This window comes from Diabrotica virgifera, chromosome 5 (assembly GCF_917563875.1).
Source record: "Diabrotica virgifera virgifera chromosome 5, PGI_DIABVI_V3a".
Classification (NCBI taxonomy): Eukaryota; Metazoa; Arthropoda; class Insecta; order Coleoptera; family Chrysomelidae; genus Diabrotica; species Diabrotica virgifera.
The window spans coordinates 58,500,471-59,061,104 of record NC_065447.1 but is presented as its reverse complement, the minus strand read 5'-3'; the positions used below and the strand labels follow the sequence as shown (position 1 = coordinate 59,061,104).

The following is a 560,634-nucleotide window of genomic DNA, read 5'->3' as shown; positions in this document are numbered from 1 at the left end:
TTAGTAAATATATTTATTATAATTTTTGTGTCTTTGGATTTGTCTTCCTCGGGAGTAAGATAATAAGTATTATTGAAAATGTTTATTCAATTGATCTATTTATCACCGTGATTGCATAATTATGTCCGAGAAATGGTCGTACGTAAAAAGAACCGTGGTAGCTCATCGGTAGAGCATTAGCCTACAGATCGAGAGGTCACGCATTTAAATCCGGACAATTCATATTTTTTTCTTTTAATTTTTGGTATTCTTTTAGTTCTTTTAAAACAGTTTAATATTTAAATACAATACAAAAAAACTGTTTAAAGTAGATATGCTGATTTCGTTGAAATCATATAATAGAAGTAAGTATAACTTCTTACGTGCGTACAAAGTACACACACACACACATTCTTTTTTTACATTCCTTTTTATTGTACCTGTGAACATTTTTTGTCAACTACTTTCGTTCTCATAATATTATTTTGAGAACGATTTTAAAAGTATTTTCCATTCAAATTGTGGTTAATTCCCATTCTATATAGTAGCCCACAGAAATACCACAAGAAATTAGTTTCAGAACCATTTTTGTGGCGTATTTGTTTTTTAAATTAAGTGCTTCTATGCTTTTTCATAGTTGAATTAGATGTGTCATAGGTGTTAGGCAATAAATCATTCTTCACACTTGGATCAGTTGTACTAGATGAACTAGGTGTGTCACAAGTAATAATACATACATTACACCATTCGTCATATGATCAACTAAATTGTAATAGAAGATAAGTGAGATTTTATGTGAGTTTGACCAGACCAACTGAAAACAACTGTAATAGCCCTGATATTATACATGTTTAACAGGCTAAAATACATCACTTATTGGTCTTACGTCTTACTTGGATAGAGTTATATTCGGAGATCACATAAATAGAAGGGGTTAAACATACCTACATACATAAACCGATAGAAAACATATCAGCATCACGTACGGTTTATAGTAGGTTTAGCTGATTTGACGGAAGGTAGTCATACAATTAAGAGAGATAATATATCTCTATAGTGGATATTAGTATACAATAAATGAAAGCAAAAACAGTTAAAAACTCACCATGCTTTCAAAGATTGAATTTTCTCAAAACATGTTTTATACAATTTATACTCATTATTATTTAGGCACAAATTGCTGCGAAATGTAAACTCACCGAAGAAGGACTATCTAACGGATCACATTTACAATAACTAAAACAAAACAAACAAAGCGAACAAAATCAATCCTTAACAAATAAACTGAACAATACATGTGGAAATCCAAACTAAATAATTTCAACATAAGTCTGCATACACATATTATATTAATAATTTACTGAAAAACTGAAAACAAATTTTAAAAATGGTAATTAACCTCGTCATTATATATTTCTCTATACCTACTTTAAATTAAACAATATGTACTATCAAAATTGGCGGAACAAACTAATAAATGTTCACGAGACCCTTATTCAAAAGTATAAGAATAAAGATTCGAATTCTAACTTAAAACTTTAAACCTTAGCTTGATGTTCTACCATATGAATTTCAAAATCTTTCAATCTTTCATCAAAATCTTTCAATCTTGAAAGATTTTATAACTAAGAGATAGTTCTCCGTTATTTCCCCTTAACGAAATTCAGCGTCTGGTATAAAAATAAATGTCAAAAATGCGAAAACTGCCTAAATGCCAAAATTAATGAAATACAGGTACATATAAAATATGTATAGTTTTCTACGATATGTGGATTTTGGATTTTCTCTATTCACAAAACAACCACAACAATTCAAAATACAAATCAGTAAAATGGCGACTATAAGATGATTATTTTGATTGCAAAACTTGATATTGAGTTTATTTGTTCTACTATGCAAGTAGAACATTGAATGCAGTAGAACAGGTATTAGAATAAACCCTGAATCAGAGTAAAATGTATGTATTACGAATATTTTGGTAAAGAATTACTCCTGATAAAATCTAAATATGTTTGGTTATATCGACTCATGTTAGGAAAATTGTAACAGGTTAGATTGTTATTATAGTGTGCACTACTTTTGTAGCTTTAAAACTTTTTTATTTTCCTATTATTTGGCCACATTTTAGCTTAAACCGGCTTTTAAAACGCATTCTACTCGTGCTGATACCACGTAGGTACTGGAATAAAACCAAAAGTTAGCCAATGGTTCATAGTTATTAAAAAATTAACATGTGTAGGTAGGTATTTCCTTTCAAATTATAGATACTAAAAGGGTATGTACGTGTAATGTTCGTATAGGCTAGACAAACACAGAGAGAGTTGAAAGAGAAAATATTTTATTAAATGCATTGAGAAGCTATTACAGTTTTGGTATGTACCTACTGTAAGATTTTTATGTACTGTTTATGTCCGGTTCACATTATTCCAGCCTAGCATTCCAATCGATTACTACTGGAACAATGTAAACCTGCACTGGAATATACCATTACAGTGATCAATCCAGTCCAGTTGACTGGAATGACGGTCTATTTTTCATTCCAGCGCCATTGAAATAGTGGGAACGGCCTATCCAGTACTTGATTATTGTATTGAAGCATTGTCACTATGATGTTAACGATTTTACAGCTTTTGAATGGCTGGAATAATTTGGACGATATGGTCCAGTCCAGCACTGTAGGTACTGGATAACTCTCTGGATTACTGGACTGGAATAATGTGAACCGCGCATTATGTTTTTATCTTTTATGATTAACATTTGTCTTTCGACATATTCATAGCTTGAACTATTAGCAGAGTTGCCAAATTTACAATTTTCTTATAATAGTCTTAAGTGAGTCTTTATTTGTAACGCTGGGGCCACAGTAACGTCTAATGCCGTTAATTAACGCATTATTTGCCATCCCTGTAGTGCAAATAATGCGTTAATTAACGGCATTAGACGTTACTGTGGCCTCAGCATAACGAACGAAGAAAACTATATTTGTCTTTTATTCGTGTTTTATTTTTTGGTGTTTGTCTTCCAGAATTAGATTTGGTGTTTTTTCACCTATGCACATATATTTTTTTCGGTTTACTTCTAAATGCTATTTTTGATATACCTGGGCCAAGTCCTGGTATAGTCCTGGGCCAAGATTATTTTTTTCTTCAAGCACACTATGTATAATACGTTGTCGCTTGCCTTGCTCTACTTAAGTAGATCTTAAACAAAGTCGGAGACAGATAGCATCCTTGTTTGATGCTTTTGTTTACTAGAAATCATTTGGATATCTTGTGGCCTATCTTTCTTTTGCTTGCATTGGTTTTCTAGAGTTCTTGTATGTCCTTGATTAAAGTTACGCTGATGTAATGGGGAATTATACAAATGGGGAATGTATGGGGAACATACAAAACTACCGAGTACTTAAACGACGGAAAAAATAACTTAATTATTAAACGTCTTCCACATTACTTAATGGCATTTTTCGAGAATGTTCCCAACTACTCAGCGGAATTGATACAAAAATCATTCATCACACAAAGATGCAATGATCATTTACATTATACTCGTAAAGGCACGTATCCACTATGTACGCGAACCTCTTGCGCTCCGCGCTCCCTGCAATTGCTTTAATGGAAACGGCATGCGCTCCTCTACATATACACCGCCATCGATTGGAGCGCTAAGGCGGAGCACGCACTGTTGCACGCTCCGGGAGCGTGAACGTATTGGCGTATTGACATAGTAGACACATGCCTTTAGGCATATTCTAGCGCTGTTGCCAATGGAAAATAGTATGCTCTTTGTATATCGCATTTAAAAGTATAGCTTCAATCCCATATTAAATCTTATATTATGCTTTTCGACTTCCAAGCCTGTATTGTCAATAATACTTTTTATCAATAATACCAACACTAACACTAGTCCCCAGGGCTCAATTTGATTATTTACTTTGGTATACATTCGTTTATTGCGTATAATATTATGTTATGTGAATATAATATGAGAGTACTAAAGAGGATGACATATTGTCCAAATTATCAACCGTAGTGTGAGTCACTACTTTTATACAGTGATGAGCGTGCTAATATCCGGCAAAATATGGAAAACATAATACATTGTGAAATAAAAAGAGATGAAACTTGTAGAGGTGGAAATTATCGATCTAAACGTATAAATTAACATTACATTACATAGTTTCCCATCTTTAGACGTCTGTGAAGGAGTATTTTATAAAATTCTCCTGTCACAGTGACAATTGTCATACTCCTCCGATACGTCTAAAGGTGGGAAACTATGTAATTTAATGTTAATTGAAGCTATTAGTGCATGAAGGTGTCAACTCATGTTTTTTAATGCCAAAAATAGGATGCATGAAATTGTTAACTCATTTTCTTGCTTTAGTAAAGACTTTGGTGCATAGATGTCGATAGAGACCCTAAAATCCAATGTTAAAAACACGTCAAGTCCAGTTTTGTCTAAAGTAGTCCGAGCAAGAAGGTGTTAACCCTTGATATCTCAAAATTGTTAAAAAATGACGACACTTTCATGCACTAATGGCTTCAATTTATAAGTTAATATCGATAATTTCCACCTCTACTAGTTTCATCTCTTTTTACTTCCCAATGTAGTATGTTTTCCATCTTTTGCGTTATTTTGCCGGTTATTAGCGCGCTCATCACTGTATACTCAAATGCACATACGCATACACTAGTCATTTTGACGCATTTTAATGATATCTGCAATTTTTTTAAACAAAAGTTTCTCAAAAGAATATAAAAGGAAATGAAGGAGTAAACAGTGTGTTAGTTTGTCTAGTCTATACGATTTTAAGAATTATTGGAAGTATTACTTGTGATTATGTCTCTACACTTTTTATTTGTTATATATTAGAGACTGTTTTTAAATCTCATTTTAGTTATCTTTTTTTAGATAAATTGGGCAAAATATGAGAAATATCTGCTGTTTATGTCTTCTCGATATAATATATTTGTACGTATATTTTAAAGGAATAATAACCCCCACCGAAACATACAAGACATGTTTGTAAAAAATGCATAAAATATAGGCATTAGCCACAAACTCGTAGATTTATTGTAACAGTGGGAGTTTGAGCGTCTGCCTTAACCATAGACATAATATTATACGTAGACTGCGCACTGTATTCTAAACTGTTCCCCCCAGTGTGACAGAGAAAAATGTTGTAAGCAGGGTTTGTAACTCTTTCTAATCTGCAGGGTTTATCGAGTAAAATAAGCTTTGTAAGTCACTTCGTCGATAAACTCCGTCGATTTGAAGGAGATGCAAACTCTTCTTACACACCATTGTACAACATTTTTCTCAGTCACACTAGGGGAATAGTTTTAGATTTCAGCGCGCAATCTAGGTATAATATTATGTCTATGGTTTTAACATGGTCTTGTCTTAAACCTAATATAACTAATAGGTATAACCTAAGGTAACAATCTTACCTAACCTAACTTAACCGGTTTAGGTGAGCTTTCTGAAGATGTGCTTTTACAGTGATACCGGTAAAAACCGGCAAAATAACGCAAAAGATGGAAAACGTAATACGTTGTGAAATAGAAAGAGATGAAAATAGTAGAGGTGGGAAATTATCGATAGATACATACAGTCGGAAAAATGAAAGATTACCCATGAACGATCACATCAATCACTTGCTCACATCAATCACAATCAATATTTGCTGTCTCTTTCTATAACAAACGTTTGTTATTGGGCTTTTCATTCACAGTCATTTGTTTCGAGCTTCTCTCATATGTCGTATAATCCGTGTACATTAATATTATACACGGATTATACGAAATCTGACAGAAGCTCGAAACAAATGACAATCGATGAAAAGCCCTATTTATAGAAAAGACAGCAAATACAAAATAAGTGATGGATGTGGTCGTTCATGGGTAACCTTTTATTTTACATTACATTATAACATTATCACTATCGATAGTTTCCCATCTTTAGACGTATCGGAGAAGGCATACATGGCAACTAACACTGTGTGTGACAGAAGAATTCTATAAAATCCTATAAAAATTTTTATTTTATAAAATTCTCCTGTCACAGTGTTAGTTGTCATACTCCTCCGATAAGTCTAAAGGTGGCAGAACTATCTATAGTGGTAATGTAATGTAATATAATGTAAGTTTATAGGTTTCTATCGATAATTTCCCACCTCTACTAGTTCCATATCTTTTTATTTCAGTAAGTGTTATGTTTTTCATCCTTTGCGGTATTATGCGGTTTCTTAGCGCATTCATCACTGTATAAACAGCACGATGTATCGAAGAATCACTTCTGTAGCTGTAGCTGTTCTAGACGTTCATTAATCTAAAATTTTATGGGATTTTTATTAGAGTAGATTATATCAGACTGATCTAAAGTAATTTACTTATCCCCAAAAAAAGAGTTATTAATTGAACAAATTCATTATTTGCGATGTTAAGTCACAATGGCGACCTCTCGTGGATTTCGGCCGAACTAGCTTCTTGGAAGTTTTTAATGTCAAATTTTGAGCGCGCATGCATTTGAAATAAGTAATTATTTATTTTTACATGTTTTAATTTAATTGTTGAGTAATATAAAATAATTAACATCCAATCTTCACGTTTGAATAAAAGTTGTTGTTGATGTGTATGAAATATTATAAAAAACCATCAGATTATTCGATGGGATTACTGACTTTTTCAAACGTATTTTACCATCGTACAAAGCTAAAAATATATTATAGTAGTTAATTTAATAATTTTATAATATTATATTATGCAACGAGCACTTAATGATGGTCATTATGATGCAATTTCGTATATAATATAAGCATCAAAATGATAATTAAATGCAAGTCGTAAAATAATATGTATACATGTTTTTTTCTATGATTATTCACAACAAAAAAGTGTATTCAAATTTATTTATTTTATAACAAACAAATTAAGCAGTTATATGATTGAATTAATTATTTTGTTGATACATTTATATTTTGAATATTGCAACTATTAAAATGAATTTAAGGTTAAATATGTTTAATATCCCCATGCATTTGACTTGACATTGCTCATTGCGCATGTGCCACATTCCAGACAGAACGCCATTTTGCGATTCTATTGGTTAAAATCTGTCTCGTAATGAAAATCTGTGTATGATACCTAACATATTAAATAGTATAAATAACATAGTTCACGTTTTTAGTCCATGTTAGAAAAAAGTTCAGATTTTTAATTAAGTATGTATCATTAATACAAATTTCTTATTTGCAGTAATGTAATCGTCTTTTTTAAAGTGGTTACTACAAATATAAATATTCTTGCTATTTTTATTTAATCCACAAGCTTCTATCCAGAATATTCCCCCGTTTTTATAAGTGGAAAATAATGCAATTATACTCCATCGGCAGTTTACTTTTACAATTTTTTATATAACATCGACTCCAACTTTTATTCAAACGTGAAGATTCCATGTTAATAATTTTATATTGCTCAACAATTAAATTTAAAACATGTAAAAATAAATAATTACTTATTTCACATGCATGCGCGCTAAAAATTTAAAATTAAAAACCTACAGAAGCTAGTTCAGCAGAAATCCACGAGAGGTCGTCATTGTGACTTAACATCGCGAATACTTAAATCATGTCTTTGCCCAATTTTTGAAATTTTTATTTTTTCCATTAAATGGAAAAGAATCGATATTATTGACTGAGTTTTTATAAGGTGGACGCAATTTTAATTGTTTTATTGATTCGGCAGGTGCATTTTTATGTTTAGTTCGAATTGTTGATATACTTAATTTAGGGAAATCTCTTTGGGGTTTTCAAAATGCCAGATTGGTTTCATATTTTTTTTTTTGTAAAGTACCAAGTGGAATTACGAAAAAGTAGCTGTTTACGAATTATTTAAAAGAATTAAAGAAATATGTATTTCTTGTGTTAGAATTACGGAAGTTCTTTTTATATACAACTGTTTGCTAAGGGAAAGAATCGATGAAGTCTTTAAAGAAGACTATTTTTTATTAAGATATTTACAAAAGGTATTACATTTCACTGTTTTTTGGTGTTCCAACGTTTTCGTTTTTGTATTATATTCCTAAAAGCAAATTTTAAATTTTCTACCTGTTTTTACTATTAAACAACTCATATTACGACATAAATAAGTCTTTGGACATATAATCTTGACATCTCTCTCAATGATGAACCACAAAATTTATTAAAAACATAAGATACTTTGGACACGTTTCGACCCAACACGAGCCATCCCTAATAACACCAAACATTCCATGTATGTTCGTAGTTCCTAGAATGTACACACAGGACATTGAAAACATTCCTGGAATGTCCTAAAAGAACAAGATCGTCCCCTAAATGTCCCAGGAAAGTCCTCTGTCAGCATTTTAAACATTCCCTGAATGTCTTATTGGAACATTCCATGAATATCTACGAATGTTCTTTGGACATTCACAGTATATTTTTGAGACATTCCCTGGATGTAGTCGCTGATGTGACATAATACCTCCGATTTGTTTTTTCATGAGTTTTGTAAGAGAGACTAAAAACTTTTTTTACAGTCACCTCCTGTTTTCATATGATATATTTTTTACATGTTTTGAAGTAAATTCAACTATCTATTTACTACAAAACATGTCAAAATTTACATGTGAAAACAGGAGATGACCCTAAAAATGGTTTTTCGTCTCCTACAAAATTCATGAAAAAGCAGATAGGAGGTATTGTCACATCACCGACGATATACCAGAAGTATATGTGGCCATACCAAATAATACATCCTTGATAAATATAAACATTTTTATTGCACAAAATCTTGTCATATATTTTTTTCCATAATCATCACTACGATGATGATTCATTGTATTGAATTGTACATTACAATTACAATCTGGTCATAACTGACCAATGAGCAATTTTAATTTAACCTAAATTACTACTGTTCCCTAAAATGAAGAGCTTACCCATGGCAATAGCGTCTCTTATCTAATCTAACAAGATCGTGCACTATTCTAACATACACAGGCACACAAGCACTATGCTCTGTCACCTATATCTGATCACCTATCACTCAAACTAGTTCAAAAGGCTTTATCCTTTTCAATCTTCTAGTTTGCCCAGTAGTATCGAGGAGCTGTATTTCCTCAATATTCTCGTACTTATGAAGTTGTTGCTCGTGACTTCCTGCCACCTTCTTGCTGATTATATCTAGGTTCCATTCCTAGGTCCACATACCAAGGAGCAAGGAGCAGTATTTTGTTCTGGAATCTTTGTATAATTTTTATATTACTTGGTCTAGTACACCCCCATAGTGGGCATCCATAAATCCATACAGGTCTTAATATTTGTTTATAAAGTAATAACTTATTATGCATCGACAATGTGGAGTTTCTTCCAATTAGCCAATACACTTTTTATATCCTTCTTTAGCCTTTCATAGCCACAAGGATATACGTTTCCTTCCTGGTTTTTTATAGACCACTTTCAGCTGATTCTAAAAAAATTAAAATGAATGGTAATTTTTCTATTCTTTACAATTAAAAATCAAAAGAAATAGTTACTAGTTACAGGTAATAATATGCATAAATAATTCGTTTCATAAAGAATAAAGAAAATTGAAAACGGATTTTATAATACTTACATAATTCTTTAAACAAAAGAGATCCAGCCAGAGCAAAACAAACTAACAGGCAGAACAGCAAAAAAGCCACTAATTTCCATTTTCCCAATATTCTTTATCTATGCATTTTCCAATCAGAAATTTTTAGGTTATCATGAAATGTGATGACCACGCGACCTTACATAGATACACGCGCGGCAAATTTGAAAATGAACGCAAATTGAATAGTAAATGGCCTCTCTTAAAATATAGGACATTGGTAGTATGTTCGTAGAATGTCTTGTGGTAACATTCCACCAATAATTTAATCAAATGTTCACCGAATGTTCCTTGAATGTCCAGGACATTCAAACACTAATAGAACTTTGATAGTACATTCCTGGAATGTTTTGTGTTGTTAGGGATCATCAGCAACTACAGGAGCAATCAGCCAAACTGATTCGTTTTCCTTCCTGTTTGGTTGGTTGTTCCTGTAGTTGTAGTTGATGGCTCGTGTTGAGCCGAAATATGTCCAAAGAATTTTAATCTTACTTATAATGTTTTTTAATAAATTTTTGGTTCATATTATAGCGAGTAGGTACATTATTAATATATAATTTAATTTATCTATATCAATGCTAAAAGAAAAGCGTTCATTGTCCGCAGCTGACTGGAGTAAAAGCTCAGTGAGTTGCGGTTTCGAATCTGGTCTAGGGTAATTTGTATATTAAAAAAAAGAGGAATTCTCTTTTACATCAGATTGGTACTTACACTATGTGCCGCAGTCTTTTACTTCATTTACTTAACATACACTACGCATAATGCTTAATTACACCTACTCCTATATTCATTACATCTCTTTAATTAAAGGACACCGTACACATCTTATGGAAAATATAATGTCACTCAAATTCAATAAAATTTATACGAATAGATTCGTTTTAAATTAATGGTCAATTATTATCATTGCGCCAACTCTTAATTATGATTAATTACGGCGCAAATTGCAATTAAAGTTTATCGAAATCACATTTTTGGATTCCATAAACGTGTCAGTTATAATCACTATTGCTCTGGGTCCTATTCAAAACAGCTTAAACCCCGCTGGGCCTAAGCGGATTAGTGAAACTATTATAATAATATGCTTAATAGCCCGAGAAGATTTATGAAGTGCCGATAATTTGAGTATTTTAAAATATTTTTTCTCTCTCTAACTTATGTATCTACCCATTTGATTTCAGATTGATTTATATCAATTTCTGCTCTTATTATTGAAAATTAAGAGTTGGCGCAATGATAAGAATTGACCGTTAATTTGAAACGAATCTATTCATATAAATTTTATTGAATTTGAGTGACATTCTATTTTCCATAAGATGTGTGCGGTTGTTTCGATATTGTTACGAAAACAGATTTCCACCATTGTGGAATTTGTTCTGTATTAGACATTTGATTGTAGAGCTTGAACAATAGACTTATGCTGTTTTTTTAATATGTTAGAATTTCTGGCTGTATTTCGTCTAGTCCGGGACTTTTGCTAGTTCCCAATTGTCCAATAGCCAGTTTTATTTAATTTTCTAGAATCTTCAATCTTTCGTTACTGGCTCTGTAGAAACATAGTGAAGCATTGCACGTCGCCATGCACCTCGCCGCGCATATTTCCACAAATTGCATACTCGTCACAGCTACTGTATGGTAGAACATATATATTCTCTCAGGGCGAGTATGAAATTTGTAGCGAGGTGCGTGGCGAAGTGCATGTCGGAATGCGTGGCTATGTGCCTGGCGAGGTGGGATGCTTCACTATATTTCTACACTTATATCGTTTATATCTTCTTTAAATAAGGTTTGTATATTATTTCGCACCTTTAATTTATCCCGTTGTGGAATAATTAATTACGTTTTTTATCTTTCAGCAGAATTTGCGACTATTTATATGTTAATTCAATAACTCTTATGTACATATTAAACATTCATGTTTTCCTTTCAAATCAGCTATTTAACCTTCGCCTCCTTTATTTTTGATCTAAACTCTCTATTAAGTTGCCTATATTTTGTCTGATTCCTATATAATGTAGTGCTTTACCCTTTCATCTATTATATTAAGAATCTCTCTATTAAATCTTTAATTTATTATCGACTATATGTTATTATATTTCATTTTAATTGAATATGTATTCCCAGGTTTTTAAATCTTCTAATTATATGGCTACATTTATGGTGCTCGTATGATCAACTAATTACAATATATTTGCCATTAACAGTCAAAACGTTATCCCTGTAGAATTCATTAAAGTAGAATTAACTACTTCTCAAGACTCACTAATAGGAGAACGTTTTGATTTAATTTAATACTCCTATTGGATATTATTTTTATATAAATAATATAAAACTACTCCAAAAAAGAAGTTTTTGTATGACTGCTTCCTTTTTTATTTAACATTATGGAATGCAGGTAACCAATGGGAATTTTTCTGTAGTGATGTATATTGGTATGTGTGTTTCATAATTTATTGGTTTAATTTTGGCTGTAATCACTTAATAAAGTAGGTATTATACCAATGAATAAAAAGGTCCTATATATACTATTCCCTTCACAGTTATATGTGATGATAGCGCCTACAAACAGAAAATATATTATGATAGGTAGATAGTTAGAGGATAATTTTATACATTGTTGCCTAGTTTTTTAACAAAATAATACCTCGACACTAGTTTTTATTATATTTTATTTAATTTGTACTTATTTCGCGAATAACACATTTACTTTTTCGTATCCACTTTGTATATATATGCAGCATTGGAATGAATTGTGTACTTTTTCCTTTATACTTATACTTAATTTCTCATGAAGAGATTGTGATTGAAAGTATATTATTGTTGAGCGTAAAGTTTAAAAGATATTTAATACTGTTAATAATGTAATAAGTCAGATGTATTTTATTTCGTACATAATAAATAAAAAATGCCATTTTTCATTGTATTAGTTTTACAAATTTCCTTTTTATTATGACTTAAAGAAAGACAATATTGATATTTTAAAACTGAGAACTAAAGAAACGAATTGTAAAGTAACAAAAAGAATAAATTAAGAATTACTAACAACTAAAAAGGATAACAGGAGAAAACGTAAAAAGTATATTTAAAAGCGTGATACTACAAAAAAATTAATTAAATCAAACGTCAGAAGAAAAGAAACTGGATGACTAAGAAATGAAAATAGAAGTTAATGGAAAATGGAAAAGTAAGCACAAATGGAGACAAAACAAAATATAATAAATATATCAAAGAAAATAAGGAAAGCAAAGAAACATGGTTGAATGTGGACTTAACAAGGTGAAATAAAAAGACTATAGAAATTAAGTATACGACTCTTTTAACATACCTACATAAAAAACGAAAAAGTCACCATAAGTTACAGAAAAAAAAACGGACATCACCCAAAGACTACCATGAACATATAAATGCAGATGTCTTTAATGAATATTTTACATAAATGATAAGAGTTGACTCTGAATGAAAATTCTGTAATCGTAATAATAGATCGATCCACATAAAATAATACCCAAGTAGCAATTTTTCGACGCATTGGTTGTCAGTACAAACAAATGCACTGTATACAACGTTGCCTGAGAGCATTTTCAGTTGTTTCGGCCAACGTCCCCTACCCCGACTGACATTACGATGTTACAACCTTTAGTTATACTTTGGTTATACGGGCAACTAATTTATTACCATTGTGTCACAATGATTGTGACAACTACATAATATCACAGTTCAGTGTGGTTCAGTTTTTTCAACAATCACAACGAGTTAAAAATGTTATAATGCTAAACTAATTTACGCCCTGGCCGACTCTGTAGTTGTAGTTGAGTAGTTATCTGTCACGTCACGACCCTTGTGTTGTTCTAGAGGTGTGACACGTTTGGGGCAACTAGGAGAAAAAGAATTTACTTTATAACCTTATTTTTTTCTTATTATTATGTATTTTATTTTGATGGAAATTTTCGATTTATTTAACAACCTGTTTATTTGTTTTTTTAATAGCTGGTTTCCATTCCATTGTTTTATCAGTAGATTTGAGATTGATAACCTAATCTTTGTATCAGCTTTCGTAGACAGGGTTGCCAGGTCAGTTTTTACTCTTTCAGTAGTTTTGTTTTCACAAAATCAGTAGATTCTTTTTAGGCCATGTAAATATACAGTAATACAGTGATATGCACATCCGTCCTAAATGTCCCAAGAGGAATTCCACAAAATTGGAAACCTAATTATTCCAAACCACTGAAACCACCAACTGGTAATTACCATTTTTTAGCTAAAATCTACTAAACCAAAAAACTAAAATATACTTAAGGACTTTTGGGATATATTTGGGATTTTTTATAATAAAAACAACAGCTAACTTAAGAGGATAGGCGCAAAATGTCGTCTGTTAAAATGTTCAATGTATTTTAAATGTTTTCATTTTTTGCGAATCCTTAGAAAACTAATAAGTATTTTTGAAAAATTTAAACGCACAAAGAAAGATTACGTTATTACCAAGGACCGAAAGTCCCTGAAAACTTCTATAATGTTTATTTTAATAAGTTACAGGGGTGAAAAAAAGAAAAAATTTAGTGTGACTTTTAATTCCAAATATCTCGTTCAAAAGAAACGTTTTGGTTTTTCTAGATAATGCAGTCTTTCATTCTGCGTTTAAATTTTTCAAAAATACTTATCATAGTTTCCTCATGATTCGAAAAAAATGGATCAAATTCTGTTGAAATATACCAAAAATCTACTAAAAAATATTGCCTACTAATGGTTTGTTTTTAACCAAGAGGAGTGATTCAAATTTACCGCGCTGTAATGCTTGTTTGTAATTGGTCCAACTGCAGGCAAGTTTACTCCACTCTTATAAAATTTTGACACTAATGACATTTATCAAATTTTGACCCTAGTGGAATTTCATAGGTTAGTTAAGATATACCGCCGATTTTTTGTGTTATCTGTGTTATTCCTTTAATTTTTAGATTGTTAGTCTGCTTTTATATAAAAAGCAGTCGTTTTTAGAACTCTTTAGCGACGTATTAATATAATATAATATTCATGGATTACCGTTGAGGGCCGACATGATCAACCAAAAAAGAAGATGTATTTGGTTATTATTCTAGTGACTTTCTTAGGCGTGAATCTGCCTTTTAAGTTTACTCCTCCTGGTTAAATAATAAACTATAGAATTTTTAAAAAAAATATCAAAAATCTACCAAAAAAGTAGAAATCTACTAAATGTGGCAACGCTGTTAATGAGAATGATACACTTTTGACACTGGTCACATGACCTCTGTCACCCAATAAGAGGGTGCGTTCTAAAATGGTTTTGATAGTCGGCGCAGCCGGGTTTGGTTGGCGATTGGACTTATCAAGTTGTCTTATCCGTCTAAGGTTGGTGATAAGGTATTTTTTTAGTAATATTGGTAATATTGTTAAATGCGCCATTTTGGTTTTACTTGAGATTTTTGGGATGTAAAGAAAATGAAAACACAGAATATAAAAAATGCAGGCATTTTCTGATATCTTTAAAAGCACCATAAATACATTAAATTTATACAGAACATCTTTAACATAAATTTTGACTTTTATATTAAAATTTTATTTTTTAAATTTGCATATTTTTTGTCAAAAATGTCATAAAAAAGGAGTGCGTGTGTTTTTTAAAGGTGAAATATCCATATTTGACGGTAATCTGAGATGCGTTTATAAATTTCACATCAGGTAATAAGTCTTTTATGTATTTATATAAATTTAAATACCGAATACGATGTCAAAACAGTTTACTTTTTGGTTTTCGCATTCACCATACAGGTGTTAAAAATATAGGTAAAAAACATACCTAGTCTGACTCCTTGAGCAACCATTGCACGCGCAGGTGCTTTTTATAGTCGCTTCAGTTGTCTTATGCAACGCGTACGAAACGATGTTGCTTAAACAGGAGGTTGCCTAGGCAACGTTAAGACAACTCAAAAATCGTCCACCAAATCAGTGCAGAATAGGGTCGTCTTCTAGGCAATATCAACGTTGTAAGAAAACGTTGCCACGCTGTAGATAACGTTGTCGCGTCGACAAATTGCTACTTGGGTATAACAATAATAATCGAGACGGTGAGGTTCTCATAGTTCAATTGCAAACATCCGCAGTTCTCTCTACTGAGTTCTAAAGCTGGTTTGTTATGGACTGTCCAAGTTGCTCGCATGTTGTTCTTTATTATAATTATTATGAACAAGCGGACTCAGAGTATCTCCGATTATCCCTTTCCTCATCTAAAATTCCTCTAATCACATTCCTGATATCTATACTTTCACTTTTACTGTCTTATATATGGATTTAATTGCTTCTATTAATTTTTCCGGTACTTGTAACCCCTAAAGGCTAGGAAGAATTCTTCGCCCTTCTCCAATCTTTTTTCTATTACCCGTTTCATTACGAAAATGTCATGTACTTCTTTTCCTGGTCTAAGTGCTGCTTGTTTATCTTCTATGGTCTGTTTTTAAACCAAGAGGAGTAATTCAAATTAACCACGCCGTAACGCTTTTTTGTAATTGGTCCAACCTCAGACAAGTTTTTCCACTGTTGTGAAATTTTGACACTGACATTTATAAAATTTTGACAGTACTGGCATTTCATAGGTTAATTAAGTTACATCGGAGATTTTTTGTGTTTTCTGCATTATTCCTTTAATTTTTAGATTTTTAATTTTTAATTGTTTTTTTATAACAGTTGTTTTTAGAACTCTTTAGCGACGTATTAGTATAATATAATATGTATGGATTACCGTCTAAGGCCGATATGATCAACCAAAAAAGAAGATATATTTGGTGATTTTTCTAGTGACTTTCTTGGGTGTGAATCTGTCTTTTTAGTTTACTCCTCCTGGTTTAAAAACAAACCATAGTATCTAATCAACGAAATTTCCCAATTTGTTCTTTAACATATTTGTATAAGTTATATATTATAGTTATTTGTATAAGTATAACTTGAAGTAAACTTGTGCGAAGCATATTGCACTATAGTTCCTACATAGTGTTTGATCTTCCTTTTTATCACTACTTTTGTTATAGTCTATCTATACTATAATGGTTGGTACTGATTCTTCACCTGTTCTTCATCTGAATATTCCTCTAGAACAGCGGTTCTCAACCTTTTTGCGTCATGTACCACCTACAGTTATTTTTTATTATTTTTGGTACCACGTATATTTTTATATTTTATTATCAAGTACTACTATTTTAATTTTTTTTTTGTGTTTTGTGTACCACCTCAAATAATGATATGTACTAGCAGTGGCACATGTACCACAGATTGAGAACCGCTGCTCTAGAATATATTCTGCTTCATTTTGTGTTTCGTAAAATTTTTCTTATCTCAGATCTCAATTTAACTTAATTTATTTCGAATATAAATCTATGGTAGTCTACTTAAAACGTGGATAACTGAGAAGGATGAAGTGTGCAAATTGCAGATTATTTTGTTAGATCAGGCGCCATTGGATTTTTAAGTGACAGGTGAACAGTAAAAAACAATTAATATTTTTTAATACAATTTAATGCATAACTCGAATAAAAAAGCTTTACATATGGTCTGTAAATTAACTTGAGGCGCTTGAATTTTTTCTATTTTTTGTTACTATCGGCTGAAGATTTAGCAGAACCTGTAACAGAAAAGTCATATTAAATCCAGGTAATTAGCCAAAATAAAGCGGTATTTCAGAAGCGGCAGAAAAAATCATGGAGTAAACGACAGAATTGAACGAAGGCGACGATGACAATGTGTCTTATGCAACATGTTGCATGGGCATATTATACAGAGAGAGTCTGTAAAGTGGAATAAATTCAATATCTCAAATACTAATTGTTTTTTTGGAAAATGCTCAGACCCGTCGATTAGTATTTCAAATTGTCCTTTTTGACATTCAATAATAATGTATACAGGATGTACCAATTTAGAGATATGACGTCATCGTCGATTTTCTTAAATGGCAACACTGTCATTTTGATAGCTAATTTGATAGGGTTTGTAAAGTTATACATAACTGCAAAATATCAAATTTTTATTCTCTACCATTTACAAGATAATAGAAAATAACAAAGTTATATCTGTAATTTGGAATATATTCAATAATTAAAATACTAACTGTTTTTTTGAAAAATGCTCAGACCCATCGATTAGTATATCAAATTGTACTTTTTGACATATAATAATAATGTATACAGGGTGTCCCAATTTAGAGATATGACGTCATCGTTGATTTTCTTAAATGGCAACACTGTCATTTTGATAGCTATTTTGATAGGGTGTGTAAAGTTATACACAACTGCAAAATTTCAAATTTGTATTCTCTACCATTTAGATGATAATAAAAAATAACAAAGTTATGAAAAAGAAGTAATCAACTAATAATTGAATTTAATTATTTCAATAAATTAAGCAAAAACTTATAATGTTGCCCTCCATTATTGTCAAATTGTCAATGGGCAACGTTATGAGCATTTGCTTAATTGAAATAAATAAATTCAATTATTATTTGATTACATCTTGTTCTTCATAACTTTGTTATTTTTTATTATCTTGTAAATGGTAGGGAATAAAATTTTGAAATTTTTCAGATGTGTATAACTTTACACACGCTATCAAAATAGCTATCAAAATGATAGTGTTGCCATTTAAGAAAATCAACGATGACGTCATATCTCTAAATTGGGACACCCTGTATACATTATTATTATATGTCAAAAATGACAATTTGATATACTAATCGACGGGTCTGAGCATTTTTCAAAAAAACAGTTAGTATTTTAATTATTGAATATATTCCAAATTACAGATATAACTTTGTTATTTTCTATTATCTTGTAAATGGTAGAGAATAAAAATTTGATATTTTGCAGTTATGTATAACTTTAAAAACCCTATCAAATTAGCTATCAAAATGACAGTGTTGCCATTTAAGAAAATCGACGATGACGTCATATCTCTAAATTGGGACACCCTGTATACATTTTTATTGAATGTCAAAAAGGACAATTTGAAATACTAATCGACGGGTCTGAGCATTTTCCAAAAAAACAATTAGTATTTGAGATATTGAATTTATTCCACTTTACAGACTCTCTCTGTATATACAAGGTGTCCCAAAAGTAGTGGAACGGTCGAATATTTCGCGAACTAAACATCGGATCGAGAAACTGAAAAATACGTGTTCAATAATTTTCAAAAATCTATTCAATGACACCAAACACCAACCACCACTACACCCCCTGGAAGTGGGGTGGGGGGTAACTTTAAAATCTTAAATAGAAACCCCAGGTTTTCTTGCAGATTTTAATTCGTTACGTAAAAGTAAGCAACTTTTATTCAAGACATTTTTTCGAACTGTGGATAGATGGCGCTATAATTGGGAAAAACAATTTATCCTGATACCATAGGTAAATTATAGAAATGGTCTAATATCTCACGAAATACACTTCCAAATGAGAAACTAAAAAATACATTTTTAATATTTTTCGAAAACCTTTCGAACAACACCAAATGTGACAAATTCAACCCACCCCCTGGGGGTGGGGTGGGGGTAACTTTAAAATCTTAAATAGCAACCCCCACTTTTTATTACAGATTCGGATCCGTCACAAAAAATTAAGCAACGTTTATTCTAAACATTTTTTAGAATTGTTAATAGATGGCACTTTAATTGGAAAAATACGATTTATTAGCGCCATCTATCAAAAATTTTAAAAAATGTTTCGAATAAATGTTGCTTAGTTTCTTATGGCGAATTCGAATCTGCAATAAAAGTGGGGTTGCTATTTAAAATTTTAAAGTTACCCCCCACCCCACCTCCAGGGGATGGGTTGGAGGGTCATGATTGGTGTTATTCGATAGGTTTTCACAAAAGATTAAAAATCTGTTTTTTGGTTTCTCATTTGGAAGTGTATTTCTCGAGATATTAGACCGTTTCTATAATTTACCTATGGTATCAGGATAAATCGTTTTTCTCAATTATAGCGCCATCTATCAACAGTTCGAAAAAATGTCTTGAATAAAAGTTGCCTACTTTTACGTAACGAATCCAAATTTGCAAACAAAACTGGGGTTTCCATTTGAGATTTTAAAGTTACCCCCCACCCCACCTCCAGGGGGTGTAGTTTGGATTGATGTTTGGTGTCATTGGATAGATTTTTGAAAATGATTGAACACGTATTTTTCAGTTTTTTGATCTGATATTTAGTTCGCGAAATATTCGACCGTTCCGCTACTTTTGGGACACCCTATATAAAAAGAATTGAGAAGATTAGATTGCCATGTATAATATGCACATATACAGGGAATACCCTTTAGTAGATATTGCCGTAATAGTATATTTCAAAATAAAATTGTCCTGATAAATTTTATCTTTGTCTATGTAAAAGTTTTGATGAAACTTCCGCTCATCTTGACTTGATAAAGTAGGTATTACTATTGTCCTTTTCATGAGCATTTTTCAGTGCGTAAAAAATGATTGGAAAAAAGGGTAAGTCCGTGATAATACACATTTATGACATTTATTCTAACATGACATTTTAGTTAAATCTGACAGTTGTCACATTTTATTTTCAATTTGGAATAAAAACAAATCAAATGTGTATCTTGGATTTATAAAATGGTATTTTCTTTGATTTGTATAGTCTTATAAATTATACAGATTATATTTGTAATATTATTGTCTAATTAAAAAAAATATTTTTTTATCATGGCGCCATCTATCGACAACTAGAATATATTTTGTAAATGTCTATAATCAAGGACGTGCCTTTTTTTCTGTCACATACAATTTAATGCGTTAGAAAGAAATCGAAAAACTGTGACGCACTGAAAGATGATCATGAGAAAAAGAATACTACTGGATTATGGAATATGGTAGGTATTACTACTACTATGGATACTACTGGAAGGCTCCTTTTGAATGACTGCGGGAAGGAAATGTTGGAGGTTTCGCTACAATTTGGAAGAGAAAAAAGGAAGGAGTGGATAGTCTGGAACATTGTGGTGGGGTGGAGTGACTCCTGCTTACATGAGTTGATCCTCTTTGTCCCAATGGCTTGTATCATACGAATGCCGTTTCCAAGGGATGTGCAAGTCTCTCAGGCTGGGTCAAACACGACTGCTTGCAAATTAATGTGAAGCATAATAAGTTTGAAGTATAATCTCTATATCTCACATACTTGAATACAGGGAACGTGAATCAAAGGTTATCTGAATTTGACTAAAAATTGAAGACTGCATTTTGCAGTTAGATAATATAATTATATATACAGAGTGTTTGGTAAAGAATGGGCCATAGCTTAACCTTAGATTCCTGAGCTTAAAATAGGTCGATTTAAGCTAACTTACCTTAGTACAAAAGTTGATAATAACCGAAGTACAGGGTGTCAAAGTTAAACTTTTATTTTATCTATTTTTGAATATTTCCTGACAGGCATGGGACAACAACACGAAATTTGGTAAGTGGTGCTGGTACTGTACACCCTACTAAATTATGTTAAACAAACGTTTCTGGCTACTACCAGAGGCGTACGACGGGGGAACGTGAATGGTTGACCCTTCCCAAATTCTACGCCACTGGCGGAATTTCTATTTTAGTGCAATTTTTTGATTCTCCAATACTTTCGATGTAAATAACATACTCTTCATTCGTAACGATAAAGCCATTAGTTTTCGAGATATTTGAAGCTAAAAACGGAGCATAATACATTAATCAAAATAAGTGTGCGTTTTCATTTTTATTTTCAAATATTTCGAAAACTAATGACTTTATCGTTACGAATGAAGAGTAGATTATTTGCATAGAAAGTAATGGAGAATCTAAAAATTATGCTAAAATAGCAGTTTCATCAGTGGCGTAAAATTTGGGAAGGGTAAACCATTCACTTTCCCCTGTCGCACGCCTCTGGTATTAACCACAAACGATTATTTAACGTAATTTAGTAGGGTGTACAGTACCTACACTTTTTGCCAAGTACCATAAGGATATGTCAAATAGTTTTATAGTAGCGGGCGCACATAGTTCTTAAAGTTTTAAATAAAGAATATAAATAAATGATTAAAAAAAAAGAATACTTTCAAATAATTTGACATATCCGTGTGATACTTAGCAGAATGGGTAGGCACTGTACACCCTACTAAATTATGTGAAATAATCGTTTCTGGCTGCTACCAGAGGCGTACGACATGGGAAATTGAATAGTTGACCCTTCCCAAATTCTACGCCACTGAGGAAACTGCTATTTTAGCATAATTTTTGATTCTCCAGACTTTCTATGCAAATAATATTGGGACCGTGCAAGTTCAGCAAAGCGACCCCTACTTCTACGCTCTATACTAAAATTCGCACTTTTAATTATATTGGCCAATTGTATTAGTCCTGGTTACTGGATAATTGTCAAGACCATAGTCCAAAAAAATAATAAGAAGAAAAAATAAGATTCAGGTTATGTTATGAAAACGTCAACAATTGTATGTAGTAAATGAAATTAGTTATTAAAATGCAGTACTGCAAGCAAAATAAAATTAATTAAATTTCTCTTATATAATAATTGCATATCATATCAATATTGTGGAGCAATATATAATTTTTCTGCTTCATTGACAGAAGGTATGAAATATACGTCAATTTGACAATTTCAATTGACAATATGAATTATTTAAGATAGTTGCAATATTTCTCCGCGACTCGCGCAGGGTCGTTTCTCGTTTCCCCTTCCAAGTACTTGCACACCGCGAATACTGTTAATTCGTAATGATAAAGTCATTAGTTTTCGAGATATTTGAAGTTAAAATTGAAAGGGCTCACTTTTGTTGATTAATGTATTATGCTCCTTCGTTTTTAGCTTCAAATATCTCGAAAACTAATGGTTTAATCGTTACGAATAAAGAGTATAATTTTTACATTGAAAGTATTGGAGAATCAAAAAATTGCACTAAAATAGCAATTCCGCCAGTGGCGTAGAATTTGGGAAGGGTCAACCATTCACGTTCCCCCGTCGTATGCCTCTGGTAGTAGCCAGAAACGTTTGTTTAACATAATTTGGTAGATTGTACAATACCAGCACCACTTACCAAATTTCGTGTTGTTGTCCCATGCCTGTCAGGAAATATTCAAAAATAAATAAAATAAAAGTTTAACTTTGACACCCTGTATTTCGGTTATTATCAACTTTTGTACTAAAGTAATTTAGCTTAAATTGATCTATTTTAAGCTTAGGAATCTAAGGCTAAGCTATGGCCCATTCTTTACCAAACACCCTGTATATATATTTTCTTCTACCATCTTATAAATATCTTACCTTGGTCGCAAGGGCATTCCTTGCCGCACTTACAGCCTGAGTCGCATTTGCAAGATGTTTGGCAGCAGTCTTCTAAAACAAAAGATATTTAAAATAAAAGACCAAGTTTTAAATCTAATAGCACATAAAACAACACTAAAATTATTATTCTACATCCCACCAGATTGAAAACAATGGGAACCTTCTCTGGTTACACCTCCGAGGCTTCTAAAATTTGCAAGCCGTAACGGATGCTGAGACTAAAGAAGGTGAGGAAATTTTGCAATTTATAATTCACGTCCCATCTGCTCAGCGCGGTAAATTTCCAACGAGAATGGTTCCCTTCGTACTCAAATCAGAGTAAACATGTAAATAAAAAAATTATAAGCATTTTCAATTTCGTTGCAACACGAAACTACAGCCGCATTATATTCTAGTTCAATCAGAGTGTGCAGCAAGCATCCCTACCGGTTTCGAAACTTATTAGTCTCTCATCAGGAGGCACATATGCTGCTCTCTCTCTGACCCAACTAGGACAAACCCCGGCATGCAGTCACGAATGGGACGTGAATTATAAATTGTAAAATTCCATCATCTTCTTTAGTCTCAGCATCCGTTATGGCTTGCAAATTTTAGAAGCCTCGGAAGTGTAACCAGAGAAGGTTCCCATTGTTTTCAATCTGGTGGGATGTAGAGTAATAGTTTTAGTGTTGTTTTATGTGCTATTAGATTGAAAACTTATTTTTTTTGCTAGCAGTTGCCGCTACGGCATCCCTGCCATTTCGTTCGTTGCAATTCGTGACTGCACGCCGGGGTTTGTCCTAGTTGGGTCAGAGAGAGCAGCATATGTGCCTCCTGATGAGAGACTAATAAGTTTCGAAACCGGTAGAGGTACTTGCTGCACACTCTGATTGAACTAGAATATGATGCGGCTGTAGTTTCGTGTTGCAACGAAATTGAAAATGGTTATTAATTTTTGATATTTAAAATAGTATTTATAAAGATTATGCGAAGATAATTTGCATATCGTGTTTAATTTGCACATATTTCGGGCTCTTGCCTTCCAGAGGATGATCGATAGCTGGGAGGCACAACCTTTTAGCTATTATGATAGAAAAGTCATCAAAATAAATCAGATAAGTAAATCAATAAATAATAACTCTTTATATGAATCATGTTTCCGTGAAGGCCACTAGATGGACTATGGTATATGAACAGTGGTGCCTCTCTTCTCGTTTACTATTCAAGACCAAACGTCCAAGATATGTATGATTTGGCAAATTTGACGAGATATTTTTTCAACCAGCGCTATGTCAGATTTTTTTATTCGTTGTGCCACCTGTGTGAGGGTGTTAATGTCATTCATTTTTTTATATGTCTTCCACCCAAGGAAGGAAAAATCCAAATGTCGACTCCAACGAAATAGCATTGGTTCATAAATACAAAGACTTAGTGCATGAAATCCAAATTGCCAGGGACAATCAAACTACCGACCTTCAAAAAGAATCACCTTAGTATGGGCCGCATATTAAGCTCTATCAGACATCTTCAAGAGCAACTTGCCAAATTATCTGAAAAAGAAGACGTTCGATCAATGTGCACTTCCAGTCATAACTTACAGCATAACCAAACGTCACATCTGTCATAGAGCGAATAGCATGGCTGAAGAATTGGGCGGGTCATGTGGCTAGAATGAAGGACGAAAGGTGGACTCAAAAAATTACAGTGTAGAGACCATGACCAGACAGGGGAAGCAGAGGTAGACCATCTACAAAACGGACAGTCAACGTCAAAGTTTGACAGAACTGGAAGAAATTAGGGAAGGACTGTGTTCAACTTTAGACCCAGAAGGCTGGATAATGATGATTTAAGCTACCAGTCAACATTAGGAGTCATCCTGGATTTTTTATCCGTATTGTGAGTCATTGCCGACCTCGAAGGCATCGATGATAGTATACCTCGAGCCTGATATTGAGGAGAGTGATGTTCAAAGTAACCTGGAAGATGACTAACTTCGTACAACCAAAATCAGACAAATGCCACAAAAATGGTTTTCATATAATCTTCTTTTAAGTTTTACTTTATTTTAACAATTTTTTTTGAAAGTTTTTCGTTTGCTTGTTACTTACTTTCAGTTTTGGCAGCCTATCGGGAGCTTTAAAAATAAAAAGGAAGTAGTGTTATGTAAATAACAACGACATACTCAAAAACATTTATTTTTATTTTCAAATATGGTACATAATACAGTCAACTACGTAATTAGTTATTCATCTTGATACAGACAGAACATACTTCATCCTACAGTCGTTGGTATTTTAGCTTGATAAAATTTGTAATACTTTTAGAAAAGCTCAATACATCTTCCAAGGTATTTAACGTATCCATATTTACACTTTATATTTCCTGCAAAATACCGCAGCTTAGACGGTTTGGAACCATTTTGAGGCGCAGCTGGTGGTTGCCCTTGTGCATCTATAAATAATAGTGAATAGTGGAATTGGCGTGCAATGTGAGGGTAAAAGCAAGTAAGCAGAAGAATATAAATAAATCTAGTGGCAACCCAAAAATACCAAATTCTGTTGATGATCATGAGCTATCTATAATCCGGTCGGGTTAGACGAAAAAAGGTCCAACCTTGCTAACGGATTGTCTAACTAAAAATTTTATTATTCTAACCTTAGTCCTGTCGCCAGGAGGGTATAACGGCCTCCTTAATTCAGATGGACTTACCCAAGTTTTTTTATGTATTTTGAACGGTAGAACACGAATTTTTTGGGTAACAGTTGATCCGGATGTCGATAAGATTGTTATAAAAAAAGAACTTAAGGAAATACATAACAGCGATTTCCCGCAAAGCAAAACATTTTTTTGTATTTTTTGGGCCATTCTAGGCAAAAATTGTTCTGACAAGTTTTTTCGTAGGATGCATAATTTTCGAGATAAACGCGGTTAAACTTCAAAAAAAAAAAATCGAAAAATTGCAATTTTTGAACCCGAATAACTTTTGATTAAAAACTAAAATAGCAATTCTGCTTGCCGCATTTGAGTTTTAAGTATAAGTTAAATTATATCGGTTTTGATTCTTTGCATTGCTAAAAATTTATTTTTTTATTGTTAAACAAAGCTGCAAACACATAGTGTTTCCCGTGCCCAATACATGCGTTCTAATGCATGTTACCTAGAAATGGCTTGCACTTGTACCTACTCTACCTACCCGTTTGATTTTAAGTGGGAGATAATTAAAAACATGACTCAAGCACTATTTGTTGAGCTTGAACTTTGAAATGCGGTAAGCAGAATTGCTATTTTATTTTTTAATCAAAAGTTATTCGGGTTAAAAAATTGCAATTTTTCGATTTTTTGAAAGTTCAACCGCATTTATCTCAAAAACTAAGCATCCTACGAAAAAACTTGTCAGAACAATTTTTGCTTAGAATGGCCCAAAAAATACAAAAAAATATCTTTTTTTGCGAGAAATCGCTGTTATGTAATTCCTCAAGTTCTTTGTTTATAACAATCTTATCGACATCCCGATCAAGTGTTACCCAAAAAATTAGCTACGGGTCAAATTACATAAAAAAACTTGTGTAAGTCCATCTGAATAAAGGAGGCCGTTATGCTTTTCGAGATGTTCGTGGTTGAAAATTGGCAATTTTTTTTATAATGGCATGGACTTTATGTCATTCAGCCAGTCACAACATGAGGTATCTAGTGTAGTGTGTGTGTTGAGTAAGTGTCTTGTTACTTTGCAAAGTCGACGTCATTGTCTTTGCAAAGAGACGCTAATTGTATCCGAACGTCTGCGGTCCCTCCGGTGAGTACCGATCTCACAAGGACAGAAACTATTTTTCATTTATTAATTTATAATAAACGAAAAAATTCTGACCCTGGTGAGATTCGAACCCACAACCTTTCGGATTTTTTCGATCCAAAGGTTAGGCGCTCTTAATAATTTAATATAATAATTACATTGAAACATACTCCCTTTTCGAACGGTTTTTTGCGAATACCTAAAAAACTATGCATATAACTAAAAAAACTATATTAAACATTTTTGTAGGTTATAAAAAAACAAAGAGACACTTGCCTTCATAAATTTTCTCTATATACATAATTCACAAGTGGGCGTTTTTGTAGCTCCGGAAGTACGAGGTGGGGAGATTTGTGCTCTTTGGGTTAAGCTTTTTGAATTTTTCGATGATTTTTGGTGGGGATTTGGATTCGGTCAGGGGCGTGCTTTCGGATTTTTTAAGGGGTACGAGTTTTGATTAGGGGTTGGGGGTGAGATTGTCTAAGGCGAAAAAATTTCATTGGGTCTTAAAGCCAAGGGTTGGGAATAAGTGTCACTTTTGACCCGGTGACGCTAGCTCGAACAGGGGCGTCACACAAAATTATCAAACTTGCGGGTTGGAGAAAAAAAGGGTAAAAAAGTTGAAAAAAAAATTCAGATGGACGTAAATCGGGTGTTTTGGACCGGGGAGGTTTGTGTGTTTGGACATAAGCTTTCTAAATTTTTTGCGATTTTTTGGTGGAATGTCTATCCCTCCCAGAGGCGTACTTTCTTTTTTTCTAAGGGGAGCGAGTTTTTTATAGGGGTGCGGGGTGGGTTGGTCGTATGTGATATAATTTTAGTGCGTTTTGACGCTAAGCGTTAGGAATAAATGTGATTTTCGACTGGTGCCGCTAGATCGAACAGTGGCGGCACAAAAAATTCGTAAAAGGGAAATTTTGATGAAATGGCCAAAAATCACGATGTCGTCCCTCGTGTGCCCAGAGTTTTCAAGCTTTTGTAAGATTTCCACCATAGCCCAAATATTTCACAGTTCCCATACTTACGAAAACTTCTATTTTTTTTCCCACCCCTACGGTAAGGGTGGGGGGTGGCTACCAAAGGGGGGTCATTTTTTTGACTTCACGCCCCAGTAGCGCCCTTATGGCAAAACGCATTGAGTCGCGCGAGGCATCAAAATTTGCCCATCAACGAGGCGAAAAACGTGTGTTCTTCGAAATTTTCGATTTTTGACAGGAAATGTCAAAAAAAATTGGAAATTAAAAAAAATAAAAAAAAACAGAAAAAATGACATAGCTCCGCTCCTATGGCTTCGATTTTGGCCAAACTTTTATTGTTGTAAATGGTTTGATGTGGTGGATTCGAAAAATCAAGTTTCAATCAGTGGCGCATCCATGGGGAGAAAGAAGGCGGGGAAATGGCGATATTTTCAACAAAAATGCAAAATGAGATTGGTGCTTTTGGACTTAAGCAAATTGAATTTTTTGCGAATTTTTCGTGTCGATTTTAACTCGGTCAGTGGCGTGGTTGCGGATTTTTTAGGGGTGCGAATTTTGCATAGGCGTGAAATTTAGAAAAAAAATCACAAAATGAGATTTGTGCTTTTGGACAAGCTTTTTGAATTTTTTGCGAATTTTTCGTGCTCGTTAAAACCCTGTCAGTGGCGTCGTTTCGGATTTTTTTAGGGGAGCTTCTTTTGTTTAGGTGTGTTAGTAGCAATATGAGGTATGTGCTCCTGAACTTAAGCTTTTTGAATTTTTTGAGAATTTTTCATGTCAATTTTAACTCTGTCAGTGGCGTGGTTACGGATTTTTTTAGGGGTGCGAGTTTTGCATAGGATTGAGATTAAAACAAAATAAAAAATGGTATTTGTGCTTGTGGAAAAGCTTTTTGATTTTTTTGCGAATTTTTCGTGCCCGGTTTAACCCTGTCAGTGGCGTCGTTTCGGATTTTTTAAGGGGTGCGAGTTTTGTATTGGTGTGTAAGTAGCAATATGAGGTTTGTGCTTCTGGACTTAGGCTTTTAAAATTCTTCGAGAATTTTTTGTGCCGATTTTAGCCATGTAATGGGCGTACTTTCGTTTTTTTAAGGGGGTGCGGGGTTTTGAATAGATATGGGGATGCTAATATGAGGTTTGTGCTTTTGGACTTAAACTTTTTCAATTTTTTTGCGAATTTTTCGTGCCCGTTTTAACCCTGCCAGTGACGTCGTTTCAGATTTTTTAAGGGGCGCGGGTTTTGTATAGGCGTGTAAGTGGCAATATGAGGTCGGTGCTTCTGGACTTAGGCTTTTAAAAATTTTTGAGAATTTTTTATGCCGATTTTAGCCCTTTCATTGGCGTACTTTCGTATTTTTCAAGGGGTGCGAGTTTTGAATAGGTGTGGGATGGTAATATGAGGTTTGTACTTGTGGGCTTAGGCTTTTTGAATTTTTTGCGAATTTTTTGTGTCGATTTTAACCTTGACAGTGGCGTGGTATCGGATTTTTTAAGGGGTGCGAGTTATGGATACGCCTGGGAGGGCAATATGAGGTTTGCACTTTTGGACTTAATCTTTATGAATTTTTGCGGTTTAATTTTGCTGATCTCGACCCTGTCAGTGGCGTATTTTCGTATTTTTAAGGGGAGCGAGTTTGGTATAGGCGTGGGAGGGCAATATGAGGTTGAAGTTTTTTGAATTTTTTGCGATTTGTTTTTGCCGATTTCGACTGTGTCAGTGGCGTACTTTCGTATTTGTTTAAAGGTACGAGTTTTTACTGAAAACGTGAGAATTTTGATCTCAAAAATAAGGTTTTCGAGTAGTAAATAGAAGTACTGTTTTAAACTCACTAAAATAGTATAAGCGATATATTATTCGACGTGACTTAAAAAATCATTTCTGGTTAAAAAGTTTTAAACAAAAGTGCCGTAGTATGGTATCGTATAGTATATTGGAGTATAGTATATACTAATTCAAATTGGGGCGATTTTGTAGCTCTGGAAGTACGATTTGGGGAGATTTGTGCTTTTCAAGTTAAGCTTTTTGAATTCTTTGATGATTTTTGGTGGGGATTTCGAATCGGTCAGGGGCGTGCTTTCGGATTTTTTAAGGGGTACGAGTTTTGATTAGGGGTGTGGGGAGCGATTGCCGAAGGCGAAAAAATTTCATTGGGTTTTAAAGCCGAGGGTTAGGAATAAGTGTCACTTTTGTCCGGGGTGCGCTAGCTCGACCAGGGGCGTCGCAAAAAGTTTGCAAACTTGCGGGTTGCAGAAAAAAATTGAAAAAAAATTGATGGACGTGAATCGGGTGCTTTTGACCGGGGAGGTTTGTGCGTTTGTACTTAAGCTTTCTAAATTTTTTTAGATTTTGTTGTGCAGAGGTTATCCCTCCCAGGGGCGTACTTTCTTTTTTTAAGGGGAGCGAGTTTTTCATAGGGGTGAGGAGCGGGTTGGTCGAACGCGAATAACGCGGTGGAGGTGGGTTGGTCGTATTTGATATAATTTTAGCGCGTTTTGACGCTAAGCGTTAGGAGTAAATGTGATTTTCGACTGGTGCCGCTAGATCGAACAGGGGCGGCACAAAAAATTCGTAAAGGGGAAATTTTGATGAAATGGCCAAAAATGACGATGTCGTCCCTCGTGTGCCCAGAGTTTTGAAACTTTTGTAAGATTTCCACCAAAGCCCAAAGATTTCACAGGTTCCATACTTACGAAAACTTCTATTTTTTTCCAACCCCTGCAGTAAGGGTGGGGGTGGCTACCAAAGTGGTGTCAACTTTTTGACTTCACGTCCCAGTAGCGCCCTTAAGGCGAAACGTATCGAATTGCGCGAGGTATTGAAATTTGCGCATCGATGAGACGAAAAATATACGTTTTTTAAAATCTTCAATTTTTGGTGGGAAATATCAAAAAAAATTTAAAATATAAATAAAAAAAATGACATAGCTCCGCCCCTATGGCTTCGATTTTGCTCAATTTTTTATTATTGTAAATGGTTTGACAGAGCGGATTCGAAAAACAAGTTTCAATCAGTGGCGCATCCATGGGGAGAAGAAAGGGGGGAAATGGCGATATTTTCAAAAAAACCGCAAAATGAGATTGGTGCTTTTGGACTTAAGGTGATTGAATTTTTTGCGAATGTTTCGTGTCGATTTTAACTCGGTCAGTGGCGTGGTTGTGGTTTTTTAGAGGTGGGAATTTCACATAGGCGTGAAATTTAGAAAAAAAAACACAAAATGAGATTTGTGCTTTCGGACAAGCTTTTTGAATTTTTTGCGAATTTTTCGTGCCGGTTTAAACTCTATCAGTGGCGTCGTTTCCGATTTTTTTAGGAGAGCTACTTTTGTATAGGTATGTAAGTGGCAATATGAGGTATGTGCTTCTAAACTTAAGCTTTTTGAATTTTTTTAAAATTTTTTCTCTGTCAGTGGCGTAGTTACGGATTTTTTATAGGTGCGAGTTTTGCATAGACGTGAGATTAAAAACAAAATAAAAAATGGTGTTTGTGCTTGTGGAAAAGATTTTTGATTTTTTGCGAATTTTTCGTGCCCGGTTTAACCCTGTCAGTGGCGTCGTTTCGGATTTTTAAGGGGTGCGAGTTTTGTATAGATGTGTAAGTAGCAATATGAGGTTTGTGCTTCTGGACTTAGGCTTTTAAAATTATTCGAAAATTTTTTGTGCCGATTTTAGCCATGTTATGGGCGTACTATCGTTTTTTTAAGGGGTGCGTAGTTTTGAATATATATGGGGATGGTAATATGAGATTTGTGCTTTTGGACTTAAACTTTTTCAATGTTTTGCGAATTTCTCGTGACCGTTTTAACCCTGTCAGTGACGTCGTTTCGAATTTTTTAAGGAGCGCGGGTTTTGTATAGGTGTGTAAGTAGCAATGTGAGGTCGGTGCTTCTCGACTTAGGCTTTTAAAATTTTTTGAGAATTTTTTATGCCGATTTTAGCCCTTTCATGGGCGTACTTTCGTATTTTTTAAGGGGTGCGAGTTTTGGATAGGTGTGGGGATGGCAATATGAGGTTGGTACTTTTGGCCTTAGGCTTTTTGAACTTTATGTGAATTTTTTGTGTCGATTTTAATCCTGACAGTGGCGTGGTTTCGGATTTTTTAAGGGGTGCGTGTTATGGATACGCGTGGGAGGGCAATATGAGGTTTGTCCTTTTGGACTTAATCTTTATGAATTTTTTGCGATTTGATTTTGCCGATTTCGACCCTGTCAGTGGCGTATTTTCAGGTTTGAGCTTTTTGAATTTTTTGCGATTTGTTTTTGCGGATTTTTGACTGTCAGTGGCGTACTTTCGTATTTTTTAAGGGCTGCGAGTTTTGGATACGCATGGGAGGGCAAAATGAGGTTTGCAATTTTGGACTTAATCTTTATGGATTTTTTGCGATTCGATTTTGCCGATTTCGACCCTGTCAGTGGCGTAGTTGCGTATTTTTAAGGGGTGCGAGTTTTGTATATGCATGGGAGATTAATATAAGGTTTGTGGTGAGCTTGAGCTCACTTGAGCTTTTTGAATTTTTTGCGATTTGTTTTTACCGATTACGACTCTTGTCAGTGGCGTACCTTCGTATTTGTTAAGAGGTGCGAGTTTGTACGGAAAACGTGAGAATTTTGACCTCCAAAATAAGGTTTTTGAGTAGTAAATGGAAGTACCGTTTTGAATTCACTGAAATAGCATAAGCGATATATTATTCGATGTGTCTTAGCAAATCATTTCTGGTTAAAAACTTCTAATCATAAGTGCCGTATTATAGTATAGTATATTAGTATTAGAGTATAGTACATTATAAAATTATACTATTTTATGGATTTAGTACGGCCTAACTAGTCTAGTTATAATACAAAACGAGATATGGTAGGTGAAAATAGTTTGTTTTTTGGTACATTCTCAAATTGGTGTATTCAACTTGAAATAACAGAGAAACGGTCGATTTTAGGTGTATAATGTTACTAATACCTTTTGTAGTTCTTGAAAAGACTTAAGCTATATTAAAGGTCCATTAAATTAAAACTAAGCGAGATATGCTGCAAACAAAATCGATAACTAATGTATTTTAAGAAAAAATGAGAAGTAATTTTAACCCCCATCCACCAAAATGTAAATGCATGGTTTTCCTTCTACAATACCTTTTATTATAGTGTTATTTCTATGTTCAAAAAGTTTGACGGGTTTAAAATGAATGGTTTTTGAAAAAAAAAGATTAAATTATAGAGCGCATTTTTAAATTTTCTTAAAATGCTTCCTTTTTCTCTCCATGTAACTTGAAAATAATAAGAGATACAGTAATGAAAAATAAAAACGAAATTTTTATCTAAAAAAGCCCTACATTTTTGTGTGGTATCTTTTTTTCGTATCTCTTATCTTTTTGAGTTACGTGGAGAAAAAGGAAGATTTTTAAGGAAATTTAAAAATGCGCTCTATAATTTGATCTTATTTTTTTCAAAAACCATTTATTTTAATCCAGCCCAACTTTTTGAACATAGAAATAACACTATAATAAAAACTATTGTAGAAACAAAACGATGTATTTAAATTCTGATGGATGAGGGGTTAAATAAACTTCTCATTTCTTCTTAAAATATATTAGTCATTAACTTTTTTGCAGAATATCTCGCTTAGTTTGCATGTAATCGACAATAATTACTATTGCTCATTTTAAAGGTATTTTCAAGCACTACACAAGTTATTAGTATCACTATACACCTAATATTGACAATTCTTCGTTATTTCAAGTTGAATACACCGATTTGAGCATGCAGCAAAAAAACAAACTCTTCTTATCTACCATATTCCTCTTTGTATTTTAACTAGAAGAGTTATGAAGGAACGGATCTCTTTGTTTTTTTTATAACCTACAGAAATATTTTATATAGTTTTTTTGTTCGATGCATATTTTTTAAGGTATTCGCAAAAATCTGTCCGAAAAGGTGTCATTTTCAATGAAAATGGCCAATTTTTAACCAGGAATAACTCAAAAAGTATTAAGTTTTCAAAAAATAATCATAGAACAGTTTTTGCCTAAAATTAGGTTCTCTAGCCTTTTCCGTGGCTATTTTAACCAAAACATTTTTCACCACCGAGAAGGGGTGGGAACCACCCCAAGATAAAAGCGCACATTGGCATAGGGTAGACTTTGTTTCTTGAGCTATTCCCTACTTACTGTGAAAATATCAAGTAAATCGATGTAGTAGGATGGAATTCGGAGCCAAATACCCTCATTGACTGCCCTACTACACTATACTAGTGGAATTGTAAGAAATATGTTTTTGTAGTTACTTGGTAGTCTCCATAGCTGTTGTCGGTGTGACTCTCAGAGGGTCTATGATACTAAGTTAAGTACGTCTTTGTACCTAGCTCAGTTTCAGGAAGGATAGCACTTTTTTGGCCATCATACAACTAATGAACACGTAATTGTTGGTTTTACCACCAATATATGGAACACAACATGTCTGGTTTTATATACCATATTTTTTCACGAGTGCCTCTGGCTACCATAAACTTAGTCCCCGCTCTCTTGGTTATTCATTGTATCTGCTAATTCCAAGTGGGTATCAAGTTAGTTAAAGGTACCACGATACTAAAGGTACAATTCCGACAACGACTGCGGACGGCAGACGGCAACTGCAGGCGGCAGTTAGAGTTGTCACCATAACGACGCCATTACTCTGCACTATTAATTTGTATATTTAATAGCATTTGATGTTGCCTACTACCGTCTGCAGTCGTTATCGGAATCGTACCTTTACTTAATAGACCAGTAAGGATCTGTTTTTAGGTGGATGTGAGAGGTGGCATTCAGATTTTTGCGGATAAAGTTAGGTGATAACTTCGTTAATAATAATTGATTTATGCTCCTTCTCAAATATGCCCGGAACATTAATAAAAAAAAATAAAATATTTAAAAATTTCAAAAAATTTCGTTTTTTTTTCTACTTTTTTTGCTTATAACTTTAAAACGATTCATTTTGAAACAAAGTCGTATAGGAATAAAACAAAGATAATTAAATTTTATATCAGATGCGATTGGTTAAAAATGTCTTAATTCATCACCCTTGCTGCAAAATAGCAATAAATATAAAATAAGGGGGCAAAACAAGCCTGTCCTTATTCAATGATTTTCCATCACTTAGGTTACACTTGGAACCTTCCTAATACGCTTAGAAAATTTTTGTAATGTGCTAAAAACGTACACCAAATTTAATTAAAATTGACTTACTAGATTTTGAATAATAATTTTTCAATCTAAACTTTTTTAAAAAATTAAAATTTTTTAAAATCTTGTACAACAAAAACTAGAACATACAAAGATTTGTCAATTTTTTTACATATAAAGAGGCACTCCACCTATCTAATGCACCTTACAGAATTGAAATCGGATTGTTTAAGCAGCCTCAGCAATGTTTTAAAGTTATAAACAATTTTTTGGCTTATAAACAAATTAGCCCTGTGGCCAGGAGGGTGTGCTACGGGCTCCTTTATTTAGATGGACTTACCAAAGATTTTTATGTATTTTTTGACCCGTAGAACACGATTTTTTTGGGTAACAGTTGATCCGGATGTCGATAAGATTGTTATAAACAAAGAACTTGAGGAATTACATAACATCGATTTTTCGCAAAATAAAACATTTTTTTGCATTTCTTGGGTAATTCTAAGCAAACAAGTTTTTTCGTAGGGTTGCATTGTTTTCGAGATAAGCGCGGTGGAACATTAAAAAAATCGAAAAATTGCAATTTTTGAACGAGAATAACTTTTGATTAAAAAATAAAATAGCAATTCTGCTTACAGCATTTGAAAGTTTAAGTCAGATTATACCGGTTTTAATTATTTGTATTGCTAAAAATTAATTTTTTTATTATTAAACAAAGCTATTTGTTTATAAGCCAAAAATTTTTTTATAAGTTTAAAAGTTTAAAAGTTTAAAGTTTAAAACATTGCTGAGGCCCCTTAAATAATCCGATTTTAATTCTGTAAAGTGTATTAGATAGGTAGGGCACCTCTTTATATGTAAAAAAAATTCTAAATGGTCTACTTTTTGTTCAGAAATTTTTTTAAAAATTTGAACTTTTTTAAAAACATTTAGATTGCAAATTTATTATGCAAAATCTATTAGGTCGATTTTAATGAAATTTGGTACACGGTTTAAGTATGTTACAAAGAATTTCATAAGTGAATTACTAAGGTTCTAAGTGCCACCAAAGTGGTTAAAAACATTGAATAACAACAGGCGTATTTTGCCCCCTTATTTTGTATTTATTGCTATATTGCAGAAAAGGTAATACGTTAAGACATTTTTGACCAGTCGTGTATCATACAAAATTCAATTATCTTTATTTTATTTCTGTACGACTTTGTTCCAAAACGAATTGTTTTAAAGTTATAAGCAAAGAAAGCAGAAAAAAATTGATGTTTTTCGAAATTTTTAAATATTTTAATTTTTTTATTAATGTTCCGGGCATATTTGAGAAGGAGCATAAGTCAATTATTATTACTGAAGGTGTCACCTAACTTTATCTGCATAGATACGAATGCCACCTCTCACATCCAAAAATAGACGTTTTTTCACAGATCCTTACTGGTCTATAAAGGTACTTTACTTCATTTATCAGATTTAGATTTTTATCACTCAGGCTTAGAGGACCTTTTAAGGATCCCTCTAAATTTCTCCTTTTGGTCTTTAAAAGCCCTATATTTGAACGTTATTTTATAACTACAGCCAGAGTCTGTTGCATTCTATCTCTGACTGTGCCATTAAAGCCGTGGGCTAAGATGACCAGTTTATCCGCATAGCCCAGGACAGCCCTGCCACTGCTGAGTCTAGCTATCAGCCAGTAGGACATGACTCAGCCCTGAGGATAGTCTCTGTCTATTTGTACTGGCCCTGCATCCCCCATTAACGTTGCCTAGGACGCCTATATCACAGATTGTTTCGTGCGAATCTGCGGTTTGTTTTGTTTATTACTTTTAGACAAATCACTCTTTTGATTGCTTTATAAAAGGTGGTGCCGAATGCTCTCTCTATATTGAAAAATGTACCCAGAATCGCCTCTTCGTTTTCCAAATCTTACTCCACCCTTTGTACCAGAAGATGCACTGCCGTTTCCGTAAAAATTCCTACTTTATGCGCACACTATCGCATCGGACTTCAATACACCATTCCCAATGTTCCGATCGAGCAGTTTTTCCAGATATTTCAATACAAACGATAGTCTATTGGGGCTGAGGAACGTAACTTATATATTGTGTGGTTTTTCCAGGTTTTGCGATATTTTGGTATAAAATACATCCTCCTATGGAACTATAGCCTCCATACTTTTGGTACACAGTATGGTGCAAATGTTTGGGAATACATTCGATATTTCATAAGCCAGCGAGCTTAAGGAAAAATCCTGAAACAAGTAAATTTTTATTTTTAAATTATGATTTTTTGACGTATATATCGTACTAGTGATCTGGGCGTTATGACGTAATCGATGATTTTTTTAAATGAAAATAGGGGTCGTGTGCTAGCTAATTTGAAAGGTTATTAAATTCTCTATTCAGTAATATGTATAAACATTAACACAATAATTTAGACAGGTCGGCCAAAAAACATTTTTTGAATTAAATTAATTGACAAATAAAACAATATGAAAATTTTTTTTAAGAAACGCTTTTATTTAGTTATGAGTGACAAAGTTACAATATAAAAAAATCAACTAAAAAGCAAAAAATAAAAAAGATCAAACTCGAAGGATTATTCGAAAAAACCGTTCGTTAAAAAAATGAACAAATCTAACAAATTCGTTAAAGAAAAGCGTAGGGCGAAAACCGTTTATTCGATGAAGACCCACCCCACGCTTTTCTTTAACGAATGTGTTAGATTTTTTCACGTTTTAACGAACGTTTTTTTTTAATAATCCGTCGAGTTTGATTTTTTTTATTTTTTGCTTTTTAGTTGATTTTTTTATATTTTAACTTTTAGTCACTCAACTAAATAAAAGCGTTTCTTAAAAAAATGTTTTTCATATTGTTTTATTTTTTACTTTTTAGTCTTATACTTTTCAAACATTAAAATATATCGTCATGTTTAAAAAAAGGATGTAGGTATATGGCAGATAACTTTTTTGCATTTATTTTAACTTTTGATACATACATTGTACATTTTCTGTAATTTCTTCATACATTTCTTAAATCAAAATCATTATTTACGACTATTACAGTTTTTGCAGTATTTCCATCTCTTGTAATACTTTACTATTGCACGGTGTAGACGCTGTTAATTTCTCGCAATGTAGTTCTTCGATGAGCAAGCCGTCAGGTACGTATCCATACAAGGGTAAACCTCGCTCGGTGTAGTAGCTTCACTTAGTGGATACGTCAGTGATCGCCGCTTGGCGCGTACACTCTTCATTTCAACCGGTTTGCGGTTTATATGTAAGGCCTTGTTCAGATAGGGCGGTTTGCCAACGTTTGACGCCGCGGTTTACCTGAAAAACCCAACCCGCACGGTTCGTACACGTACACGTCTCACTTCTCCCCTAGAAAACTTACAACTGCCGCGGTTTGACGACGGATCGGTTGCATGTGTACGATGTTGAGCGGTTGCATTTGTTTCTATGTTAACTTGAACCGCGGCGGTTGGGTTTTTCAGGTAAACCGCGGCGTCAAACGTTGGCAAACCGCCCTATCTGAACAAGGCATTAGGGAGCGCATGCTGTATCCATTTGAACAGCTACACCGAGCGGGGTTCACCCTTGTATGGATACGTACCTTAATGATCGCATTCGGCTTAATGAAACGTAAGCCCTGCAGGCTCAATGCAGGCTTTTAAGCCTGTCCTTACGCAAACACTTTCGGGCCCAAGTTCACGACAGCGCAGCGTAGTCAACAGTCGAACCTTGCGTTTTATGGACAGTCGAAGCCCACGACAATACTAAGGGCAGCATTCGTCCCTCTGCGGAGCCATAACTTTTTTCGCTGAAAACTGGATAGAAATCGGACAGAAACTGGATAAATTTGAAACTTTATTGTTTATATATGAAGCATAATGTAAACAAATAACGTAAAAAGTGAAATTATGTGTAGTGCATATAATTAGCTACAATCTGTAAAAGTTTCAAGTTTCTACATTGTAAAAAACAAGAGAATTTAAGCATTTTCCATTAAAATCGTTTTTTTTTATTTAAACAATTCATAAACATAAAAACATTTTTGATCGACTATTCGTGTATTGTTTCCGCGAATCAATATATCTGCAAAATTTCATTCATTTCCATTGAAGAAAAGGCAGTCAAATTAACGTCTAAAGATTTGACGCAAACGATTGAACTAAATAAAAGCTTAAAAAAAAAGAAAAACGTATAAGTGATTTATTTATTTCAAAATACGTTCCACTGCTGTCAGAAAACAGAAACAGATGTTTATTTGACAAATAAACATTACTTCTCGCTTAAATTCAGTGTTCAAACTGCCTAGTAGAGGCAGTGGCTTACAGTTAATAAACATTTTTTTCTGTTTTCTGGCAGTAGTACCTAGAATGTATTTTAAATCAAATAAATTACAAATATTCTTATTTTTGTGTTAATTAATTTAATTCAAAAACTTTTTTGTGAACACCCTAGTTATCTCCTAATTAATATAAATAATTATGTTAATATGTAGATTACTGAATATATAATTAAATAACCTTTAAAATGAGCTAGACACGACCCCTATTCCCATTTAAAAAAATCTTTGATTACGTCATAACGCCCAAATGGCTGATGTCACTAGTATGATATACAAAAAATCATAATTTAAAAATAAAAATCGACCTGTTTCATTATAAATAACTAATTTATTACAAACATTTGCACCATACTATACCTATATCTCAGAAGTAAGATAGCCTGTAGTGAAACACATAACTTTTTGTGCACAAGGTTCTTACCCTCTGTAGTTTTGTAAATTTTATATTAATTTTGATTATTTTTATCATAATTTTAACAGTTTGTATCTACTATGAATAAGTTTTGGAATATTTTCCCTACGACAATATGTCACCATTTTGTTGACATTTTTTATCCTCATTTTTTAGTACTTCTCAATATGTTTTTTTATTTTTGGTTTAATATACTCTCTATTTTTTTTTGCAATTTTCAGTTATATTTTTCATCTGTTTATGTTTAGATTAATAAACAAACCTACTGTATATAAAATTTTTAAAAAGTTACAATATATGTAACAATATATGTATCAAATATATGTACTTTGATTGTTGCTTAAACTGGCGCCATTTCCGCGAGACATGGGGGAATAATATTTTAATCCTAAATATACATTGACTCAGTATTTTTAACGACAGGTATTTAAACAAAATATTCATAAAATAAACACCATAGTATACCTATTATTCGCAAACAATATACATTGATTCAGGTCTTTCCTAGAGAAATCTTTGCCTTTATCCGTATGCCGAGTCGGCTTCACTAATTTTAATTTAATTTGGTCTTTCTCTCCTAATCCTTCCAGCAACGTGAAATCAGCAATTCTTCGTATTACGCCAGTCAATGGGAGCAAAAATAGAATATTACCTTCGAATTCTATCCTACTGCATGGATTTTAATGAAATTTTGGGAATAGCCTCTAGTTATCTCCTAATTCAAAGTCTACCCTATGCCGATGTGTGCTTTTATCTTGTGGGTGGTTACCACCCCTTCTCGGGGGTAGAAAATTTCTTGGTTAAAATAACCACGGAAGTGGCTAGAGAACTGACTTTTAAGCAAAAACTGTTCTACAATTTTTTTTGAAAACTCAATATTTTTTGAGTTATTCGTGGTTGAAAATTGGCCATTTTCATTGAAACATAACACCTTTTCGAATGGTTTTTTGCAAATATCTTAAAAACTATGCATCTAACTAAAAAAACTATATAAAATATTTTGTAGCTTATAAAAAATCAAAGAGACTAGTTCCTTCATAAATCTTCTAGTTATAATATAAAAAGAGATATGGTAGGTGAAAATAGTTTGTTTTTTGGTGCATGCTCAAATCGTTGTATTCAACTTGAAGTAACAGACAAACGGTCGATTTTAGGTGTATAATGTTACCAACACCTTTTGTAGTGCTTAAAGTGATTAATGTATTTTAAGAAAAAATGAGAAGTATATTTTTACCCTCTCATCCACCAGAATTTTAATGCATCATTTTACTTTTACAATAACTTTAATTATAGTATTATGGACGGGTTTAAAAAGTTGGAAGGGTTTAAAATGAATGGTTTTTGAAAAAAAAAAAAATAAGATCAATTTATAGAGCGCAGTTTTAGATTTCCTTAAAAATCTTCTTTTTCTACATGTAACTTGAAAATGATAAGAGATAAAATAATAAAATACAAAACAAAATTTTTATTCAACAAAATGATACATTTTTGTGTGGTACCTTTTTTTCGTAACTATTAACATTTTCGAGTTACATGGAGAAAAAGAAGATTCTTAAGAAAATTTAAAAATACGCTCTATAATTTGATCTTTTTTTTTAAACTATTCATCTTAAACCCGTCCAACTTTTTGAACATAGAAATAACACTATAATAAAAAGTATTTTCCAGCAGAGTCTTCATTTATTCTGACCATCGTGTTGGAAATCTTCCTCATGATATTCGGCCTTGCCTTCTACTTTTCCCGAAAGAAGATTGAAGAGCGTATGGCCCGACAACCTACCACAATAATACTTTTAGAGAACCGTCACTGGACGGTACCTAACTCACCTTAATTGACTTACAGACTATTTATTTATTACTTTGTATATAGAGTAAGGTACTTTGTACTTTGTATAAAATGAGAAAGGTACTTTGTGCAAGAGAACTGAAATTAGACCTGAGAGTTAGGCTGGCAAGGTGTTATATTTTCTCGACCCTGCTTTACGGGATAGAAGCATGGACACTTAACGCGTCGACTACTAAAAAGTTGGACTTTTGTTGGAAGCATTTGAACTGAGGGTGTATAGAAGAATCCTGAAGATATCATGGACCGAGCATATAACAAACAACGAAGTCATGAGAAGAGTCAACAAAAGACTAAAAATATTGGAAACCATCAAGACACGAAAGCTGCATTACCTGGGGCATGTTATGCGTAATGAGAGATACAACATACTTCAATTGATTATACAGGGGAAAATCCAGGGCAAGAGAAGTGTAGTAAGGAGAAGAATCTCATGGTTGCGTAACTTGAGGGAATGGTACGGATGCACATCAATCGAACTATTCAGAGCAGGAGCATCTAAGATCAGAATAGCCATGATGATGGCCAGCTTACGTCGCGGAGATGGCACGTGAACAAGAAGATATAGAGTAGATTGTAAAAATGCAGTTATCATTAAATAAAAGTAATAATAAAGTTATCAATAAAAAAATAGGATCTTAGACCTCTTCCTTGATAGTCTTGGCTAGTTTTTGTCCTCTTCCTTAAAAATTAATTTTGAAGCTTGTGTCCATACATTTGTAGTTTTTTCAGTTTATGAATCTCTGTCGTAACAGTTCGATCATTCTGCGTAACGCATATCACCCTATAATACACAGCGTGTCAGAGAAAACGGACACCCCAAAAATGGGTCATTTTTGATGTCTCGTATCTCCTAAATCTGTTGTCCGATTTAAGTAATTTTTTTATATGTTATCGAATTATTCTTTAACAATATCGCTGTAATAATAATGTTTCTAAACAGGTAAATTTTCATTGTATACCGGGTGTACGAATCAAACTGTCTTTTTCTCAAAATTTCGCAACAGCCTGTGGACTATTCTAGCATTTATAAAATACTTAAATTAAAACCCAGCTATAGCCTCAGGTTTTCTTAACATTCTCTTTTTTCATTCATTCACTTAGGTTGGATAATACAAAGGTTAGGTACTTTAACAACTAGCCATTTCCTTAATCCGTACAGGTATCTAAATAAGTGCGATAAACTTTGAGGGGTAATTCCGTATAAAAAAAATCACCTTTTGCTCTTAAAACATAATATGTCCGCAAATGCTTGGTTTCCGAGATACGGGATGTCGAATTTGTTCTTACAAATTGACGATTTATTTATTGCCCTAAAACCGTTTTTAAAGCAATAAGTCAATCGTCAGTTTGTAGGAAAAAAATTAACATCCCGTATCTCGGAAACGAAGCATTTGCGGACATAGGATTATAAAGCAAACTGCCATTATTCTTTAATGCAGAATTACCCCTTACAGTTTGTCGCACTTATTTAGAAACACCCTGTACTGATGAAGAACATGGCAGTTGTTAAAGTACTATACCTAATTTTGTATTATCCAACATAAGCTAATGAATCAAAAAAATGAATGTTAAGAAAAGCTGAGGTTATAGTTAGGTTTTAATTTCAGTATTTTACAAATGCTAGAACATTACACAGGGTGTTGCGAACTTTGAGAAAAAAAAAACAGTTTGATTCATACACCCAGTATACAATGAAAATTTACCTGTGTAGAAACAATATTATTACAGCGATATTGTTAAAATAGTAGATTATACCACGAGTCAATAATGATGGCTATTATTCCCGAGGAATATTTACGAACCGAGCCGCGTTAGCGGCGAGGGAGTAACATTCCGAGGGAATGAGAGCCATTATTGCGAGTAGTATACTCTACTTTATCTACGACAAATTAATTAATTTAAGATTTTTAATGAACAACTTTATTTGTTAAAAACATTAAAATTGGTAATAGTACAATTAATAGTACAACATAGATTTAATCATTGAATAGAATGACCATAATGAAGACGGTTTATATTTTGCACTTAATTCAGCGAAATAGGCCAGCAGAACATTTTCGGAAAATGATTTCGCGTTGTTTCGAACACGCCATTCGTTGAAGGTTGCGTACGTTTTATTATAAATGGATTTCGATGTTTCAGGTATTAAGGTAGATGCTGTTGCTGTAGCTAGTTCTACAATTTCTGGTGGTGTACAATTAAAAGATTCTTCATTTTCGTCCATCTCAACACAAACTGTCAAATATACTATTCGTTTGACAGTGACACTTTTTGAGGTTGATTATTTTGTTTCCGTGGTGAATTTTGTGATTGTTGTGCCAGAGGGATTAATAGCTATTAATCCCGCATTATTAATCCCTAAGGGATTATTATATGGCATTATATTGCAAACACCACAAGTATAATGGTAGGGGAGCAAAGAATGCTAAATGTGCAGTCACTCGAGCGTTATGGGGACCTATTGGGTTGTGAAGAGTAGGTCATAAAACCAAAAAAAGTTAAGTAAAATTTTCCATTTTAGTGGGCGCTTGCCATTTTTTAATTTAATTTTCCATTTCCAATAATCGTTTTTTCCGATTATAACGCCATCTATCCATAGTTCGAAAAAATGTTTCGAATAAAAATTACTTATTTTTACGTAAGGAATCCAAATCTGCAATAAAAAATGGGGCTCCTATTTAAGATTTTAAAGTAACCCCCCACCCCACCTTCTTTGGGGGGTCGTGTTTGATGCCATTCGATAGATTTTTCAAAAGTACTGAATAAGTGTATTTTACAGTTTTTCGATCTGATGTTCATTTCGCGAAATATCGCGGGATTCGTGTTTAAAATATTAAATTTACCCCCCACCCCTCTCCATGGGAAGTCGTGTTTAGTATCATTCGATAGATTTTTAAAAAATATTGAGCACATATTTTTTAGTTTTTCGATCTGTCATTCATTTCGCGAAATATTCGCTTTTTTCTTGTGAATCTTTGGGACTCGCCCATTTCCTTACGCCCTGCTCAAATCGTCAGATTTTTGAAATATACACCCCTTTGCATGTACTTAACTTACCTTATCTTAATCTGACAATTTCGAGTATTTTTAAGGGTGGATTTTTTTTCGGGCTCCCCTTAACGAACTCCCCTGTATTAAGAGCCAATATATGGTAGAGATACATCTGCAGGGTACCAGGTTTCTCCCCATATGCTAATCTGACGCGCTCGAGTAACTGCAAAAATCCCCGCTTGGGCTCCCCTACCATAATACATACATTATGTATCAGTCGTAGATAAAATATATTAAAAAGAATAACATATTAAAAAAATTACTTAAATCGGACAACAAGTTTAGGAAACACGAGGCCTGTAGCAGTATCAATCTTTATTCCCAAATTTGAAAAATATCAACAGTTCAGCTAACTTGCTAATGTATTAATTCTTGTCCAATACTTGGGGACCATGTTTTGTGGGACGTATCTTTTTTTGATAGACCAATGATCAAGTAGTGCAAATATGTAGACCAAAGAACCGGTATAATCTGCAAAAATCGCAATAGACCGTCGGATTTTAATACGAAGTTCAACCAAGATTTTATTCTTTATGCCATTTTTTGTACTAAAAATCTCATATGACATAAAAAAGAAGGAAATTTAAAGATCAATCACATTGATTTTCATACTATTATTGAAATCCGACGATGTAAGAAAACTTTGTATACTGGTACTCCAGGGAAATAAGCTAGAAATAGACCATGTTCGGTACACTCAAAGATCCAGGTAGCAGACTACTTTTTTGACTATTAGTAATAAAACCTACCTGTTTCCTGCCTACAGTTCGCGTCCGTTTTTTAGTTATTAACAATTTAGTGCAAAAACGCGATTTTTTCGATATTTTGCACCGCATTCAAAAGCTAAATAGTTGATATAAAATTACAAAATTTAATTTTTTAGAACAATGAAAAACCTTCAAGTGTTTCACCCAAAGTGGGGTATTGGGATACTTAACAAACCCTCAAACCTACGTTTTTGCCTGATGTGGTATTTCCACTGACCAGTGGTCAATCCTTATAAATTATGGAGGATAAGTAGGATACAAAATGTTAAGTAAATAGGTATAGGAAATATATTCTAAAATAAATGAGCAAAATTGGTGAATCGGCGAATGAGCATTGCAGGGTACGTAGTCATACAACTCCAAAGAAAAAAAACCCTCAAAACTTGAAACTAGTTTAAAAGTTTTTCTATTTTTTTATCCCAGAGACCTTTATTTTGCAATAACATAAGACAGAAAATAATGAAGATAGGGCAATTTTGCGTATACCAAATGAAAGTAGAAAACTGATGCTATCAAAATGTACTAAACAAAAATTTAAAAAATTGTCTAATATAATCAAAAATCCTAATGCCAAATTTTTGTAATTTTGTAATTTATAAACATTTAGAATAATTTTAAAAATATTGTCCGTAGAAAAAATCATTTTACATATTAGAAAAGCTTGTATTTTACACGAATTTTTAAAAATATAGTTCAATTGGTGACTAGTCGTGGTAAGTGGAGGGGGGGGGGGGGGGCTGGGAGCCGACAAATGCACGAGTTCAAAAACTAAAAATAGACCAGTAAGGATGTGTGAAAAAACGTCTGTTTTTGGATGTGAAAGGTGGCATTCCGATTTTTGCAGATAAAGTTAGGTGACACCTTCAGTAATAAAAAATTAAAATATTTAAAAATTTCGAAAAACGTCGATTCTTTTCTGCTTTCTTTGCTTATAACTTTAAAACGATTCGTTTTGGAACAAAGTAGTACAAAAATAAAATAAAGATAATTGAATTTTGTATGATATACGACGGTCAAAAATGTCTTAACGTATTACCTTTTCTGCAATATAGCAATAAATACAAAATAAGGGGGCAAAATACGCCTGTTGTTATTCAATGCTTTTAACCACTTTGGTGGCACTTAGAACCTTAGTAATTCGCTTAGGAAATTCTTTGTAACATACTTAAACCGTGAACCAAATTTCATTAAAATCGACCTAATAAATTTTGCATAATAAATTTGCAATCTAGATGTTTTTAAAAAAGTTCAAATTTGTTAAAATCTTTCTGAACAAAAAGTAGACCATTTAGAAGTTGTCTAATTTTTTGACATATAAAGAGGTACTCTACCTATCTAATACACTTTACAGAATTAAAATCGGATTATTTAAGGGGCCTCAACAATGTTTTAAACTTATAAACAATCTTTTGGCTTATAAACAAATAGCTTTGTTTAATAATAAAAAAATAAATTTTTAGCAATGCAAATAATTAAAACCGGTATAATTTGACTTGAACTTTCGAATGCTGTCAGCAGAATTGCTATTTTATTTTTTAATCAAAATTATTCGCGTTCAAAAATTGCAATTTTTCGAATTTTTGAAAGTTCCACTGCGTTTATCTCGAAAACTATGCATACTACGAAAAAACTTGTAAGAACATTTTTTTCTTAGAATTACCCAAGAAATACAAAAAAATGTTTTATTTTGTGAAAAATCGATGTTATGTAATTCCTCAAGTTCTTTGTTTTTAACAATCTTATCGACATCCGGATCAACTGTTACCCAAAAAAATCGTGTTCTACGGGTCAAAAAATACATAAAAATCTTGGGTAAGTCCATCTAAATAAAGGAGCCCGTAGCACCCCCTCCTGGCCACAGGACTAATTTGTTTATAAGGTAAAAAATTGTTTATAAATTTAAAACATTGCTGAGGCTGCTTAAACAATCCGATTTCAATTCTGTAAAGTGAATTGGATAGGTAGAGTGCTTCTTTATATGTAAAAAAATTGACAAATCTTTGTATGTTCTAGTTTTTGTTGTGCAAGATTTTAAATAATTTTAATTTTTAAAAAAAAGTTTAGATTGCAAAATTATTATTCAAAATCTAGTAAGTGAATTTTAATGAAATTTGGTGTACGGTTTTAGCACATTACAAAAATTTCCTAAGCGAATTAGGAAGGTTCCAAGTTTAACCTAAGTGATGGAAAATCATTGAATAATGACAGGCTTGTTTTGCCCCTTTATTTTATATTTATTGCTATTTTGCAGCAAGGGTGATAAATTAAGACATTTTTAACTAATCGCATCTGATAGAAAATTTAATTATCTTTGTTTTATTACTATACGACTTTGTTCCAAAATGAATCGTTTAAAAGTTATAAGATATAATTTTTTGAAATTTTTAAATATTTTATTTTTTTTTATTAATGTTCCGGGCATATTTGAGAAGGAGCATAAATAAATTATTATTAACGAAGTTATCACCTAACTTTATCAGCAAAAATCTGAATGCCACCTCTCACATCCACCTAAAAACAGATCCTTACTGGTCTAAAAAGGCAACTTAAAATCACCATCATTTTCTATAACCAGGATCTCCTTAATATATTTTGACCGTTCTTTTTTTAATTTGTATGTAATTTTTCTGTACATTACAAATATGCAATTTGTCTAGACATTTATTAATTAATAAACAGTCTATTTTGTTTAAACAATTTTTGAAAAAATAATTTTTTCCAAAAATCCATGATTTTAATCATTATTAATCATAGGAAAAGTTAAGGTATACTTTAATAAATAAATGCTCTTCAATAAATAATTATCAAATAAAAATAATTTATTTATTTAAGTGTACTACTTTTTTTATGATCATTAATGATACTATGCTTAAAAAAATAGATTTTTTTAAAAAAAATATTTTTTCAAGAACTGTTTAAACAAATTAAACTGTTTATTAATTAATAAATTTATAAACAAATTGCATATTTGTAATTTACGTAGAAATTACATACAAATTAAAAAAATAAACGTCAAAATCCATTGAGATGATCGGAGATACAGAAAATTGTATTAGTTTGAAATTGCTTTTTTGGTATTTTAAAAACTCGGTGGCTTTGTAGGTGCCCCCTAGTAATTGTTTGAACTATATTTTTGAAAAATCGTCGAGGGTGCTATGAAGGTACAATGTTTGTGCAAATTTTTTAAGAAAAAATACAAATCCCATTTTTTAAAATAGCATTAATGACATTCCTTAATTATTATAAAAAAATTAGCTGTGAATTAAAAAAACACATGGGTAACTTTGACCCAAATGAACCCGGGCTAAATTTTTTTATTTAAAAATTCATGATAAAATATTAGCTTATTGAATATATAAAAATATTGTTTCTACGGATATAGGTCTGGATCCCGCGTATGAAAAAAAAGTTGATTAATAGCAAGCTGAAAATTTGTTTATAGCTTAAGGGTGTCTAGTCGAATAAACTTTGATATGTGTGAACACTGGAACAGGGGTAGTTTTAATTGTGGAACAGGTTAAAAATTTGGAACGGTCACAGCACGAAAACGGCACATTTATTTTGTCCGACAGAACAGACTTAAACTCTTCGAACAGAGATTAAACTCTCATGCAAAAATCAGACTGCTATTTATCACCAAATGGGCGTTTTAATGAGTGGAACATGTAGAATATGTCAAATGACAGGAATTATGACAGGTAATAAATAGCAGTCTGATTTTTTCGTGAGAGTTTAATCTCTGTTCGGAGAGTTTAAGTCTGTTCTGTCGGACAAAATAAATGTGCCGTTTTCGTGCTGTGACCGTTAAAAATTTTTAACCTGTTCCACAATTAAAACTACCCCTGTTTCCTAGACACCCTTAAGCTATTAACAAATTTTCAGCTTGCTATTAATCAACTTTTTTTTCATACGCGGGATCCAGACCTAATATTTTTAAAGTTATTCTAAATGTTTATAAACTACAAAATTTCAAAAATTTGGCATTAGGATTTTTGACTATACGCTATGAGCTCGTAGGTAGAGGGGATAATTAAAAATTCGCGAGCGCCAGTAGTGACAAGTCTGTAAACTTTTACTGGAAATTTGACATAAATGGCAAAGTGATTAATTTAAAACATTGAAATTAAAAACATTAATAGGAAATAATATTAGTTGGTCAAAGCTGTGGTGTATATTTTTACCTTAAATATACTTACGTTTTAAATACTGAATTTAAGTTTTTTTAATATTTCGTAATATGTAATTATAAATTTATCTAAGCGCCATCTACACGATAATTGTGAAAGTATCCGAAGTAAGAAATTAATATTTCATTAATAGAACGTTAAAATGATCAGCAAAATCTTTAAAAAATCGATTACAATTTAATTACTTTTTTGCGTTGTAAATATTAAGTGATAACAATTAAATAATTTTACAAATTACCGGTGAAAGTTGCATTAGTAATCTGCAAGGAGCGACACGAGCGAAGCTCAGAGCGTATATTAATTAATTTTTTATACTTTCTTAATCCATTTTGATACTATCACTCTTCTACTTTCATTTATCATACTCATAATTGCCCTATCTTCATTATTTTCTGTCTTATGTTATTCAAAATAAAGGTCTCTGGGATAAACAAATAGAATAACTTTTAAACTAATTAATGGATCGGTCTCAAATTTTAAGGATTTTTTGAGTACCACAATGCCCAACTTTGGGTGAAACACTAAAGTTCTAAGGTAGCTTTAGTAAAAGTTATTAACAAATAGGTAACGATTTCCATTTATTTTGCAGTTTGCGTAGCAACAAATTAACTTTTTAACTTTCAAAAATCAGCATTTTGAAGGGTTTTCAATGTTCTAAAAAATTAATTTTTGTAATTGCTGTATAACATTTGTGAACAATTTCCCTTCGTTGGCTCAGTGTAGATGGTCTTTAAGTTGTGATGGAAACACCAAATAATAGTAGCAGAGTTTATTGATGAGACTTACACTATGGATTTTGACCCGGGGTACTTTGAGTAGAGACTTAAATGATGAGCGTTGGAGACAATCACTCGCGTTAATGAATTAATAATAATTGAATTCCTAGACAAGAGATCTTAGTTTTATATAAGTTTAAATTGGGTCAATGTAAACACGGGCCCCGCGTGATTTTGTGTATCTAATTAAGGTAAATTGTTTATCTTATGTCAGCAACTTTTGGCTGATGTCCAAATTATATTATTGATAATTGACCAAATGTGTATGTAATTTAATTAATTACGTGTGTGTGTTAAATAACAAATAAATGCATTCGATCTACTGGGTGATAAACTGATACTGTCCAATTTCGGATATGAATACTGAATATTTGATATTGGACATACTGCGGACTCGGGCAAAAACTGGCCCAAGTGTCAATACTCAAAGTTTACATATAAGTATTACATAAAATAGTCAAATTCAAACATGTTAATAAATAAATAGTTTAAGAATAATCAACAGTCTTCCAACCGTACTCTAGCTATCAATGTCCGACTCTATCTCTAGATTACAATAAGGGGCAATTGGATGAAAATGTGGAGAGTGGGATGTCGGCCTTTGAAGTCGACGGTACATTGTTATGCCGATTACTACTTAATACAGGTACTTCCTGTTCGTTAGTCTGAGTATGTGGATTCCCTGAACGACATAGTCGTACAACAGGACGGTATTTCCATAACGTGAGTATCCCAATAATTACCATTATAGTGATGGTCCCGGTGGCTACAAAATAATGCCAATTAGATTCTGGAATCGATTGCCACTGCGTATGCGTCATTTCTTGTTCTAGACTTTCCTCCTCAAGTAACGCGTGACGTAGCTCTCCTCCTGGTATGTCCAGGTAGGTGTTTAGAGGCATGTTAAACCTGCGGGGTGTCCTCGCCACCAATTGGGCCACGGGAGTGATTGGCGCCTTCAGGTAGCTTGTTACCGCTCTCTCCATCCCACTGCTAGTGGGGAGTAATGTAATATTTTTCGTTTTGGCGATACATTTGGGTGAAAGTTTCAGGAATGTGACTCGTTCCAGTACTCTTTCGCTCCGATTTCCATCGCAAATAATGGATATGTGTATCGTGACTGGCGTGATAACGAGCCAGAGGTTGGGGGTACCCATCTTACTCCATTGAGCTGTCTGTATTGTCCTGGCTACCACTGGACATGTGCTATTCTTAGATCGCTCATAAATTTCTTCAAGTATGCAGTTTGGTTGTGTATCCATGTTCCTTATAGCCGTTGGTGAGCACGCTATCTGCGTCTTTGTCAACAGTAAACATCTTTCCCTATCTTCTGCGGTCAATTCGAAGTAGTGCAGTGTGTTATAATCTACAACCAGTAGATTCCTTGGGGCGACAAATGTGCGCAACACCGACCCCTCAATGTTAAGTGGCATGGCCGTGACTTTCAGCATGCTGTACTTAATTTTCCCTGTCACTATGAAATAGCCGATGACTGTTATATATCTGTCGTCATGACTGACTTCTGTTTCTATAATGGGCTGTCGTCGTATTTGGACCCCTTGTGGCAGTATCTGCCCTGCTTTCTCTATCAATTTGGTTATCTCACCCGGTTTCACTATATCAATGAAGTGTCCGTGGTTATAGTGAAGGTTTAATATTCCCTCGTAAAATTGAGTATATTCGTTTATGAATTCCATAACTTGCAACGCTATCGTTTGTATTCGCAACGTGCTATATTCGGTTTCTAGTCTCTGTGCTTTGTCTTCTACTTCGTTAAGTCCTTTAGATATTTCTTGTAGGCCTGTGATTAGTGCTTTGTTAAACTTGTTCATTTGCTCGTTTATCCTGTTCTCTGTGTGATTGATTGATGTTATTGTTTCTAACATTATCTTCGCTTGATGCTGTGGTCCCTTTATTAGCTCCTTTTGGTTATTGTCTAATGCTTCAATGTTACTGTAGGCTTCGTCATTGACTCCAAATACTGAGGTTAATATTGTTCCTAATATTCCTCTTCTTTCCCTTGCTTTTATTTCTACTGTCAACCCCTCGCTTACTGATTCCGCCTTTCTTTGTCCTTCCTCTAACTTCCCTATTATATCCTTACAATTCACGATTTTTATATCCTGACATAGTTCTCGTACTCCTTGTATCATATTTCCTATTAGTTGGTGCTCTGTTCGAATTCTTCCCTTTTCTAGTAACACCTTTATTCGAAATGTTCCCCGGTCTATAACGACCTCTCCAAGATCTTCTGTGAAAAATCCTGGTTCCGGATTATATATTTTATATGGTTCTGCCTTTATGGGTTTTAACATCGTTAAAAACATTATAGCTACTAGTATTTTCTTCCATCTTAGTGCTGCTGCCTTCTTCGGCTTTTCCTGTTTCTCTTCTTCCAGTCGTATTAGTTTATGTATGGGTCTTTTTGTCAGTTTCCCGTTCGCCTTTCTCACTGTTACGACTCTGGTTAGTCCCTCCGCTCCAGGGTGTGTTTCTGTTACCCTCGCTAATGGCCATCTGCCTGGAGGTGTATCTTCTTCTTTTATTATAACTATTTCTTCTTCTTTTATGTTAGAGTGCGCCTTATGCCATCTATTTCTCTGTTGTAATTGGTGCAGGTATTCCTGTTTCCAAATTTTCCAGAAGTCTCTTTTTATTTTCTCCAATAATCTCCACCTCGTCGGCATCTTCAAATAAGTCGTAAGCTCTTCTTCCCGATTTGGTGATATAATTTCTCTCCCTATAAGGAAGTGAGCTGGTGTCAGGGCTATTTTCCCTTCAGGGTCTTCTGCTGACCCACATAATGGTCTCGAGTTCATACATGCTTCTATTTGTGTCAGCACCGTACTCAATTCTTCATATGTTAGAACTGTTTCCCCGATGATTCTTTTCAAGTGATATTTCATTATCCGCACTGCGCTCTCCCATAGTCCTCCGAAATGTGGTGCATATGCAGGTATGACATGCCATTGGGTACCTAGTGCCAGTAATCCTTGTTTTATCTCGTCATCTATTGTTTGATTTTCTTTTTTCAACAAATTTGCTGTTCCTACGAATGTGGTTCCGTTATCGCTGTATACGTTGTTGCACTGTCCTCTGCGTGCCGTAAATCTCTCGAACGCCGCGATGAATGCATCCGTAGACATATCGCTTACTACTTCGAGGTGTACTGCCTTCGTTGACAGACACACAAATACTGAGATGTAGCCCTTATAGCTCCTCTGTCCTCTGCCTCTCGTGGTACTTATTTTTATTGGCCCGGCATAATCTATCCCTGTGTTAGTAAAGGGATGACTCGGGTTCACTCTGTCTTTCGGTAGATCTCCCATTAATTGTTGTGCTGCTTGGCTTTTATACCTCCTGCACCTTAAGCATTTTGCTAGATGATCTTTCACGGTTCTTCTGCCGTTGATTATCCAGTATTTCCTTTTTATATACTGTAGTGTTTGTTGTAATCCGCTATGTAGATTTTTTGCGTGACTATCTGATATAAGTAACTTTGTTAATGCACTATCCTTTGGCAAAATTATCGGATGTTTTTCTCCGTACTTTAGATTCGTGTGTCTCAGTCTTCCGGTGACTCTTAGAATTCCTTGTCTATCCAGGAATGGTACCAATGACGCTAATTTATTTTTCTTGTCTAACTGCTGTTTCTTCTCAAGCTTCTTTATTTCTTGTTTGAAGTAGGCGTGCTGTGAGTGCTTTATCACCTTTAATAGCGTTTCCTGTAATTCTTGGACTGTCAGCTGACTTTGTCCACTGTCCTTCTTTTTTCTGCATTTGTCTGCAAATCTCCTACAGTATGCAAGTACTCTTCTCATTCTTTCTAAATTTGAGAATCTCTCGCATATGTCCTCCTTTATCGTTGTCGTGTGCACCGTTATTTTCGTTTTGACTTCCTCCTCATTTGTCTCTGGTATTTCTTCTGATTCCTGCGTTAAAGTTTTGTTACTAGTCAGCCAAGTTGGTCCCTTCCACCATAGCTCTGCTTCTAATAATTCTGATGCTGTACTTCCACGTGAGAGGATGTCCGCTGGGTTTTCCTTCGTATCTACCTTATGCCAATTTTTCGGTCCTATAACGCCTCTTATTTCCTCTACTCTGTTGGCGACGAACATTTTCCACCTTTTTGATGATCCCCTTATCCAAGCCAGGGTTATCATTGAGTCTGACCATGCATATACCTCAATGTTTTCCCTATTCAATGCTTGTAGGGTTTTCTTCATTAAATTTGCTAATAGCTCCGCGGCACACAACTCGAGCCTCGGTAATGTCGTTTTTCCTTTCAATGGTGCGACTTTCGATTTTGCTATCATTAGATTCGTTTTGATTTCTGGGCCTAACACTCTTGAGTAGATTACCGCTCCATATCCTTTCATAGATGCATCTGCAAATTCATGTAGTTCTACTCTGTTTGTCTTGCTTAAGTTGTTCCACCTGGGCAATGTTATTTTCTCCAGATTTACTAATTGCGCCTGGTATGTATTCCACCTGCTTTGTTGGTTGCTAGTTAATTCTTTATCCCAACTGGTTTTTTGCTCCCATAATTCCTGTATGAACATTTTCGCCTGAATTACTACAGGTGCTATCCACCCTAGTGGGTCGTATAGTTTTGCTACTTCTGACAGTACGTGTCTTTTCGTTATTTTCTTTGCTGTCGTTATCCCTATTTTGAATGTGATTATATCTTCTTTAGGGGACCAGTGTATTCCTAACGTTTTCCGTACTTCTTCTTGTTTGAATGCCTTGGAGTCTACGTTCCTCATTTCCTCCGGTACGTTCTCCATTATTTTTTCTTCGTTGCTCAACCATTTTCTGAGAATGAAACCTCCTTTTCTGAACAGTTGTATTAATTCCTTTTGGGCTATTTCTGCTTCCTGCACTGTCTCCGCTCCTCCTAGTATATCGTCTACATACATGTTTTCTTTTACAATTTTCGATGCCAACGGGAACCTCGCTCCTTCGTCTTCTTGTAATTGCTGTATTGTTCTCAACGCTAAAAATGGTGCTGCGGCCGTGCCGTATGTCACCGTCGTTAAGTTATATTCTTGTATTGGGTCCTTTGTGTCCTTTCTCCACAAATTTTTTTGATATTTTTGGTCTTCTTGTGCCATTCCGATTTGTCTAAACATTTTTTCCAAATCCGCTGAGTATGCTATCTTATTGGATCTCCATCGTAATAGTATATTTGTCAAATCTTGTTGTAATTTCGGCCCTGTGTGCATAATATCATTCAGGCTTACTGCCGATGAGCTTTTACTTGATGCATCAAACACGGCTCTTATTTTCGTTGTAGTACTGTCCTCTTTTCTCACTGGATGATGAGGTAGGTAGTACCCATCTCCCTGGTTTTCTGCTATTACCATATGACCTTGGTTTTCGTAATCTTCCATGAATTGTCTGTAATTCGCTTCTAACTGTTTGTCTTTTGCAAACTTTCTTTCTAGTTGCATCAATCTGGCGAATGCCTGCTGCTTAGATTCTCCTAGCTTTGTTACGTCTTCCTTAAAAGGAATTCTCACTTCGTATCTCCCGTCTTCATCTCTTTTTACTGTCTGTCGATACATTTCTTCACATTCTTGTTCTTCTACTGACAAACTTGTTTCCTGATTTACTTCTTCTAATTCCCAGAATTTCTTTATTTGTATGTCCATCTCTTGTCTGGATATCATACAGCATACTTCTGCTTTTGTAGTCTCCTTCTCTCGTGCTATCCCCGAAACTATCCATCCTAGTTTGGTGTTTTGACTCAGGAGTCCATTACTTATTCTGTGCATCCCTTCTGTCAATATGTAACTGTATTCTTTTACTCCTAGTAGTAAGTCTATTTTCCCTACCTTGTAATATCTTGGATCTGCCAGTATTGCATTTTTCTCGTTATAGTCCGGTAGAATTATATCCTGTTCCGGTAAATTCCTTGTTATCTTCGGTAATACTAGTGCTTCTATTTCCATCTCGAAGTCACTTTCGTAATGAGTTTCGATTAAAAGTTTCATACTCCAATTGGCTGTTTTTTCTCCTGACGAGCCTATCCCGGATATGGTCGCCTGTATAGGCTTCCTTGTTGTTCCTAGCGTCGTCGCAGCTTGTTCCGTTATAAATGCGCATTGTGACCCTTGGTCGATTAATGCTCTCATTATGTGTGAATCTCCTTTCGCATCTCTTATGCGTACAACAGCTGTCGCTAGTAATGCTTCACCTTCCTTATGGCTTGCACAGTTTACTGAATTCTGCCCTCTTTGGTGGTCGTTGATATTCCTATGCCCATTGGTATCTTGTGTATTTTCTCGCCTTCCGTTATTTTGTTCTCTGGCGTTGTATGGATTATTATTTCCTCCTCTGTACCTATTAGCTTGATACCCGTTTCTTCTATTATTCGAATCTCTTCCATTTCTTTCTTGTGTTTGTTCTCCTTTCGTTTCATTGGAGTTTCTTTTGTTGCCTGTGGTTCCTTTCTCATAATGCAACATATGGTGATGGTCTCCGCCACAGTGTCTGCACCTATATTGTACATAACATTGTTTTTCTTTTTTATGTGCTAGGCAGTTTGCACACAATCCTTTTTCTTTTATCATCCTGTTTCGGTCTCTTACATTGAGTTCCTGAAATTCTCTGCAGTTCGGTACTCCGTGATCTCCGTTGCATATCACGCAACGTGTTCTTGGTTTCCTCCCAGATCCTCCTTGCTTCTCTTGTCTTTTTTCTGACTCCAGCAGTTCCAGTGTCTGGAATCTTCGCTGTAAGAATGTTTGTGTCGATTTGTACGTCGGTATCTCTCTACTGTCTCCAACGTGGTTTTCGTACAGCCTCCTGGTTTCATTGTCCCATTTCGTTATGATAATTCGGGCTACCAATGGGCTCCACGCTTCCGTGTCTGTTCCTAACCCTCCTATGGCTTCCAGACTTTCGTGGAAGGTGTCATGTAGTGATTTCAATGCTCTAGCAGAAGATTCCTTTACTTCCTGTGCTAGTAGCATCCTGTCTATCAATTTAAACAATATCATCCTTGGATTCTCATATCTATCTTTTAGCATGTTCCAGGCCACTTCGTAGTTGGCCTCGGATATGTTTAAGTGTTGTATCATTCTGTTGGCTTCCCCTCTTAGTTGAGTTTTTAGGTACTGCATTTTTTCTGCGTTTGATAACTGGTCGTTTTCATGTATTACTTTTGTAAACAGATCGTGTAAAGTTCTCCACGTTTCATACCTGCCTTCATACACAGGGATTTTTACCTGCGGTAATGTCACACCGTCCCTCCTCTGTGTGCTTTCTGGCCGTTGCATTCCTGGCCTTATTTTCTTCAAGGTTTCCCTGACTCTCCTCTTTAGTTGATTTATTCTCTCTACTTCTCCATTATCTATAGCGTCTAGTTCCTCATTTACTGCTGCTTCAATTATTAGTGTATTCACCTTTTCCATGTATTCTCTTAACTCTGACTGCAGTTCTTCATCCTCCTGCAAATCTTGTTCATTTTCTGGCCGTAATAATTCCTCGATTCTTTGCTTCCTTATCTGTATCTCCTTTACTTTCGGTGCTTTTCCTCTTTTCAGCACCCTTCCATATTCTTCCAACAGGGTTTTCCCCTCAATATATGTCTTAAATACCTGATCATGGTATTTTGTTTCAAAATATTTTTCTTTCGTTATACCTCCTTCTAGCAGCTTTTCGTGGTTATTCAGAAATTTTGCCCAATATTCTTCTAATTTTTCCTGCCTATCCCGGATGTATTGTTGAGTCCTCCGAGATTGAGAATCCTTTTTAGTATTAGAAACTAGTTTCGCTAATTCTGCTCCTATCTCCGCTTGCTTAACGTATACACTTTCCATGGTTATTTTTATAAAATTTTAAATTCAGCGGTAAATATATTAAACAATATGAACTGTATTTTATTTATTAAGCAATGTACTTAAATATGCCTATAATGTCTGGCTAATTGGCTAGTCCAAGGCCATCAAATTCACACAAAAAAAATATCTGCTTATTAACAATTATATTAATTTTCTATACCTGTACTATCACGCTCTCTCGTAAGCCAGAATGTATATAAATAAAAATGTAATTGTATGCCCTTGTCAAGTTTGCAATTTTTTCAACGTTACCGTAGGTCGCTTGCCTGACTAAGTGATTTCTGTTTGTAAATAAACTGAATAGTATTACGATTTCACTAACGTTAAAATTGAAATTCTTTGGTAGGATAATGTAATGAACCTTTGTATTTATAAAAGATCTGTAAATGATATATTTAATATTACTACTGGAATCTTATTCAAATTTGGCAATTAGATATCTATGTGATTAATTTTTACAGAAGTAGGTAAAATATTTTCATTTTCTAAAATAGTGAAAATTTAACTGAAATTATTATATAGAGTGGACTTTTATCGTTCTATAAATTACGTAGTATTTTAATTTTTTCGAAATAAAGTATTTAATTGAAATTAAAGCAAGCTATATGTTTATGAACGTTTCTTTTTTTTTTCTCAAATTATTTTTCAAATATATTTTTGTCTCTTTATTATTTATATGGTATACATTCTAAAGTACATTATTTTACTATTGATAGAGTGGAGATTGTTGTTCTAGATTGTTGAATTATAATAAAAATACAAACTTGTTAAATTGTACGATTGTAACAGTTGGAAGATTTTGTAATTATTCAAAAACTTACGGTTTTTTTTTGTTTTCTTAGACGTCTAGGGTCCCTCGCTTCTGGTAGGCTCTGCAATCGGCTCTCGGCTATGGTACTGCTCTTAGCTCTGCTATCGGCTCTCGGCTTTGGTACTGCTCTTAGCTCTGCAATCGGCTCTCGGCTTTGGTACTGCTCTTAGCTCTGCAATCGGCTCTCGGCTATGGTACTGCTCTTAGCTCTGCAATCGGCTCTCGGCTATGGTACTGCTCTTAGCTCTGCAATCGGCTCTCGGCTTTGGTACTGCTCTTAGCTCTGCAATCGGCTCTCGGCTTTGGTACTGCTCTTAGCTCTGCAATCGGCTCTCGGCTATGGTACTGCTCTTAGCTCTGCAATCGGCTCTCGGCTTTGGTACTGCTCTCAGCTCTGCAATCGGCTCTCGGCTATGGTACTGCTCTTTGCTCTGCAATCGGCTCTCGGCTTTGGTACTGCTCTTAGCTCTGCAATCGGCTCTCGGCTATGGTACTGCTCTTAGCTCTGCAATCGGCTCTCGGCTTGGGTGTGGACTGTATAGGCTTTCTCAAACTTCCTTGAAGTATTCTTTTTCTCGATAGGACCATGAACAACTTCCCTTCGTTGGCTCAGTGTAGATGGTCTTTAAGTTGTGATGGAAACACCAAATAATAGTAGCAGAGTTTATTGATGAGACTTACACTATGGATGTTGACCCGGGGTACTTTGAGTAGAGACTTAAATGATGAGCGTTGAAGACAATCACTCGCGTTAATGAATTAATAATAATTGAATTCCTAGACAAGAGATCTTAGTTTTATATAAGTTTAAATTGGGTCAATGTAAACACGGGCCCCGCGTGATTTTGTGTATCTAATTAAGGTAAATTGTTTATCTTATGTCAGCAACTTTTGGCTGATGTCCAAATTATATTATTGATAATTGACCAAATGTGTATGTAATTTAATTAATTACGTGTGTGTGTGTTTAATAACAAATAAATGCATTCGATCTACTGGGTGATAAAATGATACTGTCCAATTTCGGATATGAATACTGAATATTTGATATTGGACAATTTGTATAATGTCAACTATTTTGCTTTTGAATGGGGTGCAAAAAATCGAGAAAATCGCGATTTTTGGACTAAATTGTTAATAATTAAAAACGGACGCGCACTCTAGGCAGGAATCAGGTAGATTTTCTTCGTATAGATCTACAATAACTAAAAAAGTAGTCAGCTACCTGAATCTTTGAGTGTCCCGAGAAAATCCTTATTGCTCTGGACTATGGTGTTTTGAACTGTTGCCAATATAAAATCATACCGTTGCAAACCGTAATCATTAAAAGAGTGGCTTATGTCTTAAGCTTTTTTGAAAGGTCTAATTTGGTCAAATTTTTGGGATGCCACTTTAATTTCACACAAATATTAATATAAAAGGCAAAACTATTACTTACCAAAAATCGATGCGGAGATTATCGATACCACCAACAATACAACAAAACAAACCGATAGTATTTTCATGCTCGTTAGTATTAAATCATACTACCTTGTAAAAAGTGCCCTACGACTTAATGTTTTCTAGACAGGCGGTAATCAGCAAAGGAAAAAAAAGTAAATATGTACTCGTACTTAATTAAACTCTCCAGAGGTGTAGAACTCCGTAATTAAGTTATTTCAAATACATAGAGTTCACGGAAAACACTTCAGTTCTGTAGCAATTAAAACACAAAAATAAAAATTGAACAAAAACATTTCCTATTTTATAATATGAATAAATAAATAGGTGGGTAGGTATACGGGTTGTTTATAGTTACTTATAATTAACTAATTATTATCGAATTAAAAATAAATTTAAATTTATCAAAACATTAACATTGGTATAACTTAATTTTTTTGTAGACACAAAAAAATTAAGGAATTAACTAGAAAAGGAAAACTGGGAATATTGAGAGATGCAGATAGGAAACTAGTGTGGGATACTAAATAAACATTAAAGATATGGATACATCAATGAGCTGTTCAACAACAATAGGCAGACCAGTTAAAAGTAAAATTCGAAGATGCTGTGGTTTTAAGGATATTAAAAGAGGAAATGAAAATGGAATTAAAAACAGCAAAAATGGCAAAGCAGTAGGTCCAGAACAAAACCCAGTAGAATGCTTAAAATGCATAAAGACGAAACCTTAGACATTATAGTAGACTGTCTTTTGCTGCATGCAAAAGCTTGCCAGTGTTATTTGTGCATGTCCAGTTCTTTATATTTGAATACTGGATACTTAAAAATGACTGGAAAGTATACGAGGAGCTGATCAAATGGAGAGTTGGCATGATGCAGGGTCAATCACCGACGGTCGAAAACCTGGAGAGGGTAATTAAAGAAGCGATGGAGGGAAGCAGAATGGGTCGCCGAGATGCAAACAGGATGCCCTACTGGTGGAATGCGGACATCGAGGCACAAAGAAATGAATGTATAGTCATGAAAAGAAGGTTAACGAGGCAGAGTAGGAGTCGATCCTGATGTCATCGAGGAGATTGAGGAGGAGTGCCGCGTACGGAAGAGAGAACTCTACAGGAAAATTCGTACAGAAAAGAGAAGGCACTGGAGAGAACTCTGTGAAAAACTGGATGAGGACGTCTGGGAGTACGGAGGGACGGGGAAGCTGAGCGGGCTGTACCCTTTACCATGGATGAACTCGTCGAGGCGTTGAGCGCACTCAAGACGCGCAGGTCTCCCGGTCTGGATCAAATATCACCTGAGGCGGTGAGGTGTCTGGGACGGACGGAGCCCGCGTGGCTTCTGGAGCACATGAATGCACTGCTGGAAGCACATACCTTTCCTAAGCCTTGGAGGACATCGAAGTTGGTACTGCTTCCCAAAGCTGGGGAAAAGTATCGAACCATCTGCCTTCTTCCGTGCGTCGGTAAGCTGTATGAAAGAATGCTACGGGGACGTATCGATGGCATGATTGAGAGGTCGGGAGGCTTATCCCCGAGGCAATTTGGTTTTTGTAAAGGGAGAAGCACGATTGACGCAATCGTAAGTGTATTCGACGCATTGCGCAATAGAGGGGACGAACACCGTTGGGCGGCCCTGTTGTTGTTCGATGTTAGGAATGCATTCAATACGCTGCAGTGAACCGAGGTAATGAAGGCAATTGAGGAGAGAGAATGTTCTGGATACCTGATGAACGTGGTAGCGGAATATCTGTCTGAGAGAAGAATTATGGTGGAGAAAGGCACGATTGTGGATGTGACGGCAGGTGTTCTCCAGGGATCTGTCTTGGGCCCGACGCTATGGAACCTGGCATATGACGGGGTTATGAACTGTGAATATGGAGAGGGCACGACTCCTTTCGCGTTCGTAGATGATCTCGCTGTGCTGGTAGTGGCGCGGGACGAGCCAGATCTTAAATACCGGATACGGAACGCAGGCGGCGTCGTGAAGAAATGGATGACACAGCACGGACTGAAACTCGCAGCAGAGAAGACCGAAGCCATCATTCTGAAGGGGAAAAGGAACAGGCAAAATGTGGAACTACAATGTGCAGGGCGTGTCTAATACCGAAGAAACACATAAAGTACCTGGGAGTGACGTTGCACCAGAATGGAAAGTGGGGGGAGCACGTGAGGGTGGTGACCCGGAGGGCTGCAAACAGTGCGGCTGCGTTGTGAAGGGTGATGCCCAACATTGGGGGACCCAAATCCGAAAGGAGGTGGGTCTTGCACGGTGTTGTGCAGTCGATCGTCCTCTACGCAGCACCAGTCTGGAGTGAGGCGGTAGAGATACAGGCCTACAGGGGGCTCATTGCACGCGTGGATAGAAAGTCTGCTGCGAGTGGCATGCGCGTACAGGACTATGTCTGCCGCAGCCTTGTGGGCCATTACTAGATGTATTCCGCTGCATGTGTTGGTAGTAGAAAGAAAAGAACTATATGAGAGAACAGACGAGAAAAGAGAAAGGTCAATTGAAAAATGGCAGGAAGAATGGAACAACACGGAGCATGTGGCACAATGGACAAAGATTCTGCTACCTAACTTAAAAGATTGGATGGACTGTGGTCAAAGACGACTGGATTATTTCCAGATGCAGGTGCTCACAGGATACGGGTGTTTTAGAGCCTACCTCTCTAGGTTTGGAAAGGCTAACACTGATGAATGTCTATACTGCGGAAACCCGGACACCGTTACACATACGATGCTAGAGTGCAACAGATGGATAATAGAAAGGAACAGAATGGAAAGAGAGACAGGTGTGAATTTTGTGACAGTGCAAGAAATGATTGAGACAATGACTGAAAATAAATCTGGTTGTCTGGTTGGACTAGTCTACACAACTATATCCGTGTAGTGATCAAGAAGAAAGAAGAGGAGAAAAACAGCTGTACCAACGATAGTAATGAGAGGGAAATATATTGTAAGTAGAAGGTAGAGGCAATAAGTTTTGATGAGAGGCGAATAGGTGAGTTAGATTGTATGAGACAGACTGTGGTAAAGAAGCTCTAATAAAAAAAAAACATACAAACAAAAACCCAATTTTGGGACCCAAAAAGGGGGAAACGGGTAAAAGGAAGGGCATCCTTGCTTACAGTCTGTGGATAAATGAAGGTAAAGTGCTTCGGAAGCGATGTCCACCTTGCAGTGGCCATTACACTTTCGGAGCGCTGGATGACAGAGGAGGGTCTGGTTTAGCAGGTTGTCATTCGGCGTAGCCTCGGCGACGAGAGAGCGTTTTTAAAGTACCTCGGGAACTATCTCTGGGGCTACGAAGAATGAATCCTGCACTAAGGTCAGTCAGGCGGCGTTCTGGACTGAGATGTCTTTTGAAGATTCCAGACCCCCCCTCTTTAAAGATAAAAAAAGTCCTTTATATTTCTTATCTACGACATTTGTTTCCGACCTACTCCACTCGTGCCCTTAACCTTTTCTTGGATGATTAATTGAGAGATTGCGTATTTCCCCCTCTCAGGATATGACCCAGGTATAAGTTGAGCAATTCTCTCTCACTATTTGCTCTTCTTAAGAGTTCCTTGATTTCTCACCCTAATCTGTTCATGGTATGCTTCTTTAACACAATATATAAAACAGGACATGGACAAAAACAGGAAAAACAAAATAAAATGCTGCATACTTCACCTAACACTGAGAGACAGGGTAAGAAACGAGAAGTTAATTAGAAATTTAAAGTAGGATGCATTACAATGCTTAAATGAAGATGGGCGGGACATGTAACACGATTGTCAGATGATAGGTGGACAAGGACGATTCTAGAATTGAGACCAAATACTGAAAAATGCAGCCAAATTTCTACCATCCGCTGGTTAGATGACATAAAGAGAATCCCGACGACCTGGGTTGTAAGAGCACGAGATAGAAATAAATAGAACAACCATAAGGTGGCCTATATTCGCCTGAGGAGAATAGAATAGGCATAATAGTGACATTATTTTTTCTAAAATTTATTCAATATATTATGTCAATATATTATGTCATGGTTTCGCGTCACTATATTCTATATGCTGTGACATAGTACATGAGCTGTAGAGCCTTTAGTGAGCACGCTTGTGTTCTACAGCCAACAACTTGCAAAACATAAGTGTATGAATTCTCGTATCCTCATACCTCAAAAAGCTGGCGGAACGCAACACATTAACTTTGATGTGGGTGTCAGGTTCCAAGGGAATTGTACGAAACGAGGAAGCTGATAGCCTCACAAAAGAAGACGCTAATACCCCATTTCAAGTTCCAGAACCCTTCTGTGGACTATCAAGAAGCCGTATCAGAGAGGAACTCCGGAACTGGGAACTCAATCAACTACAACTATACTGGTCTAATACACCAGGACAAAGGAAATCAAAAAGGCCAATAAAAGTGTCGCCTACTGTAACAAACCGCCTTCTCGAATTGAGTAAAAAAGATATAAAAATGGTCACAGGCCGTCTCCCTGGTCACTGCCCTCCGATATATCATCTTAAAAAAATGGGCAAATCAGATAGTGAGAGCTGTCGGTTCTGTGACAAAAAAAAAACGGCAGAACATATACTATGAAACTCCGAAGCACTGTCCTGAAAACGACTAAAATTCCTAGAAGAGGTCATTCTAATTCTAGTGCCCTCTGACATAGGAAACAAGTCACCTAGGAGGCTAATCAACTTCGTATATGTATGTGTGAAAAAAAATGACTTGGATGCGAGTCCGTTAGCCACAGATTTTTATTTTTACCTCAATTAGTTTTGTTATATTAGTTTTGTTATATTTATACGTATTTCACTTAAATGATTATATTTGTTTCTTTCAAGTACATAGTTTATGAGTAATTTAAATATTTCCATTTTATGACAACTTAGTAGATATTCTATACTAATTGGAAAATGAACTTGTGTGTCGTAAATTGTAATATAATTGATTTATATATCTCTCGTTAATTTTGCATTCCAAGAAAATATCAAGAAAAAATCAACTTCATCAAAAGTATTGGCATCCTAGAGTTTAACTAGATTAAGGTATGAACAAAAAATCTTTATAGGTCGAAGTGCGGAGAGGCTGCATAGTGCATAGCCTTAATGGCCTCACATATTCTAATCTAATCATATCCTCATGATTTACAATGTTGGCCTCCACTCTGCTATAACTGTTTCTTGGGTAAATTGTCTTTTATCTTTCCTATCGGCCTCCCTCTTTAACAAACTCTTGTTTTTCCGTTTTAATGTAATAATTTAATTAATAGTTATTTATGATATAAGTGTTAAAAGTACACGTTTAAGGCTCGCGTGTGAAAGTTTGCAGAATGAGCGATAGCGAGTTCTGCAATTCACATGAGTGCCTTAAAAATGTACTTTTTAACACGCATATCATACAATATTTTTTCTACGAACGTAATTACAGGATATTATCTACAAAAACTTTTACTTGAACTTGACTGACATTCCATTTTTATATTTTTTTGACATTACATCAAAATTGTCTATACAGTAAATACGAACTGCAATGCCTTAAAAATATTTTAAAGCACTAGTGCCTTAAAGTAGCATTTTTAACGCTCGTATGGAGTGCTAAAAATTGCATTTTGAACACGGTTGTAGAAAAAAATAATTTAATTTATTGTTTTTGATAACCTTGTAAGTAATATTTTAAGCTACAAAACCTCTTAAGTGGCTTTTTGGCAAAAAATAAACAGGATTACTGAATTTTACTTAATGGTTATGTAATTGGTACTTAAAAAGGACCCTACCCACAGAAAACGAAGAAACTGAATCTTACATAAAGAGCCAAAATGTTTTTCGTTTCTCCTCTAAGTTACATAAAACTGACTTACGAGGTTTTGCAGTTGAACCGTCGATTTTATATTTTATTTGTCCCTTCCAAGACGCATTATTCACTTTTTTATAACTAACTGAGCTAAATCAATCCTTAACAATCGGCTCCCGTAGTTAGTTGGAGTTTTATTTATATCCCCCCAACTTGCTGTGGTAGTTACAACGTTACAAACGTAAAAAAAATAACTCATATGTGCCAACTAGAGCTTCATGATACGATACAATATCGATACTTTTTAAGTATTGAGTATTGTATTGGTTATGCCAATGAAGTATCGTATCGAGTATCGATATCGGCAATACTTTCTTATAAAAATATCATATTGATATTAATTTCGATACGATATCGATACAATATTTACTCGATAAAATATCGACATAAAAAGGATTATACATCTGAGCTCTTTATGCCCTCTTTTGCATGCTTGGCAAATGGACATTATTCTAAAAATATTACGAATATTTCTTATAACTTATAGATTTTTATAAAAATTGAATATTACTGAATGCTTCTTTGAAATGTTGAAAGTCGACTAATACTTACTAATTCTGTATTGTTTAAAAACTACTTTTGAAAAGATAGGAAAATCCCCGGAGATTCGGAATAAATCCCAATTCAGTATTTGTTGAAAATAATTTTTGCGTCATCATCACTCACTTCCATAATATTGCCACAAATTTCACATGATATAAACAGTGTAAGCATCATTATTTAATCACTCTCAAGAGTCAAGAGTTTCAAGTTCAGGCACTCAACTGTAAAATTTAACAGCTGATGCTTGGGTTGCAGATCACTTATACTTTTATATAAATAATTATTACGATCCAATTAGCGTCTCTTTGCAAAGACAATGACGTCGACTTTGCAAAGTAACAAGACACTTACTCAACACACACACTACACATTACTCCCCTGACTTAGTGATAAGTTATACAATTACGTGGCTAAAGGTTCTAGTTCTAAACCAAAGCCAGAATCAGAGAAAAAAAAAATTATTACGATCTCTATTCCACAAAATTTAATCAAACAACTGTGGCGTTTTATTTTTTTTCTCGATATCGATATTTTCAATAATATCGAGGCAAGAGTATCGACAATACAAGAATATTGTATTGATTTCAGATAAAGAGTATACATTAATATTGCTAAGGTATGTATTGTATCGGTATCGTATAGGTTTTCGATACGATATCAATACAATATCGATATTGTTATCGAATATCGTGAAACTCTAGTGCCAATTACTAAACAGATTTACCGGTAATAAGTTACGCTACTGTGTGTATAATTTACAATACCCATTGTGTTGCAAAATTTGTAAATATTTGACATACACATAGCCGTCAAGTGATAACGATAATTAGTTAGATCGTAAACAAAACGATTTAATTAAAATTTTATTATATCAATTTATAGGAGCAAGTAATGATTGTAGTGCGTGCTAGCAAGCATAGGTTAAGTGCCTAAAGAAATTTTAATTATACAGAGGAACAACAAAAGATATTGGAACCGCAAACGACAGAAATTACCATAAAAAAATTAGAACAAGTTACCTCCTACCGACCTATGAGTATACTACGAACTAATTCTCATAAAATTCCAGGAGACGGCGTAGATACCGTGCACCAGTTATCATGTACAGCATCTTCGATGCAATATTCGTGTTCAGCAAACTCAAAAACTCCGAGATAATAAATTTAAACTATTTTCATAACAAGTTTTCATTAAACTTCATGACGTAGATACCGGGCACCAGGTACCTCTTACAGCATAAAAACCTCGGGATACCAAAGTTTCAACGTTTTTAATAAAGAAATTTCATAAAACTCTAGGAAACGACGTGCATACCGCGATATTAGGCACCAAGTACCCCTTACAGCTTCGCCGACCCGATATCCCTATACAGCGACGTCAAAAACCCCCAAGTATAAAAATTAAAATCTTTATTTTTTGAACACTTTAGGATGCACTTTGGAAAATGCATTTTCCGCCTACAAAACTGCAATTTTTATTTGGCTCTCATGCCAAGTTGTCAACAATTTTCCTGAAGCTCTCCCGAATCGAATGCAAAAGGTTTCATAACGATCCATCTTACTTTAAAACAGAAGAGGTGTAATGCTTCATTTCCTCGCCTATAAATGCACAACGTACGGTAATTAGTCCTGTCGCCAGGGGGGGTACAACGGCCTCGTTAATTCAGATGGACTTACCCAAATTTTTTTTATGTATTTTGACCCGTAGAACACGAATTTTTTGGGTAACAGTTGATCCGGATGTCGATAAGATTGTTATAGACCAAGAACTTGAGGAATCAAATAACAGCGATTTTTGGCAAAACAAAACAATATTTTGTATTTTTTGGGTCATTTTAAGCAAAAAATATTTCTACAAGTTTTTTAGTAGGATGCACAGTTTTCGAGATAAACGCGGTTGAACTTTCAAAAAATCGAAAAACTGCAATTTTTAAACCCGAATAACTTTTGATTAAAAAATAAAATAGCAATTCTGCTTAGCGCCTTTGAAAGTTCAAGTCAAATTATGTCGGTTTTGATTATTTGCATTTCTAAAAATTTATTGTGTTATTGCTAAACAAAGCTACAAACAACTAGTGCGTGAGTGATGTTTCTATGATTTCTCATTTAAAATCGAACGAGTAGGTAGAATAGGTACTAGTGCAATCAAGACTATTTCTACGTTACATGCGTTAAAACGCATGTAAAAGCACGGGAAACCCTACGTGTTTATAGCTTTGTTAAACAATAAAAAAATAAATTTTTACCAATGCAAATAATCAAAACCGATATAATTTGACTTAAACTTTCAAATGCGGTAAGCAGACTTGCTATTTTATTTTTTAATCAAAAGTTATTCGGGTTCAAAAATTGCAACTTTTCGATTTTTTTAAAGTTCAACCGCGTTTATCTCGAAAACTGTGCATCCTACGAAAAAACTTGTAGAAATATTTTTTACTTAAAATGGCCCAAAAAATACAAAATATTGTTTTGTTTTGCCAAAAATCGCTGTTATTTGATTCCTCAAGTTCTTGGTCTATAACAATCTTATCGACATCCGGATCAACTGTTACCCAAAAAATTCGTGTTCTACGGGTCAAAATACATAAAAAAAACTTGAGTAAGTCCATCTGAATTAACGAGGCCGTTGTACCCCCCCTGGCGACAGGACTAAATATCTAGATACGAGTAATAGACCAGTAAGGATCTGTGAAAAAACGTCTATTTTTGGATGTGAGAGGTGGCATTCGGATTTTTGCAGATAAAGTTAGGTGACACCTTCAGTAATAATAATTGACTTATGCTCCTTCTCAAATATGCCAGGAACATTAATAAAAAAATTAAAATATTTAAAAGTTTCGAAAAACGTCGATTTTTTTCTGCTTTCTTTGCTTATAACTTCAAAAGGATTCGTTTTGGAACAAAGTCGTGTAGAAATAAAATAAAGACAATTGAATTTTGTATGATATACGACTGGTCAAAAATGTCTTAACGTATTACCTTTTCTGCAATATAGCAATAAATACAAAATAAGTGGGCAAAATACGCCTGTTGATATTCAATATTTTTAACCACTTTGGTGGCACTTAGAACCTTAGCAATTTGTTTAGGAAATTCTTTGTAACATACTTAAACTGTGTACCAAATTTCATTAAAATCGACTTAATAGATTTTGCATAATAAATTTGCAATCTAAATGTTTTTAAAAAAGTTTAAAATTTTTAAAATCTTTCTGAACAAAAAGTAGACCATTTAGAAGTTGTCTAATTTTTTTACATATAAAGAGACCTGTCTAATACACTTTACAGAATTAAAATCGGATTATTTAAGGGGCCTCAGCAACGTTTTAAACTTCTAAACAATTTTTTGGCTTATAAACAAATAGCTTTGTTTAATAAAAAAAATTAATTTTTATCAATGCAAATAATTAAAACCGGTATAATTTGACTTAAACTTTCAAATGCTGTTAGCAGAATTGCTATCTTATTTTTTAATCAAAAGTTATTCGCGTTCAAAAATTGCAATTTTTCGAATTTTTTAAAGTTCCACTGCGTTTATCTCGAAAACTATCTACGAAAAAACTTGTAAGAACATTTTTTGCTAAGAACTACCCAAGAAATAAAAAAAAAATGTTTTATTTTGCGAAAAATCGATGTTATGTAATTAGTAAAGTTCTTTTCCGCAAATCGCCAGGAAATTTTGACATTCCTGTCAAAATTTCTTGAAGAAAAAGTCGGGACTTCCTTACTGTAAGGAAATGTCATTTCCTTACTGTAAGGAAATGATATTTCCGTACAGTTGTTAGTGTTCTATTTATAAGCGTCAAGTTTGACAATTCAACCTCAATACGTTTCCATAGTAACCCAAGTAATTTTATTAGGAATTTCAAAGCACCATTTATTTGGGAATAAAATTATCGCGTTTTTTTTTTAAATCAATCAATATCTGTCGAATTTTAAACGATTTGCGGAAAAATAGTATGTTTACCTCGTAGGAAAAGCCACATTCCTGGACTCTGTGTTGCTAAGTCTCGGCTTGCGCCTCGACTTAGCAATCTTCACAGTCGTCCAGGAATGTTAAGCTTTTCCTACCCGGTAAACAATGTACTATTGTTTATAACAATCTTATCGACATCCCGATCAACTGTTACCCAAAAAAAAATCGTGTTCTACGGGTGAAAAATACATAAGGATCTTGGGTAAGTCCATCTAAATAAAGGAGCCCGTAGCACCCCCTCCTGGCCACAGGACTAATTTGTTTATAAGCCAAAAAATTGTTTATAACTTTAATACATTTCTGAGGCTGTTTAGACAATCCGATTTCAATTCTGTAAAGTGCATTAGATAGGTAGAGTGCTTCTTTATTAAAAAATTGACAACTCTTTGTATGTTCTAGTTTTTGTTGTGCAAGATTTTAAAAAAATTTAATTTTTTAAAAAAAATTTAGATTGCAAAATTAATATTCAAAATCTAGTAAGTTAATTTTAATAAAATTTGGTGTACGGTTTTAGCACATTACAGAACTTTTCTAAGCGAATTAGGAAGGTTCCAAAAGTGTAACCTAAGTAATAGAAAATCATTCAATAAGGACAGGCTTGTTTTGCCCCTTATTTTATATTTATTGCTATTTTGCAGCAAGGGTAATAAATTAAGGCATTTTCAACCAATTGCATCTGATAGAAAATTTAATTATCTTTGTTTTATTTCTATACGACTTTGTTCCAAAATGAATCGTTTTAAAGTTATAAGCAAAAAAATAGAAAAAAAAACGAAATTTTTTGAAATTTTTAAATATTTCATTTTTTTTATTAATGTTCCGGGCATATTTAAGAAGGAACATAAATCAATTTATTATTATTAACGAAGTTATCACCTAACTTTATCCGCAAAAATCTGAATGCCACCTCTCACATCCACCTAAAAATAGATCCTTAATAGTCTATAATGGAATATAGTGCAGCCGATACTGATAGAAGTATATAATTTGGACCACATATACTACACATATAAAGGATCAAATTGAGATAGGAGGCCATCTCAGATTTTGCCTTTAACAAAAATTGAGGGCATTCAAAATGGCGACTATACATATGTGATTAACAGCACGATAACTTTTGAACGAGACGTCAGATTTCAACCAAATTTGGTATATAGGTTCCTTTTTTATGTATAAGATCGAGGTCTTAAAACGGAAGAATCGGTTTACCACAAGTTGTGTATTTCCTGGTTTTTATGTAAAAATATGTTGTTTTTTTTTAATTCTTTCACCCTGTATGTATTAATTTTTCAAAAAGTTAATACCGCCATTGAAAAGAGCGTAAAATATTTTTTAGGAAATATTTTAAACTTTTTAGTTATGTTAATTATCATTAAATAAATGCATAACGTATCTTCACATGTACCTATGTGCTGCAGATGCGTGCAAATATTGTAAGAATTATTGTGCATTTAAGGGTAGAAGCTACACATATAAAGGTTGAAATTTAGATATGAGGCCATCCCAGTTTTTGTTCCTTTTACAAAAATGGCGGGCATTCAAAATGGTGACTATGCATATGTGACTAATATCACGATAAATTTTAAAAGAGACGTTAGATTTCAACCAAATTTGGTATACAGGTTCTTTCTTTGATGAATAACATCGAGGTCTTGAACCGGAAGAATCAGTTTACCAGAAGTTGTGTTTTGACTGTTTTTTTTATGTAAAAATATGTTGTTTCTTTTTCAATTCTTTCACCCTGTATATATAAATTTTTCAAAAAGGTAATACCGCCATTGAAAATAGTGTAAAAATTGTTTTAGGAAATATTTTGAACATTTTAGTTATGTAAATTACCTTTTAATAAATGCATAACGTATGTTCACATGTACCTATGGGCGGCAGATTCATTTTGAATGCCCGCCATTTTTGTAAAAGACAAAATCAGAGATGGCCTCATATCTAAATTTGAATCTTTGTATGTGTAGTATGTGTGGTCCAAATTATATGTTTCTACCGTTAAATGCACAATAGTTCTTATATTATTACTTGCACGAATCTGCCGCACATAGGTACCCACATGTGAAGATACGTTATGCATTTATTAAATGTTAATTAATATAACTAAAGGGTTCAAAATATTTCCTAAAAAATATTTTTACGCTTTTTTCAATGCCGGTATTACCTTTTTGAAAAAATAATATATACAGGGTGAAAGAATTGAAAAAATAAACAACACATTTTTACAAAAATATCAGGAAAAACACAACTTCTGGTAAACCGATTCTTCCGGTTCAAGAGCTCGATCTTATACATCAAAACTTTTCGTTCAAAAGTTATCGTGCTATTAGTCACACATGTATAGTCATCAATTTGAATGCCCGCCTTTGTTGTAAAAGGCAAAATCTGAGATAGCCTAATATCTAAATTTGAACCTTTGTATGTGTAGTATATGTGGTCCAAATTATATGCGTCTACCATTAAATTCACAATAATTCTTATAATATTTGCACGAATCTGCCGCACATAGGTACACGTGAAGATAAGTTAGGCATTTATTACATGGTAATTAATGTAACTAAAAAGTTCAAAATATTTCCAAAACAATATTTTTACGCTCTTTTCAATGCCGGTATTACCTTTTTGAAAAATTAATATATACAGGGTAAAAGAATTAAAAAAACAACATATTTTTACATAAAAAGTCAGGAAAAACTCAACTTCTAGCAAACCGAGTCTTCCGGTTCAGGAGCTCGATCTTATACATCAAAAAAAGAACCCATATACCAAATTTGGTTGAAGTCGGACTTTTTGTTTAAAAGTTATCGTGCTATTAGTCACATATGTATCGTCGCCATTTTGAATGCCCGCCATTTTTGTAAAAGGTAAAATGTGAGATGGCCTCATATCTAATTTTGAACCTCGATGAATCATCGATGAAGTCATAAAATACAGACGTTATGCTGACGATGTAATATACTATTGTGTTTTAAATTTATCAATCAAAAGCAAAATGAAAATTAAATTAAATTTTTTTTAAATAACGCGGGCACATAAATTTGATACACCCTGTATATTGAGCTGTTTTAAAATTTATTAGAATTTAGTGAAGGTAAATAGATTTCTCTTTTAACGAGCTTTCCGAGGAACCATTAAAGACTTTTGTGAATAATTAAAGTGAAAAGAACTATATATTTAGATTTAAAATGGAAAAAAATTGTTTACTGTATAATTTCTCGAAACTGATAATTGAAAAGAAAGTTGGAATTTTAATATCTTCATTTCAATACGAGTATATGTGGGAGAGTTTTCTCCGAAAGTAATTAGGATTGTCGGAACAAATTTGAGGGTGACTGTTGTTTGTCAAATGGAAAAGTCAATGTTCTGATTCTTGGAATGTGGAAGGGGAAAAGATGGATTGAATGATTGAGAGAGAGTGAAAAATAATTCATTATGTTGTTGGCAGCAAGAACGAGCGGTTCGACGTGTTTGAAGTGGAGAGATAGTTAGCATATATCAGTGCTTGGTTGATAGTGGAGAATAGTGTTGAAAAGTGGAACGAGAGACAGATCAAATCGAGACGAAATACCTCTTTGATTCTGTAGTATTGTGAGAAGGAGAGCAGAGAATTTTTGGAGTTTTGTTTGAATCGAGAACGTGTCAAAGAAACACGGTTTGTTGGAGAATTCGTGCTGGTATGCTGACAGTTTTGAAGCTGGACAACGGAGAGAGGCTTTGATGAGTAGCCTTTAACATAATCAACGAGGGAGAGCTGTTTGGGGTCACGAGAAGACATCCGAGTGAGGGAAGCAAAAGGTCAGTCAATTTATGTGAAAGAGATTTTTATGTTCGGGAAATAAATTTTTGAGTAAAAAGCATATGAATTAAAGTTCCAATATTTCAAAATATAAATAATAAATATAGGTAACCTTACGAAGACATAAATTTGTTTGGTTTAGTTTGTTTTACTAAAGTCATCGGGAACAAACCGATAAATTGTTTTTTTGTAAAGATAATAATTTTAAGTGGTATAAATTTCATTCGGACATCTGTGTCCACAGGTTTTTTAGATTCGATAGTTTTCAGAGTATTAATTTGATAAATAAAAGACAATTCTGTATTTTTATTTTAATAGTTTGCTTTATTTCTTTTCCTTATTTTATCCCGATTAGGATCAACTCAGAGATACTGAACCCACGAGAGAAGATAAATATAACGTAAGATAATTTGTTTTTTTTTTATATTAAAAGGCACCCTGAGATTTTTTATTCAATTTTGATATATGATTTGCGACAATTAAATGATTAATTAAATAAATAATAATCAATATAAAATTAATAAGAAGCAGATCACAACAATACATACAATATTGAGAGCCCAAAATGAAGAGAGCCGATGGAGTAAGCATTGAACAAATATTGAAAATAAAGTACTTAGGGATTACAATGTCTATAGAATATTCACTTTAAAGAAATGTAGTTTGCCAACACACATACATGCACAGAACACCTGAAACCAGATTATGATCATTAGCAAGAAAAAGATAACAGACGGTCCACTCCACGTCAACCAAACCCCTGTAGACAGAATGAAGCACTACAACTAACTCTGCACTACAATAAATGAAGAAAGGACCAACAACCAAGAGATAAGAGCACGCATCGGAAAAGCTAGATGCACCTAAAAACGGATGGGGGCTTTATTCAAGAGACACAACGTGTCACTTGGTATAAAAGTAGGAATGCTGGGATGTTACGTCTTACGTCTCCTCTGTCCTTCGATATATGCAAAAAATTGGAAGCATTTGAAGTTATATTTGTTATATCGGAGAATACTTAAAATCCCGTGGACTGAGCGGGTCACAAATAAGGAGGTCTTCAGAATAATGAAAAAGAACTGAGAGGTACTGACCATCAAATCTCGAAAGTTACAATACTTTGGACACATTATGCGAAATGAATTAAGTTATGCCCTCCTACAAGTCAGCCTGCAAAGGAAAAATATTGAGAAAGTGGGGTCCAGGAACAGAACAGAAGATCATCCTGATTGAAGAACCTCAGAACCTGGTTCAACACAACATCTGTGCACCTTTTCCGCGATGCTGTATATAAGATAAAGATTACCATGATCATCGCCAACATTCGTCACGGATCGGTCACATCAATGGTATTGGAGCCCAAGGGGGATTTTTGCAGTTACTAGAGCGCGTCAGATTATCTATCCTTAGAAAAATTTTGTTGAATTTTTTTTAAAACGTCTTTGCTGAACATCTTACGAGTGTATTTCAAACAGAGCCGCCAGACCCTGATGAAGAAGTGGAAGAACTAATTAGCGCAGCATGTCAAATGTCCCTTCCAATCAAAAGTTTTATTCCTATAGAAGTCAAGAAAGAAATAACCAAACTCACTCACTAAAGGCTCCAGGTTATGACTTAATCTCGGCACAAGTACTAAAATAACTTCCTCGTAAGGCCATTATTATGCTAACAGTAATATTTAATCGCACTAAGTTTATCATACTTTCCAAAAATATGGAAATTTGCAGAAATCATACTTAATGATCCTTAAGCCAGGCAAAGCGCCCAATGAAGTAACATCTTATCGACCCATCAGCCTACTCCTAATCGTTAGCAAAGTTTTTGAAAGATTGCTGCTACAAATAATATACGCAGATCATGAATTCCTAACATTACTACCAGAACATCAGTTTGGTTTTAGGGAAAATCACTCTACTACACAACAAGACCATCGAATAGTAAATGAAATATCAAAAACTCTCGAAGAAAAGAAATACTGCAACGCTGTATTTCTAGATATCTCACAAGCGTTTGACAAAGTTTGGCACAGAGGTCTGCTTTACAAAGTAAAATTAGCACTATCTAGTAACTATTTCCCCCAAATCAAATAATACTTATCAAATAGATATTTCTCAGTAAAATTCAAAGACCAAAAATCCAGCCTCTGTCCTATTAACTCCGGAGTTCCGCAAGGTAGTGTCCTCGGGCCGCTGCTTTTCTCACTTTACACAGCCGATATACCAGAGTCTCATAATACTACGATCGCTTCCTTTGCTGATGACGTAGCAATACTAGCTGTAAATGAAGATCACATACAAGCCTCACAAGACTTGCAACACCATCTGGACTTATTCAGTGAATGGTACACAAAATGGCGAACAAAAGTAAATAAAACAAAATCATCTCAAATAACGTTTACAAACCGCCACAACACATGCCCACCTGTAAGAATGGAAAATGTACGAATACCAACAATAACAGACGCTAAATACCTTGGCCTCCATCTTGACCAACGTCTTACTTGGAAAAAACATATAGAGACCAAAAGAAGACAACTAGACTTGAAATTTCGGCAAATTTATTGGCTCCTTGGACGCAGATCAAAACTCAGCATCCAAAACAAAATTCTTCTGTACAAAGCAATACTCAAACCTATTTGGTACTACGGACTACACCTCTGGGGCTGTGCAAAGTCAACATCGCTCAATGTCATCCAAAGATTTCAGTCTAAAGTTCTAAGATCAATAGTGGATGCACCATCGTATGTAACTAATCAAACACTTCACGAAGACTTAAATATACCTTTCATCAGAGTAGAAATCCATCGAGCCTCGGAATCACAAAACGAGCGTACCATTCATCATGACAATGAGTTAGTAAGGGAATTATTCCATAATGGCCCTGCCACAAGGAGACTAGATGGAACCTGGCCTCAGGACCTATTTTAAAACTTAAACATAAATAGAATAAGATGAGACATCAGTGGAAGTCTCTTCTTCATGTCCAAAAACATGGAACAAATTTATTTAATATTCTTTTAATGATGTAGATTGGAAATAAACATAATTACATAAAAAAAACTCGAAATCGTCAGAGTAAGAAAAGGTAAATTAAGTACATGCAAAACAGTGTATATTTCAAAAACCTGACGATTTGAGCGGGGCGTAAGGAAATGGGTTCCCAAAGGTTCACAAGAAAAAAGCGAATATTTCGCGAAATGAATGACAGATCGAAAAACCAAAAAATACGTACTCAATATTTTTTAAAAATCTCTCGAATGATACCAAACTCGACTTCCCACGGAGAGGGGTGGGGGGTAAATTTAATATTTTAAATATAAATCCCGCAATATTTCGCGAAATGAACATCAGATCGAAAAACTGAAAAACACACTTATTCAATATTTTTGAAAAATTTATCCAATGGCGCCAAACACTACCCCCACGGAGATGGGGTGGAGGGTTACTTTAAAATCTTAAACGGGATCCCCCATTTTTATTGCAGATTTGGATTCCTTACGTAAAAATAAGAAACATTTATTCGAGACATTTTTTCGAATTGTGGATAGATGGCGCTATAATCTAAAAAAATGATTGTTGGAAATAGAAAATTAAATTAAAAATGGACAAGTTCCCACTAAAATGGAAAACTTTACTTAACTTTTTTTGGTTTTAGGACCTACTCTTCACAACCCTATAGGTTCCCAGAACGCTCGAGTGACTGCACATTTAGCATACTTTGCTCCCCTACCAAAGCAGATGAAATTAATAAAAAAAAATGTTTTTAGGAATCTAGTATTTGTATGTATCTTTTCTATGTCAGATATATAGATATCTTTTCTGTCACTTGACATGTTAAATTAATAATTTTAATTGTCATAATTGCAGTTATTGAAAAACGTTTTGCGAGTTGATTTTTAAAACATATTCATTTATATTTTTTTAATCAATTACCAAATGGTCTATTTTATGTATAAAAATGATTATTAGGAACATTTTATACAGACAATATAATATGGAATTGTTATATTGAAAAATATAGTCATTTTAACAGTTTTTGTAAACAAAAAATAGTATTACTATAATATAAAAGATGTACTTACTTTTCTTATCAGCTGGGCACGGATCAGGCATTTTAAAAAATTCCTTTTGAGAACCTTTGGAAGTCACCAATTCACTGTCTTGTTTTCGTTTAATGGAATACTTCCTCTTTCTAGGTTAAAGTAATTCTCGCCGCTATTATTGATCTAAGCTTGTGGGGTGAAAAGTCTGCGCGCGGCGTAAAATGTGAGGAACAGAATGCCAATGTACATATGAACTGAAATTTGACATTAATCAAAACAATTTGGCATTATTCAATTGTCCCATGTAGTTGCTAAGAAGTTAAAGCAAGTGTTTTTATTCATTTTTATAGGTCTGGATCCCGCGTATAAAAAAAGTTGATTAATAGCCAGCTGAAAATTTGTTAATAGCTTCAGGGTGTCTAGTCGGACAAACTTTGATATATGGGAACACTGGAACAGGGGAAGTTTTAATTGTGGAACAGGTTAAAAATTTGGAACGGTCATACCACGAAAACGTCACATGTATTTTGTCCGACAAAACTTCCAATTGATTTGTTACCCTTTCATTAAACTCTAATGCAAAAATCAGACTGCTATTTATCACCAAATGGGCATTTTAATAAGTGAAACACGTAGAACATGTCAAATGACAGGAATTATGACAGGTGATAAATAGCAGTCTGATTTTTGCATGAGAGTTCGGCACGAGCCGAACACCCAGAAAAAAACGCTTATTTCTCGAGATACTGACCACGGAGAGGTGAATGGCCAATTTTAGTCATACTGTATGTTTTTGATGGTACCGAAAACGAAAATGAGGTTTATTTTCAATTATATATGGGGAACATTGCCAAAATCGCAATTTTACCCCAAAATTAAAAAAAAATAAAATCACGTTTTTTTGCGTTTACCTCGCTACATCTCTGTTCCATTTTAACAGTTTTTTCTGAAATTTTTACAATATATAGCTCTAACATTTATGAAGACAACAGTACCTGCTTGAAGCTTTAATTCTTATTCTTATAAAGATTATGAATTTTTTAAAGGAAAAGGTGCGGATTTGCGCAATCCAAAGTTTAATCGCAAAAGTTGTGTGACGAAGTTTAAAATTTAGCTTCTTAATTACGTTTATGTTAAAATAGAGAGTACAAAAAAGTTTTATAGAAGAGGTGGGGGAATATTGTTAAAATTGAAATTGTACCCTAAAAATAAAAAAATGAAATCACGTTTTTTTTGCGTTTACCTCGCTACAACTCTGGTCTGTCTTAATATTTTTTTCTAAAGTTTACACTAGAGTGTATAGTACACTATATTTCGCTCACTTTTTTGAAGACAATGGTCTCTGCTTTAAGCTTTTAGTCTTATTCTAGTAAAAGTTATAAATCTTTTAAAGTACAAGGTGCAGATTCGTGAATTGCAAATATTAATCAAAAAATTTGATTGACAAAATTTGAAATATAGATTTTAAATCGAGTTATTTTTAAAAAATGAGTACAAAGAAGTTTTCTGGAAAGTTTTGGATAAAAATGTTTTATAGAAAACAAATGGTGCAACTTTTAACATCGACTTTATTAATTCCCAAAATAACGCTAATTTTTTGAGATACTGATCATTGGTGGTGATCATTTTGATCTTACTTTATGTTTTTAATGGTGCTGAAAACGAAAACCAAGTTTATTTTGAATTTTAGGTGGGAGAACATGGTCAAAATCGCAATTGTGCCCTTAAAATAAAAAAAAAACCACGTTTTTCTTAAAATTAAAAGTTGAACACATCTTGATCTAAAACTCCCCATAAAACTTCTTTGAACTCTATGGTTTAACATAAACGTAATCAAATAAATAAATTTTACATTTTGTCACTAAATTTTTGTGCGATTAACTTTGCAATTCACGAATCTGCACCTTTGATTTTTAAAAATTCATAACTTTTATGAAGAAAAGACTGAAAGACAACAGTTGCTTTCATAGTCACAAAGGTGAGAAATATATGCTGTAGAAATTTCAGAAAAGAATATTAAAATGGAACAGAGTTGCAGTGAGTTAAACGTAAAAATTCGTGATTTCATTTTTTTTTATTTTTAGGTTAAAATTGCGATTTTGACAATGCTCCCTCATAAAATTCAAAATAAACCTCTTTTTCATTGTCGGCACCATCAAAAACATAAAATAAGACCAAAATTAGCCATTCACTGCCCATGGTCAGTATCTTGAAAAATAAGCGTTATTTTGGGGATATATAACGTCTATATTAAAAGTTGCGCCATTTTTGTTCTATAAAACATTTAAAACGAGGTGATAGTATGCAGCCTTGCCTGACTCCTCTCTTTATTTCCATTTCTTCAGATGTTTCCTTTTCAATTCTTACTATTGCTCGCTGATTGTAATAGAGGTGTGTTATTAGTCTTAAATCGTTTTCATCTAGGTTTTTATTTTTTAGGATTTCCATGAGTCGATCATGTTTTACTTTATCAAAGGCTTTATTGTAGTCTATAAAACAGACGTAAAGAGGATGGTTAACATCCAAACATCTCTGTGTCAGCACTTTGAAGGAGAATAATGCCTCTCCGGTACCCATACCATTGCGAAACCCATATTGAGTGTCACTAATATCCAGCTCCAGTTTAGAGTGTATTCTGGCGTGGATAATTTTCAATATAATTTTCAAGCTAATGTGACATTAAGCTTATGGTTCGGTAGTCACTGCATTCTTTGGCATTCACTTTCTTTGGCAAACGCACTGTGACTGAAACTCGTGTTCAGTGACCTCCAAAACCCCCGAGTATAAAAATTAAACTCATTTCCGTCAATATTTCCTAAGTTCTAAATTTTTCATTTTCCATCTCTTCGAGATGCACTTTGAAAATGCATTTTCTTATGCACAAAAATGTTTGCCACCGATCAATTTAGTTCACAAAATTGCCTGACACTCTCTCGAATCGATTGTAAAAAGTTGCATGAGGACTCATCTTACTGCACAAAATTCCTAGGTTTTGGGCGTTTTAGTGCTTCGTTGCTTCGCCTATATCTATGTGCTATAGACCGATCAAATAAAATTACAATACATGTAAATCAAAATGTAATTCCTTACAGGTTGGAATAAATTTTTTATCAAAGTTTAGGTCCAAACAAAAGATATTTTCAAGAAAGTATATGATTCATATGAGGGGATCATTGTTTAAATAATTAAAAATTTATAATTTTTGCACAAAATTTACTTTTTTAACTGCTGCGGTAATTCGTGTTTTTATTAAGGATTTTACTAATTTTTTCTGCAAAGATGAAGAAACTAAATTTGACCCATAATTTATTTAAAGAATTGTCAACCAATATTGAAAAACAAATTTCCAAAAAAATATTATTTGCAATATAAATAAGCACTATAAAATATTTTGTTTTACAGAAAAAGTTGCGCTATAATATCACAATAAATTAACAAAAAAATTGGTTGATAAATATTAAGTAGTTTATGAGATATTTAATTTGTTTATAAAAAATTACAATTTTTTCAATTGCAAAAACGCGGTTGTTACCTTCAGAGTATATAAGTTTTTAAGGTCTCATTTGTTTAGCTTTTATGTATATTTTCGATAAATCTATTGACAAATCAAAATTTCAGTTAAACACCCCTTCATAATGGCGTTTGAAAATTGGTATGATTTGTTTTTACTTTATTTTTTTAATAACATCGCCGGGATTAAAAATTTTTAAATTATTTTTCGATATTCGTATTCTAGGTAATTTTTGACATATCCACAAAAAATAAAAATTTTCTAGAAGCATTTTTGGCCGAGATAGCTTTTCCCAGTTTAATAATTCATAATTTGTTTATTTATCAATATTGACATTTAAAAGTACTTGAGTACATCTATTAACCTTAATACTTAACAATGTCATTTATAAACATAATAAAAGTTATAGAATATTTTAAAAAATGATGATATTCGTAGCACCTTAAATGAAAACTTTTTGTCTGAAAATTGGCGGAGGAGTAGTTTCCAATATCTCCGTTAATAATGGGCCAATGTCAATATTTTCTATTAATTTGGGGTAGCATATAAAAATAATAACATCTGCATGACCCTTTTCACATCCAAGATAATCACAAAAGAGCATTAAAACAAATTTTTATTTTAAAAATTTAACAAAATAGTAAAATTTCGTTAAAGAATCACAAAAACTTATTTATAAAAAAAATATATTATGTATATAAGTGAATAAAAATTAAAAAATATATACACAATTCTTAGTGTATTACCTGTTACAAAGATTATAGAATTAATTGTAAAATACATATATATTTTAATATATAGTACAATGTAAAAAAGGCTTTAACAAATTTTAATGCTAATTCAGTATTATTTTTTTTATAAAAATCTTTTGTATCAACTTTTATTTATAACATCTAGAGAAAAAAAAAGTTATTTATAACAAATTGACGAATATTTATTGTTAAAAGTGTCATTTAGATGTACTATTTTTATATACTACCATAAACTAAAAAGAAACATTGAAATTGGTCCATTATTAAAGAAGATATTGCAAAGTACTTACTACTGCACCACTCTTCATGCAAAAAGTTTTCAGTTAAGGTCGCTACGAAAATCATTATTTTTTAAAATATTCTTAAATTTTAACTCTATGTGTAAATGACATTGTCAAATAGTAGGATTGAGAGATGTACTCACGCACTTTAAAATGTTAATATTGATAAATAGACAAATTATGAATTTTTAAACTTGGAACAGCTACCTCGGCAAAAAATGGATCTAGAAAATTTCTTTCTTTTGTAAGTGTGTCCAAAACTACCAAGAACACGAATATCGAAAAATAATTTCAAAATTTTTAATCCCGGTGATGTTATTAAAAAACAAGTTTTAATCAAATTACACCAATTTTCAAACGCCATTTTGAAGGGGTATTTAATTAAAATTTTAGTTTGTCAATACATACATTTGTCAAAAATACACATAAAAGCAAACAAAATGAGACCTTTAAAACTTGTATACTCTATCGGTAACAACCGCGTTTTTGCAATTGAAAAAATGGTAATTTTTTATAAACAAATTAAATATCTCATAAACTACTCAATATTTATCAACCAATTTTTTTGTCAATTTATAGTGCAAATTTTTCTGTAAAACAAAATATTTTGTAGCGCTTATTTATATGGCAAATATTATTTTTTTGAAAATTTGTTCTTCAATTTTGATTTACAATTATTTAAATAAATTAAGGGTCAAATTTAATTTAGTAAGTCTCATATAAAAGACTGTTTCTTCATCTTTGCAGAAAAAAATTGTAAAATCATTAATAAAAACAAGCATTGCCGCAGCAGTTAAAAAAGTAAATTTTTTGCAAAAATTACCAATTTTTAATTATTTAAACAAAGATCCCCTCATATGAATCATATATTTTCTTGAAAATATCTTTTGTTTTGACCTAAACTTTAATACAGTAGAACCCCGGTTAACCGAAATAAAGGGGGGGGAGCCGTTTCGGATAACCAATTTTTCGGTTTAGCCGTCATATGCTAAAAATTGCCTAATAATACGGGGTATAGGGAAAATGAATTTACAAACAATGTCTATATATACTGTAGTATGTACAGTACAGTAAAACAGTATTTTATTACAGCTATACAAAATATTTGAAATACAACAATGGATTGGTAAATACATAGTAGGCTACTAGAGCATGTACTGTATAAAATGAACAACTTAATATTTACGTTCCGGTTGACCCTGGTTCCGGCTAACCCGATTTCGGTTGACCGGGGTTCTACTGTAAATTTATTCCAACCTTTATGGAATTACATTTTGGTTTTATTTTATTTTATTGGGCTACTACGCATTAATAACGAAACAAAACAGAGATTCAGTTTAATTATTTTATTAAAATGATTACACTAAAAGCTGAACAGCTACAAAGAAAGTTGATTGTGTTTCAAAAAATGAATATTAAAAATTATTGTCTTATTAATAATATCACAATTAAAAATAGATATTGACTTATTAGAACGCGTCAAAACTATTTCCGGGTTTCATAAATAGAAGGAATGCTGAAAATGGAAGTATCTTGAGTAGGTATACTAGTTCTTAAAATAAATGAATGTATGTCTATGCCTAAAGTAAATGAATAAATGCCTATGTCTTGCCGGGGTCCGGACAAATAATCCCCGGACAAATAATCCCCGACAAAAAATCCCCACAAATTATCCCTGGACAAAAATTCCCCAGACAAAAAATCCCCACAACTAATCCCTACAAATAATCCCCGGACAAAATAATCCCCGGACAAAAAATCCCCACAAAAAATCCCGGACATAAAATCCCCAAGAAATATTTTGCTGCCGAATTAATAGTTCTCTAATAGTTTTTCCGTGAATGCAATCGGCGCAAATGTTTTTCAGCCTGAGTGCATGAGAGCTGATATGATTTTCATGATTCATGCTCAGTGCATGAGAGTACGAGATTTTGTATGCATCAAAACAATTGAAATTTCCACTAATTTCAATTCCAATGCCAGAACCACTCATCGCGAGGAAAGTTATACAAAGCTTTTCGAGTATTTTTACTTTTTTGGAGCTTTTGGGAACAAACTTATAAGCATAATTATTCGATATCCGGTTTTTAAAAAACGCAATTAAGCATCTGTGTGCATCTATGAAGAGAAGAGCTATATAAGCTGCTATAAACAATATTAAGGAGGGAAATGCCGCAGGACCAGATGAGTTCTACTCAGAATTTTTGAAAATTATGGATAAAGACGAAGTAAAAAGACTTGATCTTCAACAATATATACCAAAGTGGAAAAATACCACAATATTGGCTAAGATCAACTTTTATAACAATCCCTAAAAAACCCAATGCAAAAAAATGTGAAGATTATCGAATAATAAGCCTTATGAGCCATCTCCTGAAAACTTTTTTAAAAATTATACATAAAAGAATATATAAAAAGTGTGAAGAACACATGACAAACACACAATTCGGCTTCAGGGATGCATTGGGTACTCGAGAGAGGCACTTTTTGCAATACAAGTTCTCTTTCAAAGATGTAGAGACGTGAATTATGATACATATGTGTGTTTTGTTGATTACCAGAAAGCGTTCGATAGAATAAAACATGACGAACTGATGAAAATATTAAATTCAATTGGTCTAGACAGCACAGATCGCCGTATAATAAACAATATCTATTACGAACAAACTGCAGCTGTTAGAGTAGGGGATCAGGTAACAGACGACATAAAGATAAAAAGAGATGTGCGACAGGGATGTATATGGTCCCCATTATTGTTCAATACATATTCAGAGCACATTATGAACCTAGCACTAACGGACATAGACGAGGGAATACTTATAAATGGAGAACGATTGAACAACATAAGATACGCTGATGATACTGTCATGTTTGCAGACAGTCTTGAAGGTCTACAGACACTTGTCTCCAGGGTGGCAGAAGTAAGAAGCAAGTTTGGGCTTGATTTTAACATCAAAAAAACCAAATACATGGTTATAAGCAAAAATAGGATACCACCTGGCCAATTACTAGTTAACCAACAACCTATAATACAAATCACCAACTTTTGCTATTTGGGTGCAAACTTAAATGAACAGTGGGACCAATCGACGGAAATTAAGATAAGGATCGAGAAGGCAAGATCAGCTTTCGTCAAAATGAAAAAAATCTTTAACAGCCACGATATAAAATTGGAAATAAAAGTTCGATTAGTAAAATGCTACGTATTCTCCGTTATTTTATATGGCGTGGATTCATGGACCTTAACTGAAGTATCACTGAAGAGACTCTAAGCATTTGAGATGTGGTGCTATAGACGCATGTTGAGGATTTCCTGGATAGACAGAGTTACCAACGAAGAAGTTCTACATAGAATGGGTAAAGAGCGCGAAATAGTCGTAACCATAAAACGTCGCAAACTGGAATACCTGGGCCATATAATGCGCAATGAACAACGATATGACCTACTTCGGACCATACTTCAAGGTAAAGTGCATGGGAAAAGAGGTCCAGGACGAAGAAGAATATCCTGGCTGCATAACCTGCGAAAATGGTTTAACTTAACCACTACCGGACTTTTCAGGGCAGCAGTCAACAAAGTCAGAATAGCCATGTTAGTGTCCAACATCCGTAACGCATAGGCACCATAAGAAGAAGAAGTGCATCCATAAAAAATTAGCTGCTCGGGGACAGGCCAGATAGGAGAAAGTCTAGACAGAAACATATGGAAAGATGCAGTCAGAGAAGATCTGGAGAAAATGGGAGTGACACAGTGGGAAATAGTGGCACACGACCGACAAACTTGGAAGGCAATAGTAAGCTCGGCAAAGATTCTCGAAGAGTTATAACGCCATTGATGATGATGATGAATAAATATTTTTGACGTTAAATTTACAAAAAGGAACAGGTTTTTTTGCATTACAATCAAGATTCTAGTTTTCAGGACAAGCAGTTATGATCTCGAAGAGGCAATGTTTTGAACAGAGTTATTCAAAGCAGAGTGAGCAAAAGATTTAAACGAATAATTACAATATGACCCCCACAGCCAAAAAACTCACAATTCGAATTCGAAATTTGGTAATCGAAATTACAATTCATGCTTATTTTTAATTGCTAATCATTATTTTCGTGCCGAAAGGAGGTTTCATGGCGATGGGGAAATTCACGGGAAAACTTTTAGAGAACTATTCGGCAGCAAATATTTCTTGGGGATTTTTTGACCGGGATATTTTGTGGGGATATTTGGTACAAAAAAATTTGTGGGGATTATTTGTCAGGGATTTTTTGTGGGGATTTTTTATCCGGGGATTATTTGTGGGGATATTTTGTCTGGGGATTTTTTGTCCAGGGATAATTTTTGGGAATTTTTCGTCCGGGATTATTTGTCTGGGGATTATTTGTCCTAGCTTCGTTTTGCTAGTGTTAATGACATGTTTTTACGTGATGTCAAAAACTACATTGAAAGAAATTGACAAAATAGGATAGTAAATCGGACATGGAGATTGCTGTTACTGTAACAACATTACATAAGAATTATTATTTTCTTTCTGCAAATATAAAACACTTATCTATATTATTATCTCAAGATAATTCTCAGAGGTTAAATATTATCACAAAAATAAATAAATCATAAGGTTATTCCTACACTACAATCGGGGTGTTTTTTGTTGTTATAATATTTTTGGTTAGTTTTAATTATAATGAAAATAATATTGTTAAAGCCCATGATCTAAAAATATTGAAATAAAAAATTATTTATTCTACTAGGATAATCCTAAGAATTATCATAAATTTTACAAATAATTATTTATTACAATTTCTGTTGATTTTATTCATTTGTTATCTTTCGGTTTTGGTTTATTATTTATCTTTTAAAAATAGTTGGCGCTCAATTATTTTATCAACTAAATATTATGTTTAATCTTTCACTTGTTTCCTATTTTTATCTTTTCCCCGTATAACGGTTTCTCCCAATAACTAGCGCAACGGCGGATCCAGCCACCTTGCAAGGAGGGGGCAATGAACTAAAAATTTTCTCGTCACTCGCTTACGCAGGATTCTTTTTCGGTATCGGCTTATACTTTATTTTTCTTTATGTACCATGTCCTTTCAGAACGTTGGTTACTATCTTAATTTTATTCACTGCCACCCTAAATCAACCACGAAGTGCTTTTTCGTCCTGGACTGCGTTTGAAATCTATATTTGAAACTTCTCAATACATCTCAATACGTCGTCTTGCTGAGACGTTCTAGTATTGTGGAGTTTCAAATCTTCTTCACCCAAGATACTTTTAAAATTCTTCTATGGAACCACATTTCGAAAGCCTCAAGGCGATTTATGTAAGTAGATCGATTTTATTCACAGTCCAAGGCTCGGCACCATACAGTAAGACCAAGAACACGTACTTTGGAGAAGGAATGCTGTTTTATGTTTCATTCCGTTATTCAGTTGTCAACAGGACACAAAACTCACTATTTATTTTAAATCGTAATTATCTCTTTCTTAAAAAAAGGCGACACCAGGCGAAGTCTCAAGGAGGGGGCAATTGACCCCATTGACCCCCCTTGGATCCGCGCCTGAACTAGCGTAACCATAGACATATAGGTATAAACAGTTCCCAATATAAATGCCTTAAACAATAATTGGTTCCCATAGTTAGTTGGAGTTGTTAGTCCTGGATTCCACGTACCAAAAAAAGTTGATTAATAGCAAGCTGAAAATTTGTTAATAGCTTAACGTTGTCTAGTCGGACAAACTTTGATGTATGGGAACACTGGAACAGGGAAAGTTTTAATTGTGGAACAGGTTAAAAATTTGTAACGCCAGACTACGAAAACGTTCCATGTATTTTGTCGGACAGAACTTCCAATTGATTTGTTACCATTTCATTAAACTCTCATGCAAAAATCAGACTGTTGTTTATCACCAACTGGGCATTTTAATCAGTGGAACACGAAGAACATGTCAAATGACAGGAGTCATGTTGGTTAGTAATAGCAGTTTGATTTTTGCATTAGAGTTTAATGAAAATACATGGGACGTTTTCGTAATATGACGTTCCAAATTCTTAATCTGTTCCAGAATTAAAACTTCCCCTATTCCAGTGTTCCCGTACATCAAAGTTTGTCCGACTAGACACCGTTAAGCTATTAACAAATTTTCAGCTTGTTATTAATCAACTTTTATTTAATACGCAGGATCCAGGCCTATTTATTTCTACACATTAAACCCAAATTTTCGATGGTAGTTCGAATGTTATAATTTTGTTCCACATACGTTAAAATATTTCAACTGTATACTAAAATTTAAATATTTTAATAAATAACCAAAAATATTAACCAACATTAAACACCAAATGGGTGTCTATATTATTAAAATGGCAACTAGAATTAAAATGGCTCACAATAAATATGATAACTAAAATTATTGCTAATAGCTGGGTATATATATTCTAATTGTTTATTTGTATTTTCTAGTTGACCCAAATACAAAATGTATTAAAAGTCAAGCCTCGATAATGAAGTGAATAGATTTTTATGATGTACATTTTTTTATTGTTTTTGGTAATCGGGAAGAATGACCATCTACTAATTAGATCCTTAATAAAGTTCCAGAATACAACATGCATTAATAATAATATTTGTAGATTTTGAGAAAGCGTTTGACTCAGTCCAGTATAGCTCCATGTTAAGAGCTCTTATAGAGTACAGGCTTATGAATATTTAATTTATTTCTTTAAGCAGGTTTACGATCCAGTAGGTAGATATTTTAATGCATTTAAGTACTTTCGGGAGGTATCATATTAACAAGGCTTTAACAAAGCTCAAAATTTTATGAACATAAATACCCAGCTTTTTCGAACTAACTTTACGTGCTATAACTATAATGTAGATTTCTTTTACCGCACTAACCAGGGATCAAGCATATATATTATTTTTTTGTAATTGTCATGGATGACATGTTCACAGTATAACGAAATGCTTAGAAATAATAAGCGATTGGTTATACTCAAAACTTATAAACATTACTATGTTCTTAATAAAAGCAAATTTATAGAAAAGTTTAATAAAGCAAAAATATCATTGAAAATGTACTACCCCAGTTGATCTTTAATTTATGAAGTGAAAATGACAGTTAGGAGTTTCTGCTCCTGTTTTTAAAGTACATAGAAATTTCAGAGTTATTTATTTATAAAATGACTATAAGTTCATCATATAGTGATCGCAAATAATCCAATGAAGAAATAAGAAGACAATCAAAAGTATAACATATGTGTATAATTCAAAATATTGCCACGTTAAAATGGAACTTAAAATGGAACTGGGTAGGACATATATGAAGAATAGAAGACAACCGTTAGGCAAATCTAATAATTGAATGGAAATCAAGGGCAAGTAAGAGAAGTAGATGCAGACCTCAAACCAGATGGACGGATGGCATCAATCAAATGCCTGGCCACTAATGGATGTAAAAAACAGCGAATAGAAATAAATAAACACACCTAAGGGAGGTTTACATCCTACGATAAATGGAATAGCTGTTGATGATAATAGTAACTTTATCTAGAGACACGCATATAAAACAACATAAAAAAACTTAAAAAAACTGCTACTGAAAAAATAACAACTGTAGCTCTTCAAGATGTGAAAACTGAGAGGACACCTGGTTTGACGGGATATATCCTGAGTAGCAGAAAAATAAGTAACTGAAAAAGAGACAAAGAAATAGGTGACCATATTTTACTCACATATTTAAATGCACTTAAAATGATTATATGGCTTTTCGATAACCAACAACCAACTAAAAAGGTAACTAGCTACCCATACCTTGCTACCAACATAAACAGCCAATGGGAAAACTCTACTGAAATAAACCAACGCATAGGAAAAGCAAGATCAGCGTTCATAACGATGAGGTTTATTTTCAGAAGTCATTTACCACTTAATATCTAAATCTCTATTGATTGAAGCCTTATACCGAAGCGTTTCTAGGAGAATATCAGGCAGGATTCAGGCGTGGACGTTCAACCATTAACCAGATCTTTACACTACGACAGATCCTCGAAAAAGCGCAAGACTTTAACATAGATATGTACTAAATCTTTGTCGATTTTAAAGCGGCATATGATAGTGTCTCAAAACCAAGTCTTTACAACGCTATGAATGAGTTAGGAATTCCAAAAAACTCATATGTTTGATAAAAGTGACAATGGGGAAGATGCTATCAGCAGTAAAAATTCAAAACGACTTGTCAACCCCATTTGAAATACATAGGGGGTTAAGGAAGGGAGATGCACTGGCGTGTCAGCTTTTTAATGTAGTTTTAGAAAACGTTCTACGAGACGCTAATTTAGATAGCAGCGGAACAATATTTAATGGATCAGTCCAAATTCTAGCATATGCAGATGACGTGGACGTTATAACAAGAACCAGGGCGAGAACTGCGGAAATCCTAACCGATCTAGTAGCAGCAGCAGAACGAATGGGGTTATATATAAATCAAAGTAAAACCAAATTCATGGCGATTACCACAAACACAAGAGTTGGGAATATTGACGCAGATATAATCATTACTGGCCAAAACTTCGAAGCGGTCAAAGAGTTCATATATCTAGGGAAATCGGTTAACCCCAATAATAACACATTTGAGGAAATAAAAAGGCGAATAATAATTGCAAACAAGTGTTATCATGGTCTATCGAAGTACTTATCTAACAAACGTCTGTCTCAAAAAGCTCGTATAAGGCTGTATAGAATATTGATAGTCCCCGTTCTCACATATGGATCAGAGGCATGGACGCTAACTAAAACAGATGAATCCGCTCTATCGATTTTTGAAAGAAAAGTGCTACGCATTATATTCGGAGCAGTCTGTGAGAACGGAATATGGAGGCGTAGATATAACTTTGAACTGCAGAATATCTACAAGCATACGTTTGGTGGAAAAGATATTATCACTGTAATCAAGAGAAAGCGCCTGCAGTGGGCAGGACATGTAGCCCGGGCCCCTGAATCGAACATGATAAAAAATTCTAACAGCTCAACCCGTGGGAATGAGAAGACGAGGTAGACCAAAGTTGAGGTGGATGGACGGGGTAACACAAGATGCCGTGAAGATCGGAGTCGGCAACTGGAAAATGCAAGCAAGGGACAGAACAGAACGGCGTAAAAAGCTTGAGAAGGTCGAGGCCCTCTAAGGGCTGTAGCACCAAGATAATGATGATGATGATCAAAATCTCTATTATCATAAATGCTATGTCTGTATTTTTTACGTTATTATAAGGAGTGGTTAGAGGCCTAGACCCTATCTGAAGCTTCTAAGAAAACCAGAGGCATTCGAGATGTGATGTTACTGACGCATTTAAAGAATTTCATGCATGATCGTGTGATTAATGTTGAGGTCCTACTTAGAATAGGCAAGGAATGAAAGATTATTAACATAATGAAAGAGCGCAAATTAGAATATCCATCAATATAAGGCCGTAGAATATGGCCATATTATGAGAAATTAACGGAGATATCGCTTGTTGCAACTCATTGGTCAGGGCAAGGTATTTGGAAAGAAAGGACCAAAAATAGGAATATATTGGCTTCAAAACCTGAGAAAGTGGTGCAGTACGTCTAAAAATGGACTATTCCGAATAGCTGCAAGCAAAGTTAGGATAGCTATGCTGATCCTTAACATCCAGAACAGATAGGCACCGTAAGTGCCTACTCAAACACAACGAAACAATACTTTTGCAATTGGTTCCAGCGCATGCAAAATTATACAAATAATAAAAGAGAATATTTGTAATTTGAAAAGATAAACAAATATTTTTTATTATTATTATTTTGGGATATAAAATGTAGATAGTGCAAGTGGTATATGAAGAATGTAACATGTTCTATATTTTAACTGATTATTACGTTCCCTTATTTTACTTGAGGTATTAATTTTAGTCAGACTCTAAATTCTTTATTCCCATATCTACACTAGCACTGAGTAGGTACAACATTAGTACGTTTCCCTTGGTAATTATACAATTATTATTATAGAACTACCAACACCATATGGGAATATAAAACATAATTATTTCTTTATAAAAGTGGTTTATGATCCCTAGTATCGAGAAAATGCACTGCATAATATCTTCAGGCAATACATAAATAATTAAATTACTAGAAGATGATTTAAAATCCCACTCCCTATAATTAAAAACAATAGTTAACAATACCTAACCCCCTTAACAATTTTAAGTTCTATAATAATTTGCTACATATTTTTACTAACCTAATAATTAGATATTTATTGCCAAAATATTTGTATTGTTTAAAAACCTACTGTTAATGCTTGTCAAAAAGCACATTCGTAAAAAATAAAGAGTTTCTCGACCTATATTATATCTATCCGAATCGTACAAATCATTTTCAAAAGATTATTACGTTTTAGCCCCTTAAATATTAGAATAAGCGTACACGAAACATGCCCAAAACTGAAGAGGCCTTTATCACAATGCACGTAGTGAACAAACTTTCACCAGTAAAATCAGAATCTCGAATTCCTCCATCAGTATACAAGAGCACTCTGATCATGAGTTATATGATGTTCATGTTCGTCCTGACTGTGTTCATGTTCGTTCTGACTGTGTTCATGTTCTCTGTGAATATCATCTGTTAGGGGTACCATACTATCCATGTAAACTTCTAATTCCCTCGCTGTTAGCGATGAAGATTTTTCGGGGATGTAACTGCTTAATTTTCTATCGATGTTCAAGACTAGATCATCTTCGATCCACGGTTCTTGGTACTTGGATCTTCCTTTTGTTATTTTGACGAATCTATACAGGGAAATTAAAAAGAAGAAGACTCCACCTCCAAGAAGGATCATCATCATACATTTCTCTATGAGAGGAAGGACGTTGAGGTACAATCTGAAGCGGACTGCTAGGAACTCGGGTAACTTGTATAGCCTCTGTAATGAAATTAATGTAATTATTGAATATGACAACTTAACTGATAGAGATAGTAATATAAATAAAAGTAGATGTTTACAGAATAATTTTAAACACATTTCCTTAATCAAAAATGAATAACCATTTTCAATTTCGTTGCAACACGAAACTACAGCCGCATCATTATTCCAGTTCAATCAGAGAGTGCAGCAAGCACCTCCACCGGTTTCGAAACTTATTAGTCTCTTATCAGGAGGCACATATGCTGATCTCTCTGACCCAACTAGGACAAACCCCTGCGTGCAGTCATGGATTGCAAAAAATGCTGTTCCACATCCTACCAGACTGAAAACAATGGGAACCTCTCTGGTAACACCTCCGCTTGTACCATTTGCAAGCCATAACGGATGCTGAGATAAGACGTGAATTATAAATTGTAAAATTCCCTCATCTTCCTTAGTCTCAGCATCAGTTATGGCTTGCAAATTGTAGAAGCCTCGGAGGTGTTACCAGAGAAGGTTCCCATTGTTTTCAGTCTGGTAGGATATGGAACAGCATTTTTTGGTGTTGTTTTATGTGCTATTAGATTGAAAACTTAGACATTTCCTTAGATTAAGAATATACCAACATACTTTGCAGTGTTATTTTCATTAGATTCAACTCGATAAGATCTGATTAAATATGTAAAGAATCTTATCCAATTCTACTTCATCACGTGCCATATCAGAATGATCCCAAGTAGGCGATCACTATCGCGACGGCTTCTCGGTCTTCATCAACATGGCATAATAATTGTCCTGCATTTGATTGAGTCCATTCTCAAATGTTTTTTGACCAAGATACTTGTTTTCTTTCTACACATCTACGTCCCTCTATTTTGCATTTGAAAAACAGTTAACTATTCTACATGGGAAATAAGCCACAATTTAACTAAAAAATGATATTATTAACGTTTCGACGTACAAATCAGACGTCGTTGTCAAAATACAAAATACAGTAGAACCCCGATTATCCGTGCTTCTTGGGACCGGACGTGGCAGGGATAATTGAAAAGCACGGATAATCCGAACATTGATTCCTTATCTATGTTATAGTCAAAGCCCGAATTTCAGGCAATCCTAGGTTTGACTAGGCAATCCTCATGTCTGACTGACGGTCTTAGGCAAAGCCCGAAATAAATTAAAGTTTCGGCCTTTGACTAGTCAAACCTAGGAGAGACTAAGTTGGTCAGGCAAAGGTCGAAATTTAATTTTATGAAATCGGGGTTTGACTAGTCAAAACCCGATCAGCTATTAAAATGCCGTAATTTGTTAGATTAGGTTTAATAGAACGTCATTTTTTAATTGTAATGTTGATTATTTTTATATTGTCGTAATTAAAATAAAACAAATAGTAAAAGACTAAGTTTTCAATCTAATGGCATGCAAAACAACATAATGTTACCCTACATCCCACCAGACTGAAAACAATGGGAACCTTCTCTGGTTACACCTCCGAGGCTTCTACAATTTGCAAGCCATAACGGATGCTGAGACTAAGGAAGATGAGGGAATTTTACAATTTATAATTCACGTCCCATCTGCTCAGCGCGGTAAAGTTCCAACGAGAATGGTTCCCTTCATACTCCAATCAGAGTAAACATGTAAATCAAAATAAAAAATTGAAATTGAAAATGGTTATTCATTTTTAAAAAACAAATAGTGTTTATTCTCGCATGTTGAGGCATTATGTCATTTAGAGTTGCACAATACGTTAGACCTTTTACACTTACATGGTTTTGAAGAGCACTTCTTATTGAAGTAGGATTTTATAAATCCTTGTCCTCCAAATTTAGAATTTTTTGTACCAATTTCTCTTAGAGACAGCTTAACGTCTGGAACGTCTTCGAAATTAGGAAAATTCTCTTTGCATTCTCTTATTTGATTTCTTGAAACAAGTGTGTTTATTGTTCCGTATTTCGTACCAACTCTAATATAAACGGTCATTTATTATTTTATTTTTTATGATACCCAACATATTTCGAGCATCTCCTTGGCACGCGTTCAAGCATGCGTTGTGCACAGGCAGAAAAAATTAAAATAAATAAAGGAAATGCGATTGAAGGTCTTCATGCCCAGGCTAATGCTATGAAACAATTAAGTGAGAAAAAACGCCCTCCAATTTCGATCGGAAAAACTGTTACAATACCTATACCCAGTTTTGAAAGAGTCAAAGAGGATGCTCGAAATATTTTGAGTAGCATACAAGATAAAACAATTGACGGTTTATATAGAGTTGGTACGAAATACGAAACAATAAACACACTTTTTTCAAGAAATCACATAAGAGAATGCAAAGAGAAATTTCCTAATTTTGAAGATGTTCCAAACGTTAAGCTGTCTCCATATGCGTAACCAGGGGGGTTTTGGGGGTTATAACCCCCCCATTGGGATGTACTTTGAGCTCTATACGCTTAACACCATACCCGCTAGAGACCTTCCAGTAGTTGTAACCCCCCCTTAGGGCCTTGTAACCCCCCTTAGGACCCTGTAACCCCCCCTTAGGGCCATCCTGGTTACGCCGTTGGCTGTCTCTGTCTCTAAGAGAAATTAGTACAAAAGATTCTAAATTTGGAGGACAAGGATTTATAAAATGCTACTGCAATAAGAAATGCTCTTTCAAATTACGTAAGTGTAAAAGGTCTAACGTATTGTGCAACTCTAAATGCCATATTTTTTTTATTTTAATTACGACAATATGAAAATAATAAACATTAAAATTAAAAAATGACGTTCTATTAAACCTAATCTAACAAATTACGACATTTTAATAGCTGATCGGGGTTTGACTAGTCAAACCCCGATTTCATAAAATTAAATTTCGACCTTTGCCTGACTAACTTAGTCTCTCCTAGGTTTGACTAGTCAAAGGCCGAAACTATAATTTATTTCGGGCTTTGACTAAGACCGTCAGTCAGACCTGAGGATTGCCTAGTCAAACCTAGGAGTGCCTGAAATTCGGGCTTTGACTATAACATCTATATGTAAGTAAGTATATACACATTTACCTAACATAAAAAGATAACAGAAAAAATAAATCTTTCATTATGAGTTACCCTCTCGGGGTTATAGGCTTTTCGTCGAGTGATTTACAGTGATGCTACTTTGATAAAACCTCAAAAATGGTATTTGAGTAATAGAAAATCATAACACGGATAATTCGCAGCCCGGATAATCCGCACATGGATAATCGGGGTTCTACTGTATTAATAAATTAAACATAAATGTTGTTGCTTAGTAAAAATTCTTCTAATAATTTAATTAATTCTGACTCATTTATATCGGCAATTCAGACATATATAATTATACATTTTAAAGTAGACGACTTCAATAAAATCATTTTTTAGTTAAATTGTGGCTTATTTCCCATTTAGAATAGTTAATTACAAAAATACCACAAGGAACTAGCTTCAGAACAACATAAAGATCAGTTGTGGTATTATACTAAAATTATATTAATTATATTAAAAGACATTTTCCTATATTTAACAGTCTTTAGCAGTAATCCATCTTTGTTGGCCCTCCTTAGTACTTCCTTAGTATTTCCTCCTAGTTTTTCTTAATGTCCAAGGTATCTTCAGCATCCATCTATGAATCCACATTTCACATTTCTAATGCTTGAGTTCTGTTCATGGTCGATAATTTAAGTGTCCACACTTCTGCACCAAATAAAAATACAGACCAAACATAGCACTTAACTATTCTTTGTCTTAGTTCCAAACTGAAGATGATTATTGCAAAGAAATGACTTCATTTCCTTAAAAGTAGTTTTAGTTTTAGTTTTATTCTGCGTTTAATTTCTATGTATGGATCTAGTTGATCGGTTATGACAATTCTCAAATATGTCACTTTGTGAACTTTTTTAACTTGGACTCCATTGAGTAAAATTTCTGCATCTGGTTGTGGGTTACAATTAAAGACTAAAAATTGTTTGATTTTATTTTAATATTTTAACCTCATTTTCTATTCTACTTCGTAAATAAAATAAAGCAAAATTTGTAGACCTTCAATATTATGATTAACTATTTAGATGGGAAATAAGCCAAAATTAAATTGAAAAAATAATTTTATTAACGTATACAATAACACTTTGCCTTTCCTCGATGTTTTAGTCTCAAAGAAGGATACTGGATATGAGACTCAAGTGTATAGAAAACCAACACACACCAACAGATATCTCAATTACAAATCAAATCACAACATCAGCGTTAAAAAGGGAATCATTAAATCCTTATATGATAGAGCCAAAATTACTTGTTCTAACGAAAATTCATTTTTAGAAGAAAAACAATTGTTAACATCTGTTTTATTAAAAAAATGATTATCGTTTATCGTTTATAAATAAGGAATTGTCAAGATTGGATCGAATGGAACAGAACAACTTAGAACGGGATCCTACACATTCACAAGAAATAATACGAGGAAAATATCAATACCATATATAAAAGGACTATCCGAGAAACTTAAAACAATAGGAAATAAATTCAACATTTCAACAACATTCAAAACAACAAACACATTGAGATCTATTCTATCTAAAACTAAACCTAACAATGAACAAGAAAGAACAAAGAATTGCATTTATAAAATACTTTGTGAATGCGAAAAATTTTATTTAGGTGAAACATCAAGACCATTAAACGTTAAAATAAGTGAACATCAGCCTTATATTAAAAATAGAGAATTTGATAGGTCTCAAATAATGTTAACACGCATGGGATAAGTAACATAGAGTTCAGTGGACAGATTCAAGTATAGTCCTAAAAGAATCAGATAGTAAAAAGAGAAAAATCAAAGAAGCGGCTCTAATTATGCTAATTGAAACCAATTGTGTCGCAAATTCCTCGGTAGAATGCAGTAGGATGTGGTTACCCATACTGAAAGAGGAAGTCAATAGAAAGAAAATACCACGATTATTCCATTCAATAACATATCGAGTTTGTATATCGAGTACAAATTTTATATTTTAGTATTACTTATTGTATATCTATGTATTATTAATATTATTTATAATTTAAACATATTAAAGTCAGAATTTGGTATTAGTGTTTTGAAAGTAAATTAAATGTAAGACCAAATACTTACGATGTCGGGATAGTATCATGAGGTTTTTCCTGGTTTTCCCTCATGATTTACTATGGAATCTCTAACGCGAGAATTTTACTGTCATCGTTGCATTTGGTTGTCTTTTTAAAGACAGATCACATGCTATAATTTTTCTGTGACGGATATTCTTGAGTTGGGATTGATTTCATGTAATCGAATGAAACATCTTTTAGTAAAGTCGTCCCAGAAACGCAACTCATAAATATTGGAGATATCATTTTTAAGTCTTCTACTTTAAAATGTATATTATACGTCTGAATTGCCAATATAAATGAGTCAGATTAAATAAATTATTAGAAGAATTTTTTTACTTAGCAACAACATTTTTGTTTATTTTAGTAGTATTTTGTATTTTGACAACGAAACCCGATTTGGGCTTCGAAACGTTAATAAAATTATTTTTTCAATTTAATTGTGGCTTATTTCCCATCTAAATAGTTAATCATAAAAATGCCACAAGGAAATAGCTTCAGAACAACTTCAATATTATCTGACAGCATTACTGTATCGTCTGCGTATCTAATTATATTAAGTAGTTCCCTTTTGATTTTTAGAGCACATATTAAATAGACTGGGTGACAAAACACAACCCTGTCGTACTCCACGTTTGCTGGGTAGTTTTTCAGTACGACTGTCTTCAACTTGGATAGAGGCTATTTGACTGTAATATAAGTATTCTAGCAGTCTTATATCGTAGTGGTCAAGGCATGCTACCGCAGACAATCGAAAAATGTATCGTGTTGTACTCGATGCGAAGGTCGAATGCCTTGTCGAAGTCGTTGAAATAAAAATACACATACTTTCGGAACTCACAACTTTTTTGTAAGAAAACGCGCATACAAAATGGTGCCTCTACTACTTTCTACTTTCGCACAAAAGGAATACTTGGTTTTGTATAATTCGTAAAAGTATCTTAAGTGCGTGACCCATCAAACTGATTAGTCTAAAATCGCTGCATCTGGTGAGCATGCTTTTCTTTGCTAATGTTATAAACAGTGATTCCAACCATCATCCGGTAATTTTCCTTCGTTGTAAATATTGTTAAAGAAAGTGATTAAGTAGGTAATGTTTTTCTTGTCCAAAAGTTTAAGTAGCTCAGCATGCATTAGATCTGGTCTAGGTGCTTTATTGTTTTTGACTAGCTATAAAAACTATATTATTTTATTATAGCTGTTGTAACATTGGTTGCATATATACAAGGGTGAGTGGGGAGGAACGCACCAAACTTTAAGACTCTAATATACGTAAAAATAATCAAAAATAACTTATATTATGTTGTTATTCGATTTTTATTTGTTTCCGAGATACGGGGTGTTAAAATTTTTCTTACAAACTGACGATTTATGTATTGCTCTAAAACCGGTTGAGGTGTGCAAATGAAATTTGGTGGGTCTTAAGACATAGTTGGTGCACATGTTTTGACACACAATTAAGAATTTTATATTCACCATTGGCGCGCGTACGGGTAAGAGTCTAAAATTTTTGAAACAAAAAAAATTAGTACGCCACTGAGATATTTCAAATTAAAAATTATTTTTAAATTCCCTGTTCAATTTCTGACAAACGATCTATCTTCATGTTTGTTCATACGACGCTTCGTTTTCATGCAAAAAATTAAATACCTTAACGCTTACAAAGTATTCGAAATAAGTTTCTACACATTCATATAGAAATTTCGTCGAAAACTTTGTAAGTGTTAATATATTTTATTTTTTGCATGAAAACGAAGCGTCGCATGAAAAAAGGGAAGATAGATATTTTGTCACAAATTGAACGAGGAATTCAGGAAAGATTTTTAATTTGAAATATTTCAGTGGCGTACCATTTTTATCTTTAAAAAATTGCATACTATTACCCGTACGCGCGCCAATGGTGAATTTAAAATTCTTAATTGTATGTTAAAACATGCGCAATAACTATGTATTAAAACCCACCAAATTTCATTTGCACACCTCAATCGGTTTTAGAGCAATAAATAAATCGTCAGTTTGTAAGAAAAATTTTAACAACCCGTATCTCGGAAACAAATGAAAATCGAATAACAACATAATATGAGTTATTCTTGATTATTTTTACGTATATTATACACATACAGTCTTAAAGTTTGGTGCGTTCCTCCCCACTCACCCTGTAGATGTAGTTAAATTTTAAAATAATAATTTGAACCAATATTAACATTAACTGCTATCCTAAAATTTTACTAAAAACAATTTAAAATACTTACATTCTCTGTCCATAAAAGGGGAAGCACCATATTGTCAAATCTGTCACAGTTGGCAATAGTTTTAATATTTCCTAAATGCATGTTTATCTGGAACCTCACAGCCAGCTCAAGTGGAAGACCAGAATCCTAAAAACGAATTTATATATTAAAAGAGGCAACAGGGACGTTAAATTTACATGGTGTACACAAAGGCTTGACATAAAGAAAATAACGCATCTTGTCCAATAAGAAAGAAACTAGGGCTCTTTAAATCTCTATAAACTAAAACTCAATAAGAAATGCTAGATGTCTCCTGCGAAGAGTTTAGTGGGAGAACATTAAAGTTGGTCTTGAATGAATAAAGACAAGATGAAAATATTGGTGGTCGGCAGATTCAGCTGACTAACAACTTGCAGAAATTTCAGATAGTAGACAGCTTTAACTATATCAGATCTATAATAACTAATGAAGGCAACTGCGAAGCAGAAGTTCAGAGACGCATTGGTATGGCAAAAAATTTGATGAGTCCTCTAACTAAAGTTTTTTAACAATCACGATAAGACTGATAAATACACTGATATTCTTAGTATTTCTATGACGGATAATAAGAATGTTGCGCATACTTTGGACAGCTGTCCAAACAAACGTTTGCATTCTTAAGAGGAAACAGTACCGATCAACAGGTAGCGAAAACGCGTTTCAAGGTTGCGGCTGTAATTTTGAATATTTTTTCGAGATATTTGGCACACGTATTCGTAATATAATAAATAATGGCGGTACAGAGCCCAATTTGAAAAATATGTTAATATGTGGAAATTACTCTGTAATTAAATACAATATTAAAAAAACGAGCCTGTACCGCCATTAAGAAGAACAAAAAAATACACTTTCTTTAAATAAACTTTTTTATCCGATGCCTAGATTTTGTGTCATTTTGGAATTACTAATGAAATAAAAAATTTTAGTACAGTAGAGCGTCGATTATCCGAACTAATTGGGGGATATGGGTGTTCGGAAAACCGATTTGTTCGGATAATCGAACTATATTGAGATTGTCATACATATTTATCCACAAGTGAATAAAAACCATATTTATATAACTGTATATTTGTTTATACTTGATAATGACAAATAGTAATTAAACAAAAAAGTGAAGTCTTTGCAACAACGTATTTTTGGATACACAATTAAAGAAAATTGAAGATATTTTAAGCGTTAATTACTAACGCTTGCTCAGTACTCTAGTGCGGGGTGCGGGAGTCGGGAGTTCGGATAACCGGTCGTTCGGTTGATCGACGTTTGGATAATCGACACTCTACTGTAGTTCCAAAATGACACAAAATCTAGGCATCGTATAAAAATATTTATTTGAAGAAAGTGTATTTTTTGTCTTAATGGCGGTACAGGCTCGTTTTTTTAATATCGTATTTAATTACAGAGTAATTTCCACATATTAATATATTTTTCAAATTGGGCTCTGTACCGCCATTCTCTATTATATTACGAGTACGTGTGCCAAATATCACGAAAAAATATTTAAAATTACAGCCGCAATCTTGGAACGCGTTTTTGCTACCTGTTTGGTTTCCAAAAATTGGCTGTCCACAACATATCTACAGAGAATTCTACAGTTCTTTAGCCACGTGGTGCGCAGAGATGACAATAATTTATAGAGATTAATTGTTTCAGTGTCAGAAGAAATTAAATACCTTTACATTAATAATGTCTTGTTAATGGTAGGGGAGCCCAAGCGGGGATTTTGAAGTTACTCGAGCGCGTCAGATTAGCATATGGGGAGAAACCTGGTACTCTGCAGATGTACCTCTACCATATTGGCTCTTAACACAGGGGAGTTCGTTAAGGGAGGCCCGAAAAAAAAATCTATCCTTAAAAAAACTCGAAATTGTCAGATTAAGATAAGGTTCAACAATCTGACGATTTGAGCCGGGCGTAAGGAAATGGGTGAGTCCCAAAGTTTCACAAGAAAAAAGCGAATATTTCGCGAAATGAATGACAGATCGAAAAACTAAAAAATATGTCCTTCAGAGTTGTGACTGCATAAACTTCACTGATGATGCATAAGGATGCTGAAATAGCTTTATGGAGATGGTGGTCCAACTCTGAATGAAATATAAACAAAACCTGTCTTGATCTTTTTTATCTTAAAAAATATGTGCTCAACATTTTTTAAAAATCTATCGAATGATACCAAACACGACTTCCCACAGAGAGGGGTGGTAGGTAAATTTAATATTTTAAATACCAATCCCGCGATATTTCGCGAATTGAACATCAGATCGAAAAACTGTAAAATACACTTATTCAATATTTTTGAAAAATCTATCGAATGGCACCAAACACGACCCCCCACGGAGGTGGGGTGGGGGGTTTCTTTAAAATCTTAAATAGGAGCTCCCATTTTTTATTGCAGATTTGAATTCCTTACGTAAATATAAGTAACTTTTATTCGAAATATATTTTCTAATTATGGATAGATGGCGTAATAATCGGAAAAAATGATTGTTGGAAATGGAAAATTAAATTAAAAAATGGCAAGCGCCCACTAAAATGCAAAACTTTACTTAACTTTTTTTGGTTTTAGGACATACTCTTCACAACCCAATAGGTCCCAATAACGCTCGAGTGACTGCACATTTAGCATACTTTGCTACCCTACTATAAGTGAAGTTATTTAATTTCAAGGAGAAACTATAATATTAACGTTTAAACAAGAGCTAAATAATCAATCATATAATTCATATTATTTATAAAATTTGAAAGTAAAACTCTAATATACAACCATATAATATATACAGTCGGAAAAATGAAAGAATACCCATGAACGAACATATAAAACACCCTGTATTTTCCTGTCACCGTGTCACAAAGAAAATTGTCCAGTGCAAGTACATGTAACAATAATTATTACATGTACTTGCGCTGGTCAATTTTTGTGTGACACAGTGACAGGAAAATACAGCGTGTTTTATATGTTCGTTCATGGGTATTCTTTCGTTTTTCCGACTATACAACCATATGTGTGTGTGCTATCGGATTTCTTGACTGTGGACTTAATCCATTAGCCGAACCAAATTTGTTTACTAACTAAAATCTTATGAGATATCTGTTATACTCTCATTATATTTTTGAATATGAATGACCTATTTGATAATAATGATTTACAAATATAAGTACTTATTATTTTAATGATAGCTTCTTTCATTTTTTTTTATTTTATATATATATATATATACACACATATTTTTTTTTTATTATTATTTTTTTTTCTTTTTTTTTTTCTTTTTTTTTTTAATTATTTTAATTTATTTTTTTTTTGTAATTTATTTATATATTTTTTTTTTTAATTTTTTTTTTAATTTATTTATTATGTGTTTTTTTTATTTTTTTCCTAACCTAAGGATTATTAACTGGGATACATAAGTGCTCAGGGGTCTTTCAGAGCAAAATCAAACAAGACCAGACCACGGAAAGGAGGGTCAACAAATGGGGTAAACAAAGGTAACTTATATATATAATTTCACAATTTTAGTTTTATATTATTAATGTGTTTAATTAGGATCTCGTAGATACTTTTATCTTTTGTAGCAATCAGTGTTTGTAAACTAAAAGGTTTTCTTATGTGTTGTTTAGTATGAATTTGATTTATAAAATGTTCTACTTCTTTTTCTTTTAGTTTGCAATCTAATATCATATGTTCTGCGGATCCTAATTCTCCACATTCACAACAGTTTGTGTCAGACAATCCTATTTTATATTTATGTTCTGGAACTAAGGAGTGACCAAACCTAAGTCTACATATATATGATATGAGGACCTTGTTGCCTTGATAATCACTAAACCAGCCTTTAGATGGAATATCTGTTTGAATACTTTTATAATACAGTCCCTTTTTGGAGTTGGTATACCATTCTTTCCAGTTATTCATTTTGTTGTTATTAATATAAGCATATGCGTCATTTAGTGTTAGCTTATATTCACAGTTAGTTTCTAGTTCTGTAGCACTCTTTGCTAGTTTATCTACAATTTCATTGTGTTTTAAATTGCAATGAGCTTTTATCCAGCAGAAAGATATTTCTTTGCCTTTGGCTTTGAGTTCGATAAAGTTTCTTATTATTTCTATAATAATATGATTGTTATGTCCTGTCCACTTTTCCAATTTACTTAGAGCACTTTTGCTATCTGACAGTATTACGAATCTATTGTTGTTATTGTTGATCGTGGCTATGTATTGCATTGCTTTCAATATTGCTATTAGTTCGCCTGTAAATACCGTGGTATCTTCATCCAGTCCTATTCCTTCTTTGTACTGTGTTTTAGGGTCCCATATGGCAGCAGCAACTTTAGAGTTAATCTTTGAGGCATCTGTATAAATTTGGTAATACTGTGGGCATAGTGTTTCTATATCTGCATTAAACATATAGTTCCTTAAATTCGCTGGAAAGTTCGAATAATCTTTCATGTAAATTGGCTGTATATTAGGAGTGCTATTTAGATATATTTGAAATGTGGGTGATATTTTTGATGTGTATAATTTATTTTTAAATTGGCGCAAGCTGTTATATGTTTCAGCAAGTAGTAAAGAAGGTTTTTTCTTCCAGTATTCACTCGTTAGGTCATGTATAAAAAGTTTTTGACACTTATCCCCTATTAAACTCTCTTTAGCAATACTTTTAAGTATAAACTTTTCGCATAGAGTTTTTCTTCTTAGGTATAGTGGTGGTTCATTACACTCTATACTTAAATTTGACAATGGGGTGCTTATGAGAGCTCCGATAGATAATCGAAGGCATTTATTTGATAACACGTCTACTTTTTTAAGATGAGTTTTGGCTGCCTGATTATAAAATATGCATCCATAATCTAAAATAGATCTTATGTATGATCTGTACATTATTAATGAAATATTGGCATCTGCTCCCCAAGTTATGTGACTTACTGCTCGTAATGCATTATAACCTTTTTCAGCTCTTGTCACAATGTATTCAATATGGTCTTTCCAGCTCAGTTTTTTATCTAATATCATCCCCAAATACTTAATTTTAGGTTGAACTTTGAACTGGACGTTTTGTATTTTTACTAGTTCGGGAAGTTTTTGCTTTCTGGAGAATATGCAAATTTGTGTTTTATTTAAAGATATTGTTAAATTTAAGTGATACAAGTCTTCAAGTAAACAACTGTATACTTTATTTATTATTTTGCAGCCCTTTTCTATCTCGTTTTGGTCTACGTAAATACATATGTCATCTGCAAACTGTAATATTTTACCTTGGGTACTATTTGATATGCTTTTACCTATATCCGAAGTATAAATAGCATATAATATTGGGCTTAGAATACTTCCTTGAGGTATCCCAATGTTTGATATTCTGGGACCTAATAGTTTATTCCCAATTTGGATATACAAGATTCTATTACTGTAAAGTTTATAAATTCTCCAGCATAGTATATCTGGGATTCCTATTTTCTTCATTTGGTGATACAGGCTTACCAGATTAACATTGTCATATGCATTTTCGACGTCTATAAATGTAGCTACAACTGACTTATTAGTAGAAAATGAGTTGTAAACATCTAGTACCAAGTGTGATAAGTTTTCCATTGTTGAACATGATTTTCGGAATCCAAATTGTGTTGGAGAGAGTCGAGAATTTTTCTCCAGCCAAAATTCTAATCTTTGTTTAATCATTCTCTCCAATGTTTTCAAGATACATGACGATAGCGAAATGCCTCTGTATGAATCAGGACAATTTGCGGGTTTGTATTGCTTGAGAATTGGGACTATAATATATTCTTTCCATGAGTTTGGAACTTCCATGCTTGTCCATATGCGGTTTATTATATTTAGTAGTTGTATTTTTCTTTGGATAGGCAAATTATATAGCATACTATAGTGAATACTGTCCTTTCCTGGAGCTGAGTTGTTATTGTTTTTTAAACAATTTTTAAGCTCTTCCAAATTAAATAATTCTGTTAGAAATTTACTGTCTTCAGTGATTGTACTGTTCGTTGTACATGTAATTTCTTCCTCTAGGACCCAAGGTCTGGCAATTTTGTTAAAGAATAGTTCGATCCATTCATTTTCAACTATTGGATTTTTAGGTGGATTATAGGCGTTTTTTAATTTTCTAATCTCACTCCATATTTTACCTATCGGTGTATTTTTGTTCAAACTATTACATACATTTTTCCATGAGGCTCTTTTACTATTTAAAATAATTCTTTTTTTATATGCTTCTGCTTGCTGATATTTTAAGTAATTTTCGTGATTAGATATTCTTTTAAATTGTAAAAAGGCCTCTTTTTGTAGTCTAATAGCCTCCCTACATTCATTATTCCACCATGGTTTATTAAATTTTGCATTGGTCACTTTTCTCTTCTCTGGAATGCTAATTTTACTAGCATCATTTATAGAATCATAAAACATTTGATATTCTTGTTCTGTATTTTGTCCTATATTGTCTTTTTGTTTATTGCTTAACAAGTAAGAGAAAACTGTCCAATCCGCTTTTTTAATATCCCATTTAATTCTATTTCTAATTATATCATTATTATCAAAACAGGTATTTACATTACTATCATGTGCAAATTCGATAACTACTGGATAATGGTCTGAACCCAGACTCATATTTTCTGTGTGCCAAGAGCATTTATAATAGATATCTCTTGAGCAAATTGTTAGATCTATAGCTGACTTATTTTTATTCATGGACCTCCGAATTAATGTTTCCGAACCGTCATTTAAGAAATTAAGTCCACATTCTTCCATAGCTTCAAAAAGATTTATCCCTTCGCGATCAGTTTCATCACATCCCCATATTTTATTATGGCAATTGAAGTCTCCCCCCACTAAAAATGGTTTGTTTAAACTATTAAAGAACCTGACCCACTCATTTTTCGATATACCTAGTTTAGGTTTTGCATATAGAGAATATAGATTTAAAATATTTTGATTTAAAATGACTTGTACTGCAACACACATTACATTATTTATTTTATAAAAATCTAAGTTATTCTGAAAATTTATGTTTTTATTTAATAATATTGCGACCCCTCCAAAACCTTGCGGTCTATCTTCGCGAAATATATTATATCGAGAAAAATTTATGTTTGTGTTTGGTTTCAACCAAGTTTCACTCAATAATATAGCCAAAAATTTATTTTCAAATATATATTTTTCGAAATGTCCCTTATTGTGTATTATCGATCGTGAATTCCACTGTAAGATTTTTTTACTTGTTAGATCCATTTAAAATTTTTTCTAGACTATCTTTAAATTCTTCCATAATTTGTTTATTTTCTGTCGGCAAAAGTTTTTTACCTAATATACTTTTAAAAATTGTTAATATATTTTCACTAAGGTTTTTGTTTGTTGTTTGGTTATTTTGTGTTACCTGTTTGTGATACATTGGAATATTCTTAGGAATTGGTAGAGGCGGGTACGCAGAGGTGCTAGGATTGTTTAAAATATTTTCATGTTCTTCCGAATATGGGTAAACCGATTTATTTTGAGTGGCTTCGCTCCATTTTCTTTTTGTTGTTATTGTATATCTATTTCCTGCATTTGATGTTTTTAAGGCTGAGGTATAACTATTACTGTATTTTAATTTTGCTTCTTCAAATGCCATATTTTCGTTTACCATAAGATATTTGATAGCCTTTTGTTTCTCAAACTCAGGACATTTTGCTCGGTCCAGTGCTGAGTGTTTTCCAAAACAGAATAAACAAGTAGGCTCTGTTAACTCACATGCTTCAGATTCATGCTCCTGTCCACATTGTCCGCATCTTTTTTTCCCTCTACATTGACCAGTGACGTGGCCATACCTTAAACAATTTAGGCATTGTATTACTCTCGGTATATAGGTTTCGACTTGATATATCATTCTCTCAATGATAACTTCTTTTGGTATCATTTGTCCTCTAAAAGTCACCACTATCGTACCCGTCTCTATCAGCTCGTTGTTTGATTTTCTTTTCATTCTTTTTACACTTAATACCTTAAAATTACCATATTTACAAACAATAATGTCCTTTAATTCGTTTTCTGAGATACCTTTATCGACCCCTTTAATTACTCCACTTTTTTGTACCATAAAATTAGGAATGTATATGTCATAATCTTTTTCTAATAAATTTTTACTATCAATTAAAATATTTGCGCTTTTATATGAATTACATTCAATTCTAACTTTATTTCTACCAATAACGCTGATGTGAACTATATTATCTCTTACCGTAGGTTCTGCAGAAAGCACAAGACGCGCGGTGGCGATTCGATGTAGACGGCCAATGTGCCCGTTTCGGTTTTGTAAATAGACAAAATACGGTCCTTGGTCTCCTTGTGTATATTTATTTTTAATAGGTTTAATTAGCAACTGGTTTTCATTAGAATTATTGTTATCGCTTACCTGATAAACTGGAAAAAAGTTATTTGATTGTGTTTTTGCTACCTTTTGTACCTGTGAACTTGCATTTTGACTTATTTGTGTTTGTTTTTCCTCCTGATCCAGTTCCATATTATTAATATTTATCGTCCCTCCCCGATCGGGTGGATGTCCTTTGCCAATGGTATTGACTTCCATTTTATTAATTACCGACTCACCAAAACTAATTTTCTCCGATCACACACGCAAAAACGAACTGTTCGCTTCGAATGCTAAATCGATACTGATACAACCATATAAACCCTCTAATATAATGCATAAATACAACTTTTAACTTACTGGTTGAATAATGAAATATGATTTATGTAATTTAGGATCCGGTTTCATTCCAATAACATTATTTGATAAGCTTTCATTTCCATCCAAGAAGTGTGGATAACTTAGAGCTATCGGAAATCCATAATAACAACCACGAACGTCTAAAAGACCCTTAGGCTTGCAGTTCTCTGGATCTTTACAGAAGCATTTGTTGTATTCGTGTACTCTTCCATTATCGTCAGCTTCTGGATCTAAGTGATAAACATAGGCTTTCAAACCGTTAGTTACCGTTTCATTGACTCTTATCTAAAACAGAAAAGTACTAAGTAGACGTAATATCGCCAAAGCTTTTTAACATAGTCCTAAAAGACGCCTTCAAAACTACAAATTGGTCAACATATTATGACATTAACGTTAAAAGTAAACGAAAACAAAACAATAAAAAGTAGAAGGTAATAATGATATAAACAATCTATGGAACAACTATATGGATCTATTATTGGAGGCAGCTAAGAAAGTATGTGGAGCAAGTAAAAAAGAGTCAACAAAGAAACAGACAGAAATAAAACAGCAGGTAAATGTGAAAAAAGAGCATGGAAACAATATCTGAAAGGTAAAACAAACGAGAACTACAATAACTATAAAAATGAAAGAAAAAAGGTAAAAATATTAGTAGCAGCAGCAAAAAGAGATAATTGAGAAAAATTCGGAGATAAAATGGAAGAAGATAGCAAAAGTAAGAAAAAGCTATTCGACAGAACCATGAAGACGATAAGAATACGAAAAGCAAGAAATATACAGTATTAAAAATTATTATAAATATTAAATATAAAATGGAGAATTAACAACAGAAACAAAAAAAATAGTAAATAGATGGAAACAAAACTTTGAAGAACTATTAACAGATATAAACCAAGATGACATTAATGAAGAAGAAAATAATATATTAAAAGATAACACATAAAGACGTTGAAGAATGTAAGAGCTTCTGGAGAGGATAGAATAACAACAGACATTATAAAAAACATGGAAAAAAATGGATGAATATGGAACTATTACTAAAAATAATGAATAAATTATGGAAAGATGAAAATATCCCGGAAGATTGGAAAGTGTCACTAATAGAACAAAATAAGGATATATTATATACAAAAAAGGATATAGGAGAGAAAGTAGTAACTACCGAGGATTGACGTTGCTAGGTACATTTGTATGAAACTAGAAAAAATAATAACCAAACGATTAAGAACAATGAACACACATTTTAAAAATAACTAAGAATACCATACCCTAGATGAAGCAAAAAGTGCATTTAGAAGTAGTAGAAGTATCATATTACTTTAAAACAGATAACACAAAAAGCCATGAAAGAGAAAAATAAAATATACGTAGCATTTCTTGACCTAGAAAAAGCCTTCGATAAAGTACCAAGACAGAAACTATGGAAAATACTAAGAGAAAAAGGAATGGACACCAAGCTACTAACTAAAAATGATACAAAAAATATAAAATGAGAACGATAATGCCGTGATTAGTAATAATTAAATATTAGATACGTTTACAATAATTGGAGGTTTAAGAAAGGGAGGAGCATTTAGCCCAATGCTATCTGTATGAACGTTATTATTAAGAAATGCACAATTTGCACAACAAGAAGTAAAAAACTAAATGTAGGGTATAGAAATATACAAAGACGGGAAATTTCAGAAGGCGCATTTTCTGACGATCTGGTGCTAATTGTAAAAATGAAAAAGTACTTCAGAACAATTTGGAAATATGGGAAGAAGTACTTAACGAAAACGGAATGAAGATAAATATCAAAAAATCAAAAGTTATGCAGATAGGGGAAACAAGAGAAGAACTTAATATAGAAATTAAGGGAACAAAAATAGAACAAATTAAAGCTTTTACATACTTACGCTTGGTACCAGATTTTATGGTATCGGTAAAGAAAAGTACAAAAGTATAAACAACAGACACATACAACTCAATTCAAAAATACTTCTTACGAATACAAAAAACCCGATACTAAAATATAATATGTGCTCTGTTGTAAACTGAACAGTGTACTATTATTGAAGTAGTATGGGGGCTAAGGAGACTAAGCCGTAAGGACCGTAAGCCCCAAATTAAAACTTCAGAGAAGAAGTCAAAAGCTCAATGTTGTCAAATTCATCGCAATTCAATCCGAAAACTTAAAGCAGAAAAAAAATTAAACTTACCAATTTTTTAGCTCTGCACATACTTTTTCTGAAAAACAGGTGCGTATCGTTGGGTTTTGTATATCCTTTAAATTTGGTGCCATCCGAAGCACCAGTGATATCACCGCAAGGGCTGTCCCATTGAGGTAATTTAGTTTCTCCTCTATATTTTTCGATTAAACCTATATTCTCAAGGCCCAGCTTCTGCCCGGTGTATACTGTTTCGTAATCTCCTTCGAAATTGTACATCTAAAATCAATATATTTAAATAAATTTATATATTTAAATAAATATATTTAAATAAATAATTAGGACAAATTATTTAAATGAAGTGAAAAACAATTTGTTTCATTTCGATTCAGAAGCGATACACAATCTACAGAAAGCTGTTTCTGTTTACAACGTCTTCAGTGTAGCTTCTTGCCCGCCTCTAAATAAATAGATTAAAATCCACCATCAGGATGCTGCCGCGACATCTCTTGAAGAAAAGAGGAAAGTCCCAGATACAGAATCCATTATAATAATAGATAATTATTTAAATCTGAAACTTTCCTTATTAGGATAAATAATTTTTTTTTATTTACATTTACGTGGTCGGCAGCTATGGCCACTCGCACGGGGGCGATTACAAACAATATTACAGAGGTATAATAGAATTAATAAGTTATCCTAATATAGTAGCATTAAGTTGTCACAATAATATCATATAAAAATGTTTTAGAGTTTATGATACAGCGATACTTTTTTTAAAAAACTGAATAACTTTGTCTATCTGGTTGGAGTCACTGAGTATTTCACACAGCTGCGGTTTGAGTTCTAGCTGTCGTCTTACTGTACTGAATTTATGACATTCGGTAAGAATGTGTTTGACTGTTAGGTAGCACTGGCATGTTTAACAGTTAGGCCTCTACGGATTCTTCTTATAATTGTAAGGTCTTGTCTAGAAAGTCCCGTGGTCACACACTGTGTATAGAGGCTTATACAATGACGGTTGGATTGCACGTAATGAAGTATTTAGGAATCCATATGAAGGTGAGCTTAGAGTTTTATGTAGAAAGGTGGTGGTAACAGTGATGGATATTTTGGACAAGGGGATGATCGGTAAATAATTCCTGAATGCATAATAAGGAAGCTAGAGTGTCTGTACAAATGGTACCATTTATGTTCGGGAGGTTAAAGTGCTTAACAGCCTGTAAGTTATTATATAATTCTCCAGTATGTACGCTACACAAAAGAGGAATAAGAGAAGCACAAATGAGATTGTTTTTAGAGGTGACTGTACAGCCAACGCCCAAGTCACTTTTGGAAGCATCGGTGTAAAAAACTTAATCACATTGGTCCTTATATAGTGGTATCCATCGAAGTGTTTTAAATGAGGAAGTTTAGAATTTGTTGCGTTGGTTTCTTGCAGGCATATAATGTTTGGATTAAATTGTGATATTAAGTGTTGGATTCTCTCCAACCGAGGGAAGAACCCATCGCAATTCCACTGAATTAACTTGAATACAAAAAAGAAACAATATACGAAGAGAACTATTCATTATGTGTTCTGTGATGAGATTCGACATCAGAGGGGTTATCGGAGGAGGCACTTATATAATCTTGTGTATCATCGGAAGTAGGCTGTTGTTTTAATTTTTTCGAGATTCTGGTGATACGGTTTTTTAGTGACCTTTCCTTAGTACCTGTGTGAATCTGTGATAAATCCTTCAGAATACCATCTATGTCGGAGGAGAATTTTTGGACTTCTAGTAGAGGGTTGGGACATCCAAAAGAGTTATCAAGAAAAGCAATGAATTGAGTAGAATTGAGTGTAAAATTACCCGGATTTTCTTTGTAAGCCGATTCTATATCGGAGATACCATTAGGTCCCATTGAATAATTCGGTCGAGGATCAGATTTGGCCTTTTTCTTGTCCTGTTTTGGTGGCATCATGAATGTCGAAGGGTCTTGAGAAGTTGATTGCTCCGGAGTAATGGAAGGAGAGAGCATGGTAGGAGTATCAAGTGGACTGTCAGTAGGGTGTCCTCTTTTTGGTCCTGTTGTCAAAATGGACTCAGTAGGAGGGATAGATAGATCCGTAATCGTAGCCGAGGTAGGTGTGTCGTTAGCGGAGATGGACTCAATTTCTGAAGATGGAAGTTCTTTTGCTAAAGTTAGGGAGTCAGCTGAAAGTGAAGAATTGATAGGAGCATTAGCTGAAATAATTGTATGGTCTATTTCACTGGGGACTTTAGGGCAAGACTCTGCAGTATGTCCCGTAAGTTTACAAAGAAAACACTCCAACCTACCGGTGGATAAAAATATTCTAGATGAAGCATTTTCATGGTCTATTAGCAGTGAAGATTGCACTTCAAAGTCCTCCTTGTCGGGAATAACAAATGTAACCCAACGAAAACTCATGATATGTGCATATTGATCATCCGTTTCCGCATTTTACAAAAGTAGCAGGTGCGACTAGCTGTAAGCCAATAACTTTTAGGTGCTGTTCGATTAGTGAATGCGGGATGGAAGGACATACATTTGAAATGAGAATTCTTTTGACCGGAGAAATAAGCCTGCAGATAGGTACGACGGTGGAAATAATTGTGACGTGAGAAGTAGTTTTCAAAAGTTGATCAAAGATTTCGGTCGATATGAGGAAAATGATTATTCGATTATTCGATATGCGAGACGCAAAAGAATTATTTTTTGTTGAACTATTTCGCCAATCGCTTTAATAAATTCAAATAAAACGGTATTTGAAATGGAGTGCATCACAATTGCTTGTTCCCGTTTCGGAAATGAAGGGGGAGGAGGCGTGGAGAGTACGGCAGCGACATAAGATTTCCGGTTGGAATTGGAGTTGTTTAATGTAGATGTGGTTGGTTGAGAGTTGTTCATGATGTGTGTAGTCCTGGATACCAAAACTACAACACAATATCAAGAGTACTTACAGACCCTTTCGCAGATTGGAAAGGGGAAAAACATAGGAGCTCACCTGATTTCCTTGGATTTTCACTAATTTTATTCGAAATTAAACCAATATAATTAGATTTATCTTGGACTTTTAAAATAAGAAACACATTAAAACCTCGTTTCCTTATCACATTGTGACTGAGAACAAAAAGACGATAAGGAAATTCGAAATTAATTAGCACTTCGCTTCATGTTTTTAGCTTGTCGATGGTCAACACGTGAATGATAAATAGACTTAGGCAAATATGCAAATTGTATATTTTGCATATAATGCATAAAAAATACACAAAAGTCAAATTTTGCATATTTTTTATAAAAGCGAACATAAAGTGCATGTAATTTGAAAATTTGGTGTTAACTATATATTTTTATATTCAAACTTACAGATAGCATGAAAATGCCAATATTTAATTTTGTTTTATAATCACTTGGTATTCAAATTCTTGGTATAGTAACTAATAAAAGACAGCGGCTTATAGTTTTGTCACGTTTTGTCCTGGCATTAAGGGTTTGTGTTTGCCAGTTTATGTCTCTACGTAAAAATTTTTATTTTGACGGTCAGTTTTACTTGGTTTCACTTTTGTTGTAAAATTGGAGGCGTAAACAACGTGTATTTCTAATTGTGAATAATTATTGTGCTTTGAAAATGCCGAAAATAAGCAATGTTTCAACTGGGATAAAACCTTACAGGAGCTATCTATGGATATGGATAAAGTTTATTGCTCATGTTGTGCCAAAACCGTAAGTACATACGTATTATTTTTTATTTTATTTTAAAAATTAACACGGTGGTACAAACAATGATTTTAAAATTGGAGATTATGTTTAAGAAAAGTACCGACACAAGGCTAGTTCGCAATAAATCGATGTATTTTTTCTTTTTCAAGCATTTTTTAAACTCCTTGCGATAAAAAATAGGATACCTATTTAAAATTCAAATCATTCAATAGTCTACTGAAAGGTCGCTTACATTTTTTTTCTAGCAATAGCACAGTTTGCTTTAATTTTGCTAAAAACAAAAACATATCATATATTGGACTTAATTAATTAAGTACTTTTAATTTATATTCACAGTATTTTTTCTTTAAATGTAAACAGAAAAGACCAATAGCCGAGCAAGAAACTATTAACGAAGACTTGTGTCGTGCATTAGTATCTTCTAATATACCGCTTTCAAAATTATCTAATGAAAACTTTATTTCTTTTTCAAAAAAATATTGCAAACAAAACATTCCCAGTGAACGAACTCTAAAGAGAAATACTGTCAATTTGTTATACTCCTCAGTTATCCACAACATAAAAGCCGAAATAGGTAATAATTACTTTTACATATGTGTGGACGAGACCACTGACTCGTCAGGAAGATACATTGTGCACTTATTGATTGATGTACTTAACGATGAAACCTTTTCAAAATCGTATTTAATTTCCTATAAGCAAGTGGAAAAAACCAACGCTCTAACAATATCACGGTTTCTACAAGAAGCATTAGCAAACTTTTTTCTTCCTGCTGCTGTGCCTAATGATAAATTATTGTTTATTTTATCTGATGCCGCCACCATATATGGTGAAAGCAGGACAAAATTTAAAAATATTTTATCCAAACTTAATACATGTCACTTGTTTAGCGCATGGAATAAACAGAGTTGCGGAGGAAGTAAGAAAAAAATTTCCACTAGTTAACAGTTTAATAGCGAGCGTCAAAAAGATATTCCTGAAACCACCTGTAAGAAAACAATGTTACAGAGATATGCTTCCTGCTGTTCCACTGCCACCGCAACCCATTTTAACACGTTGGGGAACATGGTTGGAAGCAGCTAATTTCTATGCTGATCATTTTGTTGATTTAAAAAAAAATAATTAACTTTTAACGGATGATAGTTGCCAATCTTTATTGAAAGCTAAGCAAGCCTTCCAAAATAACATCCTGCTCCAAGAGCAACTGTCATTCATAAAATCAAATTATAGTTTTGTCCAGATTACTATAACTCAATTAGAATCTTCCAAATTATCATTGTTAGAGAGTACAGTTTTAATAAAAGAATTTGAGTCATTGTGTCAAAACGTTAAAGGTACTATTGGAAAAAAAATTTTTTCAAAAATTTAAAGTAACCATGGAAAAAAATAGTGGTTACCAGGTTCTTTCTGAAGTGGTTCAAGTACTAGCTGGGACATTTTCCGAACCACTTAATTTAGAACCATCTATTATAGTAAAGAAAATGCCCCAGTTACATCAGTTGATGTCGAAAGAAGTTTTTCTATTTACAAATATATGTATTTAGATAGAAGCCATAAGTTTTTATTAGAAAACTTTGAACATCATTTGATATTCTATTGTTACCACAATTCAAAATAATATTTATATGTTAAAATAATTGTATATGTTATGTATTTATAATATTCTAGATAAATATGCATATTTTGCATAAAATACTGCATATTTTTGCATAAAATACTGCATATTTATGCGCATATTTCATACTTTTTTATTTGCATATTTGTCTAAGTCTAATGATAAATAATTGTAAAGGCAGAGATTTAGGATGTTAACAGAAAGAGGTTCTAATAAGGACAGTTTCAGATTTAAATAATTATCTATTATTATAATGGATTCTGTATCTGGGCCTTTCCTCTTTTCTTATAGGTTCTAATAGGGAAAGTTTCAGATTTAAATAATGATCTGTTATTATAATGGATTCTTTATCTGGGACTTTCCTCTGTTCACAAATTATTTAATTTTCTCAGTTTTCTGGAGGTTTTTTTAAGAGCGTAAGCCTAAAAATTTCGGGCCAATGCTTTTTAAATGCATTTATTTTTTTCGAATCCTGAAAAAACTAATAAATATTTTTGAAAAATTTAAACGCAGAATGGAAAATTACATTATTACCGAGGGCCGAAAGTCCCTTACAATAAACAAAAAGTTTCTTCTGAATGAGATATTTGAAATTAAAAATAACATTCAATTTGGTCTTCTTTTTCATTCCTGCAACTTATTAAAAACAACATTATAGAAGTTTTGATGGACTTCCGGTCCCCGGTAATAATGTAATCTTTCCTTCTGCGTTAAAATTTTTCAAAAATACTTTTGTCTAATATAAAATAGTTTCTCAGGATTCTAAAAAATGCGTTTAAAAATCATTGGCCCAAAATTTTGCGACTACACCCTAAATAGCATTTTTAGTGCAGTTACTGAAGGTGGATATGAACTATTACTTCCGATTTCGAAGATTTCGAAACGAAAATCTACGACCAATGTTTTCTTCCGGTCCTTACATATGGATGTCAAACATGGACGTTCACAAAAGCGAATATGGACACAATTGCGAAAACACAAAGAGCAATGGAAAGACAAATGATCAACGTAAGACTGTCAGATAGAAAAAGGAATTCCTGGGTAAGAAATATCACAAAAGTTAAAGATGCTACTCGTGAAACAGCTAAACTAAAATGGAAATTCGCCGGTCATACGATTAGACAAAAAGACGAAAGATGGAATAAAATTATTACAGAGTGGAGACCATGGACATATAAACGAAAGAGAGGGAGACCACAGATGAGATGAGTAGATGACCTAAAACACCAAGCCGGTCCAAAATGGATGCACATTGCTCAGGATAGAGAAAGATGGAGGAGCGAAGGGGAGGCCTATGTCCAATATTGGATGTCGCAAGGCTAATAGAAATAGAAAGAAGAAATGAAAAATGAAATAAACCTTCTACTAGAAAAATCTTTTAATGCCAACTTAAAGTGAGTTATAGGTAATTGAATGTACCTATATTTTTTCGGCGAGTACCCAAATCTAAGTATTCAAGCTTAAATAACGGGAAAACGATACATTTTATAACATAAGCTTATTAAACATTTGTCAAAGTACTTGGAAATATCTATCAAATGAGTACCCGAACGAGTCGTAAGCATTAAAACTAAGACTCAAAAATTTTTCAAAAATTTATCTTTTAAAAATTTTTCCAAAAAATGTTCTTGTTTTTTTTTAAAATATTTCCGTTAATTTTTATGAGATTAGGTTCACCTAAAATATATTTGAAAACTAATTCCAAGAGCTATTAAACCGCGTCGAATTTAATCTTTTAAACCCCTTACTTTTTTAATAATAAATGGTTAAATGGCCCCGGTTACATGATTCTCTCAGCAAAATTTAAGTTTCAAACGTTTCTATCTCGGTTATTTTTTACCCTAGAGAAATAGTAAAAACAGTCAAATATTTGATACAGAGAAAACTAAAATTGGCTTATATATTATTTTTTACGTACATTGAGTATTTTTGGAGTTATTATCAAAAGAATATGCGAATTACGATAATTTTAAAAATTCTGATTCTTTTAAAATACACCTTTTTTTCAAAAATATGCATTCTAAACCGGTCAAAATTATTAAAATAATTACTTATGCTAATATAAAGAAATTCCCATACGGATTACTATACATTTTAATTTTTGTGGAAATGGCATATGTTTTATTTTTCATTTTTTTCTAACAAAATCGAAAGGGTTCTCTTATTTTCATCGTAACTTGCTTAATTTTGATACTATTAACTTCTTCAGGACTAACAAGAGGTGAAATCGTCAATAAGAGTGCTGGCCGCACTCTCTAACCTAAGTAAGAATTAAGACAGTTTTGGTTTCGCATTGCAACTGAATAAAAATGGTATACATTTTTATTTTATAATAGTATTACTCCTATAGAGTAACTAGGTCCATTTTCCGTTGGAACTTTACCAAGCTGCAGACGGGGGTTGTGAATTGCATAGTGTAGAATTCCTTCCCTTTTGTCTTCACTGCAGCATCCATTTGGCTTGCATATTGTAGAAGCCTTGGAGATGTCACCAGGAAAATGGTCTAATAAGTTTTTCAATTAAAAATCTTTTAAAAATATTTTATTTTAAAAATATTTTTATTAGGTTGAAAAACTTAGACTTTCATTTAGCAGATGCTGCTACGCACCTAATACCTTCACGTCAGTTGCAATGGGTGACTTATAGATGTCGAAAATTTTTACCTGGAGTAGAGATAGCAGCCTATGCATTCTCTGAAGAGCCTCTAACAAGAGGTGAAATCGTCGATAAGAGTGCTGGCCGCACTCTCTAACCTAAGTAAGAATTAAGACAGTTTTGGTTTCGCATTGCAATTGAATAAAAATGGTATACATTTTTATTTCCAAAATTTTAGTTTATTAGTTGTTTAGATTGTCGGGATATAAGGTTAGAACTATGCCTAAGGATGCTTCGATGTTACGTGTTCTCTACCCTTCTTTATGGCTTGGAAGCCTGGACATTGAAACAAGTCCATTTGAATAAGTTGGCCGCCTTTGAATTTTGGTGTTACAGAAGAATCCTACGAATATCATGGATTTAAAGAATGTCGAACGTGGAAGTAACTAGAAGGATAGGAAATCAACCGGAAATAATACTAACTATCAAAAAAGACGAAATCTTGAATACTTGGGACATGTGATAAGAAAGCAAAAATACTCATTATTACAACTTATTATGCAAGGCATAATCCGAGGAAAGCGAAATGTGGGAAGACGAAGAACATCCTGGCATAAGAACTTACGGAAATGGTTCGAATGGAGTAGTGCAGAGCTATTTAGAGCGGCAGTCAACAGGGTCCGCATAGCTATGATAATTTTCAACCTTCGATGGAAGATGGAACTTAAAGAAGAAGAAGGCGTTCAGAGTTTTCACAATTTTCGTGTTGACAGTAGAATAAGCTATGTTTTGTTTCTTAACCAACATTCTTTTAACATTTCTCTAGTTATGTATTGTATAACTCTATGATATAGATCAGCAATATTTTGTGTATTCATCTGGTATACCCGGAACTTTAGGTAACCCTACAACAAATCTAATGGGGCAAGATCTGGTGATCTCGGTGCCCATTCTTTGCGTCCACGTCGTCCAATCTATCCTCCGGAAAATACTGTGTTTAAATAATTTCGGACTATGTGTGCATAATGGCAGGAAATCTCGCTGAGGGGATCTTGCTGCAAAATGATGTCCTGGTGAAAATATTGTTAATTATTTGTGATTATGTCGGTTTTTTTAGCTATTATTTCATTCAACAACATAATGAGGTCCGATTCGATGTCCGAATTCTCCGGGTTCGATTTGTCCCCCTTTACGTTAGAAAAACAAATACTGCTCAAAGAAACAGTATGAAGCATTAAAAATTCAAATGTACAAATCAATAAATAAAATTTTCTGAGCCAAAAATGTCCCTAAATGATTATCGTATTAACTATTATTGAGTTAAGAGGCAACATCAGCGCACGAAAAATGCGTTCCAAGATTGCAACTTTAATTTTGAATATTTTGTCGAGATATTTGACGCACATATTCGTCTGTATAGCATAGGTATAGTAAAGAATGGCAGTACAGAGCCCAATTTGAGAAATATGTTAGTATGTGGAAATTACTCTATAATTAAATAAAACATTACAAAAACGAGTCTGTACCACCATTAACAACAACAAAAAAATACACTTTCTTCAAATAAACTTTTTTATCGCCAACCGTCACTAAAGTCATTCATTATTGTACTCATTTGCCCTCATTTTCGGCAGTAAAGTAACCCTTTATTGTACTGAAAAAAGAATTTTACTTTACCTGCCGCGATTAATCGAGATTAAATGTAAGTGGTCGATTGCAGTAACCGATTATTTATTTGAGTTAACTTACAATTTATTTATGTACTTTAATTTTAAAAATATTGTACAAAATTTACGACATTGTTAATGAAATTTATGTCAAGAACTGAAATTCTGTAGTATTTTGTAATTATATTCATATAAAATAAATCAAAACTTGACCGATTTAGTAATTATTTAACATTGATAAATATCGATTAAAAATCGAAAGCGACCATCATGCAAAAGTCATCTGTCAAAACGGTCATGAAATTTTTATTACGTCTAAAATTTAAAAAATTCTTAAATTTTAAATTGTAAGTAAGTGTTAAAACCAATATCAAGTTGTTGGCGATAAAATTTTGTATGCACCACGTCAGTAAAGACTCTTTATCGAACTCGTCTGTTATTCGCCTCGCTCGCTGGGCTCGCTCTGCTCATAATATCAGACTCGTTCGATAAAGAGTACCTTTACTGACTTGGTACATAAATAACTATTATCCCATGCCTAGATTTTGTGTCACATTGGAATTACTTAAAATCGATTATTCATAACAAGAAATCGAACTTGACTGACTTTGTAACATTTAGCGCGCCTATAAGTATAATAATTATTGTTATCAAAATATTGTTATCACAACAACAAGGATTCAGATCCGTAAGATCCTGCGTAGACGCCGTATTTGTACTGAGACAAATCACAGAAAATGCCATTGAGTACAATAAACCAGCAAATCTATGTTTTAGAGACCTGACAAAGGCTTTCGATCGCATTTAAGTCGAAGACGTCTTACATTTACTGTATAGAAGAAACATACCAATCAATATGATACAAACCATCGAAAACATCTACTTTCATAATCGAATACAAGCAAAAATAAGTGGAAAACTCACAGTTCTTTAATATAATAATGGACGAAATAATAGAAGCAGTACGTAAAGGTCATGGTTACAGAATGGGGACAAAGAAATACAAATATTGTGTTATGCAGACGACGCCGCATTAATCGCCGAGACAGAAGACGATCTCCAAAGATTAACATACATCTTCAATACAACAGCCAAGAAATACAATATGATAATATCAGTAGAAAAAACCAAATGTATGACAACATCTAAATACCCACTACGATGTAAAATAGAAATTGATGGGAAAATAATAAAGCAGGAAGCAAGGTTTAGATATCTGGGAATAGATATAACCAGTTACGGAGATGTTGAAGAGGAAGTACGACAACAAAGCTTAAAAGCAAGTAAAGCGGCGGGATCTCTTAATGTCACAATCTGGAAGAACAAACAGCTAAGACAAGACACAAAAGCAAGAATCTATAAAGCAGCAATTAGACCTATATTGACATACACGGCGGAGACAAGACCTGACACATATAAAACGAGAGGACTACGAGAAACAACAGAGATGGAAATACTCCGACGAATATCAGGGAAAAGTCTGTTGGATAGGGAGAGAAGCGAAAACTTAGGAAGATCATGCAATGTAGAAGACATAAATGGATGGGTGACAAAACGGAAACAGGAGTTGAACGAATACATTAGTAGAATGGCAGAGGATAGGATAGTACGAATAGCACGAAATAAGTCACCAAATGGACGAAGAAGTAGGTATTGGCAGACCAAGAAAAAGATGGTGCGATAACTTAAACAATTTAGGAGGCTAATATTGAACAAGAAACAGACTTTAAAGCCTACGTACAAGAAGGAAGAAAAAGAAGACAATATTGTGCCTTCGTTTTTGATAGTTTAGTGTCACTGTCACTGTCGTACTGCCGACGCACTGTTGCCGCACTGTTATAAGTTCGCAGAACTTTCGAAAAAAAAATATTGATGACGCGCTGATGTAGCCTCTCAATAACTTCCTAAAATTTCAAGTGACACAGTTTTGTATTTTGTACTTACCCTATCAATTAAGCCCAGTTTATCAAAGTTTATCCAGTTAGGCAAAAAGTTGTTTCCTAAACTCATCAGACTGCTGGAATAGCCAAACATGAATTCCCTCGCCGTCATTTGTACTAACGGAAAACTCTCTGTCTGCCTTATGATCACGTTTAATCCAATTCTTGTAAAATATGATCTGTCAGAGACTACATCCGCTATACTCTAAAAAAAAAAAACATAACATATTAATACAATATTGAAATCATGCAAAATCATAGACAATAGTAGTAGATATTTGAACGGTACCACAATAAGTAAAACGAAAACGCAAACTGAAACTACAAAGTTAAAAAAATATGTTATACATAGTGTAAACGTATGACTTTTTCAAAATTTAGCAGGGACTGAAGCAGGGAGATAATCTGGCCCCAACATTGTTTAACCTGGCACTGGAGTATGCGGTTAGGCAAATGCAAACTGGACGAGGAAACCTACTGACCAACCGAACGGTTTAACTGGCCGCTTATACCGATGATATTAACATTATGAATAGAACATCAACAGGAGTACAGGAAACATACGCAGAGTTAAAAAAGCAAACAAAAAGGCTAGGTCTGGAAATTAACAGAAAAAACAAAAATAATGATACAGACGAGAAGAAATATAGCCGCACAAACTATTATACATGAAGATGACATTGAAAGGGTTGGAAAGTTTACATACCTGAGAGTAAAAATATATGCCGACGAATCAAAAGATGGAGAAATACGGAAGAGAATAATGCAGGCAAACAGAGCTTATTTTAGAGCTTATTTGAGAATCTATAAAACCTTAATTCGACCAATAGCATGCTATCGCAATCAAGCATGGGTCCTGAAAGGAACATCCACACTCGAAAGAAACTCGATACATTCGAAATAAAAGTACTGAGGAGAATACTAGGACCTGTGAGGGAAAATGGAAACTTCAGAAGTCGATACAACAACGAGTTTTATTAACTTTGTAAGGAAACACCCCTGTCAGACTTCATTAGAATACAAAGATCGCAATGGGCCTGACGTGATAAGAATGGGAGAGGATAGGCTACCAAAAAGAGCACTGAACGCTAGAATGCAGGGAAAGAGACCGGTTGGAAAGCCAAGCTGGGGAAGACACAGTAAACAGCGAGGCACAAGCCCTTTTAGGGATCGGTGTATGGAGAAGACAGCCACAGACAAACAAGGGTGGAGGCAAAAAATCAAGGAGCCCAAGGCTCAATTTGGGCTGTAGTGCCGTAGAAGAACAAGTGTAAACGTATGGGTTGGAAACCTCAAATGTTCTTGATACATTCTATTTTCGACATGCACACTAAATATTTTTAATTTTTTAATTTAACTGAGCGACCACCTTGCTTCGGAAGCCGTCGGTCGAGCTACGAAAGTGGTCGTTATGTCATGTTGGGGGCGCATGCGCGACCTGAAGACCCTAACACTGGACATAAGCCAGAAGGTTACACGAACTTTTTTTTAACAATATTTATTTATATATTTTAAATATATTATTTCTGATTTATTAACGATTTAAAACTTGATATGTATTTAATATATGTATACTTTTTTCTAACAGTAAATGTTCTTTTAAAAAATCTTTAATCATTACAATCTGTCAGATAGTAAATAATTATCATTTTTTATATAAGTATTTTATCGTTTATATTTTATATCATATTCCAAATTGGTCATATAAATTATTACTACTAATTTATTTTTTATTGCTATGAATAATAAAATTTCTTTGTAATATTTTACTTATTCCTGGAATTTCCAGATGTATTTTAATTAAATTTAAAAATATATGTATAATTGAAATTGTCCAAAGAATATATCGTCAGCTAATAGAGTATATTATTAAATAAGGGTTGTTGTAATAAGTATGATCAACTGTTCCGCAACCTCAGGCAAGTTTACTACGCAGTTATGAAATTTTGATACTATTGATATTTATGAAGTTTCTACACTATTGGCATCTCATAGATTAATTAAGTTATATCGACGATTTTTTGTTGTTCCTGCGTTATTCCTTTAATTTTTACATTTTTAGACTAATTTTATATAAAAAACAGTTGTTTTTAGAACTCTTTAGCGACGCGTACGTATTAGTATAACATAATATTTATGGATTACAATCGAAGACCGACATTATCAACCAAAAAAGAAGATGTATTTGGTGACTTTTTTAGTGACATTATTGGGTGTGAATCTGTCTTTTGAGTTTACTCCCCCTCGTTTAAAAACAGGGTATAGTTACTTATTACATTGTATCAATACAACTATAACTCTGTACGGTCCTACTAATAAGGTATTAGAAGTGTTCGACAGGGAGATACCATATCACCAAAGTGGTTCATCACTGTATTTTCACATGCTCTGAAGTAACTAAATTCAGAAAATAAAGGAATAAATGACGATGCAGCACACAAGGTAGGTCATATACAAACATCGACCATGTTGAGTTTTGATACGGTTAAATGTGCAACGGGTCTTACGTGTTAGGTCAAATCTAGGGGCCATCTCTGTGATGCAAGGTTTAATTATATCTGGTTAGGTTTCTGACGATTCATGGGTCTATTTGGTGATCATGTTGAATTCGGTGGATGCACCCGTATCTGTGGTTTGTATGGGATATTTTCTGGAGCGCAGTGGACTTTTTGTTACATTTTCTATATAGTTATAAATTGGCAATGATGTGTTCTTAAGGATCTTTTTATATTTTTTGGTTAGTGGATTTAGTTGGCTAAGGCATGATAGTGGAATATCGCTCAGCACTGGTAGCCAATGGGTTATTTAGCTGTACATCAATATTTTGAACCTGAGCACTGTTGACCCATGCCCCCATGCCCCCATGCCACAAGATGTACCTCAGAGCTTCTAAATGATGTCATTTCTAGTTTTTAGCTTACTCCTTGGCTAAATTGGTCTTCACATCTCACCATAGTGGCACCTGGTTTTTGGGATGCGTATATCCCCTTAATAATATATAATTTTTTAATATATAGTGAGAGGCAAAATTGTGGAATAAATTCATTTTTTCGAGAATGGGAGATTTTGGAAAAAAATCCCGAAACAGGTCGATTTTTATTTTTAAATTATGATTTTTTGGCATATATTTCAAACTAGTGACGTCATCTATCTGGGCCTTATGACGTAATCGATAATTTTTTTTAAATGAGAATAGGCCTCGTGTGATAGTTCATTTGAAAGGTTATTCCATTCTCTTTTCAGTAAAATCAACATCGCCATAATAATTTGTACAGGGCGGCCAAAAAAAAAATAATTTTTACATTAAATTAATTCACAGAAAAAGAAGAATGAATGCAATTTATTTAATTGCAAATACATTTTACTGCGGTCAGAAAACAGAAAAAATGTTTATTTGACAAATAAATAATGCTTCTCGCTTAAATCAGATGTTCCAACTGCCAGGAGGCAGGTCGCTGGCAGTTTAACATTGAATTTAAGCGAAAATTAATGTTTATTTGTGAAATAATAGCTATTTGTATAACAAGGGAGCAAAGTGCTACTTTTCCTCCCGAGAATGAAGTTTACTGTCCGACGCGTAGCGGAGGGCAGGAATCATTCAAGGGAGGAAAAGGCACTTTACTTCCATGTTATACATATATGATTTTCCACCTACCTCAAATAACATGTCATTTTTTCATTTTTAAATAATTTATTTATGTAACTAACAAAATTTATTAGAGAACTAGAACTGACAAGTAGGTACAGTATAACTGCCAACTGTCAAATAAAAGTCAAATTAATAATGTAAACATTGTTGAATAAAAATGACAATTTACTCAAATTTACTGTTTTTTATCATTCTGCAAAATACAGGGTGTTCTATAAATAAAGGTTAAAATGTATAGATATTTACGTAATAGAAAATAGAATATAATATAAGGCGTCAATAAGTTATTTAATCCCATTTACTCCCTAGGGAGTAAAAGTACTCTGTCTCCCTAAGGAGGAAAAGTACGACTTTGCTCCATACAATAAGGCCAGGAAATGTATACTTTGGGTAGAGGTAGGTGGAAAATATTTTTTTCTATTTTCTGATAGCAGTAAAATGTATTTTGAGTTAAATAAATTACATGCATTCTTCTTTTTGTGTGAATTAATTTAATCCCAAAATTATTTTTTTGTTCACCCTGTATAAATAATTATGGTAATCTTTTTATTATTGAACAGAGAATTGAATAACCTTTTAAATGAGCTATCACACGACTCCTATTCGTATTTAAAAACATTATCGATTACGTCATCAAGTTCAGATGGATGACGTCACTAGTATAATACATATGCCAAAAAATTATAATTTAAAAATAAAAATCGACCTGTTTCGGGATTTCTCTCCAAAATCTCCCATTCTCTGAAATATGAATTTATTCCATAATTTTGCCTTCTCTGTATATTCTTTTAAGATCGACTTGATGTCGTTATGTTCAGTAATTCAATATTTTAACCATGTAATTTAAAAGTCTTTTGACCGATTTCTGTAGCTAGTTCCATATACTAACGCTTATACGTTCTAACTGATGATGGTCTGATACGACCGACAACGTTTTGATGCATTTTATAAATCCATTTGGAGAATTAAAAAAAATAATAAAACAAGTTTTATATACAGTGCTAGTCAAAAGTCCGTACCCCTCCTCTTATCTTTTGAACGGTTATACGTACAAAAGTGAAATTTGGAGGGAGGAAATAAACGGACATAAGCTCCTTAACTAGTCATGACAGGTGACGTAATAGTGACAGATGACGTTACAGAGCCACTGTGACCGATAATTTTAAATGGGACCTTATGGCAAGTGATACCTCGTTTGAAAGGTATTTAAAATACCTATTCAGCCATACTAATTTTTTTGGGTGTAGGTGGATTTTTATTTTGGTGAATAAATTAAATAAATATAATATTGTAGTTTCTCATTTAATTAACAAAAATTCAAATGTCCGCCTATGGTTTCTTTGTCAAAAAATTTGACGTTTTTCAATTTTCTAGTAGTTTTTATGTAAACTTCAACCCTTTTGACAAGTAATCATAGGCAGAATTTTGAATTTTTATTAATTAAATGCGAAACTACAATTTTATATTTATTTCATTTTTTCATCAAAATTAGCTTAAACTCAAACAAAATTGGTATAAATGAATAGGTATTTTCAATACCTTTCAAACGAGGTATCACTTGCCATAAGGTCCCATTTAAAATTATCTGTCACAGTGGCGCTGTAAAGTCATCTGTCACTATTACGTCATCTGTCATGACTAGTTAAGAAGCTTACGTCCGTTTATTTCCTCCCTCCAAATTTTACTATTATAGGTATAACCGTTCAAAAGATACGAGGGGGGGTACGGACTTTTGACTAGCACTGTATAAACATAACATTCGAAGTTTCTACTTCAATCGTAAGTTTTTATAACTATATGGTATACAGACAACTACAGGGATTTCCTTTTTAAATTCTAGCTAATTTACTTTTCTTAAAATACATGATAATATCATAACCCTTAATTACCAAATTGATTCCCGATGACAAGAAAATAAGATAATAAAACTGGCGCTATTATCCAGCTTTATAATTGTCATTATGGTTGCTATTTTAAGTAAATTACCGCAGTCTTCTTCGTTACTTTGTTTTTTGCGACAAGACCAGTTTACTGAAGGCCATTTTCTGCAAGATTGTAGATATTTTTATAAAAGTTTTGGTTTTACAAATGACGTTGATTGATATTTCTGTGAAAAGGTTGTAATAATTTTAATGCAGTAATTATTAAATAATTAGGTGGGTAAAACTGTCATTAAATACAGATTATTCGACGTAGACTTTTAAATATGGCGTGTTTAATATTTTGCGACCAAAATTTACTATTCATCTCGACAATCATTTTAAATTGCATATAATGGTAGAAATTTTTAATTATTATGAATATACAGAGAAAAAATATACAGAAAGAAAGTTTAAGATTTAGTTTCGTTTCAAATACCACTACCATCCGTTTATGCACATTTCGTCTTTTTGGACTCTTCTAAACGGCCCTTGGTGTCCTCTGAATACTCCACGAAAACCAAATCTCCCTGTCATGTTAGCAAACTATTAAAAATAATTCGCAAAAAACACAACAGGAATATACAGAGTGTCCAGAAACTCTACCGACAAACGAAGACAGGAGATTCCTCAGATTATTTCATTCATAGGAGATTCTGACCAATAGAAAGCTACAGAAATGCAAATTAAGGTGATAATTTTTGATAATATCCCGTCGTCAAGTATATTACGTCAGATGCCCTTCGTTGCTACGAAAAAATACATTTAGTGACATTAATGACAATTAATGTTTTAAAAGTTATAAAAGTGATGACTTTCAACGGTAAAATATTTTATATCAACTGTGTGTTTAACAGTACTAATTTGTACTTACATAAATAAATTACAATAAAATTTTGGTTTTGAACAGTTTTATTCATGAAATAATCGCAACAAATTGCACGCGATCTCTAAAATTAATATAGAATTTTTGCCCTCGTGACACTTTGACATAATTTCACTCGCCTTCGGCTCGTGAAATTACAAGTGTCACTCGGGAAAAATTCAATAATTTTAGAGCTCTTGTGCAATTACTACTGATAATTTTAAGACAATTTAACCCAATTCATCTAGTCCGAAAATACTTCCTAAAGGAGCTAGAGCTATTTGAAGATGGCGTCTGGTAATTAGTTTTTCTTAAATATCTCCAGAATGCTTCTATTTGGAAGAACGAAAATTGGTGCACATATTTATCTTCCAGGGATAAATCGATTCCATTAATTGCAATTTCTAGTACCGGTCATAGGCGTCCGATTTGGGCAGGGCAACAGATATATTATCGCATACCTTTTTTGTTTTCAATTTTTAAGCATTTTTGAGTCCGGATTATTAAAATGTAAGGTATTATAGTACTAAAAGGTACTCTTACTGTAAGTCGATAGGATACACCGATTTCTAGAAAAATCGATTTGAAAATTTTTCGTTGTTTGAATAACAAAAAAAAATTCAATAAAAAAACTATTTAGAAAAACGAAAATTGGTACATTTATTTATATACCAGAGATGAATCGATTTATCGATCCCCGCTTAAGCTCCCCTACCATTAGCCAAATTGCATGATTTATAATAGTCTGGGCAGATTATCGGAGAATAGGCCATTTTTGGGAAAAGTTATTTACCAGCAATTTTATTGCTGGAATCGAATCTTATGATTGTGTACAGGGTGTCCAGAAACTCTACCGACAAACGAAGACAGGAGATTCCTCAGATAATTTTAAGACAATTTAACCCAATTCATCTAGTTCGAAAATGCTTTCTAAAGGAGCTAGAGCTATTTAAAGATGGCGTCTGGTAATTAGTTTTTCTTAAATATCTCCAGAACGCTTCTATTTACAAAAACGAAAATTGGTACACATATTTATCTTCTAGAGGTAAATCAATTTCATCCATTGCAAATTTCTAGTACCGACCATAGGCGTCCGTTTTGGGTAGGGTAACAGTTATACTATCGCATAACTTTTTTGTTTTTAATTTTTAAGTATTTTTGAGTCTGGATTATTAAAATATAAGGTATTATAGTACTAAAGGGTACTCTTACTTTAAGTCGATAGGATACACCGTTTTCTAGAAAAATCGATTTGAAAATTTTTCGTTGTTTGAATATCAAAAAAAAAATTCAATAAAAAAACTATTTAGAAAATCGAAAATTGGTACATTTATTTATATGAATATGGTACAGAGATGAATCAATTTTATTAATTGTGAATTTCTAGTACTTACCGGTCATATGCGTCCGTTTTGGTTTAAGAATTTTTGACACTAGATTATTAAATTATGAGGTATTTTCTTGAAGCTGGTAAAATACACCGTTTTCTTTTTCAAAATCAGGAAGTGAAAAATTTTCAAATCGATTTTTCTAGAAAACGGTGTGTCCTACCAACTTAAAGCAAGAGTACCTTTTAGTACTAGAATACCTCACAATTTAATAATCCAGTATCAAAAGTGCTTAAAAGTTAAAGACAAAAAAGTTATGCGATAAAATAACCGTTGCCCCACCTAAAACGGAGGCCTATGACTGGTACTAGAAATTCACCATGGATGGAATCGATTTACCTCTGGAAGATAAATGTGTACCAATTTTCGTTTTTCTAACTAAAAGCGATCTGGAGGTATTTAAGAAAAACTAATTACAAGACGCCATCTTCAAAGAGCTCTAGCTCCCTTAGGAAGCATTTTGGACTAGGTGAATTTGGTTAAATTGTCTTAAAATTATATGAGGAATCTCCTGTCTTCGTTTGTCGGTAGAGTTTCTGGACACCCTGTATATTAAAAGCAAAATGAAATCCAAAGTGCCGAAGATCTAAACTTTTCTTACGTTGGAAAACAAATTCTAGTCACAACCTAAATCCTAGCTTTCTACAATTTACAAAGCAAACGGAAGATAAATGGATATACATGAGGAAACTACAATATGCATTCAAAAAAATATAAACTGCTAGTAATATTAGGTTACTGTTTCTTCTTTACTTTCCTTTTTTATTTATGAATGTTACATGTATTTTGTTTGTATTATGACAGATGACATTCCAGATATCTTAAATCACGTAGCAACCTGGTGTTCCCGTTACTGGAGTAACTGTGGCGCGTTTTACTTCAAATTTACGAAATATTGTGGAAACATCTTTTAAAATAAAACTAGAATTTTATTTTCTCCTTTGTAGCTGGAACATTGTATGCGCCACTCATTTTTACGGCGTTTAGCGGTTTTTTATTCTTGTATAATTACAAAAAACATCTTCTAAAACTAGAATTTTATTTTCCATCAAAATTAATAGAATATTAAGTATGGAGAACGGTAAGGGTTTTATACCGATCGAAGACAATTGTTTATTGTCTGAGATCGGTTACCCTTAACGTTCGACATGCTTATAAGGTTTTTTGCACGATTGATACCATTATAAATTATAAAATTAAACATTTTCGTCATATTGACTAGTTTCATTCATTTTATCAAGATAGATACTTTGGTTGTTAGGTAGTAACTAGGGTGCATAACAACAATGGAGAATTGAGTTTTTATTTAGTTGTCAATAATTTGAAGTACAATTTTGATTATTATAAATTAAAATATTAGCGAAAGTGAATTTGAAAAAATTGAACGGGCTTGGGAAGAACGGTGTTCCGCAATTATTCCCGAAAAATCCAAAATCCGTTATCAAAATACCTATAGTCTGGGCTGATTATCGGAGAATAGGCCATTTTTGGGAAAAGTTATTTACCAGCTATTTTATTGCTGGAATCGAATCTTATGATTGTATATATTAATGATATAGATATGCAAAGTCCGCAGATAGTGTGCTACTTTTTTTATAAACAAAATGGCGCCCGAAAATCGTGTTTTTTTCAATATTTGCTCTATAACTCCAAAGATTTTAACTTTAGACCAAAAAATGGCCTATTCCGATTTACTTCGACGAAAACTTTCCCCGGAAAAAGCGGGTTTTTCCAACAAAATCTTTAATTTTCAACTAATCTTTTAGATAAGTAGTTGTTAATCAATAATTAAATAACTTGGAAATGTAAAAGCCGTTTCCGTATATATTATAATTCCAGAAGCCGATGGAAATTGAATGAACAGTTTAGCAACAATTGAAATGTTAATTAAAAATTTACGGTCGCTATAATAACGACAATAATTAAGATCCATAAGAATAACTATGATTTTTTCATAAAAAGACACTATATCTATCTAATGTACTTTACAGTATTGAAATTGGACTATTTAAGCGGCCTCAGGAATATTTTAAAATTATAAACAATTTTTTGGCATATAAACAAATAGAATATCTCGGGAAATATTAAACTAAATTAAATAGTTAAAACGGTACTCGAAACACAGTGGCAGGACGCCTCTTTTAAAAGAAAAAACGTTTAATTATGACGAGTGGTTCCTGAGATACAATCGGTCAAAGTTGACCAAAATTTACGACAAAGATATAAAAAATAGGATCATAATTTTCAAACCATCACCTTTTTATTTTTATCCTCTTTCTCCACACCAAATTTCATATCTTTAAAATTCTCATAACATAAATTATTATAATAAAAACTATCGATAATACGTGTGAAAATTGCCAAAAATAGCAAAATTCCAATCAAAAATTAGGTTGGAGAAAATGCAACCCTCAAAGTTCAAAATCGGTATACGTTAAAAAAAATGCATTTTCTCGGCTTCCCATGGAGCAATTTCCTTCATTCTTTTTTTGTTTCATTTCCCGAGATATTCTATTTGTTTATAAACCAAAAAATTGTTTATAATTTTAAAATATTCCTGAGGCCGCTTAAATAGTCCAATTTCAATTCTGTAAAGTACATTAGATAGGTATAGTGTCTTTTTATGAAAAAATCGTAGTTATTATTGGGACCGTGCAAGTTCGGCAAAGCGACCCCTATTTCTACGCTCTGTACTATTATTCGCACTTTTAATTATATTGGCCAATTATATTAGTCCTGGTTACTGGATAATTGTCAAGGCCATAGTCCAAAAAAAATAATAAGAAGAAAAAATAAGATTCAGGTTATGTTATGAAAACATCAACAATTGTATGTAGTAAATAAAATTAGTTATTAAAATGCAGTACTGCAAGCAAAATACAATTAATTAAATTTACCTTTATATAATAATTGCATATCATATCAATATTGTGGAGCAATATATAATCTTTCTGCTTCATTGACAGAAGGTATGAAATATACGTCAATTTGACAATTTCAATTGACAATATGAATTATTTAAGATAGTTGCAATATTTCTCCGCGACTCGCGCAGGGTCGTTTCTCGTTTCCCTTTCCAAGTACTTGCACACCGCGAATAGCGTAGTTATCATATTTATTGTCGTTATTATAGCGACCGTAAATTTTTAATTAACATTTTAATTGTTGCTGAACTGTTCATTCAATTTCCATAGACTTCTAGAATTATAATACATACGGAAAGAGCTTTTACGTTACCAAGTTATTTAATTATTGATTAACAACTACTTATCTAACAGTTTAGTTGAAAATTAAAGATTTTGTTGGAAAAACCCGCTTTTTCCGGGGAAAGTTTTCGTCGAAGTAAATCGAAAAAACACGTCTCTATGCAGAATTTAATTGCGGTGAATTTTTATTTGGGTGTTTTTGGTCTAAAGTTAAAATCTTTGGAGTTATAAAGCAAAAATTGAAAAAAACACGATTTTCGGGCGCCATTTTGTTTATAAAAAAAGTAGTACACTATCTGCGGACTTTGCATATCTATATTATTAATACATACAATAATAAGATTCGATTCCAGCAATAAAATTGCTGGTAAATAACTTTTCCTTGTATTTTGCTAATTAGCCCAGAGTACTACCAAAGTTTTAAAAAATGGTGAAAGAAGACTCTAGAAAAGACTCTATTGGCATATTTCGTTCAAAGACATATGCCGTTGAAAGCTCCTGGAAGCCTCTGGGCAGAATATTCAATGATTAAATCAACCGTTTTTCTTTATAATGGCATTGATATTTCCAAGTTTTCAACTTTGATCGCGTATTTGAAGAGAAAAAATGTTGGCTATAGGCCTAAGAAGTTTCAATATTAATAAATAATTCGTTAGTTTTCTTTATTCTTTCAAAAAATAAATTAAAATTAAGAGATTTTTAACTCGACGGTAAGTGAATTACTTACCGTCGAGTTGGAGTACTTACCGTCGAGTTGGATTACTTACCGTCGAGTTGCTAGTAAATGTCACCTACTGACGTAAAATCTGTCACGGTAAACAGTCAAAAATGATCAATCGTGCAAAAAATAACTTTTCGCGACATGTAATATTCATATCAGCTCTTTTGTAGCTGGAACATTGTATGCACCATTCATTTTTACGGCGTTTAGCGGTTCTTTATTCTTGTATAATTACAAAACAGCGCAAAGAGTATTTTAGTCCAGATTGTGGGTGAAAACATGAACATTAATCATTAGTGAATTTTACTCTGTGTTATACAGGAGGATATGAGAAATACCTACCGAATCCCTGCAACAGCAAATTTTTGGTTATTATTAATTTATGAGACGTTGAAAGGAAAAAATATGCACTTTTTAAATCAATTATTTGGAAGCCTAATGTATGTGACTTGATAAAATGTAGCCATAAAATTATAAAAGTACATTAGATAAGCTTTAATTTAAGTTTAATGTTGATTAATGTTTATTGCATAATTAGCGCTCAAAGTTATTATACAATATTTTATTAAAAAGGTCATATTTTTTTAAATGCTTGTATAATGATTTTTAATATATTAAATTAAAGATCCATGTCCATTAACACTCAATAAAATGAAATTTTATTATACCGCATCGGTATATTTCTTGCTAAGGTATAATAATTTTCTTATCCCAGGACGCAAAGAGTACAGGGCTATAAAAGACCCCGCAGAAACCTTATGGGAAATGGCTCTCTGTCAAATGCTTTGAAACTTTAAGTTCTGGTAGTCCTTGATGTGTAGAACAAAAAACTCAATGGGCGCGTAGCTCCAAAAATCATAGTTTTAAGGTATAAGCCTCTGAAATTATAGGTACAGTGACGACCTTTGAGTTGGAATAAATTCATTTTCTCGAGAACGGTCGACTCTGGAGATAGTAGGTCAAGTATATGGAAATGGGACAGACTACATAAATGAAGAAACACCACTGAAGACTACCACAATCAACGAGAGTAAAGAGTATTGCTTCAAAAAGGTGACGGAGTTTGGGTATCTCGAAGTAACTCTAAACAAGTAAAGGGAAGAAAGCGAAGGTATTGAGAAGAGAATTTCGAGAGAAAGGAACATTACCGGAACCCTACGCAAACTACTAAGGGCTAAAAATATTTCCAGAGAGGCAAAATTAAGACTATACCGAACAGTGATCCTGCCCACAGTCCTTTACGGAAGCGAAACATGGGCCATGAACAAAAATCAAGAAAATATGCTGAATATCTGAGAGCGGAGTGTCATAAGAAAGATATTCAGGGGAGTAAAAGACGACGAAGACGTTTGGAGGGGACGAACAAATGTAGAGATCAGAGAGCTGTACAGGAAACCAGAAATAAGCCAGATCCTCAGAACAAAGAGACTTAGTTGGTTAGATTATCTTGCTAGATTAACTGACGGAAGGTGGGCAAAGGACTCGCTGATGAGAGGGGAAGGAAAGAAGAAAAGAGGACGGTTAAGAAAAAAGTGGCTAGAAGCATGTAGGGAAGACCTGGAAATAATCGGGATAACAAATTGGAGAACTAAGGCCATGGACAGGCGAAAATGGAGGAAAATCGTAGAGAAATTCCAAACCATCGGCCTTTAAGGCCCCTTTAGCTACAATAGTCCAAGTACTGAAGCTTAAAATAGGACAAAACCTCCCAATTTTTACGGAATGGATCGATTTGCTTGAAAATTTGAGAATAAGTAATGGATAGTCCAAAATGTACCTTTTGAAAAAATAAACAAAACTGTTTTTTTAAAGTTGTCATTGACCTGATTTGGTTTTCTTGATTTATGTATTGTTAATAGGTTCTAGAAGTTTAGTCGGCTTATAATGAGTAGTTTTTAAAAAAAATGTAGTCAAAAGCGAATAACGAGTTTTTGTAGTTTGGTAAAAAATGCCCTTTTCTTCAGAATAGAAAGATTAGCATCAGAGATACGAAAAAATATTTAAATATGAAATTGTAGCTTATTTAATTCTCAAGAAGTCGGTTTGCAAAATTTTTTTACGGCAAAAATTGAGTGAGATATTGACAATTAAAACTTCATGCAATAATATCATGTAATATCATGCAAAAACCACCTTTATCAACCCTTTCAGAGCCACCTCTTTTTGTAACAAAATTTTAAAAAGGTTTAATATTAACAGCCTTATAGACCTTGTAAAAACCTACAAAATTCTTTTTTAACAAACTTTCTAAGATAAAAAATAAAAAAGTTACGGTTAAAAAATCAAAATATTTTTTTTAAAAAAAAAAGGAGAAATCCAATTGGAAGCATAATAATGTAAGTTAGCGGTATTTTTAGTCATTGGCCTTATTTATTCTTCTTTATTTATGTATTATTAAATGATTCTAGGAGTTTGACTACCGTCGAATGATTAGTTTTAAAAAAACTGAAATTTAAAGCGAATAACGAATGTTTGCAATTTGGTAAAAAATGCCATTTCCTTCAGAATAGAAAGATTAGCATCAGAGATACGAAAAAATGTTTAAATATGAAATTATAGGTAATTTAATTCCCAAGAACTTTGATAAAATTTATTCTACGGCAAAAATTTAGTGAATCGTAAATGAGTATACCACCGAAAAACATTTATTTTTTATACTTTTTAGCACTTTCGATAGCGAATAAATAAAAAACTATTAATTTTACCAAAAAAAAATGTATAGAACATTTTTTGCTTAGAATGAATGTTTTTATTAACTTTTGCGGTCAAAATATAATAAACAATTTCCACCCCCGAGATGGGGTGGCAACCACCCCATGGTAAAAGCGCCTGTCGGCATCATATAGATTTTGATTCATGGGCTATCCACTACTTATTCTCAAATTTTCAAGCAAATTGATCCATTCTGTAAAAATTGCGAGGTGAAAAGCTTTGGTTCCTGGACTACAAATATATATAAAGACTGCAAATTATAACCATCTGACGAAATTATACAAAAATATCATTAATATATTATATATAATATATTATTGTGCCTCATAAGGTAGGTTTAATCTTACATATATGTGATAGATTTAAGAGAGGCTAATGCTAAACCGCATATCTTACTCAGCAATTATTAATAATCCTATTTTCTAATCGGAAACGGAACAAGTGGTGTCAATAACTCTATATTTTTCCAGAAATATTCAAGGCGAGCTTCTGGCTGTCAAATATTTAAATCGTTATTGCAATAATTAAGCCCATTAATTTTATTCAATTAAAGAAATGTTTGCAAGAATTCCGACTTACAGAAATATGTTCTCTCTTGACTCTGTTTTTTTTTATATATACAAGGTAACTTTAATAAATATTATTAACAGTGTCTGTACGAGGATTATTTACTTAAATTATTATTAAAATATAAATAATATTGACGATAAAGATATCTTTAACGCCTCGGTAGTGCAGTGGATAGACCTGTAGTTTAATAGTAGGGGAAAAAAGTATGCTAAATTTGCAGTTACTCGAGCGTTATGGGGACCTATTGGGTGGTGAAGATTAGGTCGTAACACCAAAAAAGTTAAGTTAAATTTTCCATAAAGTGGAAGGACTTCCCATTTTTTAATTTAATTTTCCATTTCCAGCAATCGTTTTTTCCAATTATAGCGCCATATATCCTTAATTCGAAAAAATGGCTCGAATAAAAGTTGCTTATGTTTACGCAAAGAATCCAAATATGCAGTAAAAATTGGGGGCTCTTATTTAAGATTTTAAAGTAACCCCCCACTCCACCTCCGTGGGGGGTGGTATTTGGTGCCATGCGATTTTTCAAAAATATTATATACGTGTATTTTACAGTTTTTCGTAGTAGTAGCTGTAGTTTTTTTGCAGTAATTCTGATGTTTATTTCGCGAAATATCGCGGGGTTCATATTTAAAATTTTATATTTATATCCCACCCTTCTTCGTGGGGGTCGTGTTTGGTATCATTCGATAGATTTTTGAAAAATATTGAACACGTATTTTTTAGTTTTTTGATTTGACGTTCATTTCGCGAAATATTCTTTTTTTTGTGAAACTTTTTGACTCACCCATTTCCTTACGCCCCGCTCAAATCGTCAGATTTTTTAAATATACACTCTTTTGCATGTACTTAACTTGCCTTATTTTAAACTGACGATTTCGAGTTTTTCTAAAGATAGATTTTTTTCGGACCCCCCCTTAACGAACTCCCCTGTATTAAGAACCAATATATGCTAAAGGTACAAGGTTTTTCCCATGTGATATCCTGACGCACTAGAGTAACTGCAAAAATTCCCGCTTTTGCTCCCCTACCATAAGGAATGAAACCTCGATAAGTATCGGGTTTGGATCTGGCCTAATTAAGGAATTTTTTTATCAAAAAATGTTTATTTTTCTTTTTTGTGCGCCCTCCTCTGGTTTCCCCATTTCTCCTTTTTTCAACATTCGTTTAACATTTCTTTTCTCTGTTATGATGTGAGCAAGCTCTTTGGGCTCGTATTTTCGTATCCTCTCATTATTTCTTAATTCGTTCGTCTGCTCCACATATTCTCTGTCTACTGTAATTCTCCTAAATTTTTTCTGAACACCTTGATTTCCCAGATCTCTACTTTCTGTTCTTCCTATTGTATGTCTCTTCGACAAGCACTGTCGCTGTCCGCGTACGCTCTGCTTTGATCCTTGCTATTGAATATTGTCTTGCTTGTGCTCATGTTTGATCTTCTTACGTTTTGTTTTAATACTACGTTAAACACATTCGTTGTTATAAAGCTCTATTCAATGTGAACTGGCTTAGAAAGCGTCATTCTTACTATACCTTGTTTTTAAACTAGGAGTAGGTAATTCAAATTTACCGCGCTGTAATGCTTTTTTGTAATTGGCCCATTCTCAGGCAAGTTTACTCCACTGTTATGAAATTTTGACACAATTACCATTTCATAGGTTAATTAAGTTATATAGGCGACTTTTTGTATTTTCTGCGTTATTCCTTTAATTTTCAAATTTTAGTCTGCATTTATATATAAAAATCAGTTGTTTTTAGAAATCCTTGGCGACGTATTAGTATAATATAATAAATATAATATTTATGGATTACCGTCGAAGGCCAACATGATCAACCAAAAAATAAGATGTATTTGGTGATTTTTCTAGTGATATTATTGGGTGTGAAACTGTCTTTTGAGATTACTCCTCAGGATTTAAAAACAGGGTATAGTCGTATGAGCTTTTCTTGAATGTCTTACGTTCTCATAGCCTGGAACAGCATCTTATATTTTATACAGTACGGTATAGGCTTCCACTATGCTTTAAATTGCTTTTTTGTCTGCTCTATTTTGTTTTTTTTTGCAAATTCTTTTAACTTCTCTTCTTCCAGACGTATAAGTTTAGATCGTATTTTGGGTGTTCCATAATATATGGCTCTTTCTACTTTTGCCTTGTTTTTTCTTGACAAGGCAATGCTACATTCTCCATTGAACCAGTTTTGACGACTCCTTACATGCACTTTTCTTCTACACTTTTCCGCTGCTTCCGACATACTCGTATATCTTTGTCTGCTCTGCTATTCTTCTTGTGTCTCCTGTTTGATTGGATTCTTCAGCCTTTATTTCTTTTTCTGGTTTGTTTTCTGTTTGTTCTTTATTTAGTCAGTTCTTTTATGTGCCTGTGAAACATATACACTCAATGTAAATAATTAAGACGCGTAAAAATCTTTGAAAAGTGGATCTATGGAAAACGATAGAAAATACCCTCGATGGACCATGGAAAAAGGAAGCCCTTCGTAGGCTCAATAAAGAAATAGAGTTGATTTGAATGTATAAAAAAATACTACATACCTTAGCCGTGTAATAAGGAGTAGTGGAGCAAAGCTTTTGACGTTAATTATCGAAGGGAAAACATAACGCTAGGGAAGACTGTGAAGACACACATATTCGGGATTGAAAAACTTAAAAGATTGGACTAATTTGGACTCACATTCACTATATCGAGCTGCGCAAAATAGACATTACTTCGCTGAAATTAATAAATTTCAACAGAATATGGTACCTTAAGAAGGTAAAAGGGAAATAAAAAGGGAAACTGTCAGAATTTTCAGATTTCTGATCCTTTTATTATCATCCATAATCCACTTTTTGTTTAGAGTCGTGTTATAGTCTATTATATTCATAATTGTACACATAATCTGAAAGTTCTTAAGCTTATACAAATCTAGGACATTATGTCAGTATTTACACCTAATTACCTTTTATTATATTCTAGAATTTACTGTCGAACTCCAGAAGGTATTCAGCATGCGTTTCATTCACTTCCATTAATTTTATTTAATGAAGTACTTGATGTCGGTTATTTTAATTAAAACATAATAACGGAAATTTACAGACATCACTTACCAGTATACGGAAAATGCTATAATCATGTAAGATATGATTTCAAGGAAATTATACTTTAGTTATTCAGATTATTCTCCACGTTCTTCAAGTTCTGAATACTAAAAAGTTTGAAAAATTATAAACTTTTAATTTTACATTTATGCGGATTCGAAATTAGAAGATGTTATACAAACGACATAAAGCCTGAAAAACCCTTTTTAACTCTTTGGAGAATTTAATTACCCTGCATTTTTATTTGGGTGTTTTGGTGTAAAGTTAAAATTTCTGAGTTATAGAGCAATAATTGAAAAAAAAACTTGATTTGTGCCGCCATTTTTGGCGCCTTTGCATACATATATTATTAATATATACAGTCATAAGATTCGATTTCGAATAAAATTGCTGGTAAATACCGTTTCCCAAAAATGGCCTATTCTCGGTTAAAATTAATCTGGCCCAACCTACTTATATAGAACTGTATTAGAGTAACAGCTATTTGCTACCTTTCTGGTTTCTGGGGAGTAACTGGCAAAATGGTGGCCGACGATGATTGTGTGTCGGAAGATGGTGATAAAAATAATAAAAATAGTGGCAATATGAAATGTTGTAATACAAAAAAGTGCTCAGTATGTGTGTGTATAAATTGTTTATCGATTTATCACCAAAGTTGCGCAAAAAGGTGTCCAGAAATCAAGTTTTTGGATGAAACTAAAATAACATGTTGTCAAGTGGTGAAAAAACCGGACGACAAAAACGATAAACAATTAGTGTTAGCAGTTGAAAACAAGTATTTAAGGGAACTGGTCGATGAAGTAAAGGATAAAAATAAAATTTTAGCCCTAAATAACGAATTATTGTTAGATAGGATTAGGAGATTGGAACATGAAAATGCTAATCTCAAATGTAAACAAACTTTCGCGGAAGTGGCTACTACACCTATCAGCAGTGTACCAACTTTTATCAGACAAGTGCCTCCAAGAAGTGTACAATCAAATATAAGAAAGCCAAACGTTTTACCAATGAAACATGAACAAGGTAAGAAGGAACCTCAAAAAAAGGTAAATAGCGAACAAAAGGAAAATGTTAGCGAAGATACATCCGCAGAAGAACGTGAAGACACTAGAGAAGAATTTCAAACAGTGGTTAGAAGAAAACGACAAAGAAAAAACATAGGTACGGGGAATAGTTTCAATGATAAAGAATTGGAGTTCTCAGGAGGGGAGCGTAAAGTATGGCTCTATATAAATAGAGTAAAAAGGGCCGCAACTGAAGAGGTGATTAAAAGGTATATTAAAAATAACGTGGAGTTTGAAAACGAAATAGTACAAGTGAAGGAATTACCATCGGATGAAAATCGATTAAAAGCGTTTGTCGTAACAGCATCTCTCAAGAAAAAAGATATTTTATATGATCCATCTTTTTGGCCTAGTGGTGTAGGAATAAGTCGTTTCGATTTTAACCGTCACAAGGATTTTCTAAGTGGGGGGAAATCACCCAAAAGTGACACAAAAAAAATTCAAAACAGTAAATTAATTTAGTTTTTTTATGTTGACGAATATTTCGCTATGCGTATATGTATGTGTCTATGTATATATGTATGTACAATTTTCGAAATAAATATTATTATTATTATTATTTCAAATAAACTTTACGTTCTAAGTGGCTAAAAATCAAAATTGTTGAAAATATATAAAAAAATCCATTTTTAAAAATTTTTTCACTACTCTTTAATTTATTCCAAGAATATGCCAATATGAAATAGCATTTCCTTTTTCTTACCTTGTTTGCATTAATATCTATGTCGTAATTTGCCAATACCAAACCAAAACAAATTATTCACAGAAAACCGACAAATCGGAAAGTAAAAGTCGAACGAATTGATTAAAAATATTCTATTTCATGGGCATATATGCAAAAATTTATTCTATCTACAACGTACGCGTTTTGGTGTAATTACCAATCACCCAATACCTACATGGCTGTTGGTATAGCAAAGGTGTGTTGTATATTGTATATAGATTGAACTTGAAAATCTACCAGTAAAGAAAGTAGGTTAGATTTTCTTGTATTATTTAGCAAGTGTCATTCTTGCAGATGTTATGTAATAGCATCGTTCGGATATATTCCGAGTCTCCATTAAGGCTTATTGCTAAGCACAGTTTTATGTGTCTTAAAAAACGAGAAAGCCTTTTTTCGTCGTTTTTATATTTAGATAATTCATCCAACACAATAAAAATATATTTTTCTACGAGCGTGCAAAAATGTCTACTTTCGCGCACGCTTTTTTGTTTAGAAAGTTTTACTTTTCCGCACGCGTGTTACTTTTCCGCACGCGTTTTACTTTTCCGCACGCGTTTTACTTTTCCGCACGCGTGTTAATTTAGATATGTTAATATGGCCTTAAAGTAATTATAATACATGCAATAAACTAATATTTAGATATTATTTACTAATTTATTTCAAATATGTTTTATTGCGTTCATGTTTTAATGAAATTAACGCGAGAATTCGAGGAAATAAAATAATTTTGACATAATATTCGAAAGTCAAATCAGTAGACAATAACAGTGGTTTTGAATCGTCGTCATGGAAACCAAGATCATCGTCATGATAACCAATTATGCTGAAAGTTTGGTTTTCACAACCTTGTCAAAGAATTAATTTGTGTATGTATTTTCATATTAATTAAATTAATTGATTAAGATTTGGTCATTTTTTGAAGACTCGTAGAAAAATATTGTTCCTAACGCTTGCAGAAAGTCTCTTTTCCGCACTCGACTGCTTGCCGAACTCCCGCTTCGCGTCGTTCGGCAAACTGCAGTCGCGTGCGAAAAAGTATGACTTTCTGCACTTGTTAGGAACATAACTATTTTATGTGAATTAATATATTTTCGTATATGTGTATATTTTCGTATATTTATGTGAATTAATATCACAAGAGAGAAACTTTTGCCGGCAATATTTTCGACTGGTATGAAAGTTTGTTGCCTGGCAATTTTCGCGAATTAAATTTTGACTTAAATCACGAGACGTCAGTTGAGTGATTTTGTCAAAATTTCATAAGCGAAAATTACCAAAAGGCAACGAACTTGAATGAAACCAGGAGAAAATTTTGCCGGTAAAAATTTTCTCTCGAGTGATATTCGACACGACTATTTCACGAGACAATTAATGCACCATATCAATGAAATATAATCTTTATTTATTTGTTATTACCAGACACTTTCGTGACGGATCTGTCATAATTTTGTCGCTGAGAAATCACGTCGCTAAGGAGTTTTGTCAGTAGAAAACGATGCGTTGCTATGCCGTTTTATCAGTTAAAAACAGTCTAGTGAAATAGTCAATAACAAAAATATATCGGAAACGATCGTGGCGATTTTTTAGTAATAAAACATGTAATTATTCACCAAAAAAAAATCCGCAGCCACCATAATACTTTGTTCAATTCGAGATTCTAAATTATATCCGCTCCACAATAATAAAATGTCTTATTCGTAATATTCACGGTTAATTATTACTCCAGGGAAATAAGACAAAAATATACCATGTTCGGGACACTTGACCATCCAGGTTGCAAATGGGTGTTTTGAGTACTATATACCTTATATACACTCACCGGCACAAAATTCCGCCACCCAAAATTTTTGATTAAGTTTGACAATCTATAACTTTATTATTTGTACTCCGATTTTCAAAATTCTTGCATCAGTTTGTAGGTACATGTATTGATGTCGTTTTTTATTATTACGGCAACAAAAAAAATTGATTAGATGGCATTATACGGGGGTGAATGGAAGCGTTGTATTTTCTCTTAACTTTAAAAAATTCTGTGGAAAAATTTTGAGGGCTGATTTTTTTTCATACTCCTTTTGTATTATCCTGAAAGTATCACGAAGGTTTTGTTATTTGAATTATCCAAATATCTCTTTTTTTGTAAGAGCTGTAAATAAAAACACTGCTTCGAAGGTTTTTTTAATTAAAAATATTAAACTCACTAAACTTAACAAGACAAAACAAAATTAACAACGAAACCAAACAATTCAATAGCGGGTATGTTCACCTCTTGCAGCAACGACTGCTCGCAATCTGTTTGGCATCGAATAAAGATGTGTTATCCTTGCATCGGGAATAGCCTGATATTCCTCTACCAGGGCCATAACTGTACCAAATTTTCTGGAGGCCTAGGATGACGGGGAATAGCTTTTTTTAATTCATCCCATAAATACTCAATAGGATTAAGCTCTGGGCTGCATGCGGGCCGTTCTAATCTTATCAATCCAACCTCTATTTTACGAGCCAATCAGTGTTTTTATTTACAAAAAATGGTACAGCTCTTACAAGAAAAGAGATATTCGGATAACTAAAAAAACAAAATTTTAGTGATGCCTCCGGAATAATATGACAGGACTATGAAACAAAACCAGCCCTTCCATTTTTCCACAGAATGTTTTAAAGTTAAGAGGAAATACAACACTTCCATTTACCACCGTATAATGCAATGCAAGCAAAATTTTCGTGTTACCGGAATAATACCAAACGATACCAATATACAGGGTGTCCCAGACTAATTTAGCCAGGCTATATCTCGTAAACGAATAGAGATTTTTGAATAAAACAAAAACTGATCTATTTCATTTGTAATATACTTTAATATGGCGTAGAAACAAATCATCCCCTAAATATTCATCCCTTAGTTACAACCCTTAACTTTAATTTGTTTAATAGCACCCTGTATATTCTTTTATAGTTTTGAATGTGGTCTTCTACGGTCTATTCAATGGATTTTTTTAAAATAAAATCGTTTGGTAAATAATCCAGAAAATATCAGTTTTTTTTTAGTTTTTTTATGTGTCCCAGACTAATTTATCCAGGCTATATCTCTTAAACAAATAGAGGTTTTCGAATGGGACAAAAACTAATATATTCTATTTGCAATACACTTTAACATGGCGTAGAAAAAATCATCCCCTAAATATTCATCCCTTAGTTACAACCCCTGACTTTAATTTTTTTAAAAGCGCCCTGTATATTTTTTTATAGTTTTGGATGTGATCTTCTATCGTCTATTTAACAGATTTTTTAAAAATAAAATCGGTTTGTAAATAGTCAAGGAAATATCAGTTTATTTTTTATTTTTGTCAATTATGGTATAGTTATTAAAAATTAAAATTAGGGGTTGTAACTAAAGAATGAATATTTAGGGGATAATTTTTTCTACGCCATATTAAAGTGTATTATAAATGGAATATAGAATATATGAGTTTTTGTCCCATTCGAAAATCTGTATTCTTTTAAGAGATATAGCCTGGATAAATGAGTCTGGGAGACATAACAAAAATAAAAAATAAACTGATATTTTCTTGACTAATTACAAACCGATTTTATTTTTAAAAAATCTGTTGAATAGACCATAAAAGACCACATCCAAAACTATAAAAAATATACAGGGTGCTATTAAAAAAAAAAGAAAGTTCAGGGGTTGTAACTAAGGGATGAATATTTAGGGGATGATTTTTTCATATTAAATCATATTATTGTCATATTAAAGTATATTACAAATGGAATAGATCAGTTTTTGTCCTATTCGAGAATATGTATTCGTTTAAGAGATATAGCCTGGTTAAATTAGTCTGGGACACCCTGTATGTAGGTACCTACAAAATGGGGCAAGAATCTTGAAAATCGGAGTACAAATAATAAAGTTATAAATTATCCAACTTATTCAAAAATTTTGGGTGGCGGAATTTTGTGCCGATGAGTGTATTATAAATACAAACATGCCAGTCACAATTCGGACGGGAATTTTAAAATAAGGGTCAAAAATGGCAATTTTTTCGTTTAAATCGATGCAGGTAAAAGTGAGGTAATTAAATATCTTATTGAGAGTAAGTATTCATCTTTTAATAGATGAGCAAATGTTTAAAATGGCTGTTTTTTAATTTTGGTCCGATCATTTGTTGCTTCGGGAATTGCAAAATAAGACTAAAGTTTCGAAAATCAATAATTCGCTATAGCTTTTTAAAAAATGAAGATGACTTTGATATTGCATGAAAAGTTAAACCAAAGAGTTCATATAATGCACAAAAAAATTTAAGATGATTCGTCAATTAGTTTAAATATTATTCAATTTGTTTATCCCACAAGCTTTTTTATGCTCAGAAAATGGTAATGATGTAGCGATTTTGCGGGTACTACATGAAGTACGTAGACCTATATTTTAAATATGCGTAATAAAAATAAACAAAAGTCATTTTTACCATTGTAAAAACATTTTACTAAAGGAGAGTCATTTTTGGCTTATAAATAATTTGAATAACTTTTTTAATATTAGTTTTGTCGCCAGGGGGGTACAACGGCCTCCTTAATTCAGATGGACTTACCCAAGTTTTTTTATGTATTTTCACCCGTAGAACACGAATTTTTTGGGTAACAGTTGATCCGGATTTCGATAAGATTGTTATAAACAAGGAACTTGAGGAATTATATAACAGCGATTTTTCGCAAAACGAAACATTTTTTTGTATTTTTTGGGTGATTCTCAGCAAAAAATGGTCTTACAAGTTTTTTCGTAGGATGCATAGTTTTCGAGATAAACGCGGTTGAATTTAAAAAAATCGAAAAAGTGCAATTTTTGAACCCGAATAACTTTTGATTAAAAAATAAAATAGCAATTATGCTTACTGCATTTGAAAGTTCAAGTCAAATTCTATCGGTTTTACTTATTTGCATTGCTAAAAATTAAGTTTTTGTTTGTTAAACAAAGCTATAAACACATAGTGTTTCCCGTGCCCAATGCATGCGTTTTAACCCATTAGCGCCGTGCGTTGCTTTAAAGCAACGGCAGACATGTCTGTATTTGGGAGGAGCTTGAAGTCATAAGACAGTCATAAAAGAGGTGTGACCTTGCAAATTCCATCAACCATAATCGCTCACACTCGGTTATGCCTATCTATTTGCGGTGTTAAGAACTGTTTGTAAGTTTGGTGCATTTGAAGTTGAGCATAATATTAGAACGTAAAAATAATGGACTTTCGATTTGAGTAAGTACCATAATTTCGATATAAATGAAACTTATTATTTATATATATTAAATTTGTGTTGATTATACTTCTAACAAAACATATTTTAAATAATTTATATGAATTGATCAATAACTACTTGTCAGTGCCTGTTGTAACCCAGCCGTTGCCTTAAAACAACGCTAGGCGCTTGTACTAACTATATTTTAAATTTTATCATTTTTGTTCTAGACGAGGATTTTCGCTTGCTCAAGCCCTTGATATAATTTATAATGATGAACTAGGTGGCGATATTTTTGTAGAACCTCCAGATACAAATAATGTAGACACTGACGAGAATTAATATGAACCATTCGCGAAAACCGAGTTCCCAGAGGATGTCCGTTAACTCCTAAAAATGAGTTTCTGAAAAAAGATCGAGGTTATTTTGAAACAGCTATTGAACCAAATGATGGACAATTATATGTCATGGATCATCCTGCGGCACTCAAAAAGTAGGTCAAGTAAGAAGATTTTCTCAGAAACTCAAACGAAACGTACTTGTTTCTAGACCCAAATTGATCGCCAAGTATAATACATTTATGGGAGGAACTGACCAAATGGATCAGAATGTAAGTTGCTACCGGATCAGTATTCGTGGCAAAAAATGGTAATGGCCAATTTTTACGTGGATGCTCGATGTTGCATTACAAAATAGTTGGATATTGTATAATAAAACTGGCAGAGAAAAGGTATCGCAATTAGATTATATTATAAGAGAGATTGTAAGCACATATTTAGCGAAGTAAAGTGTACTTAGTAAAGGAAGTGGAAGACCGTCGGCTTCCTTGACAGCATCTGTCGACAGCCGAGTATCGGATGACATTCTTTTTGACACCATACCATCAATCAATACAATACATTCCAGATGGGAAAAAGAGAAGATGTGCGTCTAAAACATGTAAATCTATAGTTAGAACAATGTGTTTAAAATGTGATATTGGACTATGTACTTCTTGTTTTATACCGTTTCACTCGATAGTGTAAATTTTTATAATTAGTCACATCGAATTACCTTTTTTTTATGAATAAATATCTATTTTTGTTTTATTGCCTACTTTACTGTATCCCTAAGGCTTTAATTTTTTGGTTTATTATTTTCAACAAAAACTAGGTAGTGTAAGCGCCTAGCGTTGCTTTAAGGCAACACTTAATATCTCAGAAATGGAATATCTCAGAAAAAATATTTTATGAAGTTTTTTATTATTTAAACACAGTTCATTATTAATATTGCAAAAAATAATACAAAATCAATAATTTATTAATCTCGGCGCTAATGGGTTAATGAAGACAAAAATAAACCCTGTTCGTGACACTTCAGCAGCCAGGGTACTGAAGTGTTTTTTCGACAGGTAATACAGTAGTCCGCGCGTCTTTACCCGTGCGTCATTAATACCTGGCGAGATAAAACACAAACTTTTTATCTAGCATCATTCTCTTCCACGCATGAAACTCATGACAAACCAGCTGCCGTTTGTTATTAAGTAAAAACACATGTTATTTTTATGAACCATCTAGACTCAGTGCATTGAAAAGAGATAGGTACAAAAAAGACGATTCGGTATGTTTTCATATTTTAAGCACAATTTGTTTGACGTTTCTGCTTTGTTTATTTTTGTGGCTGTCAGTCAGTTGAATTTTTTGCGGTTTTTGTCTAATTTTTGCGTTTTGAAGTTTCTTTATATTACACAAACACTTGTTTTCACAACTACTTTTATATTGGGCCCTGAAATTTAAGGTAAATAATTATATTTTGGCACTTAATATTTAAAACATACGAAGCTAACGTCATTTCCACAGTAAAGAAATGATTGTGTTTAGATTTCCGTCAAAGTGAATAAAATAACAAAAATGAAATATGTTATTGAATTTTTTTATAAATTGTTTATTTATTTATTAATCAATAACAATAAAAGAATTTATTAAGCTACTTCAAATGTAGCTGTAATTTGGCACAAAAATTTTGAAGCAAAACTTACATTTGACATTCTATATATTTGATAACGTCAAATTTTAAAATAAAACCCGTAATCGGAACAGTAGGCACTTTCTGTCAGTTGTTACGTGAAATAGATTTCCGACTTATTTCGTATGCTTTAAATGATGACGCACGGGTAAAGACTCGCGGACTCAACTGTAACTATTTAGGAACTAGGAACAAATTGTAACTATTTCCATAGAGGTATATATTAACATAGAGTGAGCCTTCACTCCGCGCGTCCTGACGACAAGATCTCTTCGACTGGTTTGCGCTATCTCTTTCTAGCACATTGTACCGAGAAACTAAGATGACAGTAAGGTGTGCGTATATGCACGGAAGAGGAGGACAACTGTCGCAGCTTACTATGCGTAAGAGTGAAACAGCACTAGTCCAAAGAAAAAAGATGGTGTCGTCACTTCGCTTTGAATGACACTCTCTCTATGTCAATATATACCTCTATGACTATTTCCTGCGTAGGATCTGGCGGCCATTTTTATTTATAAACAATTAACTGTTAAAAAATGGCATTTCCCCCTTTTCTTTCCAATCAACGGAAAACAGTGAAACTTATGATTTTTTAGTACAAATATCTTCGAGATTATGGAAAAAGCTTTAAAATTACGTATTACAAAGTTTGATATACTCACTTATTGTTAATATATTTGCGAAAAAAGGTCGGAATTGCAAAAAAAAATTATTTTCGTAGTAACTGTTGTAAAAATTAGTGTACAGCTTTGAAGTTTTTGTCAAATGAGGGTTCTTTCTTTGGTGCTTAATATGTGATAAAAATTTCAAAGCGATTCATTCAATTGTTTAAATTTTATTCAAATTGCTTATCCCAGAGAGCATTTTTTGCAATAATATAAGTCAGAAAAAAAGACGTTAGAACCATTCTACAGGTGTCAAATAAAAGAGCATGAGCTACATTTTCAACATGGTTTAAAGAAGTGAATAAAAAATGCATTTATTAGTAATAAACAATTATGCAAAAGTATCGTCAATTTTTCTTTATAAACTTTTTGAATAACTTTTTCCAAAAAAATGAACTTTTTTACCTTGTATTAAGTGTACAACTACCAAGTAATGTTATTTATATCATAATTGATAAAAAATTGTAATAAATATATTATATAATTTCTTATATAAGAAAATAAAAAGTTTATAAGGAACGATTTACGATACTTTTGCATAATTATTTATTACTAATAAATGCATTTTTATTCACTTTTTTTAAACCAAGTTGAAAATATAGCTCATGCTCTTTCATTTGACACCTGTGGAATGGTTCTAATGTCATTTTTTTCTGACTTGTTATTGCAAAAAAATGCTCTCTGGGATAAACAATTTGAATAAAATTTGAACAATTGAATGAATCGCTTTGAAATTTCTATCACATATTAAGCACCAAAGAACCCTTATTTGACAAAAATTTCAAAGCTGTACACTAATTTTTACAACAGTTATTGCGAAAATTATTTTTTTTGCAATTCCGACCTTTTTTCGCAATTATATTAACAATAAATGAGTATATCAAACTTTGTAACACGTCATTTTAAAGTTTTTTCGATAATCTCGAAGATATTTGTACTAAAAAAAAACCATAGGTTTCCCTGTTTTCCATTGATTTGAAAAAAAAGTGAAAAATGTCATTTTTTGACACTTAATTGTTTATAAATAAAAATGGCCGCCAGATCCTACGCAGGAAATAGTTACAATTTGCTTTTATAGGTATTACCTGTCGAAAAAACGCTTCAGTACCCTGGCTGTTCAAGTGTCATGGAAAAAACCTTATTACCCTGGACGTAGAAATTGTATGTATGCGCGCCTACTCGTTCGATTTCAAATGAGAAATGCATTGAAAACATCATTCAATCCCTATGTGTTTATAGCTTTGTTTAACAATAAAAATAGTTATTTATGAAACGTTCGTGAAGTATGCTTTTTGCGAAGGCACGCGATTTTTAGAGCACGAGCGACAACGGAGCGAGTAGTAGGTAATTTAAATTAAGTTAAGTAGGTAATTTAGTAGGTAATTTAAAAAAAATTACCTACTAAAATCATTAGCCAGTTGTGTCTGAGTTTAGCGAACCGACTATTTACCTTAATTTTATTTACTGACACCCTAAATAGCATGCTTGTATCCATACCATGCCAACCTCGCAAGTTCTTCAACCATAAAAACTTTTTTCGTCTTGGACTGCGTTTGCCTGCTATTTTCCCTTGCATAATATTTTGTAGCAACCTATATATGCATTGGAGAATGAACCTAATTTCTAATGGAATTATTCATCATTGGTCTTGAAAAACACTACTGGCCGTTACAAAAAGAAAAGAAAAAATAAACTACTCTTATTTTACTTAGATGAAACAGATTGAGAAGTTATTTATTTAAAGTAGTTTTTTACATATATATTTTTATTAGCTAAAATTGTACTTTTTAAGAATAATCGACCACTGATTTCAATTATATTCTAACTAGGTACTTCTTTTAACAACTACATAGTGAATGGTAGCGGAAATAATTGCATATTGCATTAGAAAATGCAGTTCATATAATTTCTTTGACAAATAAGATTTTATGTAATTCTATGTATTTACGGCAGAAATCGTTGATTACTACTAAAATGAGCTCTGATGATGATTACGTGTATCATACGATAAAAAAGAGTAAATGAATCTGTTCAGTTCTAAATGAAACCAGAAAAAGAAAATAAACATCTAAGCAATAATCAACACAAGTTAGTAACAAATATAAGAAATATTAAAAAAATAATATGGCGATAATAATTTATGGACCGAAATAACAGAACTACTTGTGACGATAATATAATTTTATCGTCTATATTACGCCAATGAATTAATAGACCAGTAAGGATCTGTTTTTAGGTGGATGTTAGAGGTGGCATTCAGATTTTTGCGGATAAAGTTAGGTGATAACTTCGTTAATAATATTTTATTTATACTCCTTCTCAAATATGCCCGGAACATTAATAAAAAAAAAATAATAAAATATTTAAAAATTTCAAAAAATTTCGTTTTCTTTTCTAATTTTTTTAACTTAAAAACTATTCATTTTAGAACAAAGTCCTATAAGAATAAAAAAAGATAATTAAATTTTCTATCAAATGCGATTGGTTAAAAATGTCTTAATTTATCGCCCTTGCTTCAAAATCGCAATAAATATAAAATAAGGGGCAAAACAAGCCTGTCTTTATTCAATGATTTTCCATCACTTAGGTTACACTTGGAACCTTCCCAATTCGATTAGAAAATTTTTGTAATGTACTAAAACCGTACACCAAATTTCATTAAAATTGACCTACTAGATTTTGCATAATAATTTTGCAATCTAAACTTTTTTTAAAAAATTAAAATTTTTAAAATCTTGCACAACAAAAACTAGAGCATACAAAGATTTGTCAATTTTTTTACATATAAAAAAGTACTCCACCTATCTAATGCACTTTACAGAATTGAAATCGGATTATTTAAGCAGCCTCAGCAATGTTTTAAAGTTATAATCAATTTTTTGGCTTATAAACAAATTAGTGCTGTGGCCAGGAGGGGGTGCTACGGGCTTCTTTATTTAGATGGACTTACCCAAGTCTTTTTATGTATTTTGACCTGTAGAACACGAATTTTTTGGGTAACAGTTGATCCGGATATCGATAAGGTTGTTATAAACAAAGAACTTGAGGAATTACATAAAATAGATTTTTCGCAAAATAAAACATTTTCTTGTATTTCTTGGGTAATTCTAAGCAAAAAATGTTCTTACAAGTTTTTTCGTAGGATGCATAGTTTTCGAGATAAACGCGGTGAAACGTTCAAAAAATCGAGAAATTGCAATTTTTGAACGCGAATAACGTTTGATTAAAAAATAAAATAGCAATTCTTTATACCGCATTTGAAAGTTCAAGTCAAATTATACCGGTTTTAATTACTTGCATTGCTAAAAATTAATTTTTTTATTATTAGACAAAGCTATTTTTTTATAAGCCAAAAAATTGTTAATAAATTTAAAACATTGCTGGGGCCCCTTAAATAATCCGATTTTAATTCTGTAAAGTGTATTAGATAGGTAGAGCACCTCTTTATATGAAAAAAAATTAGCCAACTTCTAAATGGTCTACTTTTTGTTCAAAAAGATTTTAAAAAATTTGAACTTTTTTAAAAACATTTAGAGTGCAAATTTATTATGCAAAATTTATTAGGTCGATTTTAATAAAATTTGGTACATGATTTAAGTATGTTACAAATAATTTCCTAAGCGAATTACTAAGGTTCTAAGTGCCACCAAAGTGGTTAAAAAATATTGAATAACAACAGACTTATTTTGCCCCCTTATTTTGTATTTATTGCTATATTGCAGAAAAGGTATTACCTTAAGACATTATTAACAGTCGTATATCATACAAAATTCAATTACCTTTATTTTATTTCTCTACGACTTTGTTCCAAAACGAATCGTTTTAAAGTTATAAGCAAAGAAAGCAGAAAAAATCGATGTTTTTCGAAATTTTTAAATATTTTAATTTTTTTATTAATGTTCCGGGCATATTTGAGAAGGAGCATAAGTCAATTATTATTACTGAAGGTGTCACCTAACTTTATCTGCAAAAATCCGAATGCCACCTCTCACATCCAAAAATATACTTTTTTTCGCAGATTCTTACTGGTCTATAAGTAAAAGGTATTTTTATACCGTCTTTGACAGTATAAAAGACGAAACGGAAAGCCATTTGATCATTCTCGGTGCGTTGAACTGAGAATAATCAACAATGTATATGTGAGTTAAGTATATCCCGGCCATATTTTAAAACCTTTCGAACCCCGTCATTTTGGCGAGCTGAGAGATTTCGACGGTTCACAAATCGAGAGCTGATCGTAGATCCTTACATGTCTTTCCACCTGGCGAGTTGAGCAAAATGTCCTCTTCTTATATGCCTATTCCACATAAATAAATAAATGCAAGTCCTAATCCACTCGATCATCGTTTAGTATCATTCATTCATGTATCAAATATCGTCACAACGGTCCGAGGTTTACGAAATTCTGATAGGTAGATTGTAATAAACAAATAAATTAACGAGTAATTAACGCTAATTGCCTTACCTTTTGTATGTTTTGGCTTTACTTCCGATTGCATTTAATACCCGATATCATCACATACTTAATAAAAATTTACTTAATAAAAATTTGGTAATTTTCGTAAAAAAGGCAAGATCATCTTACCTCAATTTAAAGATTTTGCTAAGCGACCGCAGTGTCAAAATAAAACCAGGCTCAAATTTGTGAAATATTATTGTATACTCTGTCCTGTTGTATGGAGTAGAGTAGTAGAGGTTTGAATATTCTGCATGGATTAAAAACGATGAAGTTTTGGATAGAATGGGAAAAACAGAAAACTGTTAACGTTAATCAAAATGAGAAATAAGCTAAGCTTATGGCATAGCTCTCGATAGAAAAGAAATGAACTTTCAAGACTAATCATAGAAGGAAAAGTAACGAACTTTGCAAGAATATTAGTGGTTTAAGACCATGTGTCATTGGAGAAGATTCGAATTATATATGTTACCGGCCAAACCCGATTTCAGGACAAACTAAACGAGTTAGGATAAACTAGTATGGCCTAGGCCAATTTAGTTTGTCCTATCGCGCGTAGGCCAAACCAGTTTGTCCTAGGCCAAACTAGTTTATCCTGATATAAATACATACACTTCAGGCCAAACTAGTTTAGGTCAAACCGGCAAACAGGTGTATGTTCTCAAAGAAAATTGAAAGTGTGTTAAAAAATTTTAATAATCAGCTAAGTACTTTCAACACATAACGTGCCATCATCAGAGCTTCGTCCTCTTATAAATCCTTCATAGAAGAGCAATTGTTAAAATTCACATGATAAATCATGGATACTGGGCAAAAGCCACAGATATCGGGTATAAAACCCTTGAAATTAAAAGTTTATCACATCTAAATTCTATTTTAGTTTAAAATTACAACATGGCTGCGTCAAACCATTGTGAGTTCACGTGAATAGCTGAGCACTGCCATTCATTAAAAATATTCATTATTTAAAATATTCAAAATATTCATTCATTATTTTTAATGAATGACAGTGCTCAGCTGTTCACGTGAACTCACAATCGTTTGACGCAGCCATGTTGTAATTTTAAACTAAAATAGAATTTAGATGTGATAAACTTTTAATTTCAAGGGTTTTATACCCGATATCTGTGGCTTTTGCCCAGTATCCATGATTTATCATGTGAATTTTAACAATTGCTCTTCTATGAAGGATTTATAAGAGGACGAAGCTCTGATGATGGCACGTTATGTGTTGAAAGTACTTAGCTGATTATTAAATTTTTTTACACACTTTCAATTTTCTTTGAGAACATACACCTATTTGCCGGTTTGACCTATTTAGAAGTGTGTACATGTCATACAGTCTGTTTCAATTCAAACTAGTTTATCCTGATATAATAAAGACCCACACTTCAGGATAAACTAGTATGGCCTAGTATAAACCAAGTTAGCCGAGTCGAAAGTAATTTAGCTTGTAAGGACTTTACTTGTAAGGACTTTTACATGCGGGGAATTCCCAAATCACCTCCCAACAGGGATGGCAAAAAAATTATACATCGATATATTGTATCATATGATACATCGAATGAAGAGATTAATACATGCTATAAATCAATATATTCCTGTATAATTAAATAATATAAAAAGTAATAAATAAAAGGATGAGATTTTCTCCAAAAATTAAAAGAAAGGATACACTTACGAATAAAATCGAGTACGAATTAATATTGTTTTCACCAATTTTGAAAAAATGTGAAAACGTTGAATTATCTACGTCCGTCTGTCCGTCCGTCCGTCCATCTGGCTGGCTGTCTGTGAACTCAAATCCTTCGTCATTATACCGGGTAGAGTGACAAATGAGGTGTCAAATGAAAGCTTATAATCCAACGATGGTACTAAAGGTGAGAAATTTGACCTAGGCTGTCTGTCCGTCCGACCGCGAATATAACTCAATATTATTGTTTGTTTGTTACGAATAATTATAATTTTATTAAAAATGATTATTTTTCCAAAAACAAAGTATTTTCCAAATTGTGTTTGTACCTGAGGTAATCAAAGGGTCAAATTTTATTACAGGAAATTTCGACACCGCGCGGTAAAGCAGGTAGCTGGGTAATTACTTGGGTTTTCTCAATGCTTTATTATCACTTGAATCTAAATTATTAGTCACGAATATTATTCATTTGTATTTCTTGTTTGACGTCTTGTTTGTAGATAGATAGTATATTTTCATACAGTACCAAATTTTTTCTCCAGTGATTTACTATATTATGGCTTGGAAAATGGACATTATGTTCTTTTTAATGGACAAATTGTCGATGACATACAAAAATTTATTTTGTTTACTAAATAGTCAAAAAAGTCTAAAATTTTTGCAACATTTCAATTATCTTTAGAGTCAACTGAAATATTTGTGGACTTTGAAAAAGTCATTCATTGTGCTGTATTGGGCATGTGAGCCAATGTAAAAATTCTAGGATGCCGTTTTCACTTACCTACAATAAAACTGATGTAAAAAAAATATGTTTGAAAAAATTCAATCTCTGGGTTTGGTATTTACTAGAGTATAAGAATACAAATTCAGAAATTGCAAAATAGTTAAGGCATACGTTTGATTTAACTTAACGAAGTGAAAGAATGCTTTGTTTATGATTTTCATGTCATATAAACCTAAACACTTGATAATATGTGCAGATTATTTACCCGAAAATTACATAATCGATAGCCTATTTCCATCACAGATATGGTCTAATCAGAATCCAGGTCTATTTCGAGGACCACGAATGCCTGCGAACCCTTTCATTCGAGGTTTAATTCATCTTTTTACTCAACGCATCCTTTTGTTTATATGCTTATTGAAAAGTTTTAAGTGGACACTTCTGTCAAAATAAATAGTAGATACTACCGTTAAGGCTAAATTGGCAATTTTGAAGAAAATGATAGATAAACTACGATTTCAACAAATACATAATATTATGTAGGTTAGATTTTATCAAAGCTATATCGTATCATTCCTATAATAGCTAATAAATTATTTCGTCCAGGAACCAACGCTTTTCCCCTCGCAATTTCTACAGAATGGATAAATTTGCTTGAAAATTTGAGAATAAGTAGTGGATAGTCCATAGATCAAAATCTATATGATGCCGACAGGCGCTTTTACAATGGGGGTGGTTGCCACCCCATCTAGGGGGTGGAAATTTTTATTATATTTTGACCGCAAAAGTTAATAAAAACATTAATTCTAAGCAAAAAATGTTCTATACATTTTTTTTTTGATAAAATTAATAGTTTTTGATTTATTCGCTATCGAAATAGTTAGCTTTATATCTTAAAAAAAATCAATGGTATTCGTTGGTATACTCATTTACGATTCACTCAATTTTTGCCGTAGAACAAATTTTATCAAACCAGGTTCTTGGGAATTAAATTACCTACAATTTCATATTTAAACATTTTTCGTATTTCTGATGCTAATCTTTCTATTCTGAAGGAAATGGCATTTTTTACCAAATTGCAGACATTCGTTATTCGCTTTAAACTTCAGTTATCCAAAAACTAATCATTCGACGCCAGTCAAACTTCTAGAAATTATTAATAATACATAAATAAAGAAGAATAAATAAGGCCAATGACTAAAAATATCGCTAACTTACATTATTATGCTTCCAATTGGATTTCTCCTTTTTTTTTCAAAAAAATATATTGATTTTTTAACCGTAACTTTTTTATTTTGTATCTTAGAAAGTTCGTTAAAAAATGATTTTGTAGGTTTTTACAAGATCTATAAGGCTATTAATATTAAATATTTTTAAAATTCTGTCACAAAAAGAGTTGGCACTGAAAGGGTTTGTAAAGATGGTTTTTGCATGATATTACAAGTTTTAATTGTCTACAGCTCACTCAATTTTTGCCGCAAAAAATTTTTTGCAAACCAACTTCTTGAGAATTAAATAAGCTACAGTTTAATTTAAATATTTTTTCGTATATCTGATGCTAATCTTTCTATTCCGAAGAAAAATACATTTTTTACCAAACTACAAAAGCTCGTTATTCGCTTTTAACTCCATTTTTTTTTAAACTAATCATTATAAGCCGACCAAACTTCTAGAACCTATTAACAATACATAAATCAAGAAAACCAAATAGGATCAATGACAAATTTTAATTAGGGTGGTGATTAGGGGGTTGTTTAATATCACTTTGTTGCTTAAAAAATAGGGACTGACGTTCTTTTCATTATAAGTCAATTAATTTTTTTAGCTAGAGAATTTTTTTTATTTCTGGATATATATATTTTTAAATAACTTAAATTCGTTTCAACAAGTTATCCTCAAAAAATGCATAGTTTTCCCTTCCTTTGACTTGGAAACTACAATATTTAGCATTAGACAAAGAAGAGCCAACATTTAATAAAGTATCTCGATTACTGTAGGTCTTAAAGAAAATAAAAAAAAAGGTTTCGTTTATTTTTTCAAAAGGTACATTTTTGTTAGGTAAAGTTGTTTTGATAAAACGAAAACTTCTTGAGTTATTAGCAGAGAACTGATTAAAAACATTGATTTTTTCGATATAGAACTAACATTTTCGATAGCGAATAAATCGAAAACTATTAATTTTTTCAAAAAAAATGTATAGAACGTTTTTTGTTTATAATGAATGTTTTTACCAACTCTTGCGGTCAATATATAATAAAAATTTCCACCCCCGAGATGGGGTGGCAAACACCCCCACGGCAAAAGCGCCTTTTGGCATGATATAGATTTTGATCCTTAGACTATCCATTACTGATTCTCAAATAATTTTTAAGCAAATCAGTCCATTCTGTAAAAATTGCGAGGTTTTGTCCTATTTTAAGCTTCATTACTAATTGTATAAGTACATACATGTACCTATATTGACTGTAAAATGTATAAAAATTACTAGTAGTGTTATATTTAGATATTATTACCGCTTTCGAGAAATAAAATGTATATTATGTTTATAAAATGAACAAATACATTGATTAATTATGGTGTTTTATTTATGCCGCAACTATATTTATTTGGTGTCGAATATTCCTGTAAGATAAAAACCGGCCTTTGGGGCTGGTGTCGAAAATGGCCAATAAATTTTAGTCGCTACCTGCTTGGTGTTGAAAGTTCCTACGCCCCAATTTATTATTTATATTAAGCCGTACTAGTTCGCTGAATTACTTTACTTACTTCTTCTTGGCTTTTTCCCATTATGAGTTTGCCGTTTTCGTCTTCGGTAGCACTCTATTCTTCTAGTCGCCATCTCTGAGGTCTCTATCTATCATAGCATTTCCTATGTGAGTTTTCCATCTCACAGCAGGTCTTTGTCTCCGTCTTCCTCCCCGCGGGTCCCAGTACAGTAATATTTTCGGCAACCTGTGCTCCAGCACTCTTTGCACATGCCCGTACCATTTCAGGGCTCTACTTTTACTACCACAACTTTTTTGTAATTGGGCATTCTACTTCTATTCCGTTTCATATTTCCTCTGTTCTTATTCTATCCTACCTGGTGATTTTTAGACACCTTCTCATAAACTCCAATTCAACTGTTCGTATTTTATTTCGTATTATTGTTGTCACTGGCCATTCTTCCGCTCTTGTAGGGTAGTATTCAGCATTATGCCCTGAAAAATCCTTTTTTGTTTTCTTTAGTTAGAGTGTTCTTCCATATCACTCCATGGAGTGCTTTCGTGGCTTGTTTTCCCCGTACTATTTTCATTTCTATATCTTTCATACAAGTGCCATCTCGGTTTATCATTTACCCTAAATACTTAAAAGTCTTACAACTCTTAATAGTGTGAGATGAAGTTTTTCAATCCTAAAAGCAACATTAATAATATTGAAAATATTAAAAATATTACTAAAAGATTTTTAAATTGAAAAACTTATTGGTACATTTTCCTGGTGACATCTCCAAGGCTTCTACAATTTGCAAGCCAAATGGATGCTGCAGTGAAGACAAAGGGAAGGAATTCTACACTATGCAATTCACATCCCCGCCTGCAGCTTGGTAAAGTTCCAACGGAAATTGCACCTAGTTACTTTACGGATTAATACGAATATAAAATAAAAATGTATACCATTTTTATTCAGTTGCAATGCGAAGGCAAAACAATCTTACTTTTCAATTAGAATACGGAGTGCAATCCAGCTCTTTGAATCGCGATTTTAGATTCTTATTTTAATCTCATCGGAGAGAGCGCAGGCTTGTTGTCCATATCCTAACTGACCAGCACCGAGAGCTTTTCCCACACATTGCAACTGAAACAAATAGGGTAGGTGACTAGCGTCATCTGGCAATTGAAAGATGAAGTTTTTCAATCCTAAAAGCAACATTATTTTTAATATTTTCAATATTATTAATGTTGCTTTTAGTATTGAAAAACTTCATCTTTCAATTGCCAGATGTCGCTAGTCACCTACCCTATTTGTTTCAGTTGCAATGTGTGGGAAAAGCTCTCGGTGCTGGTCAGTTAGGATATGGACAACAAGCTTCTATCATCTACATTCTACATTGCTATATCGCAATCTAAAATCGCGATTCAGAGAGCTGGATTGCACTCCGTATTCTAATTGAAAAGTAAGATTGTTTTGCCTTCGCATTGCAACTGAATAAAAATGGTATACATTTTTATTTTATATTCGTATTAATCCGTAAAGTAACTAGGTGCAATTTCCGTTGGAACTTTACCAAGCTGCAGGCGGGGATGTGAATTGCATAGTGTAGAATTCCTTCCCTTTGTCTTCACTGCAGCATCCATTTGGCTTGCAAATTGTAGAAGCCTTGGAGGTGTCACCAGGAAAACGTACCAATAAGTTTTTCAATTTAAAAATCTTTTAGTAATATTTTTAATATTTTCAATATTATTAATGTTGCATTTAGGATTGAAAAACTTTATCTTTCAATTGCAATTTCCGTTGGAACTTTACCAAGCTGCAGGCGGGGATGTGAATTGCATAATGTAGAATTCCTTCCCTTTGTCTTCACTGCAGCATCCATTTGGCTTGCAAATTGTAGAAGCCTTGGAGGTGTCACCAGGAAAATATACCAATAAGTTTTTCAATTTAAAAATCTTTTAGTAATATTTTTAATATTTTCAATATTACTAATATTGCTTTTAGGATTGAAAACTTCATCTTTCAATTGCCAGATGAAGCTAGTCACCTACCCTATTTGTTTCAGTTGCAATGTGTGGGAAAAGCTCTCGGTGCTGGTCAGTTAGGATAAAGGAGAACAAGCCTGCGCTCTCTTCGATGAGATTCCAATAAGAATCGAAAATCGCGATTCAGAGAGCTGGATTGCACTCCGTATTCTATTTTAAAAGTAAGATTGTTTTGCCTTCGCATTGCAACTGAATAAGAATGGTATACATTTTTATTTTTCTTAATAGTGTCTTCTAAACTTACGTTTAAATCAGCAACCAATCTGTAATCAATTACTTTCGACTAGATTAAATTGGTTTAGACTAGGCTAAACTAGTTTATCCTGATATAAAACATGCACTTTAGGATAAACTAGTTTGGCCTGAAATGTGCCTCTTTATATCAGGATAAACTAGCTTGGCCTAGGCCAAACTAGTTTGGCCTGAAATATGTGTATTTATATTAGGATAAACTAGTTTGGCCTAGGACACACTAGTTTGGCCTACGCGAGATAGGACAAACTAGTTTGTCCTGAAATCGGGTTTGGCCGGTAACATATACACCAGGGGTCACCAATTGGCCGACCGCGGTCCGCATCCGGACCGTAGGCTAGTTTTGTGCGGACTGCAAATAAATTCAGAATAATATAGTGTTTTGAAATTATGAAAATGTTTGGCCATGAAATTGTGTGCTATGTGAAAAGTTGTACATTTTTTTACATAGGATACAATTTTTTAAACAAATTCAAAATTACCTTTTTGCCCCGAAACATGTATTTTTAGGTTTTTGGGTAATTTTAAACAAAAAAGATCTTTTATCATTTTTCTCAAAAGTTGATAGTTTTCGAGTGATAAGCGATGTAAAATCTGAAAAACGCGAAAATACGAATATGTACGTATTTTCGAGGCTTGAAAACTCATGTGTAAATTATTAGTGTTCGGGTTGGCAAGTGCCTAAATTGATGCTTATACATCAAATTTCAAGATTCTAACGAGTAATCGGGGCTTATTTCAATATAGACTCTTGTTTTATACTTTATAATTGTTAATCGTCGCGCGTCGTACTTTATCGTGCGTCTCTGTCGCACGTATACCTATATATTATTATACGTACTTATGCGAAAAATTCCCAATAAATACTTGACATTTACTAAAATTGTAAAATATATTATTGCCATAGTTTTTTTTTAAATAATTTATTTATTTATTCAGTTAACTAGCTGACCCGGTGAACTTCGTTGCACCTTAGATAATGTGTCATAATTAGATAATGTGTCATAATTTTAATTCTAGATCAATTGGTCGAACGCAATTGCTAGAGATCAATAACTCAAATCAACTGCTCGAAAATGAATTGCTCGGTATAAAAATTGATCGAAATAAAAATTGCTCGAATAAAAAAGAAAATTATATGTCCAAATATTTATTCACAATAATGCAAAATTTGTAGGTATATAAGAGAGGTACATTTAATAGGACACATTATGTAATATTCCACGTATATAATCACAGATATTAATTTGTGGTTCATAATATGTAATTGTTTATTAAACGCAATAACCTATCAACACTATCTCTATATCTTCTATGATCATTTTGAGGTTGTTTGCCACTTATGGATACTCGTTCTCAGAGGCATCTTTCAGTGCATCACAGTTTTTCGATTTCTTTCTAACGCATTAAGTTGGAAGTGACAGAAAAAATGGTACGTCCGTGATCACAGTTTGTTATAACATTTATTCTAATTGTTGATAGATGGCGCTATAATCGAACAAAAAATGATTTAGGAATTATATATACGACTATAATCTGTACAATTTATAAGACTATACAAATCAAAGGAAATACCATTTTATAAATGCAATAAACACAATTGATTTGTTTTTATACCAAATTGCAAATTAAAGGGTTAAACTGCAATACCCTTTTCATATTTGGCTGATTACGATTCTGACAACTGTCACAATTAATTTAAATGTCAGATTATAATAAATGTTATAAATGTGTATTACCACGGACTTACCTTTTTTGCGGTTACTTTTGACATACTGAAAAATGTCTCTGAGAAGGACCACACTGTTCAATTTTTAGTTCATTTAAACTTTGTTCTTGTTCTAGAGCGGAAATAAATTTCTGCCGTTATTTTTCTTATATTTCCAAAGCTCAAACATATTTAAGATTTATAATAAAGATGTTTTCAGCATAAATTAATATACGATTATATATGTGGAATATCATATAATTTGTTCTATTATACTATCTTTCTTATGTCTATATTTTGTACTATTGTGAATAAATATTTTAGATATACAATTTTCTTTTTCATTCGAGCAATTAACTTTGAGTTAATGTGGCCTTTCGGCAGTTGCTTTTCTCTGTAATAATTGCATAAACTCTAAAAAACGTAGGTGTTCTACAAAATATTTTATAGAAAAATTTTTTGATCAACAATGGCCTTTGATTTTATGCTTCTGTATTTTGGTAAAATTTTAAAAGTATTAAAAAGAGTAAACTGACGGACGGACCTATTGAGACAGAGAGCGAAGTGTTCTTGCGCTAGTTTTTTGGGGAAAAAATTATTATTGTAGCAAAGATACACGCCTTCGCCAAAATTTTGATTATTATACCAGAGATGCGCCTCTATTAAAAGCATCTGCCAAAATTTTGATTATTATACCAGAGACATGGTCCTTCGGCAAAATTTTGAAATATTTTTTGTACATTAAAAATAGTAATCGAAAAATTAAAAACTTCATAATTTCACGGATGTTAGTACAATTTTCGCCCGTTCTTCTCGTGTGCTTAATGTCGTCTCTCGTGCTCTCGTGTTGTCCTACGGGCTCGTTTTGTTATCTCGGAAACTAATTGAGCTAGAAAGACGATTTATATACCGTTGGATAGCGAACATCAAGGAGTATAACTGCCAAATTTCATAAAAATCGTTCAAGTAGTTTCGGAGGAATATGGCAACAAATACTGAGAAAGAGAATTTTATATATATAGATGTTAAATATTTAAATGGCTATTAAAAAATAACGGTTGAAGATAAAACATCGTATAAAATTAAGAAAAAAAAATTTGGCCAAAAAATTTAAAATAATTTCGGGGGGGGCAAGCCCCCTTTTCACTTAGGTAGACCGTACCACTTCAGAAACCATCCCGGGTTCATGCACAACAACTTTGATTAAGGTCATCATACAATCAAATGCATAGTTTGCGAGTCTATACGGAACATACATACATACAAACATTCATTTTTATTTATATAGATAGAAGAGGTAATATTTAGATGGCTATTAAAAATTAACGGTTGGAGATAAAAAAGTGAAAATTTAGGATTGTATGTATATTTTGGTTCTACATCGTATAAAATTAAAAAAAAAAAATTTGGCCAAAAAAATTTAAAAAAATTTCGGGGGGGCAAGCCCCCTTTTCACTTAGGTAGACCGTACCACTTCAGAAACCATCCCGGGTTCATGCACAACAACTTTGATTAAGGTCGTCATACGATCAAATGCATAGTTTGCGAGTCTATACGGAACATACATACATACAAACATTCATTTTTATTTATATACAAGAGGTAATATTTAGATGGTTATTAAAAATTAACGGTTGGAGATAAAAAAGTGAAAATTTAGGATTGTATGTATATTTTGGTTCTACATCGTATAAAATTAAGAAAAAAAAATTGGCCAAAAAAATTTAAAAAAATTTCGGGGGGGCAAGCCCCCTTTTCACTTAGGTAGACCGTACCACTTCAGAAACCATCCCGGGTTCATGCACAACAACTTTGATTAAGGTCGTCATACGATCAAATGCATAGTTTGCGAGTCTATACGGAACATACATACATACAAACATTCATTTTTATTTATATAGAAGAGGTAATATTTAGATGGCTATTAAAAATTAACGGTTGGAGATAAAAAAGTGAAAATTTAGGATTGTATGTATATTTTGGTTCTACATCGTATAAAATTAAGAAAAAAAAAATTGGCCAAAAAAATTTAAAAAAATTTCGGGGGGCAAGCCCCCTTTTCACTTAGGTAGACCGTACCACTTCAGAAACCATCCCGGGTTCATGCACAACAACTTTGATTAAGGTCGTCATACGATCAAATGCATAGTTTGCGAGTCTATACGGAACATACATACATACAAACATTCATTTTTATTTATATAGATTATTGCCAATGTGTCATTAAATACGCCAATCATATAGTGCGATACGCAGCATATAGTGCGACGCACCGCCGTGACGGCTTAAGGGTCGAGTGAACGCGCATAATTAACAATTAAAAACAACTTGAATGTTTAAACTTCAATTTAAGCACTTGAAACCTCAAAAATAATAATTTACACATGAGTTTTCAAGCTTTGAAAATACTTATTCTCGCATTTTTCTGAACTTAAATCGCGTAAAACTCGAAATCTATCAACTTTTGAGAAAAATGACAGATCTTTTTTGTTTAAGATGGCCCAAAAATGCTGAAAAAATATTTTCGGGGACAAAAAGGTGATGTTTTGAATTTGTTAAAAAAAATTGTTAAACAATTTCTGCCCAAAAATTTCGCCCGGTACCCTTCTGATTTGTTTATAAGGGATATTTTTTAACAATAATCCGCAAAGAAACCGAATCAGAGCAACCAGACACAGGTAGCATTAAATCTGGACCCCGGAAGTGTCATAGGTTTTCGAAACAGACCCTCAGTGAATATAATTGGTGACCCCTGATATACACCCTTGAGAACTAACAAGGTAGAACGATTGTCCGTATTCCTCATGCAAGCAAAATTCTCCTACATAATCAATGAACGGTTAAAGAGGTTTCCACTTCCAGAGATAGCCGAACAATAATGCGGATTCGTACCAGAAAAAGGAATGCGTGAGCAGATATTGAACATCATCATCATCATCATCATCACACAGCCAAATTTGTTCACTGTCAGGCCTCCTCAAGATTTCTCCACCCTTCTCTGTCCTGCGCAGCTCCAATCCAGTTTGTCGCTATTCTTTTAACATCGTCGGTCCATCTGGTAGATTGTCTTCCACGACTTCGTTTGTCTGCCCTTGGCCGCCACTCTAAAATCTTCTTTGTCCATCTGTTGTCTCTCTGTCTTGCGTCTCTTTGTCCAGATATTGAACATCAGACAGATAATAGATAAAGTGAGGAAGCATAATCTACCAATGCTGCTCTATTTCGTAGATTACATAAAGGTATTCGATTCAGTAAAATTCAATTCTAGTTAACCTAATAAGAAAATATGTCTGATAAAAACTCAGCCAAATTTAGAGTAGACGGAATATAGTCAAATGCATTCAAAATAAACAAAGGAACTAGACAAGGCTGCATATTATCACCATTATTGCAGAACATTATAAGATATATTCTGAACGTATAATGACGAAACTTCGGCACAAAGGCGATGGCCCGAACGCCAACAGCTAAATTAATTAAAATATGGAAAGACCAATACAAGAACAACAACAAGAAATACTAAGCTCAGGTTGGTTAGTGCCCTTACCTTTACCATTGCTACATACGCAGCTGAAACATGTACTCTCAAAAAACCGATAGAAATAAGATCAAAACCTTCGAAATGTGGGCCTACAGAAGAATTCTACGCGTACCCTGGACAGAACACAGAACCAACCCATTCAGATAAAAGAGAGGATATTAAAAGAAGTAAACCGAGCATACCTAAATTACTTCGGCCAGATAGCCAGAAGAGAGGGGACTATGTAACAATGTAACAATAATTGTAGAAGAAGGAAAGGAAGAAGGCCTAAGACCAAGAGGGAGATGTCCAATACGATGGGAAGACCAAATGAAGACTATGGTGGGAAAATCCCTTCATGAAGCCGTCCATCCACAGGAACGCAGCCAATGGAGACAAAAATGGAGTGTCACCACTGGATGAGGGCTCAGGGAATGAGGAGTTATTTTTTAGTCTTGAGAAGTCTAGAAGGCATTTGTTGTATGTGCTCTAGTTATTTTCTAAGATTAATAAGTTTAGATGATATTAATTTGTTTGGATTGATGAACAATCCATGCTCAAATTCTTTTACTTGGCTTTTACTTATGTGTACTGGATTATTATAATTAATTCCTTGTTTAATCGAGGAAATGGAACTGAAAAAATGGCAAAACCTCACCGTTCTTTCGTCCAGCATCGATTTGTACAAAAATTTGGGATTAGGCTCATTTCACCCTCGAGTTCATTTTCTATATGGAACCGTTGTATGCTTTTGGTTTTTTAAGGGTGAAAACTACCCCTAATTGTAAAAAATTATAAAATAACATTTTAAACTTTAATATTGCCAACATTTGGTTCTTATTAGATACATGATTGTTTTATGCTTTAAGATAATAATATCATAATATTTCAACCCTTACAACCACTCTTGTTGGAGCTATATATAAACCTTAACTAATCCTAAAAGAATAATTTCGGCTTGCATCAATTTATATAAAAAATTGGGATTAGGATCATCTCACCCTGTACTTCATATTCTATATCATGCTCAAGGGCGTTGATTATTTTTAGGGGTGTAAACTACCCCTTATTATCAAAAATTATATAAAAACATTGTAAACTTTAATATGGGTAAAATTGTGTTTTGATTGGTTAAATAATTGTTTGATTGTTTTATGTTAAAGGATATAATCTCATAATATTTCAACCTTTAAAAACTACCCTTAACAACATTGCAATTTTTATAAGTAGATAATTTAATAGATCTATACAGGAAAAAAAAAGTAGAATTAAAGAATTACAAAAACATTTATTTACACAAAAATACGAATTTGCAAATATGTATAAATACAAAAATACAAATAGTTTTTTAGTCATCTTCCAGTATACGAACCGGTTCTGTGGTACCTATTATACAGGGTGAGGCAAATAAAGGGCCTATTAGAAATATCTCGAGAAATAAAGGCAACAGAATCATGAAAATTGGAATAAAGGGGTTTTGAAAGATGATCTATTAAATGAAAATATTTTCATCTCTTTGCAACTTCCGGTTATACCGGAAGTTGCTTATAACTTCGTTTTTTTAATGGGACACCCTGTATATTTTTACATTTTTGGATTCTCTTCGATGTCTTCTTTCTTAAAATATGATGTTTTGTAATATTATATAGGGTGTTTTAAAAGTTAATTACGTTTTTTTATTAATTTCGTAGCAAAATTAACACCCTGTAGAATTGTAGTAGTTTGACATCTAAAACTCTACTTACGTTCAAATGATTTTTAATATACTCTACTATTGTTAAGAATCATTAGTATGGCTAAATTTTTAATTTTAGTATACAGGGTTGGTCGAGACTCGGAATGAGTATTTTCTGAGTTTTCTTAAATGGAACACCCTGAATTTTAGTAGTGTAATGAAATGATATTTTATGGTACTTTCTTATTTCTTAAGCATTCCCTATACCTAACTACTTTAATTTGTGCTTAATTGTTAATCGCACCAACAATTTTAACTACGTAGGTATTTTGATAGCTAAACCATTATTGGTAATTTTAAGGACCAGTCTGGATTAATATGTATTTATTTCTGAAAAATTATTTGGGATTGAGAATTTTCAAGGCCAACCTAATAAAATTTTACGTATTTTTTGTTGCAATTAATGTTTAGCTTGAATCACCAATAACTCACAAATTAAAGCAGTTAGGTATAGGGAATGCTTAAGAAATAAAAAAGTACTATAAAATATCATTTCACTACAATACAAAAATAAAGGGTGTTTCATTTAAGAAAACTCAGAAAATACTCATTCCGAGTTTCGACCAACCCTGTATACTAAAATTAAAAATTTAGCTATACTAATGATTCTTAACAATAGTACAGTATATTAAAAATCATTTGAACGTAAGTAGAGTTTTAGATGTCAAACTACTACAATTCTACAGGGTGTGAATATTGCTACGAAATTAATAAAGAAACGTAATTATCATTTAAAATACCCTGTATAATATTACAAAACCTCATATTTTAAGAAAGAAGAAATCGAAGAGAATCCAAAAAATATAAAAATATACAGGGTGTCCCATTTAAAAAAACGAAGTTATAAGCAACTTCCGGTATAACCGGAGATGAAAATATTTTCATTTAATAGATCATCCTTCAAAACCCCTTTATTCCAATTTTTATGATTCTGTTGTCTTTAGTTCTCGAAATATTTCTAATAGGCCAGTTATCTGCCTCACCCTATATACATTGAAAATGCTCTACAAGCGGACTACTTGAATTTTTCGAAAAAATTAAACGTTTTATAAACATAGCTCCTTCATTTTTGGCGATAAAATTTCTTTTTTAATGATTTTGTAGGATTTTCGAAGAGCTATAAGCCTTACATAAATTAAACTCTTTTAAAAAATAAGACTTTTTAAATTTTATTCCGTAAGATTCCTTAGTTTTTAATTGGGGTGGGTTTAAAGGTCTCCAATAAGGGGGTGTTTGCTCGTAAATAGAGGTTTTAAATAGCTATATCTTGCTAACTGTTCACTGTAATGAAAATATATGCACAAGAAAATTTTAGTTATTAAAAAACCTACAATTTAGTAATCTATAATTTTTTTTGTATCTCCAGTATTTTCGGAAATATTTTGAAGAAAAAAGTGAAAAATACGAAATTAAAAAAATCAATTTATCTTTAAACTCCAATTTTTCTAAAATTAGGCCTTTTACATAGGTCAAACTTCTTGGGTGTATTGATAATACAAATTTAAAAGTAATTACAGAAATGTAAAGACCAATTTTTAATTAGAAGGGTAGTTAGGGCACAGTATAAAGAGGGACAGTAGAACCACTCTCCGAAAAATTGGAAGTAAAATCTGTAGTCGCGCATGGCGACCGCGCAATGTTCTTAGTCGCTTTTGTCCCACTCTGACATTGCTAGTCGCATACAAACGTACTAGTTTTAACAGGGAAAACCCGCATCCACCACTGGTGAATTATCAATTGCGTACTGTCGGTATTACTTCTTGAGATCAAGTGCCGACAGAGAAGTGGTTTTACTGTCCCTCTTTATACTGTGGTTAAGGGGTTGTTTTCACTGATTTTTTCGTAGAGAAAAGCAGGTACCGACCTTTTTTTTGATCATAAGTCGCTAATCTTTTATGCTAGAAACTGTTTATTATTATTTTTTGAAAGGTACAATTGTATACTTGAAAAAAGATTATCTAAATTTTTCTCTAAAAATAGAAAGTTTTCCCGTTATTTGGCTTTTAATATTTCAAATTATGCATTTGACGAAAAAAGTTAACCTTTAACATGCCGTATCTCAGTTTGTATTGGTTGTAAAAATATTATAGAAAAATAATTTGGTTTGTGTTACTAAAAGATACTATTTTGATATCTACAGTATTTTTGATTAAATGCATATTTTTCGAGTTATTCTCAAAAAATCCTCTAAAAAAGTCGATTCTTTCGTCGAAAAGCTGTTACTTTCAACCGCGAATAACTCGAAAAATATTAGTTTTACGAAGAAAATATAAAAAACATTTTTTTCTTAGAATTAAATTTTACATCGATTTACATGATAAAATGTAATAAAAAATTTCCGCCACCGAGATGGGGTGGCAACCACCCCCAAGGTTTTAGCGTACAGTGGCATGATATAGAAAATGATCCTTGGACTATTCCCTACCGTCTGTGAAAATTTCAAGTAAATCCATTCTGGACGAAAAAATTGCGAGCCAAAATGCTCGCATATTGGCCTATTTATATTTAAATTACAGTAGAACCTCGATTATCCATCTCTCCATTAACCGTCAGGGTCCGTACATAAGTTGTATTGCCTACATAAGCAAAAATTGAGTCATCAATTCATTTTATTTGAGCATTGCGAGAAATCAAACGAATCGTTAATTTGTGATAAGGAGGCAAACAGCTATCGATTGCTTACAGATGATCGATGAAATGGCAACAGAGGAGGATGAAATAGATTGAGAAGCTGACATAGACTTGGAATTTACGTAAAGAAACTAGAAAAGCTGCATCACAAATTCAACAATTCATCGAGTGGTGTTCTCTAGTAAGTACTCGAGATGAAGAAGCCAATAAAGTAGATTGTATAATCTTACGCCGATTAAGAAATTCAGCTGTTGCAAAATGTGAAGCAACAGTAAAACAAAGATTTCCATTGGATTTTATCCAAATTGATTTGACTGTACAAACACAAATACCTCTTATATTTTTAAACAAAACATATGGCCGTTCGCTAAACTCAGATACAAATGGCTAGTGATTTTATCCAAAAGTAATTTTGCCAATTTGGTAAAATTGGCAAAAAATAATTACTAAATAATTAATAATTACTAAATAATTAGTAATTTTGTCAATTTTGACAAATTTGGCCAAAAACCAAAAAAATTACCTACTCAAATCACTAGCCAGTTGTGTCTCGAGTTTAGCGAACCGACATACAAATAAAATTTGAGAGTTGTACTATGAATTTTTAATTTTTTTTCTAATGTTCTGTTAACCGCCTTTTCGATTATCGTCATACCCTTGGTCCGGTGCCCTGACGGATAATCGAGGTTCCACTGTATTCAAAAATATATCTAATTTATTAAAGTAATAGTTATTTTCCACGATTCTATTTTTGCCAAAAAATATTTTGAAATATATTAAATACCTGTAATTTTCCTTCTAAAATATCTGATGCTGTTAATATGAAGGTTATCGATTTGGAAATCCCCAAGCAAAATTCTGCAAAATGGGGGTACTGTAAGAACCCCGTCCCATTAAATCAGGATTAAGCAATATCGAAGTTCAATTTTTACTATTACCGCAGCAAAATCCTTCACATCGGTTCGTACAATGTCAATGCCACTATAATAGTAATCGATATTACCTTGTTCAAGACCACCTGCAGGATGCTTTGTATGTGATTTTTAAAAATGTTGCGGATTGGAAAATTTGGAATGACAAATTGAATAATTTTGACATTATTTAAATCAATGCATTTGAATATATAACCGATAATAAATGCTATAAAGAACAACGTGGTACAACAAGCCAAAATATCATAAAAGTATATATAGGTATGTAGTAGAAAGCATCTTCATCTTCATTTATATTTTTTGACGATTGTCTTTAATTCTTCAATATATTTTTGTTTATTTCTTCCCGTTTCTTCTATCTGATCTATCCATTTCTTTCTGTGTCTTCCTTCTCCTTTTCCTTCTACTTCCCAATTTAAGTATTTTTCTTGTAAATATTTATTGTTTCATTCGAGTAGAAAGTAAATAAGCACCACAAATACAACAAATGTACAATTTAAAACGTAAAGTTTGGATGTTTGTGAAAAAGGTGTATTAGTCCAGTCGGGTTAGACGAATAACAGGCCTAACCTTGCATTAGGAGCTGCCTCAAATTTTATTTTTCTAGTCTTTAGGGGGGTCAATAGTATTGTAAATTTAAAATCTCGACTGAATTCCGCTGTTGCGTTAGCCGCCATCTTGATTTTAAACGAGAACAGTTGTTGCCCAATATCTCCGCCACTTTCAACTTTTCAACAAAAAGTATAACAACCAAAATTGTTAAAAATGTGATTTTCTATCATTTCTATGGTTACAATTTTTTCGTGTCGTCGATATTTTCCGAGTTATGGCGAAAAATAGTGACAGTTAGAGCATAATTATTGAATTATCTCGTTTATTATAAGTTTTACGACAAAAATGTTCCTATACAAAAATAGAGAGAATTAAATTCTACACAATTTTAATCTCTTTCATTTTTTTTGCTAAAGTTAACATTTAAGGTAGTACGTAAGACCTGATTGATTTTGTAGCAATTGTTTTTGTTCAATATCTACGCCATTTTCAACTAAAATTGTTCCAAATATGATTTCCTACAATTTCGTTTTAACAATTTTTTTCATCCGGTTGATACTTTCCAAGCTAAGTGGGAGAATAATAAAAAGTGGTGGGGGGAGCATAATTACAGAATTGAATCTTGTTTCCGAGCTGCCCCAAATTTTATAATTCTATCATTTAGGGGAGATCAATAGTAGTGTAAATTTAAAATATCGACTGAATTCCGCGGTTGCATTAGCCGCCATATTGATTTTAAAGGAGAACTGTTGTTGCTTAATATCTCCGCCATTTTCAACTTTTCGACAAAAACTTCAGGAACTAAAATTGTTGGAAACGCAATTTCCTACAATTTCTTTTCCACAATTTTTTATGCCATCAATATTCTCCGGGGAAAATAGTGGAAGCGGAGGGGAAGCATAATTATTGAATTGTCTCATTTAATATTAACTTTCGACATAATTGTATATAAACAAAAATAAAGAGAATTATGTTTTATACAATTTTTGAAACTTCCAATGAAACATCAACCAAACTATGCACATAAAAGACATAAATAATAACTTATATGCATTAAGTTCACTTAATTTTATTAACTGGCGGGTTTTATTGGTTGAATTTGTCTGTCGATAAATGAGTTTCATGTCAGCTAACATATTTTAATATTTCAACAATTTTTTTTTTAATTTTGGACCCTACTGGCGGGTTTTTAATTTTATTAACTGGCGGCTTTTATTGGTTGAATTTGTCTGTCGATAATTAAGTTTCATGTCAGCTAACATATTTTAATATTTCAACAATTTTTTTTAAATTTTGGGCCCTCTTGGGGAATTCTTCCCCGTAGACCCGCCACTGGTTCTCTCGAAAAATTGTAGTAAATCGTAATTGCAACAATTTCAGTCATTACACTTTTTGTTGAAAAGTTGAAAATGGCGGAGATATTGAACAAAAACAATTGCTATAAAATCAATCAGGTCTTACGCTCGCGCCTTTACCGCATACGTACTACCTTAAATATTGATTTTATCAAAAAAATGAAAGAGATCAAAATTGTACAAAATTTAATTCCCTTCATTTTTGAATAGGTTTAAATTCGTAGTAAAACTAATAATAATAAACGAGATAAATCAATAAATCAATAATTATGCTCTAACTGTCACTATTTTCCCCCACAACTCGAAAAATATCGGCCGCACGAAAAAAATTAATAAACTATATAAAATCTCATTTTCAATAATTTCAGTTTTTACCCTTTTTGTCTAAAAGTTGATAGTGGCGGAGATATTGAGCAAAAACGGTTCTCGTTCAAAATCAAGATGGCGGCTAACGCAAGGGTCAAATTCAGTCGAGATTTTAAATTTATACTACTATTGACCCCTCCTAAAGATTAGAAAAATAAAATTTGAGGCAGCTCGTAATGCAAGGTCAAATGCTATCCCGACTGGGCTATATTGACAATGTGTGTTTGAGAGAGAGATTATGGCATCAGAAAAACTCTATTTGCCACAAATCATGGAAATTATTAATTATTTGAAATAGGTCTTGGGCCCACACTAAAAAAAATCATGATTACCTCCCTCATGAGACTTCGTTTATTCAGTTATTCATGTCGAGTCGGACAACTTTTCTAATACGAAAAATTTTGGGGAAGGGGGCGTTTCGTAAATATAGAGGTTTCTAAACTTTGGTGCGTACAACAACTGGAGTACAACTGAAATAAGTTAATTATAAATATTTTTATCAAACAACCCCGCAAAAATCAGCTGGGACGGAATAAATTTTACAACTCTTTATGGTGCGTGCCCCCATCCCCAACCACAGCAAAGTAATAGAGTCATAAATGATGATTTTTTAATATAAAAAACGTCTTTTTTTAAAATGTATCAATTTTTTAAATCTTACCAGTAAAGCGATGTTAGGCAATATAAGTAGATCATCCTCTCTTCTTCCTTCCGAAAGTTCCGGTACCCACACTAATGGATGCCTGGGGATTGCTGTTAAGGTTCCATTATCATTAAAGGTGACATTGTCATGGAGCATTAATTCTCTAAAATAAAAGATTTTATGACCAAACTCAGAAAATGTTTATTTTTTCCCAAATGTACTTGTAAATTAATATTACCTATATACATAAGGCCCTACTTCAACCATTTTTAGTTTATCATCAGTACCATTCATGTACGCGTCCTTGTTCGTAATATTCCATAGGAAAACCCTGAGGTAGAGTTCTACTGGTGGGTCTCTCCATAGCTCATAAATTTCTCCGCCTTTTTCAAAGATTAATTTCTGCAACAAAAAAAGATAATGTGTTGTTCAGTGTGGTATCAAAAATAACGGCATCAATATTGATAATTTAAGGTACGCTGATAACATGGTGTTTATTTTACAAATAAATGAGAATAGTTGTTATTTATTTAATTCAAAATACATTTTACCACTGTCGGAAAACGAAAAAATGTTTACTTGATAAATTAATAAACATTACTTTTCGCTTAAATTTGATTTTCAGACTGCCAAGAGGCAGGTGAGTGATGCCAAGAGCGTTCTTAAAAAAAAAAGCTAAAAAACAAAGTGTTTATTTTTGTCAAACTTATCTAGAAACCGTGTTTTTAATACCTATTTTTAACTTTTTTTATTTTGCAATAAATTGTTTATACAGTGGAACCCCGATAAGTCGGCCCCCGATAACCCGGAAGTCCGGCTAACCCGGACCGATTTTCATCAGACAAACATTTTAACAAATAAACAATTTAAAAATTTTATCAAATAAAAATGTATGTAGGCAAAATAATATTTGAGAGATAATGTGTATTTGTGTAATTTGAACTATACGATAGCAAAAATGATTCATGGCACACGGCGGCAGAGCGACCTTCTCGGTTTATCGGAAAGAACAGGCACATGTCTGTATTCCTTTTCCTTTATTTATGTCAAACTGTCTTAGCATTGTTTAAAATAGACTAAAAGACTATTTAAAAAATTATTTTTTAAAACAATGGTCTTAGTCTGTTCTTAAATAACAATATTGTTCCTTGTGACTGTATTGTGTGTAGTACAATCGCGTCGTATTGTTCACTTCCGTTCTGTAATCGTGCTTCAGATTGTGTTTGCGTGTTTTTTGTCTACGTAATGGCAACAAAACGTACAAATGTTGTAGTGACAATGGAAAAGAAACTAGAAGCATTAGGTAGGATTGATAAAGGCGAATCTTTAAAATCAATTTATTGCAGCATCTTATGGTGTCGGTACATCTACAGTATGACTGAGTTTTTTACCAAGAAATGAACAATACTCTACACTCTATACAACTATACGTAATTTAGATGTGTACTGTGCATATGTGTTTCATGTTTTTGTAATTATAATAGAGGTTATCTGTAAGTATACTGTATTTTATTAATTTTTACCATATTCTCCGGCTAACCCGGATTTTCGATAAACCGGATCGGCCGCCGTCCCGATTAATCCGAGTTATCGAGGTTCCACTGTATTTTTTTATAATAGATTATCTGTAAAATTTGTACCAAAAATTATTTAGGTTTATTGTTGCAAATTATATAAAGAATCGATTACACATTTTTTATTCATCTTTTTGTACCAATTTTATATACCTATTAAGTTTTTAGATTATTTTAGACTTATTAAGTTTTAACATTTTATGGGGATTTCTATAGGGATTTATTATAACACCTCTTAATTTTGTTTATTCAGCCTATATGTGGAAGATATAAGGTCAACTATATTTAAACTTACCCATCTATAGATCAAATCATATGGATTAAGGATGTGGATACACGTTCCAGATAATACTCCTATTATTCCTATAATTGCTATGATAATGGCACCTGTAATAAAGAAAAAATAATTAATATAATTATGTAGTTAAGATATTTGTTTGAATTAATTTTATTGGGGTATTAAGTTAATATAATGGTCTCAGTGTAATATGTTTCTTCCTAGTCGATAGAATAAATTTAATCCTTTAGTTAAAAATGGGCATCTGATAGTTTCTGTAATCAATGCACATATCCCGAATAAAAGAAGATATTGAAACAGTAGCAAAGTATGAAATAGGAACAACTTTTGTTCATAAAAATCATTGATGAATGAGGTTTGACGATGAATACCAGAATATAAATCACTCGAAATAAATAGTCTCCCAACTGAACTATTTAAAATAGTCTATATTTAAGAAGAAGACTATAGATAACCTTTGAAAAAGTTGAATGTAGAGTATGAATCCAGAGGGTATGTCTGAACCTTTTAAAACAAATAACGGGATGCGCCAGTGATATCATCTCACCTATATATTACTCAATCTGGCGCTGGAAAAAGTGTATTATTACGTATGTCACAAATCACAACTAACGGATCAACATATAGTAACAAATCAGTGGAAATCCCTATACCTGGGAGCGTTCGTCTGTATTTTGCAATTCCTATATGTTCCCTTACTGCATTTTTCTCATCTGATTAAACACTATATGTTTCACTCCCGTTATTATGTCAATAAACAATTCATTATTTAATTATAGCGTATATTGTATAATATTTTTGCTAATTCTACAAAAATAATTAAGTATGTTTTTCGTTATTATCAGTGACATGTAATGTTCTATGTAAAATATAATTAGATGTATTTGCATGTATTGCTAAAAAAATAATGCGTTAATATGTATTTTATCGAATATACAGAGTGTTCAATTAAATTATGTAACTAAAAATGTCAGATTTGACAATCTTAGGAAAATACTTTAGTAACTCGATGTTACCCCAAATAAGAATAAACAGAAAGTTAATCGCTTCCATTTCAATAAGAAACAAGTAAATATTGAGCCTGAAATATATTTTAATAAGAACCTGCTTAGGTCGGGAGTTCGAATCCTACCAGGGGCAGAAATTTTTCATTTATTATAAATTAATAAATGAAAAATAGTTTCTGTCCTTGTGGGATCGGTACTCACCGGAGGGACCGCAGACGTTCGGAAACAATTAGCGTCTCTTTGCAAAGACAATGACGTCGACTTTGCAAAGTAACAAGACACTTACTCAACACACACACTACACATTACTCCCTTGACTTAGTGATAAGTTATACAATTACGTGGCTAAAGGTTCTAGTTCTAAACCAATGCCAGAATCAGAGAAAAAAAAGAACCTGCTTTGTCTCAATCCATAATTGAAAATGTTTGAGCATATCCATGGACAGAACACTATCGTTCAAAACAATCTAGAAAATAATGTTGCAAAAATAATCAAAATAATATCATACATAAATTATGCGGAACATTTTGTAGAGCAACTGCCATTAGCCTCAGAACATGAGCCCTCAGTCTGGTCTACTAAGTAGCCACATACCGCTCTCCAATATAATTGAACAACAGCTGTCTAATATCAATTCGGCACCAAACTCAATAAAATCATGACGATCTTCAGAAAATATATAAATAATTAAAAAAGACTAAATTTTCACTCTAATGGCATATAAAACAACATAATGTTTACATCTCACCAGACTGAAAACAATGGGAACCTTCTCTGGTTACACCTCCGAGGCTTCTACAATTTGCAAGCCATACGAATGCTGAGACTAAGGAAGATGAGGGAATTTTAAAATTTATAATTCACGTCCCATCTGCTCAGCGCGGTAAAGTTCCAAAGAGAATGGTTCCCTTCGTACTCCAATCAGAGTAAACATGTAAATCAAAATCAAAATCAAAAAACAGAGTAAACATGTAAACATGTAAAATCAGAGAAATCATGCAAATCAAAAACGAATACTCTGTTTACTCTGATTGGAGTATGAAGGGAACCATTCTCGTTGGAACTTTACTGCGCTGAGCAGATGGGACGTGAATTATTATAAATTGTAAAATTCCCTCATCTTCCTTAGTCTCAGCATCCGTTATGGCTTGCAAATTGTAGAAGCCTCGGAGGTGTAACCAGAGAAAGTTCCCATTGTTTTTAGTCTGGTGGCATGTAGAATATCATTATGTTGTTTTATATGCCATTGGATTGAAAACGTAGTCTTTTGCTAGCAGTTGCCGCTAGGGTATCTATGCCATTTCGTTCGTTGCAATCCGTGACTGCACGCCGGGGTTTGTTTTGGTTGGATCAGAGAGAGCAGCATATGTGCCTCCTGATGAGAGACTAATAAGTTTCGAAACCGGTAGAGGTGCTTGCTGCACTCTCTGATTGGACTAGAATATGATGCGGCTGTATTTTCGTTTTGCAACGAAATTGGAAAATGGTTATTCATTTTGTATTTAAAAACATTTTAAACTATTCAACGTGAAGTATTTAAACCCTACTGTTCAATAGAAGCAAGATTAGAAGCTGCAAGCTGTTTTTACCCAAGCTACTCATATTATTCATGCCTAGTGGAGCTTAATCTATATTTTCCGATCAAATATTTTAGCCTAAAATAAATAACATATTTCGATCAATAATTTATCTATAAATTTTAGATTTATTACTTAAAACACTCTGTATGATCCCGCGTGTGTTTAATGATACTACAAATTTTAATTTAAAACACTAGCATAAACTATCAAAACAATAATTAAACTATCACTTAAGAAAAAAACTAACATTATCCTAGTCAATAGCTAAAAGTTACAATTAAGTATTAGATTTGCAAATAAACACACAATAAACCTATTAGGGCCAATTAAAAATGTTTATACAATATTACTATTTTTCATTTAGCTAATTATCCCTATTATGATGCTATATTGTTTTACACGTTTAGCAAGGCTCTTCAACTGTTTTCTTGTGGCATTTCTAATGTAAATATGATGTTTATACGGGAAGAAGAAAAAATGACTATCCTTTGTATTTTTTATAAACAAGGAATTCAAGGAAACACAAGGATAAACAAGGACAAACAACAAAATAGCATAAGCACTTCAGAGATACTCACAAAAAGGGAATTAAAGATGACAATACCACATGTTAAGGGCTTATCAGAAAAATTGAGAAGGATAGGAAACAAGTATAGCATCACAACTCACAACAACGTTCAAAACAACCAACACTCTGAGATTATCCTGTCCAAAACAAACCCAACAACACAAAAGAAATATCCAAAACTTGGATGATCTCAGAGTCACAGATTATTATCACGGTGAATAACAGGACCTGAAATGCAATTTTAGATTTCCCTTGTCGAGTATTTCGCCACTCTGTTATGTTTTATTTTTCCAACTTAAAAAGATGAGGATAAATAATTTCAAATTTTATTTCCTGACTTATTTGACTTTCGATTCATAGATGGTGCTAGTAGCATCTTTGGTAATTATTTTGATTATGTCATTCATAGGAGATTCTGACCAATAGAAAGCTACAGAAATCTGAATTAAATCGATAATTTTTGATAATCTCCCGTCGTTAAGTATATTACGTCAGATGCCCTTCGTTGCTACGAAAAAATACATTCAGTGACATTAATGACAATTCTGGAGATTCTGACCAATAGAAAGCTACAGAAATCTGAATTAAATCGATAATTTTTGATAATCTCCCGTCGTTAAGTATATTACGTCAGATGCCCTTCGTTGCTACGAAAAAATACATTCAGTGACATTAATGACAATTATTAATGTTTTAAAAATTATAAAAGTGATGACTTCAATCGTCAAATTTTTATAAAAACTGTGTGTTTAATGGTACTTACATAAATAAATTACAATAAAATTTTGGTTTTGAACAGTTTTATTCATGAAATAATCGCAACAAATTGAACTCGACCTCTGAAATTAATATAGAATTTTTGCTCTCGTGAAATTTTGACATAATTTCACTCGCCTTCGGCTCATGAAATTAAAACTGTCAAAGTGTCACTCGGGAAAAATTCAATAATTTTAGAGCTCTTGTGCAATTACTACTGATTATTTCATTAATTGGAGATTCTGACCAATAGAAAGCTACAGAAATCTGAATTAAATCGATAATTTTTGATAATCTCCCGTCGTTAAGTATATTACGTCAGATGCCCTTCGTTGCTACGAAAAAATACATTCAGTGACATTATGACAATTAATGTTTTAAAAATTATAAAAGTGATGACTTTCAATCGTCAAATATTTATAAAAACTGTGTGTTTAATGGTGCTTACATAAATAAATTACAATAAAATTTTGGTTTTGAACAGTTTTATTCATGAAATAATCGCAACAAATTGCACTCGACCTCTGAAATTACTATGTAATTTTTGCTCTCGTGACACTTTGACATAATTTCACTCGCCTTCGGCTCATGAAATTAAAACTGTCAAAGTGTCACTCGGGAAAAATTCAATAATTTCAGAGCTCTTGTGCAATTACTACTGATAATTACATCGAAAGGATGAAAGGATTATTTCAGTGCCTCTACCCAGGTGCTCCGAAGATGAAACGGTTATTCCGAAATACGTATAAGCACATAGCAATAGGCTCTGTACTGTAATCAAATCTGAGCCATATTTTCTTTTAATTTTTAAAGATCGTTGCAATCTGAAAACGCATCAGCATTATATTCTAGTTCAATCAGAGAGTGCAGCAAGCGTCTATACCGGTTTCGTGACTTTTTCACCCCTCGTCAGTAAACACATATGCTCTTCTCTCTGACTGAACCAGAATACTCCGACGCGTGCAGTCTCGGATTGCAACGAACTAAATGGCTGGGATGCAGTAGTGACATCTGCTAAGAAACAGACTAAATTTTTAATCTAATAATACATAGAACAACATTAAAATATCATTATAAATCCCATTAGATTGAAAACAGTCGGAATTTTCTCTGGTAACAACCTCCGAGGCTTTTAAAAATTAAAAGCCATACGAGTGCCAAGACTATAGGAAGATGAGGGAATTTTACAATTTGTAATTATTCACGTCCCATCTGCTTAGCGTGGTGAAGCTCCAATGAGAAGTAAATAAATTTCCAAACGTACTCCAAATAGAGTAAAATAAATTAAACATTAAAAATGTATAAACATTTTCAATTTCGTTGCAACCAGAAAATGCAGCAGAATTATATTCTAGTTCAATCAAAGAGTACAGCAAGCGGTTTCGGGACTCTTGTGACCCTCGTCAGTAGACACATATGCTCTTCTCTCTGACTGAACCAAGATACTCCGACGCGTGCGGTTAAAAAAGAAAAATAAAAATAAAAAAATTTTAAAACATTTTAAAAAAATTTAAAAATAACAATCAACCTAATTGATGGATTCGACCGTTACTTGATGGAAGTTCATTTTATCTAACAATAAAACACTGAAAACGTTTGTTTTCTATACTTCCACAGAATTTATTATAACTAAGTGACTACAGCTGTTTCGGCAGAGTGCCTTTCTCAAGTGATATAGTTTACAATGTGTTTGCCTTTTTAAGTCTTCAACTGAAGAGGTTGAGGAATGGGGAGCTGTTTGTTTCGAGTTGGTCATTCAGAATTATATCTGTATTTTTCAGTTTATTAATTTCCATAGATTCTAAAAAAGATAGCTTAAGGCCTTTATTTTGAATATGCAGAATTTGAAACTCTTCGTTGAAGGAATGATTATGATTTAGAAGGTGAAGTGCGTATGTAGAAGTGTCTGTTTTTCTATTGTTGAATGCCCTTTTGTGTTCTGCTATCCGTTTGTCAAAAGTTCTGCCAGTTTGACCGATGTACGTTTTCGGACAGTCACCACAAGTTAGTTTGTACACACCACTCTGTAGTTGCTTTCTCTTTCGGCTTTTATTGTTCTTAATATATTTGCTTAAGTTGTTGTTAGTTCTGAAAGCTGGTGTGATTCCTTTCTTTTTTTATGTATCTGGCTATTTTTGTTGTTATCTTGCCAGTATATGTGAGAGAGCAGAAGGTACTGGGTTCTTTCTGTGGTGGTGGATACACTAATTTCAGGGCTTTCTTATGGAGTTTTTGGTTTAAAATTTTGTTAACTGTTTGTTCGTTATAGCCGTTGTTTACTGCTTTTTGTTTAATGATGTTTAGTTCTATCTCGAAGTTATTTTTTGTCATGGGAATTTCTGTCAGTCTATGTATCATGCTATGGTAGTCTGCTAATTTGTGTTGTGTAGGATGGGATGATGAATTGTGTATAGTTGTGTCAGTATGGGTAGGTTTAGATATACGGAGAACTCATGTTTGTTGTCTCAACCTCTTCAGTTGAAGACTTAAAAAGGCAAACACATTGTAAACTATATCATTTGAGAAAGGCACTCTGCCAAAACAGCTGTAGTCACTTAGTTATAATAAATTTTGTGAAAGTATAGAAAACAAACGTTTTCAGTGTTTTATTGTTAGAACAATCAACCTGGTTTTTAATTTTTTTTTTAAACTCTACCAGGAACAAGATTATGAATTCCATGCATTTATTTCATACTTTTAGGACACTCTTTAATTTTTAATTACATTTTTAAACACATTATGCCAAAAACATATCATAAACAAAACGTTTGACCTAAAATCTTCTTTGCACATTTTTGGCTATAGGCATAAATTAACACGATGCAATTAGGAAATGATGAATTCACCTATTAGATAATGCACTCTGCAGAAGGCTGTTATTAGTATTCCACAAAGAAACATGCTATTCATGGTATTACAGGCTGTTTTAACAATTATTATCGGTAGAAGTTATATAATGCAAATATAAATTAAGAAGATTTATATAACTCAGTTGAAATATTGTTACAATATTTGCTGATGATATTTAAGTAGGTTGAACGAATATCTGTTAAATATTCACATCATGAATTAAATTTTTTCCATATTATGAAGATTTGATGGGTCCTTGAAATTGAATTATTATTATGTCTCTCACGGGTGGTATGAATAAAAACGGAGTACTATTTAATTTTTAATATTGTCAGAGTTTTGGAACATATTTTATCGACACCCGAACTTTATATTGAAGTATCGGAAACCGTTGTTTTAGTTGTTCAAAACATCATTCAATTATTACACGCTCTTTTGTAAATAGTTGGTTATAAGCAAGCTATGCAGGAGTATTCGGATTTCTAAAGGGCACTATTAACCATGGTGCTAATCAGTAACCTTCATCTACTAAAATTATTGCATTTAAGCTTCTAAATTCATGTTTAACAATGTTACTTTGTGAGTTGCTCCCTATCCGTGAATCATGGACAGATCCTGGCCATGATTCTGTAAGGGTTTTTGTCATTTTCCGGGTTTTACATCCGTAGAGTAGAACAGATAGGATATTTGACTAGAATATTCGGATCTTTGTCTTTGTACTTTACTGGCCAGAGTTCCACAGTACTGAATACTTGTTGAGCTTTTCTTAAATTCATACGAATATCGTGTACTATACATCCATTTTCTGTTAGGACACTTTCAAGGTACATAAAATTTTCCATATTTTCAATCTGCATGTCGTTAATAATAAATAGTGTTATTTCTTGCATTTATTCTCATGGATTTGGTTTTATTTATATTAATATTGAAACCTATTTTATTGAATTTAGTGGAAAGTGTTTCTAACTGGTCAGCCACATCTTAAAACCTTTGTCCTAATAGGCACGTATCGTGGCGTATTTTAAATCGCTTAGGCGTGTGATTAACGTCCATTGTATCCCTCTTGTGTCGGAGTCTAGTTTGAAGAGAACATAGTCTACAACTATGTTAAACAGAAATGGAGAAAGTTCATATAGCAGCATGAGATAGGCAGCCAAAGGCACACTCGAAATCGACATAAACTATGTATAGGAGTATGTTCCTTTCAATCGACTGTTACACTATTACCACCATGAAGGAAATACTATCTCAAAAATATTAATATAAAAATTTCACATTGCTCTTTAAGATATTTTCTTATGTTCTTAAAAATGCTTTCTGATATCTTTTTTAATATAATTACTAGAGAACGGCATTTCTCGCCAGTGGCGCACACCCACACCCCCCTACACGCTACACTATATATACACGAAATTTTTGATTTTCTAAATCTGACGGAATTGAAAATTGTTCCAACTCCCATCTTAAAGATCAGGAAAAGACTCACCCATTCATATATCAACCATCCATTTTGGTCCAAGGGTGTGGATTTTACGCCCTTCCTATTTAGGGTCTGTTTTTCGTTCTCGTCCCCAAAACTCCCAAAAACTTCGAAAATTTAAGTCCGGCTTTTGCGGCTTCTAATAGTACTAATCATTACTTTTCCAACGCACGTCTAATTTTGAAAATCGGTTATACCATTCAAAAGTTACCGAGCTCAAAAATATGACTCAATTTCTATTTAAAAAAGGGAAAATGTTTGTTGATATGTATGTATGTGTGTGGCTGGAAAAGTTAAACCGATCTGAATTTTTTTCTGTGTTTGAAGAGGGGGTCATGAACGATTCAGAACCGGTGTAGTTTGTGACTTTTGACCACCCATAAGCCAGCTGTAGGACTTGGTAGGTACAAAACGACATATTTTTTGGGGGTATATATCTTCGGTTCAAGAAGATACAGGAGAACCGCAAATATACCAAATCAATAGTGTTGAGTTAAGCTTTTAAATGGTGTTTAAGCCATCAGGATCAGACATATTACACACGGCTTAGTATCGCCGAAAAACTGAAAAACTAAACTTTGAAAATTTTGGTTTTTAGACAATTACTCAAAATTTCAACCTACGAATTGCGTCCAATAACTGAGCGTTGTAGAAGAACTCTAGATGAATCTGACGGTGTATACCTCATATCCGGGAAAGTTCGAATTTTTAAGTTATAGGCTTCATAAGTATGATCAAATCTATTTCCTATGGAAAAACGGTTTCTCAAGCTCAATAATTCCTGTAATAGCTTCAGTTATCATACTTGACCTTAGATGCATCAGATACTACTTGTCAATACGTTTCAAACACATTATGTTTAGTGATCAAAATCGGTTAAGCCGTTTAGAAGTTATTAAGCTACAAATGTATAATACAATTAACGATTATTCCCGAAATGGTTTATGTAGTTGTAGTGGTTACGACGCTAAATTTGATCCGGCAACGGGCAATCCGAGTTCATTAACCGGCCATCCCAATATTTTTTTTCAATCTATTTCAAATAGAAAAAAATGTAGTGTACATTCGATGGACACTAGATCATTTGGGAGATAATGCGACAAAGGCGACCATTTATAAAGCTTAACGTGCAATCGAGAAAAATTGCATTCAACTTCATACATTTAATTTATAAAAAAAACTTTGAAAAAGTCCTAATACAAGAATATAAAACCGCTAAACGCCGTAAAAATTAGTGGCGCATACAATATTCCAGCTACAAAAGATCTGATATGATTATTACGTGGCGCGAAAATGTATTTTCATTTTGATGCAAAACAAAATTCTAGTTTTATTTTAAAAGATTTTTCCATAATATTTGCTAAATTTGAAGTAAAACGCGCCACGTTTTTTTATTCTTGTATTCAAGTACTTTACATGCTTTGAATCACGTTGCAAATATAAAAAATAAACACGTCAATCAAATTCCAAGTCTTATCCTAATGAGATGACAATGAAAACTGGTATTTTTATGAAAAATATTGGGTCAGCTTTTATCTTTGTCACAAACCGAATTAGATTATATTTTTTGTAATGGCTAGTTAATATGAAAACAAAGTTGAGAAATAATTTGTTATTTTAATTTTCGTTATACAAATCCTAAAAGTTAAGGTCAATATTTCATTTTGAATAATAAAATATTGCACTTTCACTATTCACTATTTCTGATGCAAATGGAAAATTTAAATGTTTGATATAGGTATAGATTAAAGCACAATCCAATAAGTATCAATTCGGCTAAAATTGAAATGCGGATCCCTGAAATGGTTTTATAATTACAAGGTTACAAAAATGTCTTAAGACATCGTTCTTATTTTCTATAGAAAAAATTCCTATTAATATAAATGTATGTATGTTAATGTTTTGCTAGTGTTAATTACAATTTTTTCCATCATTTCAATAACTATATTGAAAGATATTTGCAAAAATCTTACTTATTTGAACAGCGATATTAAATAAGTGTTTTTTAAATTTGTACGAAATGGTTTATCTATTCAATAGCGGAATGCGTTAAGATTATTTCCATATTTTTTGAAAATGAAAAGTATACATGGAAAATCTCAACGTTAGTTAATCAACTTCATCACTCAAGCAAGCAAGCATAGTGATTTAACCCAGCCTGAGAGACTTGTTCACCCCTAGAGAATGACATTCGGGTGATACAATTTATTGGGGCGAGGAGGATTAACTCCCGTAAGCAGGAATCACTCCACCCTGCCTCAATGCTCCAGACCATCCACTTACCCCTGATAGCGCTCAGATGCGCTATAAGGGCTCTCAATCAGCAAAGTGCTTATCATATGGGAGTCTTGTCTTATACTGGGCTATGTCCAGTTCGGTGACTCGGCGCTCGAGGATGTGGGCTCCTCATGCCCGTTTTTTGGGTTTTGTTACTAATATTTTTTTTGTGGCTTTCGCCTATTGTTAATATTTTATTGATTTGTTTAGTGGCTGAAGCCGTTTTTAAGTTTTTTGTATATATTTTTTTGAGGGATGTCTGAAACGTATAAAAATCAACACTAATAAATATAATGAGATGCCAAAGGTGAGCAAGTTGCCTTCTTTTGATAGAGCTACGATTATCTAGCCTTTATTATATATTTACTAATATTTGCTGTTTGAGTCTCCTGTGTTTCCATCTATGGTACATATCATACCTTAATATCTCTTACAGGATCCGGTTTGGGTGGCCTTCTAGCTCAGAAAATTTTTTTCTGGCTTTTTCCTCCATAATATCCAGTACTCTTATTTGTTTTAGGTCTCTAAATAAGAACCGTTCGGCGACGTATCTGGGCACGTTTGCAGCTTCTCTGAGGCATTTGTTGTGTGCCGCTTGTATCTTTTTTTTTGTTACTTTGACTTATGTGACCCCATGCAAGAGATGCGTATGTAATTATTGGCAGTATAATGCTATTTATTAGTCTTAATTTTATTTTCATATCTAATTTGCTTCTTCTTCCTGTGAGTCCTCTTATTGACTTCATCACTCCTACGTATTGAAACTAGTTAAAAAATCCCATAAAATTACACAAAAGGGGAGCAGTAGCTGATAAAAAAAGGTGTGCGAAAATCTATCGTTGTTAAAAAACCTGTTAGCGCTAAATCTGCAGAAGTAGGAATTTTAGGTCGTGTTACAAAATTTAGAGCCCACTGCAAGTACTAAAAAACAGCACAAAAATCCCTTTTTTTTCACAGATTACTGTTTGCAGGTTACTGAAACCTTACAAATTTCGCCCTTATAAAATACACTTGGTACAGGAAATAAATGATGATCCAGAAAAGCAACATTTTTTGTGAGATTATGGCTGGGAAAAATAGTAATTCAAAGTTTCTGTTTAATATTTTTGTTTTTCGAATGAATGATCTTTTTTATCTAATTTGTACTGTAAATGTAGGAAAACTGATTACAAAAAACAAGAAAATGTAGCAGCTTAAATGACCAGCTTTTCTGTAAATTCCATTAAAATTAAAAAAAATACTATTGTGTAAAAGTCTGTGCTCCTACACTCTATAACTGGTAACTTTTTAAGTTCTATACAAGTAAGTACTTAATACCAGTAAGTACTCTTATAGTAAACAAGTCATTTAAAAATTTACGTATGGTAAAAATATGGTATAATGTACGATTTTCATCAACGCATCGATTTTGATGAAATTTTGGAATTAAACTCTATTTACTCTTAATTTCAAAATCTACCTTATGCCGAAGTGTGCAGTTATCTTGAGGGTGGAATGCACCCTTATTTGAGCCTGAGAGTTGGTACCTTTATATTAAACATAACTTCAAGAATCCAGCAGCGTAGCTAGTCTGACTGCGCCCCAATGCAAGTATTCCCCGTGCGCCCCTATTCGTAGACTCATTTTCCTCCACCCTTAACCGGGTGTTTTGCTTCAACATATTTTTTTGAAATTTTTTCCAGAATATCAGTTTTGCGCCCCTCTAAGCCCTAAGCCCCAATGCACCGCCACTGCAAGAATCGATAGAAAAATATATTTTAAGCAAAAAATGTTCTACAGAGTTTTTTTTTTTCAAAAATCAATAATTTTAGACTTATTCGTGATTGAAAATTTCTATTTTTTTTTGTTTGCGATCGATTTTTTACGAATAATTCAAGAACTTTAGACTTTATCGAAAAAACCTGCCAATGAATAAAATGTATACAGGGTGAGTGGGGAGCAACGCACCAAACTTTAAGAATGTATAATATACGTAAATATAATCAAAAATATCTTATATATTGTTATTAAATTTTCATTTGTTTTCGAGTTATATTGATAATGGCAGAAAGTTGTAATTTGATATTAATTCAACTATAAATGTTCTTGTAAGACAGTTCATTACGAAATTTTCTCCAATACTTTGTATGTAAATAATATACTCTTCATACGTAACGATAGTCATTAGTTTTCGAGATATTAAAGTTAAAAATGAAACGGCACAGTTATTTTGATTAATGTATTATGTCCCTTCGTTTTTAACTTCAAATATCTCTAAAACTAATGATTATGGTTAAGAATGAAGACTAGATTATTTACAAATAAAGTATTGGAGAATCTAAAAATTATGCTAAAATAGCACTTTCGTCAGTGGCGTCGAATTTGGGAAGGGTCAACCAGTCACTATCCCCCGTCTTACGCCTGTGGTAGTAGCCAGAAATGTTTTTAACATAAGTTAGTAGGGTGTACAGTTACAGTACCTTTACTTTCTGCCAAGTAGGATAAGAATATATGTCAAATAGTCAAAAATAAAGGGATCAAAAATAAAAATACATAACTCAAAATAACTGTGCTATTTCATTTTTAACTTCAAATATCTCAAAAACTAATGACTTTATCGTTTCTTATGAAGGGTATGTTATTTACATACACAGATTGGACGCAATTTCGCAATTAAATGTCTTACAAGAACATTCGTAACTGAATTAATAAAAAATTACAACTTTGCGTTATTATCGCTATAACTCGAAAACAAATTAATATCGAATAACAACATATGAGCTATTTTTAATTATTTTTATATATACTATTATACATTCTTAAAGTTTGGTTCGTTCCTCCCCACTCACCCTGTATAATAAAATTTTATTGAAAATTACAATTTTGTATAACGAAAAATTTACATAGACTAACCCAAACGGTCATGTTTCCTGGAAAAATTCTTAATATATATTTTAAAAAAGCATTCAAATGAAACTTTGCAGAACTCTTCAACATATGAACTAGGAAGTTATCATAAAAATAAGCTCGAATTCTTTTTTTTTTCGCTGAAAAAAGATAATACTACCTTTTCTATTTCTGTCCTAATTACAACTAAACTGTATCCATTCACTTTATTCAAGTATTAGCAATGGGATCCAAAAGTTTGAATAATTATAAATTAATAATTTATAAAAATATGGTTACAGTCAAAAAAATATTTTTGATGTTCAAAATAAGTACAAAATTGTCTAGGGTACGTAAAACTTTCTATATTCGCGGTGTGCAAGTATTGGAAGGGATAGGAGAATGTGCGCGAATAGCGAAGAAATATTGCAACTTTCTTAAATAATTCATATTGTCAATTGAAATTGTCAAATTGACGTACATTTCATACTACACTGTCATTGAAGAAGAAAAATTATATATTGCACCACAATATTGATATGATATGCAATTATTATATAAAGGTAAATTTAGTTAATTGTATTTTGCTTGCAGTACTGCATTTTAAAAACTAATTTTATTTACTACATACAATTGTTTACGTTTTAATAACATAACCTGAATATTATTTTTTCTTCTTATTATTTTTTTGGACTATGGCCCTGACAATTATCAAGTTAACAGGACCAATATAATTTGCCAATATAATTAAAAGTGCGAATAAAGTTGCAGAGCGAAGAAACCAGGTGTCGCTTTGCCGAACTTGCACTGTCCCAATAACAAAAAAGTTAGGATTTCCTTACAGAAAATACTTTTATATAGCAATTTTCACGTATTTTCGACAGTTTTGTGTATATTTTGAAAACAAAAAGATGGTATTTTTAAAAATTTTAATAATATTGTCTTCACTGTAACCACTTTAAATTGATTAATCTTTTAGATCGCATAATTGATGCTTAAATAAGTGAATTCGAAATGGATTACGTTTAATTTCAATTAGGGTAGTAGTAGCAAGGATAGTATTGTTGATTTTGAGAGTTTTTAAGTTATCCATGAAAAATTGTTCAAAAACATAAGATAAATTGAAATTTCTTATCACGAATAAGACTAAATTATTTTTCGGAAAAAATCCCAGAGAACATTTTTTTAAGAATATATTTTTTTATCGATTCTTGGCTTTATTCTCACTATAAAGTTTACAAGCCCCCTGTTGGGATGGATTCCACTTCCAAGGTGAAATCAGACTTTGACATAGGGTATATTTTGTTTCTTAAGGTATTAACTACATACTGGTAAAATTTCAAGAAAATAGATGAATGTTGATGGAACTAGGAGCTAAAAACCTTGATACATTGCACTAATAGTCCAATCCGGGAATTAAATCCAAAAAACAAAACTGTTGACAAATGTACAAATATTATGAAATTAAATATAAATAAGACTTACTTCTGGTAATGAATAATTTTAACCAAAACATACTGTGATATATCAGAACATTAATATTAAGGTTATGGCTTATGTTACACTACTTGTTATCACGGATTAAGTTTTATGAAGTACTCTACAATCTTTTCCCGAAGATATATGTTGCCAATAGACTATCTTTGTTTATTTATTTCTAACAGAGGCGAAGATTGGCAGCCATATATACAGGAAGAATTAAATAATTAATAAGAGTGAATACATATCGTTGGTTTGGAAGAACACTGTCACAAGTCGAAAAGTTCTAATTTTCAGGAGCGATGTTTTAAAATTTTAATGTGCTAGTTTTCATTATAATTTGGGTAAGGTAGAAAATAAGAGGTAAAATCTTTTACAATATTAAAGAGCCCATTATTATCATTTAAATATAAATATAAAGACCTTTCTTGTTTTCACCTTTCTACCTGTAATTAGCATTTGGAACAGTTTTTCCCAAAATTTGTTCGAAATGTTACTGTATTGCTCATAATAATTCTATATAAACGCACATATCCTATAAGAAATACTTACTTAAGACGAAATGTAGCTGTCTTGCATTAAATATTCAACACAAAATCCCAAAAACACGTTCCTTTTTTAACTTCTAACACTGTTCTCCAAAAAAACACGTGGTACCTAACTTCCACAACAACTGAAACACAACTATATTGCGCCGCTCTTCCATAAAATGTAATGCATGGGTTTGACAAAGTCAAACTGTCATAAGTCGCCATCTAGCGGAAATTATATGAGTGCAACTTCTGACAATTTTTCCCATAATAAAGTTTAACATTTAGAGTTGGTTAGAGGGTAAACCTCAAAAATGGCAATTTTTGAGTTGTGACATTCTTCTTCCAAACCAACGATATTATAATAAAATTAGATGCTTGATGCTGATTAGAAATACTTGTGATAAAAAAACAAACTACTAAGTAATTACACTACTAAGTAATTACCGACGAGTCACACTGACGAAGAAATAGAACAGTTTTATGATGACTTGTACACAGCTGTTACAGAAGACCACGAACATTTTACGGTAATATGTGGCGACTTTAATGCCAAAATAGGAGTTAGGACCGATTCAGCTGAAAATGCTCTCGGAAATTTTGGCACACCTGGTAGAAACGAAAGGAGCGAAATACTTTTAAATGTCCTGCTGGAAAACAATTTATATCTAATGAATAGCTTCTTCTATAAGAAGATCCATAGAAAATGGACTTGGGGAAGCCCCAATGGTAAGACAAAAAACGAAATCGACTTCAATCATCACTAACAAAAAACACATAGTTAAAGATGTTACAGTCTTAAATCAATTTTCGGTTGCAAGCGATCATAGAATGGTCAGAGGAACTGTAGAAATCAATATTAAGCAATAAAGACTGAAGATGATAAAAAGTAAAAACAAATTAAAATCTTGGATACGCCCAACGAATGAACTTGATATTGAAAAATATATCATTTACTCAGGAATACAACACAAACGAAGAAATAGTAGATACAGTAACACAAGCACGAGAAAAATGTGGCCGTAAACATGGAAAAGAACAAAAAATTAGTAAAGAGACGAAACAAAAAATGGAAGATCATAGAGTGCTGAGCAGTCAAGAAAATGTTGACTCACGAGAAATAAACATCATCAATAAAGAAATCTCTAAAGCCATCAGACGGCATATTAGAACATACAAAAACGAGAAAATCATAAAAACAATAAAACAAAAGCATGAAAGCATTGAGGAGAAAAATGGAAAATGGCAAAAAAGAAGTTTTCCAACTTAAAGACCAAAATGGAAATATATTCTCAAGTAGACCAGGCATATTACCTTTAGTGGAAAATTTCTTTAAAACATTATATAAAAGTCAAGTTATTCCAGAGCTCATCGAACTACCAATACAAAAGGTACAGAATGTAGGATCAGAGGATATACCAGATATATCACGGGAGGAAATTCAACATCTCTAAAAAATGTGAAAACTAATAGATCTCCAGGAGAAGATGGTGTAGTCATTGAAACAATTAAACTGGGAAATCCACTTTTGATGTCACGAATCGAAACACTTTTTAATCGATGTCTTCATAATGAAAACATTCCAAATAAATGAAAGAATTCGGTTACAATCCTTCATGAAAATGAGATAAATTATATCTTGAAAATTATAGGCCAATTAGCTTGCTAAAACCACCTATACAAGCTATTTACTCGAATACTGGCAAACAGGCTGGAAGGAAATCTCGATTTCTATCAGTCGGAAGAACAGGCAGGACTTTGATCGGGACACGGAACAAACGACTATTTGCAGTGCCTTAAAACTCTAGTCGAAAAGTCTATTGAATATAATAGACCACTTGCTCTTATCTTTGACTGACTTCAATCATCACTAACAAAAAACACATAGTTAAAGATGTTACAGTCTTAAATCAATTTTCGGTTGCAAGCGATCATAGAATGTTCTGAGCAACTGTAGAAATCAATATTAAGCAATAAAGACTGAAGTTGATAAAAAGTAAAAACAAATTAAAATCTTGGATAAGCCCAACGAATGAACTTGACATTGAAAAATATATCAGGAAAAATATATCAAATAACCAGTAGCTTACTCAGGAATACAATAAATAACATAAACGAAGAAATAGTAGATACAGTAACAAAAGCACAGGAAAAATTTGGCCCTAAACATGGAAAAGAAAAAAAAATAGTAAAGAGACGAAACAAACAATAGAATATCATAGAGTGCTGAAAAGTCAAGAAAATGTTGACTCACGAGAAATAAACATCATCAATAAAGAAATCTCTAAAGCCATCAGACGAGATAGTAGAAAATACAAAAACTGGAAAATCATAAAAATATTAGAAGAAAAAAAAGCATGAAAGCATTGAGGAGAAAAATGGAAAATGGCAAAAAAGAAGTCTTCCAACTTAAAGACCAAAATGGAAATATAGTCTCAGATATACCAGGCATATTACATTTAGTGGAAAGTTTCTATAAAACGATATATAAAAGTCAAGTTATTCCAGAGCTCCTCGAACCACCAATACAAAAGGATCAGAGGATATACCTAGTGTGACCAACTAGTCCGAAAAATCCGGGACATAGCCCGAATTACGAAGTCGTGTCCCGGCGTCCCGGACAAGGCTTCCGGGTCATCCGAATTTTCAACATTTTGTTACAATTCTATTTTGACATTTTAAATACGTTATACTTCTAAGAATTCACATCAAATTGAATTGGTGGGACAAAAAACGTCGACAATTTCTAGAGTGTAAATACTCATACCACATCCAAAACGTATGCATTTTATATAGTGGTATTATAGTTTTACGAAAACTCAAACTATACTGTTTTTCTGTACACTTTTTTTCGCTTCTGTATTTAAATTCTCGTCTCCTAAAATAATTACATTTTTATATTAACCCAAGGTTATACTTACATGGAAATCCAACATCAGAGTTCCATCAAAAATCAATAAAATGATGATAGGTCCTATATTAAAAAGAAGTGGCCCGGATTTCAGGTATTTTTTTCAGCCTTGTCCCGAATTCGACTGAATTGGAGTTGGTCACACTAGATATACCAGATATATCACGGGAGAAAGTACAACATGCTCTAAAAATATGAAAAATAATAGAACTCCAGGAGAAGATGGTGTAGTCATTGAGACAATTAAACTAGGTCCACTCTTGATGTCACGAATCCAAACACAATATCTTCATAATGAAAACATTCCCAATAAATGAAAGAATTTGGTTGCAATCCTTCATAAAAATGAGATAAATTAGATATTGAAAATTATAGACCAATTAGCTTGCTAAACCACCTATACAAGCTCTGTACCCGAATACTGGCAAACAGACTGGAAGCAAAACTCGGTTTCTATTTTGGGCCGGATTTTGATCGGGACACGGAACAAACAACTATTTGCAATGCCTTAAAACTCTAGTCGAAAAGTCTATCAAAGGTAATAGATCACTTGCTCTTATCTTTGTTGACTTCCCCAAAGCATTTGATACGGTGGAAACAGTCTCTACCTTAAAAGCATTATCAAAATGCAGAATAGACCAGAGGCATGCGAATATTATTCTAAATATATACGAAAGTGCGAAAACAACTCTTAACCTTCATTGCACGACTGAGAAGATAAACATTTTCAGAGGGGTGCGACAGGGAGATACCTTGTCGCCAAAACTATTTGTAACAGTCATGGAGTACGCATTTAAACGACTAGAGTGGGAATTAAAGGCAGAGGCGGCTCTAGCCCATGTAGCGTCCGTGTGCAGTCGATGCTCTGGCGCCCTTTGGTAGACGCGCAGTCAAAATGGAATAGTCGAATAGGTACCTACCTATTCCTAGTACTAGTACATAGGGTATTAGGTACACTTATATTGTAAACAAAAATCCAGATGTCCATAAATAGTCCAATATTAAATGATGTCGGGAGTCAATAGGTATTCACGGCGTCAGAAAAAACTACCCAAAAGAGTCCCCGCAGACTTCAGACTTTTTATCGGCAGATAGTTTGCCTTCAAACTAATTTTTCGGCCAAATATCGGCCGACAGTTTAATCAGTGTGAGCTAACTAGGACTTGCGCACACACGACGATTGTTTATCGGTCGATAGTTCAATTCTCTCCTAGTTTTGGTATCCAATACTTGTGCCGTGCGAATATTTTTTTAACATTTTGCGAGAAAATGGCATCGTCTAGTTCACAATCGTTAATTGTAGAAACCTGCATGGCCCAATTAGCATGACTAGTTCATTGAAGGTGACTAAGATCATCCGATAAAAGGCGAAAAACTTTTTTGGGTAATCAAGTAATTTCGAATACATTGTGTAGAAGTTTCCACTTAATAATCTGTCACTGAGAATTCATCATCAGCATCATCAACAGCTATTCCATCCATCGCCAGAACAAAGCCTTCCTTAGGTGTATCTATTCATTTTAGTTTGTTGTTTTTTGTATCCATTCGTGACCAGCCATTCACTTGATGTAATCAGTCCATCTTGTTTGAGGTCTGCCTCTACTTATTTTGCTAGTCGTTGGTCGCCATTTAAGAATTTGCTTCGTCCAACGGTTGTTTTCCATTCTTCCTATGTGTCCTGCCAGTTTCATTTTAACATGATAATCTTCTGGATCACGCTTGTTACTTTTAACCGTCGCGTCGTCTTATTTCTTTCACTGTAAATTGGATGCACTCAATACTCTCGGAATCTGTTCTTGGATTTCCTCCTCCATTATATGAGAGCGATAATAACATTTCTGGATAATTTTTTCATTGTGCGACTACTAACAGTCAAATAAGAACTTTGGTACCTACTAAATAGTTCGAGAATAGTCGGTCGGCTGTTGATAGCGTGCGCCCTCTTCACCAACCCGACTGTTTTTAGTTGGCTCGGTATGCGCACTAACAGCCCATCCCGACTAAACTATCGGCCGATAAAAAGTCTGCAGTATGCGGGGCTCCGCTTACTGCAGTGTTTTATCCTTCCAGTGTTTTAATTTTTAAAGGAACGAAAAAGTGTCATTATTTTGCTTTAAAAGTTCGAAGCGTTCGTCAAATTTTGTAGTTGCGGTATCTAATAGGTAATAGTAAAAGTTTACTTTAAAATGTATTTTCGCGTCAGTTACTGATTCATCTTCCGCCTCCTATTTAAAAAAAAATTCATATTTTATGTTGAAACAAAGTAAACGACCCGCTCTTTGGTGCTCGGCGCCCCAAACATCCCGGCGCCCGTGTGCACCGCACACCCTGCACAATACTTAAAGCCGCCTCTGATTAAAGGGTATTAATATCGATGTAAATATATTAAATCTTCTCCATATTGCCGATAACATTGTTCTCATAACAGACAACTTAGGAGATGCTAGAGTTATGCTATAACAACTACAGCAAGTAACACAGAGAGTCGGTTTAAAGATAAGTGATGGAAAAACAAAAATGATGACCAATCTCGTCCCCAATGAGTTGTTAAAACAAATATACCAACCTATTTAAAAAGGAACGCTTTTCTCCAGTGCAAAACCCTTCTCTGCAAAATATCTACCGATCGGATTTTATAAAAAAAGACATCTGTGTTTTTGATTGTCTAAAAAAGTTCCATTGGAAATACTACAAAATTAAATTACATGTCTCATTAAAGTATCTTCTCCCAATTACAAAAAGTAGACGATGAAATAAAAAGAAAACATAACGTTTAAAATGAAAACTAAAGTTACATTGCAACATTTTTTTTGGTTTTATAAACATTTTTTATAATACTCAAGAAATGAGACTAGGTTTTTAAAAAAATTACAAGTCTGCATTCTACAATAATTACGAGCAATTTACAAACAGCCTACCATAAGAAGATTAATGAATACCTGCACACACATCTCTTCATACTAATGCAACTGGTTTAAAATTATCTGAATGATCTTATTACCATAGATAACACTGAACTAAAAACATTGTCATTACCGGGATTTTTCAGCGACAGTGGATTTGTCTTTTTCAGAATACCTACATTAAATTTTCAAGGTTTATGGAAAAATACCTTAAGTTGGTCTAGACTCTAGACGGACTATCACTACGTGTGGGTAGTTTTAAAATGTATTTTAATTATAAATGATCATAGCCGTAGCATGATATTCTATAGGGATTCTAGGGATGCAATCAATTTAAAAAATCCACAGGCATAATTCAGGCTTATACAAGACATGTCTATTTTGTATACAGTGATGAGCGTGTTAATAACCGGCGAAATAGCACAAAAGATTAAAAACGTATTAAGTAGTGAGATAAAAAGGAATAAAACTAGTCGAGCTGGGAAATTTAGCGATATTAACTTATACATTTACATTATATTGATTGTATCCCACCTTCAGACGTATCAGACGAGTCTGTTAACTACCACTGTCACAGTGACAGTTTCAGTTGACATACTCCTCCGATATGTGTAAAGGTGGGAAACAATCAATATAATAGTCCAGAGAAATAAGATTTTTCTCGTGACACATCCCCCTCCAGGCCGAAACCAAATTTTTTGAGTAGTATGGACATCTAGATTATTAACCTATATGTTTCCTGCAGCCGATTTTGATGATATACATAGTTATAAACAAATGAAGATCAAAAAACGGTAAACTATCGCTTTTTTCGTCTATTACCAAAAAGTTAAGCACTTTAAACAAATTCGAGAGTAAGAAACTCATAAATCGTATAAAAAACTTCAATAAGGCGTTCGCTGAATATGTATATCCTTATTGGTTGCTTAGAAAATTGCAAAATAAATCATAAATTTTGAGTTTTTATAATTATTCATAACTTAGGTAAAAATTAACTTAGAATCTTTTTATTACACGGAGTGCCGAGACTTCTCGTACTTACATTATATTTTAAATTTCAAAGCAATTGGTCAAATAGTTTAAAAGTTATTTAATTTGTTTATCCCAAATTCATTTTTTTTTGCAACAATAAGTCAGAAAATTATGAGGTTACAATAATACTTTGGACAGTTTATGAAAGAAGAACATTTATACTATTACCTTAATTAAAAATAAATGACAAAAAATAATTTTAAACAGTTTAAATTATTTTGCAAAAACATGTCGATTTTTTGCTTACTTATAAACAATTAGAATAACTTTTTAACCGTTACCCGTAGAAAAATTATTTTTTCATATTTAGAAATACTGAATTTTTATACACATTTAGAAAGAAAAACAACTGTCCTAGGACAATTAGGGACAAAGTTAGCCCCCCATTTTTTTAATTCACATGTTTTTGCAAAATTATTTTGCAATATTTATAATTATTTTTTGTCATTTTTTTTAAATTAAATTAACACTGTAAATTTTCTTCTTTCATAAACTATCCAAAATATCACTGTAACTTAAAAAATTAATTTTGGAAAAAACAAATTAAATAACTTTTAAACTATTTGATCAATTGCTTTGAAATTTAGGGTATGATTTAAGCATCATAAGTCTCAGCATTATGTGTAATAAGAAGGTTCTAAGTTAATTTTTACATAAGTTATCAATATATATAAAAACTCAAAATTTATGATTTGTTTTGCAATTTCCTAAGCAACCAATAAGGATGGACATATTCAGCGAACGCCATATTGAAGGTTTTTATACGGTTTATGAGTTTATTACTCTAAAATTTGTTTAAAATGCCCAATTTTTTAGTAATAGACGAAAAAAGCGAAAATTTACCGTTTTTTGATCTTCATTTGTTTATAACTATGTATATCATCAAAATCGGTTGCAGGAAACATATAAGTTATTATTATAGATATCCATACTACTCAAAAAATTTGGTTTCGGCCTGGAGGGGGTTGTGTTACCAACAGGATATTTTTTTTCCTTATTTCTCTGAACTATAATGTAAATTTAAAGGTTAATATCGCTAAATTTCCCAGCTCGACTAGTTTCATTTTTTGTTATCTCACAATTTAATACGTTTTCCATCTTTGGCGCTATTTTGCCGGTTATTAGGGCGCTCATCACTGTATACCGATAAGTTGGGTGTACATAACTTCAAAATGCATTTTTTTGCCGAAAAATAGTACAATTTTTTTGGAGATGGTTGCAGGTATAATTTATAATTTTTTTCGTATGGTGCACCATTTTGAAAAACCCTAAATACTAGTTTTTTAAGGGTTTCGGGGATTTCCCCGTTTTATAGACTTCAAATCAAGATTTTTTAATAGGCCACATATAAATTCAAGTAACTGAGTCCTTTAGGACAGTCAAAAATTGGGGGTAACATGTTAAAACTTTCAAAAAAGACCCCCCAAAAACCCCATGTTTCTGAGGGGTTTGAAGGTGTTTCTCCCATTTTTTAAATGTCCTAAATGATTCAGTTACTTTAAGTTATACACATACATACATGCATAATCGATTGCCTCTTATACCCATAGTTGTCGAGGTTTCTTCCTTTATATGTGACTATCTGCAAAATTTACGCCACTTCTTCCTATCTGCTGCTAAACCTTTTACTTCATGCCACGATGTTCCTCTTTTCTTAAGTATTTCGTTTATACTAGTGTTCCAGCTTTGTCTTTTATTCACTGCTTTGGCCTCCCATGCCATTTTCACTTCTCTGTCACCACACCACTCGTTCTTATCATGTGTCCAGCCCATTTTAACTTCTTTTCTTCAACTTTTTCGTTGAGTGATTTTACCTGTAGTTCATGTCTTATATCTTCATTTCTTCCTTTTTCAAATCTTCTTGCTCCTACTACTTTTTCTAAGTATCTCATTTCTGTAGCTTGTAATCTTTTTCTTTGTCTGTCTTTCAGTACCCAATTTTCTACCCCATGTATTGTAATTGGCATATATGTATACGGTTTTATAGACTGTCATTTTGGTTTAACTCGATATTTCCTTTTTGTTTAGGAAATTTTTATACAGGAAAATAATAAGTTTTCGTTATCAATTTTATTCTGTTTCCAATTTCATCTTATTGTGTGTCTCTTTAATATTTAACATTATTCCCCAATGCTTAAAGAGGTCTACTTGCTCAATTTTTGCCCGTCGATTTCAATATTTAAATTTGCTTCTTTGTTGGCTATTGCCATTACTTTCGTTTTCTCCATAATTATCATTAAGTTGTAGCTTTTTATTTCCTTTGCACATATTCTTATATTATCTGCAAGAGCCTTTTCAGTTCTTGCAACTAAAACAATGTCAACAGCAAATGCACAGGCTTCAATTTTTGTTTGTTGCAAATTGCTATACCCTATTTGTAGCTCATTTTTTAATTTTTTTTTCAACACTTTTTAATCACTTCATATATAACAGAAATAAATAACAGTGGGCTCAGCACTCCACCTTGTCTAAATTCGCCTGAGATTAGGTTGCTTTTCCTGACCTGGTTTTTTGTGTTGACATACAAACTATTTATTGCACTTACGAGTTCTTCGTCTACTTCCTTGTTTATTTGCTATAATTCCTGCTCTATTAGGTACAGTGTATCGTTTTTAACAGTATTTTTTCAGTGATTGTTGTAGTGTGAATATATGGTCTTGTACGCTGTGTGATGGTCTAACTAAACACGCTTTGTATAGTCGAGGCTCGACTATTCCTCGTAGTTTCCTTTCTAGAATAATTTCGTAGATCTTCAACGCTGAGCAGAGAAGTGATATACCACTATAATTACTGCACTCTTTGAGTATCAAGTTATATATAGAATATAAAAAAAACCTTGATTTAATTTATTTTGGGATCTTTCTTCTCACAGACTATCTCCTCTATTCTGGATTTATTTATTTATTTAGCGTATGGCTATATTACAGTTTTTGTATATATAAATAAAGATGCCAATACATTATAAATAATAATAATTAATTTTTATAAACAAAAATTTAGTTGGAAAATATATTCAATGCACTCCTTGGTCGCCACTTGCTCTATTGTGGAGCAAGTCATTGGTTAAACATAGCGGAGCAAAAAATATACTAAGCATGTTCTTTTATTGAAAATATACTGTTGTAATGTATCCCAGAACAGTTTCTTGATAAAAAACCAACATCAATTTTCTGCTAAGCAAGTCGATACGGCCAACGGCGTGTTAAATAAAAATTAAAACACAAAACACTTTCACTTGTATATGTTATAAAGGACACATTCTTTAATCACTAGTTCTCTACGACCCTGCAGGAGTAATTAATCGAAAGGATTCCATTTCTGCATTCGAAAATTAAAAACAATGATTACCCAAACTGGTTAAAAACCAGACACTGAAACGCCGGCTGCATATCCTTAACCATACATCTTGTAGCATGATTTTTATAACAGAAAATTGATCATTAACGACACCTTTTATATTTTAGTATGACTATTAAAAAAATTATTACAAGAACGAGCAGGTACACGACCGACATTGACAATTTTAAGATTGCCAGATTGATTATACAAATTTTTAAGAACATTGGGTAATAAAAACGAGTTCTTAATTTACAAAGATTGATCAAATGCATACAAATATCTAATTTTAATAAGTATTAATAAACATTTCTATTATGTAATCAATTCTTTTTATTAGCACAAACCGATGTATCTCTCATGGATGCATTCTGATGGAGTTGTCTTTTTTATATGTACAGGGTTATTCACTATATTTTGACCCCCCTGTAAACTGCTTTATTTACAGAATTAGAAAAAAATGTAAAATGCACAAGGTATTCGATTTTTAAATTATGATTTTTTGACATATACAGGGTGTCCAGAAACTCTACCGACAAACGAAGACAGAAGATTCTTCAGATAATTTTAAGATAATTTAACCCAATTCATTTAATCCGAAAATGCTTCCTAAGGGAGCTAGAGCTCTTTGAAGATGGCGTCTTGTAATTAGTTTTTCTTAAATACCTCCAGAATGCTTCTATTTAGAAAAACAAAAATTGGTACGCGTATTTATCTTCAAGATATAATGCAAATTTCTAGTACCGATCATAGGCGTCCGTTTTAGTTAGGGCAACGGTTATTTTATCGCAAAACTTTTTTATTTTAAACTTTTATGCATTTATGATACTGGATTATTAAACATTGAAGTATTCTAGTACTAAAAAGTACTCTTGTTTTAAATCGGTAGGACACACCGTTTTCTAGAAAAATCGATTTGAAAATTTTTCGCTTTATGAATTAAAAAAAAATTTAAAAAAAAAGTGTGTAGAAAGAAGAAAACTGGTGCATTTATTTATATTCCAGAGATAAATCGATTTCATTAATTGCGAACTTCTAATACTGGTCATAGGCGTCCGTTTTGGGTATGTCTGTTATTTTATAGCATACCTTTCTTGTCTTGAATTTTTGAGCATTTTTGACACTAGATTATTAAATTATGAGGTATTTGAGTACTAAAAGTTACTCTTACTTTATGTTGGTAAAATACTTCGTTTTTTGTTGAAAAGTTCTTTCAATTTTTTTTCAAATTCCAAAAACGAAAAACTTTCAAATCGATTTTTCTAGAAAACGGTGTGTCCTACCGACTTAAAACAAGAGTACCTTTTAGTACTAGAATACCTCACAATTTAATAATCCGGTGTCAGAAATGCATAAAAGTTAAGGACAAAAAAGTTATGCGATAAAATACCCGTTTCTCTACCCAAAACGGACGCCTATGACCGGTACTAGAAATTTGCAATGGATGGAATCGATTCATCTCTGAAAAGTAACTAAGCATACCAATTTTCGTTTTTCTAAATAGAAGCGTTCTAGAGGTATTTAAGAAAAACTAATTTCATGACGCCATCTTCAAAGAGCTCTAGCTCCCTTAAGAAGCATTTTCGGACTAGGTGAATTGGGCTGAATTATCTTAAAATTATCTAAAGAATCTCCTGTCTTCGTTTGTCGGTAGAGTTTCTGGACACCCTGTATATCGTACTAGTGACGCCATCCATTTTATGATGACGTAATCGACTCTTTTTTTTTAATGGGAATAGGGGTCGAGTGCTAGCTCATTTAAAAGGTTATTCAATTCCCTATTCAGTAATATAAACATTAACATGATTAATTATACAGAGCGTCCAAAAAAAAATTTTTAATTAAATTAATTGACACAAAAAGAAGAATGTATGTAATTTATTTGGTACCCGTCAAAATAGCCCCGTCAAAAAAGCTCCGACAAAATAGCCCCGACATAATATCCCGCACACAAAATCGCTCCGACAAAATAGCCTGCAGACAAAATAACCGCGGAATTATAGCCCGCCGACAAAATAGCCCCGACAAAATAGCCCCGACAAAATGGCCCCGACAAAAAAGCTCCCTTCAGAATTCATCATGAAATAATTCCTTAAAAATACATTTTTTCGGAAATGGTAATTATCCTCTATTCAGATGTTTATCTTAACTACATTAAATAAAAATGGTCTTTTCAGAGAACTCGAGTCCTGTCTTCCCTGCCTCTTGGAAGTTTAAACATTTAAGATAAGCGAAAATCAATGTTTATTTATGATATAAACATTTTTTTCTGTTTTCGGGCAACAGTAAAATGCATTTTAAATTAAATAAATTAAATACATTCTCCCTTTTTGTCAAATAATTTAAATTAAAAAAAGTTTTTGGATATCTTGTATAAATAATTGTGTAATTGTTTATAAGGGGCTGTTTTAGCCGGGGCTATTTTAGCCGGGGCTGTTTTGACCGGGGCTGTTTTGTGTGCGATCTATTTTGTCGGGGCTATTTTGTTTGCCGGCTATTTTGTCGAGGCTATTTTGTGTTCGGGCTATTTTGACGGGGCTTTTTTGACGGGGCTGTTTTGACCGGGCTATTTTGACGGGTCACGAATTTATTTAAATCAAAATACATTCTACTACTATCAGGAAATAGAAATTTATGTTTATTAAACACATAAACATTACTTTTCACTTAAATTCAATGTTCAAGCTGCCACCCATCTGCCTCTTGGCAGTTTGAACATTGAATTTAAGCAAAAATCAATGTTTATTTGTACAATAAACTTTTATTTCTGTTTTCTAACAGCAGTAAAATGTATTTTAAATTAAATCAATTACATATATTCTTCTTTTTTTGTCAATTAATTTATTTCGAAAAAAAAGTTTTTTGGACACTTTGTATAATTATTCATGTTAATGTTTATATTACTGAATAGGGAATTAAATAACTTTTCAAATGAGCTAGCACTCGATCCCTATTTCTATTTAAAGAAATAGTCGATTACGTCGACACGCCCAAATGGAGGACGCCACTATTACGATATATAGGTATGTCAAAAAATCATAATTTAAAAATCGAATAATTTTTGTGTTTTAAATTTTTTTCTAATTCTGTAAATAAGGCAGTTTACAAGGGGGTCAAAATATAGTGAATAACCCTGTACATTACATTGGCCATTCACATTTTGGATGGCCAATGTATAAAAAGGTCTCGAGAACTCGAGTAAAAAATCTGTCGAAATATTCTAATTGTACTTTTATTGTCGTTCAGCTGATAAATGTGTATATTTCTTGGCATACATAATCATTCCTTGGATGCTCTCGTGGCTTTATATATTGTGCAATTTGTATGGATTTTGTGTGTATACATTGCAAATCACTGACCATCTTATTGGAGGACGACCACTATTCCTAAAAACATATTTTCTGGGATTCTAGGTGTCCAATTAATCATTTTTTTGCTTATTATCATCCCATCTAATGACATCTCCTCGAGATCTTAAAAACTTTGAATTTAATACGTCTTGGAAGCTCTGATATTAGTCTGGTAGGTTACAAAAGGTAGCCCAGATCACAAGGTAACCTGCGCTTTTTGTAACCCCTTAACCCTTAGAATACTGATGACGTTTAAGAACGTCATACCGTTACTACTGCCAAGTACGCATGACATCTTCAGTCGTCAGATGCAGATATGCACAACATTCATTTAGAGGTTAGTTTTTGTTTGACTTTGAAACAAGTTTCTTCATATTATGGATGAAGCAATTCCAGGGCCAATTGGCAACGTTGCGCTGAGTGTGTAAATATTAATTGTATTTTGCTCCTGCATTAAACCCGTTTTTCGCGAAATGCAGAGTAAATCAATTACAGCAAACGCTAAAGTGTGAAGTTAAGTGAGTAATCTTCGCGCTGAACGAAAAATAATAAACTAAATATTGAAATTGTGCTCCAAATTGGCAAAAATCAAAGGTAAGCGTAACACATAAACAAATAAAACGTCATCGATATTACGATATTCGAAGTGGATTCTTGTTTGATTGGAACGCGGTGTTGCCAAGTCGACAGGGAAGTCCTGTAAGTAGGGAGGAGCGAAATAGTATATACTGCTCAATATAATTTTATCAAAAAAAAAAAAAAAGAAAAAAAAGTAAGACGCTACACTGAGAAAGGTTAAGTTTCCGCGGAGATAGTCCGAACGAGACCTTTATCGCAGTAAAACGAATCAGTTGTAATGAGCAGAGAAGATAAAAAATACGAAGAGCTATTATTTCGAACAGAAAGTGACGGTACCACGACAGACGAAAACGACAAGAAGAGAAAAGAGGAAGAATTGGAACGGGCTTTTAACAAAAGTCGAAAAATAAGCAGATCTCCCTCCTACAGAAAGGAGAAAATGGAGGAGAATATACAAAAAATTATGGAAATGATGGCAGGAGTAAGTCTAAAAATCGAGGAACAATCAAGAGAACTTAGCGAGATGCGTAGAGAGCAGAAAGAATATAGAGATGAAATAAGAGAGCTACGCCAGGAGAATGTAACATTAAGAGAAGAAAACACGAAACTAAAACAGGCAGTTTATCAAATAGAAGAACGGCTTGAAAGTTTAGAAAATCAAAAAAGGCGGAAAAATATAATTATACAGGGATTGAACATAGATACAAATGGGCCAGATATCCTAAAACATGCAATGAAAAATTTTATGCAGACAGAATTAAAAGTAGATGTACAAATAGAGAAGGCTCTGAAGTTCGGAGAAAAAGTTTGTCTGGTTGAGCTTGAAAAGGAAGAAGATAAAAGAAAAATCATGCGAAACAAAACCAAATTGAGAAATCGAGAAGAAGGTCTAGTTTATATCAACGATGACCTATCAAAGAACGACAGAATTGTACAGAAACATGTCAGACAAAAAGCGCAAGAACTAAGAAAGGAAGGGAGAAAAGTGAAAGTAGGGTATAAGAAAATATATGCCGATCATGAAATATGGCGCTGGGATGGAATGAACCAAACGTTGGTGGTAGAGACCAAAGCAAAAAACTAAGCAATAGCAATGAAAGGAAACAAATGACGACGAAAAATGCAAAGAATAGGATTACGAACTATGGAAATAAAACAAATCAAGACAGCAATAAAAAAGACAAGCCGAAAAATGACAAGATACATTTTGCAACAGGGATAAATAAGAAGGAAACGACGCAGGCAATGGACAAGGCAATAAGTAAAGATAACAAAAAGAAAACTAAAGTCAACTTGGGTACATGGAATGTAAGAGGCACATACAAAACAGGAAAACTCAAAGAATTAATTAGAGAAATTAAAAGATATAATGTAGAAATAATAGCTTTACAAGAGACAAAACAATTGGAAACAGAAATAGTAGAAATAGAAGACGTGGTATTTTTTAAAAGCGGGGAAGAAACCAGAAGGTTAGGAACAGGTTTTATAATACAGCGAAAATGGAAGGAAAGAGTAATGGCATTCCAACCAATATCAGATAGACTATGCACAATAAGATTAAAAGGGGACAAAAGAAACATAAGTATAATAAATGTACACGCACCGATTGAAGATGCCACAGAAGAAGAAAAAGATGAATTCTACGAGCAATTGGAAAGAGAATATGATAAATTACCAGGGTTTGACATCAAAATAATAATGGGAGACTGCAACGCCAAAGTAGGAAGAGAGAATATATACGAACACATAATAGGGAAATATAGTAAGCATGAGGTGTCGAACGATAATGGCCAAAGAATAATAGGCTTTGCAACAGAAAGGCAAATGGTGATACGAAGCACACAATTACGCCGAAAAGATATATATAAAGGAACGTGGATTTCCCCTGATAAGAAGACAGTAAATCAGATAGACCATATTTTAATAGAGAAGAAGCATGCAAACAATGTAATAAATGTAAAGAGCATGAGAGGAGCGGACTGTAACTCTGACCACTACCTGGTGAGAGCAGAATATAAAATCGAGCATAATATAAAGCGAAACAATAAAACAACAGAAAAAATTGGAAAACAATTTAACATAGGACTACTAAAAGATAACAACACACAGAAGAAGTATGAACAGGGAATAACCAACAGACTAATCAGGGAACAAGAAACGTCAAGCCCAGACAAACAATGGCAAAATATCAAAGAAGCAATCTTGGACACAAGTAAAGCAATCCTAGCGAAAACCAAAAGAAAACACAAAACAAAAGATTGGTATGATGAAGAATGTCAAGAAATAGCAGAAGCAATAAGAAAAGTAAGACTCAAAAATCTCACAAATGACGAAGAAAGCACTAGAGAAGAATACAGAGAATTGAGAAAAATCATGAAAAGAAAATGTAGAAGCAAAAAGAGAAAATACAACGAGAACAAACTGAAAGAAATAGAAGAAAAATTTCAAAAAAAAGAAATAAGATCATTCTACCAGGAAGCAAAAAAAATGGAAAGAGGATATCAAAAAAACAACCCATATATGAGAGATGATAAAGGGATGTTGCTAAATGAGCCTGAAAAAATAATGGAAAACTGGCAAAACTATTTCACAGAACTGCTAAATAAGAGCGAAGTACAAAAGGAAACAAACCATGAAATTGAAGATGATCAGATAGCAATAGAAATACCCACAGAACAAGAAATAAAGAACGAAATAAAGAGCTTGAAAAATAACAAAAGCCCAGGAATAACAGAAATATCGGCCGAAATGATAAAATCAGGAGGGAAAAGACTACAGAAAGAGATATATGATCTGATAAAAAGAATATGGGAAGTAGAAAAAATGCCAGAAGAGTGGACCATAGCAAGAATATGCCCTATACATAAAAAAGGTGATAGAATGCTATGCGAAAACTACAGAGGCATCGCACTATTAGAAATAGTTTTCAAAATCTTGGCACAAAGTATAAGTAAAAGGCTAAGTCATTATTCGGAAAAAATACTGGGGGAATACCAGGCAGGTTTTAGAAACAACAGATCAACGACTGACCAAATATTTGCCTTAAAAGAAATACAGACTACCTGTTACGAACATAAAACAGTACTATATGCTTTGTTCATAGACTTCAAGCAGGCTTACGACACAGTAAATAGACAGCAGATGTACGAACTGATGAAAGAATTGGGGATACCAAGTAAAATTGTCAGGATGATAAAGATGACGATGGAAAACACAACAAACGAAATAGCTTGGAAAGGGTATACATCCAAAAAGTTTGAAGCCAAGGAAGGATTACGACAAGGAGACCCACTATCAACAATGGCATTCAATCTAACATTGGAAGGAATAATCAGGAAAAGCAGAATAAACATGCAAGAAACGATATTTAAAAACGGCCACCAATGCATAGCATTTGCAGATGATCTGACGCTATTAGCAACAAGCAAAAAAGAACTACAAAAGTTAATGAAAAACATAATAACAGAAGCCAAAAAATTCGGACTTAAAATAAATGAAGAAAAGACAAAGTATATGATAATGGAAGAGATCCAAAAAGAAAAAGAGAATAACATCATAGTACAAATAGATGGAGAAAAAACATACTCGTTTAAAAGAGCCAAAGAAATTATTTACCTGGGAGCCAAAATAGATGAAAATGGTCATGAAGAAGGGGAGATAAAGGCAAGAATAGCTAAAGGAAATAAAAAATATGGAGCATTACGCACATTATTGAAATCCAAATACGTATCAAGAAAAACAAAAATAAGAATTTACAAGACTGTTATCAGACCTACAGTAACATACGCAAGCGAAACATGGGTGCTCAAAAAGTCAGAAACAGACCTGTTAGAAAGATGGGAGAGAAAAATGCAAAGAGCAATATATGGAGGTGTGAAAATAGAAGGTCAGTGGAGAAGAAGAACCAATAAAGAATTGGAAGAACTATATCAAGAGCCAACGATTACGACGACGATCAAAGCACAGAGAATACGATACTTGGGGCACATAGAGAGAATGGGAAGTAAACGAATGCCAAAAACGGTACTTTCACGAAGACCAATACAAAAGAGGAGGAAAGGCAGGCCAAGGAAAAGATGGAAGGACAGTGTATATGAAGACTTGAAGAAAAGTAACATTGAGAGATGGAAAGAACTAGCATTGGACAGAAGGAGATGGAGAGAGGTTGTGAAGGAGTGTATAAAAAGACTGAAGTGTATTTAAATAAAATTTATAAGTTATGTAAGTTATATTAAGTTATTTACTATATTATTTATGTAATCAGAAATGTAAACATTTTAGCCCTAGGCCTACAAGGCCTGTTGCGCTTAATAAATAAATAAATAATTCCAGGGCCATCTCGACCAAAACATTACAATTTAAATGCAGCGAAAAATCGAGTCAGCACCCAGGTCTCGTTAGGTATATTTCGTCAGCAATGAAAGGGTTAAGACTATCGAAGAGAATCTAATTCCTCATCAGCTCAATTCAGGCTTGGAAACTCCTACGGGCAAACTTGGAATAAGTGTGTGTTCTCATCTTATCTCTACCACAGAAAAGGTGGTTCTTCGTCACCTTAAATAGTAAGAAGGTCGAAAAAAAAAACAATGGCTTGACTAAAGAGAGTGTACTTTTACCAATGCTGTTAAATATTTATTCCAACGATCATCCCACCCCTGTCTACTATTAACACAAAAAATATACCTACAGAAGATCCTGACCATAGCTGTTCAATCAAGAGGAGACCTGTGTAGTATTAGTTTTGAGAGTAAACTAAATGTAAGACCAAATGCTTACAATGTCGGGATAGTATCACGAGGTTTTTTTCTGGTTCTTCCTCGTGATTTACTATGGAATCTCTAACGCGAGAATTTTACTGTCACCGTTGCATGTGGTTGTCTTTTTAAAGACAGATGCTATGATTTTTAGTGACGGATATTCTTGAGTTGGGGTTGATTTCATGTAATCGAATGAACTCTCTTTCAGTACAGTCGTCCCAGGAACGCAACTCATAAATATTGGCAATATCATTTTAAAATCTTCTACTTTAAAATGTATAAAATATGTCTGAATTGCCGATATAAATGAGTCAGATTAAATTAAATTATTGAATAATTGATGGATTCGACCGTTACTTGATGGAAGTTTATTTTATCTCACAATAAAACACTGAAAACTTTTGTTTTCTATACTTTTACAAAATTTATTATTTACGTCTATGTTTCGGCAGAGTGCCTTTCTCAAGTGATATAATTTACAATGTGTTTGCCTTTTTAAGTCTCTAACTGAAGAGGTTGAGGAGTGGGGAGATGTTTGTCTCGAGTTGGTCATTCAGAATTATATCTGTATTTTTCAGTTTATTAATTTCCATAGATTCTAAAAAAGATAGCTTAAGGCCTTTATTTTGGATATGCAGAATTTGAAACTCTTCATTGAAAGAATGATTATGATCTAGAAGGTGAAGTACGTATGTAGAAGTGTCTGTTTTTCTATTGTTGAAAGCCCTTTTGTGTTCTGCTATCCGTTTGTCAAAAGTTCTGCCAGTTTGACCGATGTACGTTTTCGGACAGTCACCACAAGTTAGTTTGTACACACCACTCTGTAGTTGCTTTCTCTTTCGGCTTTTATTGTTCTTAATATATTTGCTTAAGTTATTGTTAGTTCTGAAAGCTGGTATTATTCCTTTCTTTTTTATGTATCTGGCTATTTTTGTTGTTATCTTGCCAGTATATGTGAGAGAGCAGAAGGTACTGGGTTCTTTCTGTGGTGGTGGATACACTAATTTTAGGGCTTTCTTATGGAGTTTTTGATTTAAAATTTTGTTAACTGTTTGTTTGTTATAGCCGTTGTTTACTGCTATTTGTTTAATGATGTTTAGTTCTATCTCGAAGTTATTTTTTGTCATGGGAATTTCTGTCAGTCTATGTATCATGCTATGGTAGGCTGCTAATTTGTGTTGTGTAGGACTGTAGTCACATAGTTGTAAATAATAAATTTTGTGGAAGAATAGAAAACAAAAGTTTTCAGTGTTTTATTGTGAGATTAAATTAAATTATTAAAAAGAATTTTTTATTAAGCAACAACATTTTTGTTTAATGTATAAATATTTTGTATTTTGTCAACGACGTCCGATTTGGACGTCGAAACGTTAATTAAATCATTTTTTAATTAAATTGTGGCTTATTTTCCATTTAGAACATTAATCACAAAAAATTCCACAAGGAAATAGCTTCAGAACAACAGATTAAAAGAAATAAATAGAACAAGCTGCAGATACTGGATGAATCATCTTCAGCATAGTTATCCAGAGATTGTCCACGGGGAAGCCGTATCTCCACTGTTATGGAATCTGGTTATAGATGGGCACATAGCTAGACTCTAGGCTAACAACAATCATATCCTGGGATATACAGGTGGCTTGGTTATCTAATATGGCAGATTTAATGGCATAGTGATTTAGGCAATCTTACATTGTGTAAGGGACTTTTTATTAATCGGATCAATATAAATACAAATAATTAGACAGTGATGAGGGCACTGAGGAATTCTAAGGTAGACTCTAGACTAGTGTGGGAGTGCAGACAAGAACTCAATAGACGGACGTAACAGAATCACACTGATATAGATGCCATGTCATCGGTATATACATGACAATAAAAGAGCTGATCAACTTATCAGAATAGAATCAGCTATAAAATATTTCGGTGCAGAGCCGGTCTTAGGAGTACCAAAAAGTACCGTCCGTGATCGAAAAAAGCTTGCATTCGAACATAACCTAACTTTCAAAGCAAACATTATACCTGATGAAGCATATGTCAAAATATTTATTATACGAATGTATTCTAATATAGCGAAGTAGGTAATGCACTGCGAACAAGCAGAAATCAGATCAGAATGATAAGCGGTTTTCTTTTGGGCATGCGCCAATTAAGCGATGTTTGCATACAATGAAGATGTTTCAGAGGCACTTGATATGCATACTCTGCAGAAAGATTTGAAACAGTCAACTGTATTATGACAGCGTAGTACTAGATAGCAGGTGGAACCACTTTATAGACTACCAAGTGATCCCAAAAATATACGATATCCATTCAATAGACATACTAAAAGAGCAAGTCAATAGAAAGAAAATACCACGATCAGTAAGTCAATATCAAATCGAGGATAGTACATATTTTATATTTTAGTATTATTTATATGTATATCTATGTATTATTAATATTACCTGTACATACAAGCTATCATAAATAATTATATTTTTATAAAAAAGAACTTTTAATAAGTAATACCACATTTATATTATTTATAGGACACAATATAAAAAAAGTAATATAAAAACAATAATTATTTTTTCAAATCAAAATTTCAATAAACAAAAAGGATTTCCGATACCGGGAATCGAACCCGAACCTCTTAGGTGAAAGCCAAGTATCCTAGCTACTAGATCATATTGGATATTAGGTATGGAGATAAATACTTGGTATATAAGTTCTAATGAAACAGTATAAAGTAACTATGATTTTTTGGAATAATAAAACTCAATGCATCCATGTAAAATCTCTTGAATATTGCATTGTCATCGAGTTCTGAGCTATTCTGAAAATTTTAGATATCTAGCTAGTCGGGAAGTATGTTTAAAATCGATTACAATATTTTTCCCGGACAAAGTGACAAAGAGACATAGAACAAATGAAGTATATACAAACGTTTTAATAAATAGAAGATGTACAAGAAGTATACAACAAGCGGCTTCCAGAAATAATTTGTCTCTTTTAAAATGGTCATTTATTAAATATTATATCAATATAATATTATATTTTTAGTTCTGTGGTAACGTAAATAACTATTTTAATGTGTAATAGGCGGCTTTTTCTAACCACTGCTATTATAATTATAACATAAATTTTTATGCTTATTCTAAATATTTTGTTAAACACAATGACCCAAAAATAAAATAATCATAAAAATAATTTCAAGAACATTATTCCTTATTAGTTATCGTTAAATGCAATGTTTTATTTTGAAAATATTTCTCAATATATATTTTTCGTAATATTTAAATATTTGAATGATTTCAATGATGCTCCGATTATTTCCTTATATAACGGATAATTTAAATATTAATTTTCCAAGTATTATAGGGAATTATTATTTATAGCAAAATAAGTTGATCAAATAAACTGTGTAAATTATTTACGCTAATAGTAATAAAAGGTGTGCAAAAAGATCACATTACTCAAAAAATTTTAGAACTGCAGAGATCATTGATAAAAAATAATAAGTAAAGTTTGAATATCCAGCAACAAGTGATAACCAATATAGTACATATCATGATTACATAAATGTCGGTGTCAATAACAATATCAATTAGAGATATATTAATCAAAGAAAATCTATATTATAACCAGATTGTGCAAATAAAAATAGAACACACGTATGTATAATCTCTTTTTTAAACGCCTTTCTTTAGTTCAATCTTTTGGGTCAAATCTTTAGACGTTAATTTGACTGTCTTTTCGTCAATGCAAATGAATGAAAATTTGCAGAGATGAATTTTCTAGTAATAGGAGAAATCAAAATGAAGATAATTAAAGCAGAGAGAACAAGACAAAACAAAAGAAGATGGAATCTGAAGAAGTTAAAAGTACAGGAACTAAGAGAACAATATGAGACAACTCTAAAGGAAAATCTAACAGAAGCAAATAACACAGAGGACATATGGAAAAATATAAAAGAAACCATTCTGAATTCAGCTGAAGAGGTGCTAGGACAGAGACAGGGTGCTAGGAGAGGTGCTAGGACAGAAAAACCAAGCAAGAGATAAATGGATATCAACTAAAGAAGAGCACCATCGAAACGAATATAAAGAAAAAAAGAAGGTAGCTGATAAATGTTGCAAGAACAAAAAAATCTGTGGATGGAAGAGCTGTTGAAGGACCTAGAAAAGAATAGTAACGACAGCGCCAAACTATTTGGATACCTAAAAGCTCAACAAAGAAAAGGCCGAACAGTAGTTAAAATTGACATTAGATCATAGAAAACACACTTCACAGTACTATATAGATGCAAAGAAAGCCCGAAAGAGGAAGTAGGCGCAATGGAAGACATTAGAGGTAATGAAATAGGGATAACAATATGATGAATATTTAGACATCATTCAAAAAATGAAACAGAAAAGAACACCTGGCCCAGATGAACCTCCCAATGAGCTAATTAAAAACGGAGGGAAAAAGTTATTAACAAGCATCTATTATAACCTAATAGTTAGAATATGGGAAGCAGAAGAAATGCCCGAGGATTGGAGAAAAGGGCAGAATTATACCAATATTTAAGAAAGGAGAGGTAACAAACTGTAACAACTATAGAGGAATATCTCTACTGGGTACAACATATAAAATTCTAACAGCCCTCATCAAACAAAAACCCACTCAATTCACAGAGAAAAAAATTTGGGACTACCAGCAAGGATTCAGAGAACGCAGATCCACTACAAAAGCGATCCACATTTATACAAACTATCGAAAAATGCCACGAACACAACATATAACTCCATATCCTCTTCGTAGACTTCAGACAAGCCTTTGACTGTATTGGAAGAAATAAATTATTTATTTAAATGAAAAATCAAGATATACCAGCAAAATTAATCAGATTAACAAAAATGACCATGGATGGATCTCGAGCTAAAGGAACAACAGAAGAATGTAGTACAAAATCAATTGCAATAGAAACAGGAGTGCGACAAGGCGATTCCCTGTCAACCACATTATTTAACATACCAGTAGAAGTAACAGTCAAGGTCAGCAAAATTAAAGGAACTATAGCCCACGCCTCAACACAAATAATAGGTGCATATGCAGATGATTTAGTTCTTATGGGAAGAGACAAGGAAAGATTAAAAGAAGCAGTAACAATCCTGGCAAAAGAAGCACGGAAATGAGGTCTAGAAATTAACGAAGAAAAAACAAAATATCTACTCTGCTCTAGAAGAGAAGATAACAGGACGAGAGAAATCAAAATAGAAAACTACACTTTTGAAAGAGTCCAACAATTTAAATATTTGGGAGTAATAGTGAATGGCCAAAACAAGAGAAGTGAAGAAGTAACGGAACGAATACTAACAGGCAACAAAACATACTGGAGATATCATAGCCTAATGAAGGATAAGAACTTATCTAGAAATACAAAACTGAAAATATACAGAGTTGCAATCAGACCAGTAGTTATAGTCCAAGCTGTGGGTGAAAAATAGGTCGATTTCAGGATATAATTCAGGAATTTTTGAAACCTATCAGGTGTTGTAAAGGACGATGCCAGGAATAGCTTATACTAAAATGTAACCAAAAATTTTGTGCGGTTTTTTATTTATGACGATATTCATTTGTTAAATTTGCAATTTTTAAAGATTTTTAATTTTTCAGCTTAGGATATTCATTTTAGAGAAAAAGTTTTAAATAGAAAATTGTAGTAAATTAAAAAACCTACAATTTGAGCTATCGCAAGTTTAATTTAGTTAATACGTTATTGCAAAACAGCCTGCGAAAAATCCAAAATGGCCGTTTTTTACAATTGCGTTATTTATTTTAAAAATAACTTTTATGTATTTTTTAAAGCTTTAAAATGAAGATCATTCAATACTAAATATAAAAAAAAATTGTAGTGCCCGATTTGTGAACTTGTTGCTTTGATATTATAATTTGTTTATCCCAAGAGGTCAAATGTCCAAGGCTATAACTTTTTGAAAAAAAATCGTACAGAGTTAATCCAAGATCCACTCTCCTTCTAAAGACTGATGTTTTCATATTCTGATGTAAATAAATGCGTATATCATTTTTCAACCTCTTATTTCGGGTTTAAAATTAAGGGGCCAAATTTCGTTATAAGCATTTAGAACTGAAGCCGCCCCTGTACATCCTATGAGTTTCTAACTTGCAGATTATTGTTGCTGAAGAAAAAATAAAGATTCAAAACCAAATAAAAATATTCTACGACCAACTGAAGCCGAGATAATTGTTTTTGTTTTCTTAAATCGTAGTGACTTTATTTATAACAATTAAGAAATTATTTTACAATCATTGACTAAAGAAAAACTTATATTATCTTAAAATAAAAATTATTTTGACCGAAAGTTACATTTAATTATTAAAAATGATTTTTAAAATGTAGTGGAGATTTATTTTTCGTTTCGACTGTGATTTATTGTGTCGGTTGCCCTTAGCAACGGCTAGCAACTTATAATACATTGAATCACGGTTTTCGCTTTAAATTTTAAAGCACCGCTTGGATTGACATGAAATTTGGCAAACGCATAGATAATATGTTAAAGAATAAAAATGATATTGGGCCCATGTGTGCTTTTGTCCTAGGGGTGAGCTTCACCCCTTGTAAGGGGTGAAAAAATATATGTTCAAAATAAGTTCGGAAATGGATAAAACGTCTAATTCTAAGCACCTTTGGTTCTATAGCATTTTTTCACCAAGTTAATACCTTTCGAGTTATTTTCGAGTAAATACCTTCATTTTTCAACAACAAAAAAAAAACACGTTTTTAGGCGGTTTTGACAAATAAATCAAAAAGTAAGTATTTTATTGAAAAAAAGAGTTTTAACAAAAATATAGCAAATTAAAAATTGAAAAAAATGGTGTACGCGTGAAATCTCTAGACCCAGTAGAAACAATGTTCTAGCTAATGAAAAAGAGGTGCATATCCGTCAAATTTCAAAGTGAATTATTTCAACGTGAAATAATCAAAAAATCATGCACTTTTTGGAGAAAAATCATTACAACTTTTTAAAGTATTTAAAAAAATATGTATATCTGTTTTAAAAAAAGTTTATAGCATCAAAAGTCAGCAAGTTACGCTGAAAATAAAGTTGATCTCTTTATTTTTGTTAAAAAATCGGGAAAGTCACCCCCTAATTAGCATCAAAAATGAAATTAATCAATTTTACTTCAATGTTGTTTTACTCGTGTATGCGTCGTATGTCTGTAAGTTTCATCGGTTCAAAGTGCTTAATTTTGAAGGGGCAGTAGTTAAAAGGACTTGAACTAGTCAATAATCACGAGTGTATGCAAATTTAGAACAACCATATCTTAACAAATTTTTGCCTTCCAAAAAAAGCAAAAAATCCAAAGTATTCATAACAGCAAAAACTAAATTTTTTACTCTTTGTGATTTTTGGTCACATTAATAAATTTTAATGTTGTTATGAAGCTTATTAATTTCCCAGTAAAAATAGTTTATTATAATAAATTTTAAGTTATTTAGGAAAAAACATTTTTTTAATTAAAAATTAAAACAAATTTATTTTAAAACCAACTTTTTTTAAATAAGCCCTTTGAACCGATGATACAGATCATATAAATAATACATGAGCAAAGTAACTTGTGAAGCGGTAATGATTAATTTGATTTAAGATGCTAATTGGGGGTTGACTTTCGAGTTTTTTTTGACCAAAAAAAAAGAGATCAACTTTATTTTCAGAGTATCTTGCTTACTTTTGATGCTATAAACATTTTTTAAAAACATATATACATATTTTTTTAAATACTTTAAAAAATGATTTTTCTCCAAAAAGTGCATGATTTTTTGATTATTTCACGTTGAAATAATTCACTTTGAAATTTGACGGATATGAACCTATTTTTCGTTAGCTATAGCTTTGTTTATACTGGGTCTAGAGATTTCATGCATACATCATTTTTTTCAATTTTTAATTTGCTATATTTTTGTTACAACCCATTTTTTCAATAAAACAGTTATTTTTTGAGTTATTTGTCAAAAACCGCCTAAAAACGTGTTTTTTTGTTGTTGAAAAATTAAGGTATTTACTCGAAAATAACTTGAAAGGTATTAACTTGGTGAAAAAATGCTGTAGAACGAAAAGTGCTTAGAATTAGACGTTTTATCCATTTCCGAACTTATTTTGAACATATATCTTTTCACCCTTCATAAGGGGTGAAACTCACCCCCACGACAAAAGCACACAGAGGTCCAATATCATTTTTATTCTTTAACATGTTAACTATGTGTTTGCCAAATTTCATGTCAATCCAAGCGGTGCTTTAAAATTTAAAGCAAAAAACAGTGATACAATGTATTATAAGTTGCTAGCCGTTGCTAAGGGCAACCGACACAATAAATCATAGTCGTAACGAAAAATGAATCTCCATTGCACTTCAAAATCATTTTTAATAACTAAATGTAATTTTCGGTTAAAATAATTTTTATTTTAAGATAATATAAGTTTTTCTTTAGTCAATGACTGTGAAATAATTTCTTAATTGTTATAATTAAAGTCACTACGATTTAAGAAAACAAAAACAATTATCTCGGCTTCAGTTGGTCGTAGAAAATTTTTATTTAGTTTTGAATTTTTATTTTGTCTTCAGCAACAATAACCTGCAAGTTAAAAACTCATAGGATGTACAGGGGCGGCTTCAGTTCTAAATGTTTATAACGAAATTTGCCCCTTACTTTCAAACCCGAAATAATAGGTTGAAAAATGTTATACGCATTTATTTACATCAGAATATGAAAATATAAGTCTTTAGAGGGATAGTGGATTTTGGATTAACTCTGTACGATTTTTTTTCAAAAAGTTATAGCCTTGGACATTTGACCTCTTGGGATAAACAAATTATAATATCTAAACAACAAGTTCACCAATCGGGCAGTACAAATTTTTTTTATATTTAGTATTGAAAGATCTTCATTTTAAAGCCTTAAAAATACATAAAAGTTATTTTTACAATAAATAAGGCAATTGAAAAAAACGGCCATTGTGGACTTTTCGCAGGCTGTTTTGCAATAACGTATTAACGAAATTAAACTAGCCATAGCTCAAATTGTAGGTTTTTTAATTTACTACAATTTTCTATTTAAAATTTTTCTCTAAAATGAATATCCTAAACTGCAAAATTAAAAATCTTTAAAAATTGTAAATTTAACAAATGAAAACCGTTATAAATAAAAAACCGCACAAAATTTTTGGTTACATTTTAGTATAAGTTATTTCTGGCATCGTCCTTTACAACACCTGATAGGTTTCAAAAATTCCTGAATTATATCACGTTTTTTCACCCACAGCCTGGGGTATTATAATATATGCAGCTGAGACAATTAATTTAGTATTATTTTGTATTTTGACAACGACACCCGACTTGGGCGTCGAAACGTTAATAAAATCATTTTTAGGTAAAATTGTGGCTTATTTCCCATTTGAATATACTTGATTATAAAAACGCCACAAGAAAATAGCTTCAGAACAACATTGAGACAATGTGCCTCACAGATAAAAATTAAGAAACATTAAAAGTATTCGAAAGGAAAATCCTCAGATGGATTATGGGACGGATAAGAATATGAAATGGAGAAAGAAGAACAATGAACCATGAACTAAGAGACATAATGAAAGGAGAAGATATAGTTAGATCAGCGTTTCCCAATCGGTGGGTCGCGGACAGATTTCAGGTGTGTCGCGGCGTGGCTCTTACAGTAGCTAAGTGGCGTACAGAGTACAGAATAGCGTATCATTATGGGTGAGGGATGGGTCGCGAATATGAAAAAACATAAGAAGGTAGGTCGCCAGACATAAAAGGTTGGGAGCCACTGAGTTAGATTTATTAAAGCGCAGAGACTGAGATGCTGGGACACATAGAGAGAAAAGGAAAAACGACCTGCTGATTAAGAAGATCACCGAAAGCCAGAAACTAAAAGACCAAGGGGAAGACCCAGAGAGAAATGGGAGGACCAGGTCATAAGAGATATTCAAAATTCTGAAAGTGAGAAACTGGAGGGAACTATGGACACATCCAAATGAGTGGAAGAAGATTGTAACGAAAGCCAAGTCATCTAACAAACTTTGACAACACACAAGAAAAATGCGGAGTGATTTACGCAAACAGCTCTAAGTAAGAGCGGCAAATACTTCATCAGGAATGAAAGGCCTTAATGATGATTGAAAACAAGAGTTTTTCAGTGTTTTAAAGTTCACTTGATTGAGAAATGAATAATTTATCCACGCACAAAAGTTTTTTGGAATAGTTTTTCAGAAAACCCGTTAAAATATAGAGAACCATATAAACAGTACCAATAAAGCCAATTTTAAAGTACCTATTGGAGAAATATTATATAACGTACCATTCTTATGCTTTTGTATTTCTCATTCTTGCCGTATGTATTTACTTTTTTATCTAGGCCAATAGATCATTAACTAACTTTGAATTTTTTTTACGAAACTAATCAAGAGTTTATTTGCCTTGTAACTAATAACCAGCTTTGCAGATAACGAACCTAATCGAAGAAAAAGTTATGTAACTAAAAATAAACTGTATGCATATTTGTGATTTCAATAAACTCTATCCGATATATTGATATATTGATTCACTTTTAGGTTAAGTTCACGATAGAAGGTTAAAGGCGTATCATGTGTTGTTGCTTTCTCTAATGATGTGAAATGATACTGGGTGCTTCATTTTACATTATTTTAGCAATACATATTAGTCAAACCAATGGAAGGTTTAAAACCAATCAATTTTGTACTTCTTGGTTTCTTTTGGTTAATTTTTATTTAATTAAATGTGCCCATCCCAGAGAACGGTAGTTCTCGCCAGTGGCGTACCCCTACCCTGCGATACTATATACCTATACACGAAGTTTTAGATTCTGTCAATCTAACTGAATTGAAAAATGGGTCACATTTCATCTTAAAGTATAGGAAAAGACCCGCCAATCCATGTATCATCCATCCCTCTTGGTCCAAGGGTGTGGGTTTTACGGCCGTCCCCATCTGGGGTTTGTTTTTCGCTCTCGTCCCAAAAGTCCCAATAGTTTTGAAAATTTAAATCTAACCTCTGCGGCTTCTGATAATATTGGGTGCGTTCGGACGACCATAGCGGCTGGCTGCCAGCAGAAATCGGCTGAGTGGTTGCATCCAGCCGTGATAGGGAAAGCTTAGTAAATCTCTCAGCGGCTGGCTTCCAGCGGTGACGTCTGACAGCTACTGCTGGCTCAGCTGTCCAGCCGCTGTGGTCGTCCGAACGCACCCATTAATCATTACAAGAGACTAAGTTTTCAATCTAATGGCATATAAAACAACATAATGTTACTCTACATCCCATCAGACTGAAAACAATGGGAAACTTCTCTGGTTACACCTCCGAGGCTTCTACAATTTGCAAGCCATACGAATGCTGAGACTAAGGAAGATGAGGGAATTTTACAATTTATAATTCACCTCCCATCTGCTCAGCACGGTAAAGTTCCAACGAGAATGGTTCCCTTCGTACTCCAATCAGAGTAAACATGTAAATCAAAAATGAAAAAAATGCCATTAGATTGAAAACTTAGTCTTTTGCTAGCAGTTGCCGCTAGAGCATCTATTCCATTTCGTTCGTTGCAATCCGTGACTGCACACCGGGGTTTGTTTTGGTTGGATCAGAGAGAGCAGCATATGTGCCTCCTGATGAGAGACTAATAAGTTTCGAAACCGGTAGGTAGAGATGCTTGCTGCACTCTCTGATTGGACTAGAATATGGTGCGGCTGTATTTTCGTTTTGCAACGAAATTAAAAATGGTTATTCATTTTTGATTAATCATTACCTTTTCAACGCTTGTCTAATTTTGAAAATAGGTTATACTATTCAAAAGTTAGCGACCTCAGAAATTTGACTCAATTTCTATTTAAAAGGGGGAAAATGTTTATGAAGTACCGAAGTAGTAAATGTACCGAGTTAGAACCGGTATTGTTTGTGATTTTTGACCACCCATAGCCCAGCTATAAGATTGGGTAGGTACAACAGGGCGTATTTTTTGGGTAAATGTATCTTAGGTTCAAAGAAAGACAGGAAAACCGAAAATACACCAAATAAATAGGGCTTGAGTTCATCTTTTAAGTGTTGCCTAAGTGGTCAGGATCGGACATACATACGTCTCAGTATAGCCGGAAAATAGCCTTAAGTATTAGGTGTACTTAACAATATATCATAAAAAATACCTGAAAAACTACTTTACATCTATTACATTATAATTAAAAAACGTCCAACGCATCATCATGTTCCAGTATTAAAATTTTCCCAAAGAGTCCTACAATAATAATCTCGACCTAGATTGAAAATATTCCCGTACTGTTTTCACAGAAAATTGCTTAGCAACAGTCTAGTACCCAGCAAACAGACCGACGTGTTAATGACGTGAATTTTGCTTATATACGTAAATTGCTTACGTGAATTTCACGTGAAAATGTTGGAATGTCACATTGAAAATACGTCTTTGAATTACGGGAATAACTCGTCTTCAATAGACGTGTTATTTACCTTAAACAGCAATAAAATGTTTCGGGAAATTCACGTTGCAAATACGTGTTGATTAACGTATCTTTTAGGGAAAGTATATATTAGTTTTCACGTGAAAGATACATCCTCGGTTCACGTAAATAATTCGACCTTAATTAACTTATGAATCACGTAATTATTATCCTCATATGATATAAATAAAACAAGCATATAAAGTATTAACAATGTATGTATTTATTTAGTAGAATTTAGAGACTTTAAAACAATTGTCTTGTATAATTATTATACAAGATAATGCACCAAAAATGGTACCGACCTAAAGACACATTAAATAATATGCAAACACAACACAGGTCACTTTTTATTTCGAGGCGTACACTTCTTGTTTTTTCTAATTGCACCATCGGCACTTCAACTCTCGAGCGGTGAGGTAAACGTTAATACGAAATACATTATTATAAATAAACCCGTCCAAAATAAAATGAGGGAAAGAAAGCTCTTCACGTTTCACTTTTTGTTGTGGTTGTGAGAAATGAGAAATGTGAAAAGCTGATATTAGAAGTTATGATCATCGATTATAAAAATCGATTATTTTTAATAAATTACAGTTAATCTATTCTACTTACTGTAAATTAGTATTACATATTTTCTTTTTGTTTTTAAATTTCTTCTACTATCAACTAATTGGTCTTACTAAAAATCTATTTAAATACCAGAATAATATAAAAAAATATAATCCTATCGAAACGTATTATTCGATAAATCGATTAATTTAGTTTTCGAACCGACTATGTTAGTCACGTGATGGTATTTAAAGGAGAAGAAAGGCTTGGTAGTACTTCATCACTGCGCGCGATTTGAAAATTAGACTCTACATTATTTTTGCTCCTGTGATATTTTTAAAGAAAAAAATAGCAAAAATAGCTTCAAATCAAAGTTGGATTGAAATAGTTATGCTAAATGATTTTAAAAGCAAAATCATAAACACTTTGTTTAAATATTGGTATTATTTACATTACTTTTACGTGAAATACATTTAATTTTTCGACGTCCATAAAATACCGTGAGTAAAATTCAAGCGATACGTATTTAACGAACACCGTTGTAAAATTTTGTTTTCCAAAATATTTCTCAAAATTTAACCAAAGGAAGTTATTTCTGTTTCGTGATTATTACCTGAAATAAACGTACCTTTGCGATGTAACCGACATTCACACCTACTATGTATAAAAAAATAAAGGTTGTAGGTACTATATTCGTCATTATGATTTTATATTATTCTACTGTCAAACATGTATAAAGTAAGCACTAATATATTTGTGAATGATTTGGCACTAAAATACGTTTTTTTCCCGTCATAAATCACTGAGTTACGTATTCGTTGAAATTTGCCGTAAATTTAACGTAATCATCACGTAACTGGGCTCAAGTCTGTTTGCTGGGATATTAGTCCTGGTTACTGGATAATTGTCAAGGCCATAGCCCAAAAAGAAAAAAAGAAGAAAAAGTAAGATTGATGCTATGTTATTAAAATGTAAACATTGTAGGTATGTAGTAAATAAAATTAATTATGAAAATGCAGTACTACAAGCAAAATACAATTAATTAAATTCACTTTAATAATTATTACATATATCATATCAATATTGTGGAGCAACATATAATTTTTACAATTTTTCACACAGCATTTGCGAAATCCCATTTTCTTCAATTATAGGAATATACGTCAATTTGACAATATTATGAAAGATTTAAGAAATATGTTAGAAAGTTGCAAGGTTTCTCCGTGACTCGCGCACGATCGTTTCTCGTATCCCCTCTGAGTACTTGCACACAGCGGATGGAAAAAAATGAGACCAGCATTATGGGCCGCACAAATGAAAATATATTGAGCGTATAATCTAATCAGGTGAAAAAATATTGAGAAGAAGAGAGGTGAAAGATGATCGAAGAGAAGACCAGACAAACAATTTTTTAATATCACCAAAATTTAGAGAATATATCGTCCTATTAGAGGTAAAACTCACTAACTACACTTTTCAGAATGTGGAGAAAAATCGATTTAAAAGTACAAATTCACCTGACTTGAATATTGGAATTTTTTTATTGCAACTTCAAAGAATAAATAAAAACAGATATTTTAAGCCATATTTCGTCACAGGAGCCTATAATACAATCAATATTAGATCAATTTTTGTACTTAATGAGTTTTTCCATGAACACAATTATTGGATATTATTATCCTATTAGAGGTAAAACTCACTAAATACACTTTGTGCTTGATGAGTTTTTCCTTGAACAATTTTTTTGGATACTGAGATGAATTTGTCTCCATAAAATTTCGCTGACTTGCAACAAACGAACTATCAAAAATAATAGTCTATTTTTTAAAAAATAAACAATAAGTTTCGTTACCCTTTATGTAAGCTATCACGGTTACAAAGAAATTTAATCTCATATTTCTTTAATCAATCGCCGAACAGATAATGCACACAAATATAATGTACAGTTTGTACAGTTTCAACAATACAATGTAACACACAAGTCGCCTGCTTAATCGCAAAATAGGTTATGTTACCTAATGTATTGTTTGAAAAAGTTGCAATAATAAGTTTTAATGAGTTTTACCCTGAAATCGAAAGTCACAATAATGCACTTAGTGAATTGTACCATAAATTATCTCAGCAATTAGAAGGGTTAGAGCCCCAGGTGACTTCTCCAGAGCTGGGTAGTAGCGTATTGAGTTCAAATTGATGAAAATGTCAAAATCTCAAAAAAGTGCACTTAGTGAGTTTTACCTCTAATAGGACGATATTATAGATTCTCGAGACTAGAAGTTGCAACTAGAAGTCAATAAAAAGCGAATTATCTAAAAACAGAAGATACAGTATTTAAAACATATGTATATCTCGCACAATACTTGTTCCGTTTTTAGCTTAATTAATAAAGCAAAATCTAGTTTTTAATAAATTCTGAATATACTTGTTGCAAATTTATTAATTCATACATCAATGTCCAATACAGTAACCGTTAAGATCATTATTTTGTAATTTTTTCTATTGCGAGGTCAATGACTCATTGGGAAGATTAGTATGAATGTAAAAAAATTGTGTCACTTAGTAGATAAACCTAACAAACGATGTTACGATGAACTTCATCACATAAAAAGAAACAAATGCACTGAGAGACTATTCATATTATTTTAAAAATATCGTTTAGATTAAATGTTGTAATTATGCATAGTAATAGCGTTGATTGATAAATATAGGGGTATATTTATATATTCCCTATATTTATCCCCCCTATATTTATCAATCAACGGTAATAGTAATAAATATTTTCACATTTTCAAAAACACCTAATGTCTGCCAGAAAATTTAAAGTTTTTTGTTATTTATACTTAAAAACTTAGATTTTTGTAGAAAATTTTCCTAAATGTTGTTTCTACCGATAATTTTATGTTATAGCCGAAAAATTATTGGAAAATTGTTGAAAATTGTTAAAAGACAAATAGGTAAATAGTACTCCTCAGACCATTATTTTTTAGTATTATATTCTAATATGTATTTTGGAGAGTATCCTATGTATAACAAATATAAATAGATGTAAAATTTCTCGCAGTGGAATTTATTATCAAATTAATCTTGTGCAATTAGTAAAAAATTTTCCAGGGCATAAAAGCAAACATTCACAAAAAAACGAGTAAAAATAACGTTATTGGAAAAATTTTTATGGTGAATTCGATAACTGTCAAAAGTTAGTAAGAAAAAATTTACCATAACTCCAAAACAATGGCGTAATGAAATGTTTGATAACTTTTTTGGCAAACTCTATTATTTGCAACCTTCAACAATTTTCAAAAGCTTCCTATGTGGAAAATTCTTTATTCTTTGAATTGTTTTGCGTATCGAAGTACAAGGTTTTGAAACAGGTAAACACATTTTGAAACAGCAAAAAAAATGAAATAGATGAGGCTGGTGAATGTATTATTTTCTTTATAATATTTTTGCTTGTAAACAAATAAATACTATATCTTCCCTAATCTTCATTAAATTGGAATCAAAACATGTAGTTTGGAAATACACACTTTATGCTACAAGGCCAATCCTTAATAAAAGGAAATTGCGTTTCATATAAAACATTTCAAATTTCCACAAAAATAAGAAGATTTACTAAATGTATAATCAGTGATCTGAAGCGGATATTTATACCAAAATTGGAAGCAAACGGCTCAGGACAGGGATTTGTGAGGTGAACTACGGGAGGCCTACGTGGGCAAGTATAGGTTGAATGATGAATCAGTGACACTAAAAGTAAAGCTATAATAGTAGATGTTCTGGATAGTTTTAACATCAAGGGAGACCTACAATAAAGCGACTTTTTATCAACTCTAGTTTTTAAATGTTAAACTCTTCTACGAAGGATACAAATACAAACTAGAACATTCAGGTGAAGTAACAAAAGAAATATCCATAGAAAGTGGAGTCAAACAGGGTTGTGTAGTATCCCCTACCCTATTCCATATTATGATAGATTGGGTAATGAGAAAAGTAATCGACGATCGAAAAGGCATCAGGTGGAACCTATTCAAACAGTTAGAAGATCTCGAATTTACAGATGACATCTGCCTGATAACTGAACACCGAAATCATATGCAAGCAAAAACTGACAAATTGGCACAGTACTCCAACACGATCGGACTTCGAATAAACACAGAAAAAACTAAACTTCGAAAAAATAATAACCATCCAGAGGTAGAGTTCACATATCTGGGATCTGTCATGGAAAGGAGCGGGGGGTGTAAAAAGGATATACAGGCGAGAATAACAAAGGCTCAACACGCATTCAACACGCATTTTTTATCTACACTTCTGACCAAAAAAATTGGGACACCTTAAAAATGGGTCATTTTTGATGTCTCGAATCTCCTAAACCTGTTGTCCGATTTTAGTGATTTTTTTAGTATGTTATAGACTTATTCTTTAAGAATCTCGATTTAGTAATATTGTTGCTGAACATGTAAATGTCCTAATATACCAGGTGTAATAATACTACTGTGTTTTTTCCTCAAAGTTCGGAACACCCTGTGGAATATTCTAGCAATTAAAAAATATTGAAATTAAAGCTCAATTGTATTCTTAGGCTTTCTTAACATTATGTTTTTTGACTCATTCACTTATGTTGGATAATAAAAAAGTTAGATAGGTACTTTAACAATTAGCCATGTTATTCATCAATACAGGGTATTTCTAAATAAGTGCGACAAACTTTAAGGGTTAATTCTACATGAAAAAATAATGACAGTTTACTTTATAAACATACGTTCGCAAATGCTTTGTCTTTGAAATACGGGATGTTGAATTTTTTCTTACAAACTGACGATTTATTTATTGCTGTAAAACCGGTTGAGGTATGCAAATGAAATTTGGTAGGTTTTAAGACGTAGTCATTTTACATTTTTTGACATAAAACTAAAAATTTTATATTCACCATTGGCGTGCATACAGGGTATATGACCGGGTTATATGACCCGTATGCACGTCAATGGTGAATATAAAATACATAATTGTACGTCAAAAATGAGCAATAACTGCCTCTCAAAGCCCATCTTTCATTTGCATAGCTCAACTGGTTTCGGAACAATAAATAAATCGTCAGTGTGTAAGAAAATATTCAACATCCCGTATCTCGGAAACGATGCACTTGCAGACATATGTTCATAAATCAAACGGTCATTATTTTTTCATGCAGAATTACCCCTTAAAGTTTGTCGCGCTTATTTAGAAACACCCTGTATTGATGAAGAACATGCCTAGTTGTCAATGCACCTAACTTTTTCATTATCCAACACAAGTGAATGAGTCACAAAGCAGAATGTTAAGAAAGGCTAAGGCTACAATTGAGTTTTAATTTCAATATTTTTTAAATACTAGAATATTCCACAGGGTGTTCCGAACTTTGAGGAAAAAACACAGTATAATTGTTACACCCGGTATATAATGATATTTACATGTTCAGCAACAATATGAATATATCGAGATTCTTAAAGAATAATGCTATAACATACTAAAAAAATCACTAAAATCGGACAACAAGTTTAGGAGATTCGAGACATCAAAAATCACCCATTTTTAAGGTATCCCATTTTTTTGGCCAGGAGTGTATATATAAATTATATTGATGTATTACGTATATCTACTAGTCGCCGCGCGCCGCCGGCTATATCATACGAACAGAATTTCTTTGTTTAAGCTAATTTTCATTGTTCATTCACCATTGGCTGTGTGTGAGGCACTGTATAATGCAAAATTGCAATTTTTGTAATCGCTTTCCTTTAGAATATTTCATTGTTAGGATACTGGCAATAACGTGTAATCTATTCTTTATCTATAAATTATATTTATGTATATCTATTTATCTTTTGTTTAATATCAAGTTATGATTCTACTTAAATCTACTAAAAGAACTTATTTTAAAGCCGAAAGGTGAGATAATTTTTTTAAGCCCCGCAGTTCAAAAAATTGTCTAAAAAATTTAAAAGCTTCATTTGTGGCGATTATGTTGGATACAACTCAAGACTTGTCAAAAACTGACCAACCTTCTGTAGTTTTTCGATACGTGCCAATAAATAGTAAAAAACAATAGTATGTACCCAAAGAAATCAAAACCTATGAGTCTTTTTAGGGGTTCATACATCAGAAGCTGATTGCAATGCAGAAGGACTTAAAACTCTTATTTTGAATAGTGTGACAAAATAAAATATGGAATTGATTTATCTAAATGAAGAGGGTAGGCTCACGATGGTGCACACATTATGTAGGGTGCATATGGAGGATTAAAAGCACTTATAAACGAAACTTGACCTAAATACAGATTACATTCATTGTGTGGCACATGTATTAAATATAATTCTAAATGATAATGAAATATGCGTTTCATATCCCATATCAATCGTGGAAAAGGGCCCCGGGACAAATCTTGATACCCCTGCGGGGCTAGCTACGCCACTGATAATTTTGCTTAAGCAGCACTTAATATTTTGAAATATTTATTTTACTTAAAGGCCACTAAAAACCAAATTACTTTTTTAAAGATATATTACTTTCCCTAACCGAAATAATAGCTCTAATTTGTCTGCCTGATGTCTCAGTTTATTATATAGCCCAGTAAATGAACGGGAAATTCGGCGATACCGTGTAATTTTCAGGGGCAACTCCGAATTGCATGAAATTTTGGATTTTGGTTCTACTTACCCTCCACTTCAAAGTTGAAATTGTGCCGTTGGTTGCTTTTACTTGGGGAGTGACAGTCACCCCTTCTCGGGGGTGAAAACACATACGTTCAAGATAAGACCGGAAATGCATAAATTGACTGATTTTAAGCAACTTCTGTTCTATAGATTTTTTTACGTAAGTCAATACTTTTCGAGTTATTTGCCATTGAAAATGTTGATTTTTCGACAAAAAAACTACGTTTCAGACGGTTTTTCGCATATAACTCAAAAAGTAAATATTTTATCGAAATAAATATCCATAGCAAAGGAGTAGCTTATAAAAAACCAAAAAAATGGTGTATCAGTAAAGTCTATCAATCAAATAAAAACAAAGTTGTAGCTCATGAAAAATACGTTCTTATTCGTCTAATTCCAAATCGAATATTTCAAGGTGAAATCAACGAAAAATTAAGCACTTTTCGGGAAAAACCCATTTAAACTTTTTTAAAGTGTTTATAAAAAGCTTTGTTTTAATTGTTAACAAAATTTTCGGCATTAAAAATAAGCGAGTTAAGCTCAAAATAAAGTTGGCCCTCTTTTTTTTTTTGTAAAAAATCATGAAAATCTCGACGTGTTTAGCTCCCCAAATGAAATTAATCGCTACCGCTTTACAAACAATTTACTTACCTATCTATTTTTTATATGATCTGTCAGTCTCACCGGTTTAAAGTGTTTGTTTTTGAAAGGGTTATAACTGAGAAAGCTTAAATGGGTCACTAATCATGAGTGTATGCAAATTTTGAACAGCCATATATTAACCAATTTTTGTCTTACGGAGAAACAAAATAAACTAGAATATTTATAATAGTAAAACCTATATTTTTTTACTCTAAGATTTTTCACTAATACTTTTTAAGTTATTTTGAGAAAATGAAATTTTTCAAAAATTTTTAGAAAATTTTTTTTACTATAAAACCAAATGTTTTCAAAAATAAACACTTCAAACCAATCAAACTTACAAATCATATAAACAATACACATACAGTTAAAATAGATAGTAAAGCCAAACGATTAATTTCATTTAGGGTGCTAAATAGAGGTTTTCACGATTTTTTTTACCAAAAAAAAGGGGCCAACTTTTTTTTCAGTGTAACTCGTTTATTTTTGATGCTGTAAACTTTTGTAAAACACAAATAATAAGCTTTTTTTCGATACTTTAAAAATGTTGATAAGGTTTTCCCGAAAAACGTTTCTTTCTTCGGTGATTTCGCGTTGAATTATTCGATTTGGAATTAGACGTATAAGAACGTATTTTTCATGAGATACAACTTTGCTTCTACTCAATTTGTAGACATTACTGGTACATCATTTTTTTTTCGTTTTTTTATAGGCTACACTTTTGCTAAAAATATTTTTTTCGATAAAATATTTACTTTTTCAGTTATTTGGGAAAAACTGTCTGAAAACGTAGTTTTTTTGGCGAAAAATCAACATTTTAAATCGCGAATAACTGGAAAAGTATTGACTTACGTAAAAAGCTTTATAGAACAAAAGGTTCTTAAAATAAGTCAATTTATCCATTTCCGGCCTCATTGTAAACACGCGTTTTTCACCCCCTGAGAAGGGGTAAATCTCACCCCCCCCCCAAGTAAAAGCAACCAACGGCACAAATTCAACTTTGAAGTGGAGGGTAAATAGAACCTAAATCCAAATTTTCATGCAATTTGGAGTTGCCCCTGGAAATTACACTCCAATACGGTCATTTATTGGGCTAATAATGTAGTCGGAGATATCGTAAACATCGGAAACTATGGACGTTTATTAAAATCTATTTTAGACAATCGGAAAATTGTATAACACATGTTTTAATTTAAATACCTTGAAAATAATCAATTAAGTTTTAGTGGAAATCTTTTAAGCTGTTGAAATTACAATGCTTGTCCGACCGACTGTTATTTAGTAGGTTCATTCTTCTGACATTGAAATTAGTTTTTAAGTACTCATTAAGGTGTAAGTCTGGTGTGGAATTTAACTCTTAACGTCATTTGTAACTGTTTTAGATTTTTCGGCAGATTGTTTATGAAAATATAGTAAAAGAAAATTATTATAGTGATACAAATAGAAATAAATATGAAAACAACCTTTTCCCAAATTTTTATGAACCCATCAAAGATAGTATTTTAGTAGCTTCATACTTTGTAAAGTTTTGTGTATTTTACTTAATCATTTTTCATTGAATATTCTTTATGTGAATCACCAAAACGTAATGATAAATAATATTGAATACAATGAATACCTTCTTTCAACAATCTCGTAGAAAGTTGAAGTCAATTGAATATATTACGTATTATATAGGTACTTGAAAAGAAATAGTTCCAGTTTGCATTAGGTAGTGACCATCGAGCTATGATAGGAAGAGTAGCAAAACATTTTTCAACAGTGAAGGAACCAAATAAGTAACAAGGAAGAAGTTAAGGAAGTAGCAGAGCCCGATTTAAGGCAGTGGAGTCCCCTGGGCAGAATTGGTGTGAGGACCCTATGTCCTACCATTAAAAAATGTTGATCTACTTTTATAAATATCTATGCTTTTCGAGATTTTTTGAAAATTCCTTTATTGTATCGCATATGTCGTCGTGTTGAATGCTCATTATAGAGAGATGACTCAAACGCTCTTGGCTCATCATAAATCGAAGTCAATTTTTAATTAAGTTTTGATAAGGACTTCTTCTTCCAACTGCAGCTAGTTAGCATCAGAACTAAATATAAACGACGTGTCACCTCAACGTTTGGAAACGCATGATTCACATTCTTTTCTTCTAGCAGTCGGTAGATTTAAAGTTCTTTGCTTATATTTGATGAGCCGATTTCCTCTTCAAATTAATTGAAACATTCTACAAATTGTACTAGTTCGACACCTAGTTTTTCATCTAAATCATTGCTATAAATGTCGGTAAGCTTTAGTGTGTGAGCTTCAATTTCATTGGGAGTTAAATTTTCCAAATGATGTACATTGAAATGAATGGATTCTTATGCAGAAAGCCTCTTACTTAAAGAGGTAATGCAGTGATCTATAATATCGATAAAATTTTGAGTCCTAAATTTTTTTGATGTTGTCATTTCAGTCTCTTGAGATGTTCCATAATCCAGTGGAGTCAGTCGAATATTCAGTAGTCGTTTTCTATGTGTCAAATATTCTTACGCTTACTAACATGTCTCGCGTATCACATAATGTATTTTGAAATTGTCACGTCTTGACTGTCTAAAATCTTTAAGTGATCTATGTGCCGCCACTACTGAATTAAGTGCAATATTTGGATCTTGAAGAATACGACTTGGGCTTGTTCTCTCATAAGATTTCATTTTAAAATATTGCAAACATTCCTGTTTCCAAGAAAACATATTCGATATTCGATTATACAAACCATTTGCATCGCTACGAGTTTTAAATTATTGTTCATGGTCTTCTGAAATTTTGGATATCTATACTAAATTTACAATCAAGATGCGGTAGAAATAAACAAACCAAGACACGTTAAATGCTACTAGGAGCGCTCCCGAATCATAATTTACAATGTATATACATTGTAAGTCCCAAATCATGATTTCCAAAGTTTATATATTGGAAATTATGACCCGGGAGTACTCCAAGTAGCATTTAACGTGTCTTGGTTTGTTTATTTTTACTGCATCTTTAATGTAAATTCAGTATAATGATTTTTGAAAATAAGTATGATGAAATTTTTATCTGATTATAACCTTTAACTATTGCTTAAACATTCAATTAACAAGTTGTATCTATATGTAGAACTCGCGGGCCCAAATCTGAGAGGAGGAGGGCTTTACACGGTGTGGTACAGTCTGTTCTTCTTTACGCGGCCCCAGTCTGGAGTGAGGCGGTAGAAATATCGTCCTACCGGAGGCTCTTGACGCGCACAGACAGAGCAAGTCTCTTACGTGTGGCAAGTGCCTACAGGACTGTGTCTGCGGCAGCATTGTGGGCCATCACCGGCTGCGTACCCTCTCACATATTGGCTTCCGAGAGGGGCCGTTTATTTTATCGTACTGGGGACAACGGTCCGACCGAGAGTGCAAGAAGCGAGGCGAGAGCCACATCCATACGGATGTGGCAAATTGAATGGGAGGCAATTGCGGATGTGGCGCAGTGGACCAGATCACTTATACCGGACCTGAAGACGTGGCTCGAATGTGGGCACCGGCGCTTGGACTATTTCCTGACGCAGGTGCTCACCGGTCACGGTTGTTTCCGTTCGCATCTCTTCAGGTTCAAGAAAGCAGCTACAGAAAACTGCCCTTACTGTGGTTTGGTCGACACCGTGTCACATACGTTGCTGTAATGTGCAAGATGGAGTGTGGATAGATTACAATTGGAGAGAAGGAATGGTGTTCGTTTTGACTCTGTGAGTGATATTATTGCGAGGATGTGTGAGGATGAAGGTACGTGGGCAAGGACCCATGCGTTCGTGAGACAAACGCTCCAATCCAAGGAGACTGAAGGAAGACAACAACGCCCATAAAAAAAATATATGTGTATATGAGAATGTATGTGTATATATGTGGTATTTAAGTCGAGATGTGTATGTATATAAATGTAACACTGTAGATATTTAAATGAGACGTGAGGCGGATGCAGTGTCGCAGATATGCCCTAACCAGAGCGGATCCCGGCCTGCATTCCCAGATCACAAGTATGTTTGGTTGAGAGGACGGAGGGTTTTTAGTGGGTAGGTTCTTGCCCCGGCGGGGATTGCGGTTCAGCGTACCACACGTGGTGGGCTGTGCAGCCATCTCAGCGGCGGCAAGGGAATCCCACATGACCAGGCATAAGACCGGTATCTTAAGAAGATTTCCCACCCACCTCTAAAAATATGAAAAAAAAAAATAAAAAAATATGTAGAACTGAAAAATACATATAGTTCTAATAAGACATCAAATAATGTTGTGGCAGCAGGACAACACTCAGCTGCAGCTTTTGCAACTAAACTTAGACAGTGAACGGTAATATAAGTGTTTACATAAAACAAAAATATTTCTATGTGAATAATTTGCTGATATTTTTTACATCTGAGGGTTTGTGTTGGACTCCCGGAATGTGGGGGCCCGGGCAACTCTCCATCCTGCATCCCCCCCTTAAATCCGACCCTGAGAAGTAGAGATCCGTATTATCCACAATTATCCATTATCCATTTAACCACAATTATCCGTATGAGAACTAGTCATTGTTCAACACCTCTTCACTTATTTCGAATTTGAGTCAAAAATGATCCCAATTGCGAATGTGGCCAAGTGGGAGGATTAAACCATACCCTATAGTCCATTCTTTGACGGTTTTTGCGGTAAATTTTAAAGAACCGCTTGGATTGACTTGAAATTTGGCATACATATAGATAATATGTCAAAGAAAAAAGTGATATTGTGCCGATGTGTGCTTTTGCCCTGGGGGTGATTACCTCCCCTTCTCGGGGGTGGAAATATTTAACCTCAAAATAACCTCGGAAATTGATAGATATTTTAATTCTGAGTAAAAAATCTTATATACGACTTTTTCGGTAAATTGATATTTAGCAAGTTATTCACGATCGAAATTGATGATTTCCTACATGAAAAATACATGTTTTTGAGAGGATTTTCAAAAATATCTCTAAAATTATGCATTTTTACGAAAACGTCATTATAATCAAAAAGAAACTTATTAAATTAGTGAATGGAGTGGTGTTCTTTAAACTATTATAGCAATAACACAACCTAAGTTACAGCCTACCTAAAATCGGGGTTTTTTCGAATTAACCTTGAATCAAACATTTTATCATTAAATAACGCAAGAAATAGAGATTTTTAGAAAAAAATTATGGAAACATCTTTTAAATATCTTACTGATACCTTCAAAAGGTGCTATGATAAAAGTGATTTGGATAAAAAATGGCTGAGTTATTACAAAAAACAAAACGATTATGTTGTTGAAAAATCAAAAGAATAATTACTTAAATTGGTGAATTTTCCACAAAAATAAAAATTAACATTATTCCATACACAATTAGGTTTATTTATAGCCTGACTACGCTTTCTGAGATTTTAACCAGTTTAAAGTGCTTAGGTTTGAAAAAAATTTCAATTTAGTAATAAATTATTTTTTGATACTTTATAAATGTTTTCCATTTTTCCAAAATTACTTGAAAACTAAAAGACATCTGAAAAATATATATCAATATTAAAATATAGTATTTTTGATACTAAAACTTATTCAGTTTTTCCAATGTCTCTGTGGTAAACACTGAGTGAGATATTTATATTTTAAATTTGCACGTAAGTGTGAGAAGCAGTTTGCTAAGCTATTTGAATCGCATGCTTTAAAAATCAAAGACCTTCAGAAAGTCCAGCTTCTGAATACTTTTAGCACTTGCAATTCGACACAAAATGAGCTTTGGAACAATGAAATATCTTGAAAATTACAGAAGTTATCGTTAAAAAACCATATTGAAACCTATGTCGAATACTTTTGAAGCGTTGATATAAGTATTTTATTTTTTTTCATGAAAAAGGCGCATCGTATAAAAAAAAGGAAGATATATTTTCTATCATAAATTAAATAAGTAACTCAAAGATGCTTTTTAATTTGAAATACCTCAATGGCGCACTATTTTTTTTTAATTCAAACTATTACCCGTATGCGCGCCAATATTGAATATAAAATTCTTAATAGTAAGTCTGTCAATAAATGCGTAATAACTACCTCTTAAAACCCACCAAATTTCATTTGCATATCTCAACCGATTTTAGAGCAATCAATAAATCTTCACTTTGTAATAGAAACCTCAACACCCCGTATCTTGGAACTTCATTAGCTACGACTCTGGTTCTACTAGGTCTTCAAACTTCATACATACACAGATTTTTTCAGTTTTTCATAATCTGTATCGCATGCTGGGAATATCTTTTCGATAAAATACTTACTTTCTGAGTTATTTGCGAAAAACCGTCTAACAACGTGGTTCTTTTGTTGAAAAATGGACATATTCACTCGCAAATAACTCGAAAAGTATTGACTTAGTGAAAAAACTTTATAGAACAAAAGTTGCTTAGAATTAGTCAGTTTATCCATTTCCTGACTTATTTTGGACCTATATTTTTTCACCCCCGAGAAGGGGTGAAACTCACCTCCAGGGCAAAAGTACACATCGGTACTATATCACTTTTTTTCCTTAACTTATTAGACATGTGAATGCCAAAATTCATGTCAACCCAAGCGGTTGTTTAAAATTCACAGGTTTTGCAATATTTTACCGTGAGTGAATGGTCTAATAAATCTATTTGTAGGAATAATTTATAAGGGTTGAAAATATTAAATACTTAATAAACTAAATTTCAAACATAAAATAAAGTTTAGATCACTACAAAATACGTCATTACCTAATTTAAAGTTACAAAATATTTTTTATACAAATTCTTATTTAGAGGGTAGTTTTTAAGGGTTTCAAAATAGTTATAAACTATAAATATATTTCAATATGAGAAACAATCAAATTCCTATATTTAACATACTATTTAACGTACCTACACATAATTTAGATTTAAATAACGCTTATATCGGCTGTTTTTAATTTTTGGTAAAAAATGGTAGTTTTCACCCTTTAAAAATAAAAAGCACACATTGTAGTCATATTACTTTTGAAGAGAAGGATAAGATGAGCTTATTTGCAAAATTTCTTCTAAATCGGAGCGGTTCTTTAGAATTTAGAGGTCTTGCAATATTTTACCATTAACGAACGTACTACTTTTAGAATGTCGCCTAAATTAAAACACACATTTTGACTTGTATGTTAAACTAGCAAAAACTACACTACCCACTTCCATAAATATTTGCACAATCTTCACAAATATTGATGAAAATATAATAAATATTTTGTGTAACTTTATTTCTACCTTCAATATTAAATTATAAACTATTAACTTCCTTTTTCAGCCCTGGGTGCTTATACTATATCCGTTGGTAGCATTTGCTATTTTGCCAATAAGCATTGCAGAAATGCTTAGTGGCTTGGTGGCTACCCGCGAACGAGAAAAGTTTATACTTTTCTCGTGCTGTCTATCTAACATTTGAATGTAAGTGTAGACACTGATTGCTGAGGCAATACAAAAAGTGTTTACCCCTGAGTTAACTGGATAAGTTTTCAAGAACATAGCCCAAAAAAGAATAAGAAGAAGAAGAAGAAACACAGTATATGCCAATATCATCAATTCACTAGCTGCATCTCTCGTTTCGCAAAAGGTGACCTAAAGAAATATTGCGAAGAAAAATCATGTTAATAACTTGATGACAAAATAAAATCTAGTCAAGTGTAATTTCCCTATAAAAATGCAACATGTTTACTATCTAACTGCCGGCGAAATGAAGTGTGTAGAATGATAAGTGGTTTAACAATTAATAGTGTAGTATATTATATCTTATGCAATTTCTTAAGAATGTCGAATGCAGTTGCATCAAGAGTGGATGAAATGTTTTAGTTTTTCAGCACAAGGAAAAGTGTTATAGGTAGAAAGGTCAGAGAAAATTAGTATTGATATTTTAAATACCAGTTATATTTTAAATAGGAAAATGTAAAATGTACTATTTAAGCTCTACAGATCGTTTGAGGATGATTGGATTGGAAATAATAGAACTTTTTCAATATATAAATAGATATGCTAAGGAGCAAGATCATCCCAGAGGAAAGGAGCTGAATGAAAAAGAATATTGAAAAATATATAGGGAAAGAAGAGAAGATACCTACGGAATGGGAGATAGGGCAGGTAATAACAATACATAACAATGGAGACCAAGAAATTTGTAAGAAAATAATAGAGAAATAATATTACTAATACCGACGTATAAAAGAATGACATCAATAATACGAACAATATTGTAAAAGATCACGAAGAATAGAGTGGAACAATACTAATGTAGATTCATAGATGCGAGATCAATAGTAGGTGCCATATACACAATGAAACACATAATGAAAAAAATGGTTATAAATTAGAATTGGAAATTTAATCGTTAGTCCTGTCGCCAGGGGGGGGGTACAACGGCCTCCTGTATTCAGATGGACTTACCCAAGTTTTTTTTTATGTATTTTGACCTGTAGAGCACGAATTTTTTGGGTAACAGTTAATCCGGATGTCGATAAGATTGTTATAAACCAAGAAGTTGAGGAATCACATAACAGCGATTTCTTGCAAAAGAAAACATTTTTTTGTATTTTTTGGGCCATTCTAACCAAAAAATGTTCCTACAAATTTTTTCGTAGGATGCATAGTTTTCGAGATAAACGCGGTTGAACTTTCAAAAAATCGAAAAATTGCAATTTTTGAACCCGAATAACTTTTGATTAAAAAATAAAATAGCAATTCTGCTTACCGCATTTGAAAGTTCAAGTCAAATTATATCGGTTTTAATTATTTGTATTGCTAAAAATTTATTATTTTATTGTTAAAACAAAGCTATAAACACCTAGTGCTTAAGTGATGTTTTCAATGATTTCTCATTTAAAATCGAATGAGTAGGTAGAAGATGTAAAAGTGCAAGCGGGACTATTTCTACGTACACTAGGGAAACACTATGTGTTTATAGCTTTTTTTACCAATCAAAAAATAAATTTTTAGCAATGCAAATATTCAAAACAGATAAAATTTTACTTAAACTTTTAAAGGCGGTAAGCAGAATTGCTATTTTATTTTTTATTCAAAGGTTATTCGGGTTCAAAAATTGGAATTTTTCGATTTTTTGAAAGTTCAACCGCGTTTATCTCGAAAACTATGCATCCTACGAAAAAACTTGAAGGAACATTTTTTGGTTAGAATGACTCAAAAAATACAAAATATTGTTTTGTTTTGCGAGAAATCGCTGTTACGTAATTCCTCAACTTCTTTGTTTATAACAATCTTATCGACATCCGGATCAACTGTTACCCAAAAAATTCGTGTTCTACGGGCCAAAATACATAAAAAAACTTGGGTAAGTCCATCTGAATTAAGAAGGCCGTTGTACCCCCCCTGGCGACAGGACTACGTGTCAAAAATGCCTATTTGCTATATACAGGGTGAGGCAGATAAAAGTCCTATTAGAAATATCTCGAGAACTAAAGGAAACAGAATCATGAAAATTGGAATGAAGGGGTTTTGAAGAGTGATCGCTTTAATGAAAATATTTTAATCGATTTACTACTTCCGGTTATACCAGAATTGGCTTATAACTTCGTTTTTTTTAAATGGAACATCCTGTATATTTTTACATTTTTGGATTCTCCTGGATGTCTTCTTTCTTATAATATGAGGTTTTGTAATGTTATATAGGGTAGTTTAAAAGATAATTACGTTTTTTTTTTCTTAATTTCCTAGCAATATTCACACCCTGTAGAATTGTAGTAGTTTGACATCAAAAACTCTATTTATGTTCAAATGATTTTTAATATAGTCTACTATTGTTAAAAATTGTTAGTATAGCTAAGTGTTGAATTGTACTATACAGGGTTGGTCGAAACTGGGAAAAAGTATTTTCTAAGTTTTCTTAAATGGAACACCCTATATTTTATTACTGTAATGAAATGATATTTTATGCTATTTTTTATTTCTTAAGCATTCCCTATACCTAATTGCTTTAATTTGTGAGTTATTGGTGATTCAAGCCAAACATTAATTTCAACAAAAAATACGTAAAATTGCATTAGGTTGGCCGTGAAAATATTCAATCACAAATAATTTTTCGGAAATAAATACATATTAATCTAAACTGATCTTTAAAATTGCCAATAATGGTTGAGCTTTCAAAATACCTACGTAGTTAACATTCTTGGTGCGATTAACAATTAAGCACAAATTAAAGCATTTAGGTCTAGGGAATGTTTAAGAAATAAAAAGTACCATAAAATGTATTTTCATTGCAATACTAAAATACAGGGTGTTCCATTTAAGAAAATTCAGAAAATCCTCATATCGTGTTTCGACCAACACTGTATACTAAAATTTAACATTTAGCAATACTAATAATTTTTAATAATAGTAGACTATATTAAAAATCATTTTAACACAAATAGAGTTTTTGATATCCAACTACTACAATTCTACAGGGTGTGAAATTTGCTACGAAATTAATCAAAAACGGAATTAGCTTTTAAACAACCCTGTATAACATTACAAAACCGCATATTTTAAGGAAGAAGACATCGAGTAGAATCTAAAAATGTAAAAATATACAGGGTGTCCCATTTAAAAAAATGAAGTTTTAAGCAACTTCCGGTATAACCGGAAGTGGCAAATTGATGAAAATATTTTCATTAAATAAATCACCCTTTAAAACCCCTTTATTCCAATTTTTATGATACTGTTGCCTTTAGTTCTCTAAATATTTCTAAAAGGCCAGTTATCTGCCTCACCCTATACATATAATAGGACACAACTAATGATAGCACTTAAAAATTAAAAATTCCAGAAAATTAATAAATATGATAATGAAAACTACCAAAATTAGCATAAAGACGCAAAGAGATGAACTCAGTATGATTAAAGCAGCGCAACAAGGAAATGCCTCATCTCCTTGTTTTAGAATATGTAGGTACTAAGAAGTAAAACCAAAGGAAAACTAACAACAAAAAGTGGGCCAGATAATTACCTACGCTATATCGTTATAGTTATAGTGACTACGCTATTGTTGCAAAGAACAGAATTATAATGAAAGAATTGCTAGAAGAAATAAAAGACAACGATGCGATGGGAGACGATGAGACTCACATTAAATAAAGAAAAGTCAAAAGTATAATGGTTAGGAAAAAACCAATGAATGAAAAAATCAAAATAGAGAGTTAAGAATTTGTGGAAGTAGAATATTTCAAAAACCTGCCAAAAAAAAAAATGCCAAAAATAAAATAAAAGCTATTGGAAAAGCGAATAAAGCTCATTTTGAAAATAAACGATTACACACAAGCATAACACTGATTAAGATAAAACTATGATAAACATAGGTAACATAAATATATAAGACAATAATTATACCAATATTATTATATGCACCAGAAACAATGACAATGAGTAAAAAAATGAAAAAAAAGGACTTACGAATAGTTGAAAGAAATATCAATATAACCATACTAGGGCAAATTAAAACAGATCACAATGAATATCGAAGTATAACAAATGCAGAAAATAAAAGAGAACTGAAACAGATATCGTGCTCAAAACGAAGTAATGTAGAACTAGATGGTTTGTTTTAGGCCATAACTGTCTAGCGCGAGATGAAGCAGTGACATACGCGACGATAGAATAGAATTCAGGAGGAAAAAAAAAAGGGGGAAGACCAAGATCAAAGTTGCTGCATGAAATTGAAGAGGACTTACCAAACGCAGGAGAAAGACAATGGAAGGAAAAAATGGAGAGAGATCGATAAGACATAGGTGTCTCCATTTTTTTTATTTTCAGTGATTACATACGGAATAGTATAAGAGAACATAAATATCCAGATTATTATAAATTAATAAATGAAAATAGTTTCTGTACTTGTGGGATCGGTACTCACCGGAGGGACCGCAGACGTTCGGATACAATTAGCGTCTCTTTGCAAAGACAATGACGTCGACTTTGCAAAGTAACAAGACACTTACTCAACACACACTCTACACATTACACCTGAGTTAGTGATAAGTTATATAATTACGTGGCTAAAGGTTCTAGTTCTAAACCAAGGCCAGAATCAGAGAAAAAAAAAATAAATATCCAGAATACGTGATTTATAAAAAAAAATGTTATCAATAAAGATATTACAAACCAAAAATTATTTAAACAAAATTTCGATTAAGGAATTGAAGGCCGTCTTAATTTTATTTGAATTTTTATGTATTGATTAAATGTTGTTGGTGATATGTTTATTTTTATTTTATATATTTTTGGAAAAGATACCAGTTGACCTAGTGATGCATCTATATAAATATATATCTATATATAAACACAGGTATGAGCATAGCTGATTAGTTGTCACCAAGATTATTGGATAGACAGCACAAATAAAAGACTAGGTTTACTCTTTTCTACAGAATCCTATATTTCGTTCTTAGTCACTAACATCATCATTTGTTTACAAAAAGAGCATTGCACAATAAATGTTATTAAATTAAAAAGTATAATTAAATTTTAAAAATTTGGTCAGAATGACTAAGGACCGGTACTTTGCATCCCGGTTAGCTAACCGGGTTTAATCGGGACAGAAAATACTGGCTCTAAGAATAACAGACTCAATAAATGCAATTATAATTATTACCTATAATTATAATAAAAATTATAATTGAGCTGTATACGCTGTATATGTACGCTAATAGGTGAGCAACTGGATAAACAAGTTACTAATCTAAGAACTTATTTTCAGGCGCAGGAAGATCTTTTCAGGAGCAAGAAGTGCGCATAAACCACCAATCTAAGTAAGAAAAAATGCGCACCTGAATGGGTAAGCCTCTGCATGGGCGGCATCTGAATGAGATTAACCGAGAACATGTCGACAATTCAGCATCGAGACGGAAGGTGTCATACTTGTCATTCAGGATCAGGTTATTCCAACTAGAATTACCTGAAGTATATTGTCAAAGATCCTCAGGTCCAAAACGACAAATGCCGATATGGATGTCAAGCCCAAGAATCCATCCAACATCTTAGCGGGAGCTGCCAGGTGTTTGTCGGAACCGAATATAAAGAACGCCATGACTCAGTAGAAAATATTCTTCACCAGGAACTAGCTAGCAAACTTGGACTTCTCCAGACCGACCATCTCCCTTATTATCAATACGTCCCTGATAGAATGCTTGAAAACGACAGCTACAAGCTATACTGGGATCGGACTGTGCTTACAGACCAACGAGTAGCACATAATAGACCGGATCTCATACTAATTAGTAAACTTGCTAGGCAAACAACATTAATAGATGTGGCGATACATAAAAATAATCTGCTTGGTAAGCACAACGAAAAAATCACCAAGTATAGAGATCTCGAAATACAAATAAGGAGACAATGGAGAATGGAAAGTACCCAGACAATACCTATTGTTCTTTTTACTACTGAATTCATTCCGAAGAACCTCATAGAAAACATCAAAAAGTTGGGTCTAAATTAACATCTTTACAAGACTAGGCAGAAGGCTGTGTACTCTCGACGTCTAGATGCGTAGGAAAATTTTTGGGAGATACTCCAGCGTATCAAGTCGCCTAGGGCTCGATAACACGGAAAGAGTCCCACCAGAGCACAATCCTTTTGATACCATAGGTATCTGGGATGAGTCAATTTTCCCCTCAGAGGGAGTGTGAGCCGTATGACTAAAACTGGATTGCATTTATTAAGTCTGATACTCTTAGGGCCTGTATTTTCTATCCCGATTAAACGCCGGTTAGCTAACCGTGGTTTAATAGGGACAAAAAGTACCGGCCCTAAATATTCAAATATTTTTTCTACAAATGTTAAATGTGTTAAAAATGCAACTTTTAGCACTCCATAGGAGCGTTAAAAATGTTACTTTAAAGCACTAGTGCTTTAAAAATTTTAAGGCACTGCAGTTAAAATTGAAATGTCAAATTTTGAAAACAAACGTCAAAATATTTTTTATATTTCATTTATTAACATTATTATTAACAGTACAATTTGCGCAATTTGAAAAATGTTTTTAGAAAGTTTTTTAAAATTTAATTTAAAACTGTATTATTGCATTTTTAACACGTTTGTAAAAAAAACTATTAAAATTTGTTATATTATACAACAACAAAAGTAGATGCTATTCTATAGTTGTTATGATTTACGTATTGACAGTATAGGCAGTTTTGATGTAATGTCAAGAAAAATATAAAAATGGAATGACAGTCAAGTTCAAGTAAAAGTTTTTGTAGGTATTGTCCTGTAATTGAGAATGAATAAATTATAATTGTTGACATATAAGACGTTTGTAGAAAAAATATTGTATGATACACTTTTGTTAAAATTACATTTTTAAGCCACTCATGTGAATTGCAGAATTCGCTTCGCTCATTCTGCAAACCTTCACAATACTTCGCATGCGTGCCTTAAAATTGTATTTTTAACACTTATATTATAAATAACTATTAAAACGTGGGAACACAGAACAGTAATGTTTTAGAAACAATTATGTCAATATGTTGTCAATTTGACAGAAAGACATATTATTGTAAGGTAGAATCTGAACCAAAACAGTAGGGTCACTCTGCAAAAATCCTTTGTTCTCTATGTTCCATTTTGGTGACGGCGCATAGTCCTTTGCGCAGATGAATGACAGTTAACGGCATCCTACGTTTGCTGTGATTGGTCGTTATTGTCGCTTATTCAAAATTTTGTCTCAGGAGTGGATTGCAAAATTGTAACTGTCAAAATCGAGAGCGAGCTAACTGATTCTTCAGAACTACAATCACTAATGACATTGAAGTTTTTGTCAGTTTCAAGAAGGAACGAATATATCCTTGTTCATTTCTGAATATCTGTTCTTGTATGAATTGCCTTTTCATTGTGATCAATAAATGCCATTTCCAGAAAAGTCCTTTGGTGATAGTTATTTTCATTTGCCTACATCTTTACAGACTCAAAGTCTATATTATGACCTTCATTCACAACATGTGTAGCTAAAGAGCACCTGCCTGGACATAATCTACAATCACTTTTTATGAGACGTACCTAATACGATATTAAATTCGTCTAGTGGTTTGGCCAATGTATTGTTTGTCACAATCAATACATGGTACACTGTAAACTACATTAGGCAACAGCTCCTTTGGTGATCTATCTTTCACAGATGTTCAAACACGTCATCATTAATTAAAACTGATTTACTAGCTATTTTGATGTGTAACTGGTTTTTTACAATTCGTGTGCGTTTCGGCGTAATCTCTCTAATGAATGTGAATCTCTCTATTATCATTTTTAGTTGCATTATCATTATGACTTGAATTATTTATAATAGCTGGTGGGGCATATGGAGTGTTATAGTAGGTGCTTTAACATTACAGGAGGGTAATAATTGTCTAAAAACAGATTATATAGTTTTTTTAGATCAATTTTGTGGAATGACTCATCGGCAGTTCGATTAATCCTATTTCGCAGGGAAACATGTCTAACTGTATACTTAAACGGCAAAAGAATCATGTAAGAAGATGAAGTAAAATATTTAGGTGTGTACCTGGACAGAAGATTAAACTGGAGGAACCATATATTTACTAATCGAAAACAACTGGATCATAAGATGAGGAACGTGTATTAGTTGTTAGACAGAATAGTAGGAATTCTATGGTTCATAATCAATGAAGCCATCCATCCGGACGAACATACGTCAAAGGTGATAACAAAAGGTGCCCGAAAAAACATACAGGGAAACTTTACGTGCATCCGAATTATTTGCAAAAAGTTTAATAAATAGTCCCAAGGTTAAACCTTAACTACTGACGTGGATGTTTCAGAACGTAGACACTGACATGTGGTATGTCATACCGTTGCCTATTCTCGTTTGTTTTCAATATCAATTTGTCTTACATCACTGTATCTGTTTTTTACATCAACCACGAAATTATTCTTCACACTGCTGTGGAATAAAATACTGCTCCAAATAAAATAAACTTTAGTTTTTCAAGAAAATTATGAACATATGCATAATATTTAAAAAATGGTGGAGGTTTTTACAAAATCTTTTAGAACTGAATTACAAAAAAACTAGCGTTGGTAACTAAAAAATAGTAAAATATTGTTGAAAGCACTTGAAAACAGAACAACTGGATGAACTTGCTGCCATACTAATAGCGAAATAGTCGAAGCAATAAGCCATTGAACCTCCGAAAAAAGGACAAGATATAATAATTATTATTTAATAACTATTAAATAATAATTATTATTTTAATAATTATTTTTTCATTCAATTCGTGAATGCGCCAGGAAACTTTGTGAACCGGAGCCATGGTATAATTTTGAAAAACTGCATACAAAAAATGCATTCTTAAAGTGCATCTCAAACAGAAAATAAAAAAAATTCAGAACTCGTCAATTATCGGCGGAAATGAGTTCACTTTTGTTACTCGGAGGGATTTTGGGGTCGCTGAAAACGAATATGACGTCAAAAGTGATCTCCGGAATACCTGGTGCTCAGGGTACCCACTTTTATGTTGTTTTGGTTTATCTTAATTATATTTTTGGTTGGTGTTGCATTGGAAGGTCCCCCCCCCCCCCTAAGGCAAATATCGCTTCCCAAGGGAAATGTCTAGATCCGCCAATGATGAAGTTTTTGTTCATTTTATCTGGAAATATGTTAATAACAGAATCGAAGAAAGAGGGTTCTATCATTAATCCATTTAAAAAGCGTTACTCAATGAAAATTAAAGAAAATGACGATATTCGATCTTGCAATTGGGTATTTCTTTGGCATGTTTTAATCCGTTTCATTGCTGAAAAACTTCTTTCAACGGACGCACTTGTAGCCGGAATTATTAAAAATAGGTTTGCCAATTTAAAGGGTTCCTGTAATGCATTATCAAGTTCTGAAGACGTCAAATTAGGATACAATTCTTGTACATTTTCTTTAAATATAATTTGGATCATTATAAAGAACTGTCAATTCTAAACTAACTTTACTGTGTCAAATTTTTGTCCATATAGCTGTACAAATTGATGAAAGGCCCTATCTGAAAATGTTTTGCTTTAAATTAGAAAACCTATTTTTAAGTTGGATAATAGTCGTGTCAAAAATTTCAAAAAATGTCGTCAACGACATTCATCCATTTTTAATTGCACGCACACTCTAATAGGTAAGTAACCATTGTAACCATTCCAAAAAGTGGTAACGTGCCTACTAATATCCACAGCGCGCTTACGCCTTCGCCTTTCAAAATTTTCATACACGAGCCGTCTCCTACCGTCCGACCGATAGACGATGGACCTTCATTTGTATCCACATATAAAAGTGGTAACATTAACCTGCAACCGAGTCGCATAAACTCGCCGATATTTTCGTGCGTCTAGTTGACTTTTTAGTGAATTACTATTAACACTCATATTTCTATTGAAAAAAAAAAAGATAATAAAATGGAATGATTTCACAGTAGTCATAAAATAAATAAAAAGGATAAATAAATAATAAAAGGACAAAACGTATTGTCGAGTGTAGGCCACGAGAAGAAGCACTACGGAGCAGAGGACGACCACCAACCAGATGGGCTGACGATCTGAGGCGTATTGTCAGCAACTGGATGCAAGCCGCACAAAACAGAGAAAGACTGAAAGAGCTGAGGGAGACCTATGTCCAGCAGTGGATGAGTACGGGTTGATGATGATGATGAGTCATAAAATATTTATTTGCAAGATTTTTACCTGTTACCATTGGTAACAGTGGTTACATGGACTCTTCGCCAGTGAAAAGTTCCGTTAGAGTTAATAAATTAATAGATACTAAATGTGTATAAATATGTGTCAAATATAAGCATAATATAAAATATTGAAGAATAAGTTTAAAAAAGAGGTAGGTACATTACTGGATGCCACTCTGCAGGCCGGATTTGGGGTACTTGCGGCCCTAGGCCAAATTACCCCGAGCGGCCCTCGATAACTTCACGAGGAATTAAAGTATAAAACACATTTCATATTAATACATAACGTTTATTTTAATTTTACTTTTAGTATGGTATAACTAGACCCAAACCCAGACATCCAAAGTGAAAGTTATCCTCCAACACCAATTGTTCTATATGGTCCACATAATGTTCAGAAAAAAGTCACACCATTTTGAGTGTCGGGTTTGGGGGGGGGGAGAGGGGGGAGAAATCGGTAAATTCGTAGTTTTTTAGGCCCTATACATAATCCTTCTAAAATGAACGGTTTCAAAGTTACGAAGGTAGTATAGTATAATTGGTCCAAAAAAGGCCTAACCTAAACATCCAAAGTAAAAGTTTTTCTCCAACACCAAATTGTTCTATATGGTCCACATATTGTTCAGTAAAAAGTTACACCATTTTGAGCGTCTGGTTTGGGGGGGAGATGGGGGAGAAGTCGGTAAATTAGTAGTTTTTTTACGTATTTCGTCAATATTTCTAAAACTATGCTTAAGCGCAAACAATTTTCTATACAAAAATGTTCTACATAAAATTTAAAACAAAAAAGGTCCTATACATAATTGTTATAAAATCAACAGTTCCAGAGTTACGAAGGGTGAAAGTGGAGGTTTTCGATACTTTTTATATTTTTTGGGCAATTTCCTACTGATTTTCTTTAACAGGATTGGGTTTTATAATTCAAATTTGCTATTTCAGTGGCCGATGGTATGTTAGTGATAAGCCCTTGATGAAACGTCAACCTCACCACCCAAAATCTTCATTAATTTCCCAAAAAATATAAAAAGTATCGAAAACCTCCACTTTTCACCCCCCGTAACTCTGGAACAGTTGATTTTATAACAATTATGTATAGGACCTTTTTTATTTTAAATTTTATGTAAAACATTTTTGTATAGAATATTGTTTACGCTAAAACACAGTTTTAGAGATATTGACGAAAAACGTAAAAAAACTACTAATTTACCGACATCTCCCCCCAAACCGGTCGCTCAAAATGGTGTAACTTTTTACTGAACTATATGTGGACCATATAGAACAATTTGGTGTTGGAGGAAAACTTTTATTTTTGATGTCTGGGTTAGGCCTTTTTTTGGACCAATTATACTATACTACCTCTGTAACTTTGGAACCGTTCATTTTAGAAGGATTATGCATTGGACCTTTTTTATTTCAAATTTAATGTAGAACATTTTTGTTTAGAAGGTTGTTCATGCTAAACCGCATAGTTTTAGAAATATGGACGAAAAACCCAAAAACTACGAATTTACCGATTTCTCCCCCCTCCCCCCCCAAACCCGACGCTCAAAATGGTGTGACTTTTTTCTGAACATTATGTGGACCATATAGAACAATTTGTGTTGGAGGAGAACTTTCACTTTGGATGTCTGGGTTATGCCATCTTTTGGATCAATCTTATCATACTATTTTTAAAATTCGTACAAAATACAAAGCAAAGCATACATGAATAGAAATGCTACTAATGTTCTATTTGAATACGGTACATAAAAATGTTGTATTCACTAATTAAATAATTTTGGTTTACAAATTTGGATAAAACCCCAAAACAGCTCTAACAATATTAAGAATATAACAAATAAACTTCTAGATCGTTTAATTCTCATATTATTCTCTTATACTGAGAAACGTCAATGTCATGTTCTTAATTTGGATAAAGTTGGATTAGTGATTAACATTGACACTCACTCCACTCCATACTGATAATAAATCTCATATCTAAATTCTAACTCACTTTTCTAGCTTTTTGGCTGCAAAATATTTAATCAAATCAAAGTCTAAGGCTTGAAAAACCTCAGCATTTGAAACAAAACTAGTCAAACTAGACAATCTGGAATCTTCGTCAGAAGTCGAGTTCCTCAAGTAGTTTTTGGTTATTTTCAACACGCTGAATGATCTTTCTCCAGGTGCATAAAATGTCATCATTCATGCGCAAAATGCGCATGAATGACGAATACGCAAAGCTCTATCCTTATTCGGAAATAATGTTGTTAACTGTTTTTCACGAATAAGTTTCAAATACTTCAAAAGTGTATTCCTCGGAGGTTTGGTAACCTTGTTATCATAAGGTTCTTCCTCTTCATCAAATATACCTTCAACAAAGCCTTTGAACTGTACACACTCTTCTCGAAAGTCACCATCTACATTTGTCGATTTGATACTTTTTGTTGTTCTGAAGCTATTGATATTTATTGATACTTTTTAACCAAAATAGAAGCTTTTTCCCTGATTTCTTCATTGGAAATTAACGTTTTTTTAAAAATTCAAGTTCTTCATCTCCAGTTGTATAAAAACCAAGTTTTTCGTTTAATTCTGAATAAAGCCTGTCAATAACAACATTGAATGTATTAATCTTTAAGTCTTCTCTGCCATTAATGTGGAGTTCAGTGGATTTATCTTCTTTGTCTTCACTAGGGAGAGCTTTTTTTGCGGGCATCTTTTTATTTCAAGAATGTAAGTTTCATTTTTATACAACTCTTTTTCTCTTTTTCATAGGAATCAAAGTTGTCTCTCAGACTCAATACGTACTCCTTTAGAGATTTGTATTTGAGGAAAGACACATTCAAGTCTGTAGCAGTATTTTGTAATGTTTTGCTACTCTTGTTAAAACGTTGTAAAATACCATACCACATGTTCAGTAGAATAGCATTCTCTAATTTGAAAAATTGTTTACTGGTTCCATTAGCTTCAGCTCGGCTCACATTTATTTCCCCTGTATCTGCTGATATTTTTTTACTGCATCGTAGTAGCTCCAGTAGTTAACTAAAATAGCTTTTACAGCATGCCATTTGGCATCTTGTAACGTTTACTCTTTTTGGAAGGAGTTTCTTTTCGTTATTGCTATTTTTAACAATGTTTTCCAAGACAGCTTGTCTTGAAGTAGATGTACTCATGAAAACGTAAGATTCTTGAGTAAACGTGAATAGTTTTTTTACTGCCAAACAACAATCATTCGCATGTATGCCTACTAGATTCAATGAATGAACGGAGCATGGAACATGCTCAGTTAAATTGTTATGTTCTTTTATTAGCACTTGTAGACCTGTATACATATTTGCCTGACATATTCGAGTCATTATCATATGACTGGCCTCTCATATCGCAATTTTGGAACACAAAAATTAAATTTTTTTTCCAAAAAATTTTTTTTTACAAAACGCTGCGGTACCCCCATTTGGTTGCGGCCCCCTTCTGCTTGCGGCCCTAGGCCGCGGCCTAGTCGGCCTAGTGGTAAATCCGGCACTGCCACCTGCCACTGCCATCAATTCATGTTTAGTAGCAGAAAAACTGCTAATCTACCTTAAATATCACGTTTAATAAATTAAAATAAATAAAGATCTACGATCCAAAACCAAAACCCACCACCACCAACTTACTTTTATATGGGGATGACGGCTTCCTTTTACTACCGGAAGACTTGTTCTTGTTAGTACTAACTGAATTGTACCGAATGCCTAATATCCTGTGCCATATGCTGAGAAAATCCTTCATTTTGGAGGATTTAAGAAGGAACTACCGGGAATCCCAACCGTTAAATCAATAATAATCGCAAAAATTGTCCTGAAGTTCAAGGTGGAAGAATTCGGTGACTAAGAAGATCACCTTCGCAGTTTTTTGTATTAATGAAACTTGTATTCGAACGTCGTACACCTAAGGATATAAAAAAAAGTTATATAATGCAGTCGATCTTTTAAAGCTTGAGATATTTACCAATTTATCAAAGGTACTTAGATAATTAATTATTATCTTAAGCGGGTAGGCGCAAAATCTTGGTCCAATGCTATTTAAGTGCATTTTTTTCGAATCCTGAGAAAACTAATACCTAATAGTACATTCTTTCACGGTTTTTGCTCTAAATTGTAAAGAACCACTTGGATTGCCATGAAATTTGGCATACGCATGGCTTACATGTCAAAGAAAAAAAGTGATATTGTGCCAATGTGTGCTTTTGCCCTGGGGGTGACTTTCACCGAAAAAATATATGTCCAAAAAAGTCCGGAAATGAGTAAACTGACTAATTTTAAGTAACTTTTGTTCTATAGAGCTTTTCGCCAAGTCAACACTTTTCCAGTTATTTGCTAGTGAATATGTTAATTTTTCAACAAAATAACCACATTTTTAGACGGTTTTTCGCAAATAACTCAAAAAGTAAGTATTTTGTCGAAAAAACGTTCTCAGCAAAAATATAGCCTGTCAAAAAGTAAAAAAAATGGTGTACGCTTTAGGTCACTGGACCTTGTAGAACCAGAGTTATAGCCAATGAAAAATAGATTCATATTCCCCAAATTTCAAATAGAATATTTCGGCGTGAAATATCCAAAAAATTAAGCACTTTTTGTAGAAAACCCATTATAACTTTTTTAAAGTGTTTAAAGAAAGCTTCATTTCTGTGTTTATAAAAAGTTTCTAGCAATAAATTTAAGCAAGTTACGCTCAAAATAAAGTTGGTCCCTTTTGTTTTGGCAAAAAGAAAATCGGGAAGACCACCCCCTAATTAGCAACTTAAATGAAATTAATCGTTACCGCTCCACAAATTATTTTACTTATGTTGTGCTTATATGATCTGTAAGTTTCATCGATTCAATGTGCTTATTTTTAAAACAATTTGGGTTTAAAGTAAAAATTTTAAAAATTTTAATTTTGAAAAATATTTTTTTTTCAAAATAACTTAAAAATTGTTAGAGATACCAAAAATCTCGAAAAGCAAAAAAAGTCAGCATTACTTTTCTGAATATCATGTATTTTTTTGTTTTTCTCTTAGACAAAAATTGATTAAGATTTGGTGTTTCTAAATTTGCATACATTCGTGATCAGTGACTCGTTCAACCCCTTTTAACTACAGCCCTTTAAAAAAAATGACTTTGAACCGATGAAACTTACAGATTATATAAACAATACATAGACGAGTCAAAAAACTTGTGAAGTCGTAACAATTAAATTCATTTGTGATACTAATTAGGGGGTGATTTTCCCGATTTTTTTACCAAAGAAAAAGGGACTAACTTTATTTTGAGCGTAACTTGTTTACTTTTGATGCTAGAATTTTTTTTTATAAGACAAAAATGAAGCTTTTTTAAACACTTTAAATAAGTTGTAATAAGTTTTCCCCCGAAATGTGCTTCATTTTTGGTTATTTCACGTTAAAGTATTCCATTTGGAATTTGACGAATATGAACCTATTTTTCATTAGCTAAAACTCTGCTTCTACTAGGTATAGAGACGTGATATATACACCATTTTTTAAAAATTTTTACAGGCTATATTTTTGCTGAGAATGTTTTTTCGACAAAATACTTACTATTTGAGTTATTTGCGAAAAACCTTCTAAAAGCGTGGTTATTTTGTTGAAAAACTGAACATATTTACTGGAAAATAACTCGAAAAGTATTGACTTAGTGAAAAAACTCTATGGAACAAAAGTTACTTAAAATTAGTCAGTTTATCCATTTCTGGACTTACTTTGGACGAATATTTTTTCACCACCAAGAGGGGGTGAAAACCACCCCCAGGGCAAAAGCACACATCAGCACCATATCACTTTTTTTCTTTAACTTGTTAGCTATGTGTATGCCAAATTTCATGTCAGTCCAAGCGGTTCTTTAAAATTTAGAGGTTTTGAAATATTTTGCCGTTAAAGAACGGACTATAAGTATTTTTGAAAAATTTAAACACAGAATGAACGATTACATTAGTACGGAAGGCCTAAAGTCCCTGAAAACTTCTATGTTTATTTTAATAAGTTACAGGGATAAAAAAAAAGAAAAAAATTAGTGTGATTTTTAGTTTCAAGTATTTCATTCAAAAGAAACTTTTTGTTTATTCTAAGGGACTTTCAGCCCTCGATAATAATATAATTTTTCGTCCTGCGTTTAAATTTTTCAAAAATATTTATTAGTTTTCTCATGATTCGAAAAAAATGAATGCATTTAAATAGCATTGGACCAAGATTTTGCGCCTAGCCCCTTAAGGCATTAAAATCAGAAAAAATATTATAAGCTGTTAAGCTGTTCGAAAAACAATTTCTAGTCTGTCAATAAATCCTTGTTTTCTAAAATGTAGATAAATTGTATTTATTTTGATACTTCTCCAAGAAATTAAGGCCCCACCTTAAGAATGAGTCATTTTTGATGTCTCGAATTTCCTAAACATGTCCGATTTAAGTGATTTTTTAATATGTTATTTATAGGCTTATTGTTTAATAATATCGCTGTAATAATATTGTTGCTATACTAAAATCACAATAAAGATGCACTAAAAATAAACAAACCAATACACTATGAATGTTACGATTTACAATGTATAAACTTTGGTAAATCATGATTTGGGATTTACAATGTATACAGTCCCTGGCCATTATGAAATTATGACCACCTATGAATTTTTACAAAAATCAACTATTCCACTAGGTAAGTTTTATTTAAAATATTATTTTTAAATTTAGTTTTGTTATGCAATGTTAATGTTATGCAATAACTATAATATATTTAACAATAAACGACAATAAAATATTTGAAAATATTACGTATTTATATTTTTTTAATATTTTGTTGAACTTCTGACCTTAATCAGATGGAAAATATTTGGAAGCTTTTAAAATGAGAAATTTCCGATGAAAAGGTCACTAGCAAAATTGTTTTTATTAAAGAACTAATATATCATTGAAACCACAATGACAAATTAAAGCAAAAAAAAATTTAACTGCATTCAAAGTATGCCAAGACGGGTACTAGCGGTAATCAAAGTTAGAGGGGGCTCAGCAAAATATTTAAAAAATGCAAATATGTGATATTTTCAAATGGTTTATTGCTGTTTATTATTAAATGTATTATATTTGATAATAAACACCCATAAAACATTTAAAAATATCACATATTTTTATTTTTCCAATATTTTGTTGAGCCCCCTTTAACTTTGATTAGCGCTTGTATCCGTCTTGACATACTCTGAATGTAGCTAAATTTTTATTGCTTTAATTTGTCATTGTGGTTTCAATGTTATATTAGTTCTTTAATCAAAACAATTTCGTTAGTGACCTTTCATCGGAAAATACTCGTTTTAAAAGCTCCCAAATATTTTCCATCTGATTAAGCTCAGAAGTTCAACAAAATATTAAAAAGGATATAAATATGTAATATTTTCAAATGTTTTATTGGTGTTTATTATTAAATATAATATAGTTAATGTATAACATTAAAAATACATCACAAAATTTAATTTAAAAATCATATTTTAAATAAAATGTACCTAGTGGAATAGTTGATTTTTGTAAAAATTCATAGGTGGTCATAACATTATGGCCAGAGACTGTATACGTACATTGTAAATCATGATTTGGGAGTGATCCTCTAACATTCAAGTGTCTTGATTTGATTATTTCTAGTGCATCTTTGTGATTTTAATATAGACAGGTAAATTGTCATTGTATACCTGGTGTAGGTACCAATCAAACTGTTTTTTCTCAAAGTTCGCAACACCCTGTGGAATATTCTAGCATTTATAAAATACTGAAATTAAAACCCAACTATAACTCCAGGTTTTCTCAACATTCTGTTTTTTATTCGTTCGCTTATGTTTAATAATAAAAAGTTAGGTACTTTACCAACTAGCCATGTTTTTCATCAACACATGGTGTTTTTAAACAAGTATGACAAACTTTAAGGGGAAATTCTGCATTAAAGAATAATGGCAGTTTGCTTTAAAAACGTATGTCAGCAAATGCTTCGTTTGCTAGATACGGGATGTTGAAATTTTTTATACAAACTGAAACTGACGATTTATTTATTGCTTTAAAACCGGTTGAGATATGCAAATGAAATTTGCTGGGTTTTAAGAGTAGGTCTGGATCCCGCGTACCAAAAAAAGTTTATTAATAGCAAGCTGAAAATTTGTTAATAACTTAACGGTGTCTAGTCGGATAAACTTCGATGTACGAGAATACTGGAACAGGGGAAGTTTTAATTGTGGAACAGGTTACAGGTTTTGAGCGTCCGACTACGAAAACGTCCCATGTATTTTGTCGGACAGAACTTCCAATTGATTTGTTACCCTTTCATTAAACTCTCATGCAAAACTCAGACTGCTATTTACCACCAACATAATTTCTGTCAGTTGACATGTTCTACGTGTTGGACTTATTAAAATGTCAAACATATTTGTCGGACAAACATTTTTTCATATGATATAAATTTTTCTATTGAATAACCTTAAAAAAAACCTGCTAGTTTTCACAATCATAAACTTGTCAGGATGACACGTTCCACAATTAAAACTTCCCCTGTTCCAGTATTCCCGTATATCAAACTTTGTCCGACTAGACGCCGTTAAGCTATTAACAAATTTTCAGCTTGCTAGTAATAAACTTTTTTTTGTACGTGGGATCTAGGCCTAGAGGTTGCGCATTTTTTGACATAAATTAATAATTTTGTATTCACCATTGACAATATTATAACACCGATATTGTTAAAAAATAAGGCTATAACATATTATAAAAATCACTTAAATAGGACAACAGGTTTAGGAAATTCGAGACACCAAAAATGGCTCATTTTCAACGTTCTTAGTTAATTTTTTGGAGAATACTATTACCAGATTTTTCCTACTTATTTCAGTTTAACTTTTAACTTGTTGTTCTGAAGCTATTTTCTTGTGGCATTTTTATAATCAAGTATATTTAAATGGGAAATAAGCTAAATAAAATAAAAATAAACAACATTCAAAACAACAAACACTTTGAGATCTATTCTATCTAAAACTAAACCTAACAGTGAACAAGAAAGAACAAAGAATTGTATTTATAAAATACCTTGTGAATGCGAACAGTTTTATATAGGTGAAACGTCAAGACCAATAGACGTTAGAGTAAATGAACATCAGTCTTATATAAAAAATAGAGAATTTGATAGATCTCAAATATGTCAACACGCATGGGATAATGAACATAGAGTTCAGTGGAGAGATTCAAGTATAGTCCTAAAAGAAGCAGATAGTAAAAAGAGAAAAATCAAAGAAGCGGCTCTAATTATGCTAAATGAAACCAATTGTGTCGCAAATTCCTCGGTAGAATGCAGTAGGATGTGGTTACCCATATTAAAGGAGGAAGTCAATAGAAAGAAAATACCACAATTAGTAAATCAGTAACATATCGAGTTAGTACATATTTAGTATTTTAGTATTATTTAAAATTTAAAATATCAAGTCAGAATTTGGTATTAGTTTTGAGAGTAAACTAAATGTAAACCCAAATACTTACGAAGTCGGGATAGTATCACGAGGTTTTTCCTGGTTTTCCTTCGTGATTTACTATGAAATCTCTAACGCGAGAATTTCAGTGCCACCGTTGCATTTGGTTGTCTTTTTAAAGACAGATTACATGCTATGATTTTTTGTGGCGGATATTCTTGAGTTGGGATTGATTTCATGTAATCGAATGAACTATCTTTTAGTAAAGTCGTCCCAGGAACGCAACTCATCAATATTGGCAATATCATTTTAAAGTCGTCTACTTTAAAATGTATAATACGTGTCTGAATTGCCGATATAAATGAGTCAGATTAAATAAATTATTAGAAGAATTTTTTACTAAGCAACAACATTTTTATTTATTTAGTATTATTTTGTATTTTGACAACGACACCCGACTTGGGCGTCGAAACGTTAATAAAATCATTTTTAGGTAAAATTGTGGCTTATTTCCCATTTAAATATACTTGATTTTAAATTGTTAAGTTATTTTTGTCGGATTTTCTGATATTGCCTTTTTATTTTCAAAATTTGGATAACAACATCCTTAGGATGCTTTAAAGAATACTTTATCACAATATTAAAGAAAAATATTTTTTTGAAAAAAATAATTGTTTATAACAAATTAATGAATATGTATTTTAAAAAGGATCATGTATATGTTATAATTTTTATATGCTACTTCAAATAAAAAAAAAATTTAAATTGGTCCATTATTAACGGAGATATTGCAAACTACTCCTCCATCACTTTTTCTCACTTCACTTTCAATAAGTTTTAATATAAGGTCGCTACGAAAATCATTATTTTTCAAAATATTCTACAATTTTTACTATATTATCTATAGATGGCATTGTTAAGTAGTAGGCTTGATAGATGTAGGGTTGATAGATGTAGGAACTCCGCACTTTTAAATGTTAATATTGATAAATAAACAAATTATGAATTTTTAAATTTGAAAAAGCTATCTCGGCAAAAATGGTCTTAAGAAACCTTTTTTTGAAATTGGTTTTTTTGTGAATGTGTTAATAATTACCAGGATCATGAATATCGAAACAGCATTTTAATATTTTTAATCTCGGCGATGTTATTAAAGTTTTAAATAAATTACAACAATTTTCAAACGCCATAAAAACAAAAAAAAATAGTCCCCCAAAAGTGGATATTCTGTCGCAAACAACCGCGTTCTTGAAATTGAAAAAATTGTAATATGAATAAACAAATTAAATATCTCATACACTACTAAATATTTTTCAACCAATTTTTTTTGCTTTATACTGGTACCACAATGCAACTTCTTCTGCAAAGTAAAATGCTTTATAGTGCATATTTATAGTGCAAATAATATTTTTTTGCAAATTTGTTTTTCAATATTGATTTACAATTATTTAAATAAATCAAGGGTCAAATTTAATTTAGTAAGTCTTATATGAAAGGTTTTTTCTTCCACTTTGCTGGCAAAAATCGTAAAAACTTTCATAAAAGTCTGAATTTCCGTAGCAGTTTAAAAAATAAATTTTGTGGAAAATTTACCCATTTTTCATTGTTTAAATAATGATCTCATATGAATAATATACTATCTTAAAAAATATCTTTTGTTATCACCTAAACTTTGATATAAAATTTGTTCCAAACTGTACGGGATTACATTTTGTTTTTATTTTATATTACTGGGGTATAATACTGTTAGTTAATTTATGTATATTATTGTCATTTTATATTGATAAGCGTTTAGTTGATATTTGCGATATACTTGTGAATTTTTGTAAATGTGAATTTTTTGGGAAATAACGGAACCTTTTTTTTTTTTTTTTCTCTGATTCTGGCTTTGGTTTAGAACTAGAACCTTTAGCCAATAACGGAACCTATAAGGGAAAATTACCAAATATTTTAACGAAAAAAACTTTCGATCAGTACATACTGCCGATCTGAAATATAGGCATCTAGTAACAACATATTACACAAGAAACTCCAAGTATCTCAGAGCGTGACCAGACATCTCGTAACGCGACAGTTCGTAACGGCGACAGTTCGTAACGTCCAAATTGAATTATTCTGTTTATTTTTGTTAACGTGGATACTAACTGTTATTACAGTTATAATTAAAATTATGTTTCTTAAATTAACGAATTAGTACCGGGATAAACATGTTTAACACATTTTATGTTTTGTGTTTCAAAATATGTTAAAAGACTTTAAACACAAACAAATATTTAAATACATACAAACTTTTAACAATATTTTTAAAAGTTTATCCCTCTTATTGTTCCTTAAATTTGCATATACCTAGACAAAGGAATAATGAAGTAATTCATGAAATATTTAAGCCAATAACCGTCTTTAGACATTCCCAATTTTGTAGTAAAAATTTTGTAAAGGAAAGAATATAATTACCTGTTATTATAATAAACCTTGTGATTGGTTATATAGCGTTGGGGTATTCAATCAACGGTTATAGTTGATACGAGGGATGGCTTTTAATACTTTAATACTAGGTTTAAATATTTTTATTATATTCTGAAACACGAAATATGAAATGCCTTAAAAATGTTTATCCTAATACTGAGTCATTAAATTGATAAACATAATTTCATTTATAATTGTAATAACATTTAGTTTCCACGTTAACAAAAATAAACATAATAATTCAATTTAGATGAATTGTCCGTTACGAATTTGTATAGTTACGAACTGTCGCCTTTACGAAGTGTCGCCGTTACGAACAAGATGGAACCATCTCAGAGAGCTTGGAACGGAGAGTGTTAAATACGAATATTAAACTCAGCGATCGCTTTCCAATAAAGAAATACGAAGACGATCAAAAGCAACAGACGTAATCCAAAAGTTTGCCATGTTAAAATGGAACTATGCAGGACATATAGGAAGAATCGAAGACAACGCGAAGGGAATTGTTGAATGAAGACCAAGAGCAAACAAGGGAAGTAGAGGTCAACCTGAAACCAGATAGACTGATGACATCAAGCGAATGGCTGGTCACGAATGGATGCAAAAAACAACAAACTGATATTGGTTGCAAATGGGTTTTTTGGCTACTATATACCTAATGCATTATAAATACAAAAACGCCCGTCACAGTTCGGACGAGAAATTTAGTTATTAACAAATAAGCGTCAAAAATGGCAGTTTTCTTGTTTAAATCGTTACAGGTAAAAATAAGGTAATTAAATATCTTACTTATAATATTCTACTTTTAACAGATGAGACAAGGTTTAAAATGGCAATTTTTGAATTTTGGTCCGATCATTTGTTACTTCGAAAATGGTAAAATAAGTCTAAAATTTCAAAAATAAAAAATGTGCTATAACTTTTGCGAAAATGAATTTAAGACTTTGTGGAAACCACATGAAAGAAGAATTGTCATATTTTTAACGTATTTAAAAAAATATTAAAAAGTCATTTTTATCAGTCCGAAATCATTTTACTAAAATAGAGTCATTTTTGGCTTAAAAACAATTTGAACAACTTTGTTAATATTGACTGTAGGCTAAAACTACAATAGGATTTGAAAAGCTGGTATTTTTACACGAATTCAAAAACTTTTTGCTTAGGTTAATTACGGTCAAAATTAGCAATTTTTTTATTTAATTGACAGCTACTTTTTTATAACAATTAAGCAAACTAGAGCCATTTTGAAGTTGAAGGTATATAGTTTATGTGTAAAAGTTTGAGTGAACTTTGAACATCAAAAGAGTGGTTAATAAAGCTTTGAAAATGACGTCCTAACGAAATCGATTCGTGGTCGGTGGAGGGGAAATATTAAAATCCGTGCACTCAAAAAATGAAACTGATTCTTCAAACATATGCTGCGATTAATATCGCAGGAGCTTGTTGATGGATTTTGATCATATTATTTTTAATTTGTATGTACTCGTAGTGTTATAGAGTACGTTATGTACACACATCCCCACCTAACATTACAAAATGTTAGGGTGAACCCCCTTATCACTCAGGGATATGAAAAATAGATTACGACCGCTTCTAAGGCCTACCGAATATACATATATAATTTCATAAAAATCGGTCAAGCTGTCTCGGAGGAGTATGGCAACTAACACTGTGACAGGAGAATTTTATAGATGTAAAAATATAGATTTCTATTAACAAATAGGGGTTGGTAATAGAAGAGTGAAAATTAAGGGTTTTATGTATTTTTTATTTCTACATCATATAAAATTAAAGTAGATAATTATGTCCAAAATAATTAAAAAAAAAATGTCAGGGGGCAAACCCCCTTATAACTTATGGGTATGAAAAATAGATTAAAACCTATTCTCAGTCCTATAAGATATAAGTGTAAAATTTCATAAAAATCGGCCAAGCCGTTTCGGAGTAGTATGGTAACTAACACTGTTACAGGAGAATTTTATGTATATGTAACTGTGAATTAAATAATAAAAGTGGCTAACTTTGACCCTAATTAACCTAGGCAAAAATATTTATTTTGAAAATTCGTGTAAAAATACCAGCTTCTGAAATCTCAAAGTAGATTTACTCTACAGCAGGGGTTCCCAAACTTTTATGTCTGGCGACCCACCTTCTGATATTTTTTCATATTCGCGACCCATCCCTCACATATGATGATATGTTATATGTACGTTATTCAGCTACTGTAAGAGACACGCCGCGACCCACCTAAAATTCGCCCAGTGGGTCGCCGACTCACCGGTTAGGAAACGCTGCTCTATAGTCATATTAACAAAGCTATTCAAATTATTTATAAGCCAAAAATGACTCTATTTTAGTAAACAGTTTTCGAAGTGATAAAAACGACTTTTTAATGATTTTTTCAATACCTTGAAAATAAAACTATTCGTCTTTCATGTGGTTTCCACAGAATGGCTATATCATTATTATTTTCTGAACAATGACATTGCGAAAAAAAAGCTCTTTGCGATAAACAAATTAAATAAAACTTAAACTAACCGACGAATCATTTTAAATTTCTTTGTGAATTATACGGACTCAACTTTTCATGCAATATGAAAGTCTTAAGGCCATTTTCGCAAAAGTTATAGCAAATTTTTATTTTTGAAATTTTAGTCTTATTTTGCAATTTCCGAAGCAACAAATGATCGGACCAAAATTCACAATATGCCATTTTAAACCTTGGCTCATCTACTAGAAGAAGAATACCCTAAATAAGATATTTAATTTCCCTATTTTTACGTGTAACGTTAAACGAAAAAACTGCCACTTTTGACGCTTTTGTTAATAACTAAAGTTCTCGTCCGAACTGTGACGAGCATTTTTGTATTTATAATAATGTATTAGGTATATAGTACGCAAAAAAACCATTTGCAACCGGGCTGCTCAAGTGTCCCGACAAAAACCTTATTTCCCTGGACTAATTATTTGGCACACCTAAGAGAGGGTTACAACTGACGTTCGATGCAATAGCTGTTGATGATGATAGGGAAAACGAGGTAAAGGAATAGAAAATAATGAGGAAGAAAACAAATAGAACGTAGTCGTATATCACGAAGATTGGTAATATGGAATTAAGACCATACGGAACTGTCATCCAACCAGTTTACTGTATTAAATTGCAGTGAATATTGAACAATAAAAAAATTGTTTTGCTTATATGAGCCAACGAAGTGTGCTGAGAGAGACTTTGGTAGAGTTGGGAGATAGAGTGAGATAAAACAAATGGAGAAGATGATGGAACGTCGAAGGCACGGATTATATGAGCAACCGTAAAATAAGCAAGATCTTAAAAAAATCCAGTGGTGTCTTTTTATGTGTTCGAAAGAATACGGGACAATCAAATGGGCAAAAATATGTGGCCGACAGGTGAGAGAAGAAAAAAAGGTACTGATCCCAAAAAAGTTATATTTATATAAAAATATTTTATAAGAGAACGGGTTGAAAATTTAATGGCGCCACACACTCAATCTAGAAAAATTCAGAAATTTAAGCTTTCAGCTTTCTTGAGCCCCCCCAAAATTTAAATATATTATTTTTGTTTTTAGGTATTTAAATATATTATCAGTATTGAACAAGTAATGGAAGTAAAATACCTTGGAATTACATTGTCAAGTTACGGAGACCTAGACAAAGAAGTGAGAAATCAAGTACAAAAAGCAAATAGATTGGCAGATGCCTTAATAACACTATATGGCGAAACCGACATATTAACACTGAGATGAAGTCAAGAATTTATAAAGCCAGTGTAAGACCAATAATGGCATATGCATCAGAAACAAGACCCGATACAGCAACAACACAAAGACTACTGGAAACGGCAGAAATGAGAGTACTGAGAAGAATTACAGGAAATACACTGAGAGAACGAAAGAGGAGCGAAGATATTAGAAGACAATGTAACGTACAGTGTATAAACGAATGGACACTAAATAGAAAAAAAGAATGGAATAACCACACAAGCACAATATGGGAGATACGTGTAGTCAAAATAGCACGAGATAAATCACCAGCGGCAGAAGAATTATCGGCCGTCCGCACAAAAGATGGAGTGACAACCTTCCATAGAGGTATCCAATCCGCCAATGAACAAGCAGAATCGCTTATAACGAGGAAGAAGAAGAAGAAGAAGAAGAAGATTTTTTTTCTCGGGAATCCTTTTGGTATTTCCATAATGATATTTTAAACGGCTATATCATTCCTTAAGAGGATCGGTACGTATTTTCGGTTGCAATGCTATTCAAATGGGGATTCATTTTTTTCGAATCCTGAGAAAACTAATAAGTATTTTTGAAAAATTTAAACGCAGAATGAAAGATCACGTTATTAGCGAGGGCCGAAAGTCCCTGAGAACTTCTATAATGTTTATTTTAATAAGTTACAGGGGTGAAAAACTAAGAGAAAATTTAGTGTGATTTTTAATTTCAAATATATTATTCAAAATAAACTTTTTATTTATTCTAAGGGACTTTCGGCCCTCGGTAATAATTTATTCTTTCATTCTGCGTTTAAATTTTTCAAAAATATTTATTTGTTTTTTCAGGATCCGAAAAAAATAAACACTATGGCGTGGTAATATTTTCCAAATCTATCTTTGTCTTACAACGCACTCAGCCGAATATAATATTGTCAGCATAATATATTGTCAGTCAGACACTGACAATCAGTGACAATTTTAAATATTTGACATTGCATCGGCAATATGTTGAGTTATTGATTAAATATTATTGAAATATTGTGTATTTGATAAATAATTGATTTAAGACGTGAACTTAATAAAAAGTTATTTATTGTGTATTATTTGTGGAAGAGAATACATCAGGATAATATATTCTGTGATCCAAGTATTTTGTTGTTAAAGATGTTCAAAATTGTAAGCGTTCCATAACAATATATTATTAAAAAATCACTTTAACACTTTTCTTTTTTTCTCGATTGAGTATTAGTCTTTGTTGTACAAATAAATTATTACAATCACTGAATACATAGTTAGTGAAAAAATTATCACATTTATTAACTGAATTAATAATTTCCAATTATAAAAATAACAGTTATCCAAGAAACTTTCAAAACCCATCTCTTTAAATTAATGATGACATTTTCAAGTAGAATGACATTCTAGTAATGTTTACATATCAATACCAGTGTGAATTTTACTACACGTAATTTGCCGTGTAAAGACAGAAAAAGTAGGGATACACGTAAAATATTTGCGAATTATGTACCCATAGCCTTAAATATTTTCTGAGAATTATTAATAAGTACGGAGGAAACGTATATAATTTCTCTGCATAGAGTAGCTGTGTTATCAACATATTTGGATGCAAAATTCCTATTACTCATTTAAGCAAGCACAAATTCAGAGCAAAACAAAACTATAAATTATTTTTTTTTAATTTATATTAAAAATAATTTTTTTGTATTTTCCGTTAAGATTTTTCTACTATTTTCATTTAAGTAGGGTTAAATTAAATTAATTTTGTTTGAAGGTTTTGATTTAAAATATTACAAATATCTATTTTGATTTTTATTTTTTGCATATTATGATTGTAGAAAAAATATTGCAGGCAATTCATATGTAATTTTACCACATCGAAAAATATCAGGATATCGTAGTGAAACATAATAAATTTAAGGCACAAACATTTCGGGCAAAATAAATTTAAATATTTTTTAAAAATTATCAACTAAACAATATTAATATTATTGAAAAAAAAATAAAAAGATGAGATGAATATTGAATTTTTGAAGTTAAATTTATCTAAAAAATTGAAAAGGAAAACTGTAAATATTTTCATTAAAAAAATTCTAGTCAATAAATGTGATACGAAACTGAACTTGCACAAAACTTGAGAAAATATAGTGAATTTAAAAATTAAAAAAACATTAAATTCTTTATTATAAAAGGGAAAATTTGCATAATTTGCAAATAATGCAATGCATTATAATATAATTTAAAGCTTTGAGAATGAAGAAATTATTTTTAGAACCAAAAATACATATTTTTCTGTTTTAGAAATTTTATTATTTATTTAAATAATGTGGTAATAAGCCTTATCTAGTACCTTATCAAAAAAGGCAAAAACAAATAAACAAACAAAAAAGAAACTCACATAAACAGACCAATAATAAAAATCAATCACTAAATTCACTTAACCTAACCGATAAATAAACTCAGCGAAAAAAACGAAGCAACCATTCAAAAACTCCGAAAATTAACAAGTCACTTCAATTTGTTCATAATATGACACATTAACATCTAATAAGTTTTGTATAAAAGATTGTTTAATATATAGAGTTCGTTCTTGTACTTTCACTGGCCAATCACAGGCTGGTAAAGTGCCCCCACTCGGCTGAAAATCAAACGTGCACGCTGTTTACATTGAAAGCCGGTAAGATTCAGGTGCAATGTTGATATTTGCGGTCTTGGCGGAATTTATTCAAAATTGGTAATTAGTGATGTGTACAAGGAGGTGTCGATAGTTTTATATTTATATTATCTCCGTTGGCAGTTTCTTTATATTTTATCGATTCTTCCGCTTACGCTACCAAGTCTGGTAATTATTAGTAATTATAGTGTTCTAGTAGATCATACAGATGAGTCCATGGCTCTTTAACCGTGCGTCATTAATACCTAGCTAGATAAAACACATAAGTACTTTTTATCTAGCATATTAAGTGCGTTCGCGGGTGCCTGTCGGCGACTAGTCGGCGAAAAATTAGCAGCAAAACGCATGCGCACTTTAAAATGATATAAATAATATCGTTAATAGATAAATATACGAGGTATATTTACCTAGTATAATTTAATAATTAGTTATTAATTAAAAGTCAATATACCTTGTATAATTATCTATTAACGGTATTATTTATATTAAGTGAGGTTAGAAATTGTCAGCGACAATTTGTCCACTGTACCCGCGAACGCAACTACTGTCTTTCACGCATGAAACTAAAGACAAACCAGCTACCGCCTGTTATTAAGTAAAGACACATGTTATTTTTATGAACGCTCTAGACTCTGTGCATCGAAAAGAGATAAGGTACTGTACAAAAAAGACGCTTGGGGACGTTTTCAGATTTTAAGTATATTTTGTGACGTTTCTGGTTTGCTTACTTGTGGTTGTTAGTTTGTTGGATTTTTTGCTCTTTTTTGTCATATTTTTGCATTTAGAAGTTATTTATATTACACAAACAGTCGTTTTCACAACTAATTTTATATTGGAGTTTGAAATTTTATGGTATTATTTATTTGCACGATTATTTAATTCATATAGATTCTGACCAATAGAAAGCTACAGAAATAAAAATTACAGAGATTATTTCATTCATAGAAGATTCTCACCAATAGAAAGCTACAGAAATAAAAATTAAACTGATTATTTTTTAATGATTTTAACTTCCAATCGTATAGTAAGATATTTGATCACGTGTTTAATTCTGTCCAATCAGATTAAAATTATACTGAGAATTATCTACTGTAGAAAATTCCCGATAGAATTTTTTTGTTTACCAATTTCCTAGTTTTGACAACTGTCACATTTAAGAAAATATCCATAATATACGTAATAAAAAATAATTTTACGAATATCACACGACAGTAAGAATAAATAAGAAAATAATGTTTCATTTTCTACTCAAATTTGTTGTCATTGGGCAATAGCCACTCGAGCCCGGAAGAAAACTTAACTGTCACATTTAAGAAAATATTCATAATATACGTATTAAAAAATACGTATGTATAAAGTGGAACGTTCACAAAAGTTTGGGGGGGGGGGGGGTTAAGGGAACAAAAGCTCCATAAAATTTTTATGGGGTGCACAAATTTTACTTCAATTTTTTTTTAAGATGTTGCTGCCATAAAAATGCCACATGTCCATTTACAATCAAAATCTCTGAGAGTTTTCGATATTTGAAAAAAAAATCGGTTTTCATTTTGTAACTTCAAAGGGCTGTAACTTTTTTTGTGTGCACTATTGTATATAGGTAAGTGAGGTTCAATCAACCTCTTTTGACCCCAGAATCTGTGGTATAATTTATGACCAATATTTTCGGGACACCCTGTATAGTCCAATAATATAACGGGTGTCCACTTATATTTTCCCCCATTTTAACTGCCTATAACTTCTAAACGGCTTAAGATAGAAATATGCGGTTTTCGATGAAATGTTTTGTTTTAGTCAAAGTTTTGTCTGAATGAATTGAATTTTTTATATCGCTTTCAAATACGAAAAGAAAAATGACGGATTTTTGAAAAAAACGTTTTTGACTTTTTTTTAATGGAACACCCAGTATATTTTTTTGTAAGTTGAAAGAAAGGTCATTCACCTATCCAGCGATATAAAGTTTTTCAAAATCGGTTCTCAAATCACGTTTTTTTTTCCAAAAATCCGCCATTTTTTATTTAAAAGCGACATAAAAAATGGTCATTTACCTAAAAACTTGAAAAAACGGTCATTTCCCTATCCAACGATACAAATTTTTTTAAAATCGGTGGTCAAATGACAGCAATTAATTTTTAAAATGAGAGAGGCAATGTGGAAATCACATAACATAATATCAATTTGCTTAGTTTTGTTATTTAGGTATGTGATATCCACATTGCACCTCTCATTTTAAAAATTAATTACTCAGTGATTTGACAAATGATTTTGAAAAACTTTATATCGCTGGATAGGTTCTTTCAATTTACAAAAAAATATACTGGGTGTTCCATTAAAAAAAAGTCAACAACGTTTTTTTCAATAATCCGCCATTTTTCTTTTCGTATTTGAAAGCGATATAAAAAATTCAGTCCATTCAGACAAAACTTTTAATAAAATAAAACATTTCAGCGAAAACCGCAAATTTCTATCTTGAGCCGTTTAGAAGTTATAGGCAGTTAAAATGGGGAAAAATATAAGTGGACACCCGGTATTATGTATAATCAAATCCTGAATTCAAGTTTACTTTCATGTTCACCACTACATTCAAAATGTAGTGGTCGCAATTTTTATTTATGGGAGGATTGTTGCATGTCGGGATTCTGGCGTGTCAGTATTTTGGCCGTCGGGATTTTGGCTGTCGGGATTTTGGCTGTCGGGATTTTGGGCGGCACCGCACGTAGACACCAAATCGGTTCTTCCTGTCAAGAAAATTCCATCCCTTCTTCTTCTTGTAGTGCCTATCGGTTTCGGATGTTGGCGACCATCATGACAATCTGTACTTTGCACACTGCTGCTCTGAAAAGATTTGTAGTGGTTGTGTTGAACCACGTACGTAGATTTTTCAGACACGAAATCCTTCGCTTTCCTGGTCCTCGCTTTCCCTCTACTTTTCCCTGTAAGACCAGTTGCAGTAGTCCATATCTTTCACTGTTCCTCATGATGTGACTGAGGTATTCGATTTTGGCTGTTTTTATTTTGATTAGCAGCTCTTTCTCTTTTTGCATTCTCAGCAAAACACCCTCATTAGTAATGTGGTCGATATAAGATATCTTCAGGATTCGACAATACATCCTCATCTCAAAAGCCTCAATTTTCTTGCAGGTGGCGTCTGTGAGAGTCCACGACTCAACTCCGTACAACAGTATAGGAAAGATATAACATCGTAGTAATCTGACTTTTATGGGTATCGACAAATCATGACATTTGAACAACTTTGCCATTTTTTTGAAACGCAGATCTTGCTTTCTCTATCGTACATTTGAGTTCCATCCCAAAACATCACAATCTCGTCTGTCTTATATTGCACTGTGCATACCACTCATCTGGTCGACGAATATACTCTTCCTTATACCTTGTCTTACCTACAGGATGTCTCAAAATTAAAATAAGAAAACCATTTAATTTCTTCTACCCGGTATAAGCTCAAAAGGGAAGTTTGAGTAAACCTTTGCACAACAATGTAAATATCAAAGATAAAATGTCAAATAATACAAAAAAAACTAGTATTTGTGGTGGGAATAAGCCACCATTTTAATTTAAATTAAGTTTGTTTGACGTTTTGATTCCACTTTGGAAATCGTTATTAAAATAATTATGTATTTTGATATCGATTTCCGAAGTGAAAATGGAAACGTCAAATAAACTTAATTTTGAAGTAAAATTGTGGCTTATTCCCACCAAAAATACTAGATTGTATTAAGATGCCACAAGAAAATAGCTTCAGAACAAAATTAGCGGAATCCGTTAACCCATTCACAAGAAAATCAACTATCAAAGTGATAATAATTTTTAAACGTTTTTCTTTATAGACCAAGAGACAGCGCTGAAAAATCTATTTGAATTTACTAAAGCTAGATTGTTCACAGTTGATTACTGCGAGTGTGTAGAGAAACATACTGCGGTCGGTCAAGCGAAACGTAGAACAGGGGTTACTGAGAGGGTATCAAAGTTGCTTTCCTACGAAGGTAATTAAATCCATTTACTAAGGCTGAAAATCAGTACACATATTCTAAATTAAATATAAATAAAAGTTATTATAGTCGGCCAGCTGTATGACGGGACAGAGCCGGTCGGTCGGCCCCAATAGTCGATTGAGGAAATGAAGTATTTTGGCTCACAATTTTTTCTTCCAGCGTGGATTTACTTTAAATTTTCACAGAAGGTAGGAAATAGTCCAAGGATCATTTTATATATCATACCGCTATCATACGCTAAAACCTTGGGGGTGGTTGCCACCCCATCTCGGGGGCGGGAATTTTTTATTACATTTTAACCATGCAATTCGATGTGAAAAGTGATTATAAGAAAAACATATTCTTTACATTTTCTTCGTAAAACTAATATTTTTCGAGTTATTCGCGCTCGAAAATAACAGTTTTTCGACGAAAAAATCGACTTTTTTAGAGGGTTTTTTTGAGAATACCTCGAAAAATATGCATTTAATCAAAAAAACATTAGATATCAAAATAATTGTATCTTTTAGTAACACAAACCAAATTCTTTTCCTATAATATCTTTAAGACCAACACAAACCGAGATACGGCATGTTAAAGGTTAGCTTTTTTCGTCAAATGCATAATTTGAAATATTCAAAGCCAAATAATGGGAAAAATTTGCATTTCTCAAGGAAAACTTAAATAATCTTTTTTCAAGTATACAATTAGACCTTTCACATAAAAATAATAAAAGTTTTTAGCATGAAAATTAAGCGACTTATAATCAAAAAAATGTCGGTACCTGCTTTTCTCTACGAAAAAATCAGTGAAAACAACCCCCTAACCACCTACCTAATTCAAAATTGGTCTTAACCTTTCTGTAGTTCCTTTTATGTTTATATTATCAATACACTCAAGGAGTTTGACCTATTTAAAATACCTAATTTTGGAAAAATTGGAGTTTAAAAAAAATTGATTTTTGCAATTTGGAATTTTTCAACTTTAACTTCAAAATATCTCCGAAAATACTGAAGACACGAAAAAATTATAAATTAATAAATTATAGCTTTTTTACTGACAAAAATTACTCTGTAAATAGATTTTCATTACAATGAAGAGTTAGCCAGATATAGCTGTTTAAAACCTCTATTTACCAGCAAGCACCCCCTTATTCGAGCCCTTTAAACCCGCCCGAATTAAAAACTAAAGGATCTTATGGAATTTAATTTACACAGTCTTATAGCTCTTTAAAAATCCTACAAAATCATTTTTAGAGAAACTTTTTATCGCCAAAAATATATAGAATATTTTTCGAGGTATTCTCAAAAAACCCTTCAACAAAGTTGATTTTTTCGTTGAAAAACTGTTATTTTCAAGCGCGAATAACTCGAAAAATATTAGTTTTACGAAGAAAATGTAAAAAATATTTTTTTCTTAGAATCACTTTTTCCATCGAATTACATGGTTAAAATGTAATAAAAAATTCCCACCTCCGAGATGGGGTGGCAACCACCCCCAAGGTTTTAGCGTATGATAGCGGCATGATATAGAAAATGATCCTTGGACTATTATCTACCTTCTGTGGAAATTTCAAGTAAATCCATGCTGGACGAAAAAATTTCGAGCCAAAATGCTTTATTTCCTCAATCGACTATTGGGGCCAACCGACCGGCTCTGTCCCTTTATAGAGCTGACCGACTATAATAACTTTTATTTATATTCAATTTAGGGACATCTTGGATATTAAAGCACCCTAAAATATGTCTGTGTAGATATTGGCATTGGATCCGACTCGGTCCGACCGTCACACACCGTTGCCGTATCCTCTATTTTTTCATACTATCACGTTACAATTTTTTGTGATATTATATTTGTGTGTGAAATGTATCATTTTTGTGTATTTTAGGTATGTTCTAATATGTTATGTATATATGTATAGGTTTTTACTTGATTATTTTAAATCATTGTGACGTTTAACTTGCTAGAAACCTTGTAATATTGTGTAATGTGTTAAAAGTAAGTAGTTTTGAAACACCAATTAAGTAAAGTTTATTATGTTGTTGTTTTCACCAATTTTGAAAAAATGTGAAAACATTGAATTGTCCACGTCCGTCTGTCCGTCCGTCCGTCTTGTCTGTCTGTTTGCAAACTCAACTCCTCCGTCATTATACCAGGTAGAATGACAAATGAGGTGTCAAATGAAAGCTTATCCAAGGATGGTATTAAAGGTGAGAAATTTGATTACTGCGTATATGATTCCTTCGTCACTATACCAGGTAGAACAACAAATGAGGTGTCAAATGAAAGCTTATAATCCAAGGATGGTACTAAAGGTGAGAAGTTTGACATAGGCTGTCTGTCCTGCTGTCCGTCCGACCGCGAATATAACTCCTCCGTCACTATAACAGGTAGAATGACAAATGAGGTGTCAAATGAAAGCTTATAATCCAAAGATGGTACTAAAGGTGTGAAATTTCTCACCTTTAGTACTATCCTTGTATTATAAGCTTTCATTTGACACCTCATTTGTCATTCTACCTGTTATAGTGACGGAGGAGTTATATCCGCGGTCAGACAGACGGACAGACAACCTAGATCTAATTTCCCACCTTTAGTACTATCCTTGGATTATAAGCTTTAATTTGACACCTCATTTGTCATTATACCTAGTATAATGACGGAGAAGTAAATGTTATTATTCTATTATTCTTGTAGGTACATTTAACATTGATTGAAATTATGAAAGAAATATATAGAAAACAGCATGGCAACACTGTACATAAAAATTCAGCCACATTCAGCTGTGCCGGCTGTGCGTTACATAGGGTGCTTTAATAGCAAAGATGTCCCAATTTAGAATGTGTGTACTGATTTTCAGCCTTAGTAAATGGAAATAATTACCATCGTAGGAAAGCAACTTTGATACCCTCTCAGTAACCCTTGTTCTACGTTTCGCTTGACCGACCGCAGTATGTTTCTCTACACACTCACAGTAATCAACTGTGAAAAATCTAGCTTTAGTAAATTCAAATAGATTTTTCAGCGCTGCCTCTCCGTCTATTACTTCAATAGTTTTCATACAATCTTTAGACGTTAATTTGACTGACTTTTCTTCAATGCAAATGAATGAAAATTTGCAGACATATGCATTTGCGGGAACAATACATGAATAGTCAATAATTTTTTTATGTTTATTAATTGTTTAAATAAAAAAAAACGATTTTAATGGAAAATGCTTAAATTCTCTTGTTTTTTACACTGTAGAAATTTGAAACTTTTACGGATTGTAGTTAATGATATGAACTATACATAATTTCACCTTTTTCGTTAATTGTTTACGTTATGCTTCATAAAGAAACAATAAAGTTTCAAATTTTGAACGCTCATATATTTGTTTATATATTTATAAATCAGCGTTTACTCGTTTCAAATTTCATTACGATACGAAACAAAACTTCAACCAAAACTCGAATTCAAAAAATTCGTGTTTTTTATCGTAGTCTTAGAAAAACCACCCGTAGAGACGTTTTGTGCTACAATTAACATTAGAATTCGTTTTGTCGTTTTAATTAATTAAACGCTTTTCTTCAGTTCAATCGTTTGGGTAAAATTTTTGGACGTTAATTGGACTGCCTTTTCTTCAATTCAAATGACTAAAAATTTGCAGACATATTCATTAGCGGGAACAATACACGAATAGTGAATATAATTTTTTTTTGTTTAATAATTGTTTAAATAAAAAACGATTTTAACAAAAAATGCTTAAATTCTCTTGTTTTTTACAATGAAGAATCATGAAACTTTCACAGATTGCAGCTAATTATATGAACTATACATAATTTCACTTTTTACGTTAATTGTTTACGTTATGATTCATTAATAAACAATAAAGTTTCAAATTTTTTGCCGATTCCGACTACTTTTCATGTTAGTACATCATATTATGTTTTATACATATTTTAAGAAACATGATGATATATTTTAATGTTTGAAAAGTGTAAGACTAAAAAGTAAAAAATAAAAAAATATGAAAAAAATATTTTTAAGAAACGCTTTTCTTTAGTTACGAGTGACTAAAACTAAACATATTATTATAAAAAAATGAACTAAAAAGCAAAAAATAAAAAAACTTGAAAAAATCCAACACATTCGTTAAAGAAAAGCGTGGTGCGAAAACTGTTAATTCGATGAAGACGCGTCACGGTTTTCTTTGACGAATATGTTAGATTTTTTCAATTTTATTTTATTTTTTGCTTTTCAGTTGATTTTTTTATAATATGTTTAATTTTAGTCACTCTAAACTAAAGAAAAGCGTTTCTTAAAACTATTTTTTTTCATATTTTTTTATTAGTGGTGCAAAACTTTTTCTTCTACTTCTTCTTCGTCTTCTTTTTGGGTAAAGATGCCTTTGTCTGTTTATTTAATATGCCTCAAGTAGGTAAGTTACCGTTCCATCGTTTTCGTTATGTTCTCACTGATGGTCTTCCTACTGGGAAGCGTCTGTCACCGTCTTTATTACTCTATTTGTTGTCATTGGGTTTATGTGGTCGTTCCATTATACTCTTCTGTTTCTTACCCAGTTCCTAGCAGTCTCCACCTTGCAAATCCATCGTATATATTGTACGTCTAGCTCTATCCTATAGTATCTTACCATCAATTTTACTAAGGGTTTTTCATCTCTGCTGTTTCTATCGTTTGTTTTGTCCTCTCTGTGTCAGGTCGTATTTCTGCTTTGTATGTCATTATTGGTCTGACGACTGTTTTGCAAATTCTGCCTTTCCTTTTCCGATGTTTTTATTTCTCCCTATTGTTTCATTCAGGCAACTTGCGGCTGCGTTTCCTCTATTCACTTGATCTTCCACTTCATCTTCGAGCTTTCTGTAGCTAGATAGTGGAATGTCTAGATATTTAAACTCCATCACTTGTTCTTTTATCTGACCTTCAATCTCTAATTTACATCGTATTAGGTTTGTTGCTATAACCATGTATTTTGAATTTTTTTTAGGGAAATTAACACGTTAAATTTTCTGGTGGCTATATTAAATTGGTGCAGCATGCGTTGTAAATTATCTTCACATTGAGATATTGATAGATTAGTATTGCATCGTCTGCGTAGAAGATTATTTTAAGTTGATTTCTCCTATTTTATATATTTTTCTAGTTTAGAAGTCGCCTAAGTCTGAGCTTGTTTTTAATGATATATCCCACCTAGATTATTTGAGACATTTTTACACTTCTATCACCCCTACTGTGATCTTTTCTTGAACTTACACATATTCCAACTACCAACTATTTAATTAAATTCGATAACTTTAAATCAACATAAAATGCTTTTCTAAATCCTAGGTCTTAGGGCCCCCGCAAGGCTGATTGGCGCCCGCGTGCGTGACATATTTTAGTGCCCTTTAAATCTACTATAAAACTAATAAATATTTTTGAAAAAATTAAACCCATAATGAAAGACTACATTATTACTGAGGCCGAAAGTCCCTGAAAACTTCTACAATGTTTATTTTAATAAGTTACAGGGGTGAAAATAAAAGAGAAAATTTAGTGTGATTTTTAATAATTGCAAATATTTAATTCAAAAGAAACTTTTTATTTATTTTAAGGGACTGTCGGCCCTCGGCAATAACGTTATCTTTCATTCTGCCATTAAAATTTTTAAAAATATTTATTAGTTTTCTCAGGATTCGAAAAAAATTAAATCATTTAAGACACATTGAAAATATTATTAGGTGTGATGATTGTGAAAAGCAATAGTTTTAAGTACCTAGGATCGGTATTACAGAGTAATGGAGAAATAGATGGAGATGCTTGCAGCAGAATTAGGGCTGGATGGATGAAGTGGAAAGAAGCGAGTGGTGTGTTGTGTGACAGAAAATTCCAATGAAGCTGAAGGGAAAATTCTATAAAACAGTCATAAGACCGGCTATGATGCACGGAACTGAATGTTGTGCAGTGAAAAAGAAAGAGGAACAACGAATGCATGTGGCGGAAATGAGAATGCTTAGATGAATGAGTGGAGTGACAAAGAAGGATAAAATTAGAAATGAGTATACTAGGGGAAATCTAGGTGTGGCACCAATTAAGATGGTTTGGTCATGTTCAACGTCGAGACGTTAATCACCCAATACGAAGAATAGCTGAAGTGCAGATTCTTGGAAGGAGTAGGAGAGGAAGACCAAAGAAGACCTGGGGGCAGACGTTAAGGCAGGACATGTTGGTAAAGGGGATCAACATTGCTATCACCCAAGATAGAGTTGTGTGGAGAAATGCAATTAGGGAAGCCGACCCCGCATAGGGATAAGGCAAAGAGAATGATGATGACATTTTGCGCCTTTCCCCATAAATTTTTTGCAATATTAATGAAGCACCCTGCATATTAAGTTAAAAATATACATTTAAGTAAATAAACAATAATATTTTGTTATTTCAAAGTTTTCAAACAAATTTTATACAGGGTGTCTACATAACTGGGGACCATATGGAAACTGTTTTATTATTAATTTTACGAGAAAAAGTTATTCTTCATAAAAAGTTCCGCATTGTCTAGAACTCAGAATGCAACCATCAAATATCAAATTTTATGAATCTTATACGAGGCATGTAAAAAAATATGAATTTCGGTCAAGAGCAAAGTATGTTTAATTTTCACAATATTGAAAAGTTATTATGAAAAGTTGTTCAGCATTAAAAACTATGTTTCTATATGCAATTACATCCTCCTAATTGAAATATATTGTGATCTAGAAAGGCTACTTTTGACCGAAACTCATATTTTTTACATATATCTCATATAAAATTGAAAAAATTTGATAGGATTTCATGGTTGCATCTTAGATTTTAGACCATGCAAAGCTTTTTAGAAAGAACTTTTTATCGTACATTAATTGCACTTTTCAACAACGCCCACTTTATTTATTAGAAATAATGTGATAAGTCTTTTATTATTAATAATTAGCCCTTTTCAGTTATTACATATAATGTGATAACTCTACTACAACAATCGGTTTACAGCGTTCTCCGACGCCTTCCGACTCCTAACCGCCATTCTTGTCTCTTTAATTATAGACCTGGAGGGATTTCTCTTTCCTCTAGTTCTTTTTCAATTCCCTCCCTCCAACTTCTTATCGGCCTTCTTCTTTTTCTTCTTCCTTGTGGTGTCCATGCCAAAATCTGCTTAGGGATCCTGTCATCTGGCATTCTCTGTACATGGCCGTACCATACTAGTTGTTTTGTTTTTATGTCATCAATTATTGTATGTCTGACTTCCATCATTTCTCTTATTCTCTCACTTGGTATTCGATCTCTTCTTGATTCGCCTGCTACTCTTCTCCAGAAGTCCATTTCTGTTACTAGTAACATTTTCTCCGTTCTTTGTTTCAGTGGCCAAACTGCCATAATTAATTAATTAATCAATAACAATAAAAGAGTTATCGCATTATTCGTAATAAATGAAAAGGGCGTTGGGTATCTGTAATTTGAGAACAAAGAATTTCAATTAAAAGGATGTTATTGCATAATAAAACATAGTTTTTAATTAATTCCAAAAAACTTTTCATAATATGTAATAATTTTCGATATTGTGAAATATTATGGTACTCTTGATCGAAATTCATATTTTTGATACTCGTAAGATTGACACAATTTTATATTTGGTTGCATTTTAGTTTTTAGACTATGCAAAGCATTTTATGAAGAATGAATTTTTTCCGTAAAATTAATAATAAAAAAGTTTCCCATATGGTTCCAAGTTACGCAGACACAATGTCTTAATTATTTTCTTTTTTTTTTTCAAAATAAATTGTAAATTGTGGATTTTATTAGGGGAAACCCGATTATAACTATTTAAAATGAATTATTATTATTCTATGCAATGATTATGATACTTACCATTTTCACAATTAATTTAATTTCCACACCACTTAAAATATCCACAACAAATAAAAAAGATTGTCCAATATTTTTACACGAAAACAAAAGTTTAAAATCAGGGCAGAACAAACCCAACGGATATTGCAATAATAGTCGTAGGTAATTATTAACACCAATATAAAATAAAATTTTAAACCTTTCACTGCAGGAAACCACCCGTTCACCAGTAACAGTAAATAATAATGTTTGTGCCTAATAAACGCATAGACGAGAAGGGAAAAGATACTTAAGTCAAATACATAATCATAATTCATAGAGTATTTGCTTACTTAAGGGTAATTACATAAATTCGAGTAAAAGGTTCACTTTATACGAGTAAAACTACTTGATCCAGGTGCAGCAGTGTTTTTGTACGAGTAAAACTGCTAAGTTGCGTTATGGGTGTTAATTTATGTTTCTACTCGTCAATAAGTGTGATTTGATGTTTAGTTGACTATTTTGAGTGTCGCTTTAGTTTACAACATAAAATCGATTGGATGGCATGCCAAGTGTAATTCAATGTACTTCAAAGAAAAAAATTAGGACGGAACAACAAAATGTAATATATTTTTGATGGATTAAGTTCAACATTTCAGGACGGAAATAATTATTTTTTCAGTAAAAACACAATATTTTATTTTTGAGATTTCTCTAGCTGTTCATGCAGTAATTAAAATTGTATATAAAAAATGATTATCTCATTTAAAATAAATATTTCTTATTTACCAATCCTTGGGTTTGGCGCCCCTTTGGGGTTACGCCCGCGTGCGCCGCACGCGTTACACGCCCGGTTACGGGGGCCCTGCTAGGTCTGATCACAAGAGGATTTATTATGGATTTCACAGCTATCGATTTGATGTGTAATGTGGTTTGCCTACCACCTTCATTGACAACATACTTGACTACATATAACTATAACATCAAGTTTAGTTTTACTTTAATTGACTTTTTATCACAGTGGAATGATTGTCGTTACTGTTCTCAATTTAACACGCTTTTAACCCATATATTTTTATATTTTGGTGGTTAGCATGTTAGAATTACGTGAGTATAACCTACAACTTTTCTTAAAACCGTAGTCAAAATTAAAAAACTTTGCATTATCTTATCAGGTTATACGCATTTTAGGTAAGCACTGATGATGATCGGTCATCTGATCGAAAACTAGCTCTGTGATATAGCCCTTTTTTAGTAATTTTAACAAATATACCTTTTATAAAGGATTTTAGTCGTTTCTTGTAATGCAGTGATGAGCGCGCTAATAACCGGCAAAAGAGCGCAAAAGATGGAAAACATAATACATTGCGAAACAAAAAGAGATGAACCTAGTGGAGATGGAAATGATCGTTATAAACGTATACATTAACATTACATTACATAGTTTCCCACCTTTAGACGTATCAGAGGAGTATGACAACTGTCACTGTGACAGTAGAATTTTATAAAATACTCCTGTCACAGACGTCTAAAAGTGGAAAACTATGTAATGTTATGTTAATTTATACGTTTAGAACGATAATTTCCACCTCCACTAGTTTCATTTCTGTTTTTTTCGCAATGTATTATGTTTTCCATCTTTTGCTTTATTTTGCCGGTTATTAGCGCTCTCATCACTGTATATGGTATACAACGAACGACAAGAAAACTTTTTCCTCGTGGACTTTTCTATTCCTTACTTTGTTTATTATTTCATCCATCATCACGTTGAACAACTCTTCATATTTGGAAACATGTACTAATCGGAGGGGATCAAGTCGCTGCATTGTTTTGTAGAAACACTTTTTTCTACTGCATATGAGGCCATTTGTCACTGAGTTCCTGCTTCACTCTATCGAATAATGCACAAAATTATTGGTTATGATAGTTTTGCCGTCTTTAAATAGCACTGGCGAAGCGTCCATGTAACCACTGTTACCATTGGTAAGAGTTAAAAATCTTGCAAATAAATATTTTATGACGATGAATAATAATTTATGACGATGATTATATTTACCAATATTTTTACCAATAGAAATATATTATTATATTTTGTATGTGGTAATAGTATCTAACTAAGTAAATAGCCAACTACTCGTAGACACGAAAATATTGGCGAGTTTATGTGGCTCAGTTGCTAGTTACCAGACTCATTTCTGGTTACAATGGTTATATACTCACGCTGGCGCTCGGGACCGGCTAGTGACTGAAATTTTTGAAGAAGCGACGGCATAAGCGCGCTATGTATCAGTAGCGCTGTTACCAGATTTAAAATTGGTGACAGTACCTATAAAAAGTGTGCGTGCAGTTAACCATGGATGAGTGACGCTTCTTAATCGATCAACTACTTGCAAAGTAATTCTCCTTGTATAATTTTGAAGAAAAAAATGAGATTAAAAATGAATGTAGTTCGATATTTTAAATTTAGTTGGTACAGTGAAAATCCTTGGTTATATTATGATTTCAAGAAAAATATACTGTATTGTTGGCCATGTCTTCTGGTTTCTACAGAACAATGGGTGGAGCAGGTTCACGATTTAAATAGTGTTAGATTTTTAAAAAGGAGACATGAAATTTCTCCGTTACCTACATGTAAGATGTATACCCAATTTGATTCAGTTTGGCAAAACAAAAATCAAAAGTTCTCTTAACCAAGGTTTTAAAGCAAATATTGCTAAACATAACGAGTTTGTTAAAAAAAATAGATAGGTATATCCTTAGCACACTTATAATAGATACTGTATATTTTTGGGCCAAACAAGAAAGCGTTTCGTGGTCATTTTGAGTGCGACGACTCTGACAATCCAGGCAATTACAGGGAATTGTTAACATTAATTGCCAAAAAAGATCAAAAATTTTGTCAACATCTAGAAACATCTGTTTTTTCGAGAGTTTCAAGTGATATACAAAATTATATTATTGAAGCTGCACTCACCGGCACAAAATTCCGCCACCCAAAATTTTTTATTAATTTTGACAATTTATAACTTTATTATTTGTACTCCGATTTTCAAGATTTTTACACCAGTTTGTAGGTACATGTATTCATATTGTTTGGTATTATTCCGATAACCAAAAATTTTGCTTGCATGTCATTGTACAGGGGTGAAAGGAAGCGTTGTATTTTCTCCTAATTTTAAAAAATTCTGTGGGAAAATGGAATAGCTGATTTTGTTTCATAGTCCTGTCATATTTTCCCGGAGGCATCACCAACATTTTGTTTTTTGAATTATCCGAATACATTTTTTCTTGTAAGAGCTGTACCACTTTTTGTAAATAAAAACATTGATTGACTCATACAAATGAGGTTGGATTGATATGATTAGAATGGCCCTCATGCAGCCCAGCTCTCAGTCATATTGAGCATTTATGGGATGAATAATAAAAGCCATTTGCCGTCATCCTAGGCCTCCAGAAAATTTGGTACAGTTATGGCCCTGGTAGAAGAATATCGGGCTATTCCCCATACAAGGAAAACACATCTTTATTATATGCTAAACAGATTGCGAGCAGTCGTTGCTGCAAAAAGTGGACATAACCGTCATTGAATTGTTTTGTTTTGTTGTTAAATTTGTTTTGTTTTGTTAATTTTAGTGCGTTTGATATTTTTAATTAAATAAACCTTCAATGCAGTGTTTTTAATTACAGCTCTTACAAGAAAAGAGATATTCAGAAAATTAAAAAAACAAGACCTTAGTGATACCTCCAGGATAATACAAAAAGAGTATGAAACAAAATCAGCCCTCCAATTTTTCCACAGAATTTTTTAAAGTTAGGAGAAAAAACAACGCTTATATTCACCCTCGTATAATGCCATTTAAGCAAAAAATTTTTGTTACAGGAATAATAGCAATTGACATCAATACATGTACCTACAAACTCGTGCAAGAATCTTTAAAATCTTGTAGCAGATGGATTTCTACTACAATATTTTATAAAAAATATCCATTAATTTTAATCCTATCCCAAGAAAAATATTAATTTTTCTAATATATTTTGCGAGTTTATATATCTTTAAAATTTCCAAGCCGCTCCTGTTCGCATTGTAAAGGTTAGGAAATTTCCTATTTATTTGTGTAGCAATAACCAACTACGTAGATTGTTATTGAAAACATCCATTATTCGAGAATGAATCCTCTAAAAGGTTCAGTGTTTTTCCTTTAAGTTTTGAGCGCTAAAAATCCCATGTTATTATTGGTCTGCATTTTGAAAGATCCTTGAGTTGTAGTTGACGATTGGTCAATAGTTTTGGCCGAACGATCGAGAAGAAATGCATCGTTTGGACGCGAGAGAGACGTGACGATGTAAGGTTAGTTCTAAAAGTACATCAGCTCTGTAAGCATCTTTTTGTTAGAACTCAAAAAGTCGCACTTTGCCGGCCAAAATGGTTTTCTTCTTATAGTAAAAGAACTAATGGATTTCTAACATGTCAAGGAATATAATGACAATAGTTTCACGGCATTTTAATGGATATATTATTGTGAAACAGTTCTATTGTTATGCAGTTTGATTTGCCGGTAAAAGAAGTGCGTGGTTTCCTGGTTCCTGTCCTTTATGTAGCTGTTGCTATTTTTATGATGTTTTGATTTGTTCATGTTCCAGTAAGAAATGCCCAGATGATATTATTTGGTATCGATTTTATCCAGTTTTGTAATGATTTGAATATCTTCCCCTCCCAGCCCCGTCTGAATGGAAAATTTTGAAGTTCCAAGTGTTGTGACATGGATTTTTGTTTTAACAAGGTATGATAATGTTTATTTTAAATAATTCACAAGTGGATATTATTGGTAAAGGTTTTACATAATTAAAAATGTTTGTTTTCAACATGGAAAATATATTATGTAAAGTAAATATTAGATGGCAGTGACATTTGACAGCCATGTCAAATTTTTGTTTTGGTACACTGCTAAAAATAAGGTTAAAAATTGTAAAATCATGTATTTTGTTATTATTATTCATTTCTGGTTTGAGAATGTGTCTATTCTCAATAAAAATAAAAAGGTATTAAGGTTTAAATAAACATTATAGAATGTACACATCTTTATTTCTGTAACCTCTTTATTTAAGAAAATTATTAACAGATATCTAATACAAGTGAATAAGTTTTAGAACAGAAGAAAATATAATGGCATAGAAGCCAAATGATGATAATTTGTAGCCCACTATAACCCCAATGAGGAATCTACGATGAATGTCCCCAGTTGCTTTCCAGTAAGTACTCGATATGAGAATTTGAGGATTTTTCAAACGGCGTCCCAATTTGTTTAAATAGTAGGAAAGTCCTCAAGTCTGTGTAAGTATCCTTTGCTTATTTGGTTATGTAGTTTAGTCTTCTTTAAACCCTCCTACCCCTCCCAACGAATCTACGACCTGCCACCGCACAAAAAATGAGCTGCCGTTCGCATGAAGGTTTGCGTGTCTGTTCCTTCTACTAGCCCCATTTCTACCCCACAGTATCTCTATAGATAGTCTTTCCTTGTCCCCATAGAGCAGACATGTAAAACGCTTCAACTGTCGCCCTAGAACGTGGGGCATGTCTTTTTTGCCTCCCTCAGACCCCATTTGCATGTTCCCACTACCATGTCCTTTTAGCCTCCTTTCGGTCTCATTTGTACTACAACTGTTAGGCAGTGCCCGTCCCCTTGGGCAGCCGATCTCAGTTTGTGGTGCAGGTGTTTCCGATAACATGGAAGCTTGACTTTTGTCATATTTTGTGTACGCCCACTGTTACAAGTCTAGCTTGTAGACATGTTCAACTAGTAGTTAGCCTATCTACTAGTCCCCAATGTCTTTAGCCACCCCCCACTTAGTGTTACATTTGTAACATACACCCTGAAGTTTGACCCGAGTAAATATCGCCCCAGTCTTCCCATGTAGTTTAGCCCAGATTCCTCTTGTCTTGCCCCCAGAAACTGTTTCATGTCTTTTAGTGCCCCCGAAACTGTTTCAGTCTGTTAGTCCCCATGAAAGAGCCCATTTTTGTAGTTTTTGTTGCAAAAGTTAATAATTTTTCCAAAGAGGTGTAAGTAAGTACACATTTTGTTGTGATGTTGATTTGGTCGTGCTGTTGATTGTATGGGCATGTACCATTTCATACATCATAGTGTATTTAACTTGTAACCCCATATGTATACTGGTATTGTATGTATCGTAGAACAGAATTGTATGTTATTTTAGCGTACTAACTGTATTGTATTGATATTGTACCCATGATGAAAGCATTGATTTGAATTTTTTTGAAAGTATTGATGAAATATATAGACAAACAGTTGAATAAAAAAGTAACGTAAAATTTTTTTGAAAATTTTGATTAAAAGTAACGTTAAATATTTTGAATATTGAATCCAATTATGAAGTATAACAGTATGTTGTATTTTTTGCATGTATTCCTATAGATCAACAGTTTTTTACAGAATAACCGTTTTTTGTGATTATTGATTTGGTCATTTGAGTAGATGTGTAATGTTGTTGGTATGGTCCGTGTATGAGCTTAGCCCCGTATAGTCTGTGTGAGAGTAGTCCCTTGTTTTTCCAGCGAAGCCTATCTCTGTTGGTGTATGTCATGCCACAGGTTAGTTGGAGAAGTCATCCCATTGAGAAGTCATCCCCTTGAGAAGTGGCCCCGTGAAGAAGTGAAGAGGGAAACCGTGGAGAGGCCCCCCACTTCTGTGTTTTTTTCAAGCAGCCAGGAGAAAAGCTGTCACTTTTAGATTTGAAGATAGCGTTCTCTGTCGACACTGTTTGAGAATAACTGTCTTGAAGTGTAGAAGTTAGCCCCTGAAAAAGCCCCCCCCTTGTCTGTGTTGCCCCTTGTTTTTTTTTTTTTTGACTAATCTATCTTTGTAGGTGTCAAAAGGATGCCAGAGGTTAGTTAAAAAGAGCCCGTGAAGTAGTAGTTGAAGTTTCCCCCCAGTGAAGTAGTTGAAGTCCCCCCGTGAATGAAGTATGTCTTTTTGTATCTGACATGTCACAAGTGTAATACTCGTGATGAAGGAAGTGTTGTTCAGCTATCTGTGAACACTTTCATTAGTAGTCGGAGCAAGAAATGTCTTATCCCGTGTGAGCTCATATAGGAACCAAATTTCAATATTGTTTGTGTTTGTAAGCCCCTGAGTATATCTAGAAGTCAAAAAGTATGTTGTTGTCTGTTTGTTTGTCTATCCCTGTTTTGTCTGGAAGTTTTAGAGCCCATTGTCTGTTGTCCCGTGTTGTCTATTAGCCTGTGTTGTCTATTAGCCCGTGTTGTCTATTAGCCCGTGTTGTCTATTAGCCCGTGTTGTCTATTAGCCCGTGTTGTCTGTTAGCCCGTGTCCGTGCTGGAGTTTGATTTTTTTTGGCGAATAGTTAGTTGACCTCTCTTCTCTTTGTTGATTGAAAGTAGGCCAAGAGCAGAAGCTGTGACAAGGCTGGTGAGGTTAGGATCTGGCCGCGTTGAGTACAGGTGAAGCTTGCTTTCGGTCGATAAATGGAAGCGGTTGTTCGTCAGAACTGTCATACTTTCCAATGTCCCTTTGGTCTTCCCCTTGCGTGTTGCTTTCACCCCCTGTTTTGAAAAAGTAGCCCCCCGTTTTGAAAAATAAAGTCCACCCCCAGTCTTGAGAAATGAAATGCCCCCAGTTTTGAAAAGTAAGTCTATCCCCAGTTTTGAAAAGTAAAGCCCAACCCCCCTGTCTTGAAAAATGAAGTCTATCCCCTGTTTCGAAAAGTGAAGTGTAGCCCTGTTTTGAAAATGAAGTCTTTCCCCAGCTTGTGATTTGAAAATGAGAGAGTTGTCTAGTGAACGTTCATGAAAGGTTCTTATGTCCTGGATTGGACTGTTGATTGAAAACGTAATGATGTAGTGTTCTCTATATCATATGTTGCGTTCATTTCCCTTAGTCTTGTTTAAAAAGTTTGATATCCTGTTTGAACCCGGTATACTAGTCTTTTCGGTCTTTTGTTGTTGTCACACATACCCCCTCCCCCTTGTTAGTCTTGTTTTGATTTTAGCCCTTGTTGTTGTCATATACCCCTTTGTCTAGCCCTGTCTTGTTTGAATGAGTTGTTGAAGTAAGTTGTTGGTGAGATTTTGTCTCACTGAGGTGTTTAGACTGGATTGTCTAAATCCTCGTTTTGCAGAACCGTTGCCGAAATGTCCCGTGAAACTCGCTAGGTGTTAGCAGAGTTTGGGCAGATGTTTATCTGTCAAACATCAACTTTTTAGTTTTTGTGAACCGCTCGCGGTTAGGCAACGAGGTGACAAGGCTGTGTCTGCCCTGGTATGTCACTTGTGTTACTGCTGTGGATGTCAGCGAGGTCCACACAGGGCACAAGTTTAGTTTCTTTCCCAAGGCACAGAAACTCTTGTCACCTACAGTTCTTTGTAGAGTCAAGAAACATTTAAGTCTACTCGACTTTAAAGAGTCTGGCGATTGATGGCACGCTAGCCCAATCCCTAACGACTTTTTTGTTTTGTTTAATCCCCACTAGCCATTATCTAAATATTTTGATATTGTTGTCCTGTCACACCCAAGAAGTCAATGTTGGATTTTTGTAGTTATCGAAAACTGAATTGGTAATCCAGTTTCCTCTCTTCCGAGGAGGCTATTGTAGCAGATGGATTTCTACTACAATATTTTATAAAAAATATCCATTAATTTTAATCCTATCCCAAGAAAAATATTAATTTTTCTAATATATTTTGCGAGTTTATATATCTTTAAAATTTCCAAGCCGCTCCTGTTCGCATTGTAAAGGTTAGGAAATTTCCTATTTATTTGTGTAGCAATAACCAACTACGTAGATTGTTATTGAAAACATCCATTATTCGAGAATGAATCCTCTAAAAGGTTCAGTGTTTTTCCTTTAAGTTTTGAGCGCTAAAAATCCCATGTTATTATTGGTCTGCATTTTGAAAGATCCTTGAGTTGTAGTTGACGATTGGTCAATAGTTTTGGCCGAACGATCGAGAAGAAATGCATCGTTTGGACGCGAGAGAGACGTGACGATGTAAGGTTAGTTCTAAAAGTACATCAGCTCTGTAAGCATCTTTTTGTTAGAACTCAAAAAGTCGCACTTTGCCGGCCAAAATGGTTTTCTTCTTATAGTAAAAGAACTAATGGATTTCTAACATGTCAAGGAATATAATGACAATAGTTTCACGGCATTTTAATGGATATATTATTGTGAAACAGTTCTATTGTTATGCAGTTTGATTTGCCGGTAAAAGAAGTGCGTGGTTTCCTGGTTCCTGTCCTTTATGTAGCTGTTGCTATTTTTATGATGTTTTGATTTGTTCATGTTCCAGTAAGAAATGCCCAGATGATATTATTTGGTATCGATTTTATCCAGTTTTGTAATGATTTGAATATCTTCCCCTCCCAGCCCCGTCTGAATGGAAAATTTTGAAGTTCCAAGTGTTGTGACATGGATTTTTGTTTTAACAAGGTATGATAATGTTTATTTTAAATAATTCACAAGTGGATATTATTGGTAAAGGTTTTACATAATTAAAAATGTTTGTTTTCAACATGGAAAATATATTATGTAAAGTAAATATTAGATGGCAGTGACATTTGACAGCCATGTCAAATTTTTGTTTTGGTACACTGCTAAAAATAAGGTTAAAAATTGTAAAATCATGTATTTTGTTATTATTATTCATTTCTGGTTTGAGAATGTGTCTATTCTCAATAAAAATAAAAAGGTATTAAGGTTTAAATAAACATTATAGAATGTACACATCTTTATTTCTGTAACCTCTTTATTTAAGAAAATTATTAACAGATATCTAATACAAGTGAATAAGTTTTAGAACAGAAGAAAATATAATGGCATAGAAGCCAAATGATGATAATTTGTAGCCCACTATAACCCCAATGAGGAATCTACGATGAATGTCCCCAGTTGCTTTCCAGTAAGTACTCGATATGAGAATTTGAGGATTTTTCAAACGGCGTCCCAATTTGTTTAAATAGTAGGAAAGTCCTCAAGTCTGTGTAAGTATCCTTTGCTTATTTGGTTATGTAGTTTAGTCTTCTTTAAACCCTCCTACCCCTCCCAACGAATCTACGACCTGCCACCGCACAAAAAATGAGCTGCCGTTCGCATGAAGGTTTGCGTGTCTGTTCCTTCTACTAGCCCCATTTCTACCCCACAGTATCTCTATAGATAGTCTTTCCTTGTCCCCATAGAGCAGACATGTAAAACGCTTCATACTTAAAAAAGGTTACTATATTCATCTCGTTAAACTCAACCGTTTTCGAGATAAACGCATTTTAAGTCTGCGAGGCAATATAATTTTTTGCAAAATTGTGATCTGATATTTGCTTACATACTCCTTGAACAACGACAAACATCGTTCTGTAGTTTTTTTTTTCCAATTAAAAAAAATTTCCGACACAAGTATCAGGTTATAAGCAGTTATATTCTAAATCAAAAAATCAAAGTGTCGGACAAAAATATTGGGGCAACTCGACAGTCGGACAAAAAATTTAATTTTTATTAGTAAAGTATACTTTCAAATTATGCTGGGTTCGTGCATCCCTTATCTTTACAACCATTTTTCCGACAAATGTAGTAGGTTACAAGTAATTATATTCTTAAACAAAAAATGTAATTGTCTGACAAAAATGTTGGGGCAAACGAACAGAAAACTTAATTCTTTTAGGCTATCGACGAGGAGGTATTATCAAAAAAAAAAAAAATTAAAACAGTGTTTCTCGGTTACTTTTGAATCGATTTAGCTGAAAATTGGTACACACGCTAAGTAAAGCATTTAAAAGGGTATGACGTAGATCGGAACCCAAAATTTTCTTAAAAAATTTTCCGACAAGAAGGAAAATTTTAGAAAAATTGTGATCTGATAATTTTTGTACATACTCCTTGAACAACGACAAACATCGTTCTGTATTTTTTTCTCGAATTAAAAAAAAAATTTCAGCACATGTATCAGGTTATAAGTAGTTATATTCCAAATCAAAAAATGTAAGTGCCCGACCTAAATAGTGGGGCACATCCAAAGTCGGACAAAAAATTTAATTTTTATTAATATACTTTTAAACTATTCTGGGTTCGTGCATCCCTTATCTTTACAACCATTTTTCCGACAAAAGTAGTAGGATACAAGTAATTATACTCTTAAACAAAAAATTTAATTGTCTGACAAAAATGTTGGGGCAAACGAACAGGAAACTTAATTCTTTTAGGCTATGGACGAGGAGGTATTATCCAAAAACATTTTAAAACAGTTTTTCTCGGTTATTTTTGAATCGATTTAGCTGAAAATTGGTACACACACTAAGTAAAACATTTAAAAGGGTATGACGTAGAGTTGTACCCAAAATTTTCCCAAAAAAATTTCGGACAAGAGGGAAAATTTTAGAAAAATTGTGATCTGATATTTGCGTACATACCCCTTGAACAACGACAAATATCGTTCTGTAGTTTTTTTTTCTCGAAATAAAAAAAAATATCCGACACAAGTATCAGGTTATAAGTAGTTATATTCCAAATCAAAAAATCTAAGTGTCCGACAAAAATATTGGGGCAAATCCAAAGTCGGACAAAAAATTTAATTTTTATTGATAAACCATACTTTTAAATTATGCTGGGTTCGTGTATCCCTTATCTTTACAACCATTTTTTCGACAAAGGTAGTAAGTTACAAGTAATTATATTCTTAAACAAAAAATGTAATTGTTTGACAAAAATCTTGGGGCAAACGAACAGAAAACTTAATTCTTTTAGGCTATCGACGAGAAAGTAATATCAAAAAATTTTAAAAGAGTTTTCTCGGTTATTTTTGAATCGATTTAGCTCAAAATTGGTACACACATTAAGTAAAACATTTAAAAGGGTATGACGTAGAGTTGTACCCAAAATTTTCCCAAAAAAATTTCGGACAAGAGGGAAAATTTTAGAAAAATTGTGATCTGATATTTGCGTACATACTCCTTGAACAACGACAAATATCGTTCTGTAGTTTTTTTTCTCGAAATAAAAAAAAATTTCCGACACAAGTATCAGGTTATAAGTAGTTATATTCCAAATCAAAAAACCTAAGTGTCCGACAAAAATATTGGGGCAAATCCAAAGTCGGACAAAAAATTTAATTTTTATTGATAAACCATACTTTTAAATTATGCTGGGTTCGTGTATCCCTTATCTTTACAACCATTTTTCCGACAAAGGTAGTAAGTTACAAGTAATTATATTCTTAAACAAAAAATGTAATTGTTTGACAAAAATCTTGGGGCAAACGAACAAAAAACTTAATTCTTTTAGGCTATCGACGAGAAAATAATATCAAAAAATTTTAAAAGAGTTTTCTCGGTTATTTTTGAATCGATTTAGCTCAAAATTGGTACACACATTAAGTAAAACATTTAAAAGGGTATGACGTAGAGCAGTACCCAAAATTTTCTTAAAAAATTTTCCGACAAGAGGGAAAATTTTAGAAAAATTGTGATCTGATATTTGCTTACATACTCCTTGAACAACGACAAACATCGTTCTGTAGTTTTTTTTCTTGAAAAAAAAAATTTCCGACACAAGTATCAGGTTATAAGTAGTTATATTCCAAATCAAAAAATCTAAGTGTCCGACAAAAATATTGGGGCAAATCCAAAGTCGGATAAAAAATTTAATGTTTATTAATAAACTATAATAAATAGTAATAACTATAATAAATGATTGTGAGTAAGTCTGTGTTTCATTACTACATTTAATAAACTATAATTTTAAATCATGCTGGGTTCGTGCATCGCTTATATTTACAACCATTTTTCCGACAAAGTAGTAAGTTACAAAGTAGTAAGTTAGTAAGTTTTCTGTTCGTTTGCCCCAAGATTTTTGTCAACCAATTACATTTTTTGTTTAAGAATATAATTACTTGTAACTTACTACATTTGTCGGAAAAATGGTTGTAAAGATAAGGGATACACGAACCCAGCATAATTTAAAAGTATAGTTTATCAATAAAAATTAAATTTTTTGTCTGACTTTGGATTTGCCCCAATATTTTTGTCGGACACTTAGATTTTTTGATTTGGAATATAACTACTTATAATCTGATACTTGTGTCGGATTTTTTTTTATTTCGAGAAAAAAAACTACAGAACGATATTTGTCGTTGTTCAAGGAGTATGTACGCAAATATCAGATCACAATTTTTCTAAAATTTTCCCTCTTGTCCGAAATTTTTTTGGGAAAATTTTGGGTACAGCACTACGGCATACCCTTTTAAATGTTTTACTTAGTGTGTGTACCAATTTTCAGCTAAATCGATTCAACAATAACCGAGAAAAACTGTTTTAAAATATTTTTGGATAATACCTCCTCGTCCATAGCCTAAAAGAATTAAGTTTCCTGTTCGTTTGCCCCAACATTTTTGTCAGACAATTACATTTTTTGTTTAAGAGTATAATTACTTGTATCCTACTAATTTTGTCGGAAAAATGGTTGTAAAGATAAGGGATGCACGAACCCAGAATAGTTTAAAAGTATAGTTTATTAATAAAAATTAAATTTTTTGTCCGACTTTGGATGTGCCCCACTATTTATGTCGGGCACTTAGATTTTTTGATTTGGAATATAACTACTTATAACCTGATACATGCGCTGACATTTTTTTTTAATTCGAGAAAAAAATACAGAACGATGTTTGTCGTTGTTCAAGGAGTATGTACACAAATTATCAGATCATAATTTTTCTAAAATTTTCCCTCTTGTCGGAAAATTTTTTAAGAAAATTTTGGGTTCCGATCTACGTCATACCCTTTTAAATGCTTTACTTAGCGTGTGTACTAATTTTCAGCTAAATCGATTCAAAAGTAACCGAAAAACACTGTTTTAAATTTTTTTTTTTTTTTGATAATACCTCCTCGTCGATAGCCTAAAAGAAATAAGTTTTCTGTTCGTTTGCCCCAACATTTTTGTCAGACAATTACATTTTTTGTTTAAGAATATAATTACTTGTAACCTACTACTTTTGTCGGAAAAATGGTTGTAAAGATAAGGGATGCACGAACCCAGCATAATTTGAAAGTACACTTTACTAATAAAAATTAAATTTTTTGTCCGACTGTCGAGTTGCCCCAATATTTTTGTCCGACACTTTGATTTTTTGATTAAGAATATAATTACTTATGACCTACTAATGTTGTCGGAAAAATGGTTTTAAAGGTAAGGGTTGCACGAACCCAGTATTGTTTAAAAGACAGTTTATTAATAAAAATTAAATTTTTTGTCCGACTTTGGATTTGACCCAATATTTTTGTCGGACACTTAGATTTTTTGATTTGGAATATAACTACTTATAACCTGATACTTGTGTCGGCAATTTTTTTTAATTTAAAAAAAAACTACAGAACGATGTTTGTCGTTGTTCAAGGAGTATGTAAGCAAATATCAGATTACAATTTTTCTAAAATTTTCCCTCTTGTCGGAAAATTTTTTAAGAAAATTTTGGGTACAGCTCTACGTCATACCCTTTTAAATATTTTACTTAGTGTGTGTACCAATTTTGAGCTAAATCGATTCAAAAATAACCGAGATAACTCTTTTAAAATTTTTTGATATTACTTTCTCGTCGATAGCCTAAAAGAATTAAGTTTTCTGTTCGTTTGCCCCAAGATTTTTGTCAAACAATTACATTTTTTGTTTAAGAATATAATTACTTGTAGCTTACTACCTTTGTCGGAAAAATGGTTGTAAAAATAAGGGATACACGAACCCAGCATAATTTAAAAGTATAGTTTATCAATAAAAATTAAATTTTTTGTCTGACTTTGGATTTGCCCCAATACTTTTGTCGGCCACTTAGATTTTTTGATTTGGAATATAACTACTTATAACCTGATACATGTGCTGAAATTTTTTTTTTAATTCGAGAAAAAAATACAGAACGATGTTTGTCGTTGTTCAAGGAGTATGTACACAAATGATCAGATCACAATTTTTCTAAAATTTTCCCTCTTGTCGGAAAATTTTTTAAGAAAATTTTGGGTTCCGATCTACGTCATACCCTTTTAAATGCTTTACTTAGCGTGTGTACCAATTTTCAGCTAAATCGATTCAAAAGTAACCGAGAAACACTGTTTAATTTTTTTTTTGATAATACCTCCTCGTTGATAGCCTAAAAGAATTAAGTTTTCTGTTCGTTTGCCCCAACATTTTTGTCAGACAATTACATTTTTTGTTTAAGAATATAATTACTTGTAACCTACTACTTTTGTCGGAAAAATGGTTGTAAAGATAAGGGATGCACGAACCCAGCATAATTTGAAAGTATACTTTACTAATAAAAATTAAATTTTTTGTCCGACTGTCGAGTTGCCCCAATATTTTTGTCCGACACTTTGATTTTTTGATTAAGAATATAATTACTTATAACCTACTAATACTGTCGGAAAAATGGTTTTAAAGGTAAGGGTTGCACGAACCCAGTATTGTTTAAAAGACAGTTTATTAATAAAAATTAAATTTTTTGTCCGACTTTGGATTTGACCCAATATTTTTGTCGGACACTTAGATTTTGTGATTTAGAATATAACTACTTATAACCTGATACTTGTGTCGGAAATTTTTTTTAATTGAAAAAAAAAACTACAGAACGATGTTTGTCGTTGTTCAAGGAGTATGTACGCAAATATCAGATCACAATTTTTCTAAAATTTTCCCTCTTGTCCGAAATTTTTTTGGAAAAATTTTGGGTACAGCTCTACGTCATACCCTTTTAAATGTTTTACTTAGTGTGTGTACCAATATTCAGCTAAATCGATTCAAAAATAACCGAGAAAAACTGTTTTAAAATATTTTTGGATAATACCTCCTCGTCCATAGCCTAAAAGAATTAAGTTTCCTGTTCGTTTGCCCCAACATTTTTGTCAGACAATTACATTTTTTGTTTAAGAGTATAATTACTTGTATCCTACTACTTTTGTCGGAAAAATGGTTGTAAAGATAAGGGATGCACGAACCCAGAATAATTTAAAAGTATAGTTTATTAATAAAAATTAAATTTTTTGTCCGACTTTGGATGTGCCCCACTATTTATGTCGGGCACTTAGATTTTTTGATTTGGAATATAACTACTTATAACCTGATACATGTGCTGAAAATTTTTTTTTTAATTCGAGAAAAAATACAGAACGATGTTTGTCGTTGTTCAAGGAGTATATACACAAATTATCAGATCACAATTTTTCTAAAATTTTCCCTCTTGTCGGAAAATTTTTTAAGAAAATTTTGGGTTCCGATCTACGTCATACCCTTTTAAATGCTTTACTTAGTGTGTGTACCAATTTTCAGCTAAATCGATTCAAAAGTAACCGAGAAACACTGTTTTAAATTTTTTTTTTGATAATACCTCCTCGTCGATAGCCTAAAAGAATTAAGTTTTCTGTTCGTTTGCCCCAACATTTTTGTCAGACAATTACATTTTTTGTTTAAGAATATAATTACTTGTAACCTACTACTTTTGTCGGAAAAATGGTTGTAAAGATAAGGGATGCACGAACCCAGCATAATTTGAAAGTATACTTTACTAATAAAAATTAAATTTTTTGTCCGACTGTCGAGTTGCCCCAATATTTTTGTCCGACACTTTGATTTTTTGATTAAGAATATAATTACTTATAACCTACTAATACTGTCGGAAAAATGGTTTTAAAGGTAAGGGTTGCACGAACCCAGTATTGTTTAAAAGACAGTTTATTAATAAAAATTAAATTTTTTGTCCGACTTTGGATTTGACCCAATATTTTTGTCGAACACTTAGATTTTTTGATTTAGAATATAACTACTTATAACCTGATACTTGTGTCGGAAATTTTTTTTAATTGAAAAAAAAACTACAGAACGATGTTTGTCGTTGTTCAAGGAGTATGTACGCAAATATCAGATCACAATTTTTCTAAAATTTTCCCTCTTGTCCGAAATTTTTTTGGAAAAATTTTGGGTACAGCTCTACGTCATACCCTTTTAAATGTTTTACTTAGTGTGTGTACCAATATTCAGCTAAATCGATTCAAAAATAACCGAGAAAAACTGTTTTAAAATATTTTTGGATAATACCTCCTCGTCCATAGCCTAAAAGAATTAAGTTTCCTGTTCGTTTGCTCCAACATTTTTGTCAGACAATTACATTTTTTGTTTAAGAGTATAATTACTTGTATCTTACTACTTTTGTCGGAAAAATGGTTGTAAAGATAAGGGATGCACGAACCCAGAATAATTTAAAAGTATAGTTTATTAATAAAAATTAAATTTTTTGTCCGACTTTGGATGTGCCCCACTATTTATGTCGGGCACTTAGATTTTTTGATTTGGAATATAACTACTTATAACCTGATACATGTGCTGAAAATTTTTTTTTAATTCGAGAAAAAATACAGAACGATGTTTGTCGTTGTTCAAGGAGTATATACACAAATTATCAGATCACAATTTTTCTAAAATTTTCCCTCTTGTCGGAAAATTTTTTAAGAAAATTTTGGGTTCCGATCTACGTCATACCCTTTTAAATGCTTTACTTAGTGTGTGTACCAATTTTCAGCTAAATCGATTCAAAAGTAACCGAGAAGCACTGTTTTAAATTTTTTTTTTGATAATACCTCCTCGTCGATAGCCTAAAAGAATTAAGTTTTCTGTTCGTTTGCCCCAACATTTTTGTCAGACAATTACATTTTTTGTTTAAGAATATAATTACTTGTAACCTACTACTTTTGTCGGAAAAATGGTTGTAAAGATAAGGGATGCACGAACCCAGCATAATTTGAAAGTATACTTTACTAATAAAAATTAAATTTTTTGTCCGACTGTCGAGTTGCCCCAATATTTTTGTCCGACACTTTGATTTTTTGATTAAGAATATAATTACTTATAACCTACTAATGTTGTCGGAAAAATGGTTGTAAATAAAAAAATTTCAGGAAATTGACATCTTCGGCGCGTCCGACTGCGCATATGCCCCGTGAAAATTGTCCGACAAGGTTACCACATTATTGTAAAAATGTTTTATGGTACATACCGTTAAAATTATCCATGTGGTAATAAATTTATTATTTTCATAAATTTGACATATTTAGCGTGTCCGACGCGTCATATGCCCCAATATTTTTGTCCGACAAAATTGTTTTCGTTGTTTATATGATAAAATCCATTGATTAAAATAGAATGACCAATGTGGTAATAAATTTTTTTCTTGCATAAAATTGACAACTTCGTCACCGCTTGACAGACAAACGCCCCACTACCATAATGCGCCAAGCTCAAAATTTGTCCGACTCCACAAAAATAACAAGTACAAAAAGTTTCAACGGTGTGGTCATAAATAATAATTGTATATGCGGGCCCAAGGCCTATTAAGCTATGATCAACTAATAGATTTCTTCGAAAATTGTACAGGCTCTTCCGACCCAATAAGCATTACAAAAATGTATACCAATGAAATTTCTGAAGTTACAGACCTACTGAAAAAAATTTATCCTAAACTAATTGACCGAAAAATTAAAAGGACATGCACCCGAATAAGAAATAAAATTTTACGACAGATTGATCCGGACTTCCATACCGAACCAGAAAGCGACACCTCTACGGACACATATTAAAATATCAATATCATTCACTAGTTTAATTTAATGGAATCTGAATGGGTATTACACCCATTTAGAAATGTTGCAGATACTAATCTCAAAATACAGACCAATGATTCTATGTTTACAAGAAACTAATTTTAAAAACAACACTGCACATAAACTAAAAAACTTTAATTGTTTCTCTAAAAATCGACAACATGCTAAAATCGCCAGTGGAGGAGTAGCCATATACATAAAGGACGACATTAATAGCACAGCAATACCACTAGAAACAAACATTGAGGCAATTGCAGTCAGAATCAAAGACGTAACTAGTTTTTCCGTATGTAACATATACATCCCCCCCCCCCCAATCAAGAACTTAACCATAACAAAATATCGGATCTTTTAGAACAAATACCTACTCCACGATTAATTGTCGGGGACTTCAACGCACATAATCCTTTATGGGGTTCAAAAAAATTAACACATCTTGGTAGAAAAATAGAAGTACTTCTGGAAAAACTCAACCTAAATTTACTTAATGATGGACAAGATACCCGTTTCGACATAAGAACGGGCGAGGGTTCTGCTATCGACCTATCTATATGTGAACCATCAATAACGCATACACTTTCATGGGATATATTACCAGAGCCATACGACAGCGACCATTATCCTATTTTAATCCATAACGAAGATGCATCTACAGCTATACCAGAAGAAAAATGGAACTTAAAAAATGCGGATTGGACGAAATTTCAAAATCATATCGAACGCAACTTTCATGCCATAAATGAAAATAGTAATGTGAACGAAGAGGTAGCTTTCATTACAAAACTAATAATAGATTCAGCAGATAAAAATATTGGAAAAATTAACTTCAATAGTAAATTCCATCCAGTTCCTTGGTGGAATCATGAATGTCGACAAGTAATACAACAATCCAAAAAAGCGTTTAATAAATTCAAACGACAGAAAAATGAACAAAACTCTTTAGAATTTAAACGATTAAGAGCTATAGCCAGATTTACTATCAAAAAAGCTAAGCGCGAATCTTGGAAAACATACGTTTCAACAACTGACAGTTCTACTCCAATGACAACTGTATGGAAAAAAGTAAAAAGAATATCTGGTGCAAAATCACACAAGTCAATAAATCTGTTAGAGCAAAATAATATAATATATAAATCCCAAAAGGAAATATCAAATATACTGTCATTAGTTTATGAAAAAAATTCAAGCGACGCAAACTATTCACCAAATTTCTTAAGGAACAAAAGAAATGAGGAAAGATATACCATAGATTATGAAGATCAAAATAATAGTGAAATAAACTTTCCAATATCGATGGATGAATTAGAAGCGGTAATAAAAAACTGTAAGAACTCGTGCCCTGGACCAGATAATATACCCACTATTTTTCTAAAAAACCTCACCTACCCATCTAAAGAACACTTACTCAGCATTTTCAACTTAATCTTCTCGAAAAGTTTATTTCCAAAATCGTGGAGAAATTCAATAATAATTCTTATTCCTAAGCAAAGTAAATCAAAATCAGATCCCGAAACATATAGGCCAATATCTCTTACTTGTAGTATGGGCAAAATGCTAGAGAAAATAATAAATAACAGACTAATGTGGTATCTGGAATCAAAAAAATTAATTATACCAGAACAGAGTGGCTTCAGAAAACATCGTTCTACTGTAGACAATCTTATTGACGTAGAATCGGAAATACATGAGGCTTTTGCAATTAAACAACATTTTATCAGAATATTTTTCGACATTCGTAAAGCCTACGATACAGTGTGGAAATTATCAATATTAAAAACTCTTAGCGAATGGAAAATTAGAGGTAATATACTCAAATATATATCAAACTTATTAGAAAATAGACAGTTTCAAGTCAGAGCAGATGGCGTATATTCCTCAACAAGAAATCAAGAAAATGGTATACCACAGGGCTCGAACCTTAGCACAACTCTGTTTCTTATAGCTATGAACTCTATTACCGCAAAAATTAAACCTCCTGTAAAAGCTAGGCTATATGCAGATGATTTGGTTATACTTTGTAGAGGAAAGAACCCAACAACTATCCATAACCATGTCCAAAGAGCCATAAATCATATTGAAGAATGGTCATCCACAAGTGGACTTCAGTTTAATACCCTTAAAACCAAAGCAGTGTGTTTTACGAAAAGTCACCAAATACAACTGAAGAACTTATACTTAAATGGAGCACAGGTTAAATATGTAGACGAAGTTAGATTTCTCGGTATGATATTTGATCAAAAATTAACTTGGAAAATACGTTTAGAATATTTAAAAAAGACATGTCAGCCTGGAATAAATTTATTACGATCACTTGCAAACAAAAAATGGGGCGCCGACTCGTCTACATTACTACATATCTACAAGGCCCTAGTACGTTCCAAACTTGACTACGGCTCAATCGTTTACAACTCCTCAAAAAAGACGTACTTAAAAACAATAGATGTGATTCAAAATACAGGTCTTCGAATTTCCTTAGGAGCACACCACACAAGTCCAATACAAACTCTATACTGGGAGACTGGAGAGATCCCACTCACGTTTAGAAGACAATATCTAAGTCTTTCTTATGCCACTGCAGTATCCTCTAATCAAGATAACCCAGTTATACACAACGTATTTGCTGACCGCTTTAAAAGTTGTTTCCAAAACTCAAATAGAACTGATCACCCTTTTTATTACCGCATACAAACTTACTTATCAAAAATAGGTATTAATTTTCCAGACACCTACGATATTTCCGCAATCCAAACCCTTCCTCCTTGGACAATTCGCCTTCCCTCTACTGATACCAGCTTATTGCGACTAAACAAATCAGAAACGCCTGCAAGTCAAATCAATCAAGAATTTCTTAAAATATTAAGCAAATATGGTAGCTGCTTCAAAGTTTACACCGATGCCTCCAAAAACGAAGACGGAACTGGCGCAGCAATCTACTCGTCAGATTACACAGCAGCTTATAAGTTACCTTCATATACAACAACGTTCTCCGCTGAACTGTTTGCTATTCTAAAAGCACTGGCTCTGATAGTTAACAAAAATAATAAGAGAAACATCATTATCACAGATTCTCTCAGCTCAATATTGGCATTAAAACAACTCTATTCTGATCATCCACTACTACTTTCATTAAAAAGGAACTGAAATATGCAGAAAATATGAATATTAAAGTTAATTTTATTTGGGTACCATCTCATACTGGAATCGAAGGTAACGAGGTTGTGGACAAAATAGCAAAGAATGCACCTAATAACCCAAACGCAGAAGAGAACACGAAAACCCTACACACCGACCTGAAAGCATATTTCAAAGTAAATACTTTTAAAATATGGCAGGATACATGGAGGGACTCATCAACCAAGCTATACGAAGTTGGCATTAACCACAATCAAATTCCACAATTCAAAATCAGAAGAGAGCAAGTAATCTTCACTCGTCTCCGGATTGGCCATACTCGATTAACCCATGACTACATACCCCAACGTGCCGATCAACCTGTGTGTGATTTGTGCAGAAGTGTCTTTACCGTAAAGCATTGTTTATTGCAGTGTCCGAAGTATAAAGTGCAACGAAAAAAGTGCAACATACCACCAACATTAAATAGTGCACTCGGAAAAGACAGTGATACAAAAAGCATTTTCACATTCCTCAAAGACTGCAACCTCTTACCAAAAATATAGTATTTTACTTTACTTTGTATAGATTTAGAGCTTTTTATAATTTCCTATTGTTATGTTTAAAATCTATTTTTAAGTTATAATTTTGTAACACAATCCATACACGCTAATAACCCTGCGTGGTTGATGCGTATTGTAAGGAAAAAAAACCGCATTACTATACTACAAAAAAAAAATAAACGACTTAAACTTAATCCTGATGACTTAAAATTAAACTTAATCCTGATGACAATGACAATATAAGTGCCTCGTCTGATTACCAAACTGAAGATGAAACCACCGCTCCTATTTCTGAACATGCTCTTTAATCTTCACAGTTTCCTGCCTCTCACTATAACTAAAACTCGCTTTCAAAATAATACAATGGAATTGCGATGGAGTTTTTCCTCGCTTAGAAAGAATCCAGCAATTAGTTGCCGAAGAACAACCTGAAATCATATGTTTACAAGAAACTAATTCCAAATTGTCCAAACTTCCTAACCTAAAAAGTTTTGAAGACTATCATTATGTTCGAACTGACTGCAATAGAGCCAGTGGTGGATCCTCAATTTTTATTTCCAGCGAACTATTTTCGTCTCATCTCTCTCTCACCACCGAACTTGAGGCTATCGCCGTAACCGTATGGTGTCCAAATAACCTCACTATTTGTAGTGTATAATAGACCATAAGACCATTCCAGGGTGACGTCATTTGACAGCGACTGGAGGGCAAAGATCTTGTAAACAAAGTAGGTTAAGTGTACAAAACCATTGTTTAATTTAAGAATATGATTAAAATACCAGCGTATTGTTCAGTTGTAAAGTGTTCCAGTAAAAGTAAAAGAGATAAAGTGAGCTTTTTTTATAATGCCATCCGCATTTAAAGACCGAGATGTTTTAAATCACTATAATCACAATGCACTATAGACAGAACGACGATATGGGTCAAGAAAACTGATTTTATGATTATACCGGGCTTTTGCATCCCCTATGAGGGTGTCCTATATCTAATATTTGAAGTTTTTGTAGTTAAAACCACAGATTTCTTATAATAAAACGAGAAAATAGCAAAAAGAACACCGAAAACACAATTTTTGCCCCTCAGCGACGGTGTCAAAGTCACGTGACCTGAAATGGTCTATTCCACCCAACCACTCACTAAAGGAAATATAACTCCTAGACCTTATTTCTGTGGCTTGGTTCTAAAAGGGGCAATGTGAAATTTTTGTTTTTTTGTACAGCTTTCTTTTGTATTTAATACTGACCAAACAAAATGCAAAAAATGGACACTGGCTCTTTTAGCATTAAGCCACATTATGTGACTTGGTGTCAAAATGGCCAATTTCAATTTTTTGCATTTTGTTTGGTCAATATTAAATTCAAAAGAAAGCTGTACAAAAAAACAAAAAATTTGACATTGGCCCTTAGGCGATTTTAATGCTCATAATTCTATGTGGGGATCCAATCATACGTCAGATAAAGGCAAAACTATCGAGAACGTAATTAACTGTACAGGCTCCTGCATATTAAATACAGGTTCTAATATAGTCCAGGAACCCAAGCTTTTCACCTCGCAATTTTTACAGATTGGATCAATTTGCTTGAAATTTTTTAGAATAAGTAGTGGATAGTCCACGGATGAAAATCTATATGATGCGGATAGGCGCTTTTACCATGGGGGTGGTTGCCACCCCATCTCGAGGGTGGAAATTTTTTATTATATTTTGACCGCAAAAGTTAATAAATACATTCATTTTAAGTAAAAAATGTTCTATACATTTTTTTGATAAAATTACATAATAGTTTTTGAAAATAAAATAAAAATTTTATTTTTAATTCAGTTGCAATGCGAAGGCAAAACAGTCTTAATTTTCAATTAGAATACGGAGCGCAGTCCAGTCCTCTGAATCGCGATTTTTGGCTCTTATTGGAGCCTCATCTCCAAGGAGAATAAGCCTACGTTCTCTCCGATGAGGCTCCAATAAGAGCCGAAAATCGCGATTCAGAGGACTGGACTGCGCTCCGTATTCTAATTGAAAAGTAAGATTGTTTTGCCTTCGCATTGCAACTGAATTAAAAATAAAAATTTTATTTTATTTTTATATTGGTCTTTACTCCTTCGAGTAACTAGGTCCATTTTCTGTTGGAATTTACCAGCTGAACAGACGGGGTCGTGAATTGTAAGTTTTTTGAATTCCCTCTTGTCTTCTTCGCTTCAGCATCTATTTGGCTTGCAAATTTTAGAAGCCTTGGAGGTGTTACCAAGGAAATGGACCAATAAGTTTTCAATTTAAAAATCTTTTAGTAATATTTTAATATTCTTTAAATATTATTAATAATGCTATTAGGATCGAAAACTTCATCTTCTAATAGTTTTTGATTTATTCGCTATCGAAAGTGTTAGTTTTATATTTAAAAAATCAATGTTTTTCGATGGCATACTCATTTACTATTCACTCAATTTTTGCCGTAGAACAAATGTTATGAAAGCAAGTTCTTGGGTATTAAATTACCTACAATTTCTATTCTGAAGAAAATGGCATTTTTTACCAAATTGCAAACATTCGTTATTCGCTTTAAACTTTAGTTTTTTAAAAACTAATCATTTTAAGCCAGTCAAACTTCTAGAATCTATTAACAATGCATAAATAAAGAAGAATAAATAAGGCCCATGACTAAAAATACAGCTAACTTACATTATTATGCTTCCAATTTGATTTCTCCTTTTTTTTTCAAAAAAATATATTGATTTTTTAACCAACTTTTTTGCTTTTTATCTTAGAAAGTTTGTTAAAAAAGAATTTTGTAGGTAATTACAAGAATTATAAGGTTATTAATATTAAATCCTTTTAAAATTCTCAGTCACAAAAAGAGGTGGCATTGAAAGGGTTGGTAAAGGTGGTTTTTGCATGATATTACAAGTTTAATTGTCAATATCTTACTCAATTTTTGTCGTAAAAAAAATTTTGCAAACCAAGTTCTTGGGAATTAAATAAGTTACAATTCCATTTTTAAATATTTTTTCGTATCTCTGATACTAATTTTTCTATTCTGAAGGAAAGAGCATTTTTTACCAGACTACAAAAACTCGTTATTCGCTTTTAACTCCATTTTTTTTAAAACTAATCATTTTAAGCCGATCAAACTTCTATAACCTATTAACAATACATAAATCAAGAAAACCAAATCAGGTAAATGACAAATCTTAATTAGGGTGGTGATTAGAGGGTTGTTTACGATCACTTTTTTACTGAAAAAAATAGAGACTGATATTCTTTTCAATATAAGTCACTTAATTTTTTTATCTAGAGATTTTTTTTATTTCTGGAGATACATATTTTTAAATACTTTAAATTAGTTTCAACAAGTTATCCTCGAAAAATGCATAGTTTTCCCGTCCTTTGACTTTGAAACTACAATATTTAGCATTTAACGAAGAAGAGCCAACATATAATAAAGTATAGCTCGATTGCTGTTGGTCTTAAAGAAAATAAAAAAAAAAAAACGATTTTGTTTATTTTTTCAAAGGGTACATTTTTGTTAAGTAAAGTTGTTTTGATAAAACGAAAACTTTTTGAGTTATTAGCAGAAAACTGATTAAAAACATTGATTTTTTCGATATAAAACTAACACTTTCGATACCGAATAAATCGAAAACTATTAATTTTATCAAAAAAATTGTATAGAACCTTTTTTACTTATAATTAATGTTTTTACCAACTCTTGCAGTCAAAATATAATAAAACATTTCCAGCCCCGCGATGGGGTGGCAACCACCCCCATGGTAAAAGCGCCTTTTGGCATGATATAGATTTTGATCCTTGGACTATCCACTACTCATTCTCAAATTTTCAAGCAAATCGATCCATTCTGTAAAAATTGCGAGGTTTTGTCCTATTTTAAGTTTCATTACTTGGACTAATGCACACTTAAATTTTTCTTCTGGGACGTTTTCTTCGATAAATCTTACCTTTAGTGATCCCAAATCTGCACCTTTACTAACTTGGAAAGTCTGTGATGACCATTATGATAGCAATCATTATCCTATCTTTATATCATCTAATATTCCCAATACTGAACAAACTCTGCCCAGAAGCTACTGGCGACTTAAAAATGCTGACTGGACCAGCTATACATCCCAAACAGATATGGCCTTTCCTTCTCTCAAACTATCAGATAATATTGATAATAACATATCATTAATCACAGACATCATACTTTCAGCTGCCAATTTGCACATTGGCAAAAGTACTATGTCACATAAACAAAAGAGAGTTCCTTGGTGGAATACCTCATGCCAAAGTTCTGTAGAACAACATAAGGTGGCACTAAAAAATTATCGAAAAAATAAAAACCCCAAAAATCTCACAACATTAAAAAAAAGCTAGAGCCAAGTCACGGTTCATTATAAAACAAAGTAAAAATCTTCTTAGAGGAACTATGTATCTTCTAGTAATGAAAATACCAATCCTACTGATATTTCTGACAATGAAAATTCAAGGAATCAATACAAACACTAAAATCTCTAGTCTTATCTCAAATAATATTACTATAAGTGATAATCAAGAAATTGGCGAAACCCTAGCAAAACACTTAACAAAAGACATTGCTCCACAAAGTGTACGACCCTCTCAATGACCACAACGATGAATATGATAAGAACAAGGGGTCGCTCCAGTAAAACCAAACATGGTAAAATGGGGAAAATAAACCAAGATGATGTGAACTGTGATTGTGGAAAATTACAAAATATGGAAGATCTTTTTATATGAAGAAACTATCCTCATCGATGTACCCTCGAAGATTTGCGGCTCGCCAACAAAGATGGAACCGAAGTAGCCCGATACTGGGCCGAAATAACATGAATGCCATCTCTGGAAACGATAAAAGGTTTGTTGCAACTCGATAAAAAAACCGTTATTGAATTGTTACCCGCATGCGCAATAACGAATAATTATGCGCAGTAACACATTTTTCGTTACTGCGCATACTCGTAACCGTTCAAGAACGGTTTTGTATCGAACTGGAACAAACCTAAGGTAAAGTAAGTGTGAGATGAAATCAATAATCTATAAGGCCAGGGATAAGCCCAATAATGACGTATGCATCAGAAACAAGACACGATAGAGCCAAAATAGAGAAAATGCTGGAAGCTACATAAATGAGAACAAAATGTAATATATAGGCTATAAACGAATGAATACTAAACAGAAAAAAGTCTGAAACAATCATAATATACCCTATTCCACGAACATACGCCTGTTTTGGATTATTTCGACAACGAATATTTTACTGTGCAAAATAAGAAGAACGAAAGTAAATTGCAAATTACATTGTTGTTTATTGGAATAATTATTAGCGCCATTTACTTTCGTACTTCTTATGTTGCACAGTAAAATATTCGTTGTCGAAGTAATCCAAAACAGGCGTATGTTCGTGGAATGGCCCATACCTATCAGTAGAATTGTTTATACAGGGTGCCCAGATACTCTACCGACAAACGAAGACAGGAGATTGCTCAGATTATTTTAAGACAATTTAACCCAATTCATCTAGTTCGAAAATGCTTCTTAAAGGAGCTAGAGCTATTTGAAGATAGCGTCTGGTAATTAGTTTTTCTTAAATATCTCCCGACCGTTTCTGTTTAGAAAAACGAAAATTGGTACACATATTTACCTTCCAGAGATGAATCGATTCCATCCATTGCAAATTTCTAGTACCGGTCATAGGCGTCCGTTTTGGGTAGGTCAAAAATTATATTATCGCATAAATTTTTTGTTTTTATTTTTCAAGTATTTTTGATTCTGGATTATTAAAATGTAAGGTATTATAGTACTAAAAGGTACTCTTACTTTAAGTCGATAGGATACACCGTTTTCTAGAAAAATCTCTTTAAAAATTTTTCGGATTTTGAATATAAAAAAAAAATTCAAAAAGAAACTATTTAGAAAAACGAAAACTGGTACGTTTATTTATATTCCAGAGATGAATCGATTTCATTAATTGCGAATTTCTAGTACCGGTCATATGCGTCCATTTTGGGTAGGTCAATGATTATTTTAATGCATAACGTTTTTGTCTTTAATTTTTAAGAATTTTTGACACTAGATTATTAAATTATGAGGTATTCTAGTACTAAAAATTACTCTTACTTTAAGTTGGTAAAATACACCATTTTTTTTTGAAAAATTTTTTCAATTTGTTTTTCAAATTCAGGAAACGAAAAATTTTCAAATCGATTTTTCTAGAGAACGGTGTGTCCTACCAACTTATATCAAGAGTACTTTACCACAGTACCAACTTTTAGGACTAGAATACCTCACAATTTAATAATCCAGTATCAAAAATGCTCAAAAGTTAAAGACAAAAAAGTTATGCGATCAAATAACCATTGCCCCACTCAAAACGGACGCCTATGACTGGTAATAGAAATTCACAATGGATTTAATCTATTTATCTCTGAAAAATAAATATGTGTACCAATTTTAGTTTTTCTAACTAGAAGCATTCTGGAGGTATTTAAGCAGAACATTACAAGACGCCATCTTCAAAGAGCTCTAGTTCCCTAAGGAAGCATTTTCGGACTAGGTGAATTTGGTTAAATTGTCATAGAATTATCTGAGGAATCTCCTGTCTTTGTTTGTCGGTAGAGTTTCTGCACACCCTGTATAAAGTAAGAAGCAGAAGAATATATCAATTTATTGATAAATTGATAATTTTAAAAATGATACTATATATGTTTTAAATAATCGATTGGACTTTAATTATCTCACTAAATATTAGAAACTTGACTTATTTCGATTTTCCCTTGACGAGCGCCATCAAATCATCTGTTGTCATGGATTTTGGTCTTTCGAGTGGCAATCCAAGAGCTCGGTCCCAGATGAGTGATGCCATTGTACCAAGAGCTCTTGACACTCCAAATAGAACGGTATAATAGCTCATTTCTTTAAGACCATAATACTGGAACATTACACCAGAGTGAGCATCTACATTGGGCCACGGATTACTGACTTTTCCCGTCTGGGTGAGGATAGCAGGTACTACTTCGTAAAGATTTGAGACCAATTGGAACATTGGATCGTTGGGTAAATATTGCAGCGCGAACTCTCTTTGAGCAGTATAACGTGGATCAGTTTTTCTTAATACAGCATGTCCGTATCCAGGTACAACTTGTCCAGCTTTGAGAGTTTTCCATATAAAATCTTTGAGTTGCTCTTTTGTTGCTTTATCGCCTATTTGTTCTCGAAGCCTTTTGAGCCAGATCAGTACCTCCTGGACTGCTAATCCGTGGAGTGGACCAGCCAATCCATTTATCCCAGCGGCATACGATAGGTATGGATCGCTGAGAGCTGAACCTACTAAATGTATAGTATGAGCAGAAACATTACCTCCTTCGTGGTCACTTTGGATAGAAAGGTATAATCTCAAGAGTTCTGTAAATTCTGGATTGTCGTATCCTAACATTTTAGCAAAGTTGTAACTCCAATCTTTGGAACGGTCAATTTTGCCGACTTTGGAACCATCTTTGAAGGAATTTCTGTAAATGATGGCGGCTATCATAGGAAGCCTGGCGATGAGATCCATGGCATCCTCGTAAGCAAACTCCCAGTAATCGGACTTGGAAATTCCACTGGCGTAGGCTTTTCGGAACTTGCTTTCACTGTTCATAATGGTAACTGCTGCTGAAAGTTGTGACATGGGATGTACAGATTTTGATATTGTATTCAATACTTTAACGAGGTGTTTTGGTAGTTCAGCTCTCTGGGCCCATTCTTTGGAAACTGCATTAGCTTGTGCTTGAGAGGGTACATCTCCTGTTAGCAGGAGCCAGAAGATACCTTCTGGAATTGGTTCTTTTCCTCCAGCTGTTGTTGGAAGGATTTGTCTACATTTTTGTAATGGAATGCCTCTAAAACTGATACCTTCATTGGGATCTAGGACTGAAGTTTCTGTTACTAATGCTTTAAGTCCCCTCATACCTCCATACATCATGTTAATGGTAACATCTTGGACTTTAAAATTTCCATGTTGCTTACGAAACTCTTGAATTCGTTGTCGTTCGTGCGGTATTTTCTTTCTGAGTATTTCTTTAAGATTGACTGATTCATCACTGTATTTTCTAATTACTTTGGCAATGTCCACTTTTACTTTAGACATATAGAATGTACAATATTAAATAATATCAGTATACGTTTGACAATTTATAAATATAAATGACAGATTAATTTTATTTAAAAAATTGAATAATATGTAAAGACATGCGTCATTAATAATATTGTCAGGTTATCATATTTCCTTCTTCTTCTTTTTTTTTTGGGCTATCTCTTTGACAATAATTTAACTTTTGTTTTTTTGCCTCAGCAATCTGTGTCTACAGTTGTATTCATCATCTATTGGATTTGAATTATTCTACAAGTACAGTCGTAAAAATAAAAGAATACCCATGAACGATCACATCAATCACTTATTTTGTATTTGCTATCTTTTTCTACAACAAACGTTTGTTATTTATACGCTCTGAGCTTCGCTGGTGGAGTTCCTAGCGGATTACTAATTCAACTTTCACCGGTAATTTTTAAATTTATTATTTAATTGTTATCGCTTAATATTTACAACGCTAAAAAGTAATTAAATTGTAACAGATTTTTTTAAGATTTTGCCAATCATTTTGACGTTCTATTGATAAAATATGAATTTCTTACTTCGGATACTTTCACAATTATCGTGTAGATGGCGCTAAGATTTTTAGATTAAATTATAATTACATATTACGGAACATTAAAAAAACTTAAATTCAGTATTTAAAACGTAAGTATATTTAAGGTAAAAATATATACCACAGCTTTGACCATCTAATATTTTTTATAATTAATGTTTTTAATTTTAATTTTAAATTAATCACTTTGATATTTATGTCAAATTTCCGGTAAACATTTACAGACTTGCCACTACTGGCGCTCGCGAATTTGTAAACATCCCCTCTACGTACGAGCTCTTCGTACGAGATATTAGATGGTCAAAGCTGTGGTATATATTTTTACCTTAAATATACTTACGTTTTAAATACTGAATTTAAGTTTTTTTAATGTTCCCTAATATGTAATTATAAATTATTCTAATAATCTTAGCGCCATCTACACGATAATTGTAAATGTATCCGAAGTAAGAAATTCATATTTTATCAATAGAACGTCAAAATGATTAGCAAAATCTTAAAAAAATCGATTACAATTTAATTACTTTTTTGCGTTGTAAATATTAAGCGATAACAATTAAATAATAAATTTAAAAATTACCGGTGAAAGTTGCATTAGTAATCCGTTAGTTAGCGACACCAGCGAAGCTCAGAGCGTATCTGCTTTTTATTGTTAAAAAAAGCTATAAAAACATAGTGATTAAATGATGTTTTCAATGCATTTCTCATTTGAAATCGAACGAGTAGGCGCTCATACAGACAATTACTACGTAGATTACGTACATTAAAACGCATGCATTGGGCACGGGAAACACTATGTGTTTATGGCTTTGTTTAACAAATAAAAACTTAATTTTTAGCAATGCAAATAATTAAAACCGATAGAACTTGACTTGAACTTTCAAATGCAGTAAGCAGAATTGCTATTTTATTTTTTAATCAAGTCATTCGGGTTCAAAAATTGCACTTTTTCTATTTTTTGAAAGTTCAACCTCGTTTATCTCGAAAATTATGCATCCTACGAAAAAACTTGTAAGACAATTTTTTGCTGAGAATCCCCCAAAAATACAAAAAATTGTTTTGTTTTGCGAAAAATCGCTGTTATGTAATTCCTCAAGTTCCTTGTTTATAACAATCTTATCGACATCCGGATCAACTGTTACCCAAAAAATGCATGTTCTACGGGTCAAAATACATAAAAAAAATTTGGGTAAGTCCATCTGAATTAAGGAGGCCGTTGTACCCCCGTGGCGACAGGACTAATACTATTAGTCAGATTTTGATATTATTGTTCCTTGCTAGGTTAAATACGATATTGCATGTTCTATGTCTTCATAAAATACCTACTGTTCTTTTTGTTTTTTTTTTGTAATGAATTTTTGGAATCAGAAAAGATAATGTGGCGTTGGTGATATTTTGTTTCAGTATAATTTGGACTGCATGATTGATCGCGATCACCGCAGTTACCTGCAATTACACTGGAAATATGAAGGAAAGTCTATGAATTGGTACTAGCTGATCGTACGGTGAACGTACGTGAATTATCAGAGGGCACAAGAATAAGTAAAGCGCGCACTATTGAAAAAATTATCTTTCCGATAAGTACTGCGTTTGCTGACTATTGACAAAAAACATGTTACCATGTGACCACACGGGTCAAACTTCAGTGGATTGAAGCCCGCAAAAGTGCTATGAAGCGACCAAGAGTCGAACAATGGGTAGGAAACCCCATGGCCCTCTATTTTGGGATTGCAAAGGCCTTTTGGACATGTAATGGGAGGCTCCAAATATAGGTTGCTACAAAATATTATGGAAGGGAAAAAAGCGGGCAAACGCAGTCCAGGACGAAGAAGAACTTCATGGCTGACGAGCTTGCGAGATTGGTATGGTGTTGATACAAGCATGTTATTTAGGGTGGCAGTGAATAAAATTAAGATAGCTATGATGGTAACCAACATTCTGAAAGGACATGGTAAATGAAGATGAAGATAGGCATAATTTTAATTGACTATTTAACAGTGGCGACGTGTGATTTTTTCTGAAGTGTTACCAAAACCAGATGCAAAAAATCTTATTTAAAAAAATGAAGATATAACTAAATGTATATATACACTCACCGGCACAAAATTCCGCCACCCAAAATTTTTGATTAAGTTTGATAATCTATAACTTTATTATTTGTACTTAGATTGAAGCGTTCAACTGGACAAGACAACAACTGGATACTGAAGGAGGCAGAAAAATGAATCGGCCTCACACGTTGGGTGCCAGTTGAAGCGTTTTACCTGTCTGCTCTAATGGGATCAAGGAAAGACTATCTATAGAGATACTGGGGAGTCGAAATGGGGCTAGCAGAAGGAACAGACACGCAAACCTTCATGCGAACGGCAGCTCATTTTTTGTGCGGTGGCAGGTCGTAGATTCGTTGGGAGGGGTAGGAGGGTTTAAAGAAGACTAAACTACATAACCAAATAAGCAAAGGATACTTACACAGACTTGAGGACTTTCCTACTATTTAAACAAATTGGGACGCCGTTTGAAAAATCCTCAAATTCTCATATCGAGTACTTACTGGAAAGCAACTGGGGGACATTCATCGTAGATTCCTCATTGGGGTTATAGTGGGCTACAAATTATCATCATTTGGCTTCTATGCCATTATATTTTCTTCTGTTCTAAAACTTATTCACTTGTATTAGATATCTGTTAATAATTTTCTTAAATAAAGAGGTTACAGAAATAAAGATGTGTACATTTTATAATGTTTATTTAAACCTTAATACCTTTTTATTTTTATTGAGAATAGACACATTCTCAAACCAGAAATGAATAATAATAACAAAATACATGATTTTACAATTTTTAACCTTATTTTTAGCAGTGTACCAAAACAAAAATTTGACATGGCTGTCAAATGTCACTGCCATCTAATATTTACTTTACATAATATATTTTCCATGTTGAAAACAAACATTTTTAATTATGTAAAACCTTTACCAATAATATCCACTTGTGAATTATTTAAAATAAACATTATCATACCTTGTTAAAACAAAAATCCATGTCACAACACTTGGAACTTCAAAATTTTCCATTCAGACGGGGCTGGGAGGGGAAGATATTCAAATCATTACAAAACTGGATAAAATCGATACCAAATAATATCATCTGGGCATTTCTTACTGGAACATGAACAAATCAAAACATCATAAAAATAGCAACAGCTACATAAAGGACAGGAACCAGGAAACCACGCACTTCTTTTACCGGCAAATCAAACTGCATAACAATAGAACTGTTTCACAATAATATATCCATTAAAATGCCGTGAAACTATTGTCATTATATTCCTTGACATGTTAGAAATCCATTAGTTCTTTTACTATAAGAAGAAAACCATTTTGGCCGGCAAAGTGCGACTTTTTGAGTTCTAACAAAAAGATGCTTACAGAGCTGATGTACTTTTAGAACTAACTTTACATCGTCACGTCTCTCTCGCGTCCAAACGATGCATTTCTTCTCGATCGTTCGGCCAAAACTATTGACCAATCGTCAACTACAACTCAAGGATCTTTCAAAATGCAGACCAATAATAACATGGGATTTTTATCGCTCAAAACTTAAAGGAAAAACACCAAACCTTTTAGAGGATTCATTCTCGAATAATGAATGATTTCACAATAACTATCTACGTAGTTGGTAAATGCTACTCAAATAAATAGGAACTTTCCTATGATTTTACTTTGTTGCGAAAATATTCTGAAATATTTCGAACAGGAGCGGCTTAGGAAATTTTAAAGATATTTAAACTGACAAAATAAATTAGAAAAATTGATATTTTTCTTGGGATAGGATTAAAATTAATGGATATTTTTTATAAAATATTGTAGTAGAAATCCATCTGCTACAATAGCCTCCTCGGAAGAGAGGAAACTGGATTACCAATTCAGTTTTCGATAACTACAAAAATAAACATTGACTTCTTGGGTGTGACAGGACAACAATACAAAAATATTTAAATAATGGCTAGTGGGGATTAAACAAAAACAAAACATCATTGTTAGGGAGTGGGCTAGCGTGCCATCAATCGCCAGACTCTTTAAAGTCGAGTAGACTTAAATGTTTCTTGACTCTACAAAGAACTGTAGGTGACAAGAGTTTCTGTGCCTTGGGAAAGAAATAATCTTGTGCCCTGTGTGGACCTCGCTGACATCCACTGCAGTAACACAAGTGACATATATACTATATATACCATATAATATATACCATATAGCAGGGCAGACACAGCCTCATCACCTCGTTGCCTAACCAGGATTGGTTTTCAAAAACTAAAAAATCTTTCTGAGCTCTTGGCTCAGCAGATAGGCATCTGCTTAAACTCTAAACACCTAGCGAGTTTCACGGGACATTCGGCAACGGTTCTGCAAAAGGAGGATTTAGACAATGCAGTCTAAATACCTCGTTGAGATAAAATGTCAAAAATGACATCTCAACAACTCATTCAAACAAGACCAACAAGGGGGGGGAACGCGTGTGACAACATACAAAAGACCAAAAAAACTAGTATACTGGGTTCAAACAGGATATCAAACTTTTTAAACAAGACTAAGGGAAATGAACGCAACATATGATATAGAGAACACTACATCATTACGTTTTCAATCAACAGTCCAATCCAGGACATAAGAACCTTTCATGAACGTTCACTAGACAACTCTCTCATTTTCAAATCACAAGCTGGGGAAAGACTTCATTTTCAAAACAGGGCTACACTTCACTTTTCGAAACAGGGGATAGACTTCATTTTTCAAGACAGGGGGGTTGGGCTTTACTTTTCAAAACTGGGGATAGACTTACTTTTCAAAACTGGGGGCATTTCATTTCTCAAGACTGGGGGTGGACTTTATTTTTCAAAACGGGGGGCTACTTTTTCAAAACAGGGGATGAAAGCAACACGCAAGGGGAAGACCAAAGGGACATTGGAAAGTATGACAGTTCTGACGAACAACCGCTTCCATTTATCGACCGAAAGCAAGCTTCACCTGTACTCAACGCGGCCAGATCCTAACCTCACCAGCCTTGTCACAGCTTCTGCTCTTGGCCTACTTTCAATCAACAAAGAGAAGAGAGGTCAACTAACTATTCGCCAAAAAAAATCAAACCCCAGCACGGACACGGGCTAACAGACAACACGGGCTAATAGACAACACGGGCTAATAGACAACACGGGCTAATAGACAACACGGGCTAATAGACAACACGGGACAACAGACAATGGGCTCTAAAACTTCCAGACAAAACAGGGATAGACAAACAAACAGACAACAACATACTTTTTGACTTCTAGATATACTCAGGGGCTTACAAACACAAACAATATTGAAATTTGGTTCCTATATGAGCTCACACGGGATAAGACATTTCTTGCTCCGACTACTAATGAAAGTGTTCACAGATAGCTGAACAACACTTCCTTCATCACGAGTATTACACTTGTGACATGTCAGATACAAAAAGACATACTTCATTCACGGGGGGACTTCAACTACTTCACTGGGGGGGAGACTTCAACTACTACTTCACGGGCTCTTTTTAACTAACCTCTGGCATCCTTTTGACACCTACAAAGATAGATTAGTCAAAAAAAAAAAAAACAAGGGGCAACACAGACAAGGGGGGGGCTTTTTCAGGGGCTAACTTCTACACTTCAAGACAGTTATTCTCAAACAGTGTCGACAGAGAACGCTATCTTCAAATCTAAAAGTGACAGCTTTTCTCCTGGCTGCTTGAAAAAAACACAGAAGTGGGGGGCCTCTCCACGGTTTCCCTCTTCACTTCTTCACGGGGCCACTTCTCAAGGGGATGACTTCTCAATGGGATGACTTCTCCAACTAACCTGTGGCATGACATACACCAACAGAGATAGGCTTCGCTGGAAAAACAAGGGACTACTCTCACACAGACTATACGGGGCTAAGCTCATACACGGACCATACCAACAACATTACACATCTACTCAAATGACCAAATCAATAATCACAAAAAACGGTTATTCTGTAAAAAACTGTTGATCTATAGGAATACATGCAAAAAATACAACATACTGTTATACTTCATAATTGGATTCAATATTCAAAATATTTAACGTTACTTTTAATCAAAATTTTCAAAAAAATTTTACGTTACTTTTTTATTCAACTGTTTGTCTATATATTTCATCAATACTTTCAAAAAAATCAATTCAATGCTTTCATCATGGGTACAATATCAATACAATACAGTTAGTACGCTACAATAACATACAATTCTGTTCTACGATACATACAATACCAGTATACATATGGGGTTACAAGTTAAATACACTATGATGTATGAAATGGTACATGCCCATACAATCAACAGCACGACCAAATCAACATCACAACAAAATGTGTACTTACTTACACCTCTTTGGAAAAATTATTAACTTTTGCAACAAAAACTACAAAAATGGGCTCTTTCATGGGGACTAACAGACTGAAACAGTTTCGGGGGCACTAACAGACATGAAACAGTTTCTGGGGGCAAGACAAGAGGAATCTGGGCTAAACTACATGGGAAGACTGGGGCGATATTTACTCGGGTCAAACTTCAGGGTGTACGTTACAAGTATTACAAGTGTAACACTAAGTGGGGGGTGGCTAAAGACATTGGGGACTAGTAGATAGGCTAACTACTAGTTGAACATGTCTACAAGCTAGACTTGTAACAATGGGCATACAAAAAATGACAAGAGTCGAGCTTCCATGTTGTCGGAAACACCTGCACCACAAACTGAGATCGGCTGCCCAAGGGGACGGGCACTGCCTAACAGTTGTAGTACAAATGAGACCGAAAGGAGGCTAAAGGGATATGGTAGTGGGCACATGCTAATGGGATCAGGGGGGCTAAAAATGGATCGAGCCCCACGTACAGGGCGCTATTTGAAGCGTTCAACTGGACAAGACAACAACTGGATACTGAAGGAGGCAGAAAAATGAATCGGCCTCACACGTTGGGTGCCAGTTGAAGCGTTTTACCTGTCTGCTCTAATGGGATCAAGGAAAGACTATCTATAGAGATACTGGGGAGTCGAAATGGGGCTAGCAGAAGGAACAGACACGCAAACCTTCATGCGAACGGCAGCTCATTTTTTGTGCGGTGGCAGGTCGTAGATTCGTTGGGAGGGGTAGGAGGGTTTAAAGAAGACTAAACTACATAACCAAATAAGCAAAGGATACTTACACAGACTTGAGGACTTTCCTACTATTTAAACAAATTGGGACGCCGTTTGAAAAATCCTCAAATTCTCATATCGAGTACTTACTGGAAAGCAACTGGGGGACATTCATCGTAGATTCCTCATTGGGGTTATAGTGGGCTACAAATTATCATCATTTGGCTTCTATGCCATTATATTTTCTTCTGTTCTAAAACTTATTCACTTGTATTAGATATCTGTTAATAATTTTCTTAAATAAAGAGGTTACAGAAATAAAGATGTGTACATTTTATAATGTTTATTTAAACCTTAATACCTTTTTATTTTTATTGAGAATAGACACATTCTCAAACCAGAAATGAATAATAATAACAAAATACATGATTTTACAATTTTTAACCTTATTTTTAGCAGTGTACCAAAACAAAAATTTGACATGGCTGTCAAATGTCACTGCCATCTAATATTTACTTTACATAATATATTTTCCATGTTGAAAACAAACATTTTTAATTATGTAAAACCTTTACCAATAATATCCACTTGTGAATTATTTAAAATAAACATTATCATACCTTGTTAAAACAAAAATCCATGTCACAACACTTGGAACTTCAAAATTTTCCATTCAGACGGGGCTGGGAGGGGAAGATATTCAAATCATTACAAAACTGGATAAAATCGATACCAAATAATATCATCTGGGCATTTCTTACTGGAACATGAACAAATCAAAACATCATAAAAATAGCAACAGCTACATAAAGGACAGGAACCAGGAAACCACGCACTTCTTTTACCGGCAAATCAAACTGCATAACAATAGAACTGTTTCACAATAATATATCCATTAAAATGCCGTGAAACTATTGTCATTATATTCCTTGACATGTTAGAAATCCATTAGTTCTTTTACTATAAGAAGAAAACCATTTTGGCCGGCAAAGTGCGACTTTTTGAGTTCTAACAAAAAGATGCTTACAGAGCTGATGTACTTTTAGAACTAACTTTACATCGTCACGTCTCTCTCGCGTCCAAACGATGCATTTCTTCTCGATCGTTCGGCCAAAACTATTGACCAATCGTCAACTACAACTCAAGGATCTTTCAAAATGCAGACCAATAATAACATGGGATTTTTATCGCTCAAAACTTAAAGGAAAAACACCAAACCTTTTAGAGGATTCATTCTCGAATAATGAATGATTTCACAATAACTATCTACGTAGTTGGTAAATGCTACTCAAATAAATAGGAACTTTCCTATGATTTTACTTTGTTGCGAAAATATTCTGAAATATTTCGAACAGGAGCGGCTTAGGAAATTTTAAAGATATTTAAACTGACAAAATAAATTAGAAAAATTGATATTTTTCTTGGGATAGGATTAAAATTAATGGATATTTTTTATAAAATATTGTAGTAGAAATCCATCTGCTACAAGTATAAATGTTAAGAGAATAAAAGTGTTGATTCAAAGGTATGTAGAGTGAGAAATAAAACAATTGATCCTATTAAATGAGCGCTGAAAGGCGTATGTGGCGCCCTCTGGATAAGATATTATTTTTGGTGGTAAATTTAGATTTATTGTCCCGAAAAACCCCTGCTTACCGAATTTCGTGTTATTATCCCATGCCTGTTAGGAAATATTCAAAAATAAATAAAATAAAAGTTTAACTTTATCACCTTGTATTTCGGTTATTATCAACTTTCATACTAAGGTAAGTTAGCTTATATCGACCTATTTTAACCTCAGGAATCTAAGGTTAAGCTATGACCCATTCTTTACCAAACACCCTGTATATGTACACTCTGGACCAAAATTAATCAACCACCTTAAAAATGGGTTATTTTTGATGGTTTGTATTTTATAAACCTCTTGTCCGATTTAAGTGATTTTTTCGTAACATTAGCGCCTTATTCTTTAGCAATATCCCTGTAGTAATATTGTCGGTACACACATAATTTTTATTGCAAAGCTAGTGTATGAATCAAACTGTGTTTTTTCTCAAAGTTCGCATCACCCCGTGGAATATTCTAGCATCTATAAAATACTAAAATTAAAACCTAACTATAGCCTCATTCCTTCTCAACATTCAGTTTTTTCATTCATTCGTTTATGTTGGATAATAAAAAAGTTAAGGACTTTAAAAACTAGCCATGCTTTTCATAGACAAAGTGTGTTTTTAAAGAAGTATGGCAATAAGGAGTAATTGTGCATGACAAAATAAAGTCAGTTTGCTTTACGAGAAAAACGTATGTCCACAAATGCATCGTTTCCGAGATAGGGGGTGTTGAAGTTTTTCTGACAAACTGACGATTTATTTATTGCTTTAAAACCAGTTGAGATATGCAAATGAAATTTGGTGGGTTTTAAGAGGTAGTTATTGCACATTTTTTAACTACAGTTAAGAATTTAATATTCACCATTGGCGCGCATACGGGTAATATGAGCCGAAAAATACGTAATTTAATATGAGGTCAAAAATGTATAAAAATTAATTTTTTTTAAATTGTACCAAAACGCCCCATTATTTTTGTCTGACAAGTGGGTCCAATATGCATTACACATGTAAAAAAATAGTACAAAATAAAAATAACATCTGTGGTAATAAATAAAAAATTTTCAGGAAATTGACATCTTCGGCGCGTCCGACTGCGCATATGCCCCGTGAAAATTGTCCGACAAGGTTACCACATTATTGTAAAAAGGTTTTATGGTAGATACCGTTAAAATTATCCATCTGGTAATAAATTTATTATTTTCATAAATTTTAAGTTATTTTTTGGGTGTAACTACAATGATATTATGCTAAAAATGATGGTGTATCGCATATTTAAAATGCGTTTATCTCGAAAACGGTTGAGTTTAGGAAGATGAAAGAAGTATACCTTTTTTAAGTAAAACTTATAGGAAAATAAAAATTTTAATGTCAAAATTATACAGAGTGAGGGATAAAAAGAATTGAACGTAATAAATGAGTGCTGAAAGGCATATGTGGCGCCCTCTGGGCAATGCATAATTTTTGGTAAGGAATTTAGATTTCTCGACTCAAGAAACCCCCAGATATAAAATTTCATGTTGTTATCTCATACCTATCAGGAAATATTCAATAATAAATAAAAAAAAAGTTTGATTTTGACACCCTGTATCTCGGCTATTATAAACTTTGTACAAGGTAAGTTAGCTTAAATCGGCCTATTTTAACCTCAGGAACCTGAGGTTAAGCTATGGCCCATTCTTTACCAAACACCCTGTATGCATAAAAATTACTTTTTCTTTTAATTGTACCAAAACGCCCCATTATTTTTGTCCGACAAGTGATCCAATATGCGTTACACATGTAAAAGAACAGTACAAAATAAAAATGACATCTGTGGTAATAAATAAAAAATTTTCAGGAAATTGACATATTCGGCGCGTCCGACTGCGCATATGCCCCGTGAAAATTGTCCGACAAGGTTACCACATTATTGTAAAAAGGTTTTATGATAGATACCGTTAAAATTATCGATGTGGTAATAAATTTATTATTTTCATAAATTTGACATATTTAGCGTGTCCGACGCGTCATATGCCCCAATATTTTTGTCCGACAAAATTGTTTTCGTTGTTTATATGATAAAATCCATTGATTAAAATAGAATGACCAATGTGGTAATAAATTTTTTTCTTGCATAAAATTGACAACTTCGTCACCGCTTGACAGACAAACGCCCCACTACCATAATGCGCCAAGCTCAAAATTTGTCCGACTTCACCCAAATAACAAGTACAAAAAGTTTCAACGGTGTGGTCATAAATAATAATTGTATATGCGGGCCCAAGGCCTATAAGGGATAACTGGAATTTTGGTCTCTCAATAATTCTTCTGTAGGTTTCAGCATTTCCTCTAACGTCTTTTTTGGTTTATTGCCTTGGTTTAATTTAGTCTTTTTCTCTTTGTTTTTTGGTACTTCAAAAGCGTGTTCTGATGAAGGAGTTGGAGAACGCTCAGAAACTGTGCGTTTTTGTTATATTGGATCTGTTTCTATTTGGTTAGTTTGGAGTTCTGTGCTTAGTGTTTCATTTTGTACAACTTGATCGTTAAGTTCGGTTTTATTTTGTGGGATGCCACTCGTTAGTTCTTTAGTCGCCTGATTGTAATTATTTTCAATAGAGTTCTCACCTGATTCTGTATTTTGAGGAATTGAAGTGGTGTCACCTGATACAGATGCCTTTGTTGGACAGTCTTTTGCTGATTGTCTAAAGATATCCATATTCTATATGATGTCTCCTCGTGGGTTATAATAAAAGAATCGGGTAAGGTATGGTTGATTAAAGGGGATATATAGGTTTGTCGCCTAAAGCTTAATATATGCTGGAACTCAGGACTGGACGTCCCTATACGGAGAAATGATAAGGGTGACAAAAGGTTGACACCAAGTGCTTGCAATTCGGATTCTAAGATTGAGTGTGGAATAGATGGACATACGCCTGAGAGTACTAGTCGTTGGCTGGGTGTGATTAGTCGTCGTGCTTGTAAGAGTTGTTGATTAACTTTGATTTTTCCGTGGTTGGTAATAAAGTCGTCCACTAATTTTTCATGTGCTATGTAAATGTACATTCTGTTGTTGGATAGCTTTGAACAGAAAATAATATTTATTGGTCGAATAATTTGGCTTAAACTGTGGAGGTAATCTTCAATTTTGGTGTTGTCAATTGCGTCGAACACAATTGCTTGGTTTCTTGATGGAAAAACATTTGCGGTTGGTTGTCTGGTTACGGAAGAGTAGCTTTTAGGTTCTAGAGATTGTTGGTCTGGTGTAGAAGTAGGTTTAGTTGACGTAGATGAGGATGCCATGATGTAGAAATTGATAATTTGTATGCCAAAATATCAATTATTTGGGGCCAGTAAATACTGGCCTATTTTTGAAGCCGTCTATAATATGTATTTAAATAAAGTCACCTTACCAATGTTTATCGTTAAAATAACACATTCACAAAACGCGTTTTTAACTTTTGCAAAAACTGTAAGCGAATATTAATTAGAATTTAACGTCTTTACTCGTCGGCTGGTATGATAAGACTCTCTAATGCGGTTTTTAAAAGACCTCTCATTTGATTCTGAATGGAGAAGTGATAAGTCGTTTAGTAATCCTTCGATGTTAGAAGTGAAATTAAGAGCTTCTTTAAGTGGATCTGGGCTGCCATATGTAATTTCTAGGAAAGCTATAAACTGAGTTTCGGTAAGAGTTAGTTCCGATGAATTATTTTGGTAGATGCCTTGAATTGCATTAAGTGAACTGAGTGTTAGTTTATGTTCTTCCGTTATTGTTGTTTTTGATTTTTTCTTTTTGGGTTCACAGGGAGTATTAGTTTTGACAAGCAAGGGTGGAGGCATTTGGTTGTTGGTTAGATCCGGTGTAGCGACCGGAGAAATTTGAAGAGGGGTGCTACGATTACTGTCAGTAGATATGGGTCTTTTATGTCCGTGTATTAGGGGGGTGGTGACTCTGTAATGTCAGTTTGTTTTGAAGTACTTGGAATTTCGGAAGAGGGTACATTTAGTGAATTAGCTTCAAAGTGACTGCTTTCCGGTGGAGATATATCGGTGGGAAGAGATACGGGGATATCGGGTGTAGAAAGTTCGGTATGAGTTACTGTGATTGGAGCATTTGTACAAGCGTCAGCAGTATGGCCAGCTTGTTTGCATAAAAAACATTCTAGTTTGTCAGTAGATACAAATATTCTATTTGGCATGTTGTCGTAAGTTATTAAGAGAGAGGTTTGAATTGAAAATTTTCGTTATCAGGAATAGCATATGAGGCTCTTCGGAAGCTCATTATGTGGGCATAATCATCACTAAGTAAGCCACATTTCACGAATGATACAGGAGAAACTATTTGTAATCCGATATCTTTAAGTGCTTTTTCTATTATGAAGTGCGGTATTGTGGGCGATACATTTGATATGAGGATACGTTTAGCTGGAGTAATAAGTCGCCGGATAGGAACAACTGTTGAATATATGGTAATACTTTGGTGGGCACTGAGAAGTTCGTCGACTATTGCAACGAAGGTTAAATAAATACAAATAAGTACGATTATTTGAAATTCGAGATGCAAAGGTAATATTTTTGGGGGTAACAATTAGGGGAGTGCAATTAGAACGAAAACATGCATTGTTTCGGAAAATTTCAAACAAGGTTATATTTTTCTAAAATTTTTTTTTTGTTAGTTTATATACATATGAAAGTAAAAAGTTCTACTCGCAGATTTGGCCGCTAATTGTTTATTAATTGTTTAAACAATAACAATTGTTTTGTATAAATAATTTTAAAAATATCATTAAATTCATCATTTTACTTTGATCAAATATGTTTCTATTTTGTTTTTGATTATGCTGAATCCGAATATGGCATTGCAATTTGAAAATTCCTATACAGAAGCTCTTATACAGTATGTCTGCGTAGCTAGGAACCACATGGAAAACTTTTTTATTATCAATTTTACGAAAAAAAGTTATTCTTCATAAAATGCTCTGGATAGTCAAAAATCTAAAACTCAACCATCAGATATCAAATTTTATCAATTTTGTACGAGTTATGTCAAAAATATGAATTTCGTTAAAGAGTAAAGTACCTTTATATTCCAGAATATCAAAAATGCTATTATGAAAAGTTGTTTGAAATTAAAAACTATGTTTAAATATAAAATTACATCATTCTAATCGAAAAAAAAAATTCATTTTTTTCTCAAATTACAGATATTTATCATCATTTTATTAAAATTATGATAACTATTTTATTATCACTGTTACGAAAAAAAGTTATTCTTCATTAAATGCTCTCCCTGGTCTAAAATCTAAGACACAACCATCAAATATCAAACTTTTTTAAATTTTGTACGAGGTAAGTAAAAAATATGAATTTTTCTTAAGAGTTAAGTGCTTTTATTATTCACAATGTTTTAATTAGAAGGATGTAATTAAACACTAAAACAAATGTTTTAATTCCAAACAACTTTCTTAATAACAATTTTCGATATTGTGAAATGTAACGGTACTTTTCTCATGAGTGAAATTCATATTTTTTGACATACCTCGTATAAAATTAATTCAGTTTAATATTTGATGATTGCATCTTAGATTATATACGATGCAGAGTATTTTATAAAGAATAACTTTTTTTCGTAAAACTGATAATAAAAAAGTTATCAATAGGTTCCAAGTTACGTAGACATACTGTATAAGAGCTAAAAAAAAATGTTTTGCTGAACATGTATTATTTTTAAAGCTTTTACTATTAAATGTATTTTAGGTAAGCTTTACAGAAAAAAGTTTTGATCACGTGATATAAACATTTTTTTAGCTGGTAATTTTCGGTTTTTGTATTACATTTTTGTTATCTTTCTTAATTTTCTCAAAAAGAAATAGTTTATTTAATTTCTAAAGTAAAATATTTCAGTTCATTTTAAAGATTACATCCTAAACTTTAAAAAAGCACTTATATAAAACTGTAATAGATCTGTTCAAACTTGAGTAATACCGTTTTAAATTATTGGTAATTCTCTAAAACTACGAAGATTTCAAAAATTACATTCTTTGAGACGTCATATCATTTGAATTAAATGTTTGAAATTTTTTTTGAATAAAACATCATTTAGTAAGATGCTTGAAAGGTAAGTTGTGCAAAATTGAGGGTTTTATAAGAAAAATTGTATTAGTTACACATTTTTAAATCATTTTTAAACAAAATTCATGTAAGGCTCACTTTCCGCCCACACCGTACTACATTTTATTTCTTTTTATTACAACCATAAGATAGTTTAATTATTCTTCTTTCATGTTCAATTTGTAAAATTTTATTTGATCCATTAGTTAAGGCTATGGGTACATAATTCGCAAATATTTTACGTGTATCCCTACTTTTTCTGTCTTTACACGGCAAATTACGTGTAGTAAAATTCACACTGGTGTGGATATGTAAACATTACTAGAATGTCATTCTACTTGAAAATGTCATAATTAATTTAAAGAGATGGCTTTTGAATGTTCTTGGATAACTGTTATTTTTATAATTGCAAATTATTAATTCAGTTAATAAATGTGATAATTTTTTCACTATCTATGTTTTCAGTGATTGTAATAATTTATTTGTACAACAAAAACTAATAATCAATCGAGAAAAGAGGAAAAGTGTTAAAGTGATTTTTTAATAATATGTTGTTATTTTGGAACGCTTACAATTTTGAACATCTCTAACAACAAAATACTTGGATCACAGGATATATCTGATGTATTCTCTGCTTGGATCTTTCACAAATAATACACAATAAATAACTTTTTATTAAGTTCACGTCTTAAATCAATTATTTATCAAATACACTATATATCAATAATATTTAATCAATTTCTCAAAATATTCCCGATGCAATGTCAAATATTTAAAATTGTCACTGATTGTCAGTGTCTGACTGACAATATATGCTGACAATATTATATTCGGTTGAGTGCGTTGTAAGACAAAGACAGATTTGGAAAATATTACCACGGCATTGTGTTCATTTTTTTCAAATCCTGAAAAAACCAATAAATATTTTTGAAAAATTTAAACGCAGAATGAAAGACTAAATTATTACCGAGGGCCGAAAGTCCCTTAGAATAAATAAAAAGTTTATTTTGAATGAGATATTTGAATTTAAAAATCACACTAAATTTTCTCTTAGTTTTTTCACCCCTGTAACTTATTAAAATAAACATTGTAGAAGTTCTCAGGGACTTTCGGCCCTCGCTAATAACGTAATCTTTCATTCTGCGTTTAAATTTTTCCAAAATACTTATTAGTTTTCTCAGGATTTGAAAAAAATGAATCCCCATTTGAATAGCATTGCAGCCGAAAATACGTTCCGATCCTTTTAAAGAATTAATTACATTAAAATAACTCAACCGTGCACTTCGCCGTAGGCTAGTTTACAGTGCGCCAATGTTTGTGAGAAGGGTGACTTTAGCGTTATTCGCGGTGTGCAAGTACTTGGAAGGGAAACGAGAAACGACCGTGCGCGAGTCCCGAAGAAATATTGCAACTATCTTAAATAATTCATATTGTCTATTGAAATTGTCAAATTGACGTATATTTTATACCTTCTGTCATTGAAGCAGAAAAATTATATATTGCTTCACAATATTGATATGATATGCAATTATTATATAAAGGTAAATTTAATTAATTGTATTTTGCTTGCAGTACTGCATTTTAATAACTAATTTTATTTACTACATACAATTGTTTACGTTTGCATAACATAACCTGCATCTTATTTTTTCTCCTTATTATTTTTTTGGACTATATGCACTCCCCTAAATGTCACCTATAGCTTTTATATACCCAAACAGAACGACATTTGGAAGTGCATGTAAGACAAGGGCTTGATTTTTATGAGGAAACGTTGGAAGTTTAGGTGTAGTTAAAGTTGCAGCGACATAAGACTTATTATTCATTGTTACGTTAGTTTGTAAATATATTTGAGAGTTATTTGAGGTAATTATTGTAAGTGGTCCTGGATACCAAAACCACTACACGTAAATTTTATTAATACAACAGACGTCCCAGTAGGACTCTGTGGATAAAGTGATTAAAAAATAACAGGTACCTGGTATGATGTTACGCCACTGGATAATCAAATTGTTCAATTTTTGTAGTTTACGATGCACAGTTTTTTAAAAAACTTAACACTGAATTGTTCGTAAATATCACATATTTCTTTGTGTTTACATGGTAATTAATAAAATCGTTTTGGACAAGGCGAAAACGGCGGGTTCGTTGGAAAAAATATTCCCATGAAATTTCTTTGCATAATCACATTCGTGAGGCACCCCAGAATAAGGTTCAAGAAGTCGCCCACGCAAAAAGTGGTCCAATTTTTTTTAACAATTTTTTTAAATCAGATTGCAAAAATCAATATTTTCGGCCCGGAGAATTTTTTTTTATTTTTCGGACCATTCCGGACAGAAAAGGTCTGTTATAATTTTTCTCTAAAGTTGATCGTGTTCGAGTTATAAGCAATTTAAAATTTGAATAACGCGAAAATGGCCATTTTTAAGACTTAATAACTCGGTTAAAAATGATTATTATGAAAGTCAGAAAGTGACTAAATCAAATTTAAAGCCCCCCTTCATGATCCTGAAGAAGTTTGTGTCATTAATTTATTACTAAGCTGTTATTTTTAATTATCAATAATGAGTGGTAAGATCGTATTGACGCGGCTGTAAATGTGAGTGCGAGTGAGATTCGCCATTGGACTGCCTGAATGGCATCTCTTTCGCACTCATCATGGACGGCCGCCTAATACGTGCATGGCGCTGATTATTTTTACTTAAAAATAACAGCTTAGTAATCAAATAATGACAAAAATTTCTTCAGAATCCTGTAGGGGGGCTTTAAACTTTGATTTAGTTACTTTCTGACTTTCATAATAATAACTTTTAACCGATTTATTAAGCCTTGAAAATTGCCATTTTTCGTTTTTTTTTTTTAATTTTAAAATGCTTTTTAGAGACCTTTTTTATCCAGAATGGTCCAAAAAACTTAAAAAAAAATTGTTCCAACCAAAAATATTAATTTTTGCAATTTTAATAAAAAAAAATTGTTAAAAAAAATTTGGACTACTTTTCGCGTGGGCGACTTCTTGAATCTTATTCTGGAATGTCTCACGAATGTGATTATGCAAAAAAATCTCATGGGAATATTTTCTCCAAAGAACCCGCCGTTTTCGCCTTGTCTATTTGGCTGTCTAATTAGGAATGAAAAAATATTTAAAAATAAACAATAGTATTAAAATCAGATCTAAATTTACCAAATACAGAAATTGTTATTTAATATCCAAATTTATTAGCGAAAGTAATAAAAATTCCCATCAGTATACCAATTAAGTGAATAGGTTCAAAATAGTAAACTGCACCATTAAATCATAATTAAAATTTTGTGTTTTGTAAAACATATTAATGGTAATCTCACCAGTTGAATACAAAATAATTATGGTAGGGGAGCCTAAGCGGTGATTTTTGCAGTTACTCGAGCGCGTCAGATTATCATATGGGGAGAAACCTAGTACCCTGCAGATGTACCTCTACCATATATTGGCTCTTAACACAGGGAAGTTCGGGAAAATCCTATCCTTAAAAATACTCGCAATTGTCAGATTAAGATAAGGTAAGTTAAGTACATGCAAAAGAGTGTATATTTCAAGAATCTGACATTTTTGAGCGGGGCCTAAGGAAATGGGTGAGTCAAAAATTTCACAAAAAAAGCGAATATTTCGCGAAATTAACGTCAAATCGAAAAACTAAAAAATACATCTTCAATCTTTTTCAAAGATCTATAGAATGGTACTAAACATTACCCCCCACTGGGAGGGGTGGTGGGTAAATTTTAAATTTTGAATACAAACCCCGCGATATTTCGCAAAATGAACATCAGAGATCAGAAAACTCCAAATAGTGCGGCCGATATGTGAAACAATTGCACATTTAATGATACAATCATATAATTTGGACCACATATACTAGACATATAAAGGTTTAAATTTAGATATGAGGCCATTTCAGATTTTGCCTTTTACAAAAATGGCGGCTATACATATGTGTTTAATAGTATCATAACTTTTGAACGAAAAGCCCGATTTCAACGAAATTTGGTATATAGGTTCTCTTTTTGATTTCTAAGATGGATGTGGTGAACCAGAAGAATCGGTTTACCAGAAGTTGTGTTTTTACTGGTTGTTTATGTAAAAATAGGTTTTTTTTTTCAATTTTTTCCCTCTGTATATATTAATTTTTCAAAAAGGTAATACCGCAATTGAAAAGAGCGTAAAAATATTTTGTAGAAAATATATTGATCTTTGTAGTTATGTTAATTACCATTTAATAAATGCATAACGTATCTTCACATGTACCTATGTGTGGCAGATTCGTGCAAATATTATAAGGAATATTGTGTATTTAATGGTAGAAGCATATAATTTGGGCCACATGTACTAAGCACATCAAGGTTCAAATTAAGATATAAGGCCATTTTAGATTCTACCTTTTACAAAAATGGCGGGCATTCAAAATGGCGACTATACATATGTGACTAATAGCACGATAACTTTTGAACGAAATTTCTGATTTTACCAAAATTTGGTATATATGTTTTTCTTTTGATGTGTAATATTAAGGTCTTGAACCGGAAGAATCGATTTACCAGAAGTTGTTTTTTACCGATTTTTATGTAAAAGCATGTTGTTCCTTTACCAATTCTTTCACCCCGTATTTTTCCAAAAAGTTAATACCGACGTTAAAAAGGGCGTAAAAATATTTTTTAGGAAATATTTTGAACTCTTTAGTTATGTTAATTACCAATTAATAAATGCATAACGTATTTTCACATGTACCTATTCACCCATGTGCGGCCGATTCGTGCAAATAATATAAGAATTATTGTGCATTTAATGATAAAATCATATAATTTGGACCACACACACTACAAACACAAAGATTCAAATTTAGATATGAGGCCATCTCAGATTTTGTTTTTTTTTTACAAAAATGGCGGGCATTCAAAATGAATCTGCCGGACATAGGTAATAGGTACATGTGAAGATACGTTATGCATTTATTAAATGGTAATTAGCATAATTAAAAATTTCAAAATCTTTCCTAAAAAATATTTTTACACTCTTTTCAATGGCGGTATTACCTTTTTGAAAAATTAATATATACAGGGTGAAAAAATTGAAAAAAAAACCAACATATTTTTACATAAGAAATAGTAAAAACACAACTTCTGGTAAACCGATTCTTCCGGTTCAGGACTTCAATCTTATCCATAAAAAAAGAACCTGGATGTCAAATTTGGCTGAAATCGGACTTTTGGTTCAAAAGTTATCGTGCTATTAGTCACATATGTATAGCCACCATTTTGAATGCTCGCCATTTTTGTAAAAGGCAAAATCTGAGATGGTCTCATATCTAAATTTAAACTTTTGTATGTGTAGTATATGTGGTCCAAATTATATGCTTCTACTATTAAATTCACAATAATTCTTATAATATTTGCACGCATCTGCCACACATAGGTACATGTGCAGATACGTTATGCATTTATTAAATGGTAATTCACATAACTAAAAAGTTTAAAATATTTCCTAAAACATATTCTTACGCTCTTTTCAATGGTGGTATTACAATTTTGAAAAAGTACTATATACAGGGTGAAAAAGTTGGAAATAAATTATTTACATAATATAAAATAGTTTTACATAAAAAACCAGGAAAACACAACTTCTAGTAAACCGATTCTTCCAGTTCACGACAATGATCTTGTAAATCACAAAAAGAACCTATATACCAAATTTGGTTGAAATCGGACTTTCCATTCAAAAGATATCGTGCTATTAGTCACATATGTATAGTCGCCCATTTTGAATGACCGCCATTTTTGTAAAAGGCAAAATCTGAGATGGCCTCATATCTAAATTTGAACCTCTATATGTGCAGTATATGTGGACCAAATTATATGCTTGTATCATTAAATGTGCAATTCTTAATAATATTTGCACGAGTCTGCCGCACTAAAAATACACTTTCAAAATGTGTTTGAAAAATCTATCGAATGGTACCAAACACGACCCCCACGGAAGTGGGGTGGGGGGTTTATTTTAAAATCTTAAATGGGACCCCCAAATTTTTATTGCAAATTTGGATTCTTTACTTGGATAAGCAACTTTTATTCGAGACATTTTTTCAAATTATGGATAGATGGCGCTAGAATAAAAAACGATTATTGGAAATGGAAAACTAAATAAAAAATGGAAAGTCCCCACTAAAATGGAAAATTTTACTTAACTTTATTTGGTTTTAGGACCTCATAATCACAACCCAATAGGTCCTCATAACGCTCGAGTGACTGCAAATTTAGCATACTTTGCTCCCCTACCATTAAGACGAAAATACATGTAGAACGAACCATAAACACATTAGATCCGCTGACTCATGATTTTTCTGAAAAATATTTAATATTTATGTGGCCCAGGGACAGGCCACAAAGTTAAAACGTGGTCATAATTTTGACATCGGTGACCAAGTTTGAAGTTGTTGAACAATTCTCTTATCTGCGAAGCATGGTAAACACCAACAACACAACATCGTAAGATATAAACCATACAATAACGCTCGCAAATAGAAGCTACTTCGGACTAATCAAAAACTTTGGAAGCCACGGCCTAAAAAGGAAGACAAAAGCATTATATATTATTATAGTACCTTAACACTTCCAGTTCTAATGTACGGTTGTAAGATATGGGTGCTTTCTAACAGATGAAAATATGATATTAATATCCGAGATGAAAATACTCAGGAAAATACTAGGTTCAACGTATGAAAATGTTGTCTATATAACTTTGACTTATACTATAAGTACAGTGTGCGGCAAAATAAACAGTACTGAAATAAATATTGAAATGAATATTGAAATGTTTATGAATTTTATGATTATTATTTATTATACATGATTAAGCCTTGCAAATATTATTCACAACGACATTTCCGATAAAACAGGTATTAAAGATGCCCTCTGGCACAAAAAAATCTTTAATTCTCGTCCGCAATTCCGGAGTGTCAGATGGTGGGTCGGTCTGCCTCCTTCAGAATTCCCCGTATTTACGCATCAGGTGGCGTTATGACTAATGACTGCCGATCTCCCAAAATTGTCGCGCAGTATTCGAAGAAACCCCCTGGATGTGTGACGGTTGCTCCGTCCTGCTGAAACCAATATTAATTTTAAGCTTGGACCCTTTTCGCGATATTATCCGTATGACCCAAAACAGTACTCCTCGATAAAAATTTTTTCTGCAAAACTGAGAACCTTCCTGAAGCACCTAACATTAACACCACATTCACATAAGTTATAACGACGCGACGTGCCGAAATCATTTAGTACTTTTCGGCTCATCACACATACAAATTTAAGGCATACGCATTTCAGTACTGTGTATTTTGCCGCATAGCGTATATAGTCCACGTGGTGAGACCGCTCCCGTCTGAAAAAATTTCTCATTCGGTTTCTTTGTGGATTCCTATTCAAAAATGTCCCCTTTAAACAAAGCTGAAGGGTGCCGGGCGGAATTTTTGGGCAGAAATTGTTTAAACAATTTTTTTAAACAAATACAAAAGATCACCTTTTTTTGACCCGAAAAATATTTTTTTAGATTTTTTGGGTTATTCTAAACAATAAAGATATCTTGTGATTTTTTTCAAAAGTTGATAGTTTTCGAGTTATAAGTATATTCGAGATATATTTTCAAGGCTTAAAAACTCATATTTAAATTAGTATTTTTGAGGTTGCCAAGTACTTAAATTGTAGTTTAAACATTCATTTTCAAGATTATTCAGACTGATCGGGTCCAACTTCAATTTACACCGTTGTTATTGAATTGTTAATTATGCGTGTCCATCCGATTTTTTTGCCGGTGCCGCGCGCACTTTTTTCCAAAAATTTCCTATTTTCCTCCGAAAAATATATTTTTGAAGTTATACTTCTTTAGGCGCGATTGAGAGTAAAATTTCATAATACTGCGCGCATGCGCACACAGAGAGTATGGCGTTTAGTTGCTGAATTTTTCAAGTTATGTATAAATATATCAGTGCAAGAAAAGGTGTGAAAAGAAGATATTAGTGTTTTTAGTAAATGTATTATTTATTATAATTTTTGTGTCTTTGGATTTGTCTTCCTCGGGAATAAGATATTTTATAATAATAGTAAGTATATTTAAAGTATTTTTGTATTAAATTTGTCAGTATGTATGAGAAGTCTTGTAACCTGTCAAAGCAAAAGGGATATAGCTCAGTGGTAGAGCGTGTGACCGGAGATCAAAAGGTCCCGGGTTCAAATCCCGGACGATTCATATTTTTTTTTATATTTTTGGTATCGTTTTAATAAATTCTTTTTAAAAGTGGTAGGTAAAGAAAGTTAGTTTATTATTTAAATAAAATACAAATAACCTGTAAGTATATTAATTTCGTTGAAATCATAATAATAGAAGTATAACTTCTTACGTGCGTACAAAGTACACACACATTCTTTTTTAGATTTTTCGGGACATTCTAAATACAATAGGTTTCTTGTCATTTTTCTCAAAAGCTAATAGTTTTAAAGTTTTAAAGCGATTTACAGCGCATTTTCGGATTTTAAATCGCTTATAACTTTAAAACTATTAACTTCTGAGAAAAATGACAAGAAACCTGTTTTATTTAGAATGTCCCAAAAAATCTAAAAAATATATTTTTCGGAGGAAAATAGGAGATTTTTGGAAATAGTGCGCACCGCACCGGCAAAAAAATCGGATGGACACACATAATTAACAATTAAATAACAACGGTGTACATTTAAGTTAGACCTGATCAGTCTGCAGAATCTTGAAAATGAATGTTTAAACTACAATTCAAGTACTTGGCCCGCTCAAAAATACTAATTTAAGTATGATTTTTAAGCCTTGAAAATGCGTATTTTCGCATTTTTCAGATTTTAAGTCGCCTATAACTCAAAAACTATCAATTTTTGAAAAAAGCTAAAAAAATATTCCTCGTGTCAAAAAAAGGTGATCTTTTGTATTTGTTTAAAAAAATTGTTTAAACAATTTCTGCCCAAAAATTCCGCCAGGTATCCTTCAGATTTGTTTAAAGGAGATATTTTTGAATAGGAATCCACAAAGAAACCGAATCAGAAATTTTTTCAGACGGGAGTGGTCTCACCACATGGACTAATAAAGAATTAGCGGAAGACAGACGGTGCATAGTCACAACAATAAAAATTAGACGCTTTTGGTGGGCAGCATAGATAAATAATATATAGTATTACCGGATAGATAGGCAACTCACTGTAAAAATTTGGTTCCTTACGCCATTTGCGACCGATGTGTTAACTAGTCACCATTTGGCGGGAAATTCAAATGGACAAGCATTAATTTTATCCGTTTAGCGCCTCTTGCGGGCAATTTCGTTACTAATTAAAATATCTTGTCTTGTTATTTTACAAGAAATAATCTCACTTATATTATTAAAATAAAATACCAAAACTTACTAAGCTTGTTAAAGTATTTTATTTAAATAATATCTAAGTAATACTCATAAATTATTCGCAATTCTCAAGTTGCAAAATATGTTATTTTTGCTGTCAAATTTAGTAAGGAAAAGGGATATAAAAAAGTTAGAAAATTTTTTTTTAAATATAGGTACGTGTATTTATTTGTTGTTTCAGATAAAACAGTTATAAACTAATTACTATTTACCTATGCATTTTTCTAACTTTTCTATGATTTGTACACAACAATAATAAATCACACTTTTAACACAACACCAAAGTTCTTTCGCAACTAAAACAAAACTACACTTTATAAACGAAGGATAAGGAACCAACTGAAATTGAAATTACTAAGAATAAAGCGTTAAAGATAATACAATAAAAACTGTAAACTAATAGAAAATTATTTCTATTTGCACTCACTCTAACTGTCATTACTTTTGACAGAATTGACATTGTCGAGTTAAGCCTCGTTTGATTATTTTAGTTGTGACATTCAGGCATGGTGTTTTAACATAAATGATTGGTTAAAGTCTTCGTGAGCGAGAAAGGCTGTCATTTCTCTTTATTTAGCTGACCAGTGTGGAAGTGATGGGGGAAATTCCCCAATTTTTCCATATGAGATTCCGGGGCATGGTGGGCAGTACAATGCGACAAGCGAGAACTGGCGGCTGACCTTCTCGTATTCCGCATTTGTCGCTGTGTATTTTCGCTCAAGGTCACGCGCCACCTCTGGCTTGTCGGATTGTACATCTAATCAGAGAAAAGTCATCCTGCACGACGTATTTTTTTTGGCGAAGCCTGAGAGAACTAGACGAAGAGCTAGGCCATGGTTGAGAGGGAGGGATGGTGTAGATGAGGTTGCCAAAAAGATCTGTATTTTCAACCGGCATCAAGCTGCATAGAATTAAAAGATTTTGTTAGTACTACAATTCAATAGTACCACAGAAATGTCAAGGACAAGAAAGAAAATCTGGAAAGGAAAAAAACATATAGGTACCTCAGTATTTATTAAAAAATAAAAAAAATTTTAATGATACACAGGGTTGTACTATCAATTAAAACAGGATTTGTCAGATCAATTATGCCCCATTTTAAAATCATATTTTTACGTTATCTTTAAGGCAAAGTCGATGATAAATTATCTGATTACCATAAAAAATGACACGGATGCCACATTATAATTATTAAAAAAGTATTGTAGATATATAAAAGTATTATTAAAAAATTTAAATCGTGTAGCTAAACTTTAACATTATAAAAACCAGAGATCAAACTATTCAGTTATAGTATTAGTCCAAGTAATGAAGCTTAAAATAGGACAAAACCTCGCAATTTTTACAGAATGGATCGATTTGCTTGAAAATGTGAGAGTAACTAGTGGATAGTTTAAGGATCAAAATCTATATGATGCCGACAGGCGCTTATAGCATGGGGGTGATTGCCACCCCATTTCCACCTGAAGGTGGAAATTTTGTATTATATTTTGACCGCAAAAGTTGTCAAAAAAATTTATTCTAAGCAAAAAACTTTCCGTACATTTTTTTAATAAAATTAATAGTTTTCGATTTATTCGCTATCGAAAGTATTAGTATTATATCGAAAAAATCAATGTTTTTAATAGGTTTTCTGCTAATAACTCCAAAAGTTTTCGTTTCATCAAAACAACTTCACATAACAAAAATGTAAGTACCTTTTAAAAAAATTAACTAAACTTTTTTTTTTATTTTCTTTAAGACCAATAGTAACTGAGCTATACTTTATTATAATATGTTAGCTCTTCTTCGTCAAATACTAAATATTGTAGTTTCGAAGTCAAAAGACGGGAAAGCTATGCATTTTTAGATGATAACTTGTTCAAACTAATTTAAAGTATTTAAAAATATCTATCTCCAGGAATATAAAAAAATCTTTAGCTCAAAAATTAAGTGACATATTGAAAAGAATGTCAGTCCCTATTTTTTTCAGCGAAAAAGTGGTCGAAAGCCACCTCCTTATCACCACCCTAATTAAAATTATTCATTAACCTTAATTTGGTCTTCTTTATTTATATAGTATTAATGGTTCTAGAAGTCTGACTGGCTTAGACTGATTAGTTTAAAAAAAAATGGAGTTAAAAGCGAATAACGAATTTTTGTAGTTTGGAAAAAAATGGTTTCCTTCAGAATAGAAAGATTAGCATCAGAGATACGAAAAAATGTTTAAATATGAAATGGTAGCTTATTTAATTCCCAAGAACCTGGTTTGCAGAAATTTTTTCTGCGGCAAAAACTAAGTGAACTATTGACAATTAAAACTTATAATAACATGCAAAAACCACCTTCACCAACCCTTTCAAAGTCACCTCTTTTTGCGACTGAGGACTTTAAAAAGATTTAATATTAATAGTCTTATAAATCCTGTAAAAATCTACAAAATTCGTTTTACAAAACTTTCTAAGATAAAAAATAAAATAGTTACGGTAAAAAAAATCAATATATTTTTTTTGAAAAAAAAAGAAAAAATCCAATTGGAAGCATAATAATGTAAGTTAGCGGTGTTTTTAGTCATTGGCATTATTCATTTTTCTTTATTTATGTATTATTAATAGATTCTAGAAGGCCTGTAGGGCTGTTATATATAATAGATTCTAGAGGTTTGACTGGCTTAGAATGATTAGTTTTTAAAAAACTGGAGGTAAAAACAAATAACGAATTTTTGTATTTTGGTAAATTTTCTTTTCATTTTCTTCACAATACAAAGATTAGCATCAGACATACAAAAAAATGTTTAAATATGAAATTGTAGGTTATTTAATTCCCAAGAACTTGGTTTGAGAAAATTTTTTCTACGGCAAAAATTAAATGAATCGTAAATGAGTATAGGTATCGAAAAACATTGATTATTTTTATTTATCTGATATTTGATTTATCACTTTCGATAGCGAATAAATCGAAATCTATTAATTTTATCAAAAAAATGTATAGAATATTTTTTGCTTAGAATGAATGTTTTTATCAACTTTTGCAGTTAAAATATAATAAAAAATTTCCACTCCCGAGATGGGGTGGCAACCACCCCCATCGTAAAAGCGCCTTTCAGCATCATATACATTTTGATCCCTGGACTATCCACTGCTTATTCTCAAATTTTCAAGCAAATCGATCCATTCTGTAAAAATGGCGAGGTGAAAAGCTTCGGTTCCTGGACTATATGTATACTAAAACAATTTGCTTCTTTTACGATTCCATAAAATATTTTTTTAACTAATGGATTTGACGTATGCACTACGATTTGCGTAAACCAAAACTCTATTTTTTTGTTTACTTGGTACTACCTATATGTATATTTTTATCTTTTATGTATAATTGTTTTATAGAGAAGAAATCGAACAAGTCTTCTTCACGTTCACGTACCACTGTTAGCGTAGATTGGAAATCATCAGGGCCACTGGGACTTTGTTAGCAGCGCACCTTAAAGTTCAATCGAACTACACCCGAACCATTCACGTAGATTGCGAAGCCACGATATTTTTCTTCTTCCCACACTTCTTTTGCCCTTAATTTTGCCCTGCATGATATTTCTTAAAAGTTCATACTTTTCACCCCTTATAATGTGCCCCAAGTATTCCATCTATCTAGTTTTTATCTCATTTATAATTTCGCATCTTTTGTCTGATATTTTGAGAATGCGCCTATAGCACCACATCTCGAATGCTTCAATGTTTTTTATGGTCGACTGTTTTAGTGTCCAAGCCTCAACTCCATATAACAGTGTGGAAAAGACAAAACACCGCAACATTCGTATTCGTAACTTTATGTTTATATCACGACTGCAGAAGAGTTTGCGCATTCTATTAAAGACTGATCTAGCAATTTCTATTCTGCATTTAATTTCTTTTGTTTGATCAGTATCGTCTGTGATCCAAGCACCTAGATATTTACAACAGGACACACGCTCAATCGCTGTATTGTCTATTACAAGATTAGCTCTGATGTTCTTTAATTTCGCGATTACCATACATTTTGTTTTTTTTTTAATTAATTTTTAAGCCGTAACTGAGCAAGTCATGCAAGTTTAAATATGTACTTGGGTTGTCTACTAAACGAGAGCTGGGACCCCGAGACTTAAATGAGCAGAGTGGAGCAAGCCAGAAATGCTTTTTTGAGGCTTCGTAAATTTCTGACTGATGTTGGATTTCAACCTGAGATACAAGTTGCTAAAGTGTTACGTTTCGCCTGTTCTCTTGTATGGAATGGAAGCATGGACGTTAAAGGCTAGCTCCGTTAACAAACTTGAAGTTTTTGAAATGTGGTGATTTCGCCGAATTCTTAGAATATCATGGACAGTCAGAGATGAGGACATATTAAGAAGGGCGGGCTTCCAGGATAGGAAACTTTTTTATTATGTAAAAAGTAAGAAGACAGCATACTTAGGGCACATATTACGAGGAGTACGATACACTTTTCAGTAACTGGTACCCGAAGGAAAAATAGAGAGTAAGAGATGTCTAGGACGTAGAAGATGTCATGGCTGCGTAATATTCGCAAATGGACAGACATATGAAATGCTTTAGGTCTGGATCCCGCGTATGAAAAAAAAGTTGATTAATAGCAAGCTGAAAATTTGTTAGTAGCTTAAGGGTGTCTAGTCGGACAAACTTTGATATATGGGAACACTGGAACAGGGGAAGTTTTAATTGTGGAACAGGTTAAAAATTTGGAACGGTCAGACCACGAAAGCGGCACATGTATTTTGTCCGACAGAACAGACTTAAACTCTCCGAACCGAGATTAAACTCTCATGGAAAAATCAGACTGTTATTTATCACAAAATGGACGTTTTAATGAGTGGAACATGTAGAATATGTTAAATGACAAGAATTATGACAGGTGATAAATAGCAGTCTGATTTTTGCATGAGAGTTTAATCTCTGTTCGGAGAGTTTAACTCTATTCTGTCAGACAAAATAAATGTGCCGTTGTCGTGGTCTGACCGTTCCAAATTTTTAACCTGTTCCACAATTAAAACTGCCCCTGTTCCAGTGTTCCCATATATCAAAGTTTATCCGACTAGACATCCTTAAGCTATTAACAAATTTTCAGCTTGCTATTAATCAACTTTTTTTTCATACGCGGGATCCAGACCTACTTCACAAGGCTGCTAAAACAGAATAATTTAATCCTAACTATCTAACATCTCACCTGACAAGACAATGTACATGTCACAGAGTAATGAAAGAAAAAACAGAATTGTTTTCTGAAAAAACCCTACATTTTTGTACTGTATTTTTTTCGCATCTCTTATCTATTTTCCAGTTACATGGAGGAAAAGGAAGATTTTTAAGATAATTTAAAAATGCGCTCTATAATTTTTTGATGTTATTTTTTTCAAAAGCTATTCATTTTAAACCCGTCCAACTTTTTGAACATAGAAATAACACTATAATAAAAGGTATTATAGAAGGAAAACGATGCATTTAAATTCTGGTGAAGGAGGGGCTAAATATACTTTATTTTTTATTACAATACATTAGTCATCAATTTTTTTGCACCATATCTTGCTTAGTTCGAATGTAATTTACATTTAACAGTGCTCGTTTTAAAGGTCTTTTCAAGCACTACAAAAGGTATCTCCTGATAATTTCTCTGTTATTTTAAGTTGAATACACCGATTTCAGCATACACCAAAAAACATCTTTTTCACCTACCATATCTCTTTTTGTGTTTTAACTAGAAGATTGTGAATAAACATCCCTTGATTTTTCATAAGCTAAAAAATGTGTTATATAGTTTTTTACGTTAGATGCATAACTTTTAAGGTATTCTTAAAAAACCGTCCGAAAAGGTGTCATTTTTCAATGAAAATGGCAAATTTTCAACCACGAATAACTCAAAAAGTATTGAGTTTTCCAAAAAATATTATATAACAGTTTCTGCTTAGAATTAGGTTCTATAATATCTATAACCACTTCCATGGTTATTTTGATAAAAAATTTTCCACCCCCGGGAAAGAGTCGGAACCATCCCTAAGATAATAGCGACATAGTGCCTAGGGTAGACTTTGAATTAGGAGATAAGTGGCTATTCCCAAAATTTCATTAAAATCCATGCACTAGGATAGAATTAGGAGGTAATAACCTGTTTTTGCTCTTATTTACTAGGTATTACTAAAACTACGCAAAAACTGTAGAAAAACTCTCGTGCAAGTAATTTTAGAATGGAATAGGCAATTTGAATATTTATCAGTTAATTCTAAAGTAATATTAGTAACTGACGAACTCTGCTTATCTAATATTTCAACGCACATCTTAATTTATAGTCAATAAACTTTTTAAGCGGTAATAAGGCAAATGTCAGATGTACAATTGAAAAAAACGTAATTATTCTTTCTGATTTTACAAACCAGTTCTTCGACTAGGAAATTTTGTTTAATGATTTTATTGCCCAACACTTTCGACAATGTTATGAAATGTTTAAAGTAGCAACGAGATAAGTTTTCCATTGTTTAAGTTTTGTAAATGCTGGAAAGTCTATTAATTAAATCTAACCCGACAGTACAATACACAATATAAACTAAAATACAAAATAAACTTGATTATTTCATTCATAGGAGATTCTGACCAATAGAAAGCTACAGAAATCTAAATTAAATCGATAATTTTTGATAATTTCCCGTCGTCAAGTAGATTACGTCAGATGCCCTTCGTTGCTACGAAAAAATACATTCAGTGACATTAATGATCATTAATGTTTTAAAAATTATAAAAGTGATGACTTTCAACCGTGAAATATTTATAACAACTGTGTGTTTAATTGTACTAATTTGTACTTACATAAATAAATTACAATAAAATTTCGGTTTTGAACAGTTTTATTCATGAAATAATCGCAACAAATTGCACTCGATCTCTAAAATTATTATAGAATTATAGAAAACAAACGTTTTCAGTGTTTTATTGTTAGATATTATAGAATTATTGCCCTTGTGACACTTTGAAATAATTTCATTCGCCTTCGGCTCGTGAAATTAAAACTGTCAAAGTGACACTCGGGAAAAATTCAATAATTTTAGAGCTCTTGTGTAATTACTACTGATTATTTGATTCATAGGAGATTCTGACCAATAGAAAGCTACATAAATCTAAAGTAAATCGACAATTTTTGATAATTTCCCGTCGTCAAGTATATTACGTCAGATGCCCTTCGTTGCTACGAAAAAATACATTCAGTGAGATTAATGACAATTAATGTTTTAAAAATTATAAAAGTGATGACTTTCAACCGTGAAATATTTATAACAACTATGTGTTTAATTGTACTAGTTTGTACTTATATAAATAAATTACAATAAAATTTTGGTTTTGAACAGTTTTATTCATGAAATAATCGCAACAAATTGCACTCGATCTCTAAAATTAATATAGAATTTTTGCCCTCGTGACACTTTGAAATAACTACGTGAAATTAAAACTGTCAAAGTGACACTCGGGAAAAATTCAATAATTTTAGAACTCTTGTGCAATTACTACTGATTATTTCATTCATAGGAGATTCTGACCAATAGAAAGCTACAGAAATCTGAATTAAATCGATAATTTTTGATAATCTCCCGTCGTTAAGTATATTACGTCAGATCCCCTTCGGTGCTACGAAAAAATACATTCAGTGACATTAATGACAATTAATGTTTTAAAAATTATAAAAGTGATGACTTTCAATCGTCAAATATTTATAAAAACTGTGTGTTTAATGGTACTTACATAAATAAATTACAATAAAATTTTGGTTTTGAACAGTTTTATTCATGAAATAATAGCAACAAATTGCACTCGACCTCTGAAATTAAATAGAATTTTTGCTTTCGTGACACTTTGACATAATTTCACTCGCCTTCGGCTCGTGAAATTAAAACTGTCAAAGTGTCACTCGGAAAAAATTCAATAATTTCAGAGCTCTTGTGCAATTACTACTGATATTTTTTTAGTGATTAGATTATTGGAACCTTTCTTACATATAAAAATAATAATTTCCCCGCAAATTGTAAAAAATAGATACACGGAACTTAAGGCTATGGGTACATAATTCGCAAATATTTTACGTGTATCCCTACTTTTTCTGTCTTTACACGGCAAATTACGTGTAGTAAAATTCACACTGGTATGGATATGTAAACATTACTAGAATGTCATTCTACTTGAAAATGTCATAATTAATTTAAAGAGATGGCTTTTGAATGTTCTTGGATAACTGTTATTTTTATAATTGCAAATTATTAATTCAGTTAATAAATGTGATAATTTTTTCACTAACTATGTTTTCAGTGATTGTAATAATTTATTTGTACAACAAAAACTAATAATCAATCGAGAAAAGAGGAAAAGTGTTAAAGTGATTTTTTAATAATATGTTGTTATTTTGGAACGCTTACAATTTTGAACATCTCTAACAACAAAATACTTGGATCACAGGATATATCTGATGTATTCTCTGCTTGGATCTTCCACAATAATAATACACAATAAATAACTTTTTATTAAGTTCACGTCTTAAATCAATTATTTATCAAATACACTATATATCAATAATATTTAATCAATTTCTCAAAATATTCACGATGCAATGTCAAATATTTAAAATTGTCACGGATTGTCAGTGTCTGACTGACAATATATGCTGACAATATTATATTCGGTTGAGTGCGTTGTAAGACAAAGACAGATTTGGAAAATATTACCACGGCATTGTGTTCATTTTTTTCAAATCCTGAAAAAACCAATAAATATTTTTGAAAAATTTAAAAGCAGAATGAAAGACTAAATTATTACCGAGGGCCGAAAGTCCCTTAGAATAAATAAAAAGTTTATTTTGAATGAGATATTTGAAATTAAAAATCACACTAAATTTTCTCTTAGTTTTTTCACCCCTGTAACTTATTAAAATAAACATTATAGAAGTTCTCAGGGACTTTCGGCCCTCGCTAATAACGTAATCTTTCATTCTACGTTTAAATTTTTCAAAAATACTTATTAGTTTTCTCAGGATTCGAAAAAAATGAATCCCCATTTGAATAGCATTGCAGCCGAAAATACGTACCGATCCTCTTAAAATTACCGCTAATGTTTCTCACGTGCCTCGCCCTACCGAACGTGTAAATTTCTTTTTAATAACTTTATCCTCCATCTACACATATGTTCAAAAGTTTGGAATATTTCATCTTTTAACTGGTCGATTTGCTGGTCGAGCTGGGCTTGCGGAATTCTCTCTCATTCTTCACGAGCAGCATCTTTTAGTTCTAGAAGTGTAATAGGGGGATTGTTTCGCCTCTTGATGCATGTTTTGAGAATGTCCCAAGCATGTTCCATGACCTTAATGATGGAGGAATTCGAGGGCCACTTTAATGTAGATATTCCTTCGTCTTTCAGAGAATTTTGTACTGCTGCTGTTCGATGAGGAGGTGCGTTGTCATGCATAAACACAAAACCATCATCTACTGCCACTCGGAATAGACACATGACAGGATTTAAAACTTCCTCGATGTACACAGCACCCGTGACTCTTCTCTCCAGAACTAGCTGTGGCGTCCATGTACCACTCATAATATGTTTTTCTCATGGGCATTTTTCAGTGCACAGTTATTCGATTTCTTTCTAACGCATTAAATTGTATATGACAGAAAAAAAGGCACGTCGGTGAATACTTTAGTAATTATTCTAGTTCTGTGATTATTCTAGTTGTCGATAGATGGCGCTATAATAGAAAAAAATTTATTTACTAATTATATAATATATCTACGAATATAATCTGTACAATATATAAGACTATACAAATTAAAGAAAATACCATTTTATAAATTTAATAAAGAAAATTGATTTGTTTTATGCCCAATTGCAAATAAAATTTGACAACTGTCAGATTTGACTAAAATGTCATTTTAGAATAAATGTTATAAATGTATATTATCACGGACTTACCTTTTTTTCTATCATTTGTGACGCACTGAAAAATCCTCATGAAAAGAACCATACCACCCCAAGCCATAACCCTAATAACACCCAACATTCCATGTATGTTTCTAGAATGTACATACAGGATATTGAAAAAATTCCTGGAATGTCCTCAAAATCACAAGAACGTCCCCTTAATGTCCCAGGAAGTCCTGTGTCAGCATTTTAAATATTCCTTGAATGTCTTGTTAGAACATTCCATGAATGTCTACGAATGTTCTTTGGACATCCACATTATATTTTTTAGACATTCCCTGAATATAGTCGCTGATGTGGCATAATACCTCCGATTTGTTTTTTCATGAGGGTTCGTAAGAAAGGCTAAAAACTTTTTTTAAAGTCACCTCCTATTTTCATATGATATTTTTTGACATGTTTTCTAGTAAATTCAACTATTTACTACAAACTATGTCAAAATTTACATGTAAAAACAGGAGATGACCCTAAAAATGGTTTTTCGTTTCCTACAAAATTAATGAAAAAGCAGGCAGGAGGTATTGTCACATCACCGACGATATACCAGAAGTATATTGTGGCCATACCAAATAATACATCATTCTGGTCATAACTGACCAATGAGCAATTTTAATTTAACCTAAATTACTACTGTTCCTTAAAATGAAGAGCTTACCCCATAGTTACTAATCTAACAAGATCGTGCACTATTCTAACATACACAGGCACACAAGCACTAAGCTCTGCTTTTCACTATCACCTATCACTCAAACTAGTTCAAAATGCTTTGTCCTCTTCAATATCTTAGTTTGCCCAGTAGTATCAAGGAGCTGGATTTCCTCAATATTCTCGTACTTATGAACTTGTTGCTCGTGACTTCCTGCCATCTTCTTGATGAATATATCCAGGTTCCATTTCTAGGTCCTTATGGAGATCACTATTTGTCACATACCAAGGAGCATCTACAATATTTCTCAGTATTTTGTTCTGGAATCTTTGTATAATTTTTATATTATTTATTGGTCTAGTACACCCCCATAGTGGGCATCCATAAGTCCATACAGGTCTTAATATTTGTTTATAAAGTAATAACTTATTATGCATCCACAATGTGGAATTTCTTTCAACACTAGCCAATACACTTTTTATATCTTTCTTTTGCCTTTCATAGCCACAAGGCTATACGTTTCCTTCCTGGTTTTTTTGTAGACCACTTTCAGCTGATTCTAATAAAAATTAAAATTAATGGTAATTTTTCTATCCTTTACAATTAAAAATCAAAAGAAATAGGTACTATTTACAGGCAATAATATGCAAAAATAATTCGTCTCATAAAGAACAAAGAAAATTGAGAACGGATTTTATAATATTTACTTAATTGTTTAAACAAAAGAGATCCAGCTAGAGCAAAACTAACAGACAGAACAGCAAAAAAAGCCACTAGTTTCCATTTTCCATCCAATCAGAAATTTTTAGGTTATCATGAAATGTGATGACCACGCGACCCTACATAGATACACGCGCGGCAAATTTGAAAATGAACGCAAATTAAATAGTAAGTGGCGTGTCTTAAAATAAAGGACATTGGTAGTATGTTCATGGAATGTCTTGTGGTAACATTCCACCAATAATTTAATCAGATGTTCACCGAATGTTCCTTGAATGTTCAGGACATTCAAACATTACTAGAACTTTGATAGTACATTCCTGGAATGTTTTGTGTTGTTAGGAAATACTACCACCTTCAAATAGGACACGCGGTTGAGCTGATTCTAGTCGGACTTGTCCTGGGGCGCTCCAAACCAGAGTTATTCGCGAATCAGAAACCAAACCAATTTTTGATTCATCAGAGAACATCACGCTATTCCAGTTAGGACTATGATGCACCATTATTTCTCCAGTCCATTGCAACCTTAATATTTTGTGTTGGTAGGTTAGTTTAGAAAGATGTAAGGGTCTTCTACAATACAAAGTTGCCGCATTTAGTCTACGTGTTATTTTTTGCCGTGAAATATTTAGTACTTGAAGCTTAGAAATTTCTCTGGATATACCACTTGTAGATTCCAGATGATTTCTTAGAGCTATCAATGTTATCTACTGGTCCTGTGCTGTTGTTGTACATCGACTTCTACCACTTCTGGTGCGATCCTTCACGTCATTTGTTTCTTGGATTTTTGAAGAGATTCTTCTTTAGCGGCGAATCGATTGAGGGTAAAATTTGATTGATCCGCGCGCATGCGCACACCGACAGTATGGTATTAGTCGTTATACGGGCTCTGATTGGGTGTTGAAATTTTGAAATGATCTGTCAATAATTGTTCAATATGGAGGTTATCGGTAAACAAAAATATTGTATAATATTAGTTTTTATTGATGTGTGGACAGAAATAAAATCAAATTTATAATTATAGTGACTTTTTAAATATATTTGAAAAGCCGCAGGTACGTAATTCTAAATGTTTCAGTTGGAAATACCTAATAGTTTCAATACCTATCTATTTGGAAAATGTAAACAAAATAATGTAGTTACCTATTAGTAGGCAATGCTTTAATTTACATAATCTGATTACGAACAAACTTTCTACAAATCTTCATCTCATATATCGTTTTCTTACTCTATATTTTGTTGTATTTTATTTCGACAAAAATCAAACTAATAATTTTATTAAATTCATATAAATTTATGGTGTAAACGTTTAGTTTGTGTATATTCCCACATGACGTATACGCGAATGTGGTGCAGTTTGAAATGCCGTCAACTTTCGTACGGCGCGGTAGACGTGAAGTGGGTTGTAGCCCAAGCAAGTTATCATTTTTTCATTTTTTTTTTAGATTTTATGATTGTAAGTATATTATTATATAATTTTTTAAGATATTCTTCTTTTTTGAAAGTGGTAGATAAGAAAGGTAGTTTGATTTTTAAATAAAATAAGTACAAATAACCTTTTAAGTATATTTACTTCGTTTAAATTACCTATTATATAATAGAAGAATATTTTCTTACGTGCGTACAAAGTACACACACATTCTTTTGTTTTTTTTTTTAATTTTCGATACGGCACTCTGAGTAACGTCAACAATATTCGCGATAATATCACTTTGAATAAAGCCCTGTTAAAACAAAGCAATTACTCTAGATTTGTCAAAATAACATATCACGTTTCTAGGCATGTTTAAACGGCTCAATTAAAATTTGAACAAAGACTTGAAATAATATGTAAATACGCTAATCGATTGAATGTGACCAAAATAATACAAAAACGATTTAAAGTTCTTATCATTTTCATTTAAAAATGCTCTAAAATGAATATCAACAACACTTTTGAAACCACCATGGGCGTAGATATTTTGTACGTATTCCAAACTTTTGGACATGTGTGTATATGTTACCGGCCAAACCCGATTTCAGGATAAACTAGTTTGGCCTAGGAGAAACTTGTTTTTCCTGAACGCTTTAGGATAAACTAATTTGGCCTAGGCGAAAGGACACTGTAGGATAAACTACTGCAGGACACTGTACGGCCTAGTATAAACATTATAGTATACCTACAAAGCATAAATCAACAGATATTTAAACTGAATAAAACACTCTATAATACAAACAATCATACTATAAAAAATAATCAGTATTTTTTTATAAAAGCAATAGGAAACTTGCATAAAATTTTAAATTCTAAAAAACGCTATAAATCACAACAGAACGTAATTTAAGACATATATCAAATAAAAAAGTTTTTTTGCCTTTCGTTTTGCCCCTAAAGACGATTAAAATCGAGAGAAAATTCAAATTATAGCAGGCAGTCCAAAACACGCCCTCATTGGCCGTGACGTCCTATCATTATAGTATTTGAAGTCCTCGCCATTAATTCACAAGGTTTGGTATTCGTTCTGACACTCAGTTTTATAAATATTTTGATAGTTCTTTCCTTTCCTTCAAAAACTGTATCAAACTCATTCTCAACAAACTGGTATATACAGTAAAACCTCCGTTAACCGAAACCTTTTTAACCGAAACATCGTTTAACCGAAATGGCTGCCAGTTTCAATAATTTCGTCAATAAAAAGCAAATTTAGAAAAAGCAATAGCAAAAATTAAGGAAAATGAAAAACTAAAAAAAACATGTGCCTCCTGATGAGAGACTAATAAGTTTCGGTATAGGTGCTTGCTGCACTCTCTGATTGAACTGGAATAATGATGCGGCTGTAGTTTTGTGTTGCAACGAAATTGAAAATGGTTATTCATTTTTGATTTACATGTTTACTCCCATTGGAGTACGAAGGGAACCATTCTCGTTGGAACTTTACCGCGCTGAGCAGATGGGACGTGAATTATAAATTGTAAAATTCCCTCATCTTCCTTAGTCTCAGCATCCGTTATCGCTTGCAAATTGTAGAAGCCTCGGAGGCGTTACCAGAGAAGGTTGCCATTGTTTTCAGTCTGGTAGGATGTAGAATAACATTTTTGGATGTTGTTTTATGTGCTATTAGATTGAAAACTTAGTTTTTTGATAGCAGTTGCCGCTAGGGCATCCCTGCCATTTCGTTCGTTGCGATCCGTGACTGCACGCCGGGGTTTGTCCTAGTTGGGTCAGAGAGAGCAGCATATGTGCCTCCTGATGAGAGAGTAATAAGTTTCGAAACCGGTAGAGGTGCTTGCTGCACTCTCTGATTGAACTGGAATAATGATGCGGCTGTAGTTTCGTGTTGCAACGAAATTGAAAATGGCTATTCATTTTTGATTTACATGTTTACTCCCATTGGAGTACGAAGGGAACCATTCTCGTTGGAACTTTACCGTGCTGAGCAGATGGGACGTGAATTATAAATTGTAAAATTCCCTCATCTTCCTTAGTCTCAGCATCCGTTATGGCTTGCAAATTGTAGAAGCCTCGGAGGTGTTACCAGAGAAGGTACCCATTGTTTTCAGTCTGGTAGGATGTAGGATAATATTTTTGGATGTTGTTTTATATGCTATTAGATTGAAAACTTAGCTTTTTGCTAGCAGTTGCCGCTAGGGCATCTGTACTATTTGGTTCGTTGCAATCCGTGGCTGCACGCCGAGGTTTGTCCTAGTTGGGTCAGAGAGAGCAGCATATGTGCCTCCTGATGAGAGACTAATAAGTTTCGAAAACGGTAGAGGTGCTTGCTGCACTCTCTGATTGAACTGGAATAATGATGCGGCTTTAGTTTCGTGTTGCAACGAAATTGAAAATGGTTATTCATTTTTGAAAATGAACATGTTTACGAGTGTTTTTTTAAGAAATCTTCTATTTTCTGTTGTATTTTTCTTTGACAACGATGTTTTGCAGCCATATATCTCCAATACTACGTAACTTCATACAAGACAAATACAAAAAACTATGTTATTTTTAATCGAAATTCTTGTTATCCGAAACGGTCTGCCCCCAATTATTTCGGTTAAGGGAGGTTTTACTGTATTGTTAAAATAACATACGATAAATATCATTATAAAATATAATGATGTGACGTAACAAGTGTTCGCGAGCTTTTTGGGTCGTTTGAAATGGTTTAAATACACAAAAGATTTTAAATTTGTAGGTACTTCTAAGATATTATGAGTTTTTGAGGCGTGAAATTTTGAAAATCTTATTTTAAACAAAACTGAACATTATTATACAGGGTGTCCCAAAAGTAGTGGAACGGTCGAATATTTCGCGAACTAAACATCGGATCGAAAAACTGAAAAATACGTTTTCAATAATTTTCAAAAATCTATCCAATGACACCAAACACCAAACCCCACTACACCCCCTGGAGGTGGGGTGGAGGGTAACTTTAAAATCTCAAATGGAAACCCCTAGTTTTTCTTGCAGATTTGGATTCGTTACGTAAAAGTAAGCAACTTTTATTCAAGACATTTTTTCGAACTGTGGATAGATGGCGCTATAATTGAGAAAAACGATTTTCTGAGATCCTGATACCATAGGTAAATTATAGAAACGGTCTAATATCTCGAGAAATACACTTCCAAATGAGAAACTAAAAAAAAAGGTTTTAATACTTTTCGAAAACCTATCGAATAACACTAAACATGACCCTCTAACTCACCCCTGGAGGTGGGGTGGGGGGTAACTTTAAAATCTTAAACAGCAACCCTCACTTTTTATTACAGATTCGGATTCGTCATGAAAAATTAAGCAACATTTATTCGAAACATTTTTTAGAATTGTTGATAGATGGCGCTTTAATTGGAAAAATACGATTTATTAGCGCCATCTATCAGCAATTTTAGAAAATGTTTCGAATAAATGTTGCTTAATTTTTCATGACGAATTCGAATCTGCAATAAAAAGTATGGGTTGCTATTTAAGATTTTAAATTTACCCCCACCCCGTCTCCAGGAGGTGGGTTGGAGGGTCATTTTTGGTGTTTATCGATAGGTTTTCGAAAACTATTAAAAACCTGTTTTTTGATTTCTCATTTGGAAGTGTATTACTCGAGATATTAGACAGTTTCTATAATTTACCTATAGTATCAGGATAAATTTTTTTTCCCAATTATAGCGCCATCTATCCACAGTTCGAAAAAATGTCTTGAATAAAAGTTGCTTACTTTTACGTAATGAATCCAAATCTGCAAGAAAAACTAGGGGTTTCCATTTGAGATTTTAAAGTTACCCCCCACCCCACCTCCAGGGAGTGTAGTGGGGGTTGGTGTTTGGTGTCATTGGATAGATTTTTGAAAATGATTGAACACGTATTTTTCAGTTTTTCGATCCGATGTTTAGTTCGCGAAATATTCGACCGTTCCACTACTTTTGGGACACCCTATATAATAAAAAGAATGTGCAAGTTCCCTATTATAAAAATTATTATTTATTTTTCCATCGAGTGCTTTGATGTCACTTAGAATTGAGAAGAATCATTGTCGTCTTGCACTTGCATCTGTTTGTGGAACACTTTTTGTTGCAGCTGATTTTGATAATTTTTTTTTCAGACCAGCATCAGACATTTGCCACCAAACTTTTTGAGAGGAAGCAGATATAAACTAATGCTCTAAAAAATCGTTAAGGGTTGCAGCTACGAAAGATTCAGCACCCGTAGGTTGCAGCTACGGGACATATTGTCAAATGCAGCTGTAACAAAAACTGTTCCACAAACAGATACAAGTGCAAGAAGGCAATGATACTCCGCAATTCTAAGTGTAACCAAAGCACTCCACGGGAAAATAAATCATAATTTTTATAATTGAGGTATAATAATTGTTGTTTTTATAAATAAAAACTTTGATTACTTTTTATAATATGATTTTTTGTATTACCAATTGTCCATTAGTTTTGACGAAGAATAATTATTGTTTCAATAAAAATTATTATTTTCAAATTACAGAGTATTTTATTCAGTTTATCTACTTATTTTGGCTTTGTAGGTATCTTATAATGTTTATACTAGGTCGTATAGTCGGTTCGCTAAACTCAGACGCAACTGGCTAGATATTTTAGTCGATAATTTTTTTGTTTTTTGCCAATTTTGCAAAATTACTAACTATTTAGTGATTATTAACTATTTAGTACTTATTTTTTGCCAATTTTACTAAAATTGCGAAAATTACCGACTAAAATATCTAGAAAGTTGCGTCTGAGTTTAGCGAACAGACTATACTAGTTTATCCTGTATTAATATCAGGATAAACTAGTTTGTCCTAGGCTAAACTAGTTTATCCTATCGCGTTCAGGACAAACTAGTTTGGCCTAGGCCAAATTAATTTATCCTGAAATCGGGTTTGGCCGGTAACATAAATATATACGCTTGTTAATTTATTTCACGTTGAAATAATTCACTTTGAAATTTGACGGATATGAACCTATTTTCATTAGCTAGAACTTTGTTTCTACTGGGTCTAGAGATTTCATGCATTCATCATTTTTTTTCAATTTTTAATTTGCTATATTTTTGTTGAAACTCTTTTTTTCAATAAAATGCTTACTTTTTGAGTTATTTGTCAAAAACCGCCTAAAAACGTGTTTTTTTTTTTGTTGAAAAATGAAGTTATTTACTCGAAAATAACTCGAAAGGTATTAACTTGGTAAAAAAATGCTATAGAACAAAAGGTGCTTAGAATTAGACGTTTTATCCATTTCCTAACTTATATTAAACATATATTTCTTCACCCATTATAAGGGGTGAAACTCACCCCCAGGACAAAAGCACACAGAGGCCTAATATCATTTTTATTCTTTAACATGTTATCTATGTGTTTGCCAAATTTCATGTCAATCCAAGCGGTGCTTTAAAATTTAAAGCAAAAACCGTAATTCAATGTATTATAAGTTGCTAGCCGTTGCTAAGGGCAACCGACACAAAAATCACAGTCGTAACGAAAAATAAATCTCCACTACATATTAAAAATCATTTTTAATAATTAAATGTAATTTTCGGTTAAAATTATTTTTATCTTAAGATAATATAAGTCTTTCTTTAGTCAATGATTGTGAAATAATTTCTTAATTGTTATAAATAAAGTCACTACGATTTAAGAAAACAAAAACAATTATCTCGGCTTTAGTTGGTCGTAAAAAATTTTTATTTGGTTTTGAATCTTTATTTTGTCTTCAGCAACAATAACCTGCAAGTTAGAAACTCATAGAATGTACAGGACCGGCTTCCGTTCTAAATGTTTCTAACGAAATTTGCCCCCTTATTTTCAAACCCGAAATAAGAGGTTGAAGAATGTTATACTCATTTATTTACATCAGAATATGAAAGTATAAGTCTTTAGAAGGAGAGTGGATCTTGGATTAACCCTGTACGATTTTTTTTTCAAAAAGTTATAGCCTTGGACATTTGATCATTTGGGATAAACAAATTATAATATCTAAGCAACAAGTTCACCAATCGGGCACTACAATTTTTTTATGTTTAGTATTGAAAGATCTTCATGTTAAAGCCTTAAAAAATACATAAAAGTTATTTTTACAATAAATAAGGCAATTGCAAAAAACGGCCATTTTGGACTTTTCGCAGGCTGTTTTGCAATAACGTATTAACAAAATTAAACTTGCTATAGCTCAAATTGTGGTTTTTTAATTTAATAGAATTTTCTATTTAAAAGTTTTCCTCTAAAATGAATATCCTAAGCTGCAAAATTAAAAATCTTTAAAAATTGCAAATTTAACAAATGAAAATTGTCATAAATAAAAAACCGCACAAAATTTTTTGTTACATTTTAGTATAAGTTATTCCTGGCATCGTTCTTTACAACACCTGATAGGTTTCCAAAATTCCTGAATTATATCCTTAAATCGACCTATTTTTCACCCACAGCTTGGACTAATTAGACAGTTTTTCGGGAAAGTGAAAACGATTAGTGATAATGATTCGACGAAATGAATTGGTACACTAACAAATAATTCGTGATTAGAAAGTGGACATATCGTTTGGCGAGAACAATAATGTTTTTAAAATGTTTCCGGAAAGATTTAATGACGGTAAACATATTGTTTTAGTTTTTAGATGTAAAAGTAGTATGTAGGAAAAATCTAATTATGATATTTCTTAAAATTTGACAAATTGGAAAGTTATATAGAAAAATATTTGTTTCTTAAGAAATGGGTAGGAAAGGTTTTGAGAGAGGCGTGTTTTTGATTGGGGGAAAAAGATCGGTAGAAGGGATAAGTAAGTTGGAGTCGGAATTTGCGAGAGAAGAGAGAGTCACTGGATAATGGATATCTAAGGGGAGCAGTCGAGTTTCCAAAAGTGAGAGATCATTGTATAGTGTTGTGATCGGCCTTTGCGAACAGAATCAAGTTGAAACCGAATTGTCGACCGGTTGAAAAGTTAGTTTTCCTGGTCCGAAGGAGATTCCTTTGTTTTGTCTAGAACGAGTAGCTGATTGATATCTATTTGCACAAGATATCGAGCAAGGAGAAAATTGAGTAAGAGAATTCGAGCAAGTCGTGTTGTGTTGTTTTGGAAGCAGTTTGGACGAGAGGGACCTTTTCGCAACATTCAGAGAGTACGTTGGGAGCATCGAGGACCACGCAATCCGGAAAAAAGAGGAAGTGAAGAAACAAAAAGGTTAGTCAAATCATTTGTCGGAAGGGAGAGAATTTATTCATATCAGAACCATATTTGCTTATTTGTTTATTGAACATTACTATAACGCAGTTAGTCATTTCAAATTTAAGAATTCAATTCAAATGAAGAAAAGTAAATTTTATTAAATTTAGTATGAGAAAATAATAATTTATTTAAATAATTTTTTTTTTTGTTAAAACAAAGAGATATCAGAATTAAAGTTTGATTTATTAAGTAAGAAATTGTTGCAACAAAGTTAAATTTAGTATTTTTAAATCATATGTACACGGCTTATTTGGTAAATGAATAATATATTACATTTATATGATATTGTATTTTTAATTTCCCTGTTCCATCTTGGAAGAAGTAAGCAACTAGAAATACTAGAAGCCACAAATCATAGGTATTGTATCAAATACAGAATTAGCCCTGAGAATAAAATTTATTGGAATATTTAATTTGAATTTAGTTTTTGTTTTACATAGGCAGTGATTAAAGGAATTGATTAATTAATTAAATTAAAAATTTGCTACTCAATCTAAATAAAGAGATAAAGTAGAGCATAACAATATGTATGTAGTTTAAGAAAATTTTTCTATTCTCATAATATGTACTATAATATAGGTTTGTTCTAGCATCAGTCTTTTCATCAGAGGGGATAGCACTGGTGACTGTATTATCTTCTCTCACCAACCAACTGTTTGCTGACGGTTTCCGACTAGATTGACTGTTTGCTAGAACAAACCTTATATCAATTATGATGTCACACTACCTGTATCATAATGAACTTCATTATGATACAGATTTTTATTAAGATACAGATTTTTAACCAAAAGAATCGCGATATGGCATTCTCGATAAAGGTGGTACACGCGCAGTGACCAATGGCGAGTCAAGTAAATACGCTTTGACAGCTCTCAATATGTAAACAAACCGTCAAACTGACAAACTACTGAATTTATTTGTGTTACAAAATTAATAAATTTGAATATATTTTTTGTTGTGAATGATCATAAAAAAATAGTGTATACAACTTGCATTTAATTATCATTATGAAGCTCGTACTCTATACGAAACTCGCCGCATACGGCTCGTCTCGTAACCCTCATACTCGCTTCATAATGACCATCATTAAATGCTCGTTGCATAATATATTATTATTTTATTTTTATGTTCTTAGAAATTTTTCATTTTGGTCCTCACCCTCTTGGAGGGCTGAGTGGTATGTTATTTTTGGAAAACTCATCGCCTTTGTGAAAATATTTATGAATCAAGACGCGTAGGCTTTTATAACCGGTAGATGGGATAGGGTTAATCCTAAAAGCACAATTGGGATTCAGATATCAGCGAAGTACTCGGATTTACAGAGTACATAACAGCTGGACTCAACGACAAGCAATATCCTGGAACAGCCTTTCTGGATGTAAGCAAAGCCTTCGACAGAGTGTGGCATGAAGGATTCATATACAAAATGAGAGATTGTGAATAAAACGGGGCCAAGACGAGACTCATCCCCTCGTACCTAGTGGCAGGAGGATCAGGAACCAGATATAATTTTGAACAACAAGCTGGAGCACCAAATACGGAGGCCTTGTCACCCTTCTGTATAGCAGATATATAGCAGACGTTCCAAGACAACCAGTATACTACAGTAGCCTTTATGCCGACGACTGTGCAATCCAGGATTTTGCCGATATTGACAACCAGATAGACCGATGACATCAAAAAATACACTTAAGGAAAAGTTCCGAAATTCGACGATTGGTGGAATAGTAGCAATGATAAAACAAACTACACAACATTATTCCATAGAAGTCCCTCCAGCCAAAGAAATCCCACAGGGTAGTATCACCGACTTTTTATTATTTGTTTTTCACGTAAGTGATCTAAAATTGTTGTAAAAAATCTGTAAAAATATTGTTTAAAAACTTTAACATTGAAGTAAAAAAACTTCTAAGTAGTAGGTATAACTTGATAAAATACTAAAAAATCCCAATGGATTGCATACAGCAGTCTGTTAGCAGACATTCGAGATCCAAGATGGTTGTTTAAAGTTTCCGTATAGGGTTTCATCATGTTCCCGGAGGTTATCCACCAACATCGGCGTTAAGCCATTACAATTTTACTACTTTAGAAAGTAGATTAAATTATGATTATAACCATTGTTTGGTTCTGGGGCTAGTTAACAAGTATACGAGTTCACTGATGATGAACTGACAGGTCCGAAAACGTTCGTTCTGAACATATTTTATGCAATCCATTGGGCTTTATTAGCATTATATTAAATTATACCGACTACATAGAAATTTTTTTACTTCAATGTTAAAGTTTTTAACTACATGGTATACAGCCAACTCCAGGAAACTATCTAGGGCAGTCAATGAGGGTATTTGGCTCCGAATTCCATCCTACTATATCGATTTACTTGATATTTTCACAGTAAGTAGGAAATAACTCAAGAAACAAAGTCTACCCTATGCCGATGTGTGCTTTTATCTTGGGGGTGGTTCCCACCCGTTCTCGGGGGTGAAAAATGTTTTGGTAAAATAGCCACGGAAAAGGCTAGAAACCTAATTTTAAGCAAAAACTGATCTATGATTATTTTTTGAAAACTCAATACTTTTTGAGTTATTCGTGGTTGAAAATTGGTCATTTTCATTGAAAAATGACACCTCTTCGGACGGATTTTTGCGAATACCTTAAAAACTATGCATCTAACAAAAAACTATATTAAATATTTCTGTAGGTTATAAACAACAAAGAGATTCGTTCCTTCATAAGTCTTCTGGTTAAAATACAAAGAGGGATATGGTACGTAAGAAGAGTTTGTTTTTTTTCTGCATGCTCAAATCCGTGTTAGTTCAGAGAAATAAGGAAAAAAAATATCGTGTTGGTTACACAACCCCCTCCAGGCCGAAACCAAATTTTTCGAGTAATATGGTCATCTATAATAATAACCTATATGTTTCTTGCAGCCGATTTTGATGATATACATAGTTATAAACAAATGAAGATCAAAAAACGGTAAATTTTCGCTTTTTTCGTCTATTACTAAAAAATTGGGAATTTTAAACAAATTTGAGAGAAATAAACTCAAAACCGTATAAAAAACTTCAATATGGCGTTCGCTGAATATGTCTATCCTTATTGGTTGCTTAGAAAATTGCCAAATACATCATAAATTTTGAGTTTTTATAAATATTCATAACTTATGTAAAAATTAACTTAGAACCTTCTTATTACACAAAATGCTGAGACTTATGGTGCTTAAATTATACCCTAAATTTCAAAGCAATTGGTCAAATAGTTTAAAAGTTATTTAATTTGTTTATCCAAAATTAATTTTTTTGCAACACTGTAAGTCAGAAAATAATGAAGTTACAGTAATAATATGGATAGTTTATGAAAGAACAAAATTTACAGTATTTATTTAATTTAAAAAAAATGACAAAAAATAATTATAAATATTGCAAAATAATTTTGCAAAAACATGTGAATTAAAAAAATGGGGGGGGGGCTAACTTTGTCCCTAAATGCCCTAAAACAGTTGTTTTTCTTTCTAAATGTGTATAAAAATTCAGTCTTTCTAAATGTGAAAAACTAATTTTTCTACGGGTAACGGTTAAAAAGTTATTCTAATTGTTTATAAGTAAGCAAAAAGTCGACATGTTTTTGCAAAATAATTTTACACTGTTTAAAATTATTTTTTGTCATTTATTTTTAATTAAGGTAATAGTGTAAATAATTGATGGATTCGACCGTTACTTGATGGAAGTTCATTTTATCTAACAATAAAAAAAAAAAAAAAACTGAAAACGTTTGTTTTCTATACTTCCACAAAATTTATTATATCTAAGTGACTACAGCTGTTTACAGTGACTACAGCCGAAACAGCTGTAGTCACTTAGATATAATAAATTTTGTGGAAGTATAGAAAACAAACGTTTTCAGTTTTTTTTTATTGTTAGAATAGTGTAAATGTTCTTCTTTCATAAACTGTCTGAAGTATTATTGTAACCTCGTAATTTTCTGACTTATAGTGTTGCAAAAAAAATGAATTTGGGAAAAATAAATTAAATAACTTTTAAACTATTTGACCAATTGCTTTGAAATTTAAAATATAATTTAAGTACAAGAAGTCTCGGCATTCCGTGTAATAAGAAGATTCTAAGTTAATTTTTACCTAAGTTATGAATATTTATAAAAACTCAAAATTTATGATTTATTTTGCAATTTTCTGAGCAACCAATAAGGATGGACATATTCAGCGAATGCCATATTGAAGTTTTTTATACGATTTATGACTTTCTTACTCTCAAATTTGTTTAAAGTGCTTAACTTTTTGGTAATAGACGAAAAAAGCGATAATTTACCGTTTTTCGATCTTCATTTGTTTATAACTATGTATATCATCAAAATCGGCTGCAGAAAACATATAGGTTAATAATATAGATGTCCATACTACTCAAAAAATTTGGTTTCGGCCTGGAGGGGGATGTGTCACGAGAAAAATCTTATTTCTCTGGACTATGTATTCAACTTGAAATAACGAGAAATTGTCGATGTTAGGTGTATAATGATACTAATAACTTTTGTAGTGCTTGAAAACACCTTTAAACTAAGCAATACTAATTATTGTCGATTACATGCAAACTAAGCGAGATATTCTGCAAAAAAGTTAATGACTAATGTATTTTAAGAAGCAATGAGAAGTATATTTTTAACCCCTCATCCATCAGAATTTAAATACATCGTTTTCCTTCTACAACATTTTTTATTATAGTGTTATTTCTATGTTTAAAAAGTTGGGCTGGATTAAAATGAATGGTATTTGAAAAAAAAATAAGATCAAATTATAGAGCGCATTTTTAAATTTTATTAAAAATCTTCCTTTTCCTCCATGTAACTCGAAAAAGATAAGAGACATGAAAAAAAGATTCCACACAAAAATGTAGGGCTTTTTGAGATAAAAATGTCCGTTTTATTTTTCATTCCTGTATCTTTTATCATTTTCAAGTTACACGGATTTCTTAAGAAAATTTAAAAATGCGCTCTATAATTTGATCTATTTTTTCAAAAACCATTTATTTTAAACCCGTCCAACTTTTTGAACATAGAAATAACACTATATTAAAAGGTACTGTAGAAGGAAAACCATGCATTTACATTTTGGTGGATGGGGGTTAAAATTACTTCTCATTTTTTCTTAAACTACATTAGTTATCAATTTTGTTTGCAGCATATCTCGCTTAGTTTTAATGTAATTGACTTTTAATATAGCTCATTTTAAAGGTCTTTTCAAGCACTACAAAAGGTATGAATAGCATGATACAACTAAAATCGACCGTTTCTCTGTTATTTCAAGTTGAATACACCAATTTGAGAATGTAGCAAAAAACAAACTATTTTCATCTACCAATATCTCGTTTTGTATTATAACTAGAAGATTTATGAAGGCAAGTGTCTCTTTGTTTTTTTATAACCTATTAAAATGTTTAATATAGTTTTTTTAGTTAGATGCACAGTTTTTAAGGTATTCGCAAGAAACCGTTCGAAAAGGTATTATGTTTCAATGAAAATGGCCAATTTTCAACCACGAATATCTCAAAAAAGTATTGAGTTTTCAAAAAAAAAAATATAGAACAGTTTTTGCTTAGAATTAGATTTTCTAGCAAATTCCGTGGTAATTTTAACCAAAAAATTTTCCACCCCAAAGAAAGGGTGGGAACCACCGCCAAGATAAAAGCACACATCGGCATAGGGTAGACTTTGAATTAGGAGATAAGTAGAGGCTAGGCCCAAAATTTCATTAAAATGGATGCAGTAGGATAGAATTCGAAGGTAATATCCTATTCTTGCTCCAATTGACTGGCGTAATCCCTTTTAGAGTAAATATATTGTTTACTTTTTAAACTTTGATAATGAAATGAATATATCGATTTTATAATCAATATATATTCGACACATAAATACAAAAAATTATATTTCAGGAAGTAATACATTTCGTGTAACAACAAAATAATTTTAGAATGCAAATTAGCTTTTCAACATCAATTTAAGACGTATCTGTATCTGCATGATATGCATTTTTTTACTTGTTTATTAATGAATGTCAACTCATGGTTAATCAGAACTTAATATAAAAGCTGATCATTTTAAGTTATTAAGAAGGTATAAAAATGTAGGTAAAATGTTTATCCGTACTCACCATGGGCGTAGCCAAGCAGTTTTGTGGGAATGTTGTTATAATATCCCCAGAATCTATCTAGCCCCTTTACTTGGCAGCATTTTCTCCCTGCATAGTTAGCTAACTATAGTGTATTGGCTTGTTATGCAGGAACTACGAAAATTACAAAAATAGATCCATAATAGAGAAGGCCAGAGCCGCTTTTAGAAGAATGTCCAAGGTATTATGTAACAGACACCTAAAATTGGCGTTGAGGATCCGCCTACTTCGCTGCTACGTGTTCTCGGTCTTACTTTATGGTGTCGAGTCCTGGACTGTGAATAAGATCGATCTAAATCGCCTTGAGGCTTTTAAAATGTGGTGATATAAAAGACTTTTAAACGTTTCTTGGGTGGAGAAGCTTCGTAACTCCAGAAAATTAGAACGGCTCAGCAAAACTACTGAATTATAAAAAGCAAGAAGAGAAAGTTGCACTATTTCAGACATATAATGAGGTCGCAAATATAGGTTGCTACAAAAGATTACGCAAGGAAAAATAGTAGGCATACGCAGTCCAGGACGAAGACGAACTTCATGGTTAAAGAACTTGCGAGATTGGTATGGTGCTGATACAAGCATGCGATTTAGGGTGGCAGTAAATAAAATTAAGATAGCTATGATGGTAACCGACATTCTGAAAGAACATGGTACGTGAAGAAGATGCACGCACTGCCGTACCTGACAGCATTTCGTTGAAACTAGTTGTAACAAAATAGGTAAGGAGAAAAACAAAAAGAGGTGGCCCAGAAGAAAGCTACCCAGAAATGATCACAGGCTACTGTGATCACAGACTCTGTCGCTGTAACAGCATAGCAGAGATCTACCGAAGTCCCAAGAACTTGTATAATAGTTAATAGAAGACGTACAATAAGCCAAAAAAATCAGTCTTTTAAAGATGACAAGCATAAATTCAAGTGATAGAAAAAGCTTTCCTAAATAATGGTCTATATCTTTGCTCTACTGCGAATACCATACCATAAGTTTTTAGAGTTTGGCTTAGATGATGTTAACTTTTCGTCGAATTATTGTTAATGATCAATACTTTAACACAGATACACACAAATGATCTACGTATGTAAGGAATGTATTCTCTGAATATAAAATCGTAGATGATTCTAAAGCACATACCGCTAAAAGATAAATAGAGCACAGTTACATAAAAAATTTATGTTAACTACGTTTCGTCCTTTGCAAAATAAAAACCCGTGTTGAGCTGGCCCACTTGCACAAATTAAAAAACAAATAGCGCTAATTTATGAGCTATTTATGAGCACCCATATTCCGTAAATTAAAAATTTTGAGCTCGTTACCCTGGGCAGGAATTTAATATTTTAGTGGGGGCTGAGTCAGCCCCCCCCCCACTACTTAAAAATAGGGATATTGAATCGATCTTTGCTGCAGAATTACGAGCTATTAATGAGCTCTCGAAGTAACATAGTTTCGATTTTTGAGCTCATCCCCTTCACCCCCAAACAACCCCTTAATTGATTTAACTTAAGAGAAACATGCTGAGAAAAATTAAAATACGTCGTATCGCGGATATAATTCGTGTAGCATATATATTCTAAGAATAAACTTTTAAATTACGAGCATTTCGATTATTGAGCTACAACCTCTTCGCAAGGAAACCACCCCATCTTCCCGCCTTAAGAGAAAGTTGTACTTAAAATGATTTAAATTTATTATTTGGCGACTACATATCGTTTAATAATTTACGAGCCCCCAAAATACGAGCATTTAGATCATTAAATTGCAATTTCTTTTGTATAGTGCAGTCACTGAAAGTAAAAATCAACTATTAGCTTTAATTTCGGTGAACCTTCATCAATTTTCACGAAAATTGGTGAGTGAGTAGAGGATACCTCAAGAAATAAAGGTGACATGGTGCCATCTGGCGCTTTTACCCTGAGGGTGGATACCACCCCTTCTCGGGGGTGAAAATTATTTTATTAAAAATAACTTCAATAATCGATCAATGGACAAATTATAAGCAAAATTTGTTATATAAAGTTATTAAAATAAATCAATAATTTTTGAGTTATTAAAGATCAAATATTTTAATTTTCGTAAAAAAATGCATGCTTTAAAGCGATTTTTCATAAATAACTCAAAAACTGTAAGTTTTCCCAAAAAATTTTCATTACCAAAATTGACGCTAATAAAAATATAATAAATTCCTTACTTGAAAAACCTTTTAATATTGATTTAACATAAGTTATAGGTAATTGAATGTATATTTTTTTTCTGCGAGTACTCAAATCTAAGGATCCAAACTTAAATAACGGGAAAACGATGCATTTTACAACATACATATACTTACTAAATACTTGTCAAAGTACTTAGAAATACCTATAAAATGAGCTCCAGAAGAAGTTGACAGTATCAAAACTTATACTCCAAAATTTTTTCCAAAAAATTTTGTTTTTATTTTAATAACTCTGTTAATTTTTGTGATATCAGGCACATCCAACTATTTGAAAGGTAGTTTGAAGAGATATAAAACTGTATTACATCTAGTCTTTTAAATATGTACTTTATTTTTTTTAGGATAATAGGTTAAACGGCTTCAGTTACATTGTTTTCGCAGTAAAATTTAGGCTAAAACGTTTCTATCTTGGTTATTTTGATTCATACAGGAATAAAAATAACACAATAAAAAAACTCAAATTTTGTTCTCTATCATTTTTACGTGTATCGAGTATTGTTAGAGTTATTATCCAAAGAAAATAATTTACGAAAATTTGAAAAATTTTGATTGTTTTAAATCATATATATGTTACAGTTCAAGTTGATTATCCAGTTGGAGTTGACTCCAACTAGTTGGAGTCAACTCTAACGGCTGGTTTCAGTAAAAGTTGATTATAAATATAAAATGAAGATTTATATTCAACATGTACTAGTAAAAGTAGACTCCAACTAGGAAAAGTATACTCTTCCTAATGCCATTTAGTAAAAGTTGATTCTGATTCACACAAACAGCCGATTCTAGCAATTAAATGTTACTGAATATGTTCAAATTAGTCTAGGCTGTATCGTCGCCCCCGTTAGGTAAATTACGCCGATTCGAATTTTTTGCACAAACTTACTCAAAAAGAGGTCCTTATAACAAATCTACTGGGTGTCAGGCAGTACCTTGATCGATAAATTGTTTAAACAATTTTTTTTAGACAAATTCACAAAAATAGTTTTTTCACTTCGAACAATTTTTTTTTAGATCATTTTGGTTATTCTGAGCAAAAAAAAGGTATTTTGTGATTTTTCTCTAAAATTGATTGTTGTCGAGTTATACGCGATTTAAAATTTGAAAAATGCGAAAATAGCCATTTTCAAGGCTTAATAACTCTGTTAAAATCCATTATTATGAAAGTCAGAAAGGGACCAAATCAAAGTTTATAGCCCCCTCTACAAGATCCAGCAGAAATTTTTGTCACTATTTTATTACTAAGCTTTATCTTTAATTATTAACAATGAGCGCTAAGTGCGTATTAGGCGGCCGTCAATGGTGAGTGCTAAAGAGATGCACCATTCCAGCCGTCCAATGGTGAATCTCACTCGCACTTACATTGACGGCCGCCTCAATACACGGTTAGCGCTCATTGTTGATAATTAAAAATAATATCTTATTAATGAAATAATGACAAAAATTTCTTCAGGATCTTAGAGGTAGTTTTAATCTTTGATTTTTTTTAGTTTCTGACTTTCATAATATATAATATCGTATGGCATTTTTGCCTTTCGAACAGTTCCGGCGCCAATTACATCTTTAACCCTGTTTCAAGTAACTAGTGTCGATATACACTAGCCCAGGGGGACCGACCGCTTAACGTGCTCTCGAGGCACGATGAGACGGCTCGTGTCATTATTGAAAATGAGAATGGTTTGTCTTTAGCAGGGCTCGAACCCACGTGCACTGGCGTATGAGGCCAGCGATTATGCCGTTACTCCACGGCCGCTCGCTCGACTTTCGCAATAATTATCTTTAACCGAGTTATTAAACCTTGAAAATGGTTATTTTGGCGTTTTTCAAATTTTAAGTCGCTAATAACTCGATAACAGTCAATTTTAGAGAAAAAAAGGCCCAACGGATCAAAAAAAAATTTGTACGAAGTGAAAAAATTATGTATTTTTGCGAATTTGTTTAAAATCATTGTTTATCGCCAAACTTCACTAAAATCATTCATTATTGTACTCATTTGCCCTCATTTTCGGCAGTAAAGTAACACTTTGTTGTATTGAAAGAAGAATGTTACTTTACCTGCCGCGATAATTAAACAAATTAACCGAGATTGAATGTAAGTGGTCAATGGCAGAAATCGATTATTTATTTGAGTGAAATTAAAATTTATTTACTTTAATTATTAAAAATATTGTACAAAATTTTATCTTATTATTAATAAAATTTATGTCAAAAAGTAAAATTCTGTAGTGTTTCGCAATTATATTCATACAAAATAAATCAAAACTTTACAGATTTAGTAATTAGGTAGGTATACAATATTGATAAAACTATCGATTAAACATCAAAACCGGACATCATGCAAAAGTCATCTGTCGTTATTGTCATTACTGTCATACGATATTTTTATTTCGTCTAAAATTAAAAAAAATTCCTCAAAGTTGTAAGTAAGTGTTAATGTTTTTTATGATTGACGATACAATTTTGTACGCACCACCTCAATACTCTTCATCGAACGCATCTGTTTCTCTGCTCGTAATATCAGACTCGTTCGATAAAGAGTCACTTTACTGACTGACTTTACTGAAATTGGTTAAACAATTTTTCGACCGCGGAACCGCGTGACACCCTGTGTATTTGTTATAAGGATTGTTATACGGATGTATTTCTTTGAGTAAGTTTGTGGAAAAAATCGAATCAGAATAATTTACCTAACTGGGGCGACGTTACAGACTATACTAATAAGTAGTTGAAACGGTCAAAACAAAGAAACGCACACTCATCAAAAATGCACTTGAGATTCTCGTATAATCAACATTTACTGAATCGATCCAGGAAGAGTCAACTCCAACTAGTAAAAGTTGATTTAAATTTTTAAAATCAACTTTTACTGCTCGTTTCAGTTCTCAATCAACTCTAACTGAGAATCAACTTGAACTGTAACATATACATCTTTTAAAAATATGCATTCGTAATCGGTCAAAATGTTTAAGGTCCATTACTTATGCTAAAGTAAAGAAAGTCTTATAGGAAATACTAAAAATTTATTTTTAATGAAAATGGCGAACGTTTTATTTTTCACTTTTTCCTAAAAAAATCGAAAGGGTCCTATTATTTTCATGTTCACTTAGGTACTTAATTTTGATGCTGTCAACTTCTTCCGGAGCTTATTTTTTAGGTTACTTTGATAAATGTAGGTATATTAAGTACATTTTGTCTCCTTGTTATTTGAGCTTGAATACCTACTTAGATTTGAGTACTCGCTTAGATAAAAAAATATGCATTTAAATGCCTATAATATGTAACTCACATTGAATTATTAATATTAAAAGGTTTTTCAAGTAGGTAAGGAGTTTATTCAATGTTTTATTAAGTTTAATTTTCGTAACGATTACTTTTTCGTAAAAATCTTACAGTTTTTGAGTGATTTAAAAAAAACCGCTTTAAAACAGGCATTTTTTTACGAAAAATTAAAATCTTTGATCTTTAATAACTCAAAAAGTATTGATTTATTTTAGTAACTTTATATATCAAATTTTGTTTATAATTTGTCTTTCGATCGATTTGTGAAGTTATTTTTAATAAAAAAATTTTCGCCCCCGAGAAGGGGCGGTATCCACCCTCAGGGTAAAGGCGCACCATGTCACCTTTATTTCTTGAGGTATTCTCTAACCACTTACCAATTTTCGTGAAAATTAATGAAGGTTCACCGAAATTGAAGGTAATAGCTGATTTTTACCTTCAGTGACTGAACTATACAAAAGAAATTACGATTTAATGATCTAAATGCGCGTATTTTGGGTGCTTATAAATTATTAAACGATTTATAGTCGCCAAAATAATGAATTTAAATCATTTTAAGTACAACTCTCTCTTAAGCTTGGAAGATGGGGTGGTTTTCTTGCGAAGGGGTTGTAGCTCAATAATCGAAATGCGCGTGATTTAAAAGTTTATTCTTAGAATATATAAGCTACACTAATCATATCCGCGATACGACGTATTTTAATTCTCTCAGAATTTTTCTCTTAAGTTAAATCAATTAAAGGGTTGTTTGGGGGTGAAGGGGATGAGCTCAAAAATCAAAACTATGTCACTTCGAGAGCTCATAAATAGCTCGTAATTCTGCCGCAAATATCGATTCAATATCCCTATTTTTAAGTAGTGGATAGCTGCCTGAGCCCCCCAATAAAATATTAAATTCCTGCTCAGGGTAACGAGCTCAAAATTTTTAATTTGCGGAATATGAGAGCTCATAAATAGCTCATAAATCAACGCTATTTGTTTTTTAATTTTTGCAAGTGGGGGGGGGGGAGCAGCTCAACACGGGTAAAATAAAGCATGAATGCCCGTATAGCATGAATGATAGCAGCTTAACAAGCGGTGCGAGAGTCTCAACATCATTAATTTATTCAATCTATATGAAAAAAAAGGAAAAATTTTGAAGAAATAAATGATTGTCAGTAAATAGTTAAGTTGGGAAATGACTTAACTTTGCTCTGATTTTAACTTTCACATTTTTGATGTTTTTTGATGTTTATTGTAACTGCTAAAAACCAGAAAAATATATTTTAAAGAGTTGTGATTTTTATTCATTAATAACATATTCGCTTAGACAATGTGGTGTGATGTTTAACCTAAACTAATTTTAATTCAGAACTTTTGACAGACAAAAACGTTTGACGAGAAAATAAACACATCCATGGCATCATAACTTTATCACATCTGTTAATATGTATTTCTGACCAATTAAATGTAAAATCTATGAGTACTTGATATGAGTGAATCGTTTTAAGAGGATCGGTACGTATTTTCGGCTGCAATGCTATTCAAATGGGGATTCATTTTTTTCGAATCATGAGAAAACTAATAAGTATTTTTGAAAAATTTAAACGCAGAATGAAAGATCACGTTATTAGCGAGGGCCGAAAGTCCCTGAGAACTTCTATAATGTTTATTTTAATAAGTTACAGGGGTGAAAAACTAAGAGAAAATTTAGTGTGATTCTGCGTTTAAATTTTTCAAAAATATTTATTGGTTTTTTCAGGATTCGAAAAAAATAAACACAATGCCGTGGTAATATTTTCCAAATCTATCTTTGTCTTACAACGCACTCAGCCGAATATAATATTGTCAGCATATATTGTCAGTCAGACACTGACAATCAGTGACAATTTTAAATATTTGACATTGCATCGGGAATATGTTGAGTTATTGATTAAATATTATTGAAATATAGTGTATTTGATAAATAATTGATTTAAGACGTGAACTTAATAAAAAGTTATTTATTGTGTATTATTTGTGGAAAATCCAAGCAGAGAATACATCAGGATAATATATTCTGTGATCCAAGTATTTTGTTGTTAAAGATGTTCAAAATTGTAAGCGTTCCATAACAATATATTATTAAAAAATCACTTTAACACTTTTCTTCTTTTCTCAATTGAGTATTAGTCTTTGTTGTACAAATAAATTATTACAATCACTGAATACATAGTTAGTGAAAAAATTATCACATTTATTAACTGAATTAATAATTTCCAATTATAAAAATAACAGTTATCCAAGACCATTCAAAACCCATCTCTTTAAATTAATGATGACATTTTCAAGTAGAATGACATTCTAGTAATGTTTACATATCAATACCAGTTGTTCAAACGCTAATCAACAATGGTCATTATTAAATATTTAATTACTGTCACCAAAACTGTCAAAGTCAACTTTGTTTGGGTTGCTGAAAACATAATTAATTACAATTATGAGATTTATTATTAATTATGTTAATAATTATTGTTATATTAATTGATTATAGTCTCAGAATTGTAATTAATTATGTTTTAACAATTGACATTGACAGTAATTAATTATTTGATAATGATCATTGTTGATTAGCGTTCGAACAACCGGCCCGTTTTGCCGTATAAAGACAGAAAAAGTAGGGATACATGTAAAATATTTGCGAATTATCTACCCATAGCCTTAATTGACATATCTCCCATAATACGCTGATTAGCACTTCGTATAGTAGCAGTCACGTAAAAATCCAATGTAGGGGAGAGTTGGATAAAACGGGATAGTCGGATAAAACGGGATACCTAGCCTAGAGACCCAACTAGTGCTGCTATCAATCGGATAACGACGAAAACTTGTTCTCAGTCGTCATTTTAACATTCTCAGTTCGTTTTACCTCGATGTCATTATTTGATGAAAAATTGTTGTGTTTAGAATTCTCTGACTCTATTTTTTGGTACTTTGTACATTTAAGTGCGTTGTTTTCTACATTATATTGCCTACATATCTAAACATATAATTCTGGTGACTATTACATTTAATTAAGCATTCATTAACGAATATTCTCATGTCTAGTCTATCTCATTTTGCTTTCACGTTTAGGCAGGAGCCATTTTTGTTTTGAAAAATGTCTGAGCTGGACAAAACGGGACACTTATAAGTTGGGTAAAATGGGATATAGTTTTTTATGTCCCGTTTTATCCACCTATTTATTTGTTGGCCTATTAATTTTTTAAATAGCGATAAAGCGTGTTCTCATACTGCATCAGAAAAGAACAACATATTTTTATGTGACTTTTGTTCTGATATACGTACCTAGTCCTAAATAAAAGGTCTTATTTCCCATTTTGGCAATAAAACATAAAAAAGGCCTATTTTTAAGTTTCTGACTACTGAAGATATTGTTTTTCAAAGGTAAATTTTGCTTTGCAGTCCTATATCTACTTAATTGTACTTTTTAGATAAATTTATGCAAAAAATTAAATATTGTGAACCTATCCCCTTTTATCCAACCATGGTATGCTAAAACGGGATGTGCAGGACTTTAATAAATATATGTTTTTACTATTCTCCAGTCATTAAAAATAGCTAAAAATATGTTTTTTGTGTGCTTCAATAAAGGCTATATCTATAAAAAATAATAATATGATAATTTCTTTTACATTTTTTCCGTAATAAAAATAAACAAGAATGGTATTCCGTTTTGTCCAACTCTCCCCTATAGACTTGTTTTGCGGAGAGCGTCCTCCAAAAAATTTCGACCAGCTACGCTTATGTTATTCACATATTATATTCTGGTACCAGATTTAGCTGACATAGACTAATAAGATTTAATTGGAATTTTCTATGACGTAAATATTAGCACCTTATTTTTTAAGGTATTACTTTTTATTGTAAACAAAGACGAAAAAACTGGGGATTTTTTTAAAATAGTGTCTATAAATAACAGTAGTCGATAATAATTGTCGATATATTATAGAAAAAATTTAGATAGAAGAATTATTTTTTTCAGATTAAAAAGCAAAGCAACTGATGAGAACACCGGCACCATGACTGACTGGGCTGATGTCCTTTTGCACAAAGTGAAGGCAAATGTTTTTAATACCCACACAATAAATAAATTATCATTATAGGTAATTTTAATGCCCATGTTAGGTTCAATTTTAATGAACATAGATTTCTGTAGCACAAATAAAATACCAACATCTTTTTGCCCCTTCACAAATTTTGGATACAAGATTATTGTAACAAAGACAGAAAGTCACCATCAATAGGTACACGTTTTTAATGAGTTTTACACGTACCTATATTTTAAATAATATAGGTAAGCATTCTTCTTTAGTTTACGCATAAAATACATATACAACGGGTACCGGCTAAATAATATTAGGTGTGCATTAGGCGACAACCTAGAAGACCTACAAGTCCTTATGAACAAAATCACGTATTATAGTCAACAATATGGACCCATAGTCTGGGCTGATTATCTGAGAATAGGCCATTTTTGGGAAAAGTTATTTACCAGCAATTTTATTGCTGGAATCGAATCTTATGATTGTATATATTAATAATATAGATATGCAAAGTCCGCAGATAGTGTGCTACTTTTTTTATAAACAAAATGGCGCCCGAAAATCGTGTTTTTTTCAATTTTTGCTCTATAACTCCAAAGATTTTAACTTTAGACCAAAAATACTCAAATAAAAATTCACTGCAATTAAATTCTGCATAGAGACGTGTTTTTTCCGATTTACTTCGACGAAAACTTTCCCCGGAAACAGCGGGTCTTTCCAACAAAATCTTTAATTTTCAACTAAACTTTTAGATAAATGGTTGTTAATCAATAATTAAATAACTTAGTAGCGTAAAAGCGCTTTCCGTGTATATTATAATTCCAGAAGCCGATGGAAATTTAATGAACAGTTTAGCAACAATTGAAATGTTAATTAAAAATTTACGGTCGCTATAATAACGACAATAATTATGATGCATAAGAATAACTATGATTTTTTCATAAAAAGACACTATACCTATTTAATGTACTTTACGTAATTGAAATTGGAGTATTTAGGCGGCCTCAGGAATATTTTAAAATTAAAAACAATTTTTTGGCTTATAAACAAATAGAATATCTCGGGAAATATTAAACTAAATTAAATTGTGAAAAAGGTATTCGAAAAAAGCGGCAGAACGCTTCTTTTAAAATAAAAAACGTTTAATTATGACGAGTGGTTCCTGAGATGCAACCGGTCAAAGTTGACCGAAATTTACGGCAAAGATATAAACAATAGGATCATAACTTTCAAACCATCACCTTTTTATTTTTGTCCTCTTTCTCCACACCAATTTTCATATCTTTAAAATCATCCTAACATATATTATTATAATAAAAACTATCGATAATACGTGTGAAAATTGCCAAAAATAGCAAAATTCCAATCAAAAATTAGGTTGGAGAAAATGTAACCCTCAAAGTTCAAAATCGGTATACGTTAAAAAAATGCATTTTCTCGGCTTCCTATGAAGCAATTTCCTTCATTCTTTTTTTGTTCCCAAGTAACTCGAGTAGAGCCATCGAACTAACGCATTATTAAATGTCAAACTTGCTTTTGTTTTGTTATAATAAATTAATTTATTTATTATAACACAATATTTTAATTTGTTTAAATAAAAATTGTTTAAATAATTATACAGTTTTCAAATGAGAATATTTATGTTTTTAACTTTAAAAGGTACACTTGTAGTAAGTTTATCTAAAAAAAAGCCTACAACTGGAAAAAATATGTAATTTTCTGTTCTTATAAATAAATTAACTATTATAACAAAACAAAAGCAAGTTTGACATTTAATAATACGTTAGTTCGATGGCTCTACTCGAGTTATTAGGGAACAAAAAAAGAATGAAGGAAATTGCTCCATGGGAAGCCGAGAAAATGCATTTTGTTAACGTATACCGATTTTGAACTTTGAGGGTGACATTTTCTCCAACCTAATTTTTTATTGGAATTTTGCTATTGTTGGCAATTTTCACACGTATTAACGATAGTTTTTATTATAATAATATATGTTATGAGGATTTTAAAGATATGAAAATAGGTGTGGAGAAAGAGAACAAAAATAAAAAGGTGATGGTTTGAAAATTATGATCCTATTGTTTATATCTTTGCCGTAAATTCCGGTCAACTTTGACCGATTGTATCTCAGGAAACACTCGTCGTAATTAAACATTTTTTCTTTTAAAAGAAGCATCCTGCCGCTGTCTTTCGAATACCGTTTTCACAATTTAATTTAGTGTAATATTTCCCTAGATATTCTATTTGTTTATAAACCAAAAAATTGTTTATAATTTTAAAATATTCCTGAGGCCGTTTAAATAGTCCAATTTCAATTCTGTAAAGTACATTAGATAGGTATAGTATCTGTTTATAAAAAAATCATAGCTATTCTTATGCATCGTAATTATTGTCGTTATTATAGCGACCGAAATTGTTTAATTAACATTTTAATTGTTGCTAAACTGTTCGTTCAATTTCCATAGACCTCTGGAATTATAATATATACGGAAAGGGCTTTTACGTTACCAAGTTATTTAATTATTTATTAACAACTACTTATCTAAAAGTTTAGTTGAAAATTAAAGATTTTGTTGGAAAAACCCGCTTTTTCCGGGGAAAGTTTTCGTCGAAGTAAATCGTAAAAAACACGTCTCTATGCAGAATTTAATTGCGGTGAATTTTTATTTGGGTGTTTTTGGTCTAAAGTTAAAATCTTTGGAGTTATAGAGCAAAAATTGAAAAAAAACACGATTTTCGGGCTCCATTTTGTTTCTAAAAAAAGTAGCACACTATCTGCGGACTTTGCATATCTATATTATTAATACATACAATAATAAGATTCGATTCCAGCAATAAAATTGCTGGTAAATAACTTTTACTTGTATTTTGCTAATTAGCCCAGAGTACCAATATAAGCATAAATATCATAAAACGTATGATCATTGGCCAGAAAAAGGAAGTTCTCTTCATCAACCTCTACATCAACCAAACCTCTGTAGAAAGAGTGACGTACTACAATTACCTCGGCACCATAACAAATGAAGAACGAACCAACAACCAAGAGATAGAAGCGCGCATCGGAAAAGCTAGATTCACCTTGAACCGGATGGGGGCATTTTTCAATATCCACAATACTTCAGGGTAATAAGCTAGAAATAGACCATGTTCGGGACACTCAAAGATCCAGGTAGCTGACTACTTTTTTAGTTATTGTAGACCTATAGAAAGAAAACCTACCTGTTTCCTGTCTAGAGTTCGCGTCCGTTTTTTAATTATTAACAATTTAGTGCAAAAATCGCGATTTTTTCGATTTTTTGCACCCCATTCAAAAGCTAAATAGTTGACATAAAATTCAAAATGCCGATTTTTGAAAGTTAAAAAGTTAATTTTTTGCTACGTAAACTGCAAAATAAGTGAAAATCGTTATTTGTTAATAACTTTTACTAAAACTACCTTAGAACCTTAGTGTTTCACCCACAGTTGGGTATTGGGGTACTTACCAAACCCTCCAAATGTAAGACCGATCCATTAATTAGTTTAAGGGTTATTTTAATTGTTTATCCCAGAGACCTTTACTTTGCAATAACATAAGACAGAAAATAATGAATTCTGCATATTCCAAATGAAAGTAGAGAACTGATGCTATCAAAATGTACTAAAAAAAGATAAAAAATTATCTAATATAGTCAAAAATCCTAATGCCAAATTTGTGAAATTTTGTAGTTTATAAACATTTAGAATAACTTTAAAAATATTGTCCGTAGGAAAAATCATTTTACTTATTAGAAAAGCTGGTATTTTACACGATTTTTTTAAAAATGTAGTTCAATTGGTGACTAGTCGTGGTAAGTGAAGGGGAGCTGGGAGCCGACAAATGCACGAGTTCAAAATCTGGCAACTTAAAACTACATACTATCATTTTCTATATCTCGGGATTTACTGAATATATTTTGATCGTTCTTTTTTACTTTATCGTACTATATACGTAATAGTATAGTATAATACATAAAGTTATAGGATCGTGCAAAAAAAAATTTTTCAGATTTCACTTTTTTTCGACGTTTTGAGTCCCCCTGAGTCTAAAAAGCAAATAAAAAAAACATGTCGGAAGTATGTACGTACGTACGTACGTATGTCGCCACCGCCCAGCAAAAACTACTAGACCGATTTTGATGAAATTCGGTATGAGTAAGTTTAAGAGAATTTTGTCGAGAAACTAAACTTTTAAAAAAAACCTCTCAAAGGGGACCGAAATAGGGGGGTTATTTAGGGCCCATTTTTGCAAATTTTGACCGAAATGAATGAAATTCAACTCAAAGTAAGCTCATTGATAGGTAAATAAAAATACGGAATTTGACATTTCCAAATTCAAAATGGCGGCCAACATGGCCGACCGCCCACCCGACACCTTTCCCTATCTATTTAAAAACTTGTTTAAGATAAGTTTAATTTGAAAAAGTCGTTATATAGCCTAAAGATGGGGCTACAAGAAGGATTTATCGTTTTTCAGAAAAAGTTACGGGTTGCCTATATTTAAGGGGTCAAATTTTGACATAAATTTGAACTAGATTTTCTCAAAAATGGCTCCAATGATTTTTTTTATTTTTTGATATGTTTTTGATATCCTATTACTAAATTGAATGACATTAGTCATATATCTTAACTCCCCATAGGAGAGGAGTTATGAATTTTTAATAAAAAAATATTCGAGTACCCGTAACTTCTTTCTTAATAGAAACTAAAATTTGAAATTTTGCAGACATATATGGTACTTTATTATCTATTATCACAATAGATTTTACCAAAAATATGGCTTCCGGTTGAACCGGAAATGAATAAAAAATCTTAATTTTTTTAGATACGCCCTGTATATTTTAACATATTCTGAAAGAATGCAAAATTACCTTTCCAATGACATAAAATTCATTGCTGTAGCTCAAAAACTCGAAAAGTTACGGTAAATAGAAATTTTGCTATAATCTTATGTGTGTCCTCTCTCACGCGTTCATAGCAGAGCATTATTGTAGGGCAGTCAATGAGGGTATTTGGCTCCGAATTCCATCCTACTACATTGATGTACTTGATATTTTCACAGTAAGTAAGGAATAGCTCAAGAAACAAAATCTACCCTATATACCATGGCGCTTTTATCTTGGGGCGGTTCCCACTTCTTCAAGGGGTGGAAAATTTGTTGGTCAAAATAAGCACGGAAGTGGCTAAAGAACCTATTTCTAAGCAAAAACTGGTCTATACTTTTTTTTGAGAACTCAATACTTTTTGAGTTATGCGTAGTTGAAAATTGGCCATTTTCATTGAAAAATGACACCTTTTCGGACGGATTTTTTGTGAATACCTTAAAAACTATGCATCGAACTAAAAACACTATATAAAACATTTTTTAGATTATAAATAATAAAGAGATTCGTTCCTTCGTAAATGTTCTACTTATAATACAAAAAGAGATATGGTAGGTGAAAATAGTTTGTTTTTTGGTGCATGCTTAAATTGGTGTATTCAACTTGAAATAACAGAGGAACGGTAGGTTTTAGGTGTGTAATGCTACCAACGCCTTTTGTAGTATTTGAAAAGGTCTTTAAAACGAGCACCGTTAAATGTCCGTTACTTACAAACTAAGCGAGATATAGTGCAAAAAAATATATGACTAATGTACTTTAAGGAAAAATGAAAAGTACCTATATACATTTAACTCCCCATCCACCATAATTTAAATGCATTGTTTTCCTTCTACAATACCTTTTAATATATATAGTGTTATTTCTACTTTCACAAAGTTGAACGGGTTTAAAATGAATGGTTTTTGTAAAAAATGTGATCAAATTATATACCTAATGAATTTTTAAATTTTCTTAAAAATCTTCCTTTTTCTCCATGTAATTCGAAAATAAAAATATTTCACCCCTGAGAAGTGGTGGGAACTTCCCCATGATAAAAGCGCCATAGTATATAGGATAGACTAGAATTAGGAGATTGGGCTACTCCCAAAATTTCATTAAAATCCATGTAGTAGGATAGAATTTGGAGATAATATCTTGTTCTTAATCTCGCGCATTGACTGGCGTAATCGAAATAGAATGAAATGCAAATATTGTAAACTAATAATTTCTCAGAAAAATGAACTAATTTGAAATGAAAGTATGACTATAATATTCTCTTGATTTATGCAACAATCTACACATCTATAGTGTGTCCCCGAAATATGGCATCGAACATTTTCTCAAATGCAGGAATTAATGATGCGTAGAACCATAAAATACTTTTAAGTACAGTAGGTGTTTCTAAAATATCAAAATAACGAGTAACTTTGTTATTTTTATAGAATGCCAGTATCTAGTACCATAACGATAATAGATCGGTACGATAAAGTTCTCGGGCGGCCCTTCCGTCCAGCGTTTTTAATTTGTATGTTATTTTTCTGTACATTACAAATATGCAATTTGTCTAGATATTTATTAATTAATAAACAGTCTAATTTGTTTAAACAATTTTTGAAAAAATAATTTTTTCCCAAAAATCCAGGATTTTAATCATACTATTGTTATTAATCATAGAAAAAGTTAAGGTATACTTTAATAAATAAATTATCTTCAATAAATAATTATCTAATAAAAATTATTTATTTATTAAAGTTAATTTTAACTTTTTCTATTATCATTAATGATCCATGATTAAAAAAATAGATTTTTGTAGAAAAAATATTTTTTCAATAAATGTTTAAACAAATTAGACTGTTTATTAATTAATAAATTTATAAACAAATTGCATATTTGTAATGTACGTATAAATTACATACAAATTAAAAAAGAAAGTTCAAAATCTATTTAGTTAATCCGGAGATACAGAAAATTATATTCATGCATTTTTCCGTTGGAATTTTACCAGCTGCAGACGGGGGATGTGAATTGCATAGTGTAGAATTCCTTCCCTCTCGTCTTCACTGCAGCATCCATTTGACTTGCAAATTGTAGAAGTCTTGGAGGTGTAACCAGGAAAGTGTACCAATAAGTTTTCAATTTAAAAATCTTTTAGTAATATTTTTAATATTTTCAATATTAATAATTTACTATTAGGATTGAAAACTACTTCGTCTTTCAATGACAGATGGCGCTAGCCACCTACTATCATCACTTCAGTTGCAATGGGTGGGAAAACCTCTCGATACGAATGAGTTAAAATATGGAGAACAGTGCCTACGTTCCTTCCGATGAAGGCTCCAATAAGAGCCGAAAATCGCGATTCAAGGGACTGGACTGCACTCCGTATTCTAATTGAAAAGTAAGATTGTTTTGCCTTCGCATTGCAACTGAATAAAAATGGTATATATATTTTTATTTTAAAATTATATTCGTTTGAAATTGCTTTTTCGGTATTTTAACTCGGTGGATTTGTAGGTTTCCTCTAGTAATCGTTTGAACTACATTTTTGAAAAATCGTAGAGGGTGCTGTGAAGGTACAATATTTGTGCAAATTTAAAAATAAAATACAAATCTGATACTTTGAAATGGCGTTATTGAGATTCCTTAATTATTATAAACAAATTAGCTGTGAGTTAAAAAAAACATATGGCTAACTGCTAACTTTGTCCCAAATGAATCCAGGCTAATTTTTTTATTTAAAAATTCGTATTAAAATACTCTCTTTTCGAATATATAAAAAAATTGTTTCTACGGACAACATTTTTAAAGTTATTCTAAAAGTTTTTAAATACAAAATTTCAAAAATTTGGCATTAGGGTTTTTGACTATATTAATTTTTTTCATTTTTTTAATATATTTTTTAATATATACTATCACTCTTCTACTTTCATATGACATACTCAGAATTGCCCTATCTTCATTATTTTCTGTCTTATGTTATTGCAAATACAAATATCGATTTTCACTTATTTTAGGTTGATGGCGGTTTCACTGATGGTAGTTTAGGTGACAAGTCTGCCATGTAAGGTTCTACCTACAATTTTCCAACCAATATGGTTGATGTCCTGTGATGCCAGGGGTTAATCTGGAAATATTTTTAACATCCTTTAAAATCGAATAATATAATGTAACCCCAACTGTTTAAAATCAATGTAAGGGTTTTTACCCGTACATTTTGGTGGCTTAAAGCATGTAAACCGGTGATAACACTGATGATGGAATATTGATTCTGAAAACGTTTTGTTGTGATACAGCCTTTTTTAGGGATTTTAAATATACCTTTTACAAGATAAGGTTTTTATTTTTTAAGACCTACATAGTATACCATAACGTATAATAATATCGTGTGTTGTTTCTCTTATTCTAATCACAGCTTAAAAAATTATAGCTTCACATCGCCTATACTAAATTTACAATCAAGATGCAGTAGAAATAAACAAACGAAGGCACGTTAAATGATACTAGGAGCATTCTCAAACATAATTTACAATGTATATACATTGTAAATCCCAAATCATGATTTCCAAAGATTATACATTGTAACTTATGATTCGGGAGTGTTCCTAGTAGCATTTAACGTGTCTTGGTTTGTTTATTTCTACTGCATCTTGATTTTAAATTTAGTATAGGCATACTGAATATTAAGCAAGCCAGTTGATTTTGGTCTATAGCGTTTCAGATAGCAGTAACCATAGTTTCTATATCTTACAGGAAACCGGAAGGTGCTAACGAAGTCTTAATTGTCTACCGACAATATCTCAGAAGTGTTCAATAGGAATCATGTCGAGACTGTGAGGGGTCCAATTCAATATCTGAATATTTACTTCACTTAAATCTGGAGTAGACATGCTATACGAGACTATATCTTATCATACACTAAGATGAAATTATTTCCTGTATAAAGTGCGAAATAAATAAAGTACTCAAAGAAAGAAAATATGTGTAATATACCTATCGTTATTTAAAGAGCCTCTAAGTCAAGACACCAAACCCGTAGTTACTCTTAAGAAATTCCACCGCAAAATATCACAGAGCCTCCATTAAACAACCTCGTCTCTCTTATGTTGGGCTGTGCATACCGCTTAACTGGTCGAAAAATAACACTTATAGATGTCCATCAGAACTTTTTATGTTATGTGCCTTTCTGTTTTTTAAAGTTTGTTAACTGTAATTTTTTTATTGTTAATTTAGTTTTGTTTCAGTTAAAACATATGTTAAGGAATAAAACTGCCTATTTTCTTTATTTCTAAAGATATCAGGGTCATTCACACAACAGAATGTTCACAAAACATAAGACTACAATACGATTTCAATGTCTACCCACACTAGTACCTTGTTTTCTCTAAAGGGTGTCTCAAACTTAACATAAAAAAACATTTCTTTTTCTCCACCCCGTATAAGGAAAAAAGATTGCGATAATCCACATATTAAGAGCTACTAAACTAGTCTGCTTTTTGATGGGGCTGGTGACTTTCATGAATATCTTTAGCTGTAGGACAGTTTTGTCACTGACTGATATGTAAGTACATACCTATTAGTAATAACTTTATGTGTATTTTAATCATATACCATCTTATCAAGACTCCATCAACCCTTAACCACTTAAGGACTGATGGTAGTATATATTATATTATAGACTGACCAAGCAATTCTCATCAGATTGGTCAATCCCAATGGCAAAATGTCTCAATATACACTCTATCTATAGACTACTAAATTCAATACTCTACAGTTGTTTTACTTTATTGTATTTATTTTGTTTTAAATCAACACATAGTTGTTTTTATATTATACATGTACAATTTTGTCTTTTTGTGATTTTTTACTTGTAGTTTGTAATTGTGAAGACTTTATGTACTGGGTCTGTTGATGAGGCAGAAATTGTAAGCCTCGAAACCGGTATCCCCATGATTTTGTAACAACTATTAAAATACAAACTTTAAGATTGCCAGTATTGACTCAATTTCTATAAAGTGGCGTAACTAACGCCAATGCAACCAATGCGGTGCATTGGGGCGCAGGCCTTAGGGGTGCGCAAAAAACTGATATTCTGGAAAATGAGTCTACGAATAGGGGCGCACGGGGAATACTTGCATTGGGGCGCAGTTAGACTAGTTACGTCACTGTTTCTATATCCAATAGAAAAAAAAAAAGAAGTTTGAGTAAACCTTTGCCCAACTGTGTAAATAACAATGAAAAATCTAAACTAATAATTAATTCATTCATATAAAAATAGCCGAATCCGTTAATCTGTTCACGAAAAAATCAACTATGGATATTTTTTTCCTTATGAACTTTTATTTACAATCAACTTCTACATAAGATAAATAGTCCATTGAAATGTTACATTTTTTAGGCCATACCTTGCATTTGTTAGAGGAGTCAATTTTATTTTTTTAATGTGTGGGGGATGATCCCAAATTTTGGCATATGCAGATGACGTGGACCTAGTTGCCCGCAGAACACGCAAACTAGAAGAAATGTATACCACCTTCTCAAATACCTCAAAAAATATGGGCCTGAAAAACTAAACGAGGCCTAAACGAGGAGAAAACTAAGATGTTGGCATCAACACCCAACAATAGAGCCAGAAACATCGGTCACCAATTCACTGTTGATAACTCTACCTTTGAAGTGGTGGACAAATTCACATACTTACGCTCCCTGATCACCAAGCAGAACGTCATGACGGAAGAAATCAATCGAAGGATAATCCTAGTGAACAAACGCTATTTTGGACTGAGTAGACATATGAGAAGCAGAAACTTATTCCAAAAAAAATAACCATATACAAAACCCTTATACAACCAGTGTTGACATATGAATCGAAGACATGGACCATCTCCAAGGCAGATGAAAACCTTCTGCTTATATTTGAACAAAGGATCCCGAGAAGAATATTCGGTGGCATCTGTGAAAATGATATTTGGAGGAGGAGGCACAACTACGAGGTATGCCACAGATATAAACATATATTTGGTGGTAAAGACGTAGTGTCTCTTATAAGAATAAGAAGTCTAAGATGAACAGGACATCTAGCAAGATCACAGCATAACAACTTTCCTAGAAGAATCCTTATGTCACAACCTGTGGGAAGTAGAAATAGGGGTAGGCCAAAACTTACTAACTTAGATGGAAGGATGGTGTAGATAAGGATGAGAGAAAAATAGGCGCAGCAAACTGGCAACGGTTGGTAATGGCAGTAATGGATAGGACTGACTGGCTTAATAGACTTGGGAAGATCGAGGCTCTTTCATAGGGCTGTAGCACCATTGATGATGATGAATGTGTAGGGGGATCAGTAGAAACTTAAGTTCAAGTTTTTGGGGTCGCCACCCTTGTCCCCCGGTCGCCATCTTGGAAGAGGGGTGCAAAGGGGTTTCGCGCTATATCTCGTATATTACCAACCCTACGGAAAAATAAATTTTCTACGATTTTGTTTCTATCACTTTTTATCGTCAGGTGACCAACAAAAAAGATATAAACAAAAATAAGTAAAAATTTTTTAACAAGTTTCCTTTTGGAGGTTATAGCTTTTGTTCAGTTCATTTTACAATAAAATAACATTATAGCAGTTTTGTAGAGAGTTTTTCTGCGAGCAATTTTAACTATAAAGATGTTTAATTCTATTTATGTATCTAGGTTTTATAGCGCTCCAAACTTGACCAGATTCTCGAATGCTCATAGGGATGCAACAAAAACAAAACGTTAGGCTTACTTTTCTATCTTAATATTTTTTTATTCATACAATTTACTATGATTTTAACATTCCTATGCTATTATCAATCTATTTTTCCCCACCATAAAACCTACCCTACCCTTTCCCTACAAAAGGTGGGGTAGGTTTTATAGTGAAACGGTAGATTTGTAGGTTCCCCCTAGTAATCGTTTAAACTATATTTTTGAAAAATCGTAGAGGGTGCTGTGAAGGTACAATGTTTGTGCAAATTTTTTAAGAAAAAATGCAAATCCCATTCTTTAAAATGGCATTAATGATATTCCTTAATTATTATAAACAAATTAGCTGTGAATTAAAAAAAATATGGCTAACTTTTTTCCCAAATGAAGCCAGGCTAAATTTTTTATTTGAAAATTCGTGTTAAAATACTATCTTTTGAAAAGTAGTGGACCATCCAAAACGCTACCTTGTGAGATCCCCGATTCGATTGTACAAATGGTGGATTCAGCGCTACGGAGACGCTTCTATTGGATAGATAAAAGCTGAGTATAAGGTAATAGTTAATCCTTAAGCAGAATTTTAGGTGATGCATAACTGTTGAAACTATGTGTATTATGCAGTCATCATTGAGACAAATAAATAAATTTATTACATATTAGTAGCAACATACCTATTAAGGAAAATGAAGTTTTAAGCTATATTTAACTGAATTAATTAGATATAGCGTTACAACACTTCATTAAAATAATCTATCGTCCAAAGGTTGCCCAGTGAAAGGCCCCATCTTTATCACAAAGATCGTAAACCGTAACAGGTTTTTTTTAATTTAAAGCAGTAAGCAGGAGTAGTCATTTTTTTTAATAGAAATATCATAACCTAGATAATTATTATTTTGACATAATACCCATAAACCCGCTGTTTTTTTCCGCTTCAATTAAAGAATCTAATTTTTCCAGACTATTTACTTTGCGATTTTTCCGATAAAACTCGTTTCGTTTCGTAAATAATGACATAATACAAGGACTGAAATCCAACTGGGTATCCAAAAACGAGCAACATGGTTAGAAGAAAGTATACCAGCAAGATGGAAGGAAAATATCATAGTGACCATCCACAAAAAAGGAGCCAAAATAAAATGCGCGAATTATAGAGGAATTTCCCTCCTAAACATATATATATATATATATATATATATATATATATATATATATATATATATATATATATATATATATATATATATAAGTTAACGACCCACATTCCGCAACATCAGCTAGAACACGGTAATGACCGTGAGAAGAGTAAGTCCCTGAACCAGAGAAACGCTGACGAAGACATCATACGTTCATAGTTATCAAAATGTTACATTTTCATTTCTTAGTTTAGAATTATAATTGTTAAGTTCAGATTTTGCTTTCAAACTGTAAAGACTACTTTCTTGTGTTAAATAAATATTTTTTAAAAAAGGACTTTCGGAAAGATTTTATATTTCTGTCGCAGTCAGTAGGATAGTCAAACGGGCGTTAGCGAATATAACTCTCGGTTCGTTTTTACGATTTTTTGACTATTCGAACAGTTTTCGTGAAGTGAATTCCAGTTGGGCGAATTGAGTAACCTGACGAGAAGATTCGTACCGGAGAGACTTTCAAGCGAATATTGTGAGTGTCTCGACCCAGTTCCGAAGCAGTTCCATGGACAAGATCGCTACATTACTGTAAGTGTTTAATGTCATATAGAGAGCCTAATTTAACACTAGATTCTGATTATTCAGACAGTAGTAACTCAGATACAGATTCTGACTCAAATTTAACTAATTTAGCTAATTTACCTTTTAATAAAAATAATATAAGTTTTTCGAAAATATTAGAATTAAATAATAAATTTAAAATGGCTGTTCCACAAGTTCCTCAACTAAAGAAAGAATACTTAGATATGATTCCAGATTTTGAAGGAAATCATACGTTACTTCCTAGATTTTTAGAAATTTCCGAAAAACTTGTAACCAAATTTTATAATGCTACAGATGTGAATGATTTTCAAAATGAATATTTGATGTCAAGCATAATTGCAAAAATAAAAGGCGAAGCCGCAGTTAATATTTCTTCTTGTAATCTTAGAACTTGGCAAGATTTAAAAAATGCTTTAATTAATTCTTATTCAGACAAAAGAGATATTTATACTTTAAACATAGAAATTTCAGATTTGAAACAAGGCAATAATGAATCCCCATTTGATTTTTATAACCGAATACAAAAATTATTAAATCTTCAAATATCTGTCTTGACCTCAAAAACTGAACATGCTGCTGAAATTAATATTCTTGGTAGCTTCTTCCGAAATTTAGCATTAAGAGTTTTGTTACGTGGGTTAAAAGAACCTCTTGGTACCTTAATGCGTACAAAGAATCCTCCAGATTTAAATTCTGCGTTAGGCATCCTCACAAATGATTTTCAGATATACCTAGACCAAAATAATTCCTCTCAAAGCAAAAATCACAAATCTTATCAAAATAATAATTATTCGTCTAGACCAAAATCCAATTTCCGACAAAACCAACAAAATAATTATCAACCTCAAACTCAATATCAACCAAGGAACCAATTTCCAATACAAAGAAATACTATGGATCCTCCGAATCCCCAACCGAATCTTCAAAATATGAGACAAAATAATCAAAATAATTCTTTCCAAAATAATCCTAGTACAAGTAGGAATTTTAATCGAAACTCCAATGTATTCCAGCCAAATCCAAACAGAAAATTTTCAAACCCTACTCCAATGACTATAACAACTAATAATACTTTCAGACCATCACAAAACTTCCAAAATAGGACACGTTTCCGTAACCCCAATAATTTTGCAAGTCAAAATATTATCCCGGAAGAACTGTATAACATAGATAATACAGACTGTCCCGAAAGTTCATCCCAAGAACATTTTTTAGAAGAGATAGCCTCGGAAGAAAACCAGAGCATGTAGAATTATTAAACTTAACTAACAAAGAATGTGAATTGCCGTACATAATTTTCCCTGAGCATAATTTAAAGGTCCTTATAGATACTGGGAGCACTAAATCTTTTATTACACCGAAAATAGGTGAAAAATATTTTAAAAATTCAATATTTAAAAAACCATTTCAAATTTCCACTGCTCTTGGAACTACTAAGGAAAATTTCTGTACCGTAATTCCTTCTTCCTCTATATTTAGGCATAAAAAGCCAATAAAATTAACTTATCATATTTTTAAGTTTCACGATCATTTTGATTGCTTATTAGGATTAGATAATTTAAAACTATTACAAGCAAATATCGATTTAGTAAATAATTTATTAAGAACACCTTGTTCTTCAATTAAAATTAACTATTATAGTCCGAGCGCTGGCAGCACGAATTGTATAGTAGTGTCTCCACGTTCCGAACAAGTAATTAAATTAAATATAAAAAATATAGAAAATGGTGACGTTATCGTACCTTATACAAAAATAGGGAAATTAGAAATTCCCCAATGTCTTACTAAAGTTGTTAATAAAGAAGCTTTATGCACTATTACTAACTCATCAGAGTCACATTTTAAAGTTGATTTAACTTCACCAATAGAAGTTGAAAAGTTCGATGAATACGAACAAATAAATCATCCTAATCTTAATTCTATTTATGCCGAAAAATTCAAATTTGATATTTCTAAAATCCGCACGGAACATATGAATACCGAAGAGCGGAGTTCAATTTTAAAACTTATAAGAGAATTTTCGGACATTTTTCATATTGAGGGCAACCAATTGTCTTTCACCAATAAAATTAAGCATAGTATAAAAACTTCTAATGAGATTCCAGTATATTCTAAATCATATAGATATCCGGAAATATATCGTAAAGAAGTCCAAAATCAAATTCAGGGCATGTTAGACCAAAATATTATCCGACATAGTAATTCTGCCTGGTCCTCGCCTATCTGGGTTGTCCCCAAAAAACTTGATGCCTCCAATAAACGTAAATTTCGTGTTGTAGTCGATTATCGACGTTTAAATGCTATTACTTTAGGAGATAGATACCCCCTTCCAAATATCACTGACCTCTTAGACAAATTAGGGCGTTGTCAGTACTTTACCACGCTAGACTTGGCTTCTGGGTTCCATCAAATAGAAATGGCAGAAGAAGATATCCCAAAAACCGCTTTTAACACCGAAAATGGTCACTATGAGTTTCTTAGAATGCCATTTGGACTTAGAAATGCCCCAGCTACATTCCAGAGAGTAATGGATAACATACTAAGAGGCATACAAAACGAAAAATGCCTTGTCTACCTAGATGATATTATTATATTTAGCACTAGCCTGCAAGAACATATTACAAATTTAAGAGAAGTATTTCAGAGACTACGTGAATCTAACTTTAAAATACAGTTGGACAAATCCGAATTTTTAAAGAAAGAAGTGGCTTACTTAGGTCATATTGTCACTCCAGAAGGAGTAAAGCCCAATCCGGATAAAATAAAGGCTATTAAAAATTTCCCAATACCTGCTACTACCAAACAGTTAAAAGGCTTCCTCGGATTATTAGGATATTATCGAAAATTTATTAAAGATTTTTCAAAAATTACAAAACCCTTAACATTGCGACTAAAAAAAGATAATGAAATAAATGTTAAAGACGAAGACTATGTACTTCGTACTGTTTTAATATCTGTAAAGATCTTCTTACAAATGAACCAATTCTGCAATATCCTGATTTTACTAAACCATTTAATCTGACAACAGATGCAAGTAACTATGCAATAGGTGCAGTTTTAAGTCAAGGAAAAATTGGTTCTGATCTCCCAATTGCCTATGCGAGTAGGACACTGAATGATTCCGAAATAAATTATTCTACCATTGAAAAAGAACTCCTAGCTATAGTCTGGGCAGTTAAGTATTTCCGACCCTATATTTTTGGACGTCGCGTGACTCTCGTGACAGATCACAAGCCTCTTCAATGGCTATTTTCATTAAAAGATCCCAGCTCAAAATTAGTTCGCTGGAGATTAAAACTCGAAGAATATGATTATGAGATTGTATATAAAAAAGGTGCTCTAAACACAAATAGCGATTGTCTATCAAGAATACGATTAAACGCAAACGAAACTCATGACATAGAACCTGAAACAAATCAAGACTTCTTAGATTATGTAGAAAATTTTGATGAAACTTTATTAGGTACCCCACATAACGTCGACTCAGAGTCTTTGATTGTTGAACCTGACGAAACAATAAATGGCCAAAATGAAGAAGATATCAATGAAAATGACGGTGCTACAATCCACACAAATGAAGAAAATCCCATCACAGGTATACCCATATCAGAAAGATCAGTAAACACTGGAATGAATCAAATTATCATTTCTCAAGTTAATTACGAACCAGCAGAACCATCTATTATAAAACTTTACGATAAAAAACAAAGAACTCTCGTACAATTTTCAAAAAATGACACTGAACGTGACATAGTTAAATTTGTAAAAGACTATATAATACCTAAAGTTAAATATCATCTGTACTTCGAAGATCCTATATACGAAACTTTTAGTAACGTTGTACAAAAATATTTCAAAAATTCGCAAATAAACCTTATTAAATGCACCAAGAAGTTAATCGATATCCCACCAAACGAAATTGAAGAAATAATAAAAAATTATCACGAAGGAAAACAGAACCACAGAGGAGTAGATGAAACAGAAAATAGAATAAAAGCCTTATATTATTGGCCGAATCAAAGAGCATCTATCCAAACTTATATAAACGATTGTGAAATTTGCCAATTAACAAAATACGATAGGAGACCTATCAAACCCTTATTTAATATAACACCTACTGCAACTAGACCCTTCCAAATTGTTCACCTAGATTCAGTCACATTAGAAAAAACAAAATTTTTAACTATAATAGATTCTTTTTCTAAATATGGTCAATTATATAAAATAAATTCAGCTCAAGGTATCGAAGTAGCAAATGCATTAATTCGATATTTTACTCATCACTGCATACCAGAGCAAATAATATCTGATAATGGGACCGAATTAAAAAATTCAGTTGTCAAAGAACTTTTAGAGCTACATAAAGTAAAAGTACATTTTATAAGCTCTCAACATCCAGAATCTAATGGAATTGCTGAGAGATTCCATTCAACCATAATCGAACATATTAGACTACTAAATAATCAAAAAGAGTACAAAAATGACCATATTGAACAAAAAATAAATTACGCTTTACTAGCTTATAATAACAGCATCCATTCAGTAACAAAAATGAAACCACATGAGTTGATTACGGGACATATAGATAGTAATTCTCCTTTTGATATCAATATCGAGCAACAAATTTTAAATAATTATATTTCAAACCATAAAGAAAAAATGAAAATACTTTATTCTAATATCAATAAATCCTTGCAAAACGTAAAAGAAAAAGTAATCTCTAAAGCTAACGAAAATCGAGAAGAATTGCCCGAAACAATCCCTACTAAAGTATTTGTTCGTAATAAGCAATATCAAAGTAAAACAAAAAATAAATACCAAGCTGAAGAAATAAGTAAAATTAATAAAGAAAGAAAAACCGCGAAAATAAAAACTAGACATAAAAATACTGCCGAAAATATTCATTTTTCTAATGTTAAACGACCTAAAAGAAAACCTTACAAATTTTCAGGTACCTCGCAATCGGATGCGCAGCAATCCAAATAAAAGATGTTACCCATAATCTAGGCATATTACCAATCAAATTGGGACCTGCCAAACTTCAAAAATCTAGCCACACTTTTGTCCATTACTATAACTTAAATCCACTTTTAGAAGAGTATGATAACTTAAATATGCAATATGATCACCTAAAAAATAATCTTTCTAATTGTAAATTTTTCAATAATGAAACAAAAAATTATGTTAATTTAGTAGAGTACGTCAAAGATAATATTGAGGAAAAATTTGAAAACCTAAACATACATACCAAGTTACAAAAAAATAAAAGAGGTATTATCAACGGTTTCGGTTCAATTATTAAAGCTATAACAGGAAATTTAGATGCTGAAGACGGCGAAAAAATTAACTCAATACTAGAACACTTAAAGACAAACGAAGCAAACTTGCAAAGCCAAATCAATAATCAATATTCGCTAAGCCATGAAATTATCAGTAACTTTAATGAAACAATTCAAAATATTCAAGAAAATGAAATTAATTTAAAATCCAAAATTTTAGCAATAAAAGATATAGTAGATTTCCAAACAAATCTTGAAAATGTCAATTATTTGAAAGACATGTTTAATGAAATTATAATAACATACAACTTAATACTCGATACAATGGAAAATGTCCAGAATTCGATTACATTTTGCAAATTGAAAACATTACATCCTAGCATAATAAAATCAAACGAATTATTTAACGAACTCCAAAAAAATTTCGTCACATTACAAAGCACAGCTACCATTTGAAGTAAAATATGAAAACATTTTAGATTTCGAAGCTATTTTACAAATAACTTGCAAAATAGAAAAGAATCAAATACAATATTTTCTTTCAATCCCTATTGACTATGAATCCAATTTTGATCTTTATCATTTATTGCCAATTCCCACAAAAAGTAAGTCAGAATTTGTCATCATGTTACCAAACTCAAGATATTTATTAAAAAATGAAAAAATTATATTTCCTCTAAATGACATCTGCACACATAGTAAGATCTTCCAATGTCCTGGTTATCTGCAAATTAATCACGAGCACTCATGTGAAGACCAAATTTTATTTTTTGGCAACTCTACAGACTGCCAATACCTAAAAGCGAAAATTCCAGGAAACCATATCGAAATTATTCCAGAAATCAACCAATATTTAGCTGTCTTTCCTAAAGAAGAAAAACTAATCATTAAATGTGCAGAAGAAACGCAAATAAAAATTCTGAACGGCATTTATCTGATAGAGAATGCACCTTGTAAAATTATTTTCCAAAATCAAGAATTAACCTTTCAAGACGTCACATCAGGGCAACCAATGATGATAAACTCACCACAATTAAATTTCGATATAATTAAAATAGCACCAATGGAAATAAAACTAAATTCGCTAAAACTTAAAGATATTCCAAATCTATATACATAATTTCAATTGGGGGGTTTTTGTAGCTCCGGAAGTAAGAAGCTTGGAGATTTGTGCTCTTCGGGTTAAGCTTTTTGAATTTTTTGATGATTTTTGGTGCGGATTTCGATTCGGTCAGGAGCGTGCTTTCGGATTTTTTAAGGGGTACGAGTTTTACTTAGGGGAGGGGGGTGCGATTGTCGTAGGCGAAAAAATTTGAGCGCATTTTAAAGCCAATTGTTAGGAATAAGTGTCACTTTTGACCGGGGTACGCTAGCTCGAACAGGGGCGTCACAAAAAAATCGCAAACTTGCGGGATGCAGGAAAAAAATGAAAAAAATTGAAAAAAAAATTCAGGTGGACGTAAATCGGGTGCTTTTGACCGGGGAGGTTTGTGCTTTTGAATTTAAGCTTTCTAAATTTTTTGCAATTTTCTCGTGCAAAGCTTATCCCTCCCAGGTGCGTACTTTCTTTTTTTTTAAGGGGAGCGAGTTTTTCATAGGGGTGGGGGGTGGGTTGGTCGAATGCGATAAAATTTTCGCGGTTCTTTACGCTAAGCTTTTGGAATAAGTGTGATTTGCGACTGGAGCCGCTAGATCGAACAGGGGCGGCACAAAAAATTCGCAAATGGGAAATTTTGATGAAATGGCCAAAAATGACGGTGTCGTCCCTCGTGTGCTCAGAGATTTCAAATTTTTGTAGAAATTCCGCCATAGCCCAAATATTTCGCAGTTTCCATACTGCGATCAACTTCGATTTTTTTTCCAACCCCTACGGTAAGGGTGGGGGTGGCTACCAAAAGGGGGTCAACTTTTTGACTTCACGCCCCAGTAGCGCCCTTACGGCGAAACGTATAGAATCACACGAGGCATCAAAATTTGCGTATCGACGAGACGAAAAATATATGTTTTTTGAAATTTTCAATTTTTGATGGGAAATGTCAAAAAAAATTCAAAATAAAAAAAAATTAAAAAAAAAACAGAAAAAATGAAATAGTTTCGCTCCTATGGCTTTGATTTTGGCCAAACTTTTATCGTTGTTAATGGTTTGATGTGGCGGATTCGAAAAACTTACTTTGAATCAGAGGCGTATCCATGGGGTGGAAAAAGGGGGGAAAATTACGATATTTCGAACAAAACCAGAAAATGAGGTAGGTGCTTTTAGACATAAGCTTTTTGAATTTTTTGCAAATTTTTCGTGTCAATTTTAACTCTGTCAGTGGCGTGGTTATGGATTTTTTTAGGGGTGCGAGTTTTGCATAGGCGTGATATTTAAAAACCAAACACAAAATGATGTATGTGCTTTTGGACAAGCTTTTTGAATTTTTTGCGAATTTTTCGTGCCGGTTTTAACCCTGTCAGTGGCGTCGTTTCGGATTTTTTAAGGGGTGAGAATTTTGTATAGGTGTGTAAGTAGCAGTATAAAGATTGGGCTTCCGGACTTAAGCTTTTAAACATTTTTGGAGAATTTTTGTACCGATTTCAACCCTGCCATGGGCGTACTTTCGTATTTTTTAAGGGTGCGAGTTTTGAATAGGGGTGGGGATGGCAATATGAAGTTTGTGCTTTTATACTTAAGCTTCTTGAATTTCTTGCGATTTTTTTTGTGTCAATTTTAACCTTATCAGTGGCGTGGTTTCGGATTTTTTTAAGGGGTGCGAGTTTTGCATAGGGTTTAAATTTAACAAACAAACACATTATGAGCATTGTGCTTTTATACTTAAGCTTTTTGAATTTTTAGCGATTTTTTCGTGCCGATTTCAATCCTGTCAGGGGAGTACTTTCTATCTTCTCTATATACATAATTCAAATTGCAGCGTTTTTGTAGCTCCGGAAGTACGAAGTGGGGTGATTTGTGCTTTTTAGGTTGAGATTTTTGAATTTTTCGATGATTTTTGGTGGGGATTTGGATTCGGTCAGGGGCGTGCTTTCGGATTTTTTAAGCGGTACGATTTTTGCTTAGGGGTGGGGGGTGAGATTGTCTAAGGCGAAAAAATTTCATTGGGTTTTAAAGCCAAGGGTTAGAAATAAGTGTTACTTTTAACCCGGGGACACTAACTGGAACAGGGGCGTCACAAAATATTCTCGAACTTGCGGGTTGAAGGAAAAAGGGGCAAAAAATTGCCAAAAAATTTCAGATGGACATAAATCGGGTGCTTTTGACCGGGAAGGTTTGTGCTTTTGGACTTAAGCTTTTTAAATTATTTCCGATTTTTTTTGTGGAAAGTCAATCCCTCTCAGGGGCGTACTTTCTTTTTTTTTTTGAGGGGAGCGAGTTTTCCATAGGGATGGGGGCTGGGTTGGTGGAATCCGAAAAAGGTTGGACGCGTTCGGAAGCTAAGGGTTAGGAATAAGTGCAACTTTTGACCCGGGTGCTCTACATCGAACAGGGGCGTCACAAAAAAATCGCCAACTAAGGGATTGAAGAAAAAAATTGAAAAACATATTCAGATGGACGTAAATCGGATGCATTTGACCGGGGAGGTTTGTGTTTTTAAACTTAAGCTTTCTACGTTTTTTGCGATTTTTTTGTGCAAGGTTCATCCGTCCCAGGGGCGTACTTTATTTTTTAAGGGGAGCGAGTTTTTCATAGGGGTGGGGGGTGGATTAGTCGAACGCAATAAAATTCTAGCGTGTTTTGACGCTAAACGTTAGGAATAAGTGTGATTTTCGACTGGACCCGCTAGATGGAACAGGGGCGGCACAAAAAATTCGCAAAGGGGAAATTTGAAGACATGACCAAAAATGGCAAACTCATCCCTCGTGTACGCAGAGTTTTTAAAATTTTGTAAAATTTTAGAAATGGCCAAAATATTTCACAGTTCTTACATGCCAGGCAACTGCGAATGGCGTTCCCTCCCCTACGGTAAGGGTGGGGGTGGCTACCAAAGGGGGGTCAACTTTTTGACTTTACGTCCCGGTAGCGCCCTTATGGCGAAACATATCGAATCGCGTGAGTCATCAAAATTTGCCCATCGACTAGGCGAAAAATATAAGTTTTTTCAAATTTTCAATTTTTGATGAAAAGTGTCAAAAAAAGTAAAAAAAAAACAGAAAAAATGAAATAGCTCCGCCCCTACGGCTTCAATTTTGGCCAAACTTTTATCGTTGTTAATGTTTTGATGTGGCGGATTCGAAAAACCAAGTTTGAATCAGAGACGTATCCATGGCGAGGAAAAAGGGGGCAAAAATAGGGATATTTACAAAAAAAAACAGAAAATAAGGTTTGTGCTTTTGAACTTAGGCTTTATGAATTTTTTGCGAATTTTTCGTGTCAATTTTAACTCGGTCAGTGGCGTGGTTACGGATTTTTTAGGGGTGCGAGTTTTGCATAGGCGTGAAATTTAAGAAAAAAAAACCATGGAATGAGGTTTCTGCTTTTGGACAAGATTTTTTATTTTTTTGCGAATTTTTCGTAACAGTTTTAACCTTCTCAGTGGCATCGTTTTGATTTTTGTAAGGGAAGCGACTTTTGTATAGGTGTGTAAGTAACAATCTCTATATATCTTTTCAGCAAAGGCTTTCGCAAAGTTCTTTTCAGCATCTTTAAAAAATGTCAAAAATGATTTATTTGAAACGTCACTTTTAAGTGTTTAAATCGTAAAATTTATTGTAAAAATGGATAAAACACAATCAAAAGTCATGGTAATTCTCATAGAAAACGAAGTCCCGCCAGAGGAGTCCCACCACAAATTATTCGCAATCCTTTTTTAAAATTCTATGAGATTTTCGTAGGTCCGATAAACAAAATTTAACAGTAACTGAATCAGTGAGAAGAGGAGCCCAAATTTGAAGACAGATGAGCAAAAAGACTATTTTTGATTCCTTTTTGTACATTTTAAAATTATTTAGTGTTGTTTTATAATCAAAATTTAACCCTCACGCACAAGTTGTACATACAACTTCAGTGAGGATCTGAGTTTATTTTATATGTACAATTTATTTGCTACAAATAAACTCCATTATTATTATTATTATTATATTATTATATCATAATTTCAATTGGGGCGTTTTTGTATCTCCGGAAGTACGAGACGGAAAGGTTTGTGTTTTTTGGGTTAAGCTTTTTGAATTTTTGATGATTTTTGGTGGGGAAATCGATTCGGTCAGGGGCGTGCTTTCGGATATTTTAAGGGGTACGAGTTTTGCTTAGGGGTTGGGGGTACGATTGTCAAAGCCGAAAAAATGTCATTGGGTTTTAAAACTACGGGTTAGGAATAAGTGTCACTTTTGACCCAGGGAGGCTAACTCGAACAGGCGCGTCACAAAAAAATCGCGAACTTGCGGGTTGAAGGAAAAAATGGAAAAAAATTGAAAAAAAATTTCAGATGGACGTAAATTGGGTGCTTTTGACCGTTAAGGTTTGAGCTTTTGGACTTAAACTTTTTGAATTTTTTGCAATTTTTTGGTGCCAATTGCAAACCTGCCAGGGGCTTACTTTTGGATTTTTTGAGGGGTGCGAGTTTTTCATAGGGTTGGGGGGTGGGTTGGTCGAGAGTGATAAAGTTTTAGCGCGTTTTGACGCTAAGCGTTAGGAATAAGTGTGATTTTCGACTGGAGTCGCTAACAGGGCGGCACAAAAATTTTTCAAAGGGGGAATTTGAAGAAATGGCTAAAAATGACGAACTCATTCCTCGAAGTACCCGGAGTTTTAAAATGTTTACAAAATTTCCGAGAAGGCCAAAATATTTCACAGTTTTTATGTGCCAGGCAACTACGAATCGCGTTGCAACCCATAAGGTAAGGGTGGGGGTAACTGCCAAAATGGACCCAAGTTTTTGAATTCACGCCCCAGTAGCACCTTTATGGCGAAACGTATCGAATCGCGCGAGGCATCAAGATTTGCGCATCGACGAGGCGAAAAACATGGGTTTTTCAGAATTTTCAATTTTGAATAAAAAATTAAAAAAAAAAATTAAAAAGTAAAAAAATAAAAAAAAAACAGAAAAACTGACATAGCTCAGCCTCTATTACTTCGATTTTGACCAAACTTTTATCGTTGTAAATGGTTTGATGTGGCGGATTCGACAAACCAAGTTTGAATCAGTGGCGTATCCATGGGGAGGAAAAAGTGGTAAAAAAAAGGGATATTTCCAACAAAACCAGAAAATAAGGTTTGGGCTTTTGCACGTGAGATTTTTGAATTTTTTGCGGATTTTTCGTGTCAATTTTAACCATCTCAGTGGCGGGGCTTCGAATTTTTTAAGAGGTGCAAGTTTTGCATAGGGCTGAAATATTCAAAAACATCACAAAATGAGGTTTTTGCTTTTGGACTTAAGCTTCCTGAATTTTTTACGATTTTTTCGTGCCGATTTCAATCTTGTCAGTGGCGTACTTTCGTATTTTTGAAGGGGTGTGAGTTTTGTATAGATGTGTAAGGGGCAATATGAGGTTTATACTTCTGGACTTAAGCTTTTTAAATTTTTTGAGAATTGCTTGTGCCGATTTCAACCCTATCATAGGCGTACTTTCGTATTTTTTAAGGAGTGCGAGTTTTGTATAGGTGTGAGGGTGGCAATATGAGGTTTATGCTTTTCGAGTTAGCTTTTTAAATTTTTTGCGATTTTTTTGTGCCGATGTTAACTCTATCAGGGGCGTACTTTCGTATTTTTTAAGGGGTGCGAGTTTTGTATAGGTGTGGGAGGGCAATATGAGGTTTGTGCTTTTGGACTTAAGCTTTTGGAATTTTCCGTGATATGTTTGTGCCGATTTCGACCTGCCATGGACGTACTTTCGTATTTTTTAAGGGATGTGAGTTAATGGGGGTGGGGATGGCAATATGAAGTTTGTGCTTTTATACTTAAGCTTCTGGAATTTCTTGCGATTTTTTTGTGTCGATTTTAACCCTGTACGAGGCGTGGTTTCGGATTTTTTTAAGGGGTGCGAGTTTTGCATAGGGCTTAAATTTAACAAACAAACACATCATGAGCATTGTGCTTTTATATTTAAACTTTTTGAATTCTTATCGATTTTTTCGTGTCGATTTCAATCCTGTCAGGGGCGTACTTTCTATCTTCTATAATACATAATTCAAATTGAAGCGTGTTTGTAGCTCCGGAAGTAAGAGGCTTGGAGATTTGTGCTTTTTGAGTTAAGCTTTTTGAATTTTATGATGATTTTTGGTGCGGATTTCAAACCGGTCAGAGGCGTGCTTTCGGGTTTTTAAGGGGTACGAGTTTTGCTTAGGGGACGGGGTGCGATTGTCAAGGACGGAAAAATTTGAGCGCGTTTTAAAGCCAAGGGTTAGGAATTAGTGTCAATTTTGACCGGGGTGCGCCAGCTCAAACAGGGGCGTCACAAAAAAATCGCAAACTTGCGGGTTGCAGGAAAAAATTGAAAAAAAAATGGCAAAAAAGTGAAAAAAAAATTTCAGATGGACGTAAATCGGGTGCTTTTAAACGAAGAATGTTGTGGTTAGTAAGCTTTCTGAATTTTTTGAGATTTTTTCGTGCCAACTTCGATCACGTCAGAGGCGTACTTTTTTTTTTTAAGGGGAGCGAGTTTTTCATAGGGGTGGGGGTGTGTTGGTCGAACGCGAAACAATTTTAGCGCGTTTTGACGCTAAGCGGTAGGAATAGGTGTGATTTTTTTACTGGAACCGCTAGCTCGAACAGGGGCTGCACAAAAAATTCGCAAATGGGGAATTTTGAAGAAATGGCCAAAAATGACGAACTCACCCCTCGAAGTACCAGGAGTTTTTAAATGTTTGCAAAATTTTAGAGATGGCCAAAATATTTCACAGTTTTTATGTGTCAGGCAACTAAGAACCACGTTCCAACCCCTAAGGTAAGGGTGGGGGTGGCTACCAAAGGGGGGTCAACTGTTTCATCAACTTTGTCAACTTATGGCGAAACGTTTCGAATCACGCGAGGCATCAAAATTTGCGCATCGACGATCCGAAAAATATACGAATTTACGTTTTTCGAAATTTTCAATTTTTGATAGGAAATGTCAAAAAAAAAATTAAAAAGTAAAACAAAAAAAAAACAGAAAAAATGACATAGCTCCGCCAATATGGCTTCCATTTAGGTCAAACTTTTATCGTTGTTAATGGTTTGATGTGGTGGATTTGAAAGACTAAGTTTAAATCAGTGGCGCATACATGGGGAGAAAAAATGGGGGAAATGGGGATATTTCCAACAAAACCACAAAATGAGAATGGTGCTTATTGCTTTGTGTACTTAAGGACTTAAACTTTTTGAATTATATGCGAATTTTTCGTGTCGATTTTAACCCTGTCAGTGGCGTCGCTTCGGACTTTTTAGGGGTGTGAATTTTGCATAGGTGTGAAATTTTCAAAAAACTCACATAACAGTTTTGTGCTTTCGCACAAGCTTTTTGAATTTTTTGCGAACTTTTCGTGCTGGTTATAACCCTGTCAGTGGCGTCGTTTTGGATTTTTAAGTAGTGCGAGTTTTGCATAAGGCTGAAATTTTCAAAAAAAAAGCACAAAATGAGCTTTGTGTTTTCGAACTTAAGCTTTTTGATTTTTTTGCGATTTTTTCGTGCCCATTTAAATTCTGTCAGGGGCGTACTTTCGAATTTTTGAAGGGGTGCGAGTTTTGTAAAGGTGTGGGGGGCAACATGAAATTTCTGCTTTTGGATATAAGCTTTTTAAATTTTTTGTGCCAATTTCAACCTGTTAGGGGCGTACTTTCGTATTTTTTAAGGGGTGCGAGTTTTGTATAAATATGGGAGGGCAATATGAGGTCTCGGCTTTTGTACTTATGCTTTTTAAATTTTTGTCAAATTTGTTTGTGCCGATTTCGACCCTGTCAGGGGCGTACTTTCGTATTTTTTAAGAGGTGCGAGTTTTGTCTTAGTGTAGGGGGCAATGGGAGGATTGTGCTTTTAGACTTTTAGCTTTTGAATTTTTTGCAATTTTTTTGTGATTATTTAAACCCTGTCAGGGGCGTATTTTCGTATTTTTGAAGGGGTGCGAGTTTTGTATAGATGTGTAAGAGGTGCCGAGTTCAATCCTGTCAGGGGCATACTTTCGTATTTTTTAAGGGGTTCGAGTTTAGGATACACGTGGTAGGGCAATATGAGGTTTGCACTTTTGGACTTACCCTTTTTAAATTTTTTGCGATTCGATTTTGCCTATTTCGACCCTGTCAGTGGCGTATTTGCGTATTTTTAAGCATAGGCGCCCATGGGAAGGGGGCCGTGGCCCCCTCCTATCTTTTCGGGTGCTTTAAACTATACTATATATTATTATCCATAATGTACAAAATGTAATGAGCAAGATCTTCACATCTGCCCCCCCTGAAAATTTTTATATGGGCGCCCATGTTTTTAAGGGATGCGAGTTTTGTATGTGCTTGGGAGGGCAATATAACGTTTATGCTTTTAGACTTGAGCTTTTTAAATTTTTTGCGATTTGTTTTTACCAATTTCGACTCTTGTCAGTGGCGTACTTTCGTATTTGTTAAGGGGTGCGAGTTTGTACGGAAAACGTGAGAATTTTGAGACCTCAAAAATAAGGTTTTTGAGTAGTAAATGTATGTAGTTTTAAACTCACTAAAATAGTATAAGCAATATATTATTCGACGTGCCTTAAAAAATTATTTCTGGTTAAAAAGTTCTAAACGAAAGAGCAATATTATAGTATAGTATATTAGAGTATATTATATTATAAAATTATACTATTCTATGCTTTTAGTACGGCCTAACTAGTCACGAAATAAAACCAATATTTCAAAATACGGCTCTGTACCACATTCCAAGTATTTGGACAATTCTGTTGTACATTGGAATAATTACAACACTTATTATTTTACTCAAAAGGAAAATAGCAAAAACAAAGAGAAACGATTCCATAGAGGAAAAAGAAGAAAGCCCTAACCCCGGCATAGAACTCCCTCGCATGGCTTCACTCTTGGGGAAGAGGAGTTAACGACCCACATTCCGCAACATCAGCTAGAACACGGTAATGACCGTGAGAAGAGTAAGTCCCTGAACCAGAGAAACGCTGACGAAGACATCATACGTTCATAGTTATCAAAATGTTACATTTTCATTTCTTAGTTTAGAATTATAATTGTTAAGTTCAGATTTTGCTTTCAAACTGTAAAGACTACTTTCTTGTGTTAAATAAATATTTTTTAAAAAAGGACTTTCGGAAAGATTTTATATTTCTTATATATATTTATATATATATATATATATATATATATATATATATATATATATATATATATATATATATATATATATATACAAAATATGCATAAGATGGAATGCAACCACAGACACGTGTTTCTGACTTATTAGTCGTCATCAGTATATATATATATAAATCGGTTTTAAAACGTCTTGCGACGTTGTCCGATGCCTAATTTCCATGACACTCTATCATCCCATTGGCCCTCTCTAAGATCTCTTGCGCTCATCGCCTTCGTTACTCCCTCTCTCCAAGATTTCTTGGGTCTTCCTCTCTTTCTGCGGTTTGGTGGTACCCATTGCATAATTATTTTAGGGAGTCTTGAGTTATCCATCCTCTGGACGTGTCCGTACCATATCAGCTGTTTTCTTTGTATGTCTGTTGTTAGAGAGCCGTCAATCCCCATTCGCTGTCTTATCTCATCATTACGTATTCTCTCTCTGCGTGACACTCCTACTGATCTTCTAAAAGCGTCCATTTCTACTGCCTCCAGTTTTCTTCTGTTGTTTTCGGTTATCCGCCAAGTTTCTGCTCCGTACAATAGACTGCTTTTAATAAGAGATTCGTAGATATTGTGTTTTCTTCTTTTTCCTATTTCATGATTCCACAGTAGGCTGTTTAGACAACCTATTGTTTTTCTGGATTGTGTTATTCTTCTCTTTATTTCTTCATCATCTTTCCCCGTTGTGTCAAAAACGATTCCTAGATATGTGTAATGGTCGCAGGGCATGATGATTTCATTATTTTCTAATGTGATGTTCGATAGTTCGGTACCTATTGGCAGGTATTTTGTTTTTTCTGTATTAATTTCTAGTCCCCACTTTCTATATTCTTCTTGTAATTTCCTTGCCATGTACTCTAAATCATCTTTATCGTTTGCTATAACAACCTGGTCATCAGCAAACTGCAATGTATATAAGCAAATCTCTCCAAGGTCTACGCCCATGCCTCTGCATTTTCGTTTCCACTCTTTCAATGCTTTTGCAACATATATTTTAAATAAGGTCGGTGATACACAGCACCCCTGACGTAGACCTTTATTAACCAGGAAGCTTTGCGATAATCTGTTTCCAGTTTTTATTTGTGATGTTGACCCTTCATACAAATTTCTTAAGGCTTTTATTAAGGTGACACTAATATTCGTCTGTCGTAACACGTTACAGAGTTTGTTTACAGGAACTGTATCGTACGCCTTCTGCAAGTCAATAAACATGAGGTGGGTTTCTTGATTTGTGCTTAATTTTTTTTCTATTAGTTGTTTGAGGCAGAAGATATTATCAGTACAGCTTCTTCCTGTTCGAAAACCGGATTGTTCTTCTTCCTCTTGGTCTTTGTACTCCTTCTCAATGCGGTCTCTAATTATTCGTCCATACAAACGGCTGAATGTACTAGTCACTGATATCCCTCTATAGTTTTCACATTTAAGCTTATCTCCTTTCTTATGGATCGACGAAATATAAGCAATTTTCTACTCGTCGGGTACGGGAGAACCATTCCCTCCTAAACACGGCATATAAAATCCTCTCAAACATCATTCTTAGTAGACTAACCCCTTATGCTGAAAATGTCCTAGGAGAATATCAAGCTGGTTTTAGGACAAACAGATCAACAATATATCAACTATTCACGCTGAGACAGCTTCTAGAAAAGGGATGGGAATATAACAGACCCATACACAATCTCTTCATAGACACTTAAAACATACATAGGTATTTTGCACGAAATAATAATAAATAATCATTTTGTTCTGAAGCGAAACAAGAGCCGTCTTATTTTATTTAGTTCATAGAGCGCCAAAGGCACTCTAACTTTATACAGGGTGTTTCATTAATAATTGTCCATATAGTAACTGGAGAAACCTTAGCACAAAATACGAAGATCTAACCTAAAACACTTAAATAAAATGTGGTTTCTTACTGAGTTACAGGGTGTTTTATCTAAAAATTTAAAAACTATTTTTGCTCAGCATTTTAAAACTATTCGACGTATCCTTTTTATACTTGGCAGAAAGTGCGACTACTAGACACTTTACTAAATTGTGATAAACAAACGTTTCCAGCTACTACCAGAGGCGTACGACAGGGGATGGTGAATGGTTGACCCTTCTCAAATTCTACGCCACTCGAGGAATTACTATTTTAGTGCCATTTTTAGATTCTACAATACTTTCTACGTAAATAATATACTCTTCGTTGGTAACGATAAAGTCATTAGTTTTCGAGATATTTGAAGTTAAATATGAAACGGCACAGTTATTTTGATTAATTTATGATTGGATGCCTCAGAAGTCAAACGGTGTAAGTCAATTCTCCCTAAAAATGACTTATTGAAGTTTAACACACATTATTATATATGATAATATTATTATTTCCTTGTTTGTATTTATGAATATGTTACCCATATTATGATAAATAAAGACGGTTTCTTTGTTTTTAATAATTACTTATATTTCTGCAACTGCATTCAGAAACATCTTAGTATTTCATTTTAAACACTTATTGACTAACACCGATTGGCTTCTGAGGCATCGGATTCATATGATTAAAATTTAAAAATTATTTGTACCCAGTACTTTAAAACTATTCGGCGTATCCTTATCATACTTGGTAGAACGTGTAGGTACTGTACACCCTACTAAATTAAGATAAATAAACGTTTCTAGCTACTACCAGAGGCGTACGACAGGGGATAGTGGCTGGTTGACCCTTCCCAAATTCTACGCCACTGACAAAATTGCTATTTTAGTGTAATTTTTTGATTTTGAAATACTTTTTATGTAAATAATATACTCTTCATTCGTAACGATAAAATGATTAGTTTTCGAGATATTTGAAATTAAAAATGAAGCGACACAATACTCTGGTCAAAATAACCGTGTCGTTTCATTTTTAACTTCAAATATCTCGAAAACTAATGGCTTTATCGTTACAAATGAAGAGTATATTATTTTCATAGAAAGTATTGGAGAATCCAAAAATTGAACTAAAATAGCAAATTCGCCAGTGGCGTAGAATTTGGAAAGGGTCAACCATTCAATTTCCCCCGTCGTACGCCTCTGGTAATAGCCATAAACGTTTGTTTAACATAATTTAGTAGTTTGTACAGTATCTATACTTCCTGCCAAGTATGAAAATTATGCGTAGAATAGTTTTAAAATGCTGAGCAAAAATAGTTTTTAAATTTCTAGATAAAACACCCTGTAACTCAGTAAGGAACCACATTTTATTTAAGTGTTTTAGGTTAAATCTTCGTATTTTGTGCTAAGGTATCTCCAGTTACTATATGGACAATTATTAATGAAACACCCTGTATACTCACAGAATTCGAAATATTTTTTCGTAAAATATACTTACCTACCTACATATAACTAAAACCCACAATTAACAATAATCAATTTTTTCAAATAGGCCAAAAACTTAGTTCTATTACACAAGAATAAAATAAGTTAACTATAAATAAACACTACTTTCCTATGAAACAACAATAACGAATTCTTAAAATAATACACTACTGCAATGAACAGATATCGATAAAGATAACAGAACAGATAAGAGAAAATCTGACGCAGGTTTGTAAAAATGACAGTGACAATTTCTCTATGTTGCCTAATTAGTTATTAGTCAAAATATGTTCGATTTCTTGATAGAAATTAAAAATTTTAGTAGATCCAAAATGACCCAAAATCTAGGCATGGGATAAAAAAGTTTATTTGAAGAAAGTGTATTTTTTTGTTCTTCTTAATGGCGGTACAGGCTCGTTTTTACTTTATCGTACTATATACGTAGTATAGTATAATAGATAAAGTTATAGGATCGTGTAAAAAAATTTTTTCAGATTTCACTTTTTTTCGACGTTTTGAGTCCCCCTGAGTCTAAAAAGCAAATAAAAAAACATGTCGGAAGTATGTACGTACGTATGTCGCCACCGCCCAGCAGAAACTACCGGACCGATTTTGATGAAATTCGGTATGAGTAAGTTTAAGAGAATTTTGTCGAGAAACTAAGCTTTTAAAAAAACTTCTCAAAGGGGGACCGAAATAGGGGGGTTATTTAGGGCCCATTTTTGCAAATTTTGACCGAAATGAATGAAATTCAACTCAAAGTAAGCTCATCGATAGGTGAATAAAAATACGGAATTTGACATTTCCAAATTCAAAATGGCGGCCAACATGGCCGACCGCCCACTCGACACATTTCCCTACCAATCTAAAAACGTGTTTAAGATAAGTTTAATTTGAAAAAGTCGTTATATAGCCTAAAGATGGGGCTATAATAAGAATGTTATCGTTTTTCAGAAAAAGTTACGGGTTGCCTATATTTAAGGGGTCAAAATTTGATATAAATTTGAACTAGATTTTCTCAAAAATGGCTCCAAGGAATTTTTTTATTTTTTGATATATTTTTGATGTCCTATCAGTAAATTGAATGACATTAGTCAGATTTCTTAACTCCCCATAGGAGGGGAGTTAAGAATTTTTTATAAAAAAATATTCGAGTGACCGTAACTTCCTTCTTAATAAAAACTAAAATTTGAAATTTTTTAGACGTATATGGTACTTTATTATCTATTAATATAATAAATTTTATCAAAATATGGCTTCCGGTTGAACCGCAAATGAATAAAAAATCTTAATTTTTTTAGATACGCCCTATATATTTTTATACATTTTGAAAGAATGCAAAATTACCTTTCCAATGACATAAAATTCATTGCTGTAACTCAAAAACTTGAAAAGTTACGGTAAATAGAAATTTTGCTATAATCTTATGTGTGTCCTCTCTCACGCGATCATAGCAGAGCATTATTGTAGGGCAGTCAATGACGGTATTTGGCTCCGAATTTCATCCTGCTACATTGATGTACTTGATATTTTCACAGTAAGTAGGGAATAGCTCAAGAAACAAAATCTACCTTATATACTATGGCGCTTTTATCTTGGGGCGGTTCCCACTTCTTCAAGGGGGTGGAAAATTTGTTGGTCAAAATAAGCACGGAAGTGGCTAAAGAACTTATTTCTAAGCAAAAACTGGTTTATACTTTTTTTTGAGAACTCAATACTTTTTGAGTTATGCGTAGTTGAAAATTGGCCATTTTCATTGAAAAATGACACCTGTTCGGACGGATTTTTTGTGAATACCTTAAAAACTATGCATCGAACTAAAACCACTATATAAAACATTTTTTAGATTATAAATAATAAAGAGATTCGTTCCTTCGTAAATATTCTATTTATTATACAAAAAGAGATATGGTAGGTGAAAATAGTTTGTTTTTTGGTGCATGCTCAAATTGATGTATTCAACTTGAAATAACAGAGGAACGGCAGGTTTTGGGTGTATAATGCTACCAAGACCTTTTGTAGTGTTTGAAAAGGCCTTTAAAACAAACACCGTTAAATGTCGGTTACATACAAACTAAGCGAGATATGGTGCAAAAAAATATATGACTAATGTACCTACTTTAAGGAAAAAATGAAAAGAATATACATTTAACTCCCCATCCACCATAATTTAAATGCATTGTTTTTCTTTTGCAATACCTTTTAATATAGTGTTATTTCTACTTTCAAAACGTTGAACGGGTTTAAAATGAATGGTTTTTGTAAAAAATGTGATCAAATTATAGAATGAATTTTTAAATTTTAAACCTCCCCCATGATAAAAGCGCCATAGTATATAGGATAGACTTTGAATTAGGAGATTGGGCTACTCCCAAAATTTCATTAAAATCCATGCAGTAGGATAGAATTTGGAGATAATATCTTGTTCTTAGTCTCGTGCATTGACTGGCGTAATCAAAATAGAATGAAATGTAAATATTTTAAACTATTAATTTCTCAGAAAAATGAACTAATTTGAAATGAAAGTATGACTATAATATTCTATTGATTTATGCAATAATCTATACATCTATAGTGTGTCCCCGAAATATGGCATCGAACATTTTCTCAAATGCAGGAATTAATGATGCGTAGAACCATAAAATACTTTCAAGTACAGAAGGTGTTTCTAAAATATCAAAATAACGAGTAACTTTGTTATTTTTATAGAATGCCAGTATCTAGTACCATAACGATAATAGATCGGTACGATAAAGTTCTCGGGCGGCCCTTCCGTCCAGCGTTTTTTAATAATGTACTTAATTGTAGATTAATTTCCACATACTAATATATTTCTCAAATTGGACTCTGTACCGGCATTCTTTATTATATTACGAATATTTGTGCCAAATATATCAACAAAATATTCAAAATTACAGCGGTAGTCTTGCACCGCGTTTGTTGCTACCTGTTGATCGCTACTGTAGCCTCTTAATGATTCATGTTTCTGAAGCGTACAAAGCGTTTTTTTGTTTTTTGTAATGTCAGTGTTCATCGATATTTTCGTCAGGTTGACTGTGGCCGATCTGACTATTGCGATGCGTCGACGTATTTCGTCTTCGTATCGTTCACTGTTAACGATGACGGAGCTTAAATAATGTATTTGCCTTAGCACTTGCAATCTGTCATATTCCTTATTTCTGTTTGGTTGTCTCTGTTTCTATTGATTATCATTACTTTGGTTTTACGGAAAACACATTTAGATATGAAATGCCTGCAAATATTTTTGATACATAATAATCAAAGAACCTTCTCCAATATAGCAAAGCTACACTAAAATGATGGCATCTCCTGGTGAGTTTCTCCGAAACTGAGTTTCCCTTTTTTATTTGCGAGTGAGGATGATTTTAGTTGATTTATATTACAGATTAGTTGAATGGGAGAGACAGAGGAGCGACTCGACAAAAATTAGAGTTTAGCATTGGCCCGGCTGATAAAGCGTAAATTTTTTTACATATCTAGGTTCACTAGTTACCGCAGATAACAACGTCAGTGAAGAAGTTAATAGAAGAGTACGTATTGCTAATAAAACATATAATGGACTAATTAAACATCTAAGATCTAACAACATCACGAGAAAAACCAAATGCAAAATATACAAAACCCTGATAAAACCGATCCTTATATATGGATCAGAGACATGGACACTGTAGAAAAGCGATGAGAACTTATTAGGTACGTTTGAACGAAAAATCCTCAGACACATATAAGGGGGTGAAAGAAAATGACGTATGGCGCAGAAGATATAATTTTGAACTATACGCAGCATACAACGAACCCGACGTCATAACATCCATAAAAATTGGATGACTGCGCTGGATGGGCCATGTTGAACGGATGTTGGAGACCGAAACACCAAAACATATAATGAGGCAAGCACCAGTAAGGAGAAGGTCAAAGGGAAGGCCCAAACTTAGATGCATGGAACAAGTGGAGCAAGATCTGAAAACACTTGAGATTACCCACTGGAAGAACAAAGCAAAGAACAGAACAGAATGGCGGAAAATCCTAGAACAAGCCAGGACCCAAAAAGGGTTGTCGAGCTACTGATGAGTGGCCTGGCTGATAGCAACCTTTAGGACAGAAAATCTATATCTATATAATTTTACGCCAGTGCAGATTCTTTTACCATAGGATTTCCCAGCAACTCTCCGATTTTGTCAGTTTATGAGAGGGCGGCTTTTAGACAATCCAATGTTTTATAATAAATCAAAAATGAATAATCATTTTCAATTTCGTTGCAAAACGAAAATACAGCCGCACCATATTCTAGTTTAATCAGAGAGTGCAGCAAGCACCTCTACCGGTTTCTAAACTTATTAGTCTCTCATCAGAAGGCACATATGCTGCTCTCTCTCTGATCCAACCAAAACAAACCCCGGCGTGCAGTCACGGATTGCAACGAACAAAATGGCATAGATGCCCTAGCGTCAAACTGCTAGCAAAAGACTAAGTTTCCACTCTGATGGCATATAAAACAACATAATGTTACTCTACATCCCACCAGACTGAAAACAATGGGAACCTTCTCTAGTTACACCTCCGAGGCTTCTACAATTTGCAAGCCATACGGATGCTGAGACTAAGGAAGATGAGAGAATTTTAGTTTTTTGCTAGGAGTTGCCGCTAGGGCATCTATGCCATTTCGTTCGTTGCAATCCCTGACTGCACGCTGGGTTTTGTTTTGGTTGGATCAGAGAGAGCAGCATACGTGTCTTCTGATGAAAGATATACTCTTTATATACTATTTATATATAAAGATATCATATATAAAGATATATGATATCTCCTGATATACTGTGCCGTTACTTCATATTTTTCATTTATTGAGCTGGCGATGTCACTTTGTAGCAGGATAAGAATGTCATGAGTGGAACTGTGTCGTCTAAAGCCAGATTGTTCTTTAGGAATAATTTTGTGTTTGTCGAGATACCACATAAGAGATTTATTGATAATTTTTTAAGTATTTTACACAGGGTACAGGTAAGGGATATAGGCCTATAAGAATCAGGGACAGAGGCAGGTAAATCTTTTTTTTATTGGTAATATTATTGACGTTCGCCATTCATTCGGGAATTTGCGGAAAATCCATATTTTATTATATATCTCGAGAAGTTTATATAGACATGAAGATGACAATTTCTTTAAGAATATGTATGGAAGGTCATCAGGGCCAGCAGCTGTGTTTTTACAGGATTTGAGTGCAGATTTTAATTCGGAATAGGTAATAGGAGAATTCAAATAATTGATATCTTGTAAAACTGAGGAAGAATAAGGAAAGGGTGAAGGAAGAGTAGAGGATACAGGGTTAGGCCCAGATTTGTTGTGAAACTTTTTTTAAAATTTTTCTGCTAGAACTTTGGTTATCTCTTGATTACCATGATAACTTTTTGATTAAAAAGGAGATTGGAGATTTTAATATTAGTTTTTTTGCCCTGTATTTGTGCAATTTTTTTCAAACTTGGTCTGGGCTACTATTTTCATTTATGGAGGAGATATTTTGTCTCCATGAAGTTTTCTTACTTAATTTAATAATGTATCTAGATTTCGCTCTTGTTTTTTAAGTGCAATAAGGTTCTCCTTACATTTGTTTCTGCTGTAAATTTGTTACTTTGTAAAAGTTTTAATAAAAATAATTGCTTAAATCATATGTATTTGTTTACATTCACTGGTTTTTAAGACCTTTTGAATACTGTTTGAATTTACATGTTTGTGTACAATTTTTTTCATTTTATGCATGTCTCTAAAAAATACGTTTATTTCGAAAACAGTGTACTTTTTTGATTTGAAAAAAGAATAGTGTTTGAAACAAGAATATCTTGTTTTTCAAAGAATGGCCATACAGGGCGGACAAAAAAATTATGGTCATGTTAATTATGAACCAATGTTATATTAGGTGTCGCTACCTGGACACTGGTAAAACGAATAACATGTTTTCATTATGTATACTTAATAATAGCAAGATACCAAATTTCACTTAAATCGGTTGAATAGTTTTCAATATATCTCTAAAAAGAATAGAAAAAATATTAATGAATCACCCTGTAGAACGAAAACTGGCAACATATTGCCAAAGCAATTTGAGCTCAAACTCTTTATTTTGATGTCAACTATCACCTATTAGCTAATGTCCAATTAATTATGGGACACCCTGTATGTTATTTCAAAGTTGGATTAAAATAGGTTGTGTTTACTAGAATTACATATATGAGTTTAACCAATAGCTTGAAAGTATGTATTATTAATAGTGTTAGAAGCACTGTGGGGTGTAACTAAAAGATTAGATTAAAAACGTATTACAGAAAAATGAACAAAATTTCTTGTTTTCAAATATGTATGTGGCTAAAATTCTTTCAGCAACTGAAAATTTTAATAACAGACAATAACTAACTAGGTTAAACTATCCTCAACTCACGTATATTGACATAAAACGCTGTGTAAGAAAAAAGTGATTTAATTTTTTTTATTTTTAGGGTAAAATTGTGATTTTGACAATGTTCCTCCTCCTATCGTTTTCAGCACCATCAAAAGCATGAAGTAAGACCAAAATTAGCCATTCATTACCCATGGTCGGTATCTCATCAATATTAAAAGTTGAACCATTTTTTTTTTCTATAAAACATTTTGATCTTAAACTTCCCAGAAATCTTCATTGGACTCTATATTTTAACACAAATGTGATTAAATAGCTAAATTTCAAACTTTGTCGCTTAACGTTTGCGACTAAACTTTGCAATTCACAAATCTGTACCTTTTATTTTTAAAAATTCATAACTTTTATTAGAATAAAATAAGACAGAAAGCTTACAACAGGTCTCATAGTTTTTAAATAGGTGAGAAATATATGCTATAAAAATTTCTGAAAAAAAAAATAAAATGGAACAAAGTTGTAGCGAGTTAAACGCAAAGAAACGCGATTTCATTTTTTTTTATTTTTGAAGTTAAACTTCTTTGGGCGCGATGGGAGTGAAATTTAATATGCGCGAATTCATCAAAAACCTTGTTCCCCGGCGCAGACGCATTATACCTTTGCTATGATTGGGTGTTCAAATGACATGACAATAATAATTAATTGTTCAATATGGAGGTTATGATAAACAAATATTGTATATTAGTTTTTATTATTGTGAGAACACAGACAAAAGTAAGTTTATAATTGTAGTAACTTAACAGTTTTTAAAAGCAACAGGTACGTACTTAATTGTAAATGTTTCAGTATTGTAATAAAAAATACCATAGGTACTTACCTATTTGGAAAATGGTTGGAAAAATTATTTTTTATACATTTTATTATTGTGAATATATTGTTATATAATTTTTTTCAGAAAATGCGTATTTAGTTAAAATGTTTGACAACAATTATTGTTCAGAAATCATTTCTTTGGTGCATTTTTCAATATGTTTGTTTGTGTTTTATTCTTTTATTTTTTTTAATATTTGGTGTTGTTTTAATAAAAATGTTTGGAAAGTAGTAAGTATTAAAATTAGTTTAATATTTAAATAAATTATAAATAAACTGTTTAAAGTACATATATTAATTTCGTTGGAATCATATAATTTAATAGAAGTATAACTTCTTACGTACGTACAAAGTACACACACATTCTTTTTTTAGGATAAAATTGCGATTTTGACAATGCTCCGCCACATAAAATTTAAAATAAACATCATTTTCGTTTTCAGCACCATCACAAACATGAAGTATTACCAAAATTAGCCATTCACCACACCGTGGTCAGTACCTGGTCATTTAGGGGGTGTGTGGTGGGTGCCGTTCGCCTGTATGTGTATAATTGTTCCTTAATTTTATTGTGCCTAAAAAATTAGAATGTGATATTTGACACTCACATTTTGACATTAGAAAGGCACTAGTAGGGGAGTGCATTTAGATTTTCGCTTCGGAAAAAATCAAACAAGATAAAACTTTTTGTAATTTCATTAAGAAATGTGTAATAAACAACATATCAAAAAGTTCTACTCGAGAAGTGGGTGCTTCATTTTTTATTAAACAAATGAACAGCGAAGTTAGATGTTTTTTTAAATAACTCCGAAAATATAATTTTTAGAAAAAAACTGACTCGCCCGTTGAAAAATTCAGAAAATTTTACAAAAAAAACCTTACATAAAGATTTTTCTAAAATTAAATCTCTAGATTCTGTAATTTTTTATTTATAACGCTAAAGTCACCCTTCTCACACACATTGGCGCACTGTAAACTAGCGTTGGAAGAAGTGCACGGTTGAGTTTTTTAAATGTAATTCTTTAACTAATGGATCAAAAGAAATTTTACAAATTGGACATGAAAGAAGATGAAATAAGCTATCTTATAGTTGCAATAAAAAGAAATAAAATGTATGGACATAAGTACGGTGTGGGCGGAAAGTGAGCCTTACATGAATTTTGTTTAAAAATGATTTAAAAATGTGTAACTAATACAATTTTACTTATAAAACTCTCAAATTTGCACAACTTACCTCTCAATAATCTTACTAAACGATATTTTATTCAAAAAAAATCTCAAAAATTTAATTCAAATAATACGATGTCTCAAAAAATGTAATTTTTGAAAACTTCGTAGTTTTACAGAATTTCCACCATTTTAAGACGGTATTACTCAAGTTTGAATAAATCTAATACAATTTTTTTGCTATTTTTTTAAAGCTTGGGATGTAATATTTAAAAAACACTGAATTATTTTAGTTCAAACATGAAATAAACAATTTCTTTTTGAGAAAAGTAAGAAAGATAACAAAAATGTAATACCAAAACCGAAAATGACCAGCTGAAAAAATGTATATACAGAGTGATCAAAACTTTTTTCTGTAAAACTTACCTAAAATACATTTAATAATAAGCTTCAACAATAATAAATGTTCAACAAAAAAATTTTTTTAGCTCTTATACAGTATGTCTGCGTAACTTGGAACCTATTGATAACTTTTTTAATATCAGTTTTACGAAAAAAAGTTATTCTTTGTAAAATACTCTACATCATATATAACATAAGACGCAACCATCAAATATCAAATTTCGTTACTTTTGTACGAGGTATGTCAAAAAACATGAATTTCACTCAAGAGTAAAGTACCTTTATATTTCACAATATGGAAAATTTTTATAAAGGAAAGTTGTTTGGAATTAAAAACTATATTCCAGTATGTAATTATATCCTTCTAATCAAAAATTTGTTTTTTTTAATATTCTTTCTAATGCATTTGAAATTTTAATATTATTGTGAAAATTATTTGTTTATCTTTTTTTTTAAGAATGAAATTCCATATTTGTTTGATTGGATTCTACTTGTTTTTCATTTAAATATCCGCCATTTTGGATCCGTTATTTTGAAATTTAAATTTTTAATCTTTAATTCAGATTCAACAACCTCTTAAAAATAAAGACAATTAATGTTTTAGAAAAATGTTCTTTTTTATGTTCTTTTTAGAAAATCCGCATTGTGGATCCGCCATTTTACAGTTTATAATGTTAACATTTAAGTTAGGTTTATCAAAGCTCTCAAAAATAAATATATATAGAAATAAATACATTTTGTAAAGAAATTATGATTTTACAACTATGTTTTAAGTTATTCGCCATTTTGGCTCGGCCATTTTATAATTTAAATTATCAAAATTTGATTCAGGTTCAGCAACCTCTCAAAAATATCCACATATATGTAAACAAACACGTTTTATAAAAAAAAATCGGATTTTACAACTACTTTTTAAGGATTTTTAGGAAAAATCCGCCATTTTGAATCCGCCATTCTGAGTTTGCAAATTGTAATGTCAGATTCGGGTTCAGCATAATCAAAACTTAAGTAAAAACATTTTTTATCAAAATAAAATGTTGAATTCACCCATATTCTTAACATTATATTTATACAAAACAATTGTTATTGTTTAAACAATTAATAAACAATTAGCGGCGAAATTTGTGAGTAGAACTTTTTACTTTAACATATTTATAAACTGACAAAAAAAGTTTTAGAAAAATATAACCTTGTTTGATTTTTTCCGAAACATTGTATCTTTTCGTTCTAATTGCACTCCCCTATAGGAGTCAGAAATGCATTTTTTTTTCTTTTAATAGCTTAACATAACGATGCTTAGATGTAAGCTAAGAAATATTTGACTTTTTAATCTAAACTATAACAAAGCATTTGATACAATAGAACAACAACCCAGTAATGCAAATAATTAAAAATAAAAATAATTAATACAAGAGATAGACTAATAAACTTTCATCGCCAACCGTCACTAAAGGCATTCATTATTGTACTCATTTGCCCTCATTTGCGGCAGTAAAGTAACACTTTATTGTACTGAAAGAAGAATTTTACTTTACCTGCCGCGATTAATCAAATTAACCAAGATTGAGTGAAAGTGGTCGATGGCAGTAATCGAATGGCGAGTATCTGAGTGGACTTAAAATTTATTTACTTTAATTATTAAAAATATTGTACTCAATTTGCGATATTATCAATTAAATTTATGTCAAAAAGTAAAATTCTGCAGTATTTTGTAATTATATTCATATAAAATAAATTAAAACTTTACCGATTTAGTAATTATTCAATATTAATAATTATCGATTAAAAATCGAAAGCGGCCATCTTGCAAGTTATCTGTCATCACTGTCATGAAATTATTATGACGTCTAAAATTTAAAAAGTTCTTAAATTGTAAATTGCAAGTAAGTGTTAAAACCAATATCAAATTATATTGGCAAATATTATTTTATATCAATAAAACATATCTTAACCGATTTGTCAAATATACCAGCAAATGAGAAGTAAACTCAACCTTCCCAGGGACATATCTGAGCTTCTTAGAGACAATACAAATATCAACAATATCATGGAGTTTTTAACGGAAATAGGAATAAAAGACATTTAATTGTATCACAATTTTTTCAGGTATACTTTTTGTTAGTACATATGTATTTACTTAATATTACCATCTCTTTTTATTTTTAATATGTATTTTCCATTGTTGTCGTTTATAACCCCAGTGGTTCGGACTAAATTAAATTTAAAAAATATATGTTGGCGATAAAATTTTGTATGCACCACGTCAGTAAAGACTCCTTATCGAACTCGTCTGTTACTCGCATCGCTCGCTCTTCTCGTAATATTAGACTCGTTCGATAAAGAGTCACTTTACTGACTTGTTATTGTCGAAGCGAAGATCGGTGGAAGATGCGCATTTTATCAATGAAATTCGATTTTTTTAAGATATTCCAGAAGCCGCTACAGATAAAATGTTTTAACGACCTATTAATCATTCAGAATTACTCAACTGATATTAGTACAGTTAAAATAATTAGAACGATAACCGGACAACATTGATTTAATGAGTAAAATTTAGTTTTTTTTTAATTTAATGACAAAAAAGCAAGCCCTTAGCAGAACCCAATTAAAAATAATTTTGCACATCATATTTGAAACATTATTTGGTTGAAAAATCTCATTTTTGTTGGCAAAAAAAAATTATTAATTTGTTTGGACTAAATTACAGTTGTGCTTATCTTAAAAAGGATATGTTACTATCAACATTCGCATAGTGTTGCCAACTGAATTTTGTTATTTTGGGTGTAAATTTTTTCCACGGATCTCCGAGGGTAATACATAAATAACTATTACTATGAACAAGAAAGTTTCATGTGCTTTCCGAAAGCCAAACTACGGTTCATCAATATTCAACTCTTGTTTATCATAATATTCTTATGTGAATGATTTTTATCGAAGTATTTGGTGATGTGATTCATCAAGCTTAAAGTTGGTGGTTATCAAAGAATTGGGCATTTAGTTACTTCAGAATTATTGTAATAAATGGTGACTGTAGGCAATACTCCGGGTTTTTTCCGCTATTCCATATGGTGTTTAAAAGTGCAACTAGAATATCAATGAATTATTTGACTGATTCGCATAGTAGACCAGGGCGGATCTGTGAAAAAACGTCTATTTTTGGATGTGCGAGGTGGCATTCGGATTTTTGCAGATAAAGTTAGGTGACAACTTCAACAATAATAATTGACTTATGCTCCTTTTCAAATATGCCCTGAATATTAATAAACAAATTAAAATAATTCAAAATTTCGAAAAACATCGATTTTTTTTTCTACTTTCTTTGCTTATAACTTTAAAACGATTCATTTTGGAACAAAGTCGTAGGAAAATAAAATAAAGACAATTGAATTTTATATGATAGACGACTGGTTAAAAATGTCTTAAATTATTACCCTTTCTGCAAAATAGCAATAAATACAAACTAAGGGGGCAAAATAAGCCTGTTTTTATTCAATATTTTTCAACCACTTTGGTTGCACTTAGAACTTTCGTAATTCGCTGAGAAAATTCCTTCAACATACTTAAATCGTTCACCAAACATTATGATAGATTTTACAGAATAATTTTGCAATCTAATTTTTTTTAAAGTTAAAATTTTTTAAAAACTTTCTGAAGAAATAGTAGACTAATCTTGAATTGGTATGCTATTTCGCTACTTTTATGTATGTTATTCAACATTGCTTTGATCATATGGATCTTTAGCATCTTTTACAACCAGACAATGTCCTAATTCTGGTTTTTATTTGTAGCATTTTGTAACTTGTTACCTTTGACCTGAAGATGCTCTACAAATTTTAAAGAGCGAAACCGGTCGTCGGAAGTTATAATAAAGATTGAGAGTAAGTCTGACTTTTACTTCATTTTAAATAGTAGACTATTTAAAAGTTTGCTAATGTTTTTACGAATAAAGAGGTTCTCTACCATCGGTACTCACCGGAGGGACCGCAGACGTTCGGATACAATTAGCGTCTCTTTGCAAAGACAATGACGTCGACTTTGCAAAGTAACAAGACACTTACTCAAAACACACACTACACATTACACCTGAGTTAGTGATAAGTTATACAATTACGTGGCTAAAGGTTCTAGTTCTAAACCAAGGCCAGAATCAGAGAGCGAAAAAAAGGTCCTCTACCTGATCTATCTAATACACTTTACAGAATTAAAATCAGATTATTTAGGCATCCCCAGCACTGTTTTAAAGATATAAACAATTTTTTGGCTTATAAACAAATACAGTGAGGACGTTTGAGTTGGCATAAATTCATTTTCTCGAGAATAGGCGACTCTGGAGATAAATCACGAAATAGTGGTGAGAGCACGCCAAGTAGAATTCTATTTTAGTGATGTTACGTTACCTAGCAACCGTCGATTCTCCCATTGTGAAAAACGATTTTGTGACGTCAGCAAAATAGAATTCTATTTGGCGTGCTTTCACCCCAGGTCGACTTTTATTTATAAATTATAATTTTTTGGTATATATGTCATACTAAGGACGTCATCCAACTGGACGTGATGACATAATCGATGATTTTTTTAAATGAGAATAGGTGCCGTGTGATAGCTCAATCGAAAGGCTATTCAATTTTGTATTCACTAATATAAACATTAACATAATTATTTATACAGGATTTAAAATAGAAAAAAATTTTTGAATCAAATTAATTCCAATATTTAGATTACGTTTTCATACCCAGATGGATGACGTCACTAGTATGATATTTATGCCAAAAAATTAAAAATAAAAATCAATCTATTTCGGGATTTATCTCCAGAATCGCACATTCTCAAAAAAATGAATTTATTCCAACTCAAACGTCCTCACTGTATTTGTTTATAAGCCAAAACATTGTTTATAATTTTAAAACCCTGCTGAGGCCGCTTAAATAATCCGATTTTAATTCTTTAGAGTGTATTAGATAGTTAGAGAACCTCTTATGTAAAAAAATAGCAAACTTCTAAATGGTCTACTTTTTCTTCAGGAAGTTTGAAGTTCAGAGATTTGAACTTTTTAAAAATAAAATTAGATTGCAAAATTATTATGAAAAATCTATTAGGTCGATTTTAATGAAATTTGGTGAACGGTTTAAGTATGTTGTAAGAATTTTCTAAGCGAATAATGAAGGTTCTAAGTACAACCAAAGTAGTTGAAAAACATTGAATAACAACAGTCTTTTTTGCCGTCTTATTTTCTATTTATTGCTATTTTGCGGAAAGGGTAATAATTTAAGACATTTTAAGCTAGTCGTATATTATACAAAATTCAATTATCTTTATTTTCTTTCCCTACGACTTTGTTCCAAAATGAGTCGTTTTAAAGATAAAGGCAATGAAAATAGAATAAAAATCGATATTTTTCGAAATTTTTAAATATTTAAATTTTTTTATTAATGTTCCGGGCATATTTGAGAAGGATCATAAGTCATTTATAATTATTGAAGTTGTCACCTAACTTTATCTGTAAAAATCCGAATGCCACCTCTCACATCGACCTCAAAACAGATCCGTCCTAGTCTATAGAATCATTAGTATTTCGCAGTGTATTAGTCCATTCGCTGACGGTAAAATATTGCCCGACCTGTAAATTTTAAAAAACCGCTTGGATTTTCATGAAATTTGGCATACACGACATAGCTCACATGTTAAAGAAGAAAAGTGATATTGTGCCGATGTGTGCTTTTGCCTTGGGGTGAGGTTCACCCCTTCTCGGGAGTGAAAATATGCGTTCAAAATTAGTCCGGAAATGAATAAACTGACTAATTCAAAGCAAATGTTCTATAGAGTTTTTTCATCAAGTCAATATTTTTTGAGTTATTTGCAAGTGAATATGTTCATTCAACCAAAAACCACGTTTTTAGACGGTTTCTCGCAAATGTCTCAAAAAGTAAGTATTTTATCGAAAAAAAATATCTTGGCAAAAATATAGACTATAAAAAAGTAAAAAAAATGAAGTATCTATGAAGTGCTTAGGCATGGTACAAACAAAGTTATAGCTAATAAAATATGAGTTCACATTCGTCAAATTCTAAATAGAATATTTCAACGTGAAATTACCAAAAAATAAAACAATTTTTGGGGAAAACTCATTTAAACTTTTTTAAAGTTTTTAAGAAAAGCTTAATTTTTGTGTTGTTCTGAAGCTATTTTCTTGTGCCATTTTTACAATTTTAACTATTTATAATGGGAAATAAGCCACAATATTATTAAAAAATGATTTTTATTAACGTTTCGACGCCCAAATCGGGTGCCGTTGTCAAAATACAAAATACTGATTTTGTATTTTGTATTTTGACAACGGCACCCGATTTGGGAGTCGAAACGTTAATAAAAATCATTTTTTAATAATATTGTGGCTTATTTCCCATTATAAATAGTTAAAATCTTAATTTTTGTTTTTTCTAAGTAGCATCAAAAGTAAGTAGGTTACGATAAAAATAAAGTCGGTTCCTTTTTTTTTTGATAAAAACATCAGGAAAATTACCCCCTAATAAACATCTCAAATGAAATTAATCGTTACAGCCTCACAAGTTGCTTTACTCGTGTGTGTATTGTTTATATGAACTGTAAGTTTCATCGGTTCAAAGTGCTTATTTTTGAAAGGGCTTTGAAAGGACATCTACATTTGTGACTTTCGCCGTCCATGGTATCTTTAGAATACGGCGATAAAGCCACATGCCGAAGACTTTTAATTTGTTTATATCCCTCGTTTTGAGTGTCCAGCCCTCTACGTCATATATCAGCACCGACCACACGTAGCGCTTAGTAAACCTTAGTCTCAGTTAAAGATCGAACTCTGAACAGGTCAGTACCTTGCTGAATTTTACGAAAGCTTGTCGAGCTTACTCAATGCGACATTTTACTTCCCTGTCCGATGCCCAGTCTTCAAAAAGCCACGTTCCCAGATATTTAAATTTGCTCACTCTTTCAATGGAGACTTGGTATTCCGTGTTATGGTGAGTTTTCAAGTGCTTCCAAGTTTTTGGAGTTGATCATGAATTTGGTCTTTTTGGTATTAATCTCTTATCCCATTCGCGTACTGCATTCTCCGATTACAGTGATAAGTTGTTGAATATCGACTATATTGTCACAAATTAAGACATCATCATCAGCGTATCGTATGTTGTTGATCAATACTCTATTCTCACACCATTCAAACACCAGGCTAACAAACAGAAGTTGAAGCGTTCACTGGCAAGTTAATATGAAGAGCAACTATTATTGCGATGCCGTTTCTGTGATATCTTGTGTGGTTTCCTGTATAATAAACTGTATATCCAAGTATATTGCATTATCCAGAGTTTGGCCAGTGAATTTCACTAATTTCCAATATGTCTTTAATATTTTTCCCTCTTACAATGTTTCTGTGCTCTATTATATACTTCGTACACTCCCAGTTCCGATCCTTAAGTCTTGAAGAGTTGTTTGCTTTCATAGGCCCTAGCGATTTAGCTGCCTAACGACCTGGGAGGCCCTACTATTTGATTTTATGTATCCATCTCTTTCTGTATCCGATCACTATGATCCGATATTTTGGTCATCGTAGTCTATTGACATGATAACTGTTCTAGGAAATTCTTATGAAGTGGTTTTCCCTTGCCTTTCCCATCGCAGTACCACAAGCATTAAAACCGCTCCAGTCATACTGGTGGTAGTCCAGTTTCAAACCGATCCAGGATCTCCCTCTGAGCCTTGAGCTGGTACTGATAATCGCTGCTGCCCAAGGAGTTTTGTTTCAAACATATATTGATGATATACGGCGAATTGATTTATGGGAAACGTAAATATTCTAAAACCTATAACACCTGTTTTACATAGTCATTCCTTAGTAATTAATTGCCAAATTATAAGTTAATTTGCGAAGCTACAAGTTAATGCTATTATAATGCACGTGCTAAACGATATTGGCATATACTGGAATTATTGTAATTACTGAGTTACAAGATTGAGGGGACAATGGTGAAATGTTTTTCCAGATAAATATGATGTTTTTGTTAAAAATTGTAATAATGGCTACTGAGTAGTGTAAAATTCTCTGAAAACATGGGTTTAAAACAATACTCAAAGTTCATTTATTAGAATTGGTGTTTTGAATGTGTATTTTGATTAGGAATTAGTTTTTTATTGCTAAATTTGTGTTAAGTGGAAGATTTTTATTTACCTAATACCAATCTTCATCGTCATCTTCATCAATCGTCATCAAATTCTATAAAGTGCATTCGTTTCTATATAATCTATTAGTTCAATTAAATTCCATGATTTTGCCACAGTGGGAGTGTACTATAGACCAGGAAGGAACTGTTTGTAGGTGGATGTCAGTGGCGTGCGGTGACATTTTCGGAAGAGGAAGCGATTCAATAAGGGTTTAAGAAATATTTTCTTACGAGGGTCGAGATCAAAACATATACCTACTTAATAGGTGTATACCTAATGTATTACCTGTTAACTTATATCGACTAAAAACAAGAACTACAAAAAATTAGGTATAGTGTTTAACCCAGTCTGAGAGACATGCACACGCCTTGAGAATGAGATTCGGGTGATACAAATTCATTGAGGCAAGGAGGATTTACTCTTATAAGCGGGCGTCACTCCATCCCGCCCCAGTGCTTCATACTATCCACTTCCCCTCCGATAGCACTCTGATGCGCTATATGGGCTCTCTATCAGCAAAGTGCTTATTATGTGGGAGTCCTGGATACAAGGACTCACAAACGAAATCCTACCCCGATCAATGCAGGTTAGTGACTCTAGTGACTTAGTATATCGTATATCTAGTGACTTATCATCGATCTGTACTGCTTGCTCATGGTCGAGTCCCTGCTCCAGGCTTGGTTTCTTTAAACTTAAAAAGAAGAGTTCTATTCAAAATTGTTTTTATTTCCAATTTCGAATCACCTTCCATAACACACAACTTTCAACAATATGACACTTATCTACTTATACTTGAGTCCTATTCTCTTATTAATCAATGCAAATTTTTTGTCGATAACATCGTCGTAAAATTTTGGATTTTCTGATAATTGTTTAATAAATGCACTCGTTTTCAATGGATAATAGGGCTAACTTGGAAAGTCTGTCTTCACTTGTAAAATTTATTGTAAAACTTTTGATGCGTTTTAATACTGAAAAACTTCGTTCAACTGATGCACTTGTAGCTGGGATAGTTAGTACCTACTACTTAATTCACACAACTTGCCCACTTCACACAGAGACTGATTTAAACCAGTAGTATTCAAAAAATTCAACCGATTCCTAAGTATTTCTTTATCACTAATTTTAGGTGTTTTATAAATGACATTTAACTGAGTACAAAGCTAGATTATCCAAAAAAATCATAATTTAATCGTATTGAATTAAATAGGTACATACCTCTGTGGGAGATTTTAATGAATTATAATTAGACATATTAAAATTAAATAATTCTACATATTTTATTTCTTTAAAATTTTCAAAGTGTTCATTCATTTGTTGTAGAATATTATCAAAAATTTCGATGTATAATCGTCGATAGGTCTCTCTTTCGCCGACAATATCAATCATCATTATTCTTCTTTTAGGTTCGAAGCCCATATTTTCAGCTTTATCCCAAATATTTTTAAACAGCTCATTTTTTTAATCATCATAAGTTATCAAATTGTCTTATACAAAATGCAATGTCACTTGACTTCGTCTGTAAAATGTCGTAGGTACTATAAAATATCAGTAAGGAAAAATCTCAAAATGTCAAATAAAATATTAGTAAAAATATTAAGCAAAAAATTGAAATCGAGTCATTTGTACCTAAATACCTACCCCTTATAGCAGCAGTAACAGACTCCGCATCTCGTTTTCGAATCGGAAGCGGTCGGACGAGCGCTTCCAGGCGTATCAAAATTCGCGTGAAAGGAACATGACTAGCGAGTGAGGTTATTAAACCCTGACCAATTTTTGAACGGGACAAATGCATGACAAGCAGCGATTTTGAGATGCGCTTCCGTCAGGACCGGACTGAATCGTTGAATTGTGTGCTTATTTGAGACCGTTCGTATGCGATCAAATTTTAATATTGTTTCAATGCCTATTAGTTACATAATAGATTACTTAGATTAGGGAAACATTGTTGATAATTAAATACTAATTAATAATATATGTATTTTCTTATATGGAATTATAGGGAAGCGGTGCTTCCCCCGCTTCCATGGACCGCACGCCTCTGGTGGATGTAAGAGGTGGAATTCGGATTTTTGCGGATGAAGTTAGGTGATAACTTCGTTAATAATAATTGACCTATGCTCCTTCTCAAAAATGCCCGGAACATTAATAAAAAAAAAATATTTAAAAATTAAAAAAAAAAAAAAATTCTAATTTCTTTGCATATAACTTTAAAACGATTCATTTTGGAACAAAGTCGTATAGGAATAAAACAAAGATAAATACATTTTCTATCAGATAAGATTGGTTAAAAATGTCTTAATTTAACACCCTTGCTGCAAAATAGCAATAAATATAAAATAAGAGGTCAAAACAAGCCTGTCTTTATTCAATGTTTTTCCATCACTTAAGTTACACTTGGAACCTTCCTAATTCGCTTAGACAATTTTTGTAATGTGCTAAAACCGTCCACCAAATTTCATTAAAATAGACTTACTAGATTTTGCATAATAGTTTTGCAATCTAAACTTTTTTTTTAAATTAAAAATTTTTAAAATCTTGCACAACAAAAACTAGAGCATACAAAGATTTGTCAATTTTTTTACATATAAAGAAGCACTCCACCTATCTAATGCACTTTACAGAATTGAAATCGGATTATTTAAGCAGCCTCAGCAATGTTTTAAAGTTATAAACAATTTTTTGGCTTATAAACCAATTAGTGTTGTGTCCAGGAAGGGGGTGCTACGGGCTCCTTTATTTAGATGGACTTACCAAAGTTTTTTATGTATTTTGACCCGTAGAACACGAATTTTTTGGGTAACAGTTGATCCGGATGTCGATAAGATTGTTAAAAACAAAGAACTTGAGGAATTACATAACATCGTTTTTTCGCAAAATAAAACATTTTTTTGCATTTCTTGGGTAATTCTAAGCAAAAAATGTTCTTACAAGTTTTTTCGTAGGATGCATAGTTTTCGAGATAAACGCGGTGGAACATTCAAAAAATCGAAAAATGGCAATTTTTGAACGGGAATAATTTTGATTAAAATATAAAATAGCAATTCTGCTAACAGCATTTAAAAGTTTAAGTCAAATTATACCGGTTTTAATTGTTTGCATTGCTAAAATTTAATTTTTTTATTACTAACCAAAGCTATTTGTTTATAAGCCAAAAAATTGTTTATAATTTTAAAACATTGCTGAGGCCCCTTAAATAATCCGATATTAATTCTGTAAACTATATTAGACAGGTAGAACACCTCTTTACTCGTAACAAAAATAGCTAACTTCTAAATGGTCTACTTTTTGTTCAGAAAGATTTTAAAAAATTTGAACTTTTTAAAAACATTTATATTGCAAATTTATTATGCAAAATTTATTAGGTCGATTTTAATGAAATTTGGTACACGATTTAAGTATGTTACAAATAATTTCCTAAGCGAATTACTAAGGTTCTAAGTGCCACGCAGGAGCCCGCTCTAACGCGCTTTTTGCTTCTTTTGTTTCTAATTTGAAGAGATTTATTTTCAAGTCTCGTCGTTTGATAAAAGATATCAACCCCACCGTTATCCAAGGTTTTTTAAAAAGTTTCTAACATCAAAAGTAAGTAAGAATCCGTTTAAAGGCGCGTTAACATGTGAACAGTCTCAAGTAAAATGTATGTTGCTGTAATCGCGCCTTAAGCGCCTGTCATGTGAACGGACTCTAAGCTACGATCAAAATAATTTTGGTATCTTTTTTTTTTGGTTGGTAAAAAAAATCGTGAAGATCACCCTCTAATTAGCATCCGAAATGAAATTAATCGTTAACGCTTCACAAATTACTTTACTTATGTATTGTTTATAAGATATGTAAGATTCGTTGGTTCAACGTGCTTATTTTTGAAAAGGGCTGTAGTTAAATGGGCTAAAACGAGTCACTAATCACGAGTGTATGAAAATTTTGTACAGCCATATCTTATATAACCAATTTTAGTCTTCAGGAAAACAAAAAGTCCAAAGTATTCACAATAGTAAAACTTATATTTTTTTACTAGCTTGAGATTTTTGATACCACCAATAATTTTTTATCACCAAAAGTTATTTTGAAAAAAAAGATTTGTTTAGAAATTAAAAAAAATTGAATTTAAAACCAATTTTTTTTCAAAAATGAGCACTTTAAACCGATAAAACTTACAGATCATATAAACAATAAGTCAAGTAATTTGTGAAGCGGTAACGATTAATTTCATTTGGGATGCTAATTAGGATGTGATTTTTATGATTTTTTTTTACAAAAAAAAAGGAACAACTTTATTTTGAGCGTTACATACCTATTGATACTACAAACTAAAAAAAAATTACAAAAATAAAGCTCTTTTAAACTTTAAAAAGCTGTGATGAGTTTTTCGGGAAAAGTGCTTCATTTTTTGGTTATTTCACGTTGAAATATTTGAATTGGATAATTGGAATTTGACGAATAAGAACCTATTTTTCATTACCTACAAGTCTGCTACTCCTGGGTATACAGACTTCGTATATATGTTATAGTCAAAGCCCGAATTTCAGGCACTCCTAGGTTTGACTAGGCAATCCTCAGGTCTGACTGACGGTCTTAGTCAAAGCCCGAAATAAATTACAGTTTCCGCCTTTGACTAGTCAAACCTAGGAGAGACCAGGTTGGTCAGGCAAAGGTCGAAATTTAATTTTATGAAATCGGGGTTTGACTAGTCAAACCCCGATCAGCTATTAAAATGTCGTAATTTGTTAGATTAAGCTTAATAAAACGTCATTTTTTAATTTTAATGTTTATTATTTTTATATTGTCGTAATTAAAATTAAAAAAAATTAGTGTTTATTCTCACATGTTGAGGCATTATGGCATTTAGAGTTGCACAATAGGTTAGACCTTTTACACTTGCGTAATTTGAAAGAGCATTTCTTATTGCAGTAGCATTTTATAAAACCTTGTCCTCCAAATTTAGAATCTTTTGTACTAATTTCTCTTAGAGACAGAGACTCTTAACGTCTGGAACATCTTCGAAATTAGGAAATTTCTCTTTGCATTCTCTTATTTGATTTCTTGAAAAAAGTGTGTTTATTGTTCCGTATTTCGTACCAACTCTATATAAACCGTCAATTGTTTTATCTTGTATGCTACTCAAAATATTTCGAGCAGCCTCTTTGGCTCTATCAAAGCTGGGTATAGGTATTGTTACAGTTTTTCCGATCGAAATTGGAGGAAATTGTTTTTTTTTTTTCACTTAATTGTTTCATACCGTTAGCCCGGGCATAAAGACCTTCAATCGCATTTCCTTTATTTATTTTAATCTTTTCTGTCTGTGCACAACGCATGCTCGAACGCGTGACAAGGAGATGCTCGAAATATTTTGGGTATCATACAAGATAAAACAATAATTGACGGTTTATATAGAGTTGGTACGAAATACGGAACGATAAACACACTTTTTTCAAGAAATCAAATAAGAGAATGCAAAGAGAATTTTCCTAATTTCGAAGATGTTCCGCAGACGTTAAGCTGTCTCTTAGAGAAATTAGTACAAAATATTCTAAATTTGGAGGATAAAGGTTTATAAAATTCTACTGCAATAAGAAATGCTCTTTCAAATTACGCAAGTGTAAAAGGTCTAACCTATTGTGCAACTCTAAATGCCATAGTGCCTCAACATGTGAGAATAAACACTAATTTTTTTTATTTTAATTACGACAATATAAAAATAATAAACATTAAAATTAAAAAATTACGTTTAATTAAGCCTAATCTAACAAATTACGACATTTTAACAGCTGATCGGGGTTTGACTAGTCAAACCCCGATTTCATAAAATTAAATTTCGACCTTTGCCTGACCAACGTAGTCTCTCCTAGGTTTGACTAGTCAAAGGCCGAAACTGTAATTTATTTCGGGCTTTGACTAAGCCCGTCAGTCAGACCTGAGGATTGCCTAGTCAAACCTAGGACTGCCTGAAATTCGGGCTTTGACTATAACATATACACCATTATTTTTTTCACTTTTTTATAGGCTATAATTTTACTAAGAATATTTTATTCGATAAAATACTTATATTTACTTTTTGACTTATTTGCGCAAAACCGTCTCAAAACGTGTTTTATTTTGTAAAAATGAACATATTCACTCACAAATAACTCGAAAAGTATTGACTTAATGAAAAAACTTTATTGAACTAAAGTTGCTTAGAATTAGTCAGTTTAACCAATTCCGTATTTATCTTGAACGTATGTTTTTCACCCCCGAGAAGGGGTGAAACTCACCCTTAGGGAAAAAGCACACATCGGCACAATAGATCACTTGATATATATTTTATAGATACATGATGATTTATATTTAATGTTAATTAAAAACTTTTGATATACAATGTGTGTTTTTATTGGGCGGGAGAACCCGCACCCAACTGGAACCAGGGCCCGCTGATCTGTCAGTACGCCACTGAAGAAGATTAAATAGATAACAGGAAATCTACTGAAACTACTGAAAGTAGTTACTTTCTATTTTTATACTATGAACACAAAAAATATAAAACGTTTCCAAAATGACCCTAATCTACATAATTGAAAAATTGTTAGAAAATTGCATCCGTATATGTATATGACTAATTTATAAATTATAAAAAACGTCAAGTGCATAATTAATTATTATATTATTATGGTCGTAAATTTCGCAAATTGCTATATATTTATTAAGTATAAGTTACTTGCATTTAGTAAATCGTTCTAGTAATTGTCAATAATTGTAATGTATTGGGCATGGGGTGACAAACATTTACATTTTGTGGGAAAATTTTTCTATTGACGTCTGTTTTATTACTGGAATTAACCTTAAATGTGTGTGCTTTTCAATCATATATTTCAAAATTAAACCTCAATTATTATTTGTCGTATTTTTTATAGATAGTCAAGCTGTGCAACATTGTCGGAATGTTACGATTCATCCAAAACCTGAACAAACATTTTTTTATATTTTCATCAGTTCTATCTTATTGAGTCATAAATTATGATCGAAGCGAAGATTGGTGGGATATGCGCATTTTATGAATGAAATTCGATATTTTTAAGACATTCCAGAAGCCGCTACAGATAAAATGTTTTAACAACCCATTAATCATTCAGAATTAGTGGACGGATATTAGTACAGTTAAAACAATTAAGATGATAACTGGACGGTAATGATTTAATGAGTGAAATTTAAAGTTTTTTCTACTTTAATGACAAAAAAGCAAGCTCATTAGCAGAACCCAATTTAAAATTATTTTGCACATCATATATGAAACATTATTTGGTTGAAAAATCTCATTTTTGTTGGCAAAAAAATATATTAATTGGTCTGGACTAAATTACAGTTCTTTTTATCTTAAAAGTGATATGTTACTATCATCATTCACACAGTGTTGCCAAACTGAATTTTGTTATTTTAAGTGGAAATGTTCCCAGCGATCTCCGAGGGTACTATACAATGTTTCAACATTTTTCAAAAGATATATTTCTAGATACACTTTGCCCCACTCCCTTTACACTCTCATTTTTCCTCAGTCAGTCGTCGCGTCGCATGCAGATCATGTTCCATATAATACAGTACGTAAATCGTTCAGCTGGACATAGGGAACATTAATTGTATATATTTAGATACATAAATCCATACATTGTATTATATTGAGATCATTGTGGCAACTGAGCTCTCTCGATGACCATATGGTTGTTAGCATTAAGGGGCAATAACTTCAAAATTGACAACTCATTTCGACCATAGAGTTATATATTAGCATAGAGAGAGTGTCATTCAAGCGAAGTGACGACACCATCTTTTTTATTTGGATTAGTGCTGTTTCCCTCTTACGCATAGTAAAGCTGTGACAGTTGTCCTCCCCTTCCGTACCTATACACACACTTAATGTCATCTTAGTTTCTCGATACAATGTGTTAGAAAGAGATGCCGCAAACCAGTCCATGAGATCTTGTCAGAAAGCGCGGAAGGTAGGCTCACTCTATGTTAATACTCTATGATTTCGACTGACACATATATAAACGTCAAAATATGATAATGTAGTAGCTAAATATTTTTGGCCTAAGGGAATGGCAAAACTGTTTAGTTTTGAAATTAGTTTTTAAATAAAAAATATTTTAAAAATTAAAGTAAAATTATTAACTCATTAATCATAAAATTTGTTTTTGATTTATTTATGGACAACCTTGCCTCAAAACGCACTTATTCTATTCGTTCTAACAGCTTTATTGCACCAAATACTATTACTCAAACAGAAGCTTCAGCTAACACAGGTTAGTGCAGTTGCCACTCAATGTATATTCCCTATGTCCAGCTGAACGATTTACGTACTGTATATGTATTCTTATTCTCCTTGACAATGATCATACACGTCGGCCTTCTCTTTATCAATATGTTTCATGTATAAGCCAAAACAACCATATACCAAAACCAAACCTAAATATGTTGTCGGTATATTATACCGACAACATATTTAGGCCACACCTACATTGGATCCGTATTTCTCCAATCCTATCCGATCCGATACGACGTCGGTTTGAAAACAAACTCATGGTATTAAATGGCTGCAACTACATTGGATCCGCAAATCGCACGATATCGGGCGATTGATAGGAGAAGCTACAGCAGAGAAGCAGTTCGACGTCAGTGGATATCGGATCGGATCGTACAAAAACTGATCCAATGTAGGCGCCTCCATTTAATAGTATGGGTTTATTTTTTAATGTGACGTCGGATCGGATCGGAAAAATACGGATCCAATGTAGGTGCCGCCTTTAGTCACATGATAGTTTACCAACCAGTGCTTATAGCTTATAACCTAGGGAGCAATGTATGTAGGAATATTTTAATCCAAGCTTCTAGTAAGCTGAAATTTGCAGTTTACCCAATTCGCCATCGAGAAGTCTTCTAATTTCTTGTTACTTTATATAGAGGTCGCTACTAGCATAAGAGCATTTCATTAGAGTTACCACAAGTCTGGACCTCGGAGGTAAACTACACTATGTCATTTCTACCAACTATGTTTAGCGTGTGTTGCAACAAAGTTTAGAGCACGTAGAATGTTAATAAAAATCTACTTTAATGATAATATACAGTGAGCACGTAAAGGTTGGAATAAATTCATTTTCTCGAGAATGGACGATTTTGGAAAAAAATCCCGAAAGAAGTCAATTTTTATTTTTAAATTACGACTTTTTGGCATATATATCATACTAGTGACCTCACCCATCTGGGCGTGATGACGTCATCGACGATTTTTTTAAATGAGAATAGTGGTCGTGTGATAGCTCATTTGAAAGGTAATTCAATTCTCTATTCAGTAATATAAACATTAACATAATTATTTATACAGGGTGTCCAAAAAAAATTTTTTTGGATTAAATTTATTGACATAAAAAGAAGAATATATGTAATTTATTAAATTCAAAATACATTTTACTGCTCTCAGAAAACAGAAAAAAATGAATATTTGAAAAATAATCATTGATATTGGCTTAAATTAAATGTTCAAATTGTCACGAGGCTGGTGGGTGGCTGCTTTAATATTGAATTTAAGCAAAAAACAGCATTTATTTGCCAAAAAAACATTTTTTTTTCTGTTTTCTGATAGCAGTCAAATGTATTTTGAATTAAATAAATTAAACACATTCTTCTTTTTATGTCAATAAATTTAATTCAAAAAATTTTTTTTAGTCACCCTGTATAAATAATTATGTTAATGTTTATATTACTGAATAAAGAATTGAATTACCTTTCAAGTGAGCTATCCTACCACCCCTATTCTCATTTAAAAAAATCATCGATGACGTCATCACGCCCAGACGGGTGACGTCACTAGTATAATATATATGCCAAAAAGTCGTAATTTAAAAATAAAAATTGACCTGTTTCGGGATTTTTTCCAAAATCGTCCGTTCTTGAGAAAATGAATTTATTCCAACCTTTACGTGCTCACTGTATAATCAATTTCTATAATCCAACTAATAAAACAAGTGGATTAAAAAAACTTGTTCAAAAAACACCATGTCGACATAGTGTAGTTTACTTCCGAGGCCCAGAAGTGTTCCTGATGAGAGGTGAATCCTTGAAACACGTACACGACAATGGTAGAAGTCGAATTGAAAGAAACTGCAACCGTCTACTTTCATTTTTGTCATTTTTCGGTACATAAAGAATGCAAAAAATGGTGCTTTTGAAGAGTAAACTGTAGATGTATTGTCGGAATAAAAGATTATTCTTAACATCTTCCAGTAGCTTTCAGTAAACTTGGATGTGCAGCTCTACCCCATTATATTACTAAAAGCATATATGTGTGTGATATAAAACTTGGAGTATTACATGATGAAACTTTCAAGCCAATTTCAGCTGGTGTACCACAAGCTAGTATTAGCGTACCACTCCTGTATCTAAAGGCCCCCATTCACGTTGAGTAAGATATCAGTATAAGAAAATTAGTATCGCGATACAAATCTCATAGTGTATTTGGCTGTCTTAGTATCGCTGTATCGGTGTTACAACTCTCTATCTTCGTCGTCTAGAACCCTATCGTCGTCTGTATCACTGTCGTGAAACAGATACAAATCTCATGATACGTGCATCGCAACTTGTCGCGATACATAATTGTATCGATATCGATCTCAACGTGGGGCCATTTATACAGGGTGGTTCATTGGTAAAGTAACATACGTTAACTGTAGAAAGAGGATACTTAGGCGGTCTCAAAAATAGCATACTTAATGGGTCTTACTCCATTAATAACAAAGATACTGGGTGTTTTATCTATTTTGCCATTTTTTTAATTGGTTGATAACTTTTTGACCACACTGTATATTTATTTTATATTTGGCACACAAATATCATTTATGGCGTACAATAAATTAGTTTATTTACAATTGTAAAAAATCCAGGTCCGGCTTAAAAAATATTGGAAAAATATTCCGACCTCAAAACAACACCCTGTACATTAAATTTTTTTAAAATGGATTTTTCAGTTGAAAAGAGGATAAAAAACTAAATCCAGTGGTATACTTTGAATTTTCGGCAAAATGATTTTTCTGGTGAAATTTGGAATTTGAATTCTGAAATTAAGTGAATTGCGAGAGCTCTAAGTAAAAAAAAATTAAATACAGCTTACAACTTGCCAACCACACTGTATATTGATTTTTTATTTAACACGGGAATATTCTTTTAGGTGTCCAGTCAATTAATTGAATTGCAATTATAAAAAATCCAGATCCGGATTAAAAAATATTGTATAAATATTCCAACCCAAAAAAACACCTTGTATATTAAATTTTTTTAAAATGGATTTTGAATTTGAAAAGGGGATGAAAAACCAAATTAGTGGTATACTTTAAATTTTCGGCAAAATGATTTTTCTGGTAAAAATTTGAATTTGAATTCTGAAATTATGTGAATTGCGAAGCTCAAAGTAAAATAAATTAAAATATGACTTAATTTTAATGAATACCATTATTTAATCTAAATTGGTAAAATATTAACATTTGCACACATAACAATAATTTTGGATGACCCCCTCTGTGGCTCAGTGGTAAGAGCGCCTACCTTTGGATCGAAAGATCCGAATGGTCGTGAGTTCGAATCTCACCAGGGTCAGAAATTTTTCGTTTATTATAAATTAATAAATGAAAATAGTTTCTGTCCTTGTGGGATCGGTACTCACCGGAGGGACCGCAGACGTTCGGATACAATTAGCGTCTCTTTGCAAAGACAATGACGTCGACTTTGCAATGTAACAAGACACTTACTCAACATACACAGTACACATGACGCTAGGTATCTAACTACAAAAATTTACCGTACCTACGTATAAAAAAAAATAGTTTTTGATGGTGGTAATTTTGAATAAGTACTTTAGTTTTGAATAGTGATTATGCTGCAAATTTTCGCTGTTTTGTTATAATTTTTAGCTATTTTGTTGATTAAAGTGATGTATTTTTATTGACCCTTTATTATTTATTCATTATTTAAAGATGAATATTCGCCAAAAACTATTTTTCACACATAATAAAAAAAACACTAAAATATTAACATTTTACCAATTCAGATTAAATAATGGTATTAATTAAAATTAAGTCGCATTATAATTTTTTCTACAAGAGCTCTCGCAATTGACATACTTTCAGAATTCAAATTCAAAATTTTACCAGAAAAATAATCATTTTGTCGAAAATTCAAAGTATACCACTAATTTTGTTTTGATGCTCTTTTCAAATGCGAAATCTATTTTAAAGAAAATTAATATACAAGGTGTTTTTTTTTTTGGGTCGGAATATTTACACAATATTTTTTAAACCGGACCTGGATTTTTTATAATTCTAAATAAATTAATTCATTAAACACCTAAAAGAATATTCGCGTGTTAAATATAAAATCAATATTCAGTGAGGTTGACAAGTTGTAAGCTGTATTTCAATTTTTTTCTACTTAGAGCTCTCGCAATTCACTTAATTTCCGAATTCAAATTCAAAATTTCACCAGAAAAATCATTTTGCCGAAAATTCAAATTATACCACTGAATTTAGTTTTTCATCCTCTTTTAATAGACAAAAATTCATTTTAAAAAAATTTAATGTACAGGGTGTTGTTTTGGGGTCGGAATATTTTTCCAATATTTTTTAATCCGGATCTGGATTTTTTACAATTATAAATAAATTAATTTATTGTACACCTTAAATGATATTTGTGTGCCAAATATAAAATAAATATACAGTGTGGTTAAAAATTTATGAACCAATTAAGAAAATGGAAATATAGATAAAACACCCAGTATCTTTGTTATTAATGGAGTAAGATCCATTAAGTATGGTATTTTTGAGATCGCCTAAGTGTCCTCTTTCTACAGTTAACGTATGTTACTTTCCCAATGAAACACCCTGTATACTATATATTTAAGATATTACTACCAATGAACCAATAACGGGTACATTTGAAGATGACAAGGTCGTTATGGCAAAAAATGAAGGTCAACATAGAACTTACAAGTTTATATTAACAATGTCTTTAAATGGACCAAGGATTGAAAAATACAGCTTAATAATTCGAAGTTAAGGTCTCCATTCACGTTGAGATCGGTATCGATACATCATGTCGCAAGTATCACTATGGCGATACAAATCTCATAGTGTATTTGGCTGTCTCAGTAGCGTTGTATCAGTATCACAACTCTCTATCTTCGTCGTCTTAAACTATATCGCCCTCTGTATCACGGTCGTGAAACAGATACAAATCTCATGATATGTGTATCGCAAATTGTCGCGATACATGTATCGATACCGATCTCAACGTGAATGTGGCCCTTTAGATTTGTATCGCAATGCTGATACGTGCGGCATCTGTTATTAATACAGTAATAAAATTTTAATGCACTACCACACTACACTCTACCACAGTATCACTTCTTATTCTTCTTCCTTTGGCATCATAAACCTGGATGGGTCTTGCCTGTCTGGCTCTGTACGTCCTTCCATTCAGATCTATATTGTGCCCTTTTCTTCCATTGTCCTATAGTTATAGTTTTCAGGTCCTCTTCCACGTCATCCAACCATCTCGTTCTTAGCTTGCCTTTTGTTCGTCTTCCTATCGGCTTCCATTGTAATATTTTTTTTGCTTCTTGTGTTTGGACATGTCCCAGCCATAACAGCCTTTGACTTTTTACAAATTTTATAATATTGTGCCTATCATTCAATTCATTAACCTCGTCGTCTCTCCTGATTCTCCATGTGCCGTCTCCCTCTTGTACCGGGCCATATACTTTTCTTAGTGTCTTTCTTTCGAATGTCCTGAGTTGGGCTTCAAATTTTTTTGTCAGTATCACTACATTATAGATATATGCCTAAATACAGATAAAATGAAAGCGAAAAATCTCATGCCTCATTTCTCATTGTTTTATTAATTTAATTTTGTTTTTGACTTTGCAAAGTAACAAGACACTTACTCAACACACACACTACACATGTGACACTAGGTACCTCATCATCATTCTCTTTGCCTTATCCCTATGCGGGGTCGGCTTACCTAATTGCATTTCTCCACACAATTATATCTTGGGTCATATCAGTGTTAATCCCCTTTACCAACATGTCCTGCCTTATCGTCTCCCCCCAGGTCTTCTTTGGTCTTCCTCTCCTACTCCTTCCAGGAATCTGCACTTCAGCTATTCTTAGTATTGGGTGATTAACGTCTCGACGTTGAACATGACCAAACCATCTTAACCTATACCTATGCTCTCTAACTTATGACTTCCCCTAATATACTCATTTCTAATTTTATCCTTCTTTGTCACTCCACTCATCCATCTAAGCATTCTCATTGTCGCCACATGCATTCGTTGTTCCTCTTTCTTTTTCACTGCCCAACATTCACTTCCGTACATCATAGCCGGTCTTATGGCTGTTTTATAGAATTTTCCCTTCAGCTTCATTGGAATTTTTCTGTCACACAACACACCACTCGCTTCTTTCCACTTCATCCATCCAGCCCTAATTCTACTGCATGCATCTCCGTCTATTTCTCCATTACCCTGTAATGCCGATCCTAGGTACTTAAAACTATTGCTTTTCACAATCATTTCACCATCCAAAGATACCATTTTATTTGTAGTAACTCCATCTTTAAATGTACATTCCAAATACTCTGTTTTGTCCTACTAAGTTTTAAACCTTTTTCCTCCAGAGCTTATCTCCACTGTTCCAGTTTTTGTTCTAAGCCTCTTTCACTATTTCCTACTAACACTACATCATCAGCATACATTAGGCACCACGGAATGCTACTCTGTAGTTTCGCTGTTATCTGGTCCAAAACTAATGAGAATAAATAAGGACTAAGCACCTAGCCTTACAGCACACCTGTCATAACACTAGTCGTTACTCTCTCATACATATCTCTCCCAATCTTTACATATTCGCCAGGGACTTCTTTCTTATTGAATGCCCATCACAGAATCTCTCAAGGAACTCTATCATATGCTTTCTCAAGATCAATGAATACCATATGAGCGTTGGTCTCTTTATTCCTGTATTTTTCCATTAGTTGCCTTACAATGAAAATTGCATTTGTTGTTGATCTGCCCTGCATAAAGGCAAATTGATTATCGGATATTTCGGTTTCTTCACGTATCCGTCCATCAATTACTCTCTCCATATTTTCATCGTGTGGCTAAGTAGTTTTATAGCCCTGTAATTTGTACATTATTGTATGTCTCCCTTGTTTTTGCAGACAGGTACTAATATACTGCTTCTTCATTCGTCTGGCATTTGTCCAACTTCCATAAATCTATTAAATATACCTGCTAGCCAACTTATTCCTGTCTCTCCCAGTGCTCTCCATACTTCCCCAGGAATATCATCTGGTCCGACTGCTTTCCCTTTCTTTATTTTTTGAAGCGCTTGAGCCACTTCCTCGTTTGTTATTCTGGTAACCATTGCTGTTACTGTCTCCGTTAACTCCACAGGCTGTTTGTCAAATTCTTCATTTAATAAACTGTCAAAATACTTTCTCCACCTCTTTTTGATCTCCTTTTCGTGAATTAGTAGTTTGTTATTTTCATCTCGGATACATCTAATCTGATTAAAATCTTTTGCTTTCTTTGCTCTCTGTTTGGCTATTTTATATATCTTTACTTCGCCTTCCCTTGCTTCTGAATACGCTTCTGCTTTAGCTTTTGCTACTGCTACTTTCGCTTCCTTTGTGGCGACCATATAGTTTTGAAGATCTATGTCCGATCTGGTTTCTTGCCACTTTTTATATAATTTTCCCTTTTCTTTTATTTTTCCTTTTACTTCATTTGACCACCACCAAGTCTCTTCACCCTCAAACTTCTTTCCTGACACTAGGTACCTAACTGAAAAAATTTACCGTACCTACCATGTTAATGGCCATTAGTTGTCGAGGCATTACCTAAATAAAAAAAAATTGTTTTTGGACATAGGTATTTTGTTTCCTCACTTGCGATGATTTTCAAATAGATATTGCACTTTATCTGGACTAGACTATGTCCATTGTATATTATAATAATTTAAAATGTTCATAGTTCGAGAATATTCGACCTATGTAATATTGTTTTTATGCAAATATATGATTTTGCATTTGTGACGGTTGTTAATTACAAAATTATGGTTATTTCAAATTGATGATAAACCGTGTTGGACTAATTGGAGATTTTTGGCCTTCTCCAATTAGATCGTCGGATTCCAATACGAAATGCGACAACGAATTTATTACGTATGACTTTTTGTGTACTGAAAATGTCTTCTCTTCTTTTCTTATACACTAAGGATTTCCACAATTTTCACTGTATTCCTTCACTCAACCGTTTTCGCCAGTCTTCCTGTCTTACCAGTCCCCTTCCTGTAGATTTCTTCTCTCCATTACTTCGTCCACTTCGTATCTGAAGGATCTTTGGGGTCTGCCTCTCTAGCTTCTTCCTATCGGGCTCCACTCTTTTATTCGGTTTATCCAACGATTTTGGTCTGCTCTTCTGACATGTCCGTCGTCCGTACCAGGTTGATCTCTTCTGTTCGATGTAGTCTATTATATCTGAGTTCATTCCCATTCTTCTCTTAATCTCTATGTTATTTATTCTATCTCTCCTTGTTACTCTGCAGCTTCTCCTTAGGAATTCCATCTCTGTTGCTCTTATTTTATTTTTGGTTTTCTTATTTATTATCTAATTTTCACACCCATAAGTGAGGATACTTCTTGTCATGGTATTATATATTCTTCGTTTTGTTTTTATGCTGATGTTCTTATTCCACAGTATCGGGTTCAATTTTCCTATGCAGTCTCTTGTTTGTCCTAGTCTATTTTTTATATCTTTCTCAGTTGTTCCTTTGTTTGATATTATAAAACCTAAATACTTGTACTTATCTGTTTCTCTGATCTGTTTACCTTCGTCTATTTCCAGTTGTTTTATTTCTGTATTCTCCGTTGTTACGTATTCAGTTTTCTTTATGTTTATTTCCATGCAATTCTTTGTATATTCCTGTTCCAGTTTCCTCATCATAAAACTGAGGTCATCTTCGTCTTACGCGATCACTATTTGGTCTTCAGCAAAACTTAGGGTACACTGAAAAAAATATTGTACATAGTACCAATGAACGCCAATCATTGACTTTTTTTACACTGATTCAATGAAAATTTCGTTAATACTATAAACATGTAGTCATTAAGTAACGACCATATTCAAAATTACAATGTAATTCTATTCGTTAAAAAATAATGAATAGAATCATTATTCCAATGAATCTTTTTATCTATCCAATGACTTTTTTCATAATACTAATAATTTGTTCATTGTATATATGAAATTATACATCAGGATTATGCGGTTAAATTAATGAATATAAAACGTTGCACTAATGTACAGTGTTCTTTAAATTACGAACTCGTTTATTGAATCAATGTTTTCATAACATCAAATCAATGTTTTCGACTTTGATTAATAACTCGATACATTGTTTTGATGTAACGCAATCATTGTATTAATGTAATATACCTGAATCAATGATCAATTCATTGTAGCAATGATCTTGTACATAAACGGATACATTTCTTAAAATTCTATAAGTGTTTTTATTGGTGTAAAAAAATCACGTGACAACAGTTGCAGCCTCAGGGCAGACAGTCACCCTGCAGACTCTGAGGAGCGGTGTTTGGCACTAGCAATTTGGTTGATTTTTCTAAGGTATGTATTTATATATATTTTTAACTATTTATAAATTATTTTGTTGGATTTCTATAAAAATAAGTTGTACTTCTATTTCCACTTTTGCAGATTAATATGGACTTTGGAGTGGCATTTGGAAATGGAAATGGACTTATTGATGAATGGGACAGCAATAATTTCGAAAGAATTATCTCCTTTCTTCGGTGTGAAAGTTATATCAAGAATAAAACAAATAAATTTTTAAAAGACTAAGTTTTTCAACCTAATAAAAATATTTGTAAATTAAATATTTTTAAAAGATTTTTAATTGAAAAACTTTATTGGCCCATTTCCTGTTGACAACCTCAAAGGCTTCTACAATATGCAAGCCAAACGGATGCTGCAGTGAAGACTAAAGGGAAGGAATTCTACACTATGCAATTCACAACCCCCGTCTGCAGCGTGGTAAAGCTCCAACGTAAAATGGACCTAGTTACTCTATAGGAGTAATACTAATATAAAAATAAAAATGTATACCATTTTTATTCATTCAGTTGCGGTGCGAAACCAAAAATGTCTTAATTTTTACTCAGATCAGAGAGTGCAGCCAGCACTCTTATCGACGATTTCACCTCTTGTTAGAGGTTCATCAGAGATTGCATAGGCTGCTTTTCTCTGGCCCAGGTAAAAATCTTCGACATATCCATCTCCCACCGCAACTGACGAGATGGTAGTAGGTGCCTAGCGGCATCTGCTAAATAAAAGACTAAGTTTTTCAACCTAATAAAAATATTTGTAAATTAAATATTTTTAAAAGATTTTTAATTGAAAAACTTTATTGGCCCATTTCCTTGTGACAACCTCCAAGGCTTTTACAATATGCAAGCCAAATGGATGCTGCAGTGAAGACTAAAGGGAAGGAATTCTACACTATGCAATTCACAACCCCCGTCTGCAGCGTGGTAAAGCTCCAACGGAAAATGGACCTAGTTACTCTATAGGAGTAATACTACTATAAAAATAAAAATGTATACCATTTTTATTCATTCACCTTTACCACGCTGCAGACGGGGGTTGTGAATTGCATAGTGTAGAATTCCTTCCCTTTAGTCTTCACTGCAGCATCCATTTGGCTTGCATATTGTAGAAGCCTTGGAGGTTGTCACCAGGAAATGGGCCAATAAAGTTTTTCAATTAAAAATATTTTCTTCTTCTTCTTCAGGTGCCGTCCTCGTTCCGAAGTTTGGCTATCATCAAGGCTATGCGTATTTTTGATACCGTAGATCTAAATAATTGGCAGCTGCTGCACTTGTACCAATCTCTTAAATTCTTCAACCATGAATGTTTTCTTCTGCCAATGGATCTTTTACCTATTATTTTTCCCTGAATAATTAATTGTAGTAGCTGGTACTTTTGTCCCCTCATTATATGTCCCAAGTATTGCAGTTTGCGCTTTTTAATAGTAAGCGCAAGTTCTTTTTCTTTCTGCATCCTTCGCAACACTTCCATGTTTGTCACTCTATCTGTCCACGATATTCTCAGTATCCTGCGGTACATCCACATCTCGAATGCTTCTATTTTCCTTGTATCGATCTTTTTCAGTGTCCAAGCTTCCATTCCATAGAAAAGAACTGACAGCACGTAACATCTCATCAGGCGAATTTTAAGATTTAAACTTAGCTCTCTTCCGCATAAAACTGTTTTCATTTTGGTAAAAGTAGCTCTAGCTTTTTCTATTCTGATCTTGATTTCTTCAGAGTTGTCGTTGTTTTCATTAATCACAGTTCCCAGGTAATTATATTTTCTAACACGCTCAATTCTTTGATCATGTACGGTTATGTCAGAAAAATTTTGTGGAGATTTCGACACCATCATTATTTTTGTTTTTTTGATGTTAAGTGATAAACCAAACTTTTCGCTGCACTCTACTATTCTGTTTATCAGTGTTTGGAGATCTTCCGGGGTTTCTGCTATTAATACTGTGTCATCAGCGTATCTCAAATTGTTTATTAAAGTGCCATTTATTTTAACTCCTATATCTTGGTCAGCAAGGGCTCTGTTTATAATATCTTCTGAATATAAGTTAAACAAGGTTGGTGAAAGTATGCATCCCTGCCTTACGCTTTTTTTGATCTCGAGTTCCTCGGTTGTTTCCCGTTCTACTCTAATATTCGCCTTCTGGTTATAGTAAGTATTGAAAATAATTCTGAGGTCCCTTTTATCCAAGTTTTTCTCTACCAACAGTCTCATCAGGTGTTCGTGGCGAACTTTATCGAACGCCTTGTTGTAGTCAATAAAGCACATATATATATATATATATATATATATATATATATATATATATATATATATATATATATATATATATATATATATATATATATATATATATATATATATCCTGGTTAACATCCAGGCATCTTTGGCACATGATATTAAGTGCAAATAGTGCTTCCCTTGTTCCAAGCCCGTTTCGAAACCCGAACTGAGTATCACTGATGTCAGCGTCTAGTTTTTTGTGAATTCTTGTATGTATCACTTTAAGAAATACTTTTAGTGTGTGTCCCATTAAGCTTATTGTGCGATGGTCGGTGCACAGTTTTGCGTTTGTTTTCTTTGGAATAGTCACAAAGTAATGGAAAAATATACAACAACGATGCAGAGGCACAAAAAACAACAATGGATGACTGACGAAATCATGGAATTGATGGAGCAGAGAAGAAAAGTGAAAGATAACAAAAGAGAATACAAAGAAAAACAGAAAATAATTAAACAAAAAATAAAGGTAGCTAAAGAAAAATGGATGGAGGATAAATGCAAGGAATTAGAAAAGTTAAGTGAAAAACATGATACGTTTAATATGTTTAAAAAAGTTAGAGAAGTAGCTGGTCTTTATTATAAGAAAAGTCCACATACTATAACCGATTCGTCGGGAAAAATGATAATAGACGAACACGAAATTCGAACTACCTGGTATAATTATATAAATGAACTGTATAATGATGATAGACCCGAAGAACTGGAGACTTTAGATGAAGGTGAAGGACCAGAAATACTACATGCTATAAAATTGGCAAAAAACAAGAAAGCCGTTGGTCCCGACAACATACCTACAGGAATGTTAAAGCTCATAAATGAGGAAAACATTAGAATACTAGTCAAACTTTTCAATGATGTTTATTCGACTAGTAATATCCCTGAAGATTGGTTAAAGTCCGAATTCATAACCCTACCAAAAAAACAACGTCCGAAAAGCTGTAGCGATTATATAATGATAAGCCTTATGAGCTACACTTTGAAAATCTTTCTACGTATCATCCACAGTAGAATCAGAGATAAATGTGAAGAAGACCAGGATGAAACACAATTTGGCTTCAGAAATGGATTGGGAACCCGGGACGCACCCTTTGCACTAAATGTATTATTGCAGAAATGCCGAAATCAAAGGAAAGACGTCTTTGCTGTATTTATTGACTATAAGAAGGCCTTTAATCGAGTACAACATCACAAATTAATTAAAATATTAAAGGATAAAGGAGTTGATAGTCAAGATGTACGAATCATAGAAAAATTATACTGGCGTCAAACAGCGACAGCTTGCACAAATGGAAAATCAACAGAAATATGCAAAATACAAAAAGGTGTCAGACAGGGTTGTATACTGTCCCCACTGTTATTCAATTTATATTCAGATAGAATATTTAAGGAAGCGCTGCATAATTTGGAATGGGGTGTGAAAGTTAATGGAATTCTGATAAATACAATCAGATATGCAGACGATACAGTTATTTTAAGTGATGATATGAATGGATTACAACACCTTTTAAATGCCATTGACACAGTGGGAAGAGAGTTTCTAAATATAAACTGTTCAAAAACAAAATACATGGTATTTAGCCGTTTGGCCCATCAAGATTCACGGTTATATGTTAATGGTCATATAATTCAAAGAGTACCCAGTTTTAAATATCTTGGTTGCCATATTACTGAACAACTAGATCCAGATAAAGATAAAATGTAGAATCGAGATAGCCCGCACGACATTTTTAAAATGAGGTCATTCTTCTGTAATGATACCTTGCAACCTCAACTTCGAAAGCTCATGATTAAATGCTACATTTGGTCAGTCCTCTTGTATGGTGTCGAAGCATGGACATTAAAAATATCCACCATTAACCGTTTGGAGACATTTGAAATGTGGCTGCACAGACGTATACTGAAAATACCATGGACGGCTATGCTGACAAATGTGGCAGTCCTTAAGAGAGCAAATGCTACCCGCGAGCTGCTTGATAACATCAAATATAGAAAGATGGCCTATTTTGGACACGTAGTAAGGGGAGACCGGTATAATATTCTTCAACTTATTATGATGGGTAAAATCGAAGAGGAATTGGTAGAAAGCAGGCCTCTTGGTTGAAGCATATCCGGGAGTCGACAGGAATAAAGAAAGCAGAACACCTATTTAGAATAGCTCGAGACAGAGACAGTTTCGCCATGTTAATCGCCAACGTCAAGGGGACTTGATAGGGCACGTTAAGAAGAAGAATGAGTATAATCATAATGTATTGGTATGTGAATTTCGCGGCACACCTACAGGGACTTCAGGGCACACCAGTGTGCCGCGGCACACTGGTTGGGAACCTCTGCTATAAACGGTGACTCTTCTCCTTCGATTGAAGCTGTCAAAGTTGGTTTAACGGGTTTCAACGTGGTGGCAAGTTGGTTTTTGATACAAAGTACATCCCAATGGGGGGGGGGTTATGACCCCCAAAACCCCCGCTGGTTACGCATTCACTCCAAGATGCCCCAAAAGCGGCTACCACTGAGGATAACGTGAAAGAAATTCACGATCTCGTATTGGCAGACCGCCGACTGAAGGTGTGTGGGAAAACTGAGACAGGAGGCATCTCAAAAGATCTTGTTGGTTATATCATTAATGAAATTTTGAACCTAAGAAGCTGTCGGCGCGATGACTGCCGCATTTTTTAACTCAAAACAATAAACGCAATCATGAGATCACTTGACAGCAGTGTCCAATGCTGTTCGAGCGTAATCCAAATGAGTTCCTACGTTCTTGCATAACCGTCGACGAAACATGGTTCCACTGGTACACACCAGAGACCAAAAAATAGTCGATACAGTGGACGTCATCCCGTGAACGTGTTTCGAGTAGGGCGAAGACTGTCCAATCGGCCGGAAAGGTGATAGCCACCATTTTGTGGGATTCACAAGGTGTGATCTATATCAACTTTATGGAAAAGGGCAAAAGATCACGGGGCTTAACTATATCACATTATTGGCCCGGTTTGACTCTAAATTCCAGAAAGAACAGCCCCAAATGGGGAAGAATCCAATATTTTTCCACCATGACAACGCTCCGACTCACTCCTTCACCATCGCCATAGCCAAATTGGTCGAATTGGGCTACAAACTGCTGTGCCATCCAACGGATTCTCCAGATTTGGTCCTGTAATAATTTAAGTCGAATAAGGAGTTCACCACCGCCACGGAAGCCTACTTTGCAGATCTCGAGAAAAGGTATTTTTCAGACGGATTAAAGAAGGTGGAGCATTACTGGGTCAAGTCTCTTGAGCTAAAAGGAAACTACGTTCAGAAATAAATCACAACTTTCCAAAATTTTGGTTTTTCTTTTGAATGCTAAGTACTGATCGGACCGCCCTAGTATGTATTCATTGACGTAATATAGGTAATTTACTAATGTAATATAAGCTCGACATTAAAAAAACACCAAATATAAAATAATATTATTTAAATATTGAATGGGTTGCATATGTGAGTCCATATTAAATGTAGTAATGAAACACAGACTTACTCACAATCATTTAATTATACTTTGACGACCGGTTTCGATCTCTACATTATACAGATCATCTTCAGGTCGGCGTTACAAGTAGTTAAATGCTACAATTAAAGAAAACCAGAATTAGAACATTATCTGGTTGCACAAATATTAATAGAAAGCCAAATTCGAAAAAAATTTTGAAATAAAGGTTTGCAACTGTTGACATTTCAGAATATTGATACATACAAATGCACACCTATGAGTTAAAATGCTCATAAGCATATATGAGCAAATGGGTGCATGCAGTTTGTGAATATTTGTTGAAATTTAAATTTTTTAACTATTAAAAAACAAATTAAAACATTAAGCAACCTTAAATATGCATCCCAACTCAAAATAATAATAATAAATAGATAGTAATATTGTTCAAACCTACTCACATGCTGTTACAAGGGATGCGTTGCCACTTAGTTGTTATCAGATTAATTCGTCCAACTTATGCCAATTGGTTTGCTGGGAGAGTTATACGGTAAACAGACATGTTACGCAGGTCAAAACAAAGTAAATTTTATTGAATTTGGAATGGATCCTGATCCAGGATCCTCAGGATCCATTCCAAATTCAAAAAAAATTACTTTGTTTTGACCTGCGTAACATGTCTGTTTACCGTATAACTCTACCAGCAAACCAATTGACATAAGTTGGACGAATTAATATGATAACAACTAAGTGGCAACGCATCCCTTGTAACGGCATGTGAGTAGGTTTGAACAATATTACTATCTATTTATTATTATTATTTTGAGTTGGGATGCATATTTAAGGTTGCTTAATGTTTTAATTTGTTTTTTAATAGTTAAAAAATTTAAATTTCAACAAATATTCACAAACTGCATGCACCCATTTGCTCATATATGCTTATGAGCATTTTAACTCATAGGTGTGCATTTGTATGTATCAATATTCTGAAATGTCAACAGTTGCAAACCTTTATTTCAAAAAATTTTTCGAATTTGGCTTTCTATTAATATTTGTGCAACCAGATAATGTTCTAATTCTGGTTTTCATTAATTGTAGCATTTAACTACTTGTAACGCCGACCTGAAGATGATCTGTATAATGTAGAGATCGAAACCGGTCGTCAAAGTATAATTAAATGATTGTGAGTAAGTCTGTGTTTCATTACTACATTTAATATTATTTAATATTTGGTGTAAAAAAAGTTAGTCTTTATAAAAAGTTCTGCATGGTCCAAAACCCAAGATTCAACCATCACATATCAAATTTTATGAATTTTATACGAGGTACATCAAAAAGTTTGAACTTCACTCAAGAGTAAAGTAGCTTTATTTTTCACAATATTGAAAATTGCTATTATGAAAAGTTGTTTGGAATTAAAAACTATATTCTAATATGCAATTATATCCTTCTAATTAAAAAAAAAAGAATGGGTGTGTACTTTGTACGCACGTAAGAAGTTATAATTCTATTATATGATTTAAACGAAATTAATATACTTTTTATTTGTATTTTATTTAAATATTAAACTAATTTATACTTACTACTTCTCAAACATTTTTATTAAAACAGTGCCAAAAATTAAAATAATACAAGAATAAAACACACAGAAACACATTAAAAATGCCACAAATGATTTCTGAACATTAATTGTCGGAAATTAACTAAATACGTATTTTCTGAAAATAAAATTATATAATAAATATACTTACAATCATAAAATGTAAAAAAAATAAAAAAATATTAGTTTCTATTGGGATTCGAACCAGCTTTTTTCAGCGCGGTTGGTATTGGGGTTCATTCGCCTTAAACGCTTCGCCATGGAGGCAATGCGTCATTATTTGGGAAGATCGACTAACTAAACGGATTAAACTTTTGACATTTTGAATCAAATCAAATTATTTTGATTTTGAATTGAAATGATTCAGAATTGAAAAAATACAACAAAACATAGAGTAAGAAAACAATATATTAGGTGAATATTGATAGAATTTTTGATGGTAATCAAATTATGTAAATAAAAGTATTACATACTAATCATAGATACTATGTATTTTGGTAGGTTCAAATAGGTATAGGTACCTACCTATGGAATTTTTTTATTAGGATACTGATACATTTAACAATTATTATTACGTACCTGTTGCTTTTAAAAACTATTTAAAAGTCACTACAGTTATAAAACTTTTTTGTTTCTGTCCTCACAACAATAAAATTAATATATTATACAACATTTGTTTACCCCCATATTGAACAATTATTTATTATTGACAGATCATTTCAACATCCAATCAGAGCCCGTGTAACGACTAATACAATACCATACTGTCGGTGTGCGCATGCGCGCAGATCAAAAATAAATTCACCCTCAATTTCAATCGCGCCTAAAGAAGTATAACTTCAAAAAATTTTTGAAAAATTATGGACAATTAACATTATCTTCAGTTAATTCAATTCTGATAAATCTTTTATTATTAATTTTACGAAAAAAAGTAATTCTTAATAAAAAGTTGTGGATGGTCTAAAACCTAAAATACAACCATCTTATATCAAATTTTATCAATTTTATACGAGGTATGTCAAAAAAGATAAATTTAGATCAAAAGTAAAGTACCTTTATAGTTCAGAATATTTCAATTAGAAGGATGTAATTACATACTGAAACATAGGTTTTAATTCTAAATGACTTTTCATAATAACAATTTTCGATATTGTGAAAAATAAACGTATTTTACTCTTGAGAGTATTTGTACTCATATTTTTTGACATACCTCGTATAAAATTGATAAAATTTGACAAAAGATGGTTGTATTTTAGGTTTTAAACCATGCAGAACTTTTTATTAAGAATCACTTTTTTTCGTAAAATTAATAATAAAAGGGTTATCTGAATTGAAATAACTGAAAATAATGTTAGTTGTCCATAATTTTTCAAAAAAAACAATTTTTCAATTAGAATGATGTAATTGCATACTAGAATATAGTTTTAATTTAAAACAAATTTTCATAATAGCAATTTTCAATATTGTGAAAAATAAAGCTTCTTTACTCTTGAGTGAAATTCAAACTTTTTGACATACCTCGTATAATATTCAAAAAATTTGATATTTGATGGTTAAATCTTAGGTTTTGGACAATGCAGAGAATGGTCTTTGAAGAATAACTTTTTTTCGCAAAATTAATAATAAAAATTTTTTTTCCATATGGATACAACTTACAGTGACATACTGTAGATTCACCTGCATATAGTCCTGTCGCCAGGGGGGGGTACAACGGCCTCCTTAATTCAAATGGACTTACCCAAGTTCTTTATGTATTTTGACCCGTAGAACACGAATTTTTTGGGTAAGAGTTGATCCGGATGTCGATAAGATTGTTATAAACAAAGAACTTGAGGAATTACATAACAGCGACTTTTCGCAAAACAAAACATTTTTTTTGTACTTTTTGGGTGATTCTCCGCAAAAAATGATCTTACAAGTTTTTTCGTAGGATGCATAGTTTTCGAGATCAACGCGGTTGAACTTTCAAAAAATCAGAAAAAATGCAATTTTTTAACCCGAATAACCGACTAAAAATAAAATAGCAATCCTGCTTACTGAATTTGAAAGTTTAAGTCAAATTCTATCGGCTTTGATTATTTTCATTGCTAAAATTAAGTTTTTATTTGTTAAACAAAGCCATAAACACATAGTGTTTACCGTACCCAATGCGTGCGTTTTAATGTACGTAATCTACGTAGAAATTGTCTGTATGCGCGCCTACTCGTTGGATTTCAAAAGAGAAATGCATTGAAAACATCAATCAATCACTATGTGTTTATAGCTTTGTTGTAACAATAAAAAAATTAATTTTTAGCAATGAAAGTAATCAACACCGATAGAATTTGACTTGAACTTTCAAATGCAGTAAGCAGAATTGCTATTTTATTTTTTAATCAAAAGTTATTCGGGTTCAAAAATTGCAATTTTTCGATTTTTTGAAAGTTCAACCCCGTTTATGTCGAAAAATATGCATCCTACGAAAAAATTTGTAAAAACATTTTTTGCTTAGAATGACCAAAAACATACAAAAAAATGTTTTGTTTTGCGAAAACTCGCTGTTATGTGATTCCTCAAGTTCTTTGTTTATAACAATCTTATCGACATCCGGATCTACTGTTACCCAAAATATTCGTGTTCTACGGGTCAAAATACGTAAAAAAACTTGGGTAAGTCCATTTGAATTAAGGAGGCCGTTGTACCCCCACTGGCGACAGGATTAATATACGTGTAAAAAAAACTAACATGTTTTGACAACCATATACTTATTTTGTTAATGGTGTTTTTTAGCTGACAAGAAATCATGTTGCATAAAGAATAAACAATATAATTAAAAAATGGATGATTGTGCTACAAAATTATAATAACATATTGTCGTCCAGACTTGACAATATTGTCCAATTAATGAAAAAAATATATTTTTACACTTGTAAGTTATAAAAAATACATTTGACTACATCACATAAAACGTAAATTTTGTCTAAATTTTTTCTAAATGAATTTAGTAATGGTAATTAGTCTATGCACCATGTAATTATATGCAATAAAACAAGCATTTAATGACTTTTAAATCTAAAACAAAAAATTAAAAGAATTGGCAGTATACAGGTTGTCCAGAAATTCTACCGAGAAATGAAGACAGGAGATTCCTCAAATAATTTTAAGACAATTTAACCTAATTCTTCTAGTCCGAAAATGCTTCCTAAAGGAGCTAGAGCTATTTGAAGATGGCATCCGGTAATTAGTTTTTCTTAAATATCTCCAGAACGCTTCTATTTAGAAAAACTAAAATTGGTACACGTATTTATCTTCCAGAGATAAATTGATTCCATCCATTACAAATTTCTAGTACCGGTCATAGGCGTCCGTTGTGGGTAGGGCAACAGTTATATTATCGCATAACTTTTTTGTTTTTTATTTTTAAGCATTTTTGAGTCTGGATTTTTAACACGTAAGGTATTATAGTGCTAATAGGTACTCTTACTTTAAGTCGATAGGATACACCGTTTTCTAGATAAATCGATTTGAAAATTTTTCATTTTTTGAATATCAAAAAAAATAAAAAAAAACTATTTAGAAAAACGAAAATTGGTACGTTTATTTATATTCCAGAGATGAATCGATTTCATTAATTGCGAATTTCTACTACCGGTCATTTGCGTCCGTTTTGGGTAGGTCAGCGGTTATTTTATCGCAAAACTTTTTTGTCTTTAATTTTTAAGAATTTTTTACACTAGATTATTAAATTATGAGGCATTCTAGTACTAAAATATACTATTGTTTTAAGTTGGTAAAATACACCGTTTTTTTTGAAAATTTTTTTCAATTTCAGGGACGAAAAATTTTCAAATCGATTTTTCTAGAAAACGGTGTGTCCTAACGACTTAAAGTAAGAGTACCTTTTAGTTCTAAAATACCTTCCAATTTAATAATCCAATATCAAAAATGCTTAAAAATTAAAGACCAAAAAATTATGCGATGAAATAACCGTTGCCCCACCCAAAACGGACGCCTATGACTGGTACTAGAAATTTACACTAGATGGAATCTATTTATCTCTTGAAGATAAATATGTGTACCATTTTTCGTTTTTCTAACTAGAAGCGTTCTGGAGGTATTTAAGAAAAACTAATTACAAGACGCCATCTTCAAAGAGCTCTAGCTCCCTTAGGAAGCATTTTCGTACTAGGTAAATTTGGTTAAACTGTCTTAAAATTATCTGAGGAATCTTCTGTCTTCGTTTGTCGGTCGAGTTTCTGGACACCCTGTATAAAGTGATTAACACAAAATAATCAGAAATGTTTGAAAACGCAAAATCTACAATGTATGCCTCTGTCGCATTTCGATCTCCACCTTTTTCGGTTCATTCATCCTCATTTATATCTCATTATTCCTCTGATTCCTTCTCAACATTTTAATTCTGGTCTTTTCTCCTTCTTCTATTCCACAAAATATAGTTTAAGGTCTGTTTCAAGTTTCAAGTTCATCTTTCATTCACATTACATGCCCGTACCATAAAAGTTTATTGGGTTTTATTGTATCTACGATATTGTAAATCATTCCTGTTCTTCTTCTTATTTATTCATTTGGAATTTAATCATATCAGGATACGAGCTATGTAATTTCTACCACTTCCAGCTTTTTCTTTCTCTTTATCGTCATTTGCCACAACATTCACATTCAACGTCAAAATTAGTGCTGCAACCGATTTGTAGATTGTCATTTTTGTTCTTAAACTAATTTTAGGAGACCAAAGTAGTGAGTTGAACATTTGTACCACATTTCGGCCCTATTGAATTTTCTGTTGAATGCCCCGTTTCGATATTGCTTCCTTCACTAGCACTGTCCCTCTTTCTTCTTCCGTTATTCTAAGATATTCCGTTTTGTTGATGTTAATCGTGAGTCCTTAACTTTGGTATTTTTAGGTTAACTTTCGAATCATGTAATCAATGTGTTCCTCATCGTGTGCCGTGATGGTTTGCGAAGAAAAGATTTGTTAAGTACAGTAGAACCCCGATTATCCGTGCTCCATGGGACCGGACGTGGCACGGATAATTGAAGAGCATGGATAATCCTAACATCTGTTTCTCATATATGATACAATATTTATGTACACACATATATATGTGCTCACTTCTTCTTCCGGTGCCATATTAGGCCCCTAACGTTGGCAATAACATTGGCGAGTTACTCACTGTCTTCAGCTAATAGGAATAGTTGTTTGGCACTGCGTATTACTGTCCAATCGCTAATGTTCTTGAACCATGACATCTGATTCCTTCCAATTTCCCTACAGCCCACGATTTTACCTTTCACGATAAGCAGAATAATTTTATATTGTTTGCTTGCCAACTTCATAGATTTGTGATAATAATGCGAAATTTTCACCTTTCCACTTCTGCATATAATCTCCGCTTGTTCAATCGTTAAAACATTTCTGTTGCATTTACAACTAGTTATTACCATTTTGAAAACATAGCCACGTGTTAAGAACATAGTGGAGTAGTGACTCTTCTCTAGCATTCAACTAAATCTCACACAATAGGGCTTTTCATTCACAGTCATTTGTTTCGAGCTTCTGTCATGTGTCACATAATATTAATATATCTACGTCATACGTTATTGGTATTGCCAATGATACAAACCAAAGACGTATGACGTAGATATATTAATATTATGTGACACATGACAGAAGCTCGAAACAAATGACAATCGATGAAAAGCCCTATAGACTAGGAGCCGCTATAGGTGAAATTTCTTAATCATTTTAGGCACGACGGGACCCTATAACTTAAATAGTAGAACCTAAAAGAAAACGTTTGAGCACTGTGCCGTCACTTTTCAGTGGCACATGCGTCTACAGTGGCGCATCAAACTTTCCACTTATGGACGGGATACATAAATTAAAAAATACCCTCCCTTATTACCAGAATTTATTTTTTTTCATTTTTTAAGTTCTATGTGATTAAGACATAAGATTCATCGTAATTATAACCCACCACCCCCTTCTCCCTGCCCCACCGTCAAAAACTTTATTTTTCGATTTTATTTTTTTTTGTGAGATGCGATCAATTTTGAAATTTCCAAAAATTCACAAGCATAGTTAAGACTTTTATAAAATACGTCTATTTTTTATAGACCAGTAGGTTGAGTGTACATAACCTCAAAAAATTTTAAAAAAATTTGTTTTGGAAAAAAGTATATAACTTTTTTTTGGGATAGCTGGAGATCTAATTTTTTCTTAGTCTTGTGTACTTTATCAAACACTATATTTTTGATTTTTTCAGATTTTTCTATAGCGTTGGTCACCTTCAAAAATCCAAAAAACTGTTTTTTAATGGGTGTTTGGGGGGTTTGAACGTGTTTTTCTGATTTTTAAATATTCTAAAGGACTCAGTTACTTCAAGTTACATATAACCTATAAAAACAAAATTGATTTGATATATTATGAACTCTATAAAATAGGGAAAATCCCCAAAACCCCCCAAAAAACAGTTTTTCGGATTTTTGAAGGTGGGGAGCCTTACGGAAAAATCTGAAAAAAATTAAAAATATAGTGTTTGATAAAACACACAAGACTAAGAAAAAATTAGACCTGTAGCTATTCCTCAAAAAAGGTTATACGCTTTTTTGAAAAAAAAATTCCTTTTAATTTTTTGAGGTTATGTACACTCTACCTATGGGTCTATAAAAAATAGGCATGTTTTATAAAAGCCTCAGCTATGCGTGTGAATTTATTGAAATTTTAAAATTGATTGCATCCCACCAAAAAAAATAAAAACGAAAAATGAAGTTTTTGATGGTGGGGGCAGGAGGAAGGGGGTGGTTGGTTAAAATTAAGCTGAATCCTATGTGTTAATCACATAGAACTTAAAAAAATAAAAAAAATTTAATTCTGTTAGTAAGGGAGGGTAACTTTTAATTTATTTATCCCGTCCATAAGTGGAAAGTTTGATGCGCCACTGACGACGCATGTGCCACTGAAAAGTGACGGCACAGTGTTCAAACGTTTTCTTTTAGGTTCTACTATTTAACTTATATATAGGGTCCCATCGTGCCTAAAATGATTAAGAAATTTCACCTATAGCGACTCTTAGTCTACAAGTGGTAACAAGCTAATAGTGAATGATTTCCAGGGATTTCCCGAGCACTATTGTTAGCGATTTGCATTATGCATTTGTATTATAGCTTATAGAGTTTCTGTCGAATGATTTACGGTGATGCTATTTCGAAAAAAACATCAAAAACGCAAAATGAGCGATGGATAATCATAGCACGGATAATCCGCAGCGCGGATAAGTTTGATATAAAAAGTTTAGGAAAAGGTATCTCTGGCGGCTTCCGTCTAGAAAGAAGGTTGGCGCCTTTTTTTGAGCCAGTTCGATCCTGGTTATAAATAATAAAAATAATATAAAAATAATAATTACTTACTCATTTTATTAAAATTCTGTCTAAAATCTGCCTAAAGCAAAACTCGTTTCGTATTTATTATCAATAACATATCGCAAGTAGTGAAGTTTAACATTATCAACACTTTAATCTACGTATCGTAAGGAGTTATCAAAAGAAATAATTTATAAAAGGTGTTTATTGCTTAAGATGCCGCTCTTTACAATTTTTATTGTGCGTGTTATTTATTATTATGTAGTTGAATCAAAGGCGTGTAAAATATTTTAAAAATATTTTTTACACGAACGGTGTTAATGTTAAAATGTCGTTTAAAACTGGATTGGACATATCGAGGAATAAAAAAATAATAATATAAAAACACTAAAAAATAAAGTAAACTATAATATCCTAATAATAATCTTGCCTTGACCAGGTGCTATCACCGATACGAAAGGCATGTTGGGCTCCGACAGGGAGATGCGCTCTCGTGTCTCCTTTTCAACATAGCTCTGGAAAAGACGGTCAGAGATGCCAGAATAGACAACCAAGGAAACGTTTTTAATAAAATCATCCCAAATTTTGGCATATACAGATGACGTGGACCTAGTTGCCCACACAACACGCAAGTTAGAAGAAATGTATACCACCTTCACCAATGCCTCAAAAAATATGGGCCTGCAAGTAAATGAGGAGAAAACTGAGATGATGGCATCAACACCCAACAATAGAGCCAGAAACATCGGTCACCAATTCACGGTTGATAAGTCTACCTTTGAAGTGGTGGACAAATTCGCATACTTGGGCTCCCTGAGATCACCAAGGAGAACGGCAGAAATAAAGCGAAGGATGATCCTAGCAAATAAATGCTATTTTGGACTGAGTAGACATAATCAGAAGCAGAAACTTAAGCCAAAAAACAAAAATAGCCATATATAAAGCCCTCATACAACCAGTGTTGATATATATTGATCGGATATATGGACCATTTCCAAGGCAGATGAAAACCTTCTGCATATATTTGAACGAAGGATCCTGAGAGGAATATTCAGTGTCATCTGTGAAAATGGTGTTTGGAGGAGGAGGTACAACCAGAGCCGGATTTAAAGCAGTGGGGGCCCCTGGGCAGAATTGGTGTGGGGGCCCCTGGGCAGAATTGGTGTTAGGCCCTACCTCCTACCATTAAACAAATTGTTGTTATGACTATGGTATGGTTAAAGTCCGGGTCGGGTACTTTTCGAGATTTTTTAACTGAAAATTCCTTGATTATGTCGGGCATGTTTAGTTGCTTTAAGGCATTGTGTTCAATGCTCATTATAAAGAGATGGTTTAAACGCTCTTGGCCTATCATAGACCGAAGTCGATTTTTAATTAACCTAAATTTTTAGAATGATCTCTCTCCACTGCAGTTAGTTACCATCAGAACTAAATATAAACGAAGTGTCACTACAACGTTTGGAACCGCATCAGTCACATTTTTCTCTTTTTAACCGTCGGTACATTTGAAGTTTTTTACTTATATTTGATGAGCCGATTTCCTCTTTAAATGAATTGAAACATTCTACAAATTCTACTAGTTCGACACCTAGTTTTTTTTATCTAAATCACTGCTATAATTGTCGGTAAGCTTCAGTGAGTGAGCTTCAATTTCATTGGGAGTTAAATTTTCCAAATAATATAAAAATCCAAAATTGGAATGAATGGATTCATATGCCGAAAGCCTATGACTTGAAGGGGAAATGAAGTGATCTATAGTAGCTATAAAATTTTGAGTCCTAAATTTCTCTGATGTTGTCTCTGAAATATTCCTTAAAGAATATCAGTTTTTTAATTGATTTAAGTGCCGCCACTTCTGAATTAAGGTCGATATTTGGATCTTGGAGAATACGACTTGTGCTGTTTGTTCTCGCTAAGATTTCATTCCAAAATATTGCAAATATCCCTGTTTTCAGTAAACACACTCGATTATACAAACCATTTGTATCGCTACGAGTTTCAAATTGTTGCCCATCGTCTTTTGAAATTTTGGATAATACTCCTTTAATCTGATTATAACCTTTAACTAGTTCTTTTGCGGCATCACTTCTAGACGACCATCTAATAGTATTTACTCTTTTTTAGGAACAATAATATTTCTGCCATGGTCGGCGTTGCTCTCGCTTAAAGACGTTTTTATACATTCGATTAACAAGTTGTATCTATATGTAGAGGAAGTGAAAAATACATAGGGTTCATACATTCCTTAAAAAAATTAAATAATTCTATGGCAGCAGGACAACACTTAGCTGCAGCTTTAGCAACTAAATTTAGAGAGTGGGCGACACATGGAATCTACAACGCCAAGATATTGTATTATCTAAATTTTAGCTGAACACCATTGTATTTTCCACTCATAACTGACGCATTGTCGTAGCGTAGGACTGTCCCCTGCAGCTTTTCAATTCGATATCATCTTCTTGCAAGAATGTATTAAATATATCTTCTGCTTTGTGACCGTAATTTGCCAAAAATACATTTTTAATAGGAGAGAAACCTTCCATATAACGAAATATTACAGTTAATTGAATAACAAAAATTATTCTCTGTGAATAATGTGCTGATTTTTTGAAGTTTGGGACTTTGTGGGGGCCCCCAAAATGTGGGGGCCCCGGGCAGCTGCCCAGCCTGCCCCCCCTTAAATCCGGCCCTGCGGTACAACTACGAGATATGTCACAGATATTAACATATATTTGGTGGTAAAGACGTAGTATCTCTTATAAAAATAGGCAGACTAAGATGGGCAGGACATCTAGCAAGCTCACAGCAGTAAAACCCTCCTAGACGAATCCTTACGTCAAAACCTGTGGGAAGTAGAAATAGGGATAGACCAAAACTCAGATGGAAAGATGGTGTAGATGAGGATGGTAGAAAAATAGGCGCACCAAACTGGCAACAGTTGGCAATGAATAGAACTGACTGGCGTAATAGACTTGGGAAGGTAGAGACTCTTTTAGAGGGTGGTAGCACCATTGACGATGATGAACATATTTTAAGTAGTGAGGTTTAACATTATCAACACTTTAATCTAGATATCGTAAAGAGTTATCGAAAGAAATAATTTATAAAAGGTGTTTATTGCTTAAGATGGACCAAAACCCAGATGGAAAAATGGTGTAGGTGAGGATGGTAGAAAAATAGGCGCACCAAACTGGCAACAGTTCGCAATGAATAGAACTGACTGGCGTAATAGACTTGGGAAGGTAGAGACTCTTTTATAGGGTTGTAGCACCATTGACGATGATGAACATATTTTAAGTAGTGAGGTTTAACATTATCAACACTTTAATCTACATATCGTAAAGAGTTATCGAAAGAAATAATTTATAAAAAGGTGTTTATTGCTTAAGATGCCGCTCTTTATAATTTTTATTGTGCGTGCTATTTATTATTATGTAGTTGAAGTCAAGAGCGTGTAAAATATTTTAAAAATCTTTTTACATAAACGGTCTTAATGGTAAAATGTAGTTTCCAAGTGGATTTAAATAACGAGGAATGAAAATATAGTCTAAAGGCTGTATGACACTATTCATTTTCTTGTATCATTTCTAATATCGTATCTGATATCGTTTCTGATATACATTTTCTTGTATCGTTTCTTGTACGTACATTTGTGCCCTGTATGACACTATGCAAGTTCTTGTATCGAAAATTGTATGAAATTCGGCACGTGATTGGTCGAAATTTTGTTTGTCACCCTGTGTCACGTTCACGTTACATTGGTATGGTAGCACTGCGTCTACAGCTGATTTTAAGGATTTTATAAAATTTATATATGTATAAACTTTTAAAAACATAAATTTAACATTTTAATGTTAACCATAATTTTTACGTTGACTGTTGATTATTTGTGTTTTTTATTTTGTTTTGATATTTGTGCTAAAATATTTGCATTAGAATTATCTTCAGTTTGATCCAAATTAGTAACTAGTGTATTTTCCTCTATTAAAAAATTATGCAACATGAAACCCAAAGTTATACATGTTTAAACTTTACTAGGAGCTAAATAATATATGGTTATTAGTAGAACAGTAGTCCATACCAAACGGTATATTAAGTATCAATAAAAGATTTATAAATAATACCTACAAAAACACAAATAAATTCATCAAGACATAAATCATATGATCTCATTTTCAGCCGCCATTATGACATTTAGATGTTTTACCAGCAGGTTTTACGTTTTTGCTCTTTGCGCAGAAATTGGCGCAGTTCTTGTACAAGAATCTGTGCCTGACACAAATTCTTGTATCGTTTCTGATATCGTTTCTTGTATCTGTGTATGACACTATGCATTTTTTTTGATATATCAGAAACGATATTAGAAATGATACAAGAAAATGCATAGTGTCATACATCCTTTAGATCCGAATATAGAACGATCTGTACCCATCTGCTTGCCGGATGAAACATTTTTTTAAAGAAATTTCATATATAGGGTGAGGCAGATAACTGGCCTATTAGAAATTTATCGAGAAGTAAAGGCAACATATTCATGAAAATTGGAATAAAGGGGTTTTGAGGGGTGATCTATTAAATGGAAATATTTTCATCTCTTTGCAACTTCCAATTATACCGGAAGTTGCTTATAACTTGGTTTTTTTTAATGGGACACCCTGTATATTTTTACATTTTTGGATTCTCCTCAATATCTTCTTTCTTAAAATATGAAATTTTGTAATATTATATAAGGTATTTTAAAAGATATTTACGTTTTTTTATTAATTTCGTAGCAAAATTCATACCCTGTAGAATTGTAATAGTTTGACATTAAAAACTCTGCTTACGTTTAAGTGATTTTTAATATAGTCTATTATTGTTAAGAATCATTAGTATAGCTAATTTTGAAATTTTAGTATACAGGGTTGGTCGAAACTCGGAATGAATATTTTCTGAGTTTTCTTAAATAGAACACCCTGTATTTTAGTATTGTAATGAAATGATATTTCATAGTACTTTTATTTTATAAGTATTCCCTATACCTAACTTCTTTAAATTGTGAGTTATTGGTGAATTCAAGCTAAACATTAATTGCAACAAAAAAATACGTAAAATTTTATTAGGTTGGCTGTGAAAATATTCAATTACAAATAATTTTTCAGAAATAAATACATATTAATCCAGACTGATCCTTAAAATTACCAATAATGGTTTAGCTATCAAAATACCTACGTAGTTAAAATTGTTGGTGCGACTAACAATTAAGCAAAAATTAAAGCAGTTAGGTATAGGGAATGCTTAAGAAATAAAAAAGTACCATAAAATATAATTTCATTATAATACTAAATACAGGGTAGGGTGTTCCATTTAAGATAACTCAGAACATACTCATTCCGAGTTTCGACCAACCCTGTATACTAAAATTAAAAATTTAGCTATCCTAATGATTCTTAAAAATAGTAGACTATATTAAAAATCATTTGAACGTAAGTGGAGTTTTAGTTGTCAAACTACTACAATTCTACAGGGTGTGAATTTTGCTACGAAATTAATAAAAAAACGTATTTATCTTTTAAAATACCCTGTATAACATTACAAATCTTCATATTTTAAGAAAGAAGACATCGAAGAGTATCCAAAAATGTAAAAATATACAGGGTGTCCCACTTAAAAAACCGAAGTTATAAGCAACTTCCAGTATAACCGGAAGTTGCAAAGAGATGAAAATATTTTCATTTAATAGATCATCCTTCAAAACCCCTGTATTCCAATTTTCATGATTCTGTGGCCTTTAGTTCTCGAGATATTTCTAATAGGCCAGTTATCTGCCTCACCCTGTATAGACAAATATTTCTAGCATGGGTTGCCTATCAAAATCGTGTCATAGCTATCCTTAAGGGGGGGCGTAAGGGTTGAAATCAATATTCCAAGCATATTTTTTTTGAAAGTACAGTAGAATTATTTTATTTTAAAATTAAATAGGCATATTGAGTACAATTCATAGATTTTTTTAGAAAAAATTCAAGGAAAAATATTGAAAAATAAGCCAACGGTGGCAAATTTTTAAAGACACCTGAAAAAAACAATGAATTTTGCGGTGGACTCATCAGAACTCATCATTGGATCATGGTAAAAAAAATTCAAAAACATTTTATTAGCTGATGAGTTTCTCTAGGTTACGCTGTCGAGTTTTTGTAGTTTTATCAAATTTTGACTTTTTGATATAGCTCAGAAATCAAAATAATTAATTTTTTTGCAAAAAAGGTGAAAATCAACCTATTTATTATTGTTAAACAAAAAATAACCATAAAACAAAAAATATTTCGACAGCATTACCTCAAGGAAATATCTAAAGAAAATATATACAAAATTCCAGGTGGGTCGGTCAAGTAGTTTTTGAGTTACAATGTCTACAGCCTTTGAAAAAGGTAGTTTTGAGGAAAAAGCATATAAAGTATTGTCAACTTTTATTTTCAATTACTTTTTGGTCTGTCAATGCACACCGGAAAAGTGCTCCGTGGGTCGGATCTGATGGCGTATTCACGTTCAGCAGCCCCACAAACCTGTAAGTAATCAGTTTACATTAATTTACTACCAAAAGCTCTCGAATCTCTAAAGCATGACGTGCCTTAGGCACCAGGTGCTCCTGTGTCTGTGCTGATCACGGATTCGTGTTCAGCAACCCCAAAAACCTATAACTAATCCGTTTGCATTAATGTAGTACCAAAGACCCTCGAAACTCCAGGAGCCCCTTTTATTGACCTTGGAAATCAGGTGCTCCGGGAGACGGTTCTGGTGGCATATTCGTGTATAGCGACCTCGAAAAACCCTGCAGTAATTCATTTGCATCAATTAAATGCCGAAAACCATCGAAACTCTAGAAGATGACGTCCCTTGCAGATGTCCTGGCCACCACGTCATCCGGAGGGCAATTCTGATGGCATATTCGTGTTTACCGATCCCAAAAACCCATGAGTAATCTGTTTACATCAATTTAATGCCGAAAACCGTCGAAACTCTAGAAGATGACGTCCGTTGAAGGTCAAGGTCAAAGTAAAGGTCGCCATTGGATGGCTAGGAAAAAAGCCTAGACTACTAGTACTTTTATTTAATCCAAACTTCTACATGCTCCCAGATAACCAGTAACTCAGGGAATTGGAATACCCGGTAAATCTTATAATTTTCCGAGTTTGTGCCTCTATATCTTGAAAATCCTCCATACGATCGAGATGTGCCCATGAGAACTTCTTATCAGGATGCTTCAAAGAGTATTTTCTTAAAGTATGAACTAAATCCACTGGGACCTAATTTCCGTAAGGTTTGTGCGGGGTACTTTTTTAGAACAATTTCAGGTAGTAGATAGTTACGTTATGAATTAATTTATCCTCACAATTAATGTATTTCTATATCCGGGTACTGCAACCATCCTTATATTTTATTGTAAAACATGTTCTCATTCTTCCTCTTTATAAGCAATTTTGCTTGTTCATTGGCGGATGTATATTACAAAAATTGGAATAAATCCTTTGTAAAAGGTATCAAATTTATTAAAATCCCTAAATGGCTACATCAGAACAAAAAGTTTTCGATTTTATTACAAAATCATCATCAGTGTAAGACAGTCTGGATGCTAGCTGAGCCACCAAAGAAATATAGGGGTAATAACCCTTCAAATATAAAATGTATGCTTTACAGATGCATATTTACTTAAAATGCCTTGTGATGGGCAAAAGGCAACAGGAATAATGCCCTAAGGTAAGGTATTTAAATTCCCAACAATACCTTACCTTAGGGCATTATTCCTGTTGCCTTTTGCCCATCACAAGGCATTTTAAGTAAATATGCATCTGTAAAGCATACATTTTATATTTGAAGGGTTATTACCCCTATATTTCTTTGGTGGCTCAGCTAGCATCCAGACTTTCTTACACTGATGATGATTTTGTAATAAAATCGAAAACGTTTTGTTCTGATGTAGCCCTTTAGGGATTTTAATAAATTTTATACCTTTTACAAAGGATTTATTCCAATTTTTGTGATTGATGGTATACAGCCAACTACAGGAAAACTTTTCTTTCCTTGTGGATTTTGATGTATATTAGTTTTTATTGTTGTGATGGCAGAGAAAAAAGCAAGTCTATAATTGTAGTTACTTTTTAAATAGTTTTTGAAAGCGACAGGTACGTAATAATTGAATATGTTTCAGTATCCTAAAAAAAATTACATAGGTAGGTACCTACCTACTTGGAAAATTTAAAATGAACCTATCTAAATAGCATGTAATGCTTTGATTTACATAATTTGATTACTATCAAAATTTCTGTCAATATTCACCTAATATATCGTTTTCTTACTCTATGTTTTGTTGTATTTTAATATTTCAATATTCTACAAAAATCAAAATAATTTGGTTAAATTCAAAACTGTTAACAGTTTAAACCGTTTAGTTCATCGATCTTCCCGCATGAAGTGTAAGATGAATGAATTCCAATACTAACTGCGCAAACATAAGCGGGTTCGAACCCCAATAGAAACTTTTACTTTTTGTTTTTGAAGTTATACTTCTTTACGCGCGATATGAGGGTGAATTTTAATAGGATTAAAACCTTTGATCCCGGCGCAGTCGCATAACAACTTTGTTCTGATTGGATGTTCAAATGACATGACAAAAATTATCCAATATGGCAGCTGTGGCACAGCTGTGAGACTGTGGTTTGGTTATGTATGGTTGTTGCGTTTTAAAATTTGTAGGAAGAGAAACAAACAAAAAGTTAGTTAATGGTTATACTGCCTTTTTAAATAGTTTTCATATTATATTTTTGGACTTATTAACATCGAAGAGATGATTGTTGCATGCCAATGTGAAAGCCCATCAAAGTGTGACCAGTATGAGTGCCGCAAAATTACTGATTAAAAACCTATTAGCTCGAAGGCGTAGAGAACTGTGGATAACAACAATCAACCGGGACGATCTACGATCTCGCTTATTCAAAACTAAAGAATCTTACACTGGTAAGTGTTTTAAAAATAGTTGATCAAATTTTGTTATGATATTTGAACATAGCCACTTTGCACGATGCAAGTGATTGCGAAATTTATTAGTCGTTATACGGGCTCTGATTGGGTGTTGAAATGATCTGTCAATAATAAATAATTGTTCAATATGAAGGTAAACAAATGTATAATATATTAGTTTTATTGTTGTGAGGACAGAAACAAAAAAGTTAATAATTGTAGTGATTTTTAAATAGTTTTTAAAGCAATAGGTACGTAATAATTGTAAATGTAACATAGGTACCTACCTATTTGAAACTACCAAAATACATAGTATGTAATACTTTTATTTACATAATTTGATTACCATCAAAATTTCTATCAATATTCACCTAATATATTGTTTTCTTACTCTATGTTTTGTTGTATTTTTTCAATTCTAAATCATTTCAATTCAAAATCAAAATAATTTGATTTACATAATTTAAAAATGTCAAAAGTTTAATCCGTTTAGTTAGTCGATCTTCGCACATAATGACACACTGTCTCCGTGGCGAAGCGTTTAATGGGAGGGAACCCCAATACAACGCCAATACCAGCCGCGCTGGTAAGTTGGTTCGAATCCCAATAGAAACTTTTATTTTTTTATTTTTTTTATACATTTTATTATTGTAAGTATATTTATTATATAATTTTATTTTCAGAAAATACGTATTTAGTTAAAAAAATTTCCGACAATTAATGTTCAGAAATCATTTGTGGCATTTTTAATGTGTTTGTGTGTATTTTATTCTTTTATTATTTTAATTTTTGGCACTGTTTTAATAAAAATGTTTGAGAAGTAGTAAGTATAAATTAGTTTAATATTTAAATAAAATATAAATAAAAAGTATATTAATTTCGTTTATAATCATATAATCATATAATAGAAGTATAACTTCTTACGTGCGTAAAAAGTACACACACATTCTTTTTTTTTTATATACAGTGTATGATTGTAAGTATATTTATTATATAATTTTTTTTCAGAAAATGCGTATTTAGTTAAAAAAATTTCCGACAATTATTGTTCAGAAATCATTTGTGGCATTTTTTTACTGTGTTTGTGTGTGTTTTATTCTTTTATTTTTTTAATTTTTGGTACTGTTTTACTAAAAATTTTTGAAAAGTAGTAAGTATTAAAATTAGTTTAATATTTAAACAAAATATAAATAAACTGTTTAAAGTATATTAATTTCGTTGAAATCATATAATAGAAGTATAACTTCTTACGTGGGTACAAAGTACACACACATTTTTTATTTTCTATTTAGTGTCCATTCGTTTATACATTGTACGTTATATTGTCTTCTTTTGTCTTCACTCCTCTTTCCATCTCTCAGCGTATTTAGTGTAATTCTTCTCAGTACTCTCATCTCTGTTGCTTCTACTAGTCTTTATGTTGTGGCTATATCGGATCTTTTTTCTGATCCATATGTGATTATCGGTCGTACACTGGCTTTATAAATTCTTGATTTTATTCTTTGTCCAGGTCTCCGTAGTTTGACAATGTAATTCCAAGTTATTTTATTTTTATTACTTGTTTAATATTGGTAGTATCAATTTCTATTTTACCGATTGGTTTTTTACTGATTACTATTGTTTTAATTTTCAGAGATGAAATTTTCATATTGAATTGACATGCGCCGTCTCTGTAACAGAGTATTTTTACTTTGTTTTCCATTATGTATCCTTTTCCTTTGTTGTAAAGTATAACAGTAGGAAAACAGCTTTTAAAAAACTCCATCACTTTACTCAAAACGCCGATGACATCAACATGGCAGTTTTAACAATGTCCCTAACCATTTTTTGAGACTGGCATTCCCTCTATTTATTTGATATATTGGTGGAATACAATCATGGGAAAAACTCTGTAATAAAAGAGGAAGTTAAAGCCAAGCCATTGTAGGAAACTATTATTAATATTTATTGTTGTACATTGATACCTATATACGTTACCGGCCAAACCCGATTTCAGGACAAACTAGTTTGACCTAGGACAAACTATTTTGGCCTACGCGCGATAGAACAAACTAATTTGGCCTAGGCCAAACTAGTTAGTCTTGATATAAATACACACTTTAGGCCAAACTAGTTTATCCTGATATAATAAAGACTCACACTTCAGAATAAACTAGTACGGCCTAGTCTAAACCAATTTAGCCGAGTCGAAAGTAATTTAGAGAACATGTAAGGACTTTTACATGCGGGAAATTCCCAAATCACGTCCAAACAGGGATGGCAAAAAAAATTATACATCGATATATTGTATCGTATGATACATCGAATGAAGATATTGATACATGCTATAAATCAATATATTCTTGTATAATTAAATAATATAAAAAAAGAATGTGTGTGTACTTTGTACGCACGTAAGAAGTTATACTTCTATTATATCATTTAAACGAAATTAATATACTTTTTATTTATATTTTATTTAAATATTAAACTAATTTATACTTACTACTTCTCAAACATTTTTATTAAAGCAGTGCTAAAAATTAAAATAATAAAAGAATAAAACACACACAAACACATTAAAAATGCCACAAATGATTTCTGAACATTAATTGTCGGAAAATTTTTTAACTAAATACGTATTTTCTGAAAATAAAATTATATAATAAATATACTTACAATCATAAAATGTATAAAAAAAATAAAATAATAAAAGTTTCTATTGGGATTCGAACCAGCTTATCAGCGCGGTTGGTATTGGCGTTGTATTGGGGTTCATTCGCCTTAAACGCTTCGCCAAGGAGACAATGTGTCATTATGTGCGAAATCGACTAACTAAACGGATTAAGCTTTTGGCATTTTTGAATTAAATCAAATTATTTTGATTTTGAATTGAAATGATTTCGAATTGAAAAAATACAACAAAACATAGAGTAAGAAAACAATATATTAGGTGAATATTGATAGAAATTTTGATGGTAATCAAATTATGTAAATAAAAGTATTACATACATACTATGCATTTTGGTAGGTTCAAATAGGTAGGTACCTATGATACATTTACAATTATTACGTACCTGTTGGTTTAAAAACTATTTAAAAGTCACTACAATTATAAACTTTTTTGCTTCTGTCCTCACAACAATAAAACTAATAATATTATAAATTTGTTTACCTTCATATTGAACAATTATTTATTATTGACAGATCATTTCAACACCCAATCAGAGCCCGTATAACGACTAATAACATACTGTCGGTGTGCGCATGCGCGCAGGTTAATATAAATTCACCCTCAATATCAATCGCACCTAAAGAAGTATAACTTCAAAAATTATAAATAAATGGATGAGGTTTTTTCCAAAAATTATAAGAAAAGATATTACGAATAAAATCGAGTACGAATTAATATTGTTTTCATCAATTTTGAAAAAATGTGAAAACGTTAAATTATCCACGACCGTCTGCCGTCCGTCCGTCCGTCTGCCTGTCTGTCCGTGAACTCAACTCCTCCGTCATTATACCAGGTAGAATGACAAATGAGGTGTCAAATGAAAGCTTATAATCCAAGGATGGTACTAAAGGTGAGAAATTTGACCTAGGCTGTCTAGCCGTCCGACCGCGAATATAACTCAATATTACTGTTTGTTTGTTACGAACAATTTTAATTTTAATAAAAATGATTATTTTTCCAAGAACAAAGTACCTATTTTATTCAATTTATTATTTATATTAAGCCGTACAAGTTCGCTGAATTACTTTCTTCTTCTTGGCTTTTTCCCATTATGAGTTTGCCGTTTTCGTCTTCCATAGCACTCTATTCTCCCAGTCGCCATCTCTGAGGTCTCTATCTATCATAGCATTTCCTATGTGAGTTTTCCTTCTCACGTAGGTCTTCCTCTCCGTCTTCCTCTCCGTCTTCCTTCCCGCGGGTCCTAGTCCAGTAATCGTTTCGGCCATGCCCGTACCATTTCAGGGCTCTACTTTTACTACCACAACTTTTTTGTAATTGAGCATTCTACTTCTATTCTGTTTCATATTTCCTCTTATTCTATCCTACCTGGTAATTTATAGATACCTTCTCATAAACTCCAATTCAACTGTTCGGATTTTATTTCGTATTATTGTTGTCACTGGCCATTCTTCCGCTCCTGTAGGGTAATATTCAGCACTATGTCCTGAAATATCCTTTTTTGTTTTCTTTAGATAGAGTGTTCTTCCATATCACTCCATGGAGTGCTTTCGTGGCTTGTTTTCTCCGTACTATTTTCATTTCTATATCTTTCATACAAGTGCCATCTCGGTTTATCATTTACCCTAAATACTTAAAAGTCTTACAACTTTTAATATGTGTCTTCTAAATTTACGTTTAAATCAGCAACCAATCTGTAATCAATTATCTAATTTCAAACTAACGTCAGAACGTGTATGTATTGATCTGTAAATTGGTGCCGAAATTTGTAATTATTACTGTAAATACTAGTTATCAAAATTAGTTTTCGCTCAAATAGTGACTAATAACAATTGTGTTACGTGTTAATCATCAAGAACAACCTGTAACTTCGGTCAGTAAGAGATGTTTTACTTAATAATCTTCCAACTTAAACAGATTCAGTGTCAAACTGTCAATAGTTTTTCACTGTTGCTATCCCGTCCCAACGTACGCCAACGGTTAGGCAACCAGTGTTGCAGTGATGTATCCAAGGTTATCACTTATTTCCAGACATCCAAAGCGTTAATATAAACAAATTCAAGTTACTTTTGACTACATGAGTAACAATTTAAATCAATGTTCCCCTACTGTTAGCAACACCATGTCTGGATCCAATTCTTCCAGTAATCTTACTAGTTCATATGCAACTGTTACTATGACTAAACAACGTCCGAAGTATCCCAAGAAGACAGAAGCAATTTTATAATTAGTTGTACGTCTCTATAGTATCCAATGATTGTATATCCAATTTTTTTTTCTTCATAATTTTTACCTAATGTTATTTAGGATTTAGAAATTAACTGTTATAATATTTAGTTTTAAGTCCTTATTGTAATTAATTATTGTATAACCAATATTGTTTGTGTCAATGGCCATTGCTGCCGAGACACATAAATTTAAATAAAAAAAATTATCTACTTTCGACAAGATTAAATTATTAGTTTAGACTAGGCTAAACTAGTTTATCCTGATATAAAAACATACACTTCAGGATAAACTAGTTTTGCCTGAAATTTGCGTCTTTGTATCAGGATAAACTAGTTTGTCCTAAGCGCGATAGGTTAAACTAGTATGGCCTAGGCCAAACTAGTTTGTCCTGAAATCGGGTTTGGCCGGTAACATATACATTGATACTGTTAATATAAGAAGAAGCAACAGCATTCAAAACACTTATTTGAAAAAAATAATTAGTAATTTACATAATTGGCAAATCGGCATAATATCCAAAACTAAAAACAAATAAAAAATGATTTTTAAATATATTTTGGTCATCTCAAATCCATTACAACATATTGTGCATTGTATAAATACAACTATTGCGAAATGTAACCCTGGCCGAAGCGGACAGAAGCGCCTATGGCTATTATTGTAAAGTTCAATGTAATCTGAGGGTCGACCACTTTTATATTCAAAATAATAAAGTGTTTGCAGTAAGTAGAGCAATGATTTAGTGCATTTCCTTTATTTTGCGGGTTGAAGACCGGCCTCCACTCTACAATTAACAAGAATAATACTAGGTGAATCTGAATAAATGGGTTGGCAGTCTTGGAAAAATTATATCCTTCGTATGTACGAGAATTGACACTTTGTAATTTTATTTTGCTAAACACAGAAAGTATACGAACAAGTTTAAAAAATAAAAACCAAACATGATATATTGTAATCAGGCACGAAATGGAATTTTTATAATAGTCAGAGTTTATAATAAAATATGTGTTGAAGTATGTTTAGTTTTTTTCCTACGTCCGACGTATCAATTTACCGTATTTACGTATTCAATCACCCACCCAAAATCTTCCTTAAGTTTTTTGACCTGCATCTAACTACACTCCTGGCCAAAAAAATCGTGACACCTTAAAAATGGGTCATTTTTGATGTGTCGAATCTCCTAAACCTGTTGTCCGATTTTAGTGATTTTTTTAATATATTATAGCCTTATTCTCTAAGAATATGGATGTAGTAATATTGTTGCTGAACAGGTTAATGTCATTGTATACCGGGTGTAACAATAATACTGTGTTTTTTCCTGAATGTTCGTAACACCCTGTGGAATATTCTAGCATTTAAAAAATATTGAAATTAAAACTCAATTGCAGCCTTAGCCTTTCTTAAAATTCTGCTTTTTGACTCATTCACTTATGTTGGATAATGAAAAAGTTAGGTACTTTGACAACTAGCCATGTTCTTCAGCAATACAGGGTGTTTCTAAATAAGTGCGATACACTTTAGGGGTTAATTCTGCATGAAAAAATGACAGTTTACTTTATAAACATATGTCCGCAAATGCTTCGTTTCCGACATACGGGATGTTGAATTTTTTCTTACAAACTGACGATTTATTTATTGCTCTAAAACCGGTTAAGATTTGGAAATGAAATTTGGTAGGTTTTAAGAGGTAGTTATTTCACATATTTTGACATATAACTAAAAATTTTATATTCGCCATTGGCTTGCATAGAGGTAATATGACCAGGTGATATGACCCGTATGCACGTCAATGGTGAATATAAAATACATAATTGTATGTCAAAAAATGCACACTAACTGACACTTACAACTCATTAATAACATGACTAGTTGTCAAAGCACCTAACTTTTTCATTATCCAACATAAGTGAATGAGTCAAAAAGCAGAATGTTAAGAAAGGCGAAGGATACAATTGAGTTTTAATTTTAATATTTTTTAAATGCTAGAATTTTACACAGTGTGTTACGAACTTTCAGGATAAAACACAGTATTATTGTTACACCCGGTATACAATTACATTTACCTGTTCAGCAACACTATTATTACATCCATATTCTTAGAGAATAAGACTATAACATATTTAAAAAAATCACTAAAATCGGACAACAGGTTTAGGAGGTTCGAGACATCAAAAATGACCCATTTTTAAGGTGTCCCGATTTTTTTGGCCAGGAGTGTAGTTAATTTCATCTATCTTCATTTGCCCTTGGGCTAAACATCTTCAATAGACACCTCACTCACCATCTTTAAGAAACCTGAATCTCCTAACATTCTGATAAGAAAGCATTTTTGCAAAAAATGTTTCTCTTCTTCCTCTTCTCTTTGTATAGACATGACTCTGTCTGTTTTTTCAATGTGCCTAAAGTAAGTTGCCGTTCCATGCTTCTCGTTGTCGTTTCACTGATCGGCTTCCTATTGGGGAACCGTCTCTCGCCGTGCGTTCTGCTCTATATATTACACAGCCCAACAAAAAAAATTTTTTGTATTGCTGCCGAAAAAAAAAGCAACTGATTTTAGTTAATTCATCTGTGCTGATTCCAAAACTACAAACCTTTTCTTTGTATCAGCTCTAGTTTTCGAGATATAATATACTTATCAAATACTTAAATATTCTTACATTTCCACCACTATAATTGCAATATGTTTATAAACAAACTTAGCAAATTCTAAGACAAATGGGCAAATGAACAAAATGGCCTATTTTGGTGTTCATTTAGGAGATCAAGATAAATCCTGAGCTCCACATGTAGTGTGCAAAACTTGTATTGAAAACTTGCGACAGTGGACGAAAGGACAACGACAATGTTTAAATTTGGTTTTCCAATGGCATGGAGGGAACCAAAAAATCATTTTGACGATTGCTATTTCTCTCTTGTGAATATAAAAGGCATTAATCTAACAATCGACATACGTGAACATATCCTAACCTGGATTCAGCAATAAGACCAATTCCACATCAGCTTGAGCAGATACCCATTACAATATTTAGCAGTCTACCTATGTTACCAGAGGATAATGCCGAAACGTTATTTGACGACTGCAGACTAATAGATTTGAGGAAGACGACAGTGATTTTGAAGGGGATTCAACACGTCCTGAGCGCTTTACTCAGGAAGAGCTAAGCGATCTTATCAGAAATTTGAACCTTCTAAAGGATTCTTCCGAGTTGCTTACCTCCAGACTAAAAGAAAAGAATGTTCTTCACCCAGACACCAAAATTACGTACTACCGTAATAGAGATAAAAGATCTTTTGCCTTTTTTTCTCAGCAAGATGATATGGTTTTTTATAACAATATTAAAGGACTGTTAGAAAAAATGGGTGTATCGGAGTATACACCAGATCACTGGCGTCTTTTTATCGACAGTTCCAAACGAAGTTTAAAGTGTGTCCTTCTACATAATGGCAACAAATATGGAAGTATACCAATTAAGCATTAGAGTGTAATAAATGCTCAACAATTTTAACAAACACGGTTGTCACATGAGTATTAAAATTCATTACCTCCACAGCCACTTAGACCGTTTCCCAGAAAATCTTCACCCAAGATATCAAAACGATAGAAAAGGAGTATCAGGGAGATGGGACTATCACATGATGGCGAATTCCTGCTGGAATCTTCAAAGGGACCGTCCTTTTAAAACCTTTTCAAGAAAATCATATAAAAGGAAGTTTTTAGGTGACGCCGAATTGGCCGAATAACACATTTTTGTTGCGACGCTGCCGGTTAGGTTAAATGAAAAGTTAAGTTTTTTTGACAGATATGTGTGATGATTTTTGTAAGTACATTATTGTTCAATAAATATCTTACCTTTTATTCGTATTTGGTTTATTTCATGGGTAGCAGCACTACATATATGTAGGTAGTGCCGCGTTAAATTACCCTATATGTTAGAAATGTGAACTGGTGTCGTATTTTCTGAAAACGATCTGAGGGAGCAAATCTGGTGGCATTTTTGGATTCAGCAGACCCAAATTACCTAGAAACAGTAAAAAAATTTCCGGCAGCAAACTATGTGTTTACCAGTGTTATCATTCGGTTTATGTGGTCGTTCTATTGTAGTCTTCTGTTTCTTATCAGGTTATTAATATTCTCCACCTTGCATCTCCGTCGTATATCTGTACTTCGAACTCTTACCATCGATTTTTCGAAGGGTTTTCATATCTGCTGTTTCTAGGATTTTTTTTGTCCTGTCTATATCAGGACGTGTTTCTGCCGCATCAGTGGCGCCCAAAATCCCGAAAATCGCCAAAATCCCGACATGCATACATTTTGAATATTTATTGTTTCCTTTTCAAATGCAACACCAAATCATATTATAGAGTATTGAAATTGAAAAATTATTACTTACTAATAAGTAATAATAGTCTCCCGTTTTATACCGCTGACGCTGCTTTGGGATTATAGCAGGGTAGTCTGCTATATCTAGGGCCTACGGTATACAAGGAAGGTAACAGAGGGCTAGTGCTATGCTTCAACCGCCTATTATTACCCCTGGTTTTACGCAAGGTACTCATTTTATTCAGGCTGGGTCGACCTGGGGCCTATATAGACATTTTAAAAATGTCTAGTTGTTCTTGTCGGCTAGGATTTGAACCCCGGCCTACCAGCACGCGAGCCAAGCATACTACCGCCTGAGCTACGCCGGCCCCTAAGTACAGGTACTAATTATTATGTATTTTAAAAGAAAAAATTATTTAAACACTTTATTTTATAATATAAAAGCTATACTTACTGAAATGGAAGGTTCTAAGTAACATGATAATATCTCTTATATGGAAGTAAACTTGAATTCAGGATTTGATTATACATATATTATTGGACTATATATTGGCAAAAAAAAAATTTAATTCAAATACCCATGTTAGAAATTTTATTTAGAAAATTAGTTCATATTAAATGGTAAATACTTTTGTTTAGTAACACAAAATAAAAACCGATGGCCATAAACAAAAAACAAGAAATAAATGTTATCATCAAATTCATTGTTAAATGAAACAGTTCGTGAAGTATGCTTTTTGCGAACGCACGCGATTTTTAGAGCACGAGCGACAACGGAGCGAGTGCTATACATCGCGTAAGTTCGCAAAAGTACTTCACCCACAGTTTCATACAATATTTTATCTACGATAAACAAATAAAAAAACTGTAACTCTTCGTCACTGAAATTCATTTCTATTCTATAATTTTTGAGAACTATGACATTTAAAAATCCTAACTACTTTCAAACCACAAAACTGTCAAAAATTTTGTTGTAAGTCATTGCTCATATTGTCATCACCATGACAACGTGAAAATTAAGGATATTTGATTATATGAAAGTGTGCCAAAAAACCCATTGAAAGTGTGCGAAAAAGTAAATCCCATTTAAAGTACATTGTTACGTCACGCACACTTTAAACCCTTCACGCACTGCTATCTACAATGACAGTTTTCACAAACTAAAAACTTATACATAATATGACATAGAGTAGATAAAGAAACTTATCAAACCTGTCGGGATTCTGGCCTGTCGGGATTTTGGTCTGTCGGGATTATGGCGTGTCGGAATTTTGGCCGTCGGGATTGTGGCTGTCGAGATTTTGGCTGTCGGGATTTTGGGGTAGACCCCTGCCGCATTTGTCATTATTGGTCTGATGACTGTTTTGTAAATACTGCCTTTCACTTTTTCCGATATTTTTGTTTCTTCCAATTGTTTCAGGCAGACTGCGGCTCTGTTTGCTCTATTCACGTGATCTTCCACTTCTGTTTCGAGCGTTCCGTAGCTAGATAATATGATGCCTAGATATGTGAAGTCCATCACTTGTTCTATTATCTGAGCCTACAGCTCTAATTTACATGTTACTAGATTTGCTGTTATAACCCTACATTTTGTCTTTTTGGGGAAATGAACATGTTAAATTTTCTGACGGTTATATTAAATTTGTACAGCATACGTTGTAAATCATCTTCACTGTGAGAAATTAGTATTGCATCGTCTGCATAGAATATTATTTTAAATTGGTTTTCTCTCATTTGGTATCCTTTTTTATTTTTGTGCCTTACTTTTTTTTATTACTTATTTCATCCATGATTCATGATCAGGTTGAACAATTGAGGACTCGGTGAGTCCCCCTGTCTTATCCCATTATCAACTTCAATTTGGTTAGTTAGTTCTTCTTATTCTTTTACTTTTATTGTGTTGTTAAGAAAACATCATCCACCCATCCAATGGCACCACACCCCAAATCGAGCCTTGGCCTCCTTCAACAAGCTTCTCCAATAATTTCGATTTACCGCTGTTCTTTTCCATGAACGCGTTCCCAGGAAGTTCCTGGCCTCCTCATCGACTTCGTCTTCCCATCTCTTTTTAGGTCTTCCAACAGGTCTTTTGCCCTGCAATCTTGCATTTAGCAATTTTCTGGGGATTCTATTCTCGTGCATGCGGACCACGTGCCCTGCCCACCGTAATCTCTGCAGTTTAGTGTATTGTGCTAGAGATGGTTCGCTATATTGCTCGTATATTTCTCTATTATACCTAATTCGCCAGTTGTTATTTTCATTTATTGTGAAAACATCATAAAAAATATCATATATAATTTAATTCTCTTTACCGATGCTTCTAAAACTACCACTGGTGTTTACTGTACTGTATAATCACCACTAAACACGAACATATAAGATCATCTCACTTACCTTTAACATGCAAAGTTTACACAGGTGAACTATATAGTATTCTGTTGGGTTTTATCAAAACTTAGCTTACCAAAACAGACATGTTGCTATTTGTACAGATTCCCTTTCATCTGTCCATTTAATTAATACAATTTTCACTGATTCAAATTGATTGCCACCCATTGATTCAAAATATTCATGACATCTAGCAAAATCTCTCTGCTCACGATATAACGGTCTCTCTCATATACTTAGCATTACTGGTAATGAAACTGCAGATCATTTTCCCAAAGAAGCTAGGTACCAAATATAGCGCTGGAATAATCATAATTCAATTAGCTGGAGATCTCATTTCAATTAGCTGGAGATCATTTTCAAAAAATCAGTAGAGGATAATTTTTTATATTAAATATACCTTTTATAAAGGAGGATTGCAACTAACTTTTTGCGATTAATGGTAAATAGCCGACTATTAAAGGAAATCATTTTTCCTGGTGGATTTTGCAAATAAAATGATATCTTTAGATGGTGAACTAATTGTGAAAATTAATAGTTTTGAGTAACTAGGATGATTATTACAAAGAAATGGGTAAATATATGGAAATGCATGTAGTAGAATTATGGTTGGATATATAAAGTTGAAGGAAACGAGTGGTGACAGTTTAGCGTGACAAAAAATTTCCAATAACGCTAAAGGGAGATTCTACAAAACATCCATAAGACCATCTATGATGTACGAAAGTGAATATTGGGCAGTTAAAGAAAGAAAAAAGAGGAAGAAAAAAAACCGTATGTACTGTGGCTCTTAGACCCTTGAGGAGCAGTCCTCTCGGCCGTCGACATGAGGTCCCTGTTTTCCACCCAAATATTCACTTTGTTGAAAGCTGTGTTCCTTCTATACATGAATGACCAGTTTTCGTTGTACTCCACCAGCACCACCAGGTTATCTGCATATGCTATTGCCTATACAGATGAAAAACTTCATGGTACAGAATATTCCAAAGCAATGGTCTATGCGGCACTCTCGCCGTGGTTTTATAGAGTTATTAAAAGACATAATATAGTCTGCATATAATTTCTTGTTCTTCTTAAGGTGCCGAGACCGCTTGTCGATCGTTGGCTCTCTGTTGTCCAGCATATTAACAATCATTGTCTTATTTACAGCCGCACGAACTTTTTCAGTGCTAGTTTTCCCAAACCATTGGCGTAGGTTTTTAAGCCAAGAAGTTGTACGGCGGCCCATACTTCTTTTTCCCATTATTTTACCTTGCATGGCAAGGTGAAGCGTGTCATATTTTTCTGGGTGGCGCATTATATGATCAAAGTATTCCTATTTACGTCTTTTAACCGTGTTCACTACTTCACAACTTTTATTCAAAATAGTTTCGTTTGTGACTCTTTCTACCCAACTGATTTTCAAAATAAGGCGGTAGACCCACATCTCAAATGCTTCTAGGTTCTTCAAAAGCGATTACGTCAGGGTCCATGCTTCAACCCCGTCAAGTAGTACCCGGAATATTTAACATCGAACCATTCTTATGCGAATTTCCAAATTAAGTTTATAACTGCAAAGGATTTTCTTAAATTTCATAAAACTTGTTCTTGCTTTGGCAATTCTACTTTTTATTTTTGTACTTGGGTTCCAATTTCATTAATATGAGTACCCAGATATACCCAGAGTCATTACCAATTGTTACGTTATAGTTATTATTATTTACGGTTGCCTGTTTACTAATAACCATAAACTCTGTTTTTCTTGCGTTGGGTTTGAGTCCATTTATCGCACAGATCGCCACCATTCGTTTCAATAACTCTTGAAGATGTTCAATTGATCCTGCCACTAACAAGGTGTCGTCTGCGTATGTGATATTGTTCACAAGGACGCCATTAATGATTATGCCCTCTTTTGTGTTTTCCAACACTGCATTTAAGATTGTTTCAGCGTAAAGATTAAACAACAGTGATGACAATATATCGATGGGTTTTTGACAAAACATCGCAATCGACAAAACGCACATTTTACAGGAGACGACTTTTTCTTCTACCGACTTTTGGTTAATATAATTAAAATTTTGAAACTATGATAAATTAGTACATAAAAAAATTTAATTTAAGAAAAAAACTGTAATATACCATTATTTTATTAAATTATGTAACATACGATACTTTGTTAGACCTTGTCTGTGTAAATTTTAGTTGAAGCTTGTCGCTTAAGATAAACATACGATAGTTTCAAGGTATCAATCTATAAATGAATATTCATATTCAGGTATTCATATATAAGGTAAGTATCTTAACAGAAAAAATATTTTTAATAATAAAAATCAGCAAATAAAAATAAAATTTAATACGTATATTAATCTGTGACACTGTACTAAATGATGTTGTATTCAAAAAAATCTCAAAAATTTAATTCAAATGATACGACGTCCCAAAAAATGTAATTTTTAAAAACTTCATAGTTTTACAGAATTACTAACACCTTAAGAGGGTATTACTCAAGTTTGAATAGATATTACAATTTTATAGGTGTTTTTTAAAGCTTAAGATGTAATCTTTAAAATGCACTAAACTATTTTGCTTTATAGACATGAAATAAACAACTTCTTTTTAAGAAAATTAAGAAAGATAAAAAATGTAATACAATAACCCAAAAATATCAGTTAAAAAATTTTTTGTACAAAGTCATCAAAACCGTTTTCTGTACAACTTACCTAAAATACATTTAATAACAAGCTTAAAAAATTGTAAATGTAATTTTTTTGAGCTCTTATACAGTATATCTGCGTTACTTGGAACCTATTGATAACTTTTTATTATCAGTTTAAAAAATATATCAGATATTAAATTTTATTAATTTCGTACGAGGTATGTCAAAAAATATGAATCTTGTTCAAGAGTAAAGCTTTATATTTCACAATATCGAAAATTGTTAATAAAAAAAGTTGTTTGCAATTAAAAACTATGTTTCAATATTCGTTCTATATTGACTCCCCTACATTGGTTTCAGGTTTCAGTGAACTTACTATAAGTTGATATATTTTTATTACAAATATAATATTTATGATATTTGCACAAGAACAACTAAAAAACATAGGTTATGTCATTACCAAATTAGTGAATTTGACTTCAAATTCTATTAAAAAGACAATAAACCATAAAAACAAGTATTAAAAATTGACCGCATCTACTGAATAAGAGGTTTTATCAAAACTACCACTATTTTCGTTTTAAATTGTTCTAGCGAAATAAAATTTGCACTGAGTTCTAACACATTTAAATAACACTGAGTAATCCTAACGGTCATTTTGGTCATTTAATCTTATCGTAAGTGGCAAAATATGCAAACGTAACCGGCAAGATTTATGGCGTTCACTATCATCTGTCTGGTACTACCAATTTTAGACACTTAGGATGTTATTATGGGAAAAATAATGTTGAATCAGCTGTAAACTATCGTAAGGAACCATTTAAGATAAAAATCCCATTTTCGGAAAAATGATGCTTACGATGTTTTGTCAAAAACCGGTCGATATACCCTTATAGAACTCCACGCTTGATTTTTTACTTCTTAAGAGCACTGATTCCCAACCCTAACACATGCATCCTGGCCCCAATACAAATTTTCGATGATTCTAATGTCCTTACCGTCTAGACCGGAAGTCTTGAGAATATGTAACATTTTTTCATGGCGAACTTTATCAAAAGCCTTTACAAAATCAATAGCGCACGTGAACACGTCATGATTTACATCTCTGCATCTTTGGATTAAAAGTTCCAAGGCCACAGCGAAAAAAAATTGAGTACTTAAGATTCTGTCCTCAATTTTTCTATAAGTTCTTTGATGAATTATTCTGAGAAAAACTTTTTAATACATGACTCTTTATGCTGAAGGTGCGATAGTCGCTGCATTTTGTGGCTCTGTGTTTTTTTGGTAGTACAACAAATAATGAGGATTTAAGCCAATCTTTAGGAATTTTGCATATAATTAGTCATGATCTAATAACAAAAGTTTCATCTAAAAGCTTTATATATTATTCTAGCCAATTTGTATTTACTATAGTTATACCAATATCTGCATTATTATGTAACTAACATACATGGACTTCATGTTCTCCTTGAATTCAAACAATTAATTCATCTTTCAAACTAATTATCGGCCAAATGTAAGAATGAAAAATTGATTTTGTCAATAATTTTGCGTGGCTAATTAATTGGTTAAATTTATCGGCTTAATTAAACACAAAATTATTTTAATTGAAATGTTATAAAAAACTATAATAAATCTTGATACTGAGTGCTAAATGCATACATTGTATCGCCTAAAGTAAGAAGTAGAAGACTATTAATCGCAGTAAATTAAATACGTTTAATACCTGGTTGCACCAACAGATCTTAAGCTTAAGACGTGTCTCTTAAGCTTAGCTTATGAAACATAAACTTTGCACCATTGAGTCTTAGATCAATTTTCAGCTTGCCACAATGATGTGCAAATCGAAGAAATCATGTAATAATCGAAAAAATTATGGTGCAGTGATTCTTTTCGGGTGTCCCGAAAAGAATGCTCATAAATTATACCACACATTCTGGGGTCAAAAATAGTTCGATTGAACCTAGTACAAATGTGCTCATAAAAAAAGTTACACCCCTTTTAATTTACAAAATGAAAATCGATTTTTTTTCAATATATCGAAAACTATTAGAGAATTTTTATTGAAAATGGACATGTGCCATTCTTGTCACAGGAACATCTAAAAACAAAATTATAGCGTAATTTGTCCACCACATAAAAACTTTATGGGGGTTTTGTTCCCTTAAACCCCTCCAAACTTTTGTGTACGTTCCAATTAATTCATTATTGTGGTACCATTAGTTAAGCACAACGGTTTTAAAACTTTTTGCTTCTTAGTATTTTTTTAATGAGCCAGTTTTTATCGAGATGCGGCTTTTTTTAATATGTCCACATAAAAGTTTTATGGGGGTTTTGCTCCTTTAAACCCCCCAAATGTTTGGGTACGTTCAAATTAAACTATTATTGTAGTACTATTAGTTAAACACAGTGTTCTTAAAACTTTTTTGCCTTCTAATCTTTTTTTGATAAGTCACCTTGTATCGAAATTTGGCTTCTTTTTCAAAATATACCTAATAATGTAAATTATAAATAAATTTTCAGATTAACAGGTCTCTATTATAATCGTACTTAACCATATACAAATATGTGATGGATTCGACAAATATTCAAAATATCTCGATAAACACTGGCTTATCGAAAAAGTACTAAGAAGCAAAAAGTTTTAAAAATATTGTGTTTAACTAATGGTGCCACAATAATAATTTAATTGGAACGTACACAAAAGTTTGGGAAGGTTTAAAGGAACGAAACCCCCATAAAATTTTTATGGGATGCACAAATTTTACTTTAATTTTTGTTTGAGATGCTTCTGCCATAGGAATGCCACATGTCCATTTTCAATAAATGTCTAAGAGTTTTCGATATATGAAAAAAAAATCGATTTTCATTTTGTAATTTCAAAGGGCTGTAACTTTTTTCGTGTGCAATATTCTATATAGGTAAGTGAGGTTCAATCAACCTATTTTTGACCCAAGAATCTGTGGTATAATTTATGACCAATCTTTTCGAGACACCCTGTATAAAGCGGACCTATTTATAAGCTGAACTGGGCTAAGCTGGAGCTTAAGATTTGTTGCTGCAACCAGGCATAAGTGTCCTCCTTCACATTGTCATCGAACATAGGCGTAACCAGGGGGTGGTTTGGGGGTTATAACCCCCCACCCCTTTTGGATGTACTTTGAGCTCTATACGCTTAACACCATTATTATTCCATACCCCCAGAGACCTTCAAGTAGATGTAGCCCCCTCCCTTATATCATCCTGGTTACACCTCTGTCATCGAAACTTCTTCTTCCAGTCTAAATCTATGTAATTCTTCTCCTTTTAAATCAGGCTTCACTGCCCTTCCTTTCTTTTATTGTCACCTTACAATCATCAATAAATACATATATTGGCTGCTTCCAAAGTGATTTTATATTATTTATTTTTGAGCGATTAGTCATTTAATTATAAGACTAAAAATTGTTATAAATATTTGTGATTAGTTTTGTCCTGATTGAGATACATGATATTATACGCTGTGAGCTCGTAGGTAGAGGGGATAATTAAAAATTCGCGAGCGCCAGTAGTGACAAGTCTGTAAGCTTTTACTGGAAATTTGACATAAATGTCAAAGTGATTAATTTAAAACATTGAAATTAAAAACAATATTAGGAAATAATATTAGTTGGTCAAAGCTGTGGTGTATATTTTTACCTTAAATATACTTACGTTTTAAATACTGAATTTAAGTTTTTTTAATATTTCGTAATATGTGATTATAAATTAATCTAAGCACCATCTACACGATAATTGTGAAAGTATCCGAAGTAAGAAATTAATATTTCATTAATAGAATTTAAATGATTAGCAAAATCTTTAAAAAATCGATTACAATTTAATTACTTTTTTGCGTTGTAAATATTAAGCGATAACAATTAAATAATAAATTTAAAAATTACCGGTGAAAGTTGCATTAGTAATCCGCTAGGAGCGACACCAGCGAAGCTCAGAGCGTATAAGGTTAAAATGTAAATTGCAAATGTATTATAGATCAAAAACTCTTATTCTTTTTCTCTTAATGTGTCTATCTATGACGAATGTTGGCGATCATCAAGGCAATCTTTATCTTGTGTGCAGCAGTGCGAAAAATCTCCACAGATGTTGTGTTCAACCAGCTTTGGAACTTCTGTAACATGAATGTTCTTCAGCTTCTTGGGCCTCACTTTCCAAATATTTTTCCTTGCCTGATGGCCTGTAGGAGGGAATAAACGGATTCATTTCGCATAATGTATTCGAAGTATTGTAGCTTTAATGTATTGTATTGTATATCGCATAATGTATTGTAGCTGATGGTAGTCAGTACCTCTCGGTTCTCGGTTCTTAATCATTCTTCTGAGGACCTTATCATTTATGACTCAATCGGTCCATGGGATATTAATTACAAATGCTTCCAATCTTCTGCACATATCTCCGTTCAAGGTCCACGATTCAACACCATAAAAAAGTTCAGGAAGACATAGCATCGCAGCATTCTAACTTTTATACCAAGAGAGGTTGCGGATGTTTGCTTCCATCCGGTTGAAGGTGGATCTAGCTTTTGTGATGCGCTCTCTCATATCCTTGTTGTTGGTCAATTCTTCATTTGTAATGGTGCGGGTGCGAAAATAGTTGCAGCGCGTCATTCTTTCTACAGGGGTTTAGTTGAGGTAGAGTTGACCTTCTGTTATCTTTTTCATGCTAATTATCATGAGCTTTGTTTTCTTTACGTTTATACTGAGTCCATATTTTAGAGTGTAATTTTTATGACTGTAAACTCTTACTACTTTTTTTAAAACTTTGGTAAACAATATCTTCTTCTTCTTTCTCGAAACTCCTTATGCCCCTCAGGGGCGTCGGAGGTTTTATTCATCTTCTATCCATCTCTTCCATTTCTTGCGGTCCTTTGCTAACTCTTTCATTTGTTGATGTGTTTTTCCTTTCTCCTGTTGTCCAATTTCTATAATCTGATCGATCCATCTCTTCCTTGGCCTCCCTTTTCTTCTTTTACCATATATTTTCGATTCCATCACCTGTTTTGGCAGTCATTCTTTCTACAGGGGTTTAGTTGAGGTAGAGTTGACCTTCTGTTATCTTTTTCTTGCTAATTATCATGAGCTTTGTTTTATTTACGTTTATACTGAGTCCATATTTTAGAGTGTAATTTTTATGACTGTAAACTCTTACTACTTTTTTAAAACTTTGGTAAACAATATGCCCTTTAAAAAAGTAATATTTGAATATCTACTAAGTTTTGAAAATTTTAAAAAGTACCTATTGCAATATTATGATTGGTAGCAATGATTGAGGACAAAACTAACAGACGTTATTAAACAGGCAATATTTTTAAAATGGAAGTAGGCTGGTGACAACGGATGCCTCGAGGATGGTAGATGGAACAGAGAAATACCTATATAGGGTATTGGAGACGTTAGGGAGCAAGGAGATCACGAGAAATAGCTTAAATATGTTGAAACGATGCCAATAAAAGTAGCATGATAGCAAATAAGAAATGCATTGCGATGGTGAAAGTTCCCAACCTCCTGTGTAAATTTTTGGATATTTTGTTTTGTTTCCCTAAAATTAAAGAGAAATATGTATTTTGACTGTTTACAAGCTCCTATGTCGTTAATTCATGTATGGCCATCTATAAGCCAATTAATGAAATAACGACATAGCAAAATAATATAAGCGTAAATAGCAAAAATACATATTTTTCTTTAATTTAGATAATATTTTTCTTTTATTTAAATAACTCAAATAATAATATTTGAGTTGTCCTCCCACTCAAAATGGTCCGGGACATTGTTTAAATAATCAAAATGTCAAAATATGAAGGAAAAATTCGATTTTTTTATTGGTTTTTTGATTATAACTTTAAAATTATTCATTGCTGAGAAAAGTTGTACTGACATAAAAGTTGCTTAATTAAACTTCCTACAATATAGAATTGGTTAAAAATTTAAAAAATAGTCACCCTTGTTGCAACATAGCAATAATTGCGAAAAAAAACCATACAAAAACAAGTATTGGCATTTTACGTTTTTCAACCATTTATGCTACACTTAGGACCTTCATATTTTACCCAGAAAAACTTTATGATATAGTAAAGCATCACTGTAAATTTCATTAAGATCAGTTTAATAGATTTTGCAAAATAAATTTTGCAATCCAGCTTTCGCAAAAAAAATTCATTTTTTTTTTAAATGTTGCAGGACTGAAAATAAAGCAGATAGCAAGTTGAATTTTTTTTGCTTATACATAGAAGTGTACTGTACCTTTTATTTGCAATTTGCAAAATTAAAATCGATTAACTACCACGGCGTCAGGAAATTTTTTAAATAAACATTAATTTTTGGTGCTACTCGCAGGACAGCCGTGTTCGATTCACACAAGTTGATTTCCACCAAAATTTCTTCCAATCTCTATCTAATATATTATTTTCTTACACTATATTTTGTTGTATTTTAATATTTTAATTCCACAAAAAATAAACTAATTTTATTATTATTTGTGAAATATTTTTAAACAATTGCATATGTTTAAAAATAATAAACTTTTATTCTCTAAGTTAATATATATGAACAAAGAAAGTTTTTGCTAAAAAAAGTGTTATTTCAAAGGATAGAGTATGTGTTATTATTTTGCAATAAACAAAATTATTTATTTATATCGAAATATAATAAAAATTAAAATGTATCAATCATTATCAAAGGTCATTGTAATGCCCAATCAGAGCAAACTATCCGCTGTCCTGCGCGTAGCACCAATAATTAATATTTATTTAAAAATATTCCTGACGCCCCGTGGTAGTTAATCGATTTTAATTTTGCAAATTGCAAATAAAAGGTACAGTAAACTTCTATAAGCAAAAAAAAATTCAACTTGCTATCTGCTTTATTTTCAGTCCTGTAACATTTTAAAGAAATGAATTTATTTTGCAAAATTTGCAAAATGATGGATTGCAAAATTTATTTTGCAAAATCTATTAAACCGATCTTAGTGAAATTTAGAGTGTTGTTTTACTGTATCATAAAGTTTTTCCTGGGTTAAATATGAAGGTCCTAAGTTTAGCATAAATGGTTGAAAAACGGAAAATGCGAATACTTGTTTTTGTATGTTTTTTTCGCAATTATTGCTATTTTACAACAAGGGTGACTATTTTTTAAATTTTTAACCAATTCCATATTGTAGAAAATTTAATTACGCAACTTTTATGTCAGCACAACTTTTCTCGGAAATGAATACTTTTAAAGTTATATTAAAAAAAAAACGATGAAAAAAATCGAATTTTTTCTTCATTTTTTGACATTTTGATTATTTAAACAATGTTCCGGACCTTTTTGAGAGGGAGGATAACTCAAATATTATTACTTGGGTTAATTTCAAGCAATTTCTGCAAAAAAATTTGAGTCACCTCTCAACGTTCAAATGTACTAATATTTTTACCGATGCGCCTGAGTTATTTTTAAGCAATTTCTGCAAAAAAATGTGAGTCACCTCTCAACGTCCATCTCCAAACAGATGCGCCCTGGACTATAGGGTAACAAAACAAAATAGCCCAAAATTGACATAGGAGGTTGGGAACTTTCACCATCGATTGGCAAATACATCATTAAAACTTCAGTGTAGTCCTTCATACCCTTTCCTGATCTGATCATAGAATACACGAGCCAATGGCAAATGACCATAAAGCCACCACTTTGAACAGGGGAAGTATTTTAGTGATATTAATAACGGCTTTAACTTAAAAGTTAAAATATTTATTTTTACAATTTTTGTGATGTTAATCTAGTAATATGTTCAAAATGACCTAGTTTATCATAATGCTATTTAAAATGGCAGAGTTTCCTTTATACAAAAAAGACGTAGAATTCTTTAACTACGTGAAGAAAACCATTAACTACTAAGACATATCAATGCTTAATGTTATTTTTGTCAAACTGGATATCGATATAATTAGTAAGACAGGTTATTTTAAAAGAATATAATTATAGTTAATTTTTATGATTAAAAAAATATTTTTTGTTTAACGTAGCAAATGAATGGAGTCTAATAATAGTAGGTGATCTTTTTCTCATGAGCATCTTTCAGTGCGTCACAGTTTTTCGATTTTTTTCTAACGCATTAAATTGTATTTGACAAAAAAGCACGTCGGTGATTACAGACATTTATAACATTTATTCTAGTTGTCGATAGATGGAAATACGCCATAATCGGAAAAAAAATTATTTACGAATTATATACTATATCTACGAATATAATCTGTACAATTTATAAGACTATATAAATCAAAGAAAATACCATTTTATAAATGCAATAAATACAATTGATTTGTTTTTATGCCAAATTGCAAATAAAATGTGACAACTGTCAGATTTAACTAAAATGTCATGTTAGAATAAATGTTTTATTTGGGTTTATATGACTGTTATAATAATAATAATAGAATAAATGTTATAAATGTGTATTATCACGGACTTACCTTTTTTTCTATCATTTGTGACGCACTGAAAAATGCTCATGAAAAGGACCATATAAATATACAGAATAATAAAATATACAAAATAATAAAATATCTGGTAAGCATCTCAAATTCTTTCTTATACAGAGCATTCGTAGAGTGTGGAAACGGTCTATTATCTCGTGATTTAATTATTTTCAGAGTTAAAGCTCTGACAGATCGATTTTTATTTTTAAATTATGATTTTTTTGACGTATAGTACATAATAGTGATGTCATTGATTTGAGCGTAATGAAATCATCGATGATTTTTTTAAATGGGAATAGGGGTCGTTTGGTAGCTCATTTGAAAGGTGATTCAATTCTCTATTCAGTAATATAAACATTAACATCATTATTTATACAGGGTGGCCAAAAAATAATTTTTGAATTAAAATAATTGACGCAAAAAGAAGAATGTATGTAATTTATTTAACTCAAAATACATTTTACTGATGCCACATATAATAAAAAAATGTTTATTTCATAAATAAACATTGCTTTTCGCTTAAACTAAATGTCAAACAGCCACACAATTGCCTCTTGACAGTTTAAACATTTAATTTAAGCGAAAAGCAATGTTTATTTGTCAAATAAACATTTTTTTTTTCTCTTTTCTGACAGCAGTAAAATGTATTTTGAGTTAAATAAATTACATGTATTCTTTTTTTTTGCGGCAATTAATTTAATTCAAAAATTACTTTTTTGGACATCTGGTATAAATAATGATGTTAATGTTTATATTACTGAACAGATAATTGAACCACCTTTCAAATGAGCTACAACACGATCCCTATTCCTATTTAAAAAATTAATCGATGACGTCATCACGCTCAAATCGATGACGTCACTATTATGAGATATACGTCAAAAAATTATAATTTAAAAATAAAATTCGACATGTCAGAGCTTTAACTCTGAAAATAATTAAGCCATGAGATAATAGACAGTTTTCATACTTTATGAATAAGTATAATATACAGACACGTCAATATATTTCGTCCTATATTCTGAAAAAACTGGACATGCAAAATATTCCTAATATCTAAGTAGATAAATAATTCAACATTTTTTATTGATTATTTTCTGGTTTGATGGAACACAATCAGCAAAAGTGAAGAAAAGATTTGCAAAAGTGCAAAAAATTTGATGGGTTTAAAAAAAATAAAACTACTAAAAATAAACTTTTTTTTCAAGTTGACGAAGCTTTCTCATACAATGCGAAATGAACGTCAAATCGAAAAACTAAATAATATGTGTTCAATATTTTTCAAAAATCTATCGAATGATACCAAACACGACCCTACACGGAGAGGGTTGGGGGGTAACTTTAAAATTTTAAATAGAAATCCGGCGATATTTTGCGAAATGAACATCATATCCAAAAACTGAAAAATACTTATTGAATATTTTTAAAAAATCTATCAAATGACAGTTAACACGACCACCGACGGAGGCGAGGTGAGGGCTTATTTTAAAATCATTTATAGGAGCCCCATTTTTTATTGCAGATTTGGATTCCTTACGTAAAAATAAGTAACTTTTATTCGAGACATTTTTCGAATTATGGATCAATGGCGCTATAATCTGAAAAAACTATTGTTCGAAATGGAAAACTAAATTAAAAAATGAAAAGTTCCCACTAAAATGGAAAAGTAAGCATAACTATTTTAGGTTTTAAGACTTAATCTTCACAACCCAATCGATCCCCATAACGCTCGAGTAACTGCAAATTTAGCATACTTGATTCCCCTACTATTAAAAATTATTCTAAATTTTTATAAACCCAATATATTAGTAATTATGTGAAGGCATTATTCATTAAGGGGATGGGTACACATTTTCGGCTCCAATGCGATTTAAATGGGATTCATTTTTTTCGAATCCTGAAAAAACTAATAAGAATTTTTGAAAAATTTAAACGCAGAATGAAAGATTACGTTATTACCGAGGGCTGAAAGTCCCTGAAAACTTCTAAATGTTTAGTTTAATAAGTTACAGACGTGAAAAAATAAGAGCAAATTTAGTCTGATTTTTAATTTTAAATATCTCATTCAAAAGAAACTTTTTATTTATTCTAAGGGACTTTCGGAACTCGGTAACAATTTAGTCTTTCATTCTGCGTTTAAATTTTTGAAAAATATTTATTAGTTTTTCAGGATTTGAAAAAAATGAACACCATGTCCGTGGTAATATTTTCCAAATCGAACATTCGCTATCTTTGTCCTACAACACACTCAGTCGAACAGAATGTTCTCACAAGACATTGACAATTTTAGTTATTTGACACGGCTTCAGAAATATTTTGAGTTGTTTATTAAATAATATTAATAGTGTAGGTATTTGATTAATAATTGATTAATACGTGAAATTAATAAAAAGTTATTTATTGTTTATTAGTTATGGAAGATCAACAGCAGAGAATTCACCATGATATATTTTGCGATTAAGTATTTTGTTGTTAGATGTTCAACATTTTTTAATCTAAGCGTTCCATAGTAACAATATATTATTAAAAAAATCACTTCATCACTTTTCCTCTTTTTTCGATTAAGTATTAGTTTTTATTGCATAGTATATAAATTAATATAATTATTGAATACATAATTAGTAAAAAAATATCATATTAACTGAATTAATAATTTAGCGATCATACAAGTAACACTAGTAACAGTTAGCCAAGAACATTCAAAAGTCATCTGTAAGTTAATGGTGATAATGTCATTGTCAAGTAGTGTTTATATACATATCCATACCAGTGAGAATTTTACTATACGTAATTTACCGTGTAAAGAAAGAAAAAGAAGGGAAAGACGTAAAATATTTGCGCCTGTGCTCTTAACATATATGTGCATGTTGTTTTTTTGTACATACTGATAATACGATTTATATTGGATAGTATCTTAGCTTTATATTATAAAGTATTAGCATATCTTCATTATTTTCTGACTTATTGCAAAAAATATATATGTGATAAACAAAACTCAAATAAATTTAAACTAACTGACGAATCGATCTGAAGTTTTGACGGTTCGTTAAGCATCATAAGATACACCTTTTGTCGCAATAACAAAGGTGTAGGTGGTTTTTACGTGATAATAAACAATCAACGATTTTGCAATGTTTTAAAAAATAAATAATGTTTAAAACAATGCAAAAAAATTTATTTTTGCATTTTTTTAAAAAATAAGTAAGATTTTATTAGAAAAATAAAAACCACAGAAATAAATAAAAAAAACTGCATATTTTGAATTTTATTATGATTAATTAAAAACGAAGTTGAAATATTTGTCAGCTAAAGTTCATTCAAAATTATCGTAACCTGACATGCAGGATTTAGAGTAAAGGAACTTACCAACACTGTAGGTAGCTAGAAGGACCGGTTAAATAATTGTATACAAGTTCTTTTTGTGTTTATTTGTGGGTCCAATACTTATTTATTTTATATGTGTCTCATATTTTTAGGGTAGTTATAATAAAAGTATACTTTTTTTTTCAACGCGGACCTTTTTAAAATATGCAATAAACCCTTCTTAGTATTGTGTTGAACGATTAGGTAATTCATTTGAATTTTTTAATTTTTAATCCATAATTAAATTTTATATCAATTACACAGGAGTTTTTACTTCACGTTAAAAGTTATTTAACTAAACTTACGTGCATAGAAATCGGCCCAATTAAAAATTTTGGTCATTTTTGATGTCTTATAATATTTCCTAAAATTGTTGGCCGATTTAAGTGATTTTTTGAACATGTTATAGCCTGATTCTTTAACAATACCACTGTAATAATATTGTCGGTAAACATGTAAATTTTCATTGTATACCGGGTGTACCAATTACAATCACAAACTGTGGTTTTTCTCAAAGTTCGCACCACTCTGTGGAATATTCTAGCATTTATAAAATACTGAAATTAAAACCCAACTATAACCTCAGGTTTTCTTAACATTTTTTTTATTCATTGGTTTATGTTGGATAATAAAAAAGTTAGGTACTTTAACAACTAGGCATGTTCTTCATTAATACACGGTGTTTTTAAATAAGTGCGACAAACTGTAAGGGGTAATTCTGCATGAAAAAATAATCACAGTTGGCTTTATAAACGTATGTCTGCAAATGTTTCGTTTTCGAGATACGGGATGTTGAATTTTTCAAACTGACGATTTATTTATTGCTTTAAAACCAGTTGAGATATATAAATGAAATTTGGTAGGTTTTAAGAGATAGTTATCGCGGATTTTTTGACATAAAATTAAGAATTTTATATTCACCATTAGCGTGCATACGGGTAATAAGATTAAAGACATACAAATATCTGGGAACCTGGGTTGATGACAAAAATGACCAAAGCAAAGAAATTAAAGTCCGAATTGAAACTGCAAGGCAAGCATTTATAAAAATGAAGACACTGCTTACAAACAAAGACCTTCAGTTGCCTCTCAGATTGAGGGCTCTAAGATGCTACATATTTTCTATATTACTATACGGAATGGAAGCTTGGACATTGAAAAGACAACATATAAGAAAAATAGTAGCGTTCGAAATGTGGTGTTACAGAAGAATGTTGAAAATTCAGTGGGTTCAAAGGATTACCAATGTTGAAGTGCTACGACGTTTAAATAAGGAGTTAGAAATTATGAGCAGTATAAAAACAAGAAAACTAGAATATTTGGGTCACATTACCAGAGGATAGAAATATGAGCTGCTGAGAGTTATTATGCAAGGAAGGATCCAAGGAAAAAGAAGCATAGGAAGAAGACGCATCTCCTGGCTGAGGAACCTTAGAGAATGGTTTAACTGTAGTTCATTACAACTGTTCAGAGCAGCAGCCAACAAAGTGACCATAGCCATTATGATATCCAACCTCCGCTAGGAGATGGAACTTTAAGAAGAAGAAGGGTAATAAGATCGGTCATATTACACGTATGCGCGCCAGTGGTGAATATTTAATTCTTAATTGTATGTCAAAATGTGTGCAATAACTACGCCTGAAAACTCACCAAATTTCATTGGCATATCTCAACCGGTTTTAAAGCAATAAAATAAATCATCAGTTTGTAAGAAAAAAATCAACATCCCGTATCTCGGAAACGAAATATTTGCGGACATATGTTTATAAAGCCAACTGCCATTCTTTTTTTATGCAGAATTATCCCTTAAAGTTTGTCGCACTTATTTAGAAACACCGTGTATTGATGAAGAACATGTCTAGTTGTTAAACACATGTCTAGTTTTTTAATATCCAACACAAACGAATGAATCAAAAAACAGAATGTTAAGAAAACCTGAGGCTAGAGTTGGGTTTTAATTTCAGTGTGTTATAAATGATAGAATATTCCACAGGGTGATGCGAACTTTGAGAAAAAAACACAGTTTGATTTGTACACCCGGTATACAATGAAAATTTACCTGTCTAGCAACAATATTATTACAGTGGTGTTGTTAAGGAATCAGGCTATAAGATATTCAAAAAATCACTTAAATCGGCCAACAGGTTTAGGAAATATGAGACATAAAATGAAGGGGTTAGAAGTAAAACCGCCTAAGTACAATTTTCACGAAAACGACTTTAGTGCTGTTTCACGTTCTGAATATCTTATATTGTTTGGTAGTAGAATCGACTACGCACTACGCTCTAACTCTACTTTATCGCCATCTTTTGATGAATAGAAAAAACAACCAAAATGAAACTCACCAACCGTTAAGAGCAGAAATAGCCTTAGTGCACCTAGGCTGTTTTACTTTCAAACAAGCGACTGGAAATAAATATATTTTTATTACTTATGTTGTTTGGGTTTCACTCACGGTTTGGATTTGTTTATGGAGTGTAGGTTATACTACTCTAGTAGATTAATAGCAGTGTTTTAAGTGATACTATTGTTTGCAGAAATTATGTATTTTGTCATTACAATATTTGGATCATGTTTATGAGTCAGTTAAGGTATAATGATTTTTGGAAAAAACAGAAAATAAGAATCTATTAGTTAAGAAATGATCAAGTAAATGTGATTGCTTACAGTGACTCATAATAAGAATAAAAATATAAGCAAATTATTCATGCACATTTTTCGCACTACACATATTGAAAATATTGACCACAAATTTTTCGAACCTGATCACACCTATATGGACTGTGATCGGAGTTTCGCTCTAATAGAAAAGCTGAAAAATAAAAATCCTGAGATATTTACCTGATCACTGGTGTGAAAAAAGTGTTAAAAAAATTTTTGTTCTTAAAATGGCAGATTTTGTGTCCCTTTCAAATTTAAATAATTTCATTAAAGATCCAAAAAGGATAGCTAAAATCATGTGATCAAATGGAGAGACATTAAGTGGTTTAAATATAATAAAAACCAGTTGGACGACCGGTGAATAATCTTATTTTGGAGCCTCTTGGAGATCAAGCAAAATAAAAAAAATTTAGTATCAAAAATGGGAAAATTTACAACAGCTGCTAGATTTCATACCCCCCATCTACCATCAATTTTTTAATGATTTGCCGCATGAGTCAAAGCCGCAAAAACACAATGAAAAAAGCAAGCACTGCTGTTGAGTCTTCCAAAGAAGATGCCAACGACGAACAAGACGAGTACATAGATTTTTTGTCAGATTATAAGTAGCTTTAGTGTTATAAAAGAGTAAAATTTGTGTTTTTTTAAGAAAAAATAAATAATATTAATTGAAAATTAAACTTTTGTTTAGTTCCTTTTATGTATTATAAAGTCTTTTTGCTTAAAGGCAAAACAACCTAAGTGCATTTTTTTGTCAAAAGAGGTACAAAAAATAAAAAAAAATTTCTCGCCAGAAGTATCTTCAAAATTTTATACTTATTTTGAATTGTTTAATACTTTAAAATTTTTTATTTTGAACGTCTAGAATTTTTAAAGGAGCAAAAACTTTGATGCTTTATTTCTCAAAATGTGTATTTTGCTACTTAGGCAGTTTTGCTTCTGACCCCTTCAAATATAACCAAATTTTTAAGTGGGCCGATTTCTCTGCACGTAAGCACACATAAGTTTATATAAAAAAATTAGATGGTATACAGCCAACTCTCGGGAACTATCCCGTTTAACTTCTTAGTATTATTTATGTAAAAATAAATATTATGATATAAGTAATTCTATGTAGTTATTGTATCGCTTGAACTTGGAATTTTATTTTATTGCTTGCTATGATATGATAAATTATCCATAACTGTAACATAACTGAGAACTCGTATTCTTCTTCTTGATTGCCTATCCTTGGCAATATTTATCTTATCAGCATCAGAGCGGAAAAACTGTGATGTTTTGCTGAACCAAGTTCTGAGGTCCTTATACAAGATGTTCTTCTTTGTGGACCTCGCTTTCCAAATATTTTTCCTTGCAGGATGGCTTTTAGGAGGACATATCCGGATAATTTCGCATAATGTGTCCGAAGTATTCCACTTTCCAGATTTGATGGTGGTCAGTACAGTGTTGCCAACCGTATTTCTCTAGATTATCCGATGATCGCTCGAAAGAGATCTGATTTGTCACAAAAAGATACGCTCATAGGCGTAATCAGGGGGGTGGGGGTTATAACACCCCCCATTTGAAAGTACTTTGAGCTTTCTACGCTTAACACCATTCTTATTGCATACCTCCCAGAAACCATCCAGTAGTTGTAACCTCCCCCCCCCCTTAGGATCATCCTGGTAGCAACGTGGGATAAGCCACGTCAAAAATTATTCTGTAATTAAAATCAATGTTCCGAATGTTATTCTTTTATCTGACTACTTATTACAGAATAATTTTTAATCTGCTGGATTTTCTGTTTCACCGTTTATTTAAAAAAAATTCTTAATAGGTTGAAATCTCGTATCCTAGCTGATTAATTCATGTAATTACCTACTGTATATATTGTATTGTATTGTATATATTCTATATATTGTATGTATTTTGTATTATTGTAAGTGTTAAATTATCTAAATATTTCATTATTTAAATCTTTTTAAAATTAATAAATGAATATAGTTTCTGTCCTATATATAAATTAATAAATGAATATAGTTTCTGTCCTTGTGGGATCGGTACTCACCGGAGGGACCGCAGACGTTCGGATACAATTAGCGTCTCTTTGCAAAGACAATGACGTCGACTTTGCAAAGTAACAAGGCACTTACTCAACACACACACTACACATGACACTAGGTACCTAACTGTTCAAAATTACCGTACCTACCATGCCAATGGCCATTAGTTGTCGAGGCATTAGCTAAATAAAAAAAAAAAATCTTTTTATTTATTTTTAAGTAAAAAAAAAACACTTTTAAATATTATTTTATGAAAACGTAATAACTACCTAAAACTAGGTACTAGAAAAATAAATAATAAATAAATCAATAAAAAAACTACAACTACATTAAAAGCGTAGGCACAAAATTTCTTGTCAATGGTTTTTCGGGTTCCTGAGAAAACTAATAATTATTTTTGAAAACTTTAAACGCAGAATAAAAGATTTAATTATTACCGAGGGCCGAAAGTCCCTGAAGATTTATATGTCTATTGTAATAAGTTACAGCGGTGAAAAAAATTGAGTGTGATTTTTAATTTTAAATATCTCATTCAAAAAAACCTTTTTATTTATTCTAAGGGACTTTCGGCCCTCGGTAAATGTAATCTTTCATTCTGCGTTTAAATTTTTCAAAAATATTTATTAGTTTTCTAAGGATTCGAAAATATGAATGCTTTTAAAAATTATTGGTCCGAAATTTTACCCCTACGCTCTTTTAGTAACTAAAGATTTATTTCAACTAAAACGGTAGAAACATAACTGACAGTCTTAAAACACTAAAAACCTTAACATGTAGGTCTTCTTCTTCACGTGCCATCTCCGCGACGGAGGTTGGCAATCATCATGGCTATTCTGATCTTAGATGCTGCTGCTCTAAACAGTTCGGTTGATGTGCATCCGTACCATTCCCTCAAGTTACGCAACCACGAAATTCGTCTCCTTCCTACACTTCTCTTGCTCTGGATTTTCCCCTGTATAATCAACTGAAGTATGTTGTATCTCTCATTACGCATAACATGCCCCAGGTACTGCAGCTTTCGTGTCTTGATGGTTTCCAATATTTCCAGTCTTTTGTTGACTCTGATAACCTTTCAAATGAGCTATCACACAACCCCTACTCTCATTTAAAAAAATCATCGATTACGTTATCACGCTCAGATGGATGACGTTACTAGTATTATATATATGCCAAAAAGTCCTAATTTAAAAATAAAAATCGACCTGTCTGAGGATTTCTCTTGAAATTTGCCCATTCTCGAGATAATGAATTTATGCCAACTCAAACGTCCTCACTTATACTACAGTGTCGCACCTGCTTGATTAGCAATTAAAAAAACAAAGGGGTTTTCGATATTTTATTGCAAAAAACTCTTCGGAATTTCATCAATCAATGTTTAAAGAATATCTACGTATCTTGGCAACATTGAATTTTTTAGATAAATGTCCGATTTAGGGTTAAAAATGGCCGATTTCGCAATTTTCAAAATTTTCAATCGCTTATATAACAAAAACTATAAACTTAAGAGAAAAATCACTAAAGACGTTTTCTGTTTGGAATGATTCAAAAAACCTAAGAAAAATTTGTTCGATTCAAAAAAAATAATTTTAGGAAAAACCCCTAATTTTTCCCTCGCCTGGCAAGGTCTTATGCTCTTCAGAATCGCCTGTCATTGTACACATTTCTTCTGAATGACTTACTCAAACACATACTTAAATTTAAACCTTACAGGAGAAAGTTTATTTTGCCCCCTAAATTTGCACTTTTCGATTCACCTGGTAGATACACGTGCACCGCTGATGCCTGCCAGGTCATGGTTTTTAGCCTTGGTGTGCTATGAATTATTACTAGAAAAATTTCTAGCCTTACAGGACGACCGTTAGTCGGAGGGTTCACTAGCTGTTAGACTATATAACACATCACTGAAGCTGTAATACAAGTAAACATAATATTCTATCGGTCAACTAAACTTATATTACACATAATAATATAAGATTATAAATATGATAATGTTTCTACTATACAGCTTGCGGTCTACCGAGGGATGCAATGTATAAGCTGTATTATATTACAGTGCCACCAAAAAAACCTTTACAAAGTGAATGTAACGCGAAAATAATAAGAATATTTGAATTTTACAGCTGAATCCCAACAAAAATAGTAAATCGATATGACAAAGTATTAACTTATAATAATTCTTTTTATTTATGCGCCTTAGTTCAATTTGTAAAGATGGGTTTTGTCGGAATAAACACGTTCGTCGGCTAATCTAATCACCCTACCTATTCTTTTCTCAGAAGGGTTTGAACATAATGAAAGACAATACGATTACGATTGTCTTCAGAAGGTAAATATTAATATTAACAACATAAAAGCGACATACATCATTGATGGAAGATATCTATTACATCGTATTGTGTGGGATAGCGAAGAAACATTCAACGTTATATTAGATAAATACGTTTAGTATGTACGGCGTCATTTTGGTCCCAGATTTACTGTCGTATTTGATGGCTATAATGATTTTACGAGAAATATTAAAGCTACAGAACAACGTCGTAGAGCTTCAGCAACATCTTCATCTTCTAATATTTTATTTGATCAATCTATGACAGTATCTACCACTCAACAGAAATTTCTTGCAAATACTCACAACAAATTTCGGTTCATTTCAATGCTGAAAGATAGGTTTATTGCTGAAAATATATCGGTAAAACAAGCTAATAATGATGCTGACGTAATGATAATTGAAACAGCCATAGAGCAATTCAATTTAACAAATACAACTATTGTTGTAGGTGAAGATGTAGACTTACTCGTATTACTCACTGGTAGAACTCCAATCGAAAAAACTATCTTTTTTTTAAAAACCTAGAACAGCTCAACACTAATCGGAAATATATTCATCGAAAAGTTTATCTACTTTTTCAAAATGTCAAAATCATATACTATTTTTACACGCAATAACTGGCTGTGATACGACATCTGCATTTTTCAGGAGGGGTAAAACGACTGTTTTTAAAATGTTTGAAAAACAAGATTTACTTAAATGTGCTGAAGTTTTTAAAAAAACTAGTTCAACTCCACAAGAAGTTATTTCCGACGGAATTAGTTTTCTTCTCTCTATGTATGGAGCGCCTAAGAAAACTACGTGCTTAGATAAGTTTCGATATGTATGTTTTTTAAAAGTACTCGAAACAAAAAACAAGTGCAGTTATCTTGTCTTCCTCCAACCTCAGCGGCTGCTCATCAACATTTTTTCGGGTATAGTACCAAGGTCAAGTGTGACTTGGTTATCAGCTAGATCCAAAAGACTGGGGATGGAAATTAGTCGACAGTTCATTAGAACCAATTCAAACTTTACTCCCCCTACGCCGGAAAAACTTCTGAACACAATTTTTTGCAACTGTAAAAAGGGATGTAGCGCTAAATTTGGTTGCAAAAAAGTTGGACTGTTTTGTTCGGTAGCATGCACTAATTGTCAAAACCGGTCGTGCTCCAATGTTGAATCACCAACAATTGAGGATTCATTATTGATTCTATCGAGGAGCCATGCGATGTGTCATTATTGGGACAATTTACTTGCACCCAGGATGAACAAGAAGAAGAAGAAGAACAAGAAGAAGAAGAACTAGAAGATGAAGAAGAGAAAGAAGAACAATGAGAAGAAGAACAAGGGAAGCAGAAGTATTAGAAAATTATGAACCAGTTTGATAAATTTCCCTTTTTTTTGATTTATACCGCTTTATATAACTTTTATCATTTTTAACCCTTGCCAATATCAATTATTAAATAGCTTTAAATTAAACAAAATCATAACAGGTCTACTGGGGAAACCACGTTAAAAAACGCGCTAAGTACACTACCTACTTAAAAGGTGGTGTGAAAACGTGTGCACATATTATGACGATTACCACTTTTTGAATCATTATATCTCAAAAACAGTAGCTCTCAGGAAAAAAAGTAATAAAGCATTTTTCATAAATAATTATCTAATCTACATTTTTTGTTAGAACTAATTTTACGATAAAAGTTACCGTTTCGCTGAAAATCGCTAAAAACCATATTTGGTGACCTTTGACCCCGCGTAAAATTTTTAGCACGGGTCGGATTTATGAGGACTTTTTAGATTTAATTTATGATGGTATTTTGAACAATCCTGCCAATTTTCAGCTTGATGGTAATTTTTGTAGCCTCGGATGCGTAAGTTGACCGGAGTACAACTAAAATACACAACAGCATCGGAAAGTTCGGCGGTTTTTGCCTGTGTCATCATTCTCCGCCGAAGCCGAGACGATCTGACCGTTCCGAGTCGAACGTTCTTAAGCGGTGCGCGGTGGCTCATTTATTTATGTATAAAACTGACAGTTCTCAGAATCGTAATCGTAATTTGGCATAAAAACAAATCAATTGTGTTTATTTCATTTATAAAAAGGTATGTTCTTTGATTTGTATAGTTTTATAAATTGTACAGATTATAGTCGTATAGATAATACATAAATAATTTTTTGTTCGATTATAGCGCCATCTATCAACAAGTAGAATAAGAGCCGGTTGTTCGAACGCTAATCAAAAATGATCATTATCAAATATGTAATTACTGTCACCAACTGTCAATGTCAACTTTGTTTGGGTTGCTGAAAACATAATTATGGATTGCAATTATGAAATTAGTTAATCATGCAATTATGTTATTAATTGTTATGTTAATTGATTAACTAATCTCATAATTATAATCAATAATGTTTTCAGCCACACAATCAAAGTTGACATTGACAGTTGGTGAAAGTAATTAAATATTTGATAGTGATCATTGTTGATTAGGGTTCGAACAACCGGCCCTTAATGTTATAAATGATTGTAATCACGGATGTACCTTTTTTTCTGTCACTTCCAACTTAATGCGTTAGAAAGAAATCGAAAAACTGTGACGAACTGAAAGATGCCTATGAGAAGGAGAATATAATCGTCTGTAATAACATTTTTTAAATGTCATTTGGTATTAGATAAATCAATGTTGTAATGCTTTTTTGTTTTGTTTTCTGGCCTGTTTAACCTATACCTATACTGTGCCTATACGCTCTGAGCTTCGCTGGTGTCGCTCCTAGCGGATTACTAATCAACTTTCACCGGTAATTTTTAAATTTATTATTTAATTGTTATCGCTTAATATTTACAACGCAAAAAAGTAATTAAATTGTAATCGATTTTTTTAAGATTTTGCTAATCATTTTGACGTTCTATTGTTAGTGAAATATGTCAATTTCTCATGTGTTGTAATACACTGTACTTTTTCTATGGATGCGGATTTGTTAAGAGTTCATCAAACTTCAAAATTAAATCATTTAGGTGCTTTTAAGTATACGTATTATATGCATAACTTGAAATAAAGTACATAGATATGTAGGTATGTAATATTCTTAAACTTTATATAAGTACGTTATTTATTTAAAATTCTATTTAACAGTTATGTTTGAACAGTTTTGAAGGTAATTCCTAGTAAGTTTTGCTTCAACACATTTTATTTGACAATATTAATAAATTGTGTTTGTATTAAGCATGTTACCATGGAAACGTGATCGTATGTACGGAAAACCGTAGGAGAACCATAGATATAATAACAAGTAGATTAGGTCAGTTCCGAAAAATAGCGTAACGCGGAGCAGTTCGGGCCGGTGGTCTATCTATCTCTCTCTACCGGCGCTTAGCTTTCTCTCTCTAGCATATGATGGCCGCCACCTCTGTGTTTGTGTCGCTCCATTACTCCCACCTCTTGGTAGATACGCTCATACTCGCACGACAGACAAAGATAGCTAGACTACCGTACTTGATATTGGCGTTACACTCCGATGCATTGAGTGACATATAACTAGCCTGGTCTATTGTTAACAGGTCTCTGAGGAGAACCCGTGAGAAAAAATATTTCTCACTGCAATGGCCGACTTTTCTCACTGCGTGCGAAATTGTTCGTTTTGAATGTAAGTAGTGAGAGAAGTTGCACATTCTATCATCCATAGAAAAACATATTAATTCACATTATATTGATTGTTTTCCACCTTTAGACGTATTAGAAGATTATGTCAACTAAAACTGTCACTTGACAGTGGTGATTGCCAAACTCGTCCGATACGTCTAAAGGTGGGAATCAATCAATATAATGTAAATTTTTAGGTTAATATCGCTAAATTTCCCAGCTTTACTAGTTTTATTTCTTTTTATCTCACAACTTAATACGTTTTCCATCTTTTGTGCTATTTTGCCGGTTATTAGCATGCTCATCACTGTATGTCACCTGTGTTGTATGTGGCATATATACCTAGTGTTGAATCGTCAAACATGACAGATAATTTAGTTGGAGATTCTAAAGTGTTGAATGCCTACTTGTCTAATTATTTTACGATAAAAGTCATGTAATAGTGTTTGTGGAGGACGCAACCTGTAGATATATAAAAAAAAATGTTAAATTGTTCTACGAAGTAAACAACTTCCAAAAATATATACATTTGCCAGAGTATCGTGGTAAAACTTAGACCACACGTGCAGAATGTGTATAACGTGTTGCATTCGGTCACAATGAAGTTAAATAAGAACAATATTGTTTGAATTATTTGATATTTAAATTTTATGATTTATTGTTTAAAAAAATAATAAAGAAACTGAAATGTACTCATTTGAGGAAAAATCAGCAACAATGTGTTGTTCAAGCAATAGTGAATAAACTGTCAGATGTTATTTAGCGTAAGATAGCCTAATATACCAATTCCAAGTTATACAACAAGTCGTATTATCTGTTTTTGGAGTTAGACTAGTTAGTGTTAGACAAGACTAGTTAGTGTCGCTGACTGCTTGCCCAATAAAAGCCCATTTGCCACTAAAAGGATGCCAGCTTAAATATTTATAAATTCTATATTATTTGTGGGCGTTGGTTCCATAGATATAATAACAAATAGATTAGGCCAGGTCCGAAAAATAGCGTAACGCGGAGCAGCTCGGGTCGGTGGTCTTAGCTTTCTCTCTCTAGCATATGATGGCCGCCGCCTCTGTATCTGTGTCATTCCATTACTCCCACCTCTTGGTAGATACGCTCACACTCGCACGACAGAGAAAGATAGCTAGACCATTGTACTTGATATTGGCGTTACACCCGATGCATTGAGTGGCATATCCCTAGCCTGGTCTATTGTTAACATGTCTCTGCTTGGATCTGCTCTATGTCTACGTCTATTAAGATACTCTTAAAGCTCTTCTGGATCGTAAATTAGCAGCATTCAGTATCTTCCTTAATGTGCTGTAAGAAATTGTCAGTGACATAAGCAATTGTCAGAAAAGCCTACTATTTCTTCTTCATCGCATTCAAAATTATGTTACATCTGTCATATAGATCAAATATATAACAGAACTTTTCAGGAACCATTTAAAACTAAAATTGCTTATTGACTGACAATAAATATTTTACATTTGTATATGCAAATGTGCTTTGTTTCACTTCGACCTGCTGTTATACTCATTTTTTATTTTAATAGATGTAGTTTGATCCTGGTGCATTTAAGTCTGCCAAGTCAAATTTACTAATACGTTTTTTAACATCATCGAACATTGCTCAGGCAAATATCTACTATTAATCAAATTTCAAATTTCTTTAATGACGTCAATAAAAAGTAACAAATTATTATAGAATTTAAAATATCAGATATTTATAATTACAAGGGAGATCAAAATAATACCTTATACAATCATGGATTTAAAAAAAAATGACCATATTTTCCAAAATTAAATACGGCTGCTATAATGATATCATCTACTATCATTAATTCTTCGCTTGTCCACTGCTGGACATATATTACCCTCATAATTTTCCATCTGTTTCGATGGTTTTCTGCAACGTTTCGGTAGGCATCATCTCTGTAGCTGGCAGTTGGAATCTTGTCTCGCAGTTAAAAGCCCAACATAGCACAATCCACGTAATTTGTGCCATAAGGATATTTCGCACTGTTCTTTTTACCACGGTGAACGTTTCCGCCCCGAAAGTCAACACTGGCAAAACACATTGGGTTTTTCTTTTGACTCAGATGTGCAGTGCGGGATTTACCACTAGGCCGACTAGGCCGCGGCCTAGGGCCGCAAACAAAAGGGGGCCGCAGCGTTTTGTAAAAAAAAACTTCTTTGATAATTTTTTTTTCTAATTGTATTGAAATTAGTAAACAATTTTTCAAATAAGAGAATGGCTATTCTACTAAACACGCGGTACGATATTTTACAATGTTTTTACAAGAGTAGCAAAACATTGCAAACACTGCTAAAGACGTGAATGTGACTTGCAACATACAAATCTCTAAAGGAGTACGCATTGAGTCTGAGAGACAACTTTAATTCTTATGAAAAAAGAGGAAAATAGTTGTCTAAAAATGAAACCTATATTCTTGAAATAAACAGACGCCCGAAAAGAAAAGCTCTCCTTGGCTAAGACAAAGTAGATGAATCCACTGAACCCATTCAATGTTGTAATTGACACAATTTATTCAGAATTGAATGAAAGGTCCGAAGTTTATTTCAGTCTTAATGAAAAATTTGTATTTTTAAACAACTTATCGTCAATTTCCAACATCCAATGAAGAAATCAGGGTAAAAGTTTGACTAAAAAGTATCGAATCGACTTTGAAGAAGAGTGTGTACAGTTCAAAGGCTTTGTTGAAGGCATATTTGATGAAAAAAGAGAACCTCATGATAACAAGAGTACCAAGCCTCCGAGGAATAAACTTTTGGAGTGTTTGAAACTAATTCATGAAATTCATTTCCGAATATGGACACTGCTTTGCGCATTCTACTATGCAGAAAAAATATGTTGGAACATGAAAGGAAGCCCTAACACAATTTGGAGAAAAATGGCCAATATTATTAGAGAGACGGCTATTGAAATACTTGGGAAAACGTCAGGAAAGAAGTTTGAGGATAAAGAGACTTGGTGGTGGTCAAATGAAGTACAAGGAAAAATAAAAGAGAAGAGAAAATTATATAAAAAGTGGCAAGAAACCAGATCGGACATAGATCTTCAAAACTATATGGTCGCCAAAAAGGAAGCGAAAGTAGCAGTAGCAAAAGCTAAAGCAGAAGCGTATTCAAACCTATACGATCAACTTGATACCAGGGAAGGCGAAACGAAGATATATAAAATAGCCAAACAGAGAGCAAAGAAAGCAAAAGATTTTAATCCGATTAGATGTATCCGAGATGAAAATAATAAAATACTAGTTCACGAAAGGGATGTCAAAAAGAGATGGAGAAAGTACTTTGACAGCTTATTAAATGAAGAATTTGACAGACAGCCTGTAGAGTCAACGGAGACAGTAGCAGCAATGGTCACCAAAATAACCAACGAGGAAGTGGCTCAAGCGCTTCAAAAAATAAAGAAAGGAAAAGCGGTAGGACCAGATGATATTCCTGGGGAAGTATGGAAGCATTGGGAGAGACAGAAACAAGGTGGCTAGCAGGTCTATTTAATAGAATTATGGAAGTTGGACAAATGCCAGACGAATGGAGAAGCAGTATACTGATACCTGTTTACAAAAACAAGGGAGATATACAACAATGTACAAACTACAGGGCTATAAAACTGCTTAGCCACACCATGAAAATATGGGAAAGAGTAATTGATAGACTGATACGTGAAGAGACCGAAATATCCGAGAATCAATTTGGCTTTATGCAGGGTAGATCAACAACAGATGCAATTTTTATTATAAGGCAGTTGATGGAAAATACAGGAGTAAAGAAACAAACGCTCATATGGTATTCATTGATCTTGAGAAAGCATATGATAGAGTTCCTCGAGAGATTCTGTGGTGGGCACTCAATAAGAAAGGAGTCCCTGGTGAATATGTAAAGATTGTGAGGGATATGTATGAGGGAGTAACGACTAGTGTTAGGACAGGTGTGGGAGAGACTGATAAATTTCATGTGAAAGTAGGATTGCATCAAGGTTCTGTGCTTAGTCCGTATTTATTCTCATTAGTTTTGGACCAGATAACAGCGAAAATACAGGGTAACATTCCATGGTGCTTAATGTATGCTGATGATGTCGTGTTAGTAGGAAATAGTGAAAGAGACTTAGAACTGGAACAGTGGAGACAAGCTCTGGAGGAAAAAGGTTTAAAACTTAGTAGGACAAAAACAGAGTATTTGGAATGTTCGTTTAAAGATGGAGTTACTACAAATAAAATGGTATCTTTGGATGGTGAAATGATTGTAAAAGGCAATAGTTTTAAGTACCTAGGATCGGTATTACAGAGTAATGGAGAAATAGATGGAGATGCATGCAGTAGACTTAGGGCTGGATGGATGAAGTGGAAAGAAGCGAGTAGTGTGTTGTGTGACAGAAAAATTCCAATGAAGCTGAAGGGAAAATTCTGTAAAACAGCCATAAGACCAGCTATGATGTACGGAACTGAATGTTGGGCAGTGAAAAAGAAAGAGGAACAGCGAATGCATGTGACGGAAATGAGAATGCTTAGATGGATGAGTGGAGTGACAAAGAAGGATAAAATTAGAAATGAGTATATTAGGGGAAGTCTAGGTGTGGCACCAATTGATGCCAAAATGAGAGAGCATAGGTTAAGATGGTTTGGTCATGTTCAATGTCGAGACGTTAACCACCCAATACGAAGAATATCTGAAGTGCAGATTCCTGGAAGGAGTAGGAGAGGAAGACCAAAGAAGACCTGGGGGGAGACGATAAGGCAGGACATGCTGGTAAAGGGGATTAACATTGATATGGCCCAAGATAGAATTGTGTGGAGAAATGCAATTAGGGAAGCCGACCCCGCATAGGGATAAGGCAAAGAGAATGATGACTATGCATGATGACATCTAATGCATCTGGAGGAAGATCATTCAGCGTGTTGAAAAGAATCAAAAACTACTTGAGGAACTCGATTTCTGACGAAGATTCTAGATTGTCTAGTTTGTCTAGTTTTGTTTTGGGTAATTTGGCCTAGGGCCGCAAGTACCCTAAATCCGGCACTGCACATGTGCCTGACGTACAATAAATTTTACAGCATAAACATGTTTTGATTTGTACATATATGCACATTCTTTGTCTTGGTAACATCTTAAATACTTTCAACATGTCTTAACCAACCATAAGGTGTAGTAGTGAATTTCTCACTTTGTGATATCTGGCAATAATTTCGTGATAAAATTTTTAATAAAGTTTTATAATACGGCTGAATTTGGAGAACGAGTTGCTAAATAATTAAATATTATTAAATTAAATATTTGTTATATTTATGCAGAAAAAATATATATTTTTGTAAATACCGATAGAGAACACATATAATATATTTCTATTTAGATTTAGAAATTGATTAAATTATTATCCTACAATTAGCGTTGGGCTATTTGATTTTAGTGTACAAAATATTGTACGCCAGGAAAATACCATACTATTTATTATTAGGGGCTATTCACTGGAGGACCGCTTGGTATGTTGGAAAATTATGAAAATTTAGTAGCAATTGAGATATAATGGAGATGGATAATTTACCTGGCTCGCAATTATGACCTCGTGCTCGACTATATATGCAAAATAATGACGAAGGCACATTGTTGCCCGATTCTCAACAAAACATTTCATTATCAGAGTTAAGAGAAAAAAGAACAGGTAAAGGATCAACGAAAAAATACATATCACTAGGTAACAGAAAACATGCAGAGAGAAGGTCAATGTATCATTGTAAAGGACGGCGGGTGTAATTTCCTCACCAAAATAATCTTTTACCTGCGTTTAGAAGGGTATGTCAGAATCCCAGAGGTATTTTCCTCACTAAGACCGAAATGGTTATTTCAGGTAGATTTTACTAAAAGGCATTTAATTGAATTATTTATCTACTATTAAATTACCGTAGGTACCTATAACAATTAATTAATTAATTATATTATATTATTTTTAGTCCCAATTGAAATTTTGACAAAAATGGCATGTTTAATAGAAAGTGATCGCTGTAAACCTTACACGGTAGTGGTATTTGAAAATTTTATTTTTTATAAAGTGAAAGTTTTAAAAAGTGAATAAGTGTTCTGGAGGATAAAACAACTTGTAGTGCGAAATTTTTTACTATTGGTGGAACTTTTACAATATCTAGAAGTAGCCTACAACATAATCATGAACCAGGTTGTCAGAAGTTAGATCGAAAAATTATTTCTAACTATTGTAAACGTAAAGCCAAAGAGAATATTATTGAAAAACCAGCAAAAATTATACGCCAAGCGCTTGCAGCTAATTTGTCTGAAACAATTACTACGATTATTGTCAGTTACATAAGAAAAAATATATAATTATCGACGAAAAATGATGTCTGGTCGACTTACTTCCAATATTGATGAGGTTCAAGAATTTGTGAAGAGGTGTGCTCAAAAAATAACCAAGACCAAGAGGGAAAATTTTCTCTTTATAAACTGTGTCAAAAGTAGGATAATTGTATTTATAGGTCTGGATTCCGCGTATGAAAAAAAAGTTGATTAATAGCAAGCTGAAAATTTGTTAATAGCTTAAGGGTGTCTAGTTGAACAAACTTTGATATATGGGAACACTGGAACTGGGAACGTTTTAACTGTGGGACAGGTTAAAAATTTGGAACGGTCAGACCGCGAAAACGGCACATGTATTTTTTCCGACAGAACAAGCTTTAACTCTCCGAACAGAGATTAAACTCTCATGCAAAAATCAGACTGCTATTTATCACCAAATGGGCGTTTTAATGAGTGGAACATGTAGAATATGTCAAATGACAGGAATTATGACAGGTGATAAATAGCCGTCTGATTTTTGCATGAGAGTGTAATCTCTGTTCAGAGAGTTTAAGTCTGTTCTGTCGGACAAAATAAATGTGCCGTTTTCGTGTTCTGACCGTTCCAAATTTTTAACCTGTTCCACAGTTAAAACATCCCCTGTTCCAGTGTTCCCATATATCAAAGTTTGTTCAACTAGACACCCTTAAGCTATTAACAAATTTTCAGCTTGCTATTAATCAACTTTTTTTTCATACGCGGGATCCAGACCTATTAGTTGTGAAACAAATATAAGACTTTTAGCCACATTGAATTTTATTATATGGATGGCACATTTTTTTACTGTACCACATATTATTTGCAATTATTCACTATTCATGGGCTAATTAATGGGCATTATATTTCTTTATTATACTGTTTATTGCCAAAAAAAAAATTAGGGCCTTTTTAAAGCTCTCAAAATTGAGTTTAATGCTAGTAAAATTTTTGAAGATTTTGAAAAGGCTATACATAGTGCAATCATTGAAATGTGTCCGAACACTGAAATACATGTTGTATATTTCACCTACACCAAGCTTGGTATAGAAATGTTTCGGTTTCCTGAATCAGAATATAAAAATTATTCTGTAGGAGGCAAGTAGCTCAAACATACTTTTGGACTTACGTATAAAACCAGAATACGTATCAGCTTGTTTTGTGTTTGATTTAATGTCATGCAAACCAGAAAATGAAATTTAAGATAGATATGTCGATTATTTAGTTGAAACTTATATAGACGAAACTGCCATATTCTCCCCATATTTGTGGACAGAGGCAAATTCTTGTGTTATTCGTATTACGAATGCTTGCGAATCTTTTCATTCGAATTTTAATTTATCGTTTTGTAATACGCATCCATCCATATATTATATTTTCTTTGAAAAAATTAAAGAATTTCAGGTAGATACGTATGTTAAAATTTAAAGTTTGCTTATTGCAAAACATATCAAAGATAAACAAGCTAAACTGAAATTGAAAAATGTAGAAAATTTATTAATAAGGTATCAGTCTAATCAAATGACTAGAATTGATTTTGTAAAGTGTCTGTCTGATTATAGTAAATATTAAATAATAATTTATACGTCTTGCATAATATTATCTATATTATAAACTATTATTATAATGTAAGGAAATTAATGTCTTATATTCAGATTTCGGATGCTTTCATAATATACATTCCTAAATTAAATCTATATTTTTATTTTATTACCTGAGTGAGTTGGTGAGGAAAATACCTACCGGATTAATAGGAACCCTTAAATTTGGTGAGGAAATTACCTGTCGGATTATATGTTTTTACTGGTTGGTGAGGAATTTACCTCCGCCCGTAAAGGAACTTCCAAAATATGATTCTAAGCGTTTTTCACTTTTCTTTGATAAGGAACTTATAATAAAGCGTATAACGTCAGCAGCTAATGGATATGATTCACAGAAGGATCGCCAACAAGAAATTCGAGAGTATGAGGTCAAAGTTTTTCTGGGAACTCGATTGTTGAGTGGTAATGTCAACATTCCTCGCAGGAGAATATTTTGGCAACGTGAAAGAGATTCTAGAAATAGACTTAAAGCTATGACAGATGCCCTTACTTTCTTGGACAAAATTGGATCAGTTATAATTTAGAAGAGGCTAATTTAGATTAGGACGTCCATTGGCCAATGAAAACATCCATATTTGCTATGATCGACTAGAGACTAGACCATTTGCTGATTCCAGGGGAAAAAAGAACTCGATATGATTTGTGTCATAATATATCTAACATAAATAGTAGGTTATATATGCCTGGTGTACCATATTTTGTACAGTATTTTTTTTACTTATTTTACATAAATATTTTGTTTTAACGACAAATACGTTTTTGTTACCTTACATAACACGTAAATTTGGAGAGAAATATTAAAAAATATTTCAAGGTAAGTTTAGGCATATCTTTGTTAAGACATATTGGTATGTCGGACTTGCCGAAGACTGCCAAGTTAGTCTTATACGACGGAGAAACTCAACGGTTTGGTTATATTTTCCTATTCAAATCTCGTGACCTCAGGGCCGTAACTACGATGTTTGGGGCCCCGGGGCAAATGTGATCTGGGGGCCCCCTACCGGGATGCCTGGGGAATTTACCCCCAGCGGAAGGGGGGCCCGGAAAAATGTTTGATATTTAACCCCTTGAAAGCTCATTTTCCCTCCTATGTGAACACCACACTCTCTTCTGTCTTTTTTTCAGCATGTCCTGCAATAACTATAAAATTAGCAGGGCAAATGATTACAGCTTCATCTGTATTTGACATTGCGGACGGATTATCAACGAATGCGTTCGTTCGATACAATGTAAATTGTCTTACTTTGTACCGAACGAATAACCAAGCGAACACCTACGAATTCGTTCCTTCGTTCGTGTTCACTTTAATTTAAAAGCACCTTAAGGTGCCAAGCTACTGCAGTGTGAGCCAAGTACACTCAGTGAAGCTGGTCAGTGGTGGGACTGATCCTAATGTGCTCATTTTATCTTATGTAGGTATACCTTTCTTTTCAATATGTGGTTCCTTTCACGTACCAAGATGTGGTCTGGGGTAAATTGATTAAGACAAAGTAGCTGGGACCTGGGGTCCCTATTCCGCTTGCATTTTAGTTTTTATTTTGCCAAAATAACTAATTTCCTCAGTCACAATTTATATGTTTACGAAAGGTCTCGGGGGCTCCAGCTTAGCCCGGGCCCCCCTCTTCCAATGGCATTTTAGGTTTTATTACGCCGAAATAACTAATTGCTTAAGTAATAATTTAAATTTTTATGTTAAGGTCTCGAGGGCTCCAGCTTAGCTCAGGCCTCAGGGGCCATGTTCTGTTCCAATTGCATTTTAGTCTAAAAGACTAATTTCCCCAGTGAAAAATTAAAACTATACTACAAACTTTACTACAATTAAAACTATGTTGCGGTCTTTTTAAAATTGTGTCATTTGAAAATATTTCGTTGGGATCGGCTTTTAAAATACATATTTTTATTTTCCTCGTTAAAATCTATGCACGGGGCCCCCCTTGGTTGGGGGCCCCGGGGCACTGCCCTGGTTGCCCCAATGGTAGTTACGGCCCTGCGTGACCTAGGTATTTATAGACCATCATTACCTGGCGTATAGATCTTGTTTCTACGCCTATATTTTCGCTGATTACAAGATTTGCCTCATTAGTAGCTCAGATGGCTAAGCATATTTCTCCATTTATGTAGCATAATATTATCATTGCACAGATCTCAATCAGCTGATAGTCAATTCGGAAAAACCGAGATCCTTCAGTTGAAGACTTTTTCCGGCGGGTGTAATTTCCTCACCAAAATAATCTTTTACCTGCGTTTAGAAGGGTATGTCATAATCCGACAGGTATTTTCCTCACCAAGACCGAAATGGTTATTCCAGTTATTTCAGGTAGATTTTACTAAAAGGCATTCAATTGAATTATTTATCTACTATTAAATTACAGTAGGTAGTAATACCTATAACAATTAATTAATTATATTATATTATTTTTAGTCACAATTGGAATTTTGACAAAAATGGCATGTTTAATAGAAAGTGATTGCGGTAAACCTTACGCGGTATTGATATTTGAAAATTTTATTTTTTATAAGGTGAAAGTTTTAAAAAGTGCAGAAGTGTTCTGGAGGATAAAACAACTTGTAGTGCGAAATTTTTTACTGTTGTTCTGAAGCTATTTCATTGTGGCATTTTTATAATTAAGTATTTTCGATGGGAAATAAGCCACAATTTTACCAAAAAAATAAATTTATTAACGTTTCGACGCCCAAGTCGGGTGTCGTTGTCAAAATACTAAATAAACAAAAATGTTTATTTAGTAATAAATAAATGGGCTTTTATTTATTACTTGGGCGTCGAAACGTTAATAAATTTATTTTTTTGGTAAAATTGTAGCTTATTTCCCATCGAAAATACTTAAATTTTTTACTATTGGTGCATCTTTTACAATATCTAGAAGTAGCCTACAACATAATCATGAACCAGATTGCCAGAAGTTAGATCGAAAAATTATTTCTAACTATTGTAAACGTAAAGCCAAAGAGAATATTATTGAAAAACTAGCAAAAATTATACGCCAAGCGCTTGCAGCTAATTTGTCTGAAACAATTACTACGATTGTTGTCAGTTACATAAGAAAAAATATATAACTATCTACGAAAAATCCTGATCGACTTACTTCCAATATTGATGAGGTTCAAGAATTTGTGAACAGGTGTGCTCAAAAAATAACCAAGACCAAGAGGGAAAATTTTCTCTTTATAAACTCTGTCAAAAGTAGGATAATTGTATTTAGTTGTGAAACAAATATAAGACTTTTAGCCACATTGAATTTTATTATATGGATGGCACATTTTCTTACTGTACCACACATTATTTGCAATTATTCACTATTCATGGGCTAATTAATGGGCATTATATTTCTTTATTTTACTGTTTACTGCCAAACAAAAAAAAAACAGAAATTTACAGTATTTTTTATTTGTTAAAATCAGAAATTTTTAAAGCTCTCAAAATTGAGTTTAATGCTAGTAAAATTTTTGAATATTTTGAAAAGGCTATACATAATGCAATCATTGAAATGTGTCCGAACACTGAACTACATGGTTGTAAATTTCACCTACACCAAGCTTGGTAAAGAAATGTTTTGGTCTCCTGAATCAGAATATAAAATTATTCTGTAGGAGGCAAGTGGCTCAAACATACTTTTGGCCTTACATATAAAACCAGAAGACGTATCAGCTTGTTTTGTGTTTGATTTAATGTCATGCAAACCAGAAAATGAAATTTAAGGTAGATATGTTGATTACTTAGTTGAAACTTATATAGAACAAACTGCCATATTCTCCCCATATTTGTGGACAGATACAAATTCTTGTGTTATTCGTATTACGAATGCTTGCGAATCTTTTAATTCGCATTTTAATTTATCATTTTGTAATACGCATCCATCCATATATTATATTTTCTTTGAAAAAATTAAAGAATTTCAGGTAGATACGTATCTTAAAATTTAAAGTTTGCATATTGCAAAACATATCAAAGATAAACAAGCTAAACTTAAATTGAAATATGTAGAAAATTTATTAATAAGATATCAGTCTAATCAAATGACTAGAATGGATTTTGTAAATTGTCTGTCTTATTATAGTAAATATTAAATAATAATTTATACGTCTTGCATAATATTATCTATATTATAAATTATTATTATAATGTAAGGAAACTAACGTCTTGTATTCGGATTTCGGATGCTTTCATAATATACATTCCTAAATTAAATCTATATTTTTATTTCATTACCTGAGTGAGTTGGTGAGGAAAATACCTACCGGATTAATAGGAACCCTTAAATTTGGTGAGGAAAATACCTGTCGGATTATATGTTTTTACTGGTTGGTGAGGAATTTACCTCCGCCCACTTTTTCTACAGAAAATTTTATGTTGCAAAAAATAAGAGAAAAAGATGCGGAAAATGTCCCCGAATAAACGACAAGAATACTTCCGCGCCTTGCAGGTTTTGTAACATTCCTATGTGTTTAGAAGGTACCACAAAATGTGCAAAGGCTGTGCAAATGGCTAGGTGTGAACTTTTCAACGGAAACTTTGTTTTTTTTTCTAATTAGCAATGTCTGTTTATTTGTTGGTCCGTTCGTTTGTGCGTCGCTGCCCCTGTAATACTTGGAGCCGATCTACGGATGGATTCATATATGGTTTTGTCTCCTGAATCCAAATCAGCATAAAAATAAAAAGAACAATATATAAAACCATGGTAAGAAGTATCCTCATTTATGGGTGTGAAAATTGGACAATAAATAAGAAAACCAAAAATTAAATAAGAGCAACAGATATGGAATTCCCAAGGAGAAGCTACAGAGTAACAAGGAGAGATAGAATAAATAACTTGGAGATTAAGAGAAGTATATGAGTGAACTCAGACATAATAGACTACATCGAACAGAAGAGATTAACCTGGTACGAACATGTCAGAAGAGCAGACCAAAATCGTTGGATAAACCGAATAACAGAGTGGAGCCAGATAGGAAAAAGGAAGAGGGCTGACTCCGAAAATCCTTCAGAGATGAAGTGGACAAAGCAATGGAGAGAATAAATCTACAGGAAGGGGACTGGCAAGACAGAAAGAGCTGGAGAGAACGGTTGAGAGAAGAAATGCAGTGAAAACTGTGGAAATCCTTAATATATATCATCCACATCTGAAAACGGCATTTCGATATGTCGAACCATGTTCGAGATATCCGATCTCAAATTCGAAAAATCGATTTTTTTGAGCAAATGGTGTTTGCTAACCGTATACAAAGTTTTCATTGCGATATTGCTCGCATTCTCAGCTTGTTTATTAATAGACTAGTAAGGATCTGTTTTTAGGTGGATGTGAGAGGTGGCATTCAGATTTTTGCAGATAAAGTTCGGTGATAACTTCATTAATAATAATTGATTTATGCTCCTTCTCAAATATGCCCGGAACATTAATAAAAAAAATAAAATATTTAAAAATTTCAAAAAATTTCGTTTTTTTTTTCTACTTTTTTTGCTTATAACTTAAAAACTATTCATTTTAGAACAAAGTTCTATAGAAATAAAACAAAGATAATTAAATTTTCTATCAGATGCGCTTAGTTAAAAAGTCTTAATTTATCACCCTTGCTTCAAAATAGCAATAAATATAAAATAAGGGGGTAAAACAAGCCTGTCTTTATTCAATGATTTTCCATCACTTAGGTTACACTTGGAACCTTCCTAATTCGCTTAGAAAATTTTTGTAATATGCTAAAACCGTACAACAAATTTCATTAAAATTGACTTACTAGATTTTGCATAATAATTTTGCAATCTAAACTTTCTTTAAAAAATTAAATTTTTTTAAAATCTTGCACAACAAAAACTAGAACATACAAAGATTTGTCAATTTTTTTACATATAAAGAAGTAGTCCACCGGTCTAATGTACTTTACAGAATTGAAGTCGGATTATTTAAGCAGCCTCAGCAATGTTTTAAAGTTATAAACAATTTTTTGGCTTATAAACAAATTAGTGCTGTGGCCAGGAGGGGGTGCTACGGGCTTCTTTATTTAGATGGACTTACCCAAGTTTTTTTATGTATTTTGACCCGTAGAACACGATTTTTTGGGTAACAGTTGATCCGGATGTCGATAAGATTGTTACAAACAAGGAACTTGAGGAATTACATAAAATTGATTTTTCGCAAAATAAAACATTTTTTTGTATTTCTTGGGTAATTCTAAGCAAAAAATGTTTTTACAAGTTTTTTCATAGGATGCATAGTTTTCGAGATAAACGCGATGGAACTTTCAAAAAATCGAGAAATTGCAATTTTTGAACGCGAATAACGTTTGATTAAAAAATAAAATAGCAATTCTGCTGACAGTATTTGAAAGTTTAAGTCAAATTATACCGATTTTAGTTATTTGCATTGCTAAAAATTAATTTTTTTATTATTAAACAAAGCTATTTGTTTATAAGCCAAAAAATTATTTATAAATTTAAAACATTGCTGGGGCCCCTTAAATAATCCGATTTTAATTCTGTAAAGTGTATTAGATAGGTAGAGCACCTCTTTATATGTAAAAAAAAATTAGCCAACTTTTAAATGGTCTACTTTTTGTTCAGAAAGATTTTAAAAAATTTGAACTTTTTTAAAAACATTTAGATTGCAAATTTATAATGCAAAATTTATTAGGTCGATTTTAATGAAATTTGGTACACGATTTAAGTATGTTACAAAGAATTTCATAAGTGAATTACTAAGGTTCTAGGTGGCACCAAAGTGGTTAGAAAATATTGAATAACAACAGACTTATTTTGCCCCCTTATTTTGTATTTATTGCTATATTTCAGAAAAGGTAATACCTTAAGACATTTTTTACCAGTCGTATATTATACACAATTCAATTGTCTTTATTTTATTTTTCTACGACTTTGTTCCAAAACGAATAGTTTTAAAGTTATAAGCAAAGAAAGCAGAAAAAAATCGATGTTTTTCGAAATTTTTAAATATTTTAATTTTTTTATTAATGTTCCGGGTATATTTGAGAAGGAGCATAAGTCAATTATTATTACTGAAGGTGTCACCTAACTTTATCTGCAAAAATCCGAATGCCACCTCTCACATCCAAAAATAGACGTTTTTTCGCACATCCTTACTGGTCTATAAATATATTTTAGTTCTTAGTAGTAATACCTCTTTGTAGCACATATATAGGTTAATTTTAAACAAAAAGATTTTTAGATTTTTATTTGATTACCTAATTTCTGGACCTCACGTCACCAGTTATGTGAAGATCACGTCACGAGTTAAGGTCCTTTCTTGCAATTCTACCTTTAGAATATTAACTAACGTCAATGTGATTTCATCTTTTTTTTTGTAATAAGAATAAAGCTTTAAAAAAAATAACAAATATATTTTCAATAACGTCATTGGTATATAAGTTTAATTGTTATTCTATTACTTATTTGTTTAGAGAAATAAAGTTAGTTATGATCCTCATCACTGTATGCAAATATATTATTCTTTTTAGGGGTTTTACCGTTTCAGGTATCTACATACATATACAGTGATTCATATTGCGTTTTTTTTTACCTTTGAAAATAGAATTCCTATTTACGTAAATATTCAATTAATTTAGTCCGTTCTTTAACGGTAAAATATTGCAAAACCTATAAATTTTAAAGAACCGCTTGGATTGACATGACATTTGGCATACACATAGCTAACAAGTCAAACAAAAAAAGTGATATTGTGCCGATATGGGCTTTTGCCCTGGGGGTGGTTTTCACCCCCTCTTGGGGGTGAAAAAATATTCGTCCAAAAAAAGTCAGGAAATGGATAAACTGGCTAATTTTAAGTAACTTTTGTTCTACAGAGATTTTTCACTAAGTCAATACTTTTCGAGTTATTTGGCAGTGAATATGTTCATTTTTTCAACAAAATAACCACGCTTTTAGACGGTTTTTCGCAAATAACTCAAATAGTAAATAAGTATTTTGTCGAAAAAACATTCTTAGCAAAAATATAGCCTGTAAAAAATTTAAAAAAAATGGTGTATATATCACGTCTCTACACCTAGTAGAAGCAGAGTTATACCTAATGAAAAATAGGGTCATATTCGTCAAATTCCAAATGCAATATTTTAACGTGAAATAACCAAAAATGAAGCACATTTCGGGGAAAACTCATTTCAACTTATTTAAAGTGTTTAAAAAAAGCTTCATTTTTGTTTTATAAAAAAAAATTCTAGCATCAAAATTAAACAAGTTACGCTCAAAATAAAGTTAGTCCCTTTTGGTTTTGGTAAAAAAATCGAGAAAATCACCCCCTAATTAGTATCTTAAATGAACTTAATCGTTACGACTTCACAAGTTTCTTGACTTGTGTATATATTGTTTATTTGATCTGTAAGTTTCATCGGTTCAAAGTCCTTATTATTGAAAGGGCTGTAGTTAAAAGGGGTTGAACGAGTCACTGATCACGAATGTATGCAAATTTAGAAACACCAAATCTTAATCAATTTTTGTCTAACAGAGAAACAAAAAAATACATGATATTCAGAAAAGCAAATGTGACTTTTTTTGTTTTTCGAGATTTTTGGTATCTCTAACAATTTTTAAGTTATTTTGAAAAAAAACATATTTTTCAAAATTTAAATTTTTAAAAATTTTACTTTGAAACCAAATTTTTTCAAAAATAAGCACTTTGAATCGATGAAACTTACAGATCATATAAACACAACATAAGTAAAATAATTTGTAGAGCGGTAACGGTTAATTTCATTTAAGTTGCTAATTAGGGGGTGGTCTTCCCGATTTTTTTTTTGCAAAAACAAAAGGGACCATCTTTATTTTGAACGTAACTTGTTTAAATTTAATGCTAGAAACTTTTTGTAAAAACAGAAATAAAGCTTTTTTAAACACTTTAAAAAAGTTATAATGGATTTTCCCCAAAAAGTGCTTAATTTTTTGGATATTTCACGTCAAAATATTCTATTTCAAATTTGGTGAATATGAATATATTTTTCATTGGCTATAACTCTGGTTCTACGAGATCCAGAGATCTAACGCGTACACCATTTTTTTTTACTTTTTTATGGGCTATATTTTTGCTAGGAACGTTTTTTTCGACAAAATACTTACTTTTTGACTTATTTGCGAAAAACCGTCTAAAAATGTGGTTATTTTGTTGAAAAATGAACATATTCACTCGCAAATAACTCGAAAAATGTTGACTTGGCGAGAAAGCTCTATAGAAAAAAAGTTACTTAAAATTAGTCAGTTTACCCATTTCCAGACTTATTTTGGACATATATTTTTTCACCCGCAAAAGGGGGTGAAAGTCACCCCCAGGGCAAAAGCACACATCGGCATAATATCACTTTTTTTCTTCGACATGTAAGCTATATATATGCCAAATTTCATGTCAATCCAAGCGGTTCTTTAAAATTTAGAGCAAAAACCGTGAAAGAATGGACTAATTGGTCAAATTATAATTATAAATCAAGAAGTTTGATGATTTAAATTTATATAAAAATATCACCCGGATATTTAACTGCAAATATGACATTTCTCTCCTATGTCTTGTAGATTAGTAATAAAACTGAATAGGTAATAAAAATAAAAAGACTAAAGTAAACAAATCAAAGGAACAGACAAATACATGTATTTAGGTTTCATGATATCAAACAAAGGAACAACTGAAGAAGATATAAAAAATAGACTAGGACAAACAAAAGACTGCATACGAAAATTGAACCCGGTCCTGTGGGATAAGAACATCAGTATAAAAACAAAAAGAAGAATATAAAGCACTTTGAAAATTGAACAATAAATAAGAAAAATGAAATTCCTAAGGAGAAGCTGCACAGTAACAAGAAGAGGTTATAAATAACACGGAGGAAGGAATCTACAGTCTATGTAAAGATGAAAGTGAAGATGAAATGGGTATGATCTACGTAGAAGAGAATGGAGTAGGAGCTCCAACCATAGAGGAAGTTTTCGAAGCCATTAAAGCCCAGAAAAACAATAAAGCTCCGGGAGTTGATGAAATACCAGCAGAACTATATAAGGTAGGTGGCGACCACCTAGCAAGTCACATCCACGCGCTCATCAGAGACGTATGGCAAGAAGAGAAAATACCCGACGACTGGAAGAAAAGTATAGTATGCCCGATCTATAAAAAAGGAGACAAACTCCAGTGCAAAAACTACCGTGGAATCTCTCTACTATGTACAGCATATAAAGTCCTCACGTGTATTATAAACCAGCGGCTCCAACCACTAGCAGAAAATATTATTGGAGAGTATCAGACGGGCTTCCGACGGGGAAGATCGACACTGGATCAAATATTCACAGTAAAACAGATCTTGAGCAAAGCATGGGAACACGATATTGATGTTCACAACGTGTTTGTAGACTTCACACAGGCATACGACTCAGTCAAAAGGAACAAACTATACTATATATTGGCTGAATTGGCAATACCACACAAGTTAATAAGACTCATTAAAGCCACAATGGATGAAACTCAGGCATGTGTACGAATACAAAACCACCGGACAGACTTTTTTAACATTTCGCAGGGACTAAAACAGGGAGATGGGCTGGCCCCAACATTGTTTAACCTGGCACTGGATTATGCGGTTAGGCAAATGCAAACTGGACGAGGAAATCTACTGACCAACCGAACGGTTCAACTGGCCACTTATGCTGATGATATTAATATTATGAGTAGAACATCAACAGGAGCACAGGAAACAGATGCAGAGTTAAAAACACAAACAAAAATGCTAGGTCTGGAAATTAACACAGAAAAAACAAAAATAATGACTCAGACGAGAAGAAATATAGTCCCAGAAAACATTATACGTGAAGATGACATTGAAACGGTTGAAAAGTTTACATACCTGGGAGTAGAAATATATGCCGACGGATCAGAAGATGGAGAAATAAGGAAGAGAATAACGCAGGCAAACAGAGCTTATTTTGCCCTCTCCCATATATTTCGGTCAAAAAGTTTCCACCGAAATACAAAGATGAGAATCTATAAAACCTTAATTCGACCAATAACATGCTATGGCAGTGAAGTCTGGGTGCTGAAAGAAACATCCAAAAACAAACTCGACACATTCGAAAGGAAAGTACTTAGGAGAATACTAGGACCTGTGAGGGAAAACGGAATCTTCAGAAGTCGATACAACAACGAGCTTTATCAAATTTATAAGGAAACGCCCCTGTCAGACTTCATTAGATTACAAAGATTGCAATGGGCCGGACATGTGATAAGAATGGGAGAGGATAGGCTACCAAAACGAGCACTGAATGCTAGAATGCAAGGAAAGAGACCGGTTGGGAAGCCACGAAAGCGCTGGGAAGACACAGTAAACAGCGACGCACAAGCCCTTTTAGGAGTCCGTGTATGGAGAAGAGCAGCCACAGACAGGCAAGGGTGGAGGCAAAAAATAAAGGAGGCCAAGGCTCAATTTGGGCTGTAGTGCCATAGAAGAAGAAGAAGGAATCTACAGGAAGGGGACTGGCAAAAGAGAAAGAACTGGAGAGAACGGTTGAGTGAAGGAATACAGTCTGAACTGTCTGAACATGTCCCAGCTATGACAGTCTTTGACTTTTCACAAATTTTACAATAGCATACCTCGAGTTCATTAACCTCGTCGTTTCTCCTGATTCTCCATGTGCCGTCTACCTCTTGCACCGGGCCATATACTTTTCTCAGTATCTTTCTCTTGAATGTCCTGAATTGGGCTTCATCTTTTTTCGTCATTACCCAGGTTTCACAAGCACAGGTTACAACGGGTCTAATCAAGATTCTGTAGACAGTCATTTTGGTTCTTTTATTTAGTAATTTCGATGTCATCAATATTTTATTAGCATAGTATGTACGATTTACACTGGAAATATGTGCATTAATTTCGCTAGTTACGGAATTCTTCTGATTAATATCTGATTGATTGATTGATTCTGATCCATTTTTGTATAGTAGACTTTTTTCCTGACATCATCCTCAATATTTAAAAATCGATTTATTCCGGTGTTTTTAGTGCTAAATACCCTCGTCTATAATTTGTCATTGCCATTCTAAGTATCTACTTCAATCTGATCTTAAAATCTAATTATTAAGTTTACTGTTCGTTTATGTTGCTTTATCTGCCCGTAGCCACGTCACCACTAACGTGGAACAACTTACTCGTGAACGCGTTGGGATGCACACAGCACACTAGGCTCTCTTTTATTGTTTGCTAAGCTTTAAAATTTCCTCCTTCATAAAAGGAATTTTTAGGTCTTTTTCTATCACATCATTGGACAGTTACTGGAGGCCCTTTCTATCATTCACAGAACTTTGGTTTGGAATTTTTGAAGATTCTATATAGTGCATTTTTAGTAAAGAATTGTGTGGGAATATAGTAGATTATGGCGTATTTTAATCAAAATATGTACCTAATAAAATATTTGACATTTAGTCTGGGCTGATAATTAACGGAGAATAGGCCATTTTTGGGAAAAGTTATTTACCAGCAATTTTATTGCTGGAATCGAATCTTATTATTGTATGTATTAATAATATAGGTATGCAAACTCCGCAGATAGTGTGCTACTTTTTTTATAAACAAAATGGCGCCCGAAAATCATGTTTTTTTCAATTTTTGCTCTATAACTCCAAAGATTTTAACTTTACACCAAAAACACTCAAATAAAAATTCACCACAATTAAATTCTGCATAGAGACGTGTTTTTTCGATTTACTTCGACGAAAACTTTCCCCGGAAAAAGCGGGTTTTTCCAACAAAATCTTTAATTTTCAACTAAACTTTTAGATAAGTAATTGTTAATCAATAATTAAATAGCTTGGTAGTGTAAAAGCCCTTTTCATATAGATTATAATTCCAGAATTCGATGGAAATTGCATGAACAGTTTAGTAACAATTGAATAGTTAATTAAAAATTTACGGTCGCTATAATAACGACAATAATTATGATGCATAAGAATAACTATGATTTTTTCATAAAAAGACACTATACCTATCTAATTTACTTTACAGAATTGAAATTGGACTATTTAAGCGGCCTCAGGAATATTTTAAAATTATAAAGAATTTTTTGGCTTATAAACAAATAGAATATCTCGGGAAACATTAAATTAAATTGTGGAAACGGTATTCGAAAACAGCGGGAGGACGCTTCTTTCAAAATAAAAAATGTTTAATTATGATGAGTACTTCCTGAGATACAACCGGTCAAAGTTCACCGGAATTTAGGGCAAAGATATAAACAATAGGATCATAATTTTCAAACCGTCACCTTTTTATTTTTGTTCTCTTTCTCCACACCAATTTTCATATCCTTAAAATACTCATAACATATATTATTATAATAAAAACTATCGATAATACGTGTGAAAATTGCCAAAAATAGCAAAATCCCAACCAAAAATTAGGTTGGAGAAAATGTAACCCTCAAAGTTCAAAATCGTTATACGTTAAAAAAATGCATTTTCTCGGCTTCCCATGGAGCAATTTCCTTCATTCTTTTTTTGTTCCCAATTAGCTCGAGTAGAGCCATCGAACTAACGCATTATTAAATGTCAAACTTGCTTTTGTTTTGTTATAATAAATTAATTTCTTTATTATAACACAAAATTTTAATTTGTTCAAATAAAAATTGTTTAAATAATTATACAGCTTTCAAATGAGAATATTTATGTTTTTAACTTTAAAAGGTATACTTGTAGTAAGTTTATCTGAAAAAAAGCCTACAACTGGAAAAAATATGTAGTTTTCTGTTCTTTTAAATAAATTAATCTATTCTAACAAAACAAAAGCAAGTTTGACATTAGTAATGAGTTAGTTCGATGGCTCTACTCGAGTTATTAGAGAACAAAAAAAGAATGAAGGAAATTGCTTCATGAGAAGCCGAGAAAATGCATTTTTTTAACGTATACCGATTTTGATCTTTGAGGGTTACATTTTCTCCAACCTAATTTTTGATTGGAATCTTGCTATTTTTGGCAATTTTCACACGTATTATCGATAGTTTTTACTATAAAATATATGTTATGAGTATTTTAAAGATATTAAAATTGGTGTGAAGAAAGAGGACAAAAGTAGAAAGGTGATGCTTTGAAAATTATGATCCTATTGTTTATATCTTTGCCGTAAATTCCGGTCAACTTTGACCGGTTGTATCTCAGGAACCACTTATCATAATTAAATGTGTTTTCTTTTAAAAGAAGCGTCCTGCCGCTGCTTTTCCAATACCGTTTTCACAATTTAATTTAGTTTAATATTTTATTTAATATTTTTTATAGTTTTAAAATATTCCTGAGGCCGCTTAAATAGTCCAATTTTAATTCTGTAAAGTACATTAGATAGGTATAGTGTCTTTTTATGAAAAAATCATAGTTATTCTTATGCATCATAATTATTGTCGTTATTATAGCGACCGTAATTTTTTAATTAACAATTCAATTGTTGCTAAACGGTTCATTCAATTTCCATCGGCTTCTGGAATTATAATCTATGCGAAAAGGCCTTTTATATTACCAAGTTATTTAATTATTTATTAACAAATACTTATCTAAAATTTTAGTTGAAAATTAAAGATTTTGTTGGAAATACCCGCTTTTTCCAGGGAAAGTTTTCGTCGAAGTGAATCGGGAAAAACACATCTCTATGCATAATTTAGTTGCGGTGAATTTTTATTTGGGTGTAAAGTTAAAATATTTGGAGTTATAGAGCAAAAATTGAAAAAAACACGATTTTCAGGCGCCATTTTGTTTATAAAAAAAGTAGCACACTATCTGCGGACCTTGCATACCTATATTATTAATACATACAATAATAAGATTCGATTCCAGCAATAAAATTGCTGGTAAATAACTTTTCCTTGTATTTTTCTAATTAGCCCAGAGTAATTACACACTGAGCACTTAAGGAAAAAGTAACTATGTACCATTTTATACGTTATTTCGTTTATGACCGAAAAACCAACATTTGCTGTCCAATTAAGGGGTTTATTTAACTAGGTACAATCTTGTGTTATCTGGTTTGTGACCCAAGAATAAGAACATCTATTACTTTTTTTTATTTATTAACTTTATTAATATTCAGCTTTTATCTGAAGCTATGTAGTTATTACTAATTAATCTAGTTTATGATTAACTTCTATATATTTTTATTGTATGTTGTATATTGTTACAATGGAATAATAAACAACTGCCACAAAACTGGAATACCGTAGTAATTATTCCACTACATAAAAAGGGAGATCAGCTTGAATGTAAAAACTACCGGTCAATAACGCTACTGACTGTGGCATATAAAATACTGTCAAATATTGTGTATGAGCGATTGAGACCATATGTGGAACAAATAGTGGGGGATATCAATGTGGTTTCTGCAGGAAGAAATCCACAATAAATCAGATCTTCGTCTTGAGGCAAAACTTGGAAAAGACTAGTGAATTTAATATAGACACACATCATCTCTTCAATAATTTTGAGAGTGCCTGTGCCTATGATAGTATTCATCGAGAATTTCTGATCCACGCCCTGAAAGAGTTTAATATGCCAACTCAACTCATTGATATAGTAAAAGAAACACTTAAAGTACAAAGCAAAATTCGAGTTCAAAATGATTAATTATTTATATGGGAAATAAGCCACATTTTAATTGTGGCTTATTTCCCATATAAATAATTAATCATAAAAAATGCCACAAGGAAATAGCTTCAGAACAACATCGAGTTCAAAACGCACAAACAGACACAATCCATGTTAGAACGGGCCTACGACAGGGAGATGCCCTATCCTGTATTCTATTCAACATCACATTAGAGAAAAATAATTAGAGAGTCAAAAGTCAACACCAGAGGAACAATAATAACAGGTGTACAGGTCTACAGGTGTACAGTGTACAGGTGTACAGGTGTAGTAACAGAAGTGTACAAATATTGGCATTTGCAGATGATGTTGATATCATAGCTAGAAGCAAAAGAGAAATGATAGAAGTATTTAATGCGATAGAAAGAGCGGCACAAAATAGTGGCTTAAATATTAATGAAATAAAATCCAAATACATGAAGGCCAGCAAATCGACAGGCCAAAGAAACCTACAGAATCTGACAATAGGAGACTATAACATCGAAAGCGTAAAATTTTGTACATATCTAGGTTCACTAGTTAGCGCAGATAACAATGTCAGCGAAGAAGTTAAGAAAAGAATACATATTTCTAATAAAACATATAATGGACTAATAATTAAACATCTAAGATCTAACAACATCACGAGAAAAATCAAATGCAAAATATACAAAACCCTGATAAAACCGGTCCTTATATATGGATCAGAGATATGGACACTGTCGAAAAGCGATGAGAACTTATTAGGTACGTTTGAACGAAAAATACTCAGAACACATATATAAGGGGGTGAAAGAAAATGACGTATGGAGCAGAAGATATAATTTTGAACTATACGCAACATACAACGAACCCGATGTCATAACATCCATAAAGATAGGACGTCTGCGCTGGATGGGCCATGTTGAACAGATGTTGGAGACCGAAACACCAAAATATATAATGAGGCAAACACCAGTAGGGAGAAGGTCAAAGGGAAGAACCAAACTTAGATACATGGAACAAGTGGAACAAGATCTGAAAACACTTGAGATTACCCACTGGAAGAATAAAGCAAGGAACAGAACAGAATGGCGGAAAATCCTAGAACAAGCCAGAACCCAAAAAGGGTTATCGAGCTACTGATGATGATGATATTGTTACAATATACTACAGTAGTATATTATCGTATATTGTAGATACCTACATTCTCTAAGACAGATTTACTTATATTAACGAAAGTTTTATTGATACTATAACATAATAATTAATGCAATTTTATCACTTTTGAGTATAAACAAACATTCAGGAAAAATATTTATCAGAGCTAAAAATAGTAAACATTTTTATCATTTACATAATACTAATATAATAAAAGATCAAGGGCTGGAACTGTGTTAAAATAAGAACATGGTCATTTTATAACACATTAGGCGTTTTTATTACGAAAGAATTGTTCAATACCATGACATGTAATAAGCTGATACCGATATATCTTAACAAAATAAACAACAATTTAATAATCAATAATTGTATAAACCCCTCTGTATCTCAGTGGTAAAAGTGCCTACTTTTGTAGGCCTGGATCCCGCGTACCAAAAAAAAATTTATTAATAGCAAGCTGAAAATTTGTTAATTGCTTAACGGTGACTAGTCGGTCAAACTTTGATGTACGGGACCATTGGAACAGGGGAAGTTTTAATTGTGTAAGGTGTCATCCTGACAAGTTTATGATTGTAAAAACTAGCAGGTTGTTTTTAAGTTTATTCAATAGCAAACTTTATACAGCGTGTCCAATTAAGTCGGCATCATACGGAAAACTTTTTTATTCTTAGTTTTATGGAAAAAAGTTATTCTTTATAAAAAGTTGTGCTTGGTCTAAAACTTAAAATACAACCATCAGTTACCAATTTTTTAATCCGTATACGATGTATGTAAAAAAATATTAATTTTACTCAAAAGTAAAGTAGCTTTATTTTTCACAATATTGAAAATTGTTATAATAAAAAGTTGTTTGGAATTAAGAACTATATTTTAATACACAATTTCATCATTCTAATAGAAAAAAAAATATTTTGAAAATTTTACTAACCAACATTATTTGCAGTTATTTATTTCAATTATGATAACTCTTTTATTATTAATTTTACGAAAAACTAACGTCTAAAACCTAAAATACAACCATCTTATATCAAATTTTGTCAATTTTGTACGAGGTATAAAAAAATATGAATTTGCTCAAGAGTACTTAGATAAAATACCGTTATTTTTTACAATATTGAAAATTGTGCTTATGTAAAGTTGTTTAGAACTAAAAACCATGTTCCAATATTTAATTCCATCCTTCTTATTGAAATATTTTGAAATGTAAAGGTGCTTTATTCTTAATCGAAATTCATCTTTTTTGACGTACCTCGTATAAAATTATTCAAATTTGATATTAGATGGTTGTATTTAAGGTTTTAGACCATGCAGAACTTTTTATTAAGAATTACTGTTTTTTCGTAAAATTAAGAATAAAAGAGAAAGCCGGCCCTGATAGCGAGCAAATCTTACAGCTTTATATCGGTCCCGACAAATTTATAAATTCAAGTAGTTAAAAGTTGAAATATAATTTAATTTTTATACTGTTTGCAAGATAAAGTTTAAATGTGACAGTGTGTTAAAAAACCAACGATTCTGTGAGTACAAAATTACATTATTTATATCTAACCATAAAATCAGAAGTTAAAAGGCAATATTTAATCGATTTCAATCCAATTTATCGATTATCGACAACAACTTTTTGCTGATTCAAATTTTGTTAAGTGGCCAGGTCCGGCTTCGGATCCACTGTTCCAATGCATGTAAATTTTCAACGAGACGATGGCTGAACCGGAGTTGACTACTACTTCACGAAATACACCGACTACGTCACATATCTCTTACTCTCAAGCATTAAACAGTTTTAAGCATCCTTCAAAAGACCAAGGTATCATACTCTCAACCATACAAGGAATACAAGTTTTTGAATATGTAAAAGCTGTTGGATCAATAGTACAGCCCAAAAATATTATTTGGGCATCCAAAATCGCAAACAACCGCAACTGCATCTACCTCTCGTCTAAATATTATAGTTGACCATTTCTTAGCTCCCACAAATATGTAATTATTGATGGCAACCAAATTGAAGTAAGAAGACTAATAACTCCTGCCCAGAGATTAATCATATCTAGTGTATCTCCTACTATACCTAATAGCATAATTGAAGAGCACCTAAAAACTATGGGTATAAAATCTGTCTCCAACATGACGTTTCTACGAGTAGGTATACCAGACCCGGAATACAGCCACGTGCTTAGCTTTAGAAGGCAAATCTGCATAAGTCCTTTAGAAAATGAATCGATTCCTGACTCTTTCCTAATTTCTTTCGACCATACATCATATCGAATATACACTTCCATAGACGGTTTAAACTGCTCCAGATGCAAGACGGTCGGACATCAAGATTCTGACTGTCCTTCTTTATCATCATTAAGTAGTCCAATTAATCAAATGGAAACTGACCATAAAGCGAACATACATAACTCTGCCAATGAAGAATATAGTCAGCTACAAGAACAACCACTAACAGAACACGAAGAAGGTACCCAGATATTAATGAAACCGGAACTTAACACCACACTAAATCCCAAATTAGCATCACCCACAAACGACCAAACTACTTCCTCGCAAACAAACAAAGAACTACAGATTTTGTCACAACCACAAATATCCCAAGATTCAATAACTGAAAGCGATAGAAATCCAACATCAAAAAATAAATTTCCAAACACAGACCCGATTGAAATAACAACTAATCCACCAATCCAAAAAACTCAGACAAACCCTCTTAAAATCGACCTAGAAAATAAGACACAGCATATAAACACAGACAAAGCACAAAACAAACGCACAATCTCCCAAATCTCTCCAACAGCTACTACATCTAGAGAGAAACCTACTTTCATAACACCAAAAAATAAAGAGAAAAAATAAAATCAGATGAAATATCACAACAAAAAAACACTGGAGGAAATGCTAAGTTGCACTAAAATATTATTTGACAACCCAAACTCCAAGTACCCTGTAACTTACGAACAGTTATTAGACTTTTTTGAAAACTGTGAGAACGCAGCAGACCCTTTGAGTATCGCAAAAATGTATACAGAAGAGACAACAGAAGTCATAGATCTATTATCTGACATATACCCTTACCTGAAGGATCGAAAAATTAACGTCAAATGCACTAGAATAAGAAATAAAATAGTAAAGCAAGACATTCACACTGACTTACACAGTGACGCATCTACAGACACTTATTAATACATCATCTTCAACTCTCTAATTCAATGGAATCTGATTAAAAGAGAACTTAAAAACATTTCAAATAAGAACATCCAAGTTCACTTTTTATGGGTGCCTTCTCATGTCGGAATTGAAGGTAATGAAGTTGTAGATAAACTAGCTAAAAGTGCTTCAACTAACCCTGTGTCCGAAAAAAGTAACAAATTGGTGCAAAACGATTTAAAACCTCTCTTAAAACAAAAAATAATTCAAAAATGGCAACAAACTTGGAACAACACTCCATCAAGACTATAGGAAGTCAGCAAACACCCACATCTTTGGAAACCAAGAATAAAAGACAGAAGAGAACAAGTGATACTTACCCGTCTCCGTACCGGTCATACAAGACTTATTCATGACTACTTACTACAACGCAAAAATAAACCAGTGTGTGAAATGTGCAACAGTGATCTAACGGTAAAACATTTTTTAATCCAGTGTCCCAAATATAACAGTGAACGACGGAAGTATAACATACCCAACTCCCTAAAAGAGGCCCTAGAAGAAAATACAGATACTAAAAAAATATTTTCGTACCTTAAAGACTGTCAAATACTTCAAAAGATCTAAAACGCACATTGTAACAAACATACCATTATTAACTTATGTAAATAAGTTCTTATCTTTTAAACATCCAATCTCCTTCTAAAGAGTTATATTTTCATTGTTTATATAAATTATGGTTACATTAACCTAAATGCGCTAATGACCCTGCGTGGTCGATGTGATATTATAAAAAAAAAGAAAAAAAAAAGAATAAAAGAGTTATTATCATAATAATTATAGAGTTATTACATAATAATTGAAATAACTGAAAATAATGTTGGTTATTCATAATTTAAAAAAAATCAATTTTTTTTTTCAATTAGAAAGGTAGAATTTTGCATATTAGAATATAGTTCTTAATTCCAAACATACTCCAGGCTGTGGGTGAAAAATAGGTCGATTTCAGGATATAATTCAGGAATTTTTGAAACCTATCAGGTGTTGTAAAGGACGATGTCAGGAATAACTTCTACTAAAATGTGACCAAAAATATTGTGAGCTTTTTTTGTTATTGCGATTTTCATTTGTTAAATTTGCAATTTTTAAAGATTTTTAATTTTGCAGCTTAGGATATTGATTCTAGGGAAAAACTTTTTAGTAGAAAGTTGTAGTAAATTAAAAAACCTACAATTTGAGCTATGGTAAGTTTAATTTCGTTTATTGGTTATTGCAACACAGCCTGCGAAAAGTCCAAAATGGCCGATTTTTCAATTGCGTTATTTATTGTACAAACAATTTTTTTATTTTTTAAAGCTTTAAAATGAAGATCTTTCAATTCCAAACATAAAAAAAACTGTAAGGTCGGATTAACGAATTTGTTGCTTAGATATTATAAATTGTTTATCCCAAGAGGTCAAATGTCGAAGGCTATAACTTTTTGAAAAAAAATCGTAGAGAGTTGGTGAAACATCCAATCTCCTTCTAAAGAGTTATGTTTTCATATTCTGATGTAAATAAATGCGTAAAACATTTTTAAACTTCTAATTTTTGGGTTTGAAAATAAGGGGGCAAATTTCGTTATAAACATTTAGAGCTGAAGCGGCCCTGTACATCCTATGAGTTTTTAACTTACAGATTATTGTTGCTAAAAACGAAACGAAGATTTATAAAAAAATAAAAAATTTCTACGACCAACTGAAGCCGAGCTAAATGTTGGGCTTGAAAATAAGGGGGCAATTTTCGTTATAAACATTTAGAGCTGAAGCGGCCCTGTACATCCTATGAGTTTCTAACTTACAGATTAAAGTTGCTGAAGACGAAACGAAGATTTATAAAAAAATAAAAATTTTCTACAACCAACTGAAGCCGAGATAATTGTTTCTTTTTTCTTAAATCGTAGTGCGTTTATTTACAACAATTAAGAAATTATTTTACAGTCATTGACTAAAGAAAGACTTATATTATCTTAAATTAAAAATAATTATAAAATATAGTTACATTTAATTCTTAAAAATTATTTTTAAAATCGGTGCTTTTGCGAGCGTCCGAATTTTGCAAATCGCCCGGCTGGCTTCAAATCCGCGCGCTCGGAAAATTTTTACGTAACTTGTATTAAATTTTAACCGAAAACAATTTAATAATATTACCATTATAACATACAGTCTATTTACCACTGTATTTGTTTTTCTTGATAAACTTTTATATGGGAAATCTCATTTCTGAAGAAATAATATTACAAAAATGATACATATATATGAAATATATAACTATATTTTTAATTTTTTCATTGTTATATAAACATAATAATAATAATGTTACTTCTTATTATACAATATAAAACTTTTTCTTCTTGTAGTGACTATCCGTTTTGGATGTTTTCGACCATCATGGCAATCTGTACTTGCACACTAAATCGGTACTGCTGCTCTAAAAAGATTTGTAGTTGTTGTGTTGAACGACGTACGTAAATTTTCTAGCAAGGTAATCCTTCGCCTTCCTGGTTCTCAGTTTCCAAATGGGGTTTGACAAATTGCCATGATGGTCGCCAACATCCAAAACGGATAGTCACTACAAGAAGAAAAAGTTTTATACTGTATAATAAGAAGTAACATTATTATTATTATATTTATATAACAATGCAAAAATTAAAAATATAGTTATATGTATCATTTTTGTAATATTATTTCTTCAGAAATGAGATTTCACATATAAAAGTTTATCAAGAAAAACAAATACAGTGGTAAATACACTGTATATTATAATGGTAATATTATTAAATTCTTTTCGGTCAAAATTTAATACAAGTTACGTAAAAAATTTTCGAGCGCGCGGATTTGAAGCGAGCCGGGCGATTTGCAAAATTCGGCCGCTCGCAAAAGCACCGATTTTAAAAATTATTTTTAATAATTAAATGTAATTATATTTTATAATAATTTTTATTTTAAAATAATATAAGTCTTTCTTTAGTCAATGACTGTAAAATAATTTCTTAATTGTTATAAATAAAGGCACTACGATTTAAGAAAAAATAAACAATTATCTCGGCTTCAGTTGGTTGTAATTTTTTTTTATTTTTTTATAAATCTTCGTTTCGTCTTTAGCAACAATAATCTGTAAGTTAGAAACTCATAGGATGTACAGGGCCGCTTCAGCTCTAAATGTTTATAACGAAATTTGCCCCCTTATTTTCAAACCCAACATTTAGCTCGGCTTCAGTTGGTCGTAGAAATTTCTTATTTTTTTATAAATCTTCGTTTCCTCTTCAGCAACAATAATCTGTAAGTTAAAAACTCATAGGATGTACTGGGCCGCTTCAGCTCTAAATGTTTATAACGAAATTTGCCCACTTATTTTCAAACCCAAAAATTAGAGGTTTAAAAATGTTTTACGCATTTATTTACATCAGAGTATGAAAATATAACTTTTCAGAAGGAGATTGGATGTTACAACAACTCTCTACGATGTTTCTTCAAAAAGTTATAGCCTTCGACATTTGACCTCTTGGGATAAACAATTTATAATATATAAGCAACAAATTCGTTAATCCGGCCTTGTTTTTTTTTATGTTTGGAATTGAAAGATCTTCATTTTAAAGCTTTAAAAAATAAAAAAAATATTTGTACAATAAAAAACGCAATTGTAAAAAACGGCCATTTTGGACCTTTCGCATGCTGTTTTGCAATAACCAATAAACGAAATTAAACTTACCATAGCTCAAATTGTAGGTTTTTTAATTTACTACAACTTTCTATCAAAAATTTTTGTCTAAAATCAATATCCTAAGCTGCAAAATTAAAAATCTTTAAAAATTGCAAATTTAAAAAATGAAAATCGCAATTAAAAAAAAGCTCATAATATTTTTGGTCACATTTTAGTAGAAGTTATTCCTGGCATCGTCCTTTACAACACCTGATAGGTTTCAAAAATTCCTGAATTACATCACGTTTTTTCACCCACAGCCTGGTTTAACAACTTTTTATCATAGGTACATTCCATGTCAAATCACTCAGGCAAAAAATTTCGGATCTCCGATTTGTCTGAAAATTGGTATATAGCTTCTGCGGGACGTAAAAATAAGATATTTAAGGTCAAAAAATCTTCTTCTTCTTTTTTGCTCAAAATGTTATTTTATGCGATTTTACAGTGATTTGGTGTTTATTTAAACAAATTTGCATTTTCTGTCGTAAAGTATCAATGAAAACATAATATTTTAGTAGAAAGGACTCAAAAATGTCATTATATGGCATTATAACAAGTTATTTTGAATCCAAACAAGTTTTTTATCAAATTTTATAGTGTAAAAAACGTTAAAATACCGTTTTTTACATTTTCCTCCATTCCCAAAATACATCATCATCGATTTGGCTGAAAATTTGCCCACAGATAGCCAAAAGATAGGACTTTAAGTGGTTAGAAGGATTTAAATTATATTACAATACCAAAAAAGTTACATGCAGTAATATCAGACTCAAAAGTATATATTAGTCCAGTCGAGATAGCATTTGAAATTGAATGCCGAGCTGCCCAAAATTTTATTTTTCTGATCTTTAGAGCAGTCAGTAATAGCCTAAATTTAAAATAACGAATGAATTCCTCCGTTACGTTAGCCGCCATCTTGATTTTAAATAAGAACCTGTTTTGCTCAATATCTCCGCCATTTTTAACTTTTCGACAAAAATGGTATGAACTGAAATGGTTCCAAATAAATCGTATTTACAATTATTACAATTTCTTTTTAACAATTTTTGTCGTGAGGTCGATATTTTCGAGTTAATTGTACTTACAGTAGTCGCCTATATTTTTGACTATACTATTGCATGTAACTTTTTTGGTATTGTAATATAATTCAAATCCGTCTCACCACTTAAAGTCCTATGTTTTGTCTATCTGTGGGAAAGTTTTCAGCCAAATCGATTATGATGTATTTTGGGAATGGAGAAAAATGTAAAAAACGGTATTTTAACGTTTTCTACACTATTAAATTTGATCAAAAGCTTGTTTTGAATCAAAGTAACTTGCTATAATGCCATATAATGACATTTTTGAGTCCTTTCTACTAAAATATTATGTTTTCATTGATACTTTACGATAGAAAATGCAAATTTGTATAAATAAACACCAAATCACTGTAAAATCGCATAAAATAACATTTTGAGAAAAAAAGAAGATTTTTTGACCTTAAATATCTTATTTTTACGTTCCGCAGAAGCTATATACCAATTTTCAGACAAATCGGAGGTCCAAAATTTTTTTTGCTCCAAAATTGAGTGATTTGAAATGGAATGACCCCATAACAATTTTCAATATTGTGAAAAATAAAGCTACTTTACTCTTGAGTAAAATTCATATTTTTTGACATACCTGGTATACGGCTTAAAAAAATTGATAACTGATGGTTGTATTTTAAGTTTTAGACCATGCACAACTTTTTATAAGGAATAACTTTTTTTCATAAAACTAAGAATAAAAAAGTTTCCCATATGATGCCGACTTAATTGGACATTATATTGGGCGACTTAATTACAATGTTTGTTGGGCAAATATGTTGGGCATTTTAATAAGTCAGACACGTAGAAAATGTCAAATGACAGGAATTATGTTGGTGTTAAATATCAGTCTGATTTTTGCATGAGAGTTTAATGAAAGGGTAATAAATCAATTGGAAGTTGTGTCCGACAAAATACATGGGACGTTTTCGTAGTCTGACGTTCGAAACCTGTAACCTGTTCCACATTTAAAACTTACCCTGTTCCAATGTTCTCGTACATCAAAGTTGTCCGACTAGACAACGTTAAGCTATTAACAAATTTTCAGCTTGCTATTAATAAATTTGTTTTTGGTACGTGGGATCCAGGCCTATTGGATCCAAAGGTAGTGAGGTTGAATCTCGCCTGGGTAGAGAATTTTTCATTTATTAAAAATTAACAGATGAAAATAGTTTCTATCCTTGTGGGATCGATACTCACCGGACTGACCGCAGACGTTCGAATATAATAACCTCTCTTTGCAAAGATAATAACGTCTACTTTGTTTAGTAACAAGACATTTACACACACTATACATTACACTAGGTACCAGATTGGAAAAATCTTCTGTACCATGCCAATGGGCATTAGTTGTCGAGGCATTAAGCTAAATAAGAAAAAACAAAAAAAAATAATAATTGTATATTAGAATTAAACTGTACAGATGCTGTATTATTGGTATCTAAAGCTAAAGTAATATTAAATGAAACAGAACAGGCGAATTCCTTGAGAAAGAATACGCATTAGCTTTTTGGCATAATATGCAAGATATGACATGAATCATACAGGTACAAACAGGGGCAAAATTATGGAATAAATTCATTTTTTCGAAAATGGGAGATTTTGGAGATAGATCTCGAAACAGGTAGATTTTTATTTTTAAATTATGATATTTTGACATGCAGTGAGCACGTAAAGGTTGGAATAAATTCATTTTCTTGAGAATAGACAATTTTGGAAAAAAGCCCGAAACAGGTCAATTTTTATTTTTAAGTTACGCCTTTTTGGCATATATATCATACTAGTGACGTCACCTATCTGGGCGTGATGACGTCATCGATTATTTTTTTAAATGAGAATAGGGGTCGTGTAAGAGCTCATTTGAAAGGTAATTCGATTTTCTGTCCAGTAGTATAAACATTTATATAATTATTTATACAGGGTGTTAAAAAAAAATTTTTGAATGAAATTTATTGACATAAAAAGAAGAATGTATGTAATTTATTTAATTCAAAATACATTTTACCGCTCTCAGAAAACAGAAAAAAAAATGTTTATTTAATAAATAAATATTGTATTTGCTTAAATTCAATATTAATGCAGCCACCCACCTGCCTCTTGACAGTTTGAACATTTAATTTAAGCGAAAAGCGATGATTATTTTTTAAATAAACATTTTTTTTCCGTTTTATGAGAGCAGTAACATCTATCTTAAATTAAATAAAGTACATACATTCTTCTTTTAATGTCAATAAATTAAATTTTAAAAAAAAATTCTTGGACACCCTGTATAAATAATTATGTTAATGTTTACACTACTGAATAGAGAATTAAATTATCTTTCAAATGAGGTATCACACGACCTTTATTCAAATTTAAAAAAATCTACGATGACGTCATCACGCCCAGATGGATGGCGTCACTAGTATGATATATATGCCAAAAAGATGTAATTTAAAAATAAGAATTGACCTGTTTCGGGATTTTTTTCCAGTCATCCATTCTCGTGAAAATGAATTAATTCCAACCTTTACGTGCTCACTGTATACATCATACTAGTGACGTCATCCGTCTAGGCGTGATGACGTGATCGATAATTTTTTAAACGAGAATAGGGGTCGTGTGATATTTCATTTGAAAGGTTATTCAATTCTCTTTTCATTAATATAAACTTTATTATAATTAAAAGACAAGTTTTTAACCAAATAAGATATTTAAAAATATTTAAAATAATATTAAATTAAAAACTTTTTGGTCCATCTTACTGGTAACACCTCCACGGCTTCTAAAAATTGCAAGCCAGATGGATGCTGAAGCAAAGAAGACACGAGGGAATTCTAAAATTTGCAATTTACAACCCCGTCTGTTCATCGTGGTAAATTCCAACGGAAAATGGACCTATGTTACTCAAAAGGAGTAATACTAATAGAAAATAAAAATGTGTACCATTTTTATTCAGTTGCAATGCGAAGCCAAAACTGTCTTAATTTTTACTTAGTTCAGAGAGCGCAACCGGCACTCTAATCGACAATTTCGCCTTTTATTAGAGGCTCATCAGAGAATGCATAGGTTGCTATCTCTGACCCAAGTTTAAATTATCCAGTCTATTAGTCCCCGCATTGCAACTAACGTGATAGTAGTAGGTGTCTAGCGGAATCTGCTAAATAAAAGTCAAAGTTTTCAACCTAATAAAATATTTAAAAATATTTAAAATAATATCAAATTGAAAGCTTTTGGAGGTGTTACCAGGAAAATGGACCAAAAAGTTTTCAATTTAATATTATTTTAAATATTTATAGTAATAGTCTCCCGTTTTATACCGCTAACGCGGCTTTGGGATTATTGCATGCTAGTCTGCTATATCTAGGGCCTACGGTATACAAGGAAGGTAACAGGGCCAGTGCTACGCTTCAACCGCCTATTATTACCCCTGGTTTTACTCAAGGTGCTCATTTTATTCAGGCTGAGTCGACGTGGGGTCTATAGACATTTTTTAAAAATGTCTAGTTGTTCTTGCCCTTCGCTAGGATTTGAACCCCGGCCTACATGCACGCGATCCAAGCATACTACCGCCTGAGCTACGCCGGTCCTATTTTTACTAATCAAATTTTAATTAATTTTGGACTTTAAATATTTTTTAATATATTATTAGGTTGAAAACTTTGACTTTTATTCAGCAGATGCCGCTAGGCACCTTGACTTTTATTCAGCAGATGCCGCTAGGCACCTACTACCAAAGAATATATAGCTCCTACATATATAATTATAGGAGAGTATATATTCGTTGCTACTACCATCACGTTAGTTGCAATGCGGGGAGTAGTAGACTGGATAATTTAAAATTGGGTCAGAGATAGCAACCTATGCATTCTCTGATGAGCCTCTAACAAGAGGCGAAATCGTCGATTAGAGTGCTGGTTGCACTCTCTGAACTAAGTAAAAATTTTGGCTTCGCATTGCAGCTGAATAAAAATGGTATACATTTTTTTTTAATATTTATTATCAAAATTACTTATACAGGGTGGCCAAAAAATAATAATTTTTGGACTAAACTAATTTACACAAAAATAAGAATGTATGCAATTTATTTAATTTAAAATACATTTTACTGCTGTCAAAAAACAGGATTAAATATTGTTATTCGCTTAAATTCAATGTTAAAGCTCCTACCCACCTGCCTCTTCGCAGTTTGAACATCTAATTTAAGCGAAAAGCAATGTTTATTTGCCATGTGAATATTTTCCAGTAATATGTATTTTTAATTAAATAAATTATATACATTCTTCTTTTTGTGCCAATTATTTTAATTCAAAAATTCTTTTTTTGGTCACCCTGTATAAATATTTATGATAATTTTTATATTACTGAAAAGAGAATTGAATAACCTTTCAAATGAGTTGTCTCCCGACCCCTATTCCCATTAAAAAAAATTATCGTTTACATCATCACGCCCAGGATATATGTCACTATCAGGATATATACTTACATACGCCAAACAATTATATTTTCAAAATAAGAATCGACCTCTTTCGGGATTTCTCTCCAAAATCTCGCATTCTTAAAAAAATTAATTTATTCCATAATTTTCCCCTCACTATATAAATCAAAGATAAAATGAAACAAAGGAAGATTGTAATATCTAAGCCTAAGCTTAAATTTTAATAGTAGGGGAGCAAAGTATGCTAAATGTGCAGTCACTCGAGCGCTTTGAGGACCTATTGAATTGTGAAGAGTAAGTAGGTCCTAAAACCAAAAAAAGTTAAGTAAAGTTTTTAATTTTAGTGGGCGCTTGCCATTTTTTAATTTAATTTTCCATTTCCAACAATCGTTTTTTTCAGATTATAGCGCCATCTGTCCATAATTCGAAAAAATGTTTCAAATAAAAGTTGCTTATTTTTACGTAAAGAATCCAAATCTGGAATAAAAATTTGGGGCTCCTATTTAAGATTTTAAAGTAACCCCCACCCCACCTCCGTGGGGGGTCGTGTTTGGTGCCATTCGATAGATTTTTCAAAATATTGATTAAGTGTATTTTGCAGTTTTCCGATCTAATGTTTATTTTGCGAAATATCGCGGAATTGGTATTTAAAGTTTTAAATTTACCCCCACCCCTCTCTGTGGGGGTCATGTTTGGTATCATTCTATAGATTTTTGAAAAATATTGAATACGTATTTTTTAGTTTTTCGATCTAACGTTCATTTCGTGAATTATTCGCTTTTTTGTGAAACTTTTTAAATCACCTATTTCCTTACGCCCCGCTCAAATCGTCAGACTTTTGAAATATACACTCTTTTGCATGTACTTAACTTACCTTATCTTAATCTGACAATTTCGAATATTTTTAAGGATAGATTTTTTTCTCGAGCCCCCCTTAACGAACTCCCCTGTGTTAAGAGCCAATATATGGTAGAGGGACATCTGCAGGGCACCAGGTTTCTCCCCATATGATAATCTGACGCACTCGAGTAACTGCAAAAATCCCGGCTTGGGCTCCCCTACCATAACGTAAATGACGCAAAACGCAGACTACATGTAACCAGAGCAGACTTTCAACCAAGTGCAAATTTGAATATGCATAGATGATTAATGACCACTTATAGCTAAACACATAGAAACGAGTAATGAATAATATTATAGGGTTCATAAGTAGTCCTTCAATTAGTTTTCTTACGATGGCGAATCCTTGTACCCTCATTTTCATACTAAAATTCTACTAAATACTATATATTAATATTTAAACACCAAAAATCACTTTACATTTTAAAAGCTTTCAATTAATTATGCAGAAAAATCGATTAACGCATTATTTGCATATCGGTATGCGAAATAGATATTTTACAATGTAATATCACGTGTACTATTTACACGTGATTTAAATACCTTAAGGTCTCTATGCCGATTTTTGCCTTTATTCCTAGGGATTAGATTCCTTTTTAATAGTACCTACTGAAAATACGTGCACAAGATTGGAAGCATTTGATCAATATCTTGTGGACTTACCAAGTTACAAATGAGGAGTTCCTTAGAAAAAATAAAGGAAAATCGACAGGTAGGTACTGACCACAGTATAAAGAGGGACAGTAGAACCACTCTCCGAAAAATTGGAAGTAAAATCTGTAGTCGCGCATGGCGACCGCGCAATGTTGGCAGTCGCTTTTGCCCCACTCTCGCATTGCTATTCGCATAGAAACTTACGGCTTTTAACAGGAAAACCCGCATCCACCACTGGTGAATTGCCAATTGCGTACTGTCGGTATTACTTCTTGAGATCAAAGCGCCGACAGAGGAGTGGTTTTACTGTGGAACCTCTACATACTGTGGTACTGACCAACAATTCTCGAAAGTTACGATACTTCGGAAATATTAAGCGAAATGAATCCAGATACACCCCTCCTCAAGCCACCCTGCAAGTAAAAATATTTGGAAAGCGAGATTCAGGACGAACATTCTGGTTATAGAACTTCAGAATCTGGGCCAACGTAACATCTGTGCAGCTTTTCCGCGGATTTTTTTTCTTTGCTGCAGATAAGACAAAGATTGCCAATATTCGTCACAGATAAAAAAAATTAAGAATATGCCAAAAATATTCGTATGCACTGCGAGATGTCAAAAAACCGTTACTTTGTTAAAAATTATCAATATTTTGACGTTGTACAGTAAATGTCGTCTTGTAGTTATGGTCTATGGTACAGGCCATAATGAGTGATCAAAAAGTTATTAATTAGATTGTATAAACTTCTACTAAACTACATAAACAATGACGAAACTATTAACGGTATTTTTAGTTTTTTGGTATTTTACTTTAAGTATTAAAATTAGTATATTATTTAAATAAAAATACGATAAAACTGTTTAAAATATATTTATTTCGTTCAAATCATAATAATAGAAGTATAACTTCTTACGTGCGTATAAACTACGCACATACTTTTTTCATTAGAAGGATGTAACTAAGTAAGTGTTAATGTTTTTTATGATTGGCGATAAATTTTTGTGTGCAACACGTCAGTAAAGACTGTTTATCGAACTCTTCTGTTACTCGCCTGACTCGTTTGATAAAGAGTCACTTTACTGACTTGGTACATAAATAACAATAAATCTGACTCATTTATATTGACAATTCAGACATATATTAAACATTTTAAAGTAGAAGACTTTAAAATGATATTGCCAATATTTATGAGTTGCGTTCCTGGGACCACTTTACTGAAAGATAGTTTATTCGATTACATGAAATGTTGATTTAGAAATTTTTGAAGTTATACTTCTTTAGGCGCGATTGAGAGTAAAATTTCATAATTCTGCGCTCATGCGCACACAGACAGTATGGTATAAACGTTATACGGGATCTGATTGGGTGTTAAAATCATCTGTCAATCATTGTTCAATATGGAGATTTTGGATAAACAAATTAATGTTGTGTATATTAGTTTTTATTGTTGTGATGGCAGAGAAAAATGTAAGTTTATAATATTGTAGTGACTTTTTAAATAGTTTTTAAAAGCGACAGATACGTAATAATTGTAAAGTATCCTAATAAAAAATTTCATAGGTAGGACCTACCTATTTGAAAAATTTAAAAAGAACCTACTAAAATAGTATGCAATGCTTTGATTTAAGTAGTTTGATTACCATCAAAATTTCTATCAATATTCACCTAATATATTGTTTTCTTACTCTATGTTTTGTTGTATTCTAATATTTCTTTCACTTCTAAATAATTTCAATTCAAAATCAAAATAATTTGGTTAAATTCAGAACCGTAAAAAGTTTAATCCGTTTAGTTAGTGGATATTCGCACATGATGACACATAGTCTCCGTGGGTAAAAGTTTAAGGTGAATGAATTTCAATACTAACTGCGCTGATAAGCGGGTTTTCAATTTTTTTATACATTTTATGATTGTAAGTTTATTATATAATTTTTTTTTCAGAAAATACGTATTTAGTTAAGATTTTTTCCTACATTGTTCAGAAATCATTTGTGGCATTTTTCAATGTGTTTGTTTGTGTGTGTTTTATTCTTTTATTATTTTAATTTTTGGCACTGTTTTAATAAAAAAATTTGAGAAGTAGTAAGTATTAAAATTAGTTTAATATTTAAATGAAATATAAATAAACTGTTTAAAGTATATTAGTTTCGTTGAAATCATATAATAGAAGTATAACTTCTTACGTGCGTACAAAGTACACACACATCCTTTTTTTTTATTTGAAAATGAGTTGGGGTTGATTTCATGTAATCGAATGAACTATCTTTCAGTAAAGTCGTCCCAGGAATGCAACTCATAAATATTGGCAATATCATTTTAAAGTCTTCTACTTTAAAATGTATAATATATGTCTGAATTGCCAATATAAATGAGTCAGATTAAATAAATTAGAAGAATATTTTACTTAGCAACAACATTTTTGTTTAATTTAGTAGTATTTTGTATTTTGATAACGACACCCGATTTGGGCGTCGAAACGTTAATAAAATTATTTTTGAAGTTATACTTCTTTAGGCGCGATTGAGAGTAAAATTCCATAATTCTGCGCGCATGCGCACACAGACAGTATGTACTTAGTTGCAATGAATTGTTCAGAATTAAAAAACGGCTCCGAACTCTGGAGAGGAAACAGATAAGAGGTAGAGCATTGGACTAGAGATCGAGAGGTCACGGGTTCAAACCTCGGACGATTCACGTTTTTTTTTTAATTTTTGGTAGTTTTAATAAAAAATTTGTGAAAGTGGTAGGTAAGAAAGTTAGTTTAATATTTAAATAAAATGCAAATATAAACAGTCACGTACATTTAATTCGTTGAAATTATATAATAGAAGTATAACTTCTTACGTGCGTACAAAGTACACACACATTCTTTTTTTTTCAATTTAATTGTGGCTTATTTCCCATATAAATAGTTGATCATCTTTTTTGTGTTACGGACAAACAATTCCCGTACACCACGCTACCGGGATTTGTTCATGAATTCCAAGCTTTTACTATTATTTTCTTATTATTTATTATTTTTTATTATTAGCACAGGTAGACAAGGCTCTCATCCATGTATTTCTCCCCGAATACTTTCTCTGTCTGCTCTCTGCGCAGATAGGCAAAATTTTTAAAGTCATTCCTAGCCTTGACGAATAATACTTAAAATGCCCCAGTTATACAGGGTGTAACCAAAAATACAGGTCATAAATTAAACCACATATTCTGGGACCAAAAATAGTTCGACTGAACCTAACTTACCTTAGTACAAATATGCCTACAAAAAAAGTTATAGCCCTTTGAATTTACAAAATGAAAATTGATTTTTTCCAATATATCGAAAACTATTATAGATTTTTTTATCAAAAATGGCCATGTGGCATTCTTATGGCAGGAACATCTTAAAAAGAAATTATAGTAAAATTTGTGCACCCCATAAAAAATTTATGGGGGTTTTGTTCCCTTTAACCCCCCCAAACTTTTATGTGCGCTCCAATTAAATTATTGTTGTGGTACCATTAGTTAAACACAATGTTTTTAAAACTTTTTTGCTTCTTAGTATTTTTTTTGATAAACCAGTTTTAATCGAGTTGCGGCTTCTTTTTTAATATATTTACATAAAAATTTTATGGGGGTTTTGTGCCTTTAAGTCCCCCAAATGTTTGTGTACATTCCAATTAAACTATTATTGCGGTACCATTAGTTAAACACAATGTTTTTAAAAATTTCTTGCCTCTTAGTCTTTTTTCGATAAGACACCTCTTATCGAGATATGGCTTCTTTTCTAATATAGTTCAAAATATATCTCAAACTGTAATTTATAAATAAATTTTCACATTACTACCAGGTCTCTTGTCAGTATACAAATATGTGGTGGATTTGACAAATATTCAAAATTTCTCGATAAAAACTAGCTTTTCGAAAAAGTACTAGAAGGAAAAAAAGTTTTAAAAATATTGTGTTTAGCTAATGGTGCCACAATAATAATTTAATTGGAACGTACGCAAAAGTTTGGGGGGTTCAAGGGATCAAAACCCCCATAAAATTTTTATGGGGTTCACAAATTTCACTATAATTTCTTTATAAGATGTTCCTGCCATAAGAATACCACATGTCCATTTTCATTAAAAAATCTTTAATAGTTTTCGATGTATCGGATAAAATCGATTTTCATTTTGTAATTTCAAAGGGCTATAACTTTTTTTGTATGCATATTTGTACTAAGGTAAGTTAGGTTCAATCGAACTATTTTTGGCACCAGAATATGTAATTTAATTTATGACCTGTATTTTTGTTACACCCTGTATAGTCTGTTCCAACGAAAATTTAACCCCCAGAAACTCAGAAACCAAGAACTTCTTCAAAATTTAAAAAATATGTCACTTTATATTGGGAGGGTGAGGAATTTTCATGCAAAATTCATGCCCTTAAATTTAACCCCCTACTGACCCGCATTAACCCCCAGTTTTTTTTAAATAGCAAATGTGGTCGAGTGGCACATCATTTGAAAGGTAATTTTTTTCTCTACATGACACTCTATTTTTTTTTAATTTACATAATAAGTTTGAAGAAAAATTACCTTTCAAATGATGTCCCACTTGACTGCACTTGCTATTAAAAAAATGGGGGTTGATGCGGGGCAGTAGGGGGTTACATTTGAGTGCATGAATTTTGCATGAAAATTCGTCCCCCTCCCTATATAAGTTGAGGTGTTCTTTTAAATTGTGAAGAAACTCTTGGTTTCTGAGTTTCTGGGGGCGGGGATCAAATTTTCGTTGGAAAACACATAGCTATCTCCAGGCGCGGATCTAGAAATTCATAATAGCGGGGGCAGACTTACCTCAAATTACAAATATTATATTTTCCAGATTTAGCCATACGACTCACACTCACACATACTCTAAGGATAAAATACACTATATAATCCCAGATACCTATGGTATCAAAAGGTTTGATAGACAATTCACGACTATTAATCTCACTGGTCGTTCATTACCATAAAGATTAACCTTTCTACCATCAATGAGTAGGTAGATACGCATGAATTATCTAGTAAAATACAAATTTTTATATCTTTATTTTATCGCAAATTTGAAACTTAACTTTTCATGGGATACGGTTTATACCCAGTGTAATATATTTGCCTTTTAAAATATCATTTTTGTTATTCTTTGAATTGAGAAAAATATTTCCGTTGTTTATGGTTCCACCGGTACCCAAACAAATGCGCCTGCAGATTATTTTTCAGAGAAGGGTGTTTTATTTGATTTTATGGCTTTTTTCAATTCTTTGGAAGCAGTTGTCGTGTAATTTAGTGTTGTACTGATGGCTTAAAGTTTAGAGTTAACAGAAAAAAATAATAAATAATAAAAAAATACTCATAGACTAAATACAATAGGGGGGTCCATGGACCCGTTGACCCTTCCCCCCCCCCCCCCGCATGCATCCGCGCCTGGCTATCTCCCTAAATCGCTAAGTGACTACATTATGCTATTTAATATGTTCTACACTTGATCGAAAATCATTATAAAAAGATTTTCTTCGTTTTTTAGAATAGTACTATCCTGTATGTACATATTAGATCAAGAATAATAAACACCACATTTACAAATTATCAGTAGTAGACAATGTTTGTTGTTTTAATTAAATGACCTTACTCAAACGTCTAAACAGAACAGTAGTAGTAGATATTTAGTTTTTTATATAATAAATTTCCATAATTAAATTCGTACGTAGTTTTTATTTTTCATGCATAAATAATACAATTGAAATTGATAAAAAAATATTACCTTAGTACACATGATTAGCAAAAAGTTTTTGCATTGAATTTTTTAAAGGTCGCATTACGAGCTAATAATATCTGAAATTAACAAATATAAAGAAAATATGCTCAAAAACCAGATGCCACTGATGCGATGCCAGAAAATGCGGATTAAGCCTTAGAAAAATTACAAAAATTGAAAGAAAAATAATACAGGGCTGCAAGGCTGACTTCATTAATGTTGAAAACCGTGGAAAAGTTAAATAAATATACCTATATTCAGAAAAGCAATCTCAATGAAAACCCCCTGCACCAGCGGCAATGGTGCAGAGAGTATTCGAATGGCTTCTCAGGCTAGCTTTTCTTGCCGATTTATTCGAGAAACTGAATGTTCTGAATAGTGGTTAGTAAGTCCGTGATAATATAATTTAATTTTAGTATTGCACTTCGGCCACGGATACAAGTAACGAATTTATAAAAAAAAATTGAATTATGGCAGATTTCAATTGGAAAAAATAATTTTGAGTCATTCTAGTGCTTTCAAGAACTCATGGAAGAATTAGAAGTTCTGAGCAAGTTTCTACAGATATGCAAGCTATTTTGGACAATATAAAACAACAGCTTTGAATATTTCCCCAAAGAAATTCAAACCAGCCATGAGAAATACAAATAGACACTGAATTTTTATTTGGACAATTATTTTTATCAACCGATAAAATGTTAAAACTAAACTTAAAGCTCGGATCAGTTTTGGACCAGAAGGATGCAAGAATACCCCGAATGCAAGGCGAGGAAAGCTCTCAAATGTTTGGTTCCGTTTGCAACATCTTATTTATTTCTCATCAATAACTGCTATTACAACAAAAATGATAAATCACTTAGAAGTCGAAAATAACATATAGGTAATATGCTTGCCTATCGAATACAGAGTCCAGGTTTGAAACGCTAGATTCCGTACTAATATGACCGATCATAATTATATTACCCGTATGCACACTAATGGTGAATATAAAAGTCTTAATTTTACGTCAAAAAATCCGCAATAACTATCTCTTAAAACCTACCAAATTTCATTTGCATATCTCAACTGGTTTTAAAGCAATAAATAAATGGTCAGTTTGTAAGAAAAACGGACATACTTTTATAAAGCCAACTGTCATTATTTTTTCATGCAGAATTACCCCTTAAAGTTAGTCGCACTTATTTAGAAACCCCGTGTATTGATGAAGAACATGCCTAGTTGTTAAAGTACCTAACCTTTTTATTATTCAACATAAACGAATGAATCAAAAAACAGAATGTTAATAAAACCTGAGGCTATCGTTGGATTTTAATTTTAGTATTTTATAAATGCTAGAATATTCCACAGGGTGCTGCGAACTTTGATAAAAAAAACACAGCTTGATTGGTACGCCCGGTATACAGGGAAAGTTTACCTGTTTAGCAACAATATTATTACAGTGGTATTATTAAAGAATCAGGCTATAAAATGTTTAAAAAATTACTTAATCGGCCAACAGGTTTAGGAAATATGAAACATCAAAAATGACCAAATTTTTAAGCGGGTCGATTTCTATGCACGTATGTTTATATCGATATCACCTGGGATTACTAAGTTTTCTGTTTCAAAGATATAGAAAGTAATTGCATACAAATAAACAAGACAAAACTAACCTAAAACCATAAATTTTAAAAAGATATCGCTCTAGTTTTTTGTGCGTTATTGACAAAAATTAAGTATAATATAAAGCGTTCCATACACGTAAAATTAATAAAATACAATAAAAATATGCCTGATAGTCAAGATCGTGAATTTATGAAATTAAAAGAGTTTATCAAGGAAGAGAACAAGAGATTATCTGAATATTTCATATCTAGTCTTAAGGAGGAAGTAGCCTTCTTAAAAAAAGACATTGATGAACTGAAAGTTGAGAAAGAAAAACAAACTATTAGAGTTAAAAGACTCGAAACTGAAAATGTAGAAATAAAAAATCAAATTGAACTAATTTAAAATAAACTAAGAAAAAATGATATTGTTATTTTCAACTTAAATGTACAAAAGTCAACACTTCTTGAGGATATCATCCAAGAGTTGAATCAGAGACTGGATATAAATTTAGTAAATTCAGATATCAGTGGTTTCAATGTCTTTGGTAAAAATCCAACAAATAAATCAGTATTGGTAGAATTCGCTACATATTCAGCAAAAATTAGTGTTCTAAAAAAGTGCAAGCTTCTAAAAGGTACAACGGTGTTCATCGCCGAAGATCTATCCCCATCTCAACAAGCAGTGAGAAAGGAATTATTAAAATACCAATCTGAACTCAGGTCGTCAGGTAAAACGGTGAAGTTAAGAGGAAATAAGCTTATAGTTGATGGGCAATCTTTAACACTGGAAAAACTGTATTACTACTACTAACAAGACTGCTGAAGAAACCGACACATTCTTGGATGAAACCAGAAGAACAAATCGTTACCCCACTAGAGCAACATCTTCAAAAAATTAACTTTTTTTACTGTATATTGTACTTACAGTTTTTTTTTACCTTTTTTTGTTTTCTAGAATAGTTTTAATTTTATAATCAGTAATACTGGTACGCTATATTAATTATTGTAACATGAATTCGTTTCTGGAATACATTAATTACACTCCTATTGATACAAAAGTAGTTGACTCCATAAACGAATATAATTTGTGTTCCAATAAGAACTACTCTTTTCGTATTTTGCACCAAAATATTAGGTCCATTATTAAAAATTTTGATGAGTTTAATATTTACACACAACAAATAGAAAATGATATTGATTGTTTTGTATTAACTGAGACCAGACAAGTGGCATGCATAGATATTTTTAAATTGGATGGATATAATATCCATTATAACGAGGGTAATTTCAATCAAAATGACGGTGTGATAATATTCATAAAAAATAACCTTGACTACGAGGTGGAAATAGTAGAGGTTAACATTTTTAAATTCTTAAAATTAAAAATTAAACTCAATAACATAATGATACTTATTACAGCAATATACCGTTCGCCTGCAATCTCAGAAAGTGCGTTTATTGTAGCTTTAGAAAATTATTTCAATATAATAAAAGCAGAACCAATCACATATAACATTATTGTTGGCGATATTAATATTGACATACTTGCAGACGATGAAATCGCTAATACCTATTTAAATTTACTGTCCGAATATAATTTTCATTCATTAATAAACAAAATAACGAGACCAAATAAATCGGGAGGTAGCTGTATAGATCATATTATGTTTGTTAAATCCACTAAAGAGTATATTGAAGATATTTGTTCTCCTTTCATTATTACATCTTTAACTACCGATCACTTCTGTACAATAGGAGAACTAAACATTAACATGAACATTATTTGTAAAAAAAATATTAATAAATTTAAAAATAGTTAAATTAATTATAACAAATTAAGGGAAATACTAAGAAAGTATGATTGGAGCGAAATTTTCCTTTTAAGTGACGTACAAGATATTGCAACTAAAATTGTAACAACTCTTCAAAAGAAAATAAAAGAATCTACTTATGTAAAAAAAAAATAAAACGGAACGAAGTTAAACGGAAAAAATGGATAACGTCTGGCATAATAAAATCAATAGACACAAAAAATAAATTATATAAAAAAATGATCCAAAATCCACATAATGAAATTCTTAAACAAGAATACAAAAATTACAAAAATTTTTTGACAAATTTAATAAAAAATACTAAGGCAGAATATTTTAAAAACGTAATTACTAATAAACCCGATACTAGAAATACGTGGAAGGTTATTCGTGAACTGACCCAAACTGAGGTAAATTCTGTTGGCGTTAAACAGTTAGTAGAGGGTGACCGGATTATGAACTCTGATTTGGATATCGCTAATACTTTCAATAATTATTTTTCAACTATTGGCGAATAACTGGCTAACAATAAAAAAACAGCCATCCAATAATCCGAATAGAATCGCAGTCGCTCAAAGTGCTTTTTTTGATCCAATAACTGAAGGTGAAGTTATAGCATTGATTAATAAACACAATGTACGTTTATAATCAATGGTTATAGCGATTATTCAATCCCTTAAGTTGAATAAAGCTCCCGGACCTGATTTATTAAAGGCAGAAATATTAAAAGAAGTTTCAGGAGAAATTGTATCCCCTTTAACATATTTATTAAATAAAATTATAGAAAATGGAAAATGTCCAACAGAATTTAAAGACGCAATTATCAAACCTGTATATAAATCAGGAAATAAGGATTTAAGCCAAAATTACCGCCCAATTTCACTAATCTCTAGCCTTGCAAAAATTATGGAAAAAGCGATTAAAACTCGGATGCTAAAATTTTTAGACCTACATAAAATCATATCTAATAATCAATTTGGCTTTGTTGAAGGCAGAGGTACAGATGATGCAATTGCTTCACTAATGGGTTGCATTTATGATTCAGTTGATAGAGGTAAGCCCACATTATGTGTATTTTTAGACTTGGCTAAAGCTTTCAACACAGTAAGCCATAAGCAACTCTTGGAAACTTTGGCTGATGTAGGTTTCAGAGGCAACGTATTAAGATTTTTTGAAAGTTATCTAGACAATAGGGTACAAAGGGTAAAAATAAATGAAAGTGTGAGTGAGGGCAATGTGGTGAAGTACGGTGTTCCGCAAGGAACGATTCTTGGTCCATTGTTGTTTATAATTTATGTTAATAATTTATTGTCAATGAAATTAAAAGGTAAAATTATTAGTTATGCAGATGACACAGCTGTACTGTATACTGCAGATAAATGGGAGAATCTAAAATTATTGGCTGAAGAAGATTTAAAAAATTGTTTTGATTGGTTTGCACACAAACAACTAACTGTTAACTTCACAAAAACTTTCTTTTTGCTTTTTGGATCTTACAAAACAAGTCTGCCTAACTACGAAACACTAATAATATCCAATGAAGGACGTAAGGATCAACATATTCTGTCTGCTCATTCTGTAAAGTATTTGGGAATTACAATTGATAGTCATTTAAAATGGAACCTACATATTGCGAATGTGACAAAAAACCCTCGAAGTTTACTCTATAAATTTAAATACTTAAGCAATATTTTAGAACAGCGCCTTTTAAAAACTATGTACTTTGCCTTAGTAGAATCAAGATTATGCTATGGGATTCTTGGGTATGGCAATCATTTGGAACAACTAAATGTCGTCCAAAGAAAAATTTTAAAATCAATTTATCGCAAGCCCAAGCTCTACTCCACTGAATTATTATACAAGGAAACTAATATTTTTGATATTAGGCAGCTTTATTTTAAAGCGGTTACTGTATATCAATATAAAAATAGACAAACACTACAGTTTCCCTTGCATGAATACTCCACCAGAAACAGGAATAAAGCGATACCCCCGAAAAGTGAAAAAACAATTGGACAGCGTTGTTTCACTTACTTAGGACCTAGGTCCTTTAACGTTTTACCCATAAATGTTCAGAAAAATGTCAAGAATATAAAACAATTTAAAAATAAATTAAAGAAATATATTATAGATAAGCCTCTTTCAGTAATACATGATTTAATTGAAGTTAGAAAATAAAACAAGTGTTTGAATATTGGACTCATAGTTGTTGTACCTAATTGTGTTTTTTTTTCTCATTTGTTGCTGTTATTTTTTGATAAATACATCGTAGGGATGCTGTATTTTTAATTTTTTTTTCCAGATTTTGAAATAGAATTATTTTATTTAATTATTTAATTATTCAAAAAACAATGTAATGCTCTTTGCTTTTTTTTGTTCTCTTATTATTAAGTAATAGATATTATATTATTGTATTGCCTGTGAAAAGATAGTGTGTACCTACTCACGATAGTTTGTTACAATACAATGAACCAAATTAACCACTGCACAAGAATTCTGCTTCAAGTGGTATTTTTGTGTTTATTTTGTAGGGAATTATAATGATTTTAATATATTACCATTGTATGTATTGTATCTTTTCTCTGAATAAACATTTATTTATTTATTTATTATTTATCTGATCAGTGCAGTAGTGTATTATTTTTTAAGATATTGGAATTCGTTAGTGTTGATCCATAGGAAAGTAGTGTTTGTTTATAATTAATGTATATTTTTTTGTAATAGAACTAAGTTGTCGGACTATTTGAAAAAATAGATTATTATTAATTATTGTGAGTTTTATAGGTAAGTATATTTCACGTAAAAATATTTCGAATTTTAATGCGAGTAAATAAAGTTTTAGGAGGGATTTTTTTTTCTAGAAATATCATCAATAGTTTAAAATTTAAATTTTGGTTTATTTTTATAAATATTTATTTGCTAATAATAAAATTGTTTCCTATTATTTCCATTTAGCGCGCCTATGAGTTAATTGTCATAATATTGAGCCTTCATAGATAGTGTAAAATACTGCCAACGCAGTGTTGCCAAAGTTTCGCAGAACTTTCGAAACAGGGTGTGATGCTATCTCCCGAATTAATATTGATGATGCGCTGATGTGACCTCTTAATTCGTTTGGTTCTTTTCATTGTCCAGCTTTTCCTCATACATATACAGAGACGTTTTACAAAAATTTTAAAGCATAAAATGTTCTTGCATTGTTTTTTTTTTCTTCTATGTGATAGCTGCGGGAACGTAACCCATTTGCCAAACTACATTCTTGCATTGGTTGTAATATAGGCCAGGGTAATAAGACAAAAATATACCCTGTTCGTGACACTTCAGCAGCCAGGGTACTAAAGCGTTTTTTCGACAGGTGATACCTATAAGAACAAATTATAACTATTTCCTGCGCAGGATATGGCGGCCATTTTTATTTATAAACAAAGTGTCAAAAAAGGCATTTTTTCCTTTTTTCCAAATTAATGGAAAACAGTAAGTCTTATGGTTTTCTTAGTACAGAGATCTTCGAGAGAATGGAAAAAGCTTTAAAATGGCGTATTACAAAGTTTAATACACTCATCTGTTGTTAATATAATTGCGAAAAAAGGTCGAAATTTCAAAAAAAAATTAATTTCGAAAGAACTATTGTTAAAATAAGTGTACAGCTTTGAAATTTTTTGTCAAATGAGTCATAATTATTTATGACTAATAAATGCATTTTTTATTCACTTTTTCAAAACCAATTTGAAAGTTTAGATCATGCTCTTTCATTTGGCATATGTAGAATGGGTCTAATATTATTTTTTTCTTACTTATGTTATTGCAAACTCTCTGAGATAAACAATTTGAATAAAATTTAAGCAATTAAATGGATCGCTTCGAAATTTTTGTCACATATTGCGCACCAAAGAACCCTCATTTTACAAAAATTTCAAAGCTGTACACTTATTTTTACAATAGTTATTGCGAAATTAATTTTTTTTTAATTTCGACCTTGTTTTGCAATTATATTAACAATAAATGAGTGTATTAAACTTTGTAATAAATACGCCATTTTTAAGCTTTTTCCATTATCTCGAAGATATGTGTACTAACAAAACCATAAGTCTTACTGTTTTCCATTAATTTGAAAAAAGGGAAAAAGGCCGTTTTTTTAAACTAAATTGTTTATAAATCAAAATGGGTGTCAGATCCTACGCAGGAAATAGTTACAATTTGTTCTTATAGGTAGTACCTGTCGAAAAAACGCTTCAGTACCCTGGCTGTTGAAGTATCATGGAAAAAACCTTATTACCCCAGGCTGTGGGTGAAAAATAGGTCGATTTCAGGATATAATTCAGGAATTTTTGAAACCTATCAGGTGTTGTAAAGGACGATGCCAGGAATAACTTCTACTAAAATGTAACCAAAAATATTATGCGCTTTTTTTTATATTGCGATTTTCATTTGTTAAATTTGCAATTTTTAAATATTTTTAATTTTGCAGCTTAGGATATTCATTTTAGAGAAAAACTTATTAACAGAAAGTTGTAGTAAATTAAAAAACCTACAATTTGAGCTATGGTAAGTTTAATTTCATTTATAAGTTATTGCAAAACAGCCTGCGAAAGGTCCAAAATGGCCGTTTTTTACAATTGCATTTAAAATGAAGATCTTTCAATTCCAAACATAAAAAAAAATTGTAAAGCCAGATTAACGAATTTGTTGCTTAGATATTATAAATTGTTTATCCCAAGAGGTCAAATGTCGAAGGCTATAACTTTTTAAAAAAAATCGTAGAGAGTTGGTGGAATATCCAATCTCCTTCTAAAGAGTTATATTTTCAAATTCTGATGTAAATAAATGCCTAATTCTTTTTTAAACCTCAATTTTTGGGTTTGAAAATAAGGGGGCAAATTTCGTTATAAACATTTAGAGCTGAAGCGGTCCTGTACATCCTATGAGTGTTTAACTTACACATTATTGTTGCTGAAGACGAAACGAAGATTTATAAAAAAATAAAAATAATTTTTGGGTTTGAAAATAAGGGGGCAAATTTCGTTATAAACATTTAGAGCTGAAGCGGCCCTGTACATCCTATGAGTTTCTAACTTACAGATTAAAGTTGCTGAAGACGAAACGAAGATTTATAAAAAAATAAAAATTTTCTACAACCAACTGAAGCCGAGATAATTGTTTTTTTTTCTTAAATCGTAGTGCATAACAATTAAGAAATTATTTTACAGTCATTGACTAAAGAAAGACTTATATTATGTTAAAATAAAAATTATTATAAAATATAATTACATTTAATCATTAAAAATTATTTTTAAAATCGGTGCTTTTGCGAGCGGCCGAATTTTGCAAATCGCCCGGCTCGCTTCAAATCCGCGCGCTCGGAAAATGTTTAACGTAACTTTTATTAAATTTTGACAGAAAACAATTTAATAATATTACCATTATAATACAGGGTGTAACAAAAATACAGGTCATAAATTAAATCACATATTCTGGGACCAAAAATAGTTCGATTGAACCTAACTTACCTTAGTACAAATATGCATACAAAAGAAGTTATAGCCCTTTGAAGTTACAAAATGAGAATCGATTTTTTCCGATATATCGAAAACTATCAAAGATTTTTTAATGAAAATGGACATGTCGTATTCTTATGGCAGGAACATCTTAAAAAGAAATTATAGTGAAATTTGTTAACCCCATAAAAATTTTATGGGGGTTTTGTTCCCTTGAACCCCCCCAAACTTTTGCGTACGTTCCAATTAAATTATTATTGTGGCACCATTAGCTAAACACAATATTTTTAAAACTTTTTTTCCTCTTAGTACTTTTTCGAAAAGCTAGTTTTTATCGATATATTTTGAATATTTGTCAAATCCACCACACATTTGTATACTGACAAGAGACCTGGTAGTAATATGAAAATTTATTTATAAATTACAGTTTGAGATATATTTTGAACTATATTAGAAAAGAAGCCATATCTCGATAAGAGGTGTCTTATCGAAAAAAGACTAAGAGGCAAAAAAGTTTTAAAAACATTGTGTTTAACTAATAGTACCGCAATAATAGTTTAATTGGAACGTACACAAACATTTGGGGGACTTAAATGCACAAAACCCCCATAAAATTTTTATGTAAATATATTTAAAAAGAAGCCGCAACTCGATTAAAACTGGTTTATCAAAAAAATACTGAGAGGCAAAAAAGTTTTAAAAACATTGTGTTTAACTAAAGGTACCACAACAATAATTTAATTGGGGCGTACATAAAAGTTTGGGGGGTTTAAGGGAACAAAACCCCCATAAATTTTTTATGGGATGCACAAATTTTACTATAATTTCTTTTTAAGATATTCCTGCCATAAGAATGCCACATGACCATTTTCGATAAAAAATCTATGATAGTTTTCGATATATTGGAAAAAATCAATTTTCATTTTGTAACTTCAAAGGGCTATAACTTTTTTTGTAGGCATATTTGTACTAAGGTAAGTTAGGTTCAATCGAACTATTTTTGGTCCCAGAATATGTGGTTTAATTTATGACCTGTATTTTTGTTACACCCTGTATACAGTCTGTTTACCACCGTATTTGTTTTTCTTGATAAACTTTTATATGTGAAATCTCATTTCTGAAGAAATAATATTACAAAAATGATACATATAATAATATATGAAATATATAACTATATTTTTAATTTTTTCATTGTTATATAAATATAATAATAATATTGTTACTTCTTATTATACAATATAAAACTTTTTCTTCTTGTAGTGATTATCCGTTTTGGATGTTCGCCAACATCCAAAACGGATAGTCACTACATTGTATAATAAGAATATTATACAATATAAAAATTTTCTTCTTGTAGTGACTATCCGTTGGCGAACATCCAAAACGGATAGTCACTACAAGAAGAAAAAGTTTTATATTGTATAATAAGAAGTAACATTATTATTATTATATTTATATACCAATGAGAAAATAAAAAATATAGTTATATATTGCATATATATGTATCATTTTTGTAATATTATTTCTTCAGAAATGAGATTTCACATATAAAAGTTTATCAAGAAAAACAAATACAGTGTTAAACAGACTGTATATTATAATGGTAATATTATTAAATTGTTTTCTGTCAAAATTTAATACAAGTTACGTAAAAATTTTCCGAGCGCGCGGATTTGAAGCGAGCCGGCGATTTGCAAAATTCGGCCGCTCGCAAAAGCACCGATTTTAAAAATAATTTTTAATAATTAAATGTAATTATATTTTATAATAATTTTTATTTTAAGATAACATAAGTCCTTCTTTAGTCAATGACTGTAAAATAATTTCTTAATTGTTATAAATAAAGGCACTACGATTTAAGAAAAAAAAATCAATTATCTCGGCTTCAGTTGGTTGTAGAAAATTTTTATTTTTTTATAAATCTTCGTTTCGTCTTCAGCAACTTTAATCTGTAAGTTAGAAACTCATAGGATGTACAGGGCCGCTTCAGCTCTAAATGTTTTTAACGAAATTTGCTCCTTTATTTTCAAACCCAAAAATTATCTCGGCTTCAGTTGGTCGTAGAATTTTTTTATTTTCTTATAAATCTGCGTTTCGTTTCAGCAACAATAATCTGTGTTAAAAACTCATAAGATGTACAGGGTTGCTTCAGCTCTAAATATTTATAACGAAATTTGCCCCCTTATTTTCAAACCCAAAAATTAGAGATTTAAAAATATTTACGCATTTATTTACATCAGAATATGAAAACATAACTCTTTAGAAGGAGATTGGATGTTTCACCAACTCTCTACGATTTTTTTTCAAAAAGTTATAGCCTTCGACATTTGACCTCTTGGGATAAACAATTTATAATATCTAAGCAACAAATTCGTTAATCTGGTTTTACAACTTTTTTTTATGTTTGGAATTAAAAGATCTTCATTTTAAAGCTTTAAAAAATATAAAAAAACGATTTGTACAATAAATAATGCAATTGTAAAAAACGGCCATTTTGGACCTTTCGCAGGCTGTTTTGCAATAACCAATAAACGAAATTAAACTTACCACAGCTCAAATTGTAGTTTTTTTAATTCACTACAACTTTCTATTAAAAATTTTTTCTCTAAAATGAATATCCTAAGCTGCAAAATTAAGAATCTTTAAAAATTGCAAATTTAACAAATGAAAATCGCAATATAAAAAAAGCGCACAATAATTTTGGTTACATTTTAGTAGAAGTTATTCCTGGCATCGTCCTTTACAACACCTGATAGGTTTCAAAAATTCCTGAATTATATCACGTTTTTTCACCCACAGTCTGGGGTATATTACCCTGGACTAATATGATAATAATATCACCATCGATATAAGGTCGACCTGCACCGATCTGTTTAAAGGAGAAAAATTATTTGATATATAATTTAGTATGTTAACAATTATTATAAAAAACAAGGGGTGCCAGATATAATTTTGTTCTCTCTATGAAAATTAAAAAATTACTTTTTTTATAGATTGAAAAAAAAAATTTCGGCTCGGACAGATATTATTTTAGATTTTTTGGATCATTCAAAACACAAAAGGTCTTTTGTAAGTTTTCTTTCAAGTTGATCGTTTTTGAGTTATAAACAATTTAAAACTGAAAAAACAACGAGAAATGACAATTTTCAAGGCTCAAAAATACAAGTAAAAAATATTATTTTTGTAATCACCAAATCCCTAAATTCAAATTCAAACCTTCTTTCTATCAGGTCCCGATAAGAATTTTTGCCATGTTTTATTCTAAAATATATTTTTTTTAATTGGTAATGAGGAAGGTTCCTTATGGGAAGAACAGCCGTCACTAAAAACAACAGTCCCAAATACTTATCAAAAACTGATACAATCAGGTTTGAACTTTGAATTCAGGTAGGTACTTTTTTTTAAGTAAAACTTTAGGTTTTAAATTGTTTATAACTCGAAAACCACCAACTTACAAGAAAAATTACAAAAGACCTTTTTTGTTTCGAATGATCAAAAAAATCTAAAAAAATATCTCCCCAGACCGAAATATTTTTAATTGATAAAAAAAAGTAATTTCTAATTATTAATTAATTATAGTTAGAACAAAATTATATCGGGCATCCCTTGTTTTTTTTTTCATTTTTAACATACTAAATTACACATCGTATGGGAAGAAACAAGGAAAGATTAAAAGAAGCAGTAACAATCCTGGCAAAAGAAGCACGGAAAAGAGGTCTGGAAATTAACGAAGTAACGAAGAAAAAAAAATATCTACTCTGCTTTAAACGCGAAGATAACAGGACGATAGAAATCAAAATAGAAAACTACACTTTTGAAAGAGTCCAAGAATTTAAATATTTGGGAGTAATAGTGAATGGCCAAAACAAGAGAAGTGAAGAAGTAACGGAACGAACATTAGCAGGCAACAAAATATACTGGAGATATCATAGGCTTCTGAAGGACAAGAATTAATCCAGAAATACAACACTGAAAATATGCAGAGTTGCAATCAGACCAGTAGTTACGTACGCAGCTGAGACAATGTGCCTTACGGAAAAAGATGAAGAAAAATTGAGAATATTCGAAAGAAAAATCCTCAGACGGATTATGGGCCCGATATGAATGGACAACGGAGAATTGGGAAGAAGAATGAACCATGAACTTAGAGATATAATTAAGGGAGAAGATATAGTTAGATTTATTAAAGCACAGAGGCTGAGATGACTGGGACACATAGAGAGAAGGAGAAACGACTAAGAAGATCCCAGATGGAAACCAGAAACTGAAAGACCAAGGGTCCCACAGAGAGATGGGAGGACCAGGTCATGAGAGATATCAAAATTTTGAAAGTGAGAAATTGGAGGGAACTATGCAGATATGAGTGGAAGAAAATTTTAACGAAAGCCAAGTTGTACAACAAACTTTGACAACATACAAGTGGAATGCGGAGTGATTCACCGCAATAAGCGAATCAGAGAGCTCTAAGTAAGAGCGGCAAACATTCCACCCGGAATGAAAAGCCCTGATGATCAGTGCCGGTTTATCCACTGGGCGCATGGGGCGGGCGCCCAGGGGCCCGGGCCCCGGTCCTTTTAATTATAAAAAAATAAAGTCGCTAAATAATCTACATATTTTCCGAAAATAATATCATACGCAGATACGCCAATACACTGCAAACGCCTATGTTCTAATGTTACATCTCTTCACGCCTATACACAGTGGCGTAGCCTAGCCCCACAGGGCCCCGTGTCAATGTTTGTGGCGGGGTCCTTTTCCAAAAACTACAGAAAGTTGTCAGAAAGATGTCTCGAATTGTAGTAAATTTTGCATGTGAATCCAGCTTGGAAGCAACTAGTTATTTCAGAACTGTTCAAAGTATCTACACGTTTTTTTCGGCTTCTCCTCAAATGTGGAATTTACTGAAAGAAAGCAGAAAATGTGTAAAAAGAATAATTTAGACTAGATGGTCCGCCCGATTTGACGCTGTTAATGCATTATTTAAAAACTACGGATCCATCAAACATATTTTTTCCAGTTAAGCAATAATAGAGATGTAAAATCAGTAGATAGAAGTGAAGCCAAGGCACTGTACAATAAAATGGATACCTTTGAGTCAGCTCTATTGACACTGATTTGGGCAAGAATTTTGGAACGAGCGAATGCAATAAGCAAAACGTTAGAAACTGTGGACTTAAACGTAGAACGTGTCAATTGGGGTAGAATTAATGGCGCATCTCTTTTGAGCTTTGTTGGAGACGTAAGAAATAAGTTTAGCGAAATTGAACAAGAAGCGAAAACTTTATTTTGCGAAGGCTAGGATATCTCAAACATCTATTATACAACTAACTTTCAAAGAATAAAGAAAATAAAGACTTTTTAGAAGAAGCAGGTGAAAGTCAAAATCATTTTAAAGGGGCAAGGGATATTCAGAATTGAAGTATTTACTATTTAATGTTATATGCGACAAGATTACTCCAGATCTTTTAAAGAGAATTGAATGCTACAAGGATGTAACATCAGCTTTTAGATGTTCTTTTACGCTAGATAAAGAAGAAGTCAAGACGTCAATAATTAATACTTTATACGAGAAATATAAAAAAGATATTGATGAAACCAAAGAGAACTTGCATAATGAAATTACCCATTTTGTAACGTTATGCCAAAATTTAAATAAACATACATTTTATGAAAAATTTGATGTCATCCAGGATGTAAAGTCAACTTTTCCCAATAGTTTAACTGCAAATTTATTTGACGATACTAATTTCTAATGCGTCAGGCGAGCGGCCTTTTTCGGCTTTAAAAAGAATAAAAACATATTTAAGGTCAAATTTGGGTCAAGAAAACCTAGATAGAGAATGAAGAACTGGATAAACTGAATTGTGATAATATTATATGGCAGTTTGCGAATGCCAAGTAAAAAAAAAGTGATCTAATGTTTGTCTTTACGAATTTTTTAGAATATGGTTTTTGTTTGTCATGTGTTGTTTTGTGAAACTTTCTGTTTTTGATTTATGTTTTTAAATGTATTTTTGGATTATTTTTTATAATAATAGTCTCCCGTTTTATACCGCTGACGCGGCTTTGGGATTATAGCAGGGTAGTCTACTATATCTAGGGCCTACGGTATACAAGGAGGGTAACAGGGCCAGTGCTACGCTTCAACGGCCTAATATTACCCCGGGTTTTACCCAAGATACTCATTTTATTCAGGCTGAGTCGACCTGGGGCCTATAGACATTTTAAAATTGTCTAGTTTTTCTTACCGACACTGGGATTTGAACCCGGCATACCAGCACGCGAGTCAAGCATACTACCGCCTGAGCTACGCCGCGCCGGCCGGAGATTATTTTTTACGTTTGATATTCTTCTTGCTTATTTAAAAAAAATTATTTTATGGATTTTACAATAAACCTTTATAGTTAATGTATGTGTTTTCTTGTTAAAAAACTGACAACGAATAGCAATGAATGGGGCCCCTAAACCTCCAGCGCCCAGGGCACGAAGTTAGGTTAAACCGGCACTGCTGATGATGATGAAATTGCACATCAAATATTTTTTATCCATTAAACAGATCGGTGCAGATCGACCTTATATCGTATCTTATACTATTAACTTATCAATATTTTAATTTTCTAGTTAAGAACTGTATTAGATAATTATCACCTGAATATTCTGAGCAAACCATGCTTATCCTACTTACCCCTAAACTTTATCACCCCCTCTAAAGCTTTAACAAAAATGGCCACAAAACCACTACAAAATATAATAAAATGTTCAGATAATAACATTTTTCTAAAAACGTTCAAAAATCAATGTCCCGAATGCCCGAATACAATTATGAATAACAATGCTTATTGACCCTTTTCCGAATCAGCACTGCTTCAAAAACTATTATCTGTGTTTTAGAATAGATTTTGTGTTGAAAATAATGTTAATCCTATTTAGTTGCTATAGTTTTATACAGAGTGATGAAGTTTCAAATTATTCACAACCACATCTTTTAATTTAGTTCAGTATGAAAATGCTGTTCAATTATTGTTATTCAATTGCTGATCAATCTACTAAGCCTCTTCAATAAAATATACGAAACAGGGCATAGGTATACCAACAGACTGACCACTGTCAACATTTTTGTAATGATACCGAAAGAAGCTAAACAGTGTAACTGATGAGTCGTGTACTGAAAATTTTCTTAAGAATACTGCACTCGAGAATTTACAACAAAATAGAAGAGAAACACAATTTGGTTTCAGAAACAACCTTGGAACCAGAAAAGCACTGTTAAGTTTGCAGATCGTGGTTAAAAAATGTAGGGATATATTATAGCAACCGGTATATCGCCCCCTCAGTAATATAAGGGATCAACTCAAGATGAAATTGTCTACCGGTTAGCACTGACAGAGAGAGATAAAGAACATTAATGGTTCGGTAACTACATATTTGTGCCTCTCTCTCACACTCACCGCCCACCTCTCGTTTTTACTGCTACAAGGTAGCAATCAGTAACATGCCTTTCGATGACAAAAATCCTAGTACATATGTGATTTAAGGAGTATGTGTTTTAACATTTTGTATAATATAGAACAGTTTTCAGTTAAGCCGTTTTATTAT

The 560,634-nt window shown here is 32.5% G+C and overlaps 2 protein-coding genes across 5 annotated transcripts; both read right to left on the bottom strand.

Annotated features, from left to right (window-relative positions):
* Positions 1–84,402: 84,402 nt before the first annotated feature.
* Positions 84,403–559,891, bottom strand: LOC114331101 (scavenger receptor class B member 1-like). Of its 4 annotated transcripts, none has more exons than XM_050652550.1 (10): positions 559,724–559,839; positions 254,756–255,029; positions 178,751–178,842; positions 177,120–177,283; positions 176,900–177,044; positions 123,770–123,970; positions 112,274–112,501; positions 110,073–110,357; positions 101,353–101,478; positions 84,403–94,004 (listed from the first exon to the last, which is right to left on the bottom strand). In XM_050652550.1, the coding sequence occupies exons 2-10, from the start codon at positions 254,868–254,870 to the stop codon at positions 93,600–93,602; spliced, it is 1,761 nt and encodes a 586-aa protein (XP_050508507.1). In that variant the 5' UTR covers positions 254,871–255,029; positions 559,724–559,839; the 3' UTR covers positions 84,403–93,599. The 4 variants fall into 4 exon arrangements, with proteins under 4 accessions (XP_050508507.1, XP_028136373.1, XP_028136382.1 ...); XM_028280572.2 differs by lacking the exon at positions 559,724–559,839 and adding an exon at positions 269,177–269,378; XM_028280581.2 differs by lacking the exon at positions 254,756–255,029 and having other exon boundaries at positions 559,724–559,891.
* LOC114331117 (probable citrate synthase 1, mitochondrial) lies at positions 310,322–311,806 on the bottom strand. Its single transcript, XM_028280597.2, has one exon. The coding sequence runs from the start codon at positions 311,740–311,742 to the stop codon at positions 310,375–310,377; it is 1,368 nt and encodes a 455-aa protein (XP_028136398.1). The 5' UTR covers positions 311,743–311,806; the 3' UTR covers positions 310,322–310,374.
* Positions 559,892–560,634: the final 743 nt, after the last annotated feature.

Coding starts and splice junctions, on each gene's coding strand:
- LOC114331101 (XM_050652550.1), bottom strand. CDS start 254,870: ATGAAGGATTTTCTCAGCATATGGCACAGGATATTAGGCATTCGGTAC. Junction 177,284..178,750: donor ATGATTTGATCTATAGATGG/GTAAGTTTAAAT, acceptor TTTTTGTTGCAG/AAATTAATCTTTGAAAAAGG. Junction 177,045..177,119: donor GTAGGGCCTTATGTATATAG/GTAATATTAATT, acceptor CTTTTATTTTAG/AGAATTAATGCTCCATGACA.
- LOC114331117 (XM_028280597.2), bottom strand. CDS start 311,742: ATGTCTAAAGTAAAAGTGGACATTGCCAAAGTAATTAGAAAATACAGT.